The following is a 576,716-nucleotide window of genomic DNA, read 5'->3' as shown; positions in this document are numbered from 1 at the left end:
ACTGGCTCATGGTTAACTTGTTGTCCACCATGACTCCCAGTTTGCTCTCCACAGAGCTACTCTCCAGCAGGGCAGCCCCCAACCTGTACTGGTGCCTATGGTTGTTCCTCCCCAGGTGCAGGACCCTGCACTTACCCTTGTTGAATCTCATGAGGTTCCTCTCCACCAACTCTCCAGCCAGTCCAGGTCCCTCTGAATGGACGCATGGGCCTCTGGTGTGTCAGTCACTCCACCAAGCTTTGTATCGTCCGCAAACTTGCTGAGGGTGCACTCTGAAAGAGAAAAGATGCTGCTGCCAGTGCCAGGATACAGCACAAAAACACACCTTACAGAGTCTGCTTCCTGGTGTCAAAATACTGTAGTGATGAGAACTTCTTTACAGAATGGTATTTCTTGCACTTCATTTTAGTAATAAAAACTTAGGCATCATCACCTTTATGCTGGTCATCCAGATATCACCACAGTCAATAGCTAGAGAGAGGGAGAGGCATTGCTAACATGAACAAACACTATCTGTCCTGTCTTTGACACCTGCCTGACAGTGGTAGGTGTCTGACCCAGTGTCTGAATACACTTATTCTCCTAATGGGATACAGAGGGACCTTAAACAATTAACTTAGACTCGGTGCCTAACTTCAAGAAATTCAAAGTTGGATGAGATTAATCCTCTCCAATATTCAAAATCGCACGAACAGTCCACAGGGTTTAATTAATTTTACTTCATATCACACAGTTGTACTTGAACTAGAGCATACATTTTAGAAAAAAAATCTTGAATTCAAAATGTTAATTAGTGATGAATCAGAATTGCAGTTATTGAAAAAGATATTAGATACAGGGCTCAGAAGTAATTGTTTTCAGGGGTCCTTGTGGAAACTTGCAATAATGGAGAATAAGCTTCTGTGAAAATGTTCCAGTGGTTAAACATAGCTTCCTCATCTGATCTGAGATAAGCTGAGATTTCTGAGATATGCTTATGTTTAGATGTATCAGTAACAATTTAATTTCACCCCAGAATAGGGGAAGAAGTTATGCCAATGAACAAAAAAAACCAACATGAGAATAGAAGAAGGTTGGCTTCTTGTGGGAATTGTTTTAACTTTGTGTATAGAAAGGTCCTAACAAACATACTAATGAGAAAGAAAGAAAGAAAGAAAGAAAGAAAGAAAGAAAGAAAGAAAGAAAGAAAAAAGAAAAGGAAGGAAGGGAGGAAGGAAGGAAGGAAGGAAGGAAGGAAGGAAGGAAGGGAGGGAGGGAAAAAAAGCCACCTTGTTCCTTTATTTATTGAATAAAATAAAATAAAATTTCTAAGCTGTTCTACTTTTGATCATTAAAGTATCATCAATGCTAGTGATATTATTATCCTGTTGAAAGGAATTATATATGGTCATAAATCAAGCATGTTTCAGTCTGTGGATCAGCAGACTGCATAAGGTAAAAGAATATCTTAAATTTTGCTGCCTTCAGAAATTTTCCGGAAAGTGAAAATTGTATGCAGGATGTAACCTAAGTTAACACTTCTCATGTCTTCATTGTTCCTAAGGGTAAGCAAATGTCTTAATTCCTTAATATTCCTTCAAACACGCTCTACTGTGTGCTGGTGTGGCCTCACCTCAAGTACTGTGTGCAGTTCTGGGTACCACAGTACAAAAAGGACATTAAACTGTTGGAGAGTGTCCAGAGGAGAACAACGAAGATGGTGAAGGGCCTAGAGGGGAAGACATATGAGGAGAGGCTGAGGTCACTGGGCCTGTTCAGCCTGGAGAAGAGGAGGCTGAGGGGGGACCTCATCGCAGTCTACAACTTCCTCGTGAGGGGGAGTGGAGAGGCAGGTGACCTATTCTCCGTAAACACCAGTGATAGGACCCGCGGGAACGGTGTTAAGCTGAGGCAGGGGAAGTTTAGGCTGGACATCAGGAAGAGGTTCTTCACCGAGAGGGTGGTTGCATGCTGGAACAGGCTCCCCAGTGAAGTAGTCACTGCACCAAGCCTGTCTGAATTTAAGAAGCGATTGGACTGTGCACTTAGTCACATGGTCTAAACTTTTGGGTAGACCTGTGCGGTGCCAGGAGTTGGACTTGATGATCCTTATGGGTCCCTTTCAACTCGGGATATTCTATTCTATGAAACATTCATATGCAAGGCTCATGAATTTTCTGTTTCCTTTCACTGGAACAAGATTATATCTGTCCTGGAAAATGTAGTTGTTTCCTACATGTGTCTTGAGATTTTGATCCTATATCACTGAAAATATAACTTCAAGGAGTTAGGTCGAAAGAAACAGCTGTAAAAAGAACCCTTTGAGGTTATTTTTATTTGTTTTCTAGAAATGTGCCTTTTTGGGATTTTAAAGTCATATTTTCTAGTTTTTATCTGCAGCTATAAAGACAGGGTGCTTATTAAAGAAAACACAGGAAAAAAAACTTGCAGCCGAAACTTTTACTTAACTACACAAATCCAGTAGATTTGGCAAAGGTGTGATTTAGGGAAAGCACTCAAACATGTCCTTCAAGTAATCCTGGCTTTAGGTTTCAATGACAAGAAGTTAAAGTTAAGCATGATTTGAATCAGAATGAACAAGTCTGAGTAAAGTCAATGTGAAGTCAAAGGAGAAACTGAAAAAGTAAAATCCCGACTTCGCTGAAAGCAATACAAAACTCTTATTAATTGATTTTTGTCTGTGCTTGGTATATTTTTGATTAATTTCTAAATAATCTAACATTTTTCTAAAGAAAGAACAAAATGTTTTTTATTTTTGCCTTTCTGTTCCTTTTGTATTTTATCTGCTAATACTACCTTTAGTATTTTCATATGAAATTCTATTCTCATAGAGTGCGTGAGAATATCTTTTAATGGATTTTAGTTTATGGAAGTTATTTTTAAGATTCATAAATTGAAAAGGCATTTTATTGTATTGTTTTAGATATTCATTTTTGTGGTCATCATTAATTTAGTACCTGAGCAACTCACAAGCTATAGGTTTTTCCTGGCAATATCCTTGTAAACAAGGAAAGTAGTGAAATAAAACAACAATTTCATCACTTAACAAGGCAAAATTAAAGAAGGAAAAAAAAATAAGGACCAGGTTCAATAAAGGTTTAGGGACATTGCTTTAGGTAGACATCATGTTAAGGACTGTGATATTAATCCTTTCGTGGCTGAAAATGAAAAACAAAGCTTTGACTTAAGCACCTTGACTGCTTCCAGAGGAACTCGGACAAATCAGATACCCCAGATGGACAGTGCAAACTGCCACTCATCAGACAGCTCCCCAGACTGATCCCCAGACAGAAGGTGTGGGCCCTAACACAGCAGGCAGAAAACAGAGAGGTGCCGTGTGGTCAGAGTCCTCCTCTCAGAAATTCTTCTGCCATTTGTTCAAGGTTGTGTTGGTTTTCTTTTTAAGGAAAAGTGCAATCAGTCATAGGAGGAGAGTAAAAAAATCTTTGATTACTCTTTCACAAGGCAACAGCCAAACTGCTGATCGTTATACTCCTGTTGTCCATTCACTAGTAAGGTAAGTTCATTGCTGCAGAGCACACACCTTCAACAGAAAAACTGGAGAGTATTTTCACCAAGCCTCTAACTAAAGAGTTAGTGAAGGTAGCTTTGCTTAAATTTGAATTGCCTTAGATGGAAGAGAAGAATAGAATTTGATTAGGTATTAGGAAGAAATTTTTTACTCAGAGGGTGTTGAGGCACTGGCACAGGCTGCCCAGAGAAGCTGTGGATGCCCCATCCCTGGAGGTGTTCAAGGCCAGGCTGGATGGGGCCTTGGCCAGCCTGATCTAGTGGGTGGTATCCCTGGCCATGACAGGGCGGTGTAATTGGGTGGTCTTTAAGGTCCCTTCCAACCCAAACCATTCTATGATTCCGTGTTTCTAAGATGTTAGCTGTACATCCAGTGCTCTAAGTGTTTATTGACTATATAGAAAGGGATATCACATGCCTGATAACTGCCTTTTATAAAAGGTGGAGCCCATCATAACTGGTTTCTAGCTACTACTAACTGTATCAGTTTGTGCAGTAGTGAAAACACATAACATCAAATTTGTCAAAAGAGATTGTTGAAAGAACTGTCACTATCAACTTCAGACAGCCACTACTTATGTCTGGACTTCTAGTCTTTGTCTTGCTTCCTTTCTTTCAAGTTTTTGAGATAGAGGAATCTATTTAAATAGCTCTTAGAATTATTGCAGAGGGTCCACAGATAAGACCCAGAGCCTATAGGATTATTAAAATAACAATTGTAAGAAACGAGATTTTCCTGGTAGTCTTGAAAAGATGTCTGTGAGGGCTGGGGACTGGTTTTGGTTAAAAGAAATAGAATTGGAATGCCCAATATTTGCCTGCAAAGTTTCTTGTGACCAGCTAAAGAGAATATATACTTTTCAGATTGACAGGAAAAAATAAACCAAAGTTAGGATTTGCATTGATGCCCAACAAACACCTGTATATTTCCAGTAAAAAGTACCTCCAATTTGGTCCTGATGGTACATATACCTTCTTAATATAGAAGTTGATTTAGATGATTACCACAGTAAAATGACCATGTTAGTCACTTGGACTACTCAAGTACAAGATTCTTTTTTGGAAGCTGGTTATGGATTTGAGATAATGGCTATAAATTGGGTAGACCAATTGACTTGCTGACTTTTTGCTGGGCTGTTCCCATGAGACAGCTTTTTTAAATAAAATATATGCTTGATTTTGTTCAGGTGATTCATGTTGTATGAGACAGTGCACAGCTTTGTTTTGGAAGAGTTTTGTACACTAACCTTGGGGAAACAAAATTTGAAGAAGGTATAGGCCTAGAATAACTGTCAGTTAATCTTTAGAAAGAGATTAATTCCCACAGGTGGAAGCTTCCAAAGATATGAGGAACAATAATGTGTCATCACTTGGATAAAATTATGTTCCTTTATTGGCAAATTTTGACTGCCTTTGCTGGGATTAGGATTTGTAGCACACTTCTGTGGGATACTGATTAACAAGCATTGGTATGCTCCAGTTATGTACTCTTCAACAAACCTCTATATTGTTCCATCCTTTGATCTGAAGTTTTAAAAATAATTATCTGTGTTAAGGAACAGTAACAACTCCAAGAGTTATAGCAAAACTATGGGAGGCATCATCAGCTTCTTTCATTCCATTTTTCATAACTTTAGTTTCCATGACAACAAAGGAGGCAATTCCACAAAGCCAGCAGCTCATTATTTGAGACAGTTTGCAGTTTTCTCTGGAGAAGTGAGACACTTTTTTAAGTCTCTTGTAAGAAATTCATAATTCAATGGATGAAATCTGAAGCAAAAATAATTAAAGTGAAGCCCCCCTTTGGAAACAGGGTATATTTTGTGAAGAACACTTACTGAGCCTTATATTGGTTCTTTCTCCACTCCCAATTCACTGACTTATATTACTAATATTCCTTCTGTTGGTTTTCTGTGACAAAATATGACATCATTTGAACTCTCACTAAGAAAGAAATACTTGTAAGGTCAGAAAGACATATTATTTATTTACGTATTTGCCCAAAACACACAGCTTCCATCAGTTCCCCATTTAGTGACTGAAAGTACTGTCAATCTTAGTCATGCGTGAGTAGTCACTAAGTTAGGGAACAAAACCCTTTAAAAGGACAACTTGCTATTATTAAGCAAGGTCCCAACTTCAGCTAAGAACTGCTTTTTAAGAAGGCACAAATCAGGTTTGTTATAAAAATAGAAACAGTAAAACAAGGTTTCTTTGTTAATGACCTGGTTCTATCAGTGGCAAATATCCTCTTAGGAAGGGTATTATTGCAGTGAAGAATACAGCATATCTTCCATAACATTTTTTTAGTAGTTCTCTAAATGCTTAGAATGTAGATAAGGCAAGAGAAAATATAAACCAAACTGAATATTTGAATAAGGAAATGTAAGCAGAAAATCCTTTAAGGAGAAGGACTTCTTCCTATTATTACCATTTAAAATGCAATGCAACAATACATGAATATCCAGTTTCAGGATTTGGATCCAAACAAATTCCTTCCATATGTTTTAAAACATCCCTCTAGCGATGATCTTGTCACAATCACTTGCATAAAATTATTACATTCTTCACAGTCTTCATATATCTTTACTGAACAGTCTTTTTTATGGAATGAAGATAGCATTATTTTGAAAACTTCACAAATGCTGAAAGCCTGGCACCACTGTTGAGCCAAAAATGTTTTTCTTGCATTATTGCTTAGCATAGAATAAATTGCATTACCTAGTTTAGAATAAAACAGATTAGCTGCACAGAAGTTCAGATGTGTTAAAGCTGAATTAATCCAGAGCTTGTGCTTCCTGATGTCGTGTGAGATTCTTGGATCTTGGAAGTTTTAGCTAGATATCCAAGAACAATTCCAAAGCTACTCCAATAGAGAGAGAGAGTTTAATGTATCATACAGTGGCACAGTAAGGTCTTTCAATTAAAAAAGTGCTTAGCAAAGAGAAATGGCCCATACAATGGCAAGAGAGTCTTAAGTAAAGCAGTGGTGGAGGGATGTATGAGGGTGCTGACTCTTCCCCTTCTTCATCAAAAAATACATGATGTTTCCCTGCTAGCAATCCCAGACTAATATCTAATGTGATGAAGGACTCCTAGACTGTATTCAGCTTTTTTTCCTTAGACTTCATTCCTTATCCTCATCATGTGAATATCCATAAATAAATCTTCCCACCTGGAAGTGACTGTTCCTACTCCAGTAGAACTAAAATGGCCTCTCCTCAAAAAACGATGCCGACTCTATTAGGGTAAAATGTTGTTAATGAAACCACTACATTTAACAAAGGCCAATCTAGATAGATCTATCTGGAAAAAAATATATTCAAATGATATAGCTCAAGGTCTGGTATACAGCCTTTACTCTATTTTCCTTCCTTCTTGAATGTGATTTGCAGTTACTGGTTTTCAACCCTGGATTGCTTATGACTTGACTTTAGCATCCAGACCCCAGCTACGAGGAGGATTGCCCAATAGTAAAATCTGCTTTTCAGTTTGTAATCCACACATCCTGAGATTCCAGGAATTATTTCTAGGCAGCTAGTAAAATGTGACATGAAGAAACCAGGGCCATGTATTGTTTTGCAGCAGTCTGTGGGTCTCTGCTTGTTGTTGTTGTTTTGCTTTGTTTCATTTTGTTTTCTAAATTGTTCTGTGCCATCACTGGAAAAATTTGTGCAGTCCACAACTTGATACAAGAAAATACTCCACGCATAATACAATGATATGCTGCAGTAGAATTTTAATAAATAAATACTGATGACATCAGAGGACATGAAAAACTAAACATAATACTTTTAAGTGAACTTATGCTTCATTTTACAATAGCATGAAATCCACCAGTGAATTTAAACCCATAAAGTAGTATAATTAGTAACTACATGAGTATTGAGCATCCCCTGTAGAAGCTCGCACTTCATTTTCAGAACCAAGTTTTGTAAATGTTTTATTGACCTAGCAGTTGAATGCAAAGACACACACATTTACTTGGACTATAAATCTATTAGGAGTCCTTTGAAATGATACTTTAGCTTTCTTTCAAGAAAATATGGTTTGGGATGTGCATAGGAAATCTGGAATCACGATTTTTTAAGATCATAGAATCATTTAGGTTGAAAAAGATACATATCATCAAGTCCAACCACCAACTAACACTACCAAGTCCAGCACTAAATCATGTCCCTAAGTGCCACATTCACATATCTCAAATACCTCCAGGGATGGTAACTCCACTTCCCTGGGCAGCCCGTTCCAATGATTAACCACTCTTTCCATGAAGAAATTTCTCTTGACATCTAATCTAAACCTTCTCTGGTGCAACTTGAGGCCATTTGCTTGTGTTCTACCGCTTGTCACGTGAGAAAAGAGACCAGCACCCTCCTCGCTGCAACCTTCTTTCAGGCAGTTTTAGAGAGTGATGAGGTCTCCCCTCAGCCTCCTTTTCTCCAGACGAAACAGCTCCAGTTCCCTCAGCTGCTTCTCATATGTGTTGCTTTCTATTTCTGATTATATTGTACCTTATAATTTCTGTAAAAGATTGATACAAGAAAATTTAATTAATCTGCCTCTAAAGTGATCTGAAAACATCAAAACTAGGAGAGTTGCTGAAATTTGCTTTCCTTCCAGGATGCCCTGAAATATACTCTGCATGCTGTATGAAAGCAGCAAGTCCTACAAAATGTTTTCCTGTACTGTTGTCATGCCACCAGACATATTTGCCTTTCAAAGACATAATGCTGGGTACACGTCTGAGGTGAGGCATTTGTTCCTTGACACTTGAGGGAAGGTGATTTATGCTTATTGTAGGATGTACTTACTCCCTGTGCACTGATACATGATATTTCCAAACAGAGGAAGAAGTCTCTAGCTGCAGCTATATGAAAAGGGGGCAGTAGTCAGAAATCAGCAGTTCAGCATGAATGGACTGTATTTTTCTCTGAGGTCATAAAGATCTGTGTGTTCTCTATCACAGAGACAGCAAGGTCTTGAGGCACTGTGTTGGTGTTACCATCCTCACACGCTAGCAAGAACAAATAAAATATTTTCATTTGGAGATCTAACAAGCTTGCTTTTACAGCTTGAAAATTACTGACACATAAAATTAAGGGCTATGCTCCACAAGATCTATCCAGTCTTGTGATCAGATCTTTGAACTCTGTCATTTCAAGAAATGAAAGACTGGAATGAGGGCAGAAAAGGTTAACAAAAGAAACAGAGGGCAGAAAAACTGGCTTGCTGGAAATGCAAGATGAAAATCCAATTACCTACAATATATCAAAATTTTACTCCAGGAATCAATTAAATACAATGAAGTTAATGCAAGCTCTTTCAATTATGACTAATCATAGCACACCTAATCACATTTTTATTTTTAAAATATTAAAGTAACTGGATAATTTTATTACTACAGCTACTACAAACTCTATAAGACAGAAATTTAATTTTCTTTTAGCAAAACAAACTTCTAAAAAAAATCTGTTGTTTTGTTTTTTTTTTCTCTATAGTGTGGTTCTAGTGACTCTAAATACAATGGAATTATTTTTGGTTACTTCATTTTCTGGGAGATACCATAGCTGTTATAGTATGTGAACATACAACCTAACTTCTCACCATTACTCCTAATGGTAATGGTGAGAATGGCAAAGCCACTGCTGATGTTTTCAGTGTTAAATCCACAAGAATTATGGATTCTCATTACTAAGCAAGAAGATAACTGTACAGAGCATTGTTACCTACCGTAACATTTGCACTGTTTGAAATCTTATCTATGTGGCTACAAAGAGGAGCGCTGGTGGCTCCAGCAGTGGCAACTGAAGCCAGACAGGTAACCACAGCACTGCTTTTCCAGTCTTTTTTTTTTTTTTTTTCTGCAAGAATCAGGCCACGTACCATCAAATTGCAAAGCTAAAATTGCAATTGGGATCGATTTCAAATAAATCTGCTCCATTATGTAGAGACTTCTCTTTATTCCACATTGAAAAAAGGCAGAAGCTAAGAAAAGAGTCTTCACTGACTTGAAGATGAACCAAGAAGAAGAATGCAGTCTGGAAAAGATATATTGTTGTAAGGCTCTATGGGAAAAGATTGTCATGAAGGTTTATGGAAAAGAACTGTTGATGGGAAAGTGTTTTTTTTTGAAGAAAAATATTTGTTGTTTCTTCTCTTTTAGCTTGGAGGCCAGTAAAACCCCTAATCAAGATGCATAATGAAGATATTGACTTGGAAAGATACTCTATTCAGTCAAGAAAATTGGCAAGCTACCAGAAACATCACATAAGATTATTGGTTTCTTTTTCTGTTCCCAAGGGGTGAGGCTGTGTTAGTTACTTTTCCTCTGAGGCAGGCTAAGAAAAGGTTTGAACTAGTTCTTCATATGAGAACCAGAGTGGAAAAGCAGTATCTTCAGTCTTGAATGTCAGTTTTCCTGATTACCATCAGAACAATTCCAGGTTATGACAAGCCCAGCCAAAGCAATCTTACCTCCAGTTTTCAGGTAGCGAAACAATACACCCAGCATAGTATTAGAGGAAAGGGAAAAGTATCTTAAATGCTATTAGTATCGAGTACTGCAACAAAAATAACAACAGCTTCCAGAATAGATGGGTGAAGAAGAAGAGATTGAGTACTTCAGCATTGTGGCTTCAACTCCATAGCAGTTTCTTACTACCTGGTTTAAACAATTATATTGTCCCTCTGTGTAACGAACACACTTACTTCCCTGGAACTGATCATTCTTAAGACTGATCAATTGCTTTATGGAGCCAGGGTAAAATCAGACAATGGAAAGTTCATGCTATTTGCCGAGCATGTAAAATCTTCACATTTTAAACATGAAACACACACACATAGAGTCATTGTACTCTCACTTTGCAGGTCAAAAACAGATGTTGAAGACTACTTTGTAGAACATGTTATTCTTCAGGTGATAAATCTAAAATACTTGGGTCCTCCTCCTCATGCCTCATTTCAGCCCAGAGCAAATTGCTGCCCTAGTTTCTCAAGTATGGCTCTGGCCTTTGGATTCCAACCACCAAAAAAACAAACAAACAAACAAACAACAAAAAAAAAACCACAGCTGTCTTAGGTGGATGTCAAGAAACTATGGTCCTTAGAATTCAAATTCAATCATCTACCAGGGTTGTGTTTTCCAAAGCCGTCTGGAGTGAAGCCTAGCATTTAAAAAACACTCATCATTGTATAAAATATCCCCTGTTGTACATACACTGTTGCTGTTAGAATATGGTTAGAGCTCCAGCAAACAAAATAATCCCCTCAATTATGTTTTTCCCCAGGAATTTTTGCACAGTATATAAATAATTGTACTGAGCTATGTGTCAATCAAATTATGTAAACAAGTTCTTGGTGACAAGTTCACTTGGAAAACATCCATTTACCCATAAAACTCATGAGAAAAATCAAATTTGTAAGATGCCACAATTTATGTATAAATCACTTTATGTCTCAGGAGAAGAGCAGTTAGAAAAAAATCTGCATAAATGCATGAATGCACTTCTTGCAAATTTCTAGATTGGTGTTATCCAGTGTAAATCTCCTAGATAAAAGTATCAGGTATCATAAACAAGCTAGCTAACTAGCTATTTTATTCTTCTTTCTATTTATTTCTTTTATTTATTTAATTATTTAATAACTGCATTATTTTGTTAGAATTAAAAGATCATTGAACAGGAAGTGTACATCAGGGTAGTACTGTATCTCTTGAAGTATTATAAGCATACTGATGCCTTAGTATGTATTTTGCACATAAACATAATCATGATCACTGGAACTAAGCTACAGAAATTTATAATTCTGTGATCTAACTCATCACCTATCAGGATGGTGGATAAAACTTAGTATTACTGAGCTGAATAAAATTCTTTCAAAAAAGTTATATATGATATTTAGAATAATCTTGGTACAACAGATAAGATTGTTTAGGTTTAAAATGTTCAGTAAAAGGACCTCTTCTTTTCCTTTGATGTTATACCTTTAGTGTTTGCTAGTGTGATATACTGGATTTTAAAAAACTGTAGAAAATACTCTTGAAAATACACCTGTACTTCAGGATTGTCAGGTGGTCCAAGTATAACAGCTATAACTTTTTTTTTTTTTTTATGTGGAGTATCACTACCTCTTTTATGGAGCACATTATTTTCAGTAATGCTAAATTAACTGAATTTATGTATGAAAATTAGTACTTCTACATTTTCAATTTTATTATGTGTATACATCACAGTGTTGTACAGATTAATAAAAATTTTCTTTTTATGTTAATGAGAGAGAAAGAAAAGAATGGTAGTGGAAATGAATATCAATAAGAAGTTGTAGAAAATCAATTGAAAAAATTAAAGAATAAAAAGGAAGCTCTACAGTTGGCAATAAGGAAAATAAAACTAATTTTAGATGTATTTAGGATGAAAGGTATCCTGTCAATGCTATTTCAGGAACATAACACCACCAAGATAATAATAAAAAGCACATAGTTTCAATAAGTATTTATATTTACTATCTGGTGGAAAGAAAAAAAAAAGAGAGAGATACATGTTACATATTTCCCATTAAAAAAAAATGTTACTGAACAGGTTACTAGATGGGTAAAAACATGTTGGCTACATGTGCTTAAAAGTTCATGGAATTCTACCTGGAGCTGATGACAAGTGAAGTGCAAGGGCCTGTCATGGAACCTCTTGTGTCTACTGTCTTTACTTTTGACTTGTAGGAGGAGTCACCAAATCAGGGATTCCAACTGACGTGCTTGAAGGCAGGGCTGTGGTTCAGATGGACCCATATTCCATCTGCAGGTTGGCAGAATAGGTAAACACGAATGTTGTGAAATTCAATGAGGACAAATGTGAGTCCTGGTCCTGGGTTGTAAGAACCTGATACCACACCCTATGATCCTGCCTGGATGAAAATGCTGCTTCCATGATCCAAACTGACTTCAAGCAACAAAAATTCTTCTTTTTCTAATCTACACTTGGCTTTGAAAAGCAGCAGCAGGGTAGAACAAGTAATAGGATGAATTTCATTCTCCAGACAGATGAGCTCCTAACCACCTTTCCCTGGGTCATTGCACAGGCTGAAACCCTCTCTCTGTAACCCTGACCAACTGTTCCCGCTCTTCCCAGTGGGACCGGCATCCAAGATCAAATTCTCACATGACACAGAAGAATAACCTGGGCTCAGAGAGCTGTGAAAGTGCTGTGAGAAAGTCAGTAAAGAAATAGAAAAGACAAAAGTCTCACCCAGGGGTGGGATTGTCAATATAGCATCATAAGAATTTCATAGAGGGAGAAAACACCAGCTTTGCAGGTTTAAAGTCCTGAAGGAGTAAAAAAAAATAAAAATAAATAAAAAAAAGCAGGGGAGCATGGAGGCTACTCAGTCTGGTGCACTTATTTGGGAACTAACTGTAAAGCACTGAGTCAAATCACCAGTGCCATCAGGGTTGATGGAGGTGGTGACAGACAGGAACTCAAAGCATGAAGGATGTGTCCCAGTGAGTGGTGGTGGCCAATCCTTCCCTCTCCTGGCTGATGCTGGCTTCTCAGCAAAGCCACTTCATACCAGAGGCAGTAGGCACGCTAATGCTTAGACTAAGAGCTCATTAACTCCTAGCTATCTTTTATATGTTAGCAAATAAATTTTACTTTATACCCTGAAGGTGCACACATCCTGACTGCAGACTGTCTTTGTGCCTAGCTAAAGAAGTCTGAGCGAACCAACTGGAAGAAGAGCCATAACAACACTGCAGGAGCACATCAGTCCCTTGGGTTAACCGTGGGAAACTGACTTTTATCTTACAGATGCCTCAATATTTGCTAAGACTCCACCAACTAACTAGAATTTCTCTGGAGACCTTCTCCAAGCATTTTTCAGGGAGAAGGAGCCCAGAATAGCCAACTAGAGACAAAATTATGAAGCCCAATTTTGTGACACTTGCACTTTCATAACCTAGATCTGACTACAAAGCTGTTTCTCCAGTTTCTAAAAGGTCTTTATTTTTCCTTTCCACACAGTTTCCTTCTCACAGAGAAGACCTCATTCTGAGTTTCTTTGAGATATATCAACAAAGGAACAGTTGATGGCAGATCGTCATCATCATTACAACTGACAGATAGGGCTGAGCTGAAACAGTGTCCAAAACTCAGGGAACCAGAAGATTTGGCAGAGATCAGCAAATACCAGTATCTCACACAGATCCATCAAAAGCTTATGTAAAGGATGTCAATAGACTGCTTCTGGCCCTTCAAACCCCATGTCAGTCTGTGATGTCCCCAGCCCTGCTGAGGTAGCTCCTCCAGCTGAACCTCTGCAGGGGGGTGCAGGCACATCCAGTGTGTCATTCCAGGTTGGTGCTTAGGAGCAGAGGCCCCCCTGGCTCTGGTGAGCATTTGGGCTGCCTGTGACACTGGTGTCACCAGAATGTGCAGCCACTGCTGGCAGCACCTGCAGGAGAAAGCTGAGCTCAGGGGAGCTGTGGAGTTACGACTGCTCAGTTTCTGCTGCAAGAAAAGGTGTTTTGTTATGCTATTAGCAGTGCAGCAAGCTCAGATGAGAAGCTGGGGGGTTGTGGCCGAGTCCCTTATTCAGCATGGGATGAGTGTAGCATGTAGTGGAAGATGAAGTGTGGTGCAGCTTTCAGTGGTTTGTGGAACACGTGGCCTTGCTCAGCTTTGATGCCCCCATTAAGAGAAAAGTGTTGATAAACTGGCAATTAGCTTTCAGGAGAATGAAAAAAAATTACTAAAATTCACTCTATAATGCAAGACCTTATGGTTTCTTCTATTTATATGAAATGTGAGTCTATATGTAACTGTTGCACTATCGTTCATCTAACCAGCAAACATAGAGCAGGATTTAGCCAAAGTTGTAAGTGGGCAGCATAAAATGAAAAATAAGAATTATATCCAGAGAGTTCACAGTTTTCCATGGATTCTCTAATACTGGAACTAATTTCAAACTATGATCACTGGGTTTTAAGATAAGCCCAACCTGAAATGATAATCTAGCCTTAAAGACTTCATTAAACACGTCTAGCAGTCTAGATCTTGATGCCCTTTTTTTTTTTTTTTTTTTTTTTTTTTTTTTTTTTTTTTTTTTTTTTTACGTTTATTAACCTATGAATTGCTGTCTCCTGATGAAATTCAGCTCCATGCCACCACCCAGTGGCCTTTTCTTAACCAAGACCAAAGAGCCGCTGAACACTGCTTGCACACATGCAGTACCGGTTGGAAGCAAGGGTGCTGGAAATTATTTTACTCCATCTTTTCTGTGGATTGGCTCAGTTGAAATGTAGACATATATTTGATTTTACCCTCTGGAGCTAGATTACCACAAATTTGAGATGATTAAATTGTTTAAAAGTTATCTACATATTAAGTTTGATGTTGCTATAGAAACAGTCATTGTGAAACAACCAAATTCAGTTGGCACCAGAGAAAACTTAATTTTTTTTAAACAATTTAAAAAAAAAAATGAAACTTGTTTCAAGTTTTTAAATAAGTACAAAATAGATTATATTACTAGCTTTTAGTAAGAAATAACCCTTTGCTTTGTAGCCCATATTTTGTACACTCATACTAAGAAAAAGTATTTTCTACAGGTTTTTTTCTCCAGTTGAGATCATTTAGCTATTTGCAATGTCATCTCTGTTTTAAACTGAAATAAATGTCTTGGATTTATACCCTGAAATGTGTATGATAAAAGAAGTTCTATAAACATGAGCTTCTTTGTTAAATTAGGTGGTTTATTTCATGTGGAAGAACTAGCTCTGGTCTTACTACCAAGCATTAATAATTTAGAATGTTTATACACACACAATGATTTTGTAAAGCAGTGGTTCACGTATACCTATACTCTTGGTATTTTTTACATTAAGAGTCACAAGGCTGTTGTCAGTTCTCCCATTTGTCTGCCCCTTCCATCTCTTTCTTTTCTGTTGTGTTCCCAGCTTCCTGCAATGTCACTTTTCATTAAGAACATAGGTGTGCGTATAGGCAGTGCGCTCTTCTAACACTTTTTCAAGAAAAGGCAGTTTAGGGAAACACTGCTCCAGGAGGAAGTACAAGATCTCTTCTTCCACGTTGGTTTAAGAAGTAGAAAATAAACTCCTCTGATGCCCCATCACAGCTGTGATTGCATCTTCCTTACCTCTTATGTCTAATACCAAAACCACCCCAGAATCTCTCTCTTCTTTCACATTCACTAGCCCTGCTACTGTTGTCAAAACACTGTTTACAATTTATTAATGCTACCATAGCACTGAAATTAAAAGACAATGAAATTAAAGGATAATGAAAAGCTTTTCAGCCTGTAATTAATCTGCAACTATTAACAGATGCAAAAGTCTGTAGTCTTCAGCACAAATTAGATTTTTGCAGAGTAGGAGTAATACCACAAACGTTTAGAAAATAATTCAAGCTGCAGACATGGAAGACCTACAATAATCATCTACTTTGACTTTTGTATAGCACAGGCTGAAGGAACTGAAGGAATATTTTTGTATCGCGTTCATAATTTTTAAGAGACTACAACTTTTTGAGAGACACCTTATCCAAACTGACTGTACTTTTTATTATTATTATTATTAACAGCTAACTAACGTCCAAGGCACCTTAATTTCACACTTGCCAAATAACATTCTGAAAATAAAAATAAAAAATTAAATTAAATTTTAAAAAAATAAAAATAAAACATTTTGAGTGTTACCTACACATTATACTTTCAAGTTGAACTCATTTCTTACTTTTATTTTTGCTTTTCACTCACAAGCTTTTCATTAAATGGTAAATACTGTAACTTCACCACACACATTTTTGTTTTGTGAATCCAGAGCCAAAGAAGACAATGACCTAACAGAGTCTACAATATAACCCAGCATCTTCAGAAAATTAAAAATGTTAAAAAATTAAGAGTGCTACTGTGAAAATTGCGCCTTTATGCTTGGTTGTTATTTTTTTCGAAGTACCTTTCAGAACTGAGAAAGCTGGCAAAAAATCTTTATTTTCATAATCCACAGAGTATTAATTTTAGGTCCACTTTCTATTCAGAAACCTTAGGATTTCATCCAGTGCAAAGGTTGACAGCATGAGCATTATTCAGAATTTACTTCAAATTTAAAACTTCCATGAAATATTCCTCTTTTATTCAATTTACCATGAGCGCTGGCTCAGGATTCCCACAGAAATATGCTTAATTCTGACATCTGACAATGAACCCAAAAATATGGTGTTTCAGACAGCTTCCAACATAGGCCCCTGGTAATGCTCCCGGTGAGCTCCCACTGTGCCTGCAGACTGCCACGTAACTGCTCTTCTGCTTCTGTGGTGCAGTCAGGTGTGGTGCCTTGAAAAGCAGATGTGCCAGAAATAAATGCAAATCTGATTAGGTTCTAGCTTACAAAAAAAGGAAAACATGAAAGGTCAGAAGATGAATCAGGCAGCCTTTCATTTCCCTTTTTAGTTCCTCTAACTTGGCATGATTAACTTCAAGGACATGCTCAGGCCCCACTAATTTGTGATGAAGTCCCTTCATAAGTGTGCTTGTTCTGAGATGGGAAGTGTGGACGTGGGCTGGAAGGGCTCTCTATCCCCCACTTCTGCAGCTAGAGTCATGAGAACTTGCTGTACTAGGGAGATAAGCACCATGCAGAAGTGGGAGATGCTGGCACTGTGTTTTGTTTTCATTGTGCACTCCCAGTGAAAATATTTGTTAAATACAAAGCGTTTTCTATTTTCAGCATGATTTATTGCTCTTAGTGCAAAGGCAATTTATCAGTGTATCCCCACGTGTTATCTCCATGCATTAAAGAACAGACTGGCTTCAGAGAAGAATACTGCAAAAAGGATGGTGGACCAACAGTTGATACACTTTTGGGCTCCAAGAGTGAAATTACCACAAACTGGTGTATGTAACTGATTTTAAAATGACACTTACAACAGTAAACACTACTGTCTGGAAAACAAGTTAAAAAAAAAAAAAAAAAGAGCATCATAAGGAGCTGCTGCAAGTCTGACTCTTCCTGAAAATTAGATCAGTGTTTACAGATACCTATATATAGATACGGATGTGTAATTTATAACTCTTTTAATCTTGAGCAGAATGCATATGAAATACAGTTTTGTGCTTTTAGATCTGAAATGCAATTCAACATGTTGACACCTATACGACAATTAAAAAAATCATACTTTAAAAAAAATTGTATTTTAATGTGTATTGGTTTATCAACCACTAAGTACATTTTTAAGCATATCAAAGCATTTTATTAAGCATATTAAGCATTTTAAAAGAATCTCTGTCTACCTAATTTAATCCAAATACTATTCTTCACCTAAGGTACCTGTTTTATTTATATTATCTATAAAGAAAAAATAGAAAAAATAATAAATACCAAAAGCGAAATAAGTAATCTAAAAATAAGTAATCATAAATATCAGTGATGCAGAATAAATTTATGCTTTTTAAACCTATCATTGCTACAGATGGACCATTAACTGAAGAAATCAAAACACCATAAAAAAAAAGCTTTCATTGCATTGTCTTTGGAGAATGAAATTAATGTGCTGTACTCAAAAGCAGAAATTATATTACGGCATATTTCTCTGAGATGACAAAAAAGCACATTAATGATTATAGTGGAATATAAAATATCACATATTATAACTTTATGTTTGAGAGATGTCCTACCTCCAGCAGATATATGCGCCATGATCCTAAGCACAGAAATTTGCTATTTTTTAAGCTATCTTTAGAAAATATGATGGAAAGTGAAAAAGGGCACTGAAGAAAAAAACAAGTACAGTTATGAAAAATAAGCATATCTTTTTGTTTATTAACAGAAAAAGCTATTGAATATTTGGTGCCTGTGGCCATTTTCTACCCAGTATTATTATCTGATGAAGTTTGAAGATCTAAAATTTTCACGTATTTTTTGAAATCTTTTACCCAGTAGCATGGATGAAGACTTGAATGCTGTGTTGCCACACACCAGGGATGCTGAGCAAATCAGTTTTGTGCCACGTATGTAGAACATGCAGTAGAATTTCTAAAAGCTCCTAACGCTCCATACATGTACAGATCAGCCATGAAGCTTACTGCCACAACTCTGATGAGCCTGGGCCAGATCAGACACACTGCATGTGCACTGAATGTGGATTGTACGTGCATAATAAACCCTAAAAGCTGGGACCTGATGAATTTCCTACCATGAGACAGCCACCTGTGGCTGTACCTTCGTCAGTGTACTTCCTTTCCTCTCTGGAATATCCTCAACAAAAATACAGCTGTAGTGCTGTCAGAGAGCAAAACCCAAACTGGTGTAGGTAACTAGCATAAATTAGGACTCTTAATTATAAATGCTCAATTTGTGTGTGCAATTCTTAGGGAAAGAACACCTAGCAGTGCTAGCCTGGTAAGTCTGGTAGGTAATTCTACATACAAAAGTAAAGCTGGTCCTTGAAACTAAAAACAAATTGAAAAATCCACTGATGAGTTTTCAACCGGATTTTATTCTGAAAAAAAAATCATAATTATCTATTTTACCTTATTTTTCATTTAACTTAACTGAGCAGTAAGAGAAACTGAACATATGTATTAATAACTGATAAAACATGAAGGTCTTACTGCAAACCAGCATTATCTGGTTACTGTACAGGTTCTACCACCTGGGTCTCCTTAAAGCAATCTAAGCCATATGTGTAACTGCTGTGAGTAAGCTGTTGACCTACAATATGCAGTACAGTTTAAGTCTTTTTAATGTTAAAGAGGAGGAAAATTATTTCCAGTTTAAAATCAGCATGTCTTTGACTTTTAGATTAGGATGAGCAATTGTAGGACATGTACTTTCCGTCTGCAACTGGCAGTTAATTTAAGTCCTGCTACTTTATTATTTCACATAAGGAATGAAAAGAAAAAAAAAATCCTTGTAGTAAATCATTATGGGTTAAGTAAAAAAAAAGGCTGGGGGGGGGGGGGTGGCGAGGGGCGGAATTGAGAAACTGCCATTAGCAAAATCAAAGCTTCCTGCTCAAAGAGATCTGAGGAACACCGTATACTCCTGTGTACTCATCAGGGGTCCAGGACTGTTTTACCCTTCAAAAATCTTTTTTTTTTTTTTTCTCTAAGTATGAATTTTAACAGACCTGCACTGTGCATGATGGACTTCTAACTAAATGTTGTTTGTAAATGACCCTTGCAAAGGCTTCTTCAAGACACAAGGTAGAATTCACCTCGCCTAACTCTAGAGGTCGAAATGTTAGAACTAGTCGCCATAAACTCCCTATGGATACATATATCTTTAGGAATCCTATCTGTGATTTTTGTTGAGATGAGATTATTTGACATTTGATGGTATCATTGACTACAGAAAACCTTGAAAACATTAGAATAAGAATGTTACTGTTAAAATCTTAAAACAGGTCAAATAAATGTACCTTCAATTTCTCAAAAAAATATTTAGGGATTCCTTGACTGTTATTTCCCTTACTACTTTTCATATCTCAGAACATCTTTCACTACATGGCAGCATTACCATATGTAAAACTCTGACCTCTAAAATAAAGAAAAATAATAAATTTGTCAGTCTATTACGTTTTTTTCCAAGTAATAAACACAGGAACAATGAAATCATATGATTGATTTCATATGATTTTCATATGAACAATTAATCAATACCATATGGCAAGCCAAGCCTGTATTGCACCATATGCTTGTTTTGGGATCTCACATGTTGTTAAACCTTCAATGCACAGAATGGAACACTGACACTACTGCATTACAGGCACTCCTGTGTGCTGTATGTCTGAACACGTGTACTATTTATGGGTACCACAGATGAATTAGTATCCATGGTCCTGAATGCACATATCTGCTTTTATTTCCATAAGGCCTCTATTTGTTCACTGCTTCCCAAAGTATCGGTGACAGCTACAGCTACTTCAAAATGAAATCCTCCTGGTAGCTACAGAACTGCTACTCTAACTCATATCCATTTTGTACTTTCTGTCATCCTCAGCATGGGCTGAAGTCACTTGCAACTAACCAGATGATTCCCTTTCTGTGCACTTGGTGTTTTGCTTCCCATCTGAAAACACGAGCTGTACAATTTCATGATACAAGTCACATTTGTCACTGAAAATTTTTAGTTACTGCATAGCTTTCAAGAAGAAAAGGGTTTAGCCACTACAATCACATTAAATACGAGGACCCAAATGAAAAGGTTAGGCTCTGACTGTAAATCTCCAGAATTCACCTTAATCCCCTGGACTACTGAAACATAACTGATAAAAGCAATCGTAATGCTAAAAGTATGTAAAAGAACCACTCAGCAACAGCCTGCTGTTACTTTTGATTGTACGTTCCTCTTAATACAGATGAAAACAAACTAAATGATTTGAGGATAAAATCACGGTCTAGATGAACTCATCATTTCTCCTCCTAACACCAGCTAGACACCAATGTTCGATGCTGTGTGTATATTTAACAAACAGCACATTTATTCTATGTCCCAAAACAGCTCCTCAGCTTCAAGGGACAGTCTTAAAGCACAGTATCAGCTCTCATAAACCGTCAACTATAAAAGTCAAAAATAAAGGTATTTGTTTGCTGTTCAGCTCCGAATTTATGTAGTGAGGAGCAAACCAAGCAGGTCTTTAGTCCACCCTGAGAGTCCATAAGCAGATGGGTGCAACGTCGCCATAACCACATAATCTGCAGGTCCTTGCTTCCAGCACCAGAGCGCCTACTGTGGGCAGAAACCAAAGTCTCTGCTTAGAGAAATATTCTTACTGCTTTTAGCACTGACATTTTTGTAACACAAACTGTCTCACAGCATTTAGAAGACCAAATAAAATCCAGTATTTTTGCATATTTGGAATTTAAATCTATATGCCACTTCTTATCATGTTATCTAGTGAGTAAATGTAGACTGAATAGGTTAGTAAAACATTAAGATAACAGTTTTTGTTTTTCTTTTTCTTTTAATGTTTATTTTCTTTTTTTAATTCACAAAGAGGGATCCTCAAATACAGTTTCTCAGCAGACTTGCATGTTTCCTTATTGGATTGATATCAAGATATTAAAAATAAATAAATAAATAAATACAAATGGGTGGATAATCTTTAATTTGTGAAAATAGAGAAATAAATCCAGTCTTGAAAATAGTGATCGGCTACTCTTAATTGAAAACCACTTAGAAGACAACAAGGTTCATGCCAAAAGCTGTGCACAAAAGATATGTTGTGGGTCCAGTTACATAGGAGCTTTGTGAATGGACCAACAATTCTTTTACCAAGAGTTCAGACTGAACCACTTCAGATTCTTATTTTTTTACCCACCCTCCAATGCCAAAATGGTTTTATTTAGAGTAGCCAGCTAGGTAGCTACATGGCTCTCAGTTCATTATTAACAATTCACTCAGCAGCTTCCAGAAGGCATACATGAGCTAATAAAAATTGTTCTGGAAATTGGTGCTCCAGAGCTCTGTCCTCACTAATTTTATTAAATACAGCGCCTTTCCTCCTTTCTTATGCTCACAATACTTCTGCCCATTAATCCTTTTAGAACTGCTTCTAAATTCTTTGAATGATGATTTTAAACAACTATTTTTAAGGTTACAATCAGGTTTTTAACTTCATGTTCTTTATCTAATTTTTAGTGTATGCATAATTTATCGGATTGTAAAGATTAAAAGATCTAGATCATCCCATATTTCCAAAGCTTCTCTAAGTGTCTTAAAGGAGGAAAAGTATTTGTTTTCTTTTTCCTCTTAGTAGCACTAAATATATACCTTTTGAGATGGGTACAGAGTGATAAAGTCCTAGTACCTTCGAGGCCAGTTAATGAGATGATCCATTTACGTTCCTGTTGTGATTTTCCAAGAAGTTACCTGCAAAAGAGCCTGGGAAGCTTCACATTCTGTTCCACAGAACCAAAAAGAAAAAAGGATGCATTGTACCTAATGGTTTCTTCCCCCATTATTTCCAATTCACAGCTTCACCAGTCTATAATAAAAGAAAAAAAGAGATGTCTAAAGTTACCTGCATTCATCGAATATCCAATTTAAAGAGTAAGATTTCAGACTGTGCAGCCCTATCCCTTTCACTTCATTGTACTCACAGGACGTACTTGAGAGACGTTAACTACTTGAGATCTGCAGCTTTCAGAGAGCAGAAAACAAACCGCTACAGAAGAGAGAACTTGAGTGTGTGACAAGAAAAAGAACTGTGGCAGGACTTATGTGCCTCTTTTTCATGTTTCCACATCTTCACTACATATTCGCAGCAGCATTTAATAATAAATAATAATAATAATAATAATAATAAAAACAGTACAAGGAGCAAACATTTCTTGGTACAGAAATCATTTGTGCCTACTATAAGGCTTTATTACTGAACTAACTTTTCATCCATTTCAAATTAAGAGTTGAAAGCAGCAGCTTTTACAGATAGCCTCCATAAACTTGTATCTTTCACATTGGACTTTTTTTCTAGTGATGACCAGATCAAAGAATTAATTAGCTCTTTATTTCCTTCCTCAAACCTTTCCTGCCATCCATTCTCAATACTTTTCTCCAGAAAAAGATGATGGGTCAGCTGTTACACTCTGTAAATGAAAGCAAAAGTTCGAGTCCCTATTCTGCCTGATCTTGGGCTACTCAGAGCTACTGCTGCTGCATCTCTGCCTTCCAGTGGTGCTGAGTTATCTCAAGGAGCTTCACACTGCAGGACTGCAGGCAGAGGAAGTAGCTGAGACACTGGACTGTACCTGCTTCTAATTGCCACTGTCCTGGGCTGCTACTTCATGGTAATCAGCAAAGTAAAGTGTGAGGAAATATGGAAAATTAACTTTCTTCTTCAGCCCCCCTTATCCTTATCTCCAAATCAAATTAAGGTATGAAGGAGAGAAGGTGAAACGACAAACTCCCTCTCCCACTTTAAACCAGAAATGATGGGGCTAAGGTCAGATACCACGGCAGTCTCTGATTAAGTGCTCTACCTGATCAGGCTGTCTTAAGCTTTGTTGGAAGAGAGGGAGGCATTTTCAGGTGCCACTTCAAGGAAACCAGTGGTCTGTTTCCTGTCACCCATCACCAAGTACTGGGAGTAGAAAGACTGAAGAGAAGGGCAACAGTTAAAAGCTTAATCTTGCATCATTCTACCTTTTATGAGCAGTATCATGGAACAGACACTATGTATCCTGAATTCCTCTCCAATCCTTAACAAAATTCTAATCCTTAACAAAAGCAGAGAAGAATAACATGAATGAAAAAATAGGGTTTGCTTTTCAGAGAGAGGTCTGTTCTTTCCCACACATCATCAACTGAGTCTTCTCATTGCTAAAGAGGGTAGGATGTAAAGGTATTAAATAACTTGAATGAATTATGAATGCTAACTGGTTACATTATATATTTGAGTCAATTTGCAAAAAATGGGAAAATTGTATCACAAAATAAACTATTAATTCAATTCACCACCTATTATCTACGCTACTCCCCATGAAGAATCAAGCATATGGAATACTTTGCCAGTAAAGTTTTCACTAAATTTAACACATGAAACACGTTTGGTTTTCAAATGCATCATTCAAACTTCATCCAAATGCTTTACAGCTATACACCATCTCTAAAAATGTACTGGTATACAGATGGTATACCAGTCTACAGTGGTAGCAGTAATCCAGGATGGCCACTGATCAATGAATTACTAGTGTAAGACTTGTAGTTTTCTGAAATCTTTCCTATATAAGTAGAAATCCGACATCACTGCAGATATCTGCCCAGCAGGTGTAACTGAACTGGCAGCAAACTGTGAGGTCTTTTTAAGGTGACAACTTTGAACACCGTGCTTAACATTGTGCTTTCCTTAGCTAGAGTATTAAAAAATTGCACAGGGTAACAGACACATGCAAACAAAAGAGGATGAACTTCAACCACAAATTCTTTCGGTATTTGTTTTGTGTTATTCACAAGTTAGATGTAGCTATCATTGAAAGTCTTGTGCACTACTGATAAATGGTTGTTCTTCCTCTTAAGTGTTTTTGCTCAAAGCCAGTCAAAATTGCCAATTACAGCAATTTTCAGGAAACCACAGAAGGTAAAGCATAGAACAATATTGGCTTGTCAAATTTACATTCCCTTTCTCTCCTAGAAGAAAGGACATGCCCATTTCAAGAAAAGTCTCCCACATTCATATACTGTCTTAGGACTTGCTTTCAGTTTTTCCTAAAGGATACCACAGCAAAGATGGAAAGCCTTGCAAAGTGTGGAAAAACCCTCAGGATACTGAAATAAGAAGCATTTTAGACAACTCAAACTCTAATTCTTCATTTAACAGCACTTTTCAAACAATTGAAAATTATTTATATCTCTATTCATACCTTTTTATTTTAAATAAGGATTATTTTTTTTGCATTTGCTTTAACTTCTAAATAATTATATTGTAATACTGTAAAAGTATTGCAAATTTTACAGAGAATGTCCTGAGAAATTTCTTCCAAGACAATCCTTACTTTAATATCTAAATAATCTTTATCATACACATATTTGTTTTTTGAAAAAAGTCATATATACTTTGTGCCAAAAATGATTTAAATCTACTACATCTTTAAATTCAAAGCACTTTTTGACCTTTGATATTTTTTACTCTTTGTAGGGAATGGTAAATAGGCATCTGAGTAGAGTTTATGTTCTCTCATGTGCCAAACCTTATCCAACAGTCCACAAAATACTCCTAGCCTTGGCAGTCCATGAGGTATCAACTATGTCACGTTTTACTCCTCTCATTTTACTCCACTCCAGTAAGTGTGACTAACACTTCCTGTTATTGTGAGTACTAGAGCTAGAAAACAAATACTTTACACAATGCAGATGTAGATGGTACCAAGCTCTAACGATTTGGAATTTAGGATATTACGTAGCTAACAGAATTTAAGTTTAGAAATATAGACCATTTATTTTCAAGGTACCAGGTCTCACTGACTCTCTAGATAGAATAAATATTTTCAGAATGAATATACTCCACCATTGGACTGATGAGATAAATCAAGCCAACATCAAAAGTCAGATAGAAGCAAAAAGACATTATTTATTAGAAGTCATTTAATAAATTGTCCACAGGTAACTCAAAACCTGTCATTAAGACTTAAGCAGAGGTTTATGTATTTTGTTGTATTTTCTGAAGAAGAAACTCCATTTGTAAGTTTAGATTTGGCTGTCCTTTCTTGGTCTTTTTACTCAATATTTTATAAACTTCCATTTTCTTTTGCTTGTACAACCGTTGAGCTTCTTCTCTTTGTTGTCTTCTTTTTTCTGCTTCCTAAAATGAAATAGCGACAATTATGAAAAAATTACATTATATATAAGCAGTATCATTTCTTTTTGGAAAAACACTGGCAATTAGATATTGTATTGACACTAGACCATTACTCTTAAAAGCTGAATTAAGACTCTCTTTTGGAGCATAGTGAAATCAAAACATATTATATTGCCTAAAGCTTTAAGAGAAGAGCCAGGTTGTCTTCAGTAGAACATCCTATAAAGATTTACAGCTAAAAATGTACAACATCCCTTCTGCCAAATGAACTGCTTTACTTTTTTTCTCTAATGGCTAGAGTGCCAAAAAAATTTCCACTTTCTCCTTTTGATTGAGAGACGGAAAGAGTTTGATACAGCTGCCCCCACATAAATGTCTTGCCAAAGACAAAGATGTGCTAATATACCGGACACATGTGCATGAGCCTAGCAGATGGGATATGGGACACATCCCGTCTGGAAAGTGGGCATATTTGTGATACCAGGACAGCATCACAAGCAGCATTATGTACCGGCAGCTTAATCAGGACCAAAATGACATGACCTGTCCTCTCCAAAGTAAAACAGATTGCTGTCTTTACTAAGACAGAAAAAAGACTAACACAATTTTCAGTTGTAGACACTTTACTTCTTGAGAACACTGCATGCATGCAACCAAAATACTAATGGAGGCACTCTCTCTATAAGGATAATTATTATATTATGTTTGTTTTTTATCAAAGAGCTCACACCCCCTTCTCTAGTGTTGTAATTTTAGTAAGTAATTTGGGCAAACATTCACAACAAGCAAGCTAACTAGCTTCCTTCACTTGCATCATGTCCTACCAAAATAGGCAAGTCATCACAAATCAGACTAAAGGATTCTTCTCATAAAGCTGATTTGTTGAAATTCAATACCATGCTGACCACAAAGGCAGATGTTTCTGAAGAACATCCTAATAGATGACAGTTTATCAATTATGTTTGTCTTCATGGCACAGATAGGTTCTGTGATGTAAAAAAATTAGTTAGAATGCTCTCTGATGTGGGAATATAAAATTAACTAGAAATAACCCCCAGAATATTTCTAAACACAAATCTAAGAGGATTCTGGGAAAAAAAAAAAAAAAAAAACAACCTCTGAACAGATAATACCTCTCTGTTCAGAATGCTTTGCATATTTTACCACAGTAATGATTAACACTATTCTTTCTTCAAAAAAAAAAAAAAAGAGTAATATCAACTTCAGCTTACTCGTAATTCACTCCCTAATAATTTTTACTGCTACTTAGCACGCTGTTGTAAACATCTATTTAGGCTACCAACCAACCAGTTATTCAAAGCGAGAACATTCATCTTACTTAAGTACGTGTTACTTACATTTGTGTTTTTTTTCTCACCTCTACTAAATCCCAGTGGTTTTACACTGTGTGGAAGCTAGAACTCTATGTTTATGCTTATTTATCTTCCCAAAATAACAACATCAAAAACAGTGTTTGCTAACAAACATGGTGGAAAAAGTGTGTGATTATCTTACCAGTATTACAGATAAATGATTAATGCTAATCTGGCACTGAGCTACTGCTTGTTTGTCCTAAATATCCTGAATAAGACCAAAAAATGCTATCCTCTCCTCTCAAGCAACTCTCCTGTACTGTTTCAAGGAAAATTAATGAACCAAATAACCTAATAAAATCCATCTAACGGAAAGTGCAAGACAAAAAGAGTAAGAACTCAAGAGTCATAATTCAAAAGACCTGCATGCCTGAGTATCACTGGCAAGCTGTAAGACTGAAAGAATACCTATGTTCCCCTCCTACGGTCCTATCTGGAGCAATTTAGTCTCTCTACAATCCCAAAATATCTGTTTAAGATTTACCTCTTTCTTCTTAGCACGCTCAGCCTTTATTTTCTCATACTCTTCTTTTGCCTTCTGATTTGATGTTTTTTTCTTAAACTTCTCTTCAGTCATAACTGACCTGTAAGAAGAAGTACATGAAATTTAAATATGTCTGCTTGCTGACAGCCCATAACTATATATCCCATAGCCACTGTGCAGTCATAGCCTTCAACTGTTTTTTTGCATACTTGGTGAATTTAATTAGAAATACAGACTTATAGATTATGTTCAGAAGCAAAGATCATCTTTCCACATTGTATGAATACCTACTTGCACTACACTTAATATCATACCCAACAGCATTGCACATCACGCAGTGAGCATCTAGCAACTCAGCAAACCAAGTTCCTTTGATTCTGAGCATACTGAAGTCTGGACTGCACACAATTTTCAGTAACACACATTATCTGCTGGATCTTCATGTGGATAGTGTCCCACGAAGCCTGAGCATTGCCTAAAGAGTTTTTTTCCCCCCACCATACCAGACCTTCTGAGCTTGAAAAACTGTATGCTGTGGCTTGGAGCTGCATTATCTCTTTATGGGTCCAAATGCACACAACTGCAGATATGAGGGCAACTAGCTGTCATAAGACTGTGAACCTGAGAAGTCATGCTGATGTGGCGAGGGGAAAAAATTCTGAGCTTAGGAGCTGAATTTATATCCATTCCCAATTTCAGTAAATGAGCAGGTATCCTTCACAAAAGAGTACAAAAAAAAATGCCATTTGTCTGGCATTTACAGATTTACACACTACTGTGAGTGGATTTCTCTATTTGTTTATTTATTTATTTATTTCCTGATTCACAATAAATCCATCACATAAGCAGTGTGGTATCAAACATTTCACACATGATCAATTGAAAAACACAAGCCTTGCTAGGTATTTAATAACTGTTCACAGAATGAGCTTTTGATTAGTCTACTGCTCATGCTAAAAAAAAAATTGAAAATTTACTATCATCATCTAGAAGCTCTCAGACAGAAAATCAAAAAGCTAAGTGAAGACATTTGCTCATACTTTCATACATGAATACTCCTATTCCGGGGAAAAAATAAATATTATTAAATTCTTATCTCCATCTTGTGGCAATACCATGTAATGACACCTCATCTTCTCAGAAGTGCAAAACTACTTGAATTGCAACATATACTAATATTTTAATAGAATTATCCAGCCAAAGTCCTATTTTTCATCCCCACGGAACACTGAAGCCTATTTAACAGTCCGTACACTTCACCCCAGCTCCCAGATTAGCAGCCACATTCATGCAGAATTACTAACTTGGTTTATAATCACAACAACCTTAGGTTAAGCAAACTTAAAAAAAAAAAATCTGGTTTGAAAAAAAACACCAGTCCTATCTCAGATACCCCTGTGAATTAACTGCCTATTCCACACAAAACTCTACCCTTCTCCCACTGCAGGGTTTAGATCTGACTGCCTTTCACCCCCACTCTCTCACGTATTCTTCCCCAGAAAGTTTAAATGTAAATACACACCTTGGAATTCAAAGATTTAGAGCATTCCTTGCACTAGTGACAAAAAGGTATTGTCTCAGTCACCATACTTAAATATTGTTTAAAAACACTGCTATAATAGAATTAGATCTGAATGAGTACTGCTTTTCATTTTACTGACAAACCTAACAAGTATGTCAGGGGGAATTACTGCCAAACAGGAAAAATACATTAAATCATCTGACATTTATTAGACCTCAAATGAAACACTTCGTTTGATTTCTCCCACTCATTTTAAGTAAATAAAAAAAAAACACACTGGAAAACTGTTTTAAGTAAATAGAAAAAAAAATGGAAAACTATTATGACATCTATTATTTAAAATGAAAATTTTGATCAAGAACACTTTACTATGTTATATAAGGTTTTACTACATCTCTTTTTTTTAATTTTGTAGTTAAAAACAAGCTACATCACAAAAGGATAACAGCACATAATATTGTTCGTTTTAGCAGAAAAAAATGCAGTATGAAGAAGACAACTTATCAAACTGGGAACAGAAAGATAATGTAAAAAATATTTATGAAAAATGACATTAATTTAAAAATATGAAGAATTAATTTAATGCAAAAAATCTAGACAAATATCAAGCATTTACAACACCAAACAGAATATCATCACATTTTCTTTTTTGAAGATGACGACGAAACATGTTCATCTTCTAAGGCCACGTGGGAATATTAAAATTAATCTTTGGTGCACTTTGATCTTGATATTAGACTGTTACACTACGGGACACTGCTAGAATTGAGAAAATCTCAATTTAAAAATCAATTTCAAGGAAACCAACCACTTTCAACTACCACTATACAAATAAGAGACTTATTTGTATTTTAAAGACTTATTTGTATTTTAAAGTACGTGTATTTGAAAATATTTACTTTGGCTTTGTTTATTTTTCTCTTAATTTAGGGATACAAACCTGCCATAAGGCACACGGTACCAAATTTCTCTGTAGACTGAAATGAGCACTACCTGAAACGCGGGCTTTTATCTTTGTTGATATGGTACTGAATACCCAAAAAAAGGCCAACGCTTACTTGTTCTTAAGCTGAATCCTTGAAGTGCAATGGTAACTTTCATTTTATCTCTCTGACATCAATTTTTGTTTTCTGACTCTGATGCAAACACAACAAACTTACATCTTTAAAATTTCTAACAATTCAGAAAAACATGTAAGGCCTAACAGCCTTTTCAGTTAAGCAAGTTGTGAAGTGTAAGATCAAAGATATTTTTTTAAGGATGAAAACAATTACTTGTTTTTAGAGACATATTTTAAAAACTTACTCTACTGCTTTATTAAGTTTTTCTTCTGATAAAACTGAATCATCTGGTGTCTTGTACTGTTTCTTAAGCCTCTCTTCCTCAGCTAGGTAAAGATGTTTCAAGTGCTCTGGATAAGCATCAACAAATTGATTATCTTGTGGTGAATGGATCTTTCGTTCCTTTTTCAATAATTTCCTGTATTTTCTTTCAATCTTTTGTTTTCTCCGAAATGCAAATCCTTGTCCTGAAAACACAAGGGAAAAGGGAGTCAAATACACCCGTACTGAAGTAGTACCAAACCAAATTGTTGCCAGGACCACTTCCCACCCATGTTGTTTCTCAAAGAGAAAAAGCCACTACTTTTGGTAATTTTCATTAGGATCTGTCAAAAATTCAAAGAAAAACATTGATAAAAATCTGATTCCTAATGCAGCACTGTAGCTTTTACAGATTTACTGAAAATTATCACCTAATCTCTTAATAAAACACACCATCGCAAACACGACATTTAATTTATATGGAACATTATATGCCTTTGCTTTTTCAATCCAGTGAAAAGATGTACTAACACTTCTCTTCTACTTGTGGCAGCTTCGCACACAACATCAAAATAAATTCCAAAATACATTTCTACTCACAGTGTCAAGACAACACTGATAGAGTGATACAGTCTGCTTAAGCAGCCTGCTCAGCCATAATGCCCCAGGAAAAAAGTCACTCAGCTACTAAACTATTAATACGTTATTATGCCATATTAATATTTCATTATATCTTTCCACAAAAATAGTATTTTTTATTCCTAGCTACCCTCTTCCTACATCTGTCCAAGAAGTTTTTCTACAATTTCGTAAGTATGCTTCATCATAGAATTATTTACCATTGAAAGAAACAAAGCTAATGGTAGTTTCAGTCTCACACATAACCACTTACCAACATGAAGTCCAGCATACTTTTCCTAATATTATTTTGAATGCATTAGCCTTAAGAGGCACTGCTTTTGATGACACTCAGTGACCAACTCTCTTCTAAAAGCAGCAAGCCCAAATCTGCCCTGACCTTTGATTCTTTCCCCAAAGCTGAAATTTCAGTGACATGCTGCACAACCTGACACTCTTTTCAACATCACTTTATTTTTACGTTTGCATAGGCTACTGCCAGAAATCCAAGCCTGCTTCCAAAGCCGCTTCCTTCTCTAACACACAACTTCAAAGGAAAGAGAAAAATGGGAAATCGTCACTGAGTGTCTGGAGCACATGGCTGGAAGTGGTGTGCTCACAGAGCCACAGAGTGGCTGAGGGGGGGAGGGACCTCTGGGGGTCGCCTGCTGCAGCCCCTACCCAGCAGGGTCCCCAGAACATGGTGGGCAAGATAGCATCATAGACTCATTAAGGTTGGAAAAGACCTCCAAGATCATCTGGTCCCACTGTTCCCCTACCACCAATGTCACCCACTAAACCATGTCCCTAAGCACCACGTCCAACCTCTCCTTGAACACCCCCAGGGACGGTGACTCCAACACCTCCCTGGGCAACCCGTTCCAACGCCTGACTGCTCTTTCTGAGCAGAAATGTCTCCTCATTTCCAACCTGAACCTCCCCTGGCGCAACTTGAGACCATTCCCTCTAGTCCTATCACTTATTACCTGTGAGAAGAGGCCGACCCCCAGCTCCCCACAAGTTCATTTCAGCTGGCTGTAGAGAGCAGTAAGCTCTCCCCTGAGCCTCTTCTTCCAGAGGAGGAGACTGCGCAGCCTGTGCCGGCGCCCTGCCACCCCCGGTACCGAAGCGTTTCCTCCCGTTCACCCGGGACCCCCGGTGCCCCTCGCCCTGCGCCCCGCGGCTCACCCTCCTGCAGGCTGCCCAGCACGCCGCGCAGCGAGGCGGGCCTCCACAGCCGCTTTCGGCGGGCCCCGGCCCCGCGCCCACGGCCACCCCCGCTGCGCTCCGCCGCCATCTCCGCGGCTCCTCCCGCGTCGCGCCGCCACCGCGTCACGGCCGGGGGGCGGCGCGCCGAGGCGAGGCGAGGCCGTCGGAGCCGTCGGCGGGGGGCCATGTGGCGGCCGCCCGGCTCGCTGCCGCCCCAGCCGGCCGCGGGGGAGGCGGCGGCGGCGCTGCGGCGCCTGGCGGCCTTCTTGCGTCGCGCCCTACCGCTGTGCCGGGCCCACGCCACGCAGCTGTACGCGCGGGGGCTCTGGCAGCGCCTGGTGGCGGCGCCGCCCGACGCCGTGCTGCGGGCGCTGCGGCGCCCCCTGCGGGAGCCCTCCGGCGCCGCCGGGGGGGCGTGGGGTGAGTGGGGCCGGAGGGGATCGAGGCTTGGGGGGGGTTCCGGGGGTCGGGGATGGGCCGGGGCAGCCCTGAGCGACGCGGGTGTCTCTGGGAGAAAGTCGGTTTCTGTCTGTCGAGGCCTGGGCCAGCGTGGGTCTAACGTCGTCTTCCGGGCTTTAATAAAAGAGGAGAATCTCCCCCCCAAGCTGCCGAGCTGCTGTTTTTGTTGCTCTGCCTGTACACAGTGCCTCTGTGCTGCTGCCGCGGTGCTGTGCCATTGCTCCGTCCTGCAGCTGAGCTGTGGCTGCCTTTCCCTGCCTGTGCCTGGGTGGCAGCACTAACCTTACCCAAGTGACTGGGATACGTGTGGAGCCGGCCTGATTCAAACAAAATACCGCCTTTCAGGGAGGAATTGCACTTGAAGAGGCGCTCAGCAGAGGTTGTTCTGATGATGGCCTCATCTGAAAGCTTCATCCCGGTCATTTCAAGCTGAGAAACGAAGTGAAAGTCCCAGCTGTCAGGCTCCACCCCTCTGACTGACATCTGAAGAACAGGAGTAAAATGAACCCCCAAAACCCAAACAAATAAACCCAGCCAACCGACAAACAAACAAAACCCAACACACCAGTGGAAAGATGTAACAGTTAAAGTCCTCCAAATGACCAAACTCTGGAAACGTGGAGGACAGCTGGAAAAGACTTAAATGCTGCTTTCCTATATGTCTGTAATAACGAGTGTCTGGCAAAGGACATCAGAAAGTAGCTTTATTTCTGACAAGTTATTTAAGAAGCACTTCATATTTTTAGTAATTTTCAAGTAACTAGAGGAGGGCAGCTATGAGTATGTATGAGAGGATTTACCGCTCCCCAAGTAAAAGGGAAATACACCAGTAATACGCTTCCAGGCAGGGTACAGAAATGAAGATAAAGCATCTGACAGATGCGTTATTTTGGGGGCCCGAGTTCCGGCAAAGAGATTGGTTTCAAAACTCACTTAACAGCTTTGACAAAGAATGTAGCAGAGGAGTAACCTGCATCCTGCCAAAGCTTATTAAGCAGAGATAGTTTTCATGTAGCGCTAGTTGTGGCACATGCAGTGACACATGAGACAGAAAAACATGTTGGGTGTAATGGAAGGGTCCGCAAAAAATCGTGTGTGGAGCTGTGTACTTTTTGGCATAAACGGCAAACAATAATTTGAATTTGGAAAGTTATTGAAGAACTGTGAATTGCGACATCACTTGTAACATTAGTCTCTTGGATCTAAAGACCTTCAAAATATTAACTGTAAGACTTCTTTTTAAAAGTTTGAGGTATCAGGGGAAAAAAAAAAACATAGCTTATTTATGCATGAAAAAGACACTGGATTATGCATTATCTTTGAGAGCCAGCTGGAAACAAGGCAATGATCCAGACAGCAAGCAAAAGTGTTGGGAAGCAGTGAGAAAAACCTTTAATATATTTAAGGAGTAAGAGTCAGAACTGATTCTACGCAAAAACAGGAACATAAAATTAAATGTAAATAGAGGCTGGAACAAAACTAGTATTTGGATAAAGTCATCAAAAAGAGAACTGTAAAGGAAAATTACCTTGATCCTAACCGGACATATAGGAAAGCCCATGAAATGATTTGGGCACTGAGGTGGTGGCCTGAAAAGTAGAAAGAGTCAGGAAGACAAAGTACTGTTTTCTAGATTTTAAAATTGGAAAATCATTTATTGAGCCATATTCAAAGTGTGTGTTATAGAATCTAATATAGAAATTGCTGGATCAAGTGATACAATTTATGGCTGAAATGAAGCGCATGTTTTAGAAGAATATGAAGCCTTCCTGCTGTGGCTAAAATAGAACTTTTCTTCTTATGTTTCTGTAGAGATTAATTGTACTCATTAAAAAAAAGAGAGTTTGTCTCTTTTCCAGCATAAAAAATATAGTATGATATTTAACATTTTGAAGGTTTTGGGACACACTCAGGATTGTGTGAGAAAATTGGAAGCATTGTTAATGAAATATGTATGTGCTTGCTGATCTGATGCCTGAATTGTTTGAGTGCTTATTATCTGTCCACCCTGTCATATGATGAAAACTCATTGTAATAGAATACAAATTTCCTAGAGAAGTTACCTGCAAACATCCACTTATATCTGAAAATGAATTCACTATATCCTACAATAGTCTATATTAAAATTAGGATTGATAATGTGAGAGGGAGCTAATTTAAGTCCATTAGTTCAACTCAATTACAATAGATATCACACACTTATCTTGAAACCCAACATCAACAGAAAGGCACTTCCTTATATTCCTGTGACGTATTAACTGTATGTGTGGTTCTTCAAAATTATCAGATATTTAAATGTTAGTTATACATTTAGTTTGAAACAAGTACTCTCCTAACATGCAGTCGTTCACAAAGTACCTTTTTTGGGGTGTGGCTGTGAGAAGAAATTTAAAATACCTTACTCAAAGAATGTGTAAAACTGCATTTTGATTTCACCTGGTAAAACCTTTGCTTCCCAAGAGTTTGAGAAGTTGTGCATTTATACAATCACAGACCCCATACTATTATGAAAGTTTTCCAGAATCTGTCCTAATATGGATCCTAAATGAAATTATAGGAAAACACAGGTTACATTTGACCAGCATTGGTTTAAAAATGTTGTCAGTTCATATTCACATAGGTCTGCAAATTCAAAAGTTACATTACTGCAGATTGGCACAAAACTATTATTCTGTACAATATTTTATTTTACTGGAGGGATTTTGTTAAATGCACATGCGGAATTGTAGTTTTCTCTGAGAATTAGGTGAGCAAGAAATTGTAATTCTGTTGTACAATATTGTATGCAAGAGGACAACTACATGTTCTGTAAATCAGTTTCAAGGAATATTTTCAGATACTCCTCAGACAATATTTCATTATAATGACCATATAAAGGGTGGAACCCTGGTTTCCAGTTGTAGTCTACCGAAAATTTTCAGATCCATTTTTAGATACAGAAAACCATTTTATATATTTTATACATTTAACAGTTGACTTTTGCCATGTTGCATCTTATTTATCATGTGATTTACACAGATTGGTCACATGCAAAAAAAATCTATGTCTAAGTGTTTTCATATTTTACTGTAAGTTACCATTTGTACTATTATTCCATTTTTTGGCATTTAATTCTTTCCTCTGAAGATTTATTTGCGAATGTATGGACCAACTGGTTAAAAGACATATTAGATTTCATCTTGAGAGCCGCCAAAGAGGAAACAACTTGAGAAAACTACCATGTTTAACATTCATAAATAATAAGTAGTACAACAACTGCCATTCTGTAGTTTGGAGGGATGCCTCAAATGTCTTAATGTAGATGGGTTTTTCCTTTTAGCTGGCAAGCTAGGACAACAACTGAAATTTGGTTGGAGCGTTATTACAGATGGTATGCCTGTTGTCTTGCATGAGATCCTGCTAGTCCTGTTAACGTTCTTCCATCAGACAACTGAATTCAGGGAGGTTCTATAACGTGTATTACTGCTTTTAATTCTAGTTAAGTGAGATTTGTAAGGAGAATTGATAACTTCTTTGTCACCTGGCATACTATAAGATAAAGCAGGCAAGCTTTGGGTTTATAAGCTTTTCCTGGATTCTGACCAATGAAGCAGAGAAGTGCAAATTTCAGTAAACACTCTTCAACCTAGTAAAGTTATAAAGTATCAGGATGAGTTGTACTTGTGTGATACAGTTGGATGTTGGATGAGCATGAGGTAAGGTGAAGATTGGGACAAGTAGGTATGGGTATGTTCTTTTATAACAAAACCAGTTTACTGAGTACACAATTTATGGTGCCCAATAGAGTTCTAAATATTCATTTTCATGCCTGTATCCCAAAGAAATGCAATTGTCTCCCTTTAAACTCAAAACTGAGAGGCTGGTTTCGGTTTCGTAAAACAATTTCTCTCACTGACACTGACTTCTCTTAATTGATAGAGCGAGTTCGTTCCGGTACATTGCGACAGTTGTTTTCGTGTGATTTCTGTGAGAGAAATTTAAGGAGTCAGAAACAACAGCTTGAGGTTTGGGATGAGCATGGGAGCATCCATGGATTTTTGATACTTCTGTTAGTATGGATAGGGTCTGATTGTGTTGGCTGCAGAGATGTGTCTTATTTTTTGGTGTGGCAGGACTTGGTTTCACTTGATATTTGTTAATTGTGTGTGTATTTGTGCCCATTTTTTGAATTAATTGATTCATTGCTTTGGTACCTTGATTGCTCAGGATTTTCTGGTCAAAACAAGAGGATGTACTGGGAATGTGTGTGCTGGCCTAGACCTTATAGATGCATCCTTTGGACTGTGATGCCATTGTGGTTTCAGATGATAGGCAAGTTTGATGCTTTGAAACTAACCTTTTTTCTGATATCTGTTTGGGTACCATGCATTGGAGGCTTGGTTTTGTTGGCAGGGTGAGTTTATGTCCAGCAAAGGAAACTAACCTGCTTGGAGATCATGCCTATAATAGCAAAACAGGCATGTCTCAGTATGGAAGCAGATCGTGTTTATCAACAATTCTGAGCCACTGAATATAACTGAAGTTGTGCATATATATATTAGTATGCTTTTAGTCGACGAAGTCTTGTAATACCATTGGTATGTGATGTTGATATATTTTTGTGAATTCTATTGCTATACTGTTATACGGAAGAAGGACAGTGTTTCTTTTCGTACCCCAAGTATCTGATGCCACTGTAATGATAGAAAGCTGTTTGTTTTTTTTTTTTTCCCCACTGGTAGTATAAGTATATATAAGTATGGATATTTAATATATATGCATGCTTCAAAATGAAAGTTACAAAATTACAACTTTATTCATATGTTTCTCATATGTCTCACATATGCTAAAGACATATTTTGTAATAGGATGACGTTCCAATGTATTTTCAAAAGTCCTTTATATCACACAGTGTCATGTCATGAAAAAAAAAATGGATTTAGGAGGAAAGGTTTTGCTTGACTGATTTTTGCTTTGGTTTGCAATACAAGATTGGCCAGTATATTTTAAAATGTGCGCCAGTTGCTAAAAAGATTATATGTTTCAGCGTTATGTGCTCCAGCATTTTAAAATTCTAAAAATAAAATTTCCTCCAGTGAAATAAGGAGCATGCATGTATTTTAGAATGGGCAGGAATTTTCACAAGTGTTACTAGTACTATATACTAATGAAAAGAGTTTGTATTATACATGAAACAAAGTGGAACACCCACTTCTCATCAGAAAAGTAGATTTTTTCTTCACCTGGCAACACTGCTGAGCAGCTGCCTGGTCAAAATAGGTTTAATGCGTCATCTCTATCCTTTTCTCAGTACTTGTTGGCGTGAACTTGCCTGTTGAGTCTCTTCTTAAACTTTGTTCTCTTTCTTGACACATTAGTCATTTGTCCCCCTTGTATAAAGATTTCTATGCATTTTTACTTATTCAGGCTACCTTCATTTATACATTTTATGGCATGCTGTTCATTCCCAGAAACTCTAAAATAAATTAAATGAGTGTACCTCCCTTACAAAATAAATAGCAATTTTTCTTCTTCATCAATAACTCAATCTTTTGACAGTTTCTTCTTTCAAGGAGAAACTTAAAGTTTTAATTCCCTGCCTAACATTTATTCAGCAGAAAGCAAAAATACTCTTTGTGTGTAGTTATTTACCTCCTTTTATGATTGTCAAGACTTTGGGGGAAAAAAAAAAGCAATCCCTTTTATTGCCTAAAGCTGTTTGATTACCATTTCCCATTATATTATATATAATATATATATTATAGAATACAGAAAAACATTGTTTTTTCTCAGTCATTTCAAAATACACACATCTAATTTCATGTCTTCCTGTATCATATCTTACAGAGACATTGAAAAACAAAATAACCCCTTCTCCCTAAAAGCTTCACAGTCTTTACTCTGGCTTGGTGCTTTATTTTCTATTCTCATATTACACCCTTATCTTTCTTGAAGGTTCATTAACTAAAAAATTACTTGATATTCAGAAGTTCAAACAAGGAAAAATCATTTATAGAGAACAGTGGCTTTCTTTTTTGATTTTGTATTAGAGAGAATTAGAGCATATAAAATTAGAGTGCCATGCAGACACTGAAATTAATTCTGGTTATAGCTTAGACAATATTAATGCTGATTTAGGCCCAAATGTTTTTTTGCTGGACTCTTGCCTTGGTCATGTTACACTGTGAAAATAAACGTGTTGACATTGTTGGGACTGTTTTCAATAGACTGTAATTTATATGTGACTAGTAGTCATGCAAGAAAATTAAGAGTATTAGAGGTGGGGTCAATAAAAGCAGCTGCATCCTTTGTTATACAGGTGGGCAGGCTAAGTTCTGGAAAGCTACCCTGCTAGGTATGCACATCTATCTACCCATGGGAGAAAAGGCAAACCAGGAGACATTTTCTAAATCAGTGTAACAGTTTGCTGGGTTCACTAGCTTTAATCTATTTTAAAACATTTACAAGTATTTAGAAATCTAAAATAACTTATAGCAAAACTATAGAGAACTAAACAAATTGTTCTAGCTAAAATACAGAGGAATTAGAAAATGTAAAGTGATCTCGGTAAATGATTCATACCAGTATGTTTCACTTCAAAATAGTGAAATAGTTCATTTTTAAAAAGGGAGCATTTTCTAAAGAGCTAAGTAATGCCAAACTGAAACATTTCATCCTCAGTCAAAGAAAATATGCTAAGGAATCTAACTTTGGCTCACATCTGATTGGTAATAAAAATTAATTTGATTCTCCCAGCAGATTCACCAGCTACAAAGCTGCTAGGAAAGTATGAAAATGCAATGATTGTAAGTCAAAACATTTCATCTATTGAACAGCTGCGTTTCTTTTAAAATCAGATCTAATGGTATATATTGTCAAATGGGGATAACTAGGAAAGGCTTAACGAGCAAGTTTGTAAACAGAAGAGAAGTGATAATGTTTACTGAATTCTCTTGTCAATTATACTAAAGTAGCTCTGCTAAAATAGTAGAGTTTTCCACAGTTGCACTAGTTCAGCTAAGAGCAAAACTTGATCTTAATTTTGAAAGGGAAATACAGCTGAAGAAAAATAACCAATTCTCCCACTTATGCAAAATAAATTATTTCTGTCTGATACTGCATGTTTATTGCTTGTTGTACTCTGACAACACTATTGTGGAGGTGTTAAGCTTTTTATTAGAAATCTCTTCTTTTTCTTTTCCATACAGATGATGACACATTTTCCAACGTGTTTTGTGAAAACTCCGAGAAACTTATCAATGTAGACTTGTTTGCCCTGGCTGCCGAGTATTATTCTTTGTCTCACCTTGGAGTGTGTACCCCATTAGAAGAGCTACTTAAAGCACTGGGAGGAGACAACCAAGGATCAACTGGTATATTTACATTTATATTTCAGTCTTTATTCTCTCACTACAGGATCTTCAGATTTTTTGTTTTGGAGGGTGGTTTTGTGGTTTTGTTGTGTTTTTTTGTTTGTTTGTTTGTTTTTTCCCCTATATGAGTTTCCTTCCTACATGCTTCTCACTTTGATTCATTTGTTCTTAGATAATTTCTTCATTACCATTGTTTAGAAAATGGATTCTCTTGCTAAAATTTCAGCAGAGAGGTCATGATACTCAGAATGTATAAAGCTTTCCTGAGACTCAGTTTTAAAGGGTATGAAATAGGCAAGTGGGGACATCATTATTTGACATACAGATTAAATATCTGATTAATTCCCTTTCTTTTTCTTCTCATCTTCTCCTCAGCAGCAAGAATCACGATTACTAGTCTTCCTTTCCTTTTTTTTTTTTTTTTTTAAAGTCTAAGTCTAAGCCTAATAGCCGGCAGCCATACCTCCACAAGTAGTATTTTTTGTTACAACTTTTGTTTAATATTAAACACGTGCTTAGACAATTAACTGAATATGGCCCAATAGGTGTTTGGTATTTCAAAATAAGCTGATTATATTGAATCTGTATTTTTTGAACCAATACCAAATATGTGTCTTTAAACTAGAGTAATTTCATTTTCTGTAGTTGAAAAGATGGACTCAAACACTCTCAAGTTGGCATCTTTACATTGGAAGTCTTACCCCTGACTTTATTTATTGTTTCAGGTGGTAAACTGAAGTTTATACTTACTTTTGACTGCTGTCATTTTCACAGAAAATGTGCTCTTCATGGAGTCCTTAGTCATCACAGATTTATCACTGTCTTTCAGGTTTCTCATTAGTTTTTCAGAGACAGACTCTAAGCCCCTCTGGATTTGCTTTCTAGTGTGTTTTGTCCCTATAATACAGTGAAATGCCACTGACATTTCTGTCCTAATTGATAGCACCATTAGATACATTGGGTATCTCTCCCATTTCCTACAGCAGTCTTCTCTTTTCAGTTTTACCATTTTCCGTGTTTGGGTCCCCAGTTTTCAATTTCTTCAGAATGACAAAAAGGGACATAGCTAAAATAGCGTTAATGGTTTGCTGTGCATTGGTCTTACTATAAGTTTAGTTCCTGGCTTCTTTCCTTCTGCTATTTTTCAGTCTGAGGCTATTCTTCTTTGACAGCTGTGTACTGCTTTTCTTTTGCTTGTTTTGTAGCTCTTACCATTTTTGTTATGTTCTCATTCCCTGTGTTCTGCCTAATTTTCGTAATTCTGTAGTTTTACCTTGTTATACACGTACTTAAGTTCATACTTGGATTAGCTTTCTTAGACAAAAATACAAGGATTCTTTCATCTTTTTGTCATGCAGAACAGAACATCTAAAATAAGGCAACTGATGATTATTTTGTTCTGTGTCTTGCAGGAGTGCTGCTTGGTTGGGTAGCTGGGGCCTGGGATTGTGGTGTAGTAATTCTAAGTGGTACTTCTCTGAGAAAATAAAACATGTTCCAAATGGTATTATAATTCAAAACTTTTGTGTTGAATTGGCAGTATCAGTTAAATTAACTTAGTTGAATTTCCTGATAATTGTTTGGCAAAAGCAAAATATAAAATTATGTATTTGTAGTATGAAAGTTGCCAAATGAAAGTTTTGATCCTTTAAAATATTTTAGGTATTTTGGAGTTAATTCTGTATTTCAGAAAATATTTAATTTCCTGACTTACTAAACCTGGCAAATCAAGAGACATGTCAGCCTGAGAAATTAGTAACTTTATGATGGCCTTGCCCATATTCTGAAAAATATGCATCAGGATTATTCAATTTACATTTGAGATGTTTTTAATAAATTTTCCTGTTCTAAAACAAGCATGCTTATAAACCTGTTCCCACAGACTGCATACTTGCATAGTTCTCGAACTTCTTCAGCATATTAATATAGACGTTTTACTATTCTTCCTTAGAATGATTGCTTGATAAGCTAAGTACCAGTATTTAAGTGTAGTCTGAATGTGAAGGGGTTTCTCCATCGCTTCCTACCAAAGTTCGCTGTGTGCCCCATTGGGTTGCTTGCAGTGAGCACACAGGATCCAGAAGAACCTGGCCAAAGGGACAGAAGCCAGCAAGGAGAATTTCTTTTATGCACCTGATGTAAGAAGAGAGGATTACTAGAACATTGGAGTTAGAGTACTCTCTACCTTTTCCATATGTTTATGGCCAAGGTAATAGTCATGCAGTGACTGTTAACAAACCCATCTTTAAATTGCATGGACTGTAAATATCAGTTTGTCTCAATGTTTTTTAGCATATGTCCCTGCCAGTCTGGCTGATAGAATTGAATCACAGTACTGTAACTCCTGCACAGGTGGTGGTTTGGCATGGACTGTGAATTTTTATCTAGTATGTCTGAATTTCCACAGGTAACAAAAAATAAAAACCCCACATCCTGCCGTAGGAGGTCTTAGGAAGACCTGCATTAGGCCCGTAAGACAGTCTCCCCTCACTCTCTCTACTTCATAACTAATGATGTAGGTGCAAATGGCACTGTATAGGGTTGAAGCAGTTCTTCTATTGGGAAACAGCTACTTATGCTAGGGGGTTCACAGTGTAAATAAGCAACATTTGAGTACCACTAAAACATTAAGCTTTCCTTTATGATATCCAGAGTACTTCTGTGAAGTATTTCAACGTCACTTCCTTTTTTGTCACAAAAGGAAGTTCTGGCCATATAAACCAGCCCCCAAATAGAGATTTTTCTGTTAGATTGCCATATGTTTGCTTGTTTGTCAAAATAGTAAAAAGTAAAAAAAAAAAAAACAAAAACCTATCCCAAGCAAAATTTTGCATAAAACTCAGCAAAAATAAAATTTATAAGAAGTAGGTAATTTTCTGTAAACAGTGTAATTTTCCATGTGCTGAAGTATAGGCAGTGTTCATTCTGCAATAAGTAAGCAAGTAGTTAAGAAACTACAGTAACTAAGGTGATAAATACTTTATCTAAGTAGGTGTAAGCAAACTGTATTTTTTAAACTGGAACCTCAGTTTTTGTAACTTGGGTCTTGTTTCTGGATTTACCCCTCGGTGTTTGAAATGTGTTCATTTGACTTGAGTACTATTTCAAGTTCTACTTCGCAGAGCATTACCCTGTACAGTCATTTGACTTCATATTATTGCAAGGTATAAAAGGTGTGATATGTGGTTGATAGTTCAGAGTGAATGTGCTGCTTTGGAGACCAGACAAACAAAACTTACATTTTTGTAAAAAAAAAAAAAAAGTATTTCTTCATGTTCCCCTTCTTTCCTTTCCTTTCCTTTCCTTTCCTTTCCTTTCCTTTCCTTTCCTTTCCTTTCCTTTCCTTTCCTTTCCTTTCCTTTCCTTTCCTTTCCTTTCCTTTCCTTTCCTTTCCTTTCCTTTCCTTTCCTTTCCTTTCCTTTCCTTTCCTTTCCTTTCCTTTCCTTTCCTTTCCTTTCCTTTCCTTTCCTTTCCATTTCATTTCATTTCATTTCATTATTTTTTTTATAAGCTTATCCACATCCCAAAGTGTTTAAAGATAAATGAGGAAAGGTCTATATTTTCTATTTTCTCTTTTCTTCTTTTTTTTTAATTTGAAATGGTTACAAATTAAGCATCTTTTTAAGGAGGCCACAGAGATCTCCGTAATTTTAAAGTTAATGAGAATCTTTAGTGAACACTTTAGCAGGTCACTTGTTGGTGCTTTTTTGTTTGTTTGTTTAAAAATATTTTAGGCTATTATTTTCTTTTGTCAGTTCATAGAGGCTATATTACATTTTAAGTATTGTCATAACAGTTTATTGTAAAAAAACAGATGTTTAAGAAATGGAGAGATCCTGTGGGTTTTGCGAGAAATATAGAAAACACTAGGTTTCTCATGAGCTCAGTGCAATTCCCCACTCTCTTTTAAAGAAGTAATGCTCTTGGCTGTGTTCCCAGTATGGTCTGATCAAGGAATGAACATAGTTTTTGCCTAACGATCGGATTCTGGACAGATGAACACATACTGTGCAAAAAGCAGAGAAGGGGAAAATATTAATCTCCATAGTTATGTGGAAACATTTTGTTTTCTAGGAGCACGCTCACCAGTAGCAGACTGGTTTCTTCTACCCTCACCCAGACTTACAAAAATTGACATTGATTTAACTCACAGGGTTTCTCACAGGGGAGCTGCTTCTGAGCTGTTCATTATTTGGGGGTTGTAAATATGTAAACCAGTGGCAGAAGTTGACTACCTCTCATCAACAAATTCTGAATCATTTTTTTCTGGAAAGATATAGCAGATCTGTAATCTATCTGTAGCTTAAATAAAGAAAAAAATTGCAGCTTCCTTTGCATTTCACCAGCATTGCTCATAACCTTTATTTCAGGTATCTCCCACTTGGTACTGTGACCAAATCTGGAGAATTAACAATCTGCACTATGCACTATATATGCACCCTTATATTTCAAATATGTAAAGGTAAATGTGATAAGTGACATAAAAATTAATATTCTTAATGAACAGGAAAAAGTAGTAGTTTTGTAGTAGTAGCTTGTATCTAATATCTGATCAGATATTAAATATGTACATCAGATATTAAATATGTACATTTTTTGAAAAACTACACTAGCAGAACTAAATTTTAAAGTGTGTTGAATTTTACTAATTTATCTGTAATTCAGAAGTTTAGTCTTATAATTACATAGTGGGTGTTTAACTAAATATTACTGCACTTAAAATATAGAAAATTCTAAAGCATACTTTTAGGGTGGTATTTATTTTGACTAATCATAAGTTTTCATTATTATGAATTGTGTTAATGTGTATATTTTTGTAAAAATGATACAGGTATCAAAACTGATGAGTTTATGAATAATAAGAAATCACATGAAGTACAAGTGATGTCTGAGCTTGTGGACAAAATAGCAAATTACTGTGGTATAAAACAGGTAAGAAAGCATTTTGTACTGTATGTTACTGTATAGCTTCCAAATTATTCTCCTTATTTTGTTCAAATACCATATTTTGATATTCTGTCTCTGCTGTTCTTATTTTTATCTAAATAATTGGAGCTAAAGAAGAGCCTTCCAGTGCAAGCTGAAGGACATTTTGTTTACAGATGCACCAGTCTCAATGAACTGCCTTTTAGTGAGTCATATTCATTTTATGGCTCAAAAAAAAAAAAAAAAAAAAAAAAAGAAAAGAAATATAATCATCCTCTATACATTGAACAGCTAAAAAAAAGTACTGTTTTTTGCTATGCACAGGTACTGTCTCACTTATCTGTATTACACTGTTGGCAATTTACCACAGACATCAATAGTAGAGCAAAACTTCATCGTTTTGTCAGACACATAAGACTACCACATAGACACCAATGCTGAAATTCTGGGAAATTTTAAAAGCACATCTTTTTTTTTTTTTTTTTTTTTTTTTCTGGAACAAGGAATTTAAATTATTTCCTGTTCTTTAATACTGTTGTTCACCTTTCTTTAATGTGGATGGAGATCTATCTTTAATTAGGAATTTAGATATGACCTGTTCAGTTTGTAGAGAACACTTGAACACTTCCAGGGATGGGGCATCCACAGCTTCTCTGGTCAACCTGTTTCTGTGCCTCACCACCCTCACAGTAAAGAATTTCCTCTTTATATCTGATCTAAACCTTTTGTAGTTTGAAGCCATTACACCTTGGCCTATCAGTATGCTCCCTGAATAAGAGTCCCTCCCCTGCTTTCCTGTAGGCCCCCTTCAGGTATTGGAAGTTTGCTATAAGGTCTTCCAATAGCAACGTCACATGGCAAGTTGGATGGTGAAGAATTGTAGTATTCCTTTCTCAAAATGTGACTGTAACTTACCCTTTTTTTTTTAAATATGCAATTATGATTGCACAGTTCTCTAAGTCACTGTTGCATTAAAACCTTGTAGATATTTATTTATAGGCCTGTTGACAAAAATACAAGCATCACAATATTCGACTTTATTCACTACCTTATTTCACATTGCTTTAGACGAAAGTAACACTAATAACACTTCCGTATTTTCCATGAGAGTAATTTGCCTGTGAACTCTTTATATATGAAAGATTGTTTGATTCCGTGATGTAGATCTTTGTTGAGATAAGACTAAATTTTTAAGCAGTTGAGTGAACTGAGTTGTTTTAACCATTTTCATCTCTGTAACGCTAGTTAGTGCCTAATGTATCTTCATTCTTGCTTTAGTCTGTAGATGACTAGTCGACCTGGACTCTGTTTTTGATTCCTTTCTACATCTAAGCTGCATTTGCTTTCCATGCGAGCAGCTGTAGGTGTTAGGTCTAGGAGACTTAACTTCCTCCAGCTTAATATTCATTCCCAGAAAATTTTCTGGAGGACACATTTTATAGTTGTTTAAAAATAAGCACAACACTAATAAGGTTATCTGCCTACATTTCATGAGTTATCTACTTAGATTTTATGCTGTACATATTCCCCCTGAGCCTGTTTTTGCTTTTTAAGAAAGTACGTCTGAGTCTAGTTAAAATTACTGTATCAGATGTGGGTAAAGGAAGAGAGACGGTTGCACTTTGTAAGTCTGTGTTGTTTTGATTTCTGGTGTATCTTGTCCCCCAGATGTGCCTGGCCTTCACAATGAGAGTGTTAGTTGGCCTGCTTCATACCTGGGAGGTTGCTAAAAGGTAATGGCATGGGCAATCGTGCTGGTGGTGGAATACAGGAGCGTGTTTTGCTTAGTGGTATGGATGTGACTGCAGAGTTTGCTGCTGCCACCATAAGTCCATGGCAGGTCCCAAAACTTGGATTCTGCTCTGAGTAGCTGATGAAGAACTTTGTTTTGGAAGTTATTTGGCTCAGACTGAGTTTAATTTAGATAATATAACCAATATGTTCTGATGAAGTACTCTTCATGGCTTTGTGTCAGGCGTCCAGCGTCCATGGAATCTGAGATCAAAACTCTGCATTCTGACATGTCTCTTTTGTGAGGAACAGCTGCGCAGGGCAAAGTTTTAGGCAATCTTCTCCGTACAACTGGGATTCACAAGTAAATAGAGAACTGCAATTAAGGCCAAATATTACTGGATGAGCCACGATCAATTTGTGAGCATCTGCTATCGTTCAGAGATGAAGCGCAATCTCTCCAGTAGCTCCTTCAGGAGCCAGACACAGTGACAAACGCAGAAGCCCTGAACAACCACAAAGAGTGAAAATGCAGAAGTAGCAGATAAATAAAAGTAACTTTCTCGATTAATTAGCATATTTTTTGCCTTGCTTACCTTATGCTTTGGGCAAGAATCAGTTGTTCAAGTGTTGAAGACTTTCATATACTGAACAAGTTGTAGAAAAGTATAGTTTTCTTATAATGTAATAATAAATGTTCTCTGCATTTGCTGGAAGGTGAGTTGGTGGTGTTTCATATAGCATTTTCATTTAGATTTTAAATAGTTCCTTTGAGATTCAGGAATGAAAGGAAAGGAAAACCCATATTCAGAGAGGAAAAAAGTAGAGCCGCCTTAATGACCTAACCTAAGTCCTGATGTAGCTGGTTACTCATAAAATCTCAAACCAATCATTATTAAGTATCTGTCAATATGCTGCAATTTCAGCTTGTGATTATGCACTTGTAGTTACAGCTTGTAGTATCTTTAGGATTATTTTCTGTTTATTTTTTGAAAAAAATGTAGCATTTAATGACAAATATGATTGCAATATATCACTGAATATGAAATGCCGACTGCTTTATATTAACTTTTTTCCATTTTAGTCATATACTGTAACAGAATTTATTTTTTCAAAGTTACAAATCCCTAATATATGAAAAGAGCTTTCCAGTACTTGTTAAAAAAAAATAAAAGGAAAAAAAAAGAGAAGCCAGCCTCCTCCTTCTCAGTTATTAAAAAGCAACTTCTTTTGTTTTGGTTACCTTTCAACTTAAGAAAATACAGGAATTGTAAAGTTTTAGGAGAGTTTTTTTCTTTATTGATTTTTTTCTGTCCTTCTCAGCAAAACAAAATGTATGTAGCTTTTAATTAAAAAATCTAGAGCTATGAAAACACAACACATATTTTACAACAGCACGTGGCCTCAGGGTGTTTCTTTCAGATATTACAGATCACTGACAGATTGAAAAATGCCCTCCATTTCACCTCCATACCGTGATGTATAATGGGTGGTAGAGGATATTGTCCTCTTGTGGTATTTTACAATATAGTATAGTAAATAGTAAAAATGAGGATAAAAGAAAAAATTTTACTACTACAGTAATCACTTCTAGGTTAATGATATGAGTTAAAACATTAAAGCAAACCAATTTAATATCTTTTTCAATTGTTTACTGCCCCTCTTAAATATCATGCTTATCACAGAAGTGGAACTTTTTAGAAAGTAGCTCTTGATTAAAGCTGGAAAAGAAGCCGGTGCTAATTCTTCTCTGCTTAAATGCACATTTGTTTTCTTTAATGTATTTATGGAAGTTTTCCTTGGAAATTACAGCATGTGCAGCAGGAGTTGCAGTGTATAACCTAAGTGTAATATAATTCTGTATTCAGCATCCATTAAATTTGTGATTTGATGCTGGGAAATGCTGGAATGCTTCTGGAAATGGAGTTCTTGATTGTGCAGTGCCAGAAACTGTTTAAACATAGTACCCAACTCACCATGGACAGGACCTTTGGAGTTCATTATATCATGGAAATTTCATTTTAAAAGTTCATGCTTGGCAGATATACTGTGGATTGCTGATTACCTTTTCTTATGTAATCAAGGGAAGGTAAAGCAAGAATTAATTTAGTCCTGTCTATTTGTTTAGCACAAGATCATTGCCTTCTTATTTTTAGTCAAAATTTCCTCTCTTTTTAGAACTGTTCTCCCAATGCTAATTTAGCAATGTATTACTGTTGCCCAGAGAAGCTGTGGATGCCCCATCCTGGGAAATCTTCAAGGCCAGGCTGAATGGGGCTTTAAGCAACCTGGTCTGGTGGGAGGTGTCCCTGCCCATGGGGGGTTGGAGCCCTTATGTTAAACAGATTTGTACAGATCATTTTCACAGAATGGGAAACTAGTATAAATAAGCATTCTGACGTAGGAGGCAGTATTTGATAACACATGTCTTTAGGTCATGTCTGAAGTGATTAAGTTAAGCAGTGAACATGAAGATGCTTTTTTCTGTATACTTAGTGGTAGAAGACTCCTAAGTACAGTAGCTAAATGCCTAAACTTAATACTGTGAATACTTCCTTTCCTAACTATATGTTCTGACCCAATTTAGCAAGGGTAGGTGGTGGTGCTAGTGTTTTATGGTTATTTTCTTTAACAGAAGGCAGTTCTATGTCAAAATATATACTGAAAGTCTTTTCCAAAAGTGTCACAACATGTGTAGTGCATAAGCCTTGCATTGTCTATTTCCTGGAGGAAATCAGTTTAGATTCTGTGTTTTAAAGTCAAAAGGTGCACCAAAAAGCAAATGGATGAAGCATGTTAGGAAGTATAACAGATAAAGTAATTATGAAATTCAGGTTTAATTTTTTAAGCAATTATTTTTCATTTGATTGAAATATGTCTTGTTGCTCACTAATTTAGTGCATCTTTCTCATTTTACTTTTTCTCTCTCTCTCTTTTTTTTTTTTTTTTTTTTTTTATTATCTAGGTGATTGACATAGGTTCTGGAAAGGGCTACCTGAGTTCATTTTTGTCCATGCAATATAACTTAAAAGTATATGGAATTGATTCCTCTAACACCAACACCAATGGTGCTCATGAAAGGAACAGGAAATTGAAGAAACACTGGAGAGCTTATCAGAGTCGAGCAAGAGCAAATCCTGAAAGCCAGAGATTAGAAAAGGCAAATGACAGTCCAGTGCAAAATGAAATTAAATGTAAAGCAGTCAATGAAGGGACCTTAAATAACAGCTGTCTTCAAAGTCAAGACCAAAGGACTACTCAAGACTTAGTTCCTTCTGGTGTTTTCACAGAAGTAGCTACATCTGAGACCAGCAAACAAACAGAAATTGATTTGGTGGCTCAGGCACAATGCAATGAAAGCAGACTTTCTGAAGAGGCTTTTGCTATTCTCGATGTTCTGCCTGCTAATGCTGTAGAAATTTTTTCTTCCTCCCAGTGTAACAGTGGGGAGCTCTGTGAAGAGGAAAAGGCCAAAAGAAAAATGGCATCTATCAAAGCCAAAGCGAGCAAGTCAAGTGAATCAAACCTTTATTTTCCATTGACTTCCTACGTCACTGCGGAAACAGAACTCGGTGACATCATAACAGATTTGGAGGTTATGTTACTCATATTTGAAATATATTGTCCATTGTCTTTATATTGCTGTTTTCATACATACGTAATGTTTGATGAGTGTACATAAAATGCTATCGGTGAATGAATATTCTGACCAAATGTTTTTCAGCCAGATTACATTAGTATTTCTAACAGATACAGAGATTGTTTTTCTATTTTAATATTAGTATTATTTTGAATATGTAGAGCAGCCTCTAGAATTTATGGAGTAGATAATAATCAGCTGTCAAAGTTAACAGCATACGTATTAGCACATTCAGGTATTTTACAATTCTGGATATAGATAACATCTAATTATTAAGAAAATAGCTAAATTTACCAGGTAGGCAAGTATGTTAAGCACTAGAATTTCAATTTCCCTGAAATTTCTTATTTTTAAAGTTTTATATTTTTCTAATTTTGGTAAAAGTTTGAAAGCATAACAGAACGTACTGACTATAAAACTCAACATAAAGAGTTTGTAACGAGCCTTATTTGTAAATAATGCTTTTATATTTTGTCTTTCCGGAGTTACCGTAAGTTCACTTAGTAATCTGCTAGCTGACAAGGATTGTGTCTACACAAACAAGCACAAGCTCAGCTGCTCAAAGGCAATGGTACAAGTCTAGAAGCTGTATGGCTGGTTAGTTGCTGTGCCTGAGCTAACTTACATTGATTGTGTAGATATATTCAGTCTTTTATGGAAAGATGAAAACTTGTATGTATTCAGGGGTGTAATTCATTTCTAATACAAGACCACAGGTTTGTGTTAGTTGTGGAGGAGCTGTTTATGCTCCTGTAAAACAGTAGGTGAAGCATATGCCTCTAAATTTGCACAACTGGATTTCATCTCCACTTAGCATGTGATTTGTATGATATAAAAAGCAGAAAAAATGCTGCATCACTGCCTGTCTTTAAAAACATTACTGTAAAAAAGTAAAAGCTTTATTGTGTTAAAAAATAGTAATAACCAAACTGCACTCTATGTGTGATGAATGTGTATAATTAAAATACCTAAAAAGTACAATCATTTAAATGACTCTAAAAGTATTCTGAGAATATTTAGAAATAAAATATTATTTTATAACTAGTTTTACAAACATCAGCATTTTTAATTTTAACCATAAATTGATTTTTTTCTCAATTTTTCCTAAGCTGGGGAAAATGAGTATTTACTAATTTATACAGTAAGTTCTGAAAATGATTTGAATTGCTGATGAAATACTGGGATAGAAATGAATGTTTGTATGTAGGCCCAGGACTAATACTGAGATATCAAATTTTACTGCACTTAAGCCAACAACCCAGAAAGTACTTTCAGTTATACCCAGGCAACCTCAGTGAAGTCAGTGATTGTCCAGAAGTGTACCTGACACAGACAGATTACACTCGTATTGTTCAGAAGTTTTGAGTACACTAATGTTCCATGGACTGAATGGATGTCATGTGGTAGCCACTCCCTTTCCCCTGAAAGAAGCTAATTTTAAAGCAGCGGTTTAACTGCAGCTTTTGCAGGTGCGTATCTTCCATTAGCCTCCAAACTTCATTATTGTTCCACTCATGTGGAAGAAGTGTTCCACTTCATGTGGAAGAAAAGATTTGTGCAATGATGAGCTGAAGCTGGCTAACAAGCAAAAAATCTTTTAAAAACTAAGCTGAAGTGGAACTGAACTTCTGCCACCTAAAAATTTTGGGTGCTAGGGCAATGAGAAAGCAATCACAGAGAAGTAGCACAAGCAAAGTGGAAGGTGAGAAAAGTCATGGGAAGAAGAAAAAAAAACAGAGGAAAGAAAAGGAAATACGTACAAATACTATACAATACGGAAAGAAAATCAAAGTAATACAGAACAACAAAAATAGACGTGTGCAAAATGACTGCAGAAGGGCACTACAATTGAATGTACCTTGGCTGACTGATAACCATTAATAAATAAGACAAAAGCAACAATAATTCAAAGCAACAAGCACCATGTTTACCATGTAGATTTCAATAAATAATTCTGGGAGGAAAAAGTCTTGCTCTGAACAGTGAGAAGAGGGTTGATTGGGATGGAGAAATAGAGAGAAATGGGAAACTGAGGAAAAAGGAAAGCAGAAAGTAGAACGGGCAGAACAGAGTATCTGAAGTTGAAGTTCTTTGTTTTTTGTTTTAGGGAAGAAAATACCAATCTGTTGTTGAATGATAGTATGCACACTGCACAACTGCGGTACAACTACAGTTCTGGAAATAGCAAAGCAGATGGAGCAGGGCCTGCTCTTCAAATTACACTTGTACTTAGGAAGTGGTTTTGATTTCAGCAGTTCAGAGTAGCAGAAATGCCACAGATAGGTCCATCTGTCTATGTTATGGTAGACAATCTGAAGTAAGAAAAGCAAGTATCAGTAGTAGTAAAAATTATAAGAGGAAAGCGAGGAAAGATGAGACAAAATGGCCAGTGTCCAGTCATCATGTAGATGCCCCCTTCCATGCAGTTAAACCAGCTGCTGTTCACACTCATAAACTTTTGCTTCCTCTTGGACACTGAAGGTAAAGTATGGAGATGCATAATTCCGTAGGTGAACAAAATGCTGAGCAGTCTTGTTCCCCATAAAGGAAATACACTGTGTTTTCTTAGCACTGAAGTGCTTTTATTGTTCCTAGAAAAATTCCAGAAGAGAACACCAGGAGTCGTCATGGAGTCGTATATTTAAACCTTACAAGTGAATAACCATTTGCAGGATGTTTGGGTTTTGGAGTTTGTTGTTGTTATTCATAGTCTTTCCGTTGTACAGGGAGATGCTTTATTGTTGCTTTTTTTTTTCTTCTTAGGACTGTATAATGGTGGGTCTGCATACATGTGGTGATCTTGCTGCAAGTACACTACGAATATTTACTGCCAAGCCTGAAATCAAAGCAGTTTGCAGTGTAGGCTGCTGCTACCATCTGTTGTCAGAACAGTATGAAAACCAAGAAGGTAATTCTGAGTTTAACTTGTGGCTGCCAGTTTGCATGTTGAGAATATTATACCTTTTAATTAATAACCTCCTGATGTTTGTTCCTTTCCAATGGCTTATTTAATACTGATTTTAATTACTTTATGTGGGTATTTCACTCCCGGATGCCCTGTAGCTTTCCTGTTATGCCAATATTGCTAATATTCTTGCTGAAATTAGGGACATTAATGCAGAATGTTTTTATGTGGTTATGAATACAGCTGTTTTTATTCCATTACTTCACTCGTAAAATGTTGAGGCTTTTTTGGTCAATATGTTTTCATCCTTTTGAAATATTTTGTACCAGATTTTGCCTTTGGCTGTCGGCATGCAGCATCCATTTATGTTCAATCGTACATGTACAACTATAAGCAGAATTAAGTCCTTGTAATGCAAATTATTACTCTAAAAAACATTCATCTGAGCACTTTGCTCTGGGGCTTTGCCAGTTTAGAACATTATGGAACAGTACGTTTAACAGTTTTTCTTGGGGTGATGAGCTGAAAATTATTTGGGGATTCACACCTCGGGCAAATTTTCCTTCTTTTTTACTATTTCAGATAGAAAGCTAGTATCTTTAGCTGAAAAGTAAATTCTTTACCTTTCTGTACAGCTTTCAAACAACAGAGAGTTACACTTTGCACAAATGTAGTGAATGCATGCCATAGTAGATGAAATTGATGGATTGCTGGGTTTATCATGAAAAGCTCATGTTGTTTCTGTTGTCTAGTGTTTTCTAGTTAACAGTGATGGAGTCATTGCTAACAGAAGTACTATTGTCTGTTTGGTTTAATACTTCGTGTATATCAACTTGGAAGCAATTTGGTATAAAGTAATAATAAAGGATATAGACTACAGCTAAAAATTGTCACTTTCTACTTCAACATCCAAATGCTGTGTTTCCCCTAGAACTTTCTACAGCATCTTCTGCTATTATTTCAAGCAGTGTATGGATTAACAGATGCATTAACATTTTAATTTCTATTTAGCTCATTCGTTTTTAATGCATAGTGAAAGGCATTAAATATCTGGCTTTCCTGAGCAAACAAGTGTAATGTAGCTGAGCTCTCTAATGATCATCTGCTGAAGTCTTAGAAACTGATCACCATTATCAACGAAATTTGAGAGAGAGGTGGATTGGCAAAGTTTATTTCATCTCTTTCAGGGAACTTCATGGACAGAAAGGCAGGAAGAACTCAGCTGGTGTTCTGTAACAGTTGGCTGCTCAGCCAGCTAAGGCATAGCTCTGGATTGACCACAACACATGCCAGCTCTTGCTTGTTTTAGTGATTTTTTTATGTTGCTCAGGATAGATCTGGAACAATTTTGAAAGATTTTACAGTGTATTATTTTAATTATTTCCCAATACTTCAAATTAACAAAAGAAAAAAAGGGGGGGGATACAATTGAAATTTATGTTCCTATATTTGCATTACAGAAACACAATAAGTAAAAAACATACAATTATTTTTACGTCAATGTTTTAAAAAACTGTGAGCTTTTCAGACACCTGTGATTAAGTTTGTGTGTCTCAAACATTTGGTTATTTCATGTTATTGCAAACACGATATAACTTCCTGTTCTAGCAGTGGGATGATTACTTTTTCCAGACCAGTGCATAAGGCTTTACTAAATTATTATCATTCAGACACCACCAAAGGATCAGCTGTTATAATCTGTTATAAATTCAACTAAACAGATGTGCATACAGTGATAAGAGATACTGCAGTTTCACAATAGCATGGAAATGAAGCCAAATTGTGCGTTGGAATTTCTAGCTATTTGATTTTTCTCAACATGGAGGATACAAATTATAGAATCATAGAATCACAGAATATCCCGTGTTGGAAAAGACCCATAAAGATCATCGAGTCCAGCTCCTGGCACCACACAGATCTACCCAAAAACTTAGACCACATGACTAAGAGCACAGTCCAAACGCTTCTTAAACTCCAACAGGCTTGGTGCTGTGACTACGTCCCTGGGGGGCTACTTCCAGTGCACGACAACCCTCTCAGTGAAGAACCTCTTCCTGATGTCCAGCCTGAACCTCCCCTGTCACAGCTTGACACCATTCCCTCGGATCCTATCACTGGTCACTAAAGAGAATAGATCGGCACCTGCCCCTCCACTTGCCCTCGTGAACAAGCTGTAGGCTGTGATGAGGTCTCCCCTCAGCCTCCTCTTTTCCAGGCTGAACAGACCAAGTGACCTCAGCCGCTCCTCATACGTCCTTGTACAGGGCCTTGTCTAGTCATGTTTAGAATGTATCTCTAAGGACAATGATAAGGCAGCCCATTCCAATGTTTGACTACCTTCACGACAATTTTTTTTTCCCTGTATCTATTTGAAGTTTGCATCTTACATGTGTTATCTATTGTCCTTTCACCTCCAGGAGGAGTCTGGCTTAACCTTTTAACTTCCTTTTAATTAGGTAGGTGAATACAGCAGTTAGATCCCTCCTTGATCTTCTCTGCAGTCCTATAGTTCCCACTGAAATCCTTCGAGTAAGTCAGCATCTTGGTCTGGAAAGCTCAAAGAAGCACTCTAGATACTCTCGCTCTCACAAATGCTAAAGAGGGGAAATAATCATGTCCCTAACCTGTGGATTACACTGTTGAGCCTTTGGGTCCTGTCAGTTTTCTACACACCTTGTAGTCTACCTGCTGGAATCATATCTTGCCAATTTGGCTATAAAGATACTAAGGAAACCTTCCTGACAGCCTTGCTAAAGTCAAGGTAAACTATAACTACTGCTCTCCCCAAATTCTTGGAGCCAGTCATTGCATCGCAGAAGGCAACGTAGCTTGTCAGTCCCTGATAAATCTCTGCCACCTGTTACAATAACAGAGTTAGTTGGAAGGGACCTGCAAAGATTATCAAGTCCAACTGCCTGACCACTTTCTAAAAGTTAAAGCATGTTATTGAGGGCATTATCCAAATGTCTCTTGAACACTGACGGGCTTGGGGCATCAGCCACCACTCTAGAAAGCCTGTTCCAGTGTATGACCACCTTCATGGTAAAGTATTTTCTTTACATCTAGTCTGAACCTCTCCTGGTGTAGCTTTGTGCCATTCCTGAGTGTCTTATCATTGGTTGCCAAAGAGAGGAGACTGACACCTCCCTCTATATCTTTCCTGCTTGGGAAATTGTAAAGAGCAATGAGGTCACCTCTTAGCTTTCTTTTCTCTAGACTAGACAACCCAAGTGTACTCAGCCTCTCCTCACAGGACATGCCTTCCAGCCCTTTCCCCAGCTTTGTTGCCCTCCTCTGGATGTTTTCAGGTACCTTACCTTTCAGGTACCTCTTTAATATCGTGGACCCCAGAACTGCACACAATATTCAAGGTGAGGCCACACCAATCAATGCTAAATGCAGCAGGACAATCACGTCTTTTGACCATCTGGCTATCCTAATTGCAGTTTGCCTTCTTGGCTGCCAGGGCACACTGCTGATTCATGCTGAGCCTACTGTTGACTGTTCACAATCTCCTTCTTGTTCTTCATGTAGCTGGACATGAATTCCAAGAAGATTTGCTCTGTAATCCTCTGAGTACTGAAGTTAGACTGGATGTGATATTTGCCTTTTTCCTGTCACCAGGAATCTCCCTTGATGGATGTGACCATTCAAAGGTGACAGAGTGTGGCCTTCACATGACACCAACCAGTTCCCTCAGCTCCTGAAATGCATCCCATCTGGTCTCATGGACTTGAGTACTTCCAGTTGGTCCCTGAACCAGTCTTATCTGTTTTGTAGGTAGTGCTTCACTTACCGCAGACCCTGCCAGAGAAGCTGCTCATTAATGAGGACCTTAGGTGGAAAGACTAGTTAGAGTATTAGGATGCAGACTTAGAGCTAGGTCTCTGTGGTTACACAAGAACTTCCTAAGAAGCAGACAGAATTGTGCAGAATTTGCTGGAACACAGCAAGTCACAATTGTTTGAAATCAGTCCAATAAGCAAGGGCTTGCCTGTGAGGACACAGTGGGAAGTTCTGTTATAAAGCACTTTATACTTGTTTTATCTTGACTTAGTAGCTTTGAGGATTCTTTGTTTTAAAAATATAATTGCTCTATTTTATACTTATACTTTTGCCTGGTGTAAAAGCTTTTTATCTTCTTGAGGTGGTTAACTCTTAAGGAAAATATTGAGGCATGTCCATCTAAAACCTCTTCCTATCTTATTCTCCACCGGAGAAAAAACTTCCCAAACTGCCTCCCCCCCAGCCCTGCCCCCACCCAAGTACCACATTTTTCATCTTTGCTGCTTCTTATTCTTTAATGTAAATGCAGATGGTTGCTCTCATAAGGCTAGTTGAAGCAGATGTGCCAGCCCACAAAAAAGCTGCTGTGCACTGACAGTTGCCATAACTTGAAAAGGCTGGGCTGTATGTTGCTTGACTGTTATGTTTTATTGAATACCAAAGTCAGTCTTGTTTGAGGCTAGTGAAAAATTGCTTTTTCACTTTGTATTATATGGGATTAAATGATACTCATGGGAAGAAAAATTACCTGATTCAATGTCTAACATACCTTTTATATGTCTGAGATTGTGAGTTGATATAATATCAAGAAAATATTACTAAGCTGTTGCTGGGGGGCTATTAAGTCACCTTGGTTATCGCAAGGTTGTTTTTTTCTTTCTGAGAAGCTGAATATGAAGACTAATAGCTTACATATCTATCAGATTCTAAAAATACTAAAGATACGGTAAAATTGCATGATTCAGTTTGCCATTGGTCCTTCTATGAATACTTTGGGAGCATTTGTGATGAAAGTAGATGCCATAGTCACAGTCTTGGATCTTGCAGTCAGTATACAGAATATTCTTCTATGTGTGTATAAATAAGCTAAATTCATCTGGAATTTTCTGTAATGAGACAATTCCAATTATGCTGGGAATAATTCTGAACTCTTAAGAACATGAAAGCCTTTGTTTTGATTTATTAGTAACTACAACAACCAAGAGGAGCTGCGTAATCTCAAATTTCTATTCAATTAAAAAAAGTTGAAGCCAGTGACTTTCAACACCTGTCTTTAAATTTCACTGCTGTTATAAGTAGTACCAAATACTAAACTTCAGTTTATATGGAATATTATGACAGCTCTTGGAAAATTCTAAGTAGTTTTATTTTGGCTTTCTCTAAGGAGAATTGGCTGTTCATACAGAGATTCTGGTATGGATTAAATGCACTAAACCATTAATGTGATAGATTCCTTTAGGGTTGTTCTTCACTGTTACTGCATCTGATAGTCAATTACATCAAAGTAGTAAGGATTTTTCAATCTGTTAGAAACTTTTTACACAAACTTACTTATGTAGTGAGTCATTATGGCAGTTTTTCTGGAAAAAATCAGTTTGCTAATGATTTTTAGGTTGATAAAAACCCTGTGCCTCTGTTCAGGAACTATTCATGATCATGAATTAATAGAATTTTCAATTCTTGGAAAAGTAATGAGGAGTATTAGCAGAACTGCCACCCTGGACTTCCAGAGGGCAGAGTTTGGCCTGTTGAGTAGAAAGGCTGACAGAGTCCCTTGGGAGGCAGTCCTGAAGGGCAAAGGCTGGACACTCTTCAAGAAGGTAATATTAAAGGTGCAGGAGCAGGCTATCCACACATGCCAGAAGATGAGCTGGCACAGAAGAAGACTAGCCTGGGTAAACAGAGAGCTGTGGCTAGAGCTCAGGAAGAAAAAGAGGGTTAATGACCTTTGGAAGAAAGGGTGGGCCACTCAGAAGTACTATGAAGATGTTGTAAGGCTGTGCAAGGAGAAAATTAGAAAGGCCAAAGCCCAGCTGGAGCTTAATCTGGCTATTGCTGTTAAAGGCAATAAAAAAAAATGTTTTCATAAATACATAAACCAGAGAAGGAGGACTAAGGAGAATCTCCATCCTTTATTGGATGTGGGGGGAAACACAGTAATAAGAGATGAGGAAAAGGCTGAGGTACTTAATGCCTTCTTTGTCTCAGCCTTTAGCAGCAAGAGCAGTTGTTCTCCAGGTACCCAGTCCCCTGAGCTGGTATGAGAAGCAGAATGAAGCCCTCATAATCCACAAAAAAATGGTTAGTGACCTGCTTAGATGTACATAAGTCTATGGGGCCAGATGGGATCCACCTAAGGGTACTGAGGGAGTTGGGAGAAGTGCTCGCCAAGGCGCTTTCCATTATTTGTCAGCAGTCCTGGCTATCAGGGGAGGTCCCAGTTGACTGGAAGGTAGCAAATGTGACACCCATCTACAAGAAGTGCCATCATGTAGCAACTACAAGGCAACCACGCGATCAGGACTATTCAGCATAGGTTTATCAAAGGCAGGTTTTGCTTGACCAACGTGATCTTCTATGACAAGGTGACACACTCAGTGGATGAGGGAAAGGCTGTGGATGTAGTCTACCTAGACTTCAGTAATGCTTTTGACACCATTTCCCACATCATTCTCCTGGAGAAGCTATCTGCTCATGGTTTGGATGGGTGTATACTTTGTTGGGTTAAAAGCTGACTGGGTGGCTGGGCCTAAAGAGATATTGTGAATCTGAGTTAAATCCAGTTGGAGGCTGGTCACTAGTGATGTCTCCCAGGGCTCAGTTCTATGTTCTAGGTTCTATGATTCTATGACTCTATGAATCTATTCTTGGGATTTAGGGGAGCCGTTTTATCATATATTCAGCTAGCACATTTCTGGGGCAGTGTAACAGCTGGACTCTGATTATTCCTTAACAGACAGTAACTGCAAATTTAAGATTTTTCTAACTAAGTCTTGACTTTCCTTAAAAAAAGAATTGATATGTTTCTGTATTCTAATTCTCTTCCTCCCATCCTCCATACCCTGAAACACATCACTACCAATCTAGAAAGCAGCGAATTTTTTCAGTTTGATGTCCTCTGTTTTGAGAAAAGAACACACAAACATTACTATTGGTAAGTAGTTGTGTATAAATATTTCATAATATAAAATAAAACATATGAATAGTTATAATTGTAGCTTCAGTGATAGCTGTCTGATCAGAACCCTTTTCTGAAATTAGCCTGAGGACTGCAAATTTTGAATTCTAGCTTTTGTAAGGATTTCCAAAAGCATGTCACTACTCTAGGAAGAAAATTTTAAAAATTTAAATGGTAGACAGGAATTCTAGAGTTTTACATGAAACTGAAGAAGTGTTTGTCTACAAGGCATTCTTGTAGAAGTCAACAAATCTGTTGCAGAAAAGTAAGAATCTAGAACTCACAAGTTAGGTAAATATAAGCTTTGGCTACATTTGTTAAGCTCTAACTTTTAGAAGATAATGCACATAATGAAGAAAGGCTGGGGATGTTCAGCCTGATAAAGAGAATGCTCCAGGGGAACTTCATTGCAGCTTTTCAATACTTACAGAGGACTTATAAAAAAGATGGGGAACAACTTTTTGCTCTGTCAGACAATGGTAGGACAAGGGGGGATGGTTTTAAACTAAAAGAAGGGAGATTTAGATTAGGTGTTAGAAGGAAAGTCTTCCCTTAGAGGGTGGTGAGGCACTGGAACAGGTTGCACAGAGAAGCTGTGGATGCCCCATCCCTGAAGGTGTTCAAGGCCAGGCTGGACAAGGCCCTGGTCAACCTGATCTAGTAGGTGGCATCCCTGCCTATGGCAGGGGGGATGGTCTTTAAGGTCCCTTCCAAGCCAAGCCATTCTATGATTCTGTGATAATAAAGGGATCTGAAAGGAATGCAAAGGGTAGTTGCAATTCATGTACAGCATTTTTTCAGATTTGTGAAAACTGCAGAGGCTTTGAATAAGTTGGAGTCAGCAGACACAAACTTCAAAACTGAATTTTCTAAAGGACTCCTTACACAAACATAATATTACTCCATTCCACTGAAATATGGAAAGATTAGTCACTGTTTTAGAAGTATTAGAGTACAGATGATTTATATATTGCCTAGCTATATTTTCAAAGATATTCCACATCCCATGTCTTAAAATAGCTATCACTGATACCATGGCAACACAAGAAAACACTTGCAAGCAAAAGATCAAAGAGCTTGATTTCCTTTCCAGGGCATTTTTAGATATTGCTGCATGAAGCATCTTTCCATGAATTTATGGCAGACCTAACTAGTGACTAAAACCCACATTTTCTATCAAAATTGACCCTGAAGAAAATATGAAACTTGAAAAAATATTAAGTGGTTAAGTTTTATGAGCATTAAATTACAACACTACGTATTTAAATTGTAAGGGTGTTTTACAAGTAGGAGATTATAATTGAGAAAGCCAGGGCTTCTATAATATGCAATAACTGAAACATACCCTAGGTTTTAATTTGGAAAATTGTTTAGAAGACAAGTGATGCTACGTCCCGAAATTGAGGATTTTTTTTTTATTTATTTTTTTTTGCCCCCACGGAAAATCCCATTTAGTGATGGGATTTTTAGGAAAAGTACAAATTCAAGGAACTGTGAGGTCTTTATCAAAGGAAGATTTAGTCTTTCCCATAAAGGAAAAAGGCTGTTCAAGTTCTTCCTCTCCTTTCTTCAGAACCTTAGAAGTAGACTGAAATACTACTACATCATTGGAAGCCATGAAGGAACTAAAACAGGTTGGGTTGTTTGTGTTCCAGTGTGTTTCAACAGATTTATGATTAGTTTAATCAGCCATAACTTCTTCTATGGATATTTAGTTTCTTAAGCAGTACTGTGGCTTAAGAACTGCATTCAGGTTTTTTCCATGCTTTGTTTCCTTGAACAATCCTTTATAGCTTTATCAAAATGGTAGTCCTGTAACCACTATCTACTTGTAAGAAGGTCTGTATACATTCAAATATCTGCAAAAGGTCAAAGAGATTTGAGATTAAAAATAAAGAAAAGTGGAGATCCATACAAATTATTATCAAAAGAACATACAGAATTACTTTTTACTTTTATAACCCTTGAAAGAAAAACATTTTGTTTGCCTGTGCCAATTAATCTACTGACCTAATAAAGTTATCTGTTAATAACCGTTTTTTTTTTTATTCTGTCACTGTGCAGAACACAGTTACATAGTTTGTGCTTGTGCTCTTTCAAGGAGATTCAGAATACTACCCTAACAATTTCATGCTCTGAAATGGAGTCAGTATATTCAGAGCATAATATAAATTACATAGCTGAGAAGAAAACCTTTCTCTTTTTATAATGACTGTTATTGAGATCAAGTGCAAAAAGATTAATCATACTGAGAGCAGAAGAATTACTAAAGCTATAAATCTTTGGTAAGCAAGACTACTTTTCTATTTGAATTGTAGTATTTATAATATTGTTGAGGCACAATGTCACTGTCTATTTTCTGCTTGTCTGAATAAGTGTTATTCTTCCTGAGCTTCAATAAGAATAGAGTTTGTATGTAGTGACAGCCTTTGTTTGTCAAGAGCAAAGAGCTTATGGTATGTGAACTAAGGCCTGTTTCTCCAGCAATCAGTGAGGACTCTAAAATGAATTCTGTGGAAACAAAATATCATGAAAATGATGAACTACGCATGTTTGATATGCCATTGATTTCAGTAACATGTGTAGGAATGTAATAATAGTCTTTTGAAAAATAAATATAAAATAATTGTCTATTTAACTTTTTTAAAACAAAAAATTGCATTATTTCAGCATAAAATCTCTTCTATTGTGCAAATAGACTATACAAAACTAGTCACATAAACACATTTGCATATATGACAAGGGAGAACAAATAGAAAACATCTTTCAAATTGAAGTAAAACATAGATTTATTTTGAAAACAAATGCTATTTTCAAATACAGAAAAAAATGTCCTATCTCGAAATATATTTTTTGCAAAGTTATTTAATTTATAGACAGATTTAGTGACAATGATTGCTTTTTTGTAAGTCTCAGTTTTGTTGCCTTTTATACAGCTTTGTAGCATAATATCAACATAAATATGCAATTGTACACACTCTAATCCTTCATTCTGCAGTATTTAAGCCGGCTATACAACCTGTAGTATTTGAATGATTTCAGTGGGGTTCCTTTTAAGCAGAGTATTCTCAGTGAGTATTGCAATTTCAAAGCCTTAGTGAGAAAAATCTAATGTACAGTGTGACTTTCGAGTGCTAATTCCAACTTGGATGTGCCAGGATTTGTCATATAGAAGACTCTGGATGCATTATAACAACAGTACATCCACTCCTACAGTTATTTAGGTATAGCTCATGTTTGTTACAGACCCTTTGCCACTAAGATAAGTCATAAATTTGCCAATTAATGACAGCTGGGATGAAGAGAAGTAGGAGGTATAAAATATGATTCTGTTAACGTTACTGGTTATGTTAAAAGGATAGTTACATATTGTATTTATATATATATTATAATTATTTCTCTTACTTCACAAATGTATGATTTAGGGCATATATTTTACTTTTTTAAATTTGTGTCACACCTTGCTAACTGAGTGCCATGAGGGATGTCCAGTAGTATGAAAACGCAGTAATTGGCTTCAGTGGGATTTTTCTCTAAGTAAAAGAAGTAGACAAGTCTAGTGTATAAAAAAGCTTTCAGCAGTGTTGAAAAACATCTTTCTTTTGTCTGGAGTTTATTTAAAGCAACTGCAGAATAATGCATTCTCCAGTTTAAGAAAATATTTTTATACATCACAAAATTGAAAAAAATATTTAATTACAGTATAAAGAGCTTATATAAAAGTAGTCTTCCTTCAGCTTCTACATTTTTAAGGCAGTTTATGGATTTTGTATCCTATAATTCCATTTTATTTGTGCACTGAAGAGAATGTATGTATTTATGATATTTACCAATAAAGAGGACCTTTCTTCCAGGTAATTTAACTTAAAAATTAGGAGTCATTTTCCTTTCCAGTTAATACAGTTATAATTAGCACTTTGCAAAAATGTAACATTTTTAATATTTTATTTTTAATTTTAATTACTATAATATAATTTTTTTACTAGTAAATGTTTCCTTTTTTGGAAAACGGATATTTCTTTTGAATGTTCATATAAGGGGAGATGGCATAGTATTTAATATACCATATACTATGTATTTCCAAATCAGTGGCCATATGTATTTTTTATCCCCCTGGTGTTTGCATTGGAGTTATAGTGCACCCAACCTTAGAAAGGGTTGGTTTCATGTTTCTGTTGTTGACTTTTAATATGACTAGTGCTAACTTCCTAGAATTAAGTAACAGTTCTAAGAAGCAATATTTTAATACAGTGTTAGCAAAGAATTTGTTTTAAATACCTGTCACACCTACTAACCTCAATTTTTATGGCAGTTCTTGGGTTTGTTGGTAGTACCAGAATGAACTCTGTTTTCTCCAGGGAGACCAGGCTTCTTCACTGAGCTGCTCCTGAACCTAAGCTTGTCATCTCCACCCTCACTCTGCTGCTTTCATTTGTCTAGGTTGTAAATTATTAAAGGCCTTTCATGTGGTAGAGAGTCTGGAAGATTGGGGATCCCTCCCTATGATTTCAGCCCCTGCTGAAATGTCAGTACCAACATAAAATTGTCAGTAACCATTTGTTTGTTTTTCACGTGGTGTTTTCCTTGAAGGTTTTTGAATAAGAATAGTTTAATATTTTGAATAAGAATTATTTGAATAAGAATATTTTAAAGAATCTGATTAGTTAAAAAAGAAAAAAAAATAAACAGAAGGGAAATGGAAAATAATGCCATGTATAGTTGTCAAATGAGCTTAATATTTTCTTCAGATGTAAACTTCTAGGAATGCTGTTTGTGTTCCTTGGAAGAAGAAAGGCTCTAAGATACACAGAAGGAGATGCTCCTGATCACAGCTTTTTTTATGGATAAAGGGTGGAGAGGCACTGGCACAAGTTGCCCGGAGAAGCCGGGGATACCCCATCCCTGGAGGTGCTCAAGGCCAGGCTGGATGGGGCTTTGGGCAACCTGGTCTGGTGGGAGGTGTCTCTGCCCATGGCAGGAGGGTTGGAAAAAGATGATCTTTGAGGTTCCTTCCAACCTTCCATTCTATGATTCTACACAATTTGACCATTTACAATATACTCTATGATTCTATGATTCTAAAGGATACATTGATTTTCTAGCAATTTCAAACACTAAAATAGGAATGATGAGATACAGGATAATAAAGAATGAAGGGAGATGGGATGATTTAGTCCTGTCTATTACAGCTGTTTTTGTCTTGACAATCAGTGTATCAGTAACTGCCCAAGCAAGGACATGATTCCTATGGTTGTTACCTCTCAGGTATTGCTCTTAGCATTCAACAGCTGAAGATCCTAGTGCCAGCCTTGTGGATTCAGCTGTGTACAGGTTTTAGGTGCCATATCACGTTACTCTTCTCTGTTTGTCTTTGGAGAGAATCCCAAAGTGTTGTTGGCCAACAAGTATATGATTAATACAGAGATTTTTCAATGTGCTTGGCAGTCCCTGTACAATTACCTCACGCTGACAGCTGTGTCTGATCTTCAGTCAGTTTTGCTTTTTCTATACAATTGGCACTCCTTTAATTTTTTCTGTGAGTATTCTGTAACTGCCCAGAAGTGGTAAGCCTTCACGTACTCTTGCTTTTTTTATACATCTTTTTTGTTTTCTTTTTCTTTCATGATCATAGGAGATGGTAGACACTCAAGTGCATTGGTTGTGAAGTACAAAAATGCAGTTGAAGTGAAAGCAAAGTTAATAATTAAGTATCTGAACACCAGGTCCCACACGCTTTGAAACTGATAAAATGAAAAGACAGAAAAAAAAAAAAAAACTTTGAAAAACTGCTCCATGAATCAGTGGGAATTAAGTATCTTAAATACATAAATCATACACTGAAGTAGAGGTGCAGACTGGGGAATTATACTTCATAATCGTATTGGAATTTGTAAGTAGGAGAGACAGACTGTGAAGATGAACAAAGATGAGGCATTAAGACATCAGGAAGGCATCAGCTGAAATAGATGTTAATATCAAAATAATAGAAGTCAATTAGGAGATGTCACTGTTTTAATGTAATAAAAAAGATAAGAAAATATAGAAAGGAAATTGACGTTCTTTTAAGAGTACTTCTACATTAACTGATTACATTGCTACATGCAGTATTTAAATGAGCTGTTACTGATCACAGTTCATAAATAAAAGGATAGGTAGACATTTGTATCTAATGCAATTCTTAAGTGGTGACAGACAAACAAGTATGTAAGCATTCATTACTGGCAAGATAATACTACAGTGATAATTTACCGAATGGTATTATTAAGAACTAGTGATAATACACCATTTTGAAATACATTTCAAATTTCTGAAGTGAACATTTTAATAGTAACATTTATTTATTCATTAATACATTTCTGTATTAAAGTAAATGCCAAAACATGATAGGTAAAGTTCATTACAGAGCCTGGTTTCAGTCTTAATGGTGATTTTTAAAGGAATTTTAAGATATCTGTCACCACAAACTATTGTGTGAGTGGTTTCATACAGAACTGGCTGTGGGCAAACAATCAGCATAACAGCACTAAATAAACAGAATAATCTCTCATTCTCCCAAAGTTATGTTCTCATGCTGAAACACTTTAAGAGACTGGTGTTTCACAACATTTCAGTAATAAATTGCCTAAGATAAAGTTTAGAAATTAAATAAGCATTGGTTGTTTTTCTAAGGAGAATATAGTTTCTTAAACAAAATACAATAGTGAGTGAAGTGGGGACTTCAGCCTGTGTACTAAAAGCATATTTCTGCCTTCTCTTTGCCACATGCTATTCACATTCTGATAAACTTCATTACTAGAAAATAAATCTCATCTGATGTAGTTATGTATACACTAGAAGCTCCTAAAATCTTAAAAATAGAATTAAAAAAATGTTTCAAGAAAGCCAGAATCCTCTATTTTATAGTACTTTGCCTTTTATCGTTACTTATTTGTGTTACTTTCTTTTTAAAAGTGCAGATGAAGAGTTTCAGAACGGACATTATAATAGGTCTATACAGTACCACAAAAGTGAAACAAAGCCCTGTGTTGGTTGTTGTTGTTGTTGTTTTTGTTTGTTTGTTTGTTTGTTCATAAATTATTGGGATAGGCATTGTTCTGTGACAATCTGTGTTCTGGACTGTTTCTGCGATGATGAGTTTAAGAAATGGTTTCAATACATTATTTCAGTAAAATTATCTCTAGCAGAAAATAAAGCAGAAAACAGACTAGTTTCTAGTAAGAGAATGAAAGGATGAGAAGCATAAATGCAAATATGTTTTCATGAGGTGTTAACAAAGGAAAATAAACAAGGAATTACAAGACCATGTGGAACCCTAGTTGAGCTTGTTTGTGTACTAACAATTAAACCTATTTCTGTAGATGATCCTAAGAGTTCTTTTCCAACCTAAATGATACTATGATTCTATGATGTTTCATAGAAACTATATATTGCAATAAAGCTGTGCAATGTAAATTTTAAAGGTTAACATGCTAGAAATTATAGTATCTTGCTTAGAGTTGAAGTGCTATGTAAGGCCTAATATTAAAGGTAGCAGAGGAGCTTGTCCCATTCTCTTGAATTATCTTGAAAAGCACTGTGCATATGCAGAGGGATTAGCCTACAAAATCCTTTCGTTTTATTTGTACTGCCAGATATTTTGTCTTTTATCTACTGAAAAAGAAAAGTATTAATAAAGAACATTTGGTATTCCGTATTTGGAAATCCTGTTCCCTTACTACACTTAATTGTTTTGTTAGTTAAGTCTTTAAAAAATTTCATTTAAACACTACTGAGTGAGTAAGAGTTTTAGTGGGTCCATGAATAGGATGGAAACAACAAGACTTGCCTGATGCTTTTTTCTGTATCCAGACAGAATTAAATCAAGATGAAGGAAGTTATTTGATCTAATTATTTTTTTTCTGTGATTTCTTTTTTATTACTCAGTATAATGTTTTCAATATGCCAGATGTCTATATGTATTGTCATATTTTTCACTTGGAACTTAAGTAGCCAGAGGAAAAAACCTTTACAAACAGAGCTCAGAATAGTGCAGGTGCTGCCAGGTCTATGCCATTACTATCACAGTATTACAAAAATTATACAAAATAGAAGGAGGCTGAAGTCTCTACAAAATTTAACAGCAATTTACTGAAGGTGCTACACAGAGGTCTAAATAATTAAAGGACAGGCAATGACATATGACTTCCAGGGCTGAGTTAAGAAATAAGAAATTCATTCTGACAACATTAAAAATCACTGGTAGCATTGGGTTCCCAGAAGAAGTGGAGAGAGGTAATCTGACTTACTTTATAGAAAATTTGGTCCTGCTCAGTTGATGATAAAATATGAAATGGCATTAATTTGAATGTGAAATGTTTCACCTGAGGCTTTGTCTTCTCCTTTGCTAGACAGTGTTGAGTGAAAAATTCTATGAATATTTTGCAGTTCTGGCTGGCATCTGGATATGTTTGCATTTGTTTCCCATAGTGTTTAATCATCTCCTCCACAGGATTTAAAGTATGTCATAAACCAAAGTCAAGACAGCTTCTCCATATAGTATTTTCTCTTCAAGACCTATGGCATTTCTGCCTGTTAGAGGAGTGTGAAAAATCAGCTGCTGAAAGGTTAGTCATGAAACGTCCTTGTGATTGCAAGAAGATTCAGTATATCCTTGGAGGGATTGCTTAAGTTGTGCTAATATTTCAAAGGATTCTCTGATTGCTGCTTTAAGATCCATAAAGTTCCTTTGTTTTTCAAAAACAATTTTTTCATTAAAAAAAATTGTTATGGAAAAAAGTGGTGACAATTTGGAAAGTTCCTGTTAAAATTCTTTCTTGGGGAGAAGAGATGTCATGGCTATCAGAATAATATGATTTACCATCAAAAAAGAATGGTATGGACAGGATTAGTTTGTTTAAATGTGTGCATATAAACAACTCTTCCATGAAGCTACGAATGTTACTGAACACAGAGGGAAATAATAGAAATTTTTACTGTGGTATTAAGAATTATACATTTCTGTGTACTCTGCTTTGTCTTACCCTGCTGTGTGTTACTGGGTGATTTTGATGAGTATGTTTCCTTACTTTTAGCAGATGTCTCCATTTTGTGGTGACAGTAAAAATGACAGCAAGTGTCTTCAAACTACCTTAATCAGGATTTTATTTGTATAGATTTCCAATGAACCATCCTGTTGCAAAATAAATGAATTAGAGTAAAATTTCTCATGTTGGTTATGATGCTGCTTTAACTCTATCATATTTATTGTGTTCTCTTCCAATGTAAGAGATTCACATTAAAATTGTCTGTCACGGTTTGCAGATTTTGTTCTAGAATATGGCAAATTTTTTTCCCTTTGCAATTTTTTTGATGCAATATTTGCAGCAATTCCTTTTATTAAATGTGTGACCTACTCTTTTTAGGAGGTTAGCTTGGAGGTAAAGTCATAATTATTTAAGTAATAGGTTCTAGGATTACCCCAGCATAGTTTCAGTTCAGCTCATTGATTGCCTAGAATTCCCATATTGTTAACCTCTCCTGGAAGGAGAATTCTGTCCAGCTGGCTCCTCTGTATTAAATTATGACATGATTTATTAGTTGCTTCATGCACTGTTGATCGCTTGGGCTGTTTGCTGTGAAATCTTCCATAGAATACCCATACTTAAAATGTAGTTTGAATGTTTTTAGAGTTTTATGCAGTTTAGAACAGCTGCTGTGTTGTCAGATAGAAGCACAAGACGGTAAATAATGAGCTATATAATATTAAGTGTGTCCAAAAATAGTTAAAGGCATTAAAAGAATTTCCAGATTTGCAAAGTCTAGCTAATAAACTTATAAGCTTTATAGCAGTTTATTTATCTTACCTCTTTTTTTTTTTTTTAAATCAGCAGTGTGCTTGAGAATCCATTGGATATGGAAAAATAAACAGAACTCAATGGAATAGTGTAGATACGTGGTCAACTTTGGAAATACACACAAAAAAATATACCTTAGAGCATTAGTTTACCTCCCTTCACAGTTTTAATAAAGAAGATGGTGTTTTGCCTCATTATCTTTTCAAAGGTGTCATAAATTGTTCAGACTTATGCATGGGTACAGTGCACTAATATTGAGATTGTAGCTCACTGGGTAGCAATTTTAATTGCCTGGATGATTAGTTTGCCTAGAGAAGAGGGTGTAAATTAGAAGGGATAACTTGAAAAGATTGATGATTTCATCTTTCTAACTCAGTTTGCACATTTTAACTTTGAAATAGTCTGTGTATTCTATGTATTTGAAATATTCTATGTAACATGTATTAGAAAGCTTATTGATGTGACCCTTGCAATAGGAACCATGGGAGTCATTGTTAGCTTTCCAAAAAAAATATGTTTAATAAGATCTTATTATAATCACTGTAGTAGAAATACCAAGAGTTTCATTCCATGTACTCAGTAATTAGACCTAAAGTTAACTAATGTTTGATGCCTTGTCATGAGGCACTTACAAATTATTATATGGTCCTAGTGCTGAAACCACCTGCAATCTGTTTTCACAGAATCACAGAATCATCTAGGTTGGAAGAGACCTCCAAGATCACCGAGTCCAACCTCTGACCTAACACTAACAAGTCCTCCACTAAACCATATCACTAAGCTCTAAATCTAAACGTCTTTTGTCAAATCTAATCTTCATGGCTAAAGGAACTTTCTTTCTCCATCTGTTAATTATCCCTCATTAACATCCAGTTCTTCAATAGTGGTCTTCAAACCAGTACACAGTCCATAACAATCTCTGACATTTCTCAGGGCTAAAAGGAGAGCCAAGTGTGAGGTTGTCTGCAGAAGATTTCTCGCTCACTGTTAGTGTCTAGAGATCAGTGAAGACTGGGGGCTAGTGCTGCAGGGAAGAGGGCTGTATTCTTTATAGTTTCCTATTTCCCTTTTTCTTTGCCTAGCTTTCACAAAATGAATTCTGCCTATGTGTTTGTATCCCAGATTTCTGGTAAATTTGAAGAGTCGTATTTCTGCTGTCCTTTTTTTAACCCCGTTACATTGATTTATCTTCAGATATGCCTGAGTCATCTTTCTGTGCTAAAAAGCCAGGATCCTGGCCAATTTGTTATTTTGTTGTTGTTGGTGTTTAAAGAAAGTATTAATTCTTATTCAGTCTTCTAAAAAATCAGCTGGCAAATACACTAATAAAAATTGTAAACGTTTTAGATTTCATCTACATTTAAACCCGAATATTTTGAACAGATAGGCTGAACTTGTAGTTTAGTTTTCCCACATTTTCATTAGTGCTAAACATGAAGAGTTTTGTTGTTATTCAAAATATTAATGGTACTGAAACAAGCTGAGCACAGATTGTGATGCAAATGCTTCTCAGTGTTTTGAAGAAACAGCAAGAGCCTTTGCAGCTGCTCATTTCTGGAGAACAAACATTCTGTCTCGCAGCAAAGCACAGACCTTCAGAACTGAAATAAACAAATACACATTGTTCTGTGTGATGTTTAAAAGATGTTTATGATGGAAGAAGAAACCAACGAGAAGTGGTACTGAAGTCCTCCTGCATAGAATGACTGCCTGCCTTACATCTTGTGGCACAGGCGTGGGGTGCCAGGAGTATTTGCAAGCCCTTCTGTTGTCCCTTAGAACTTCTTTTCAGTGGATTTTCATAAAAAACACTTGAAAAAAAGCACTTTGTGGAAAATCATAATTTTAATACTAATATATTTTGGTACTGTTTTAGAACAGTTAAGTGTTTCTGCTACCATATGTTAACTACTGTTCATCTTGCTTAATATGCTGTTTACTCTGTAAGTAAAAGAAAAAGAGCTCATGAAAGCTGTGCCTGTGTTTTTCCCATTTTGCAGACTGCACAGAGGAAGTGTGGGGATTTCCCATGTGTCAGTACTTGAAGGACAAGGGCTGGTGTTGTGGTCGCAATGCTAGAATGTCAGCATGCTTGGTATGATTCCCCTTCTTTTCTTTTTCCTACTGCGAGCTTTATCCAGATGTTACAGGATTCATTGTTTTTGGCTTCTAGTCCTAGAGCCATGACTTTAATCCAAGACTCTACAGAATAACATCATTAATGTTGTAAGCATGATGAATTGTATCTAAAAAAATAGTACTGACCTTCCAGCATTATATATTTTATACTTGCTGGAGGCATGAAAAAATGAGTATTGACAGAAATGTATTTTAAGAGTGGACAGAGAGGCCAACCCTTTGCTGAAACGTAAACACGGTAACTCCTCGGGGTAATAGTTCCTGGCCAAGGACTTAGAGGGGAAGAAGGTAATTGTAGAAGGATTGCAATCAGTAACTCCCCCAACGCCTTCATGCTTCATAATATTGAATGTTCTGACTGTTTGAAACCTAAACAAACCTGCCTCTTCCAAAAACTAGAAGAGCTCTAAAATCCATGTGGCTTAACAGACTGGAAACATCTTTTTAACATTGCACCAGGAGATGCAATGCTCTTAACGACCTAGCCTCAACAAGACAGGATGATGAACTGTTGTCTAATTTGAAAGAACAGATATGTATCAAAAATTTTGACCGCTATTTCAGTTAGAAGAGTAGTATTCCTTTGCTTTATTAATTTTTAATTTATTGTATCGAGATGAATCATAAGAGGTTCTGATGAGCTTCTGGTGCTAGCTCTGTGCTTCTGTTGGAAAGAACAGTGTAGACTAAAGACGCGGTATAGGCTAACGTATCAAGGTTATATAAACTTGAGCTAACATGATAATTTAATGCTATCAGAAGTATAGGAGGACGGTTATTTAGTATTTCTTAAGGCTTAAATGTGTTACCCTTGGCAAGGTACAAAAAAAAAAAAAAAGTGCTGCTTTTAGAGATGATGGTTGTAAAACTATTATCACAAAAATGCTTTCTGAATAGGAATTGCCTTTTTTTCTTTTTGTTGCCAATCTCATGCAACACCATTTCTTCCTCAGCTATTTCCTTTCTCATTCCCTTTCTTTTGGAAAGGGAAAGTTTGGGCTGTCTTTCAGTAATGGTAGGAGGATAAATTCTGAAGGCAAATGACCCCCAAGAGATAGATCATACTGAACATGCCATATATATCTATTTTAGATTTCATAGAACTCATGGAAATTTGGCAGTTAAAAACTTTTTTGTTGTTTAAACTTTCACAAAAGGCAAGGAGCTCTCCTACGTCACTAAATATTTCTACTGTTACTATGTTTGTAATTCCCTGTATGCATTTTACATGACTAGGATATTCCTCACCTTCTAGGAGGTACAAGGAAGACAGTGCAGTGCAGCTGGGCACCTACCTTCTTCCTAGGGCCAATGGTCTAGCTTGGGGAAACTCAATCTGCTGAACTATTTTAATGTACTCAGCATTATTACATATGTTCTTTATTATGTTTTGTTCAAATTGGTTAAAGGGCCAAGGGCCAAAGGGTCTGGATGAGATACTCAGTTTTGGACCCTTCCAGTACATGTTAGAACCCACATCCATCTTTTCTGACGTACACTGTATAAGTTTATACAACAAAGTCAGATCTGGTATTTGGGCAAAGCCATGAATGGAGGAACTGCAACTACTAGGACTGTGGTTGAAGAACAGTCTGAAATGAAAGATCAGTTCTCAAATTAGGAGAAGGAGAAATGGATAATTTAGAGACAAGCAGTTCTATTTGCTGTGGTGGAGTTTGGGGACTAAAGGTGATGATAATCTGTAAGTGGTGAGGCATTTTTGATTTTTTATCTAATTTATTGTAGTGTCAGGTAATTAACTGATTTTTTACCTTAATTTCTAGTGCAGTCTTTACTACTCAGTTGAAAATTTTACAGGCAACGTATCTTTTCAACTGTGGAAAAACATTCCATACTTCTAATTATTTGCCATTCTTTTTTACTATGGATCATAAAAGTCAAGTACTCTCACACCAGCATCAGGATTTAAGGTCTGAGGATTTTTTTGTGAAAGGTAATGAACAGCATTTTAAACTTCAGTCCCTCTGAAATTTTTATTATATTTAACTTTACATAGGGATGTTTGATTTATCTGTACACTAGAGTCTAAAAGTATTCAAAGATGTTGTACGTTGAAATAATATTTACTTTAAAATACTGATTATGCAAAGTGAATTACTTATATTTCTGCAGAAACAGAAAATATAAAACAGAAATATATAACATTGCATTTATAACAAAATGTTTAATTATAATTATATAATATAAAAACAGAAAAAAAATCTTTTTAGCACTTTCACATGAAGTATTTCTCTGAAATTCTTTTAGAATACTAAGAAAAGGAAAAAATTTTGCTCACATCTATTTCCGTTCAGTTGGTTATCATCACGTCTCCTATAAATAAACCAAAATAACAGGAATGAGCTGATTATGAGTCCCTAAAGGTATTAACACTTTAAAGTGTGCAAGCTCATGTTATATCACACCATTAATCTTTTAAAATGTCGTATCCTCTGACTTTTATACAATGTGTTTATAAAATGTTCTGATAAAGAATAAACATATCAGCAATTTAATTCCTTCACTTTTAAAGGCTTTGGAGCGAATTGCAGTTGGCCAAATGGTAAGTAATATTGTTTATTTTAACCATTCTAAGATAAAATGTGTTTTTCCCCTTTGAATGCTCTCAGTCCATGACCTTATATTGAACTTCTGAATTTCTAGAATCTAAAACACTAGCATACACTACATCAAATCCTGATAGATAGCATGTGTCATCACAAAATTGCATTTTTATTGCTGCAGTTGTACCTAGTGAATCTGTTTTCTTTTGACAATTAAGAGTCTGAAAAAAAGCACAGCTTAAAATTTAAGACATTAAGATACTTTTCCTAACTTCTTGCACTATCTTTCAGCAACTACATAAATTCAGTCCAAATGTCTTTCTGATATCCCTGGTTTGGATCACTCTATCGCAGTGTTATATCAACTAATGTAAAAATAGAAATTGTTATGACAAAAGCTTGAATCTGTAAGAAACATCATCATTCTCATTTTTAATCCCTGTATATTTTTTTTTCTCTGTGAATACTTTGAATTCTTGTTGTGCAAGTTATCCTATCTGGGATGGTGGACACCAACTGTGCAGATAGTTTAAAGGCAAGGCTGAGAACTCTTCTTTCTGTATGTAAGCCCCCTGATCCCAGTAGTATTCTACTGTAGATGCATTTTGCCATGAATTTTAAATTGGCAATTATAACTAATTTTTTGCAAACACAAAGATATGAAGTTTTCAGTGTATTCTGTTTTTAATAGCATAGTACTTTCTGCATGGTTGAGACTACAGTGTATGATGATTCAGCTAGGGAATTATTCCTTTGTCTTTAAAACAGTTTAGGTAAATTGTTATATTTATTTTGCATAGTAGAATTTGGATCATGATCAGTATATTTTTTCTCTGTTCTTTTTCCCTCTGCCAGCCTTTGAACTGTACTTCAGGGTCCGAGTTTCTTTTTTTCTCACATTCATGGTTATGTTAGAATCTGACCAAAAATGTAAATTTAAGTGGGTGCAAGAACATTAGTAAATTGTCCCCTTAAAGTTGTTATGACTGATTGTAAAGAATGTAGGCCAATATGTAGTTAAGGAAGCCAATACTGGTTTTGTTACTCTGATATTAATTTCAATGCCAATTTTAAATCCTTGCTGTTGTAATGTATTTATTGATTTATTTATTTTGTAGCTGCCTACAGATTCATTGTTTTATCGAGCTGTTCTTCAGGTTATTATAGAAGAAATTTATGGTGTCACCAAAAGGTAGGAAGCTATGAATTCACAGACCACAAACCAAAAATCTGATTCTCTGCCATCTCTGTTCTGTTTTTCTTAAGAAGTCATGTTTAAGAATCAGTCTCATTAGACTATAGATACATATCGGTATTAAAATGAAGGATACATTTGTTCATCCACATCACAAATGTATTACCTTTCCTTTACCCATAGCTTAAATAGGTCCTCCTTGGTACCAGATACATGGAAAAAACATGTCTTCAACAGAGAACAAATAGCAAACTCAGTAAAAGTCAACAAAGTCTTAGTCTGCCTTGTTATTTGGAATTCCTAGCAACTTTAATAGTGCAGAAGACAAAAATGCATTTCCATTTATCCTCAGAAAAGCTGCTAAATGACCAACAGTTAGCATGGCTGTAAAGGGCTGCTTACTGCCTATGTCTACATTAGCAAGTACTGCACCCTTGTAAGATGGGATTTGAATAGTTGCTGCTGAGGTCTTGACATCAGCACTAAACTCTTCTGGAGTTGTAGTTTGGATTAACTTTTATCTAATTCTGTGGTATGTGTGCCCACTAACATTTGGAGCACATCCAGAAGCACATGTTCAATTTTAATTTAATTTTTGAGCTCTGAGCCTGTTCCACAGTGCAAACCAAGGTATAGGAGGTGGGCAAAACCAGAAAAGTCACTTCAGATATTTACTGCTGGTCTAAAATAAATGCTAGTGCAGATACTCCCAAGACTTATGCTATATGTGGAGCCAGACAGCCTACTCTTCAGAAGGTCAAACTCCTGAAAGAGATACCTGTTTATTTTAAATTACATAGAAGATAACACATAAAAGCATTGTTACTAAGTTGTAAAAAAGTGTGAAATAGATGATAGTATACTTCATTTGTTAAAGGAAGCATAATTTGGAGGAAGTAATTAGGATTATACTTTTGAAAAAAAAGTGGGGCAGGCCTACTTTCAAGCTCACCAACGCGAGTTGTCACCATTTTCATTGGAACAGCTAACATCTTCTTTATTGTTCTGAAGCCTTGTGAGATTGTTTTGCAGTTTTTGAGATGTCCATTTCTGGAATGAGTAACACTTAGCAAGCACATTAAAACAATTAAGAGAACTAACTGTAAGACCTTGAACTATCATTAATCTGTTTTGCTTTTTTAAACTACTTGTATATATCATGAATCTAGTAAATATATTGTATGTATCTGTGCTGACCCTGGCCAGCAACTAAGCACCCACCAGCCACTCACTGACTACCCCCACAGCAGGATGGAGAAGAAAATGGGAAGAGCAAAAGTGGGAAAAACCCATTGAGATAAGGACAGTTTGATAACTAAAGTAAAGAGAAAGGGAAAAAGAAAAAAAGAAACACAAAAACAAGTAAAGCAAATACACTCACTCACTGTCTCCCACCCCCAGCTGACTGATGCCCAGACAGTCTCCAAGGAACAGCTACCATGGAAAGACTACCCCCCCCCAGTTTTATTGATGAGCATGACAGTACATACTATGGAATATCCTTAAAGTCAGTTTGGGTCAACTGTCCTGGCTAGGTCCCCTCCCAGCCTTTTGCCCAACCCAAGCCAACCTGCCGCAGGGCAGAGCTGTGTAACAGTAGCTGAAACATCAGTGTGTTACCAGGACTTTTTTAGTCACAAATCCAAAATACAGCACCATATGGGCTGCTATGAAGAAAGTTAACCCAGCCAGACCTGGTGCAATGTCTTTCCTCCTATAGCAGAATTAGGAGGGCAGAAGCCTGTCTTCCAGTATCATAGCAGTATAATCAACTGATTTTCAAACCACATCAGCCCAAATGTTAAATGCATCTCAACATTAAATATGACTACAGAAATTATTTCTTCTTTAAAAATAAACATGACTTGATTCTCAATGAATGGGGATCCCTGCCACTCAAAAAACGTTAGAACTGCTGAGTAAAGTCTTTCTGTTGACCTCAGTAGATGTTACTTCTGTACCTTAAGAAAGGAGTAAGGAAGATTACTGTTACTAAAGAGAGGAAAATGTTTAAAACATTTTGAAGGTGTTGGTTGTTTGTTCTTAAGAAGATATTTGTATTTAATGTTATTTCTCCTTAACTAATTGAAGTGCATACTCAGGAACAGCTACTGTAGCTGAAAATGTAACTCCTACACAACAAAACAGGAAGAGGGCAGTGTTACAGTAGAGCATAGTCAAGAAAGTGAATTCAGACTAACAAAAGCTTTGTGTGTAGTTTCTCCAAAATATTTTAAACAGAGAAAAAAATGTATGTGACCTGCTGCGAGTCAGTATTTCTATATGTTCTTTATGTTTTCATACATTACTGTAACGTTTTATGAAACTAAACTACCCATATTTTAGCTGTCTTCAAAAGTAAGTTGTGTCTAAAAAGTTCTTCAAGTATTAGCTAGTTATTATAAGTGAAAGGGGAAAAGGAATATTGCTACTAACTTGACAGTAGTGGCTGTCCAAGAGATTTAGTTGCCCTGAATTAAAAATTCAATTAAAATTATTTTTAAAATTTGTAAGTTTCTGTTGCTGGAATGCATGCATCTCAACACTATATTTGCAGTGAACGACATGTTGGGAAAATTTTCTCCAAATCATCCTCTTTCTTGGATTATGTCAGAAAAGCTCTGAAAAAAATGGAACTGGATGATTCAAAGGTGAGTCACTAGGCAGAGACTGTATGAAATCCTTATATACATGTGAGTTCTTGAACTCAGTACCACAATGCAGTGTTTAAACCACTGAGTTGTGTAGTTTGTACATTGCCGTATAAATATAGTTTTAATTTTAGCAATAATAATAGAATAATCCATACTGATATATTAAAGAAATATATCAAAGCTGAGTTGTTTCGTGTTTTTTGGAAATCGGCTTCCATGTATAAATTCTCTAAAAGGTTTTGTTTTTTTCTGACTTTATATAAAGCAATCCTTTATTATACATAATGCTAACGATCAGAATTTTTGAAAGCCTTTCCAGTATTTATGAACATAATCCTAAAAATCACGTTTGAGGCAAAAAAAAAAACAGTGCTACGTGCTCCATTTTATACATGCAGTCATTTAGAAGTAAATATAGCCATAAATATTGCTGAATGAAGCAAACATGAAGAACTTCTTGCCTGTGCTGATAAAAGTAACTCTTGCACCGTTTTAAATCTATCTGAAATACTATCCAATACAAACTTACTCCTTTTTCATGTGTACTTTCTCTTACAGTTTGGTTCCTAAAGTATTTCCTATTGATTTTAGCCTTTAGACAGACTCCTTAAGTAGCTTTTGAAGATGTTGTGCAGTCTCTGCATGTGCAAAAGCCTATTACTTTTTTATTTAAATTAATGAATGTTAAGGATGAATGTTTACATTTTTAAATAACTTTCCTACATAGAGAAAATGAAGTAGGTACAAATCTGAGATTTAAAATAGAAAAATCTTTCAGATTTTTTTCATGTTCTCAAATGTCTTGCCTTAGTTCTTTACAATACAACTGTTAAATTGGTCAGCAGATGGCAACATAGCATTAGCCATAACATGGCTATGTGAGCGTAAGGTCATAACCATGATGTGGGAATAAATTGTTTAACAGAAACTAGAAGGTATTAGATTATTAAAAAAAAAAATTTACAAATCAAAGAAACAATAGCTGTGGCACGTGTGTAAAGTATTTAAGTTGAATGTAGTAGCTTTCAGTAAATCAGCTCTTAAAATCTGAAATCACTTAAAATTTGCCAGGCACATCAAACCATGAGCTAGGAGAAAAATGCAAAACCTAACAAAAATGCAAACATAAATAAAAGAATGAATAAGCGCAAATGATGCTGGAATCATGCTTGCATGATAAATAGGCACTAACATAATGCATTTGCCTCAGTTGAAAGCAACTACTAAAATGCTATCTTCCTTATTGTGTGTACAATCATCCAAATGCACTAGTGGATTGATTGTACAATAGTAGATTTAAGTAATTATTGATTAAACTCTGCTGGTAAGGAGTTATACAGTATTTCCTTTAAAATTATTGAACATGTAAACTTCATGTGTCGGATTTTAGAAACACTGCATTTTGCTAGAAAGGGTCTGGGCAAGGCTGCCCTGAGAGAAACATGTCTGGCAATACCACTTCAAGCTACCCGTTTGTGTCGGTGCTAAAGATCTGATTCAAGTAAATGTTCATTTTTGTTTGTATTGCTCCTCATTTTTGTGTGCAGCTGGCTGCATACTGATGATTGAGTTTTATGCTGATCTAAATAATACTATTTTTTATTTCCCAGCTATATTCAAATCTGCAACAGGACAAAACCAGTGCTATTTTAATACTAGTGTGAGGAAAATTGTGACCGCTTCCTCAGCAGTGGCTCTGACATTGCAGTTTTCATGGTGGAGTCAGCACTATATCTATACGCTAATGGAGAATGTGCTAAATTTCTCTCTTCAGAAAAAAATACTTACGTAGCTAAAATTGTGATGAAGGCTAAACACTTGCTCTCAAAGACAACAAAAATCAAAGAGAAATTTATGTAGAATTTGTTTTCTAGGTCTGTTTTAAAAAATGAACAAAAGAGCAGCTGCACCGCATAGACCAAACGTCTGCTCTGTCTCTGACTGTCTTCAAAAATTGATGCCTAGGAAGAATATAAGACAAGAGTAAGCATATATGAATAATATTTCCAGAATAATCAAAAATGTGCCCATCAGCCACAGAAAATGGAGGCATTCATTGTCTCCATGCATCACTGTATTTAGATGATGTTCAAAAGCAGCTAAGGAAGACTTGGTCAAATCTGAAGTGTTTAGTTTATTACTTTTCCAAATCTGGAGATAAAAAAGTGATCCACCGCAGAGCACTGGACATTAGGGGAGGTAATGAGGGGTGCAGTGTGATACAACCAGGGAGAACCATGAGAAAATATTGTTTGCATAGTGGTCTCTGCTTTGTGAGTGCAAATGCTGGATATTTAACAAATCAATTTTTAAAAGTCAGAAAACTGAAAGTCATAATATCAAATATTAATGCAGTTCTTTTACAACGAGAAAATTGAAGAGAGTTTAATCTCTACATGAGAATAGAGATAACGACCACCACGGTGCCATCCAGTCATTCATTTCCCAGTCTGGACAAACAGAGAGGTAGGATAAAGAGGGCAACTGCATAAAACACCTGATCCACCTCGATGCTCATTTATATAAGTACATGCCTTTTGCTAAATAGAGATGAGGGCTCTTTTCAGGTATAAATATCCAAACAGTAAGCTGATTTTTGCTATTGTTTTTCTGTAAGGTTAGGTACTTTAATCCTACCAGTTCTTCATTTCAACAAGCCCCTCTGCCTCCTTCGTTGTGAAGACCTTTACTTATCTGAAATGAGAACCAGACCCTTTATGAAAAGATTGTCAATCAGGAGTGAGTAAGAGTGAGACAAAATAGTAAAACAGTTTTTCTATAAAAAATAGCATTTACCAATCACCTAGGGCCATTCACTGTTACAAGTTTCTGCTCAGGGACTGAAGTTTCCCATTACCTTAGCCAAAATAATTTCCCCCATTGTGTTTTCTTTTCAATGTAGAAGAGCCTGTCAAGTCCAGATTACACACTGAGATGTAAATGAACTTTTTTTTTTCTGTCTTTTGGTAAAGAACCATTCTTTTCACACATTTCTCCACCTCAGTGGTAAAACTAAGGCATACACCATGACTTTTGAATGTCTGACCAAATATTCTCAATTTGTGAGGGCAGAGAGGGGGTCTTTTAGTGTCAGCTTGATGCTTCACAGGTATGGTTATATTGCTTCTAGATTTAGAACTAATGGAATTGCTCTGTGGGCCATGGATCCCTGCACAGGTCTTCACTAATAAGGGTGAATACACACTGAGGCAGAATTTTATTCCAGGTTGTTTTCTTTGTCTTAGCTCACTCTGTTCCTGTGTGCTCCATGTTGTATGAGCAAAGCGTTCAGCATCACTTAGATAAGGGAGAAATTCTATCAGATTCCTTCTCCCTTTCAACCAGTTTTACCTAATTTAACATAAACATGGGGCTCTCCCTTGAAAGAATGATGTGTTTGTGTCTGTTCTTTCTCCTGGAGGATCTGGCTGCTCCTCCACCTGTTAGTCTTGCTTCTTCCAAGCAACAAGGGCAGTCACTCCTTCCTCTTGCTGCATTTCTTCAGCAGAATGAGTTTCAGCTCTGTTTGTAGCCTTCTTGCAGATACATTTAAAAGTAAGCCTCTTTATTAATTCATTTGGTTACTACTTAGGACAATAAGTGGTACAAATGGCATTGCCACAGCAAAAAGTACTTGTGTAAGTATTCATGTATTTCTAGTCTTAGAAAAGATAGAAAAATGTTCTTAAATTGCCTAGTGTCCTGTAATTATTGGGATAAATCATTGAAATGTTGTTGTTAGAGCTTACCTTACTTTGATTTAAGGTGATTAAAGGTTACAGGCTTACCAGGTTAAGGCTGGGAGACGTGGGGATCTGCAGGCCAGCTAGGACAACTGTTCTGTTAGTAAGTGAGAGCCTCAGAGGGTGGAGCTGTTTAGCAAACAGAAGCTGGCCAGGATTCATTTAAGGACAAAACACTATTTAATGCCACATCCAATTGCAGGAAGATACACAGGTCTGGGAACGCGACGCATCTGCAAAGAAAAGTTATTAGTCACTTTGATTTCATCTCCTGCTATATGCATACTGGAGTTACTGCTATGGGTGAATCGCATACAAGGTAGTTATTTAGTCAAAATATTTCACAAATCACTTAACCCTTTCAGATGTACACATGTGCTGGCGAGGTGCAACAGCAACTTTGAAGGAAGGGTCACTGTAAACCTTCACGCACGGAAGAGTGCCTGTCAGTGAGCCTGTTGTTGCAGATGTACTTGGTTTTGTACATCCAAGCTTCCAGGTGGCCTGTGACTGGTATTTTTCAGTTTTGAACAGTCTGGGGTCTGCACATAACCTGAAGTTCCTGCTGCTCTTCCCCCTGAAAAAAAAAAAAAGTCATTTATTTGGCGAACAGTCTGAGATAAGATCTGCAACAATAAACAGATGGTTAATGCTCAGTTTCCACTATCCCTGCTTGCTCTACCCCGACCAGACTTCCTAAAAACAGCTGCTGCCCATTTGTCTTTTTCTGATCCTGTGCTTCAGGTAGAGCATCCCACAAAGATTTACAGCTGTCAAATCTGAACTGGTGGATCAGGAAAGGGCACTAGACCCATCTGTGAGGTGTTGTACCCATCACAGTAGCACTTGAATTAATAACACAGTAAGAGAAACTCATGTCCTGTGAAAAACTCATTTATCATCTTAAGAGATTTAAACAACTTTGATATTTGATATGTTATGTCTAGCAATGTTAGAATATTTCAAAGCCTTGATTTAGCTGTGTAGCTAAATATAGATACAAGTAGTATCATCCTATATATTCTGCAAAGGTTATGTATTTAGAAGTATATTTAATTAAATGACTGTGTTAGTACTTTATTTGGCTACAATAACCAAGACTTTGGGGTTTATTTATAATTGATAATGGATACATAATAATACATGATTGTCTTATTTTTTAAGATTTTTCTCAATTTATTACATATTATTCATTTGTAGAATAATCCTTATCCTCTAGTAATTATACTTGCAATTTGTATCATTAAATAAATCAAAAGAGATCTGAAATACACTGGGCTTGCTAGTTCAGCTCTACTGGAATTCCTAAATGACTTCTTTTTTGATACATTGACTTCGTGCTTTTGCAAACTCCATAGTATTCAATTTGAGTAATAAAACGTATAGAGAATACTAAAAATAGATTTTGTGTGAAATTATACTAATTATTTTGTTCAGTAACTGGTTATTTTTTGTCAGACAAAATTTGCTTTCTAAAGTCTTTGATCAGTTTTTATATAGTTAGTGTGAATATTTGACATGTTTCATACAGCAGTAGTGTTGTTTTTTTTTATGGCAATACTTTTTAAGAAAACTAGCACAAGAGCATGCATATGTGACTTTTTACTTTAATTTGATGAAGCAAACACCTAACAGTAACACTTGCCTGTACACACACATAAAGCCTGAAAACTAAGTAGCTGAGCTGAGTGATTTCTCAGTGATATATCAAGTAACAAAGAAAGTCAAAGGTCTGAGTTTAATAAGCCTAACAAAGTAGCTGATTCTATTGATTTTTAAAATAAAATAAGGATATGCTGATTTTAAAAATAATTGGTTTAGCAGAAGGAGCACAGATGTACTTCTATTCTAAGTTTCATGTGATTTGTCACTGTTTCAGAACTGCAGTTTTAATATACGTTTCCTTTTTATAATTGCTCAGATGGCAGAGTGAACATGGATTAAGGAGATGTCTTCTCTTATGAGCCAGTTATTCATGTTAGCTAAATCTATATTTAATATATCAAGCTCAATCCTGAATAAATTTTCAGCAGACGTAACTTATGCTCTGCTTGCTTGCATGTATTTACATGATAACAGTGCTCTTTTTAAAATGAATACAAAAACAATTCCAGTTTGCTGTGTTCAGATTCCTGCATCATGAGATGGAAGCAAAGCCAAGAACTTAAATATGGGACTTTCAAAGACTCCTCCTAAGAGAGTTAGAAGTTCCCATCACATAAATGCTCTGTGAAAATGCTGTGGCAAATGTAACTTGCAGATAGCTTCACAATGTGTGGCTGGTAAAATGTTTGGAAACGCCTCTGGAGTTTCTTGGGATCCATCCCTAAGATCATACCTTCCCCCTTTTCAGACCAAACCAGGGACTATCTGACAAGCCTTTTCAAGCTTTATGGTCCCTTCCACCATGCAGGTGGAAGTGCTGCTCCCCACCCCACCCATGTTAGCTCTCTGTCCAGTCTGTGTCATGAGCTGGCCTGATGCCAGTTCTTAAATTTGTTCTACTGTGTAATGGCGAGCAGTCTTTGAGGAGGTTCCTTCCCATTTCTACATCTGTGCTACTCAGAAGATACTGTTTGCAATTTATCACATATATTTCCTAGTTTGTTCCTGTACCTGCTGTTTCAGATGTTCTAATGATCTTCCAATTCATTAAACTTGAACATGGTTGTACCAATATATGTTGAACAGAATGTTTTACGTGTTTTTTTCATCGTTTTAAACCATATAATGAAGAGACATTGTGCTCTGTACGTCATTGACAAACAACATTGCAATTAAGTGAACAGGTTAGCCCAGGACAAGATGAAAAGCCTCCATCCTTATGGAGCTTGTCAGGGTAAGCTTCAGTGTTTAGAAAGCTGAACTTTTTTAAAGCAACATATTTGGGAAGTTCCATCTGTCCTAGAAAAATGCTTAAAAAGTAAGGTTTCCACAGCCATGTGAGAACATTCTAAAATAATAGACTGAACTCTAGTCCTTACACCTTTAATATATATATTTCTAATTTTGCAAAAGTTTTTTTTTTTTTTTTATGAATTTCTGATTAAGTAATGTTACAAGATTTTGACCAGAGGAGCATGGCATTCTCTAAATTTATCCCACAGGATTAGCTGAGTGATGAATTTCTAAATTTAACTTCAGCACCAGTATGAACTCTTTAACCAAAGGGATTTCTTATACTTCCCAAGTTCAAATGGCTGAGTATGTAATTTATTTCCTGCATGTAATGTTGCTCAGTTTCCAAAACTTGGCATATAGATGCTTGCTAGGAGTCTTAACTACAGAATTAATACTTGCAAATACATGTTTTTTTCATGTGGCACGCTAGTTGACATGCCAACAGGCTAAACCAATGTTGTTTTCAAGTAGAATGCTTGAAGGAATGCTAAATGCCACTGAAATGTCTTCTATGAACTTGGTGTTTGTATGTGAATATTCTCTCTCTCTTTCTTTCCTTCTTTCCTTCTCTCTCCCTCTTTCTTTCTTTCTTTCTTTCTGTCTTTCTCTTTTTCTTTCTTTCTTTCTTTCTTTCTTTCTTTCTCTCTTCCTTCCTTCCTTTCTTTCTCTCTTTTTCTTTCTTTCTTTCTTTTTCTTTCTTTCTTTCTTTCTCTTTCTTCCTTTCTTCCTTCCTTCCTTTCTTTCTTTCTTTCTTTTTTTCTTTCTTACTTTTTCTGTCTGTCTGCTAACTTGCATTGGAAGAAGCAACTTTTTTCAAAGTTAAATACCGCGAAGGTATACCACACAGTTGCTGTGTAAAGTAGCGTGAAAAGAATGTGTCTGGTGCTTTTGCTGTGCTAAAAACACATAAGAACACCTTCCTCATTTTTTGGCATTTGTCAGTGTCTCTTAGAAACATCATTGTGCTGTGTTCTGCTATGAAGCTAATAAATGCCTATCTTAGCCTGATAGATTAGAATATTATAAAATGTGGTTGGCAAATAAAATAAGAGGAGGAATCATATTGTATGGCTTAATTTTACTGTTATTTTAAAAAGTGTTGAAGAGCCACATACTTAGAATTGGGGAACTATCGGTAGACATGAACTAACTTGAATATATGTAACTGTAATTGGAAGTAAAATGAGAATTTTTGCAGAACTCAGAAAAGGGAGGGACTTTTAAAATGAGATTTCTTATAATCGTGAAGGATCCTGATGTCTACCGCCCACCAAATTTCGTGTTGAGGTCTTTAAATGACAGTGAACACCTTAAACTGTGAAGTTCATTTGTTAGTTTGGGAAATATTGAATGAAGGCTTGGGTAACACTTGTTATATATATAACTATATACACTGCATATATACTCTGCATAATGCTGTTTTCAAGTATAATTGTTTTTGAAACAGGCAAAATACTGTCCCAGTTATGGTAGCATAACATCTTAGTCTGACGAGTAATTTTAAGTGTGACTTTTACTTCAATGAGATACAATTAAAAATGATATAGATTGCATTTATTTGAAATGCATTTCAAATTAAATTCTAAATAAACAAAAGTTTCTCAGTAATTACATTATTTGAGAAGCAGGAAGATGTATTTTAACTACCTTAGTCACTGAAAAATTGTAAAAAGTTGTTGTATGGTATGGCCTCTCGAGCATTTTGAACTGATCTAAGACACTGCTCTGCTAAAAGGGTTGCCTTATTAGCTTCTGGTACTCTTGCTAGTGTTCATGACAGTGCTGCTGCAAGGAGAGAGAGGAAACATGGAAATGTGCAACCAGCACAGGGGTAAACAGTCCCGTGGAGGTGGCAAAGAGCATTACGTCTGTTTGACTGTGGGCAGAATCTGTAGGGTCTGGCTCTCCTCTGTAGAGAGTGTGCAGTTTGGACAGTAAGAAGTTTTAAGTGTGGGATTTCTAGTTGTCACCCACCTTGTGCCTGCATGTTTTGTTTTCAGAGCGTGCTCAATCGGCACATTTGTGAGATTCCAGTATACCTTGGGTCTGCTCAGGAGTGCAGCACCTCATTTGCTCTCAAGGATCTGTTGACAGCCTCCTCGTGCTCACTACAGATGAGTCTATTGTATGGTCTCAGTGCCACCTCCAGCATGTGGCATTGTTATAACTAGGACAACGGGAATCTCACTGCCCTCTAGTTCCTCTTGATTGTTTTGCCTATTTCAGCCACCACACCAAACCACAAAGAAACTACTTTAAAAGAAGGGATGCACCACCATCACAGTGCAAAGAGGCACATTTGTTCACAACCTGGTAAAGATCAGGAGCTAAATCAACTAAGGTATACTGGCCAAAAAAGCTCCGTATACATTGAGCCTTACTAGAATATCAGTAGCATAAGCTAGATCTTTGAGTGTCTTATTAAGACAACGGCATGATATTGTATTTAGGTTCTTTCATGCATTTTGACTCATGCCGTGAGTTCATAGTATCAGCATCATAATGTAAGTTCTGTGCATGTATTTAGTTTTTATATATATATATATATATATATACACAAATCTGTGGCAACTTTCTATAGAGAATAGTTATACACACACTTGCTTTACATATGTAAGTCCAATCTTTTCCTGAAAACACAACAAATAAGTTAGTCCTACTTCACCTCAGAGGGATAGCTGAAGATTGTGTTAGGTGCCTAGGAAGTACTGAAGCCAGGTGGCAAACTGTTGCAGTTTCAAACAAAGCCACCATAATCCAAGTTTTGATCTTCTTCCAGTCAATTGACCACATAGCTAGGGACCATTTTCCTTTTAATGCCCTTTTCTATCAATGTATTTTTTTGCAGACATTTTCTCTCTTTTTCAGCTGGCCTGTTATATTCAGCTGGGTCACAAACCAAAGTTTCAGTTGAGCTACAATTTAGAGTACCACCTAATCTATCCGTGACAGCAGGATGCGTTCTGTCAAAATGTAAGTGAGGAGGGAGTGCAAAAGCATTTGGGCTCAGTACTTGAGTACGGCTACAGCCAGGAGACATTTTTGACCCAGCTTTTTATTTGTGAAACATTTCACAGTTAATTGGAATGTTTCGTGTTGAAAATTGGAGAACGTAAAGGATGCAAAAGTAGAAAGATTTAGCGTTCATATTTCTACAAATGCAGATATTTATATTTTAATCCAAATAGCCTGTAATTTCAAAAATCCATTATACTGAAATGCTTTTAATTCTCAGTTGAAATGAAAAGCTTATAGAGCAGAGGTCAAATAAACTATTTTATCTCATGACTGATATATTTTAGTTGGTTTGGCTCTTTAGATATTTGCACAGCTTTATTGAAAATAAAATATCAACAAGGCCAAAAAAGTCAGTGCATTAGTACTGCCAAATCAACTTCTCAACCTTGCTGCTGTAGTTGGGAATAAAGTTCTTTTTAAATTTAAAAAAAAAAAAAAAGAGTCAAAGGCTACAAAAGTTCTTCTAACCCCTCCCTTTGTTTTAAGGGAGAGCTAGAATTTTGCATCATTCCTGAAAAATGTGTCTAAACTTCTTAAATCTTTCCATGATGGAGGCTTACAACCTCCCCCGTCCTGAATTAACCTGACAGATTTTTTTTTGAAGTTCTTGACTGATTTTCTTTGCTGCAATGCAAGCTCATGAGTTCTTTTCCTACCCACTGTAGACATAGAGAACAACCTTCCTTAACTCTTGGTGGCAGGTTTGTAAAAACTGGTATTATGCCTGCTCTTGATTTTCTCTTCTTTAGACTCATCGGTTCCAGTTCTGTCAATCTGTCTTCACAGGTCCTATTTTCTAGATTTCTTATCTCTTTTCTCTCTTAGGGTTTTTTCAAATAGTTCATTTATTTCTGTGAAATCCGCTGCACCAGAATGGATACAGCATTCCAGCTAGAGCTTTACCACTGCCAAGCAGGGTTGAAGGATTACTTCCTGCGCTTCCAAGCTGTTCCCCCATACATGTCGCAGTACAGTGATTGCTTTTTTTTTCAGTAGTACAACTGTGACTCTTGCTCAGATTGTGATCTGCTATATCTCCCAGGTTGTCATTTGGTGTTCCTCATAGGGAACCGCTGATTATTTCTGCCTGAGTGTAGTCTCCCCTGCATTTCCATATAGCACTTCAAACACTTTTCTAAGCAATGATCCAATTTCTGAAAATTATTTTAAATTCTAGTAATCCTGTGCTTTCCTGTTGCACATTTGCAGACTTAGTTAATGTGGTTTCTGCTCTGTCATCTCAGTTCTTAATGAAAACATTTTGTATTTTTAACAGACCTCCACTCACTATGTCTTTTCAGTTGTTCGGAGACTCATTAATAACAACTCTCTGGTTATAGTCATTCAAACAATATTGACGCACTTTGTAATACTTTAATCTAAATCTTGTTTCTTATATTGGGTGTTGAAATTGTTATGTGAAATGGTGCAAAACCCTTGCTGAAGTCAAAATATATGACAACGTTTGGTTTCCCCTAACATGAATCCTTCCACCCTTCTTACAAGCAGGCTGACTTGTGATTTGTTCTTGACTAATTCATTACTTATCCGTTTAGTGTTTTTAAATTCTTTACATTTTTTCGGTGGGTTGAATTTGATCAGACTGCTCTATAATGAAAGGCATGCATCTACTAGCAATCTGATACACCATCTTTGAGAGCTCAGTGACAGTTAGTGATAATTCTTAGGTCATTTCATTACCTTCTTTCCCTTCCCTTCATAAGATGAAGTTCATAATACATACCTGATATGAAAACTTACAAATTATGGAAATATTCCCCAGTTTAGGCTATTTTATTCCTTTATGACTGGATTAGCCACATGCTCTCGGATGACTTTGCTAATAAATGTGTGCAAAAATGTATTAGACACTTTATATTTCCTGGTCTTTTGTCAGTAGCATTACTTTTCTGCTAAGCTGTGGACTCTTTCCATAACCACAACAGAGTAGCCGTGCTGCAGACCCATTACTGAAATACATCGGGCCAATACATCAAGCTCTTTCATCCCTACTCTTTCCAGCAGCCTACATCACCAATAATGTTGCAGACCTACTTCCCATTTCTCTGACAGGCTTCTTAAGTGGACAGCTCATCTCTCTTCTTTAGCATCCAGGACTGTGGACATCAGAAGGGTAGAGACATCATGACCTACAAAGCCTGGGAAATGTTGTGGTCCGAGAGAAAATGCTTTGTGAAGAGCAGTTATGGTCATAGGTGTAGCTACCTGCTGTGGTGCAGAGGCCACTAAGGGCTGAAAGGGGAAGAGGTATTTGGTTTAGTCAAATTCTTGAGCTGCCTTGGATCAAAATCAGCCCAAAGTCACAAAATTTGCAGTTACAGTGGCAGTGCTGGTAGAGTTGAATCAAGTAATTGGGAAACATGCAGTGGTTCAAAGTAAACGGAGAAACTTTTATTTCAAAGGTGGGTAACTTGTGACACAGTGAAACTGTTATTTCCAGAATCTGACAGTAGGTTCTGTAATGCGAAATAGCATCCAGGAGTCCTGACTTAAGCTTGATACTCTGACACCAGACTCCACTCTTCAGCCATCTAAATAAATCTCTTGGGCTGGGGGGTGCAAGGTATAAGATATATGGGAAAGGAAATGAGAATATTATCTCCATTTTGCTGTGCAATGTTCATTAAAGAACGACTAGAGCTTTCTGAATAATGAATATATCTCAGTATTTCATGTTAGTGCAAAATGCTGTCTGAAGAACAGTAATTGTAAATGAGAACTGAGAAATTGCTATTGGAAAATTATTATAGACCTCAGTAAATTGCTAATTTCAAAAACAAAACACAGATTTCATTTGTAGGATGACTTTTGATTAGGAAAAAAATGTTTCATATTTCAAAATGGGAATAACTCTGATACCTTTTTTTTATCCTTTGCAGCTTCCAGACAGCTGCATAATGGATTACTATGAAAAATACAAGCACAGAATGAATGAGCTTGAAGCATTTAATATGGTAAAAGTTATAGGATTAATACCATTACCTTGTATTATATATATGCTAGTCTAGAACAAAGCCCTGTTAAGTTTTATGTGGAGGTGGACTGTCTTACACTGTGGTATGCAATCTCAAAAACAAAGCAGCTCCCTCTTCCAAACTTTGGAGCATATCCTATTCAAAACTATATTAGGTGTCAGTAAAATAATAAAGTGAACACATGGAAGATTCTTTTTCAAGAGGGACTATTACCCTGGAAAATGAAATGTCAGTCTCCTTTTAAACCTAGACTGGTCTCCACGCAGTTATTTCATAAAAATTCTTTTTATTAAAATTCATTATTTCCCTCTTTAAAATTGTTCTGCTTCATATAATATCATTTTCTTGTTGGACAGTGCCTCAAAACCAACTAAATAATGTAGTTTCCTAGCTTTATGGCATTCCATGTATTTTTGATCTTTAATATAATCTGTTTAGAAGATGTCCACCCCACAGGGAAAATTGGCAAGGTGACATTTGTACAACCACTAGAAAATGATTGACCTTCCTGGAATTGTTCTGTGGAAGTGTAGCCATTGGGAAGTGTATTGGCTCACTTTCCCCAAATCATAACAGCATCTAATCTTTCTTTCAGTTAAAGGTTGTGCTGGCTCCCTGCATAGAAGTTTTGATACTTCTGGATCGTCTTTGCTACCTCAAGGAGCAGGTATTTTTGCATTATGTTTTATGGTACCTAAAGGCTACATCAGTAAAATGAGACTATTTCAGACAATTTATTACTGTACAGACCAAAAGTCTCTGTTGCAGAATTATTATTCTCATATTTGCAAAAGTATAAGCATTCATTCCATTTAGTATAAACATATGCCCAGCAGATGTTTTTATTTTCACCAAAGCAGCAACAGTAAAGCTTATGTTCTTTTAATTGTATGGTAATTACAAGTCAATAAACAATAAAAAAATAATTAAATATGCAACAAATCTTATTTAATATGACATAGAGATATCTAATAATTAAAGAAATTTTTGGAAATGCTAAACAAACATTATACTGTACATTCTAGAGTTTCCAAAGAATAAGTTTTAGAACATATAATTAAAGAAATTTTGGGTTAAGTCCCATTAGGTTCTTGTTATCATTTCTTAATTAAGGTCTATGATAAGAGAGGGTACACTTTTTCCAACTGTATGGGTCAACTGAGGTACATTTGACTAGCATACAGCCTGGATATATTTTACAAATATAGATGTGGGATTTAATAAGCAAATGCTACTATATTTACTCTGTAATGATTTATGTTACAGTGTTTCTACTAACACTAATTTTGAGCTTGACCTGGTTAACTTAGAAGCATCAATCACACCTTTTCTACACCAGTAAACATTTTTTGTATAGGTAACAAATTGATCAGAAGACATGGTAGCATTTTCCAGCTTCTGCTCAGCCACAGTCAAAATAAAATTTTAAAATAAAGTTTAAATTCATTCATGTGAATAACTGTTCTTCCACTATAAACCTTTCATTTTAATAGCTCCATTTTATCATAAGTAAAAATTCACTTTCCTCCTTGCCACAGTATACTTGGAACAATTGAGTTGTAGCAAATGTATGCTTTTGTTCTAACTGGTATTTTTACTGAGAGGCAATTTGAGATATTTAAATAATGATGTATTTTCCCAAATGCCAACCAGTTATAAATCACATAGAGATCTGTATGATTTCCAGGATAGAAGATCAGACTTGGTGCATTTAGTGCTAATTTACCTTTTCTAAATGTAATATACCCATTGATTTAATCTTGTACTGGTTGATTCACAAAATATGTCTAGGAAGAAAAAATAGAAATGATAAAAGCCATATGCAACATGAAGACCAGATCCAGCTGGCCCTACTCATTTGAAAAGTCAGTTAATTAGCTTCAGTAGTAGAATGTGCTGCATAAAACAAGCAGAACTTGATCCTTAATATCTTCTCTCTTGTTCAACCAGAAGAAAAAAAAAAAGCAGAAAAAAAAAAAAGCTTTATTGATTAAGCGGCTGGTAAGCTGTCATCTGATAGTGACAGAAATAATTAACTGACTTTAACATACATCCTTTTTTTGTTTGTTTCCTTTTTTCACAACAAATTTTCAATAGTTTTGTTGTTAGAAAAGTGTTTTTCCTGCTTTGCATTAAGAATAATCTTTTTTTTGGTGACTTTGCATTTCAAAATGTGGACCTATTACCGTGTCTTAGCTTTTAAGTCAAACACATTTTAATGTACTTCAATCATATATCATTTTACAGGACAACATTGCCTGGTCAGGACTTGTGAAGTTATTTGATCCTGTGAAATCCCCCAGATGCTATGCAGTTATTGCTCTGAAGAAATAGTCATGTTTTTAAGTGGAAGCAAATTGCAGATAGGTTGAAAGCTTTGAACTGATACTCCTATTTTATCAATGCTATTTTTAATTGATTCCTCAAGTATACTGAAGTGTTTGCCAACTATTTACTTTTCAGCTGCAAAAATAAAAAATGCAATGCCTCTGTGAATCATGAGAAATAAATAGTGAGCCGTACCTCCTTTATAAATACCACTGTTTCCTCATGTCAGTTATTAAATAATGTTGAACATTTGGCTTTATTATAAAAGTTATGAGCTATATTATGTGATGAGTATTTTAAAATAATGTCAATATTTCTTCTATTTGAGGCATTATCTATCGATAGCTGTCCTCTTAATATTTTAAATCACGAGTTCATTCTTTCATAAAACTTATCATTTTTTCCAGTGGCTGGCATCAGTAGTCTCAGACTAGCCTTGTTTTTTTCTTTTCTGGATTTCTTAGTTTAAACAGAAAATTAACCTGTACTGTAGACAAGAGGTGTGTAGACTTTCTACTTCTCTGTTCTTCATATCATCAGAAGCAGCTTGTTATAGAGCAACCTTGAAGAGACTAGAACCTTCTGAGACTAGATAAAAAATACCTGCAGAGTGGTTTTATATTAACCCCTTCTTTCTTCAGGCATGTTCCTAGCATGACAGGCAAGAAACCATGTGTGCTCTAGTCCAGTGGATGCCAGTGTTTAAGAATCAGTTCCTGTGCTGGGGTTCACTGTCTAATCCTTGGGCTTTATCACAAAGCTATTATCTGGGCCAAATGTGTTGGGTATAAATATAAATCTTTGGTGCCCAAGTGAGTGGAAACTTGCTAGGCAGTTTCTGCCTGGTTGTACTGACTTCATGAGTGGGAAACTTACTTGTTGATGCATTTATCTCAATGGGTTGCCTCAATAAACTTGCAGATGTTCAATCAATTAAAAAAGAGAAAAGTTTCTATTGTAAGTTCTAGTGCTTTTATTAGAATTTTCCACTGAATATAAAACATAATTAACTACCAGTGCACAGAAAAAAAAAGGACAACAAATAGATAATAAAATACAGATTAAAGAAAAGGAAGAATGCAACTGGTGGGCAGAAGATGAGAATAACAGAAAATATTGTATATAAATTTTATAGTGAAAGTAATAGACATAGAATCAAACTGAGATTCAGATCTGAGTAGGAATAAATCTTTTTCAGACTGCAAAATATAATGAGAGCTTGTGAACATGGCCATTCAAGAAAAGGGAAGTAAGATATTTTTCTAACAAGCCACATCTCTCCTGATGTATTCACTTGGAAGAAATATTTTTTTAGTAGTCTAAGTTCACTGCTGTCTATTTTAGGACTCTCAGTCCTTGTTAGCTCCATGGATCCAGTATGAGCTTCTCACATTTATTTAGTCCCAGTAGGTTCAATCCTTAGAGCTGTTGAACACCTGCAATACCCAAGGAAATTAACAGAAGTTGCAGGTGCTCACAGCATCTCTGGAGTACACCTAAGAAAAGAAAATGGGGCCTTCCATATATGAGATTTTTTGTTATATAGGGAGTGCTGAGGAAACTAACAAGCTGGTAGATTCTTTACCCAGGAGAGGCATCAAAATAAAAATCTTTTCTTAATCTGTAAGCATCTGGAAGGAAAAAAATAAATAGTATACAGTATAAGAAAGCAATCTAAAGTAAATAATGATTAAAAAAAAAGATGAACAAAAATGTAAGAAAGTAGGTTTCATCGTGTTATGTTTTGCTAAAGCACGATGACTAATTAGTGAAGTGTTAATAATTAGTGAAATGTTAGTCTTGTCATCCCAACCTTGTGTGCTATTGGAAAAAAATACTTGGGACTCAAATTGCCTTTTTTGTGTTACGAATTGATTCTTCTGCTTTTTTCAGGCCAAATAGTAAAAGCTGGACATGTATGATATCCAAACAATGGTAGCACAGTTATTCACTGCAAGCAAGTGCTTAAATGTACCCTGTCATAGCAAAAACTAGTCATTTCAGCAAGCTCTACCTGGTTTAATTTGAACATAGACCAAATTACATAGGATATACTGACTATTGCTAATTTTGTGTGATATTTTGATATATATAATGCTATCTAAATCCAGAGTTAAATTCTTATTACTATTTTAAGAGGACATTTGGAACAGTTTAGAATAGCAAGCACATCTCTAGGATTAGCCCAAATGCTTTTCCACAGATTCAAAAAGGTCTGAAAAAATTTGCATGTCCCCCCAGCAACTTCTCAGGCTTTTTCATTACTTTTCACACACTTTGCAGTCTATGCAGGCAAAGACAGAGGCAATGTGCTTCTTAGAATAATAACTATCGAGACATTTATATGAAGAGTTTGCATGCAGCCAAATCAGTTGCTGTCTGCTCTCAAAGCTGTTTCAAGGCTTGAGATGCCTGAATACCTATGAGGTACTGTTTACATAATGGAAAAATCCCCAGCAGTAATAAAATTGAATAAAACAATTTTTCTTTGTGGTTATTGCCAGAAGTTCTTCCATAATGTAAACAATATTTTAAATATGATGAAGTCTTTTGATAGAAAAGAATCTGCATTTTCTTTCACTGTGACAGTGAGCTATGAATCTTGATATACTCCCTAAAGAATTGCGGATATATGTGCTTTCCCTCAGGTGCTTGCCTGATTCTGTTTGCAGCATATCTATGCATTCTGCAGCAGAATTGGAGTGATTTATTTATTTTTCTTAGGGCTGAAAGCTATTTTTGGATGGAAGAACAAGAGGATATGCAGGCTATGTGTGGAACCTTAATATCCAAGAATATGTAGTAGCTCTAAGATCTCCAACTCTGCTTGTTGTTGGTTTTTTTTTTTAATTCTGCAGTCCTGATTCATGCATTAGAACATCATGCCATAAAATAGTTTGCACTGATCTAGTTTCTGCGATTTTAGTTTCAAGTCTTTTTTTTAATTAAATATTTTTTCTTTATTACAAATTTTCTTCATTGGCATTATTCATTAATTTACTGCTAAAACAACAGCTATTCATTTAATGTAAAAACTCTTTTTGCTATGTCATGATGGAGTTAAAATCTTGAGACTCAAAATCTGCATGTCAATCTGCACAGAGTAAGCATGCGAAATTTATCAGTCTTGGTGGCAGCTCTATGTCCTTCTGATGATTGGAGTATTCTTTCCTGTCAGTACTTATTGGTTCAGATGTATTTTTTTCCTAAAAGCTTTCCATAACTGTGTCATTATATCGCCAGAGATCACTGATACTAGGACAGTTTTAAAAAACATAGAGCTGCCATTTTAAATCCCTTTTTCTCATGTGCTTTTTATACGGACTGATACATGTCCTTCTTGTTACTTATTACTAGTGCTCTGAAAGGAGTGTAATTGATGCTAGATGATGAACTATGGAGAATTTTCAGTTTCTGTAATCAAGTCAAAACGGAAGTGTAGTTAGTTGTCCAGACATTTAAATTGGCCACCTAACCCTTAGAACTTTGACTTTAATTTACTTAGTTTCTGATATCTGTTCAAATTCTGCAGTTTTCCAAATTTCCGTGCTTCCTTCCAAGTGGGAGCATGGCCTGATTCTTTGGGATCCAGCTGCTGATCCTTCACCACGTTCATCTGAAATAACTAACTCAGTTCGGTGGCTGTAAATTATTCATCTCCAAACTGATGAATAAGCCTAAGTTAAGTTCTTTGAATTTGCTTATCCATGTTTGTTACCTTTGTCAATGTTATCTTTCAGAGTACTTTAAGAAAAGGTGTAAAATCCTTCTGAGATTCAGGATACCTCAGGGAAGCTGTACTACTGTTATAATTCTTGTTGCTTTCTCCCTTAAAGCCTTTAAATTAATTCCTGGAGATCAGGCAGATTAATAACCAACAGACACCCTGAGAGGTGTAGGGTATTAAAAATACTATGCACAATATCTTACTTCTCTACATGAGTCATTTTAGATTGGAGAGCTCTGAGGCATTTTCTACACAGAAATTCCAGTGTAGAATATCGTTAAACTCAAACCTCCAAGGAAACCATCCAACATAATGAAGATTTGCCTCAAACTGTTAAAACATGCTGTTTTACACCAATCTTCCCAGCATTCACCTACATCTTCCTTAAGGCTGTCTGCAATGTCTGTATCAAACTGGAGAGGAATAAATAGACACTCATCTCAACATCCCAGTGATGCTGCTCATGAAATCTGCACGAGAATGGTGCTCTGCTCTTGGTTTTCTTTGTGTTAAAAGGCAACATAACTCATAAGGTATGTCCAACAACAAAGTATTTCCAGATATTCAGATATCATTACTGAAATCAATTTAATGGACTTCTTCAGTCAGTTACTACTACTTCAGTAGTTACTACTACTTCAGTCAACATTGACTACCGTTAATATGCATACAATACTATGTCTTGTGATTTATGTTCAGGTGGACGTTTTTCAAAATATAGTTTCGTCACTCATCAAAACAGTAAATGACTTCAAGTAACTGTGTATTCTAAGGAAATCAAAAAATGTTTTCTGGATTACCAATGAAATTTAGTAGAAATTGAAATTGTACTGCATTTGTTCTTGGGTCAGAAAGAACAGTGTATGTATAGATAACATCATAAGGCACACTGTTGGCCAGAATCTGTAAAACTCACAAATAAAAGACACATAGGCAATATTATGTGGACAAAGTACCTCAGAGACTTGCAGTTACTATAAAGTATATAACCATTCTTTAAAAACTATAGGAAGAAATGTAATTATCTAATTCAATAGAAATACAAGAAAGAGTGAGTTTTCGGTAATTAAACAGGGGGTTGAGATTTTAAACCTGCCTAACAATCTCGGTATTTCAAAAGCAAAAAATCCTTTTAGGGCAACAAAATGATGCACTGTTCATCCTAGGAAATAAAGCTATGATAAACATAATATTTATTTTATATGGTTTTATATGGTTTTGGTTTATGCTTCCTTTTTGATTTTTTAAAAGTTTATAATTAAATTATCTCTTTGAGCCTTTGCAATTATATTCACTGTGTATAGTAAGCAAGGACTTTCCATTTCCTCATGTATACAGCCCATGCTAATGAGATACAATTGTTTAATATCTTTGTTTAAAATTAATGAAGACTTTCCAAAAGCAAAATATCACTTCTTAATTTTATTACAGCTTATCTGTAGATTTAAAAACTGCATACGAAAACTGTGCTAACTTTTAACTTTTCATTACAAAATTCTCAGTTTTATGTGAGACTCCTTCTCTTTCCACCTGGAGCAATACAAATTTTTTCATGTAGGTAAAGATGTTGTTAGGGCAGCTTGTATTGTATTTCACATAGAATTTATCAAGAAAATCAAGATGCAGTAAATCTACTCGGCCAACAAATCAGATTGTTAGACTGAAGCTCAGATTGCCTTAACACACAAGCTGTCAACTTTTTCACGAATCACTGATGAAAGGAGCAAAGTTGTCTGCTTAGGGAATAACTCAGTAGTGTCTGGCACCAAATTTAAAAATTTCAAATCAGAAGAAGCATTGATCACCTCTCCTGATTAAATAAACCTTCAGAAACGATAATTAAAATGTACAGTTATAAATCTACATTGTTTATTACACTTCCTATTATTAAAGTCATGAATAAAGACTGGCAGCAGAAGCAGCCATGCTGTTTCGCACCTATAAATCCTAAATTCACTTGTTAGTCTTAGAAAGGCTGAAGTCATCAAGAGGACACACAGATGTTATAAAGTGTAGAATGAGCTATACATTACTTTGATAAATGTGCCAGTTGCTAACCTTTTTATATTCAAAGGCATGGGTATCAATTCAAAGAATACAACTCTCAAAATACACAATGGACAGCATATAAACCAAGTTTTATCATTTTAAGCTCTTGAATGGTTATTTATTGGCAGACTCGTTAATAACTAACAAAGGTTACAAGGGTGATTTCACTAAAACTGTCACTATGTTGTTTATGATTAAAAATTTTAAGTAGAAGCAATTTATAAAGGTAAACTCTTACTTTCCTAGATATTTTAGCTTTAATTTTAGAATATGAAGAGTGGTACAGAGTCATGTAGATTGTCTCTAGATGGATTATTGATTTAAATAAAAAACTTCTGACCAACAAGCACTTTAAAGAATTGCTCTTTTGCTATTTACAAGTCACACTTCTTTTAAAGTCACATTTCTGTAGTAATGTTGAGCTTGTTTGTTAATACACGGAATTCATTTGAATTTATTTAGAAAAAGAAGACATGTAAAGAAAGAACTTTGAGACACAGCATTTTGTCCTTGTGCTTACCCTTAAGCACAGTTCCGAAGAAGTGACAGAAAATGTAAAAACTGTATCTAAGAGGTGATTTTGGATAACCATTCAATTTGTACTGGTTAATCACACGAATCAAGCTTAATGTCATCTATCTAAACACCAGTTATTGAAATCATTAGTTATGTGGAAAGAGAAAAGATCATCTAAATCAAACATTTAAATAGCACTGAAATTGAAATTACTGCTTTTGTCAAGATGCCCATACCCTTTTAAAAACTGTAATTTTTCTGTATAGAAAAGAACAGCAATTACAAACATTCAGCATTATGTAAAATGTCCATAAATGAAAACATTAACGGATATTAATACTGAAACATCCTTTATAGATACTTACATAGTGAAGTCCTGGGTCATCATCATTTGAACCAATGGCAATATTTTGTTGATTTCCATGGGAGCGGGCTTGGATACCAAAGCATTTACTCAGGACAAACAGTGTCGATGATCAAATATCTTTTGTACAAAACAAATTCAAAATTTATATTTGTGAAGGCAAGGAAACTGTGTACACTTCCTTTGTCTATATGTATTGAAGTTGAGCAGTATAGAAATTATTGTGAACTCTGGTTCACTGCTGAAATCTTCCTGACATATAGCAAGAGAAAGTTCAAATAGCTTTTTGTGTATTTTTTTATTTCAAATAATATCTTTTTAATGCTTTAAAACTCTCAGGATTTTCTTTTCTCCACTCACTGGTCCTTTAACAATGAGAGCACTGATTACAGTAATACAGAGTTAAATGGCACTCTTTGTTCCTAAGAACAACTCAAGTGAAAGGCAAGTGTCAGAGTCTGTACTTTCACTGAAACCAATGGTAGATTTCCCATGAACTCTATTATGACTTTTTATGACTAAAGGAAAGTAAGATTTAGCCCTAATTCTTCAAAAGGCAACATTTGCTACAGTAATTTAAGAGGTAGCTTGATAACAAGATTTCACTCTAATTTCCTTTCCTTCCCTTCCTCTGTGCAGAAATTTTATAGGACACGATAAAACAAAGAATCGAATTTGTATCAATGGTATATTTCCCCAATTAGACACCTCAGCACTTTGCAGGCAGTGCATTCCTTATTCATGAACTATGATGTTCTAAAGTAATGTTAATTAATAACCCTTTGTGTACAGCCCATGAATTCAATACAGAACACATTAGAATACACTGAGAGACATACATTTTGATTGATTTTTACAATTCCATTTGAGATGTATTGCTCAGAATGGATTTTCGTGGAAAATATTTTTAGAATGTGATTTTATTGAAAATATTTTCCATCAGGTCTCAAAAGTTTTATAACTGGAGGTAGGATCTCAGTGAAGAATGAAAATAATATGTCAGGTTGTCAGTGGGAATAATTTTTTAAAATTTTCCTGGTTATTGTGATTTAGCATTTAGCTTTAAGACAACATAAATTAATTATTGGTAAAATGTGTTACAATTGTTCGTTCATTTTTAGTGTGTTATTGAAATATTGTAGCTTCATACGTTGCTAATTTATTTTTCCTTGGCAAACTGTACCTAAGTTTCCAGAAGGGCAAATCTAGGAACATGCATGCTTTTACATATTATTGTTCTATAATTTTGTCGAATGAAATTGGATGTGTTACAGTAAATAATGTAGTGTTTCTCCCTTAAAACAGCTGCCAAAACAAGTCTGGGCACATGGAAAATGAGATTACAGTTCACAGTAAGCACATTTCGTTACTGGTTTGTCTTTGGAAGTTAATGTCAGTTCTATTCATTGCTTCCTGGTCAGTTAAGGTTTGAAACTGTAACGACTCTGGGGGACTGGAGCACCTGCCGCACCAGGACAGACTGAGAGAGCTGGGCCTGGTTAGCCTGGAAGAGAGAAGACTGAGGGGAGACCTCACCAATGTGTGTAAATATCTGTGGGGAGGGTGTCGAGAGGATGGAGCCAGGCTCCTTTCAGTTGTGCCCAGCAACAGGATGAGGCAATGGGCACAAACTGAAGCACAGGAGGTTCCAGCTGAATCTGAGAGGGCACTTCTTTATTGTGAGCGTGAGAGAGCTCTGGCACAGGTTTCCCAGAGAGGTTGTGGAGTCTCCTTCTCTGGAGATATTCAAAACCTGCCTGGATGCCATCCTGTGCAATGTGCTCTGGGTGATCCTGCTCGGCAGGGGGGTTGGACTTGAAGGGACCTTCAGAGGTCCCTTCCAACCTCGGCCGTTCTGTGATTCTGTGAAACCAACTTTAGGTTCTGATTCTCCAGCTCAAGAAAAGAATGACGGATCTGCTTTACACCATGTAAAACTGCAGTATTACCTTGGATCCCACAGAGCCAGTTAGTATGGTGATAACCCAAATTAATTCTATGCTGCCTAATTAATTCACTGCCACCAAATGCTAGGTAATTCCAGTTGAGAAAGTCAGTCTGATTTGTGCCTGACATGTCTAATCATCCCAGTGAGTAGCCTTATTAACGTAGTGGAGCAGTCAGTCATGTTCTCATTTACCACTTTGAACTTTGCCAAGCTATTCTTGTTCTCTCAACAATTTAACTCATGTTGAGGGTAATTTCTTTCTGTGTATCTCAGCTACAGAAAAATTTTGGCATGTGGTTCTTAAGGTTCTGAAACTTTAACACCTTACATACTCCCCTGCTAATATATTTTTTTCTGTACTTTCTGTATGTTCACTCAGGTGATTGTGTCCAGCTGGTGACAAAATAGTTAAACACCATAGACAGAAGCACAAATAAACTGTAATCAGAACATGTGGTGATCTAAAGGGTCCCAATCTTACCCAAATACCTTCAACTACAGCATTTTCAAGGTCTGAGTATCAGATCTCTTTTCCATCACTAAAACAAAAAGTGATGTGTCAGAAAATGTAATTATGTTCTTGGAGTAAAAGGGTGAGATTCAAACTGAATATGCATGCTTTGGTGTATCCATCGGGAAATATGGGTCTAAGAGCCCTTACCTCAGTTTTCATTTTGGATTTCATCATTTCTTCATTAGAATTAGTTCTTCTCTTGTTTTCTTCATATTTCTTCTAAATACTCTTGTCATGGGGGTATGGGGGAGGATATGAGCACTACTGTGTATCAGCAGTGACAGCTAGAGCTCAGTATGCAAAGTATAGTGACATTCTGTGAGGGAAGGTGATCTGGAAAGTCACAGTATTATGGTTTAATTGTGTATTATCAAAACTAAAGTATGTGCATGGACGTCTTCTAAGGGGTAAATTAAAATACTGTCTAAAATCTGATAAGTTTTCACTGCAAAGAATGGAAGATTTTTCATTTTCTCGAACCGCCTTTTGATTTCCCAAGAAAATTGTTACAGGACTTGCTTTCTGTTCTGGCAGAGGTGACTCTGTGCTTTGGAATACAGTGGGGAATACTATTCCATACTACTATGGGTGTTTTTTTATTGAACTAGTGTGCTTCCATCGAGCACCAAGTTCACAGACTTGCCATTGAACATTGCAGTGCATATTGTCATTCCCAGGTTGCCTAGAGGACATTATTAAAAAGAACCACAAAATAAATAAATAATCCCAAATTGTGCTCAGAAAATTTGTGTTATGTGTGATAAATCAGAAACATCCCCCCTTGCTGGCAGAAAAGCACCTTTGATGTACACTATCTGCATTATCACTACATTTGCATTCTGACAGTCCTCTTCAAATTGAAATGTTCTTTAAAGTGCTTTTCAAAAACTGACCTTCAGTTTCTAAACATCTCCTCAGGGAAGCTACCCTATTGTTTTAGAAATGTCATTTTTATCTTTAACTCCCAAAGACTTACTTTTCACCTTTTCTTTTCTTTTCTTTTCTTTTCTTTTCTTTTCTTTTCTTTTCTTTTCTTTTTTCTTTTCTTTTCTTTTCTTTTCTTTTCTTTTTTCTCTTCTCTCTTCTCTTCTCTTCTCTTCTCTTCTCTTCTCTTCTCTTCTCTTCTCTTCTCTTCTCTTCTCTTCTCTTCTCTTCTCTTCTCTTCTCTTCTCTTCTCTTCTCTTCTCTTCTCTTCTCTTCTCTTCTCTTTCCCCTTCAGTTGTGTGATAGTGTAGTGCTGGAGAGAAGTACTCCCTTCCAGTTGACCTAAAAGTATGCAACATATATTTTCAAGTAATCTAACTAAGCTTTTATATAGAAAATAAATTTGAAATCTGTTTTGTAGGTGTTCAGAACAGCTGTGGCCGCTGCAAATAGTTTTAGATTTCTAAAGTACCAATGACATAATACATACACTTCAGTTTGTATGGCCTTCAAAAACAAAACAGGTCCAGTGGTCCACTGTCCCAAAAACTGAGGAAAATTATTCTAGACAGGCAGTTTTAGGTAAGACAACTTATCAATGAAAATCTGAAATCCCTAAGATTTGTTATGAAAGTTACCTACAGTTCTATTAATAAAGTTTTGTTTTTGTTTTGTTTTTGTTTTTGTTTTCCATCTAATCAATATATCTTCTGTTGAAAGTGGAAGTCCTTTTTTTTTTAAGTGTTTACATTCAGTTCCTGAAAAATTCTGTATTTGGCTATGGTATTAAAAGGTTTCATACCTCTGAAATCTGTTGCTAAGAAGATGCCCTGAAATGAACACAGATAATAAATTACTTCCCATAGCAAAACAAGCATACTTCAGTAAACACTATCAGAAGTATACTACAGTTTGCTGGACAGTATATTGTTTGCTGGACTGAATGTCATCTTTCTTTGCAAAAAGAATATTTTTCATTGAGTGTATATGTGCTACATAAAAGAACAGAAAAACATTGTGACAGATTAATTAGCTAATTTAACTCTTTATTTGGTCTATGTGAATTCCACTTCTAGGTGGAAAATACATGTTCTACTTAAGCCTAATATAAACCTTATTTCAAGAGCTAAAAATCAGGCTGCAAGATGCCTAACCTGATTTTGGCTCATTGCTCACTGCTGAATTCTCCCTGTTGTGAATTGTACTAGCAGATCATATTTATCTCTCATATTTATTGACTTGAAATATACATTAATTTCTTCAGGGAATAATTGTTGGCCTGCAGATGGTTCACAAATGGTATGGAATGAGTATTTACATTTTCCACTGCTTTGTTTTCTCAGTGGATAATTTCTGCAGCAAAGAGAGATCTGTTTCTGCAGACATTGGCTCATCTGCTTAGTTTCACTACTCTAGTCCTGTTTAGGTCATGAGGCATTACACTGTAGTAAAAATAAGTGGGGAATATCTTAGAAGATCATGAGCTACAACAACAAGAATGGTAAATTGAAGGTGGATTTATGACAGAATATAAATTATGAACTATATTTCTGGTGACTATTAGACCATCTGATCAAAATTAGTTTGTTATAACTGTGCATTTAATGAAGATCATTTACTAAAATATTTATGGAACATGGACATAAAATAGGCACAAACAAAGCCAAGGAAATATGGTTTAAAAATCAAATCAACAGTAAACATTTCTGAAGTATATTTATGCCAGACTTCTCTGCAAGATAAATTTGGTATGTGTAATATACACAATTAATATTTATATTCATATCATGATCAAATTAGTATAACATGAAACAATAAGAGAGAGACTAGGAAAGAAATTCAAACATTTGATGCCAGAGAGAACATTGCATGACATGCAGACTGAACATTCAAAGAAAGCACATGAAAAATAGCCAGATACATAGTGAATTGGACATACCACGGGATGTTTTGGAAACACAGCAACAGCAACAATGGAAACTTTTTATACTTTGTTTAGCTACAACAGAAAACAAAAGCAAGACCAATTTAATTAATTAATGAAAAAAAGATGGTGACCATTTGGAACATCACAAATGTAAACCAAAATAATTGAAAAGAATGGAAAGGAGAATTGTTTCCAGCTAGTGTATCTATTTTTACACATTGTATGTGCAACACACACAAAGTTTTATAAATAATTATCTCTAATGGGAAAATTCTAAGCCAGCTCAGTGGGCGTTAAAGATGTGAGGCAACATGTTTGACTTGTCTGCTTGAACATAACTTCGATTTACAAAAATTATTATGCTTGTACTGTCACAGTGTATAAATACATACCTTGCAGCACAATGCTTTGAACAGCATAGAATAGTGGTTTTCTATCATTGATTTTTCTTTGTCCAGATATATATTTCACAGTTTTCACAAATATTCAGGATTTGGTGAAAGTTGCAATTCAGGTAGAGTCATAGGAATGCTTCCAATGAATTTTCTGTTTTCAAATATATCAATTTTTCAATTCTGGAAAAGAAAGTCACCTTGTCTTTTTGTTTTGTTTTGTTTGTTTTTAGTAAATATTCCCACTGCTCTCTGTTGAATGTGAGATGAGGTAATACTGACATGCAAGCAATATCTTCTCAATTACAATCCATTATTTCAATCATTAATATAAATCTAAAAGTCATTATATAGTAACCCCAGGAGCCTTTTTCTTCCCATTTCCCACCCCCTTATGCAAGCCTCTTTTAATACTGGAATGATCAGTCAAGTAGCTGTGTTGAAAATCCATTTTTGGATTTCTTAGAATGTATTTTCTGCCTACTGTTGTTCCTAAACACTTTTGTGAAAAATCTAAGGCTAGCTAGCCTTGTTGTACTAGCTTGTTGTATTTATTGGGCATGACAGGGTGCTCTCACATTGCCCTTCTGCACTAACAGTGTGAAACACCTGAAGAGGGGCTCATACTCAAATGACTACTTCATCCTATCCTCTTTTTCTGACTATCAAGCATTCAGAAATCAGTATTTTTTAAATGGTGAGACCAAAAAAATGTTATTCAGTTATTTGTTCATTTCAATGTATCTTCTGCTTTCTGAACTTCATGGTTTCCTCAGTTCAGGTTCTTCCTGCAGTTAGGTAACTGTACTGAAAGGAGATCTGAAAAACATCTGAAAAATGTTTGTTTCATGTAGTTTTGTGTACATGCTTTTCTTCGTGAACTTAAAGTTTTCTTGGAATACTTTTATGTTTTTCTTTGTTAGTATGAAAATAGATACCAACCAAATAATTGACATTTATAAAACAATGCAATACTGGTTCTGTGTTCCTACCTGTCCAGGATTTCCTGTACAGCTTATGCAAAAGGAACATGTAAATTGATAAGGACATAGCTCTTCTCTGTGTGACCTATAAAACCCCCTACACTCAGTGGAAAATATAAAGAATTTGCCCAACCTTAGCTCAACTTATAAGACATTTAGCCTATATTTTATATTATAAACAAGCATCAACAACCTAGTTCTCATACGATTTTCTCAGGAAGTTAGATTAATAATTATTTTTTTATTAATACAAATGTTCCTTTTATTGTAGTAATAAGTGGAAAAAAAGTAGAAAATCAGCCCTTTGGCACAATATTTCTTTCACCATATAAAACAAATGTTCAATGTCAGAGTATCAAGCCTTCAAGGCATCAACTTTCAAAGTCATCATCCCACATTAACTAAGGAATGTTACAGTTATCCTAAAAGGAAAGCAAAATCCTTACATCTGCCAACAAAAGAAGCTTAGATTCTGTCTGCTTGGTTTCCCTTCCTTCAGACTTCACATTTGTGCCTGTGTATGCCTGACCGTGTGTGGTATTATAATATATTTTTAAAGTCCTACCTGGACTTTAAAAGTCTTACTGGAAAAGAAAACTATGAATTCAAAGTGTGGAACTAGAGATTGCTCTTGGTCCACTGGAAATTGTTTAACCATGGTCTTAAGTTCCGGGGAGCCCTCTGTTAACCTCGTAGCATTATCCAGTTCAAAGCACTGTCTACACCGTAGATTCCCAAAAATGGAACTGCTTGACAGAGGCTTATTGTACAAGTTAGGTATGGATTGTTTTCCCCTCAAGAAAACTTAGGCAGTGTTGTACCACAGCAACTGCAAACTCTACAAATCTTTCCTCTCTAGCACAATGATGACCACATCACCTTGCCAGGTTTTTGGCAATTTTCCAGTCTTCTAAGTTTGCAGACCTCGGAAATCCATTTAGCTCCCCAAAGAATATAAATTTTAGTATTTGCACATGGATCTAGTTCACAACTGAAAGTTTCCTGTTCAAAATCCACAAATTCTCTCTCCCAAATCCAGGCAGGATAACTGTGCTAGGTTCAGAGAAATTCTACAGAACTTTTCTCTGAAAGTAATGAAAGGAGATGCTACAGGACCATCTAACAGGGGAAGAAAAGAAAAAAAAATGCTCTCAGACATATGGTTTGATTTTTGGGTGGTCCTGTGTGGAGCTAGGAGTTGGACTCAATGATCCCTGTGGATCCCTTCCAACTTGAAATATTCTGTGATTCTACTCCAGCTCACCTCTTCCACCCTAGCATTGTCTCTGCTTTCTGCTTGCCACTTTCCATATGCTCATGAAGCTGCCATCCCTTCATCCTCATCCCCCACTGAACCCACTGCCTGTGCATCCAAAGGCACTCAGGTGTCCCTGTATTAGTATGTCTTAAATTTATTAGCATGCAAAAACTGTGCCACAGATGGTGGCAAGTTGGCACAGAGCCAACATACCTCTGGGAAAGCTTCATATCCAATCTAACAAAGAGGTGATCTTCATCCACTAGAAGCATATGGACTAAGTGGTCCCTTGAATGCCTTTACAGACCCATATTTTTATATCTCTATCCCAGTGTAACATCTTCTAACAGTTTTAATTTCCTTGTCAACATTGGAAATGGTGAGTGTGAGGTTTCAAATCTTCCCAACCCCTCAGTCAACTACTTCCGAGGATTTATATTATTTTATATTATATTCATAAATTCTGAAATAATAAGGCTAGTACTTGAATTCACAGTGACATAAGGAATATGTTCACAGGTGTTTCTTCACAGTTTCTGACCCTAAGCACATTCATTTAAATACATTTTCAAACCTAGATTGTAAATGAGAGGATAAAGACCAATATGATCAACTGTGGTCTGCAGAACAGACGGAGTATAGACACTCACCTCCTACATCATCTTGCTCACTTTAAGTACAATTATGTCTCTTTTCATGACAGTATTTCTGAAGTAAAACCTGCTCTTTAGTTAGTCTGCAATATTCTCTCATATCTAGAACTGACTTCATAGACTAAAACTACAATATAAGTTGAAGACATACCTCACAAGAAAATCAGTAATATTTAAAGAGTATTTTAATTATCTGTGTTTGAAAATCAATATAAATATATACTGACATTCATTAAATGCATATGTAAATTGGCTTTCAGATCCAAAGCTTATTGGAATGATGCAATTCTGGACTCTGAAAAATGTGAGCAGAAAAAATCTGACAAAATAATGAGAAGCATAGTAGAAAAATCAAAAAAAAAAAAAAGTTTATATTTAACATCAAGAGTCATTCTGTATGCACAAAAATGTACTGTTATACAACTTCATCTTAGACCATGGTTCCTCTGCGTAACTCACCTAAACTAAGTTGGAAGTTACACATTTCAGATACTCTTGCAAAAGCCACAAGGAATGTATTGTGTTCTGCTGAGGCTCACATTACGCAGTGCTGTTAGCTTACAGCTCAGGCTCTGAGGTCATGGTCTGACTGCACATTAAAGTCAGATTTAGATCCTATAGTGTGAGATCAAAAATCCTGCAGTGTAAAGACAGCATTAACACCTTATTGTGTGCTCTTGTTAATTTTACAAAACAGTGGTTGCATGCCTACACCTGATCTAGATCAAAAGTATATTACTGTGTGACCTGGGAATGCATCAATCAAGTGTTAATGGCAGGGATATTATAGCCTAAACCAGACATTTGTCAAACTCTTTGATTCTCATGACTCCTGATCAATGCAGGATGCCAGGAAGGAAGCAAACTAAGGAAAAAAAATATATATTGGATAATAAATAAAATTATTAAAAAATACTACTAGATCTGAAATTCTAGAGAGATGTGGAGTACTTTGAGTGGAACTGGACTGTCTTCACAAACACTGGGACAGAGATGGGTATCTCTGAAACTTTTACAGAAATGGAGGAACACTAGTCCACATAATGGGAAAGAAGAAAGGGGTGTTCTTAATCACAGAATGAAAAGAGAAGATCCAAAACTTTCTGGCTTACAGACAGCTGAAGCACCTCAAATCTTGAAGGCTAAGTTCCTGTATACCAAATCATGATTTAAATCCAAATCAAAAAAAAAAAAAAAAAAAAAAAGTAATTAATAGGAGATCCAGTTTCTACTATTAAAAAAAAAAACTTAGATTTTTATTTTAACAGAGCATGCAAAGCTATCATCCAGTCTGGGCTGAGCTACATGCAGGAGGGGGAAAGCAATTTTGACACAGAAGATGGAAAAGAAGAGAAATTACTGCATTAAAGGAGAAGGATAGCATGTGGAGATGAAAATCAGGATACATGAAACATCTCCATGCATTGCAATAAACAAGACAATGCCTGGCCTTCAGAAGAAAATGCAGAAATTGTAAGTAATTACGTCACTTTCTATAGAGTTTACCAGTGCCAGGAGAGTCTGAAGAAGGAATGAAGAAGCAGGAATTTTTGGACATCATTGCAACAGAAAATGAATTAACCATCAGTCCAAAAGCAAGTGAAACATTTATTCATTTTAAGTTGGACACAGGTGCACAAGCTTGTGTGTTGCCAGAAACAATGATATTATCACTGAAAGAAAAGCTATAGTCAATAGAAGGTAAATGGTTAAATTCAGGGTTTAAAAGGAGTGATTTTTGCCTTTTAAGGAAGGAACTTAACTAAGTATGTGGTTAAAAATAACTTGGAAATTTAATAATTACTGAAAAAAAAATGTTTTCACTTTTTAAATGACCATCTTGAGAAGATGCATTCTTGAAAGAAAGAAAATCCTGAGAAAGAGTGTAAGGATGCTTTCAAGGAAATAACAGATTTCTCAAAGGAATACGTGCCAGGACTTACAGATGTGCCTACAGTTCACACCTCCAGCAAAGTTCTGCTTACTGTTAGAGATCCATTGAAGACACCTTAGCTTACAGAAATAAAAAACTTGAGCATGACCAGGAGTATTGTATCATTTCAGCCATTTCCAAAGCTACAGATATAAACCCTCCAGATTTAAACTGAGCACAAGGAAAAGAAGCAAGGAATGAACACAATAAAGCAACAGACAGACCCTTGCAAAGCTGTGGCCCCCATCAGACTCCTATAATGTCCAGTGGCATGTGGGGATCCAAGAGGTTTGTGCCTTGTTTAGCTACTCAGAGCCACAACTTGAGAGCGTGCCTATGCAGAACAACCCAACAGCCAAACGCAAATCTGACCTCTACTAAAGAAGAGATTAAAAGTATGGTTGCTTGAGGTGATTACACAGAAGGCACATCTGATTAACGTGATAGAAAACTGTTAGAAGGCCTAGGCCTAAGCTACCATGAGACTAGAAGCAAACATGCTTGGATTGCCCGAAGATGATTAAGAGAAGATCATTTGTCTGGATGAGAAGATAAACCTAAAACTAGTAATAGCTGTTGTCATGGGACATGTCCACATAATATTTCTAACTACGTCTCTTTATTTTTCATTCTAGTGAAAAGTAAAGCTCAGGCCTGTGCAGAAGGAGGTTTGCAAAGCTAGTACTCACAAGGCTAACTTCCCTTCTGCACCAAAAGAGATGGCCTCCTCCATCCTTTCCTATTTGGAAGGGTCCAGGGCTCTGTCTGAGAGCAGTCAGGTCCTGACTGCATCAGGGTCCTCAGGGTCCTGACCCCCTCCCTGGGGCTCCCCCACCCGCCCCATGTCCAGGACCCCTCCACACCGCCAGGGCCACCGGCCCCTGCCCCAGCCAGGCTGGGACAGGCCCTGGAGCCAGGCCCTACCCTGCTGCCCTGGCCCTGCCATGCCCTCGCACTCTGCTCAGCGTCTGAAGCTACGACAGCTGCCATGGTCCAAAACAGCTCCAGGGAAACGTCATTCAGTGTTTAGTTGGAACCTATGTCCTCTTACTGCTGTTGATTAATTCAGACATGGTCACAAGTTTAGTTGCATATTGCTGATGGTTTATGGATGGACTGGGAAATGATTTGAAATTTTCTATTGTATTTATATATTTTTCAGTTGTTGATTTTCAGTTTACATTCAGCTGGGGAAGAAGAGAGGTAAAGAACTGAAACTTCAAAAACCTCTTTAATAGCCAGAGACATAACCTCTAAGCTCTGGGAGTTGGTTCATCCCTTGCTGCTTGCCTGGAAATAGGGCAGGAGTGAAAGAGAGCTCTGCCAGACTTTTCCACTGTAAAATCAAAAAAAGCGCTTGCTGAATAATTGATCTCTGCAAGAGTTGGTACCAGAGCAGAAGGGGAAGGAGGTAGGAGTTCTTCCTCTTTCCCCAGAGACAATACTGCCACACCTGAATTTTAGGGCTTTCCTGGCTCATGAGCAAAAAAAATGCCTAAGGAGTACCTGAGAAATTTAAGGAGTGCCAGAATGGGTTCTACTTTCTTATTCTTAATTCATACGTACTTCTTACTCTTCCGGATACACCTCCCAGAAGAGGTCTACAGTTGTTCTTGCAGAAAATTAGCTGGGGCTACTGCCATCTTTTAAAATGCTAGTAGCAGATGATATAATCATGTAATAATTTACTCTGGAAAGGACCTTGGGAGGTCAATCCCAAAGCAGAGCTAACCTTAAAGTTAGATGAAGAATATGCAGCGGTCTCCATTTCTAATGTGAGCGAGTGGCCAGAACTCTTGGTCCCGCAGGGGGTAGCAGGAACTCAGTCTGGCTTTCTGCACATCTGCAGGGCTGTGGCAACCGCCAAAAACACCAGAAAGAGAAGAGCAATGGGGGACAACCAAGCAATCTTCTTTCCCCTGGCCATATTCTGTTTTCCTAACTCACCTGTGTGCTGTGTGTAATGCAGGTATTTCAGATATGCTCTGACAATGTCTCCTAGATGAGTGCTGGACCCCAAGGCAGGGACTCTGAAACCCAGCCCTTGAATCCGAATTTAGATCTAGCACCAGGCGCAGGCACCGCTACTCAACCCTGCCAACATGAAATACATATGCACACGCCAAGAATAAGAGCTACAGATATCGATGGAAAGTCTGTGTTGAAAACAAGAGTGCCTACAGAGCTTAAGCAATTCCAAGGTCTGTTAGCAGCTGTGCAGAGATTTACAGGATTAAATTTTTGTATATTGGCACTTATATGTGACCTAAATTTCACTTGAAACCGTGCCCTATTTTGGTGCCTGTGGTGCTGCATTGTTACTGAATGTAAGAGCAGAGCTCTGTGGTTGTGCAGGTTTGTCTCTGCAGGTTATTAGCAACACTTAAATGCTGCACTTGCCCTTCCAAAGTCTGTTTTCAAAATATAGCTTACATAATCTTTCTGATCTAGTATGCACTAAATCACTGGAGAATTACTACAACTAAAGACTGTGCTTCTTGTAATTGTCGAATTGCTTAAGGATGCACTCTCCATTTCTCTTAATTATTTTATCGTTGCAAAAAGTTATTTCAGTCCTTATTAGAAGACTAGTAGTTAAATCCTTTAAATTGCTTTTGCAAAGGGGTTGTGTATTGCTTTCTACACTTCTAGCACCTGATTTGTGTACCCAGAACACATGCTTCATTAGTCCCTTTCACAAGCTAAGTATCTGCTGTTCCAAATGTAATGCAAATCACTTTTTAATGGTCACATTGACTAGATAGGAAATGCTTTTGTTGGGAGTTATGACTTGTAGTTAATTAAGCCAATTAGCATTTGATATAAGCACTTCTAGAAGGATAAAGCCCAAGAATAGTTCTCAAGAGATGGTGGAAGACTTTATGCAGATAGAAATGTTATGGAAAGGGAAGGGAATGAAGCAATATGAAGTTTAAAAATAATTTGTAAGTACATTCACTATTATTTTTTTGTTGTCGTTTACAGCAGTCTCAGATGAGCTGTGAGAAAAGTTGGGGGGTGAGAATCTATTCATTATGTCTTTGTTTAAGGAGATAAAACTGGACATTTTACTCAGCAGAGAAAATTGGCAGTAAAATTTCTACTGAGATCCTGCTTATATCATGAAATCATGATTTATCAGTTGTAGTTTTGAGTTGCTTCCAAGATAAGGTTTTTTGACTGCTTGACACCAAAAGAGACAGCAGTTCATTCCTTGTAGGCAGGGTCTCACAGTCTTTTCTGTTGGCAGAGGCATGAAAACTGTCCTTTCAGCAAAGTAAAAACCAGGGTTCTTGAACTTTAAAATTCAAATGTATCACATTCCTTCTAGTACCATCAAAGAGATGGGTATCACAGAGACATTTTATAGTTTAACCATGTGCTACCGTAGAAATGTGCAGTGTGCATCAAGTCTCAAGACTTTCATTCTAATTAAATTAATTAAAAATTCAGCTGGGAGGAAACTGAACAGAGAAAATGGGAATTATATGTCTATGTAATGCTTCTATGCTCACCCTGGAAATTTTCTAACTTCTGTTGCAAACTTCAGGCTAGAAAATTGCTGCCAATCCAGTATTCCCCTTCATCTTTGTTGCATTCTTCTTATTTTTGTGTATTTGTACCTTGAAATCTCCCTCCCAACCTGACCATACACATTACAATTTAACTTAATAACTAAACTTGCACTTGGTTCTATGAGACTGCAGCTGACTCTCCCTGGCTTCAAGAAGGTTTCATACAAATACAAAAGCTTATTTGTGTAACAGATATTTTTTGCAGAAGGGAAATTTGGATTATTCTAGTTCTTCAGTCTTCATCTCGTAAAGAAATTCTGCTGTGGTTCTTTTACATATATAAACATGCCTTGCAAAGAGATTCTCTGGCTAATTTATGACACTGAGTTATCACACTATTCTCCCTCAGTTCTCTAAGAAGATTATTTTGTCCAACACATATTTCTTTCTTAGATGTGTGTGTTCAGGGAGCTAAATCTCAAAAATTATATACAAATTAAAGTTAATTTTCTTTCCTCATAGAATAATCATGTTATTCAGTTCTGCAAAGAGCTAAATACTCTTTACTTATACTGACTTGAATGAAAATGGAGGTGACTCACTGCATTACAGAATCAGGATCAAAATTTGGTAATTCAAAGTTGGTCTCTCAAACCTTGCCTATACATACAGTTAAATTGGATTTAACTTTAGCACAAGCTAAATTCAGTAGCTGACAAGGCTCCATCCATCAGTGTGATTTATTGATGTTCTAATGTACTTTCTATTACCAAGTCATCTACTAGATAAAGTCTTCTCATTTTTAGAAAGTCTGCAAAATACTGAGCTCAGCCTCCACTCTTCACTATAGGATCACGCAGTGGCAAATGTTTGGAGATTCTTCTTATGGTGCAACACTGTTTGCAAACAATAATGATAAGAAATATTGTCCTCAAGGCTGTTTTGTGACCTATTGACAATGCTACTGTACAAAGATATTTGGGGATACTAATGCACTGCATGAAATGACATTAAGGGAAAAAAATCACTTTATTTTAATATCAGCTTCAATTAGAAACAGACTTACATGATTAAGGAGAAAGCCAGATTAGAAGAAAGTATTTCAACCTGCTGAGTGGGAAATTAAAATCAGCACAATGTAAACATCACCAGCAAAATACTTTACAGTATTTAAAACTACTAACTTTTTTATATTAACACTATTGCATATGAAATTCTGCAGGAACCTATACCAGCTATTGCCATAGTGCAGCAGCTGCACATCCAGATGAGTTATATTGTAGGATTCATGTCAACAGGAGTGGAGGGTGGATGTGTGCCATCCCTATGGAATTGGCACTGCCAGTTTCCTCCTTGCCCCTGCATTACTGTGAGAGGCTGGGTCTCATCCAGGTGACACAGATCATCAGCCAGACAGAAGAGGTTCATGGATTATGTGAGTGATGATATGGATTTGCCCCTGGGAACTGGGTGCTCTGACAGCTCAGCACACCCAGCACCTGCTGTTTTGGAGAGTTTGCAAACTAAATTGGATGGATCTCCTGTACAGCAGACCTTACATAAACAAATGTGTGCCATTAAATTGTTGGCTGTCTTTCCTTATTGACTGGCTTTAGAGACTAAAGGTTGAATTAAACAAATGTTTTATTCCACTGTGGCTTACACCACTATGATATCTATACTTCCAGATGTCTGTGTTTTCTAAAGCTTCCTATTTGCCATTAATCTTTCTTTTACAGGCTTTCCAGAAGAAGAGTTTTGAGTCATTCTGAAATGTGGACACAGATAACTGGAGCCATTTGACTTTTCATAGCATGTATTTATATCTAACAATCTGTATTTTGTATGCAGCAACACCTAAGAATCAGCAAAAGATGTAATGTTCCACTCAAGACTACCTGTCTTATCAACACAGAGACTGAGATGGACTGTGTTGATGCTGACTGAGAGGTCTGTGAATGTGACAATTCATAAGATTAAGATTTAGGAATATGATGAAAGAATTTTCTAATAGCATTTTTCTGTACATTGGCAAAAGCCCTCAATCCAAAAGGAATGCCTCAGATACCAATTAAGATTAACGCACAAAAAGAATCTTCCTTCCAAAGAAATTGAATGGGCTACTGGATGAGTGCACTGTAGAATGACATAGTAGACCACAACAATACAAGACACAGTACGGTTTTAAAAGAAGTCAAACAATACAACCATGGGAAGACTGCATTTTATCTCATCAACATACATGTTGCAGTAAAACTTCAAATCGCTTGTGGAAGCCTTTTGGTGCATCACAGACTATAATTCATAGTGCACAAGCAAGTGATAAAAAGTGTTTCACTTTTCTGTAAATGTGTGTATACCAGCAGTATTTTATAACTCCATGCATTCCACTTTCCATGAATCCTGAATTTGCGAGGTCTCCTATTTCTGAATCAGAAACAATTGCCAGCTGAGTGACTGACCTTTAATTACTGATTCACTTCACATTACCAATTGAACTGCTAAAAGCCAATAGCCAAAGTAGAGCTTCTTTTGAGCTGCTGGGTGAAGAATTATATATTAGGGTAGGAACCTGAGGCATGCAGTTTACTCAGGACCAGTTTAACTTCATTCTGGCTGAAGCTTCCAGTTATGTAATTTGGGCGTTGCACAAATATGCAATTCTGTGCTTTCTGTTATAGCCTAGAACAACAATTGGGAAGTGGTAAGTCAGAGGAAAAATTCTTTATGCTTCTACATGCAAACAAAGCAGAGGAACATAATTTCAAAGTGACCAGAAAGTAGGAAAGTGTCCTGAGGAGGATGCTGTTCTGGACAGGTAGTTTTAAATAACTCAGCAGCAGATGAGAAGTTCAGGTCTGTCTTTGAAGAAGACATTATCTAGCTGATAAAGCTTTGTGAAATGCTTAGCGGGGAACCAGATATCCATAAATATACTGTTGTCAGGTAACAGTTGGTTGTTATCTTAGTTTTTGTATTAGTTTTTATTAGAAATGTTCCTCACAGAACACACACTACACTGTGAAGTGTTGTGCCACCCTTTCTTGTGATTGTTGGCTAATTGGTTTCAATTAGATTTCTGTCTTAAGGAACTTTCCACTTAGGTAAGCTCTTAGTTTAACTGAAGTACAAACTTAAATGGATTATGAGACCTCCAGCACAAAAGGATAGGAATTAACTTAATTTGGTGAATTAAGTTGAGAATTTTGAGTTAATTTAAGATGAAGCAAAACAAGGTAGAGGAAGACTGAAATAATAGACTTCATATGGGTTACAAGTGTTTGTTCATACTGTTTTCACTAATGAATTTTAAAAGGCATTGAGTAAATCAGTGCGACTTTCCCATGTGACAAGACCTGCCACATCATTTAAGTCAGCTGGACCAACTGGAGTAAAGAAATGCCATATACAAGGGGAATTTTAACCCTGAAGATTTTTTTTTTTTCATCTGTATTGTTAAACTCAAATGCATTCAGCATAGGCAAACCAGATGCTATATACTTCTTTTTTTTTTTTTTTTTTAAGTGGAGTGAAGGCTGCTAAAGGGATTCACAGACTAAACTTTTATTTCTGTTTTCTGGCAAGGTAGAAGGGTTTGGCTGTGGGCTAAGAGACACTTTGCTTCCATTTCTGTTTCTGCAGAATCATATGATATACATTATAATTTTTAAGGCCAGACTTTGGACTGTGAAATCATCTCTGGAGAAGATCACAAGGGAAAGTCTCTCTTTTTGTATACATGTATATATCCCAAACAAAGGAGTGTAAATGTCTTGCTAACACTCTACCACTGGTATACAGATGTTACAAATTATATTTATGTTCATGAATATTCATTGCCTAAACAGTAGCAGGCATGAGGAAGTCTGAATGGGGAGCTTAACGGGAGCAGTATTGCAATCTAATACATCTTTTTAATTTAAAAAGTAATTTTATTTTAAAAGTGACTTGAAACTCTCTTTGAGAAAATGTTTGTTGAGTTTAACTATGAGCACTTGTATTTTAACAGTATGTTCCCCAATTTTTTTCTAAGTCAAATGCGGAGTATTAATCAAAAGTAGCTGCTATGTCGTAGAGTGGTATTTTTGCCTGACTTGTTCAAAGATTCATGGAAAACCATGGAGAAATTTTTCTTCTATTCTGAAAGAGAGAGGCAATAACAGTTATATATAATGTTGTTTAGTAGCCTGGTTAAAATAACTATCCTCTAGTTGTGATACTGTACTTTTACAGCAGGTTTAACTAAAACAAGTTTTCTTCATTAGTTTTCTTTCTCATTTGCTTCTCAGACGGTACCTTTAGGTGAGAAGTTTCTTCAGTCATACCTCCATAGCTGTATGACATGCCTTTTTCCCCCCCTTTTTCCCTCACAGTATGATCTAACTGTGCATACCCAATCTGTGGGCAAAAATAAAAACACCAAGATTTGAGCTGAAAAACAATTTATTTTTTTCCCCTCTCTCTAAAGCTTCCTTGCAGGATCTCTGAAGGAGAACTAGAACTCTCTATCTCTGGGTACAGTACATTCCTTGAGATTTTGTCTTTATATTCTCTCAGCCCTGTGTCACTCTGACACTGGGCAGGTTATACCATAGCACACAGTGCCAGTGCTCCTGGGCAAGCCTCTCCCATGAACCATGGTGCAGCCTGGAATCACCCATGGGACACAATTTGTCCCAGACATGTTTTTTAGCTCTTTAGAGATGCTGCACATTCAAACCTGCCTTTGGGGTCTGCAGGATTACAGGAATTTTGAGGTTTTGTTGTAGTAATTCTTGAGGATTATTTTGTACTGGATGAAATGGGGCTGAGGTTAAAGCAAAGATAAAGGACTAGCTTGCAACCAAGTTGTAGAAACATTCATGCATCTCAAGCTCTCATCTCTGGGAATTTCAGGATTTAGAGATGGTCTCTTCTTTCCTCTTCTTTTCCTGGCTATCTTGCTTTTCTGTTTTGTCACTTAAAAAAGGAAAAGGAACAGGTAGAAGAAAAAAGCTGTCAAATGTCAAAGCTGGGAACGTCAGTTCTTCACAATATTTGATATGAATTAAATTTAATCCAATTCTTTTTGTTTCTTGGGTTCTACCAACACCAAATGACATTGTCCAGGCCTTGCATGTTATAAAATGTGCCTGGAAAAGATACAACATGTGAAAAGATGTTTTTAATCTTGAATCTCTCAAAGGGCCCCAGGCAAATGTCACAGTCCCAGCTACTGAATCTGGCTGGTGGTGTCATACCTTCTGGGAAAGGCTATAAATAGCTTTACTGACTAGACAAGGAACACAAAAGGTAGCCTGGAAAAAGTCTTTTGTTCCAGGAACAGGGTGGAAATGGTAGCACTGTTTATATTGACTAGGATGCTTCCATCTTCCAGTGCAAATGTCATTTCATTTCTATTTTTATTTTATTTTTTTAAGTTGGGGGGACTGACAATTGCACCAGAACACATGTGAAAACAGATCATGCATCTGGCAAATGTCACCATACTTTGTGTTAGGCTTTGTATTAGTCCTTGCCATCCTAATTGTGTTCCGATAAAATTTACTTTTAATGGTCATTTTGTAATGTAAGAGTGAGGACTGCATGGAGGAATTCTGGGTTGCTGTTAAGTTGTTGATAACATTTTGCACAGGGAAAATACTTTTTAGCATGCTTCTATATGTTATTGCATGTTAAATCCTGGTACTTAAAAATTTAGAAACTAATAATCAACTTTTTTTTTTTTCCACAAAGTGAAATGACAGATAGCATAGTTCAATTAATATGCACAGTGTTTGTCATGGTAAACAGTTGAAGCAGCCAAACACCTGGAGTTACAATAAATAGTATTTCAGCTGAAATTATATAGTGCTGTTATAAATCTGTGCAAGAGGAACATGTCCTTTGATATACACTATTTTTTTCCTAAACTCAAGTGGCTTATTGTTCAGCTGGTTGTCTGATACTGTCCCAACGTAGTACAAGCTAGCATTTCAGAAAAGTACCTTGTCCATGTTTCCATAATGAAATACATACAGTTGGTGTAATGCTCTCCTTCATTGAGCCTTTATGCCTATAGCACTACACAAGCAGTAGAGGTCACCATGCACCAGCTCCACCAACTTCCAAGACTTCATCTAGCAACTGGGCTGGGTAACAATTCCCATAACATGGGCTGAAAATGATGTAAAACTCTTAAGAGCTCAAGACAGCAAATGGCTGCATATGGTGGGGGGAACTTTACAATTGCTACAGGAATAACTAACTTCAGGAAAAATAATACAAACATTAAAATAATTGTAATTAGTAATCACTTCAAGATGCTTACAATTAATTTGAAGCTGTTTGGAAAACTACCCCTGCTTAACTAATCATCACAAGTCCCTGTAATTTATCCAGTGCCTCTGGGGGGTGGGGTGGAGTGGGGGAAGTAAAATGACTGATCTGTGCCCTTTAAAACTCATTAATAATAAAGTGAAATCCAAATGTGGTCATTTAACTCTGAAGTAAAGCTTGAACTCCATGCTGAGCACAATAATATATAAACTAGCATGATGCTAAGTGCAGATGTCCAACTGGTGACTATCTAGCAAAGTTTAAAACTTGTTCTACTGCATCTTGCCTTCTGAACTGTGTACAAGTTCCTGCTGATACCATGATATACTCGGCAGTGTTTGGATATTTCCATGGATGGTCTAGAGAAGAAATGTCCTCAGGCTAAGAACAACAGTGACTTTAAATATCTACAAATTATAGAGAACATTCTTGCTGTCATACCTTCTGTTATAAATTGTGCTGTGATCTACATCACATCCATAACAGTAACAAAATTGTATAGGTTTATTTATGAAATGATTACAGTGGCATCTTGAGCTCCTCTGAACCCAACAGAAGCTTGATTGATTTAAAAGAACAGTAATTTCAACCTTATTCTTTGAAGAATGGTGCATCTGTATTAAACCTTTATTATCCTCCTTTCAGTGTCATTATTTCAACATTAGAACATTCTTTGTACTACCACCTAAATGGGGTGAAACTTATGCTCAACTATTCTGAGAAATTTTGAGCAAGTTTGAGCATAGGAGCAATTTTTTCCCTAAAATTAGGTAAAATGAGTTTGGCAGTTTTAAGAAGCGGTGAGTATAAAAGGAAGGTTAAATCATTGGAGCTGCAGTTTTATTTCCTTTAGTATTATGTTGTATAATAATTCATGATTTTGAAATTATGCCAGTTGTTAAGGTATATTGTGCAATATATTCTTCATTATGTTTTCCTAGAGAGAGGGAGGGAAAGGAAATGTAGTAATTTAAATACAATAGCCATGAAAATATTATTAATGCTATGTTGTCCAAGTGGTATGTTTTCTGAAACAACTCGAGTGAAGCGTTTTACATGTAATCTCTCCTGTTTGGATTAAAGAGGCTCATATATATAACATTTTAAACAAGCATAAGATGAAAGAATATTTGACTTTAAACTGAAGTCAAGGTGTGGCTTCATCTCATAAAGATGAGGAAATTGCAAGTAAAGCTGAAATTCTGTCCCCGGGTTATGTAGTGTTTTGATACTAGCGCAGAAGCCAAGCAGTTAGGGATGAAGAAGAGGGAGCAACCAAGTGTGCTTCAGTGAGGAGCCTTGTGGGAGTGATTTGAGAGACACAGACAAACTTTGAGATTTGTAGCCATGGCTAGTTTAGGGGGTGGGGTAGTGGTGAGGATTAAATGGTTTGTGTGTGGTGTGTTCTAACAAAGACAGTGACTCCTTCATATCTGCTTTATGGCTCAGCGCAGAAGGCTGCAAAGCCTAATGGCTGGTAACAGTTTGCTTCCAGCCTCTCTGAACCCCTGTCTCCAATGTTTTTTGTTTTGCCATTGTTGTAACCCCAGGTTGCATGCTGCTGAAACATTCCTTTAAATGAAGGTAAAGCTGGGATCGGTACAAAGTCTGGTAACAATCAGTTTGGACTTGTAGAAATTAGCTATTGGGATTCCTCTCCTAAAAGAGAAAGGAGGGGGAACGTCTGTTTTTCCAGTGGAAACTCTGATTGGGGATTGAGTACCTACCCTATGCACACGGGATCTCCACGCAGAGGTTTTCTTCTCTAAGTGATAGGTTTCCCTATACACTTATTTGCTGACAGGGCTGACAAGTGGAGACATGGTTCCTAGATGGGGATTAAAGAAAGATAGGACAGGCTAAAGGAGAAGTGAAGTGGATGGGGCTTAGGGAAATGGCAAGCATCCATTCTAGCCAAAATTGCTTTAGGGTTCTGGTATTATTATTTCTACTCTGCCTCTTTGGACTTTTATTAGGGTCAGGCAGAGCCAGAGGAAATCCCATACAGCACAGGTACAATACAGCAACGTTGCCAGTAAGTCAGAAGGCTTGCCTGAGGCCAAACCAAGCAAGAATAGACAAAGTCAGCTGCTTAAGAATTTGAACAAATTAATAGTGCAGTGCCCTTTTTGGACTGAGGAAAACCAGGGCCCTCCAGTGGGAGAGTACATGTCCCTGCAATAAGGTCCTCAGCAAATCTTCCTCTATTTGAACCTCCTCCTGAGGACTGTAGTGCAGAAGGGGATGATGTGGTCCAGCTATTGTAAAACATAATGAAATAATAATAATGAATCTAATGGAATACATGCAGTGCGATGCCATGGGAATTAATTTATACTCTCTGATAAAACTAGTACTTTAAAAGATAATAGAACTAATTTCTGAAGACATCTAAAATCTATCTAAAAATTTTAGTGGTGAAATATACCCGTTCTGCTAAAAGTGCAAGATAATTCTATATGAGCTGTAACAGGACTTTTCTATAAATAGAGTAAAAGATTAATTCACATCTTAAGTGATCCTTCATCCTTACGACAGTTCTTGTAGCTGTTAAAAATTTCCAATAGTTTCAAGCTTTATCCACAAACTAGACAATATTAATGCATTCTGCATTCACTTGCTATATGCTCCCTCTAGTCCATACATACATTATAATATTTGCAGGCAGAACATTCTATTTAACTAGCAATCTAAAGTTTCACATCTCGCCAAGAAAACTAAAGGTTTTAGAGTAGCAGAGATTAAAAAGAAGAAGAAATCCCAGCACTGTAAATTGTAAAACTTTACACCTTACAGCTGCCAGCTGTAATCCACAAGGAGACAGCATTCTTATGCTCTTAGGAACATAGACTGGGTTATTTTTTAGCAAATACTACTCTTGTTCCCTCAGAAAGGGAAGGAGAGGGAAGCAAAAAGTTTCAAACCCCAAAAGAACCCCTTATAGAGAACATATCATTGATGAGAAGTTATTTTGTCCTTGAGTGGAGAAGGATTGTGGTGATTTGATAAGATCTGTTAAGATTACATTTTGCTTGTTATTATAGTTGAAATATAACAGCTGAAATGTTACACAGGCCAAGTCAGGCTAAGCCTGAGAGGATTTGCACAATGTAGCATTTACATAAGATAAGGACATGGTGGTTTCTGGTTCTTTTAAACTGGAATACCTTTATCTTAATTATCACGTTATCAGATTTTTGTGTAAGATGAAATGTATTTGTTTTAAAGGCATAATAAGGCTTATATTAATAACTCAATTTCCTATACATTTCAATAAATTAGCATCAGACAGAAACCACAGTACATTTAAGATTCCTGAAGTTACAGCTGTAACTTGCAGAAGTTAAACAATAATTTGGGTGCTGAAGGATGCTGGGCAGCATGTTGCCAGGCCAGTACCATGACAAAGGATGACCATGTCCTCTTCTGAGATAAAAGGAGTGGCCCAACTGCTTCCTCTTTTTTCCTCTGACAAAAGAAACAATGGAAAACTGTTTGGGGCAGGTCCAGGAAAGAAATATCAAACATCAGCTGAAGGTCAAGTCTGAAGATAAAATGGGCTCAAGTGCAGAGCACGGAGGAAAAACTGAAAGAGGGGGGATAGAGAAAAGCCTTTTGGACAATTCTGGATGAGAACATGTTCCTTGCTGCTGCCTATCTTTTATAAAGAAATACCTGGATCCATCATGAGTTTGTTTTTCTAGTGAAAATATCCTCTGTATAATCTAGCCATGCGAGGCAAATGGGATAACAGTGTGAACCTAATCTTGTAAGCCTTACAGTTCAGTAGACCTTTGGAAAAAAAAAAAATCTGTATTCTTGATAACACTAAATATGTGCATTAGGCAGGAAAGGGACTAATTTATCTATGGGTTCACTTATGTATAAACAGTGGCTATTCAACTATTTCTTGATCGTATCTTTTAATTGTACCCTTGCCAACCGATTTTGACTTTTTATTGGAGACTTCTATGTCCATTGCTATGGGACATACTTGGATCATATCTCTAGTCCCATACAGATGAATACAATCAAAGAGATATGGCATTTGTGATTGCTATATTTGTGCTAAGCTTGCATGCACAACAATCCTCTCTTTCACACTGATTCTCTTTTTAATGGCTTGTATGAAATACTTCTGCAACATAAAATCAAAAACAAAACACTTGTATTACAGAAGAACTCCATGAAATCCCTGGATTTAGTCTGCTTTAATTCAGGTCTGTGCAGTTAGTCTTAGTACTAGGTAAGCCTCTGAGCAGAATTAGGAAATAGATATTTACTTACACCACATTTTAAAAAATTATCTCTTCATCTGTGGTTTTCAACATGACTCTGTCACCTTATGACATTTTCTTCCAGTTATGAAAGAGAGGCAAGAGTCATATGGAAATCTACTTTTACTCTGTGGTTCTTTTGGTCTGAGGCAAGCCAGAGGAAAACTGAAATAGTAAACATGAGAAATTGGTGTCTGGAGCTTAGGCATGTGCTAAGCTGCAGTTACTGGGGTTGACCCAGGGATAAGCAAATGAAATGTAAGATCCAGTGGAGGCTTGACTAGATGGTTCTGGAGTTCTCTTTTTGGTCTTAAATCCTGAGAACCCAAGTCCCTTCACAGTGAATGACCTAAGACAGGTCATTATCATCTTTTAAGGAACATGCCTCTTCACTAGGCTTGGAAGGTGCCTATTCCCTTGTACCAGCCCATGTGGTGTGGCTGAACAAAGGTGGCTCTCCATCAGGAAACCTGGCTATCCATTGGACCAGCATTTGGTATAAAGTGTTTTCCTTGCAGGCAGTGAACAAACCTGCCAGCAATGTTCTAATGCTGGAATGCAGAACTTTCCAGAAGTCATTTTTGTACGAATTTCCCAACAGTTTTGCCCTAAGAGGAAAGGGACACTGCATTCAGTGTGAGCCCTGAATAGCTTGTGCCAAAGTATCATTTGAATCCCTCGTCAAAACCAGCTACTCAGTAAGGAAGTATCTCCTGGCAATAGTAAAAAGAAATCTAGGAGAGACCTAGATTTCAAAAGACTTCAGGATAGTTATGCTTTTTACATTTTAATCTTTTCTGACACAACAGAACCTCCCTCCCTGCCATCACATCACATTTCATCACTGAGTTTCTATGGCAGGAAAACTGCATACAAAGACCTCTTATCCTCTAGCTGAAATCATGGATAAAGGGGCTTAAGTTAGGATCTTTTAGACTATAAGTATTTTTCTACTTAGACATGGAAGAAAGCTCAGGAGAATGCATTCACTTTCAAATCACTTTGATAAGAAGCTATGCCTGTTTTATAGAAAACATTTTTAACAAATTAACTAGAGTTGTAAGGATTTAAGAAAATACGCTTTTCCTAAACTTTGCCAGGCTAGTTCAGGAAGAACTGTTGAACATGTTGCTTTAATAAATGATAAAAATACAAAATTCTATCCAAGTTTAGCAGATTAATTCACTTATGATAATTATTACTACTATTAGTTATTGTTGCTGTTATTTACATTGGCTACATAGTGATCTTGTACACTTCTGGGGTTTATAGTGTGAAAAAATGCTGTCAGTTGAGATACCTACAGTACTTTGAATGATGAAGGGCTAGAAGAAAAGATGTAACATACAAGCATGGTCAGATGAAAGGAGAAATTACTCATTCTCTTTTAAGTGGTCAAAAAATGTAAGGGTGTTCCAAGTATTTTAATTTGTCAGTAACAACACTTCTGTTTTATTTTCATGATCCCCACAAACTGATTTAATCACAAAGCAGAAGTGGAATTGTCTTGTTTCTTTGGGTCCTCCATAAAACATATATATGTACATTTTGCAAGTGACCTTGTTATCTATTTTGCATCTTTTCACTAAAAAGATATAAAAAATTGCTATGCCTACATTCTGGAGAAGTTCAGTGTGACATGCCAAAATGACAGGTAACTGTGGTGTAGCCTCCCAGTGGACTCCCTATTCTCTTTAATAACCTCTTGTTAGGGCTTTCAGTATATGAATAGATCTTATTTTATTCAAATGAAGCATATTGTCAATGTCAATATCTTTTAATTTTTCATTGTTTCTTCATTAGGTTTTCTGGGATCATGTGGGTATAATCCCTCTTGTCCTACAGTTTTTGTCAGTCACAAAATAAACCTGCAATTTACCACAGTACTCTGCTTGACTTCTGGATGCAAGAAAGGCCCTAGTTCATTCATTTTCTCAACTTGTGCAAATGGAGCACAGATAGTTTGAGTAGTCAGTATATCTTCTATGAAAAATTTCTTCTTTCTTTGTCGTCTTTTCCTCCTGTTCTCAACACTGCAGTAATCTAACATTGTCAGCTTTATAGCCATTTTGAGCATGGATGACTCTTCCTCCATTCTATTTCATCATGTATCATTTCCAAATGCTTTAAAAAAGCTCAATAAAGCTGCACAATAACATCTCCCTCTCTTTTTTTTTTTTTTTTGAAGACTTATTGCATGCAGGTTCTTGAGCTGCACGTTTTCTATAGATGCTAGAGTGCTTTATTACATCTCCCTCTTCCTTTTTCCTCCTTTATTTCACCTGTGGCCCAAGCTGTCGTCTTCAATGCATTTTTGTTGAGCCTCATTACACTGACATTTGTATTTTTATGGATGTTTTCCTTTGATGTTGACTGTGAGGTGGGTAGGTTTCCCAATGAAGCGTACATCAAAGAGTTTGTTCACTCTTTCACGGCTGTTCTTTGGAGACAGATAAGGGGGAGGTGTCTTGAAAATTAAATTTAAATTACTCATGAAAAGGCTTCAGCTACAGAGTACTCATCTCAATAAAACTTCCTGGCTAGTGCAAAAGGCCAGCTGGAAGAGAGAGGCAGGACCAGCCCATGCGAGTGGGAAGATGGAAGGGGTTAGTCAGGCCCTTCCTCAGCCAAGAGCTTTAGTGGGAGATTTTCAGGCTCACTGTCATCTCTCTTCCCTCTCCCCACCTCCTCCAGCTATTCTGCCTTCTTCCTTGGGCTTCTTCCAGCCACTGCCACTTTTTTCATGAGTGGCAGAAGCCAGCAAGCCTTAGCTGCACCTGCCCCTTCTGGCTCTCCTCGCTCTGCCTTGGCCCATCTGGGTGCCATCTCTGGGGAGCACTGCTGCCCTTACCAGTTCACCCTGTCCTTCAGGCTGCCTCTTTTTTTGGGTTTCACCCTCTTCTGCCTGCCCTAAAATGAGATTTTATTCTCATTGACACAAGCTCTTTCTGTGCATTTTCCCTGGCAAAATAAAGGCTTCACTGTGTGAATAAGAAATGAATACATGAATGTTTGTACACGAGAGACAGTGAGGGCAGAAAAAGACAAGTAAAGAATAAGAAATGCTAGAACAAATCATGATGGAAGCAAAAATAACCCCCTAAAAATCCTTTTCTGACTTCACTAAGCTAGTACACAGAAAGACAGGAGACTCTGAAATATTTCAAACTGAGAAGCAATAGGATAAAAACATTTGGGGGGGAGGAGTGGGATAAAATTCAACACTTCATTGTCACACACTGGTGAATAATACATGAATCTGGAATTTACATTGAGGGAACATAAATTTAAAGGAGTATTTTTAAGGGCATATGAACATGGAAAAGGGAATATGATAAGAGCATTTTTTACGTGGCTGAAAATGCCCATAAGCTTTTGCTATTAGATGTTGGCCTACTGTGTGACACATTACAGAAAAAAAGAAGAAAAAAAGATATTTGGCTAGATAAAAAATACTTTCTAAAGTGTTTCCATTTTTGCAGGGATGTAAATATTATGTCTGATATATAGTTTTCAAAGGAAAAGGAAAAAAGTACAAGTGATTTAGATCCACGAATTGTGCTTTACAGATTATTGTATTGATTGCAAGTGACATGTCTGGTAATTTTGTTGAGTTAAACTCCAAGTGCTTCATAAATTTGGAGAGAGAATCTTGGTAGTGTCCCTTTCCCAAAATTATAAGCTGGGAGACTTGTTAAAGACTTGTAAATTTCATTTTCTGAGGATCTCCATCAAGTGTTAAAAATAGCTATAAAAACCTTAGAGAGGTCCAAATCTTGGACCATGTTGATAACTGTGTGCTGCTCCATTTGCAGAAAGCTGCCCCAACCAAGCTAACTACTAGTCATGATTAAGTTATGCAACTGTTCCTATACGTATTGCTTTCCTTTGGATCACATGAGTGCAAGAGGCCCATTATCAGTCTCCTGACTTTCACATGGCCTTTGATAACCTTTAGAAGACAGAGCTGGCACTGAGTGAGGGGACCAAAATGGCACAGGCTGAGATATGGTTATGAAACAAAGCATTTTCCTTGCTTCAGGGCAAAGATACATGATAGAAACACCCTAGCAATCGTGCGTTTGTAGTGATGGTAGGACCAGAATAGGAAAAGAGATAACACAATGGCAGTCTCAGCTCACAGGCTGATCTAGCCTAATACCTGTAAAGGAATACCCTCCTGTGAAATGCTGGTGGCCCACAAAGAGATGTATATAAAATTTTAAAATCAAAATATATGCTTCACATGATGGCTTAAGTAGGTATCCAGAGGATTCCTTTCCTAAAGCCAAGCCCTAATGTAACAGCCTGTAAAAGGGAGGAAAGAAACACAAATCAGTTTTACAATGCTGGTTGTGAGCTGAGCATCGCTAATGTTTGGGACTGCTGCACACCGACCGTTGTTTTAGGATAATCCAGCACCAAACAACACTAGCAATGGCACAAATGAAACTTATAAAACACATTTTGTTAACAAAGGCCTCAACACAAAGGTGAAGTAATTCCAGCTGTCCTGCTGGACCACATGAAAGTGATATTTGATAGATAACTAAGATATTCATACCAGGTGCAAATGACAGATGCAACTGGCATGATGACAGATCAAGAGCTCTTGTAAATCTCATCAGGAGGGTCCATTTATTAAGGGCTTCAGTACCTCCAGCTGTTACACGTCAGCAGATCTGACTGAGCTGCTGTGTTAATAGACCTTATGTTTCTGTGATTATGTTACTTCGCCTTTATTCTAAATTTTTGGTTGTCAGACTGACGAGCTACAGGAATGATAGTTGAAAAGTTCCTTGACCTAGACCTGATTTCCACCCCGATTTTGGTTTCTCTTTGACTCTATTCACATGTCCTCCCAGTGAAGTTATACTACAGTCTGTGGAAGCCGTGGGCTGCATTAATTGCTAAGTGTGGCTCTGCAGTCACATTTTCAGAGTCTCTAGAAAAGAAGCTGACCTGTACCTGACCTAGATATTCAGTCCTGATTCACTGTAGTCATCTTAAGAAATGACAAATCATTACCTCTGCTAGGATTACTATTAAAGCAACTGAGCTGGTATAAAATGCATAGCTGGGCTGAAAAATTAGCTTCTCAAATGATATTCATGTTATTGTTATTCCCATTATCTCATTATTACACATGACACTATTTATATATAAGGAAACAAATGTGCTTTGTTCTCAGTGTTCAAGCCTGTTCTGTGTTCTCAGTTAAAAGTCTTGGTTATGGGAGTAATCATGAAGCCACAGGAACTGACACTTCTCTGGACAATGCAAGCTGATCTGATGTGGATGGCATGACTTCATACCGTGACTCTGCACTGCAGTACCTGCCACAGCTGGGGTATGACTGCCACAGAGCACCAGACTTCCCTACCTCCCTAAGCATCCGGCATGGTGTCTCTAGGACCACTTTAAAGGCCCAGAGAGAACACCACAGCAAAGAAGCAAGAAATGGGGGAATAGACCCATTCACCCCCTTGAACACCAGTCCTTCAGTTATGCTGAACTAGTTCCAGTGACTGTTGAAAAATAAAGGTTAGAAAACTAGGTTGCATCTTTAATGAATGCAAGTTTATGTTCTCCTTTATTTAGAGTTTTTGAACAAAGAATAAAAGTAAGCATTTTGGTTTATGCACATAAGGCTGTAACATGAAGAAATAATACAGGAAAACAAGCTGGTCCATTATTCTAATTTTATTCAACCTCCTGCGAGGCTAGTGGGTCTTGACTAAGGATTTGTCTGGAAACTATCCACTGGTGATGCTTAGCTCTCAGTGCTACTCCTGTATCTGAACTACTTAATTAAAGTTAAAGGGAGCTAACTTTCTCAGCAGTGCATTGCAGTCTCGTCTGTGATGCCACTGTATATGTCTCAGGTCTCTGAAACCGTTCATGGTCAGTTATGGTTTGTCAAGAAACAATCATAAGAGAATCCATAGTGAAAGAACTGTCTTAACATTTTTTTTCTTTCATCTCTGTTTTTCCTTGCACAAAGGGCAGTCATGTATTTTCAGTCTCCATAGACTCATACAATTCATGCATTAGAAAATACTATTTGATTTAGAAAAGGATTACAGTGAGAGGTACTGGAGAGCTCTGTAACCTCAGAGAGCATCACAAAGTCAGTGCTGCACAGAGACATTGCAAAACTCCCCATTATCTGGGTGTTGTAAAGCCTGGTTACACCTCTGCAAAGAAACTTTCTTATTGTTCTTTCACTCAGTATTTTTCCAGGCTACTCAGGAAGGACACATTCCCAGGATCATATCTGTACTGAAACCTCTGACTTGAGAATAAATTTAAGCTTATCAAGGCCTGTTACCCGCGTATTTTCTAGCCATATTAGAGCTGTAGCCTGCTTCTGCTCCAGTGATAAGTATTTTTGCTCTTGAAGGACTGCTGCCCTCCTTCCTTTTTGAGTGATTTGAACATCTCTGGCTGGGGGAAAGGGAAGGATAAGGTGTCCAACTTCACTGCTGCTAAGTTCTGGCTTTGCACATCCACTGACTTTGGCCAGTTAAGAGCATGATCATCAGGAAATGAACTGAATCCTGAAAGCCTGACAGGGATTTGTGGACCATGCCTTCACTGCTAAGGGCTATTGGTGCTGCCATCAAGACTGGCTCAAAGCCAGCTTGGACAAAAAAAGCTGTGACCACCTGCAGTCGTTGTAGGCATTCTGTGCTTTAGTGGAGAGCTGCTTCAGTCCATTTCACTCTAGGAGGATAGATAATTTGTATAGCTTTCTTCCAGGTGACTTGCAGCTCTTTGCTTTTTCTGTGCCTGGCATGGATTCCTTAGCTTTACATACCTCTTAAGACTTTGCTTTCTTATTTCTTAAGATGACTCTAGGGTGCACCATAAGAATGCAGAGGATTATCTTATTTCTTTTCCATTCTTCTTTTATTCCTCTCCCCAGCCCCCAAAGCTGTCTGATTAGCATCTTGAATGTATACCTTTATATACCTTATTTAGTACATTACTGGCTGTAGGCTGTGTTTCTCACTTGCAGCCTTCTGAAGTCCCACTGATAACACCTTATGCATTGTATCATGAAATGTAATAAGTGAATAACATTCTTATTTGATTGATAACTATCTTAGTGTCGTATAAAGGTTTAACCAGGCAATAAAATACTTCTGATTAATTCATTCTCCCTGATACCCACCATTAGTTTTACAGGGATTTCTGCTGTGGGCTCTTCTCTGAGGACACATTGGGCAAGACTACAACCTGAGCTATGGTGCAGTGATTAGTCCTTAGCCTAGTTCATGCATAGTCACAGGCTCTCCTGCCTTCTTTCTGTGAGCTCCTGAGGTGGATTCACCTTCTGAGCAGCCATCCGTATTTACTGGGTGCAAAATATCCGCATAGTAATCACCTGCAGGTGAACCTGGGATGTTCCTGACTTTCTGCTTTTACCAGTCAGGATTGTCAGTATAGGAATACCTGGTCAGGCTTTTAATTTATTGGAGATTTGTGTGTGTTTTGGACTTTTAGAGCAATCTTTGTTACTGAAGCTGCCATAAGGCTCCTTGTCTCCAAAGCCCTAAGTGGTCCCTCTTTCCCTGGCATCACTAGAACCAAGTTTGGGTGGTCACAATGGCAAAGCAGAAGGGGTGAGTTGAGGCAGTGCTCACACACTTTCATTCTGTCATGCAGCCCTCAGCACCAATGGCAGTCCTGTGCTCTGGTGGCACTCGGGCCTGCAGCTCTCCACCCCCAGACCCCAGAGCAGATTCTCATACCTGTCTACCCACTTGGTTCCCTCGTGGGCCTATGCTAACTGTTTTCTTCCATGTCTCTTAGTCCATAGGAAGGTTGCTCACATGGGAGGACAGGCATACAGGCTAGCATCCTTGGTGAGAAGCTGACAGCCCAGCTAAGGACAAAGTCCTGACAACAAGCTGCCTAAAGCAGACAAGGTGAGACCTTACCGAATCTACAAGAGCTCTGAAACATTGTTTCCTGTCATTTCTCCATGCCAAATCCAGAAGGGTCCTTTTTTCTCCACCCTCCACTACAGGGCCCAAGAGTCCAACACTCTTGATTGAACAGACTGTCTCTTGCTATCCAGATGTTCGCCCACTCCTGGGCAGGGACATAGGAAAATGTTTCGTGTAGCAGGAACTTTAGCAGTTCCTGCACATTCCTGAAAGCCTGTAATGAGGCTGAGACTCATTAAAACACACCCAGCTTGCACACTGTGGGAGCTGAAGTGAGGGCATAAAATGCCAGAGAAGTTTTACAGTGAATGAGGAGGGTACACCGAGCCTCGTCTGGAAACCAGGTCCCATAATTACTCTGGCACAACAACAAGTAAGAAGTCTGGCAAAGCCCTGCATTGCTGTGCACCCTGGGGAGGGAGAAGTATGATGGAAGCCGTGAGCAGGCAGTGGTACATCAGTGAGGCAGCCTGGCTATCCCCTCCTTATGCAAAGTTCGCTATTTCCTTCTTTTCCCCCTTCCACCATTCCCCACCACCACCTTCATCAGATGAGTTACTGAAGTCTACAGATCATTTGTTGTGATCCAAATCCATGTCTCCTCTTATCAGAACTGATCACTTTCCTTTTCTTGTCTAGTCAAAATGGGCAGAGATTAGCACAGAAATCAAATATTTCTTTCAGATTCTGCTTCCTGAATGACTGCATTGAGAATAGGGGTATCAATTCACCGGTCATGTCTAGAGGAGGAAGGACTCTTCAAGGAAAATGAATACGCAGACTATATGGTATAAAGTCTAGACAGTCCAAAGAGTCTATGAATGTAGACTTGTGTTATTTACTTTCTGCTCAGAATCTGCTCGACATGTGACCCACTCTTAGGCCTGTTCTGAACCTATCTCCATGCCTTAGATTAACTTCTTCTCCATGCCTCAGATAGAGGATAACACAGAAGGAAAGAAAATACCAGGTTATGCCATGAAGGGGAGCTCTGAAAACTTTTATCAAGGGACATGGACCCTCTTTGTGTTGGAGGTTCCAGGTCAGTTTACTATGCTGTGAATAACTTTTCATCTTTACAACCATGTTTTCTATCCTTCACAGTGCCTACAATACCTGCTGTGTGTGCTGATGGGGTTTGCAGCTTTCTTCTTGTCTCCCTGGGTTCTCACCTACAGACTGTAAGCAAACAGCCATACATATCGCAGCGCTGCAAGCATATCCAAACTGAGGGGGGCCCATACCACCAGGATGGGGTAGTTGTGGACATATCTGTTGCTTGAAAATCTCAAGGTGAAGCCCTAGATTTTGAAGGTTACATTTTAGAGGGTGTGCAGCCCTCATTCCTGAACTTTCATTGCTACCCTGGGGGACACAGTGGACTAAAGTCACTTACACTAAATCTGTTTTGTTTCCAAACAAATCTGAGTGTTTTAAGCACGCTTTTCATTTGTTGTAATACTTTAAAGCCTAAGAATAAAGGGTCTGTCGTTATGTTCCTTGTATATCTTTCAGCATTTTGCCTAGCCCAAGCAGGAATGCCAGTATTTATATTCTCTATATTTCATAGAGTATTCTGTGGCCAGAGGGTCTATGCATTATTGTTATTTTTGGTCCAGCTTTCAGGGCCTATGTATTGCCAACAGCTTTTTTTTTTTTTTTTTTGTAAGGAGACAGTAAAAAATTTTGCATTTGACAACATATTTGACAACGTGTCTGTGTCTCTTGACTCAGCACACTTTTGGAAAGCCCTCTCCTCTGGTGTTTGCACTATATCATTCTCTACCACAAGACAATTTAAAATAAGATATTCCCAGTTCTGCCAGCTTTCTCTAAACAAAGCCTCTGAGTTGAGAATGAGCTCAATAAATGCATGACGTGTATTGGCATCAACATGCCAATGGGAGAGGAGTGATCAGGGTAATTTGGGATATCCTAGGACACTTTGGGGAGAACAGTGGATCTCTCCCTCCCTGACTTCCAGCTATTCTTCCTTCAGGGATTTTTCTGAAAGTAACGCACTTTCACCCTCAGACCATCAGGCCCTGAATAAAACGCTGAAACAAAATACCTGGGTGGCAAGGTTTCCTATTTCTACTGCTACTGCAGAGAAATGGTGCAAGGAGGCAAAAGCAGAAAGAGACTCTCCATGTATTGATGGTTTGAGCTGTATCTGCCTCTGGAACAGCCAAGGCATGCTTTCTATCAATGGTACAATAGGTGTACTAGTGTAGTAGGAAGCTACCTTTTCCGTTTATACCCGAAGCTGCCCCTGAACCTGGGGCACAAGGTTAGAACCCTAAACATGACATCCTTAAGTATTTAGAAAGGATAAAATCTGTATTTATTGATGATGTGAGTCAGTTGATGTGAAATCTACATGAGAATGCAGGCCTTGGAAGAAGTGACTAATCAGACACTGTTTTAAAAGGCACCTAAATGAATAACAGAGGAACCTGAAATTCATATTTGGAAGTGCCTTTGCTATATAATATAATTTAAATGCCATTTAAATATCACTAACTCTTTGAATCTCTGCATTTCATTTTAGAAGCATTTAGGTACCTAATGCCCATTAATACCACATGCTGTGAGGCACACAAACTTGTTTGTAACTTGTGCATAGGGTCTCAAACTCACTTTAGCTCTGAAAATATAATTTTAGCTTGTGGGTTTGATGTTTTCCACTTTTATTCTACCTGTCCTTGCCAAAAGCTTACCTACCATAGTTAGCTTAAAAAAAAAAAAAAAAAAAGTATTTAAGTATTTTGAATAGTTTTGTTTGTCCTCAGTGTAACTAATCTCACAGATGGATTATTACTCTTGCAGAATCTGTTTACATTTATAAATCTTTCCTATCATAGCTAAACTTTTTTTTTTTTTTTTTTTTTTTTTTTTGAGGGGAGAGGGAAGTTTCTGCTGGAAAACTCCCTTTCTTTGTATAAAATATACTTCTATTTTGTTAGAAGGAGGCCATATGCCCTGGCTAGGCTGGCATGCTTGAGTATATGGCTGCACATACTGCACACACTGTACTTTTTCGGTAATTTTCTTAATCTCTTCCAGTCTCTGCCCCTTTTATACCCACAAATTTTTATAAGCTGAAAGAGAAGTCCTGTGAAGGCTGGAACTTTCAAACCAAAAGTGTAGTGCTTGAAATGAAACAGAATGATCTCATCCGTCCCTAATTTTCAGTGCCTTTTCTATGCCTAGTAGACAGCTTTACTTTTATAAAACTTGAGTCCTTGTCAGCCTGGAAAATACTGCTTATTGACTTTGAGTCACTTGTATTTACTTTAAGCAATTGCCTCTTGTGTATGTCCATACACAATAAATTTCCAAACAAAATGTCAAGTATTTTTTATGTTGATCAAGAGATCTAATTTCAATGTCAAGCTATTTTCCAACTGTGCACAAGTGAAGGAAGTTTTTCAATGCACTATATACAGTTTTGCACTTTTATACCTCTGACATTAGGATAATGTGCAGTGGTCTTGATCCAACAAAAAGTGGCTTTTGTGACTGTTGATCCTGGATATTTCAAGGGCCCCCCAGGCTCTAGTCAAAAAGTCTACTTTTGATTCTGATGGGAGAAAAGTGCTTCCTTCTATGGCCGCGAAATTCCAAATTATTCCTCCCATGCTGGCTCTTTCCTGACTGGCACTGCGTAACAGCTGCAGTAAAGATTTTAGCCTTTACCTCTAAAGCCAATTTGGCACAAAAGAGTGATAAGCAGATGACTCAAAAGTAAAGGTAGTATTTCATAAGAGAACATATGCAGGAATAAATGCTGTGTGTTTTCCCTTTTTGCACAGTAAATGAACTAACTAGATAAATGCATGGTTAGGTATCTGTTAAAAGGCCTTTGTTTTCCCATAAATAATGCCTGCAAGTTTTGAAAATGAAATCACCCATTACAAACAGGTTTTTGGAAATGTCATTGGAGTTGAATGCCGTCAGCATGCTCAAGAAATCATTTGTCATGATTCAATCCATTGGCCAGAGCAAAAATCTAAAGAAAGACTACAGTAGAATAAAACAGCTTCCATGCATAAAATCAATTCAAAACATAAAAGTTCAACAATAATTACACATTTATAGCGCCTCGCATATTAAAGAAAAAATAATTACCGAAGTGGGAAGAATATTGTATTTATCAAAATAAGCAGAACTTAGCTGCAGCCAGAGACTCAAGCAGCAACAGGAAATTGCTGCACTACCTCTGTAGATACCTTCCAGTGCTGTGGATCCAAAGCTGGAACAGGTCCCTGATTCATTGAAGTACTTAAGCATGTGTTGCATTCCCAGTGAGTTCAAAGAGACTTAATCATGTTCTTAAAGTAAGCATCTGCTTAAATGTTTAGCTGAATGAGGGCCTACTACCTTGATCCCATTTTTATTGGAAACATCCACTGACTTCCATGGTTGTGGAATTAGGCTCCTAAATTAGGGCTCACAGGACTGTGGATCTGGGCCCTAGGCACCCACCTATTCTGCTCTAAAGATCCTTCCTGAGCAGAGGATGTCCTGTCCATCAGCAATGCATACTGTATATTTATCCAGCTTGGGGTACCTAATGGATCGAGGAACACCCTTGCTAGACATCTTCTCGGCTGATTAGGATGATAGAGTCCAACTCAGCAGAATATTTGAGCATGACTCCACAAGCTGTATAATAAAATGAGGTTGGTGTTGGCCTGCAAATCCTCTGAACAAATAACATGGTTCCCACTTACTACCAGCCCATTTTCCCACATGCCAAACACAGCTAGTGAAACACAGGTGACACAAGGCCATAAGGCCTATAGAAGCTCTAGCGTTTTGCAAAATGCCGACCAAAGGCCATGCTGCAGGGCTGAGTGAGGTGGAATCAGCTGTGAAAGTGTCACGCACAGCACGCAAGATTTGACAGGTCTATGAGTAGTTCCATTAAAGTCAATGAGAACGAAACACACGCTTTGCTCTGCAGAGATGGGATTACTCATGCGCCTAAAATTAAACATGTGGTTAAGTGCTTTGCTGAATCAGGGCCAGAGAGATGGAAAATGAGTACTGCCAGTACTGATTCTCCCCCATCTTCTTTTCCACACAGCTGCCTGCTGACGCCTGCTGACTTTTTTGTAAATAAGTACTGTAGCTATAGTACTTTATTAATTACTAAAAGAAACTGGGCCATATCCAAAGTGTCCTGGCCTCAGTGAAGTCCTATTTAGACAAAACTTCCATTAACGGCTACTTAGGATTTGACTCCATGATCATAAAAATGGGATCAGTGTAGTGTAAGAAGAGAGTAGTTCCTAATACAACAGATGGAGATGAATTTTTTTCTATGGCAGAACCATTTTGGTGGGAAAGTTTAATCTGCAGATGAGTCCAAAGCAAAGGTAAATTTTCTGCTAGGAAATGTACAGTAGAGAGCTTTTTCTGTGCATTTCTTCTATGTGCACTTAATCAGTTAATATGTCAAATCTTTTAGCAGTAATTGGTTGAAGGCAGAAATTGTTTTACCATAAATAACTCTTACAATATCTGAGAAAATGGCATATGTTTGTGCACAGCAGATTTATTATTAACACATTTGCTCATTTAACACGTCTGGTAATAATTATTAATTTGATTCATAATAAAAAGTTTTGCGGTCACATCAAATTGTTTCTTTTATTTTAAAACCAAAAATGCAAGCTAGAGAGTGGAATCTGTGTGAATCAGGAAAAATTTCATGTGTGTTTGACATAAAAGACTGATCACATGACAAGAATTTGGAAGTTGTTACATAAATTTGCAAAATCACCATCTTCTTACATTTCCTCACCACTTTCAAACTGATATGAAAAGAGTTACATTCAACCTTTTTTTTTTTTAAGATAGTCTGTTTCTTCTGTCCATGTAAACATTCCATGGAAAAACAATCAAGATGGAGTACATCATATAAAACTGTAAGATGTACTACAAATATTAGAGATTAATAAACTGTATTTTATTTTTGTGTAAATAATAAAGGTATAGGCTTTCTGATAACCACAGATGACAGAGCTTTGATTTGTATTTTATTACCTTTGGAAGTGTGGGCATTTGAATCTTCTATTTGAAATAAACAGTGCAAAATAGACCAGATCTAAATTTTTACAGTGTCATCTTCACCTCTTACAGTGGAACTTAGTTTAGAAAATTTTTAATAATGCATATCAAATGGTTTGTTCTGTTAAGTTAAATCAATATTAGAGTTAAGAATGACGGATCCTGAGAATTTTTGCACAAGACATTTAACTTAGCAGTTTCTCCATTTGTCAATCTATAAAATAGCAAATTGATAATAACTGCTTTTGAACTAATGCAGTAAAATGGAGTTAGAATTAGAAAAAGCTTGAAGATAGATGAAAGGTGATATGTAAATATAAACTATTATATATAATAAATACATAAAATATGTAGTAGGAAATATGTAAAATATCTTATTATTATATACAGTACCATTCGTAAATGCACATCAGTCCTTGGAAAACGTGGTGTGTTTCATTACTGTCAGTATATCTGGGTGTACAAGAGGAGATACTCCAGCCACTTGCTGGATAGAGAATAATAGAGAAAACGAGCTATTAGGCTGAACATTTATCAGTAAAGTTTTGATAGATACAGACTAACCCCAGGAAATGCAGAAATGGTAACATACTTCTGCCATGCTTCAGAGGTCCATAAAGCCCCTACAACCATACTCCAATGTACATCTTCTTTTTTGATTCTCTCCTTGGTAGCCCTCATGGAAAGACCAGCTCTACACAGTTTGTCAAGGATGGATTTCATCAATCCTTACATAATGTACAGATATTAGGTCTGTGGAGTTTTAAGTGTAAGGGAGATGTGCACATGCCATACACATCAGAAAAGAAAGAATGGCCTACCTCATAACAAGGAAACCCCAGCTCTCAGTGTTACCATCTGTCAAGAGACATTTCTAATTAACTCTTTTGCCCATACTTAGATTACACAGGGCTGCCCAGTTGAAATTTGGGTATGGAAAGAAGTGGACCTGTGTTGGACTTCTTGCCTCTAACTGATAACTGAACAACTCAGTGGCTAAAATTCAGAAGGGCTGCTGCCTGTTAGACCTCCCTGTGGAAGAGAAGAACTAGGAACTGGTGTTTTCTTTTTTTTGGCTGTCAAAAAAATCACCTTAAGCTTAGCTAAAGTAAAATGAATTTTGAAAAAATACACATATATTTTGCTGCATTACTCTTTATGGGGGAATGAAGAGTGTTCAGGGAATTAAATCCAGGGGAAATTGCAGAGGCTTTTGTTTGAGTGTATGTGACTAAATTAATATTAGAGTGACTATAATTTTTACATGCCCAACTCATTATGGAAGATAGTGATATTTGGACGGATCAGGTACAAGGGCTGAAGGCAGATAAAAGGGAATGATGCACTGTGGCTAGACAGCAAGGGATGCCCAGGCAAATCCCAGTGGAAGTGCTGATCCATGACAATTTACCTCTAACACCGGGGTATGTCGCTTTTCTCTGCCTACATCACCATCATCTTCTCCCCTACTTACCCCGACCATTTGACAGTGCTGGTGTGATTGATTGGAGAACAGTTCCTGCAGCCATGTACAAGGATGCCACAAACTGGATAAGACAGGACCAGTGTGTAGTAGGAGGTGAGTTGTCACAGTAAGCAAAAATCTACTGTAGAGGTGCCAGGAACGAGAAGCCTGAATGATTTTCCCATCCCATCAGGGAAGACTGGAAGCTGGGACACCTCTGTCTATCAACTCTTAAAGGGGTTACCAGAGGAAAAGCCTTTGTCTAATGTAGCATCTCTGTAGAGTAGCCGAGGAAGCTATTTAGCCTGCAAGTGAGGCAGGACATGTCAGTTAAGAATAACTGAGTTTCACTGGGCTGTCTAAGCCTATGGGTATTCTCCAAACTATGCTTGAAGGCAATTACAAGTAGTACAGATCTGCTTGGGAAAACTGCCTGTGGAACAGTGAAATTAATTTTGACCTGAAGAATGAAGTTCTGACCATTTTGATTGCTGTCTCAGAGAGATGGGTTAGCCTGTGCCTGTGGCACCTTCGGCCTGCCCAGTAGCAGGTGCTGAGCTGAGTGGTCACAAAGCGGAATTCAAGTAATAGAAATAAAGATACTTTTGAGGCTGATCATTTTAACTTCCTGATGAAGGGAGGGCAATACAAGACCAGGAACGAATCATGAGCAAAGCCTGGGGTAATGGTCTGTTGCATTTTAGGCTCCATTTAGGATATGAAAGATTGTCAACAAAATGTAGATGTGGTAAGTACCTTCTAGCAGAAGGTCTTAAAAAAAAAGGCAGCAAAACAATAGCAGAGCTCACGTGGTCTAGACCAATGGCCAAATATAGAAAGCGGCAATGTTTCCTTGCTCAAGGAGAAGTTGGCAGAGAGAAAGAAGTGCCTGAAAGTGGAAACTCACTGTGATGGCCAAACGATGTCCAGGAGGGACCCAGACACTTCCTGATACAGCACCAGGAATTGTGTGGGCGACCCTGGCTCTGTGTGCTTAAGGGTGGATCAGGAAAGACGCCGTCAGTGAAAGCAGCCTTCCTGGGGGAGTGTGTGCAAGTTGGGAAGGCAAAGTGGTAGGAAGGAAAGGCAGAGCGAGACACAAATATCCGTTCTGCATCTCTGATCACACAGACTGGTCTGTAAGAGCACTTGGAGACTGAAAACAGCTTGTCCTGCAGCTGACCTTATGAAGGAAGGCAGCTGGCTGAGGACTCTCTGTCAGTTAAGGAAAACGGGAATCTTTGGGTTTACGACAGAAAGAGATTGGAGACTGTAGGTCTTCACCCTGGAGAACCCAATGATGAAGAAGAAAATCTGAGGGTCACGGTGGCCATGGGCCAAAGTGGTCCAAATGCACAACTTCACATGAGCCTGATGACCCAGTGTCAGAAGAAAGAGTGACCCCTTCTACAGACTTCCACAGACTGACGGGTAGGAACAGCTTAACAGCTACACAGGGCTGAACAGAAGGTATCGCTAGGTGTACCAGCACAAGATAAACTTATTGAGCATATGAGCATTCCATACTTTTCTGCTAAACACTGGCATATTGCAAAATTAAGGAGAACAGGGAATTTGTAGCCTTGTTGTGCAAGTCTTAGGTAATCCTGCTGTCCCAGTATATGCAGTTGTGATGTTCATCTAATAATATAACTTTTGGTCTTCTCTCAGGAGGCTGAGAGGCTGGAAGGCTGCAGTGTGGGTCATGTCAGAACATCCCTACAGAAAAACATTGACTTTTTTTGATTGCCACTGGCAACTTAGTCCTTCCTGAAACCACATGCAGCAGAAGCATTTGGTATTTTGGTATACCAAAAAGGGACAGGTGTTATACCCAGACTGCTTGGAAGAATGAACCTCTCTTCGTGTTTCACATATACTTTTATAACGTACCTGGAGTGCTGTTCGGGGACATAAGCAACATCTGTATGTGAGTCAGACAGGAGATCAACACTGAAAAATGGTGGAAGCTGGATGGATTTGGCTGAAACACCAGGGTGGATATGGAGACAGGCACTGGTACCCAGTCCTGTGCCAGCCCCCACTGATAAGGAAGGAATGACCACCAAGGGGCAGCATTTTCCTAATAGTTTTGTCATGTTGTTTCTAGGAACTGCTGCCCTACAAGCCCTACATCACCATTCAGACACCTAAAAGTAAAGTGACTGTTGTGAAAACAGCCCCAGGTCTGGTGTAGGTGCCAGTCAAGATGGGGCACTCAGTACTGAGATAGGGCCCCTTCTCTAGGAGTGGGACACGGTGGGGGGGTCACGGAGTCTGGAGAAGATATCTAAAGTCCCCTGACTAACACTGTGGAGTTTGAGCAATGGAGAGCTCCACTGATCAATATTTTATACTAAAACGTGATGAAGTGTAAACGTGTGATTAATGGGGCAATTAAATTCCCTTGCTTCCAGCAGAGACCTGAACCTGTGTTCTGGATTTTTTTTCAGCACTATAATTTTTAGCTAGTTTAAAGGTACTCCTTAATTTCATTTTGAGCTTTTATCCCAGTTTTACAGAGGCACAGTGAAAAATTGTCACATCGTCAGCAAAAACTATTAGATTATGATCCTTTAATCACCCATATTGAGCATTAAGGCCCTGATTCAGCAATACATTTAAATGTGTGCCGAATTTTAATTATGTGCAAAGGCTATTGTTATTCAGAAAAGTGTTTAGGCATGTGCTTGTATGTTTTGCTGAACTGAAGCTTGAGAGCAATAAGAAGGCATCTGGCACTTACCTAAGAGCAATCACGAGTGAGTCATAGTAGTGAAACTGAAGCTGTGACCACAGAAAGTTATTACACAGAGCAGTCTCTGGACCCCGTACTTTAATAATCTGGGAAGAGAAAGATCTGCTTATCCCAGTCTTCAGACTCATGAATTGTCTTTTTGCAGTTTGAAACTGCATTGCTTTACCAGGGTCCTTTCTTTTCTTGTCAGTTGAGGATGATGAACATTGGAACATTTTTTTCATCACGCTTTCCACCAGACAAATAATTCCCAGCACGCGATGGTGACTGTTGAACAAACTCCTGCTGTAAAACCAATAGAAAGGCTCCCATTGATTCTAAAGAAAGCTGAATCAGGCCCTGGGTGAGTCACTGCATGGGCAGCTCCATTCTCAGCACTTCTTCTCTTCCCTCTGTAATGCAGTGGCAGATCAAGGTCTCCCAGCAAATGCTTAGATCAGAAAACCACTTTTTCACCCTGAAGTCTGCTGACAGCATGCCACTGCCTCCTTTTAGCTTGTGTGACATTGTGGCCATCAGTGTGAGCTACTCGACAAACCCCCGGGATGGCTGAACTGCAACTAGCATCAGCTGGCACAGCCTCTGAGGTGGGCTTTGCTCTGGCACTCCCCATACCTGGATGCAAGGTGCTGCAGCTCGGCTTGCCTTAGCCTGGATGCTAAGGGAAGAATTTAACCCCCTGTCAACTCAGAGTAATAAATGAGACAACTCCCCAGCTGATTATCAGCTGTTTTACCTGCAGTGCCCAGGACTGTTTAACTCTTACTATGACTGATTAAAAAACATAATGGAAAATTGATTTTTTTTCCTGCTATATAGGGGAAAAATCAATGCAGATTAAGAACAGGATAAAAAGCAAAAGTAAAGAAATACGACTGCAAATTCCACTGGACCCAAAAACCCCAAACCAGAGTATATATTCTTAACTGCAGGAACATAAAGTCTTTCTAAAGCCTCCTAAGTCTCTGCACTGGTAAAATAATCTCAAACAAACTTGAAAGCAGATTGGAAATAGATGGGGAGCCTCTGAGTGAAAAGAGACAGTTATCCTCCGCACCTGCTAACAAACATGGTCTCTTTTTGTTACGAAATCTCTCTAACTTAAAATACTGCCTGAAAGTAAACTCCTTCATCAATTCATCTAAAATTCTTCAAAGGCATTTTGGAAGTCTCTCTAAACCACTGGCTTTAGTGTGGCTTTATTTAGTATTTGAGGAGAGAGAATGCTGCAATCAAAAAGAAAGAAAGAAAGACAGACAGAGGAAATGATTACCTTTCAATCCCTATGATTTAGAAAGAATAACATGCTTCTTTCTTGGTCTGTTGCATTACATACTTACAGAATAAGATTTGACAATGTGGCATTGAACTGCAGCTCTCTACTGAAGTGATATCATCCTGCATTGTATCCCAGGGACTTCTGGACCTGGGACTTTGGTGCCCTTCCTAGGATGCCATCCCCTCACTGCTTTTGGATTTATCACTGTGTGCTCCCCTCACTACCTTTCCAGCTGAAGTGGTTAATGCAAAGGGCAGGCCACCAGGCCCTCAACTCTATTTAGTCACTTCCCTTCATTTGCAGTAAAGGTTAGTTTGGAAGCATTTTTTTTCTTTTTTTTTTTTCCTTTTTTTTTTTTTTTAATTTCTGTGATATTTTTAAGTTCCCCAAACCCTTTAAAAAAAAAAAAAAAGTACGTTTTGCTCCTCTCTGGGGTGGTACAGCCACATATAGTTATTTCTCATCTAAAGCAGAACAAGGTTCTTGCTGCAGTGCAGTGCTCTGGGCATTTACAATCTTCTAAAAGTACAGCATTAATCCTCTACTTTTTTTGGTGGTGGTGAGTGCATTCCTTTTTTGGGATGAACAGCTGAGCTTGCTGCTCAGCTTCATAGGCCTTCTCAACACTTTTCATTACTTTGCTTCATAAGGAAAGTAGGCTGGGGAAAATGCAAGGCATCAGTTGTGGCAAAGACCTGTCTGGTTCCATTTTGACAAAAGGATTAAGAAAAGATGATTTTTAACAGCTACACAGCAAACTGGGGATTTCTGACATCTGTCTCTGTAATTCTGAGCTCACTAAATTCTCTCAAAAATGTCCAAAACTGCTGGGGTCTGTGATAAGAACAGTGGAAGAAGCATCCCAAGAGGAAACTGGGAATCATGTGTAATGGGTACTGGCCATGGTCACAACCACAGCAGGAAGCCCACTCCAGCCCTGCACTCCCTCTGTTTTTAATCTTGCCCTCTGCTGTCTGTGTGTGTTTTGGTCTGCCCTTTGCCAAACTCTGAACACATTTCATAAACTCAAGCTGAACCATTTGGCTTTAAAAGCTGCAACAAAAGCAATCACTTTAGAGTATGAATCAGATAAATTTGTCTCTGACAAAAAATATATTTTTTTCCACTGAAAAATATTTCGTTATTCCATATGTTTTGCCACTGAAGGTTTGCTTACAAAATGTACCTTATAGACACTATCAGAAATTTTCTCTGAAGCCTGATTCTCTCTGATTTTCAGATATTCAAATATCTGCAAAAAAGGGACATCTCTCTTTTTTTGTGTGTGTGTAAATCGTGCTCCAGCAGTTTCCCTATAGAGAGTATGACAAAGGTGTACTGAAATATATCTACAGACATCCTCTGTGAGATACTCAGACAGCCTAATCATATCTTTGTGTCAAAGCAATGCTAACATAGGCAAACCAAGGGTTTGACCCTGTGCTCACAAAATCAGACTCATGACTCAGTTCCGTTTCGCCGGTAAATGCTCTGGGTTGCCATCAGCATTTTTGGAGGCTTGTTTCGTAGCATTTTTGCCAGACTGCTGCTCTGGAGCCCCAGGGACGGTCTTATCTGGTAGCATTTTTGTCAGCACTCTTTCAAAGTTAAAGAGAGCTTTTTATTTAAAGAGGGCTGGATTTGCAAACAAAGTAACTTTCTCTTATCTGATTTCAGCTGTGACCAGGGAAAAACAGTACTCTGCGGGTTGTTTGTGGGTTATTTGTACACAGAGAGGACTGTCACAGGAACATTTTAGCCAACCACCATCTGCTTCTGAGGATGGACACAAGCCAAACCAGCCCAAACGAGGCAAGCACTGAGACCAAAACGGATGAAGGACGACGAATCCGCAGCCCGTTAAATGTTCAAAGCAGCATTTTGAAGAGGGTGGCTCTCTCAAAAGCCCCCCACTAAAATACTTTGAAGGAGAAGAGAGGGAGGATACTCAGGTAATGGAAAAGCTTCTCCTGGGATGCTTGGAATATGCCCTGTGCTTTGGGCAGGTATATATATTGTGGGTGTGGGAATGGGGTGGAAAGCCAGGAATCACTCAGGGGTACATATTTCAGCAATGCATTGGTGAGAAAGGCTAGGCCAGAAGACTGGTGTTAGAGCCTTTAATAAAACGAGACAACAAAGCAGACGTGAACCCACCCCTTGCAAACAGCACTTCACATGTGCATGTGATTAATAGCTGTGGTGAAGGGTTAGTGAATAACAGCCTGATGCCAAATGGATATCAATGGGATCAAACCATGCGTTTGGCAGATATAGGAAGGAGTACTCATTGTTGTACATGGAATAAAGGAGAGCGCGTAGCAACTCCCTGAACCCCTGGTAGAGCCCTGGCACTCAGACAAGAATCTGGCTGTAACCCTGTACAACAAGGACCACGCATGTACACATGTGCACACAATTACATGGCATGGATGTAGCAGGAGAAAATTGAATATAAAATATTACAGAAAGCCAATAATTCTGGTTTATATCTTTCTTTCTCCTTGAGGCAGAAAAGAACCTGGCTATTTTAAAATCTGGGATCTATTTACATAGCCAAATGTAATGCTCTTTCTTGTGCAAAATAGGGTAGGAAGGAATTTAAAATGTCAACATTCCCGAGACCTGGTTATCTCTTTTCATGCCTCCCTCTGTATTAAGTACTAAGGAATAGACACTAGGTGATAGAAATTGTGACAGGTCTGCTGAAGCTATGAGAAGTTATACCAGCTGCAAATATGATCTAAAATCTCTGACAACGTAGCTATGCTAGAAAATATGTTTTTAACCACATGGTAGCTAGCATATGGGAAAATCCTGTTGTTGACAGAGCATGGTTGCATCCTTCACTTGTTAGCTGATTCAGGAAACCAAATGAAAGTTTTGACACAGAAAGTTAGCATTTTCCACGAAATGTGTCCAGTAGGGTATGTGTTTTCCAAAAGGTCCTAATGGAAATGGAAAGCACAACATTATTTTTTAACCAACTTTGTATATAAATAATAATGAAAAACAATCTCAATGTCCTAAATTCTCTTAAAGGTCACTAGAGACTGATCGAAGTCCAGGTTTGCTGTTACCAGTGCGCAAAGACCTTGGTATAAATAGGCCAGTTTGGTGGTGGTGCGGTTTATGGGAACTATAAATAGATATGTCTTTCCAAGCAAACAGTGTAAGAAAAAGTAATTAGAAAAAAATAATTATAATGTAAGACTAAATAAATTAGAAAGCTTGTGCTTAGTGAAAAGAGGGAATTCTCTCACTTGTGCCAATGTATACAGGAGAAAAACTTCCTGGGTTGGGTCTCCAAATAATTTTATTTTTGCTGTGTACGCCGAATATCATGAATTTTACTTCATTGCATTCTATGACACACACAAATATAACTGGAATGCATCATCTATATGTAATAGCCTGTAGCAAACCAATTGACTCACTGATCACAGAAAGTACAATTCTATACCGAGCTGTTTGTGTGACACAGCAGAGGAGAAATCTGGGTCACCTGCATATCCCTAGCCAACGCAGTCAGTTAAAAGCTGTGAATGCTCCACTGAACTGATTAAACTTCTGTTATTTTTGTTTACAAAAAAAAATAAAGTAAAAAATACACTTCATGTTTTGTATTTTTGCATATTTGCAAATAGAAGCAATTGCCTTAGCTCTAAACCAAAGTAGCAATGTCTTTAATCCACTAAAAATTAAATTTAATGTGATGTTATCGCTGGCATGTGTTAATTATATTTTAAAGTGGGGAGACAGAGGCCATCTGAGATTTTCATATATGATTTCACATATTCAGATAAGATATTTCTCAAACTGAGCAAGCAAGAAACAATTTAGTTCCTGTTAATTTAGTTGCTGTTCCTGCTTTATTGTTCATTAGGAGCCTAGAACTCCTTGACTATCCTCTCCGGATTTGTCTACATTACAGTACAAAACGTCATTTGGTTCCAACACTATTATGAAAAATCAAACTGAGTCTGTTTAGAAGGATTCAAAGGTATACTCCTTATAATAATTTTCCTTGTTTATTTAACTCTTGAGAATTGTGCTTGTGCTGGTGTTATATATGTTTCAGTAATGTTGACACGTTCCCTCTAAAATAAGAGCAAACATGGTTTTCCTGGCTTTACTTCATACTTGTACAGCAGGAAGCCAAGATTGTACTGAAGTAAAGAAGTAAATTAGGTTATTCCATAGAAACTCTGCAGGGACTGAGGTGGAAATTACACTTGCATCTTTGGCTGGTTTTGTTCTGCCGTGGGACGAAGGTCTGATGTTGCTGCCATAGAGACATATCATTTTTTGTCCAATTTTCACAGCCTATATCCCAGGCTGTACATTTGAGGGACAAATGAAGTAGAAGTAGACAGATCTAGACTAAAATTAAACTGTCTTTCAACATCTGCATCACAAGGGAAATGTCAGTACCCTGAAAAGTATGGGACTGATGGACAGCACGATGACTCACTTCTTTCTATGGGAAGGAAGATGACAAGAAACAGATTTTCAGCTGTTGATGAAGCTTTTCCATCTACTGGGCGATACATCTGCCAAGAAATGATGAGAGGCAGGATATGATATACCACTCATACTCCCTTTCCTCCACCTGCATAAAATCCAGGCTGTGCGCCACAGACTTCTTGGTTATGTTGCAGGCATGCATCTGTCAAGTAGGGCTTTTCTCAGAATTAAGGTCTTAGGCCAAATTAATCCCTGGGATAATTCCATTGTGCTTTGTCTAAGGAAATATCAATTACTGTGAACGGAAGGATGATCTCATGATGAAAGCAAATGAATGACTGGGAATCATAACTGGGATCTCAGACAGGTTCCTCTTCTGCTACAGAGTTCCCACATAAACTGGATAAACCAACACAAATGCCAGTTACCTCCATGTCCACCTGTGTAAAATAAGGTTATTTTTATTTCCAGAGACATCTTTTAAGAATTTGTATTTTTTTGAGCTGTTTTGATAAAAGGAACTACAAAGAAAGATAACCAGTATATTGCTATTTTTATAACGTATGAATACACAACAGTAAAGAGGCTCATGTTCCAGGAGGTGGCAAGTTGACATATCTGCAATTAGTAAGTTTACACTGTCAACTTACTCTGAACAACAAGGATTAAAAACTCTTTTTGATCTCACTTTGAGCTAACTCAAAGGACAAGGGAGATAAATATGTAAAGCAGATTAGGATAAGTCTAGAATGGAGTAACATTAAGAAAATTATCCTTGAAATGTCAGCAAGAATGGAAAGTTACCTTTTGCTCTGACATTGCTTTTTTAATTCAAGCATTAATGAACATAGAACCAGAAATCAGTAAATGAGTCAATAGTACCCTGCAGCAAATTAACTGCCAATGGCTACAGTATGGAAAACTGGAGTATCCTTCTGAGACCTGAGATGCGTCATTATTTCCTACTGCACATGGGTGAAGAGAACACAAATGATCAGTTTAGGCGATAGTCCAAAAATGCAGGCCCAGGCATCTGAAGGAGGAACTGGGAAGAGGACAGCAACTTTAGTATGGAGACACATGAAGTACTGAATACGGAAAATCACAGTATTTCCATTAAGTTTCATGAGGTTTTTAATCACAGGGGAGCAAAAACTAGTCTGACTATTGTTTTATTGACTTTACTGTTATAGGACATTAAATCAAAAATGCCCCCCAAACTGTCAGAAATACATGTGCTAGAGCTCATTCAAAAAAATAAATAAATAAAATAAAATAAAATAAAATAAAATAACTGCAAGGACCTACGCTTCTCCTTATGACATTTATCTGAAAATGTCTTTTAGAGATAGATGCCTAAATCAATTTGTTTGTTTTCTTAAGAAGTAATTAGTGGGAAGGAACTCCATTAGTCCTCATTACAAATGCTTTACAATTTAAAGCACTTCAGCAGAGCTGTCAAGGAATTGGGTTCATAATCTGTCCTTCTCTTCCTGATTCAAAGTAGATGTTTGATTCCAGATTGCATGTATGCTAAAGGAATGCCCTAATTGCCAGTGCTAATTGCTTCTAAAACAATGGCTCTTGCATACCATGAATAAATGGGTGTTCCTGTACTAAAATGAATTGGATGGGAAAGTGCCTTGTCATAGACTGCCGATGTTGGTGCAGTTAGCAGCGGAGTTACAACACGACAGTTCAAATCCATTCTCCAGATTAGGCAAAGATACGTCGTGCCTCCTGTGCCCTTGGTTAATGCTCTGGTTGAAACAGAAATATCTGTCTGCTCTTCTGCATGCTCCTAACACACTTTGTCTCAGGTCTTGCAGGTATTAAGAGGCAAGAAAAGGCTTATTCTGATAACTGTGACATGGCTTTGGAATATGCTAAAGCTTTAAGCAACACAGCAGTGGGTTTTTTTTTGGTAGTTCTCAAAATACCAAGAGACAGAAATCTGGATACATAGGGGACTTTGTGTAGATTTAGGTACCTAGAAACTACAGCTGTCTCCATCATCTGATGTCAGTTAAGCAAAAAATCCACACTGGCACTTAAATCTAAAGCATAAAAGAATTCTCTGAAGAATGAGATATCCAAGTCCCTTTGTGGATTTTAGCCGTAAGTTTTCTGTGAAACATTATCATTTTTAATCACAGCCATTTGGAGTAATCAGCTTCTTCAAGATATGCTCAACTGTGAGTTACATAAATGCTTTTGTATGTTAGGTGTATACAAGAAACTTACCTATATCTTTTTTCTTCCTGGAGAGTCTGTGTAATTACATTAGGTCAAGCTAAAATTGCATTGGTTTTCTCTCTCTCCCTCTCTCTCTCTCTCTCCAGTTCTGCAGCAATACTCTAGCTCCACTGACTGATCTAAAGTAGGAACTGGTGCCTCCTGGAAATGTGCTTCCTTAGGAAATGTGTTCAGCTAAGATCTCTTCATCAGACAGATGCAAGTCCTGCACGTACTTTCTTTTTCTGCTTGTATTTAGGTTTTCGTGTTCTATTTCTTGCAGATTTCTGTGAGATTTTACTGTTTAGCAGTTGCAATGCATTTTTAGTTTACTTGTCATTGCTGGCGTCATTAATATCACAGCTTTAACAGAAGGAAAAAAAAAACACACAAAAAAACCAATGTCTCAAAGAAAGCAGAAATGCTGATCTGTTGAGAAGTAGTATGTTTTTTCCCAGCTTTGGACTACATCAGCATGACAGGAAAATGGCAGCTTAGATCCTGGTCCACAAAATCAAACAATCTCTGTGAATCAGTAATTCTGAAAAAGGCACTTGGCTGAAACATTCTTTTCTACCCCACTTTCTCCTACTTTTGATAAAATAAGGTCGCTCATTCATGTAAGTATTCAACTAATTTGATTTATTTCCTCAGATAACACCAGCTTATCCCTGACTACTAACAACAGCAACTGCGTGGGTGTTTTAAGATGAGCCCAAGTTTACATTTCTGCGCCCATTAAGTCACATCACTGGATGTAATTTAGGTTGTTCAAAATAGGCGCAGTATTATATGATATTTATTTGATGATACCCAAGCATAAGAACTGGCCAAAACAAGACAAAAAAAATAAACAAACAAATAAAATTCCACCGCATTATTCCTATAGTAACATTTAATAATCAGTTGCCTCATTTTAATAACAATTCCCAGCTAGCCTTTCTCTTCTCAGATGCTCTGAGGAAGCTGGTACAAACATTTTCTACAAGCTCCAGCAAATGAACGCCGTGTATAGAAATTGAAGTGTCCAATCTAATCTGTTGAGGGATCTGTACCACATGCATTACCCTGACATTTAAGGTCTCATAGTCAGTGACCGCTTAACCAAATCTGTCACTGTGACAGACATGTATTTCTACACGCTGTGCCACAACTTAATCTTTCAGGCACAGTTTAGGTGGAGTATATTGTAGCACACTGACTCAGAATCTATAATGTATTTGATGACGAAATTTCCCACTTGGTGCTAAAACAGATCCATTTTGAGGGCCATACCTGAAATAAAGCATATACATTTTTCTGCTAAGCTATATGCAATAGATCAGCTGTTAGACTGCATAATGCTAGTTATCTTCACAATTATTGTTAATATTATGTGTTGTTACAACCCTCCACCTCTTCCCTTTTCCCTGATACCAGCATCTGTGACAATGACTTTCTGGAAGTGAAGGTTATTTTGGAAATGGCTGCTTAGTGACACATCTGAACTTCTAAATTACCTCTTTTGATGCCTTGTGATTACTGCACGTCATGCTGTAAATCTGCTATGAGTCAGAATGTTATCTGACATCTCCAGATATTATAGTAAAATGTAACATTGCTCATAGCTTCAGTGCATTTATTATTTTAACTAACCAAAGAACAGATGGAGTTCCCCTGGCACACTTTGATTTCTACCCTCTTGTTCTCTCCAGCAGTGTTGTTTGCTTGTCAAGGCCAACGATTTTGATGCTGAACCTGTATTCAGCTCCCTGCACTGGCTCCTTCCACCTGCTGCCCCCAGCTCGGCCTGGTGTGCGAGGCCTCAGAGAGGCCAGGTGGAGTGGTATGCGCACACGTTGCCTTCTATTTCTTTCTACAAAGCAGGTTTCTCTCCACCCGAGAAAGCCCTTTCCATTGGGAGGACACTTATCCTTTGTTTATAGAGAGGAATGCTTCTGCGATACGCGGGCCCTGCAGGCGCCTGTGCGCACAGCTGAATCCATGCGGTGGCTGGCTCAGGCTGGTGCGGCCCTGATGCTGCCTCTGGCCACCCGCTAGCGCCGGGGATGTCCAGCAGGGCAGGCTGTCCCCACAGTCCTCACAACTCACCCCACCCTCTGTTGACATTTGCTTCTATTACTCAGTGTCAGGCCTGGCTAAACGCTCTCGCCGGAGGATTTGTTTTGTTTCTCAAGCTCTCCTGCCAGCCCTCATCCACCCCAGCCAGGAGTCCTGCTTCTTTGAAGAAAAAGTCCATTTGCTCATGATGGAGAAGGAGAGACTTCAGCCACTGTGACTCAGCAGCAATTATGCTGCTTTTTAGGCAGTTTCTTAGGATGTTCCAGAAAAGGAGCCATGTAAGCCTCGTGTGGAAGCTCAGCAATCCCACTGTGGCAAGAACTAAGCCGTGGCGGCTGGGATCTTGGCAGTAGGTCCAGAAACACATTGAGAACTGGTGTTTGAACGTCAGGATCACAGTTGCTCTGACAAAGCAGACCGACTCTTAAAATCTGGGTTACTGTGTTCTGTGCTTCAGGCTGAAAAGTTTAACGCGCAGTTCCCAGATCAATGTGATCCGCTAATGGGTTCAATAAGGCCCCTCAAAGCTTTAATATTCCGAACAAAATGCACCCTCCCCCTCATGTCTGCAATTACTGCCACTGATGGTGATAACACACACCCCGAACCTAAGTAAAAGCAGCTGAGATGTTTGTGACACTTGGGGCAGACTTCACAAGAGCACTTTAAATGTTGCTTGAAAGAGGCCTTAATGCACTTAATATATCGTGATGTTGCAGAGAACAGCATTAAATAATCACATAGGGGAGAAAGGAAACTTGTTAAAAGCTCCCCAATTTATTATATGCAGCTTGATGCACAGGCTCCCATTCTTCTGGGACAGCATGATGTGCCACTTGATGGAAATCATGAGGGAACAGTTATAGAAATGCCTGGCTGGCACAAAGCGGAGGCGAGACTTAAAAAACTCTTGAAAAAAGGAAACAGGCAGCTTGATGGACCCAAACCCCTTCCGTAACTTCGTGCCTCCGTACCCCCTGAACTACTGAGGACGGTTTCAGGGCGTTATTCCCGTAGCCGGGTCCCCACATGGGCCCTTTCCTGATCCCCCTCAGGCTGTGCCCTCCACGCCTGGGGGGCAGGCACGGCCCCACTGCCCGCTTGCTTGCGGGGAGCCCAGCTTGCAGCGTCTCTCCCCTCGGGCTGCGCTCGTTTTTCTGCCAAGTTTCGGTGCTTTGCTTTCGGTTTGCCCAGCGGGAACCCCCGCGGGTGGACGCCCTGTCACCATGGCAGGGGGGGGACCGGGAGGCTCAGGGCAAGCGGGAGCGCGGAGCCCCCCGCTCTGCCATGGCATCCCGCGATGCAGGTCCTGTCTTTCCTGCTAACGAAGTGGGCTTGGGGGGAGGAGTAAAAAGGAAGAAAAGGGAAAAAAAAAAAGATGAAAAAATAAAATAAAAAAAACAAGAGGAAAAGAGCGATGGGAAAAGGAAGGAGAACAGCGCCAAGGAAAAGGAGAAAAAAAGACAAAGGCTAAGAAGAAGACGGGAAGAAAGCAGGGAAGCGGGGACGGGTGAACGAAGGAACAGACCCAACGCCCGTTCGGGCGCGCTGCGGCGGCAGCGGGCAGCCCCCGGCGGGGCGGGGCGGCCCGGGGCGGGGCGGGGGGCGGCCGGGGGGCGGCCCCGCACGCAGGCGCGCTGGGAGCCCGGGGCGCCCCACGCGGGCGCTCCCAAAGCCTCGGCGGCGGCGCCCGGCTCGGCTGCGAGGGGGCGCGGGCCGGGGCCGTGTTGAGGGGGGGCGGCCGCCGCCGCGCCCTGGTGCTGGGCTGTACCCGCTGCCATGGGGTAGGGGGCGGCGGGGGGACGCCGCCGGGCTGCGGCCGCCGTTGGAGCGCGGAGCCGGGGGGCGTCGGCGGCGGGGTCGGTGCCGGGGGGTCTGCCCCGGTGCGAGCGCGGCGGCGGCGGGCGGAGAGATGGTCGCGGAGTTGGTGAGCGGCGCCCTGGGGCTCGCCCTGTACCTCAACACGCTGGGCGCAGACTTCTGCTACGACGACAGGTAGGGGGCACGGGGGAGGGATGGAGGGAAGGAGGGAGCTGCCCACCTGCCCCCAGCCCCCCGGGGGCCGCCGTCGTTGGGGGGGGGTGTCTGTGCCCCCCCCCCGCCGGTAGCACCCGGGGGGAAACCGTGGTTCGCGGCTTAATCCGGGCGCGATTAAAACGGGTGCGTAATTAGCACGTACCGGGGAGCGGCGCGGCTGGGTGAAGTTACTGACCGTGCTGGGGCGCTTCGCCCGCCGCCGGCGTGAACCCCCCAGAGGCCAGCCCGGGGCTGCTTTGACAGCTCCGCGCTGGGTCCCGCAGCCCCCGGTCGGCGGGTGGTGCTGCTCGGGGCCGGGGCCCGAGCCGTCCCCGAGGCTGCATCCTTGGTCGGGCTTCTGCCTCGGTCCGAGGCAAAAAAAAAAAAACCCAAGCACCTGTCTGCAGCTCGCTGGTTGCTACCTCGGGGGTCTCCCCGTCCTGTCCCGCCGTGGTGCGGGACGCTGCACCTGCTGTGCGGGGGCCTAGCTCTGCTCCAGCTTTGTCCTGCACCAGGGCTGTGGCCACGAAGCCCCCCGTGCTTGGGTGGGTGCTGGGCACCATGTCCCCTGTGGATCCCGGCACCTCCGGCTTCGGTCCTGCAGGTCGCTGGTGTGAGCCTGAAGTCCTGCGAAGTGTTGTGGGCTCGTGTGAGCCTTCCAGCTACGGACGAGGGTTTTTATTGTTTAAACCTGCCTTAAACTTAACCTGCAACTTAAAACTTCATTCACCGATGGTAAAAGAAAAAAAATAAACTGTTACTCTGACACACGAGGTCTGAGTTGGATCAATAGAAAGCAGTGAATATTTTGACACACTGACACTGTTTTAGACCTGCTTGTTTTAGTTAAGAGCTGCAGGAGTTGTGGAATATTTACGTAAACCCAAGTGGCATATGTTGCAATATTTAGGCAAAACTGGGTTTTTTAAGGACGTGCTTATAAGCCTGTCCTGCAGGCCAGTTCAGATTGGCTGGGGTTAGAAGGCAGTTTGAAATACTACCTGATGTTATTGATGTGGAGGTCAGGGTTATTCTTGATCTTGCCTGAGCGTGCTTTAACACAGTTGGGAAGTGGGGATGCATGAGTGTCGTCGAGGAACGGGTGGAAAAGGTAATCACAGCTGTATTCCTAATATTAATCCCACGCTATTTAAGAGGTGTTCCAAAGCAAGGCAGTGTTGGTATGTTTACCTTCTAACTAAAGAAAGTACTTCTCATTGTAACTAAGATTTAGGTATTCACTAGAGTGCTCTAAAAGCCAATTAATGGCAGTTCTGTACGCAGGGTCATCTAATTAGGATGCCTTTCAACTGCAGCCCTGGAAGGGGAAAGGCAGAAATGGCTGTTGCATGCTGGTAATTGTTGAACTAGAAATGGTTATCTATTCAAAGAGGCAAGGCTCTCAGACCTAAAGTATTCTTTTAACTGTAATCACAGAATCTCGCTGCCCTGCAGGAGCCTACTTGAAACGTAATGCTAGAAAAGGAGGTCGATGCTGGAGCTGCAGGACACAGCCCTCCATGTGGGAGATGGATCATGCTACTAACTTTAAGTGAATCAAGATTGTGCATTTAAGCTAGGAACCTGCAATCTTTGTTTCAGGAGGGCATTGTATTGCTATAGCTTTTTCTGCTTCCATTGCCATTATATTGAAATTACATCAGGCTGTTCTTTTTTTTAATATAGTGATCAAGCTTACTATATAAAGGGTTTCTGTAATTGTGTTCTGTATATTTTTTTTAATGTAGGTTGGTTAAGATTAAGTGGCATCGTAAAAACTTCTTATAACAAAATCAATTTCCCAATGGTAAAACTTAATATTTTAGCGGCTGCACAGCACCAAACCAAAGACTGTACGGACAGTGATATAACAAGCTTGCTTGTAGTCTGGGGTTTATGACTTTATATCAAAGGATTCAATATTTTATTTCCTACCCTTCACCCAATTAAGCTGAAATTGAATTTAAGCTCTGAGGAAGTTGAGTAAAAAAAAAAAGTACACATACTCACTTTTATCATGAGTCAACCTAACTTTCAGCTGGACAGATATGTGGCATGAGTGTAATCAGTGTAAACATGATCTTTATAATCAATTGACATATTGATTATTTTAAATTAAAGTGACAGCTTCTAAATCTGAGAGCTAGTATAAAGAAGAAACACTGCCTTTTTTTTTCCTCTGTGGACCTAGAAAACAAGCTTTTGTCACCCTGTTCCCTGCTGCTGCAATTTTCGCAGGCAGCTGTGATATTTCCTAGTTACGTGTGTAGATTACTGGGGGGGGAGAATCCTCCTCCACCAACCTCCTTGTTAATTTAGGAACAAATATATTTTCCATTCTCTTTTTGCATATTTGTTTTAGAAGAGATGAATGTGGGAAGAGGGGTGGAAATATTTTGATGTTCGACTAATGCCACAGTGAGCTTACATGGCATGCTAATAAAGCTTTATTTATTGCTGAGCAAAATCATTTTGGAAACAATAAGGAGGGGTAGGGAGAAATGCCATTTCCATTTCTACGGAAGTGTTGAAGATCTTCACTGTTGAGCTGAGTTAAATCCAGATTCCTGCCAGATTAAGGGGGGGCTAATCTCTAGTCACTGCACATACCGTCCTTGTTTCATGCTAATGTCTACCAGTATTACAGGAGGGAAACCTATGGCTGCAATTAGGCTGGCACCCTGGCATCATTATTTTCCTTTGCCATTTAAGCCCACCCCAAAGCAGGCAGTTTGACCTGCGGGTGCCTTGCGTTGAAGCTGTGGTCCTTCGCATGACCTGTGCTAAGTAAGACAGGTCCCTGTCAGTTTGTAGCTGAGGTGTGGAAGATTTAGTGCTCCAAGTATCCCGGGGTCATACGCTGCTGCTACAGCGCGCATGTCAAAAGCAACTCATCCGTTGAGGTATTCCATTGCACTCCCAAACAAGAAAGGCATAGTTTAAGGAGGGTGTTAGGAGGAATCTATAACCTCCAGTGGTGTATTTTCTCTGTGGCCCGCTGTATGTATTTTCTAGAGCACTGATTTTGTCAGGCTTGTCTGCCTCTATGTAGGATGCCTCCATGAGATGTGGTAGCACTGACCACATTTCTGTAGCTTGTGCTGTGTTCAGTAGGCCTGAACGGGGCAGTCTATCTGATGGTAGAAACGGCATCAGGCAGCCTTGTTTCGAAGTCAGAGGGCAGTATTACAAGCTGCATTGAAGAAATTCTAATGAATGCCTTCACAGTGTAGAGTCAAACTAGCATGATTTAAAAATAGGCTGAGGCTGAGCCCATTGCACAGTACCTCTGTTGGGTCTGACACATGAGAATTAATCTAGCAAGTGACCCAAATACAGGATCTAGAAGAACAAGTGTAAGTACACTGGGGAAAATTACTTGCCATCTGTTTCCTCGTTGTATGTGTATATTTGATTATTAATTTACATTTGTGATTTTTGTGGCTCCTTTTTGTCATCTGCTCTCCATTTCTCAGCACCAAGTGCATTATCTCCAGCAGCTTGCAATAGATCCAGTTCTCAGGAGGCTGCATTCTCTTCAGTTTCAATAGTGAGGCTGGTGGTCAGTAAAAATGGGAAGAAGACATTCACAATTTCTCTGCAGTGTTTTCCCATTGTCCCTCCTCTACTCTTTTAAATGTGCTAATTTCAAGTTAATTTGGTAATTTGTGTATGAAACATGGCCTTGTATGTGCTGATAAAGCAAAACATAATGCAGAGAAGATGCCCGAGTAACAGAGGCAACGTGGTTTTCAGCTATTGTAGTTAAGGATCAACCAAGCAAACCAGTAATTGACTGTCTAATGGGATGAAGCTGGCATGATAATGTTCTGTTACTGTGATACCTGTTCTATTTTAAACTGTGAACATCATCTAAAAGTGTATTTGGCTTTAGCTTTAGAAAACATTTATGCATAAAAATTTTGTTGAATAAAACACCTTAATCAAAATGTGAAATCTGTTTCATCAAAATATATATATATTTTTTCCAGTGGAGATGCTCTAGTATAGAGATTTTTTGAAGCAAAAAAGAAATTGACCTCGCAGGCTTTATTTTAAGATTTCTGTTGCATATATATCACTAACATAAACTGTGTCACTTTTGGTAGGTGGTTCAGAGAATAAATTCATTACCATTAGCAGACGGAGAGTCTCCCTGAGTCACTGGCGGGATGCATCTCGTCTGCAGGAAGTTCTTCCAGCTCACAACGGAGTTACAAATTCAAATGATCCACTTTCTCCTGCATCTCCCATATGTATTCCAGCTGCACTTCTGAATCCTTTAAGTTTGCCAGAGTGAAAGTTGCTCAAAAGGCACAGAAGTCTCTCATCTCAATTTGTTAACCATCTGATAGCTGCAAGAATGCTGAATTAGAGCTCCTTTGCCTCCCTCATCTGGAAGTTTGCCTTTTCCTTGTTGGCTGCTAAGATTATTTTTTTTTCTGTGAAGTTGTCTGAAGCAGGCTTTGCTGTTTGTTTATGGAATTTCTTTCTTTAGCTGAAATATTTGATGTTTAAGCTGTAGATGCGAGCCTGTTGGCAACCTGTGGTGAAAGTTGCTCCAAATTGGAAAAACAGACTAAATTTTAAGAGAAAGATGCTTATTCTCATTGTTACTTATGTAAAACTGAATCTGTTTCTTGGGCCATGCTTATGGTTAGATTTTTATCATTTTTTGAATTATTTTAAAGGCTTGACACATCACTTGGATCAACTGTCTTTTTTTTTTAATTTTTAAACTGTTTGTCATCCCTAATTTCTTTGTCAGAAATGGTTGATTGAAAGATGGATTTATTTTACCTGGAAATCTGTACCTTATGCCAGAAGTTCTTTGTTTTCTGATGCTTTGGCCCCCAATTTGTGTGTTTTTTTTTTTGTTTTTTGTTTTAAATTTCTCTTGGTTGCAGAAGTCTATTGTTGGCCTTTGAGGCTTGGCAAATGTTGAACCTCCCATGCTTTCCCACCTGGGGTGACTGATTCATATAAACCCTCCTTACTGCCCTTTAAAATGGGAGCTCATGGGCAGGCTAGTTAAGTCAGGATGACCATGGCATTTTGTTTCAGTTCTAGATCGGGCTTTGAAGTCACATACCTATAGCCTCAGAATAGTCCTCTAGACATGAGATATGTATGTTCATGGCTTGCATGGATGGTCCCTCCCAAGTAAGCAGCAGAGGGTGCAAATCCTATAATTACTTTCCCAGTTTCATGCTCCAAAGAACTCTTCGCTGAACTGTTTTTCTCTAAAGCCTAGCCTATTGCTGAATGAAACTTGAAGAGATGAAGGATATGTTTTTTTTGGAAACACACCTGGGATATTACTTAACAGGTTGACTCAGTTTGTTCCATCAGTACAGTCAAAACACCTTGCAGACTTATGAATGGATCAAAATGGTCATCTACAAAGGTAGTGATGAGTACTTAGGCTCTGCCCTTTCCTGATGGCACAGCACTCATATTTGACAGCTTCTTGCAAAACAAAGAAACCGGATGGATTACAGGGATGGCAGTTGAGGATCAAGTAGCGTGTCAAACTCTATTTCACTTTGAGGAAGAAAACTACTAAACCAAGCATTATGATGCTGATGAAACTTGGTCATCCAGCCTCTGTGGAGAGGGATCACTGGCCGTTGTGTTCTGATGTTTGGCACACCAGTGATTCTTGGTCTTCGAAAAGGAAAAATGTAGAAGTGTCTTCCTTGAATGTTAATCCTTGTGTTACCTAGATATACTGGGTTTACGTGGCAAGGTTTTGATAGCCTGGAGAGATGGGTGGGCCTGCATGGGTAGCCTCTGTGAGCAGAGCTCATGTCAGATCAGAGCCAGCTCCAAAAGGGATGTGCCACTGGCTAGAACTGAGCCAGTGAGTGACATTGGTTGTGGCTCTGTGAGAGTGGATTTAAGAAAGGGAAAAAAACCCCAAAACCACCAGCTGTGCAGCAACAGCATGGAGAGGGGGGTGAGAAGCAGCCCTGCAGACACCAAGGTCAGTGCAGAAGGAGGGTAGAAGGTGCTCCAGGCACGCAGCAGTGGTTCCCCTGTGGCCTATGGAGAGGCCCCTGGTGCAGCAGGCTGTCCCCCTGCAGCCCATGGGTCCCACATGGAGCAGATCTCCACACTGCAGCCCGTGGAGGAGCCCCCGGTGGAGCAGGTGGATGTGGCCTGGAGGAGGCTGCGGCCTGTGGAGGGCCCCTGCAGGAGCAGGCCCCGGGCCGGAGCTGCAGCCCGTGGAGAGGAGCCCACGCAGGAGCAGGGGGTCTGGGGGGAGCTGCCGCCCATGGGGGACCTGTGCTGGAGCAGTTTGGTACAGACCCATATTGCAGTGGTTCTTCAAGAGCTGCTGCATGTGGGCAGCCCACGCAGGATCAGTTTGGGAAGGATGGCATCTTGTGGGAGGGACCCCATGTTGGAGCAGGGGAAGAGCATGAAGATGAAGGAGTGGTAGATTACAAAGTGTTAGGGAGTGATCACAGCCCCCATTCCCTGTTCCGCTGCACTGCTTGAGAGAAGGGGAGGGGGGAAGGTGTGTTTGGTTTGCTTTCAGTTTCTCACTGCTCTAATCTGTTAGTAACAGGCAATAAATTACATTAATCTCCCTGCACTGAGTCTGTTTTGCCCACGATGGTAATGGGTGAATGATCTCCCTGTCCTTATCTCAACCCTTGAGCCCTTTTTCATCATGTTTTTCTCCCCCTCCTCTGTTGAGGAGGGGGAGTGAGAGAGCGGTGCGGTGGTGCTGAGCTGCTTGCTGATGTGGAGCCATGGTGCTAGGACACTGGGAATTATGTTAGCCTTTGTTTTCTGTTGGCTTTAGAAGGAGATTTTTCAGGAGTAGTGGGAGGTTTCAGCTGGGGGTAAGACATTTACTGTCTTCACATCCCTTCTTTCCTTCATCTCATCTCTTTAATTGCTGTTTGTTTTATTGGAAGCACTGTGCTTTCAGCATAAGCTATTTTTTCATATCTTTTTTTTTTTCCAGTGGTTTATACAAATGGCCCATATACATGCTGCAAAACCTGTTACAAAATCAGTGTAGTCTCTAAAAGAGTGTGTAGGAGTGCGTGCAGTCAGAACAGTAAATAGAACAGCAGACTTTTGTTTTATGCCTAAAACTGGAGACAGAGTCAATTCTGGCATCTGCCTTCCAGGAGGGAGCTGGACGAACTTCCCTTTGGAGTCTGCCACAGCGGCTCCTGAATTTGGTTGTGGGGTCACTATGTGCTGTGTTTCCCCGTCTCTAGCAGTGAAGCGTGTTGGTCTCAGCACTGCTCCTAGCCCAGCCAGCCCAGGAAGCCCCGGGATGAGAGGTGGCTGAAGGAGGACTTTCCACATGGTGATACAGACCATTACTGTGGTAGGCAACTGGACTGATCTGTGGCATCCCCTGTTACTCGGTTATATTTGTATGGTTCTCTTCTTTGCGTGGCCTTTTAGTCTGCTACTTTGAGAAGGCAATTAGGTCCAGGTATAAATCCAGATGAGATGCTTGCAGTCACCTTTCTGGCCACTGGAATAGCTTTCCTAACCTCAAGTAACACTGTGTATTTCTCTCACTGAAGTAGGAGGAGTCTGTGCTGACTTCAGTGGGACGCTGTGAGCACAAGAATACATTTGGGGTTGTTGTTCTGTAGGTTATCAACCCTCTGCTACATAATCTTTTTCATGCTTAATACTCTTTTAAAAACCACCACCACCAATAAAAAACCTTTTTTTTTTTTAAAAAACACTTGAAGGAATACTATGCCTTGTCATATCCTCTCATTTCTGTCAGTTATGTGGAGGTGAAGGTGCAATCATGCCTTTGCTTGTGCTTGATACTGTATTTATTTGATTTGAATGCTTAGTGCGTTTGCAGTGTTGATTGTTTTAATTATTTTAATAACAAGGTGAAGAAGAAATTAGGCTCAGAAGTGAGGCATAGGCTCAGAAATAAGGCTTCTTAAGATACTGCATCATTTTGTGAGTTATTCATCAGTCCTCTAGATACCACTAAAATAAGAAGATACTTGTTTTCTTAGATGAAGACTGTTTATTGGCCTGGCTGTCCTTGTTGATGCCGGAATTTCACCAGTGAATCATCCTGGGCAACTCCTGGAAATTGGATGTGAAGCTTTGTTTGGAAATTTGGTTTGTGGGCCTCTAGCAAGGATGTTCTCATTCTGCCCCCCCCTCTTTTTAACCTACCATATCTCCCATTGGCAAATCCAATACCAAAAAGGAAGAAACACGTTATGGTTCCTGAGCAAATACTTCTGGGAATGGTGTACATCTATTTGTGCATTTCCTTGCTGAAAAGCTGTGAATTGTAACAAGAATTTCCTTGTAATAAATTCCGTGGAGCTTCAGAGCATGTTCTTTGTTTTCCCCAAACAATTTCAGTTGTACTTGAGGAAAATTTTAAAGTTTTTTTTTTCCCTTGGAGGAAAGGAGGATCGGTCTTGCAAAATTAATGCTAGTTGCAGAAGAAAGGTTTCATTTCTTAATTAATTATTTGTAATTAAACTTTTGATCTCTTTACATTTTTATAATTAAAGCAGAAGAAAACTAAGGGTTTTAAAAAGTCCTTTGATCTGAATTAGGATTCCAGTGCCAAAAAATAATTTAAATGCTGCATAGCTATATAAATAAAGCTTTCAGAAAGAAAAAGTATGAAGAGAATGATGAAAAATTTTAATCAAATAACATTGCATTTTTGTGTGTAGCAACTTTTTTTTGGTAACACAAGCAGTTCTTTATGGCTTCCTTTTAACACCAGTATACTTGAATAAATTTTGTATTGTGTGTGAGAAGATATAGCTGTACGTTCTACTCCATTTCACAGTACATTACTCATCTCTTATACGTAAATTGCTTGAATTGTTAAAAATCATAGTATTTCTCTTTAATAAACACCATGCATCCTGGAGAATTGTTGACGTGGTCTTTTCTTTTTTTTTTTTTTTCTTTTTAAGAAGACAGACTTCACTATGGGGGAAGGCCAGAAAGTAAATTCCTGTTTGTATTGCTGACCTCCCGTTAAAAAAAAACAAACTCCAAGCTGGATCCCTTCAGAGCACCATGCAGGCTGCCTTTTGCTGCCAGCCATCTTCGTGCCCTTCTTGGTCTTTGCAGTGATTGCAGGAATTGGCTCCGCACCAGGTCTGTGGCGCCCGAGTTAGTGTTGCGGCACCCTGAGTGTGGTTATGGGGCGTATGGAGAATTGCTGGCAGGGGGAACCTGAGATGGAAGCTATACCCACCCCACTAGGCCTGGGGTTGCGTGTCTGGATGTGCCTCGAGCTACTGTGCAAGCCATTACATCTCATACTGCTTCTGTTTCCCTTTTCCCTGTTTCTGCTTGTAATGTGATTGCAAGCTCTTGGCAGCCAAAATTGCATCTTTGATATGTATGTTGCATTGGCTGGTTCAGCATGATAAGGGCATCTGGCTGTTTAAAAGGATGGCTTGGACTTAAAGGAAGGAAGCTTAATGGAAGTCCATGTATGTGTTCCTTTTTCCATAAAGTTGCTGCTTATCCACAACATATTGGCCACGGTGCTGTGGGATTTTACCTAAGTGTTTTGTAAAAAGCATCTCTCTAACTCTGTTTTGATTCATGTTGAATCAGTAGGTTTGTATGCATTCAAAACAAAATCTTGAATTATCCTGATTTATGATGGACCTAGGTGCTTGGAGCTTTATGGCTGGCTGATATAGGGTTAAAACAAGAAGGAAGGATTACATGTCCATGCAGCAGGAAGCTAGTTTGTCCTCTGGAATTTAAAGCCTGCTTTTAGCACTTGACAAAGAAAATAATATAAGGATATTAAGAAAAAAGTAGATGTTTATAACCAAACAAAATTGATTTGCTGAGGTACAGTAAACCTGTGAGAGATTCTGTAGGTAATTCTTCTCCTGTAGGGGACAGTCAGCTCTTTTTTTATTTTTCTTCTAAATGTTCCAATTTCAACCGTTATATGCAATCTCTTCCAAAAACAGTTAAAGGCCACCTCATCTAGGGTTTGGGAAACTGTCTGGTGAGGTGGGAAAAAGATTCCACAAAGAAAATAAGGTTCAAGGAGTATTGGCTTTCACTGGCTTTTGTGCTACATACCTAATCCAGTAGTGTGTAATGCTAAGAAGTATTAATATTTGATTTTTTTATACTCTTGAAAACTGATAAAAAAAAAAAAAAACAACTGTGTAGGAATTGCAGTGGTGTTTTGTCCATCTAATGCTAAGACGTGCTCAGCCTACTGTATTTCAGAGCTGTTGACTTGATGTGATTGGGAGTCAGCTGTTTTTGCAGGAAAAAGAGAAGGTTTGGTGCTCTTCATACTCTGTAGGTCTCGGTGCTCCTTGAGGTTAGTGCTGGAAAAGGAGTCTTGTCTAAGCAGGAAAATTGCATGGTACAGACAGGTCTGCAGGTGCCATGGTGATGAGTATGATACACGTATGTTGAAAGGCTCTGATGCAGTAGCTTGAAGCAAGGTACCACCCTGTTAGGCACAGTTTCCAAAAATCACATGCCATGCGTGATATTTAAATCTACCTACCTGACTCTGTGCTTGGCTTGTTCTGAACATCTTGCAGTCTGAAATTTGTGGATTTTGTACAGTACCTTCTTATAGGTGAGGAGTTTCAGTTTATGTTCGCACTGTGCTAGTTGTTAATAGTGTGAAAAAGTGTATGAGCTCGTTTTGCAGCGAAAGATTTAAATGTCAGTTTCTTACTGCAGAATCCCAACATGTTACAGTCCCTTTTTCTGAATAAGTGATTCTAAAGCATACAAATAAAATGCTGATACACAAGTACATGTAAGTATGGAAAAGCTTATGGGATTCTGGCATAAACGCTGTTATTAAAGGCTATGTCTCATTCTTTCTGTAAATATGTAAGAAAAATCTAAGTGATTTGGATGAGATTTTTCAGTGATGGGTGGGATTAAAATCAGTTTTTGAGAAGCTTTACTTTCTTCTGGCCTAGTGTAATTTAAACAATACTGCTTAAAAGTGTAAGTTGCACTTGATCGCCTTAGCGTGGTCAAGGCTGTAGGGACATCTGTTCATTGTGTAGCACAGTGGGAGTGATGGCTGAGTGTTCTCGCTTGAACAGCAGCCCTGAGAACACTTTATTTTGCATACCTCCTTTAAGATAAGAAGTCACAGGGAAGCATGTGTGTAGAGTATAAGAAAAGCACAATATTATACTTTATATGCTGTATTATGTGGCTGAGAAGATACTGGTGAGTGGAGAGTATTTGTTTTCCATCCTTATTTTTCATGGAATCCTATATAAAATGCGTGAGGTAGCAGAACACTGTCCTGCTAAGGAAGAGCAGATACTGTGATAATTCATAGCATGAGCCTGAAATCATGCCAGTTAGTCCTTCGCCAAGGGTAAGTGATCACACTTGTAGAATAAGCTGCTCAAGGAAGACTGCTTATCATGCCGTATTTTGTTTTGTAAAATGCAAAAGAATCCTGTGCGTAGCAGGACAATTGCATTTAATATGCATATTTAATTGCACATATAATAACGGACATTTTTCATCTTAGTTGTACTTGCAGTGCTATCTTATGTCTGCGCCAACAGCACAGGTCATGGAGGGAGTGAAGGGATGGACTGCAATCAGTGAATCTTCCAACAGAGTGATTAAATTAGTATCAAATTATGCCCTCAGGAATTTCTAAACTCATAAATATAGTAAGCAGTATGGTAATCAGAAGAAAGCATGTTTTTTTCTAGTCAGAGTCTTGGTTTCTTTAGTCATTATTCTGAATTTCAGCAGGAACTCGTGTACAACAGTAACTTCTGCTGTTTTACTTTCTGCAGCAAAAGAGCTGTGTTGACTTTGCAGTTTTAATTTTTTTCTGCTGAGGGTTACAAGTTAGGTACATGGGTCACCTTTCACTATCTGTTCTAAATAAAACTAAATGAGGAAGCAAATCCAGAGATTATATTTCAGCTGTTGCTTCAGGAACTGGCTAAACGTTGATTTAATTGAATTCAATTTAGACTGGTTGAATGTTGCTGCTGTTGTAATTAAAGAAAGAAAACTGCAGCTAACTAATCTGTTTTTCTGTCTCTTGTACCTGCCTGAAATTTATTCTTTTTCTAAGTACAAATGAGCAAGTGTCCAGCTAAGCAAAATCAGTCTTTGTGCCTAGATGATTATGCACTAACTATTTCGTGCTTATTGGAATGGAAAACATTAGCAGATTGGAGAGGATGAATGGCCTGCTTAATAATATCCAAGAAGGAAGAAAAATGACTTAATAGTATGCTTTAATGATGATCTGTTTATTGCATCCTAATTTAGATAAGGTCAAGATAAAAGCAAATTATTTTGTATGTCCTACGTGTCAGTAAGAGATAAGACAGCAACACAGGCCTTAGGTTTGCCGTGAAGACTTCTCTCTTTACAAACGCCTGGACATGTGTTCAGCTTTTCAGATGTAAATACTCCCATTAGATGAAATCTTGGTCTAACTGGAGTCGATGGTAAAACTCATGGCAATTTAAATAAGGCTAGAATTTCATGAATGAGTTCAGTGAGACTACTTGTACGCATAAAGTTAAACACATGGCTAAGTGTTTGCATGATAGAGGGCCCACAAGGATACAGGAATAAGACCCTTGCGATGCAATTTGAAGTCTGACCTGCCTTGCTGTTGGGTGATGGAGAGCTGCAGTGAGGAAGTAGGTGAACCTTTTGGGCATAAACAAACACAGAGTATATAAACCATCATAAATAACTACAATTCATGAAACGCTTGGTTGGTCCTAAATAATGAAGCAATGAAAATGTTTATGGGCTGTGCTTGTTCTTGTAATATATTTTTATTTTATATTTTTTGGCACAACTGCATGTAAGGAATTAGTATCATTATTATGCTTTGTTATTCAGAACTACTTGGTAGTGGGTGCAGCTTTCTTTTGGAAGGGGAAAGAGGCAAGATAAAAGTCACAGCACAGCCCCTCACCCTCATACTCAGTCATAGGAGTTGTGAAATGTTTGATAATTATGTCAGTTGTTGTAGTCGTCATGTATATTAACTACTTAATTTCATGTCATGCCCGGGAAAGAAACACTCTGTGCATTATCATAACTTTTGACGGCTCTCACCATCTGAGGCTCTCCTCTCCAGATGTTTCACTGTTTTGCAAATTTGATTTGGAGCTGCCTGTACAGCAGAACAACTGTCACATACATTAACAGACCTCTATCTCTCTCTTCGTGGAGAATATCTTTGCAGAGCCTAGTTTCATGTTTCTTGGTGACAAATACTATTTGAACGACTGCCTCCTTAATCCTCTGAGATTTAGATAAGTGCAATTTTCCAGGTTTTTAAGGGAGTCCTAATTTACATTTCATAACACATACACAACCAAGCAATTAGCATGAAGTCTTACAGCAGCCTGACAGTCCTTTGTGCCTATGGAAACAGTTACACAATGGTGCATGTGCAAATAATGTTATCAGGTGCCCTTTGTGTGTGTTCACCCGTTTTACCTAGAGTATACTAAAAAGCTGCAGCCTAATTCTCATTTCAATAAAGCCCGGTCTATTGTAAGATGAACTTGCATAAAGACAGAAACATCAAGGTCTTAAGAAAATAATAGCTGCTATTCATTCTTTTAAATGGCTTCATTTTGGCGTGCTGTTGATGATATTTTTTTCTCTGAGCATGGCATTATATGCTGTTGCCAGGAGGAACATCCCCCAGTGGGGAGGTTAGATTCAGGCTGTAACCTTTCCTTTGTCCTTGCTATCTCTCCTTACAGGTGGATGCAGAACCTTGTTCTTCCTCCAGGTTGGAGACTAATATTCCCTATATTTCTGGAGAATGGAGGTGAACACACCTGCTACATGATCCTGCTGATTACGCTGCCTAGTTGCTGTTGGGGAATAGGGAGTTGTAGTGGGCAAGTACGAAACAGGTGAAGTGGCGGGGCAGCAGGAGATGTAACACTGGGACAGAGCTCTTCAAACGTTGTGTGCAGAGGTGTCTGGGGTAAATGCTTTCTCACATCTCATTGAGTGTTTGGGGTTCTTAAGCTTTGTTTTTTATTTTTGTTTCATACTGATAAACTGAGGCAACTCCTCTCATTTCAGTTGTATTATCACAGAATCCTCTAGGTTGGAAGAGACCTCCAAGATCACCTAGTCCAACCTCTGACCTAACACTAACAAGTCCTCCACTAAACCATATCACTAAGCTCAACATCCAAACATCTCTTAAAGACCTCCAGGGATGGTGACTCTGCCACTTCCCTGGGCAGCCCATTCCAATGCCTAACAACCCTTTCGGTAAAGAAGTTCTTCCTAATATCCAACCTAAACCTCCCCTGGCGCAACTTCAGCCCATTCCCCCTTGTCCTATCACCAGGCACGTGGGAGAATAGACCAACCCCTACCTCTCTACAGCCTCCTTTAAGGTACCTATAGAGAGCAATAAGGTCGCCCCTGAGCCTCCTCTTCTCCAGGCTAAACAATCCCAGCTCCCTCAGCCGCTCCTCGTAAGACTTGTTCTCCAGACCCCTCACCAGCTTCGTTGCCCTTCTCTAGACACACTCGAGCACCTCCATGTCCTTCTTATAGTGAGGGGCCCAAAACTGAACACAGTACTCGAGGTGCAGCCTCACCAGAGCTGAGTACAGGGGGACAATCACTTCCCTAGCCCTGCTGGCCACACTGCTTCTTATACAAGCCAGGATGCTGTTGGCCTTCTTGGCCACCTGAGCACACTGCTGGCTCATATTCAGCTGCCTATCAACCAGTATTCCCAGGTCCTTCTCGGCCAGGCAGCTTTCCAACCACTCATCTCCCAGCCTGTAGCTCTGCTTGGGGTTGTTGCGCCCCAGGTGCAGGACCTGGCACTTGGCCTTGTTGAACTTCATACAGTTGACCTCAGCCCATCGGTCCGGCCTATCCAGATCCTCCTGCAGAGCCTTCCTACCCTCGAGCAGATCGACACATGCACCTAACTTGGTGTCATCTGCAAACTTACTGAGGGTGCACTCGATCCCCTCATCCAGGTCATTGATAAAGATATTAAAGAGAACTGGCCCCAGCACTGAGCCCTGGGGAACTCCACTAGTGACCGGCCTCCAACTGGATTTGACTCCACTCACCACAACTCTTTGGGCCCGGCTACCCAGCCAGTTTTTATCCCACTGTGTAGGGAGTGGTGCATTAGGGTGCTTCAGGAGCACTCAAGAAGAGATTTTCTCCTCCTGGAAGCTTCAGACTGAAGGGGATGAGAAGAGGAATGCATAGGAAAGAGCATATGCATAGTATTCCTGCATGTTAGTCTTTGTGTTGTATTTGCAGGTACAAGAGCCATCTACAAGTTAAAGTGAGGAAAGGTCTGGAAAAAGGAGAAGCAACGCAGAAGATGTAATGGAGAAGGGAGAAATGAGTTACAGCCTTGGTGGTGGTTAGGTGCGTGGGATGCAGAGGATCTAAAGCCAGTACACAAACGGAGAGGAAAATTGCCCTCAGTATGTCAATGCTGCTGCTGCATTTGCTGAAAGAGACATTAGCCCTGGATTTTGGCAGTCTCAACTGTTTTTGCTGTAGCAAGCCAGGCTGGGTCAAACTGCTTAAACCAAGGATGCTTGCTTCGCCGAAACAAATCTGAGATCGATCACGTCATTAGCATGACTAACAGGTTGAAAAGGGGTAGCTGCTTGTGGTGTAGGTGGTGATGAGCAGTTGGTGGTGATAATCTGATCAGACCGTACCAGTGAAGTCTGTCCAGAGAGGTCTCCTTGGATTTCACTTTTTGCCTTTCACGAGTTTTCAGCTTGCTCTTCTAACCTGTTCTCTTTCTCCGTCTCCCTGGGTGGTTTTCTCCTCTCATGTTTCCTACAATGGAAAGCTAATAAGACATATACAGAAAACAGACGCTGGAACCAAAGTAGGAAAAATGAGCAATGGTTTAGTTAATAGAGTTTGGCCCTTTCAAGGAGAAAGACACAATGTAGACTAAAAAAAGAGATAAATTGCTTGGGAAAGGAAAATGGATAAAACAATGTGGCTGAAGACAGAGGCCCAAGTGTTACTGCGCAAAAATTAGATAGCTGCAGAAGCTAGGGTTTATGGCTGCCTTGTTTGGCTATTCCTTACACTAAGCCCTAGTTTGGGGCAGACGGCAGCGATGCAAAGCACTGTTGGTTTTGGCTGGTTCTTGCCAAGGCCTCTGTGTGGCTAATGAAGCGCTAGATTTTAACCTAGTCTTGGCAATAGCGGTTTGAATGGAAGGCCAGACTGAACTATCAGCAGAGATGATGCTATTTTTAGGGACATGTATGTGAAGAAATACTTGATGATAAAGAACTATAGAAACTCTTGGAAAGTGGCACTGTGTTTGTACTTTGAATGTTTAAAGAAGTTTTCAAATCCTTATCAGCATGAGAACTGACTGAATTTCAAACATAGAGTTGCACAGCATGTGGCATTCATCTATAATCCCATTATTAGATTAAATGTTATGAATTAAACAAGTACTCTTTTCCCTGTGTTTGCTGAGGCTCTTGTTGTAGAAGGCAAATGTGCATTTGAACTACCAGGTAAATAGACTTTGCTTTTTCTTTATGGACTTCATCTTCTGTCCTATAATGTCTACACCTTTAAGGACAAAGGCAAAAATTTAATCTTCACATTAAAGAATAAATGATTTGTAAAGACACGTTATAGCCCATGCCTCTAAGACTTGTGGACTGAAAATGGAAACATAACCACAACTAGCGTATTCTGAGACCAGTTCAATGTGGAGTTTTACTGAAATGTTCGGGGGATGCTCTTGAGAATGTCGAATGAACCTTTAAAAGATTTCCTGCATTTGCCTGCATGTTGTCTGGCTTTTGATGCTGGCACGAGCCTGGTAGAAATGCATGATGTAGTTAGAATTCTGTCAATTTATTGTGAAAAATACAATAGTGGTCATTTTTTTCCCCTCACGCTTGGTGGTTCATACATCTCCCTCTCTGATTTTAAAGCAGGAGGGAAAATACACTGAGATTTTCAAGTTAACATTTTTTTTAACACACCATTTTATTAGATGGAAAGGATACTTTAGAACTGCTTACAGCCAGTGTTCACCTGGCTGTATATATAGCTGATATAGTAATCCTTATAGTACATCCATGTTCTGTGTATCAAGTGTGAGATCCAGGCTTTGAACATAGTGGTGTGGGAACAATCTGCTCACACAGATGAGCCAACAACAACTGCAAAGTAGTAGTGACTTGGCAGTGCTGCGCGCACCACAGCTATTGGTCAAGGTGCTAGGGTGAAGTCAATTCAAGTGGTAATTGTTGTCTTTTGAATACTGCTATTATATAATAAGAATGGTTATACATGAAACTAAAAATAATAATAAATCGTGGCCATTCAAGACAGCTAATGCTTTTTATAGCACAATTTCATCATTTGCTTTGGTGTATAGTTAACTATCTTAAGTCCATGTAACCATAATAACAATATTTTCCTTTCCAAGGGGATTTAGTTGGAGTTTTGGAGTCCTTGCAAATATGAGGGACAATGGCAATCTCTGTCCACTCTAATGGAGAACAGCAGCAAATCATCCAGGCTAAGGGCTGACATACATTCAGTTCATTCTTTTGAGTTTCTGATGTCTAAATATATTCCCAGAGTGTGACCATCATTGTATTTTTGCCTCAGTATTAATATAAGTTACTTGGATTTAGATATTTCTGGGTATTTGCAGTTTGGGTGGTTCAGACGTATGAGCTATATCCTTTCTAATTTATTATCTTGAGTATTGTATCAGCCGGATCTTTGTAGAGTTGGGTGTCCACTATCTGAGGGAATACCCAAGTGTAAGCTGTTCCAGTCCGAATGTGCTTGTAGTTCAGGCCCTTATTCTGGAAACCAAACCAACATACTTTATTCTCCCCCTGCCTGTTTTTTATTTGACTTAGTAGGATTGCTTATATAAACCTAAACATTGGTACGACTGTCTTATTTTTTTTTTAAGAACATAAAAATCTTAGAGATTTTGCTCATGTTTTAATTCCAATTACCTCATCAGTACCTATAGCATGAAGTGATGGAAATCTGTATCTGGAACGTTGGTGTGGGGAAAATAAATTACAGGTAATGTTTTTCATCAACCATAATTAAAAGAATGATTATTACAATCAAAATAATTGCATCTAATAAATGATTGTTTTCCTTTTTTGGTAACGCATCTGAATCTTTTTCTGATAATTTTCCCTTCATGTTTCTGAATGCTGTTGGAAAATTGTATTTTGCTGCTTCTATGTATCTGTTTCTAAAGGGGATTCATTACTTTTTGAAGGCAGTTATGTATTTTTTAGATTGCTGGTCTGAAATGCGTTGGTTAATGCATATTTACTTTGTTTTTAACCATGAAATCATAGAATCAACAGTGCCACAAGCTAATCTGTGGATTTGCCTGAGGTGGTCTTGTGAGCCTTCGGAGTGATATATTTGAAGTTGTACTCATCCGTTGATAGGAGTGAAGTATGCACCTTTATACAAAGACCTGGGTGTAGTCATAGATAATTTTATGAATGTTTTTGAAGTGGAATTTTACAAAGTCTTTTCTCTTTTAGTTACTTCTGCTTTTTACAGTTTTTTTGTTTTGTTTTGTTTTTTAATTTTCTTTCCCTGTACTAATCATCTAGTATTTGGAAAACAATTATTTTCTCTCTCTCTCTATATATATGTAAGAAAAAAAAAAGTTCTACCAGCAATAAATGTTGGGAACAAGCCTTTTTCTATCATCATAGACCACGAACTGTGAAAGTGACACGAGCTCAACTAATCTTCTTGCATTTCAATATTAAATTTGTTCTGTTTTTCACCTGTTTTTTTGTTGTTGTTATTCACTTTGTCCCTATCCTCGTGTTCTTTCCTACTTCACCCTTAGATCACACCTTCCGTAATCTGAGAAGGAACCTGCTCTGAGCTTCTTTGGTGTCTCGCAGAAAGGTGTCTTCACTGATGGATTGGATTAATTAAATCTTGTTACTCGGGTCTCTGAATCTGATCTGTGTTTTGTTGCTTCTTATAATTCATGTAACCTGCTGCCTCTTGCAGGTTTATGACTTTGGTAAGGACAAGCATCAGGGTTTTATGCTGATGAACACTGGTAACAGCCTCTCTTCTATATTACCCAAAGTTCTTGAGCTCTAAGAGAGGGTAAAATAGAAAAGTAATAGGAATCAGGTTATATTACATATGTGCTACTGATGGGCTGCAGCACGCCCTCCAGTGCACCTTTGTTAGCAGGGCAAATCTTTGAGTCTCCTGCCCTTGCCAGAAGTCAGAGCCACCTTCAGATCCGGAGCGTTGCCTGGCAGTCCCAGGGATGCTTTGGTTTCCCGAGAGCGGTTGCTGAAGGCTGGGCATGACAGCCTTGATCACGACCTCTGGCTGTTCCTCCCCTGCCTGCCTTGCTCCTATAATCCCACAGCAGCTGTCTGAATTTCCTTTGATTCCTCTGGCTTCAGCAAAGCTGCAGGGGCACTGGAAACCTGGCCCTGACCCCTGCTGAGCTGATGGAGATAAGAGCAATGAACATCATTGCCAGTGAAACATGTGCGCCGCTGCCCTATTTCGAGTCAGCGAATGCTGGGGATTTGCTTTCCGAGGATGAGCCGTGCTCCTCCTGCCTGCCGCTGGTCCCAGCGGTGCTGGCTGTGACCCCCTGTCCCCCTGCCCCTTGGGTGGCGAGGTAATGGTGGGCCACGAGCCCTGCAGCCGCTGGTGCTGGGAGGAGCGGCGAAGGAGCAGGTTTGTAGGCTGAGTCCTGCTCGTTCCGACTGGGGCCCGCTGGCTCTGCGAGGAGTGCTGTGGGGAGCTAGTCAGCAGCGGGCTGAAAGCGCAGAGCTGCCTCTGTGTTATTCGGGGACATTTTCCAGGCTCGGTGGAACAAGTGTCCTGGGTTTTAGATGATGTCTCACTGTCCCTGGAGTAAACATTTCTTTGATTTTTTTTTCCCCCCAATGATTATTATTTTACTTTTAGCATGGATTTGTGCACTATTTATACTTAGGAACAGTACTTGGTAGTTGATTCACTTCCTTTCCTACAAACCACCTCCAGTGAACTGATGTGGAAGCGGCTGAATGCATAAGCTGCAGAGTGAGGTGGCAGCTGGTGGGAAGGGTAGGGGCTGTTTTGGGTGGTTGCAAATACTGACAGGCAGTTTGAACACACACCACTCAGGCACCTGGCAGCACTCCTTAAACGTATCTGTTTGTCTGTTAAAACTACTTGTTTTCCTACAGATTAAGAAATAAATGTTCACTTTTTAAATTCATCTGGATCAACTTTTATTAGCACAGTCTGCTTTCTGTTTTCATTTTAAGTCTGCTAGGTATATTCAAATACTTTCAGCATTTGAACCTATAATGCTGAAACCTTTTAAAATAATTTTTCAGGATAGATTGCTCATTTACTTCTTCTAGAACTTCTATATTACTCTGTTAAATAATGGATTTCTTTAATGCCTACAAATATGGAGAGACGATACAAAGGTTATTGCTTATTATTTCAGCCTGCAGACACTCACTGAGAAGCTGAACTCCACAATAACTTCCACTCCCGCATAGCTCCTCTAAGCTGCCAACACTGAATATTAATCCAGCATAACTGCTGAAGTGTGCACATAAGGCTAACGAACACATTTGTGCACAGATTTATGATGTCATGAGATTAATAGTGGATATTCCTCCCTGTTTTTTTTTTCTTTGTCATTATCAAAGTGTCAAGATTGTGGCCTTGTTACAATGCAGGTGGTGTGGGCTTGGCTTCAAAGCCTCCGTCAGGAGTCAGAGAGTCCCTTCTAGAAGCGTTTGGTTTCGAAGCATTGCCCTTTGTGCAGACAATGGCGGTGCTGCTCGGACAAGCTGCAGGCGAAGGCAGCATCCTGAGGTCCCTGCTGGCGGTGACCCCAGCGACCTGCAGCACCCACATTGCCTTCCCAGCCGCCGGAGAGCATCCGGAATCAGAGCATGGGCACGGCAGCGGTCTGCTTACAGCTGCCTGAACTGGCAGCGGGGTGAAGGAATGAGTAAGGCAAAGTTAGCTTTATGAACGCATGCAAGCAAGTTTTATGAATGCTATCATATCGAAGTGTTTACAAAGCAGAATGAAACAAAGCCCTTCCTGGGCGTTCGCTCCTTTGTGTGCCTCATGGCTTCCTGATAAAAACTTAATTTGCCTATTCTTTTCCCTTCTTTTAAAGCACTCAGAAGTCTGGATTTATGTATTGGAAAGGGGAGTCTGTGTTTTATCTCTTTCCCTTTCTGTATCTGAGAAGCGTTAGGAAAGAAAATAGCGATGCATTGTATCTGTTTGAAATCACGTTTCCCCATTTTTGAAAAGGGCTTTTCTGGCATTTTAACTCCAGTTTGGGCTTTGAAAAATGGCAGCGCATGTAACTTCTAGCGTGATTCACAGCGAACGTGGGAACGCTGCGTGGGTGCTGACATCAGATCCTCCTTTGGCCGTTCTTTAGTCAGCCCAGTACAGCTGCACTCTGCTGTGCCAATGGGTCTCTGCAGGTCTTCCAGCTTCACTCACTCACATCCCCTGATCCAGGATGTTTGGGAAGAAAAAAAAAAAGTGATTTGCCCAACTTTAAAACTTGTGTATTCTTTTAGTGTTTGAGGAGCTAGTACACAGTGGGTAAGAAGCTGTTAACCTCATTAGAAAGGAGTTTCTCAAAAGCCTTACTTCCTGGTTGCAGTCTGATATTCCACAGAACTTTAGTTATCTTTCCTGATGTGGATGTTGAGTTTATCTAGATTTTTCAGTTGTGTTACCCCGTGTTTTTCTTTTTGTAACTTCTTCAGACTCTTCTCCTTCACAGTGGAAACACTAACTGGTAATTCATCCTTTTCCAGAAGGATATTGAAAATGACCTAGAACAAATGACACAAATATTACAGAAGTGCTTTTGGTCAGGTGGCTTTTCTGAGTGTTTGCATTGGTGTAGCTGGGCACTGCTGGCTGTAATGGAAGCAAATCTACTGGCAAATGCTTCCAAGGCAATTTTTTTTTTCCCTTTCCAGGTATTTTATACGTTTGATATCTACTCAGTTTCTACTCAGATATTTCTTCTTTGAAGTGATTTTAATTTTGGGTTGGTGAGTAATATTACTGATGATGCAAAGTCTGAAGAGATATGGTTAGTTTTTAAAGTATTTTTGTTCGTAGTTGTCTATATATTTGAAAGACCAGCCTTTTCCAGAGCCTCTCAGTTTATTTATTTGTTTTTATTTTATCTACCAAGACGACAGGCTAATCGCACTGTCAGCTTTATACAATCAGACATGCCAGTTGAATGCACAGATGGAGAATACCTATTGTATGCCGGTGCTTCAGGGTAGGTGTTCCCACAGTACAGATGTGTGTAAGCAGAAGTCACATTTGCATTTGCTTAGTTTGAGGTTTATTTTAAATTCTGATTATGTTTAAGTCTCTCTCTCTCTCTCTCTCTGTTTTTCTCCTAGATAGGTGGGTAGAAGAACCAGGAGGTGAACTACTAGTTTCAGAGGGTTGTAGCTCTAACTGAGTTGTGTAAGCTCTTAAATTGTGTATTATGTTTGGTATTTCAAATGCCTTTTAAAAGAGATATTCAACAGATGTATTGTAACTAGACTCTATTGGAAAAGGTTACAATCTGGAGAGGAATGTCCACTCCACACTTTAAATCTCTTTCCACTGAAAGTTTCCTTTGTTGCCAAGGAAATAAAACAATGATTATGTTATGGGGCTGACAGTTTTGCTAACAATTCTTATTCCCAGAACAAGACTGACCTTGTTAAGTTGTTGAGGATGATGTAAAATTCAGGGACTCCTATTAAATTTCTTGATGGTTAATTTACATTTTAATCCCACTCCTCCATCCCCTTTCTCCAGGGGGTAGAGAAAAAGAATCCATATTTTATGGGTTTTGGTAATGGTAATGTGTAAGTAGGATCTCTCCCTTCTGGTGATGTAAAGAGCTCCATGGACTACCTAAGCTCAGTTGACTTTACTGAGGATTAAGTGTGTTGGGGTTCTCCCTGCTGCATTTCCCATTGGTACTTTTTACTGCTCCTTCAGTGATGTAGGTCTTTGCCAGGAGTAGGAGAAGTTGTTACCCTTGCTCCATTCATAGCCATCTGATTCCTGCTTTACCTGTTGATAGCGAGAGGTATTATTTTCATCCCTCTCTCTCTTTTTTTTCTTTTTGGTTTGTGTACATTAAAAAAAAATGTTACAGAGATTATAGTATTGGTTGCACTCTCTGTTGCAATTAGCAGTGCTGGTGTAGGGCACTGGACATACAGTTTTACTGGGTACACTGGAAAGGAGGAGGAAACAAATGGGTAGTTGCTGTCATGGTGAAAGGATGTTGGCCCAAGTGCTAGTCACTGTTCCTTCCTCCTCTAATTCAGAGCATCAACATAAGACTCAGGATCAAACAATTTCCATGACATTGAGGTGCTGCATCTTCGCTGTCTTTCCCCAGCTGTTTCCGAGACATAGGGAGGAAATGATCTCTTTCCTTGCTTCTGAAGCTGGAAAACGGTGATGACTGGGTTGTTGAGCAGAGAGGAAGCCCAAGTGGAGGGAAGCTGAATGTTAGTTTTTTTCTTCTCTGTTTGTTCTTGGTGTATGTTTGGGCAGGTGGTCCTCAATGATATCAAATACCAGGAGTCTCTAAGATGAATGGAAAACATTCAGAGGTATTAAATGCTCTCACCAGTGTGCGTTACCTGATTTTGTGTGAGAGATGGAATTGCCAGCCTGCACCACAGTTGCTTCTGAAGCTATCAAAAACTGCACTTTGACTTTTTTTTTTTAAAAAAAGTATATCTAGTCAAAGGTGTTTCTGGGTGCTCTCACATTGCTCAGAGAGAACAAAAGATGTGCAGATCCAGAGATATTTCCAGCACTTCCCCCCTCTTTTGGGCACTCAGTGAATTTCTTTACGAGAGAGACTTCTCCCCTTCTCGTTTTCGCTGAGTTGAGTAGTAGTTAATAATAACCTTTGGAAATAATCACCCTGTGGTAAGGAGTAGATTCTGACTTCTTGGTTTAAATGTCCAAGATAAAAAATGACCATATAGAGTGGCTATAAATGTGCAGAATGTATCAAGTTAGCCACTGTGTTTTAAAAATTCTTCTTTTCCCTATAATAGTTTATTAGAAAACTATCATATAGAAAGATGGTAAGGTGGAGACTAGCATTGCTGTCGATATTTACAAACCTTTTTTAACCATGATTACTAGAAAAATATCATCCCCAAATTAGTGGCACATCTTTTATCCTCCTTTTCCCTTGTTTTTCGTTTAAAAAAAAATAGGCTGTGTTATTAGCTCTGAGCTACAGTTTCAGCTGATGTAAGTTAATATATAGCTAGTAAATAGAATTTGGCTGACTCACAGCAAAAGAAAGATGTTCCTTATTTCTGGTTTCAGATGCAGGAAGAGGGCAGACTGATTTTTGAAAACAACTACAATTATGACAAATTAGAGAAATCAAAATATTCTACAGAAACATGCAGAATTCAGAGGGTTGTCTTATCCTAGACATGCAGGAAGGGAGAGACATGATGCAAGTCATGTGGTTAAACTGGGTCATGGCATGAACTTCGGTGGGGTTCGCTAGTAAATAATTTGCACAGTGCAGGAGAGCTTCCTTCCTTAATTGTTTCCACCTGGTAGCAGGCTATTGTCAGATCGGGGACCTTTCTGCCCCTTTGAGCAGCACTCTGAATGAGAAATACACAGTGTGTTGTGAGTAAGTAGCGTTTGGATAGTAGCTAATTCTGTCTGGCTTCATTTTATAAAGCTGTTTGGAAATGGGATAGAACAGCATTCTCCTTCAGGGATGTGTGTTTTCCCATTGTGGTCTCGCTTGGGAGACTGTCTTTCTGGGTTTTTATCTTTGTATTACTGCTTCTGCTACTACAACAATCATGATATGATTTAAAATACCAGTATAAAAATATGAAGTTACGTCAACTTTTTAAAGCACTGTGACCTCTCTGTTTTAGAAAAAAGGCACACACAAGTTGTTTAGAAATGTGCAGCTGTAATAGAAGACGAAGTAAAAAGTCCTTTCTTACACTCTTAATTTACCTACTAGGAAGGAGATGGAGGTATTAACTTTGTGTTTGCCCTGCCTAACACAAAAAAGAGGGAGGATAAGGGCATGCATATGAAGTGATATCACTACTTTATCTTGGAAAAAAACCATAATGAATTCTAATGTTAGTACTCTCTTTGGAAATAAGCTTGTCTCATCTAATGGAGCTGTTGAATTGCTTAAAAATTCAGTCCAGTTTTTGTAGCTGGAGACTAGAGTGTGAAAGTCCCTTCTTTTGCCTTCTTTTGTAATCTATACCTCTTTAACAGTGTACTTGATTTCTGCCTTCAAAGTCTTGGAGGACTTGGAAAAAGTGAAATGGAATAAGCTTTCATCAGGATTCAACTGAAATGTGCTGTTTCAAGGCAAGCATACAATATAGGATTACTGCAGACTCCTTGTTTACACCTATTTTAGTTTCACAGTCTCATTTAATTTCTCTGAAATGGTGGTACTGTAGCCTAATTAATAGTTCATTATATTTGTAGATGGATTTGGGAATCAAAAATTTAAAATTAAATTATGATGATTAAAAACTTAGTAGCAACGAGACCTTTGGCTCTCTAGACATATTAATAAATGCAATCACACTGGTTACTGACAGCCTATTGCTTGTGTTGGATGGACAGCTTTGTCATGACTGAACACACACGTTCGCTTGTACGCCTACGGTTCCTGCCATGAAGCAGGAGGCAGACGAATGTGTACCACTGGGGAAGAATTATCTGCCTGGGCTCAGTTGGCTTCTAGGAGCTGCTTGGTATTAGTTGTGGAATATTAAGCAGAGGCGAATCTGCCTTAGTATGTTGGAATGAGATTGCATATTTCATTAAAACCTAATTTGTTTTTCATGGGGAAGTACCAGAGGCTACAGCAATTACCATACTTGTAAGATTGGAAGAAAGATGCTTGGATGAAATCTAGCAAACAGGACTGTCAGTGCTCATTTAGTAGCTCCTCTGTGAATCATTTTGATCTGAATTTGCATGATTGTAGCAGACCTAGAAAACCTTTTGCAACAATTATCTAGTGATACCACCCTATAATCAGCTGGAGATGGTGGGTACACTCCTTCCAAACTGGACTCTTCAGGCCCTTCTTCTGCCTCTTAGGGGTGTCCTGAGGTGCCCCAGTGGTGCCCCAGAGAAGGTACTTGAAATATTGTGGGGGTAGGAAGAAGGGCAGGATGGAGACCTTTTGACAGAAAGGTAAGATTCTATTTTTTTATTTTTTATTTTTTAAGATTGGATCCTATATCTTTGGAAATGGGCAAGATGTAAGGGCCAAGATCTTGGAAGGTGTATATAAATCCCTTCTATTGAAACCCAGATTGAAAGTCCTCCTAACATTTCTGGTTCATGATCTAATTTAGGAATTGAACTGAGCCTATGTAACTTGCGTGCTAAATTTTGAAATGCCTGACAGATTAAAAGAAAAGGAAATTGGAGAGTAAGTGGTGCCAAATAAACTCAGAAATTTCAGTACTTTGCTCTTTAATTCAAGTAGTGGAATAGGAAGTTGAGTCTTGAGCTATAATGGAAAAGGAATTTGTGCCTTGCAGTTAATATTGTTGGGAAAGTTTTGGATTTATAAATGACAGTTTGAGACTGACAGAAAAAATACCTTAAATCTGAAATGAAAGTACAGGCAGTCTTAATGGGGAGAGGTGGAAAGTGTGGGAACTCTGTGGGATAATCTAATTTCTTTTTCCAGTTTATGAAAGTGGTTAGCAGCTGCTTATTGCCCTTAATGGTTTGTTTTTAATCGACGAGGTTCCCTTCTTGAGAGTTTTCAATTGTATGCTTGTGTCTCATTGGGCTCAGCTTTCTCTATACAGTAAAAGAAGTCTGGCGTATCTCCTCCACCGCGGTGGCAGAAATAAAATTGCATCTTCAGAACAATCAGACATTGTGAAGTGAGCTGTTATTGAAGTCTCTTTGCCTGAGACACAGCTGTTTCTCAAGCATATGTTATCAAAACAGCTACAAGCCTCAGTAATGCTATATGGGAAAGAAAGAATTATCATTGAATTACTATTCGAAACGAGAATAAAGTCTAAGTGAACACCCATCTTCAAAGAAGTTGAAGTACAGCTTGACTTGCATTTACTGCCTTTTGGATGAATTTCATAGCTCCAAACTCACCATCTTTTTCATTCTGCAATATTTTGCCTGAGGAAGAACTATTAAATATGCAAAGACCACTTTAAAATATGGTGATACTGGACTAGACAGTCTGCTCTGTGCAGATGCAGTTCTAGTATGTCTTTGCGTGTGTGCTTATGCATATGTAAAAACTTTAAGTATAGTTCTTAAAGTGCCTATAGAAATAAATTGATTTGTTACTTGGTACCAAAGCTAAAAGTAGCTTTGGCAGTGTGCTTGTAATGTTAATTAAACATTCCCAATGACATTTTTTGAACAACTTAGAGATAATTTAATAATTATTAAAGATACAACCCATGCTATTTAAAAGCTGTGTTAGCTAAGCTAAAAGATAAGGGAAACAATAAAAATGCCATGGAAATATACATCTGAGCACTATCTAACCTGTGTTGTTTTGAACAGTGATAATGCTTCACCTGCATTAAATCAGTTTCTTGAATTTCAGTAGCCTTTGTTTTGATCTTTCCATGAACAATTGAACCCAGCTAGCAACGGGGCAGTCTTTTCAAATGTGTTGCCATGCTGTGCATGCGTTTCTGAATTGTGATACTATTGCCTCCAGTAATTTTTCTAAAGCCAGACTTCCATATCTAATGTTCTTGGTTAGTAATTTAACCCATCTTCTCTATAAATGTGATCTTTTTTTTTCCACTTCATTGCTGTTTAGTGTAGCTGTGCAATTGCATGGTTTACTAAATTTTATGGCTTATGGATGATCTCTCTTCAAAGGATTTGGGAATCCCTCTACCAATTAGATAACATCTCTTTTACCATTACTCTCATATAATTGTGTATGATAACATAAAACTGAGACTCCTAAAGCAATTTGATTATTCATTCAGATAAAAAGCCTTACCATAAATCCTTGTTGACAATGGAATGGAAGCAATGTGGTTTTAACAGCTGATGTGGATGTCCAACTGCTCCAGTGTTCTCTCGGATTATGCCATGAGATGCTTTTTCATATATAAGGGGGCTCCTATAGGGTACCATATGGCCTTTGATCTTTTTTTTCTGGGGAAGAAAAACACCCTACAACAACAACATTTATTGTAAAGTCATTGGCCTTGTGTCTCTTAACAGGCAAAAACATTGTTGTCCTCTCCTGGAAAGCAAAGGTGTAAGGAGAGAATGGATTTTGTAGTGAGGCGTTTGTCTTTATGCTGTGGGCGTAGGCAGGATGTGCTGTAGAAGAAGTGGGGATTGGCAAAGTCCTTTAAGTTTTCATGTCCTGCAGTGAAGGAAAAGAAAGGTTGCAGCATAGCATGAGGAATGCACTTGACCTTAAGGATGTTCGTGCTGTTACAGAGCAAGACAAAAATGCCATTTTTGATGTAAGCATCTTATCCCGAACCTTTAAGTTTCACAGTTGGTGGGAACGGGAGGAAGCTGCATGTGGCTGCTTGATTAATTAGCAGAGAATGTAATTGTGACTTGTATCCTTGATTTGTTGAGCACTAATAGTGAGTGACAGTCTGAGGAATGCTCTAACAAACATAGCCTCTCAGACTTTATGGCTGGGCTTTGGCTTGTCTTTAGCATCTGTGTTACTTGTGTTGGGTGGATGCCCAGTTTGTCAAAAATGTTGGTGACTCTGCTCTCTGCATCTTTGCTGTATCAGAAACTGAACCGAAGATCAGGAGGCTGGCCCAGCTTTCTGGCCTCTCTTTACTGCCCTACCTTTGCTTTTGGTGACTGGGCACATCCTTGATTATACCTGCAGTCTCTGAGCTCTGCCCTCAGAAGGGGTGTGCTTAAGGAGCACTGAAGGTAACTTGATTCCTACTTACTGCCTCCTGGAGGTGAGGTGAGACAGAAGAGAATCAATTAAGAGCAGAAAAGCACTCTTAAAAAAAAATAAACGGAGTAGATAAAACTCCCAAGAGAATGAAACAATTTGCAGGACATGATGAAAATTTCAGCATTTGCATAATTACGTTAACGTGTAAATCAAATGCATTTTTTTCCTTACTGTGAGAGAGGCTGGTTTTAAATATTCCATGAAAATTTTGTGTAATGAGTGATAGTGAAAGAATTTTTTAGAGCGTGTAATTGAGCTGCATTCATGGATAGGGTAAACAGGTTAAAAGTGATTTCCATTTGTGTTTTTTGTTCCATATAAATCCTCAATTTTCTGTGCTCTCTTGAGTACTGTTAGCACTTGAAAGGTGAAACCTTTATTTTACCTGACATTAGAACTGCCTTCTCATTGAAATTCCTTCTTCAGTAAGAATATTGCTTAATTGAATATCCTTTCTGTTAATACTAATTCATGCTTCCAGGTGACCTCCAGGTATGCTTCTGATCTTACTGTCATTATAGAAGAGTGCTTTATGACCAGGGACAAAGAGAACATTTCTAGAGGGACAATGTTTCCAGCAGAGTTACCTGAAGGTAATTTCATTTGTATTGCTTGAGACTCAGTGTCCTTGATATGTGATACTAACATTTTCTTCCAGTTTTGTTTTGTTTTGCAAGAATGTTAATTGATTTATTCATGCTTTGTGAGATAATGCTAGGCATATATCTATTCCATCCTGTACCGTTTTAAGTAAAAGCCTTCTGCTGTTTTGACAATGTTGTTGTCACCAGTAATGTAAGATTGATTGGAAATTGTATCTGTAGTATATCAGTGGATAGTGAGTACAATTTGAACATGAGGAGCCTCATGAACCTCGGAGTCATTTTTGTTGTGAAATCGGGGAAAATACAGCCTTTTCTGAAAGAAGACCTGATCTACTAGAATGTTAATTGCATTTAAAGTATCTTGTAGAGCTTCATGTACCCATCTTAACTATTATGCAGATTTCATCAGAGAAAAAATTTTAACCTTCTTGATACAGAAAGCCTTGCGTAGCTTTTTTGAGCAAAGATTTATATCACACTGCCCATCATGCTAGGCTTCCTTGGATTATTCTGAGTTACAAGCACAGAGGCCAGCCTTGGAAATTGATAGTTTCACAATTACTTACTGTTTCATTTGCAAGCTACATTTTAAGTTTAAGTTAAGGAAGTGCATCAAAGGTTTATATGCTTAAATGGATCTTGGAATTGCTGAACCCTGATGTTTGGGGATAAGTACTTGCCAGTAATTAAAAAGTTAGCCCTTATCAGAATTTTGCTTTGATGGGCAAGCCAAATCCTTGTCAGAATATAGCATTGCTGCTCTTCTATGCAGAAGTATCTGGAAATGCCTTGCTAGGAATTAGTTGGTGTGGTGTAGTGTCTCAGTCATCCTTTGGAAATTGTGCTTACTAAGTACAATAATATCCTTGGTGAGGAGAAATAACATGCTATCAGGAAATAACTGGAGAAAAGTATATGGTATGCCATATACAAATTGTAGGGGGAGGTAAATTCTTGGCAAGAAATTTAGGAATGTTTCCATTTAAGACTGTAGAGATCCAGTTTCCTTTTTTTTTTTTCCCCGAAAGAGGGAAAGAAACACTTGCTTCTCGAAATTGCTAAATGTTTTGTTCCATTTTGTAAAGTGAAGGCTGTCGCTGTTGACTTTAAATTGGTGAATGTAAGATCTCGCCTCTCATGAATATGGTACTTAAGTTACTGTGTACTGTACATGTTAGTCACAGTTAGATGTTCGTATCAAGGAAAACAGCAATGAGGAGATAAGGCTGTACTTAAAAATGTACAAAAATGATTGTAGACTCATTTATCTGACTGCTCTGGTACACACTGCATTAAAGTACATAATGCATCATGGTTCATGTAGGGTTTAACATTCTTAGATTAGACTTGTATCAAAGGCTTTGAAAGAATGAATAGCTATCACATGTATAAATCATAAGGATAAGCAGAATGTTAAGCAGAAGTGAATTATGCTGCACCCATTAGTGACTAATCTGCAAAGGATAACAGCATACTTCTCCTAGAGGTTTATATAGGTACCCCTTCAGCTCACGCAGATCCTATGCTGAATCTTCAGGCTTCAAATTGTAAGCATAAATTATGTGAATTTGGAATTGTTATATGAGTATAATGGAATAATGTGGTGTTTTCTTTTTTTGATGGTTAGTGCATAAAAATAATTGTGAAGAGTAGAGTGCTGTCTATATTGATTTTCCCCCACCCTCTTTTTTTCTTCTAATTTTGTACTGGGTAAAAAAGATCTGACGAACTTGTCTGGTGTATGCTTGGAACATAACTAATTAAGACACTTCTCTGGTAGAGTTTGGAAATAAGAGAAAACACATTAAAGCTACTGTTTTTCCAAGACACGTTGAGAGCAGTGAAATAGCTATAGTAATGTATAGTAATGTCTTTTTATCTCCTTTGCACTGGATTAGGAAATTATGGCCTTTGCTTTTGCTTGGTGACCTTTCAGTTGTGCTTCATGTTTTGATCATCAAGTTTAATCTAGATCCAGATTTTGGTCTTGATTTTTATGTTACTGTACTGCTGTACAGAGCCACTCCTTAAATCTTTGTAAAGAATGAATTTATTGCAAGGACACAGTGCTTTATTTCTTGATGGTATTCCTTACCATTACTAGGTGGGCCCTACCACTAAGAATAAGTGAAAAAAGAAAAAAGCTTGCTATGAAGTCTGCAAGACAGTCTGCAGATCAGTTCTCAGAAGCAGGTTCTCTAGCAACAAGCTAGCTGTTGAACTTGTTTTCAGAAAGAACAATAAAAATCAATTTTCTGTGGAGGATCACTGGGCTATTAGATTCTGAGTTTTTTTTTCACTTTGGAATTTACTTAGTTTCATTTTCCCTCTTACTGGTATGAAATAGCCCAAACTAGGATTACTTACAAATGGAGCTGCAAAGACCTTGTATTTTGCCAGGCTTTAGAAAGAGATAGTTATGTTGACTGTGCTCTTCTTAACCTCTGTTTTCATCCATGGTCAGTGTATTCTTTGGGTTTCTGGCAAGCAGCACACCTTATGGAAGGGAATTTATTTAACATTTTCTTAAAAGTCTGAGCCTCTGGCTAAGTATAAATATGTACCCTCTGTACTTTATCTTACCTGGGGCAATCTCTGTCTGAAAATTACCAGAAGACATCTTACTACTTACTGAATCTGTTTTTGATGATAATAGAAAGTGAATTACATTGAAACCAACAAACAAACTTTAAACTGTCAAGTTAAATTAAAATTTACTCAAGAGGAGTGTTATTTTTCCTGCGTCCTATTTCTGCCTCTGATTTTTAGGTCTGAGCGTTAGTATGATAGGAGGTTGTAGGTCATAGAAGGACTTAAACCATTTCCTTTCATACCATCGTTTTCTTCTGTTTCAGTTAAATGAGCAAAAGGAGGCCTGACGAAGTCTCTAATTCTCTCTCTGTAATCGTGTTCTGTATTTGAATTATTGCAAACTTGGCTAAGAGGTGTCTGTGACTGCACTGATATTTTGATAGTATGGAGGTGCTTACAATCTGATTAACGCATACTGCATTTTTCTTCTCTCCTGCTGGGAATAAAAGTCTGGGGCTAATAAAATGTTTCCTGACCTTGAATAGGAGGTTATAGTGTTTTCTTTCTTGATTTTTTTAAAAGTGCTGATTTTGTTGCAATAAAATTTGAGAGGCATAGTAAGTGATAAAAATTGTGAGAAATTATGCATGATAAATGTGACCCTAGTTTCTTTAGAATTTGGCTATTTTTTGCAGTCTGTGCAGAAGTAAGATTTATTTATTATTTTTCTTTCCACACTGTAGCTAAGAAAATCAAAAGCTTGTTTTTGGTTCAAAGAAAGCTTCTGTTCAAAGATTGTACTTAAAATAGTGAGTTAAGCAATACTTGGGATAATTGTTTTTTGTATTTACAGAAATTGGGAATTCTACCCTGCATCTCCTTAACAGAGGTAGCAAATAAAAAAGGAAATTAAACATGTCTGGCTTTAAAACTTTGCTAAAGTGTATTGGCTTTTATATAAAAATGTCTGAAAACTGCTTTTCTTTTTCTCTTTTTTCCTGTTTTCTCTTTTTTTTTTTTTTTTTGTTCCCCCACTATCATTTCTCAAATACTTACTTTTTCCTTTATTGGAGCTTCCAGCTCTTCCAGGCTGTTTTGAGTTAAACTGCTTTCAGTCGGAGCTTGTATTGACAACGTAATGACAGTCTGTGCACAACTGAGGTGGAATTAGGAAGTGTTAATTTACTTACAGATAGAGAAGAATTGCCAAGCTGGAAGCATTTGGGTTAGTAGATGCTTAGCTTTTCATAACAATTGAAGGGAAGGAAGAATCTTAGTATGTTTTCTCCTGATTCTGCAGCTCAGATTCCTTAATGACGAAGGTTGTCTTGGTATAGCTGAGGTCCCCTCCTAAAGTTGCGGTCTTCTCAGGCGCAGGCGGTAGTGGATGGGATGCAGATGCAAGTTGTCTGGGGAGCTGTTTGCTAATCATGTCATTTTTTTGCCCATCACTGACATCCACCTCTTCGAAGAACTGCCTCCAGATTTTTTCAGGAGTACCTTTTGGGCTCCATTCATATCTGATCAAGTAAAGATAGGAGCAAAACTTGTCGTTGCAATAATAGACATTCTTTTGCCTGTACTTTCAGTTGGCACACCATGTCTGTCAGGAAACTGTCCTTAAAATGGTACTTGCACTGAGCACTCGTCACCTTCTAGCACAGCGTAACCTGGGTCTTCTCCAGCAGTCCTTGTACTCCGATGTGGAAGGTGAGGGGGATCTTCCATGTCTTGTGGAACAATAAGTTCTTCCCAGCCCTAAAAAAAGGATTAGTGCTGGATTCACCATTTAAAGACAGCAACAAAGATAACAGCTATCACAGCCCTGTGGCGATCCTAGAAGTGGGTGGCAGAGATCACTGACGGGTGGTACTGAAAGGTATCTGTTTTTTTCCTGATGTGTAGGAGTGGGTGGCTTGTGGCCACCTCAGGTGATGTTTGCTTTCTGCGGGTTAAGGAGGTCAGGGTGAGAGGAGCAGCTCCGGAAGGAACCCGTTGTTCCCAGAGTAGTCTGGTATTTAAGGTTAAGGAGAACACATCTACACCGGAGATGATAGCTGAGCAGGAACTATGGTTTTTGTTCCTATATTGTTTTAGAGTTGGTGGAGGAAGAGAGGAGATCCACTAGTAAAACCTTTTTTCCTCCTAGGGAGGATGTTTTTCCCATCTGAACCTGTGAATACAGCAGGAGTTGGCTGTCAGTTTCTGCTTACAAATAATTGTAATTAGCTTGGTTCCTCCTTCTGAGGTGGGTGGCGGATGCGGTCCTGGTTACAGCAGTATCCTGCTTATGTCTAAATAAACAACTGAGTCTGTGATGGGGAGGGCAACATTTACTGAGGTGTTCGGAAAGACTGTGCTAAATGTCATCAGCCGATTGTGCCTGGAAAGTGGAGAGATTATAGAATTTGCTACGGGTAGTACTTGCAGTTCTGGCTGGATTTGCTGGGCTATTCGAAGGCTATTTTGGGACACATTTTTAGGGCTTTGAAGTGGTGTCATTAACTTGCATGGATAAATATTGCCCATGTAAAGGTTGGGAGGGTCAATCACATGACAGGAGTGTGTAAATGAATCTATGTTATTTTAGTCAATCACATCATGCCTGGCCCACTCCTGTATTTAATGAGAAACCTTTGGTGGTGGTCTTGCAGCCTGTTCAGGTAAGAACCCAACTTTCCCCTGCTTTTTCATGGTCTGACACAGTTGATCCAATTGTTAGCTTGCTATTATAATAATGCTTCCCCCCTCCCACATGTTGATTCATGTGCTTAATATGATTACGAGTTTGTTTTCAGTCACATCATTTTTCAAATCATCTTTCTGTGATTTATGGCTCTTGAAGTTCTAACACGTTGTGTATTGGAAAATATTTTAAGAACTTGGTACTCTTTCAAAGTAGCCATGCTTATTTTTGTTTTGTGCTTTTCAAGTTTGCCCATCACCTAACTTTACTGTGTCTTTGAAATAAACAATGAAAATACAGTATTGCTTTAAAATTCCTCTGAAGTGGTTGAGTTAAAACATTGTGTTGAGATTGTTTTTCTCATACATACAAATAGTAAAAGTAGAATTTTTTTTCTTTGCAGTCTTCACAGAACAGTATCAAAGAATTTGATGTGTTAAAAAGGCAAACATGCAGAAGAAGAAAAATATAAAAGAAGGCTTTGATATGAAAGAAAACATGTTCTTAGACAGCATTCTGAGCCTTATCTTGTAGGGATTTACACCTGATAGAAAACCCTGGTGCATTTGGAAGGACAGAAGTATGTTGTTGTCTTTGGCATCGCTAATAAGCCTGGTTACAGCATGACTGTTTTTGTAGGATAATGCCTTTAGGCTTTAGGCAAAGCAGTGCAGAGGATGTGAGAAAAACTGGTCCTGGGAGACACCAAAGAAAGCTGGAGTCTGTCAGATAGGCTTCAGCATCCCAGGGCAACTGATCCGCAGTGAAACCCAGCTGAAATTATGGTCCTTTATAACTCGGGTAACAAGAATTTAGGATCCAGTGTTGCTGCTTATTTCTTCTCTGAAGTGGTCCGTTGACATTTATGTTGTTTCTTTTGTGTGCAGATGTGACTCTCTGGGGCTATGGGAAAAGATGGTAGTAAGATATAAATACATACTGTTGTTTACTGTATCTTTGGTTCTAACATCTTACAGGATTCTTATTTAACCCTTATGAACGTTTTTAATGAGAATTTGTCATGTGAAAGATGTATTTAATTTCAGAAATTCGGCTGTGTGATAGCATTAGCCCTATTAATGTTTGTGCAGTTGTAATGTATCATGATTTTAACAATAATGGGACTTGCAGAGCTCCGGGCTGCAGATTTTAATCTTGCAGTACTGCTCAGAAATAAAGCTACATAAAGTGATTAGCAAAATTATTTATATATTCACTAACCATCGGACTGGAGCCAAGGTTCCAGTCTGCTGGGTGAGTACCCCGCTCCCCGGGCGTGCGGCTGAGCAGTCCTGTGAGCTCTCTTCCCTCTTTTTCCTATGTTCCTCTGACTTTGCACATGTAGTAAGTTCTGGCAGAGCTTTCAACAGGAAAGGCTCGGTGCCCCTGTGACCCCCGGAAAGCCTTTGAAGCTGGCGGTAGGAGTGCTTTGCTGGCGGGTGAGAGATTGTGTTTCTGACCGGGGCAGGAGGGCGTCGTGGCCTGGCCCTCAGCTGGGAGGTGAGCGCGGGGACTGCGGGGGGGGGCCTGTGGCGCCACCATCTCCCTCACGTGCCCAGCGGTGGCCCGGCCTTTTTGACAGGTGCTCCTCGGGAGGATCAATTTCTCATGAACTGAGGGAGTGAAGCATGAGATTTAATTTAGCCCACAATCTACATTTATCAGAAGTGTGAAGAGGAATCACGTTTGCATTGACCTAGAATAAAATTGGGGGGGGGGGGAGGGAGGAGATCTGTTTTCCATTTTGTTTCCAATCTAGGATGTCTCTGCCATTAAACCTGAGGTATGATAGTGCATCCATCCCACCATTTCGGTGAACTTGAGCTCCTTTGGAGTAGTAATAGGCTCTTTCAGTTGTTGCTAGCAGTGGTATACTTCTCTCAATCTTCTGTTGCCTGGAAGCGTGTTGCACAGAATGGAGACAAAAAAGTCAGATAATCATTCTGAAGTAAAATGCCTAACATTAGCTCCACCCTTGCTTATGCTAACACAGATCATTTATTGAGAAAGCCCTCTTCTCTGTTCAGAGTTATATGGGAGTTCACTCCCACCCTCTATTTCACGTGTTCCCATATGTTTGCATGGTGTGGTTCCTCCCTCTTGAGTGCTGAGCTACGTCAAGGTGATGCTCTAATGATGTTCCTCTTCAGGGAATCATGGGCAGGTAGCACAATGGCGCCAGTAGGCTTGACAGCTAACGCTTAAATACATCCTTTCATACTAAAATGGCAATAATATGAGAGTAATATTAATAATTAAAGTCTCTCTGAAACAGTGTTTTGAAATTGATTTGAACCCACCTTCAGTAAGAACAACAGTGCTCAGAAACTATGGTTTGATACATGGCTTTGAACTAGTAGCTATATGAAATTTAAAAATAGCTGTGCTATCATTTCCTTAAAAGTAAAACAAAAATCTCATCCTAACCTACATAGAGAGAAGGCGGCAGATGCTTCTGTAGCAACATAAGTCAAATGAAGGAGAGTATAAGGCTGGTTATGCTTTCACAGTGGCACCAGTTCAGACCTGCATAAAAATGGCAGTTTTGAGGAGCAGCCAAAAACTCAGATATTTGAGCTGGAAAAGGTCACCTTCTACGTTTCAGAGCGTAGGGATTCTGAGTACTTGTAAACATGGGGTCACTTGTTGGCTGGTGACAGAGGGTCCAGTTCTGTTTTTGAGTCCTATTGCTGTAAATTAAATTTATTTTGAGGGGTGGCGGGATTGGATTTGCACTTGTGTTAGAGAGGGAAACTTCTGGCTCAGCATTTGCTTTTTAATGCCAAAATCTAGCCCACAGGGGGAAAAACTTCTGTCATTCGGCATGTCCCCAGAATCTATTTTCTGGAAGAAGGTAATATACAGATGCATGAGAACTGTTCTTGGAGTACCATCTGCAAAAGGTTGTATGTCAAAAAAATGTTATGGTTATCTAGCATATAAAGAAAAGGGAGACAAATAACACTGTTGCCTGCATGCTCTGCTAGAAAATACTAAACTGAAACACACTTCTAAAGCCAAGAAGGACACTGAGTAAAATCAGAGTAAAAGTATATTTGTGTAAGGCAGAAAGGAGTGTTAGGACATTGTATGATCTGAAGTATATTAGACACTTAACTTTCACTCAATTGTCCCTTATCTAAGACGTTAAAATATTGGACAAAAATCCCCCCCACCTCTGCTTAGGTACTTTTTTTAATTTTTAAATCAGGACTTGCAATCTGTGCATCTGTGACTCCTAGAAAGCTGAAGGCATATTCACTGCCTCACATAATGCATAATTTCTGTAGTTATGATCATTCCCACCCACCTTCCTTTCATCTTTCTTCCTATATACTGTGAAAGAGGTCAGCTGGATTCTGAAATGTTTTTCCATTAAATTCTAGTCTCGGGGGTGTGGATGAGTCCATGCTGTGTCTACTGGTAGTTAAGGAGGTGCATCGTTAGGACGTGAAGTGGACTTAGGAGTTGGGTTGTGCCTATAAGTGCTCTCCCCGCCACCCTCTCCTCCTGAGAAAGGTCAGATTTTGTTCCAGAGAGAAGGACCATCTTGTGCCATGGGAAAATCTGAAGAGCCAAACTGTCTTTTCTCCATGTTTCATGGAGTGCTTCTCATTACTCACTTCATCAGCTTTCTCAGGGGAGAGGGAGAGCAGGGTATTTAGATTGCCTTATAAGTACAGAAAGTTTCTCTAGTTAGTGTTATAGTCATAGTATCTATAGCACAAGTAATTATTTAAGTTAAAAATAATAATTGAAGCCAAACAAAGTAGAATCGGAAGGCAAGACTTCATGATATGACTTTAAAGGGAAAATTAGTACATCAGGCAACAGACCAATCACACGCTACATCAGGTTATTACAAGTACTAATTATGTTTGCAGCTTACTAAAACATAAACCCAACCATAACTTTTTTTTCAGAAAAGTGTCAATCTCAAAGCAGTGTGTGCAGCAGCGTGGTTGTCTCTGCAGATGTACAGTCTTTTGGTGTCCTAGGAGTTTCTGACTTAAGACTATTTCCAAACTTCTGCAGTCATACAAGCTGCAATAATGTTACCAAATCCTGAGATCCCGAGAATGAAAAATTAATTATATTTTCATTTACTTCCTAATTTCTTTTTCTGCTGTTGATATACAGTCATGGAGTGGGAAGCTTAGTGACCTTCATCAGCACTGCTCTGAAAGCTGCTTCCAGAGTTGTGTATATGACCTCCTGCCTTAGTCCCCGTGAGCTTTTGCTGCTGGATAGCAGAGGGGTGACAGCGTGCCTGGGGACACGTGGCAGGTGCATGCAGGGACTGTGGGCTCTGCAGAATGTGTCCTGGCTGTGTCAGGGCATGCGGATGTCTGGTGGGTGAGGCTGGTGTTGTGGTTTAGGCCCGGCAGGCAGCTCAGCACCACACAGCCACTCACTTGCTCTGCCCAGGTGGGATGGGGGAGAGAATTGGGAAGGTAAGTGTGACAATTTGTGGGTTGAGATAAGGACAGTTTGGTGGGTAAAGAAGAAGCTGTGCAAAGCAAACCAAGAAATCCATTTGCTACTTCCCATTAGCAGGCAGGTGCTCAGCCACTTCCAGGAAAGCAGGGCTCGTCATGCAGAGTGGTTTCTTGGGAAGACAAACACCATCATTCCCGATGTCCCCCCTTCCTCCTTCTTTACCCCAGCTTTATTGCTGAGCATGACACCGCATGGTATGGGACATTCCTTTGGCCAGCCTGGGTGAGCTGCCCTGGCTGTGTTCTGTCCCACGAGGTGCTCCCGGTGCACCCCAGCCTCCTCACAGGCAGGGCAGCGTGAGGAGCAGGAATGGCCTTGACGCTGTGCAACCACTGCTCAGCAACAACTGAAACATCGGTGTGTTATCATCACTGTTCTCATCAAAAATCCAAAACAGCATCACGTGAGCCTCTATGAAGAAAATTAACTCTGTTCCAGCCAAAACCACAGCAGCTGGTCAGAAAACCTCTCGTCAGCTTCCCCAGCTAGGGGCCTTTCTTGGAAAAAGGGATAAGAGGAGCCTTTGAAGGGCTGGGGAAGTAAACGTGTGTTGAGCTACACAAATTGGTGGAGGAAATCAAAGGCAGGTGCTGTCAGCTGGGCTGATTCCTCGTTCATTTTCATTTCATTGTGTTTCAGGGTTGGTACATCTTTTCAGAAGATGAAGGGGATCTCTTAGTGATGAAATTCAGCATTGCTGCATAAAGAGACACTGCAGTTGTTTTTTTTTTTTTTTTTTGCTTGTTTTCGTGAGTGAGCTATATTTCTCGGTGGTTGCTGACTAGACTTCACTTTTAATCACACAGGAATAAGGACACATCAAATACTATGCAATAGGAAAGGGAAAATAAAATAGTAGAATTAATGTTAAAGACATGATGTATACAAAAGAAGGAGCTTCCTATACTATTTTACCATATAATTCTGTGTAGAGCTTCTTACTACAAGATATGTTTTTAGTTCTTGACAGTGCAGGATGTCAAAAACACTAAGCCAATATTGCCTCTCTTCTGTCTTTTCTGAAACAAGAGTCTGTTAAAATCACTTGTAATTTTAGGCAAGAGCTAGAATATCTATTTTAGCAGGGCTTTCAGCCAGAAGCTGCCATGGAGCAGAATCGGTGCTTGATGTTTCGTGGAAAAAAAAAAAGGAAAAGAAGAGGAATATTGAGAGAATACAGATCTTTCAAAACGTGTAAGATAACATTTGCAACTGTCATATACCCCAGCATATTACCCTTCCAAATGTCTAAAATCATTTACATCTAAGTGATAGAAATGTTAGTTTCCATACAATGAGCAATATCAAAAATGACTGGAAACATTTGCTGTCAGAAAGACATGGTAAATCTTTTTTGACTGAGTTATTGACTAAATGTTGTTGCAGAACAACACTCATTGTTACAAAGCATCATTAGATTTTACTAATAATGCTTAGAAAATAAGATTAATTGTGGATAAACATGTTTGCTGTAAGGTGCTGAGATTCCAGAAAATCTTTGATGTTGCATTGTCTCTAGCAAAACACAAGTTAGTTCACTTGTACATACTCATATGATTTGCAGATGAGTAAACACGCTGCATTGCTATCTTGCCAGATACTCATTTTCTGTTAAACTGGCAGAAATGCTTTGTAACACTTGCTGAAAAAAAGCATCTTTAAAGGATTTTTCCACTTCTCCTTTTTATCTTCTGTCTCTTTCTCCTGGGTTGGTACTTTTAAATGATGATCTAGACTCTTCATTGATAGTGATAAATTCAGAACTTTTCTAGTGAATCCTGTTATCCTGAGTTCAACCACTGGCAAAATACTGCTCTACAATACCTAAGTGGTTGAATGCATCCTGTTTCATGTAATCTCATCAGGATTGATTTTTGACTAAGCAGATGGCTTAGTTTTCTCAAAGAGTCCATAAGGAAATTCCCTGCCAGAAATGTTTTGTCTCATGACATTTGACTGTGCTGTTAACTGTGCTGATCCAAGAGGTTTGTAAGAATATATTCAGCTTTTTTGTGGTGTTCATCAGGAAGGTTTCATTGCATGTCCTCAGACTCATAAATGGAAAATGTGATTCTGTTGCCAGATACGTTTCAGAGCAATGCTTGTTGTCCAAGAGCACTCTGGTTCTACAAATATTGTAGCACAGGCTGGTCAGGCAGTCTCTTTGAAAGCTTAGTTCTTTGTTTTTAGGATGTAGAGTATGTAGTACAGCTAGAAGAAATTGAAGAAAAATCATGTAATGAGGCAACCTGGATTAACTTCTTTTTTTTTAAACACAGTGAAGTAATCTAAACAGAATTGGTGCAGGGGCTTGGACAAGATGACCTCCTAAGGTCATCTTTCCCAGCCTAGAAGAGATTCATGAGGAAGCCTTCATGATCTGATGAATATCTTTAGGAAAAAATACCACATTTGTAAGAACAACCCCACCCCTCAAAATTTAGTTACCCAAAGGGAGGTATTGGTAGTGGAGGAGCTAGATCTAATTGATTTTGCTTACCCATGTCCCCCCAGATTTGCTTGTGGAACAAGGAGATCACACTTTCATTTTACTGATGGATTGGAAAATATGTTCTTCTGTTTCTGCAACTTCCTGTGGGTTCATCAGTTTTGAATAAATTATAAATTAGTAACTGAATTGAGCTATTTGCATGAGCCAAGCTTAAAATTATATATATTTTTTGCTATATTCAAAGAAAACGCTGTAGCTGTCAAAGCTGGTTTCTCTCTTTAATGAACTATATGTGCTTAGCCCGACAAAGATAGTGGTTTTTTTAAGAGCTTGCTATAAAATTTTCTCTCTTGCGTCACCATGCAGGGGATGTTGTTCTGTAGACAGTACACTTTTGCATGCATAAAAATTCTTGTGTCTTGGTCTTTTCTCTTTGCCAGGCAGACCAGGTATATTATGTAGATAGAATAAGAGTATGAAGAATGTATACAAGAATAAAAGAGGGCGAAGAAGACTTTTCTAAAGGAAAAGGAGCTGAAAATGGCAGGAATTTTGTTCCAAAAAAAATCTAGCACCTACTGTTGTCTAGCTTTTAATCTAACTGGCTTGGGTTGTATTGCTGGATTTTATTATTATCATTTCTTTTTCCTCTGTTTGTGTTAACTCTTTGCTTTTGAATTGAGTGCTTGCTGGGAAGGAAGGAAAGTTTTACGTGGGTACCATGAGTGAAGTTGTGCCTCAGCAGCACAACCACTTCAGTTTTCAGCTGGCTGTGAGCTAAGTGTTGAGAAACAAAGCTGGGAAAAGTCCTTGGGCAACGTTTGTTCAGCAGAACATCACCTTTCAAAACCGATAGATATATACGTAGTTCAAACCACATACTGTGGCTCAACCATCCTTTCCTCATCGTGGTGCAAGGCTGTGCTCAAAACTTCCGTGGTGAGGATCAGGCACGGGAGTATGCATGCACGGTGAGATGTGGTTCCCCAGCAGCTGTCTCATAGAATCATAGAATATCCTGAGTTGGAAGGGACCCATAAGGGTCATCAAGTCCAACTCCTGGCACCACACAGGTCCACCCAAAAACTCAGACCCCATGACTAAGTGAACAGTCCAAATGCTTTTTAGACTCCGACAGGCTTGGTGCCATGACTGCGTCCCTCGGGAGCCTGTTCCGGTGTGCGACAACCCTCTCAAGTGAAGAACCTCTTCTTGATGTCCAGCCTGAACCTCCCCTGTCGCAGCTTGACACCATTCTCTCAGGTCCTATCACTGGTCACTAAAGAGAATAGATTGGTGCCTGCCCCTCCACTCCCCCTCGTGAGGAAGCTGTAGACCACGATGAGGTCTCCCCTCAGCCTCCTCTTTTCCAGGCTGAACAGGCCCAGTGACCTCAGCCGCTCCTCATATGTCTTCCCCTCTAGGCCCTTCATCATCTTAGTAGCTCTCCTCTGGACACTCTCCAGCAGTTTAATGTCCTTTTTGTACTGTGGTGCCCAGAACTGCACACAGTACTCGAGGTGAGGCCGCACCAGCACAGAGTAGAGCGGCACAATCACTTCCCTCGACTGACTAGCGATGCCGTGCTTGATGCACCCCAGGGTATGGTTGGCTCATCCTTGTTCCGTGTGCTCCACGGGGAGGTGGTGCTGACCATGCTCGTGCTGTGCTGGTTTCTTGCCTGGACTGGGAGGTGGGCCTTGAAAAGCACTGGTGTGTGCTTAGAAATGGAATTATGATATAATCACTGCTTTCTGTCTTAACGTGAGTAGAAAACATGGAGCAGTATCGTAAAGCCCCATATCGTTTCCTTTTTTAGTCAGACTGTAGCTGTGTATACTCTTTGGCTATTGTATTGTATTGCAAAAACAAACAAGCCCAACACCAAACCTCTGCATAGTCATTGTGTGAGTGTCCTCAGTTTACAGCCTGTTGAGAAGAGTGCGTAGGAAAGAGGGTTTGGGTGCTCATACTCCTCCCAGCTATGCACATATACTGTGGGCTGTTTCTGCAGCATGTTTTGCTCTCTTGCCTTGTTTAATGATTCCTTCAGCATTGATAGTCATAAATACTCTTTACTGTTCAAGGCTTAACTGTGGATGAAACGTCTTAAGGAAAGGGCTGACCACGTCAGCCGGCACTGCTTTAGCAAGATCTTACGTGGTGTTTTTGTCTCAGACAATCTGTCCTTTCTGTTTCCTCTTAATGCAATTAGGAACGGAGTTCTGTTTTGTTTTATCTGCATTTGAAATATATTTGCGCAACTTTTTTATTTTTTTACTTGTGGAGAAAAATAAACTGCATTTCTAGGGACAGATTGGACCACAGGCGTAGAAGTAATGCAATTTAGGCTCTAAAGCAGATAACTGACTCAATGCATTAGTAATAGCAGTATTTTTCCAGTATAGAGCTTTACAACAAAATGGGAATCCTTGCGACCAGAATTACATGTATGTTTTTTACAAGTGAAATTGAGCAGATGCTATTCTCTAGAGAGAAACAGATTAAACAGAAAGAAGGTAGGTATGTGTTACTGGCCTTTGCAGGTGTCTGTGGGATATGAAGTTAAATTCATTGGCCTCCATTCTTGCTTTAGGGGTTAGTAGTGGCGGCAGGCACAGCTTTGGGACTGTGGGATTTCTCTCTAGCCCCACCATTAGTTTCTTTGTGTATGTGGTGGTGAAGGGGTTGGGGGATATCGTTGCAGCTGAAGGTCAACCGAGAAAGATGCAATCTGCTGGAAATGTTAGCTTATTCGAGAAGTATTTATTCCCATAATAACTGAAATGTTGGCACCAGATGCAGGGTAGTGGTTTTGAGATGATTTGTATTGATCGTCTTTGCTGGTCCCCTATTGTACTGCCTAATCAGTACTGCTGAGCTCTTTTGTCTTAAGCTGATGATAATATATAAGGACTGTCAGTAATGTTCATCATCATTATTTTGACTTTGTATGTTAGCACACACATGTATCATAATTACCCTGTTCTTTATGGCTATTTGCTGCTGTATGTGCAAGGGAAACAACAAAAAGAAACCCTCTAGTTCTCAATTTGCTCTCAAAGTCTGAACAATAGTCTTGATGTAGTAGTACACAATCACTAGAAAGGGCTATAGGCAGCAGTTGTAGAAACATAACACTTTTTTCCTTTGCTGTAATGTCTGACCTTTTCATCTCTTTGATCCCATCAGCTGTGGACTGAGTAACCTTTGAGTAATAGAAACAAGAAATGCTGTGCATCATCCAATGACATACTTCTGGCTACTTCAAAGAAGGTTAGATAAGATCTGTTGTAGGAAATCTTTTGCGTAGTCTATGAGAGTGAAGGTTGTAGCCAAGGATACTGTAACTTCCTCTTGCAGCGAATGAGAGAACTGAAACGGGCTGCTTTATCTTGAAAAGCTTAGTGAAACCTTGAACACATTTGAAATAATATTGACAGTGTGAGAGCTCGTCTTAAGTGAAATGCTTACATTGGAAATTGTAGTAAGAACTTACCTAGTGTTCATATGATTTGTAGCTAGTTTTAGATGATTGGGAAGCTGCTGTTCAGTTCAGTTGTTTACAATACTGTGATGTTCAAAATTCTCCTCAAGCAAATGCGGGGAACAGTATTTTTGTCTGCTGTCTGAAAAGGGGAATATTACTTTTCAGTATGTGCTACTGTTATTTCGCCCTGAGGTTTCATTATCTGCTGTAATAGTAATATGAATGGATGGCAAATCTGGCTTCATTCCAGCCTCATCTGTAAAGTGGGAACAATGTTTTTACAGTTCAGAGGTGGTGCAAAACTAGCAAAATAAGTTGCAAGATGCAGTCTGCGAGCCTTCTTTAACCATACGTGGTGCTCTCTGTCTTTAAATGAAATTACTTCCTCTCTTGAAAGCTTAAAAACCATAACATTTTCTGATTTAACCTCACAGAACAGAAGCGTGTAGGCATTGTGCAGAAACATGTGGGATGTAACAAATTATTTAAAAATATGTACACTTCCTATTTAGGATTTCTGAGGTGCTTGTAGCTGGTTACAGTCGGTGTGTGGAGGTGTCGCATGGGCAGCAGCTGGCTTTGATGTGAGGCTGTGTTTTCTGCGTTTGCTTGTGGCCTTTTCCTGATGCCCCTGACATGGGAAGAAGTGACACCCATGTTAACTAAGAGCTCCAAGGCTGTGTGTGGCGTGACAATCACTCTGCAATGAAGCGTTACTCCTCCGGTATTGTGTCAGCCATGCGCTGGTCAGTATTACTGGCTGCTACAAAGTCATGGCGCTGTTCACCTTGAATTCCTTCGCTCTCAGCGACCCGTGCAGAAGTGCATTTTCAGCCCTGCCGTGGGGTGAACGACGCACTGCCAGACTTCCCTGAGGTCTGCGGTTACCTCCTTTGGGAGGCTCGCTGAAGCACGGAGGAGATGCCAAGCTCCCAGCGTGCTTAATGCTGGCCAATGCAATTGATGATTTTTCAGTATTTTCCATGGCAATAGCTGAATGTAACAGGTACTTTCTTTCTCTTCTAAGACGAAGTGTAGTGATTTGTAATGTGTAGCACTGAGACGAAGTTATGGATGTTATACATCCTGTAGGAGAGCTGTTTGACAGTTGGCCCGGCCTGAATCAGCATTTTCCTTTAATCTCTCAAAATGTGCTAAAGGGCTCCTGCTCCTTCCGTCCCCCTCCCGTTCCCAGTGACTAAATGTCTTGTCAGAGATCAGTCTTTGCATCTAAAAAAAGAAAAAAAATGCATCTAAAAACAGAAAAAAAAGACTCAGAAAAATTCAATCATGCAGCTTAGAATTTTTGTAATAAATATTTCCAGAGGTAAAGCAGACAAGGTAGAATGTGTTCTTGCAAAGCTCCTCGTGGGAGAAGTGAGGATGGACTGCTATTTTTACTCCGGCAGTTTAGGACAGCAAGTGCAAATCTTTAGCTTTGGCATTTCTCATCTTGAAAATCTGTTCTTAGTTTAAGGCTGAATAACAAACTCACATGAACATGCTTAGGCATTGGTTGTATATAGCAACTATTTGTAAAAATTCGTACAGTAACAAAGCTTCTAAAGTAACATATTTCAGAATTTTAGTAGTATGAAAACTCCTGTTACCTCAGAACAATATTTTCTCATCCTTGTTCATTTTGAATAAAAATGCTTCTTATTCTTTGCGGTTCATTTCTGAAGTGGAAGCTGTCAGTAGCCATACTGCAATCTAGGTATCTGGAATGTGAGATCAGAGTTTTCAACAAAGTTTTTCAGGAAACATGAGTCGTAAAGATGATGTGTTAATTCTTTATGATTTGGCTGTTCATAAAATTCCATGTCAAATTGTGTTCTGAAGTTCCTTTAGAGTCCAATGTAGACTATTTAGTAAGTTTATGCAGAAGCTAACCACATTATAAAGTACTTTTAATCACTTAGCACATCTGGCTTCTGGTTGTTAACATAAATGTTATTCTAAAATCCCAAGCTAGTTCACTGGGAAGAATAGATCAAAATAGAATTAATGCTGTATTTAAAGCATCTTTCTATTGACATTGGAGAGAATGGTTGCAGTGGTTGCAGGTTGGTGAGTTATGTTAGCACTGCTTGGTTAGCAAGTTCTTCATCTGTTTCAGCTGGTCAGGGCACTTGCAACTGCTCAATGAATTTGACTTCAGTATTTTGATTCAGTACAGAATGGAATGAAAAGTATTCAATTAAAATACATATACAGAGAAAGGAATTCAAAAGAGCTAATAGCAACCAATCTCTGAGAGGATTTCTGTAAACAGAAAAGAAAGAAAAGACTTAAACATGGGTTTCTTGGGTATCTGTGAGATTGTTTAGACAAGTTTTTGTCTAACATCTTGAAAAATATCTTTTGGCACTTTCTAGTTCACCAAGTTTGTACCCTTATGACACTACACTACACATGATACAAACACAACAAAGTTTTCAGAAGTATAAAATCCTTCATCAAAAAGTTTTTAGTGAAAAAGCTTTTTATTTTTCCACTCCATTTTTTTGGTGTAGCAAAGTTCTCTCTGCACCACTGAAACCCTTTCCTCCTTAAAATTTGCTCAGAATCTCAGTTTGTCTTGAGCATTTCCTTTCTGAGCTTCTACAGATGGAAAAACAAGCAAATACAGCCCCTTACGGCAGGTGACTTCCAGCCAGGGTGCTGGGAGGGTGGCTGGCTGCTGGAGAGCTTTCCTCTTGGGCAGCGATTCCTTGCAGAACTCCTCTCCTGAGGTGTGTGTGGTGCTTGCTGGGCTTGGCTCAAGGAATGTGGCAGTTTCTCATTTCTGTGTCACGTACACGTGTAACCTTGACGCGAGCCCTGTGACAGCAAGGACTATAAAAGGTATATTTTGTGATAATCAGGAGGGTGTAGAGACACTTGAGGTGAATGGGTCACTTGCCAACCCAAAGCATTCTACAATTCTGTGACTGTATAAGGACTGCTGTAAGTGGTAACGATGGACTAGATTGCTACCTTTTACTGTGTTCTTTGCTGATCGTGCCGGGTAAGGGGACATCCAAGTGTTAAGCAGAATTGTCAGCATCAGCAGTGATGCTGAAGGCTTTTCGAACATTTTGCTATCTGCAACGGTCTACCACATAATTCATATCACAGTCTTTGGGCACCATATGTACTTTGGAAAAAATACATAAATAACGTAAGGTTTCTGTGTAGCACTCTAAAAAATGAAATTCTAAAATGAGTTCCAATTTTTAATTAAGTACATGTGCTTAGATTCATGCTGTGATTTTATAATTTCTTTGTTTCCCATGGCAGTGAATAAGTAGATGCTGTCAGGTTTCCTTCTCACTCTGTGGTTTGAATGGGATGGAGAAATGTGTGGCTAACAGCTACAGTGACTTGCTGAGTACCTTCAGAATGCTTTAGTGATAGATTTTACTTTTTTACTTGATGGTAACTTCTAGACTGTAACTGACTTACGATGCCCAATTCTTCTGTGACAAACATTGTGATTCAATACAAACCAGGCAGCAAGTTTTCCAAAAGAGGAAGAAACAGAGTTGTGTAAGGTCTGTAGAGTCCAGAGCAGCTGAATTTTACAGCTTGAATTTTTCTGTTCTCAGTTGCAGTGAAATGATCTCTGCCATTCATGGCTGGTTTTTTTCTTGCTGGAGATGGACTAGGATCACATTTACTGCAACAGTGTGTGGTACATGGCTGGTCTAGTGGGATTCGTCTGCTTTGCATGCCAGTATGCAACCACAAACCATACACTCTGAGATGTTTAGAAACATCTCTTACGGGTTTTGGGAATCATGAAGGAATCATTAGCCTCAAAAAAGAGAAGGTTGGGGTTGGGGGGATAAATGTCTCTGCAGTGGTCTGTTTCATCAGGGGGTTTTGCTTAGTAAGCATCACTACCATTCAGATGTTAAGTAAGGATGTGGAAAAATATGTCTCTGTAAATCTCAGTGGCTCTCTGCCAGTCTGACTTGGAGCAGAGTTCCATCGTGACTCAGCTGTGGTGTTTTGATCAGATGTTAAGGGTGTGAGCAAGGCACATCAACGTGAAAATTCAATGCGAGCAGAAACACTCAGGCATCTTCTCTGTAGTTGTGGTAGATTGCTGATGCTTGAAAGAAGGTGAAATCCCCTACTAATCTAAATTAATTTACTCTTAGCAGGCCAGGAAGATTAGAGGAATAGTGGAGCTTGGAAGTTTGCCACCTTACTTAATCTCTTGGATAGTTTTTTTTGTTTACCGGTTTGTTTTGTTGCCTTTCAACTCTGATTTGCCACTTCTCTAATTCTGCCCTCTTGTGTGCTGGCTGCTTGGGGCTCATAGTGCTGTGAATACCTGAAAATCCTCCTCTGTTCACAAGATTAAACCTTTTAATCAGTCTGGGACAGATGAGCTGCACTTTTCTTTCCTGTACAGCTTAGGAGGCAAAGAGGGCTCCATATAGCAAGAGATATTAACAGAGCTTCCCCTGTAAGGTGTTCCTTCTTCATACTGGTGAGCAGTGGAGTAGCTTGGTCTGTGGAGGAAGTGAGAACAGATGGAACTTCACCCATTTAAATATTTGCTAATGTCTTCTGTAGTTCATAGGTGCATTAAGGCTTAGATATAACACTGTATTCTTTAATTTGCACCAACTTCTTTATTATGCTAATTTTATTCAGTGCATGGTATGTGCTCCATCGTAAGTATGGATCTGGAAAAACGTGCACTAGGATAAGCATCAGAGTATCTCCATAGTTAGAGATTTTTTAAAAAGAATTTACAGACAGAATGGATCTCAGGGTCAGCTGTCAGACAAAGCAAATGGTAAAAATGAAGCATTGACAGGTGGCAGAGAACTGACAAGTTTGTGTAGCACCACATTGTCTGCCTTGCTGAATGAAACTGCTGTTGCTTAATTTGAGTATTGCACTTTACAGTTCCTGGCTTAAAACTCTTCTTGGCATATCATTTTTTTAAATTTTTTTCTCACTCTTTAACATCAAAACGTGGAGGCCTAGTAGCATACATAATTTGATAAAAATAAGATAGAGATGGAACAAAATTAGTCAGAACGCTTGTCCTCTGTCCGCCTTCCCACATTACTGTATAAAACTGAAGCATTTAACTCCTCTATTGTTCCTTTATCAAATGCTTGTGATATAAGCTGTTGATTCCTCAGGGCCAGGGCTGAATGATCTTCGTACTTCTGTGGAAATGCCTATTCCTGTTTTTTGACTTCTGATGCCTACTGCTACATAATATGTGATGCTGCTGTGATATCAGGCTGTGTCAACATGGTCATTGATCTACGTCAAGACTTGTAAATGCCTGGCAGATAAACACAGGAAAACACATCTCAGTGGAATGACTGAAAAAAAAAATATCAGAGGTATTTAATATAGTCAGCTGAAATTCACAGCAAGCTAAGGGTGCTAGTCTTGGTTCTCTATAGATGAGCAATGAATTAAGTATTTGACCAAAAGCTGTCAGTGGAAAACAGTAGCCTGCGTGAATACTGGTCACTACTACTCCTGGGGCTAGAATTTTTAAAACAAACCAACTTGTGAAAATAAAATAGATGCGAAATGGATGCGAAGGAGGCTGAAAGGTTGGAGAGATGAGCTGAAAGTTCATTAAAACAGTAAAATATTTCGCGTCCTCAAATTACCTTTGTTGGATGCTAAAATCACAGCTTCATTTTTAGAACTTCAGAGAACCAAAAGCACGCTCAAGAGCATCATACCAAGTACGTGTAACCAGGTGCTGATAGCTGTTGTCTCCTGAGTAATAAATTTGTAACTCTCCTGGAAGCTGTTGCTGTTTTATAATACGATTTTTAGAACTTGGGAAGGAATGTGTTTCTGGATCATCTCAACTGAAAGAGATGATGAAGGCTGGGGGATTCACTGGGTTGGGTAGCTGGTTAAGAGCAGCAAAGGCTTTGGTTGAATCAGGGGTTCTATGAGATAATTGCACAGCAGGTCATAAAAATGACCATTTCCAGCTGTGCATTTTGTAAATTAATCTTTCATACTACCAGATTTTTAATCAGAATGAGTGGGCTAGGAAGAAACTTTCTGTTTGGAAGGTTCTTAACACTAAAACATTATGGAATCCAAGTGTTGAGCTTCAGTACATTGAAGCTTGGCAAGTCTTAGGCAATTTGGAAAGTCTGCTTTACTAAAAACCTGCTGTTACAAATGCAGATTTTTTCAATCACCTGTATTTTGTTGGTAAAACATGAATATTTTTTATTTATTTAGGTAAAAAATTTATTTGGATATTTTCCAGTTAAAACCTCTCATTGGTTATGAGAGGATAGGTACACAAAGCATCAATGTGTTGTTCAAGGCTGGCAATCAGTTCCTATTTTACCAGTGCTCCAATTTTTCCCCCTACTTGGCTTGCTGTCTTAGTTTAACATTTTTAATTGCAGGCCTAAATGTAGAATTTGCCTAGCATATAGTTTGCCTTCTGAAGTTAGGGAATACACATTTTTATTTACCTCAGAATAAAGGATACTTTTATGCCAGAGGTATGATACAGTATTTCAAAAAATTGTCATTCCCATAAAATGTCGTTAATCTTTTTTTTTTTCCAGTAAGAAGATGGTGATTTGGTTACCCATTGAGGTCAGTTTTTTCCAGAATAACTGACTTGTTTAGTAGAAACTGCAGGAATTTCTTGCTTATTTAGTAACTTTTAATATTTAAATGCTCAACTATGCAGACAGATGGCTGATTTCAACGATTTAAAAAATCCAGTGCTGCTTCCTCTATTTGTAGAGGCCACAACATCTGTTTAATACTCTTGTAAGATGTAGGTAACCAGATGCATCTTCTGATGGACTGAAACCTGCTCCTCCTCCAGATCAAGATAGTAGACTTTGCTATGACTTCTTGTGGGAAGTTCCTGCAGTGATTGATATACCTGCAGTATTTTGCTTCATTTACTCCAAAACAAGCAAATCATTGATTCGTGTGGTGCTTCACTTCTTCAGTGCTTCTGGTTTGCTCTCCTGTACAATATGCTAATAGTGTTTTGAACTAACAGCAGACTGAGCTTTCTGCAGAGTTCCTCTTGGTTTTGCATTATTTGCACAAACAGCTTTGCTAAGTAATTACTTGAAAACGAGCACATACTAATTCTTTCCCAAAATATTGAATGGAATATTAATTGGATTGTTTCCCTTCCACACATGACTTGAATCACATGCGTTGAGCTTTTGTGAGTATAAGCAGGTTTCCTTTGTCTGCAACAGCTTGCTCACAGTTTGTGTGAATTGATGTAGCTTTTGGAGACTGCAAAAATATTTGTCTATAGGGTTTCAAATGAAATTAGGTTTCTACAGCTGTTGGCCTGCTGATGCCAAGAGTCTACAGATTAAACTGTTGTAAAGAAAATCTGCAAGTATGCTTGTGACCTCCTCCCTCCCCCCGACCCTTGACTGTGGCCATATATGAGAATGAAAGAAATTTCTGTTCAATGAAGTATCTGTTAAATGAACAATATTCAAGAAAAATATGATATTCTCTCAGTTAAAAATGTATTTGAAGTTGAAAGTCAATGTTGAATGTACAGGTCTTGTTCTCCTTAGCTGTCTGATGCAATCGTAGCAGTTTGAGGTTTTGGGGGGGCAGGAGAAAATAGTTCTGTCAAAACAGGATCAGCATTTATCATGCAAATATCCAATAGGCAGAAGCTGAACTCTGGAGTCTTAAAATTAGTTTGGTCAGCTTCCGGTGTGCATTTTGTAAACAGGCTCTCAACAGGCTTTGTAATCCTGCAGTAACACGCTGGGAGATAATTCGGCCTTCCTGCAGACACCGTTAGTGCATGTGTGTGCAGGTGCCTTATGCATGTAGTTTAAGCATAACCCTACAGGCCTTTAGGCAAATCGGTATAGAATAATTAAAATGCATATGCCTAATGTAGATGTGTGTACATCTACAAAGACTTTTTGGCAAGTAAAATCTATGTACTGTTTGGAACTGTTTTAATTTTATTGCTGCATCCAAGTATACAAGCCTGCCTTCTTTGCAAATAGATGGCTAAGAGAGGTGATACAAAATTGATGTACTGCAAAAGGAGGTTCAAATTCTTTCTGGTTTCTAGTTCCTGCTTCTTTCTATCTTTCAATGATTTATTTTAATACGTTTCATTTAGTAAGTGGGGGAAGCAGCATTACTTAATACAGCTCACCCACACCAGTGAAGTTGACAACCAAAGAATTTGCATGCTATAATGAGGTGCTTGTGTACAGAAGGCTTTAAAAGAAGAATATATAATGAATTGTAATGGAAAGACGTATGGTGGGAGCAGATAATGCAGTGAGTGTGCAGTCTGTAAAGACTGCAGAATGTTTTCCCTCTGAGGACAGTACAGTTTCTTTGAGAATTTTAAATTTGCTTTTTTGGAATCTCATTCACTCAGGGAGAAAAGTTTGCATTTCTTCCCTGCTTGTCATGTGATTAAATACTAGTTAGCATTGTATTATATGTTATTACACAGATTAAACCCTTGTGCAAGTCCAAGAAACAGGTTAAATGCCTACTGACTTAGTTTTTCTGATATTTAATATAATTATGTTAAATCCTGAATTTGCTTCAGGAGAAAATTCCTGTGGGGTTCAGAGTTGTTTTTGGTGTTATAAAACAGGGAGAAAGTAAAGTCCCAAGGATCACTGCTGCTCCACTGCATTCCTGGATTAAGATGGTTGCAGTAATGACTTGAAGTATGTCCCAACCACTCTTCACTTTAAATCTGAACAATTATGTTATGACAATAGGACGAAACAAAGAGCTATGTCATCAGGTTGATAGTGTCTAGTAGGACCTCAGTCAAGTTAGTTGGAGGGTAGATGGGTGCAAGTAAAAAGGACTTAAGTCTTCATGATGTTCGTGTTGCAGAGATGGGTGAGTGCTACCAGGGCTTCTGAGGGGTGGGTGCTGTTTGGGCCAGGTTGAGCCAGGTGGCCTTGAAAGGTCCTTGTACGCTCCTGCTGTACCTTGTCATCACTTGAGTTTGAGTGAAGAAGATAGAGAAGTAGGTTCAGTGTCTTGTCAGTACTTCTAGACTGCTCGGTAACCTTTTTCCTTTCTTCTGTTTCTAAAAAAGCAAGCAAACAGAAGAGTAGGTGCTGTTGGGAATTGCGGCCTGGCTTTGTTCACCTTGGGCCTAAACCTTTGGGTGCTTTTCTCCGCTGGTCTATAAATTCTTCTGATCAACCTCCTCAGAGCTTGCAAAGTAAAAAGAAACGGCAGACCTTGACAAGGAGAAAAAGTTTAGAAACACTGGTAGTGTTTGGAATAGCGGATTTTTTTGGCAATGAAGAAGAAATAAACATTTTGAAGCCTCATGATGTGGGTGTGGAATTTCCCAGAATTTGGGATGGTCCCTCTTGCTTAGGGAAATGAATAAAATTTATGCTTATATTTAAATTTCAAAGCATATTTTATGTTTCACAGATGTCTTTTGATGTATAGAGTATCTGAAACTGTGAATGCAAATGTTACACTTCTTGCTGTTGCTAAATTAATAAGAAAGAATGGACATAAAAGCAATTAGTATCTTTGTGTCCCCAGTCTAAATTCATCTGTCCAGAGGAACTGCTCCACTTTGCATAGCCAATACAAACCAGAACTTCTTCATGCGTACAGAAGAACAGCTGTCAGTTACATCAAAAGACCTAAAGCTGAACTTGCTGGTGTAGAGATCTTTGTTCTCTTTGAGAATAACATAATGAAATACAAGTAGGTACAAATACTGTTAGGATTTAGTGAAATAAAATAAAATTCTTGTTTGCCTGCTTTCAAAAATAAGTAAATAAATAAAATGAAACTCCTTGTACTTCACCTTCGTACAATCTGTTTTTCAGGATGTCTTGGGAATGCTGGGTATGCTCTGTAAGCTGATCGTGCAAGCCTTTTTCATCTTCCAGCTTCGCTATGGGCCTGCTGTACCTGGATGCATAAGAAATTTCCCAATTAATTTTTCTTCTTGGGATTGCAGTCTGCCTTTCAGACTTCCTTGGGATCGCACTCACCTAGTCTGAATTGAATTTACAGGGATAAAGAACTGAAAGTATTTCCTTCCTCCCCAGAGGCCTCCCATACAATAAGGCTGATTTAGTTTAATCAAAATCAGGCCTCGTGAATTTAAGCAAATGCTGTGATTTCAGACGTACATGCCCTGTTGTCCAGAAGAAGAAGGAGTGAAACACTAGAGTGCAATCACAGTCCGCCTAGGTAGACATCAGGTGCAAAATGTGAGTTCAGGAAGGGAGGAGTTGCAGGGGGGGTGACTGAGCAGTCTCCAGGTCAAGTTTGTCCATCTTAAGTATGTTAATTAAATTCTGTATATTTGTTTGTAAGACAGTTTCTTTTAGGTAAAGAAAAGAACATGTTGAAAAATACGTACCAACTGCAGACACGATGGCTTGTCTGTAAAAGTCATTGAGAGCAGCAGTTCCTGCAGAGCTTTGCAGGTAAGGCGGGGGGACAGAGTCGTGCTGGCCCTCCGAGGGAAACCTCTCACCGCTCAGCAAATTGCCCGTGGCAACTAGCAGTCCTGGAGCTCAGGAAGAAATGAACTGTGTGGTTTCTCCCATTGCTTAGTGGCTGAGTGGGACTAATACAGTGTTTGTATTGTGGAATGGAAAGGGACTTCTGAAACTCTGGAAATGACTCCTTCAGTACAATGCCCAGTGGTCCCAGGCAATGATCTTGTCTTATTGAAGTGAGTGTGTAAGAATAATAAAGCCAGACAACTTAGTGCTGAGATAAAGACATACCTAACAGTTGCTTTCTGTAGCTATCACTGCATAAGTTATTTTGTTTGTATATGTAAACTATGTGAAAAATAAAAAGATATTTTACAATAACGTGTTGGGTGATCAGTTAATGAAATTCCCCGTTTCAAGGCCAGCAGTGACTCAACTCGAACTTTTCTAGGAAACAACAAATGTTTCAGCTTCTCAAAATTATCTGATGTTTTATTTCCAACAAAATACACAAAATGCCTTTATTTTCCTCCCATTCCTGTTGTTTTTTTTTCCCCCTTGTGATGGACTTGGTATGTAATTTTATTGCAGGAACAGCTACAGAAATATGTAGCAAATTCAGCCATACTTTGTTCTTAGTTATTTGGGTGAGATGGGCAGAACAGGATGATATTTAAGCTACGTGCTACTGGAGAGGCTCCAGTGTGTTGCAAGGCATATTTACAGTGTGTGAACTCCTGCGTCTGGGGATCGTGTGTGTGTGCTTACGAGCAGTGGAGCTGTCACATCCATTATGGGTACTTCCAGAAGCAATGATAATTCATAATGTAAAGTAGAAACCATTCAAGTTAACGTTATGCATCAAGATCATCAGTGTCCCTCATCTCTTGTCCTATTTATATGCTTCCCCCAAAATTAATGGATAACCTCAGTGTCCAACAGAGCGCCAGCGGCTTAACATTTGTCATCTGTATGATTATACTGGTGGGTCTCGTATGCTGCTGGCTTTTGCAGGAACATTTGGTGGTTTTGTGGTGTGGAACATGTTGTTTTATAGTGCCTGTGCAGTGGCCAGCAGATTTGTTTAAACTTTAAGCGGAGCCTGGTTCAAACCAATCAACCCAGGGAATGAATCCTGGCGCCTTGCATTAGGACTGTTACTGTGCGAGGCATCCAGAAGAGATCCAGGCAACTCTGCAGCTTCAGAGTTAATATTTTGGCTTTCTTGTGCATCACTGCTATTGTTGTAGATGCATTCCTGTTCCTTCTGCCTCTGCTGAATGGAAGAAAGGTGAGGACTAACTACTTAAGATTAGAGGAAATGTTTTCAAGAGAAGCACTTAAAATGTGATTCACCTCCAGCTTGTTTGCCTCTCATAATTTTGAGTGCTCTTCATTAACTGACTGTTGCATGCTGTTTTTTTCTGTGTAGACCTCTAGGGAAAATTTAACTAAGAGAAACACATGTTAATACAAATTAAATATTTTTTTCCCTAGATCACATGCTGTCTGCAAATTGTGCAAGGGTATTAAGTGTTTCCAAATTCTAATTGTTGATTTTTAATTTTTTTTAGCAGTTGAGGTGATTTTCAAGCTGTTCTCAAAAGTTGAGCTGACTGCCTTCTATCCAGAGTAGGTTGTACAGTGGTGGTTTGAATTTTTAATCAACTGATAGCTTGTTCTTGCTTTTCACTCTGCTGCTGGCACTTCAGCACTTGCAAGTTTGACAGTGTTTTGGCGGAATTTCACATTCATATTAGTCCTGTGCTGTCAATATTCTTGTAGCTGTTTTAAGTTGCGTACAATACTGCTGGACATGTCCATTGCTCTCTTTTGCTTGCTTGCTTGCTCTCCATGTGTTAGGTGATGCACAACATAAGAACTTACTTGGAAAATATGAACCAAACTCCTAAGTTTATCAAGAAGTCCGTATTCTAGAAACAGAATCACAGAATTGTAGAATGGTTTGAGTTGGAAGGGACCTTAAAGATCATCCAATTCCAACCCCCTGCAGGGACACCTCCCTCCAGACTAGGTTGCCCAAAGACCCATCCAGCCTGGCCTTGAACACTTCCACGGTTGGGGCATGCACAGCTTCTCTGGGCAACCTGTGCCAGTGCCTCATCACACTCACAGTGACGAATTTATTCTGAATATCTAATCTAAATCTGCCCTCTTTTAGTTTCAAGGCGTTACTCCTTGTCAATCACTACACTCCCTGACAAAGCTACCCTCCACAGCTTTCCTGTAGGCCCCCTTTAGGTACTGGCAGGCTGCTATAAGGTCTTCCCAGAGCCTGCTCTTCTCCGGGCTGAACAACCCCAACTCTCTCACCCTGCCTTCATAGGAGATGTGCTCCAGCCCTCTGATCATCCTTGTGGCCCTCCTCTGGACTCATTCTAAAACTTCCATGTCCTCTTTACGCTGAGGGTCCCAGAGCTGAATGCTCCAGGTGACATCTCATGAGAGCAGAGCAGAAGGGGAGAATCCCCTCCCTCGCCCTGCTGCCCATGCTGCTTTTGATGCAACCCAGGACACGGTTGGCTTTCTAGGCTGCAGGCACACGTTGCTGGCTCGTGTTGAGCTTCTTGTCAACCAGCACCCCCAGGTCTTTCTCCTCAGGGCTGCTCTCAATCAATTCTTCCCCCAGCCTGTATTTATGCTTGGGATTGCCCCAGCCCAGATGCAGGACCTTGCACTTTGCCTTGTTGAACCTCATGAGGTTCGCACAGGCCCGCCTCTCAAGCCTGCCTGGGTCCCTCTGGATGGCATCCCCTCCCTCTAGTGTGTCAACCAGACCACACAGCTTGGTGTTATCAGCAAGCTTGCTGAGGGTGCACTCAATTTCACTGTCCATGTCACTGAAAAAGACATTAAACAGTGCTGGTCCCAATATGGACCCGTGAGGAACACCACTCATTACTGATCTCCACCTATACATCGAGACGCTGACCGCAACTATTTGAGTGCAATCATCCATCTAATTCCTTACCCACCAAGTGGTCTGTCCATCCATCAAATCCATGTCTCTCCAATTTAGATAAAAATGTATCATGGGGGACAGTGCCAAATGCTTTGCACAGATGACGTCAGTTTCTCTTCCCCTATCCACCAATGTTGTAACCCCATCATAGAAGGCCACTAGATTTGTCAGGCAAATAAAAGATCTGTAGCTTTATTAAATGTCTGTTTCGTGATTTACTACTGGATATTTATTATTCTGTTTTCATAGCTACCACATCTTAGCTGCTGGTAATGTCACTGAACAACTGATATTCTCTTTTTTTTCCTCCCATTAGATGTGGTATTCTGGGGAATGTGAGCTGAGTAAAATCGCTGCTAGCATACTACAGAACTTTGTAAATGCTTACTGATTTGTATGATCTGTTGGATTAATCCATAGAAACTGTGTTTCTAATTATAAAAAGTAAAATGTAACTATATGTAGCACAGCCATTGGTATTGTGTTGATTACGAGAGCAAGGAGAGAGTAGTGTTTGCCCAAGTTTACTGAACCTATGCCTTCAGTTACAGAAGGGAAAATTGAAAATGATCAACTGTCTCACTACGCTAAAATGAAAGAGTAAAATGGGAGAAAATTTCTCTCAGAACGACCCATGTAAGTTATCTTCAGATCTTGGTGCTGCATATGGATCTTCGAAGAGTGGTTGGAAAGGAGGGAGCTTGTGAGAAGTATGAGAAAAGTTCTACAGAATGGCCCTACAGGTATTAGAATCATAGAAACACAAGGTTGGAAAGGACCTACAAGATCATCTAGTCCAACTGTCCTCCTATCAGCAATGCTACCCACTAAGCTACTAAATCATATCTCGTAGCACCTTGTCCATGCACTTCTTGAACACCACGAGAGACGATGACTCCACCACCTCCCTGGGCAGGCTGTTCCAGTGCCTGACCACTCTTTGAGAGAAAAAGTTTCTCCTGATATCTAATCTAAATCTCCCCTGGTGCAACTTGAAGCCGTTTCCTCGAGTCCTATCATTAGTTATCTGGGAGAAGAGGACAACCCCTTCCTCATCACAACCTCCCTTCAGGAAGTTGTAGAGAGCAATAAGGTTGCCCCTGAGCCTCCTCTTTTCCAGACCTCCATGTCCTTCTTGTAGTGAGGGGCCCAAAACTGAACACGGTACTCGAGGTGCGGCCTCACCAGAGCTGAGTACAGGGGGACAATCATTTCCCTAGTCCTGCTGGCTACACTATTTCTAATACAGGTCTACAGGTCTTCAGCATGTCAGTTCTTGATCCCTGTTTCCAGCTTTGAATTTATGGAAGATAAAAAAAAAAACAAACAAAAACAAAACCAAACCTTCTCTTTGTAATGTACACATTAAAATGTCCATTAATAGTACCAAAATTTTCCACTGATACGCCATTGCAATAGCCAGTACGAGCCCTGTGCTGCCAGTTTGAGGAAAGGCCTGAGTTCGAGTAAGCGTGAGCATGGTTCCCAAAGTCTCTTGCATTTGGAAGCTTTTCTAGGTGGCATTATGATAACCACTTGAGATTTATGGTGCCGAAGGAGGGTGTCATGTTCCCTATTGTGTTATATTGAGGGTTCAAACTGAGGTGGGCTTAGGGGGGGACTCAGGAAGTAGGGCAGGAAGAAAGGGAAATCTTTTATTTGGTCATGAGGATGCTGAGCAGTGGTCCCTGCTATACCTTGGCATCTCAGACTCAAACTAAAATTTTTGTATTTTTTTTTCTCTTTACCAAAAGCCTCAGTAAGAGTTTTAGCTCATGTATTTATTTTCTCTTTAAACCCAGCTGAAGGTGTTGAGCAACTGAAGTGTTTCAGACTGTGCCTCTGTTGGAACTACTGATAATAGTGGGATAATTAGTGAAATATAATAGTGAAATTATAATTAGCGAAATAGAAATCAGTGAAATAAAATAGTGAAAATAGTGGGATGCAATGCTTTCTATAGAATACCAGAATTATAAAATACTATAAAATACTGACAGCTGTCAAAGAGCCTGCTGGTTTCCCTAGTGATTAGCTGAGAATAACAACAACAAAATCTCTGTCTGTCTGAGACTCTGGGACTGGATTGTGATCTTTTCTCTCTGAAGTACGGGGGCTTTATGGTTACTGCTTTATATTAATGGATTGTGCTCTCTTTGAGCTGTAGGCTTTTTTTTTATTTTGACTCTTGGTGGTGTGTGGGTTAGGTTCTTGTACGCTCACTGGCTGGAAGCTGTTTGGGTAGTTTAAAAAGTGTGAGAAGTGGGAAGTTCTTTCTATTCCTTTCAGTGTGGCTTCTCTCTGGTTTCTGGAGCAGCGCAGAGAAGAATGAAAAAAATATTCTCGTTATTATATTGTTTAATGCTGAACAGCTGCCTGTTAAATTATTATTATTTATTTATTCTTACATGTGCATTCTGGCTTGAGTCACAAGTGAGAGAGAGTTCATGGGATTCATCCTGTTCCCTCAGGGATGTTTGTCCACATCAGAGAGACTTGCGCACTGTCACAGCATTGGCAACCTGTCCTCTGCAGAGGCTCAGCGCTGGAACCGACGCGTAATCGTCGATCAGGAGAGAAGCGTATTGGCAACACTTCCTAATGCTTATGCAGCACCTGCCTTGACTGTGCCTTGATCTGTCCCAGGCCCTTAGTTTCAACAGCAGTGTAGGAACCAAGTTCACACTCTGTTTGGCATGAAGGAGGAAAAACTTCAGTAGTTACTGGGTAGTGCTTGTAAATTCACTGAAATGTGCAATGTGGGTGCCTTGATGGAGATGTCATAAGGATAGCTTAAAAACACAATCAAGCAAATACTCTGGTCAAAGATACAGATGCCGCCTAAGAGTCCCTTTTGCCCTTACCTTATCGTGTCAATGTGCTAAAGAAATAGCTTTGTAGAGGACAGTGTCAGTACCTATTACAGTATGTGATTTTGTCTGAAAGAGACGCTGCCCTTGCAGTGAATGATAAGTTGTGTTTTGTCACCAGAGCTATATCTTGAAAGAACTAAGAATCTTGGCAGTCAGCAAACGGGCAGGTGAGGGAGAATCAGTGTTCTGATGTTCAACTAGCTTTCTTATGAATAATGTGCAAAGAAGGTTTCTATCTAGGTTCAAGAAGTCTTTTGGAAGAAGAGTCTCAAATGCATGGAGTTTTTTTTTATGCCATTACAAAATACTAAGCCTGTTTTTCCTTTTTAGAGAATCTTGCTAAAGTCTGTCTTCACTCTGGATTGCAGCTTCATTCAATCACATTCTGTTTTTACTCTTTTCAAGGTTTGATTTCACTGCAGTATAACTTTCAGCATCTGTAAGAACTCTCTGTGGATCGCTGAACAATAGGGGGGAACAAAACCACTGCCAGCTCCACATGAATTGAAGCCTGTACTTTAAAATCTTCTGGGCCTTAATGCATCCATCTAGCTTCTAGGTCCTGATTGATCAGTGCTGGGAATAGCATCAAATTCCAACTGGTTGTGATGTGCCAGGTCACGATTAAACTGTCTCGTTTGGGAAAAAGGAAGGAAAAGGAGTTGAATACATCCATATTTTGCAATTCCTTAAAAAGGCAGGAATCCTATAACTCTACAGGTGTGGAATAATTTTGGCCACTTATTGCTTAGTGCCTCAGAGCTTTTCTACACTGATGTCGATGGGGAATGACCTTTATGGGATCAGGCTGATGTTAGAGAAGTTGGTGTGGCACCGCCCTTGGTTGTGTATGACAACCAAGGTGTTCAAAGCTGGTTTAGTAAAATTCTGAACTCTTGTCAAAGGTGTGCCCTTGCAAACTGCAGTAATATTGCAAATGAAGATTTTTGTGTGTAACTTAGACAGCAGTAGGATAGCATTTGGTGTAGTGTGATTAGATGGATAATCCCTTAGCTAGAAGAAAGGCCTGTGCTAAATGAATCCCTCTCAAATAAATGAATTGCATTAAGGTCTTTGAGTATGCTACCTCAAAAAACCTTCTTCGGTGCAAGTCTGTTTCCTATAATACTGAAATTTGGAGTTACAAGGTATATTAAATACAGTGCTCTGTACTGAAGCTTTAGCTCAACAAAAAAATAATGCATTTGAATTTCTCCGAATGCATAAAACTTCTAAAGATGGGACTACAGATCAGAATCTGAATGTACTGCCCTGTTTTGATTTGGAGGTGTGGTGTAAGTGACTGCATTCACCAACAAAAATAGAGTGAGTTTATAGGTTTCTAAATTACATGTCATTATGAAGACAGTGGCTTCCTATATGAAGTAACAGAAAAGAAAAGCTATAAGAAAACTGAAGAAAAAAATGTTTTCCTTTATATTAATAGGTTTATTGCTGATGTTAACTTAAAATCTATGGTCTGCCTCTTCAGCCATACCCAAACTGCTGGTTTGAAAGGTGATGATGAATTGCTAAAAACAGAGTGCTGTTACTAGATTTGCTCCTTAGTTTCTTTTGATTTGAGTATTTAACATAATGTGCTTACTTATCACAGATGATGTTACAGTTAATTGCCACCTTCTCCATTTTCTCTCTATTCCCCCCTCAATTTTATTTAACTTTCCATTCTGAAGGTTCATTAACATAAATGTCTTATGAAGTTTCAAAAAAAAAAACTTTTGAATTTAATGGGACAGCTTGAGAAAAGGAATTAGGTGGGCATTAGATGAAGTTTAAATTCTACCCCCTCCTTTGCAGATGGATAATATGATGTTGCACATAAGCAATAGAAAAAAACCACATCTTTTTGCCCCATTACATTCAAAACTGCTTCTCGAGGAGAAGCTATTAAAAAAAAATTGCATGCTTGAAAAAAATTGTTTTCAATAGAAAAGAATGTGTTCCAAAATCTGACGTTAGTGACTTTTACATTATTTTTTCTTAATTCTTATCTGTGACTGAAATGAGGACTGAATGCATGTTTAACGTATTATGCATATGACAAATATTAGACATATCTAGTACTGTTAGAGTAAGTTGTTTTTTAGACCTTCTTGGAAGCAGTGTTCCTGAAAGATTCGATGCACTGTGTTAGTAATCACTCTTGCGCATAGTATGAGGCATTTCTTAAATTCTTAACTCAGACCAATAGAAATGTGGATCTGCATTTAAATGTTAGAATCTCTAGAGCATTCGTTGTAGTTAAATTAAATGTAAGTAATATATGAAATATGCCAGTTAATAAACAGCTAATGTACAGGTGTTATTTTAGAAGAGGCCCCATTGCATTGTTCTGTTGGGCAAGGTTATTCCCTTTCCAAATCGTCTATCTGTAAACAACACTGAAATATGAAAGACCTGATTTATTTTAACATGCTGAACTGCTGTTTCTGACCTATATTCTTCTGGAACATCTGTTGCCCTAAATTTTTAGTTTTTTTACTAGTCTAAAGCCTACAATATTGAGTTGGTTTTATACTGACTTTATAGCGTCTGAAATTCCTCTTTGATGTTCATTTTGCTTGAACAATGGCTTCAGATTTTGATTCTTAAAACCAAGTCTTTCTTTCATTGTCCCAAGGTTTTGGTCCTTCCCCCCCACCCCTTGTGAATTCAGAGTTTTAGAATTATTTCAGTGTTTTGGACCATTCCTCTTGGTCACTCAGCTGGGGCTCCGTTCATCTGCACCCTTCTGCTGTCTTTTGAACAGTGGCTGCCTGTTTACGCTTCCCAGCTCTCATTATATTTTCAGGAGTCTCCTCATTTAGTCAGCTTGATACTTTGAAAAAACGTACAGAATGATGCTTCCTGAGGCCTCCACAAATGTGGAAGCGTATTGAAATAAAGATGTATATTAAAAAAATAAATCCTTTTTATTTCTTTCAACCTAAAATCATGATTTCTCTTTTGCTTATAAATATGTGGCTTGCAGGGTAGTAATGCAATGTATAGATCATTAAAGAAAATAATTACTTGATTGCTTGCTGTTCTGTCATTGCATTTCAGCAAGGCTCCTGACCCAATTAGGAGGAAGACTTGGTTCCTGGGAAGCCTTTTATTTCTCCAGTTAACACATGGATGATGATTTTTATTCTGATATGACTTTATAATTGAGATGAATCACTAAATATGACAGGAAATTGTAAACCTTTTCATATGCCATTTGGTTTTCCTTCCACCTGCATTTTTTCTGCCCTGTGTTTCTCTGCACTTCACTGATCCAGCTCTCCCCTTGGTTTCCCACTGCTTTTTGTCGTCCCTTACATGTAAGCCTGTTTTTTGCCCTCAAAATCTTCTTAGCACACACTCATTTCCCATTGCTATTTCCTGTCTGTGCTATCTGTTATACTGAGGTTTGGCCCTTTGGGCTTAAAGTAGTTTGACTTGATGCCAGGGAAGCTATGAGAAGCTATGGTCTTGCTGACTGCTGACAGCTTGTTCCTGAATGAAGCAGCTGCAGGTAAATTTGAGAGCAACCTGTTTTTTTTTTTTTTCCTTTTCCCTCCCCCCTCCCCCTTTTTTTCTTTTTTTTTTTTTTTTCATCCATTGGGAAATTTGACCTTTTTGAAGGACAAATGTCTCATCAAAGTTTGAGGGAGATGTGAAGTTTACACAATGCTCTGATTGTAATGGCTTAGCAAAAAGAGACTTTGTGTTTATCCCACTGTTGGACTAAATTTGAAAAGGATAAAGAAATCCACCAACAAGAGAGGTCAAATATATACGTTGATGTATATTTGACATCTAAGCTAGTGCTCTGGGTTGCCTTCAAAGCCAGTGGAGGAAAATAGCACTCTGGGCACGACTCACTTAAAATTGATGTCCAGAACGATCAGCTGAGTGCCTGCTTCTCAAAGGTAGACATCTAAAGTTTGGTGTTTGTAATCTCAGTGGAGAATCCCTTCAGGGATGTGGAGCATATACTCTGGAGCAGCAATCAATAGTAATTTTGTTTTTGAGAAACAAACCTTCTGGTCTTTAACTTTTTTTTTTTTTTTTTTTTTTTTTTAAAGCATCAATCCCTCATAATAAAATAAATCAGTGTGGTTGAATAGGTACAGCTGATTCTCTTCCAGAAATGTTTCAGTATATTTTCCATCCTCTGTATGCTGGGAAGTGTGAAATCTATTGAGGGAATATTTGTGTTGTCTTAATACTCTACTAATTGGGTCCTTATATACAATATAAACATTTTCGGCTGCAAGTGATGTGGACTTGGCCTCTATTTATTTGTTTTTATTCAGAAAATTGTAGCTGCTAATTAGTGGTCATGTCACACTGACAACAGAGACATTTAATTTTGTTCTCCCCCATTGGAAGGAGGAAGCAGTGAGAGGGAGGAGAAGGGCTTAGAGATTTTAGCGTGGCTTATTGTCTATGCAGATGAGAAGCTTCACTGCCATGTAGCTTGTGTATTGTCCCGGAGAGTTTTGGTAGCTTGACCTGCTCTCAGTCTGCTGACCCTTGTCTTTTTGCTCAAGCTTGTGCCTGTCTGATGCTAATTAGAGCGCTGTTTTCAGCGGTGTTCTCCTGAAAGCAGCATCTTGTCCAAGGGCCTCATTGGTGGTCCCAAGCAGACTGATGCAATGCGTTTTCCCAGTTGCCCTCGCTGCCTGCACTTTGAGCATTTACCATGCGAGATGTATAATGCAGGTATTAAGCCATGGGGTTAAGATACCAAGTGCTCAAATACTGTAGCATTGGGGTGCACTCTGACTAGTTGGATAGCACATTAATAAAGGAGTAAACTGGTGTCCTGCATGTGTGTAGTCAAATTCTGTTGTAATTCTTTTCAGCATAGCTGTTGATTCAAAACACACTGAGGGAGCTAGATAAAAGGCTATTATATTGGAGACTCAAATAGCACAAGACTTTTTGTCTGCTGGGCTGCCTTTGCATTCCTCCTAAAAGTAGTACAGAACTAACAGGCATTTGATGTCAGGGCTTCACAGAGTAACTTGAATATTTTGCAGCAGCTAGATGAATGGAGCCAAAACAATGTGTAAATTACCCTTGAACGATCTGTTTGTATTCTTTGTTCACTAAGGGCTTGGTTAAAACTGTAAGTCTTGCCAATAGAATTTTTTGTTTCTCAGTAATCACTATAAAGTTGTTATGTTACAAGTATCCATTAGACAATCCCATAAATATATTTCCTAACAGTAATACTTTAGTAGAAAACTGGCTTGTCCATGTTTATCTCAGTAAGATAAGTAGCCAGCAGGACAAGGGAGGTGACTGTCCCCCTGTACTCAGCTCTGGTGAGGCTGCACCTCGAGTACTGTGTTCAGTTTTGGGCCCCTCACTACAAGAAGGACATGGAGGTGCTCGAGTGTGTCTAGAGAAGGGCAACGAAGCTGGTGAGGGGTCTGGAGAACAAGTCTTACGAGGAGCGGCTGAGGGAGCTGGGCTTGTTTAGTCTGGAGAAGAGGAGGCTCAGGGGCAACCTTATTGCTCTCTACAACTACCTGAAAGGAAGTTGTGGGGAGCTGGGGGTCGGCCTCTTCTCACAAGTAACTAGTGATAGGACTAGAGGGAATGGCCTCAAGTTGCACCAGGGGAGGTTCAGGCTGGAAATGAGGAGACATTTCTCTTGGAAACAGCAGTCAGACATTGGGACGGGTTGCCCAGGGAAGTGGTGAAGTCACTGCCCCGGGGGTGTTCAAGGAGAGGTTGGATGTGGTGCTCAGGGGTATGGTTTAGTGGGTGACATCGGTAGTAGGGTGATGGTTGGACCAGATGATCTCAGAGGTCTTTTCCAACCTTAATGATTCTGTGATTCTATGATAAGTGCATCCTGAAATAGCTGGGATGGCTTGGAAATCGTATCAACTACAACTTTTCCATATAGTTTTATGGCTTTTTCATCATGTTGTGATTTCATAATAATTTGAGGAAGGTGGATGATGGTGTTCTTCAGAAAATATAGATGCTTTGTGCTCTTTTTTGTTGTATTGTACATGGCCAGCATTAGTAATGATATGACAGTGTTGACTTATTTAGTCTGTTAGAATTCAAGAACACTTTATAAAATCCAAACTATGTTTCAATTAGGGAAAGTACAAAAAATAGTTATCTTGAAGATTGGACTGGGTGTTGATCAAATGAATTGCTCCACAAGTACCTAAGCTTAAAACCAGCTCAAACTGAGTTTTATATTCATATTTACAGGTGTGTAAAATTTACTTGGTCAAGGCAATAGTCTGCAAAAACTTGAAAAGGGTTACAAACTTCACTTCCAGAAATTTTTGTTAGTGTGACCTCAGAGCTTTTGTGAGTGAAGCTGGTGAGCAAAGAGAACTATGCGCAGTCCCTTTTTAATTGGGAGCTGTGGGCCTTATTATTTGGAATGCTTACTCAATGCAAAAAGATCTACTCAGCTAAGATGGAAAACTTACGTTCTTTGTGAATCTTTTTGAAATTGCAAATAGCAATTTAGAATGTAGTAAGCTAAGGGGAATTATTACTGTGTTTAAAGTTTGTTGGTCTTTTGGAATATTTAGAGAATTGCTATAATAAGTAGATTGCCGATGGGAGGGAAAAGAACATCTCCTGGCCTCGATTCATCCCGTTTGTTCATCAGTTGCAAAAATTGCTATATAGAAGAAAAATTATAGGACCAAAAACTTCTTAGGGCATGTATGTGTGGCTTGTAATTTAGGAATGTGGATTTTATGTGTGCGTGCACATTTTGTTTCAAGGATCTTTCGCTGTGAGTGATTACTGCTGAGCTTTCTGTGATCCTATTGCAGCCTTAAACTGCTCTTAAACAGGAAACGTTCTGATTGCTTTTTGTTTGTTTGTTTGTTTTGTTTTAAAAGGGATTTGGCTGATGTTTTTGCCATGTAGCTTGTCTGGGACTGTAGTTATAGATAAAGTTATCAGATACCTTATTATTAAGTGAAGAAGAGGAAAAACTGATACAGAAAAATGTTATGACACATAGGGTCTCTTCAGGTGTTTTCAATCACAGCACTACTTTTCTCTTCCTAAACCAGCATGGAGCTTTTCACCCCTTCGTCACTCTCTGGTTTATGGATATTTTCCTGAATGTATCTTTGCTTCCAAACAGCTTCATCTTTATTCTCTTAAAAAAAGAGCAGAGTTAAACTCCTCTCTGCTTAGAAAATATGCCTCTGAATTTCGTTTTCTTTTCTAGTACCTAATTTTTTTTATAAAATTGTTTACAATTCTGATTTCACAACTAGTATGCTGATACCATTTGATAGCGTGACTAGCATGTTTACTTCAAAATCTTATGATCTTCTTATACATAAAATATACTTAAATATTTTGTCCTTGAAAGTGACCAAAACTATGTACAGACTGTTGTGAAAATCTGTTTTTATGAGCTAAATGTAAAGTTAGTCTACCTATAGGTTGATCAAAACAACTGGAACTTGAATACTGATAGCATTTGCAATTTTATATAGTTACTGCAACTGTGGATTTTGTTATTGCCTATATTGCTGATATTTTATAGTCTTACTAAACTATTTGAATACCCTGCAAGAGTTAATTCTACCTAATCTATTTGCTTGCTTCTACTATGAAAAAGCCTTTTTTTTCTAAGTTAGAAAGCTCTCTTCCCCGACTTGTGTTGTTTAAGAACATTGTTTCATTATTCTTGCTGTATTCTGAATGTTTTATTTATTTATGTATTTCTGTGGGGTTGGAAAAGGTCATTAAATAATTGGGCATTTTCCATCCCCTTTTTCTCACAGTAAATCAGGTCTTAATGCTCAATTACTCTGCAGCTATTCAGGCTATTGCAGAGTAGGTATAAACCACTACACTCTAATTTGGCAGTATTTTAGATTTTCTCTGTAAGCTTCTCTGCTGATGCTTCTGCCGTTGCTATAAATGACTGCATGATGCAAGGCAAAGAAAAGTCAAACTCGAGGTGTAAGAGAACCTTTTCTTTCAAATTCTGCATGTGCATCTTTTGCTACAGTGTCTGTGTTTTCAAGCCATTGTTTGAGATGCTTTTTATATAGCTGTGTTAAAATTTTGTGTAAGTATTTCAAGATAAAGAGTGGTTCTGGGGTGATAATTATCATCCACATATGACTTTTAAACATTTTCCATATTGACAATAATTTTCATATTGTAGCACTTAACATAATGTGAGGCTTAAAAAAAAAAAGCAAAACAACTGGGTGCCCCTGTAAGTATATACCATGACGTAATGATTATTTTGGGACAAAATTCCTTGTCTTCTACTTGAGCATTAAAATAATTGACCATTAAAATGCAGGTTTAAGAATGCTTTATAATTTCTGATATTTTTTTCCTTGTAGGCAATAGCTAGGTCAAAGTCCATTACTATGAATGTAGGTACACTCAGGACATTTCTGCTTGACTATATATCAGGATTTACTAATACTGAATTTGGTAATGTAATTCATTGCCTGGTTGCAAAACATCCCGAGGGTTTTCTACAGCTTTACAAAGTTGGCATTAATTTTTGCTATTGGATTAACAACAGCAAACTTTGTCATTTAATTTTCACTGCTATTCTCTTTTTCCCCTTGCACTTGCTTTTCAAATAATTAATTAATACAAGGAACAGCACAGATACTTTCTGGATCTTTTTAAAGATCTTGCAATGAGCATAGAGAGTTTATTCCGAGCCTTTCATACTGTTCATATATTTGTTCTAGCAGCCATGTTTTAAATGGGAATTTAAATGGAGTTTTAAATGGAATTTTCTTTCAATTTCATTCTGTACATGTCAGCATTGAGCTCTTGAGCTTATTTCAAAAACAGTGAAAGGCAGTGGAAAAATCACTGTTGCCTTGGAAGAAATCACTAAGGTTGAATCTGTCAAGATATAAGCAAAACTTCTATTTACCAAGTAGTGCTATTCTACATTTATTTTTCTAGTTTAATCTTTTATTGCATTTAGCTCTTTTTGAAAGTATCAGAAAATCTGACTCTCCTTTTGTTGACTTGAATTTTTATGTATTTTCATAAACGTAACCACTTATTCCCACTTTACACAAACTAAAACGTGAAGGCTGAGTCTTCCTTGCACCAGAAATGGTAGTGAGCATATTTTTCTGAGGGAAAAACTGTAAGCCTAGGGATGTACGAGCAGTTTCTTCGGGAAGGTACATGTGGTCTGTTTAAATATACAGGAAGATTTACCTCAAACTTAGTTTCACTAGGCTGCTTGGGAACTTCTTGCAATGCTGTTTCATCTTGACTAACCTACATAATTTCCTGCCATCAGCTTTTTTTTTCCATCTCCTCTAGGTCATTAATAAATCCATGGAATAGTGCACGCCACAGCACAGCTCCCCAGGGTACATCACTGTTAACTTCTTTCTGTGCCGAGAGTTGGCCATTTAGTCCCAGCAACTCCTTGCTTCCTACCTGTTTGGCCAGCTTTCAGGCCATGGCTGGACTTAACTACTCACTCTGTGGTGTTTTTGTTGTTGTTGTTGTGGGTTGTTGGGTTTCTGCTTTCTTTTATTTTCTTTTTCAACAGTCTCTGATGCCGGACGTGTAGCTTACATTCAGCAGTTCTTCCTTATCTTCTGTTTTCGTAACTCTCCCCGAGTTCTGACAGCTCAGAGAGGCAATTTTTCACTTGTAAGAGTCGTACTTCTTTTCATCCTTCTAATGCTCATCAGAATGCTTTATATCTCCACCTAGATTCAACCTTGTGGTTCTCAACATCCAGTTATTTTTCATTTTTAATTATGCTACATCTTACCCCACAATAAAAGAGGGTAAGCAGAAAAAACATAGTTCAAGTTGATGCTGCGTGGTAATGAATGATACAGCTTAGATGTCTTCCGGTCAATGAGTAGCACTGGTGTCCTTTTATTGTGGTGCTCACTAGCGAGGCAAGTGAAATTATATCTACAGAGGTTAAGTTTTTTTCAGTTACCTTTTTTTGTAAATTATATAATTTGGTTACTTGAAACAAGGCTAAAATTTCTCCCTGAAGATAATTTACAGTAAAGAAATTCTTACTGAATAAAAGAGCGTCCTTCTTCTCACATACTGTAATTAATTCAACGTTAAAAAAAAAGTAACAGTTTATTTTTTAATTTGGTGTTATTACAGTGTTTCTTTTATGTAGTATTTCTCTTGTATGCTTATCACCCTTTTGGCTTCCAGTTTATCTTTTCTGCTTTTCACTTCCTTCAACAATTAACATAGTTCCAACTTTTTATTGTGGGTTTATTGCCCCCATTTCACACTTCCTTCTGATTCTCTCAAAAGTGAGAGCTAAGTAAGCTTGTTTTAGCTGTTACATATATATTTTAAAGCCTTTTATTCAGCAGCAAATATAGTTGTAGTAAGTTCCATAGCTGGTGTGTAGAAAAACAAAGCTGGTTTTACCTTTATCCAAAACATTTCAGGGTGTTGCCAATGCCACTTTTAATTTAAAAGTATCAAAATTCTGTATTCGGTCTATTCTAATTTGATGTAAACCGTATGTTTAAAAAGAATTTACCTTGGCATCTGCCATGTTGGTACTTCAGAGCTCATGGGTAAGGGGTCTGCTATCACAAGGTTTGTGTGCATGCATAGACTAAATGTTGCCATATTCAAACGCCTTGGTGGTTTAATATTTAGACATTTGTATTAGTCTGGTTCAGGCATAGGTAGTTTAAAGCATGATGCGTGCATTACATTACAATCATTACTTGATTTTCTCAACTGATTTTGATTATAATCTTTTGAAAGTAAAAGTAATGTGAATGAAAGGAAGATAAGCTGCAACAAGATCATGCATTGGTATACTTGAGTATATTCTTGTGTTTCAGTAGTTAAGTGCATAGTTACACTAAATATACATGGGTATACATGGAAATGCAAACGTCTGGATCACTCAAAGCTTGTTTTTATTAAAAAAACTACTTTACAATCCTATTTCCTCTGTTTTTATACTAAGTATTTTGTGGTGGATTCCTCCCTAAATAACATGGGGGGAAAATAGTGTGATAACAAATTCCAGTGTCCAGAAGACTGATGGAAAGCTGAAGACCTTGGGTTTTGGTTTCATTTGCTTAATCCTCTGTAGAGACTGTTCCTTTGGGAAATACGTAGGTAAGACTGTGTATTGGAGGTAACTAAGTAATTCATAGCAGACTGCTTTGAATGATAATGAGTGCTGCTGCCTTTCATCTTGACCTGCTGTTGGAGTATTGAGATGGGCAGAGATATCATAGTTGGTCTTTCACATAAAAACTAGCTTAAAGCTTGAAATGGTTCCTTGTCACCCTCCCTTGCCTCCTTCCAGGTGAGGTAGCTGAAAACATCCAACCTTTACACTAATTAAGGAGAAAAATAGAAGTGGTGGGTCTTGATGGGCAGCATCTGACATGATCACAAAGGAGAGTCCCTGCACGGAAGAGATTTGTCAAAATAGGCAAAGGAATAAACTTGTGTAAACCCTGTCCCCCGTTAGGTCCTCACAGAGAAGTTGTTGAAGTTTGAGCTGGATGAGCAGACAGTGAGATGGACTGAAAACTGGCTGAGCGGCTGGGCCCAGAGGGTGGTGATGCAAAGACGAGGTGGAGATCAGTAATGAGTGGAGTACCCTAGGGGTCAGTACTGGGTCCAGCCCTGTTTAACACCTTCATTAATGACCTCAGTGATGAGGCAGAGTGCACCCTCAGTAAATTCAGAGACAACACGAAACTGGGGAGTGTGGCTGGTTCACCAGAGGGCTGTGCTGCCATCCAGAGAGAGACCTTGACAAACTGGGGAGGTGGCCTCACAAGAACCTCATGGAGTTCTTGCTGTGTCCAGTGCTGGGCCCCTCAGTACAAGAGAGACCTTGACTTACTGGAGAGTCTGACATAGGGCCACTAATATGATCAAAGGACTAAGTGCCACTCATGAGAGAGTCTGGGACTGTTCAGCCTGGACAAGAGGAGGCTCAGGGTAGAATTTATCAATGTCTGTAGGGACAGACCTGAAGGGAGGGTGTAAAGAGGATGAAGCCGGACTCTTCACTGGCGCCCAGTGCCAGTACAGGACAAGAGCCAGTGGGCACAAACTGAAAAACAGAAGGCTCCTTCTGAACACCAAGAAGCACGTCTTTACTGTGTGGATACTGGAGCACTGGCACAGGCTGCCCACAGAAGTTGTGGAGGCTCCCTCCTTGGACAGCTTCAAAAGCTGCCTGGATGTGGTCTTGAGGATCCTGCTGTAGGTGGCTCTGCTTGGGCAGGAAGGTCGGACCAGATGACTTCCAGAGGTCCTTTTCAATCTCAACCATTCTGTGATTCAAACAAAATTGTTCCCTTTTTTTCCTGAAGTGTGGTGCTATTCCTTAGTATTTGGAGATACCGGACGACCATCTTCATCCTGCAGAGGACAGTCAGAAGGGGCTGACCTGGTAGGAGAGCTGGTGCCTTGAGGGGGTTGTTCAGGTACACATGTGTGGAAAATGTGAATGTGGGGTGTCAGCATTGGTGTTATAAAGCAATTATAACTCTTGTGCTTCCTTTGTCATTTCAAACAGATCCATTTCCCTTGCTTTTTTCCTTATGACTTTGTTTATGGTTCCTGCTCTTTTCCCTCCCTCACCTTTTGTGGCTTCATGGTAGCAAGGAAAGGTAACAGGTCTTCCCAACGGGCAGTCCTTGCTGAAGGAAGATAATCGGGCATATATGGCACCAAATAAGTGATGGTTTTGGCTTAACGTCTTGGGGGGTGGGGTGTCTGGAGGGATGTTATGATGCTTCATTTGTTCAGCTGTTAAAAGCTGGCACAATATGGATGCTTTCTGCAAAGCTTTTGTCTGATCTTGTTCACTTGCTGTCCCTATAAAATTGGCTCCGTACTTTTGTTTTAGCTGAAAGTTCTTCATAGGATATGCTTATCCACACCCAAATCATCCCATCTTTCCAGCCAAAGAAAGATTTGGCATTCTTGCTTTAAAAAAAACAAAAACAAAAACAACAAAAAAAAACATATACTCCTATGGGTCATTTGTTAGAGGATGACATCTTATAGGTCAGGGCAGGAAAAGGGCTGCTGCTATATTGATTTGGAATGCCACAGAGTATTTCTTGAAGGCTGGAAGTCATTACTTTTACAGACCTGTTATGTCTTATGTGCTCAGCATAAGCTTACTCTTTTGGCCCTTGCTGTATGCTCTCCTGCTGTGGTCCAAATGTTTCGTATGCCGGCTACACAGCCTTGCTTCCGCCTTGTATCTAACACAGCTGATTCACAGATCTGTGACCTTTCACTGATGTACTGGTGTGTAGTCCAGAAATGTGGGAGGGACAGAGGGGCTCTGTTATGCTTTGGAAAATGTGTTATAAGAAACAGATTCTCAGTACCAGCCTTATAAAATAGGCCTTCCCTTTCATAGGGTCTGATTTGCCTTTGGCAGAACAGCCTCACAACACCCTGCATGGGTTGTGTTGTGAACCAATGCATAAGTGCATGTTTGTCGTGTGAATAGATGCCTTTTTCCCTGGATGCTGCTTCCATGGAATGATGTGTTAGACTTTTATGTCAGGCTTCTAAGAACTGGAGACATTTGCTTTTGTGTAAAACCATTTGGGTAAAAGTCCTTTAGAATTAATCTAGGAAGGAATTGAACAGCAATGTGTGCTCTGCTTTTTCTGAAGTACTGAACTGCAACTTGTTTCATAGTGTGAATAGAGAGGAAGGGAGTAAACTTCAGAAGAAAGTTTAGGAAAACAAAGTAAGAACGTTCTGAAGAGTTACAGGCATAATTCAAGCTGATTAGCTCAAAAAATTGTGTGAAATTGAGGGAACTGGTACTCATAGCTTCTGCTTACAAATGCAGATCATTAGGTTGTTATCTGCATCCACTCTGCATTGCTTTCAGTACATTTAATTTTGACTGGGAAGCTTTTGCATTCTTCCGCCTGCTGCTTTTCACCTACAGAATCTTTAAACATCATGAAAAATGCAGACATCTTGTTTCATGCTTCGAAATATTTTTCATGTGACATCTCACTTGGGTTTCTATTAGAATGTCAGTGTCTTGATGCTTGCAGACTTCAAGTTATTTCAAGTAAAGTGGTGAAACATGAACATTTCAGGTGGTTGGCATGGAAAATGGCAAATGAGATTTGTTTTCCTAACAATAAAGCTGACATGGTTAGCGATGACACTTTGGTATTACAGTTCAGTATTTATAAATAAGGTGGATATGTATGAATAAACAATTATTGGATGCATTGGGGCTTAATTCTGGGAGGTATTAGGCATTCCTGCTCTGTAATAACACTTCCCATTTTTTACCAAGTAAAACAGAATTTAAAAGAATTCTTAGGTAATATATAACTGATTTTTTTTATTGTATTGGTCATAATGGTGAGCATAGAGCAGCAACTCTCATGTTATATATGATGTTTTTAAATCCTATAGCCTACTTCATGTGCAAGGAGGATACAAGGAGTCTTTGAAAGGAGAATTTGGCATGAGACTTAATTGTTTGCAAAGCTAACTGCCTCACTGCTGATCTTTCATTTTTCATACCGCTAGGCTATTCAGATAAATCCAGATCTTTGTAGCTAATTCATTGTCAAAATCCCATTTCCTTCAGTGAAGCAAGATCCAGATATACACATCCACATAAATCTTAAAAACTCTTTTAAATATTGTTTCAGTTTTTATGCCCTGAAAGGTTGTTCAGTGAAAATACTAACAGCTAATATTTTTCTTTCAGTACTATTATGTTTGCTTAGGCAACAAGTAGAATTTTATTCCCCTCAACCCACAATAGAAGAAAGAACATTCCCAAATTGGATGCTGTGCAGTGATGAGTGCCTTCAGCTTAGAGCTGAAGTGGAGGCCCATAAACCGAGCTGCTATTTTTCTTTTCAGCCGGAGAAAAATGTATAGTGCCGTAGCGATATTACTCGTATACTTCCCACTAGTGATGTAATCCCTCTCCATTCCATCAAACTGATGTCTTCCAAAGAAAATATATGAAGGAAAAAGGGAGGAGGTAGGACTTTTTAAATAATTATTTTCATTTGTCAAGCAGGGTAGAACTTGCCCTGCTTTTATTTTACTACTTATGCTTGCAACTGTGTGCTTTCTCAACAGCGTTGGTGTAGCCACATCACGATAGTATTCGAGCTCCTTGCGGTCTTGGTAATCTTCATCCTTATGGCAAATTTTTGTTGCTCTTCTATAGACAAGTAATTACAGGTCAGGAAGTTCTTGAAAGCTAAAGAATTTGTGCATGTATTTTAATGATTTTGGTAGGAGTCAAAACCGTGGCCAGCTCAGTTGTGCCACAACAGCCTGGCTCGAGCTGCATCCCTTGGTCCTCTCAGCTGTGGTTCAGCAGGCAGCAGAGACGAGGCATTTGGCAAAGACAGCTCCAAAACCTCCTGCAAGCTGGGAGGCTTCTGTTGGTCTTAGAGATGGGAAGGCATAATTTCCTTCTTTTCCAGATGGTTCAATGTGACCCAGAGTTGCAGCAATCAGCTGATGTTAACCTTATTACCCATCTCTTTAACAAAATGCACAGCTCACATTATTTAAGCAGTGAACCGGCAACAAATTAAATAGTTGTACAGTTCATCACAAAACGTTAATTAATAAAATCTGACTCAAAGTGAGCAAGTCTGTCCCTAGGCACATAATTGTGATTAGATATTTGAAAGAACCAAGGTAATTTTCATATTTTGTTGCAGTTATTATAGCCATTTTTTTTTGTACTAGGGTTTCATTCTTTCTTTTAAGAATCCTGAAAGTCTGAAAACTTAACAAAGGGAACAAGAAGAAGGAATGCTGTACTATTGTGTGGTAAAGCATTGCCCATATTGCTCTTTCTCTCTACATAACACATAAGGGTTTTATTTATCCTCTCTGGTTGCTGGCTGCTTTATTCCATGTTGCTGATATTTTTAAAAGGGGAGTGAGGGTGAAGTAAGCATTAACTGAGAATAAACTGCCTCAGTAGAAGGGTCTGAAGCTTTTTAACTTGACTCTTCAGGGCAGGCCTAGCAAAAAGCCTGGGGCAGATGCCTGGTACTATTGCTACTTGTCAAGCTAGTAGAATGACTCAATCAACTTTAATTAAAATACAACATTTACATTGAAATGCAGGGACTCCAAAGGAGTTTTTCGACTATGAATTTTTTAAATGACATTGTAAAGCTTTTAGCTTAAAAACATAAAAACCTTATCAGTGAACAGCTAGCTTCTGGGGTTTGAATATCTTCAATTTTCAAGTATTTCACATTTTTTGAATTGCATATGGAATGACAGTGAAAAGCAATCAAGTAATGTAGTATTGGGGAGAGTATTCTAGCTGCAGTGTTCTAGTATTAGTCTAATTGCCATTAGACTACGGTAATCACTCCCTATTCTCAAATTGCTTTGGTTAGCAACCTACTTTATTGATCATCTTTTAAGGGAGATCTTACTCTGAAAATGAATCTGTCTGTATTCAGTGCCATTATATGCCATGTTTGGCCCTCTGTCCTGGCTGTAGTTAACAGCGTTCCTTTTGACAGGCAGTGATTTGGACTTAGATGTGAGAACACCCTGGAGACTTGGAGGTGCCAATAAAATGGGACCCATCAGAAGCAGCAGACTTACTTGGGCAGCAGAAATCAGGTGCATGAATAGCATTGCTATTGGGAAAAGGTAGCTGTGTGCATTGCTTGTCTGAGTATTGATGGCAGGACTCCAATGTGTATTCAGATGTCTTTTTAAGTAGGGGCCCCTAAACCAACAACTGACTGACCACTGTTGCCGCTTATGAATATAAAACTCACTAGTGGTGAAAGTTGCTACTAAAGCCTTATGAACAGAAATGATGTTCTGAAATGAAGTCATGACTGTTTTAATGTTGCTGTTGAAGCCAAGCATCTGGAACTAGAGATTTAAGCAAAACGTGAATGCCAGGAACCCTTTTCCAGTGCATGTTGCATCAAACTTTGGCATTGCTGTAGTAAGACCAGACTTCTGAACTCTGAAATGTATCAACTTCTGCACAGTGTAAAAGGGCCTGTTTGGGTAGTCTGGAAGAGGTAGCGTGCAGAAATGAGCTGATTTCCTACTGATCTTGTGAATGCATATACAAGATGCTTTTTTTTTTTTTTAACACTGATTTGAAAATGTGAGATGTTTAGTATGGCTTCAGACCATCTTCTTCAGTGAAGCTCATTATTACACAGCTGTGAGAGGTTTAAATTTAGATATGTTTCAGTGTAGACTGCCAGTATGTTTACTGATGATCTCTCTGCAGGAAATATGATGACAAAGATTAATAATACCTCAGCTGTATGTGTATATAGAACAGAACAAATATTTTCAGGCTTTTTCAGTACCCCAATGAATCTTCCCCTTGTTGCTCCGGTGAATCGGTTACATTCAGATACCTATTTTTAAGTAAGTCCACCTGGATGTGCTAGACTATGTAAGTTTTAATGGACAGTATTTAATAATAGAATAAACTGGCCTGCTAGAGGATATAAAGAAAATTCCATAAATAATGCAGAACGGAGAGTTGTTTTTAATCTGTATTTGTTGGGAAGCATGGCGAGGTTGAAGACCACTGGCAAGAAGACAGGTCAGTGTGTTGATCCTTTTGGCCAGAACCTTTTCTTCTATTGAAGAATTGGCAGTGCTGTCTGAGAATGATATTCTTCCCTTATTCTGCCATTTAATACAAGGTTGATAAACTTAATTCTGTTCTTGATGTGATTATGGGTGAAGGAATCTATTTTTCACCTTGGTAATGGTATGTAGGTTGCGTATAGCCGGGTAGGTGCAACACCACGTGTTTATTCTAGCTGGTCCTTCACACTTCTTAAAACCTAAAAGTTTTTACAGTGCAGCATGAAAACAACATACAATCCTCTTCTACAGAGGCTGGGAGTAGAGAGGAAGGAGAAGATACAGAGGAGCTGTTATGGCAACTGTATTTGGTATATGCCTTTTGTACTGAAATGAAGTTTTTGGGTAATGAAGATGCTAGATTTTTTATCACTCGTCTATTAATTGTTGACCTTTACAACGTGATTCGAAATTCACAGCAGTTAAAGCAATCTCATTGCCCTCTATGGCTTTTTGGGTTATGACATCAGAAAAGGCACTCAAGACTCCTTGCCCTTTCATTTGGGAACTGTAATATCACCTAGGTTCTCTGTTCCTGGGAGATGATTGCTCTGAGTTGGCTTCATTCAAAATCTATTACAGAAACAACAAGCTGAGGCAGTCCATGCTTGAAGTGTGCCATTCAGTGCCTATTAAGTGTTTGTCAGGCTTTTTATAGACAGTCTGTGAACTTTAAAAATACAAAATGCTTACATTCAGTGTGGTGAATAGGGATTTAGCTAAACTACTTTTATTAACATTGACTGAATGCCTTTAGTATTTACATAGTATTTTACATGTTTGAAGTACTGTACTAACATTAATTAATTTTCAAAACACCCCTGTACAGTACTGTAGGTGAGAAACTTGGTGGCTAAATACCATCAGCTGTGCTGAGAATGTCCCCACAAGGGTATAACAAAATGACTGAACAAGGACATTCTAAATTAAAAACTGGTTTAATTTAGTTCAACCTAATTCGTTAGCTCTGACTTTTGTGCATGGAGAACAGTAGATGACTGTGCTTGCTTTTAATACTCCCGTCACTCCTGGGCATAATGGGACAGTAGTGTAAAAGAAACAATTCCACGTTTCTTTACTTTTCCCCCTAAATTGTACTGTTTTTTTCGTAAATATATTTAATGGGTTTGTGGTGCCTAAAGAGGGACGCTGGAAGGTGTGAAGTTTATACATACTTCTAAATAGCATAAAACAACGTACTTGATGATAGACCTGTTGAGGTAATTGCAGAAACGTAGAGGGGGACATATTCAGAACAGCTCACAGCTACAGTTTTCTGATCTGCAATTAGGAGCAAGATTTCAGAACTTGGCATGTTGAAAATCTTAGCCAAACAGTTTAAAGCTGACATCATCCAAAAGGGCAGATTGTTTGAAATTTTGATCACTTGTTTAATAGTGCTTAAGTTCCTAACAGCCAACATTGCATCGTAAATCAGTGTTTGGTGAGAGACAGAGCAGAATCTCCATCACTCAATACCCCTGTCAACAAGGAAAAAGTACTATTTTTGTGTAAAGTGATTAACAGATGTTGTGATAATCGATAAATTAAAACAACAACAACAGCAAAAAAAAAACAGACAGCCAACCCTTACCCCACCCTCAGTTGTCCATAAACCTGTCGGTAGCAAAAAAGAAAAGTAAAAGAAAAAAAAGGACAATTCAAATGTTTGTGCTTTTTGCTATTAACAGTAATGGGGACAAAGGGGTAGCAGAGAAGAGGGAAAAGAATAAGAGAAGGGAAAAACCGTGCCCAACATGCAGTTTCAACTAGTCAGGCCCTTACCCTTTTAGAACTATACTCTTTCTAAAATGAAGTCTTTTACCTAAAGATGTTAAAAAGTTACAATGCCTGGAAAACTGTCCTATCTATAATATACTGCATTTTCAGACAGTATTCGGTATGGTGTTTTTTAGCTTGTTTTACATCTCTGTGCCCATCTAGATGTGATTTGTCTTTTTTGTTGCCTTCAGATTCATCTTCAATGTGTTGTTTTTTGCTTCTTTATTTTTTTTTTTTGCCAGCCTAACAATTGAGATGGCAACTGCGGTATCTTTTAAATGAAATGTTTACAGCGTGGAAGTGCCCATGAGGTCACAGCTGTGTTTTTCAGTGAGCAGGCCTTTTATTTCTGTAATCAGGAACACTGATGACATAACGTTTGGCCTTGTTGCTCGGGTCTTTGGCCTTTAGATTTCACTGCAATGCATCACAGTGATGTTTTACTGCCCCAAAGGCCCTGCTTTGGCAGCGGGGAATAAGCAGAGCTGTGTGGTGGCAGCAGCAGATCCAGGCTGAGGCGGAGCTAGTGAAGGACTCTGTGACTTTCTGGGAAGCTTTTTAGGGAGGTGGGTCTGAGTTTCTCTTTCACCTTATCTCCCACCTCTTTTTTACATGGGGTCCTCAAAACTTAGAGGATCAGAGATTATTATTATTTTTTTTCCTGACTGTTCCTTGCCTTTCCCCTTCCCTCTGTCCCAATGAAGAAGTCCTATTTTCCCCTCAGGAGCCCTCACGTAGTCCACACTGCTGAAGAGAGGGAATAGAAAGGAAGAACCTGAATCTGACTGCTTCCCACCCTGCTGTGAGCAGTGGGGTGGGAAGAGGTCGAGAGGCAGCCGCTGAGCGAAGCGATGACTGCCATGGGGAACGTGGGTGTCAGGAGGAGATGGTGGTGCCAATGCGATCACATCAGAGCCGTGAACAACTCTGCCTTTCGCTGGCACCTTCTGTCACAGGGCTACCATGTGTGAGCCAGGCAGTGCTCTGCGTTTTACAGACAGGCCAAGGAAATACTTGTTTAGCGGCGTGTATATATATTCACAGAGGGAGGCTTTATTTTAATTACCCTTTTTTCCTCCTCTTACCGTATTCCGTTGTGAAATGGGTAACTCTCTGCAGAGCTAGGTGATATAGCAATGACGATCAAAGGCTGTTACATACCGGCATTTTCTGTTTAGATTTGTTTCTGACCTTTTAGGCTGAGGAAGTGGCTGTGTAATTTATCAGGGAAAGGTTTTTGAGCACACGGATCTTTTCCTTCCGTGCTCGTCTGTGACTCTCTCAGCCACTTCCTTCTTTGTTTCCGAAGGTGCACATGAAGGACACGAAGGGTAGCATCATTTTGATGACAATAAGGAATTTTATACATTGCTATTTCTGAATGATTTTGCAAGGGAGGAAACAGGCAAAATGAATTTTCCCTCACCTCTCTTAATTTTGCCTGTCTTAAGAGCAAGAGTTGGCTTCCTGAGAGCTATCAGAACCTAAGGGCTTATGCAAAAATGACGAAATTAGGAAATTGTGTTCAGTGAAATAAATGTATCTGTGGCTGCATGAATGTGTGTGGCTTTTCTTTTAGGCCAGCTAATTTTACTTAAAAGGGTAATCAAAGCTGAAAAAAAAGGTGGAAACTTTCTCTGAAGAGAAAGTAAAAAAAATAAGAAGCTCCAAAACATTCATTGCATGGAGTTGATGTTCAAGGACCATCATATATTTGGACAACTTAATGGATTTGTATTGGAATTTCATTTCTTTGGCAGGGGGCAGTAGTTGTATTAACTACTGGGTGATGTTTTTGTTTTCAATGTGATTTAATAGTTCTACATTCTTAGATAGAAATGGGAGAACATAGAAGCCAAGAAAAAAACAAAGCAGGAGGAGGGTGAGAATGTCTTCTAATCTGATGTAGAACTAGAGAAATGTTAAAAGGTTTGGCTACTTAGAGCAGAACAAATCTGAAATCCTACAGCAGCAAAATACTTGAGGCTCTGAGACTGTAATTCTCAAAATTACAGTGCTGAAAGCCAGTTTATGCTATTATAGTATTGAATGTTGTTGTGCATGAAAGCATTGCTTATAATAGAAAAAATGTTACTGAAGGTTATTTCTGCTGCTGCTGTAATTATCTTCCTTTAGTTTATCTTTGGTTGTCTAGATGGCTTTTTAAAAAAATAAAAAATCAGCCAATAAAGCATCATCTATATAAAAAGAATGCTTTGCAGGAATATTTTTCTTGGAATGCCTGAATTTTTATCTGTACTTAACCACTTTGTCCTACAAGCTAAAGATCTCTCAGAAACCAAATGAGTTGGACATTTTCTCCTGAACACTGGTTTGTCATGGTTGTTAAGTTATTGTACCTTTCCCAAGAAATCAGAACTGGGAAGTTGATGAATATTTCAGTTGTTTCAATTAAAAAAATAAATAAAACCAACCCAACAGATGCATTTAATTTTTTTCCTGTAAACCAAGATTTCTTTTATAAAGAATTTGACAGATTAGACAGTGTTAATGGCAAAACAGGAGATGTGAGTTTGCATCATAATATCCCCTTGGCAGTGAATATTGAATTTCAAAAGATAATTTCTGTCATCTGACCATAACCACATTTCCAAAAGGGCTAAGTGGCTGCTTAAAAAATAAAACACGTCACTTTATTGAGGTTGTTAAGAAGTAGTGTTCTCTGTCTTTATGATTCGAGCTATTATGTCAGTTTTACTACTGCTAGCCCTGCAAAACAGGTACAGTCATGGGAGACTGAACTGGTTCATACATCACCTAGAGAATTGCTAATGAAGTTCCAGCTGCCAAATTCTTTCTGCAAATTAAAAGCATAGTACAGTTTCACCTTGTTTATGTTGCTCTTTAATATTCTGGTTTTTCATTTCTAATGAATCTGCTTACTGCTCCAAAGCCTTACGTTTGTTTTTATGTTCAACTCAAAATGATTGTCCTGTACATTAATTTTGAGTGTTACTGTTTTGGGCATAGTAGATGTACTCTTATGCATGTCTTGTTGAGGTCTTTCATGTTTAGTATTGCAATATATAAAATGTCACTGTAGTTGGAATTAACCTACTAAACTTTTGCTACTAGTCACTGCAATGTAAGCTTCAAAAGTGAAATGTTGATTTGCAAATCCCAGGTTGATTTTTATGGATGTAACAGTTAGACAGGAGTAACTTTTTTTTTTTTTTTTTTTCCCTGAGCAGATTTGATTTGGATCAGAAGACTATAAACCTAGAACCAAACGGTCATTTTCACATTTGTGTTTCCAAGAGGAAGCACTCTTTCAGTTCTGGTTAAATGACACATGATTAAACAACTGTGACAGATTAAGGAGTGTATCTATGTCCAGTTCTGAATTTCTCTCTTTTATGAATAGCATCTATGATTGCAGTCATCAGTGTGGATTAGAGCTTCGATTTCATAGCTGAAAGAAAGTTACGCCTGAGGAACCGAAAAAGGAACAGAATGGCAGTTGTCAACAATGGGTAACTGTAAGAAAGTTTGTTGAACATGGGTTACTTGAGGCAGTCATTCCTTTTTCCTGATTTCTGTCCCTTTAGGGGCTGCAGCATGAAAAATCCTAACACAAGAGTGAGAACAATGTAAGGTGAGTTAGACTACTTTTAAAAGAGAGATGTTGCCAAAGCACAGAAGGTGTTCTGGGACTGGAATCCAGTGGCTCCAGGGGAGAAAAAGGCGCAGACAGAAACTGCCTTCCCTGAATTGTAATTCTAAGTAACAGCCTCATGATCTCTTCCCTTTTTCTTTCCTTCTCCTCCCAAATTAATCATGAGTTTCATAGAATTATGAAAACATAGAATGGTTACGGTTGAAAGAGATGTTAAAAGATCACCTAGTCCCAACCCCCCTGCCATGGGCAGGGACACCTCTCACCAGACCACATTGTCCAAAGCCCCATCCAGCCTGGCCTTGAACACTTCCAGAGATGGGGCATCCACAACTTCCCTGGGCAACCTGTCCCAGTGTCTTGTCACGCTTATAGTAAATAATTTCTTCCTCATATCTAGTGTAAATCTAACCCCTTTTACTTTAAAGCCATTGCTCCTTCTTTCACTGCACTCCCTCTGAGCTTTCCTGTAGGCCCTGTTTAGTTACTGGAATGCCACTATAAGGTCTCCCCTGGAGCCTTTTATTCTCCAGGCTGACCAATCCCAACTCTCTCACCCTGTCTTCTTTGGAGAGGTGCTCCAGCCCTTTGATTATCTTTGTGGTCCTCCCCTGGACCAGTCCAATCAGTCCATGTCCTTGTGCTGGATGCCCCAGAGCTGGGTGCAGGGCTCCAGGCAGGGTCTCACAAGAGTAGAGCAGAGGGGCAGAATCACCTCCCTCACCCTACTGGCCACGCTGCTTTTGATGCAGCCCAGGACACGGTTGGCTTTGTGGGCTGCAGGCACACATTGCTGGCTCATGTCAAGCTTCTCATCGGCTAGAACCCCCAAGGCCTTCTCATCAGGACTGCTCTCAATCCCTTCTCTTCCCAGCTTGTATTTGTGCTGATGAAGGGAATTGAGGCTGAAAGGGAATTGGAGGAGGCTTGAATAATTCAAGATTGGGTCTGGGATGGTATTTCACAGTCCAAGGAGGACGGTGAGACCTAAGTGTTTGCTGGGTTCTGCTCCTGTGCAGCCCGAGGGGAACATGCAAGGTTCATGGGAATTGTGCTGTTCTCCAGAATGAAGACTCTCCATTAGGAAGACTGCAGTGACAATCTTCTCCTGCTTTCTCTTCTTGGCTTCAGCAGTTACAGTTAGTACCAAAATGGTGGTTCTTTATTCGAAAGAGCTAAAAGCACCTGATTTTATGAAATCAGTTGCAATGTAATAAGAATTTCACCTTTATATAAGGAGCTTCTTAATATTTGAATTAGTCATAGTAACCTCTAACTTATTTATCTCTGCAATACAGAGTTCTGCACTATGTTTTTCACTGTAAATCCACACCTGCAAAAATAGTTCAGAAATTATTACTGGTAAGTGCAATATTCTTTCTGAGTTGCAACTTCTTGATGGGCTATACTCAAAGTACAGTTTATCCAGTTAGGCAAGTTTTTTTACATCAGTGTTTAATATGCAACCTACTGAAATGCCCTTGAAATGTGTAGAAAGAATATTTGTACAATATTCTATTTAGAGAAAGAGGTCTTTCCATATTTGTGAGAGTTTCAGAAGCGTTAGGGAATGTGCCTATTTGAATACTGTTTTTATTTTTCATATAAAATGACCATCCTAAAATCCAAGGAGTAAAAAAGGAAGAAGAAAATAAATTCATGCTTATAATTTCCCAGTAGAAAAAAACTAGAAGCCTAAAACTAAAAAGTCTAATTATAATTAATTGAAAAGGTTTTTTGCAGAAGCTAGTGGCAGTGATTTGCATAAATTCTCATTAAGGTGAATAATATATTTTCTTCAAGATTCATTAAACAAGCTTTAATCAGTTGAGCTTGAAAAACATTGCCATGAAACTTCAGTTTAAAAGTCATTATATGGCATCTAAAATAAGTTCTGAAAAATTAGAGAAACGTATCCAAGAGACATCAGCATCCTTCAGACAGTAAGAAGCCATGTAATAAATACCAAGAGGAAGGGTGGGTTGTTGTTACTGGCTTTAAGTTAATTCCACAAAGACAAAACATGCCTGGTGGGAAGGAAGCCTTGTGTCGCCTGCACAGTGGGGTGTCTTACCGGAGAGAGCTATCTGCAAACTAGTTTTTCTTCTAGTTTCAAGGAGAGAACCCAATGAACTGGCAGGTATGATACATGCTGCAGTAGCTACCACTTGTGCTTTGCATAGTGTGTACTCTACTGCAATTCGTCTTCTTTTTTTTTTTTTTTTTTAAATGGTTAAGCTGAGCAGGCCATAAAAACATTTATGTGTGTGTGAAATGTAAATATTTTTGTGCACTTCTATCCAATTCCATTTTTCAGGATTAACGCAGATGTGGTCTTTCAAAGAACAGGTTCTAATCGGTTTGATGCGTTGCATTTTTCCTGGGCTTAATGAACAACTTTTCTTCATGAGTGTGTCCATTTGGTGATAGGAGGGGTGTGAAGTTCAGCTTAGAGCTACCATTGTCTTCTCGTGGCAGCCAGGAAAGGTGGAGTGGCAAATCTCAGAGCTTCTGCAGTTCTTGACAGTGCTCTCCTCTCTCTATTTAAATCCATAAAGACACAAGCACTTTCATTTTTAACTTATTATACAAATAAATAATAAATTTGTTTTATTTATTGATTTTTATTTTTATTATTGCTGGGAGGTGCAATGGACTCCCTTTTTGATACATGGTAAATGGGTATGCTTTTCTACTATTCTCTGTTTCAGGAGCCAAATTTAAAGCTTTAGATGTTAGCATTGAATCAACTTTTTAAGCAGCAGGTCCTAAATCTCAATGTACACGTATACATACTTCAGTAATTTATGGCTTATTTCCAAGTGGTACACAGCTAGGCTGGAACCGGTACTTAACAACCTTCATTGTAGTACCTGGCCAAAGAAAAAAACATGCATGTTGAGTCCCTATTCTAGAGCAATTTGCTTGCTACTTTCTTCCATTCAGTATATGCAGTGTAAAATGGAGATGGGGCTGTGAATGTCAGGATGGATCAGGGAGACTACTGTTAGTGAGCTCTGAAAACTTTGTTCTCTTGATCTATATCAATTTAGCACTTGCTGTCCTTGAGAGTGAACTCTTGTGGTAAAAACCAGTACCATTGGCAAGAAAAAACAGAACCATAGAATGGCCTGGGTTGGCAGGGAACTTAAAGATTATCTGGTTCCAACCCCCTACCCACGGGCAGGGATGCCACCCCTTAGATTAGGTTGCCCAGGGCCTCGTCCAGCCTGGCCTTGAACACCTCCAGGCATGGGGCATCCCCAGCTTTGCTGGGCTATAGACCAGTGAGTATAGCTTTTGCGTTGTATTTACTAGCAAGTTTGAATCATGCTTTCCCCTACTCATCATTAGGTGTAGCATTTTTCCTTATGAATTTCTCTCATTTGAGAGGGCTCAACTGTATATAGAGAAATAGGATACACTGATGTTTTCCTGTGTTAGTTATTCCTCAATTTAAACTTTCATGGTTTGAAGCTTCTGAATGAAAACGTAATTCATGATGGCTTTTGCAGCTCTGGAGTCCAGATTTAGAAACAGATCGTTTATTTAGTAGCAGGGTGTCCTTAAGAGTACTGGCAAATGCCACTAATCCTGACTTGAACATTGAAAAAATTGTATCTAATATACCCACATCACTGTGACTTTCAGGATTATATGTTAGCTGTTACAGCTTCTTTTTGTGACCCTGGAGAAGAAAGGAAAAAAAATTTTTTTTTCCTTCTTTTTTTAAACAGTGTGGTGTCCTGAAGTAGTTTCTTTGTTTTCTGATAATTGTCACCATTATTTCTTATTTTATTATATTGGACAGTCTGTGTTTTCGTATGTATTTATTTTGGCTTTGAAACAGCATGTAAGTTCTTTATCTTATTATTGTAATTAAACTGCACCACAAATGTTGTATGTCTTATCTTTAGAGGAAAATAGACATTAAAATATCTCCAGATAAACAAATCCCGTTTTGATCTCTCTTCCCCCTTGTTTCAATTTTTGATGTTTTTACATCTTGTTTAAAAAGCTAGTATCCCAAAGCTGACTGGTGTATGTTAAGTTTTGGCCGAACAGTTCTTTTAAATATAATGGGAGGTCTATAAGTGATGGGTGGCCCAAAATCCAAAGTCACCATTCTATTCAAATAAACACACAAAGAAAGTATATGCAGGACCTTTAACTCTTACAGGAGCTTGGCTGTGTGCCATGCTTCTGACTTAATGGAATTGCTGATTTCAGGGTTGCCTGGGGCCACAACCACAAATAAGCATATATATCTCTGAGGTCATTGAAACCATTTTTATTATTTTCATAGCTATTGGAAATAAGTCACCTGGCTTGATTTATATATAAAATTGCAGAATATCAGCCCACAGAAGTGACCTTTAATTTAAAACTTTCATCTGTTTTGTTGGCTTGTAGCAATGGCCTGTGATATTAAAATAACAGCAGCTCATATATCTAGAAATATCATTTTATCTTTCTCGATAGTTGATGGTTAAGCATTCACTCTAAGTGTGGGATTCAAGTCGAGTGCCTTCTGGTGAAAGGATCCTGATAGTGCGTGCTGCTGCAGCTCCCTGTTAGACTTGGTTCCGTTTCCAAGGGTGGGATGTCAAACCCCCAGTGAGTCTGGAAACGTGATGGTGACTTTGTGGGTTTCTTGTGGGCTCACAGCACCTCTCACGAACATCTGCCTCTGTTCTTCACTGATTTCTACAGGCTTTTATCCTACAACTGAATTAAGAAAGAATGAGAGAGGGTGATGAAGCGGATTTGAATGAGATAGGTATGGCTTATTGCTTGCAGTATTTGGGTAAGGTTTCCTAATGCATTTGGATAGCATTGTCTTCTTATCTCAGCATTTCTTCAGAATTCATCGAAAGAACACAGCAGTCTGTGCTGAAAAATGAATAGGCCTCCAGTGCTACGTTGTCTTTGTGGATGGGATGGGTGCATTGGATAGCTGTATTTAGTGGCTATATGTCATAATTCATTTCTCAGTGTTTGCCTGTGTATCCCATGTTAAGAAGCTGGGATATTTATGATGCATGCACAGCATTGTTATTCCAAACAGCTAATTTCCTGTGAAGAGAAATAAATCTTGAATTCCCAATAACTTTGTAGCAAGATGCAATGTAGAGCCCCAGAAGAAGACGCAAGTCTTGTAGAGCAGAAAGTGCTTATTCCTTATGTTACTCTACATTGGTTTTATTATGCAGAAATAAATACATCCTGCTGTTTTATATGCTCTAGCAAACTATAATTTTCTTCATTAAACTTTCAGTGGCTTGTAATGCCATGGGAGACAGCAAAGAGGGAGCCTTGAACTCTGCAGAGGTAACCTTCCCCAGCTCTGTAGGTGATAGGTGTATGCGCTGTAGTTTATGTAAAGATTCAAAAGGGGCTGTTTCTCTTTGGGGACTAGGGGTGGGGTGGGGTGAGGCATTGCAATTTATTTCTTAGATGATTTATATATTAAACACATGTAGATCCCTAGCAGAAGACCGACTCTGTTCAAGTTACAGGCATGTAAAGTTGAAGCTTCTCTCTGAGGTGAAATTTAGTATTTTTTCCAGCCTTCTGTGAGAAGCTGAGGTATTTGAAGAGAATACATTAGCCTTGTCAACAAATACAACACTGTAGTACCCACCGTTTTTCTCTTTTCTGAAGTCTGTACGTGCTGACTAACCTCTTCAGGCAGTCTGTTCGCTGGTTCCTTTGGATCACTTCTGTTCCACTCGGTTGCGTCTCTCCCTTCTCATCTATCCAAGACTCTTTTTCCACATTTCAAGTTTCTTCATATTCTGATCTCAACCAACCCTGCTTGTGTGAATAACGAAGGCAAAATTATTGCTGTCCCTTAGCAGTGCTAGAATTTAAGAGATGACACACAACTTCCATGTTACTAAAATACTGCGTATGAATTGTTTCCCTACAAACCATTTCTGTGTTTGATGTGGACTACTAAAAGAAGCAAACTGTTCATAATTTTTTTTAAAGCTTTCGGTAGTACTTGTGCTTTATGTTCTCTTCTATTGGCTTTCCTCTGTAGTTGTCTTTAGGCAGAACCTACAGCTGTCATTGTTAAAAAGCCAGAGTTATGAAATACCGTAACCTTTTGTGGCATTCACATTCCTCAGCTACCGGGAAAAATGTAGTCCTCTGTTGTGCTGCTGTCAAGGGTTTTTGGACTTAAATGTTACGGTAGGAAGTTGAGCCTAGCGGCTAACTATTGGCTTAATCTTCCCAGAGATCTTCATTTTTTAGAAGGGTACTTCTTAGGAAAGTTAAACCTGCTGTATAAAAACACATAAAATGGCACACAAATCACTAGTGGAGAAAAAGTGCAAGCAGATTTGCTAGTGTAGAATTGGAGACTCTTAAAAATCTGGCCATTTCCATTCAGTGCTGGTTTCTTTTGTAGTTCTGCTTAACTTTACTTAGCTGTAATGGTATAGTTGGGAAGGTTGATCTCGTACGTGATTCTAGTAATGGCTTCAGTTTCCCTGAATTGCTGTCTGAGATCCTTATTACTTAGTGCCTGCATCCCAACAGCTGCTCAAAAACACAGGAAGAAATGGTTTCTGGTTGTTTTGTTTTTGTGTTTGGAAATCTAAAAAGTCTTCTGAAAGACTATAAAAGCTAATCCCAATTGCACTTGATTACATAACCCTACTGGTTTCAGTGACATAAATTGGAGGTTATTCCAACGCTAATGTGGATTAACGCTAATAAAGCAGAAATCAGAATTTGATCCTGTGTGTTCTGATAACATAATTCAACTAATTTGTCATTTCCTGGCTTTTTAGCTCAATCTTTGACAGCATCCCGTAAAATCCTCTGGGGTATGCTCGGTGCAGACTACCATGTAATGGTGACTATAAAGTCCATATTTTCTTTACTAAAATAACTGTGATTAGTCCTTTTATGTCAATCTCAAGCTGTTGCTGCTACCTGGGTGCTCTTAACCATGGAATTAAGAGAAAATAAAATTTATTTTAAACATTGCAGTAGGCTTAGATTTCTAGTGTTTCACAATTGCTATGGTGTGCCACAAAGATTTGTTCCCTCTAATGGATGTCTGCATCTGGGATTGAGGCACAAAGATGAAACAAATCACTAAAACTCATTTTAACCTTTTTTTTTTTCAGTGGGATCAACACCTTCTGAATGGGTGGGTGCCAGCCTGCTCTGTTAAAATATGCTTATGAAGGGCTTCCCACAGTGCTTGTGTAGAAAAGTTGGAGAGCTGGAAAGAGAAAGTTCATTCATCCAAGACTATACGGAACTACTTAGAGGGGGGAGAGCGGGGGGGGTGTGGGGGGGTGGGCGCTTCCAGGAATTTGTCTGACCTGTCTTCTGTGGCAAGAACTAAGGGTAGAGTTCAACTCCATCCATCACAAACGTTTTCTAGCCAGATTTTGGCCCCTGTGTATATTCTGTAGGAAATTTGTTTGATAGAAATCCTCTTCTGACAAGGAAAAATGCTGCACCTTTTTTTTTTTTTTTAATTTTGAAGTCTTCTAAAAAGATACTTTAATTACTTTGGTAGATTCACTAGCTATCAACAGAGAGCAATGTAAACCTAGGATTTTATTTTAACATCTTAAATGTTAAAATTTCATGCTGCTTTTCTTCCATCAAGTTAAACATGCTTTGCTTTGTATGTTGGTTGGTGTTTCTCTTTTTGTCCTCAGATGGTTTCACTGAAATGGCACTATCTTTGAATATCTTCACTGAAATGGCAGCATTTTTGATTCATGTGGGTAGCTGGACTTTGGAGCTGACTCAGCATAATTTAGTCGCTCAGTCCTCAGGGAGAGCTTCCTTGACCTCCTAATATTATTTAGTGTATTGCTATAAATAGTGCTGTCACCACAATCACATGTGACGGCATATCAGAGAAGTTAGTAAACTGGAGTAGGAAAACAGAGATAATTTTGGACCAGTGGCATCTGTTGGGTTCCTTAGACCAGACTGATTTTAAAAAAGAAAAAAAATTTTTTTTTCCACTTCCCCTTTGTATGGAAGTTGCTGTCTAAAGATGGCACTTTTTGAAGTTTTAATATATTTATGTGGGCAGTATCTCATGTACAGAATTGGGTGCCTTCTGAAGGCATGTAGTAAATGTACTAATGTACTAATTTTGTACTAAAAATGGACGATGCTACAAGAAAAGATACCTAAGTGTTCTGCTTTTTTAGTACAAAAAAAAAAAAAAGGAAAATAATTAAGTCCTCAGAATAACTCTTTATAAGATACTGACGTGTACTTAACCTTAATGGAAAATGCTTGTGCTGTACAATATGATTAAATGAAAAATCTGCTATTATTTTCTTCTCAGAAAGAGCAGTCAGGCATTGAAATGGATTGCCCAGGGAAGTGGTGGCGTCACCATCCGTGGGGATGTTCAAGGTGAGGTTGGATGTGGCACTTAGGGACATGGTTTAGTGGGTGACATTGGTGGTAGGGTGATGGTTGGACCAGATGATCTTGGAGGTCTTTTCTAACCTTAATGATTCTACGATTCCGTGATTCTATGATAGCCTTTAGATAGGGAAAGGGATGAAAAGTGGAAAATGCTTATTTTCCTACTTACTTTCCTACATAAAATTAATTGTGCATTTTTACAGGTATGCAGAGAAAGAACTTAGTCTATGGTATTTGGAACAAAAATTCATGTCCAGCTTGAGGTTAGGACAATGCAAATATTGTGTTAAAAATTTTAAGTGCAATGTTCATAAGCACTTGCAAAATGATCTTGGCACTTGGTTTTCTAAAGCCTGATGCTTTTTGATGGGAAAATTTGTCACCACATTACAATCTTAGATCTTTTTTTTTTTTTTTTCCCAACTTTTGGTTTCTGGTAGTTATCAATGTGCAAATGCTTTGTTCCCAGTTGTTGAGCAGGAGGAGGAGCTGGAAGGCGATCATTCAGTAGAGATTTTGGGGCATGTCATCAGCCTACATCTTTGTGTGTGCAATTGCTGTGGGGTCAGAACACTGTTTTTACGCATTTATGCAACTTACAGATGGGGTTGAAGGAAGGGAAGAGGAGACTCTTTCGAGAGAGGAGAGTTTGGAGTGTACACAAATTCCATGGCTGATAGCTTTTAGCATTGTGGGATCTGGGCTTTGCAGTGCTTTGAATAAATGAAGGAAAGCCACTGTGATTTTGACTGCTGTCTGAATCAGTTGATTCTTGCAGTGAAAAACATGAATATTACTGACAGTAGCTGGTCTGGGGCTGCCTTTTTTTTTTTTTTTTTTCCTCCTCCAAATATGGTCATTTCTTCAATATGGGTTCTAAAGCTAGTGTAAGGTTAAAGTTGACCTCTGGGTATTTGTTTTCACTAAATAGATTTAGTAGGATACCTTTCAGTTAAAGCAGTAAAACTTTAAGTTTAGACCAGACTTCTGTTAATGAAGGCTTTTTGGGCGCCTAAATAAAAGGCTTGAGTTCAGGAATTTATGCAAAATAAATTGACACTTCCCTTTATACCCAAACCACACTCCCCCACGTAACCTCCTCTCCTTCCCCTCAAGGAAAAGATAAAAAGGACGCTGTCTGTACATTATGTACATTATGTTGTGGTTCAGAAGTTTCTCCTCTACTCATTATTTCTATATTTATGTGTGTACGTGTTCCTGGGCATTCTTTTCAATGCTTCACTAAAAATAAAAGTCAGCTGCCTAAAAAGTCTTTCAGGCTTTAAATTGGGAGTACACAAGAAACTTGTGTTTAGGCATAATTATGCACAATCACCCTGAACTTTCTGAAACTGCTGTCAATAAATAGACTTGAATCACAAAAGATGTAAGTTTTAAAAAATTAAATGACTGAGCTTTGTTTCCTCAGAATAGTCTGCCATGTACTTAAAAGAATATAGAACTGTTAATGGGACTGATATGTGACTGATAAGCTCTTCAGTAGTGGTACAGGAGGTATGCCTTGTTTTTCATTTAATTGTTTAAATTTACAAGTTTTGGAAAGGCTTTACGTATATTCAGTAGGTGGCTTGTCAGAAAAAGTAGTTTAATGTCTGTCCTATTAATCTAGCTAAGAGTCTCAACATTTCCACTGTAACTACTGTATTCTCAAGCCTTAAAATGTCTTTTTCCTTAGAGATAATTGTACTGTTGTGAGTAGCTGTATGGTGAAATGGCAAAAAAAATAATATTTATGTTTTATTTTCTCAAAGGGAAGTAGGGAAGAGAAATAGGGTACTGCCATGTTCCTCTGTGGAACAGTAAATCTAATAAGGCCTGCTGGGCCCACTTTTATCATCTAAAATAGATTTGAAAAGGGCAGCAGAGGTTTCAGCTATGAATTCTGACCACGCTTCAGAAGCTTGGAATTACATTTTTACCCATACATTTATATATGTGCGTTTGTGTGTGTGTACGTGTGCGTGTGTGAAATAAATCATGAGCTATTGCCAGGCAGTAGTTTGCACTGAAGAATATTTGTAAAGAATAACTTTTAATATGTATTTGAAGGAATATGTTATCAGGCAAATACTGAATATCTTGAAGTCTTAGGGGAACAGGATTAGAAAATTTGTATTACATGGTGTGGTGGGGAGAGGTTAGCATATGTAACAAATGTGAGAAAAGGAGAAAACATTTTCTAATTTAGTAATTTAATAATTTTTTCAATAAATGCTTCTTTGTAGACCTATTGTACAAGTAGGTGAAGAAATGTGGGGAGCAGACACAAAGACAGGAGCTCATCTTCTTCCACTGTGTGTATCTGCTACCTCCTGAGAGAAATCTGATGGCATGCCATTGTTTGGAAACAGAAATTATTATTTTCTTGCTTCCCTCCAGCATGTTTCTTACCTGTGTCTGAATAATCAACTAGTCCTAAACCAGGCAGTTGACATTAGAGTTTCAGATTTCACGTAGTCCATCTTTTAGTGTTTGTTACGTCAAGCAAAAGATTGAACTGAGAGGAAGTGAGGTACACTTAGGGTTAATATTAAAGCTAGATTCTTTTAGCACATGAGGACACACTTAGAAACGAAAGGGCTTATAGTATGGAGAAGGATACAGTCTGAAGCCTTTATGGTTAGCTTTTGAAATATTTATGTTCTGGGAGGAAAAGATTTTTCAGGCCAACTCAACCTTCTTGTAACCAAAATGTTTTGAACTGTTAGCTGCTTAAAGTTTTCAAAGCTCTTCTGGTCAATAAGAAAATCAATGCTTGCAGCATGCTTCAGTGCAGTTAAAGCAGTGCTTGACAGCACCTGGTGTTATATGTGGGTACCACCACTGGTTCAGGATGCCATTCCTTCTTCAGAATAACATTGTGTGTCTTTAGTTGGAAAGTTAGAGAGGTCTAGAAAGCTACAGCCGGTGGGCTATGGAATTGTAGCCTACTGGTGGAAGAATCAAACCACAACTGATGGAATTGAAGTTACCTTGTTAAATGTATTTATTTCCATTATACTCTACAAATGTGCGTTGTGTATTTTAAAAGATCGATTCCTTTAAAAGACATTGTGCAGTTTAGAAAAATCTTAAAAAGTCTACATCTATATTGTGAAACAAGACCATAACTTTTGACAGTGATTTTTTATTTTTTACTTTTATTGATTTTTTTCTCTGTCTTCATTTTTGATGGCAATTGCAAGTATGTGAGGGTATAGTATAAGTTGTCTCACTGATGGATCTTTCCATTCTGCTTGTATCTAATTCAGGAAAGTATCACCCCAAAAGTTTTATGAGAAAGACATTACTTACAGTCCTGTTACTTGTGGTTTGTGTTTGTTCTGGTACTAAACTTAAGTTGGCTATGAAATTACTGTTAAAGGACAGTAATATTCCAAAACCTGTAAATAATACTATCATTTATTTATATACTCTCCTATACAAACTGCATAGTTAATAGCTTTCACCAGCAGTTATACAATATAGGAATATTTTATTAAAAATATATCATCTTTCATGTATGAGCGCTGAGTTGGATGCATTCAGATATTTCTAAACAGGAAGAAAAGGACTGAACTATTGGGAGAACTTAGCTAAGCACTAGTTTACTGACACTTCATTTCCCTTTGGTGGTGTTAGGTATTGCTTTAATTAGTTTAAAATATGATTTGAATGTAGGTGTTTCTTCTGCAGTGTTTGGTGTGTATAGTCCTGTTCTCACAGCCAGCAACTCAGGATCCTATATATCACTTAGCTACTTGTTACCCAGTATTTCCTGTCTGAAAACATCTGAGTTATTGGCCGTTCTTTAGAGATTCACCTAAATATTTGTGCTTAAGAGAAACTGAAAGTTGCAATCTGAAACCCAGAGGATGCACATAATTTGGTTTCCTGCAGGTGTCCCTAGTCAATATACAATACAGATAACTTTTTTTTGTGAAGTGGCACCGATAAGTTTTTACAGCCTGCTGGAGTTGTAGAGAAATTCCACTTTCACAACTGTTGAGAAGGAATGAATTTTAAAACAGAACATCCAAGATATAATTGCCGCCAGACATCTACAAGAACGGTAACTAGTTCTCTTGAGTCTATAATTAAACATTTAAATGAATGAGTTTTCATGTACTTATGCTTATTACTCATAAGAAATATCTATGCACTAGATAGTATTTTCTGAGTTTTTTTTCTTTTATGCTGTCAATACAGACTATATGTATACTGTAGTCTGTGGTCATGTATGAGAATTGTCCAAAGTATGACAATTACAGAATCATAGAATATCCTGAGTTGGAAAGGACCCACAAGGATCATTAAGTCCAATTCCTGGGTACGCACAGCACCACTCAAAAATCAGACCATGTGTCTGAGAGTGTTGTCCAAGCGCTTCTTGAACTCCAGCAGGCTTGGTGCCATGACCACAGCCCTGAGGAGCCTGTTCCAGTGCCCGACCACCCTCTTGGTGAAGAGCCTTTCCCTAACACCCAGCCTGACCCTCCCCTGTCCCAGCTCCATGCCATTCCCTCGGGTCCTGTTGCTGTCCCCAGAGAGCAGAGCTCAGCACCTGCCCCTTCTCTCCCCTTGTGAGGGAGCTGCAGGCTGCCATGAGGCCTCCCCTCAGCCAGTTGTTCTCTCATCACATTATATATTTATCTAGCTGTATGCTGAATATTTTGACCAGAAGGATACTGTGAGAAACGGTAAAAAAATCTTCACTGAAATCCAAGAAGATAACATCAACTGGCTTCCCTTGGTCAACTAGATGGGTGACCCTGTCTTAAAAGGAAGTTTATTAAGTGGGACCTTCCCCTCGTGAACCTGTGTTGGCTATGACCAGTGACCACGTTGTCCTTCAGGTGTTTTGCAGTAACTTCCAGAATAATTTTCTCCATAATTTTACTACAGTTACAGGGCACTACAGTTAGACTGACAGGTCTGTAATTAGCAGGGTCTTCTTTCTTGCCCTTCTTGAAAACAGGGACAATGTTTGCCAGCATCGTCAACTTGGACCTCTCCAGATTCCCAAGACCATTGAAAAATAATTGAGAGAGGTCTCATGATGACATCAGACAGCTCTTTGGCTACCTTGCAATGAATCCCATCAGGCCCCATAGACTTATATGCATATATAACAGACAACCATATGTATTAGACGTAGGCATGTACAATAGATGATGTCTGTTGTTTGCCTGCTTTCTGACCACACATCTGCCTAACAAATAGCCTGTGAGTAGTTTGGAAAGGTAGATTCAGCTACTGTGTATCTGGGAAATGTGAAGCTAATTTCTACTCCAAAAAAGAGTCTCTGGCAGTTTTTTTTTCAGGCTTGTTGTCTCTATAGGTAATGTGTAATCTCATAAGCATCCTTAGCATGACTCGTTAAGATACACTGTAAAAACGCTCTAGGGTACTTTTCCATTGTTATTTATGAAAAGCGAGTAAATGAAAAATATTCTAAAATGATCTTGAGGAAAAACAAGGAAGAACCTCCAAGTAGAGACTTGCCAGTTCATCACTGCCTATCTGTTTTATGTGAGAGAAGGCTGGGCAATAGCTTCCTGTGTGCACATTTGGGAGTTCTCCTTTTTCTTAAAAATATGTTCCATACTTCAAATGCTGATGTTCATTTTCAGCATATGGGGACCATTAGCAATATTGAAGCTGGACATATGGCTTAACGCGTTAAATCACTTTAGAATGTTGCATCTGTTTTTTTACCCTGGTGTTAACACCTGGATCGGTTTAGCACTAGTGCAGAAGTTTAGGACATATAGAGCTGTTAATTTTAAAAACATCTGGGCTTTCTTGTATGCATGTATATGTGCGTGTGTGAACTGCTGGGTCTCCAGCATTATTTGAGTTTGATGAAAAAAATCTTACTTGAATTGTGATGAAGGTGTGTACTGACCCAGGCAAATCAGCAGTTTATAAAGCAGGAGGCAGAAGGAATCTTTTGAGTAGATAAGCAGATGATTTTCCCATGCAGCTTTTGTGTTTCTTCCGACTTCTATTTTTAAAGTATTGATAGCTGGCTATGATTCCTTTTTTTTTTTTTTTTCCCTCTCAAACCGATCCATTTGTTGTACACTGAATAAGATATCCCGCTCTCCCGGGATGCGTGAAATGGGCAGGCATTAAAAATTGACGAAAGCGAGTTCCCTGGCTGAGTCTGCAAGCCTTATCTGAGGCTGCTTGAAAGTAAAAATGCCAGTTGTGTTGGAGCTTTGAAAAACGGCTTTCCCTTGTGACCTGCTGCCTTTTAGCAAGAGCAGAGTTTACAGCTCTTTTTAAGAGTGATGAGTGCAGTTGGCGAGTTTCTCTTGTTATGCCCATTAGCAAGATTGGACTAATCTGCAGGACGTAACCTGGAGGTAAACTGTGAGTGAAGGAGAAGGAGAAGACAAGGCTAAAAAGGCGTTTTGTAGTTTCCTTTATCCCAGAGTCTTTCCTGGAGCCAGTAATTAATAACATTTTCTATCTGTGGAGAGCCCCAGTTGCTGCGAGTGCAGAGGCATTATAAAGGACATGTCAGCACTGCCTGCCAGGGCATTAAGAGGGACGGCTTTTAAAATTGCCGTTGAAATCAGTGACTAAGCACCACTACTGCAGCAGAATTAACAGCTTGTTAATTTAATAATTAAAGAAAGATGGGGCTGCGCTAGACAGGAGCAGGGCAGCTGGGGGCAGCTGGGCCAGGCCATGGGCCTGTGGGAGGGCCTGGCTCAGGGGGCCCATGGCTGGGCCTGGCCAGGCTGTGGGAAGCTGGAGACTTTCTGCTTTTGATTCTTAGAGCAAAATGGCTTAGAAATGCCTGGCTCTGGTACCTCAGATATTCATTTTCCTGCATCCTGTTGTGCAGTCATGCATGTTGACCGAATGTGGATTTTATTACGTTTGATAACATGAAATAGGGTAGCAGTTGAAGCTTAAGCAGCCTATGTGAGACGTGCTTCTTTGCTGTCTGACATCTAGCTTCATCTCTTGCATTAGTGTTTCCAGTATCCCAAAACATTAACTAGACTATTTTGTTGTTGTTACATTCAAACATTTAACAAAAAATAACTTTGTGGAAAGAACTTTATTTCAAATCCTGTCTCACAGAGGGTCCAACATTTGATGTGACTGGGCCGTTAAGTAAGCTGGAACCAACAGTTCCTGTATTTTTCATGCTGACAGGTATTAACTATGCTACCTTTACACGCATGAGAAACTACATATATTTCACAATTGTCTGATGAATTTTGTAGCCAAATACAGGGTGATCAATACTGTATCTACAAGGCTTGCTGTTTATTTTTTTAAATATGAGCAGGACTGAACAGGAAAGGATCAGGCTTGCATCAAATTTGTTCTTAAGGCTGTAAATGAAATTTGACTGAATTAATGCCTTCAGAATATACAATAGCTTTCTTTATGATTTTGAGGAAAGCAGTTTACTTTTGGCAAGGAAGAGACCAACAAGGGGATACATGCTGCGTGGGAAGGAATGGTAGGGCAGCTGTTCACTTAGAGGGACAGAGCCAGTCCCTTTTCTTATTAAGTGCAGTGTGGAGTTTTATACATCTGTATCAGTAGCTTTATACATGTGTACATGTATATATATATGTTTTATAGATGTGTACGGTTATTTTTTTTCTCTTACGAAGTGGTTGTATGGAAATGGAAGTATTGGAAATGGGCACATCTGCAAAAGATACAAAACCGTACATTTCCTAGGACTAACATGTTTGCTATCTAGCCTTTTTGCAGCAGAGCACTAAGCCTCTGAGGAGGGCAGTTGCAGTGGCAACTTACTTCTTTGCTGCCACTTATTTCTTTAGCATTTCCCCAAGAAAAAAATGTGTTTGTAGTCCAGGGTTTCAACTCTAAATTCTGATATCTGATAGCTGTTCTTAACACCACTCACTGTTCAGGAGCTTGTAGTCTTACATACTATTCTTTTCTTAGAAGAGAAAGGAATATTTCTAGCCTAACACCTGTTTTACTTTTACTGAATTCCTAGTGTTTTTTTTTTTTTTCTCATGGTGATTCTGATAGTGCTTCTACAAACTGAAATCACAAACAGAGGACTTAGATTTCAGGAAGGGACTCTGCGGAAGGACAAGATAAATAATGTGAAAACAAAGATCTTGTTTTCTTCCAGTGTTCTTTTGTGACTGGACTGAAATGAGAAAAATGTGTGTGGGGTTGGGAAAACAAATAGAAGCAACCTGATCTACTGCATAAGCAGAAGTCAAAATGAAAATTTTCAGGCGTTCTAGAAGGCATCATCAGATCTTTAAGGGATTTAAGCTGACCTCTTCATAACCTCCATGTGCACAGAGACAAAAGGACACGCCGGGAGGAAGCGTGTCTGAAAGCATTATAGCAGTGTGCGCTAGACAATGGAAATGCTGAGCTGCATGTTATTTAGAGCATTTGCATGAAGATTCTGTGACATAGCATATCGGTGTCTGACCATTTTTCTTTAAAGAACAAGACAACATTCCTGAAACTAACAGCATAAAAACTGGGTTTTGGGTACAGGTTGCAAGGGACTTGTTTCATTGGGGGTGAGAATGTGAGGCGAATCTGGGCAAATGAATTAGGCTAGTGCATTTCCAATACTGGCCTGAATTTCACACAGTTTTTTTTTCTTTATCATCTGAATTGAAAAATGGTTAATTATGGGAAGGTATTTTTTTGAAAGGCAGGAAGAGGGAATGAGTAAAGAAATAGAGATAAATCATTTCTCTTGTTTAATATTTTTAACAGTAGAGTCTTGAACTGGCTGGATTCTTAGTTACCCATATAAAATAAATGCTAAATGAGTTAAGGTTAGTAGTAAAAACAAAGCACCTTTACAGAACAGCTTAAATTTAATTTTGGTTATGAAGACAAGTAATTAATTAAATTCTAGCCATCATTTTGAGCTAAGCAGGTCTCACACCTTCTCCCTCAGCATAAATTTTAAATGCAAATGATTAGAATTGTACAAACATAGGGGACAGATTTTCACAGTATTGAATTAGAGATGGAGACTGCTAATGGCTGGCACCAGTCCTTGCCAGGGTGGTTGGAAACAAAAATGCTGAAAACTGCAGTTTTTTTTTCCCCCAATCAAGCTGACACAGACTGGAAGTCATAAGCTAATACAATGTAAAAAATATTTTTTCCTCAACTGTAAATATAAGAAATTTAAGGAGAATGTGTATTTTCACCTATAAAATATTCTGCTGTCTGTCTTTAGCAAGGTATTAGCTAAAAATATTGTCAATCAAAATATGTATGAGAAAGTTGTGGGAGTGCCCATACAGCACCACAGATTTGCATGTTCCTACCGACTTTCTGTGTTTATTGTTCATCCATGTCAGTGAGATTTCATTCCAACATCTAAATTAAAAATTCAGTATAAAAGGCCAGTTGGGGTTTTAGTTCTGAATTACTGGAGGATCAGTTGTTTCAACAATAATGTTTGTCAGTTTTTCATATTTCTTTTACATTTTAATTATAACTCATCAAATCTTAACCGATTACTCCTGGGTTAGATTCAGATGAATGCCACTGAAGGGTGTTTTAATTTAATGGAAGCAGCATAACATCTGTTTCTAATGTTTTAAAAGCCAATTTGTATGGAAATTTTGCTTTAGCAAAAAGTCAATAGATGCGGACTTCTCTAACACCTCCTGTAAAAATTCGAAACTTGAATTAAAGCAGCATCAAAACAATGCCATTCTTTCTTGCTGTGGCAGTGTGATTACATTTTCACAGCCTTTCATTTGTATCCTTTTCCTTCTATTGAAATGAAATTTTTGTCTTTTATAGCCGAGCCATCAAGACAAACCAGGACCTTCTGCCAGAGACACCGTGGACGCATATATTCTACAATGACTTCTGGGGAACACTTCTCACTCACAGTGGGAGCCACAAGTCATACAGACCTCTCTGCACGCTCTCCTTCCGCATCAATCATGCTGTTGGAGGGATGGACCCATGGGGCTATCACCTTGTAAACGTCCTGTTGCATGCTGCAGTCACAGGCCTTTTCACAAACTTCTCCAGGATCCTCTTTGGGGATGGGTACTGGACCTTGATAGCAGGTCTGCTGTTTGCGTCCCATCCGATCCACACTGAAGCCGTAGCAGGGATTGTGGGGAGGGCAGACATCGGAGCCTGCCTCTTCTTTCTGCTTTCCCTGATGTGTTACGTGAAGCACTGCTCTACGAGAAGTTCCTCAGCTAGTACTTGGGGCTGGATCTTGGGAACGGGAGTGTGCGCTGGGTGCAGCATGCTGTGGAAGGAGCAAGGAGTGACTGTTCTGGCAATTTCAGCAGTGTACGATATCTTTGTATTTCATCGGCTGAAAATGCATCAAATCATTCCTGCTTTATACAAGGTGAGTCTCCTTTTCTTTCCAGTAAACTATTCATAAAGCACCAGTCACTATTAAACAGGTGCTAAATGAGTTTTCAAGCACACAATAATTCTTAGTAGTTTAGTCAACTCTGAAAAATACGCACAGATGTCTGATACTGAAAGTATGTTTAAAGCAGTTCAGTAAGGACTTTTTACATTTTGTTTAAACAATGTGCTATTACCCATTCCTATTACTTGACGCTGTTTCTTTCAGTTACTTTCCTTGCTTCCACCAGCTCTTTCCTCATTCTGTTTACCTTCAAGCACTGGATATCTGGCTGCCTTTTGCAAAGAACTCATTCATGCTCTTATCCTCTTGTATCTTGCAAACTCAGCTTAGTTTGGTTGGGCATGCAAGTGCAGCAGCTGATACCATCTACAGGCTCCCTGAGGCAAAGATAGTGCTTTTATTGTTCTAGTTTAACAGAGTTGCACAGAACCTGGGTGCGTGCCTTTGACATGTATTTTTTCTCCCCCTAGTAGGAGCTGTGACTCAAATCTTTTACTGCCTTACCAAACAAAATATTTCTATTTTTTTAACTTAACTGGCCTAAAGGCAAGCAAGTGAAATAAATAATAATAAAAAAAAAAGCTCATCAAAACCCTCTCTAGCTTCTCCCCAAAGCTCATGTATTTTAGTGGTACCCATATGCCCTGTCTGAAACCAAGATTCAATTACGTCAGTTGCTGTACAAGTGACTAGTACTGTATAAGTGAAAATAGAGTCAAAAGAAAGCAAGTAGTCTCTCATAGTTAGCTGATAAGCTGTTGTGACATGTTGACTTAGTTAAGCACTTTTCTGGCAAAAATAAATGTATTGACAGTATAATTTCTTATGCTTTGTTTACTCACATATATCGTACGTATAGAACATTAATTATTATTACATTGCCCAGTACTATCTCTATTTATTTATATTTCCTATGTACCTGAGTTTATCCTTTTACATAAAATATTGTTTAGAGAAGTCTAGTGAGACTGTCTCTGGCCTGCTCCATCAAAGGACTGGAAATTATTTTCCAAGGCTGCTATTTAGTTGACATCAGTGGATACTTTGATAATGGCCACTCCCACTTGGAGTTGGGCATCTCCCACTTGGGACAACTCCCCCTTGGAGTTGGGAAATTTGGGTTTGGATTGTGGCATCTGACCAATGTTTGACAAACCCAGACCACTACGGCAATTTGGATGCTGTCATCTTGATTTGAAATGACTTTTTAGGTTTATTTTCACATAATTTTGAAATGACTGTGATATAAGAACGGTGTTTTAAAGTGATATTTTATCTCTTCTGAAATAACTAGTAACAACAGAGCTAAGTTTTCTTACTAAAAGCTTTGGTTTTAGTTTGGTTCTCTGGGTTTAGACATACAATGATGAAGACTAGTTTATTTTGGTATTAAAAAAAATCCAACAAAACAGATTATGTAGCTGCTTTCAACTCCACATCTCTTTGAGACTGTTTGGATGTTGCCTTTTTCTTGTTGTTTTGGCCTTAAAACATGTCCCTGGTAAGAATTAAAAAAATCTTTCTTCCTAGAACAAACTGTAAAATCTCCTTAAGCAAACAAAATCAACTTTTGTTATTTTTTTTCCTTTAATGTTGCCTATACTTTTTTGCTTGAAAAGACATTCCTGCATTGGAACTTGTATGACAGTAGCCATTCACAGATGTGTCTTCCTGTGCTAGCAACTGGCTTGAGTATTTTAAAACCAGAGTGCAGTTTAAAACAAAAGAGAGCCAAACTTACCAAACAAAACCCTGTCTTGTTTCAAAAATGTTTTTTAAGAATATCTGGACAATTAGAAAGAATTGAATCAATTTACGGGTTCTGGAACTTGTGCTTTGCATTTTCTCAGTGTGGGAAGGAGATTGTAGAAGAAAAATAAAATTAAAAATCAGAAATCAAACATCGGTCCAGAAAAAAGTTATGGTCTTTTGTGTAGGAGGAGAAGAGTGCAAAATGGAGCCAAGGAAGAGAGGAAAATAATTTTTAAAAGATGGTTAGCTAAAATCTGTACTGAGTAAGTACGTAGTAATAATACGAAACCGAATGCAGAATAAACAGCATGCTGCAGTATCCTTGTAATGGAATGGTTGAAAGGATCTACCCTTTTCAGTCTACCTAACCTTAAGCTAAACCTTGTCCAGCTGAGCTGACACAGCTGTTTCAAAGGTTGTGCTGGAAACTGGAACAAAGAGGAAATGCAGGTGATAAATAACCCTTAAAAAACAAAACAAATATCCCAGATATGGCTCTAGGAATTGGATACTGGCTGTGTCCTGGCTGTATCCAGTTCTCTTTGTTGCCCTGCAGCTACTGAGAGGAATGCTGAGGTGAGGGGGCAGAAACGAGGAACTGAGAGTGAGGGATTTCGGGGAGTGGGTGGTTAAGGACTTGGGATAGCTTGCTGACAGACTATCACTTCTGGCTTCTGCAAGCCTTTTGAGAATATGTCACCGAGGGAACTGAGACACAGTTAATTATGTATAAGGAATTGTAACATCTCTGACTGCCTTCAGGATGGTCAGTGAGAATGAGCTGGTAAAAACAGCCTTAAAAATGCTCCAGCAGATGGAAGAGATGGCATTGGGGTGCCAAGACTGTTTTTTTTTTCTTCATTTTTTTTTTCCCATTTCGTTCTTATCATTGGGCCAAGTGTCAAATAAATATGAAGTGGTGGCACAAGACTAGTAACCATTTAGTGGGCTTGCACCTGTGATCACGGTGAGTCCCGATGTGTCACATCAAGTCCGTGACAGCATCCCATTGAGATTGGAACAGACTGGCAGGGCTTCTGAACAAGGCAGCTGCAGAGCAGGACCACCAGCAGAGCAGATGAACATTACCCGTTATTTAGAAGCTATTTTTAATACACTTTTAAAAATGTATATCATAGCTGCTTATTAAACTATCCAGCTCTTTTCCCTGTCATCTACATATTGGTTATTCAGTAGAACTTGGCTGCTGATCTTTTTCCCTTTGCCAAGTCTTGTTGTATTCCTGTCTGCCTGCAATACTTGCTCTCTGGCTGGCAAAGTTGTCAGTCTGAACCCAGTTTGATTTGGTTAGTTCTATTTTATTCTGTCTGACTCGCTTACTAAGTGCGCTCTGATAAGAATATATTCCCTGTCTTTAAGTCAGCAGAATTTGTTGGAAATTATTTATTACGGTTGTAAATGAGTTGTCTGGAGTGAGAGCAATTAAAAAAATGTGTCTCTGCAGTGGGGCAAAGCATTCTTCATGGAAGAAAGCTGGGATTTTGCTTGATTTTTGGTATTTTAGACCTTGTTTCCACCGTAATCTGCATAGCAGGTATGCAGATTGATTGGGTTGTCATGTGTTGTATGTACCTAATGATTGTACCTGTCAGCAGTCAGACTTGCACAAGTTAAACTACCAGAAGTGTAGGGGTGGGAGGGGGAACCTGACTACGGGAGAGAGCTGTGATCAAGTTTGTAATTATAGAAACTATGCAAATTCAGAGACCTAATTCTTTTGTACATGCAGTCCCCAGTTTGAGAGCAGAGCCATTATTCAACATGGCTGCACACAGCCTTCTGTCCAATTAGTAGTACAAAGCTAATATAAGCCCTATGGTACTGCCCTTTTTTCCTTTTTTTTTTTTTTCTTTTTAAATGTGGGAATGGAGCTGGACAACATTAGCAGTTAAAAAGAGGAGGCGAATGCACTTAATATTCATTTTTAATATAATATTAATGATAAAATATTTATTGCTATGTGGTTTATGTGTACAAACTGCCTTACTGAAATAACTAAACCAGATGTATGTTCCATTAATGTTCCACTGCTATAGTATGGTAACATTTTACCAGATCAACATATTGTTAGTACAGAGGGTTCCCTATACTAAAATAAGGACACCTCTTTTTTCCCATCACTTATTTGACTAACACCCCCAGCCCTGGGAGGTCTGTCCCCCATGTGGAATTAGTTACTGGTATCTATAGCTGAACATGAACCACAAATTGGATTGCAGGATGCATTATCTAACCTTTCTGTACTATTATAACAGTATTGGTTTTGTAAAAAGCAATTTTGTTGGAAACCTATATTTTATTTAAGGTAATGATGGAAACCTGGGCCTCCATGGATGACATGGTGAACCACCAAACCAAACGCTGCTTTCTTTTATGGTCTTGGAACGGCCTTATTTGTGGGTGATATGTATGATTCCTGCTCAAAATAGGACTTCTGTATTAGATAAAGCTACTGATTTTTGAGAACACTCTAAACTTGAAACAAGCCACTTTCTCCATTCTTTGAAGCAGTGACTTTTAGAACTGTCATGCCTTGGAAAGCAATTTCCAAATAAAATGCTGCTCTAGGTTTAAACTTGGGATTTTATTCTTCTCTTCTGGGGAGCTTTAAAGCCTTAGCAATGCAGTGGGTCTTGCTGGTTTTTCATCTCTTCTCCATCTACAAGTTCTGTCAGTTTGAGGCAGTGTTTTTATCATTGTTTAAAATCTAGCTTGATGATGGTGTGTTTTCTGTTTGTTCTCTGCAATCTAAGGAATTTTAAGGTGCTTGAAATTAGCCACAGGCCTGGATATTCTGGCAGACCCGACCAGTAAGCCATGATTTTGCAAGATATTTCACTCAAACGCTTGCGTGGGTATAGTCCTGTCTTAGCCCAGTGTCTTTGTGCTCGGAGCCAGATAGTCAGCCGACATGCTTCTCCTGGACATAACTTCTGGCCTAGTTGAAAATAAAAAATAGCTTAGGGCTTCCAAACATGACCTGAACTCTTGCAGGTTCACTTGAACAACAAGAGCTGTTTCATACTGTGCTTGTGTGCTGTGTAACCTCCTCGGGTTCAGGGCTGAGGGCAGGGTCGGAGGCCTCGGTCCGTGGTGCCCAGCTGTGAGCTCCTGCTCTGCGGCGGTCAGCTGGGGGTTAATTCTCCTGGCAGCTCCAAGCCGGTACAAAACTGTGGAAATGCTGAGACGAATGTGCCTGTACATACATTGCTCATATTTCCGGAGGAACCAGCCTGGTGCTTTTCTCTTCACGCTGCGGGAGAGCAGCAGCGTGAGGCCTGCACTGTCCTGGCCGTCGCTCCCCCTCCCCCGGCAGATAGCTCCTAGACAAAAGAAGCTTTTTGCAATTTCTTTCTTGACAATTTCAAGTAGCTAATACTGCTGTTTCCTGTAGCTCCCACAGCTCCTTGCTGCTTTTCCTTTTGATCCTAAAATAAGAAAAGCAAGATTGGCCTCAGCTATCTTTCTTGTCAGAGATATTGATCTCCTGCAGGTCCTGTGATGTCAGTGGAGTTGCACCGAATTGAACATCAATAAGTATAAATAGCTATTGTTTCCTGAAAATATTTTCATGTGGTAATTTAAACCACTGAAACAGATCACATATGACAGAAATATAGCATCCCGAGGCAAGTTTAGGAGAAGGGGTTTTTTTATTATTATTTTCTTCAAATAAGGAATTGCATGCTATCTGAAGTTTCTGGGCTAAAATGGACTATGTTTTAATATTAAATCTGTAGTATCTTTTCTGGAATTGCTACTAAAATCTGCATTAGTTTCTTCTACCCACTTTGAAGTCTACAATAGTATTTTGGAAACTATTTTTGAGAGTGCCTCTCTGGGAAGAAGGAAGAAGGACAGGCTTCTTTAATAAATAAGTAAATCAAAACCAGAGATGCTTTTTCATATTTACAGAGATTGTGAAGACATGAAGGACCTTCAGTGTAACACAGAGGTTAGTTTGTTAGAGGAAGGTTGTCACTGTCTTCAGTTTTAGGTAAGATTTATACTGCATGGTAACATGCAGAATATGCTCTGTTCTTCATTTTTCCCCTTGACTTACAAGGGATCTGTTTTGAGGCATGGGTGAAAAAGCTTTCAGGAGCTTTGCACGGTTGGTGTTAGCACTTAGTGTTCGTTCCGAGGTTGCATGCCAATTACAAATATGAAGAACAATGCGACTTCTTCATGGTGTTGTTTAATTGTGGGGTATTGGACTTGCTACTTGCCAATTTTTAAAACCCATGCCAGTAATACTAATCTGATGTTACTCTCATAGTTTTTAATGTTTTCACAATATTTAACAAATCAAGTAAAAGCACAAAGCTTACCATAGTGTGTAACAACTGTGTTTCAGAACATTAGGAGTATTTGCAGGTGTTAGTTACTTTTCATTTTAGTGATTACTACAGCTTCCTAATGGAAGCAGCTTTGTAAAATTGTTTTTCTAACAGCTGGCAAGTTTATTGTGTAAATTATCTGTACTAAAAGCAGTTACATTTCATGCTTTTTGGAAGGGATGGTCAATTAAGTATTTTATGCAGTGATAAAGGGACTTGGGTGCCTGTGAACTTTGAGAAATACATGCAGCTTTGGCTGTTTTCAGTTTTCCATTTGTTTGTGAGCTGGAAAGCTGTGTCCCTTATCTCTCTAGCTCTGCTTCTCCATGAGTCAGTTGTCTGGGTACCATCCATAAAATGGGAAAAACAATGTACAGTACTAAAGTTAAGTGGTGTCTTAGTGAGTTAAATGTCTCCTGGTGTAACTTCTTTCATGTGGATTTGCCTCAGGAGTTAGGCCTTTATGCTTAAACCTCTTTTGGTGTTTTGACTAAAATGCACGTATTTATGATCTCTTATTCATCAAGTATGTATCCCTTGTGTCTGTTAGATGCCAGACAGAAAGTTTATATGTGTGCCTTGCATACAAATCTTCTTCAAATATTCTCTTCAAACATGAGTACTTTACATTAGCCTCCTAATATCCTGCTTAGGCACCTAAATGCCCTGATTTGATGAAGTGCTGAATGCTTGTAGCTTCTTACGGGCTTTGCTGAACGAACCCATTGCACTTTGTAGACCACAACTAAGTAGCAAGCTAGACTATATGCTTCCAACAGTCAAGGCAAGTGCTAATAGCATATGAAGAGGAGGAGGAGGAGGGAAAAAAACACACACACATATAAACAAACAAACAAAACAAAAACAAAACAAAACACCAAGGTGTGTTACCAGTCAGAATCAAATGGATAATATGCAAGGGAGAAGGTACAGGTTCTGGGTGCTCTTAGTTCTGTCTCTTATAAATTCATTAAAGCACCTTCTGAAAATGTAATCGTTGCTGGGAGTACATGAAAATCAGCTTTATGATTTTTGAGCATTTTAACTGCAGTCACCTAATTTTCACAACAGCAGAGCTTGGAAAGTATTACCTGAATCTGCTCAATAGAATTATGTTCTCAAAGGCAGTCGTCTTCCTAGAGTCCTACCCTAAAACAGAGCCTTTGCTGGTATCTGAGCATGGGCTTTGATTCCAGACCTGGGAGAAGATATACAAACCCTGAGACACAAGGGAGACTTTTCTGTTGGTATTATGTTTAATTTTGAATTTCCTGGCTTATGCTCATTTTTATTAGTTGTAATGATTTAATGATTACGTGCACGCTTTTTCCAAACTGAGTGATTCTAAACAGTAACCTATGTGGACAGCTACGATATTAAAATACAAGTGTATGAGATTTACGGTGGAAACAACCAGTTGTGATAGAAGGCAGCAAACATTTTTGGCATATTTATTGGAAGAACAGAATGATATTTTGTACATATTGCCTCTATTTCTTTTTCCAGCTGCAATGTAGATTAGGTATGGGGGAGGGAGACAACCCAGGCTTGCAATCCTGTAGCTGATTTTATGGGTCAGTTCTTAGGAGGTAAATTTCTAGCCTCGCTAACCTTGAATGTCTCTTGGAAAAAGAGAAGAATCCCTTGATGCTGTGGATAGTCCACATTGGGAGGAGGGGGAAAACCAAATATTTTTTGTTCCTAAGTTTCTAGGAAACTAATTGAAAATGCACATGAGGAAATTATGTTAAAATTGTCCAGAAGCTTTTGAGGGAAGGGAATGAAAATTTTTGTACTTGGTGCTCTTAAATGTCAGGTAGAACATACGTACCTTTTTGCTATCAGAATGGTAAGAGTTTCAGACACATACACAGTTTACTTCTAAGGCTGTGGATTTGATTGGGTTGTGTAAAAGTCAGAGCTTCTGTGACATTTAATCACCAAAATCTTGTTTTCCCCCTTTACAAAAAAATATGGAAATAAATTCCCATAGCAACAAAATCTTTAAAGTGAGTGTAGGGGCATATTGAGTTAATAAAGGCAATGAAAGAGCAGGGGAAAAGAGACGGTAGAATTGTATCAAGTCTCTGTAAATTCTTTCTCTTCAAGAAAACAGGACTTTGGGGGCTATGGATAAATTTTTTGCATGTTTTAGTCTGTGTGCTTTAAAAGTATCCCGGGCAGCCTATACTTCTGTACAGCACAGTGAAACTTGCATCAACAGCAGTGTTTATTTATCAGGGATTGTGAGATTACAGTTTATTTTTAAAATACATGTTTATTATAGTTCTATCTATTACTTGGAGACTTTTCTCCTTAAAAGATGTTATTAGAAGTGGCAAAAAGCTGCCACAAAATAGCTCTCATGAGTTTTAATGTAGAAGCCATGCCAATTTTTATAAGCTTAGTTTTTGCTTCTTTGGACTACTTACATATAGTATTTTTGGCTTCTGGTAATTTGAAATCTGTGGAAACTCAGTGTTAGCAGTTTTATGGAGGGATTTTTTGTTTCTCTTGTTTTTTGTCTAAGCCATTATATATTTTTACCTTTTCTGACCTGAGCTGTTAAACAAGAATTTGACTTTTTGTGGTTGATTGTAGTTGAGAATATGGATTAGTTGTGGAACAAGACATACTTGATAAAATCTTGTTTATTTACAGATAAAATCCCAAACAGAATTTCTTGCAGGAGAAGTATCAAACCGTGTGCCTTTATCCCAGCTCTAAACTCCTCTCAGTGAATATTGCAGAGCTTCTTCTCTCATCTTATTTGGGATAAAGTTGCCTGCATAATGTGTATTTTTACCGACCTTCCTTTGCACCCAGTTTTGTGATCTATGTTTTCTTACTGGTTCACATATGTACATGCAGTCTCTCTTACAAGCAGAAAAAACAAAAACAAAAACAAAAAACAACTGTCCATGCACCTTTGCTCTGGGAGAGACATCTTTCCTTGGAAGAAGAGAGCAGTTGATTAGTTCAGTCACCTTCTGTAAAACGTATCTCAAGAAAGTCTTATCTCAAGTTATATCTGTACTGTATGCATGTAGTTAGTGATAATGATTCACTGTGGAAGTCACCAGCTGGAGGGACCTTTTTACAGAATACAAAAGTGGGTCTAAAGGCAAGGTAAGCAGATGGGTTCCTTGGCTGTCTGGTAGTAGGCTGCTACTAGTGCATAAAGCCTGAAGCTAGCTGAGGAAATGTTTATACAATGCTCAGGATTTGGCTATTTATGATCACTCTTCTTGTCAGGAAACCCGTTAGTCAAAGTAACTTAGACCTCAGGCATTCCAAAATCAAAAGAAAGTATTAACAATGAAGAGGTAAGAATTAACTTTTGGAAGTTTTCATTTGCCTTCTGTTTTGCAATCCTGTAGATTAAGTGTTTTCAGGGTTTTGTCTGTAATCATGAAGCTTGAAAAGGGTGAAGAAAAATTCTTAGCACAGTGAAAATTGTTCTTATTTGATGCTAGTATACGGTAAGACAAAACTAAGCTGGCTGCAGTTGTGGCAGATTACTTGATCTGTAACTTACTTTAAAACCTTAGGTTTATATGAAACACAAATTAAAAAAAAGGTTTATAATTTAATCATTGTTATGGTAGGTCAATGTTGATATATTCTGAAGATGTCAGGTTTCTAAATGTAACTTTTTAAAACATGCTTCTTTTATTTCCATCCCTTTTCAGTCTAGAAGATGTTTGCACTCCATCATAAATCATGATATATATGGTAGTGTAGACCTAGACCGTTGCAGGTGACTGCTTCTGCCTTGGAACTGCCCTGTGCGTCATACGGTGTGCTGTCAGCAACTGGTGATCGCATACTAGCAAAACGGTTGATGTGTCTGTGCTCCCTCAGGTTGGTCTTTAAGGCTCTGCAGTGGCCAGATTGCTCCTCTGTACTCTGGTAGCCTGATAACAACCCCTGCCATCATCGGGTGGAGTAAAGAAGATACAGGTGTTGGTGTAGCTTCTTCGCTGATGTCTGCCTTGTTCATAGATGTGACTGCAAGTCTATGTCCAGTAAGCAAGTGGTATATTAATATAGTAGCTAAGTGGGCTAGATCTCACTTTGAGTTATAGCCTGGTGTCCTACTAGACATAAAGTTGTTCTGGAATGATAATCGTGTTCTGAAGCAGCAGTGATTTAGTAGGTTTGTTAATCAAGGCATAGTCCTCTTTGACGTGAGCCTTAACGCTCAGTGTTTTCAGCTTCAGGTCTGTACCAATCCTATGTAAAGCTTTTCTTTTTCTATATTTGAAGGAAAGAATTTCAGTGCCTGCCAAAGTCTGTCTTTAGACTATATCCTAAAGTGTAAGGAAGAAAGGAAGAAATTAGTAATGATAAGAAAATAAAGGAAAAAAAAAAAAGGTTGAATAGCTCAATGTATGATATGGAAGCCAAAATTTGTGCTGTACAGACTAACCATTCCTATATTAATTGCCGGAGTTGCTCTTATCAGCTAGAGAATGCAGCACCTGCCTTCTGACCTTACTGTCTGCAGTGTTTGTGTATTTTCTTGTAAGTTTTGACAGACTAATAAAAACTGAAATTTTATAAAATCTTTTTTGATGTGTGACCTTGCATTTTGTGGCACTCGGTGGTTAGCAACCAACATACCGCCTCACTGGGGTAGTAAATTTGTGTTTTAATACAGTTATTTGTTTTACTTATAGTGTAGCAGACAGCTTCAAACCCTCAGGGAGAGCTTTTTAAGTCTGTCTTTCAGTCTGCTTTGCTACTTCATCCTCTGGGCTTGGTTGCAGTATTTTGATTAAATGTTACGTTACTGTGATACATACACAAACCATTTGAAATGTTCAGATTTGGTTTTAAAAAGGCATTGTTTCAAAAAAACATACGTGTCCACAAGCTCACTACAGAATTAGCCTTTTTGTGTGTCCCAAAGCCATGTTGCTATACATCATCAGGCTTCTAAGCATGTTTACATGAAGATGTGCAGCTAAATAGCTCAGAAATTTTCTTGCTAAAAATCCTAGAACTGCTTTTTAAAATAACATGTATTTGCATCTGAAATCATAATACATATTAGGTTTGTGTTGACTACTTCCAGTAAACTCAATTTTCTGTGCATTAAAGCAAATATGTAATTTTTTTCTGATATTAATTAATTAATTAATTAATTTTCCCGTTGATAGCATTGATGGCTGCAGAAATTTAAGTACATCTAGTTTTCTCAACATCGTTTTTTGGTAATCTGATATATTCTGCCATTAACTGGCTGGTACACTCAACTGTGAATTTCACGGGCTGCTTGCAGACATACAGACTCTTCCTGGAAGCTTAATTAAATGTGAATGTCCAGTTAACACCACAGTTTCAGCAGTTCTTTACTTGGATGTTACATCGTGCTATGTCCTTGTGTCATATACGAGCGGAGCCAGATATTTTTAATATGGGACTTGAGTCTTTTTCTGGTTGTGATGTCTTGTGGACATCTTGTTGTGCTCTGAAGCAGGGCTTCATATTCAAAAGTGGTTTTGTTTTTTTCCCCTCAAGATATTTGTTGATCTAATAGGATAGCTAGGCCATCATGAGTGCAAAACTACTTGTTTGTGGGAAATAGCGATGTTTTTCTTGTCTGTGAAGATAGTTAGAAATCTAGTTCTGATGTGACTAATGTTAAACTTGTTATTTTTATTATGAACAGACATGTTTGCAAGCTCATGCAAGCTCTTAGCCAAGGCTTACATCACAAATTGTGCTTTGGTCAGTATTTGGCCATGTTTTCTTGCTGTGTAGGCCATGAATGACTGGACCTGAAGTGGTACTATCTAGAGATACTCCCCAAAAATTGTGAGGCTGTTTAAGCAAGACCTAGACTTGGAAAACATTGGTAAAAAGGCTTTTTTTGTTTTGTGACAATATAATAACATAGTTTTCAAAGTCCATCTGCGGCAAAGTTCTCTTGATATTTCTCAAGTTATTGCAGAAATAGCAGAAAAGGGAAAGATGTCTGTATTTTAGGTAGCCCTTCCATGCAGAGAAAAAATCTTTCATTTGCTGGAAACTATTGTGTCCTTTGGATGGTAAAAAAAATCAGTAGTAGGAGTTACAAAGAGAAAATGTTGATGTAGGTGTAGCTGTATAGCTGCCAAACAACTCAGTGTAATCAATTTCTACATAAAATATACTGTTTGAGGCCTCACTGGACACCAAGAACTTACCACCTGAAGTTAACAGCAGCAACGGACTTTAAAGGATTATTGTTTCAATTGTATTGTACATTTTCTTTGATATCGAAGTGTGAGATAGTTTTTCATATGCCTTATTCTTGGAGTTTAGATTTGTTTTTAAAGTTTATCCCTTTCTCTAAAAAGCTGTGATATCTTTAAAAGCATGCACAGAAAATTATTTGAATGAAGTTTATATTTAAATGCTTGATGCAGAGTTAAAAATGCTTATTGCTCCATCACAGTTAATCTGCTTTAGCCTATTTGAACTGCATGTCAAGGACATCCAGATTTGATATCATAGCATCATTAAGGTTGGAAAAGACCTCCAAGATCATGTGGTCCAACCATCACCCTACCACCACTGTCACCCACTGAACCATGTCCCTAAGCACCACGTCCAACCTCTCCTTGAACACCCCCAGGGATGGTGACTCCAACACCTCCCTGGACAACCCGTCCCAGTGCCTGACCACTCTTTCTGAGAAGAAACGTCTCCTGATTTTCAACCTGAACCTCCCCTGGTGCAACTTGAGGCCATTCCCTCTAGTCCTATCACTAGTTATCTGTGAGAAGAGGCCGACCCCCAGCTCCCCACACCTTCCTTTCAGGTAGATGGAGAGAGCAATAAGGTCTCCCCTGAGCCTCCTCTTCTCCAGACTAAACAATCAGAGTTCCCTCAGCTGCTCTCACAGGACTTGTGTTCCAGGCCCTTCACCAGCTTTGTAGCCCTACTCTGGACATGCTCCAGGGCCTCAATGTCCTTCTTGTAGTGAGGGGCCCAAAACTGAACACAGTACTCGAGGTGCAGCCTCACCAGAGCTAAGTACAGGGGGACGGTCACCTCCCTGGTCCTGCTGGCTACACTGTTCCTGATACAAGCCAGGATGCCGTTGGCCTTCTTAGCCACCTGGGCACACTGCTGTCTCATGTTCAGGCGAGCGTTGACCAACACCCCCAGATCCTTTACCTCTGCACAGCTTTCGAGCTACTCTACCCCAAGCCTGTAGCATTGCATGGGGTTGTTGTGGCCAAAGTGCAGGACCTGTCACTTAGCCATGTTGAACCTCCTCCCATTGGCCTCTACCCATCTACCCATCCTGTTCAGGTCCCTCTGCAGGGCCTTCCTGCCTTCCGGCAGATCGATGCTTCCCCCCAACTTGGTGTCGTCTGCAGACTTACTGAGGGTGCACTCAATTCTCTCATCCAAATCATCAGTAAAGATATTAAAGAGGATGGGCCCCAACACCGACCCCTGAAGAACACCACTGGTGACCGGTTGCCATCTGGATTTCACTCCATTCACCACCACTCTCTGGGCCAGGCCATCCAGCCAGTTTTTAACCCAGCAAAGAGTGTACCTGTCCAAGCCATGGGCTGCCAGCTTCCCTAGGAGACCAAGTCAAAGGCCTTGCTGAAGTCTAGGCAGACTACATCAACAGGCTTTCCCTCATCCACCAGGTGGGTCACCTGGTCATAGAAGGAGATGAGGTTGGTCAGGCAGGACTTGCCTTTCATGAACCCATGCTGGCTGGGCCTTGTCCCCTGGTTGTCCCACAAATGCTGCGTGATTGCATTCAAGATGACCTGTTCCATCACCTTTCCTGGCACCCAGGTCTGGCTGATAGGCCTGTAGTTCCCCAGGTCCTCCTTACGACCCTTCTTATAGATGGGTGTCACATCAGCAAGTCTCCAGTAATCTGGGACCTCTCTGGATGACCATGACCGCTGATAGATGATGGTAAGCGGCCCAGCGATCACGTCCACCAACTCCCTCAGCATCCTCGGGTGGATCCCGTCTGGTCCCATGGACTTGTGACAGTCCAGATGGAGCAGCAGGTCTCTAACTGTTTCCAGCTGAAATGTGGGATGTTAATTCTGCTTCATGTTAATTCAGACTTCCAGACTGGGAGGCAGAGTACCCTGTGGATAACTGGTCTGATATGTTGCAGAAGAGAATACAAGATTGTCATGCAGCTGCTTAAAATGGGAGAGAAGATTATGGGTAAATGATTGGAAATACCGGCATTGTGAAACATGATTTTATGCCTAAGTATTATTTTCTCATGAAGTTAACAAACAGTTTTAGTAACAAGCATTACTTTTGTAGAAGGGAAATGAAGGAAGATGTGGTCAGATAAAGCATTCAGAAGAAACCCAAGGGCAATGAAAACTGGAATGATTTAATGGTTGCCAAAGACAGTCAAGTGAGAAAGAAATACAAAGAGAAGAACTTGATTACAGACAATGAGGAGGGGCAGGAAAACAAACAACCACCACCACCACCAAAAAAAAAAAAAAAAAAAACGCACCAAAAACAGGATACAGACTTTGTTACTAAAGTAATTTTCTAAGAAGAATAACACAGTTTGGAAAGCTGGGAAACAAGGAAGAACATGTTTCAATTTAATCTTTTTTTTTTCAGAAAGACTATAAAGCAAAACAAGATGATGAGGAGAATGGAATTTAATAAGAAAAATATGAATTCATGTCACTGAATGTTAAAATTTAAATTGCAGCTCAGACTTTAATGTTTTAATTTCCCACTCAGTAGAAGTCATAGTATGTAGAGAAGAATATGCATGCATTCATATTTTGATATATATTAATTTAGGAGGCACATCATGTGATGTTCTGGCAATAAATTTTTGAAGGGATGATGGTTCATCTTAGAAATTCTTCTGAATTTTTAAAGATAAATGATTCAACTAAAATGCACAGAAATTCTTTCTAGTAGTTTCAGAAATGTGTAGTTTTCTGAATTTCAAGTCTTGCACTTTTAGTATATTTTCTACCTCAATTTTGCTTTTTTAAAAAAAAAAAATTATACTGGTTTTGGTAAGACTTCTTTCATGTAGAGGAAAACATAGCTGATCGATAAACCTGAGGGATAACTGTCTTTGTCACAAAAAACAGGGATGGTAGAGACTTATATTTGGATCTGTACTATTCTAGATATTTTTGTAAACACTTACTAAGACTCCCTTAAAATGCACTAAGGACATTTGTAGTGGATTTTGAAATTAAAGGACTCAAGTATACCCACAAATGAAAAGAGATAACATGAGTGACAGCTCTCAAACTAATGAAAGTTTTCTTTGGAGGTCATCTGAAACAGTTTCATGTGACTAAGAAATATCTATTTTGTGTCCTGTTGTCCTTTTATTGCAACAGAGGATCTGAAAAAGGTGTTTTTTTTTTTTTTGCTTTTGGCCTACTAAACTCAACCCCCTGTGCCTCTTTATACCTTGCCCATCTGCTTTGTGTTTTGTGTTGCCAAGTGTTTCCTTAATAGGCGCTCTGTTGTGCTCAAGTATTTGTCTGGAACTGGAAGGGGGGACCTAAACTTAATGATGTGAAATTTCAAAGTGGCTTTAAGAGATTAGAGTGAATTTGCCTGTAAGAAATGATAATCTAAAACTAATGATCACAGATGTTCATTCAGGTAAAAGAAATAATTACCATACGTGAAGCTGGGATGTAGCATTGCCCTTCTTATTTTGAGTGAATTTTCCACTTACTGTTTCAATATTGCTAACTTATGCTATTAACTATTATTTGAAAAGAGTGGCATTGGGATTGAATTAGAGAGGGCTTAGAGTCCTGTAATTTACGATGATTTATGTAACCATTTAGGAACTACTACCCCACATGGATTAGAAATGTGGATATGAAAATTTGTTTGAAAAAATGCTACCTAATGCAATGGATTTGCTTGGAAAAAAAGAATGCCAGCTGTGTAAAGAAATTTTGGGTGGTGGTGTTACAAAATACAAACCAGATGTTGGAAGAATAATCTGAAGAAGCTAATTGTGAAAGAGTACCTTAGCATATCTTGCTGAAGATGGTAAGGATGAGCGAATTCACTGTTAAATTCTATGTGCTGTAGTAGGAGAGAAATCGTCACTAAAATAGGTTCTGTGATCTAAATCGTTCTGCCGTAATGCAAAAATGTATTTATTCCTTGCTCTATAACTTTCTAATATTTGAATGCCAAAACATTTTCAGAATTTTCTTCTCATGAGATAATTACGGGTTAAAAAACAAACATAAAAAAAAACTGAAAACCAGACATGAGTAAAGGCTCTAGCCCATGGCTTTCAGCTGATTTTTTTTAATAAGAAGAGTCAGAAAAGAAAATACACATGTCCAGCATAATGATGGTTGAGAGTTGACTGCTCAGTTATAAATAATTGAATAATACAGATACAATGCTTGAAGGGATTTTTTTCATGTCCTCCAGCAAAAGATCCTCTGGATACCAGGTTGTTGGTATGTTCCTGCAAATTAAAGGTGTAAACCTATTACATGGGATGAACAGAGACATATTGGAAAAGTTTAGTCAGGAAAAAAAAAGATAAGTTACAGAAGTAGAGTGAGTTATTCCTTCATAGCAAATTATCTGATACCTTAAGATCTAGTGTTCACCTTCACATTTCACCAGAAGCAGCATGTGTACTATAAACATGTAAATCTTCAGAACAAAGAGGAGAAACTAGAATTTGGCTGAATAACCTGTTGGCGAAGACAAGGTCAGTCAAGGCTCTGCCGTAAGCGCACAGAAGATTGGGCCAGATGGGACAAGACTTCTCTTCCACTAGCTTCCGCAGAGTAGCCCCTTGCTTGAGAAGAACTGTCATATACACCAAATAAAGTTTCAATTCACTTACACATACCCAGATGGTAACTTTGCCTTGGAAGGTTTTCTTTTAATAAAATCAAAAAAATTACACACGAGCTCTGTAGTGTCCCAAAGGTTTGTTTAAACTAACACAACTTTTTATTGGTTTATTGTGATCAGTGGTAACCCAAAAGTGAAAATTTTGAAGCGTTATTTAAATGTATAATTTTAAGATTCCAGCAAGAAAATGAAGTAGCAAAAAGGAGCTAAACATGAAAGACCTGCTAATTGTCCATGCATCTCTATTGAACGTGTTGAATAGATTTTTTGCCAGCAAGATTGCGTGGTGTGCATGCGTCTCTTGAGGGCTAGTAGAGATTTTTACTACAAAGGATGATTTTGAAATGCATTTGACCAATCTTACTTTTTATTGTCAACTATTGTTTGATAAATGTTAAACAGCAACTGATTAGAAAGCTTAGACGCCTGTTTGACAGCAGATTTTTGGAGTTTGTGGGATTAGCTGAAGAGCTTTCAGCATATTTTAACATTTTATTGCGTATCTCTGGAAGATACCAGCCTCTCAGAAGGTTACGCTGTCATGTTTCTCCCGTCAAGTAAATCCTCATAAAGATGTGTGTGTAGCACCAGGGGTTCCTCACTTCCTCCACCCATCAAGCCTAACAGCAAAAGTAGTGACTCCAAATCAGTGACTATTATGGTACCTTTTTGCAGAAAGCTGACGTCCCCTGCCTTCTGTTTTTATGAACTACTTTGTGTATGATGACACTTCATACTTGTCAGTCTGAAGGTAACATCACTAATGAAAGTTGATCAGTCAGTATATTTATAACAGAGTCCTCAGACCCCAGGGTGCTTCTCAGTTATTAAGCAAGAGTAAAGCTTGTCAAGATCCACATCACTGAGATGGCTTAGGAAAAAGCCAGCGTGAAAAAATAAGTCTTAAGCTGACAGTTTTAGCATTTAATCCGTAACTGCACAGATGACTGCTGGTAGCACATTCCAGGCACGGAGCAGGGAAGTGCAGTCTCCTCTCAGCCCAATGCGGTAGGTGGTACCAGGGTATCTGTCGCAACTATATATGGTATAAAGGGTTGCAGGAACCAAAGGAATAGATTTGTTCAGTAGCCTTGTCTCTTGTGCCAAGGGGTAAGGAGTCAACGCATTTTGGAGCTCATTTCAGCCACATCAGAAATGAAGACCTGATGCAAGTACTGGAAGTGGATGGATTGTTATGGATCAATGTTATGAAATGAAACAGAACTATATTGAGGCTCCTATCTGCCAGTTACAGGTGAATCGTGCAAATGTTTTTGCTTTTGTATATTCCTCTACTGATTCTTAAAGTTCTATTCTGTACTCTACAGGGAACTGAATTTTAGAGTTCTTCCTGATAATACCACAGCCTCGGCTTTAACCATCTGAGTGTTAATTTCTCCCCACTCCTTCAACAAAATATCCTAGGTAATATTCTCCTCCAAACAACCTAAACTTTTATCTAGAATTTATAACCCAGCTACTAAAACTGTCCAGATCAAAGTTTAGTACAAATAGTAAAGTAAGATTCTTTAGAAAGAAAGAAAAAAAAATTGGAATTCTTAAATTACAGATACAAAATTAGCAAGGCCTAGTTCACAAAAGATTTTTAGCAAGTTAATTTTTGGACAGTGTGATATCAGAAACTAGCAGTGGTGTTTTAGTGTAGGGGTATAAGACGCCTTATCATGATCGATGTTTCTGTCCACCTTTCCTCTCAATCACTCTAGTGTCCATCAGACAAGAGAATTTGAGAGAGGAGCAGTGTTCTCAAAGGCGGAGCTCTTAAAATCTTAGTAGCAGAAAACTCAGAAGAGATGTCAAATGGCCATGAGACAAAAATAACTCAGGAGCTTGCACCTTGCTAGACACCAAAAATGCAAGTAGCAGCAATGTGTTCTCAGTTTTGCAACCATGGGAAAAAATTGTGTCATTACCAAGCACGAAGAGGGTCACAGCATGTGCATTCATTGGGAAGCAGGCTTCGTTAGTGCTAATGCTTGCAAGCTAGTTGTTATCTGTGGATGGTTTAAATTCTTTGGTTTTGGTCCTCTTTTGGACCAAAGTAGGAAGGTATTCTGTATGAAAATGTTCGAATTCTAAACAAAATTTTGTTTCCATACTTATCACTTACATAGCAACTGTTCTTATGTAGCACAGTATCAGCTCATCCGAAAATGTTTCCTCATACAGAATATTCACAAAAAAAATAACAGAAGTAAGTTTCTCAGAAGGTGTGTTTTCAATCTGAGTCTGTTTCTTTTAAGAAAACTCTGGGAACGGATTACTATCAAACTAGCTCCTTCCACATACCCCTGTCAGCTGTGTCCCATGTCATGTTTCTTTGTCTTGTCATTTTGCTTTCCTTTTTTTTTTTTCCATTGGGAATTTCAAAACCATATTCTGTGTACAGTTTTCAGTAAAGTCTGGATGATACTCGTATACAAAAACGCTCATTTTAATGTAGTAAGAAGAAAAATGACAATCAATAACCTCAAAGATATTCCCGTTTGTGGCGAAAGTCTTAAATATTTACAGAATCTGTTTTCTAGTATGTATTGATTGCCATCAAGTCGTGATAATTCATCTTTTGCTTGACACCATATCACTTAATCTTCTATCATTTTTCCCTTTGACAGTCTGCTTAAAAATGTCAGAGCTCTCAGACTATATTGGCTTGTTATTTTGCTTTGAAAGTAAAATCAGTGGTCATAGTTGCAGAAGATGATACATGAAAATGGTCTGCAGAAATTTAAATGCTTTATTATTTGAAGGTGATCAAAATATTTCAGTATTTTCTTTCCTTAGTAGTTATAGAAAGTCTTGTCTCATATCGAGAAAATGTAACTCCATGAGGACAACGTAATTTGGTTACTATTCCTGTAACTGGTTATCTCAGAAATACTGGATCATAACAAGGAATAAAATCAGAACAAAGAATAAAACGTTCTTTATAATAAGCAAGTTAAGGTTTATCTCATAAAGCAGTGTCTCCAAGTCTAGATTTTGGCCCCAGAAGTCTGGCTTTTTTTTGTTGTTGTCTACTTGTTAACATATAGGAACTATTTTGAAAGAGAAAACTATCTTTACCAATACGTATTAGACTCCGGGTGTGGTGGGAGGACTAGCAGGTCTATGTGTCCTGGGGCCTGACAGGCTCTCCCATTGACCTGGAATTACCGTAGGCAAGTTCATCGTTCTCCCTGTCTAGATTGTTTTTCTGTGGATTAAGAATAATAACAGCAGACTGATTCCATGATTTCTATGTGCAGCTAGCCCCCAGAAAGCTTCATTTCTGTTGGCTGGTTTACTATAACTTTATTGATGTGTTCTGGAAGTAGCACAGTTACAAGGCCAAAGGATTTCAGGGTGACTAATAGAAAGGATTAGAATTGTCTGTAAATGGTGCTCATGGTGTAAATTTTTCTGCCTTGAAAGACATACTCTATTTGTGGTTTCAGGAAATAAGAATGGAGTCTTTTTATGTTTCTAAGAGACCAGCAATTTTATAAGTAAATGTCATTTGTGTATATGATTCTGTATGATTCTTTTAATGACAAACTTCTCAAATAAGTCTTAATCAGAAAAAGGTACGTGGAATATCCAGTCTTAAATTTTGAATATCATTTGTGTCAAGAAAAAGCCTAGTGTTAGAAGAATTTCAAAACGTGATCATCTTGTCTAGTAGTAAAATTACAACTTTTCAATTTCTGATTTTACATCCTGGATTATACTCCATCAGTAAAGATGTTAAGTAACTTTTTTCATCTCCCTCTTTATCAGACTACATTAAATCTTTTTTGCTTAAGAGGAACACCAGTTAAATTAAATGATGGATCTTCCCCTCTCTTGTATGGATGTTAATTTTATTGGACAGCAATCAGTTCTGCCAAGTTGTAAGGTATCTGTGAAGATAACAGTGTAAAGATTGGGAATAACTTTGTCTTTAGAGAAACGTTGTGATTTGCACGTAGGTCTCGTAGTTTATGGAAGAGATAGCTATGCTATTAAGCAATAAGTTTGTTCCTTCATGCTTTGCCTCCTGCAGTGGATACTGTAGCAGTACAAAGACCTGCTCTGTCTCCATATTTCTGTCAGTGAGTCTTGCAGTTACTCATCAACAGTTCACTGTTTGCTGCCCTTTGTTAGTTATGGCCATGTTTGCCCGTTATATCAGATGAGTGATCCGTTAGGAACTTGGGCTGAACACTTCACACGTACTTAACAAAAGATTTTTATTGAATAACATGACTACTGGCCACCTGGGACAAGGCCAAAATCAGAGGAGGTGCCCGAAGTGAAAGGTCAGATTCCACAGGCTGACCCAGCTCCTTCTCTGCTGCTTCTCTCCTCCTGCACTCCCTTCAAGCGCCACACCTGATAAAGCACCACCCACCAATTCCCTGCAGGGTCATGACAGCCGAAGCCAGGCAGGCATGACTGACACTTGGTGGAACTGCTTCAGCTGGACCATGATGGCCAAATGAGGTAGCATTCCCACCAGGCATATTTCTCTATGAATTAATACAATTACTCTAATACATTGGACAAGTTGTCTAATTTCATAGATTTGCACAGCAGTGAAGAAGGAGGCCGCACAGTATCCATACGAGTGTCGGTATTGTCAAAGTAAGTAGCAAATGCTGATTTCACAACTATTGTTGAAAAACGTGTCAGGAGATCACTTTCTAAATCACTACTGAGAATTACTTGTCATCTTTAAGCTCTCACACAGGATGTCACTTAATTCATACAAAGTGCTTGTTACATTGTGTAGAAACAAACACGTATACCATTGCTATCAGTTATTCAGGAAAGTATATCCCTGATAGCAGACTTCGTGGTACAGTTTTGGAAGGTAGCATCTTGTTGCACAAACTCTTTTTATTTGCCCCAGTGGCCGCAGAAAGGAGCATCCAAGATGGATATGAGAAGGTAAGAAAAACTGAGCTAATTCCTAGAAACAGGTGTTACGTTCCCAGAGGTGTATATATTACCCCTTTCCAGGCTCATATTCCTGTTTGAACTCTGTTTCCAGAGTAAAGCTCCATGTGAATTGTCTGTGAGCACTGTCCATGACTAAGCACAAAGTGCCTCGTGCCTAGATAAAGGTGGATCCATCTCTGTCCCAGAGACCTTGGCCTCTAACAACATCTCACTGGTTTTGGAGATGAGAGATGATGCCTACAAAGTATAACTCCTGTAGACATACAGTAACTTTTGATGTTTGTGTATAAAACACATACTAACCGTACCCAGTTTGCTCTTAAGCCTCTTCACTGTCCAGTTTCTTATAGATACAGTGGAAGAATGTAGAGGAATTTGAGATCAGTTGTGTGGGTGGGTGAATATTTGGGACTGCTGTGATTTCTTCAGTTCCTCTCATCCTCTGATGTCTTTTTTTTTTTCTTTTTTTTTTTAAGGGCAAGACTGTTGAAAAGGCGTGATTATAGCTGTGAAAACAGCAGCTTGGCATATTCAGTAATGCTTTTTATTTATCTGTCTGTTCACAGTTCAGACACACAAACTAGTGAAGGCTTAGGGGACTTTTTTAAAAAAAAATCTTGGGATAACATAAAGATGATTAGCCAACCAAAAATATCTCTAAGTAGCTCACTTCATTCTGCATTTGTTTATCTACCCCAAAAGCTAAGCTTGGATTTCTCAAAGCTGTGTTAACTCTCCTTACATTCTGCTGGAAACTTCAGGCTTATCCATAAGCAGTTAAAGTTAATGAAACAATGGAGGTAGTTAATTCAGAAAAGGAGATCAGTTTGTGTAAGCTGGTGGCTGTTGACAGCTGGGAACTATCATGATTGTCTGAAGAACAGTTGATTTATTCCGTCAAATTTTCCACTGTAACAGTAATATATACATATATGTATGTGTGAAAAATTATGGAGTCCCTTGGTGTTGTGGAGAATCTCTGTATGTCTAGCAGGATGGGAGGGTACTTAAATAGTTACTTAAGCAGCACATCCATTCGAGTCCCTGCCAATACAGTCCATGTATGTGCTCTCTCTGCCTTCAGTATCTGAACTTTGTCTCCAGTCTGAACAGGGATAGTCAACCAAAAACATCACTGCTCTGAACACCTCATCTTCCTCCTCGGTGCACTTAGTGACTCATTTCTCTTCAGGTCTGTTTCTCACTGTCAGGCAGGTGCCTGGCAAAGCTCCTTCCCCTTTGTCTTACTGCTCTTCTCTGCTCCTCCTTACTTCTCAGTGTAACTTCCCTGCTGCAAAAAGAGGTGTCCCAACTGGCTGAAGATGATCCTCCCTAGCACAAAGGGTGGCGGGAAGGGTAAGGAGAGAAGAGAGATCTGCGTCCCACTCCAAAAGGTGGTGGAAAAGAAAGGAAGCACTGGGGCTGAAGTTGGCGGGTGCCTCCGGGGAGTGGGAGGGGAGGGAAAGTAGAGCTTGCTGCTGATTCTGCTCAACCAGGGCAAACATGTCAGGTCTCAGGAGCAGGTTCCTGTGTGATGTCTTAATCCCATCCATGTTTTGTTCAGTGGTGTTTCTCATTATTCAATGTACACTTCCTGAAATGTTTTGCAGTGCCCTTTGAGAAACCTGGCAATTAAACTATTGGTAAAATGTTATCTGTAGGGGAATTAGTTGAATGTTACTAAAAAGAAATATATGGACTAAATAGTAAAAAAAATGTGACAGAAGAAGTAAAGAGTAATTATTGCAAAATTACCTCGCTTTGGTGCAATATGCCCCACAACCTTACACTTCGTGCTTTTGCAACCTCCTGGGGTTTTGTTGGTTTTTTTTGTGTTTGTTTCTATGGACAAGATGAGTTTTGGATTTGTTTTTGTTGTTGTTGTTAAGGATATTCATTTTGCATCACTCACAATCTAAAACCCAAAATGCAGTGACTATGTAGTGGAAAAAATAATGATTTTGGTTACATATTGAGATATTTTTTTTTCTTGGACTTTCAGTGACATGACTTAGCAGGTATATGCTGGGTATCCAGACCGTTCTGAAGAGGTTTAAATGGTACACTTTCAAGCCAGAAGGATTTAAAGCCGGGCCATTATGATTCAATTATGGTTTTTAGAGGATATAAAAGCACATTGCTGAGTCAAAAGAAACCATTTTTCCTCCAGTCTATTTTGGGCTGCAGAAAGACGTGTTAGGCTGTCAAATTATTCTAAACTGGAGAACTTTGATTAAAGTTCAGAAAGAGCTTGCATGCTTTCAGTTGGTGTTTACATAGTCATAACGGCTTGGGCAGGACTGCAAATGTTTTTTATTATCTGGAAACCCATTCTATGAAGAAGGCAAAAGAAAAAAAAAACAAGGAATTTTCCGAGGATTTAAAGCATAGTGTTGCACTCCTCAAAATATGTTCTTCACTTGCTTTTACAAATTTCTTATCTTTAAAAATCAATGCTTTTTCCATTTGTTAAAACAAACTGAAGTAGTTTTCTTTGCACTTCCTTTTCTGTCTCAGCCCTTCCATTAACATATGGCATAAAAGAGTTGATCAGAATGGTTGCATAATGACACCAGATATGCTTATACTTGAAAGAACAGTGAGTGTTTAAAGTACTCAGCCATGTGGATCTGTCCAGATCAAGCACTCAGTCACAGCATAAAGGGTTTGGGGGTTACATGTTTTACATTCCTCACATAAATACATCAAAGCTCAAGTATGTCAAGAGCAACCCAAGATCTTTATGCTTCAATACACTGATGGATCTGGAGCAAAAACAATGTGCTGCTTTGCCTTTTTTTTTTTTTTAAATTGAAGAAAGGATTCTTGGAAGAAAAAAAAAGTCTATGCATAGTGATGCAAGTTACCTTAAGTGTTAGCTAGATGGCACTGAAACACACTCATGCTGCTGTATTAAAGTGACTTGTTTGGAGCACTGTCTTTGTTAACAAAAAGTTCAGGAGTAAAGTATCTCTTAGCTGCTGCTTTTCCTTTTCTGGCCTTACATAAAAATCTGTACATCTGTATGTTTTTTTCTTCAAAGAATGCTCCTGAATGTACAAACCCCTCCATATTGACTAATAGTATAGTCAGAGAAAGACAACATGACATAAATAATGCTGAAATTTTTGCAAGCTATATTACATTTTCATTTATTTCTTCTTATAATTTCGAAGTCCATATTTTAACATACAAAGGATACTCCTTTCTTTCTCACTATAAAAAGAACTTTTTCCAGGATGTAGCTATAGAAAGACAGCATGCTTGGTATTAATGATAGTTAAATACAAATTCTGCATGAATTGCAGCGGAGGTATAACAGAAAAATTCCACCCTAAGAAATTGACAAACGTTCCAGCAGTACTAGCTGCATCATCAGAAATGGTTAGATATAACTCTGCCTGGGGGCTCAATGCTGTCTGTTTTTGTAAATTGTTAAGGAATACTCAAAAGACAGGTGAATTGGCATAAAAACCTGCTTTCAGATAGCTTCAAGGCAAAAGCAAACAAATCGTAGCATTCAAAAAGCAAAGCTCAAGCACTTTTTCCTCATCTGTGTTCCTTTCCGGGAAATTACTTTGTTCCTGCAAAATCCTCAGGCATCCTGCATGATCTGCACTCATCCATAGTGCATCCGATGCACACTTCTGCTGTCTCCCCACCTACCTCCTCCTCAAGTTGCCGCTTTTGTCACTCACATTTTTAGAACCAATCCTCCGATATGCTGAACTGCTTGTAAACAAATAGGCATCTACTTAAGGATCCCTCTAGTTGTGCTGTTACTGTTGACTTTTTGTTTGTTTGTACTCTTGTCCCCAAAGGAAATGGTTAAAGAGCAATAATTGAAGCTGCCGGGGAGGTCAAGGCCATGAGCATGGGCACCTAACATCCTGCACACTCCAGTTCCAGCAGTGGGCTGTAGGAATCCCCTCCAGCATTGTACTGGAGCTCACATTCCTGGCAAAGACATCCCAGCTTTCTGGGGGCTCATTTTTAACTCTTCTCTACCCAGCGTGAAGTCAGGTTTTCTTGTGAGGTAGTGTTGCCCCTTTTGACCTTACTGAAATGCTAGAATTTGGCTTCTAGTTGCAAAATGCTGTATGATGCTTGATCTTTTCCATTTGGAAAGCAAAGTTCATGCAAAGAGAAGTTGCCCTTATACTACATGTTTTTTTCCAGTTTGGATGAGTGACATTTAGAGCAAAGAAGAGGCTCAGTATGCAAGAACAAGTTATTGATGGTGTTTTCAAGAAGCCACCTCCTCCACTTCCAGTCAGTGTGTCAATTTTCTCAGCATTTTAAGCCTTACCTCTCTTGGAAGTCTGTGAAGCTCTCAGCAAGAGATTAGAGGTTTGTCGTGTCTGGGCCTTTTTCTTAAACAGAATACACCAAGAAGACTTTGAATCTTTAAAACTTTTATAGCTTTCTCAGAAAGCAAATAGAGAAATAAAGCAGAGTGTCATAAAAGGGAGTGAACAGATTTGCTGGGTGAAGTGTACTCAGTTGTGTCTGAAAGCAGGTTTTGTCCTCGCCTGCTGGCAAGGGCAAGGCCTCTTATTTTTTTCATTGCTTAGGGGGATCTTTGTGGCCTCCTGTAGGTCTCTAGGAAGAGTTTGCCTGTTGTCTCTGAGACCTGGTTCCCTGCTTCTCTCAAGTCTCCTGTTCTTATCCGCGTGGTTTGTGGCTTCGTGTGGCTTTCCCTGTTGCCCCCTTCACTGCAGAAGCTTTTCCCAGGTCAGTGCTCTAGCAGAGGAAGAGCTGCCTGCCCCGTCTGAGCATCCCGCCTGAGCCAGTGCACAGCTGGCTGGTAAGGCCAGCCGCCAGCCCTGGGCTCCTGACGAGCCCCAGCCCTTCAGCAATACATACGTATACTGTAAACTGTGAGCAGTGACTTACACACTTGTAACATCTGTCCCAGTGAGAATCTCAGCTTTCATGGGGGAAATAAAAAAATCAAAAAATATATACATAGTCCTCATGGTTTTGGCCAATGCTTAAGAATGTAAATCTTTTTAATCCGGGATTTCAAAAGGCAAATAACAAAAAATTAGAACAAAGTGGGTTTTCTGGTCTTCTAGTTATTTCTGTGATAAGATTCAAAGTCTGACTGTGGGTTTGACAAGAGTGAGGCCAGCCCAGCTGTTAATGTCCTTGTCTGAGGGAGGCCTATTGCAGGCTGCAGGAAGTGTTCTTCCCGTTTAATTGCTGGTGTAAAAGCTCCTTCACATATGCATACGTGCAGCATGTGGAAAGTTTGTCAACCTTTCACACAGGCACTTGGGCCAGGATCCAAAGATGGATGTAGGGGCATGGTACACTCTCATGTTTGCACAAGCCCAAAATGTAGGTCTATAGGTTTTGTTCGGCTGCCACCTGCAGTTGCACACCATCCCCAGGCACCATTCTGAAGGTCTAAGCAGCTGCTGTCAGATGGACGCTCATGAGTTAACATGCAGAGCACTTGTAAAGCCTGTCCAGGTCTGCAGATCCCAGCCGCCTCTACTTCTGTGCCGTCAGGATTTCAGAGTGCCCCTACCCCTTTATGCTCTAACACTTTAGGGCTGCCATGTGCACTGAAGTGAAAGTGTGTGCTCAGGTGGATGCTAAATTAATTACTTGAGCTACCAGAGCTCAGGTCTCCTCCAAAACCAAGGGCTCAAGTCGTGATTACTCATGTTCACTGTTGTCAGCTGGGGTCTAGTTATTGCATTTGTCAATATTGTCAACTGAGAACCTGGATACTGCACCGTACACAGAGGCAAACAACTTTGAAAAGAGAAAATGTCAGTCTTAGGACGAGAATACCTGCATGGTCTGGGGTCTGCCATAGAAAATGCAGATGGAAATGTGGAAATTCTCCTTTCTTTTGAAAAGGAGGGCATTGTCCACGATTCTACAAAGTCACTGGGCAAAAAGTAGGACAATATATTGTTTTCTAGAAAACAATGTGCTGAGTAGTGCCTGATTCTTCCATTTGTGAACCTGTGAGCCTGCAGTAAGGTTTCTAAGGAACTAAGTTTGGCATTTCTTAGGGACTAGCTTAGACATAGCTCTGCCCAGAATGCTGATTTCTGTGGAGCCCGTGCTTAAGGCACTTCACTTTCAAAGGTTTTGAGATGTTCACGCTTCCAGTCTGTAGGCAATTACAAAACGGAGTCACTGAAATTTTCAGCATACTGGTGTTTTCATCATTTTTGTGACTTTAATATTAGAAATACTCATTTTAGAGATCCCCTCAGAAAAACAAGCCAGCAAACTGTTTCACAGAAGCATAAATACCACTGCAGAGTAGACTTTACAGTTTAATTCCTATTTAGATACGTGAATTGTGGAAGCTGTGATTTTTAATATTTGGAAAAATGGCGAGGTCCCTTCAGAGTGGCTCCTTAAAAATTTAGCAGTTGTCATTTCTGTCTCTGCATGTATTTTGGTTAATGATTTTTATGTTCTTGTGCAAATAGGAAGGAATTTTAATGAAACTTGCATGTATGCAATTTAAAGCAGGATGTTAGCCTTATAAGTCTGATTTTTCATTGCTGAAATGAATATTGCTGGGCAGATAAATCCATAATATGTGAGCCCTCCTAGTCTTTAAAGGTTATCCTCATTTTTTCTCTAAGCAAGGTCAAGAAGTGTACGTGCTGCATTGATTGGCAAAGTTGAGAAGCGTGTAAATGATTAACAACTTTGAACTTCTTTGCAGCCTAGTTGCTCTCTTGAAAATCAATCAAGCATGGTCAGTCCCCTTCTGTGACATCTCAGGATGCATAATGCTAAAAAATCCCAGATAACCTGCCATGGTGATTCTTCCTGAGCCAGACTTCAATGCAGAGAAGGAAGTTTGGAATTCATTATGTGGAAATTAGTCATGTCCTCATTAGGAAACTGGAGGGAAAAAAAGCGTGCACATGCACACACACAAACACACACAAAATGAAAGTCCTTGACAAGTCAAAGGATGTATGTGCTACAGTGTCTACCCCACCCACAGAGGGAGATGTATAAATATATATGTATGTGTATATGTGCATGTTTATATATATATATATGAATATATATAGCATATATAAATGATATATAATATATGATATATAATATATAAAATAAATATATTATAAAATATATAAATAAATAAATAATATGTAATGTATGATGTATAATTTATAAATGAAACAATTAGAAGTCTCTGCACCTTACTGCAAGTTGTAATAGTAGTCCTCTCTTTTTTTTTTTGTTGTTGTTGTTCTTTTCCCTCTTGGTCTCCTCAGGAACCACTTTTCTAATGACTCAGGAGGTTTATAGTTTAGAAGGTAGAGAGGAGCTGGTTGTGAAGTTGGCAATAGGGGGATCTCATCACGTTAAGAACTGTAGGTATTTATGCTATACCCACCGAAGATAAGCAGGTTTTGGTTCCATTTTAAAAGCCTGAGACCTAGCCAAATAGGAATTGCTGGCAACAACTCTGATAGCAAGTATTTGCAGGTTCAAAGATGAGGAGAAGGGAGAAAACAAAAGGGAGAGTGATTACGGACAAGGTTCCCAAGCCTTCTTTCTGGTTTTGTTCTTTTTTTTTTTTCCTCTTTTATTTTATGATTTAATTTGAATATCTCCGTAATTAATGACCTCTGAGCCTTCCACTCCAACCTCATTTTTTTTTAATACAAGCCTTTGTTCAAAAGAAAAGGGTAAGAACTTGAGTTTCTTCTTACTTTAATCCATTACTGTTCTCCTTTAAGACTGCATTGCTGCTCCTTTCTTCTCCTGGTTTCTGATTTTTGTTTGTAAATTACTGATTTCTTTTACTTCTGAGATTTCCATCCACTTCCATCGTATTTATAACTTTTTACCCCATATCTTACACTTGCAAAAGCAAAAAAAAAAAGTGTTTGAAATTTCTCTGTTTAGCATTATTTTATTTTGAAGGAAAGAGGATTCCAGGATTATGTTGTCCATTCCTGTGTAAGAGCAAATTCTTATTGTCTTTCAGCTGTACTGCACTAAAATTTCCATTTCTGCTTTGCACATTTTGGCTTAAAAGTATGCAACAACAAAGAGATGTCTTTTTATAGCTTGACTTGAGTTCTCTAGGCTTTTTTATTCCTTAATAGAAAGCAGGGCTAGTATAATTGTGGTGGTAAAAATATATAACAAATTTTATGGGGAGAGGTAATATCTTTTATTAGGCCAGTTGTTCATCTCTGGCCCATTTTTCCAATTATACTTTGTACATTTTTCTAACCATGCTGTTTGCGCTAATAGAAGATGCTATCTATCTCCTTTCATGCCTTTCCTCACTCATACATAAGAACAGTAAGTCTTTTGTCTTTATTCGCAGTGAGACTCTGGCAAGCAAGGTAACTGATGATGTTTCAAAACTGATTAATTCTTTCAAACTAATTCCTTTGTATAAGAGCAGTAGCTGAAATTGTCAGCTAAAGGCTACAAGCCTAGTTTAGCTGGGTTTGCTGTATATCTGTCTGGCTGAATATTTGAATCGTAGAGTTCTGGAATAATAAGTAGCAGATGATACTATACTCAGGCTTCCCAGGATGTAACGTTGGATCGTGTTAGATTTTACAAGACTCTAGACATAAAGGTGGACCCCACCATTTCCAAAGACACCGTTACGTTTCAGTGTAATAAGTGGCTGAAGCAAATAGTAAAAGTAATTGAGGCGTATAACTCACTTGGTTAGATACAGTGCAGCAGAAGCATATTAGAATAAAATTTCCAGATCTCGTAGTAAAAGAGGTCACTACTGTCTGTAGTGCTTATTTATTTGTATAATAGACACTTATGAGGGAGCAGAACCTCCTGCTGCACCAGAGAGAACATCGTTACAAATTCTTGCTGCTTTTACAAGTATAACATCTGAATTTAGAGGCAGTAGGGAAAGGAAAAAGAGACAAAAGGCTTTTAAGCAGTCTGCCTAATGTAATCCAGCACATCCGTGTCAGAACTGGTTGTAGAAACAGCATCTTGATCTGGTATCAGGTAAGTTTCGTTGTAGTACTTCTAGCAAAATTTTGGACAAATTTATACTTTTGGGAGCAATTTGAGGTAACTATTCCATCCATGTGGGAGAGATGAAGGAGGTTTTAGAGGGAGTCTTAAGGCATTTTTGAGAGAAGAACGATGAGCTGATGAGGGGCAGGGGGAGTTGGAAATGTAGACAAAACAGATATGTAGCAGTGGAGAAGTTCATCTTAAGTATCTGAACGTTATCAAGGCACTAAAGAAGTGCGTATTTCCAAAAGATATTAACAGAATTTTCTGCAAGATTAATGAGTTTGGACCCTTCTTAGCATCACATCTGCGGAGCTTGTGTACCGACCTTGAAACCAAGCAGCCTGTGTAAAATGGATGTTCTTAAAACTGCCAGGTGGGAGAGATCTTGTGGCCATGTAATCCTTCTTAAGGTATGATGGCTCAAGGACTTCTTGTTTTAAAGTTGTTATGCTTTTTATGTTTAGTTGAACTTTGTTGTTGTTGGTGGTGGTGGTGGTGGTTTTTTTTTGTCCCAAAACACTTATTAAAATGGAATGTTTGTACTTAATGTTTACTACTTGTAATAGATCTCATGTAAGTATTACCACTACAAGTCTCAGCCTGCTGAAGAAGCAGGGATGTATGCGCACATTACTACAATACATGGCAAGAGTACGTCTGTGCTAATGATGTTCTCAGAAGTCGTGGTTTGGTAGATCTCTTTGGCAGCAGTCGTGGCTTAACAAAGTCTCACCTCTTCCTTCAGCTTTCCACCCCTGTATGTCGTTCCCTCCATTGGGCTGACACAATGTCAGTTTGTACAAGGAACTGAGCACGCTGAAAACCATAGAAAACAAGCAAACTCCTAAAGCAGCATTGCTGTTGTCATACTATGAAGCCACGGTCTAAATTCACGACTTAGAAAATAAATGCGATGCTTCTGTTAGTCAATTTAAAGACGTTTGGCATGCTCTGCTCCGTTGTCTTCTCTCCACCTTCCCACTCCTGCCTTTTATTAGAAAATTCAACAATATAATCAGCAAGCCAGGTAATTAGTTTCTAACATTTAAAGCCTTTATATACCCTTCTCATGCATGGTTATGGCATATGGGTTTTTGAACTTTTTTTTTTAAACCAGTATTGAGGACTGGATGCAGCTTTGATCTAGGTTTGGAGTAGACGAGGGCTCATGTTTGTGTGCCATTTAGTTTGGTTCAGCAGCATTTTCGTGCCTCCCTTGAAGGGGAGAGGGCTCTAAGAGGCAGCTCACCGCCACAGCCTCCTGAAGAATTGGTTGGGGGAGGTTACCTCTCTGCTCTTTTGTTGCTTCCTTGGCAGCCAATGTCCTGTTTCAGTGCACAGTTTTTTTCTTGTTTGCATTATTGAGTGTCTGACCTTAGGCAACCTAGTTTAGTTCACTAAACCTTGCTTTTTTTTTTTTTTTTTAATACTGAATTATGACGATCTGCTAATCTCTACAAATCTGTGTTCTATATTGGAGTGCTTATTAAAAACAAGCCAAAAGCTCAAAATAGAAACAACTTTGAGGATTTTTATTTTGCTGGTTTTACTGTGGCAGAAACATTCAGTGATGTGGGTGTCTGCACAATACAATATAATATATCCTCTTCCAAGTCCTGCCTTTTTTTGTGTTCTCGGAGAAATCCCACACTCATTAAATAGTTTTCTATTAGGATAACTTGGAGAGAGAACTGCTGTGCTTCAGCCTTCCCACCGAGTGAAGTCTCATTATAAATCATCTCTTTATGGTTCCAAAATGCTGCACTTTCAAACTGCACTCATTAATGAGACTGGAATGAATTTCATAATGGCTGGCTGTTTGCACCGGAGTCACACTCAGGAAAGACTGTTGCTGTTGACTTCCTTGATGCCTGAAACACGTCTGCGATGCAGAAGGCCAACAAACTGAGAATTAATAGGGAAGGCTGTGTTTGTGTGTGTGAATATGAATGAATATATGCAGGCAAAATCAATTACATTTGCACCATTTTTATTTCTTCCTGCTTTGTTTGGTCCAAAAAGTGGAGAAGCTTATTTAAAACAAATGTTTTGATAAACATACTGAATCTATTTAATAAATAAATAAATATATATATATATTAATTTCTTCAAAAAGCATATATGCATTTTTACATTTCCCTCATAGAAGCTGAATTGTTTTACAGCCTAACAAATCAGACCACAGATCATTGCCTAGTGGGAAGTATTAAGATTGCATTTTAAGCCAAGCAAGATAGCAGTGCAGACGTTCAAGTAAGTTTAATATAATTGGTTAAGGGGCTTCATCATACCTCTCACAGTACCAGCAATTGACCTCTTTTAAGTACTTCACCCCTTAATAGTTTGGTTGAAAAGTATCTTGGTGTTGGTTCGCAGGAGATTGCTCACTGCCTCGTTTCTTCACATTAGCTTAATGGACAATAATGAGTCACCATGCCAATTTCAATCCCATGACATGAAGTAAGTTTTGTCATCCATATTCTGGTTCACTATTTTTCATAGCTCTCTTTTTATTTGAATTACTAGGGATTTGATTTTGCATTACTGAGGATAGTAATTGCTCTACCTTTAACTCTGTCTCTGGGTCAGATCCTAACAATACAATTCATGTTTTTAAAAGGGCTATACTTAGATATCCTTTTAAATACTCTTTAAAAAGGTATTTAAAACGAGCGCAGAAAAAATAACAGCAAAAATATATATATTCTTCATATTTAATGTATAGGGAAACAAGGTAGAAGACATTCCATTCAAGGTGTTCTATTATTTTTCTCAAACATGCTTCTGGGGAAACTTTTTGTTGAAGTATTTGCGGTTTTTATGATTGGTTAAATATTCTTATATGTGTTTGTGCCTTTCTATTCCGGTGATATCATTGCAACACTATTTGCTAGTATCATTGAGTAGTCATTATTTATGTAGCTAGACAGTGCTGTTTGCTGCAAAATGTTTAATTTGTTCTCTCTATTTGTTTTCTAATAGATTTTCATTCCCATTTCTATCTAGTGTATTCCATAGAGAATGAATATAAAAAACTTCCCCAGAAATTAACGTAGGGCATGACAAGCTCTCTTCTTCAAATTAGTCTTTGTGCAGAACCGATTCTATAAGAAACTAACCAGATCTAATGAAAAAGAAAAGCAAATGAAATTGATATTAAAATGTTAATTTTCCCAGTGTTACTTCTCTGAGATCTCAGTATTATTCATCAGGTCTTACAGAAGCTGTTCATTTCGTTTTTTCTGTGAGTGTTTTTTTTTTCCCAATGTATTATTCTTCAAATGTCCAAGCATGAATCTCCAGAACTGTGGTGGTTTTACTCAGGTGGGCAGCTGAGTTCCACCACAGCTGCTCTCTCACTCCCCCTCCTCGAAGAGGAAGGGGGAGAAAATACGACACAAAGGGCTCAAGGTTTGAGATAAGGGTGGGGAGATCACTCAACAATTATCATGACGGGCAAAACAGAGTCAGCATAGGGAGACAGTAAGATTTATTGCCTATTACTAACAAGCTAGAGAAGCGAGAAACAAAGGAAAGAAACCAAAAACGCCTTCCCCCAATCGACCCTCTTCGACCTCCTTCCCCTGAGCGGCGCCAGGGAACGGGGGAATGGGGGTTGTGGTCAGTCTATGGCACTTTGTTTCTGCTGCTTCTTCTTGGTCACTCTCGTCCCCTGTGCTGTGGGGTCCCTCCCATGGGATGCAGTCCTTGGTGAACTGATCCGGTGTGGGCTTCCCATAGGCAGCAGCTCTTCAAGAACTGTACCAGTTATGGGTCTGTACCAAGGGGTCCATCCCTCAGGAGCAAACTGCTCCAACCTGGGTCCCCCATGGGCAGCAGCTCCTGCCAGGTCACCTGCTCCTGTGTGGTCTCCTCTCCACAGGCTACAGGTCCGGCCCGGAATCTGCTCCGGTGGGGGTCCTCCACAGGCCGCAGCCTCCATCAGTCAAGAACTAACCTGGGTAGTTACGCAGGAGGCAAGGTTGAGTTAGATGACAAAGGAGGCATGTAGATGTGCTCTAGACTACTTGTTTTAACTAGGAGTATGAGAGGAAAATATACCTGAAATATACTGAAAATATACTTGAAACGCAAACCTTTCATCAGTGGGGTTGACCTACTGTTTGCTAGTATTCTTTCTTGAATTACCTTTCAGCTGCTGCAAGCACTGACTTTAAATCTCAAAAGTAAGTTTTGTTTGGAAGGCTTTTTTGGAAGGCTTTCTGAGACTGATGGTCATTGCACATCACCTTTTGTTTCTCCAGTTCTTCATGGTTCCCATTGTTTGAAATGTGATGTTACTGTAGCATAGAATAAACAGAGATTGCATCCAGATCATAGGAGATGTTTGTTAACGTTATATTGAGTTTTTCACAAAAACATGTTCTGAGTCACTAAACAATTACCTCTGTTTTTTCCTTTCTCACTGAATCAATAGATCTGAAAATATGTGCACCCAAACCAGATTTTAATGTTTCTTTTTAAAGGACAAAAGTAACTTCTTGTATGACCTTAAATGAACCTTCCTTGATAATTTGAAGTGCCTTCTGAGCTGATGAGTAGGTTCTGCATTTCAGGTGGAGTTTTAATTGGCTGTTTCTCTGTGCTTAAACATTACTCAAAGAATTACAATTTGTAATATATTTTCTTTGTTATGAACATAATTTCAAGATAACTTTGCTGCTTGTTCTTTTCCTATACTTTAAAGGTACAAATAAACAAAACACCTAAATTTTTGACTTGGCAAATAAGAAAATAAACAAACAAACAAAAACAACACAAGATTCTGATGGTTTTCCACTGCAGAAACCGACTTCTTTCATCCTATGGGCTTCCAGCAGATGGATTTCTATTACATCTGGATAGATTGTTCTATCAAAACTGGAGTCAACTTGCTGATTATTCCATATACAGAAATTGGTTATTGATGACTTCCTCCTACTGGATTAATAAAGTTGATTAGTCATTGCCAGAGTCTTAATTTGGCAATAAATTACATTTTTACTCATGAAATCCATTTCCATTTGCATTAGTCAGTTAAAAAGTATATGCCTGTTTACATTCTTACAGTATTTATTTTTCTTCCACTGAATATTAATCAGGCTCTTAGGTTTCAATATTCCTTTATTGCCATCTTATTAGTATAAGAAACATGTGAAATATGCCATACTCATTTTTGGTAGTCGGTTTGGAAGTAGGATTGCAGTGTGTGCTGTATGCGTCATTTGGTACTTTGCCTCCTCTTCCCTGAGCAAGCCCATACATACTGTAAAGCAATGATCTTGGAGGTCTTTTCCAAACTTTATGATTCTATGATTCCTTTAGAAGAAAAAAATGCGCATGCACCATCTGTCCAAGTGATCAGGCCTTCAGTAACTTGCCAACACATTGTACAGGGTGAATATTTCAGAAGCATTGCCAGATCAGATTTCCTTCGTATGTTATAGGAGATACAAAGGATACTGCTGGTCTCAGCTGTGAGTGCTCATCTTCAGGTGTACTCATGACTCGAGAGGGCACTCTGGCTACGTAGCAGTTTCAGGCTTTGCCTTACCAGTGGGACTTGGGCAAAGCTTCCTTCCTAGGAGGAAGGGGGCTCTGCTGGCCTACTCATGAAGTTGCTCAAGTGTAGGTGCTAAACCATGCCTGAGCCCTGATGCTCTTCTCTGAGACTGTAAGGCTTCCCTACAGCCCATACAGCAGAGGTGAATTTTCCCTTAGGTCCCTTTCACCTTACATGAATCGCTGTTCAAAAAACGGTTGCAAAGGCAAAGCCAAGTCCTATCATGTTGTGTGTGTTATTTGGGTTTTGTGGCATGTTGGTAATGAGTTTTTAAAAATCTCAAGCATGTTTTTCATCTCATTATGTATGCTGTTAGCTTTTTGCAGCACCTTACTTGGATTATTTACTTTACTCTTTTTTCCTTCACTTCTTTTTTATATTTCGTGTGTCATCAAGGAACTATAACATTAACATGCCAACTTCAGAGTCAGTATTGCTGCTAACATTCTCACTTGGTGAGTTCGAAATGTGGCCATTATCTGGTGTAAATTGCTGACATCAATGCCACCATTTTTACCAATGAGAAAGCTTGAATTATTATTATTTTTATAGTAAATAGAAACCAATATTTACATTGTTTGATGTTGTACTAAAACACTCAACACAAAGTATCTGTCTTTTTTGTGTGATTAATATTTATTTTTCCATGCAATATGTATACATATATCTGGAGGTAGAAGGATGTTTATGGAAAAGATGAGAACGGCAGCAGAGAGAATATAGAAATAGAAAAAATAGATTTTACATTCTACTGGACACGTTAGAAATAATTGACTCTCCCAGACAATTTTTCATTAGTCTTTGCATTTTTTTTTTGAAATTTTGCAGGAGTATTTATATACGATAGTTTTAAGAAATGTACTACAAGAAGAGAGAATGTCTTAAGGACAGAGATCACCCATAAAATGATAGATAGATCAAGAGTACAACTTATTAATGTATATGATTGAGTGGTTTTGTTTAGTATTGTTTTTAAAAAAATGGCATGGATTTGCACGTGCTTGTAATCACTGGGCAAAAAGATATGTTTGTAAAAGATGGATTTTAGAAATGTGTGAAATGTGAAAAAGATGCTAATGTGACAGGGGGAACAAAACGTGAGGATCATCTTAACATTTTTGCTGAAGTGAAGCAAATCTTAGGACAAAGTAGGATTGCAGGAAGCTCTGGTACTTAATGCAGAAATGATTGGAGTATGGATAGGTTAATGGAGACAATACTTTATCTTCCCCACAAGTTAGACATTTACTCTACTCTTAATGACAGGAAAAAGCCATAGAGCCAACCTCCATAGCAGGTTTTTCCAGTGCATCCCTATATTTAGCAGAGGAAAGCATCTCCTGATGAGTAACCTGAATCTTCCTTTCTTGAACTGAAGCTTATTATTCTTATCCTTTGGACATGGATATAGAAAACAGATTATTCATTTCCTGTTTGCAGTATTCATTTCTGTACTAGCAGGCAGCTGTCATGTCTAAACAGCTTATGTTCTTCATTCTTTCCTCATGGGGCATGTTTTTCTAGATCACGAACCCGTCTTATTCTCCTCCTCTGACCTCTCTCTATTTCCTCCATTTATTTCTAATAGCTCTGTGCTGGATCCAGACAGTTTTAGGAATTACTAGTATTGAGAAGACTGGAAGGATTACTGCACGTGTCTAGAAGGGTAGGCTTTCATTTGCAGTCCCAGTATAGCATTTGCCTTTTTAGCAGTGGCTTAAAAGAGCTGCTTGTGATCTTATGTAATCCCAGATGCATGTCAGAAGAGCCTATCACTTGTTCCACAACTTACATTTGTGCAGTTTTTTGCAGTCAGAGTTGCACCTGCCTTTTGTATAGGATTCTTTTAGTGAACATTTCTCTGTTTTTCTCAGAATTTCAGTTCTGCCTTCCAACAACATACTTGTATGTGCGGTGAGCATTCAGCATTTTGGCTAGTGCATAAAGTGCAGCACCCTCCATTCACTGCAAAACCTCTTTAACAATGCGTGTTAAACAAAGCTATGTCTGTTGGACCACATATCTACCTGTGTGCTGGTAACAGCAGGGTTGGGCAGTGTTCCTCAGAAGTTTGGCAGTTCGAGTAATGACTCAGTCCCAGTGGGTTTCCAGCCTCCTGTGTTTAAGTTCTCGCTGCCATAGATGGATGGATTAACCCCAAGCAGATATCTGTAGCTTCCCGATTGTCAGACTGCATTTGGCTGTGCAGACGGATCCTCAGAGAGAGCCTTCTCTTCTGCACTGATCATGCTCACAGATTTATCAAGCTAATCTAGTCCCTTCTGCTCTTGTATTACCTCTGGTCGTTCGTGCAGTTGTTGCTGTTAACACAATTTATTGTTTCCCTGGTAGTCCTTAGAACTGTTTGTTCAGCTGAGAGACTGGAGGTTGGTTTTTTTTTTTTTTTTTTTTTTTAATTTAAAGACCCACTTTAAAGATTATAGAGGAAGATGGTAAATTTTAAATACCACTATTTATAACTCAATTTTAATTTTAGTAATGTGAGTAAACACCAATAATCACTGCTTGAATTGTGCTGCTTGCTAATTGCAAGAAAAATATACACGCGAAATCTTTGGCTTTTTTATGTATGCCCTGACTTCCTTGTTGTGGAAGAGCTGTGGGTTCATAACACCAAGTAAATGTCATTGAATTGGCGACAGTATTGGACAAGCTACAGACGGAGCTCCAGCTCGGAGGAAGGCCAGACCTGGGGACCCACTGTTGCTGTATGACCGGTGTAAATGAGCTGACCCCGTATAGTGGCTCACAGGACGGGAACAAACAGGGCAGGTGGAGAGGGAGCTGGAAAGCCGCTTCCAGCTCAGTGCGAAGCCCCAGAGCGGGCTGTGGCAAAGAGCTTTGCCCCTGCCCTGGCTGGTTTTGGAGCTTAACATGAGCTCAGGTCGGCAGAGCTGTGATCCAGGAGCCTCTGCCTGCCTCGGAAACAAGATACTGTCAGTCCCGTCTAGTGTCTTGGCAGCCTCCCGCTTCTTCGGGAAGCCCCAGCTCCTAAGCCAACATATTTTCAAGGAGCACTAAGCTGGAAAAGAAGCTCTCATGTGAGTAATGCCTGGTGACTTACCCACGTTCTTTTCTGCATTTCCCGACTTCTAAAAATAACAACCTGTGTGTGCTTAGCTGTGGTGATTTTGATATCTGGCCCGTCTGACCGCATGCCGTAGTTAATGCTGCTGTGTGAGATGGACAAGGTGAGGTTAAAAGAACAGCATCTTTGAAAATGCTTTGGATACTGCTTAGGTGATGACGGAGCTTTGGCAGGGCTGCCCAATCAAGCAATCTGCTGCAGTGCCATATTTAAGAGCAGTATAATGGAGTGAGGAATTAGGATTTAATGTAAGGGAAACGTACAATGTGGGTGGGTCATGCAGATGGATTTTGGTAGGGAGATGAAAAAGGCTTTTGCAGTCACAAACACTAAAATTGCAGTGGTGGTGCTCGACTGTTAGCAGGCAGGAGAGATGTTAAATGGGATCTAAATCAGTGCTCATTTTTTCCCCAGAAGAAAATGGCTACTTATGAAAGGTTAGAGGATTTATGGGGGTGTCAAAACATAAGGCAGATGGGCTGGATTAGGACTCATGAGTACAGTAATCCAAAGCCTTGCTGCCAAGCATTACCGAGGATCTCTTCCTGCTGCTGGGCCACACTAGAAGTCTGCAGTCAGAGGAGCACGGGCTGTCAGGAGATGCAGGGGACAAGTTGCTGGTGTAAGTGCTGACGGGAGCAGAGATCGTTTTGAAAGGACTTTGTGCAGACAAAGGCCTACTAAGGAACTGATTATATTATTTAATAAATTGCTGTAAGCAGTTGTTGATGTTTTTTCCCCACTTATTTTTTCTTTCTATACAAAGCCTGTAGGAAAGTAAAGCTAAAATGTGAGCTAAGTCCAATTATACCTGACTATGCTAGGGCGGTCAGGTGAAAGCTGTGCAAAAGGCATGAGGTTACGTTTTGAGAGAGGAAAAATGAGTCTGTCATTCTCCTTCTGAGCCAGCTTTATCTGTGTGATTAAAAAAAAAAAAAAGCATCATACTTTAAGTTTTTATGACAGAAGTTTAAGTGTTTGGTGTTAGGGAGGATTTTAGTTGTGGTTTTAGACTAAATCCAGAGGATCTTCTCTGAAACTAAAAAATTTACACTGGTACCTCAGTGTTGCACAAGTTACTGGTAGCTGTAGTTAACGTGTAGTTAGTTTTAAAAAGATGTAAAGCTTTTGGCTTTTGAGAAGACCCATGGATCAAAAAGCCTCAGTGGAGGGATGCAAACCACTCGTCTCTAAGGCAACGAGAGGATACCTGCACTCCACTCCTCTAGTCTGTTAATTAAGCTCAGGAATCTGCCAGAGCTCCTTCTCTAGTTATCTGGTGTTCTGCAGCATGATAAATAGACATGTTGCTGTGGAAAATCACCTACCTGGATACCTCTGAGCTCCACAAGTGCACGCTTAGATATTTCATTTGACACTGGTGTAAAGTCTTAATGAAAAGAAAAGTGTTCTTAAAGCATGAAACACAATACTGCATATAGAAATATGGTGTTCTTTATAGATCCAAAAAGTCGGAGGGTCCAGACCTTACAGATCTTAAATTTAAGCTTAAAGGGAAGGCTGTAAATAATTACTGTAGCAGTGAGGATGGATTAGCTTTGAGGTGTGGATTGTTTGCGTTCTAGGGCTAGGAGCAAGAGGCAAACTTTTCATTGTTACTGTTTTATGATGTATGAAGATCTGAAAGTTTTTAGCAGGTTTCTCTGTTAACCACGAGGAATGGCATATCTGCTGCAGTATGGCTTTGTCGAAGAACTTTGTAATTTGAACTTTCTTTACCATTTAGTTGAAAAGTGCAATTGTTAGAACTTTAGGGAAGGGAGATTTCCCTCTCGTTGTTAAGTATTAACAAAATAACAAAGCAGTCTAAGTAAGCAATCCTGAAAGCTCACTTCCTGTCTGTTAATCAAGTTTCACTTGCATAGTATTTGGGATGTCTTAATTTTTCTAGTGCTGTGTAGTTTTCCAGCAAAGACTTGCTCTGAATTCCTAATTGAACAAGCAAACAAATAAAAAGGAACCCCGATCTTTCACTTCCCAGCTTTTTTCTTTTTTCTTTTTTTCTTACCCTTTCTAAGCAGCCTCCTCCTGTAGTCCTCTTCAGAGATTATAGAAGGGTATATAAAAAGAGAGAAAAAGAAAAGGGGGTGTCACATTTAACATATGAAAGTTGTTCATCTGTGTGTTTGAAGAAAACAACTTTGAAAATAGTAAAGCTGCTGGTGGTGGTGGTGGTGGGAATTTAATGTACCAAAATATGATGGGAATGGAAGGGAAAGTTGAATCAGGACCATAAGTTTTTGCTACGATGACACACGTGCAAAATGTATGAACATGGATAATCTTCTTATTCTGAATACAAATTTAGGTGGGAGTTTTGGTGATAACTAGTTTATGCAGCTTTATAATGTTAGAAGCATTTGAACAATTCTGGCAGCTAGGGGTAGAACAGTGTCTGAGATAGGTTGCAAAGTATTATCCAGCTTACATATAGAAGCAGGTTGTTTCAGTAGGCTTTCCAGGGAATATATTAATCATAAAGTGTAGATCTGGATTTCGATTGGTTTATAACCAAAAAAATACCGATTTTCCAGTATATAGAAATATACAAAAATAATAAAATAATATGGCAAATGAAACGTGGACTCAGACTTTGCTTTATGTATAAAAAGTGCAGCATTTTTATGTGCATTTCATGCAAATATACATAAATCATTCTCATTATGAATTTGTTCACTTGTTCTCTACGAATGCCTCCTTTGCATTCTTCCATATCTCCTCAAAGTTGAATGAGTTAATCTAACTGACACTAAATACTTTAAAATTCACGAGGGGAAGCTCTACAGAAATGTGAAGAGGAATAATTTTTTTCTTGAACTAAGTAGGTAAGTTATGATTAGACCACATCCAGTAACATCAGGTTACTGGAACATTGGTTACATGACAATAGAAAACTGTTAACAATTGACCCGAAATAGAGCAACACAATCTGTATTTCATGATATCAAGAGAAGAGTCCCCCCACAAAAGAGAAAAATGAACTGCTTGAAAGAAATAAGATAAAACATTCCAGTCTGAAGTCCTGCTTCTGAGTAAATGAAGAAACAGTGAATAACTATCCCAGGAATGCATAGTGTGAGATGGAAAAAAAACAGACCTAATAAAATGAAAAATGATTGACATATACTTCTTTGTAATAATGGGGGGAAATAATATCAAAGTGCTTACACTGTGTCTGGAGCTATTTGGCAAATAGTTTTTCTATTCTTAAAGAAGGCATCTGAGGAATGGAAATACAAAAATTACATGTTACTTTAGCTTTCACAGATACTTCTGCAAAAAGAGAGTAATCCAAAACAGCTTTCATTTAGGGTGCCCATGTAATTGAGAGCAGAATTTAAGCTCATCAATCCTAGTAATAGGTGAGAAAGCCTTGCTTCCTGATTCTCGTTCAGGCAGAAGTGGTATGTTTCTGCAAGTGTATGAATAAGTATGTGTTTTCTAATGGGGAGGGGGAGAGCCTGACAAGCAGCTCCAGCTGGCAAATACTGAGTTATTCCGTAAATAAGTGGTGGTTCTTAGGGTTGCTAGTATGATGACATGAGTAGGCGGAGACATCTGAATGCTTCACATATTGTTATTTAGATGGGTATAAAGATGTGAAAGGTTTTAAAGCAGTGGTTTAATATGGTGTGCTTCATGAAAAAAACAACAACAACAACAAAACATATTTGGCTGTGAGACGCAGAAATGAAATGGAGCTTTATGTAACAGACACATCTGAAGGCTCCAGATGATCATTGTAATTAATTGGAAAGGAAGATCTAAACATGGAATCTGTGTCTGTTTTCCTGTCTTGCCTTCTTGGAAAGTGTATCTGTTTGTTAGACGTAATACCTAAGATAGTACTTTAGAAAAGATGTTCATTAGGGAGAATTAATCTGGAACATTCTTTAAATTTCAAATCAAGTTGAGGCAAACTGTTGTTTTAGCCATAACCAGAAGCAAAGAAAGGATTTGGGAGGTTATTTGGAAACCATTGTAAGGTTCCATAAATTACTCTAAAATAAAGAATTTTCAGAGCATTATTCAGTTACTTTGGGGAAGTCTTAAGCAAGGACTGGCAGCCCTACGATCTCAAGGCTTGATTCTGATACAGCCTTGATACAGTTCAAATGGAAGAGCTTGTTCTTTTAGTTTATGGTCAACAGCATACATCAACATTTTGTGAGCCAAACATCAGACTTACAATACCTGAGTTTCATTACAAGGAAAAAAAAACCAAACCACCAACAGTTGTATGAGATATTTCTTGATTTCTTTTGTTTATGATTTAAAATGAATTATGATTTAAATACCTGGTATAGCTGGTGTCAATTTATACTCATGATTCTTTATTTTCTTTATTTCAGAGGAAGAATTTAAGCCTTTTCTTCAGCATTGGATTATTGACCTCCTGGGGGACTGCACTGCTGGGTGTCCGCTTATACTGGATGGGCAACAAGCCCCCAAGTTTCTCCAACTCTGACAATCCAGCAGCTGACTCGGACAGTTTTCTCACACGAACGCTCACCTTCCTTTACCTGCCGACCAAGAATCTCTGGCTGTTGCTTTGCCCAGATACCCTCAGCTTTGACTGGTCCATGGATGCTGTGCCTCTTCTGAAAGCAGTCAGTGACTGGAGGAATCTACACACTGTGGCCTTCTATGCTGGACTCCTCCTCCTCGCCTACTTTAGCTTGAAGGGCTCTGGCAACGAGAGAGAATGCAATGGGAAAAGTGTAATGAATGGCAAGCAGAATGCTAATGGGCATAGCTGTCACTCAGAGGTGGAATATAAGACACTGGAGGGGAAGTCAAGCTTCGCATCAAAGGAAGAGAATGGCATAAAAAGGCATGAAATTCAGAAACTGCAGCTTCCTTCAACCGAGAACATTGTCATTCTGTCTCTGTCTTTGTTAATAGTGCCCTTCGTTCCTGCCACAAACCTATTTTTCTATGTTGGCTTTGTAATAGCAGAGCGTGTGCTGTATGTTCCTAGTATGGGCTTCTGCCTGCTGGTTACAGTAGGTGTCAGGGCCCTTTATGTCAAAGCCCAAAAGCGCTTTCTGAAGAACTTGGTCTTTTGTTCCACTGCTGCATTAATTGTTTTCTATGGACTCAAGACTGTTGTCAGGAATGGGGACTGGCAGAATGAGGAGATGCTGTATAGGTCAGGGATAAAAGTAAACCCTGCTAAAGGTAATTTTTGCTCTTCATGGTGAATGTTTCATTTCTTCCTGTCTGTCTTTGCCTTTGAATTGTCTGATTTCATTAACTGTTTCTGAAGAAGATGCTTCAGGAAATGTCTGTCTAAAGCAGTATATGCTTCAGTAAAAATGAGAAAAAGGATGAATGTGTCTTGATTAGGTGTCACAGGTTTGGCATTAACGCGCAGAAAGTGAGACCCAAAGGTAAGAGGACACTTACTTTTTCATTGATCTTAGTTCTTTATTTTGGAATTAAAGATGGAATATGATTATTACAGGCTCCACCCTGGTAATTTTCCATTTGGAGTCTGGTATCCATCGCCCTAATGGAGTTTTTTTCTAACGTTCACTGAATGTTCTGTTTGCTATGAACAGAAGATATAAAAAGTAGCCAGGGAGAGCATTAAGGAGTTGCTATTTTTTTTTTAATTTTATCTGACGCAAATAACGTCAATGCTACATAATAAAAACGAGGAAATGAGGTCATACTGTTCAGCCTAGGAAATGACTGTGGTTCCTCCTGCATCCAAGCCCTGTAAAGAATTATTGTCAAGTACGTGTACCTTCATGTTAATATATAAATGTCAGCCATTGGTAACATTGCCCAGCTACTTCTTTCCAAGGTTGTATCTATGCTGTAATGAAATGTGACTGCAGCTAGTGTAAACACATCCAAACTGGCAATAAACTGGTTAGTGTAGGGATCGGTAGCAATGTTTGGCTGTGGCTCTGTGGTTTCAGCATACACAGCAGATCCAGCTGGGATCCTGAGCTGCCTTGGCTGTACTGCTCTTGGCACATGAGCAAGTTTACATGAGAACAGTCAAAATACCACCTGTGAGTGCCATGTAGGCATTGACTAAGCCTTCGTTATTCACAATTCATCAGAAGTGAGAAGGGATCACTGATTGCTTTGCCTGTCTATGAAAGAAAAATTTGACAGCGCTTGAGCATATCACACTTGGGTTTTTCCAGTTCTCTGCTCAAAAGCCCATTATATGATTGCAAAGTCATCTGCCGACAGAGCTGTGCTTTTTGGTTAGACAGTTACATCGTGGCATGGTCTAAAAGCTGTGATGATAAGAGGCAAATGCAGATGTTACTGTGAGCTGATAGGGAGCGTAAAAGTGGATTTGGCAGATGAGATGCCTTGCAAAGCAGCATTTTTATAGTAGCTTGTCAATCATCAGTCTGACTTTGTAACTCTTCTTTTTGTGCTTTATTGCCCTAGGTAAAAATGTAGTTAAAACTATTAAATTTGTTGCTGCAGTAAGTGACTTTTTATTGAGTGTGAACAAGCATGTCCAATTTATGTTACTTTTTTTTTTCTAAAACTTAGTCTAGTGCATGAGGGCAAGACATGAGAAGGAACTGAACAGCAAGACAACACACCACACTGATATGATGCAGTGAATGAGACTTACCAGTTTAGTGGCAATGTAAAGCTTGCATTAAAAAGTTGGCATTCCTTGGAAAGAAAAGAGTGTGTATTAAAAGATTAGAGTTAGCGTATGTTCCTTTTTTGTTCTTGTTGGGGATACCCAGATATCCCAGACTGCATTAGTAATTGTCTGCTTGCTTTGAGCCAATTTTTGTGATAAAAATATAAATTCTAGTGTTTTTTTTAGGATTGGCTGCAGTGTTGTCTGGAAATCAGACCGTTGTATATTGCACTCCCAGGAGACAAGGCGAGCTATTTTCATCATACACATCTCAGTATGTGCAGACTAATGTATATATGATTGTCTGGTTTCCTGCCATACAAGCAGACATTAAATTTCTTGTAATATATGCAAAAGCAAAGACAGCATGTCAGTGTGGTGGTACAGACATGACTGAGCTGACTGTAAATCCCCTTAAAATATCCTGTTAAACTTCTGCTGAATATTTACTAGCCCACACACATTGTAACAAAGCTGGGTATCAGAAACTCCCAGCTAAAGCAACCTGTCACCCAACTCTATTCATTATTGTGAATACTTCCTAGATTATCCCTGGCTGTGACTATGCTAATTGTATTTTCTATTTCTCATACAATCAGGCAAGCCTGACTGGACTAGACTGGCTGCCAATCTAGCCAAAGCATTAAGAGATCAACAATTCACACTACTCTTCAGTAACTAAATGAGGTTGACATAGAAAAAACTATTTTTGTTTGCCTCCTTTTTTTAATTTTTTGAATGCTAGTGATAAATAGGCTATTCAAACAGAAAGACAATGGACTGTTCAGTCAAATGGTATAGTGGAGAAGTGTTTTCCTTCCTTTTAGGCTCCTAAGAAGGGGTTGCCACTCCTTATTTCTCTATTTTGCTCATCTCGCAGCCATTTTTCCTCATGAGTATTTTCTCATTTCTGATCATTTTGAGCTTTGGGGTCCTTCTCCCTGCAGTCTCTGCTGCTCCTCCCTTCTGTCAGGAGCTTCTGGACAAAAGCTTCTTCTATCACAGGCTGAAGTGAAGAGAGGGACCCCGTCAAGAACTCCCCGCTAGGAACCGATAAAGAAGTAGGACTCTGGGAAGAGCAGTTTTGTTGAAGCAGGGAGCTGAGCATTTTGTTCCAGATCCATCTGTGTGCTGGCCTGACTGGATGCCGCCATGCGACGGCCTTGAGCTGATGTGCCAGGCTAATATGTGTCAGGCTAATACATGCCAGGCTAATAAGGTTGCACGAGGGGCAAGCCGCTAGCACAGGTGCATCCGTGTGCTGGTGCCAGCAGACGGCTTTGGAAATGGAGTTATCTCGTGTGGTGCTGGTTTATAATCAGGTCTTCTGCGTTGCAGTGTGTGTAAGAATCTAATCTCCTCTGCTGCTGTGGGACAGTCAGACAAACGTTCTTAGTGGCCTCTCATCCTCGGTGAAGAAATTGTCGTTAAGTGCTTTGCCAGCGCTGTTGTTCTGGCCCCCTGGCTGGGACCCTGCAGGCCGCGCAGGCCTGGAGCAGTGTTCTGCCCCAAGTGAGACCTCCAGCCCCTGCAGGCAGCCACGGCCTTTCTCCAGGATACATTTTTCCAGGCTGCTTTTGTCAATCACTGGCAGTGTGGAAAAAATGCTCAAAAGCAGGATGTGTTGCTCATTTCATCTGTCAAAGGAAAAAAAAAAAAAAAAAAGCACAACAACCCAACCTCCACAACCAAATAAGCAAAAATACTCCATGTGAGAATCAGGTGGGCAGGCCCTGGTGAGGCCGCCCCAAGGCCATGCATGTCCCCAGGCCAGTGCTCAGCAGGCACCTGAGGGGGTTGGGAGGAGGATTGGGGGTTCCACGGATGCATCTCTTACCAGGCTTGTTCATCTGCTGCTCTGGTGGTTATGGCTAGTATCTCAAACATCTTTAAAGTGATCTGAGCCTTGCCTCCTTACGATTTGTCAGCACTTGGGGGGAAAATAGGCAGGATTGATTAATGCAGTTTATAGATCCTGAAGTGGCTGTATGCATGTTTTGACACCAGGGAGGGAAAGGCGCAAGTGTTTCTCTGTGCTACCTTCAACTTAATGAGCAGCCGAACTGATGTAAAGCAGTTAATGTTATTTGAGTGTTCTTTTATAATGAAGGAAGCCTCCCAAAATGTAAAAACAAACCACAAAGTTAAAAATGGGTGGTAGCTGTCACATCTTTTCCAATTAGACTGTGAGTCATTCTGTGCTGGTAGTTACCTTGTGTTTAATATGAAATTATAATGACATTGCATCTTGTTAGCTAAAGTTTTCTCTTTAGCACCAAAAGTAGGCTTCAAAAAGCATCATCTTTTACTTCGAGGCCATGTTGTACCTTGGAGTCCACATCATAATGATCTTTGATGTTCAGATATGTTTGCTGTACTGTTAAAGGCACTGATTAAAGAAATGGAAAATAACAGAGAGGCTTAGGCTGTTAGAGTGCTGCAGAGATATCCATTGCTTAATCATATTTACTGATGAAATTTTAGTCAATTTTAGTCTTCTGTTTTTTACCATGAAATTTGTAAGTGAACTTTGAAGATCTTTCCTGAAACTAGTTGACCTGCTGCACCAAATGGTGTAGTGTTCCTCAGCGGATACTTAAGTTCAACCGTGTATTCAAGTCTTACTAAATTCATATATGTGACTATTGTTTTTGCAATGGGATATGTAACAAGAAAGAGATTCTCCCAGAAGCAGTATTATGACATTATTGTGGTGCCTACACCTGGTCTGATAAGCCCTGTATTTGTGTCACTGACTGAAGATGGCATTACAGCTTTTGCGTTCAGAACTAGCTTTTCATGTTGCTCAGATGTTTGTCCTTGTTCCATCACATACTAGTATTAATGAAACATCTTGGGCAGGTTAGTGGGACTTGAATATGTGCTATAGTCCTTTCCTGAATCAGTTTTTCTGTTATGATAAAAAGACTGGGCCTCCTGATTATAGTCATTCTGCAGAAAACAAACAAACAAACAAAACAAACAAACAAAAAAACCCAACACCCTTAATATCTGTTGCATGAAAACGAAGTTGAAGTGAGTGGGTTAAGTTTGTTAAAATAAACTTTACTGATGGAGTCAAATTGCATAGATTTTCCTGATACGTGATTAACATGAAGACTTAAAAACAAAGAATCCCTCCTGGCAAAGTCATTCAGGACACTTTTGCTTTTAAACATCTATCATCATGTTGTTCTCAGCAGGCAGCAGTTAAGACCAAGACATGGTGTTGACAAAGAAGAGTACATATGTTGTTCCATACAAATATAGAGCCACATACGTTCTATCTTTCCATTTTTTCCTCTACTTCAGTTCTTCTCAGTATGAATTTTTCAATTGTGCTTAAAGTTTTCAGAAGATATTCTAATCATGAAATACTCTTCTTGACCACAGTGCTCCTTACCTGTCCTTTTGACAAGGTTGTGAGATCTTTCTGCCTCATCCTACTATATTTGCATGTGTAGAAGATTTGTTGAACTTGCTTTGCTTTTTATTTATTTATTTATTGCATTTTTGGCATAGCATTCAGCCTTGGTCAGTTTTAGTTGGAACTAAAACTTGGAACTTCATGGGTGATTACCTTCTTGTTTGTTTCGTTTCTTATCATCAATTTAGCATAGGATTGGTAAGGACTGCCTCTGTACATGCATGTGACTGTCGACATGAGTCTGAATTCAGCCATTGTGAAGCTTCTCAGTTGAAAAAAAAATGTACAGAGTAGCTATATACTCATTTGAGTAGTCATAAGAAGTACTAATTGCATTTTTATTTCATGTAGAGTTTACATTCCATTTTATGTTATTAGTTTGGAGTTTAGTTTGCTGTAATGCCATCGGCTAAATAAAATTCAGGAATTTTTAATTTTTTAAAGGCAAATTTAGCTTATTGCATCTCATCTATGCAGCAGTATGCTTGTTTTTTCATCTGAATGGCAAAAAAAAAGCTTTGTATTTAATATGTTTTAAAATAGAAAATTTCATTTTTTTTTATCCATGTTGAATCATTTGAAGGGTTACGTTCCTCTTTAGTTTGCTGTTACTAATGCAGCAATCAAGTGTATTTAATTTAGAAATTGTTTTAAGTGCAAATATAGCAAAAACAAAACAAAAACTCATGAGCTAATTTTGTCCCCAGTTTAAAATTTTTGGACAAAGTACCCAAATTTTGCTCACCCAAGAATTGTTCCTGTGATATGAAATAAATAAATAAAAATCCATGCCTGTAAGCATAGAGCTTGTGTGCTCTGGTTCTGTGCACTTGGTTGGAAGGAAATACTAGAAGCTGTTTCCATCTGATTTGACAGCTTGCTGCTGTTATCCTTATCCGCTCTTAAAAAATGATTCTTTGCTAACAGAGTAGCTGTCAGTAAGCAGTCCCATCTTCCTCCTTCAACAGACAATGAAAATAGCAACTAATAGTGCAATGAGGAAAGTAGTTATAACATCTTGTAGTAAACTAGGTGAAGAAGGAATATTTCCTTCAAGTAAAAAGGGTGCATTAAACCCATATTTTCCATGATTATAACTATCTTTATATCTTTAATATCATGATTATTAATATCTTTATAGGAGATGAAAGGAGAAGAAATGCTTTGAGGTATGGCCTTCTTTGAATGTGTTTATTGTTAAGAGCACCTTCCCCAGGACGTCATGGTATTTAATCTTTTGACAAAATGTTACATGGATATTTTCCCTCACTTCTATTATTATTTTCAGCCTTTCTCAGAAACTCAGCTTTGGCTATTTATTTATTTATTTATTTATTTTAAAGAAGAAATTACTGTAAAAGAAGTATAACTTCTCTCATGTGTTTCCAGACATCAGTAATAACCCATGCACTGGCTCCTGTACTACATGGAAACACACACAATAATTAAATTGTCTTTCGTAAGTAAAAAAAATAAATAAATAAAATCAAAGGCAATAGTAATACATTTTAAAATATCATTAGCAATATATAAATTTCTATGTCTATATAGTTCTGTTATTGTTGTATATACATTATGTGGGATATACCATGGTCAATTTGGTGTTTTTTTTTCCCTGACAAAATGTCAGAATTTCAAGGGTAAATGTTGTACAGGATGCTTCAGACTTCTCAAAATAAATAGAAAATACTATTTCTGTCTGCCAGTCTTAACAGCTTTAAAAGAGAAATCTCAGACTAGTAAGTGAATTTCATGGAATTGTTTGAAAGTTAAGTAAAAATAGTAGTCTCTGAAAATGGTGCAGGGCTCTGTAAATGGGTGGTACTGCTGCCCTGAACAATGAGAAAGTGTAGAAGGAATGGCTATTAGTAAGTTGTTTGGGAAACAGCCATAGTTATCTGGAGCATTTGAGCATCCCGCAGGCAGCCCAGCCTCAGCAAAACAGTCTGGTTATGCTAAATATGTTGGAGAGCTGAAGGAAAGTGGTTTACACTTCAGTTCAAAGTCTGAATTTATTCTCCAGTGACAGTATTCTCTCTTTCAGTTCTTCAGCAGTGCTGTAATTTCCTTTGAAACCCAAGTCACTGTGGGATATCTGCTTCTCCTTCAGCAGGATACCAGAAAGCTCAATATTCTTCCTTTGTGTCTGTAGAGGACTGGAAACAAGCATAGTATATATATGTTTTTTTTTCCTTCAGCATAGTCCAACAGCACCTCCGATCTGTGAATCCTAAATAGCAGAGGGATAAGAAGAGAATCTGTTATTAACTACTAGCTAGACCTTTTTTTTTTTTTTTTTTCCTTTGCATATACTAAGAATTTAAAGAAATAAACAATTCTGAGACATGGACTCTTGTTACCCTGTTTTGAGACATGGAATCATCAGACTGTTACTTCTTCCCCCGCCTTCCCAGAGGTGCTCTGCAAAATCATTCAACAAACTCATCTGTGCTAAAAACTGCAATGCAAATAAACCCACCCCTGGTCAAGGAGGGATTAGCTTTGGCAAGATGTTTTTTTGTGTGTGTGTTTTTTTGTTTGTCTGGTTGGTTTTGTTTTGTTGGTAGAATATTATGTGGATTGGATTAAGTTCAGTCTTTTTTTGGACAAAAACTAATAGACTTCTTTCCAGTTTGGTTAAGGGTCGGGACTTCCATATTCATGTGCTATGGACCTAGCTTGATTATTTTGGATGGAAAGAATTAGAGGAAAGTGAGATTATCCAGGTTGTTTCTCAGGCTGAGCATGTTTGCTTAAATGCATTAGATACTCACCCAGTTGTTCCATTATTTTACCTTCTTTCCAAAATATGTCAACTGTGGAAAATTTTTCTTTACCTACTGATTCTCAGCATGGGTTACATATCTTCATTTTCCTACTCATGGTGGATTTCATAGCAGTTCACACTGAGGTCCCATTACATAAGTCTAGTAGAGAAACCAACCTTTAATATCAATGTGACAGTAATTTACACACATTCTGATGTCTCTTTATGACTTTTCTGGCAGTGTAAAATCCTTTTTTTTTTTTCCAGTCCCCTTCCTTTGTAATCAAGAGTTTTATTCATCACTCGGACTTGGACTATCATTTCTGCCACCCCTGCATTCATGCAAAAATTAGCTGATGGCTGATGCATTTACAGGATGTGCAGAAGGCTCACATTTAGTTTTGTTTGAAACTACAGAAAAGATCGCAAAATGGAGGAACCGAGTGCTCAGCGTCCTTTTGTTGTCTTTGCTTGAGTGCTGTAGCACACTGAACTTTTCTGTCAGTTCTCACACAGAAGATATATGGAGTATGGGTTCATTAGGAATGCTAGTGAATCATTTTAGTCTCTTTCCTTAGTTTCATTACTGGCAAAAGATGAATTAGGTCACTTTATGATTCACCTTCTTCCATGCCATCCATATTTCCATACCAGTATGGATGTTTATTGGATGGTAAAGTTTCACAGGCTCTGTCTTGCCTTAGTAAGTGATTTGAAAACAAGCAAACAAGACCCACTTTAGTGTCGTATAGAAGCCTGCTTCCTAGATATGAACTATATTGCCTTTCCAAGTCTGACACATGTAGTTTGACTACTCTTAAAATTCTTGTGATTTGATAAACGCCAGCTCTCCTGTGGCTTCTCTGGCACATTCCCAGGGCATTGTCCTCCCCGTTACCCTTTCCTGGAAGTGAACCAACACAACCCATCTACTTTTAGCCTTGAGGACCAGGGCTGTCATTTCAGTCAGCTAAGCGCACCCTTCCATTTCTGTAGGCATCTGGCTTACAGCTCACCACTTGGGACGTAAATGATAATTTTGAAATGTATCATAGATGATTTTTTTAGAATCACGCCTGCTGTTTTAAAAGTTACATAATTTGACAAATTTAGTACACTGTCAAGTCTTTGCCTGAGTCAGTTTAGTGCTTGGAAGCATTCCTCAGGGCTGATCCTGAAGTGTCTGAGGTGCCAGAGTTCTCCTCTTCCACTTGTATTTTCCTGGTCCTCTGGTCCCCTCTCACTTTCTAGAACAATTTGAGCACATCCCTCCTACAAAGTACAATTCATTATATCATGAGAGCTCTGGGACAGCCCTGGTTCACTGCTGAGTTCCTGACCCTTGTGAAGCTTCGTGATATGGCTTACTTGGAGTGTTCACACACTTGCAGTGCACATAGCTAACAAAGCTGTGCAAACAAAAGTGTCATTGGGCTTCGCAGTGAATGAGAAAAGTGACTGGATTAGATGTTAAGGGTAGCATAATTCCTGTTTTCTCACTTCTTTTTTTTTCTAACTTGGCTCAACTGATTCATCATTGCCTTCCCAAGAATTGCTGTAGCATGAGGGACAGGGTGGCATACAAGTGGACAAGGCTGAACTGAATGGGAAGGAGGGTGGTAGATGTGTGGCTGGGAAGCGTGTTTCTTCTTGAACTTGTCTGTTGAGTAATGCTCAGGGGAAGCTATGCTGTCAAACATTTCTATAATGTTACCCTAAAAACATTTTACACTAGAACTAAAAACAGTAAGAAAGTGCATTTGATCCCTTGGCACCTTAAACAAATGTACTAGTGACATTCATACAGCAGTCTGTCATGTGTAGTGAGTAGGTGTGTCTAGGAGAGAAGTGGGGATTTCTGCATAGACCTCCCACTTTTCTTTGATGCTTCCATTATTTTGGGTGCTCCCTGAAGACTCCATTAATGTGATATTTAATGTTCAGTCAGGTTGCAGAGCCCTCACACACTTGAGATTAGTTTTGTTAAAGCTAATCAGATTACTGAAATCTGCAAGTATGTCCTAGAGAGAATGAGGGATCTGTACTCTAGACTAAACAGAGCAAATGGCGAAGCCTGAGAGCAGTCCCTCCTTACCAGCTGTTCGGCATCATCTCGGGGTTTTGTTGAACTGACAGAGCCACTGTTCTATCCTTTGAGGAGAAAAAGTTAACTTTCTGTAACTTTGCAAGGGGAATGCGTATATTGGACAGTGGTGTTGAACGTAGTAAAAGATGTCATACATTCATACCCATTTGCATCAGGGTTTCAGAACTAAGAAACAAAACCAAAACACTGCCTGCCAAAATTCAGTAGGTTCAGTACCCATGTTGACGGGGTGTTGGAGAGCTTTCAGAGCTCTGCATAGTTTTCAGATGAGTTTTTCTTTCACGTGCTGTCATTCCAAAAGCCCTGGAATTGATCAACAAATGAAGTGTTGAACAAATGATATAAATAACGCTCTTAATAAAAAGAAGAATAATATATAACAGTTAGGAGGTGGTAAATCTTTACTACAATCTGCTTCAACATTACTGTGTACCCACTGTAAAAAAAAATCAATACATAAAGTAGATTAAACTCATAAATTATGGGTACATAGAAACCATTTATCCCTTTAGGAAAAAGAAACAAGGCACTTCTGCTGTTGAGTTAAGAAAATGAGGTAACTTGATCAAAGTGTGTCTGTTAACAAGTGAAGTTTTTGTAGGAACAGCATTGTAAATTATATGGATGAATTTATGGCATATTTTAACAAACTCATTATTTCTTAGGAATAGTAGGAAAAACAGAAATAGCTTGCATGAACTATAATGTTCTCTTAGCAGAACTTATGCAAAACCTGTTCAACTTCTAAAGTAGTAACCTTTAGTGCTTGTGTGAACTTTTCTGTGCTCGAACCACTTAACAAGCATTATCTAATTGATCTGCTGAATACGTCTGTGAGATATAGTGGGTCTGCATTGTAGGAAACCTGTTTCAAATGTGGAGCTCTCTTCATTGACTTTTTTAGTGAGTGCAACTGAGCTTTTATACTTTTTATTCAGGAAACCTATTTTAGTTCCATTGGTGAAACTCCTTCCCCATCTAGAACAAAGTGATTGCCTGATGAAATGTGAATGTTAAAGGCTGAAGCACCACTCTACTTTCCTTAGTAGTACCCTTGAAAGAAGAAGAAAGAAAAAGCCATAAACTGCTGATGAATCTAACCTTTCGACAAGGAGGAAAAGGTGTTATTCTTTATAGCTATGAATATAAACTTTTAAATGTGAATTGGGTAACTAGTACTGTGCTCTCTCATCATGTGTTATTCCAGCAAAGTCCTGGATATTTGTGATCTTGTTGACAGCTATGGATGGCCTCTGTTGCAAAATCTCAGCCTTTTTTTCTTCAGTAGGATGAATTTTCCATTAACAAACATTGGTCTTAATATTTCAACTTCTTTCCTGTGAAGTAGACTGCACTTGGAACTCCTCAAAGAATCTCAGATTTCACTTTGGGACCTTTGTCTGCTCCCAAATGTGTTTTGGGAAGGATGACCCCTTAACGGAAGTTATGAATGCAGACCAAAATATAAAATGCAAATGCAAATATCAATGGTTCCCACAGTGTTTAAACTAAATAACTTAGTTTTCTTGGCCCTCATTTTATGAGAATGCTAATTATATGGAGAAATGTTCCGTACATCTCTCTTCTATATTACAAGAACACTTCCTCTTCTTCCTTTACTTCATTCCTCTAGAGGCTGTCATGCATTTACATTCCATGAGTGTCTAGCTGTGTTGTTGTGGTAGGCACTGTACAAACCCATAGTGAGACACAAGCCTTGGCAGGAAAAGCTTGCAATTAATGAATGAGTAACAAATGTCAAGAATGAAAATGGAAAGGCATCAGGAGGTGAAGCTTCCTGAACAACACATCTGAACAACAGATCAGCAGCAGAGCTGGGAGCAGAATATACCTCTTTTAATTTCTAGTTTAGTAACCATAATATCAGCAGGAGGGAGCTGAATGTGATAGCGCAATTTATCTATTTTAAAAGCATAAACTTGAGCACGAGAAAAAAATATGTTGTTTCTATGCAAGCCACGTTCTACATTAAGTTTATTTTTACTGACACATCTTCTGTTGTTGGCATTGTTCCATAAAATTCTCTAATTTTTGAATAGTCTTTAACCGTAACAGCGGTCCAGTGCTTCCAGTATAAGGAATACATGGCTTTCAGCTACTAATTCAGAGCTTTAAGTAGGTGGTAAAATGAATGATTCAGTTTGTAAATATTTGATCTAGAATTATCTGGTGTAGATGCTAAGACTGAATAGAAAAACTTTCTTGGTGAAAGTTCCATAATTTTTTAATATTGTTTGCTCCCCTTTACGATAGAGCTGAGAGCTTCACAATGTGCTGCTGCACTCACCTCTGCCTACGTGGTGGCAATGTCTGCTGCAGGTTGAGGTGGCAATGTCAGTGCTTATAAGCTGTGGTTTTCTTACTGATAGCCGAAAAGTAATAATTTATAGTACAAAATTAAAAAGTGTTAAGAACATGGTAAAAACAAAAAAACAAAACAAAGCAAAACAAAACAAAAAAACACCAAAACCCCACCCATCCACCCAACCAAAACCAAAGTGTCCTAAACTGGTCACCTGGCTTGTCATGCTCCAGTAATTAATTCACATAAAAGTTAATAGCAAAAGAGAAGAGTTTATTTCTTTTGGGGTTTAGCTATATTTTATGCTCCCAACTTTTATAATTTAATTTAGTGCTCACAGGGCTGGTATGTTGACAGCTCCATATAAACTGGTCCCTCTAAGACATGTTGTATGGGCAGTGCCAGTGAAACCTTCTCCATGCTGGTTCTGCTATTTCTCAGAAGCATCACCTGGAAAGTAGTAAAGTCTCCTAACTTTCCATATAGTTATTTTAGTCAGATCTTAAATCTTTAAGATTTGACTCCATTACACTGGTAACTACCAAAGTAACTTATTTCAGGGGAAAAATAATAATAATAATAATAATAATAAACAACCCTACACTGAAAATTAGTCAAACTGTGATGTAAATTCTTGGAAAGCATCACATTTCAAAGTGGGAAAGTGTAGTTTGTACTGTTTTCTCATTGTAAAAATCTCAGTTTTGCCATACTGTTTTACTACTTGTTTCTCTTTGATTTTCTTATGTGACAAGTTCATAGTGAAAGAAAACATAAAAATGCACCAACTGGAATGCAAATTTCAAATATTGATGCTGTCAGCAAGAAAAGATTATTAGTGTACTGAACGGAAGAACTGGTTTATATAAAATGTACACATCTTTCAATTGACTTGTTAGTCTTGGAAGGAGAGAGAAGCAAATGGAAGGTCAGTTTGGACAGTACTGGAAACAGAAAAAAGTGTTTAAGAAAAGTAAAAATAGAACTCGATTAAATTATTTAATCATCCAAAGAAAAGTCTTACCACTGATAATAGCAAGGAAATTCAAAAAGTTTTGAGTGGGAATGAAGCTTTGGAGCTTTGCAGCATCTGTTGGGCCCATGAGCTTAATCATGTTTGATAAGCCTTGGTATCTTATGTCTGTAAAGTAAACAGGAGAACAGAAATAACTTTCTCATGAAGTTATGAGTCCTGATGGTTTAGGCATAAAATTGTAGGGGAATATGGAGGAGCTGCACTGTTTATCAGCTTGATGTGGGAGCTGGCATGTTTTGATACAAGTCAACATGACGTTCGCAAAGTGAAGAAGCCAGTGGCACACTAACAGATTTGTGAATGCACGTCTGCCATGCACTTCTTAAGTGTTGATAATTGTGTTGATAAGTACCATAGTTCTCTTTCCACACCATTTTTGGTAGTGATATAATGATAACCCCCTCCTCCATTTCGTTAATCTGGAGGGGGAGGAAAGCAAAAATACTCATTAAAAAGCCTATTTTATTCAATAAACAAAATTATCTTTAGGAATTAGACTCAAAAATACATACTCTCACTGCTTTTTCATGTAGTTTGGAATTGTGAAATAGTTTTCAAAATTGGACTTCTTTCTCTTCAAGGGGGTTTACATAAAGTGAGTTGTTTGCTTCGTTCTTGGTCTTATGTGCACCCCTTTCTTGTCCCTTCCATATGGGAAGACTGAGATTAATACTAGTCAAAATTAACCAAAAAAAAAAAATCAAAGGCAAATTCTGTTTTTCTAGTGAAGTTGAACATTAAAGATTCTTGTGTTAATGTCCTTTAACATAAATGTTGTCCAGGAGCACCTATTTAATGGCTGTTACATAAGAACACAAATGCAATTGTAGTGGTACAGAGCAGCAGACGTATTGCAGAAGTTTAAAAAAAAAAAAAGAGAGAGAAAAAGAAAAGACATTAGAATAGTAATAATAGTAAAGAAAGCTTTTATAAAGCTTTTTTTTTTTTTTCCAGGACCAGCATCTTTTCACCCCTCAAATCTGTTTATGAAAAAAACAAAGATGATAATTGTTATGCATTCACTTTTTTTTTCTTCACAGAGAGTCAGGAGAAATGCAGAGAGATTGTCAAGAGGAGTAGTACAACCTGGAACTACTGTTATTAATGTCAGATGCTAAAGAACAGTAAATAATGCATAAATACTCGTAAAGCTCTGTAGAAGTTTCTTTGGCTTGACGTGCATTGTTCTGTGAACTAGAGTTGCTAGTTTGGGCTGCTGAGAATTTAATTATGAACGATTTAGCTGTTCCCTAAGTATTTCAGTAGCTGTTCAAGTAGTTTATCACTGTCACTCAAGTAGTAGTCTTGTTCATGTTTTTTGATGCCTTCATCATTTTCTGTTTTAACTTATATTTTATGAATCAGTTTTACAATTTTAACGTGAGAATATTGAAAAATGTCAATAATTTGTCGATATAAATTGTGAAAATTGTATGTTTTTTTTTAAACTTTGAATCCTATGTTTTGTTTCATCAGTTTTCAAGTATGTTTGCTCGAAGTAAGACTTAAAAAAGGCAGTGTTTGCCCCATGACATAATACATTGAGAAACACAGCATTTTCGTTTTCTTGGTAGATTATTTTAAAAAGTTTATCAGGTTATATTTTGGTGGTTTAATGGGGGATATTATTTGGATTTATTTTTTTTTTGCCTTGTTCCAGCAGAGGTATTTTGTTAATAGATTGTGACTTCCCAAACAGCTTTTATTATTATCTCATTTTTGGTTTCTTATTGCATGGATTAAATAAGGATGATGGGTAGGAAGGAGAATCCTCTTTTAATACTTTGGGTTATCTTTCTTAATCATTAGCTTTTTTTTTTTTTTTTTAAAGAAAATGATTGGATCAAATAGTTCACATATATGTTTTGCACTGTGTGTATTTTTCTGAAACTTTACTTTGTTGCTTTATAATTTCCATTTCACTGAATGGAAAAGCATAATTCTTGATTCAGTAGAAAGGGAAGGATTTATTTAAATTATGATATTTGCACACATCCATTTCCATTTCTGATTTGTTTTCATAGCTCAATTGCAACCTGAAAGTTCAATTTTTCTGATCAGTAGAATGTGCTTCTTAAATCTAGGCAGATTAGAATGGACAACATTGTTCCTGCCTCACTATTGTTTGTCTTGCTGTCTTTCAGAATGAAGGTGCAAAGAGAAGCTTTGATATGTCAACTTACTTTTTAAGGCTTTTTAAGTCTTAATCCTCAGTTTCTATGAGATAGTTCAGAAAAAAAGTTAAATCTTGAAGCTGAATTTTCTCATATTCATTTTCATTTTGAAAGCAGTTAAATGCCTGAGATCTTGAGGTACTCTCACTGCTAGGCTATGTAAGTGTCATTTTTAAAGTCTGATAGAAATCTATTTTGATGTGGCCAGAATTATACTACTTAAAGAATTGTTTGGTTTTGTACTTGGTGCTACCTTTTCTTGCTCCATTAAAAAAAAAACAAAAAACAAAAAACACCGCCCCTCCCCCCCCAAAAAAAACCTCACAGCTCACGCCTTTAAAATGTCCATTTTCCTGCCAAGAAATCTAATGAATAGTGGTTCGCAGGTACCAGGAGATTTTTCAGTTTGTCACTGGCTTAGATGAAATGGAGTTTTAATTTTTAATATGTCCATTTATGTTGAGTAAGATCTATGAAACTGTACACGATGAAGTACAGCTTGAATAGACCAACTGTTTCGTAGGTGTTTGAGATGTGTGAATGTTACCTTTGTTCCCATGCTATGATGGAGTATTATTTCTAAAAGACCTGGGACTATTTCTATCTCAAAGTTGGAGCACAGGGAATTAAGCAGCAGGCAAAAAGTAAATATTGCAAAGCTGTTTCATTCACAGCTTGCTTTTTCTCTTGAGCTGAATAGGGTCTCCTATCACGGAAAAATTGAATTTGTAATTAAAGATTAAATTGTGCTACATATGCAGTTTAGCATTTTCTGAATGTTAAGTGTTCCTCTTTGCAATGCTAATTTGGGGTATTGCAGATTTTGTATGAAAAATATACTAGGTGGAATAAAAATCCATAGTAAATGACAGAATTACAGATCTATTTTCTTTACTTTTGATTATATTCATTTTTAATTTCTCACTATGTACAGGTGGAAAATAGTCATGTGCTGTAATTTAGTTGGAGTCATTGAGTATGTTTTTCATAGGTATGTTGTATCATGACCAGGTATAATTTTGCTCCTGTTTCTGAATGGGCATATTTTGCAGGGCAAATTTGGCTTGAGATAAGGATCGAGAAGTCGGGTGCCTGAGATGTAGTAAATAATTGAAGTGTGTTTTTTTTTTTCTGTTTTTTTTTTTTTTTCCTAAGGTTGATTGCCCTACCTAAGACAAATAAGGAGTGAAATTCCTTGAGTTGCCAAGGCAGCCTCCTTTCCATGTATTCTGCCCTTTTTTTCTCTCCCCAGGTACCAGCTATTGAAAGAGGATGTGGTTGCTGCAGGCGATAGCCACCCTGAATGCCTAGGGCTGCCAGTATGAGCTCAACAAACAGCATTTGTTCTATCAATTGTTCCTCATAGCTTCATCTCCAGGCAGTACTAGATCATTCGTCTGTCTAATTCTGTATATACATAGATGTGAAGGTTTATACCAAGCTTTTATAGTCTAGGGAAGTAAAAAGACCTTGGTTTCAATATTCCTCTGAATAATAAATTATGAGATCATTGAGTTTTTTGTTAGTTATTTTCTGCTAGTATAAGTTCTTTTAGTATCACATTAGGCTAAAATAATCATTCACAGATAGAGATTAAAAAAGTTTTACAAGTTGAGACAAAAGTCTAAATGGAATACGTTTCAGATGTAATAACACTGGTTTAATACTGATATTAAGGTCTTGACACAGAATACTTTGCAGACTGTAAAATAAGGTATTGCCTTAAAGAATACATTAACTTGGTTAAATACCTAGTATATTTAACAGTGTTGATAGGATTTTTTTCAGTCTGGTATCTGAAAAGATGAACCAAATCGTTCTTTTGTTCATCCTTTCATTTTCTGAGCTTCCGTGTTTTGGGGAGAAAGTAACTATGTAGCAGGAAATAGTTATGGGTTGTCCAAATGGTCATTTAATGCAATGCTCTGGTGTAGGAGATGGGAGTGAAAACAGAAGTAGCTGCAGAGTGTATGGGACGTACATCTATGGGAAATGGGATGGCTGCAGACTGCACAAGCAGCATCAGGGTTTGTGTTCACAAATGGGTTTAAAAAATTCTGTGTTTTTCTGACAAGTGTTTATGCTTACAGGCTGGCTAGTAGTCATGTGAGGTGGTGCTTCCAAAGTGGTTTCTGTGCTTAAAAAAGAATAGTAACAGTAATGGGGAGATAAATTCAGAATTCAGCATGCAGGGTGTAAAACCTGAGTGAATCTGAGAATATTTTAACGGTTTCACTAAGTAAAAGAATGATGGAATTTTTTGTAACTTTTCTCAATTTAGTGAAAAGCAACTTCTGAATTATTTTCCTTCTTATAAAATACTGTGGTAAAATAAAGTGATACAGAAATGATACCTTGTGTTCTCATGGAAACATTGTTTGTTTGTTTCTTAGCAAAATATATTGTGTACAATTGAATGATTTTACTTTTGTGAATCCTAAAAGGGTTCCATCATTTTTCCCAGCAATAATTAGTTTGTTCTGCTCAGAAGAAAATGGTGTTTGCTGTTGTATTCATCCTTAAGGCAGGATGCTTTTGCAGCAAACCACAGAAGCTTGAAAGCAATATACTTTCTAAGGAAGAACATGTACTTTAAATAATTATCAGTCCATTAGCAGTATGATAAAACTACATTGAGTTTGTATTTCTCATGCTTGATATAAATTTCTGTAAAAAAGGGCTTGAATAACTGAAGAAGCAGAATTCGACAGCTATTTGAGCTAATGTTTGTTGTTCGTACATCTGGAGGGAAGAAGAGTTTGCCATATATGTGTGTGTTTAGTGAAAGGATGGGCATCATCCTTCCATTCCTCTTGCTCATAAAAAAGAAATACTTGTGAAAGTAGAGCTGTTTTATGAAACAACTTTGATCTATTATAAGCGTAATGTGAAGCATAATGTGCCTTTTTTTTTTCATGTATACACATAGGCTACAGTTGTAAGGCCAGTTAAATTAGCTTCCTAAATTGTGAATAACATGGGCTGCATTTTCTATAAAACATTAGTTCCAGTTTCTTTTGTAAGTACACTTTTTGTGCCGCTCAACAAAGCTGCAAAAGGAACACATGTGGAGCCTTAAATATGTTTTTTACCTCAAGTCCTTTATAGATGGGATATAAAAGGGCATTGTATAACATAATAAATTGTATGGAAAGGAACCACATGTTTTCCGAGTAGAAAAGTGCATTTTAGTGATCTGTGTAGTATTTTTATATCCATATGGCATACTTTTAATCCTGGTTACTTACCTTACTCTTCTTTCAATTCTTGTGTCATATGTTAATTTTCATACTTCATTGAGAGTTGTGTCTGCCCTGGGAATGTTCCTTGCAGTTTTGAGTAGATAAGCTTAAAAAAAAAAGAAACTATGAAGATGCTCTAGCTCTACATTTAACCCTGAGGGTTTCTATTTAGAGGTGTTGTAAAAGAAAATGGTCCTTTCCCTTTGCTATAATTGTTTCTAAAGCATACAGATATGTATTGCTTTTCAAGTTCTTTTTCCCACCCAAAAGCTGTATGTATGCAGACTGTATGCAAATCACCGCTACAAGAGGTACATCTCATAGTAAGATGCAATGATACAGAGAATTGGGGGAAAAAACAAGCAACCTCCCCTCCCCATCCATAAAAATAGCTTCTCTGTGAGTTTTGCCTCCCTGTGGAACTTCCCTGTGCTCAGATACTGTGTCACGTGTAATTGGATTGGAGCTCTTCCTGAATACTGTTTTCTCCTCTTGACAGCATGGGGTAACCTTGGAAATGTTCTCAAGAGCCAGAGCAAGATTTCTGAAGCTGAAAGCGCCTACAGAAATGCCTTGTACTACCGCAGCAACATGGCTGATATGCTTTATAATTTGTAAGTATGCGTGGCTTTCCTGGGGTTGGATCCTCTGCAAAACCTGTTGTGAATGGAGCTATTGATTTCCCTGCTGGAGACAGAGATGATGCTAGCTGTTGCTTTGTAATAGCCATTTCATTAATCGTGCTCCTTAAATTTGGGGGTGGATAGGATCTTTCCTTGGTCTACATTACTGTATATTCTTGTATCACTGTCTGGCTTGGGACAGGCAAAATTACAAATCTGTTTGCTTTAAAAGAAACAAAACCCCCACACTGAACAGAGTGCAGATAGATGAGCTGGCACCAGTAGTGCTCCATCTGTTTCTGGCTCCGCTAAAATACAGAGGTGTTATTTAGACTTCCTTTTTAAGTCTAAATAACACTTGGTGGGAGGAGTGGGTGTAAACACTTCTTAGCATAAGCCAATACCCCTCAGTTAGCTCCCGAGGCCTGAAACATTAAAATAGCTAAATACTTTTCAGAGCAGTGGGGTGGGGATGGTTCAGTGGGTGCTCAGGGCTGGGAGCTGGGCTCTGCTGCGAGACAAACCCGACCCCTCTAGTTGGGATATGCCGTGGTGTCGCTGTGCGCACGAACAAAATCCAGATGACCACCATTTATTATGCAGTAGTGTAAGCTGTATGAAAATAATATGCCCTGTTCAGTGGAAAAGTATGTGCTAGGGAAAGGAGATGGACAAACACTGAATGCAAATAGCAAGCCTCTTTATTAAAAAATTAAAAAAAAATCTTGTCTGTAAATCCAGTTTAAAATGGCCATTTTTAATATCTGGATAAGAAGTTTATCGTGGTAGACTTTTTAAACGGGAATAAGTTGCCCGTTTCATTAATTTGCCTGACGGGTAAACATACTAGAAACTTTTCTCTCCTTTTTCAAAATTATTTATTGATAAAATTTCCATTCCAAAGTTTATTTAATATTTCAAAATTATATATATATTTTAATAATCATACAATTACACACATACATGCATGTTTTTTTTTTGTTTTTTTTTTTGACCCTGTTAGGCAACGGACAGTGTGAAAGACATATTTTTAAGAAGAAACTCTTTCCACTCATGCTTAAAGAAATAACTTCTGAACGCAGCCGGAGACTGTAGGAAAAAAAAAAAAAGTGAAAAGATTGATATCCCTTGAATTTCTTATACACAGTTCATTTTGGGGATGAAAATTATAACTATTAAAATTTTTTGTATGCCTATACAGTACTTTTGTCTCTTACTCACTCAGTGTGTCAGAGAAAACTCAAGATAATACCAGGGTAAGAAGAGGAAAGGGGGCTGGATGAAAAAGACAGGGATATAAAAGAAATCAGACTTCGGTAGTTTTGCTGTTCTGAGCGCAAGCTGATAATCTTCTGGCTTTCCATTGATATACAAAATATATGCCTACAAGCCTTCATTTCTGTTGAATAGAAAAATTCTTTGAATTCTACTGAGTCTGAGTAAAAGGAATTTAACTGAAATGATGGTTAGAATATTGATTGCATAAACTTACCTACATATACCTGTGAAAGTAAAGGAGGTTTATTTAAATGAAAGTGTTTGCTACAAAGTATGTATACACGAATGCTTATGCAAAAATGGATCGCCAATTCTTAACATTTCTAAACAGTATTTTGAATGCAATTGAATTCTCTTTTACTTTATTTTATTGCTTTGTTTTGTTTTGTCTCACAAAACCATGAACTATCCTACAGAAACTGTAAAATCTTACATCATCATTTTAATTTTTCTCTTATACCATCTTGTTCTTTCCCTGTGTTGGTTACTCCCACATCCAGCATGGAAACTAACTGGTAAATGGAGTAGGCTTTGATACAATTAAACCCCAAATTAATCCAATATTTTAAGCATAAACTCTGAAGAGGTATCTTGCAAGTTCAGCCCTTCCTTGCCATGCAGTACTATGGGAGCCTTTTACAAAAAAAAAATAAAAATTGTAAGTAATGGAAAAATATATCTTTGTGTGCTTACAAGAGGCCAGCTGGATTTACTGTTTCTAGGTTTTAGGATGTACCTTTAAAACAGAAACAGTCATTTAGTAGATCTTTAGAAAGAAAGCACCCTTACCATCATTTCTGATTACCGTGTTTTTGGCATCATAGATCATAAGTCTATTTTAACCTCACATACTTTTTATTGTTTCTTAGCATTTATGTCTCAGTATTAGATACAAATTAATTAGCACGTGCAACTGTACTCTGTACTTTTGTACACAGCAAAAACAAATCAAAGTGCTATCTGATTGAGGAACAAATTATTAAAGATTAACTCTCAATTTTAGATGGGTAATGATCAAGGAGAGAAGCTACATAAACAGAAGTGTTTGATCTCTGTTTCCTTCTTCTTCATCAAGAAACTGTCTTGCACTAAAATGTGCTGTTATTTAGCAGTTGTCTATTGATGTGTTAAAACCTAGTGAATTTAGCAGATTAGGTGAATGGCTGATTTCAGTAACACATTTTTATTTTCTGACTGTTATACCTTTGCAGCAGTTCTGAGTTGCAGCTATTTCTGCCATTCAGGAGAATTTAAACTGCATGAATTTAGATTACATAATTACACAATCTCATTTTGAAGGTTTGCCTGATTCAGAATGTGTCATTTGCCATTTTGTTCAAATGTGACAATTATGCAACCATAAATTCCTGCATTTTTAGAAAATAGCAAACATGTAATAAAGACCAAATGATAAGATGCTTAATATGGAAAAGGAGGATAAAAATAATACAAGCCATCAGTCACATGTATTACAGAGAACCACTGATTTCATATGATGAACAGATTTTGGCAAACTGTAATTCACTGGAAAGATCTGTTTTTTCTTTGGCTTGCCCTCTCTCCACCCAACACCTGGGAAACAATAAGTTTCTAGCTAACCTGTATCTTTAATGAATAAATGATTATTATTTATTATTTTTAAAACAAAGAAACCCACCTCTTACAATTAGTGTTGGGTTGGTGTTTCAGCACTCCTTTAGATATGGGTTAAAATGGGTTTGCTCTACTGACGTTTTCTCATGTCCAAATATGTAGAAGTGAAACTGCCTGTGACCCAGCCTATCATGAAGATAATATCTTTGGCTTGGAATTTAGGAAACCTGAATTCAGGCTGAGGACTTGAGTTCTCGTTTGCAAGCTGTTATTTATTTATTTATTTATTTATTTATGAAAGCCTCATGAAAAACTCGAGAGGATTTTGGATCCTGACATCTCTGAAAGCAGTTGAGACTTTCATAGTAATTTCCGTGTGGAAAGTATTTCAGCTGTTGTTTTATACTATATGTGTAGATTATATTACAATATTATATTACAATTGTATACAACTGTAATAAGGTAGTTTGTACTTCAAAAATACACATCAAGCGGCCGTCTGTAAATAACTTCTCTGACATCTTGAGGCTACACTGCAGGTAATTTTAACAAATAAATCTCAAATTCAAGTTCTTAGAGTTATGTAATACTGCTGACTTCAGCTAGATTTTATAGGATTTAAATCAGCGTAAACTGAGATCTCTTTCCATGCCTTTAAGAAATCCCAGTATTTTAATACAGCAAAGTACCAAGGACAGAGCTGTAGGAAAACGTTTGCTCTTCCAAAATAGGCAATGATTAGTAGATGAAAAACAAGCTACTTTTTAATGCATTTTCAGCCTTTGATGGTTGTTACCTAAAGCTCAGGGTTTCTTTTACTTTGTTTAAAATTGTTGCTAATTCCTGCCTAAAGTAAAATTGCTTATCAGTTACAAGACAGTTTTTTATTTATTATTCCATTTATATTTAGGCCAAGTTCTGCTGCTTAGAGTATTCTTTTGTTGCCTATCCTAGTAATCTATGTTACCTTGAGTTTCTCAGATTTTAAGTGTTTGCCATCTCACATAAATATTGAATATGTTTTTAAAATGGTACTAATTGACTGCATTTTGGGAGCATACAGTGCTCCATAAAGGATATATTTCTAACAAACAGCCCTCCCCTTGCTTCTCTCCCCAAGTATCTCATTTTGCTTTCAGGGATAGGTTTGGGTGTACAAGTTTATCATTCAAATAAAAAGTACCTTCCAGTACCTAAAGCAGGCCTACAGGAAAGCTTGAAGAGGGACACTCTTTTATCAGGGAGTGTAGTGATAGGACAAGGGGTAACAGCTTTAAACTAAAAGAGGGCAGATTTAGATTAGATATTTGGAAGAAATTCTTTTCTCGGCGGGTGGTAATGCACTGGCATGGGTTGCCCAGGGAAGCTATGGATGCCCCATCCCTGGAGGTGTTCAAGGCCAGGTTGGGCTGGATGGGTCTTTGGGCAACCTGGTCTGGTGGGAGGTGTTCCTGCTCATGGCAGGGGGTTGGACCTGGGTGGTCTGTAAGGTCCCTTCCAACCCAAACCATTCTGTGATTCTATAAAAGGCCCCTTCTGTGCATGGTTCTGTCCAGCTCTCATCCTATAGCACTGCTGAGGCACATGGTGGGGACAGGCACCTTGCCTGGGGGTGCTGGCACAGCGCACAATCGCCCAGCACCCAGAGGAGGGGGAAAGGCAGGGGCAGTGCCGTTCCTCATCCTGACAGCCGCCCTCCCTCTGTCCAGGCAGCAGGGCTGGTAACAGTTGATGTTGTGCTGAATGATGGAAACCCCAACTAAGTGACACAGCAGCAGAGAACAGAATTATCTGCTGACCAATTGGCTTGCATTTGAAAAGCTTTTCCCTAGAATTAGAAGAAAATGACAGAGTTATGACTGTGTTGTCTGCAAAGGGAATGGCCGTTCTGTGTTACTGCCTACTGGGTATGTTTGGCTTATTAGCAATTACTGAAAGTGGGATTTATGTGCCATTTACATATTTGCTAACAGGATGTTATTGGAAAACATTAAACATTCCCTGTTTGCACTGTTTAATGATTGGCTTTTTTGTTAATGGAACCTAGTTGTAGACTCTTACAAAAGGTTAGCACTCATTTGGTTGAGTAGTTAAATGACTTAATAGCTTAAAAAAAAAGACAAAACAAAAAAAGCCTTAATTAAGTAGCAGACTTAATGGCTTCATGCACTGCACTGCTGTAGCATCCATACCTGTCTTTCTACCCATTAGTTTTGCAAATGACAATGAAAGAGTTGCCTTAAGCAAAGCACATCTTTTATTGCCACGTGGCTGCCTGGCTGGAGACACACCTTTGTGGGGAATCAAGAGAGTTCTCTTCCATCTCATCTTTGTTGCCAGTGTAGGTAAATATGTATATATATATGTATATCCAGGTAGATATAGTGGAAATCAATGGGGGATATATGGGCCAAAATAATAACTAATGGGCCAAAATAATAACTAATGGGCCAAAATAATAACTAATGGGCCCTGTATTAGCTGTTATCAACCAGTATACAAAATTGATTAAACTATTTCAATATTACACCTGGCATGAAAGTTTAATACATATTTAATTAACGTACATGTTTACCTTGATGGCAGTTATGGTTCTCGTGTATTGTAAATGATCGCTTTATGCCAGCTTTAGTAACTGAGGAGTTTGCTTTCTAAGCAGAGCAACTGGTTTTAACAGGACTACACTGGAAATAAAATAATATGTAACTTGAGGGAAGCAGTAGGCTGTATACTGCCTGTTTGTATTTTGTGTCTACTTTTCAGTCCCTGAAAATACTTTTTTTTTCCATTAGTATTCAGTGACTTTACATCAAAAACAAGGCAGAGAAGGAAGACAGGAAGATTTTTTCAAGTTGTTGGTCAAGAAAGATAGCTGAAAGGAGGCAGCTTAAAGAATTCAGGATGGTTGCACAGAAGAACTAGATTTGGGAATATGTTTTGCTGCATGCATTTAAATAAGTAGCTCTATCTATAGGGGTGATGTGCAGCATTTCTACATAACCAGGATCTACTTTTTTTCTTTTTCCTCCAACTAGGAAAACAGGGTTCTGAGATGCTTTCTAAGTCACTGCATGAGGTCTGCTACTGCTGCAAGCAGTCAGCTCATATCCTCCATTTCATAAATGATCCATACTCCACTGTAAAATTAGCTAGAAGCAACATAGGCAAAACAATCCTGTTGTAAGGCTGTGAATCTTGCTGCTGTGATAGTTAAAACTTGTCTTCTAATTCATCCTAAATTAATTCATGGTCAATTTATACCCGTTTACTTTGTGTCCTGTGGTTTAAGTAGCTTTTTCTTTTCCGAGTAATTTCATCCTCGTGTATTTCCAGAGAGAAACTTCCAAAGTACTTGTTTTACTAAGCTAAAGGAGTCATTGACTTTTCCCCCCTTCTCTCATCTGGTAGACTTCACATTTGTACAATTATGTGAATAAACTTTCTTTGAACAAAAGTTGTGTGTTTCAATTAATGTTTTAATTTATGTGCCTTACATCTGGGAAATGAACTGGGGGGTGGGGGGGGGAAGAGCTTTGAAACTGCAAACTTGAAGCAACTGGTCCTGTGGTTTGTTTTCTGGGGGTTACTTGGGGTTATGCTCTTTTCTTTATTTAACTGGGTAACTCTAGCAACTGTGGAAAGTTTATTAAAAAGTGTCAGAAGCCTTTAAGCTCTTCTGTATTCATCCAAGTTTACCACTTGAGTTTACTCTCTTGTATCAAGCATCCTTATTGCAAGGACATGCTTTCCTATGTTTATTCTCATGTAAAGAAGAAGGCAGGCTTTGTATTCTGTAACTACAAAAGGTAGGTACATACTTAATGCACACCAATTGCCCTGCTCCATCACTGGCTTTTGGTCAGTATTTTGCACTGTCCTGCTTTTGTATTCTTTCTATCCACTTCTTATCCCTTCTCCCAGCAATCTCTGAAGAGTAGTTATCATTTTATTAGCATCATTATCAGTAAACAAAGAAAGGGAATGGCATGTCAAGAGCAGATCCTCTCCTGGCTGTGGGAGGAAGTTCCTTACATGGCCATCTGCCCCGGCTTCTGGGAGCTATCGGAGGCTTGGTGGTGTCCGCAAGGTGTGAGCTCCCACTGAGGGACATTTCTTCTTTTGCATCTAGAAATTGGTCATTCAGAACAAACATGTTTTTGTTTGTTTGTTTTTGTTTTTGTGCCTGCTTTTATTTTAAACAGAAGTGTCAATGTGAGATAAAAAGCAACTGTCTCTTTTAAAAAGAGATGGACTAGAAGTAGATATTTGCTAAACTTCAGAATATGCCCTGAACTTCTAAAAGATGTCTTCAATGTAGTAAAGCATAATAATAAGCATGAAAAACAAATAAGAAATTGTTTTGATTGTGGAGATGGATACATTTAGAAGCCAAATTATAAAGCTTTGACTAAACAGTTGATCTCCCCCCCACCAAAAAAAAAAAAAAAAAAAAAGATGGAAACATCCATGCACCAAACTTTTTTGGAAAGAGTTTGTCATTTTTATAGACTCATCATTCTTCCATTATCACTCCTTGTCAGGTGAATGGAAAGGAACTTCTTTTTGTCTAAGAGATGTTTGAAAGCCAATAGAAGAGGAAGCACAGGCTCCATCTGCCATTGCCATTTTCTGACTTTATCCCTAGCAATCAGCTGGAGGGGAAAGAAGGAAGAAACTGGGACTATCAAAATATGTCTGAACAAACAGATATGAAGAACTTCAAGGGGTCATGGGCTTTCATTGTTAAAGCCTGTGGCTCTTGCTTCATCTACTTCTTTCCATGCTTCTCTGTTCTGTAGCTGGTCGGCTCATTTCTTGCAATGATAGCATACTTTGGTAATTATGCAGTGATTAGTTCCCAGTTTATGACTGGGAACTTCATAGAATCAATCACAGAATGGTTTGGATTGGAAGGGACCTTAAAGACCACCCAGGTCCAACCCCCCTGCTATGGGCAGGGACACCTCCCACTAGACCAGGTTGCTCAAAGACCCATCCAGCCTGACCTTGAACACCTCCAGGGTTGGGGTATTCAGAGCTTCTCTGTGCGACCCGATCCAGTGTCTCACCACCCTCTGAGTAAAGAATTTCTTCCAAATATCTAATCTAAATCTGCCCTCTTTTAGTTTAAAGTCATTACTCCTTGTCCTATCACTACACTGCCTGACAAAAAGTCCTCTCCAGCTTTCTTGTAGGCCCTGTTTAGATACTGGAAGACCACTAAACTCCAACACTCGTCTCCCATGGGCGGCGGCTCCCCCCAGATCCCCTGCTCCTGCGTGGGCTCCTCTCCACGGGCTGCAGCTCCGGCCCGGGGCCTGCTCCTGCGGGGGCTCTCCATGGGCTGCAGCCTCCTCCAGGCCACATCCACCTGCTCCACCGGGGGCTCCTCCACGGGGGGGCTGCAGCGTGGAGACCTGCTCCATGTGGGACCCATGGGCTGCAGGGGGACAGCCTGCTCCACCAGGGGCCTCTCCACAAGCCGCAGGGGAACTTCCGTTCTGGTGCCTGGGGCACCTGACCTCCTTCTGCACTGACTGTCCTCAGGGCTGCATCTCTCAGTTTTCTCACTCCTCTCCCAGCTGCTGTTGTGCAGCAGTTTTTTCCCTTTCTTAAATCTGCTCTCCCAGAGGCCCAACCATTGTCACTCACTGGCTCGGCTCTGGCCAGCAGCGGGTCCCTTTAGGAGCCGGATGGAGCTGGCTGTGATCTGATATGGGGCAGGTGCTGGGCTCTGCTCACAGACGCCACCCCTGCAGTCCCCTGACTATGAAAACCTTGCCACATAAGCCTGAGATGAGGATAACAGTATTCTGCTGACAGTTGTTTGTGTTCAACATCTCAGCTTCTTTAGAAAGGACTTCAAGTGCTGAACTGGCTCTTCTGTTAGTATTAGCTATAATGACCTCTTTGCAACCACATGGTGAAGTATGTGCTTCCTTCAGACACTCACTTGAGCATATCTCTTCACCTCATGTTTTTCTTCATAACAGTGAAAAATTTTCAGGGTCAGCTGCTTTTACAGGCAACCAAGGATTCCCTGCAAGTTGCCTTATTTTCACATTGGTAGAGTGGTCGTAGGGAGCTTGAAGACTGAGGTCTTTGCTCTTCTCCTACAGGCCATGCTGCCTGCCCAGAGCAGCTTGGGCAGTTGAGCTGTGTGGCAGCAGGGCTGAACCATGCGCTTGCTTCTTGGGACCTCTGTCTGCCTCTCAGATGAAACACATGGCTGAAACTCTGCATGATTCTGGTCTTGGGGATAGCTTAGGTGCTCTGAAATGCAACGGTGGAATGGAGAATGTAGGACCTGAAGACTTGCAGATTTTCTTGAAGTGATCTTTAAATAAATAGTAGTTTCTGATATGATTCTGAGGCTAGCCTCTTTAGTATTTTGCTCAAAAAAGGATGTTTGTAAATAATGATGTTATTGCACTTACAGAAATGCGACAAAAACAAATATGAAGTGATTACTAATTTATATTCCTTCTGTGTAGTGAACAAGACAGTAGTCCTGTGGAAGTAACAGTGAACAATAATGCAGTTGGAGACCGTGACTGTAATACATATACTAAGAAGAGGAGTAGAAAATTTCACTGGCAGTGTTAATTTTGGCAGTAATTAAATTTAAAGTGTTTAATTTTAGTTGCATTTTGTGAGTAATTAGAGGTTACTGAGCATATTTATATGCCTGCATCATCCTGTTCAAGCTTAACGCTAGAGAGAATCTGATTTTTCATCTGGGAAGTGAAATATATCATCTCTTTAAGCTTTTTTAATATTCACTGTAATTTCAGGAATGCTTTGCCCGTTTAATGCAAGCTTCATCATCTTAACTTTTTATCTATTTAAATAAGTATTTATATCTTCTTTAGCAAACATCCAATCCAGTTCTCTCTCAGACCCCCCCCCCAAGTGTTAATTTTATTCAATAAAAAAAAATCTATTTTTGAAATTTTCTTTCAGCCTTTTCCTGACTTCATTTAATCTGAAACCAAAACTAGAGACTCATAAATCTAGTCAGCTTGTACTGTCAGAAGCCACAGGGAAAACCAGCAATCAGTCAGGATGAATTTCACAAGAAGAGGCAGTTTCATGCCTCATAAAGGTTTTTAGGTTATATCCATCTTTTTTTTTTTTTTTAATTTGGTTTTGTTTGTACCAAATCCCATAACAAATACTAATTGAAACACTAATTATTTGTTGAAATTCAGTTCTCAGTCATGCATCCAAACAGCTTGTGTTTATATAAATATATGTGTAGGAGTATGTGTGTGTGAGAGAGAGAAAATGAATGAATGAATGTCTGTTAATGGAACAAAAAAAAATCTGGAAGAGAAGAAGAGAAAAAAAACACACCTTAAGGTACCAAGTAATTAATTAAGAGTGCAAGTACTAGGGCATGTAGTAAACAGAGAAGATAAATCTAGTAATAATGATAAATAAAAGTGCTTTTAATCAAAAAAGCATAAATATCATATGCTTACCTAGGTAATTTATCTTGTTCAAATTGACTAATTGCTGTATTACTTCTTTTAATATGTGAAAATAATTATTCCAGAACTAAGAAAGGATTTTTTTATATAAATTTGTCTCAAAATCACGTATAAGAATGCTTTTTTAAGAAAGTAAGAAACAACTTAAGTGTCAGACCATGCAACTCAGCTTTATGCTAGTTCTGTTGCTCTCAGTAGAAAATGGGATCAATCTATCATTAAAAATAATTTTCCTTTGAATAACTGCAGCTATAAAAAATGTAGACAAAACAAATATTTGTAGACTAAAGTTCTAGAAAATTTAGAAATTATTATTATTGTCCTAAAGACCATACGTCTTGCCACCCGCAAGACACTTAGCATAATGCTTGCAGTTAAAAACCTTGGTGCCATGCCAAAAAGTATCCCGAAGGTTATACATTACCTCGTTGCTCAAATTTCTGTTGGTCAAGGACCAACAGAAAGTAAGTCCGTTTTACTGCCTAATCTGGGTCTAGTGGACAGATACTGTTTCAAACATGAGGACACATGGTACTGATGGGGAGAGAGAGTACAGAAAAAAGAGGGTATATTTGTCCATTTTGTTAAATTCTAACCCAATGATAGGAAGTAAAAAATATTTGTTTCTTCCCCTGAAGTCTAGTGCTTCAATTAAAATGGTTTTCCTGAGATTTTGGAGGGAAAAGTTTCTCTGATTGGTAAAGGAAATACCAATCCAACCACTTTGCAGTTTGAAAAGCTATCATCAGATAAAAGCATAAGGAAGAAGACAAAAATGCTGTGGGTTAGAGAAACTAAAAATTGAGATGATAACCCTCTGCTCCCTCTGCCTTCTAAAAGAAATAGCTACATTTATTTTTTCCTGGATACTTTAAGGTATATAAAGAGGGTCACCCTACCTGCTAATAATGTCTGGGTCCAAATTTAAAATTACTAATGATTAAGGATTTTCTTACCTTTGTGATATTAAGGCATTTGTGTATGCTTCTTCATATCATCAATGATGTCCAGACCACTTCTCAGTAATTTCTGTATGACAGCATTTTCTGTAATTTCTGTATTCTGCTGTGATTTGTAATTCAGAAGGATGCTTGTCATAAAAGCTTTAATTAAAGCTCTTGAATTATGAAACTAACTGAGAAAGAAGAGGAATTAGGTATCATTTTTGATATCTTTTAAGTTATTAAATTTGTTTGGAATAGAAAGAAGACAGAGAAAAAATGAACTGATGTACGTGCTTAGCCCTGCAGTGAATAATCTAATGAAATTGCTCAGCAAGGACTGGTTAAGGTAATGTGTGTGAAGTGTTAGGTGGTCAACTTTATTGTGCATTTGAAAAAGGTCTGTTTAGTTCACATCAAGGAGAGAAGACAGGCTAAACATGACTGGAATAGCTGCAGATAACTCCAGCATACTCCAACTGCTTAAAAAAAATCTCAGACTCTAGCATTTTCTCAAATGAGTAAAAGAATATCCTTGTTTCCAGGGAAGCCAAAAATACTGCATTTAACATCTTTGGTAAAGTCATATAAATGTATCTGATGTATATTAATTAATCCTGTTTTTAGAGATAATACTTTTCCCACTAAATTGTTAGTAGCTTGCAGGTTTATTATATCTCTGTCATCATATTTGTTACTTTAGTTCTGTTTTTAATATTTTTGTTTCATATGAGATAAGGAGACATAAAGTACATTTTGAAGTTACTCTTTGAATAACCTTCCTCTCTTTTTTCTTTTGTCCTTATTCAGAGGATTACTGCTTCAGGAAAACAGCAGATTTTCAGAGGCATTGCATTACTATAAACTGGCAATTGGTAGCAGGCCCACATTAGCCTGTAAGTATTTCAGCTATACAAGCTTGCATAATATTGACTATTGTTTTTTAAGGACATCTTCCTACTTTTTAATAACACTTTTTTCTCCTCAGAATTTTTTTTTCATTCTGAAAGTAGGAGGAGAAATTGTGTACTTTTCAGCTGAAAGCAAGTGTTTATTTGTCAAGAGCTATGCTCACTGTGGTGCAGGGAAGAAGCAGATAGGGATATAACACTGAACAGCGTTGGTAGACCATAAAACACTTCTGATCAGGGGTGGTGAGCCATAGATGCTATTGCACAAGTATACAGGTTCCATTTTGTGTTTCATAAAGCCAGTCTCAGATTTTTATAGTATGTGGTGTGACTGAATAATACAAATATTTTTGAGGTCTTTTCATTTTTCCTTTCTTGCCTGGGGGACATGGGAAATAATTCATAAGGTGTTGCCCATGATTGGTTCCAACATTAAGTGAACACTTTTAAAATGCTTTTTTTTATTATTTAGCTGAAGTATTGAATCTTACATATATGTGTGTGTGTACACATGTATATATCTTCATAAGAAACAACATTTCAAGCAATGACACCACATGCTTGATACAGTCCTAATAAGAGGAATGAAGCAGAGCACACTGCTTAGTCAGCGTTTCTTTTTCTTTTTCCTCAATCTTTGTAGTCACTCTTCTTTCCTTGTTTCTGAACTTTCACCTCTTACCTGTTCTTCTTTGCACCAATGATTGATCTATATTATATGAAAGCCAAATTAGATAATCATGGAATTGCTTTCTGATATTACTTCAAAGTAAGCTGAAGACCAAGTAAAACATAACGGAACCCTATTAAAATATAACATTTCTTTCCATCTTCACAGCTGCCTATTTAAATACTGGTATCATCCTAATGAACCAAGGGAAGACAGAGGAAGCCAGGAGGACTTTCCTGAAGTGTTCAGAGATCCCTGATGAAAATTTGAAGGATCCTCATGCTCATAAAAGCTCTGTTACTAGCTGTCTTTATAACTTAGGAAAACTTTTTCATGAACAAGGACACTATGAGGTAACACTCCAGATTCTTCTACAATATTATAAAATCTCCATACGGAAATAATACCCATTGCTTCCATCCAGACTTTCAAAATACAACACAGGGACCAACTGAGTGAATTTCACCAAATGATTAGCATTCTCTACAGAGGGTATTTGTACTCTACAGCCATGGGTGTGAAGATGTTAATTTGCAGTGTGATGTTCTGGTGTCAGAATGAGTATTAGCAATGATCACATCTGTTATGTGCTAATTCATTCTTTTTGGCTTTGCCCTCACTGCTGGTATGAAAAGGATCAGCTGAGCTAATGTGTACTGGCTTTTTACTTCAAAATAGAGTAGACCATCTTTCAAATTATTAAAAAGCCTTTATGGTTGCTACTGAGTCTCCAAAAATAAGATCTATTTGGAACAATTCAAAACGTCAGTGATTGGAAGCATTCCAGTGTGTGCTATTTTCAGATAACTTAAGTGCTACAGAGATTGAATTTTTTAAGTGTAGTCAGACACTGCACTCAACCCCATCCCATCTCATTTATGTGTGCACTTGAGACAGTTGTGATTCCTCTCCGTTCTCCCTAGTGAAATTATTAAAACTGGTCATTTGCTTGAGTTTTGACCTCTTGCAGTATTCGAAAGAAAGTAGTTCTCTTTTTTGCATTCCTAAGCATACTTCAGAACAGGAGTTACACATGGTTTTGATCCATATAACTCTTTCTGACTGTGACAGTTAACTCAGCTGTTTAAGATTAGGCATGCACAAGCCCTATGGATTCTCTGTCATCTGTCTGCTGAATCCAGCTCTGTCGGATGGCAGTTACTATTTGGTTAAAACACAGGCACAGAGAGCTGATACATCGATAAAGATAAGAGAACAGCAACATATTGCCTGCATGGCCGATAGAGTGTAGAGGTGGAGTGGAATGCCTGGGAGGTGCAAGAGATTGTAAGAATTTAAAACATCAGGTTTCTGCCTGGTGGTCATGGCAGCCTGACCCAGGCTTGGTCATACACTTAGATTTTTTCAAGCATATTTCAGCCTTCACAAGCTGTGACTTTTTGATGGGATGATGTGGAAAAAGGTGCAGAGCTAACAGATAAATCAGTAAGCATCCTAAGTGCTGAATGAGTCATAAATACTTGATCAAGTAATTCACAGCACATTAGTGAAAGGAATAGTTTTGGCACTTCTATCTATAGTCCATCTCATTCTTTCTGTGTAGCAGAATTTCAGTTGTGTGGATTATATTCTGCTATTACTTGGTGGTAGATAATGATTTCTTTATTTTTACATCACTTACTGTAGCTCAGTCATCTGAAAATCCTTTGTCTGCCATTTAGTATTATTCCATATTGTCTACCAGCCTATAGAATTTTATGTATATTTATAAACCTGTGAGTCTTTGAAGGGTTTAAAAAAACGTTCCTTTTATTTTCACCTGGGAAAGGGGATGTTTGATTGCAACTAATTTGATCTCTTGCCAATAAGCTTCACTGAATTTGGTAAAACTTTTGTATATGAGAAATGTGAGCTTGCTGTGATATATATGATGCAGATGTGCTTTCTTCTTCTGTACCCCCTCATTTGGGGAGAATAGTTTTTGTTTAATTTATATACAAGGCTGCTTTTGAAACTGGTGCTTTACTAATGATTTGTCCCACCTGTGTGTCTCTTCAGGATGCCCTTACGGTTTACAAAGAAGCAATACAGAAAATGCCAAGACAGTTTGCACCACAGAGCTTATACAATATGATGGGTAAGTGTGGTGTTAGTGCTTCAGAAAGGCACTTGTGAAGTAGGGCAGGGTGAAACAAAAGACCATAGCCAGGCAACTGGGGCTCAAATTAGTTAGCTAATGAAAAAAAAAAATTGCCTTCAGTAGATGCTAGCCAAACCAGGTTCAGAGTGCTGGCAAATGCAATGCTGGATAAGGCACAATAAATGATTAGACTATCAGCTACTGGGGCATATAGCGGCTCCATATCTAAGAGTGTCCCATAAAGCACTTTTACATTTAGAATGCGTGGATTAGTCTCTTGTCCAGTTAGCTTGGAGACCTCATGTGCAATTCAGGTTTTTTAAACTCTTATTTATATAACTTTGAAACTAAGAAGAATTTGCATTTGCTTTTTAGAAAATGGAATGAAAAGTCACCTTCATTATAGCATAACGTAATTTAGTATGGGTGTTAGATGTTAAATTACCTTGTAAACCTTGTAAACACATTTTTTCAGGTTGTGACAAAAATGTGTTTCCCAGCTGATGTACTGTTAGGAAGAGGTCTGCAATGAGAGAATTTTTCTTATAGGACCAACCTATCTGTTCTTAAAATTTTTAGCAGAGTCCCTTGAGTACTATAAGAAACATTAATTTAACTGTGAGGTGTTTTTATGATTTCAATTTAACTTCAGCTCCTCAAATTCTCTGACACATCCTTACAAAGAATACCTTGAACAGATAACAGGAAAAAAAAAAAGAAAAAGAAAATATATATTATTTGTATTATTCAGATCTGTAAAGAAGAGGACAGGTTCTTGATTGTTCCAGAGATGTTTTAAGTGGAGTTATCTCTGAAGGGGCATGCAGTTCTTCTAACTAACCCCAGCTTCTGGCCAGTAGATTCTGTAAGCTCCTATTTGAAGAGTCATAAGATGCCTTTGAAATATTTTGAAATAGAGCAATAAAAAATGTAACTAGAAACCATTAAGATCAACAGGAAAGGTTATTTTTTTTTTCTCTTCCCCAGTGTTCAAAATGCAAGAGAGTGTGTTGGTTGACACAGTTGTCAAAGGAAGCACCGCTTGCTCTTTACTCATTTAGAAAATGTATCTTTTATTAGCTCTTTACAAGTTCTTGGGCACGGGAAATAATATTCTGAAACCCTAGTTATAAAGGATGGTCCATATTTGCAAATCTCTGTAAATGTTAAACTAAATGGTTGTCAGAGTGACAAATTATCTAAAGTCTGCAGTAGTATAAACACTTTCTTAGCAGTTCATACAGTTCAATGCAGTTACTTCTACCTAAATGATCTTTATCAGATCAATGCAAATGGCTAAAATTCCTAAAATGCTCAGGTTGATTACTGCACATACTCTTGTTCTTATAGAGTCTTAGCTGAACTATTGCTGTATCACTTTTATTTATCAGCATTTGCTGATAGATGTGATGGGGTTATCAACAGTCACCACTCTGTGGGAATTAAACATCTGCTTACTGTTGGTGTCCTGTAGTGACTTTTGATGTACTACAGTGCTCCAAGCAATCCCTCAGAAGTTTGATTGCCCTCTTTAGTGCAGATAAATATTTCATAATTCTGATAAAAGTGCTCCTTGGAAGTACAGAAATTACAAAATGAAAACCAATGCTGTTTCCCACATCATGGTTGTTTCATTACAAAACAGGCCTGCATCACCCTTTTTCTTTCCTGTGAATAGATGATTCTTTTAGAATCATGATGACCTAAAAAGTTCTTTACTATTTTACTTTTTTCCCATTGGTTACTTTTTTGGGTTCAGGAAGCCTTTCTCAGCTTCCTTTATCCTTTCCTCAGTCCACAAAGTTCAAGTTCACTCTGTTCCTGGGATTTGCATTTATTAACTCACAAAGCAACAGTGAACATAAAGACCAGCTCAGTCCTTTGCCTGGACTTGGCTGCTGCTACATGTCCTCCCTATGCTGCTCACTCAGCACATGTGCTGGGTTCTGCTTCCTTTAGGCAGCCGCTGACATGCCATGGATATCCTGGTGGCATAACAAGTCACGGCCAGCTGAGCTTATCTTAGCCCCTTTTGGGCTACTGCAGAGAGCAACAGGCTTTTTGGGGATCTGTAAAGTACCACTTCCCCTGGATGTAATATATATTTGTATTTGAGTTGCTGTTGTGATTGCAGCTTTTGCAGGGAAGCCAGAATTTGCTTCGCACTTGTTGCTGAGGTGTGGCTTACTGGCTCTACTACAAAGGTAATCCAAGAGGCTAGGTAGAGAGCCAGATGGTGACTTCAGCTGAACTCAGTGCTACTCTGTTAACAGCAGGTTTGTTTAAAGCTGTCCTGGATGTGTCTACATGATCTCACATGACTGCAGTTAGACGCATTGGGGCTGATTGTTCTCCCTTGCCTGTAATGGTGTAAAGGTTGGATGATAAGTCAGAGCTAGGTAGCTGTGTTCATTTTATGACGTGGAACGAAAATGATACCTCCGGGGAGTAATTTAGCCCATCGGTCTTAAACATCTATTTTAGATTATATGAATAATCATCTGCAAGCATACTTCTGTAAAAGGAGCTGAGATGACTAGCTTAGACTTGCTAGCTTGAGTTGGGTGAGGTATATCCTAAACACCTATTCAGTCACCTCTTTACATTGGGTGTGACGGGAACAAGGCAAACACATCCATTATCAGGACTGCCTCACTCTGCAATTCATACTGTACCACTGGGCAACAGAAGGCTGACTGGATTGTTTATTTCTGTTTTCCTGTTGAAGACAACATTATAAACACATTCACCATAACACTCCCTTTGATATACAGCATTGCATAAACTTGTCTGCCTACTTCTTTCTTTTAAACAGGAGGCTAGAGGAACTGAAATAGGCCAGTCCTCTCTCGTATACTTAGTGCCGCATGAAGCTGCCTCTGAGCTGTGCCAACTCACCATGTGCTCATTGCTGGGGAGGAAGGGGGAGAACCTGGGGTGCGCTCCCCACCTGTTCAGGAAGGAAGGGTCCTTCCCTGTCTCCACAAGACATGGGGAAAGGGTCTTCATGGCTTATCTTGAAATCCAAGAATGGTTACAATTTGAGGATTACCTGCTGCAGTTGTCATTATAATTGATGTATTCCAAGTCTCTGGCAATGGGTCTGCTTGGTTTAGTGTTAGATACTGGTATGCGATCTAAGAAAACAGTACTTCCTCTAATTTCAGATAACTATTTCATTGAAGATTTTCTGGAGGCTTTTTTCCCTGCATTGTGCAGATGAAATACTTGAAGTAGAATAAGCAGGAGATGAACTGTTTAAACTGAATTAGGGTTGGAGCTCCAGCACTCCAAGAGCTGTAGCATTAGCACTCCGGCAGTGTTAAGCCTTTACACCACCTGCTTTCCCTGTTTGTCTTACCGTTCTTTTCCTGCACTGGTTTCTACCGGCCTTTTGCTCTGCCAGACCCAGGAGCTCATTCCCCCAGTGTGCCAGTCTGCCCAGCTGACTCTCATTTCTTAAAACTTAGAGTAACTTGTCTCCTGAACAAAAAGAAGGGTTGGGCTTCAAGAAGCAAGACATCCATTTGACTTTGCATTTTATTCATTGTACAACAGGCAGAGCCAGAAGACCAGCATCAAATGTTCTAAGTTTGTGCATATGAAAAGTTGCAGGGTAGATTTTGGTCTCCTGTTGCTGTGATTTATTTTGCCAGGTGTGCAACAACTCAGCTAAGGAAACCATATGTTTCTCTGGCTTTGTACCAAGAAGTAAAACCTTTTTTTTTTTTTTTTTTTTTCCCTAAAAGAACACCAAACAGCTAAAAATTAAAACTCTAAAACTAGAATCAAAATAATTATTCAACAGGCTGTATAGGGTTGGCTTGATATTTATTTTCTCTATGTCATATTTCTTTGATGTAAATTAAAAAGTACATACTAAGGTTACACAGATTAATTTGCTTGGCATGACAACATGCACTACAAAGGCCAGAGTCCAGCTCAGCTCCATTAAATAGGTAATATATTTTGTTTAAAGTTTCAATTAAAACCTGGGGTCAAAAGATAAAATGGTCCCTGTGGGATCTTGAACACTTTAATGCCAATATTAGGATTGCTTAAGGATCAGCCTCTACTCTAGATGTCTTTTGCGTTCTTGAAATCTGATATTGTACAGTTGATTGTATTACATTGCTTTTAAAACCACATTGGCCCACCTGCTACAGTAATTCATACTCCTTGCCAGTGAAGTGGTGTGAGGTGGAGCATGGGGGCTTTATTTTAATATTGAACAGTAAGAAGATGTTGGGGTGACATTGTTCAGGATTAGACTGGGAAGATATTGTCATAAAGACAAACATCATGATCGCATTTCATCTGTCCTTGCCAACTAACATCTGAACGTCTATTTTCAAGTGCATTTAATGCAAAGTCTTGCAAACCTTTTTGATGAGAGAAATGCAAGTTAAGAAGAAACTAACGTTGCAGGAGTGAATATGGTTAATGACACAGTTTAGATTTCTTCTTGCTAATCTGCTACATTGCACATGGACAGAAAACAAATCATACGCTAGTGAAAGCCAGGTACAGAACAGGAAAGGGGAGCCAGATTTTACATCTGGTGCAGAGGTTTGCATCATAAGTATAAAGGCTTAGCATGTAGAGAGACTTTCTGTGTTGATGATTATAACATAACTATCACTTTATTTGATTATGCTTTGGGGTGGATGTGGCTGTTTGTACAAACCTGTTAACATTGTTAAGGCTCCTATCCCATTTGCCCCTTGCTCCCATTAAATGTTTTTTTATTGAATTACTTTTAAATATTGTTTAGAATTCCAAGAAACACTTTTGTTGGTTTAGTTTTACAGTTCATACTGTGCAAGACTTACTTTTTAAGAGCCAAAGATGATTAAGCTGTGAAATGCGTATCCCACTTCATAACTTATGCAGAGCATGTTACCTACACTTGTCTGAGCTCCAGTCATCAATGCACTCACTACGCATCTCACAAACATTTCCTGATAATTGCTTACTAAATGTGCATTTCAAACACTTTTTTCTTGAAAGATTGTCTTGGTTGGAAAAAAATGTTTTTTTGTTTGTTTGTTTTGTTTTTTTTCTTTCATATGTATATCTTATTTCATGTTCTAGAATGAGAATGGAGTCCACTCCAGTAGTAAGGGGTGTAAAAGGTTTTGCTTCTTTTTTCCCCCTCAAGCACCATCCTGCTGCTTTAACCCTAACCCTGTCCGAGACTTTGCAGACTACTGTAGTTCATATCTGCAGTCCAAAGCGTGAGTGTAAATCTCTGGGCTGATTGAGCTGTCTCCTGTTTTTTCACTTTGTTTTGTTTGAAGGATTCAAACTGGGTATGAAGGCTACAGCAGTGAGTTGCTGAGTGGGTGGGACATGCAGTGTTTGAGACCAGTTTTTTTTTTAGACTGTTGATCTTTAGTTTCTTATGAAATGCCTGAATATGCTTAGACAATATTCTGAAAGGGCCAAGAATGTATTTGTATTTTAAACATACAGGATTTTGTATGAAAATAAATACTAACATAACATTTGTAGGCTAAAAATATAGTCCAATACTGAAACTGGACTCCAGGGATTCCAGTTAGACATGATCGTAATAGAAAGTGCTTCTATTAAGAGTATTTTAAAGAAACCTGTTCTGGCATAATGTCCATGTTATACTGAAAAAAACATAAAACATAAAATAAAATGAAATATATGTATAAAATATGTGTACGTAAAGTAAAAGGCAAGAAAAGAGTACAATCGCTTGTTCAGTTATTAATTCGTAGACAGTTTGTACCTTACAATTTACTGCTGGCTGCACATCTGTTGGGAAATGAAAATGAACTTATCTGTCTCAGGTGAGCTCAGGGCCTCCATTTCTGTCAGTTTGCTTCGTTCACTGGAAGTCTTTGTGTAACAACAAACAGCTGTGCTAAGTCCATGCTGTTCCATGCTGCAACTTATTTTATTTTGCCCTTCATTTGTATCTGTTTTCCACTTTAGGTATTTTCCTTGAAAAGTAGATTACTGGTCTAATTAAATTAGATCAAAGGCTTTGCTTTGGCTAATTGAGAACTATAAGAATCTGCTCAACCAAAGTAAATGTGGATTGACTCCCATCCATCAAAAACCCTCCTAAAATACAATGCACTCCTTGAAATCTTCAAGGAGGTTATTCTGTGAAAGGGAAAAAAAATAGAATATGCTTAGTCTATGCAGAACTTGATGCTCATTAAGCTCACATGCTTCATCTGTTTCAGAGATGTACATGCACTGCATATTTATCACCAAGACTGAAAAGTGCAGTGTATTTTGAACAATAAAATATAACATCAAACTATGCTCCTAGATTATTATGTTATTGTATGCACTGATACCTAAGAGAAAAATAAAAAAAGAAGGAAATTATGTATCTAGAGAGGTACATTTATGCCAAGAGCACCTGTGGCCTTAATTTGCACAGGAGGACTGCACATCTGTGTTATGAAAGACACAGACCCATTGTGGTACGTGGGGTCATAGACCTCTCCATCTTTTTCTAAGGCAACCTGTTTATATTCCCAGTCCAAAGAAATAGTGGAAAAATGAAATTTAAATCCTGACTGAAAGTATATGATAGACCTTTTCCTTTTTAAAATGCACCTCCGTTGTCTTTTCTCTTTTGAGATCTGCTCTTGTCAATGCCAAACTCTCTTCTGGGATTTTCTGTATTACATTTTTACCATCCAGAAATTTTGGTGGCAGATAACTACATATGCACATTTACTCTGCATTGTCTCCCCTAGAGAGAGAATTTTTCAGTTGTCTTTTCAGCAATATCTTTTGAAATCCTAAGAGAAGGTCCACAGAAGAATTTATGCTCTTAATCTGAAAGTATATGTACGTGGCACAGTGCTGTTACATTCATAGTTTCATTGTACTCACTCATATGTAAGTCTACTGTGCTCCCTGCAAGAAGATGGCCTTTGCTTGGGTTTTGCAGAGGTCTGGCTGCCATGGTACTGAAAGAATGATGTTATCTGCAGTGCATCCAACACCAAGAAAATCAGAAATCAGTAGCTGGGAGGTTAATGTATAACCATATAAGGTTCTTTCAGGCAAATGGTGTTTAATGGTCTTCTAACAATATACAATGCGTATAGCAAACCTCATCTTCTGTGTTTTCCTTTTGGAGGATTTACATAAAGCTCATATTCCACTTCATTATCAAGTATAAAGTTAAAGTTCCTGGGGAAATAGCTGGTAGTGAGCTGATCCTTTCTTCTTATTATTATTTAATATCAATATTTAATATTTATTATTATTGATATTATTCTTTAATTATTCTTAATTCATTTATCCTGGGATAATTTTAGCATTTTTTGTTTATGCAGTATTTTGAAAGAAAATTTTTCAGTCCCAAGGAATCTGAAGAAATATAGAAAGATTGCTTTGGATAATGGTAGTCTTGCAATTGATCTCTCTTTCTTGCAAAGAAAATCAATTTGAGTACCAGAATTTTAGTTACAATGGTATAAGTCTAGTTAAAAGAGTCCATTACTCATTCCCTTGTCATAAAGTATTAATGGAGGTGTTATTGAACTACATGTACAGTCCTTTAAATAGGGTTTAAGTTTCATATTAATGTGCTTTCTTGTATTATATTAATAAATAAGAGCTACAATTTAATTATCTATGTTTCTCCTTGTGGAATAGGCTAAGATATGAGTGTGTAAGTAGCAAAAGTGGGTGTATAAACAACCCTGTAAAAAACAAGACATTTTTTGAATGATTGATTTGTCTCCTTTTGCTCCAGTTGGCTGTTGAATTTTTTGCCACCATTTATTGTGCAGGCACTGCTGCATGTGGCTGCATGTTGATACGTGTTAGGGAACTGAGATAACTCTCAATTTGTCTTATGGTTACCACTGCCCTGAATTTCTTCTCTGCTGCTGTTAACTTTAATGGTAAAGTAGAATGCAACTTTTCTGAACTTTATAGACCTGACAAATCTCATTAATGTTTTTTTTTGTGTGTGTGTTTGATCTCAGTTTTTTAGCATGAGTTCTGAAAGATTTTACAAATTAAATACTTGTTAAATTCTGAAACCTCTTTACGTGTACCACTGGTTTGCATACTTTCTGCCAACACAGGGTCCACTATTTTTCTAATGACTAAATCATTTATGTTGCAACATTATAAAAATTCAGACTTGTAACTGACAATTATTGTTCTTATATTAATCGTTCTTGGACATAGAAATACATCCTGAATGACGGAATTCAAGCCATACATATTTTCTCTGTAATTTTGTTGGAAAACTATCTACAGATGAAAAGCTTTCTAATAAAATTGCATTAGTCTAACAAATAAAATCACTTGATTTAATTAACATTTCAATTAACAGTTGCTAGATTTTTTTTTTGTCTTTGAGTATGGCGGTTGCAGAGCCTTACTCAGTTTTCAAACCATTTTGATTTCTTTTTAAACAGAAGTATCCTTCTAAATCATTTAGAAAAAGGAAATTAATAACAGACCCTCCAACAGTACTTCCTTCCATTGTAATGACACATTTTAATCACCTATAATGTAGCAAATCATGTGGTTTATGGGCACAAAACAGACTCTTCAGGAAGGAAAAAAAAAAAAAAGTTCACATACAGAGAATTCCCTGTAAAGACTTTGAGGGAATAAAATTTCTTTTTCCACAGTTTGACATTTAGATTGACATATCGTCAATGCTTCATTTTTAGAGGCACAGCTCAGAAATACCCTCAGAGTTTTAGGAGGTTAGCTCGTAAAGTAGCTGAGCTCTTAAAACCTATTAAAAATTGAATTTGCCAGTGCACTGAAGATGTTAATCTCTTCCTATATCAGAATGCGTCATGAAAAATAGATGAGAGTCTTGGATCCTTCTGAAATTTGGCAGTGCATTCAGCACATACTACCAGCAGATAACAACTCCATCTCTTATGGCTGCTTACATTTCTTTTTAAAGGATCTTGTTGCTAATTGCTTGAAACTTTGCCAAGCTGTAACAGGTTGGGCTGAAATTTTCCACATAAAATAAAAAAAAAAAAGGCAATATGTTTTCCTCATTTCCTGTATGCTAAATGAAGCAGGAGCCTCTGGGAAAAATAGTAGGCAATCAAATAATTAAACATTCTGCCATAAAGCATACATCCAGAGAGACAGGAGCTAAAGGGAGCATATAGCTTGACTTCTGTTTTTTTCCAGTCTTTCAACACTTGACTTCATGACTTTGTTTTGCGCATAATAAAATATAATGTTATGCTACTTATTTGTGAGTGCCAACATAGTGGGAAAAAAAATTACATGATGAATTTGGTCACGGGTGTTCATGTGTTTTTTCCTGCTTTTATTTTCGGTTTGTTTGTTTTTATTTGACTTGTTTTTTTTTTTAGGTTTTTTTTTTTGGTTATTTTGGTGGTGTTGCCTTTTTATTTTGTTTGTTTGTTGGTTTTTGTTTTAAATAGAATTTTTTGATAGAATCACTTGGGTACTGCTGGGACTGAAACCAGCTCCTTCTGTGTATTTAATCAGATATCCAAGACCAATGCAAGTATAGAATACTATTTAGACAATTGAATTAGAAATCCTGGTTTGCTAGCTTAATAGGCTTGTGCCCCTTTTTGAAATAACTCCATTTTCTGATAAAATTCACGTTGGCTCCCCTTAGCCTTGGACAGCATGACTTCTTACTCTACATCATGCTAATTCCTGAAACTCAAATTTCTGTGCCACATTTTGCCAAGTCTATGGTGACAAAAGTAGGAAACAAGCAAACAACAAAATCTAACTGGGCCTTGTCCAAATTTCTTTAATCAAGAAAACTCTCTCTAGCGTCTGTTAAAAAAAAAATAGTACTAGCTCACATGGTAAGAGGTCTTTCTATTTTGCCTCTTTGAGCGGGTTGGTGGTACCTTTTTCTCTGAGTTTTGGAGGTGTAATTGCTGGCCTCAGGCTTGAACAGAAAATATAAATAATTCTGGGGAAAAATTATTTGGTATGAATCATCTGGTGAGATGGTGAAATCCTGACTGCTGCAGGCTTTTTCAGTGCTTCAGTTGGGCAGGGGCATATTTACATCTAGAGCCCTTGCAAAAGAGCTGTGTCAGTGCTGGATATTAATCTGAAAGCAGCTGTTCTTCACCACTACCTACTTGTTGATACTTACTCCCAGTCTTTGAGAAATTTGATCGTGTTATTTCTTGGAGCCTTTCTTTTTCAGCATGAGAAGTCCTTTCTTAGAAACTTAAAGCCTACAATTATCTGTACCACAGTGTGGCTTTCTGACAGCACATTCTTCAACATTGCCTTCCTCAGCCTCTTACATTAAGAGGTTTTACTTTGAAAAAAAGTCTAATTTTGGTCATTTCATACGTGAGTTCCTAAGACTAGCAATTTTAAAATTATGGATGGTGTATTCTAATTTAATCTAATTGTGGCAGATGAATGTATTTAACTATCTTCAAAGATTAGGGGTTTTTGTCTTGTTCTCCCACCAGTCTTTCAGGACTGTTTTCTTAACCTTGACTAGTTTTTTTTTTTTTTTTTTTCTTAGATCTAGGTTCTTGGTGTGTTATGGTTAAATGCAAGCTCATTCTGTATTATTCCTTCTGCTCCATGCTGTGCAATGTAGACTGATGAAAAAGAAGTAACTTTTCTATAGTAGATATGATAAAAATTCTGTTTCTTAGAGACTTCTGGCTGAAACTTCACAGCTGGAGCTCTCTCTTGCAATTCTGTTCCAACAAGCCTTTCATCTAAACCATGCTCTTTCAGCCCTAACAAGGCCATAACTTAGAATCTCCTCGCTCAAGTGTCTGTAAGGCTATTTACTATTATTTTTTCATTGCAGGTGTTCAAAGCACTTCACCCTTTCCAAGATCTCTGCCCATTTAATAAACAGAAAATTATAAATGAGATAATAAATCTGTGGAAATCTTGAAAATTCGGTGGCATTCTCACTAGCATGTGTTTCGCCCTATAGGAGAAGCATATATGAGAATGAGCCGGCTGCCAGAAGCGGAGCACTGGTACGTGGAGTCACTGCGATCCAAGAGTGACCACATTCCAGCACATCTCACCTATGGGAAACTGCTGGCCCTGACGGTGAGTTAATCAGCACTGCTGGGGGTCGGTCCCAGGCCTTTTCAGTAGGTAAGGTGAAGGGACAGGAAGACTTTGGCCTGAAAATTACTGATTGTAGTGTTCCAGTTATGCTTGCTAAGGAAGGAGTTTGATAGTGTATGTTTTTTCTGTTGTGAAACATTGTACCCATGCCTGAACTATCACCTCCTCTGTGCTGGAATAAAACAGTAGTTAGAGCACTGAAACTGTATAATATTTGGTTAAAAGGGCCTTCTTTATCAGTAGTTAGGTCACAGGTATAATGATATAAATACAAAAAAGGTATCTAGTGTTTGACCCAGGGCTGTTGTAACAACCCGTGGCAGAGGTAGGGGTGTCCCGTACTTTGCAACTTATGTCTCATGCTTTGAATTTACACTTAGAAGTGTCTCTTTGAGCATGCAAAATGGAAATAAACAACTCCTGTCTAAAAGTTACTTCTAGCAAATCAGAAGAGTTGGACTTTTTAATTTCTTCAAAATCTACTCTGCCTTTTCAGTAAGGAGGAACTTTCAGCTCCAGGTAGACTAGCCCCATGATAGTTACAGCAGAGTGCCAGTCTCTCCTTGATTTTCACACATTTTTAAGATGAAAAGCGTTTTCTGTTCTATTGACTAAAATAGCCCTGTTTTAAAACTACCTTTCACTTCTTTTGTATTTTTTTTCTGACAGTATCCTCTTTCCTGTCTGTTTCTTCCACATTTGCTTTAATTGTTCACCCCACTTGTTTCATATATCCTTTCTATGCTCTACTGATACACCTTTATATGGCTCTTCAGTCAGCGTGCCTGAGCCTGAATCAACTTTTCACTCAACTTTTCACCAGCTATAAGCTTTTACTTTGACCTTGTTTATGTCCTGTCCAATCCTTAAGCAAAATATGTCCTTGGACACAGGGTAGAGATCAAGTCAAGAAAAACAGTTCAAAATTAATTTCAGCAGATCCACTGCTGCTAAAAGTATCTGAATTTGCAAAAGAGGGAGAGATTAGAACAGAAGGCCTCTATCTGAGCAACAAGTAACATAATTAGAAAGAATTAAAAAATTTTCGGTCTTATCACTTAATGTTGAATAGTTTTATAAAAACTCTCTTGATGAGAGGTTGTAGCTTGAGCTAGAAGTCAAGCTGTTAGTGTTATATTCGCAGTCCCTGTCAAATTCAGTCTCTGGAAAAACATTGTTCTAAAAGATTTCCAGTTCTTGTTAGAATTTCCCAGATACTCACAAATGCATGCACTCACTGATTACCTTCCTCTGGAATAGAACTCTAAGTAGGTTACACAGCAGAATTACCTAAATTACCTTGTTTTTCCAGCAGATATCTTCATAGCTTGCATCTAAGAATAGTATCAAAAAGACAGTATTACTGTTTTTTTCTTAGATCTTTGACACAGAAATTCCAATTTGTTAGAATTGCTGTGGGGAAAGGAAGAGATTTCTCAATTAAAATCCATTTTGTTTTTCCTTTCCCCTTCTCTCTCTCTTTCTTTTCCTACCCTTTGTACACTATGGTTAGTTTTGTTCATTTTCTGGACTTCCGTGTATGTGAAATATAAGCCTGCTAAGGAAGGTCTTGCAGTTGCTCAGGGAAAAAAAAGTCTCTTAATTTTCTTCAAAATAACAAAACCCCTAAATCCAATAACTCCTTGCAGGCATTGTGAGCCATTGAAAAGAAATTCTGGATTTTGTCCCCTCATTACGAATGTTCAGTTACAGGATTAACTATCAGTGGCATACCCCAGCTTTGGAAAGGACGTGATGAATAATGTACGTAAATCCTTATAGTAGAATTGAACTGTTTGCTTTTCTTCAGGGATATAAACACAGGATGCATTCGAGGTGGATTTTGCCTTGAGGGTCTCAACTATGCTTGTAGAAGAATGTGTCCCATTAGCAAAAGGACAGGAGTTATATACAGCTTTGAAGACTGAAACCCTTACCATGCTAGGCCAATAAAATACTCTGTCCTTTCCCAATGCATACTTGCTATTCTGTACTCACTCTGCCATGATTGTAGTCTGTTCCCGTCACACCTGTTTATTATCATCTCTTGACACTTTTTTCTTTTATTTCTGCCACTTCGTCTGATATTCAGGGCAACACATACAGATAGGGCTCATGTCTATTCTGATAACAGCAGCATAAGCTGAAAATGCAGCGCTGATGTCCTTCTTGCCTGTAGTGACATTTTCATAAATGCAAGAAAACACATTGATGACAACGTAATTAGAGATAGTGGGAAATTTCACAAGTGGAAATTTCGTTCATGACAAAAATGTTAATTTGTCTTTTTTGTATTCAAATTCATTTTATTTGGTTCTTTTAGTTACAAAGTCTGAAAAGACATTCAATAAAAAAATTGGATGATGGAGAGATTTGGCAGTATAATACAAATTTTTATCTCTGTGTTGGTCACTTATCCCTAATAAGTTTTGCAGTCTACCATCTGCTCGATGATTCACATTAAATGAATTTTGACTAGTTTCTAGTTTCTAGCCTGTACTAGTATTAGTTCCCATCACAAATATATGATTGCTATAAATGACATCCTTCCTGCAAGACTGCACAGACTTTCCTGGGGTTCAGTAGCTCTAGAACTACTCCCTTTGGCATAGTTGTTTCAGTCCATACTGATCATGAGGTACCACGGTGATTTATTCTTCCATTTAACTTTGCTACCTAGGCTTATGGTCATTTATTCACAGCCGGTGTATTTATGAGGGAGAGGAATCTACTTCAGTAAGTTTTCAGATGTTAGAGGAGAGATGTTTTAGAGGCTTGTTTCCGTTCATCTGTCATATGCATTTTGGAACCAAATCTTCAGAATTTTTGCAGTCCTTTGTCTGAATGCAAGTACTGAGACAAAACTATTGATAACACTTCTCTGTCTCTTTCCCAGGAGAGAAATGTGAGATGTTTGATAAAGTGAAGGGTAGGAGTAGGTGCTAATATAGATAGAAAATTCTTCTCTGTCAATGAAGTTGAGGGATGGGGGCGAGAGAAGTAGGATTTTAGACAAGTTCCCAAGTTTCAGCCAAAGGCAATTGTATTATTGTACTATTTAAAAAAAAAAAAAAGAGGCCGTAAAATCTAACCTGTGAAGTTCACAAATTCGGCTATGTTTTACTTCCTGACTTACATTCCAATAAAGCAATAAAGTGGCGTAATTTCAACCCCCGTTTTTTGCCCCCTTATGTCTGTTGCCAATATTAATGCTTACTTCATGACATGATGCATTTATTCCCTTAGTGCCAATCTAGATACCTGCACCAGCTTCTTGTACCTTATGTTTTTTTTTTTGTTTTGTTTTGTTTTGTTGTTTTTTTCCTTCCTATGAGGAAATGTGAGGCTGACCTATAACCAGTGTGTAGACTGGAAAACAGCTTGCTCATTATAGCAGGCTATCATTTCCCAACTTGCAGCAAAGACTTGTCAGTTTCATAGACAGAGACATAGAAACAAGTGAACATTCTAGAGAGTAAACCATTATTTTATTCATGTTGTCTGGCCTTGGTTCTGTCAAACACAAACTAGAATCTCTGAACATGAAAAAACATCTTTTCTGAATTCATGATTACCTATCCATGTCCTTTTTTTCCTTTTTTTTTCTTTTCTTTTAATAATGGATTTTCCAGCACACTTAAAATAAAGGTACTGTATTCTACATGAGTTTAGTAACTTAGCAATGAAAAAAAAATGTTATATATACATTTATTTCCAGCTTGAACAATAACCACACCACATGAACAATCTGGTCTAAAGAAAATACTAAGTCTACTTTGAGTAGGGAATTGGACAGGACGATATCTTAACGTCTTTACCAGCATGAATTGTTCTATGATTCTATGTAGCTATCTTTGTTTTTATGCTGAAGCTAGTTCCAGTTTACTAAAATGCATTATTCTGAGTCAAGGCCCTTGTACAGATACATATTTCATATTAAAGACTATTATTCTCTTATATTGAAAATAGGTTTTAAAGGAGGATTAGCTTGTACTGGAATGGGTTACCTTTTCCAAGCTCTAAAAAAGGTAAATCACAATTCATCTGCTGTGATAAACTTAAAATGATTGCAATCATGCTGTAAGTGACAGATATTAATTCATGTCATCATCTCTATCCATTTGCATGTAGCTAATGTTGCTACTGTTCCGAAGGGCAATTTAAATTTTAAACTTGCATTTTATGAGAGATGAACAATAGCAAGCAAAAGCATAATCTATGCTATTTAATTTTACTTGTGCTAATTCTCATATTTTTTATATGCTCAGTATAAGTGCACATAATTTGTAGATGATTTCATTCATAAACATGCATATAGTCTGAAAAGTCCTCATAAGAAAACACGAAGTTTTTTCTGTTCAACATTCTCTTCCCCACAGATGAACAACACTAAAAACCTCTGAGAGTGTTTATAAGCAGCTCGTTTACTTCTAGAAATAATTTAATGAATAGTACCAAATGTACTTATTCAAAAACAGGGAAATTCTTGAAACTTTTTTTTTTGAGGTTAGAATTATGGGAAAATTGAGAGTATAGGGTGTTACAAGCCCAATTTCTAACAGTTTATTAGACAAACCTGAAAAAATAATGTTTTCTTCTTTAAAGGCTACATAAATTTTTGCATGTGTATACCTGGAAATATGGAATGAAGCAAAACTAAGGAAACCCAATAAAAGGAAAAAGTGAAATAAAAATCCAAATAAAACAATCTTCCCTTCACCACCCCTGAAAACCTGCTGATGACAACATCTGGTCCAGCAACATAATTTCAAATGCTGAATGTGACATTTCTTCACAAAATTATTCTCGGTTAAATTTACTTTCTGAATAACTGTAAATATACATTCCTAAAACTCAAAATACACTGTTCAGCTTGTAATAACTTTAATTTACATTTTAATATCGATAGTATAAACACGAAGCAAAACACACACACAAGAACAAACCACACACACAGAAAAATGGGTGTTAACTTGTCATTGATTCTTGAAATGCCTAAATGGCATATATGCATGCATATTGCATATTTGTATGCAATAGAAACTTTTGAGTCAATTATTTACTAATGATAAAATACATATTTTTAGAGTTTTGTTGTTGTTTTTGTTTTATTTTTTTTTTAGTGCAAATACTTGTCTTTTGTCTTGTTAGCTTGTTGTGATACAAGAAATGCCAGGTGGTCTTTGGTGTGCTGCTGTATCTGCAGAAAAAAAGAGACCATAAAGGCTCCAAAGGAATGACTAATGAATTTACAGTTCCATAAGTCACAAGTATTTCATAACCCATATATTGGATAATGTTATATGTTCATATCTAAAGATTAAAGGTTACTAGGCTACAATTTTCCTGATAACATATTAGAACAGCAAAAATTCAGTGGTTAAAAAGCATGATTAGTAGCTCAACTAGTCAAATAATGGAAAAACAGACAGATGTCTGTGGCTTAAGTTGGTGCTTTTGCTATTGTTTATTTTTCAGAAATATGTGGCTTTTTAGGACTTACTTCAGTGCTTTAACATTTTATATTTCCAATGTTTTTTCATATCTTTAACGTGTTACACTGAATAAATTACAAGAGAAATTTGTCAACGGGACATGATAGTTGACCTGTCCAGTCTACTTGTAGTACATGAGTCTGGAGTCACGGAACCTGAGCCTCATCCCTTGCTTAGCTAATTTATTGCTGTATCATAAAGAAAAACATATTTTTTGTGAAGTATTTAAAATTGTAAGGCTCCCAGTTCTAAGATAAAAACGAGTCTGTCAGAATGACAGTGCCAGGTGAGGCCTTGAGCATAAGCTGTAATTTATTTTCCATTTTATGAACAGACCTTCCAGAAGAAAAAGGGTTGGCTATCATCTAAAAAAACATAAAATAAAAATCATGCATAAGTAAGGTTTTTATAATTCTCTTTTCTCCTGTCACTTTAATCTCCTCTTAGAGAGAAGACTGAGAAGCCCTCCCTTCTCATGTCTGGCCTCTGCCATCAGGCCATGGATGGCTGTTGTAGTAGCACTCAAGTCTGAGAAGCTTTATTTCAATTGTAGATAAATTTGGTTTGAAGATTTGTTTCGTCTGTTGTGAGTGAAGTTGAGCCCACAAACCACCCCTCGCAGCTTGCAGCAGTGCCTGTAATTGCTCATGTACTTAGGGACAGCCCCATATTGTAACATTTATCATTTTGCATATAGGAATTACAGGCTTTACTGTATTCCTCTGGAAAAAAAAATGCACAGTGTTTCTTGCATTATACATGGCTCCACACAGTGCTGTTAATCTTCTGTTTTTTACTGGCTTGGAAAATCACCCAAAGTGCTATAAAAAAAATTTACTTTGCCTTGTAAAATTTCTGTGTTACAGCTCCAAACCATATTAAATTCAGTAATAATCACCCTAGAATGTTCCCTAAAATCTAAAATATTTTATTTTAAGACATTTTCTCCAAAGGGGGACGGTGAGAAAGGAGGACATAGACTGATAGATTGATAGACACTGGCAGTGTTTTGAATTAAAATAAAAGAAAAAGAATTGTGACATTCCAGTATTGACACTGAAGTTAAATACATTTTTTAAGGTTCAGAATATTCCCTCTCCAGTGGGTGGCCAAATTTTTGCCCACAGTTGTTTGTTGCTTATTTTCCAGACAAACAGAAGGCCAGAAAGCTATGCTGCCATTGTTGATTAGTTGCTAAATTACTATCAAGTAAGATAGTGCCACTATCAAGTACCCTACTATATTCAGTAATTGGTGTAGTCCTTGAAAGTCATCTCAAAATAAATACAAATAAGTGACAGCATGGAAGTAAATGGAAGGTAGGAAGAACAGAAAGACATGGGACAGCATAGGCAAAGGGGAACATAGCGCAATAGCGAATAGACTAATTCAACAGTTTCTATTTCTGTAATTACTTGCTTATTGTGTTCCAACACAGAAAGGAAATTTGCATTTGGATAGCTCTGTTATATTGTCGCTTTTTGTTTCATTGTTCAATTGCTACCAATTGCTATCAACTTACACCAATTGGAAGGAAGCATGGGCAAAGTAGTACAGCCATGAAGTCAGAAGAGTCAGTTCTCTTCTGAGTTAGCAGTTGAAAAGCTATATGTTAAATGTAGGTAAGATTTCCTAGAACAGTTTATCCCTTCTTTTAATAATTAATAACTTTAAAACAACAAAATATATATTTTTAGTGATATTTATTTTGGGAATGATAAATAGATGCCGACACATACAGAAATCTTAAAACTATGAAAAGACTTTTTCTGAATAGGTCATTTGATTAGATAAGCAAAGCTGTTAGATATTTCATTTTGGGAGGCTAAATGCCCTGGCTGTTAGTACTGTATCTAGGAAGACTTTTTTTTTTTTTTAAATGAAAATCATATATTTCACAACACCCAAAATAACAAAGTATACTGAAGAATACTTCAGTAGGCCCTCCCTAAGAAATCCAGTTGAGCCAAGAAGCCAAGAAATGTCCACTTCTTCTCTGTGTTCAGTTTGTCTTTGAGTCTGACACAGACACTGTAATTTTTCTTGCCACTTTAAATTCCTTGGGGGTTAAAACTGATCCAAACACAAGGTTTGGATTTAGTTCTGAAATTTGCAAAATGTCAGAAGTTGTTTTTGTTTCCAGTTTACAAGCAATTTGTTTGTAGGGGATGGGGGAGTCTCTTCAATGTGGAAAGTCATGTTTATTGACTTCAGAACCATAGGCCCTATTTATTTATTTATTATTTATTAAGTCTGGTTATCTGGTGCATCTGGAGCATTAACACCTCCAGGCTGAATGTCAAGATTTCCAAACTACAGAAATCTCAATAAATGACATCTATTGAGCGTGTATTTCTTGTGAGGTTGGCTGCATGCCATAAATATTGCATCCATAGATACACTTTTCAGTCCCCTTAGGATATATGTTTGGCTGCATGCCAAGTGTAACAGAACTAATTGTAAAATTGAGTATTTTCATTTAAATAGAAAATCTCCATCTTACTGGTTGGTAAATTACTCTGGTGCGGGTATTTAGGCACGTAACCCCTAACTAACCTCCTTCAGGGATCTCATCTTCTGTATCTTGTTTCTAACTTCCTGCAGACAGGAAAAGGGGAGCTCTAAACTTCTCACTTTACTCAACATAAATTTAAAGCTTGTTACAGAAAACACCACTGACACAGGATGAACTGCTTCCATGAAAGAGAGATCTTTTTGTTTTGTTACATGGTTGAATGTAGCTGCCAGTCACCTGTTACTACTCTGTGTGTAGTAATTTTGTCAGTAATCATAGAAAAATGCAAGATATAAGCCAAATTTACCATAGAAGAAATTCATAGGACTCAGTGAAAACAGTATGTGGAGATAGTGAATTTATATTCTACTGGCTGGCTAGTGAAATATGAGCAGATATTAATACATGACTTTATCAGAAAATATCAAATGTGGCTTAAGACTGAATGGAAAGGAAAGTGCCTAAAATGGAAATTTACTTAACATTTTGTTACATATTCTTAAAATAAAATAATCTAAAGTTTCATGACCAAGGTGAACAGTTCAATAAAGGTCTTGACAGTAAATAAATCAGAAAGTATGGAATGAAATGTGTTTTTTAAAGGTTTACTTAAAATTGTACACAATCTTCATGAGTGTTAACAGTGATTTAAAATGAAGTAAATAGCTTTTAGACTTCAAGTTCCGCCACCTCCACCCCCCCCCCAAAAAAAAAAAGACTAAAAAATAGTATATATTAAAAAAACAAAAAACACTTCAAGGAAAAAAAACCACCACCACCACCACCAAAAAAAACTCTGCCTATATTTCTTTTCTATACCGTATTGAATGCTTTAGTAAAATGAGAATGCTTTTTGTGATATGAGACCCATAAAACAAGAAAATGGATGGGAAATAGCTCTAATATATTATTTCTTAATCAGATACATACTGCTTTACTTGAAAAAAATATCATCTTAATATACTCTGAATCATGCCCCAAGCCAGTAAAGTTATGAGTTGTGCTTTAGATTCCTAAATCTGTATGTAAGCAGTGATGTCACATTCAAAAATGCTTAAGCTCCAGTGGATTCCAACCAAAGTCAATGGGCAGTGCTTAAATCTCAGCTCTCTGGTTATCATGCCATTAATTATCCCCATAGATGTAGACTCAAGAACCCACTTTATCTTAATACTTTCTAAAGTAACATTGGCTCATAGAAGAATTTCACTGACTTTAGTAGAAACTCAGTCAGGCTAGTAGATGGATTTTCAGTCAACAGAAGTACACCTGTGGTTAAAGGAGCGCTGGGGTGATGTATATAGATGGAAGTGCACCACTTCCACTTAATGGACAAATAAAGGTTTAAACTCGGGGGCGACCTTATCGCACTTTACAGGTACTTTAAAGGAGGCTGTAGCGAGGTGGGGGTTGGTCTATTCTCCCACGTGCCTGGTGATAGGATGAGGGGGATGGGCTAAAGTTGTGCCAGGGTAGGTTTAGGTTGGATATTAGGAAGAACTTCTTTACCGAAAGGGTTGTTAGGCATTGGAATAGGCTGCCCAGGAAAGTGGTTGGGTCACCATCCCTCGGGGTCTTTAAAAGGCATTTAGATGTAGAGCTTAGTGATATGGTTTAGTGGAGGACTTGTTAGTGTTAGGTCAGAGGTCGGACTCGGTGATCTTGGAGGTGTCTTCCAACCTAGATGATTCTGTGATTCTGTGAAACTAAATCAAGATATTGCATTGTACTGATCCTGTGAAGGCTTATTTCTCAAAGTAACCCAGTGGATTACGTTAGTGGTATTCAGACGTGCCTGTGTGAGGACCCTAGTCCAGTGAAATGACTGGGGAGGAGAGCATCAGTCACGATGTCAGGGTCAAGAATATGTGAATGTGTCATACTGGACAATAAGTAAGAAAGTTGCCTAATGTTTACTGTGAGGTAAATATTTGCATATGGTGAATATCATGCATCAGTAGTTACAGATTTATACCCTAATGTCCTCCAAAGTAATTACTTTCTTGCTCCTATACATTGAGATTAATATATTACAAGAAACAGAAAAAATATTCTCCCATTCTTGAAGTTTAGAGAGCTAGAACTTGAGAGTATCAGTGCTGGTAATTTTTTACTGTGCTTAGCTAAGGATATGGGGGAGGAAAACTTTCTTTGAAAAGGTGGCATGGAAAAGGTAGGTAAATACACACTGATTTTAGTTGGACAATGCTGAAAGAAGGACTTTGGATGACTGTAAACTTCGCCTCCCCACAACTACCTGTTTTTATAATAATGTGTACTACTATTCATTGCAAATCTTGCCTCACGTACATGTGTTTTTCTGGACCAGATGTTAACCTTTAGAAGTCATTGCTTCTTTTCTGTGTTTCATTGTTTTTATTTTATTATGGTAAAGAAGAGATAAGATTTGTCTCTGCTGCAGGAAGTATAGATACTGAGATAAATTTTGGACCTTTGATGTGAATAATGCAAATCCCATGTACTTAAGTGGGATTAGCATTTGACATACAAATTGTAGTGCAAGACATTCACATTATAATTCAGAATAAAAAAAAAAAGAGCTGTAGAAACACAGCAAAATGAGGGAAAAGAAGAATCTGCTGATTTAGATGCTTAAATAATAGATATTATATTAATTTTGTAAATATTAAGTTAGAGGAGGGATGGAGATCTTGTGTATGTCAGTGACCTCATTGTAAGATGTAACTAACTAAAACTTTTGAAAAGTTTATTGCTAATTTACTCAGTTATACACCATGTAAATTGTGTTTTTACTGTTCTGTGACACGTTGTATAAGGCAAAAGGAAATGTTTATGAAACAGGTCTGCAATAATTTGAAGAAACCTGAAATGAAGCCACAAGTTCAGTTCAGACATTTTTTCTCTTGTACAGTACTTGCTGTTACTGAAGGGGAATATCCTGGAGGGGAAAAAGGGAAATATCTGAAATGACTGCTTTTTTCTGCATTCAGTGTCTGTATTTTAATCAATCTTCTATTAAGAAATCTTTTCCATAATTCAATTCTTTTTATTAAAAAAATGAATGCTTGCCAAAAAAATTGGGCAGAATTGGGGAATGACAGTCAACTGCATTAGTGATGCAGTTAAAGATGGTGCAACTATATCGAGGAGTGAAGTTTCTGTTCTGCTGATTAAACCCTTGTGCATTGGAGAACGATTAATATTTACAAAATATGAAATTGGTTTAAATTGCAGAGACCACCTAACTAGTTGAACCACCTTGCTAGTAGCCACTGTGTCATCATAGTTTACACAAGAGAGTTATTCAGAGCTGCTCAGCTGTATTAGTCTTTTCCAATTTTATTAGCATCTCAGGGTCCTTGGGCCTCCAGCAGCCTGAAGCACACCAGCTGCCTCAACATGAATTTGGCACAGTCTGCCGGCACAGGGAGGGGAAAATTGGGGCGGGTATTAAAAACAGTAGATTTGTCCTCAGTTTTTAAATATTTTAAGGATAAATGCAGGGTATTTTACTTATCTGTCAGCTGTCCTTAGCTAGCTTTCTTTCTTTTGTCATACTAATCATACGTCTTTTGTAGGAATGCCCAGTTAACCAACTTTCTGACCATATTAGTAAGGTCAGACCCGTTGTCTCATCTCTAGGGAAGAAGCAACCAAGGAAGCAAAACCCCTTGCAGTCAACTTCTACAAAGAACAGGTGTCTTAAAAATCAACCTCCTGAATTCATATTTAAACGTTTAACCGTTTCCCTGCCAAAACTGCAAGCAACCAGCCATTCTGATTTGTAGTCTGCATGATTTGCGGAGAGCAGGATATTTCTGAAAGCCAGGACAACTGCCATGCTAGGTTATAAGAGTCATGTGTCAGTTAAATTTACTTCTTTATGTTTAATTTCTGGAAGGTGCTAATCACTGGCAATTCTTCTTTATTTAGGCCCAGGAAAAAGAATGAATTTTTCTTTATTAATGGAAAACTGCTGAAAGTTTGTCTTCATTATAGGGTAAGGTCCAGGTCTGATAAGGAGAGTGTCAGCGCCGTCTTCCAAATTGATTATTGAACTGTCTTCGTTATGGATTTTTTCCTCAGCAATGAGATTGCCATTCATTGTTTTATGTTTCTGTATCATTATGTCTCAGTGCGCTGAGAAGCCATAAATATGCCAGTGCTTCTGTGCAGAGGATCTCCATTAGGGTTTGGGCTGGGACCACCTACTTATTTCTCCTGAGCAAACCAGTAGCTGTCAGATAGCACCTTTTCATTAGCTACTGACCTGGACTGGATGTGAACTGGTGACCAACAGGTGAAAGGTATTTTGTATCCCATTATTAATCCTCAGAGCCATCAAGTCCTTCTATTAAAATCTTATGAATAACTTTTTTTTTTATCCTTCAAATAAGTCTTCTAGCATGCAGTTGTAAACTTATATTTTTTGCTTTGTAAAGTTGCCAAAGCATGTGGTTGTGCATATACAACTGCACACCCCGCTGCTAGAAATTGGGAGGTTTCCAGTTGCTCTCAATGCATACATCTGTATGGGTCAATGTACATAATGGTGAACATGCACACAAAATGCCTTCCTGCACTAAGACTGCACTAAGGTACTTTTCAGCTGTTTAAACAATTTTTGTGGATTTTCTTTAAAAGCTAGATTTTTTTCCCCCCCTCATGCTATGTGTTTTATTTTACATGTGATGGGAAGGGACGATGATAGGGTTGTCATCTTAATGTAGTTACGCAATGCCAACATTCTGTTATGGTAGTTTACGTATATATTGGATAGTTGAAAAAAATATACATATGCTAAAGTTTAATTGTAAAATAGCCTGATTCTGTCAAATGATTGGATTTTATATCATTTGACACAACAATACGGCATATTAAATCTATGCTGAGGTATTGACATTTTAGCAGCAGCCAGATGGCACCAAAGAGGACACGTAAGATGGTATGGTAGAAGCTTCCTCAGAATGCCATTCTGCAAGAATTTTATTTATTTTTTGATAAATATGGAAAACATAAAAATGATGGTCAACATGAACAAATGGAGCTGTGATGATCATTTGTAGTCAGATCATTTCATGTCTTGCGTGACATAATGTAAGATTTCCCCCCCTTTTCCTGTTAATGAGTATTTGGGCCTGTTAATAGCACAGTCTTTCTATTGATGCTATGTATACTGGCACCTGTCATCATTACGTACTCCAGGTCTCCTGACAGGCCTGAACTTGAGTGCAGTATGCCATTTGGAAAGTGCCAAAAAGAGTAGAGCACTCATGTATTTTTGGTTTTCATAGTAAATGAAAATTAATCATGTCTGACAAATGTTTGGGGCCTTAAAGTTCTGTAGGCAGAAGCTACATATTTTGTGACTGTATTCAATGAACTGTCCTTTTATGTTCTAGAAATAGACACAGAGACAGAGTGCAACCAGCTAAAATTAATTATGTTTGTTTGTTTAAAAAACAACAAGAACAAAACAATGATGCAAAATCTGTAAATGTTAATTCTGCCAGCATTACGGATACATATGCTTGGTGCTTGTCATTTTCGAGCCTCAAGGCTGGGTTTACATATGTCATGGTACCTTTTGCCAGATTAAGAATGCCGATCTTGGAGTTAAAAGTGTTTAATTATAAACCTCGACCCCAATTAGTTTAATTTGAGTAATTATTTTATATTAAACCAAATTTACCATGTGTTTTCAATTGGAGATTATTTTCTTCACTTTTTGTTCTCAACTATGGTTGTATGCAATTAAAAAAATGCATTTAATCTTTAAATGTGTCTTTACTACTCTAGTAGATGAGGGAAAATTAGTCTGGACTATATGTAATATGGTACTCTTTTCTGAAAAAGAAAAAAAAAAAGAAAAAAAGGGTAGCATATTCTGTCATGCAATTACACCAGTTGGTTTGCAGAAGCTTTGGAGTTATGTGTCTAAGGTATAATGGTTTACCAAAGTTTACTAAATAATCAGGTTAAACTCTTATTGCCTATGAGCTTTCATATTATGAAACTACAATACTGTAAATGATAAGTCTGCTTGTATCTCAACCAGGATGCTCTCTTGGAAATTTTCCTGTTGTCTTGGTTTTGATAGAATCTAGTCTTGATATACTTCTTGGTGTGTTGCAGAACTTCTTTCTCTCTTTATTTAATTTTTTTTAAGGCCCTTGAGGGGAATACTGAGAATCTGGAGCAGCTGTAATCATGAACAGACCTCGTTACTATTCTTACGTTAACTTGTGGGATAGTGCAGGATGTATGCAATGTCTGTTTCCAGACCACAAAACTTGAGAAAGCCTCTATCTGTGAAATAACTATCATGCCAACCTTGAGAGGTGCACACCACAATGCCTTTCTTCCACAGTGGTTAAGCTTAACTGTTCTTTATTCTGGAGGCCTTCTATTTTATAATTCAAAACACAGCAACTAATTTCATGGGGATAGGGATAAACAAGTCACAGGTATCTTATCAAATAGCTAATGCTGATTTGCATTTGAGTGTCAGACTAGGCTAATCCAGTGTTGATGCTTTTTTTATGAAAAGAGTAATCACCACTAATGGCTCTGCTCTGGCACTTTGTACCCCATAGTGCAACTTCAGTGGCTTGGTAATTTCAGTGACAAGAAAAGCTGTGGTTTAGAGTATTCCTGCTCTTCTCTTTTCAAAACAAAAACACCATTTCTGTTTTTTGTTTCTGTTTCTGTGGGTTTTTTTTGACTGCTTTGCCATCACATTGACTATCATCTCTAAAAGTTACCTTTTCTACTTAAGTTTTATGATTAACAGAACTGACTTCTGATGAAATCTTACTTGCCCCATTAAAATCAGAAGTATTTTCTATTTCTATTCCTTCATTTGCAATGCCTTTATTGTTGGCTATGTATATAGTGTTATTTCATAGAACCAAAGCACGCTTTTCCCCTTCACCTCTTGTGGTTTTGTTTGTTTGTTTGTTTGCTTTCCAAAGGGAATGACTGAAACTTCCTCCCACCCTCCCTTCTGATTTTACCTTTTTAGCTGATGCATGTCTGGAAAAGTGTGGATCTCCATGTTCACTCAAATCCCTTTACTATATATTTTTTTTGCAGTATACTTCTGCCATTTCCTTACTTCTTGGACATTGATGATGTTGGACACATTTCTTCCTCAGTCTGGAGATCTGCAGCGTAAAGTAGCTGACCACAAAACTTGCTCTAACACTTAAGCAATCATATTTACTTAGGTTAAGTGTAGCGATAATAGTAGTTGTTTTTCTCTAGTGCCTGGAGTTTGGAAATTGTAACTGCACATGATGGCTCCATGGTGACACACTGTTAAAATAATCTTCCCTCTTTTCCCCTCTCCTTTTTTTTTTTTTTTTAAGGGACGCAAGAGTGAGGCAGAAAAGTACTTCGTGAAGGCTATTCAGCTGGATCCTACCAAAGGCAACTGCTACATGCATTATGGTATGTTTTAGATAGATAGGGTTTCCACACATATTCCAGGCTTGCTGTTAATCTCTGAGTGATTAAGGATTTGAAAAGTACTACTGGCATAATACCTTCTTTAAAGGGAAAGAAACTTATCTGCCATGTATAACTTCATCTCCATCTCAATTTGTTAATAACTACAGAGGGAGAGGTGAAGATTTTCTTATTTTGCATAGCTTTCCTCCTATGAGGGGAATTTCAGTATCACTGCTTCTCTGGGAAAGAAGAAAGGTGACTGCTGCCATATGTCAAAACCTCATGGCCTGGAATATCATTATTAGCAGTTTTGGCCTAACTTTGCTGACTGACGGTGGGTGGGCAACTAAAAGTTTTACTTTAGTGCGCATGAGTTTTACATATTGAAGTGTCTGTTTTTTGTCAAAGATTTATGGGTCTTAAATCTTCCTCGTTCCCAGCATCTTCATGGCTTGAAATGGATAAGTATTACAAAAGGTTTCGACAAGTTGGCTATGTCTTTGTCATACTAACGCATAAATGCGCTTAAAGCACACAGTTAATTTGAAGGTATCTTTATAAGTTTGGATTGGTTTTGCTAGATGTGCAAAAAATATTTCCAGATGTGATTACTCCCAAGGAACCAAAAATATTTAACTTTATGGACTAATTCTTACTGATAATAGACAAATCTAGAAAAAAAAAAAAAAAGTTACATAGTCCCAGTTGGAAAATGTGGAGAAGAAGTAATGGAAAAATATGGAAAGAAGTAAAAAAATTCATTGTAGTTGAGGAAAAAGGTAGGGAACCATAGGCACACTGTATATATTTTTGTATATTGTTTTAATTTCCTCTTCTAATTCTAAGTGGTAAATGTAAGATAAATGAAAATAAGTGGCCAAAATGGAAAATTAATCTCACATAATAACCATGTCTTTACTTTGGGTGATTTCTTTGTCTGAATTGCTCACATATTATATTTCTGTTTGATCCTATTCACTGTAAAATTCTGCGTATTAGACTCCCGTAATTAATGGATGCATTGTTACTTTGAATGTGTCAGGGTTATTTAAATGAATGCAGCTCAGTGTTGCATCATTTTGTATTATAGGTCATTTCAGTTAGTGACATTGTCTTCTATTTATGCCTGTACAGATAAATTTGATATGTACGTAAGCTCCATTATTTGAATTAGATATTAGTATAGCTGATGATATCTCAAGATAATGAGAAAAAGTTGAAGTAGATTGTTTCTTGAAATCCTACTCCATCCCATTCCAGCCTTTCCTATTAAGAAACCTATCCTTAGCGAATAGGAAATCTATTTGAATACAAATTCAAAGGTAGGTCTCAACAATCCATTCTGGCATTGAAGTTAGGATTGTGTATATTTTATTACAGGTCTAGACTTTTTTCTTTTTCTCTCTCATTGCTTGATCAACTTGCCTGTCGTTTCCTGCAGTATTCCTTCTGTGTCATTTTCAGTTGGCCTATAAGCTAAAAGCAAGGTTATTCATATCATCATTCATCTCTGATGTATTTGTTTCTTCATTATCAGACTACAGTACTGAAATGGTGTATTGTTTCCTCATTAAGATTATTTCTTATCACTTCAGGCACAGGACTTTCTAAAATTTGAAATAAATTGTCCTTACTTTCATCTCTTTCTCTCTCTTCTTTCATTCTCTACTTTTCCTTACATTTATTTATTGTATTGATCAGGAATCTTTAGTGTATGTTACCAGGAACATTCCAAATATTAAACACTAGTCCCTAGTGAACACTTTAAGTATATCTCTACATCCCATAAATTTGTTTTAGCACCTAGTCACAGGTATGGTCCATATTCTATATGCGAAACATTAAGCCACAGGGAAATATATCCATAGTTTACATATAAATCGTATTGTAGGGGTTCTTTTTTTTTCCTTTTTTTTTTTTTTCTTAGCATGAATATATTGGAACAGCAAATAAAATAGTTGGCATTGATCCCTAATAAAACACATACCTCACTGAGCAGCCAAATGGAAGGAGTGGTCTGTTGGGACACAACAGTGTGTTGATGGGGTAGCATGAATATATGGACTGAAGATTTTCCTCCGAGTGCACATGTATACACACAGTTATAATTTCTGCTCCAAGGATGTGCAGATGTTCTTCTTGACTTCTAATTTTTGGACTTTTTTTTTTGGAGCTAAGAGAAGTAACTGTCGATACACTATATCTTTTAAGAGGCTTACACTTGTATTATAATGTGCTTTAATTCAGGCATTAAGCCAAAACTATTCTTAGAAAATGTGATTTAGTTCAGGAGTCAGCTTATCTGATCCCACAAAAATTTGAGCAGAGGTGAACAGTTTCCTGGTTGCTCCTTGGGATAATACCACCATAGTATATTTCTGTGATCAAACTAGTGTTAAAATTAGTTTTGTATAGATAATTTGCTGGCTTTGAATTTATGTGGATTTAGCTTTAAAGCAGTGTTTCTCTAACTCATTATGTTTGGAGATGTCTGAAAGGAGAACAAGTGGAAAAGCTGAAGAGCTATAAATCCCTCCATGCTGAAGACATGATGCCATTTCATAAGGGAAGTGGCTCTTGCTCCAGTGACAAATGAGGGTGCCAGTCCCCTCTGAGTCAGAAGTGCAGGCAGCTATTCAGCTGCCCACTCTGTTCTCTTCTTAACATATGCCATTAATCTGAACTTTGTGCAGAACCATTGTCTTACAAAAGTGTGAGTCTTGGTGGGTGATATGATACAAGCTATTGAGGTTCAGCACACTGCCAGAAAGACTGAGCAGATGAAAGAGAGAAAAAGCGTATCAGTAAGGAATAGGAGAAATGGTAAAGGGAAAAATGCAGAAGCATCAGTATATATTTTTTATTTATTTATTTATTACCACAAGCAAACAAATAATAATAATAAAGACCCTAAAATTACAGTGAAGTTTATGTAGTGGAAATGTTTTACTTCCAAAGCTTTCTTATTTCCTTTATAATTCGCTGTCTAAAAGCAAACAAAAGAAACAAAAGTGATACTAAAACAGGTTTCATTTTACTTGTTGCTATAAATAAGCATTGTTAACATGCCTCTTAAAGTGTATACAGTTGTCTCTCTCCAACACAATGAAAATTAAGGAGCATGTATGTACGTGTGTTGAGATTTCAAGATAAATTTGTGTACAGAGGTTCCTTCTTCCTTACATTTGTACTAGTGTAATTGGAATGGGAAAGTATAGAACCCAACAGGATGTTCAAATTAATCCTGTTTTACCAATCACCATTGAGACCTCTTTTTAAAGTAGTTCCTTTGAATAATTCATTGTTTCTAATGAAGCTGAATTGTTTAACGATTCTCTTTTCATTATAAAAAGGGATTATTCTCATTAGATTAATTATGCACTCACTTAATTAGGCAATTCGCATTGATTATCTGCCTTTTTTAGTACATTTCCAATTATAACCATAAAACAAAATGAAAAACAGCCTGTCAGATTAGGTAAAAGTGAAGAGCATTAGCTCTGCTCTCATTGAAGGCAGAATAGATTAACACATTCTCTAACATTCTCACTTTTATTTTTCATTATTTTTCACTTTTGAATTCTTCATAATTTAGAAGTTGGTTTTGCTGTGTTTCTCATGTTATCTGACTTTTTTTTTTTCTAACAAAAGCTTGTGTATTTTAAATGCTGTTTTTCTTTTTTCACATGCATCGTAAGTCCTTCTGATTATTGTTTCAACATTGAGCTTTTATCCCTTTTTCATGTCAAAAGATGATAGCAGTTGATTTTGAAACACATTTTTTTATTAAGTCATACATGTGTTACTGTGAAAATTTACATATATTTACATATGTACATTCAATTTTCTTCTTAGATGTGATGTATGTATAATCCTTACATGTAGTTACATTATTCACAGTGCTAGATTTTCTTGTCTTTATTCTTCATTGCCTGAAGAGCAGCCTAGGAAAACTTCATTTTTCTCCCAAATATGTAAGGAAAAGATCTTCTGAAGAGAACAGTGTCATAATGAAAAATTAAACATCAAAGTTTTATTGATAGGAAAGAGAAATATCAGCTGTGACCTAGGAATGAAGTCTTACTGATTTCTTCAAGAAACTTTTATGCCAATTGAAGAAATGTCACCTAAGTCCATAGGAAGGTCCGTTTTTATCTTCGTCAATTAAATGAATAAAACTGACCTCACAGTGTGTAGTTCCAGTGAATGAATTGTCCATTTGTCCAACTGTCAGGTTGGCTAAATGCAGTATATGCTGAGTGATAAATAAAAGAGTGCATGGATCTGCTCCATTGGGAACACCAGATGCTACATGGTGATTGTGTGTTGAGAAATTAAATTCCTTGATGTGATAGGGTCAGGGCCAAGCAGATGCAGTATGTCCATCACTAAGTCACTTTGCCAGCCTTGCCAATATGCACTCATGAACCTTTCAGCAAATGAAAGGTTTTCTTACCTTTTAAAATCTTTTGGAAATCCTAACACTAAATATGTCATAATCTTGTAGGGAAGCTATAAGAACACGTTTATGCTAGAACACATGTACTTTTTAAGAAGGAATCTCTCCATCTTGTGCATACAGTGCTGTCAAAGTAAGATGCTTGGGATACAGCTTGTATCTGCTCCTACAATATCAATAAATGTTATTCAAGGGAGACAAGATTCATAGACCTAAAACAGGAAGAGAGATGTAAGTGGCTCACGTAAAGACTTCACTAATCTTCCAACCTTTTTGCTCCCAGAACTTTCCAATAACTTTGATTTAAGAAAATCTTCAGCTGCTATTAACATAGCATGTAACATTCTTACATCCAAAATGAAATTGAACAAGAAAGATGTATCAGAAACAGAACTATTTGGAAGAATATACTAGTTTTAAGTCTTGTTTGCATTTTTCTTGGCAGCTGTGAGTAACTTTAATGAGCATACAAAGACATATGTACATAAATTGTCAAGTCCTTTTTGCTGCTCTCTAGGCTGTTGCTATCATACAACATTAAAAGAAGATTATTACAAACCACTCTAATAACTATTTATTCCAAAATCCCTTTAGAACCAATCGCTTAAGTGATGGAATGTAGTGGAGTATTTCCAAACAAGCTAGGTCAACGACCCTAAATGCTGTGGAATGTACGTTTCTGGCTCTCCCCTTGAGTTTCTCCTTAAATCTAATCATTCTGACATTCTGAATATGTGGCTGACTCTGCTTCCTCAGCACGATATACTAGACTGTTCAAGAGTTATCGTGTAGAAATTTTAGGTCAGAGACAGTGCTGGAAATGCGTCTTTATGCGTCTTTCATGTTGCCAAAATTTGGAATTTCTACAGGAACTGAAAAAGCTTGTGGTGCAATGATCTCCAGAGACTTGTTAATGATTATGTGTTCTGACCTATGAGTACCAACTCATTATGCAGATTTTTGAAGACAGAGCATGGAAGTGCTACAAAAGCACAACTGGATAGTTCTTTCCTATCCAAATATCTCTTTTCCAAACCTTATATATCACCAGGTGTCTGGGGAATTATATAGGGTCCAGAATATAGCTTTAGTTTTGTAAAAACATCAGGTCCTCTGCATTATACATTTTCATCATCAATTTTATGTTTTAGTGAGAGCTTGTAGTGATCCAGATGTGGTCACAAGCTCAGTCATTGGGTCCCAAAGGCTTGCAATTTAATTTTTTCTCTGTTATCTCTGGTTGTGCTCTGGGTCACATCCAATGGTATATTTAGCACAACTGCAACAGATAAGTTTTTCAGAAAAAGAAAAGTCTAATAAAAGAGGACCGTTCTAAGCCAGTGCCGATATTGATATTGCAGCATCCACTGGCTTGCATAGTCTTTGTATTCATTTTATTTGCACTGAATAATCTTCTTGGTAGAAAAGAATTGAGGGGATAGACTCCCCAACAGTCCTTTCAGAAAGAAAGCCAGAGAGCAGGTGGAAAGATGGAATGGGATATAAGGAACAGTAAAACAAACTGGAATGCTGCTGCCATCTAGGTGATCCTAGGTGATGTAAGTTCATCTTTGTTTCCCCTGTCACATCGTACACATTCAGTGAGAAATTGTCTTAACAGGCCTTGAAAACAAGATCTTTAAGCAAACGTTCCCTTGCTCTGGGAAATGCTCATTCACAGCCAATGAATCTGTTTTGAAACTCTGAGAGGAAACAGTTACATTAGGTCATGTCTGTTGACTTGGCATCTTGCAACATTGATTCATCACCCAAAAAGTTTTGGATATCAACTCAGAGGCAAGGTCTTTCCTCTCATTTCTTCCCCAGCATACTACAGAAATTTTTCCATTTAGAAAAATCTGACTTTGCATCTGCTCTTTTGCTCCTGGTTGCCACAGAGGTAGTGGTGGTTTCAGTCACGGTTCTGCTCATGCCAGTAAGAATGTAGTTCAGTTCTCAAGACATGATCTTGTAGCCTTTCTGTGTGCTTCAAAGACTCACAAAATGTGTGAAGTCACCCAGAACCTGATATCTGTTTTGGTTTGCGATGGAACTCTAAGTGCTTTGAAAGCTTCAACAAATATTGGGCTTCAAATCCTCGGTGTTGAATGTGCTGAAAGAACCACTAGTGAAGTTTATTATAAACAGATCTGACATTTGAGTTTATGGTCTTGATATATCCACTTTTCATGTTAAAATAGTTGTTTAAGTTGCTGCCATAGAAGGAGAATACTCTTTTGAAGAGGGGCAGAAGATTTGATGACAAATGTATATCTATTTAAAAAATCAAGTGCTAACTACTCCCTGGTGGGATTAGAAATTTTCTTCCTTCTTATTCAGAAGGTAGTTTACTCTTTTTTACTCTTTTTTTTTTTTTTTTCCTGCATTAGTAAAGGTATCAGGACAAGAAAGCAAGCTGGAAGCAAGTTGGAAGAGAAAACCCAGGAGCATCCCCAGAACATTCAGAATGTTTCTTTTTAAAAGTAGTAGTAGCAAGATGCACTGTGTCAGAAACCCTCTCTGTTCTGGTACAAAGTATCTTTGAATGTTTCCCAGTGAGCAAAAGGGAATGAACTTTTCAACTAAGGAAAGATCGGTGCAACTTTCACTTTTATCTTGTGAAATAGAAGATCATAGTGCTGGTAGGGAATAGTTGAAGCCAATTCTTGAGGCAGGCACTGATGTGCTTGTGCTCTGAAATGAAAGATTGTTACACACAGGCATATCCCAACCAATTAATACCTTTTATATTACAACAAAGTAGCAGAACTACCCGTTCAGTTTATGGCTTTTAAACTGGTGTTGGCATGTGTTTTAACAAAATGCTTTACAAATGTTCGTGCTCATTTTAGAGAATTATACAGGATAAAGCTGTATGCTTTCACCTCTGTGGATGAATAGTTGTTAAAAATTTTGTCAGAAGATGAAAATCAGTTCTTTCAACCACTGGGAACTGGAAACTTTTATTTTATTTTATTTTATTTTATTTTATTTTATTTTATTTTAATGTATTTTAATGTATTTTAATGTATTTTAATGTATTTTAATTATATTCTATTATTTTTTTTCCAGAGACTAGTAGATTGCATATATTGTCTTAACATTTTTTCCAGTCCAATATAGACTCAAAACCACTGTTGACGATTTACAAGAAAAAGTTTGAACAAAGCCGTAGGTATAGGATCCTTCATTTTTAATGCTATTTCTGATGCTTAGGTATCTTAGACTTTAGAGGAAAGAGAAACATGACTAAGAGGATAGTGAAGTATTGACTTAGTTCCCTTTTGTCAAAGGTCTTTAAGAACTCTTGGCTATACCTTTACACTCATCTCTGTGCTGTCTAGCAAAGATGGAAAATTCTATTTAAAGTAGTAATGCTGCTCCAGACAAAGAAAAGTGTTGTTGAAGATCACATCTGGACCTGGACTGCGGATTTCCCACTCTTGTTCTGGAACAGCAATGAGAAATATTCATTCCTTGAAGGAAGAAAATCTTGGATCCAGAGCTTCTAGAAAACTGTTTTCTAAAAAGCTGGTTCTGATTCCAAAAAACAATCAGGCTACCATAATTTATGCTGTTGGCAAAACTCAGATTCATGACACCTGCAATAAGAGAGCTCTGTATGTGATGTTGGGCAATGTCTCATAAATCACGCAGTTTGCCAGCTACCTCTCAACGAAGAAAATCCTGCATGTAAATTTAGACCCACACAAGAGGTTCCTGGATCCAGGGGCTTGTGGATCAAACTTTCTGATCCACCTTAACACTCTGCCAGTATTTTGCCCTGCCTAGTGTTCTTCTCTTGGGAAAACACATCTTTATAGCTTTGACAGAAAAAGTTCAGAAGTCGGCTTTTTAATGAAGAAAGTGCAGCACTAAACTGCCAGTCCAGTTCATTCTTGCATGAATTTAGTGTATCATTTTAAAAGGAGCTGTAGCTAATGTTTTCAGAATGGGTTATCTCTACTTAGATGCTGTAAATCAAATTTAGATGTGTGAATAAATTTGGTTTGCATTTCAGGAGAACCTGTCAAATCTCAATTCTTAACTGAAAGTTTCCACCTTCTACTGTGTCTGTTTGGGATAGAGTTAACTTTTTTCATAACAGCCTGGATGATGCTGTGTTTTGGATTGTGGCTAAAGCAGCACTGATAAATACACCAATATTTGGGCTGCTGCTTAACAGTGCTTGCACAATATCAAACCTTTCTCTTTTCCCCACTCTGTCCCTGCACTGAGTAAGCTGGAGGTGGGCAAGTGACTGAGAGGGGACACAGCTTGGACAGCTGACCTAAGCTGGCCAAAGGCATGTTCTATAGCATATAGTGTTATGTTCAGCAGTAAAAACTGGAGTAGAGGAAAAAAGAGGAATTTTGGCTTCTAAGGTGACCTTTATTAAACAACTTGCTGGGCATCAGTCTACATATGAGAAACAGTGAGCAATTTCCTTTTTTGTCTTTTTTTATTTTTTTTCTTTTTGTCTTTTTTTTATTTCCCCTCTTTCCTTCACATATTAAACTGTTTTTATCTTGAACCTCAAATTTTCTTGCTTTTGTTTTTCCTTTACTGTCCCCTCATCATGCTGGGGGGTGAGCAAGTGAGTGCTTGGCTCTGGTTAGGGCAGCCCACCACACACCTGTACCCTCAAGTGTTGACTTTTCTACTAGACTGAAAAGGTAGCAGTCATTTATATTTGTAGCCCAGTCAGTTTATGTAAATGTTTAATCAGCAACCTCTGATTAAATTACCTCTACTTAGGAAATGAGTGGGGCAGTTGCAGGGTGTTCTCCTCTCTTGTTTGCAGTCAGAATTCTCTAAGAGTTTGGGTGTAAATGATGCTACAGTTGGTTTCAGGAGGGTGCCATGTGTCATCTGCTACCTATCCACTTAACATGAGGTATTTCCACTGTTATTAACCCTTCCATGCAGGAGAGAGACTTGTTTATGGGAATGCGCAGTCAAGAGTTTTCTGGAAAGTTTTACTTGTACTTAGTTGGTGTGATGGATTATTTGCAATTTGTTTTAGATAGCTTTGGTAAAACTGCAGTAAAGATAATCCTTTAATATGTTATATAAAATAATAATCCTATTATAGAGACACTCTTAAGAGTCCTGATAGTAAACGGAGAGTTAATTCCATTTTTAACAATTTAAAACATTAGTTTAGAGTTGTTGCTGACATTTTTGATATGTCCATGTAGACTAATGGAATGTATGCAGCCAGAGTCATAGAAAAAGCAATTAATAAAAATAAGCTTTTAGCTAAAGCATCTAGCAATGCACTTGCTTTTCAGTAAATGTAAATAATGATGTCCTATTCTAAATTAGCCTTCTCATAGTAATCCTAAAGCATGTAGGAATTTCATAATATTTTTAGTAGTATGTTGACATTATAGACCTCTTAAAGAGCTAAGAATTAACCTAGTATATGTTGCTTAAGACAGCCAGTAAACCATTAGTACTGGTTTGAAAAGGTTTCCAAAAATGTAATTTAGTAATTACATGGATGAAGTGAAAGAATTTTACTGTTTTAATAAAGTAAATCTCAGTTGAGAAATTTGTTGATTATGTCACATTAAGTTGAATGTACCAGCTACATTCTATTACATTCAGGCTAGTTATAAATATACCTAAGATAACATCTCTGTTGAGCTCCAGTGTTGAAATGTTTCATACAGACGGCTAGAAGTATGGTTCTGAAGATCTCTCCCTAAAAATCCTTGAGTTATTTTTGTTGAAGACAATAAATAAATATTTTATTCCATCCTTTTGGAATTAATTAGCCTAATGATCAGTTGACATTATTTTCAGGTTCTAAGCTGCAAAATATTTTTCCTATTTTTTTTCAGAATAATCTTCAAGGCTCAGTACATCTTGAAGTCTAAAAGGTTATGTGCTCCTTGCATAATGAGTACATCCAGTTACTATCATCTCATTTTCCTAATCCAGTACTTTCCATTAAAAACAAACAAACAAAACAAAACAAACAAACAAACAACAACAACAACAAAAACCACACACAATATTAACAGTTTAAGGCTGGTTTGCTTTGACATTGACCTAAAGGTTAGGGATGCTCTTTCAGTTCGTTTGAAAGTGAATTGGAATATCAGTTAAAGCTTTTTTCAAAGAATTCAGCCAAATCAGGGGATAAGAACTGCCTATTGTAATTGGTAGATTGTCTGAGAATTTTCAGATTCAGAGATTGTCCTACTGTATATAAAGCATGTCCTGATGTGGTACCAAAAAAAGAAAAAAGAAAAAAAAACGTAACTTTTGTCCCATTTTTTTCCCCATCTTGACATGAGGAAAGAGAGAAAATATTGACATTTTCTCCTTCATAAGAGACTTCCATTAATGGCTCAAGCAATGGTTTCCAATTCTGAAGATAAATTAATTTCTTATGATCAAAATTGTTCTCGTATGTTTTCTTTTTATGTTTTTCCCTTCTCTCTCGCTGTTCTAAGAAAGCCTTTTTGGAAATCATTTGTTTCTGGAATCAACATAAAACATCTTAGTGCATGGAAGGATGGCGCATAGCTGAGAGTGGATGTAACCGAAGCAAGCAAGGCTAATGCTATGAATGCAGTAAGACGTGAATGTTTTTCCGAGACTTTGCAGATCTGAATATCTAAGACATAGGTGACCGTCTGAGTAAAGAATTTCCCATCTCTTGCCAAGTTGAAATGTATCCATGAAGAAAAAGCAAAAAGCTAGGAAAGCTGTCTTTCATCACTTTTGGTATTGAGATAATTCCTTCTGCAAATATGTTCATTGTACCCAAGCATTACTGGATTCACTGTGCCCTTACAGACCTTGCTGGCTCTGGTTAAGTGGATTTTCTGCAGATGTGTATAGAAAGCAACAGGGAATGTATGAGGAAAGGAGGCAAGAAAGAAAGAAAATCCCTTACTATGAGAGGTAACTCATTTGTGCATGGACTGTTGTTCCTGAAGAGGCTTTGTGGCCAGTAATGGCTTTGTGGACTTTTGGATGGGTGATCTTATTTTTCAAAAGTAAGATAAAAAAGGAACGATGGGATGTTGGAGCATATAATCACCATACTTTAAGATGGCTTTTCCAAATATAAGGTTATGCAGACACAAAGTCTAGACAGCTGAAACCCTTTGAAAAGTCCTTGATCCAAAAATAACATGTTTTACAAATTAGGTGTGAAAAAGTCATTAAAAGGAGCAGAACTAAGGTGGTTTGAGTAGCTTCCAAAGTGTTTTCTTCTTCTTCAAAGGAAAACTCATTTTTGTTGAGTTTTACTAGTTGTTATTTGTTTATCTTTTGAAACTACTGTACTTTAGTTGAAGTTTGCTTAATGCTAAATTATTTATTCTTCTCTGTCTTAACTTGGTGTAATGATTACAATATTGCCATTTGTAAAGATTCAGTCACATGATTTTAGCTATCTTCATTTTTTTTGTTTGTTTTGTTTTGTTTTTGTTTGTTTTTACGTGAAAAGTAAGGATTAGTTAGGAAACAAAAAACTGCAATTCTTTTAGAGTCATTGATATATGTGATAAAATGTAAGTTCATCAAGGTATACATATACAATCCTTTTAAAGCAAAGTATTGCTTATAATTCTAAAGCTGGAGAAACATGTTTGCGTATATGCATGTAAAAGTAAAAAATATATTTTATATGGTCTTTGAGATATCCTTGTAAAATGGGAATATATTTTGCTTGTAGAGGCTACTTGATTTTATTTCTTTTTCCTCTGAGGAAGCAAAGACCAGTATAACTATAAGCAGAAGGGCAGGTTCTTGAAGACAGGCCTCTCACAGATCAAGGGTATTGTTCTTTGACAGCTGAGTTTTACTGTAACTTTCTTCCTAATCATAAATATCTTTTGCAAATATTGCAGTTAGTTATTCCTATCATATCTACTGGATTTTTCTGTATTTGCTACATTTTAAATACATTGCAATACAGAGCAAATCAACAAATGACCAAAGACTGAGTGTGGGACATCTAATTTGTTTTTGTTTTTTAATTCTTTTTTTGTATCTGTATTTTCTGAAGTATTACGTATTAGTTGTTTTACATGAATTCATGTTCGTGTACTCCATTCCAGGTCAGTTCCTCCTAGAAGAATCCCGTCTAATAGAAGCAGCTGAGATGGCAAAGAAAGCAGCTGAACTCGATAATACAGAATTCGATGTTGTTTTCAATGCAGCCCATATGCTCAGGTTAGTGCCTTTACATGTCTTACCTGATTTTCCTCTCCTGTTTTGGAGGAAAAAGTCCTTACAGCCTTTGCTTACACAGGGTTTATTTTTAAAGCTCAGGGACTGTTTTGAATAATTCAATATCTCTAATAAGATGAAAAGAATTGGAATGAAAGTGTTGTGGGATTAGGACTATCTATTTCTAATTTTCTATGTGCTAGCTCATAATTTATTGCCTTTACAACTTCTGTTGTTCACAAGGAGGTAGTTCTTTTTACTTGCATATAAGAACAATTGTTTCTTTTGTGAAGAACATTCTGCAGGATTTCCTTTCATCTGATCTCTAAAGATTTAGGATGCATAGCATTTGCAAATTATAGATCTGGAGGTAACTAGAGAATATTGGAAATATCACCTTTTGTGTTAATATCAATAGGGAACACTATGATGATTAGACATCTAAATATTCTCAGGCTAATGCTGACTTTGAGACACACAGGAGCAATTATAAAAAAAAAAATATTATCAGAATCTATGATTTAAAATGTAGTCATATTTAATTCTGTTCTCGTATCTGAAATGAATAAAATTTTAGTTGTCTTTTTTTCCTTTTAAAGCTGGTAGACCTGGATATTCAGTAACATTGAGCTTCTGCCTGAACATGATCATTAAATTCACATTACCATAATAGGTATCATCCATGCTTATTTCTAGGATAACTATCTAATTATTATCTATTGTTGACTTGACAGTTATGAGGATACTTGATTTCATTTAGATTATATCTATGCTCAGAAAATGCATGACAAGGAAATAAAAATATACTTCATTAGCATAAAACAGCTATTGAGATTATTTCTCTAATGAAGATCTGTCACTTGGCTGTTTGTACTTTTAACATTTAGGATATGAAATGAAAGGAAAAGAAAGTGATATTAAAAAGAAGGTAGAATCAGCTTCAGCCAAGTGACCTGTGTTTTAGAATGAAGTTTTTTATACCAGGATTTTGAAATAAGCCCCAAAACGTTCTTTGAGAGATAGCTCTTACTGCTTATAGGTTAGAAAAGAAGCCCAGACAAATGGTTCACTGATAAATAATGGTTTGACCTGCAACAGGTGTATCCACTATTTTTCCTTCCTCCTGATTATTTTCTGAAAATGTCTCCTCAATATACAATTCAGGAAGTTAAAACATCTAGTTTAATGAAATAAATTCATAGACAGAATCATAGTAAGTTAGGCATGAAAGCTGAATCCAGAAGGATGCAGAGAGCTGGACTCCTGCTGATTTCAGTGAGTGTGTTGTGGCAGATAGTTTAATGGTGTAAAATGGTGTGATTTTTTTGGTGCGTGTTATAAAATGTGTTGGCATACATCAGTACTATTTAGCAATAGGCTTACTGCATGACTCACTTTCTCTGTGACCACTGACTGAAGCACCTCAGGTCTTTAAGGCATATCTTTACGCTGGGATATGAGTATTGTTTCACTCTCAGTGTAAGATCTGTGCTGCTGTACTGTACATCAGCTGTGGTTACCCTACTTGATCTGGTTGGGACTGGACACTTCTAGGAGGTTTCAACCAGCATTGAGCTCAGGGACTCTGAATGGCATTCTCTATTTTAACTCTAAGCACAAATTAAAACCTTAAAACAACAACAACAAAACAACTACTAAGCCAAAGCCTTTTTTTAAAAAAATGTACTGCTAGTTCAGCTTAGCTAGAATCTATCTGTGCTCCTATGTGATACCTAGTTGATCTAGTTTTCCATTTAAATACTCATTTTTTTTTGTGGAAGACTGTAATGGCTTCTTAATAGGCTCTTGAAGACTCAACTGGTCTGGATGATTTAATAAGAGTCAGGGTGGTAATGTCAAATTCTGCCAAGTTTTTCCTTAAAACAGCATGCATAATGATTTGAATGATTTTTGCTAAAATGTTATGATCCTGCTGTCTGCCTTGGTTTACTGCTTTACTTAGCAGTTTATTCAATATATTGTTTACATAATAGCAACTGGACAAAGAGAATGTGTATTCATACATTGGGACAGCAACTACAAATCCATTATGAGTCTGCAGGACTTCAGAGAAAGCTGATTTTCAGGATATTTAGAACAAAGGAGAACTGTGGTGATTCCAAACGGAAAGCAGATACCAAGAAATGAATGAAGAAAAGAAAGGGGTACTCAGACTGGCACAGAGTACAAAAGCTAGAAGCTATGGTACAGGTGGATGCTCAAGAGGGTCATAAATGAAAAGCTGATATTATTAAATATAGCAGTTTCATGTAGGCAGACAACAGCTATTGAGGTTGCTGTAGAGATCTATAAAAACTGATTGATAAGTAAGAATTTTGAATGTACTGCACAGCTCTTAGGTAGAAAATATAGAAGTTCACAAGGCATGGAAGTAAACTGTTGTGAGAGAGAAGGAGGGATACATTTTAAAGATTTGTTGTGGATTAGGAGAAAGAAATTGATATTGAAGTGGGTGATGCAGGGTGTCCGGAATGTCTGGGAAGGTAATAGCAGTAGCTCTTTTTTTTTCTTCTTTTTGTAAATTCTAGTATTTTAATATCGACTGAAAATTCTTCCCAGTGCCGTACTGTTGATTTAGGGAAGTATCATCTTTCCCTCTTGTCATTATCCTGTTTCCACCATTACCCCAAGGAGTGTCAGGAGATTTAGAAACATGAAGATGCTTATTTAGAATTGCACACAAATTCTTTATAATTTGGGTTACAGCTGCTTTGGGTGGATAAAATCACAGTATTCCCTCCAAGTTCAATTTGTTTTCTATACCAGTAATTAACAATTTTTGAAAAATTTGAACAAGGCATAGACTGGGATGCTGTGAACTAATGTTTGTTTGTTCTTCTTAAATTTGCAACAGAACTGTTAACTGTGTCCTAATGCCATAGCTGTATTTTAGATAGCCTGTTCTCAGTTTTGCAGTCACAATAAAGATTCCAGCTCCTTCTGTCAGGTATTCCAACACTGTTTACTTCCTGACCTTGTGACTAAATCTGAAGCTGAGGTCAAGTTTGCATTATTAATGAACCTTCTTTTTCGTAATTACACAAACAGTTAATCATTTTTTGCCTAGGTGATTTCTGTAGGATCATGATAATGCAATGTCAGATGAATTGAGTCACCTGTAAGAGGAGTGAGATGTGGGATGAATGTAATCGTTTATTTTCAACAGTCTGGTAACTTTTAACTTGAATACTTCTTGCCTGTAAAATTTGATTTCTCACCGAATTTGGTTTTCAGACAGCTTTATTCAAGGGTTATGTAGCTGTTTTGGAGGTGGTTCTTAAAACAGTAACTGCTCGTGTGTTTTACTTTTGTGGTGTTTGCTATGCTCTTGATTACAGACTCAGCTTGAAGCCTTTCAGCAAAGCTAGATACATCTGAATGGAGTGTAGTGAAGCATATATATTGAGAGTGCCTTATGGTGGCTCTAACTTCAGTGATGGAGTCATCTGTTAACAGAGTTGTTTCACTTTGCAGTTGTGTACTGAGGTGAGACAGGTTTCCTGTGAACTAAGAGATGGTTGCTTTTAGAATGAGGAATGGCAGTGTAGTGACAGTGCTGTACTAATTAGAAACAGGAAAAGAGCTTCACATTGTCTTCAAATGAAAACAAGCATAAGAAGAAGAGCTTTGCTAAAAAGCACTTTTTTTGTAGGAATATTTTTTTTTCACGCTTCTGCAAGACAATGGGTTGCTCTGGGCAACCATTGTATTGCATGAAGTCATTGCATGCTTATTGGCTATTTAAAAACAGAAGTTTGAATTAGAGCACTGCTACGTGACTTGGTCTTCATCTTGCAGTGAACTTCTATGAGAGTATTTTGGCTTGCCAAATACACTGACTGAACATAAGGTGTAGTTGCTGGCACAATCTCGCAGATACCAGTTCACCCTATGTTGTTGCCTACACAGATTTTATTCACTATGTAATTGCTATCAGTGTATTTACATATGTATATGCATGGCTAAGTATATCATCCGTGTAAAATTTTGTAATTGTTGTAAAACTGAAAATATGGATGAAGGGTTACATGTATGGAAAGTCATTATAATTTTAGTATGACACAAAAGGTTCTATTAAGAATGACAAGTATCAAAAATTTGTACTGTTAAATAGCAACCTCTTTCATAAAAATGTCTTTTTCATAGTGGGACTGTTATCCATGATTTCATTAAAAAAAATAAATAAATAAATAAAAACAGCCTGAAGCTTTAGGCCAAGCAACTGGCAGTTTAAAAATAGCCCTTTCCATTCACTTGTTTATGTATCTAAGCCAGTTTATGTATCTAAACATTGGTGTAGTTTTTCTCTCAAAGCAATATTTTTTCCAGTGGTTAGCATAAACATTTAAAATGAATGTAAGTTGAATGTAACTGGGTGTCAGGAGAACCTAAGAGTGATGTGTTGTCCAGCACGTTTAGGAAGTGTCATTGGCAATCACCTGGAACACAACACAGGAACTGGTAGGTCTGAAGGCTCAGGTTGAGAGAGATGAGAGAATAAAGAGATAAGGCATTTTTGTGCCTTGAAATAAGATTGAATGCTAGATGTTAATTGGGGAAATCAGATGTGTTTTCAAGGACAGTCCTCATGAAAAGATCTGGAATACAGGTTGAAATATACATCTGAAGTATAAAAAGGGCTCTGTCTTCCCAACTTCTCTTTACTTCTTTTCCTTCCTTTCTGTTTTATTATCAGCATTTTGTCTAATGTTTTACTGCGATGTGAATTATGTTTCCTTTAGTGGTGTCCTTCCCTTTTTTGACATTGATCCAGAGCCCTTTACTGCTTAGTGGCATAGGGTTACTGCAATTTCCTACCCCTGTGCCTTTTATTTTTCTCAAGGGATAGCCATTCCAAGGCTTAACATAATGAATTTCTAGCATAGATCTCCAGTGAAAATGTGAACCAGAATTCTCCCGTATCTTAACTAAAGGAGCAGTTGCTGAATGCCTCAGTAATGGAACTGGCATTTTCCTGAACAGATTAGTTGGTGTATGTTCATTTATATAAACCATTTTTAATAGATAATTATAAATTTAAATTGATTTCAATTTGAAAATTAATGATTGGTATGTGCATGTGGGAGGAAAGCAAGCCATGTATTTCCACCACTGGGCAAAAAGAGGACAAGATTTTAATTTGGTCTACATTTACGTGCCAACAACACTTTTTTGAGCTGAAATGTATGGTCTGTGTCTGCCCCTGGGTAAGGCACCTTACATGTACAGGTTTCAACTACATTCAGAAATGCTTTGTTTCCTGACAGTTTTGTGTAAACAGGAAAAAAAAAAAAAAAAAGCTGTGTGACATATTTCAATTTATATGCCTTGTAGTAAGTCCTGAAATTTGGAAGTATGATATATATTTTTTTTTCAGTAGTTTCAAGTGCTACTAATGCCCCTCAGGAGTGATTCAGAAGCATGTTAAATGAGTGTTTTTAGACATTCTATTATTTCTAACCACAGCAATCACTGTGTTGATGATGCATGTGCAAAGTAATATAAAACAGTTAACAGGTATCAACTGGGTTGTACGTGGTAAATTGTTAGTCAGGAAGTAGTTTCAGACTGCATGTGAAATATGTGAGAAACTTCAAAAGAATTATCCATCCTCCCTTTCTCTTCCCAAGACCAATAACTGTCTTTCAAAATATGTTGATTGGAATTAACTGCTTATCATGTATGATGTGGCTAATATTTAAAATTTTGGTGGATGGGAATACAAAATTAAAACACAATGTGATCACTGAACAACAAAACATGTAAAACATCATATATAACTAACAAAATCTCCAGATACAAGTGCTCAGTTGACTTATTCTCAGCTAATTACTGTTCTTGGAAGGGGAAGAAAAAGAAAAAAATAATCCATCCTAGCCTGTATTATCCTTGTTTTCTAATTTTTCACTTGTATCATACAAATGCATCTGTAATCACATAACAAAAAAAGAAGATCTCATATGAAGACAGCTAACTCTATATTTTTTTTTCTCCTTGGCTTCTATATTGTGACAAAACAATAGCAAAAGATATGTAGCTTGCTGGTTGTTCCTACGTATTTACCATCTTTCTCATAACATGTATGTGATTAAGAGATACCCCTTCAGCCAGTGGCCACAATGAAAATTTTGAGAGAATTTAAGAAGGTAGAGACGAAGAAGAAAGGAGTTTGAGAGAAGACTTAAAAAGGGCCTGTTGAGCAAAAAAATGTGTTTGGATTTCTTTGGCAACATACTGCATTCATTTGAATGCATTAAAATTAAAAGTCAGGGAATGAAGATATAAAAATTAAACTACTAGGAGAATGCAGATGCCATCTATATGAAAGGAAAAGGAAAAGTGGTGGGAGACTCGTCTTATTCCCATGCAATATGATGTCAAAGTTAAACCCAATCTTGGTCTGATGTGAGTAGGTGTTGAAATGAGAACTTATATAAATAATGAGAATGTATATAAAGAGGCAGATGACCTATTATCTGTTATCACCAGTGACAGGACCCGTGGGAACGATGTCAAGCTGAGGCAGGGGAAGTTTAGGCTGGACATCAGGAAGAGGTTCTTCACCGAGAGGGTGGTCGCACACTGGAACAGGCTCCCCAGTGAAGTAGTCACTGCACCAAGCCTGTCTGAATTTAAGAAGAGATTGGACTGTGCACTTAGTCACATGGTCTAAACTTTTGGGCAGACCTGTGCGGTGCCAGGAGTTGGACTTGATGATCCTTATGGGTCCCTTCCAACTCGGGATATTCTATGATTCTATGATTCTATGATAAATGATTTCCCTGAATCATAGAAACCTGTTTTTAAGAAATCCTTGTATTTTCTGCATTTTTTTTTCTTGAATAACAGTGTTATTGGAGAAGCAGAAAGAAATGAACTATGTTATTGTATAACATGTAGCTTAACAATTTACTGTTAAAGTATGGATAATTACAAAAAATAAGCCAGATTTTCCTCTGGTGAAGACTGGTATATCAGTGCTTTTGTCTCAGAAGCACTCAGAAGAGTATTTAGCCTTCTGCAGTTCTCTCCAGTGTGCACTAATTTTCAGAAAAACTGTGTACCTTTTCAGCACTAAGAAGAAAATAAGGTACACAAAGAGGATTCATCAGCTGAAATGGATATACTGAACTACAATCTTTTAGATATTTTGGGTATTTGTTAAGGTAATATCCTTAAATGGTGGGGAATAGTTGCAGTATTTTTTTAGGTGTGCCTTTGTATGTTTGTTTGTTTGATTTTAACCCAAGGAAAATGAGGAGTAATTATATTGTGGTTTTTTTTTTTTTTCCTGTTCTGATAGACAAGCCAGTCTTAATGAAGAAGCTGAGAAATATTATGAAATGGCAGCAGGATTAAGACCTAATGTAAGTACCTCCTTAATGATATCCATTACTTAAACTGATGAATGTGCTGTAGTGCTGAACTGTTTATGCTGAGGAGACTTCTTGCTGGAATGTTTGATCTCTTGGCCTGTATCATATATGGTCAATTATAGGGTAGTCAGATAAAGCCATGCATTGGCTAGACCAATCAGTACACTTTCATGTTATCTTAGTGTAGTATTCCAGCAACAAGTCATACTTGGCTCACATATTTGAAAAAGATTTATAGATTTAGATTTATTTATCTACTTTTAAATGTGTCAAGTTTGGAAAGCTCTCCTAATTCCAGCTATTTTCACTAGTAAAAAGATAATGAAAGTGTATTCTGTGATATACTACTTAAGGCATTTTAAATAATACGTTTATGCCTTTTCCTCTGTGAGGAACTTGTGGAAAATGTTGTTGTTCAACAAACTTAAAGATGGTTGTACAAAATCAAAGAAATGCTTATTCCTTGAAGTGGAAATATGTAGGAATATATGAGCGCCCTGTTAAAGAAAATAAAAGCTCATTACCAATTTTATTGCATCAGGAACTAAAGGAATAAAATATTTTCTTTTTACCATTTCTTACTTAATGTTATATTTCTTTTCAATTACCTTTGGACTTTGGGAGAAAACACCACTCACGGATATAAATGGGGCAGGAATTATTTTTAAACTCTCATACTTTGTCTATTGAAGGTATCAAGTACAGAACACATTCTTGTCATGAAATTCTATAGTGCTTAATTTGAAAATAGGTTAGCATTTTCATTAAAAAAAATGGCAAAAAATACAGTCTTAAAACTGAAGAATTTTGGGGCCTAAAACCCCAAACTGACACTAGCTAAAACTCAAAATAAGCTAACAAAATATAATACAAAAAAATAAAGTAACTATTCATACAAAGCTTTCATTTTCACACAGTCTCTTAAAAAAAATAATCCAATATCTATGTATTCCTTTAATTCGTATTTTGTGAGATTACATTTTAGACTTCGTGATTTGTTGTGCTTTCCGGTAGGCTTTCTGGTGCAAGTCTTTTGCATTTTCTGAGTGGGTGCTTTAATGTTGAAAAAATTCTCCATTCCCTCAAAGTTGGTACAATTCCTCTTCTCTTTTCTACAGTTCATCATACTCTCAAAATGTTCCACAGAAACTCAAAAATTATTTTATTCTCATGTACCATAAGGAATATGATTATAGGGGTGAGGTTTCTCAGAGATCCTGTGAAGTAACTGAGGGCTTCTGGCTCATGGAGTGGTACTGTAAAGTCTAGGTGATTCTAAGTATTGCTGACAAACTTTACACAGTAAGACCCAAGTATAATTTTTGAAGGATAAGATAATCAGAACAGCTACTACCAAAAGATAGCAACTATCTACTAACTTAGATATTTATTGAATCAGCACTTGTTTAGCTTGGCTCTCCAGTGCATTGCACACACCATTAGCACCACTGTACTGTGGAAGTCAACAGAAGGGTAAAGCTCAGTGTTTCCGCAGGTATCTTCTTAAGCATTTCAGTTCACAGCAAGAGCATACTTTTGAAGCACATCTCACAGACATCTCCACTTACTGCACTCTGGTTCTCATCACTTCTTGTAGTACATGAATGGGAGTATATGTGGGAGGAAACTAAACCAGAAGATGCATCCAGTATACTCCAGCAGCTAATAGGGATAGCCCAGAGGAAGTCCAAATGAAACCCCATGAAACATGCATTGCATGGCCAAGATTACCTTAGCATCCAAATGTTTTCCTTTCTGTTGTGCTATTCCACTTGTTAGTATAGAGATATCTTTCTGTCAGACAAATTTCACAGGAGGTTATGAAGCTATGTCTGAATGATCTTTTGTTGGCTGTAGGAATTTTTCCTGTGGAAAGCAAAATATGGTTTTAATATTAAATTGTTTTGATTTATAAGATCATTATCATCATGCATAAGAGTGTGTTATTTTACTGGTAATGTAAGATACATATATTTTGGAGGTAGGGTGACAGCCTCCTCCTTGGCCTGATAAACATCCCACCATTCCTACGTTGCTGGTAAGGGTCTATTTTTCCTTTTGTCAACTGTGAGGGTTCTTCAGTGTTTTCTTTTTTTTTTTTTTTTAATGCAAAAAATGTAACACATTTTTTCCAGTCATGCCCAGAAACATGGTCAGCCTTGTTTGTAATTCTTAGTTCATTATTCTACCTTAAAATAATTGCTCTCTGTTTAGAAATAGTTTTATCTTGGTATCTAAATACTATTAGTGAATCAGAAGAAAAGTTAAATCTTGCTTTTTAAGTTTAAATCTAACAGGTACTCCTGTTGAGTTTCCTTTAAGAAGGAATTCACTTTTATCTTCAAGGTGCTAAAGTATAACTCTGTGGCTAACCATAATACGCATATGTTTCATAACTTATCATAAATAATAATTGTAATGGTGCAGAGTGGGCAAGATGTATCAATTTTCATTGCCATCATTGACTGGTAGAGGAAAACTGTACAAGGGCAGTATCTCAAGAATGAAAGTCAAAGTTGTCAACTTTCTCATCTGTTTTCTTATTAACTCTCCAAATCGACCATAACAGTTTCAGAGCGGGGGAAAAAGAAATCACTCAAAGGGGGTTTTCTAGGTAGTAAGCAATATAAAGTAGATGTGGTAATACAGAGTTCCTGGTCTTTCCAAAGTAGAGTAGAATGCAAATTAGCTGGCCATAGTGAAATCCTGTGTGCTCAATGGCAACGTGTACTGGAAAATTAAATGTGCCAGGGACTAGTCTCTAGTGTCAAGCCAATCAGCTTCTCACAGTGCGTTCAGATACTGTCTGAGAGACTGCAGTGACCCAGTCCAGAGCTATGTAGGAGCCATTCTTACGTCTTGAAAATGTAGAGAATAGATTTCTAATGGCCTGGAATGTTCCCTGCCCACAGTGTGACTTGTTATTCTGGATACAACCCTTGTATCTTCTCACTGCCTTATGAAGAATCAGCAAAATGATGTGAGTCAAGATATTAAAGAAATATCTTAATTTCAAGTAAAATATATTACTGAAGGATTTTTTTTTTATGTATCACTAATTGTCTGAAAACACTTCTTTGTAGAAAATTCAAATACTAGATGTATGAATGCAATGTAATATATAGATGTATGCATACACAATTCCATATATATACATGCATATATATACATTTGTGTGCATCTGTTTAATATCAGTTGCCAAGAGATCTGTTTCTACATTCCCTCACAGCGAAAATACTGTGGCATCTTTGAAGCCTCATTCTGCGCAATGGGGCAGCCTTGTTCCTAGAACAATGAAGTGGTAAAAGTGTCTGTTTTACAAGAGTCTTCCTCCTTCGGGTGCTTGATATGGTACCTGTTGATTTTGGTGAATGAAACTTCTCTGAAACATGCAAGCCATTGTTTTTAAGAAAGCAAACATAGATTATATTTTTGTAGTATTGGTGGTAATTAATTCATCATTGAATTAATTCTGATAGGACTGAAAAATACTGAAAATACTAATTATTCTTTCTGTGAAAAGCCTTATTCCAATGAATAAAGTATTTGCAAAAATATTATAATGGGTAAAAGAACTGCTGAATACAGCACAGGTGAGTTTATATATGTATATACACACTTCCTGAACATCTTTGCTTTTGGACACTCCTTCATTTTACGAAGTGTAAAAGAATTATAACACTTTGGTATAACAGCAGCTGCAGCTGAAATGCAGTTTGGGTACAAAATTAGAAACAAATCTGGCTAGTGTTATTCAGGAGTTAGACCTAGCCATTCTCTCAATAATGTTCGTGATTGGCCATATTTACAGTAGATGTTTATTTATCCTCTATGAAAGTAATTTCCAGTCAAATTTCAGAAGAGCGGTACTTTCTGTAGAATATAGTACTTCTGTGAAAAAGAGAATTGTTTTTCTTAATCTTCACTGAAGAGGCAAGCATTCTCAAAATTGTCTATTTATTTCCAAGTAGACTTCACAGAGTTGACTTTCCCCTGGAGAGCTAAGGAGGAATCCAGGAAGACATTCAGAGAATGAGTCTACTTTTATTTGCTATGAATCATTTCTTACAGGGCTCTCTGTTCCTCCTTCGACTCTATAGGTAACCTAGAGAGATTATTTTCCCTAGTGCCTGGATCTCTTTGAATATTTTCTGAAAAATGCATTCCCACGGTGTATGTTTACCATGGTCAAAACAAAATCATTTTAGAGCAGTGAGAATCCCATATGTGTTCATTCTAGCAGTGTTGGCTTGGATGTGTGTTTATCATGTTAGTCTAATTTTAACAAATGCAATTACATGAAGAAATGAAAGTGCAGGTTTCCTGGACAGCAAGACATGTATGCAGTGATTATTCTGAGTAGGAGTATTGCTGAGGAAAGTCTGTACTCAGAGATGGTTTCTAGGTGCTCTACATCTTGTAATGTTCATAAATCAGGCAATTGTTTTAACAAGTTGTTAGGCACTCTGTAATGTGAGCTTTAAGTTCACTTTGTTGTGGAAAAATCAGTCATGCAGAAACTATCCTTAAACTACCATTCTTTACAAGAATGTGAGATACTGACTTAAGCTCCAGCTGTTATTGAACTTTTAAGACATCATTTGTGTAATGGAACTTCATTTCTAATTTTTTAAGTCTGAACTTGAAGCAACCAATCCTTAAAAAGATGCTCTAGAACCCCCACATGTGGCCAATGGCTCTTGAGAAGAAAAGGCACTTTGAAGTGTGACCTCAAGAGTATTAAATAAAAGAGAGCTCACCAGAGCCTTAAGACTTTGAGCCACCACTTTGAGCTGATTGGCTTAGAAACATTCCTCAAGGAGATGCCATGACCTGCAAGTCACTGCCATCCCAACCACATATTAATGCTGCTTGCAGTCTGGAGCTCATGACAGCTTTAAGCCCCATATCATCGGCACATTGTCAGAAACAGCTGTTTCCACTCTACCACTTCAAAAGGGCTTGATTAAATGGCTTACTGTAACAACATACATAAAGACACACACATAGAATGAGGGGGAAAAGAGAAATGTACCTATAAGCAAAATAAATATAATTTCAACTAGATGGTTTAATCATGGTGTGGGGGACTAAACTATTTCTTGACTTGAATGGTTTATGTAGTCAGTTAACACAATATCATGTTAAAAAGCAGTTGCTACAAGTGCTTACTTTTTTTTTCCCCAATGCTGGAATACAGATTTAATGTCAAAGGCTCCAGCTTACAATACGCTCTACCTCAAGCTGTCCAACAGTTTAAAGAAGGACACTAGTGATTTCCAGATAATTGAGTATATATTTTTACAGCCTTCTTATAGATAAAATGCTTTTGGTGCCTTGTATGGCATATATCCTTTTATTTATGGCAAGACCTCAAAAAATAAATAGCCTTCCTATAGTACATACATCTTAAAATCTGACATCTATCTTGAAATATATGTGACCAAGTTCTGCTTTATCACGATTTTCTTCCTGAGGTGTTTCAGTGCCAAATTTCCATATTTGACTTTCTCCTGAATGTTTAGTAATTCTGTCATTTAGCTTGGGTGAATGTGAAGAAGATGTCTTTAATGTCTTTACTAGTATCATTAAAGGCATATCCTGTTTTCACCAAGGTGAATTGTCATAAAGTTTTTAAGAGCTCCTGGTATGTTAGTTCTGCTCCTGATGGTAGGCAGGTTGTTTAGCATTGAGTCGTGAACTGTCTGCAGCTGATCCTCTACTGATAAGGCACTGTTCAGCACTTCACCAGCTCCAGTCTTCTCCTCATGCTGCTCCAGGGATACTGCAAATCCCTCACCAGTGATGGATCCATAGCTCCAGCAGCTCTTTTGAGAAGATCTTCCTAGTCCCTGTAATCCAAACCCAAATAGGTTGTCTTTTCATAGTACTCAGCAGCACGGTACAGGTAAAGCTGTCATGGTCATTTACAGAAACAATATATATTTGATTTTTACACCACATATTATTACCAATAAAACATAAAATGGCTTGGGTTGGAAGGGGCCTTAAAGACCACTCAGTTCCATCCCCCTGCTATGAACAGGGACACCTCCCACCAGACCAGGTTGCTCAAAGCCCCATCCAACCTGGCCTTGAACACTTCCAGGGTTGGGGTATCCAGAGATTCTGTGGGCAACCTGATTCAGTTCCTCACCACCCTCATTGTGAAGAATTTCTTCCTAACATCTAAATCTACCCTCTTTTAGTTTAAGGCCATTACTCCTTGTCCTATGACTACACTCCCTGACAAAGCATCCCTCCCCAGCTTTCCTGTAGGCCCCCTTTAAGCCTCATAGTGGCCTTTAGGAAGGCTGCTATAAGGTCTCCCCAGAGTCTTCTCTTCTCCAGGCTGGACAACCTCAGCCTGTCTTCATAGAGAGAGGTGCTCCAGCCCCTCAATAATCCTCTTGGCCTTCCTGTGGACTTGCTCCAGCAGGTCCATGTCAGTCTTATGTTGGGGGCCCTGGAGCCGAGGGCAGTACTCTACATTGGGTCCCAGAAGACTTATGACAATTTTCAGCTAAGAATCCTTGTTCTAAAATGTTCTTCTGTCTGTTTATTTCCTTATTCAAAGTAATGATAACATAGTCATCTTTTATTTTCAAATATTTATGCCATGGAATGACCACAGGATCCTATTTTTAAATAGCTAGTGCCAGGCATTGACTTGTGTCTGCTTTTACAGAAAATACTAAAGTGAGCCATATGGGGCAGGTGTAGCTTCTGCTGGTTGCCTGCCTGCCCTCTGAGCTGCCCCCAGCTTCTCCTGCCCTTTGCTCAGTGCTGTGCAGCTTCCCCCTCACAGCACCAGTTGCTGCTAAGCCGTGCATTGTTTAAAACTTCCTCTCAAGCATGCCAAGCTTTCCGCCTCAATGATATGAATGGCTGTGGACTCCTTCCAGCCCAGCAGCACTCTTGGCCTCCTGAAAATGACTCCTTTCTTCTTTCCTGTTGAAGGTGTGAGGAATAAGAAAACTTCCCAGGATCCAGTTCTTCCTCTCTTCCTGCTCTGTTGCTTTCTGAAGACTGAATCAATTGTTATAGGGCATACAAAACTTTTAGGGACTAAAAAGTGTACCACAGCTTCCCTAATGGGAAGATAGGCATGACTGATGGGAACCATGCTTCCAGATGGCACACTTTTAATGGTTTGTCTTTGGACAGTTAAATTGATCAGCTTCACTGGGACAAGAGGCAGTGGAACACCCTGAGAGGAAAGAGGATACCACTCTCTGATGTCAAAAGCATAAGAGAGCACTTTCTGCTTACTGCAAATTGGGTGGAATGTCCCCTTTGACAGACAAAAGACTGCGTCCAAGATTTGATATCAGAATAGTTATGACATATGTCAGCCTGCCTAGAAGAAGGTAGAAAGGGTCTTCACTGTTTACGTAGAATTAGCTACGCTTCTCCACGTAAGGAGCTTATCAGTGCATATTCTCTCTTTGCTCCCCATGAGATGAAAAGCTTTTTAAATCTAGTTTGGGACCTGGGCCCAAATTTTTGTTGTTGTTGGTGGTGCTTCACCCATTGCAGGTCCTTACACTCAACTCATTTTTTTTGTCTGTGGCTAAGTGCAAGGCAGGTACATTGCCTTTATCCAGTTATTGGGAGGAGATTGTGTTTTTTTCTTTTGAACAAAACTTACATTTGTTCATGGTCCTCTTAAATATTTTATAGATGCATTGCATTTTTTCATTGTGCACAATTGTCAGCAGCTTCAAGACAGTTATGTGCACAGGATGTTCTTCTGAATCTTAAAGTATTCTTACTTTAGCAGAGATTATTGTCTCCCATCTAAAAAAAAAAAAAAGGCAAATTAAAAAACCACCAACAACATAAAAAAACCAAACACATAGCATTTCTCGTCCAAATGATCTCTGTCAGGGGACAAAGAAAGAACATGGGCTATTGGATTGGGGATATTTACCTGTAATACTGAAGCACAATATCAGGATGATTTGTATAATTTGAAAACCAACTTACTCAGCTGTGGAAAACACTAAATTTCCTTTGGGAAATACATGAAATGTTTTATAGCCTTATCCCAGAATAGTCTACGTGCATTTTCTCATGCATGCTCCTAGCAGCTCTGTGAAAACAAAGATTGAGCGTGCTTTTGGGTGATTATGGAATATTTAAATCTGGTTCTAGATATTATCCATCATAGTGTAAGATGCATGGGAGGAAGCTGGAAATCATGTCATTATAGTTGTTAGCTTCTGTCGTATAAGAGTTAGATAATAGGAAATACTTTTGTACTCTTTTCTTCTGGTTATACAAGCAGTTAAACATGCGAATATCTGAGATCTATTGGCCCACTCAGTGTATTGGGTGAACTTGGGAATTATAATAAAAATATCTTTATGTTGCTTTTTGTTTCTCATCAAGAATAACTTGTTCGACATCGATATCATTATATATACTTAGAAGTATTTTGTCTGCATGAGTTCTAAACGATTGAAGTGAAAATCTGTGTGAGATTTTTCTGCTTACATTGGATTTCTGTAGCACCATTGACTTGTTTAAAGCTACTTCTCTGTTTCTCCCATGTGAGAGGTAAATTGGGCTCTGTAGTTCCTGGTTTCTTCAAGTAAAATTATATAAACAGCTATCAACTCATCTTAATGTAAGGTTTTTCAAACAGCAAGCTTGCATACCCAGAAATACCCCACAAAGTAAGCTAAAATCTCGTTGTCATGGTAATTTGGAGTACTTTTCATTTTTAGCTATGAAAATGTTTGCAGATTTCCCATAAATATTAGTCCTTATACAGTCTAATTATTGCCATAATATATTTTCTGAGTCATTCATCTTTGTGAACTGTAAAATGTATAGACATGCTTTTCTTTAACAGGGGAAAGAAGTGTTGGAAATAAGCAACTGTATATTAACTCCTCTTTTCTAATTTCATTAACCTTTACATCTTCATTAAATCATCAATTACTCTTGCCAAGAACTGTTGAAACAGTAATTTTGTGCTTAACATTTAATTTGAGAGAAACTCCGATGATTCATGTGCTATTCACTTAGGATCTAGGTTGTATAAAGTTTTCAGTACGTCTGGTGGCAGTCTCTTGTGCTGCTCAGAGCTGCTGGTAGTCTTTTATTTACAAACAAACAAACAAAAAACCACCCCAAAAAAACTAATTTGTTTTATGCATGCATCTTCCATTGTAACCTCTGTTGCCCTCTGTACTCAAAATCTTAATGTAACTAAATGTACAACATGTAAAAGACCATGTTATCACAAAAATTATGCAGGTTTATTATTAGTTCAGTAACGTTTTTCTGAAGTTAATCACCCAGGTGTTAAGGTATAGGCGGTGTTTTCTTTCCAAGCACCTACCTAGATGCATAACATTGTTCTTTTGATCTCAAGGGATGGTTGTAATTCTCAATTGATAGATTGTAAATTCTCCAAAGAGAAGAAGTTCTCATACCAAATAATACTTGAACTGTTTTCTTGTCAAGACCCTGATTCAGAAATTGTCTAGGTCTGTGCCTTAGTTAGCTTGAATGCTTTTCTCACATTTATAAAGCAAATTCTTTTTATGCTTTTATGTGCATTTTCATTATGCAAATCTGAAGTCTTTTTCTGGTATATAGATACATTTGGTTCACCATCAAAATTATTTGAAGAAAAAATGATGTGTGACAGCTCCACCTGTCTCTTGGAGGTCAAAGTAATTTCATCTATTGTTTCATCCACACCTTTTCGACAAATAACTTTTCTATGGTTACTTTTCAGTATGAGAATAACAGTGCAGTGATTGTGCTCATACTCAACCATGGCATTCATTTACAGAATAATTCAAAAAGTAGGTTTGTGAAACTAATAGGATGACACAGCCCAGAATTGTAGTATTGATTTAAATAAAAGGATTCATCACATTTTGATATGATGGGAGACAGTAGTTTGTAAAGATACAGTCTCTTTGCTGAAATTACGGAAGTGAAAATGATACATCACGGATAGACCTGTACACTTGATTGTGATTCACAGGCTTATAGTGATATAGCAGGGGGTACTATGCTGCCTGCATCAATTCCTGGAGAGAGCAAGATTGGCTTTGCCTTGTAAATGTAGCCCTCAGTGTCAATCAAAAATAAAGTGCCATGAAATATAGAACTCACAGCAGTAGATTAGCATTTCAGAAATTAAACCATCTGTTTGAACTCAATTAAAAGAGAATCCAGCAAGGTTTTTCCTAATAGAGCATTCTAGTGCTGATTCTGGAAACAATGCAATGAATTTATTATGCAATTAGAACCGATAAGGAACTGATTTTAATGCTCATTAAACAAACTCAGCAGTACTACGTTCTCAGTAGGATGTTTTGCAATGAATAACTTCTTAATTTTCTTCCTAGTCTATAATTCTGATGTATTTCTTATTCTAGGAAGGATATTTAGTTGTGGGTTGCCTTATCCTATTTGGCTTTTTTTTCCCACAAGTTCTGGAGAACTCGTGTTTCTGTTTCATGAGGTGGTTTTGATGCAGCTGCTTTTGGTTTTCCCTCCTAATAGCATACATAAGTGATTGTCTGGGAAAAAATGCCCATCAATAGGACTGTTTTGAGTCTGAGATCTGCCTGTGAACAATTTTGCAGACTGTCAGGAAGGAGACAGGTGGAAGTTTGCAACCTGACGTCATTTTCTTGTAATTTGTCTTTAAAAGGAACTTCAGTAACAGTCTGAATTTATTTTTCCCTGGAAAAGTTACAGTCTAGATACCTGCTAAGGAGAAGGCACAGTAAGGAGAGGATGGGTAGCTTTTAGTTTCCCCCAAAGAATAGTCACTTTCTCTAGAGGCATTCTGGAGTACTGTACATTGATCAACTCCGCATGTTGTATTTACATGATTCTATTTACCACAGTTAGTTTTACTGGAGAGCAAATACACATTCAAGTGTACCTACCCTTTTGAAACATATCTTCCATCTAATGAACAGCTTTGGTACTAAGCTGAGGCAGTTTTACTAATTCTTCAGGTGCTCCAGTAAAGATTGTCTTCCTGTAACAGTAAGTAACTTTAATCTGACATTATGGTTTGTAACAGTGCCAGTTGCCTCAGCATCTGGCTCCCTTAAACTCATTGCAAATGATTACAGCATGAAAGAAAATAGAAATCTTTTCCAATATAACAACAACAGTAAAAAAGAAAAACTACAATAAAAAAACTAAATTAAATTCCATATGAAGGTTTGTTGTATATCTCTTAGGTACCATGGGGTGAATGATTGATGTATTTATAGTGGAGCTATCTTGTGGAAGGTTACTGTGACTTGGTAGTTCTCTGCATTATTTCTTCACATTGTGACTGCTTTAAAATACACTTATAATTATTTGATTTACTTTTATCATATTTAAAAGATCAACACACGACCCATCATTAATTCTGTTTGAAAGATTCTGTTTAATAGTCACATTGATTGAGTTTCTTGCTAATTAATTCACAAGTTGGTTATTTTACTAATAACAGAGGAAGAAAATACTTTCTGATGGCATTTCTTCTCCACTTCAGTCTGTGAAGGACTTTCCCCGGGGCAGTTTGGAGCAAGCAGCTTCTTTCATTGAGTAATTTCTGACATTGAATTTCAGAGGCAGGAATTGAACTTTGATTTCTTGGTGCTATTTCTGCAAATAGTTGTCCTCCTGTGCTTTAATAAATAAATAATTAAATATTTTTATAAAAGGAAAATATTATTTGCAGTGTTGTTTGCGTTTCTTAAAAATGGAGTTTGAAGAGTATGGAAAACTTTTGTTCACTAAACAGCAGTTATTAGCATATGCAGTATTAAGAGCAAACTTCCAGAGTAGTATGTGTAGGTCCACCACTGAACACTTCTTAGTCTTTTTGATGTTACTTACAAAGCACTGCAAATATACATGTAATTGATCAGATGTAGCAAATAAGGCTGCTTTCACAGAAAGTAGCTTTATTTTTTAACAAGTCACAATCTTGTAAAAGCCTAGCAAGTGATTAGTGTCCAATGGTCTCACTATTAGCAGTCAAAACACCACATTTTAGAAACTGTGGTCTTAAAATCTTTAAGCTACAAGAATCAAAATTAAATCCTAGCGTTTACCCTGGAAGTCAATAATTTTAATATGTACTGTAGATTTAATTGCTAAATACTATACAGGGAACACCTGCAGGTTACTGGCTGCCAAAAAGTAAGTCATGAATTCATATGAATTATATGGAACAGTGTAATTCAGGATTTTTGAAAGGACCTATAGTGTGTGCCTCTTTTCTCAGCTACTCTCATGTTCTTGTGGATAAAACTAAAGTCAAGAGAGAGTGTGAGCAAATCCTTTTTGCTCTATACAACAGGCATGAAAGTGATGGGAGCCAGATGAAGGGGACAAAAGGGAAGAAAAAAGATTGATATGCAACCTTGTTCATGAACAACATTTTTTCAAACTTTTTCAGTTCTGTCAACTGTGTAAAGAAAAACATAGTTCCTTGAGCAATACATCCTCTCAAGAGTTCTTTTTTTTTTTTTAATTTATTTACAAAGTTACAGAGTTCATTTTCATTTGTAAAATTGCCTTGGTAACATTTTTATGTGCTGAAGTTGCATTTATTTGAACAATTTGAAAATACCTTCAGACACTGTTGATAAAACATGCTATCAAAATTGTATCACTTCGAGAAATAGACTTCAATTGTACTTTCCCGCCAATTAAATTATTACTAGTAGAGGAAAAACATGGTCTTGTTTTTTTTTTTTTTTTTCCTTGTTGCCTTGGGAAAGTTAGTCAAAAGAAACTGTCTACAAAGTTCATCCTAAAACATGCTGCAATGCCTAACAATCTCCTTATACATGTATTTTTCTTTCTTTTCCTTTTTTTTCCAGTTTTTGTAATGCTTTAATATAACACTTTAAAAAAAATAAAATATTTGAGCTGTCGTAATAGTAAATATGCCTGTTACAAGCCTTAAATAATTTTTTGAGATTCTTTCTTTGTGCTTAGAGCAAATCTGTCAAGTTGCATATAATGGTTTACACAGTGTGCCTGAAAGCTTTACTTTATAACGGCAAATACCTAAATAGTACTGAAAACATACAGCAATAGTCATATTAATCAAGTTCTTAAGTGTTTAATTCAGCTGACTGCACTTGTCAGCCAAAGGTGCAAAGCCTTCTTTGACACTTAACATTTCATCTGAACATCTTGAGTCAAAATCCTGGAAATCTTGTGATTTTGAGATTCCTTTAATTAGGACTAAAGTAGAGCTTAATTAAATTTTCAAGGCCAGAAATGAGCTCCTTTTCCTTCTGAAATTTTGGTAGTTAGCTATTCTACTCAAAAATGGAAGTTATAATGCAATACTTCATGTGACTGTGAGTAGTATCTTGAAAAACTATGCAAAGTTCCCTGAGGACTGATGCATTTGATCAATATCTGGGCAAAAATAGATGTATGGTGCATTCATTCTCAGCAGTCATTTTTGTTTTCCAGTGACACTTTATTGGATTGAAAAAAATGAACTTTCTTTTTTTTTGTAAAGCTGGCATGAAAAAATTGAACTTTTTTTTTTTTTCCATAAAGCTGGCAGTATACACAGAGATAGTGAAACCTAAAGCATTTTAGAGATCAGATGATCTCTAAACTAGAGTGTTCTCTGAAGATTAGCCAGTTTGATTGTGTTAATAAAGACAGCTATTCTAATCAGCCCTGCGTTTGTGCCACTGGGTAAAGTAGGTTATATTCTTTGTTTTAACACTTGGCATTTCTTCTAAATTAGCAGTGGTTTATCTGTCTTTAGACAGTAACACAAAGCTATCTATTTTTCTTGTTTCCTAGGTTTAGAAAGAAAGTGCATGCAAAAGTACATATTTACTAACATATTTAACTCCATTTAAAAATACCTTTACTTTTTCTTAATAGGACATATTTCTGTTACTGAAAGATTTTAAACAATTTCTGTTTGTCAGTATGGTAGTACAGATGACATTTCTGTTCAGCAAGTATCTGACTTGCTGAGAATAGACTTTCTAATTAGCACACAGGGTACTCGTGTGAGATAAGGTAAAGGAGTCGTTAAATGTTTTATGCCTTAATCATAGCTGTGTATTAAAATGATCAAATTGCAGGCATCAGAGCACAGCTGGATTTCTATAAACAAAAATTAAGTCATCTGATGATTATTTTTTTTTATGAAATCATACAGTGCTAGGAAAATTGGGTAAGATTATCATATGCCATACTGATGAGAACATTTGTTCTGGAAAGTTACGAAGTTTAATTAGAAACATTTTGAGGCCTGGATTTTTTTTATTTTTGTAATATAACCATAATATTAAATACTCATAATGTATGTTCCTGTTTAGTTTTTATTATGGTAAAACAAGTATGTTATCTAAAAATGTCCATCGCTGTTTCTATATAAACTGAGAGTGATTACTAGGAGTTTTTTTAAGCATAAATCAAAGCAATGGATGCATGGCCATTGATAAAAAATCTAGATATACTGAAATTACAAATGTGAGTACATTTTTGTGGGGCTTTTAAAGCTGCCATGGTGATCTGCAACCTTTACCAACTGTAACAAAGGCTTTTGTTAACTTACCCACATATAAAATGGTATACTCTGAATTTATATAAAGGCCAACGGCAGGTAGCTTTTCAGCAACAAGATGCAACATACATCTGTATACACTTGTTTAGTTTTGGATGGCTATGTTTTTAAAACTTTGAGTATTCTGTGGAGTTTAATATGAAGAAAACATGGAGCGAAAAAATCTCCATTGCTGCAGAAAATTGACGATAAAATGCCCCATATTGGTGTGATAATTTGAGAAACAAACTAGACTGGTTGATGTTCCTCCTTGTGCCAAGTCTAGAACTCTTCTCCAGCTCACAACTGTGGGTTTCCTTACTAATATTGATGACTGAGGAGGGGAGCAATTCTTCCTTCATTTTCCAGTTTTGGGTTTTAGATATAAATATCTTGGAGCTTTTGATTTTAGACAGGAAAGTCTACAGTGTTCAAAAGCACACAAGACTAGATCCATACAGACAATTGCCTTATATTCTCTCATTGCATCAGGCAGATAAAAGCATCATGTGCTTTGAATGTCCAGATGAAAATGTCCAAATGTAAAAATAAATAAATAAAGAACAACAACAACAAAACAAAAATATATGACCTAGCGTTTATGTAGTACCATCAGTTGGTAAGGTGACCAAGTACTGGTCTTTACTTTTGCCTTATTACCTTGGTACTCTATCCTGACTTGAGACTATTGCATAAATGGTATTCAACAGAAACTGTGTATTTTTCCTATCCGCTTTTTTGTGTATGTGTGCTTTGTTTTTTGACGTCCTTATTTTTTTCTTGAGGGTGTTCATCTTTTGGTCTGGAGATTAATAACTTGCCACTTTGGTGAACTAAATATGACTAGAATATGAAATAAAGACTATTTATTTTATGGAATATTGGTAAATTACTAAGGCTGTTCTCTCTCAGAGTTACTATCAATGTAATACTCTCAAACCTGATGACTAAATCCAAGGACCCACTCCCCTCTAGAGCCCAGGCTTGTTGTTAGTTAGATTTATGTAGCTATGTATGTTAGTTAACATCACAGTAATTAGATTGGGATGCAGGCTCCCTTTACAGCAGAGATGTTTAGGTCCATTTCTGACTAATGCAACTGTGGAAACTGTGCTGTTCAGAATATTTACTCAAATAAGTACTTGCAGGAAGAATGTTTTTCTCTGCATTTCTCATCTTCACTATTTAAGCTGAAAGCTGTTGTTGACACAAAAGCATATTTGCAGAAGTTGTTCATGGGCAAACTTGCAATTAAGTGTGCACTTAACTGTCGTAAAGGAGGAGTTGCATAGCATTCTTCCATTTTATGAGAGAGTTTGCAAAGAAGCTGATGTTTTTGTTTTACAACAGAACTGAATGCTTTGCAGTCTGGGCTGATGACACAGGAAATCTCCCTCAACTATGACTTTTATGCTTTTTTATTCTCTTTGATCTATAACATTTTTCCATACATTCTGTCATCTTCTTCCAGAATGCCTTTTCCACTAAGTTATCTGTTCTTAGACTATTTACTATTGTCATCTCAGGCAGCTTACTGGAGATAGGTGTTTTAGTTGTGATTTATGTGCTGTTTGGAACAAAATACCAGAGAGTGTATGCAAACTGCAGTTCTTAAGAGATAAAGCAGCATAGAGAACCGGGTAGAAAACATGAATCTGTGGAAGCAATAACTGACACTTGGCTTGTCTGGCAACAGTAGCTCGCTCCTATGAAAAGGTCTACTTCTACGTGTAACTCTGTCTCTAGAATTTTGTAGTAAAGAGTAAGATCCAGTTGGCAGCCACTATTTCTCTACATACCTCTCCCCTGTGTCTCCTTTCCCCCCACACTTTAAAATAGTATGCTTACATCTTGGGCAACCCTTAGGTCATGGTTTTACTTGGATGTTTTGAGGTCTGTCAAAAGTGCCACCCGTTAAATTATTCTGTTGTCCACGGTTATCTTTAGCAGTAAAAAAAAGGAGCTGTTGACATTTTGATTGATTCAGAAAATACTATGCTGTGCTACAGCAATAACACCAGTAATAAAAGTTCAAGTGAAAACTCTTGCCATCACTGTAGCGGGATAAAAAAGGTATTACAACACATTGTGACATGGTCACTGATAAGATGAAACAGTCCACCATTCTTTTCTTTCATACCTAGTGATCCATCCTCCAACTAATACTGTGCTGCTTCACTACTCAGCCATTGTATCACCTATGTATCTTCACTTATCAAAGAGAAATACCGTAATTCTTCTTTTTCACCCAAAACTGCTGGAATGAAATGCTCACATGTGACATTGTGTGTCTTTCTCTAAGTATAAACTTTACTCAACAAGAACACTTAAGAGAATAAGGGTCCTTAATTGTACTATTAAAACAAAACACTTAACCTGTGTATTTCTGATGGGTTGGCCATGCTGATTACAGTTTTCATTAAAGAGTCCTGGGTTTGTTTTGAAACATCTACAAGATTGTGTACTACAGTAATTTACTAAGAGCAAGAGGAATATTGGCAACATCTTTTCAGTGACCTTATAAAATGGCTAAGTGAGAAGTAGCTTGCAGTTTTTATTCTACTGGAATATAAGGTGGCATGATTTTCATTAAAATTACCTCAGCAGCAACAAAATGTATTTCCATTTCAGAATCTGTCACTGTGGCTTCTGTGGTGTCAAGCAAAGAAGGTCGTTTTAAGCAGAACTTTGGGGAAGAGAATTTCAGATTCAAACACAATGCTTGTGTTTGGGCTATTCTTTGGTCATACTTGCCACGCGAAAGCTGTTTTTGAACTAGACTCTGTTTGTGTATTTGTTTTTCTCTCTATAAATTCTTAGGCATATATAGGAGTAAACTTGTCTTCTGTTTGGGACTGTTGTTCTGATATGGCATTAGCTATACATAGAGCCAGAGATGATGAACAAAATATTAGTTCATCAACTGTGCTGGTAAGATTCTTTGTATTGGTAGGTCCAATATGGTACTTGGTTACATTAGTGTAATCCTGAAGTACTACACAGATTATTTTGAATTATTTGGGGATTCCATAATACATTTTAGAGAAGAATTTAATTCATGTTAATTTATTTTTATTTTTTTGCATGCCCATGGCTCTCCTTTTCTTTGGTGGTATGGAGAAAGTTTGAAAGAACTGTCATCAATGTAAACCAAAAACACCTCAGGCAACTGAGTTCATGCCTTTTGTTATTTTGTTATTCATTAACTACACTGTTATTCCTTTCCCCATTACTCCCCCAACCATACCCCCCAAAAACACTCGAAGGAAACAAGCACACCACAACAAAAATGCTAATAAAGAGAATAATTCCCAATAGACCATAAAAGACAGCATTTATAACCCTGATAGAAATGCCATTCAGCTTTTCTGATGTAAAGCATCTGTCTCCAAAAGGAAATGAAGGAAGGCCTGTTTCTCCTTTCAAGTCTCTGAAGTAGTAGGTGGTGTCATTTGTTATACAGTGCTACAAGTCCCCAGTTATTGCACTGGTAGCTGCTGGCTGCCTTTGTGCACGTACTGAAAAGTTTTATCAGCTGTCTTTAATAAAAGAAAATATATGTGAAGAAAAACTATAGCAAATGTCTCTTGCTCTGTATCCTCAGACCATCATTTATAACTATCAGGGCGTAATGACGCTGATGTGTCATCCTTCAGTCATCCAAAATTCTTGCGACTGTTACCATATGCCATAGATACTGGGATGGCTGATGCACTAAAAAGTCAAGGAGCAGTCTTTCAGATATCCTGTGCACTTCGTCCTCTGAAACATGAAGGAGTTGGTGTGAACTTGTAGCATTACTTGAAATGAATTTTCACTGCAATGCATACATTTTCATTAATATGGCCTAAAATTTGCTGAGTCTCCAGAACGTCAGGAATAATAAGTAGAAGTTGAAGATTTTCACATTTAGTTAAAAGGTTTATTTTTTTTCTATATAATTTTGTTGCTTGCTTTAGTGAAATGATGTATCAAATTAAAGACATGATGGCAGAAGAGTTCTCTTAGCTAGGTGTACAGTCTTAAATATATGACTTTCTTTAGAGTACTTGATTAGTACCATACACATACAATATCTTCAGGGATGTGTGAAGGAAATGGAGAGGAATTCTGGAATCCATATGAGAAAACTGTGTTACTTCTCACACAATAAGTTTATGAATGTTATAAAATTAGAAATGAGCACATTTTAACATGTGTCTTATTTAATACGAGTTTTTCTAGGTTTATGTTTTTTAATCCTTATCCTGTTGTAAGCTTTGTCTAGCTACATACATCTGCACAAAATTATATTTTGAGAGAGAAAACAGTACTATGTCAGTGACTGAACTCTTGAAAAAAGCTGTTTGATTCACAAACTCTAGTAAGACAAATGACTAAAAAATTAGTGAGTATGGACCATCCTACTTATGCTAATGTACAGAAAATTCTCTCAAAAAATCTCCTATCTAAAATTAAACGAATAAATATATGGATATTTAGACAGCCATCCATTTGCCTATCATTCTTCACTTGCATCATTTCAATTAGCACCCATAATTTCTGTAATTAGGGAGTATATTATTCCACTTTAAAATAGTGTGTACTACTGACACTGCTATGGGGAAACTATGGTAATGTGGCTGCTAAGATGTGTTGTCTGTAGCAAAGATTACATTTCAAGGGCTTAGTTTTCCTTCTTTATGTGGCATATGACTGAATAAGAAAGTTTGGAGAGTATTTAACTCAGAAATACTTCACAAAATCTATCTGGGGATTTTTTTTTTTTTTGTCTTGTTTTGTTCTGTTTTATAGTAGAAGCCAGTATCTGACTTGGGGTGAGGGCAGGGAGTTAATCTGCAAGAAAAATTAAATCTAAAAGTAATATCTTCATATTCGACTGCATTAGCATTGTGGGGTTTACAATAGGGAGGGTTGAATTCATTTTGTTTTGCCTAATTCCTGAAAGTCTGGAAACCATTTGTTCTGAAAACTTGTTTCATTGCTGTCCTTATCAGTTTTTATGATGTATATCTTAATAGGTGAAAAGAAGCAGGAAGAAAGGTGAGAAAATACGAAATATCCATAGAACATAAAAGTAAAGTATTTTCTGAGCACATTTCCACTGCAAAATTTAGGTTTTGGGCATGAGTTACAGGGTTGGGGTTTTTTTTGGAAGCTTGAACAAGAAGGATAAGAATTTAATTTGCTAGTGGATAGGTTTGGAACATAGGTAAGTCTTCCTCATCCGGACGACTTCCCATTACCACATTAGTCTGGGACATCATCCCTAGTGAATATTTTATTGGCCTTCTACCTACCGTATTTTCATGAAGTTATTTTCATTGAAGGAATTCTAGAGCATTTCTCTTCCTCACTCCTAATAGTCTCAAGCTGATTTTCCATGTGGCTTCACGTTTCAAGTACTGCAATTTGATCAGAAAACTGGTGAGTGCTGTCTTGAAACACTTATCCTCTGAGGCAAAACTATGTGACTTTGAAAGTTGAAAGTGAGTGCTCCTGAAGCTCATCGGAAATGATAGTGACCAGAGGAGGGGGGGTAATAGTGAATTTTGTCTAGTATCCTCTTTCCGCTTTTTCTTTGAAATGCAAGGTGCTGGTTTGGCAAATAGCATTACTGTGTTCTCACTAGCATGTGAAGACCTTATGTACTTGCAAAAAGGTAGGTTAGACTGCTGTCTTCGGCTTCATAAATCTGCTTTCTTTGCCCTTGTAATACTTGTTAGCTGTAGTAACTAGTCATGTTCAATTATCATGTAGAACCTTTTATTTCATGGTGGAATAATCTTAGGATTGAAAAATGAAAACAAGGAGCATTTTGTCTTAGCTAAAGATGGAATAATTGTTAGTAATGTGAGGAGCTTTTTCATAGATTTGTTATAAATGTTTCAAATATTTGTTATTAAAATAGTGTTTCCACCATGTTAATTTTATTCAGTCATTCATTAAGGAATAATTGCCACAGCCTGAATCTAAATGGATATCCTAGGACTCCTGAATATCCTTAGAATCTGAGAATAGATTGTATTTTCTACTAGTTATAATTAAGACAGAGAAGGGATGAGTTCCAGTGTGTTAACTATTCCCACCAATTATAAACTCTTTATTGGCAATGAGTTAAATTAAAATTAAATTCCTGTCTTTAATCCACTCTTGGACTACTTTAATTTTCTCTTGGAAACTGTGCTATGCTGACATTACCACATGTAAAGCTTTATGAGGTCTGTGTTTTCTCATTAAAGAAAGAAGTCTATGTCTGTAGACACCAGAGCTCTCTCTGTTTAAAGCACAAAGTACACAGCAGCTGTTCAGAAACTTTTTCTTGTTATCTCTATTTGCTTAAATTGCTAAATTGCTTCCATGAAAAGTCTGCAAACATAAGGGAATAATTTAAGTCGAAGAAGATTGTCTGAAAAGAAAAACTGAAAATATTCTTAATATTTCTCTTTCCCTTTTTTTTGTACCAGTATCCAGCTGCCTTAATGAATCTTGGAGCCATTCTCCATCTGAATGGTAAACTGAAAGAGGCTGAAGAAAACTACCTCCTTGCTCTTCAACTTAAACCTGATGATGTCATCACTCAGTCCAATCTTCGCAAATTGTGGAATATCATGGAGAAACAAGGTTTAAAGACAGCCAAGACATGATACCGAAAACTCTGAACTTTTTTTGTCTTAAATTGATTAAAAACCCAAACTAGAACTTCCATACAGCTGTCTGATCAGAGAACTCATTGGATTTGAGTGCAAGGATCAGAGATCTTGATTGATTGCTGCTAGGAGAAGCTATTCTGCTTTTTTGGCTTTTTTTTTTCTCTTTTTTTTTTTTCTAGATAAAAAGGGAGACTGAGATATTCATGAAGGACTTCAGTGTTAGCCCACAAAAAGATTTAGAACCACAGCACTCAAAAGAGGGTGTCTTGGCATATTTGATAAATCATTGCAAATCCCACATTGCTTACTTGTGTGTGGGTACTTGAAACGTATACTGTCATAGAAATACTAAAGGAAATTTGTACAGTATACACTAAACCATATGGGAATAAAAGTGGGAATAAAATAGTAGGTTAAAGTATTTTGTGATACTGTAACTCATTAAAATGCCTACTAAATCCAGTGTGTTTGCAGTTTGTCTTAATGCTGCTGTATCTCACTTTAAGACCACTTAATTCACAGTTGATATGGCCAATTTTTATTTTTATTTTTAAACCTGTCACTTGTGTTTAGATGGCACAGTCATAATTGTTTAGTAAGAATACATATATTATTTCAATTTATTAAAAAATTTGTTGCAGTTCTTCTGAGATGCACAGTCAAATGGCTGTGGGCTAGAAAGAATGAGCAAGGAATTGCCCAAATTCTATCATATTCTATCTACAAATCATATGTGTATGTAGAAGCTAAAAAAAAAAAAAAGTCCAAAGGTGTGGTTTGTCCTGATTTAGCAATATGAGTGAGACTGATATTTGCCGTGGTATTGAATATGGTCAGAATGTCATCTTAAGAAAAAGAAAAAAAAAAGATAAAAATGTTTGAATCTTTCTACATTGTTGTCAGATAAGATTGACTTTAAACTTTCTGCATCCAATATTTTTGCAATAATTCAGCCAAGTGAGATTTGAAAATATTAGTGCTTGGATATGCTACAGAGACTTCATGATCAACTCGGAGAGAAGGGAATGTAATAATACATTGTTGAGGCTAGAAAATAGGGACTGGATTAGATTACGCATAGAATAGCGCACATAGGTCAAGAGAAATGTGAAACAGTGGTTGCCAGTTACTTTTCACAGTGGTGGTGTTTTAAAAACATATTACCTATTCAGATTCTAACCAAATACTATAATTCTGTTTGTGTTCTGACATGTGCTAGCAGCAGAGCTGTCAAATATCTAAGTATGCTTCTGGTGAGGTTCAGTTAATTTCTGATTCAGAATGATTTGGCCTAGTTACAGTTTTATTCTTCAGTTTATAAATGTAAAAATAATTTATTTTAAATTGCAGTGTATTGAAACTTTTGTAAGATTTTTTTTTCCTCCAGGCCATTTGTTAACTGCTTTCTTTCTTTGGAATAAGTATTATTGCTTATAAGAAAATGTACCGTTTCATTTAATGACCTGTTGGTATCTGCTTCAATGTTCATTTCATAAAGGTAGATGTAATGTTAAAGTGGTAGAGCACCTTGAACTGAAGCTTCTTCAGGATCTTCTGCTAAAAACTCTTTATTACTGAGAAAGTTTTGTTGTTGGTGGTGTTTTTTTAACTGTTAAGCACCATTCCAACAAAACCGTAGAAAAGAATACTTTGCTGTATTTATTTATTTATTACTTGACTGCAGCAATGTTACCTGCCATTAACACAGTAGTCTTCAAGTATTACTATTTCTTTTATTTTGTTTTCTTTGCATTTTTTTTTGTGGTTAGTATGTGTACCTAATGGGAAGGGGGACACTTGAGTTACTCTTCTTGATAATTCTCCACTTAAGCTTGGATATAAATCTGTGTTGAAATAGATTGGGGAGTAGCTGTTTCAAAGTCAGTATAGTAAGAAAATGTAGTAGTGTGTGTTTCCTTTTCTTTCCTCTTGCTCACTAAAATATCATATTGCTAAGTTCACAACTGGCCTAGCAGAAGGGCCAGAGGGGCAAGATTGTTTGGTTTTGTGGAATGTGTCAAATTTTTCTCAAATAATGTTTTGGCTGGAAAAGCAAAATTGAAGGGTCAAAAGTTGAATTTCTACTTTATCATTGAAACTAGTGGTAGAACACAATAGTAGCTGAACTTATTATCCTCCTTCACTGTTTTTCTGGAAAAAATATAAAAATAAATTAGATAGAACCTGTGACTTAACCCAGTATAAAACTGTGGTATCTTGCAGCTTTATTTGCTCAACAGCCATCAAACTTCGATGGCTTCTAGGTCTTAACCATTCATTCACTGTGTTATTTTTCCTTCAATTTGTACTCATTCTTGTTTAGTAACTTGTATTCATTGCACACAAGAGGGAAGGGGGGAGCACTCATTTGATGCAGTATCATGCTTGTGTTTTTGCTTGTTTCTTTAAAAAAAAAAAAAAAGAGAGAAAAAAAGGACTAGCTTAAATTTAACAAGAATGTCCCTGAATACATTTTTAAATATAGGTCTGGGCTTGATAACTTTCTTCTTTTGGGATAAATTTGAAACATGTTTAGAATATGTCTCTCTGCTCAGGGATTTATGGTGGATTATTGCAGACAGTGCTAAAAAATAGAAGAGCACAAGACAAGTTTACTAAATTAAAATTTTATTTTTTGAAAAACTGTTATTTGTATAAATTATCAGATTTGTAGGCTTTCCTTTTTTTTGTAGAAATAATTGTTTATGTGCCAGATAAGAGAATTTCAATTTTGTTTTCAATAATAAAGCATTGATAACTAATACATTGTGCATTCCTTTATCTGTTACTGTAACAACTCTTTTTTAATCCTTATTATTCTAATTTAGTGAGTTAGGCATGAGAGAGCTATATAGCCTAAACAGACTGAAAATCTATTGTAGCTTTTTTTTTTTTTTTTTTTCCTATACTCTATTACAATGATTATTCATTTGATATTTTCAAAAAGGTTCTCTGGAAGCATTTTTGAGTATCTCTACTTATAAATATAGCCAAAAGTGTATGATAACTGTTAAATTTGAATGCTCTTTCTAAACTGTATGGGAATAAAAACAAGTGAATAAGCTCTACTTATAATTTATTTTTGTATTGACATACAAATATGACCTCAGTAAAAATGCTTCTAGAATGTATAATTGGCTACAAAAACTGTGAAGGAGACTTGGCTTTACATACATGGCTTTTTTAGTGTTTGAGATCACCTTTCTCTGATGCTGTAGTGTTATATGAACAATTTTAAATCTACTGCTTCTTTTACACAGGAGATGTTATGAAGTGATGTGGTTCTCTGACTTTTTTTTTTTTTAATCCTTTTCATCTTTTATTCACAGAGTCTTTTTAGTTAAACGGAACTAACACTGATATTCTGCTACCTACCTAGTTCTGTTGCATTCAGGTCTTACGCATTGATAGATTTGCTCTACAATTGAAAAACATTGATGGTCATAAGTAGAGCATTAGAGAGCCTTTGGGTCAATGACTTCCAAATTTAATTGTCATGCCTGATTTTTATTAAAGGTCAAGCCTTGCTTTCAGACATGGTCATTCCTTGCCTAAGTAAGTTTCGATGAAATGGCATATGATGTATGCAGAGTATGCAAAGAATAATCTGATCTGTGTCACTCCTTTCTCATAGAAACAGTCTTAAAATGTGCTTGAGATCTCACCTTGCAATCTTATCCCTAAATCCTTCTCTGTGAGATACTGTTCTGTCTGCCTGCTCTTCCAAACGTCACGCTTTTCAGGTAGCAGATACCTGATAGCATTTCCATTTCTGAGGGAGGCACACAGCAGCTCCACACAGGGGTAATCAAGCAGGAAGAATGAGGTGGCTTTTTAAACCTGATGTGTTATACAGGCCCATCTGAACTTGCTCGCTGCAGCTGGCACAGATAGCTGTATTACTTCTGGGGTTTGAGCTAGTATAACGGTAAGTCAGTAAATTATTCCACATGAATACGCCAGCTCATTTTGATCTGGCTTGGTACTCTTAACATGGCTCGTGGTGTAAGCATTCCCACAGAAGTTTTGACCACCAGGGGTGGATGCAGGTAGCAGGCGAGAATCTTTGTCTCCAGTTCACTTGTGAGAATGGCTGAACTAATTAGTTCAGATGGCTGAACTAATCTTTATTTTGCTGCATCCCTAAGGATTGCATTGGAGAGATTTCAGTGGGAAAATCTAAAGTGATTTAGAAAGAAATTGCAGGAACTCTGAAGAGAATTCCATGTCACCAGTTATCTTTTTGAAACCTGTTTTTCTGGTCCTTTTAAATTAAAATTGAGACCCCCATTCAGATGCTATGCAGGCTTCCTCAGGTGGATTGGCCCCGCAGTTTGAAAAACCCTGCCTTGCTTCACATGAATATTGAATGCTTAATCTCTCTGAAGTTCACTAGTGTAACGTTTCAAGAATGAGTTTTAAAGAACAGAATATATACTATGTTATGCAGAGGGCTGGGGTAGGAAGTGTCAGGGAGGTGATGCAAACATTTCTATGGAAATAAGTAAGAATTTTAGAGGACAGATTTTATTCCTACAACAAAGAGGAAGCCTCAAGATCAATGTAAAACAGGATAAACTAAAGGAAAGGGTATGCATTAGTGGGGGGAAAAATAATAAGTCAAAACCAAACATTACCAACCAGAAATGCTGAGCTCAGAAAGAAGAAGATACAACAGACTTGAGGACATACCAACATATTCAACATGAAAGACAGAATGCACACCTGAAGATATGCCACTTGATTGAAAACCTTTATGGATGCATATTTGTTCAAAGTTCAAATTGATGTTTCTCCCTTTCCCTTCTGTTCTTTCTTTTCTTATCATATAAACCCTGTCATGGTGCACTGGCTCTTTGATAGTATCACCGTTGTAGACTCAGACAGCTTTGGAGGTTGCATATGGGGAAGCATTTCAGAAGGGCAGAAACGTCAGAGTGGACCTTCTAGAAAGGTATAAGGTAAAACAGATTAAATCTCTCATGCTTGCTAAATACTCATTTATTTTGAATCAGGTTTCAGCGACACAGTAATTGCATTGACTTACTTAAATTATTGAGCTTGCAGATATTTGTGCAAGGTTTGAAGATCAATTTTTTTGTTTATATTTATAAATCTCTGTCAGTTAGTGTGCATTTGAGCACATTTATGTTTAAAAAACCTTAAGATTTCCTCTTGAAGAAGCAGGTGTGGACGCTACATACAGTGAGAACAATGGTGTTTTTTTTTAATTGATAGAACTTGAGCATAGTCCTATGTTTCCTTGCATCACTTCTCCCTTAGCTGCTGACATTCTATTTTTACACTGATATTTTTGCTTTTCTGAAACTCTGAAGCAGTATTCCTGCAGGGTTTGAGTAGTTTAAGCCACAGGTACGACTGTTTCAAGATAAGCAGAAGTGGAATTTGGCTTTGATGGATCATCCTGAGTTCAGGTTTGATTTCAGAAGCAATTTAACCTAGTTGAACAGATTTCCAACCAATAGTACAATGTTTTGGTGCACCAGGAAATCCAAGAAAGTAGAGAATATTTGGGAGGTTTTGTTTCTTCTCTAGAGTTTTATTTTCCTGTAAGCAAAACATTTTTTGTCCTTTTCTGGAGAAATATATTTTATCTTGTCTCTAATTTTCTTGAAAACAGATGTTCCTGTTTATCCAGTATATTCCTTTATTACAATGAGAAAATAATTTTACTTAGAACAGATTTATGTATTATTTTGACATGTTTGTTGCAACCACAAACATAAGTTTCTCTACAGTACATAAGTGTATAGTACAGAGTATTGTTCCTTATATTAAATAAATTCCCTCTTCTGGTTTCCATCCAATATGCAAAGCCAATCATTAAAACAAAGAATCACTTTTGCACACCCACAGTTTCTGGAATCCAGCATTGTTCTTCTTGTGGCAGTGAATATTTTTATATGACAACATAAATATATAGGATGTTAGAGAAAATGTCTTATTCCTTCTGTAGAATTGGATCTTTTCTTCTCAACCACCATTTCATAGATTTGTTTTACTTTGCTGTCCCTTAATGGGAGAAAGTCTTGAAGAATTGGATTATTATTATTTTGCTGAAATATACAAACTTAATAACAACAGAGAACTGTACAAATGACACTCATGTCTTAAAACTCACTGAAAGAGCAAAGCTAGTGTCTGTCATAAAAATAATCTATTAATGGCTATTTCTTCCTCCTCTGAAATGTAGTTCCTCTGTGAAGTTTATACGTGTCAACTCATCTTTTTATATAACTAAACCTGTGTTTTCTCTTTTGTGTGTGTGTTTGTTTGTTTTATGGAATAAGTCTCCTGGTTATTGTTATCATCAAAACTATAGATGCAGACAATTCTTGTTGCACAGAGTATTTTTTCTCTCCTCTCTCTTCTCCTTTGTTAGTTTTGTGAATGATTTAGAAACTAGAAGAGGAACTACTTTCCCTGAAGCTAAGGCGGAGAACAGTTCTGGGTGTGCATTGAGCTTCTACATCAGTTTTGTGCCTTATAGACAAATAAGTTAGAAAGATATAAAACTCGTTTTGCTTTTTAGCAAAAACTGTAAAGTATGGACCATTTATGTCTAGACTAAGTCTTTCACTAACAAGAGTTTTAAGCCTTGATAGAAATATTTGGGACTTGAAAAAAAATCTTGTCCACCTTTTTTTAATGTATTCTATCAGCTTGTCTAGTAAGAGAGTACCTTTTTCACCCAAATCTCTCTTCCACCTTTGCTGCCTGTCATTTTTAAAGAATTATAGGTGGTACAAAGATGTATTGCAGCAAATTCTTCAGATGGGCTAAATTTTTCTGTCTGCAAAGTTATGACTAATAAACCACCAATTGTTTTCTTGCTGAATTTCAAAAATCAATTGTTTAAAAAAAAAAATACGTGAAAAGTTAAAAAATGGTAGAAACCATTCAAGGTTCTTTGCAAGTGCTGTTTGCAAGTTTTTATTCCACAAGTTAGATTTACAATTGACTTCAACATTCTAATAATAACTCGATATCACATCAACTGGTTTGTCACTTTGTCATAGTAAAGATACTTTTTGCTTTTGCACATATGAACACATGTATGTCCCATAGCAAATGTTCTGATAAGCTTCCCCATCAGTGCTGCACATATTTACCCAACTAATTTGAGTAGGCCATTTAGTGTAAGGCTTGTTTTGATTGTTATGAAAACATTGCTTTATTTGGCATGGGAAGAAGAAGGCGTCAAGCATGTGAAATAAGACGTGTACTGCACAACATATTTGTGGCCTCTCAGTAGCAATATATACAATATATAAATGTCAATTAGAGGTGGCGATATAAAAGTGGATTTTGTTTAACTCAATGAATGGTAATTTTGAAAGAAGAAGGAACTGTAGCATCTGCAAATATAATCATGAATGTCTAGATTTACAGACAGCTTACTCAAATAGTTTTTGTATTCACCAGTGTGATAAAGATTTAACGTTAAAGTTCTATCTTTTTTTTTGCTGTTTACTTTATTTTATGTAATAATTTCGATTACTGTGCGTTTTTTAATCAACTGCCTATAAATTGAGTTATATTTGAAATACTTTCTCAAATTTATTTGAGAAATGACTAATTAAAGATATCATCAAAGAGGTAATCTTTTTTTATATTTCTTTTATTCTGAGGACAAAATAATAAGGACAAGCAAGAAGGCTTGTGGTTGTATTTAGTTATTTAGTTACTTTTTTTTTTACTTTTTTTTTAAACATTGTTTCCATATAAACACACAATTAACTGTACAAGGCACATAGTGATCCACAGAAAATGGAAGCATGCTCCTGGGCCCAGGGAAATCCAGATGAAACTGTGGCAGCATATTGTGCATGTTTTCCTGGAAGCACACAAGATTATGAAACAGGATCTTCACACCACGCTTATGCCAACTGCAGCATATGATGAAGTTTACCATAATTTTGCTAATCCTGAAACCAGGTGAACACACCTGAGAATGAAGCTCAAGTACATTTCTGAATGTAATGCATAAGGCTTATGAAGGTCGCACCTGGGAACACCCACAGTACACCATGTCTCAAAAAGGAGTGCTGTTAGGAATCACATCTTTGTCTTTTTTTCTCCATCATTTGAATGATTGCAGCCAAGGTTTTCTGGCCTATGAAATGTTCAAATAACCTTCTAATGGCCGGTATGCCTGGGCTCTCTGATTGCCCTGGCTGTTGCATGTATGTGGCAATGTGAACTTTTATAGGCAAAGTATGCTTAGAACAGACTATGGCCAGTATGCCATAAGATGGCAACCTGCTGAAATATTTTCATTTAAAAGCAGGAGGAATAAAATTTATGATATTTCGACAGAAAACTTTCACAATGCTGTCAAAGCAGCTTTACAGATCTTTCATAAAGTCTTTGTTAGGTAAAGCCTTAGTTTATTCATTTGCGTAAGAGTGCAAGTTTAAAAAATAAAAATTGTCTTTCTCAGTAGAGAAGGGTGACAGTTTGGAAGGAAAAATTTAAAAAGAACAGGCATTCTGGTCTTCTCTCTCTCAAATAATGCATTTTTATTCCTTTCACTGAGGAGTGGGGGAAATAACACTGGAAAGGGTTCATAGGGATTGTGAGTGAGTGAGTTCTACTGTAAGTACCTTTAGAAGCTGGATGAATGTTAATTGACCATAGGGAGAAGCTGAGCTGGGAGAAACAGGCTGGACCTTAATGGTTCCCTGGTGACCAGTCAGTGAGGCAGGAGAGTGAAAAATTCAAATTGGCAACCATGCAAGGATTTCATCTAGCTTATTTTTAAAAAATGTATTATGAAAAGGACCACCCATTTTGATTATGGGAATTTTTTGCTTTGGAGAGGTGGAATCCCTATGACTTCATTAGGCCTGACAGACACAACATGCAAATGCTAAACCATACCAAAATACTTTGAAAGCATTTATAAACAAAATATGCAAATTTGAAGGCCTTTTTTTTTTTAATGTATTACTACCTTGCAAAGGCATGCAGTAGATCAAACAGGTACCTGAACCAAGTGTCTTCATTCACTAGAGGGTACGATGATGTGTTTCTTGGCTTTGTTTCATGCCTCCCCCCTGCACCAAAAAAAAAAAAAAAAAAAAAAAAAAAAAAAAAGCTGTAAGAACTCGCTAACATAGAAACAAAAAAACAGAGGGGAAAAAAATCTCTATTTTAGTTCCAGCCCTACGGGGGGAAAAAGAAAGACCATATTTCTGAAGGCATATCTGTGAAATTTAGTATGAAAACAGAAGTCGTTTTAACTCAGGTTTTGATAACACATTGATTTAACTAGGAAAAGTGCCATGAGATGGAAAAACGTAGGCTTTTAAAACTGAAGTTCAACACAAACTGCAGAAAAGAAGGCATTTAATGGGAAAACAAAGGGAAGAACAGCCCTTTAATACAGCATATTTTTTTATTATTATTTTTATTTTTTAGCACCATTCCTAGGAACAAGTTTTACTACTGTAGGAAAAAAAAAAAAAAGCCAGACAGACAATATGGGAAGCTGTTCTGTAACTGATTACTTGTAACAATTTTACTTCTTATTGCAGGAATACTGAGTGATGTTTGGTCTCTCAGCATTTTTTGTTGGGACTGCACACCATGTTTTAGCAAATCCCAAATTGTCATATCCATCTTGGCTGTTTCCTCCTTAGAATCTCTGGAAGTGATAAGATGAAGAGATCATCTCCCAAACTTCCCTAACCTTCGTCTTCCCATAACCTCACTTGTGCCTTTGGCTATTGTCCCTGCTTGCCCTGCTATATTCATTGCAGACAGTACTGTCCTGAGAGCAGTGATTTGTTTCTCCTACTTGGCTGTAAAGTACTTTGTACTCTAATGGGACTGTATAAATAAAAGTAATTAGTTTTTCTGCCTCATTCAGGGAACTATAAGTAAGAATAACAGGGTACACCAATCTAACTTTTAAACAAATTACTTATTTGTAAGGTTAATAGATTTATAACATGCACCTCCCTTTTTGCCTCTTAAATGAGAAGAAAAAGTCAGTAATACTTAAAATGTAAAATTGCCTCATGCAGTTCTGATCAGAGAGACTGAGAAAGCTGTACAAATGATAGATGGACATACAGTGGGTAAGCAGCATCACTCAGTGTTGGATTTCTACTTTTAATTCAACAGTGGGAATGATACAACCATACCTCTTAAGAGGAATTGTACAAGTTCCAACCATCTGTTAAATTAAGCATAAGTGATTATTATGAACATGTAGAGCAGGCCTGTTACAAGGGGGGATGATAACTCTACGTGTATAACTAAGTCCTATGAGTCTTCTCGATTCACATTTTTTTTTATTTTTTATTTTTTTATACACTACAGTCTCACTCACTGCAAAGTTCAATGGCAAGAATAATTAGCTTAATTCTTCCATATTAGATACAGTATATCCTGTGTTTGAAATAATGAAATGCTGGAAGAAGTCCAGATAGTAATGTCTTTTAAATAAATGCTTTAATATGTTGATACTTTTCTGGCAGTAATTTCCTCTACCAGCTGCTTCTGTCTTGGTGGTACTTTGAAAATCAGTGGGCAATAAATCAGACTCTCCCAAAGAGAGGAGTTTTGATTACTAACAAAACCCAAACATAACAAGACGTAGCACTCTATGTGACAAACCTGGAAAAAAATACATGATCCTGCTATTTCAAATAGGAAACTTCTCAAGGGTCCTCCTGCTTGTGTCTGTTCCCAACCAACAGATCTTGTTGTCTTACAGTTTCTGAAGCTTTTCTGACAATGTGCCCCCACTTTTTGCCTACTCTGCTTTTACAGAAGAAATCCTGTCCCACTTGAAGTTGAAAAGTTTTGTCATTGACTCGAATGACTCAGTAACTGGCACAAAGACTTCACATTTATATGGTGATTCCTCTGATGATTTTTATGATCTCCTAGCACAATAAAAAATATTCTTAGACATACTGTGTACAGAAACAACTTGAGTACACTCTATTTTTTTGTTAAAGTCTACTCCCTCACTCTGGCAATGTGAAGCCATGTTAAAAGCATCAAGATAGAAGAAGTTGCTTTAAAGCATTGGTGCTGATGCAGAGCAAGTGCAGGTTGCTAACACAATGAGCTGTTGTTTTACAGTGCAAGGTCACATTATCAAATTATAACAGGAACGCTATGCAAAAGGATTGTGTGTGTGTGTGTGTGTGTTGAGGAAAATACAATTTATTTGGAGATATATCCCCTCCAAGTGCCTGGACAGCTTTTATTATAATGGCAAAATCCAGCTGAGAATTAAATCACGTTTCAGTTTGTCAAGCGTACAATTATAATTATTTGCATTGTATCGAATAAATGTTAAAGCTGATAAGGAGGCGATCTCTCTGTCTTTCCTGTGTATAACCCCTCCTCCCAATCTACAAAAAAAAACATTATTTCTGGTTATTTTCAGTATGACCTCTCTTATGGTTGACTTCAACTTCATGGTCCGCTGAGCAATGTTGTTTGAAAATTGATTAAAAACTGTAATTATTGTAGCAGGAACATAACTGTGATTGATAGGAAAAGCCAAGTAATCAAAGTGGGTGGGGAGGGAGGGAAGGAATCGCAACCTAAAATTTATTTGTGCTTTAGCAAAACATAAGTGAAACTGTAATTTCTGAAAGTTTATTTCTGAAACTTCTCAGTTTATTTTGTGTTTTAAACACAAAAAGGGAAGAAAAATAAAAATACAACCATCATCCCCAAAAAATCCCAAACCTCTTGAAATTATGGGGGGTTTTGTTACCTTCAGTTAACATTAAAAAAGACAGATTTTATTTGCTATAGACCAAAGAATTGTGCTATTTCATGAGAATGAAGGTATTACTGACATTTAATCTTCTTTGCTATTATTTTTCCTTTTGTAAAGTCTACTTATAACAGCTCTTGTATGTTAGTAATTAGTTTTCTCTGTCACAAACTTGATGAACAACTTTTTCCTCTGAAACTCTAATCCTTTTGTGGCTTGCATATTAACTTTTAAATTAAAAAAAAAAAAAAAAAGGCACCCCAAATTATTTATCAAAGAAAACCCCAAAAGAGCTTCAGTAATGGACATATTTTTCTGTCCTGATTTCTTTTCTTTGGTGATTGGCTCTACCACCAATGCCATAGCTGAGACATCTTGCACATTCTCCTGATTTTTCTAAAGGCATCATCTCCCTCCCTGGTTTTTCTAACAGCCTCATCTCCCCGCTCTTGACACAGGAATGTTTGCCATGCCCTTTTTGCCACAATACAAACCATTTGACTGGCAGATTCCACTTTTACAGTCTAGAGCAAAACAAACCATCTGTCAACTCAGTAGAGAGATTCAGCTGAGGAATGAGTGAAATATGATTCGTATTGTTTATTAGGTAGCTTTTGGTTTTGTTGTTTGAAAAATATAAAATGAAAGGTTTTAATCTCATCTAATCTTCAGTTTTAATATTACACACTGATGGTGTTTGTCTTTTCAAAGAAAAATTGGAAGGGTTAATCCCTGTTTTTCATGCAGATTGCCTCTCAGCTTCTCAGTGGCTGAACTTGAACCTGGCTCTCACAGTCCCATAGCTTCTCCTTCCTGCCCGCTGGTCTGTGCCCTGGACATGGTGGGTTTATATGCAGGTTAAAGCATCAGGGCTTAATGGTCTTGTGGCACTATTAGACGTGTATACCTGAAATGTGAAAGCTCCCTACCCAAAAATCTCAAGCCCAATAATGACAGCACCTTTAATTACAAACTTGCTTGCTAGACTTAGCATAGACATTTTGGTGCCAGAAGCTCACAGGTCATATATTTCAGGAGCACCTTACAAGAAAAACAATGTCTGCATTTTTTTTTGGTTATCGTTTCTCCTTTAAAAACAACAACAACAACAACAATAATAATAATAATAATAAAAGAACAAGAACAACACAAACTTTACGTTAATTTCCAGGTCCATAATGCGCCTTCAAACTACTGTGGTGATTGCCGGATATCTGTCAGCTGAGGCTCAGTCATTGTCAGTAGTCATATCAAAAATGGGCTAATTTAGTTTAACTAAGCCAAAATGCAAGAAGCTTAATCATTTCACATTTGATGTGATTAAATATTTGTTCATAGACTTTAAATATATGTTAGCTGTTCTCTAAAAACTATTGTAATACTGAAAGCAAGAATCTACTTTTTGGTCATGTTAACATGAGTAGAGGTGATACAGCCTGACCGTAGATAGACTTAGAATTATATTTGAGAGGGATGACAAAACAAATTATTAAATTAATTTTGTCTGTGTCACTTCTGTAACGGAATCAGAGGATGTGTTTCATGCTTATGGTGCAAAGTAAGCACTTCTCCATCTGAGAAGCTGGAATGATTGGATCTATTAACAGGCCTTTCATGGTTCTTAATGTAACAGATCACAGTATTCACTCTAGAGTATGCAATCTCTATCCTTTCAAAACATAATATTTTGGAGGGTTTCACTAAAAATATATTCTTACATAGAGCAGAGGATGGATTAGCAGATATGGATTAGATGTGCAAGTTTTTTTGAAAGCTATCTACCTGTTACAGGAAAGAATAACACCTACACTCATTGCATTCAATTAAAATACCCACATATTATGCTTTCATAGCTGGAAAAATCATAGGGTCTCACTATAATCTCAGACACATTGCTATAATTCCAAAGAAATTCCACCAAAGTAAAGTGGAGTTGTATAAGCATATGTAAAACCAAAATCCAGCCCTGAGACCCCTGAGTTTCTCTTGTCATTTACCATGCTATCCATTCTACGCTTAAAAAAAAAAAAAAAGAAAGAAAAAGAAAAAGAGGAATTATAATGAGCAATAATAATTATTATTGCTTAGTTACAGCAATCTTGAAGAAGTAAACATGCTAAAGAAAAAGTATTAGTAAGCAGGCTATGATCTTCTTTCCAAATGGGACCTTCACACACAACATACAAAGTTACCAGCATCTGTTGTTCACTACAGACAGAGCAGTGATGACAAACAGATGCCAATTTCTTTGAATAGTCACCAACTCTGTGTTTGATTCTGTAGTTGCTAATGAGGTATTTTATTTCTTTGGTTCATAATTCCTGCATGGAGATGAAAAAGGAAAATAACAGTTTTAACTACCATCTTGCAGTGGGTTAGAGATACTAATTTTTCTAGCCATTGCAACTTGCAATGCTCGTAGATTGCAAGAGAGGGTTCCTGTTTTCCTTGCAGTTGGGTTCAAGGCAGGTTTGGCTAGAGCCAGACATTCAGATCTAGATTGCTCACCACCTTTGGTGTTAGGTAAATGCGTTTGGAGCTGGAGCTTTATAAGAGGCAAGTATGTCAAAATTAACCTTAGGGGAAAGTACTCAGTGAGAGCAGATGTGATTTCATCCCCAGATCTACTCTTCTTGTGAAGCTTAACAGCACCTGATTTCAACTCGCTGCAAACAAGCATAGCAACACACTGCTCATAGGAGTAGCATTCAATTTTATTCATTTCTTAAGTTGTTTGTACTTTTCCACATAATCTATTCACATTATGAGTTCTGTTTTGACATTTAAGCTCTACTTCATGAACTTTGTTTCTGAACAGAGAATGAAACTTTTTCTACTTCCACGGTTGGTGCATCTCAATGATAGCTCTGTCACTGAGACTCAATTGCCTTGCTTCCATCTCCACTTTGGAGGACATCAAGCAGGACATCTTCAGCAGTAAGACATCTGAGGTGAAGCATTGCTGCCTCTCTGACAAAACATGCAACGTTTCCGTGTTTTCTAATACAGATTGGGCTTATTTTCCAAAGAGCTGAACATTCTGGATAAAAATATTGATCCAAATTGTACAAAATTGCCTAGGCTTTTGTTTGTTTGTTTTGTTTGTTTGTTTTCACATATATCAATGCTCCATTTTTTAGTGTTTTATTTAGCCTCTAAGATTACTTAGAAATTTTGTCATACTTTCTGTGTAGCGTATTATTAAACTGTTCTAACTCACTTGATATATTTTTTTCCAAGTGCTCTTGACTTTGACTGAATTATTCAATTTGTTGAGAGGCAACACATTTCTAAGATAGTACTCTGTAAATATTCCTAATTTAAAATTGCTCAATAAATATGTTTCTTTAGAAAGTTTATGTTCTTCATATTGCCTCAAAGTACCAAGATTACTAATCATTATGTTGTTCCATTTCATTAAATTTAATTGATTTCAAACATTTGAGAATATGATTTACTCCTCCTATAACTTCAGAAGCTTCTATCAATCTTAATCATGATTTTGATGGAGTAGATTATTTTATTTGTGTGGTTAATTTGTCTTAGGACTTCCACATTTAGCAGTTTGATTATATATTTCATTGTTGTTACCTTGTTTTTAAAGTGGTAGACAAAGTTGAACGAATTGCATGTCTGCAGAACAAGTGAACTTGCTCTAAACAAAGACTATCAAACGCTGGCAGATTTAAAGTGGGGGAAGAGAGAGAAGAAAAAATACCTAATTTATAAACATATATATCTAACAGTATCAGTGGCAACAACAAAGCAGATCCCCTTCCCCCCCCCCCCCCCCAAAAAAAAAAATGCAGAAAACAAACTAGGTTCCCTCAAGCTGGGTAGAGAGCTTTGTCAACTGTCATGCATGCAGTTTAGCAAATGTTTTCTTGTCTCATTAATAGTTTTATATAATCAAACATCTTTATATATTCAAGTGGATGTTTTCTTGTGCACACCTGAATGACATGCTGATTACGGATCAGTAAGATGACAAATAGAAGTCTAAGAAAAAAGTTAAGGAAACAGTTAAGGAAGACAGCAGTTAAGGAAGAACAGCTGAAATTAGCTGATTTTGGAAAGAATTCACTGGAAATATGTGGGTGACTCTGCCTTCTCTTTTAGTGAAAAGACATGATGTCTCTCTGTCCATCTCTCTCCAACCACGCTGTGAATTTTCTGGCCAAATTCTACCCAGAGTGACATACATTTAACTGTCCTGTCATTAGCCTGAAAATAGTCAGCTGAGGACAGGAAGATGACTCTGTTATTGTTCTTTCCCCCATCGCTGCCCTCCCACAGTGCTTTCAGGAGGGAAATGCTGAAAGCAAATCCATATTGGAGAGTGAGAACAACGTGGGAAAATAGGAGCCTGGACCTTTTTAGACATCAGGGAATCCAGCCATTAGATGCAATCCATAGGAAACCAGGCCTCATTAGTTCTGCAGCTCACAGAACTGTTTTTCTAATGTAAAGAGGCTCAGCTGTGCAAGCAATTTTTTTTCTGAGACTTTCAATCTGGGTGCTTAGATTGGGGGTATATGACATCAGGTATTTTGGACCTGAATTTCCTGCAGTGAAGGAAAATTCCAGTGTGTTAAATTGTTGTGTACTGTACTTGATATTTCTAAAACTTCCATTCTTTGTATGACAATCTGGGAAATTCTGGCAGTCCTCTCCTGCAGTGTGTCTTCCGGAGATTTCAATGTCACATTAGAAGCTCTGATGTAAAGAGAGAATTAAAACACCACTCACTATTTCATTAACACTAGTGTATTCCTTAATACCTTTTCCTGAGACTATCAGAATATTTTAATGTCCCATTACTCCTGCAGCACAGAGACGGGACATAGAGCAATAATTTTCCCCTGACAGAAATGCCTTTGAAGCAAAACAAAGCAGTATTTAACACTACAGAGCAAACTCTCAAGAGCAGCCAGTGAGAAACACTGCTAAAACTAATTGCAACTGCCAGAGGAATGTAGGTCAGGAAGATGCAATTATCTGGCTAGAAATTTTAAAGGGTAGTGAGGTTAGCACCCTGTTTTTGCATTAAAGATCCACACAGTTTTTTGAAACCACAACTGAGAAGACCCTCTGCCTTATTTCTTCTTGGAGAGTCCCTGTGAAGTTTACTGATTGATAGTGATATGTTAAAAGTGCTGTGCAGTATTCGCTTGCTCAGTGCAACCCACTTCCTATTGTAAAATGGAATTCCTGGAGATCAAGAGAGGTCATGAGATCAGTGTGAAGGACTACAACAAAAATCTTCCAATAAATGAAATAGTATTTTGAAGCTGACATCAAGGAACAAAATGTCAAAAGCAGTGAACTGGGAACTGGCCAGCCAGTAATGTAGTATCTGGACACTGTATCTTTCATCTTAATGTACCCCAAACAATTGAAAATCATAACAAATGGGGATCTCTGTACGTTCTACAACTGCTTGGGAGGTGCAAAAGTAGAGACCTGGGGGAGCATACACCCATGCTATTTAATATGGTTATTACATCTGGCTTTGTGGATTGGCAATTCTACTCTGTTATCTGTGAATTTTCATATGACTTTGTTCACTATGGCATCTGAGTATGTTCCAGTAGTTCATAAACTGCAGGATGAAAAGCTGACCTGTGTTTCTTTTTTTTTTTTTTAATTTTTCTTCCCGGGGAGAAGAGTGTACTATTGCATGTGAGTAACTTAAATTTATAGTAAAGGCTGCTTTATAGTTATAGCTCTAATAGGTTTTTTATTAACCAAGATATCCTGTTGTGTACTTATGCTGGATGTCTTTAGCGCAGAAAGATATGAAAAAGCATCTTACATTTGGAGTGGAAGACAGTGAGGGCTCTAGACCTTAGTTTATAAGGAAGTCTGTTTAAGAATTTCAGACTGGCCTACAGAAAAAATGGTATCTATTGTCCTGCAAGATTTATCCTTACTTTCAAGTGCTCTCTTGTGCCAGAAGAGCAAAGCTGTGCCATGATTTTTATCAAGAGATTTATGTAAACATTTTGTATGTTAGCCATAGATAGCTGAAAACCTGCAAATACAGTTTTCTTTGACCTGGATCTTGACTCTGTTCACTTAAGGGATAATGTAGAAAGCCAAGGACAATTTTGATAATCTTTTGCTAGTCTATAGTTCAGAGAAGATGATGCATGCTTAGTGTTAGTAAACATTTCCATAAGGGATGGTGATTCTGCATCAAGGGAACAAAGGAACATTATGTCACTGTTCAGATGTAGCATGAGAGTGGCATGTGGCAACAAGCCTTTTCAATGAAACAAAGATCACTGACCTTTCCTGCAGTTTAGGAACTGGAACAGTTGCAGTGCTTTCATTAAGTAGCACGTCTAAGTCGTGGATCTGATTTGTGATATGTTCAGTTCTGAATACTGCTTCCAGATCGAACATGAAATATGATTTGAGTTAAAATATGAAGTCAGTCCCATTTGTAAGTGAAATTCAGTAACACAAGATGGACATTAGTAAAACTAATATTGAATCTCTATCAGTCAGTTTTTTGTTTTTTTGTATTTTTTCATTTTGTTTGCTAGGTACTCAAATTAGTATTCAGCTTAGAGCCTTTGTGACAAGAAAAGAAATGGAAGTCCTCCTTACCACCAGCACTTAGCTTTTGGGGCCTTAGGAGAGCATACATAAATACTTCTAATGGCTTTAGTATGTTTTCACTGGGGAGCATCAAAACCAGCCTAAGCAGGATGAGTAAGAGAAAGCAGCCGAGGCTTTGTCTGCGCAGATGGGTGCAGGCAGTCATGCGTTTGATCTGCTTGCACACTGAGCTGCCTGAATAGAAGCCAGCTCTGGCCTGGAAGCCATAAAGACACATTAATACATTGCCATGCTGGAGCTCATAAGCCTTACCAACACTAGGGCTACTTTTGTTTCAATCACCTCTCTATTACAGGTGTTTTTTTTTTTTTAAGGAAGTTTCTCCCATAGTTTGTTCCAACTACTATATTGTATGCTACTATATATACACTATATACTATATATACACTGTTTTAGCAGGATTTGATTCTCACAGAGAGAAAGCTTGAAACATCCTACCTGCCGCTGGATCTGCAAAACTATCACAAGTTACTGTTATTTGGAAAGTTTCCTGGTTCTACAGGTGAAAGAACTGTCAAATTTTCTTAAATGCAAGACCCCGGTCAGGTAAGAGTATTCAGAAGTGAGATTAAAACTAGCAGACACAACAGTTCTAGCAAACAGCTAGTGATAATAGGTAGTTTTCTGTTTAAAGTATTTGAAGTGCCCATAGTACTGTATGATGTGGCTGCAGGCTCTAATTTAATGTTCTGGGTTAACAGCAGGCATAACTTGGAGGAGCCACCTGATGCCTCAAAACTCTGTGCCATGCCACAGTGATTTCTCCTCATACTCGATGCCTAGAGTGGTTGAGTGGTTGAGCACTGGAGCTTGAGGTTTCTTTATGAGGAGGCAGCGCTAACTAAAAAAGAGCAAAATCACATAAAGGATAGGGAGGATGACAGAGTGTGTGTGATAAAAACAGAGAGGGAAAAAAAAAGATGTGAACTAAAAGAATAAAATGATATTGTCATAACACCCACAGGCCTCCCTTCTGGAAAAGATGGGGAGTAATTGTCAGAAGCTGAACTCAGTGTGCTGCAAACCCAGTCTCAAACTATCATTAATAATCTTGAGAAATGAGTCTGGAGGATAGAAATGAAACTGGCAGTTTTTCAGAGGCAGAGTCGACATCGGCTGTCATCCCATTGAGAGCTATACCCTGTTAGGGCCTGTTAATGTTACACTCCTGTCAGAGTGACATATAACATTACATGTTAAACAAGTGGCAGACGAGACTGTGTGGAGGCAAATTGTTGAGCAGATGGCACAGCCTACTTTACTTACCATTTGAAATTAGAATAGAGCAAATGCCATTTTTTGCATTCACTCTCATTCTTTCCAAATACTAGTCTGGGTACTGCTCAGAAGCTTCCCTCCTTTGTTGTAGCTACTGAGACAAGAGGAATTTCATGGTATAATTATAATATGGGGTATTTCAAGTGCACCACTAATTGTGTGTCTATACACGTACATACATGTTGAGAGGAGATGGCAGCAGGGCTGGATATAAGTTTCCGAGCTGCAGCAAGTGCATACTTTGAGCGTATTACATCTCCAGATATCTATTTTGACCTGTGAACCACCTGTGGCTCATTGTGTCACTTTTCTTTTTAAAGCCTCACAATATGTAGAAACACCAGACTTACAGCATCTGCCTTCACTCCTAGTTATACAAGGAAAAAAAAAAAAAATGAATTTTTCTTTGGGAGCTGGGAAAGGAATGACATAAACAGCATGACAACTCTTTCTCTCTCACATTGTTCAACTCCTGTCCCTCTGAATTAAATTACAGTAATCCTATTGACTTTAGTGGTGTTGTACTGAACTATAATAAACCAATCAACTGATCTCTTAGTAAAAATAAGAGACTTCAGCCATCGGCTTGGGACAGTCTGCATGAAATAACAATTTTAATCTAGACAAGGTCCTCACATTAACCACCTTCTAGATACTGCTGGTTCACTTTTCCAGTTAAGATGACTTTCTTCCTCCGGCCCAGGAAAGGAACAGTGAATGACAAGATATCACTATGTAAAGTGACAGGCAAGGAAAAGTGCCATCACTAGTTACTTAGTAGGGTTAGTGTGTTTGTCGCTTTTCACTCACTGACGAGATACAGCCTCTTCCCTAAGGACTTTACAGGCTGACTAGAAGAGACGTTATGTGTTCAAATATCTCTTGGTCATTCAGAAGAAATCCCAGTCTGAAACATGGTTTGAGAAGCCTTTGTAAGGAAAAGTGGAACCAGTAACAAATTCTAGCCTTGTAGAGTGTTTTACATTCTGTACAAGGCAGAGGAATAAAGGAAAATCTCACCTTCACAGGTGGTATGTTCAGCAGTCACACCGGATAACAAAAAGTATCCTACCACACATTTTCTTAGGTGGAGCTCATGAATCTGTGGGCTTATCCACCAGTATCCAGCTCTATGTTTTACAAAGTCAAATAATTAAATAAATAAATAAATAAATCCTGAGAGTATTTGATTAGCATCTAGTAGCTTAAGTTATGCCTATCCAGAAGTTCACAGATAATGTTCTATGTTTGTTTGATATTTGTTAGAAGACTTAGTGATATATAACAAAATCATTATTAAAGAAGTGCAGACATAAAACCTAATTCTTTAATAAACCTTGGTTTTGTGTTTTTTTTGAAGGGCCACATAATACTGACTTTTTTGTTGAAAATTTACCTGTCTGTGGCGGTGTGCTCCCTGCCCACATTTCTTGCCTTCTGGCTGATTGAAGCCTTGCTCAAACGCTGGCCATTGCACCTGAGGCCTTGCTCAGGCAGACAGCAACCACGATGTCGGCTCCAGCTGGGTGCTGGAGAAACTGACAGACATTTGCTCATTGCTCAGCAGCTAAGGGTCAATGCAGCATGTGCCGCCCCCCCCGCCGCTCCCCCCCCCCGGGTATGTCCATCATCTATCTTACCCCACAGATAGTGAGCAGACCGAGAGGCCTTTAGGCCCTTCTGCACAGCAGATGGCTGCACGACAGGACCTCCCCTTAAGTAGGGCTGCCTTTCAAGGTCACGCCTGCTGCAGAGATCCCTCATTCCTCACCAGAGATTCCTTCCTGTAACGGATCCTCAGTAAGTGACTAATAGCTTGGTAAACTGAAAGTTTCGTTAAGATCATACCTTAGATTGGCCGTGCACACATAATCCTTAGACATAACTGTTGTCCTGTCTGGCACTGGGAGTGGATTCAGCTGCACCTAGGCTCCTTACCTCTTCGGTTCAAGGAGTTTAGAAAGCAAGGGGGTGCCCTCTGAACCTCGTGCTTCAACAGGAGGGTCTCCCTAATGTGTCTGACTTAACCCATGCTCTGTGCAGTAAATAATTAATGCACCTTACCATCTCAAAACTTAAGTCACTGTCTTATTTATGATTAAGCTTTGTTATATTACTACATTATATCAATAAATATATTGTTGCTTTTCTCTTATGAGTGAAGTATATAATTTCATCCATGATGAGTTGACCACAAAATAAAAATTATTTCTGGTCACACAGAGTGTGGAAATGTAGTTGTTGAGAGAGAAGAATAATGGCTTTTATGTCCGAGACACAGGAAGTCTCTTCCTGTGATACAGTAAATATGTTATGATTTAGCCTGCACTTCTGGTTTATTACCAAGTGTCTCTTGAAAAAAAGATGAGTGAAAGAAATGAGAATTATTTGAATACATGTCATTTTTTATAACTTTGCCTATTTGTTTGGCAAACAGCTTCTTTTTGCCAGTCTCGTCTGTTGCATGCCCCACCTGGCAGGTCCAGTGCATTCCAGGCGTATGTTTAAAGATAGGTTTGTTTGTTGCCCAAAATATGTACTGAGTTTGTATAATAACCTTAGGCTTTTTTTTTTTTTTTTTCTGGCATCAGCTGTCAACTAATGGAGTTGGAAAATTCTGATTCTGTTGTCATTTTACTGTGATTTTAAGAGTATGTGTGTATGTGCGTGTGTGTGTGTGTAGAAAACACGGTGAAAATTTCTTTATGGCAGAAATGGACTTGGTTTAGGAAACGGTTTTCCAAAACTTTTTCTTTAAAGTTGGAAACCTTCTTGGGTATCATTCATGGCTCATAAAGCATAGATACGAAATAATGCATTTAATATTTCCAGGAATTTAGTATACCATTAAAATTGCAGGTTAATTTTCAGTGGTGACATAACACTTTTAATGCACAATAAATCTATTTAACAATGCTGTTATGTGTTTCAGTTATTCTCAGCAAGCCAGAGACTTCTAAGGTTTTTAACATACAGAAATTCAGTTTGAAACAAGATGATTTCTCTATTTTTATTTCCTGGTGATAATCATCACGAATAACTGAATGCAAATATATTTCATTGAGATTTTTAAGATGTTAGGCCAAATATTGTTCTCAGCTAAATGAATGACTGATACTGATGGTAAAGATACTGATGGTAAAGTGCAGGGACCTCTCAAAGATGGAAGCTTTTGATGCTTATGTGTTATTAATTCCATATCAGTGTAAACAAAACTACTGCTTCCTTTACCACCATGAAAATGCACACAACAATTTGACAACTGTGCTTTAATGAACAGTTGTAACACAACTTCTTTCTACCTATGGCTGCTATAGAGCTTTAGTATCTATTTATTTGTCTTTACTGGTCTTGACCTTTTATTGTTATAAATGAGTACATTCCAACTCATTATAAAACTTTTTATTTATTTGGCTCTACAACATGTCTGTTAGTAATCAACTGCTGTTTTTCTGTTACTATGTTTCTGAGTAACATGAAATGTACAAAAGAAAAACAAATGGCATTTGTAATTGTTATGAAGTTTACGGGAAACAGCCTGAAATTGTTACAGTTATTTTTACATGGGAAAATTTTGGAGAAGGATATTCACAAAGAATGATATAAAACTCCCTGGGCTCTTTTGACAATTTAATTGGGAAAGATAGAGACACAACTTAGCTCTTCTAAACGATCCTCTGCCTTTTTGAATAAAGTATAGGGGGACAGATTAGCCCCTCTAATTATTAGGATAATGTTGGCCTTTATGAACACCCCTCACAGACACTAATAGGGATGAAAGAGAAATGGAGCACTAATAAATGTGTAAGCCTCTTCAGAAAAGGCCTTAAGTAGGTCTTGTTTTTCTAAACTATTAAGAAAACCTGAATGTCCAGCAAAGCCAATTTAGTGGCAGATGCCCAGTTTCTCCAAATGAGGTCATAAAGAATGTAATAGGGATGGTATTGATCTGTGGCGGGGGTTAACTCATTCTGTGCAGTTTCCCCTTAACTAAATAGGGCAACTAAAGTCATCCTTCCAAGAGAAATTTCACTTCAGTGTCAATTTCCCTAACATGTTTTGCCCTCTCCAAAACTCAGCACTGCTCATTTGGCTACTTGACAGTAGCTATTTGGACATTGTCATGCTGAATACTGAGACTACTGGATCTATGTGGCAGACCCTTGAAATGGAGAAATCAAAATATGACTGTTGTCAGGAACTAACCTAACAACTAAGAAAAACACTACATTGCCTAGGTGGAGCTGCTACTTGTCTGAAAACTCTTGGTGAATGGCAGAAACAGCATGAAAGGGTGCACAAGTCCTTGCCATGGATTTTTGTGGTAAAATCCATTGAAAATATAAACATACGGTTATAAATAAAACTAAGTCCAAATACTCAGACAGATAATGAAGGCAAATAATGTTAATAACTGCTTTCATATAAGTGATCAAGGAAAGCAATCAAGAGGAAAGAAGATTAATTGTTTTTATCTCGAGATTATCTTCAATCAGTTGTTGCTAGAATCACAAAGGGTGTTTCAAAGCTCTGGTTTAATTAAGAGATAATCCAGAATTATCACATTTAATTATGTTGTAAAGGTCATTATGTCTTCAGTCTTTGTCAAAAATACACCCACTGTGAAGAAGGCTATTATACCAGAACAAAAAGAGCACGTCACTGAAATGGGTAAAACTACATGGAGCTACGCATACTGACGTATGTGAACAGCTGAGGTTCTTCATTAGATAGACAGTTTACAAACTAAGTTGCCACATTCTTGAAAAGGCAAAAGTACAAGTAATTAAACTGGATGATTCTGGATTATTTTACATAATCCACCATTTTAGGATGGTCGTTACTGAAAAAGCACTCTGATCTTCAATAATCTCTAGACTATGCAATTAGTCTTCTTACCTCACATATGTGACTGATGGCTACTTTTAAATAGGACCAATTTTCTGTACACCTTCTTTCACCCTCTCCTCTTTTTCCCTTGGAGCTAATCCAGTGCTTTTCAAAATAAAGTAATCAGAATAGCTTGTAAACCAATCATGATTAGATTAGTGCCTTTCTTCCTCCCCTCCCCCAGCCCCAGAAATGTTGGCCTTTAGTATCTCTTGAAAGTCCCAAAGTAGTCCTAATGTTTATTTGCCTGTTCTCTTCTTATGTTTCTCAATATCAGAAAGTATTTTTCTACTGAATATTAAAAAGCAACATTAATCATCCAGCAGTAAGGAGAAAAGCTTCAGCTGGTATAAAGAGGCTTCACTGACTTCAACAGAGTGATGATAATTTATGACATGAGAAGATCATGCAGTAAATAGCCTATTAAATCTAAATGAAATGTATAGTTAATTGCACATGGCATATGATTTATAGCACTATTTGTTCTAGGAATTTCTTGACAAGATATCATTACTATTTGGCAAAAGATGTGAAAATTCTTACTGGAAATTTGGCTTCATTTTAACCATAGCCAGTGTATGTCTAAATAAAGTGTTAGTAGCAAATCTGTTAGTGTTCTTGCTTAATCTGTATTAAATATAAAATATTTGTTGTATTCTTGTTTTACTGTCAGATAATAATGAAATATATATACTTTTTTTTTTTAAAAAAAAAAGCTTTTAAATTTCTTCTTGATTTAAATTTAGTTGAACAAAATGCTGATATTTGATGTACCACGTTGATGAACCTTGACGAACCAGTTCAATATTGGAAGTCTGATTTCTCCAAAGACCAAGGCCAGCAGTAAGCAGAAACAACACTTGTTTATCTTTGATTTGTCTATGTAATGACTGAAGTTGTATGGCACTGTATTCTAGACTTCCACTTAGTTTGTTATTTAAACTGTGAGGCAGCTCTAGCTTTGCCTCAGAATAGCCATCTTAAAATGGACACATACAGTGGAACAGAAAAATTTAGCTTTCTAAAATCAGGCCCCTGGTATCAGGATCTGAAATACAGTCATGAGAAGCAAATTGCTATCTGCAGAGCAGAGAAACAACAGCCAGATTGTTTCTTCTTCACTTACTGCGCACAGTGTGTGTTGGCACTACATTGCAGTAGCTCAGAAATCTCAAACTGTCAGGAAAAACAAACCATGCCCTACAGACAGAATAGAAGGGTGAAGAAAAAGCACAAAAAGAAAACCAGGAATTCATCTTCATTTAACAAAAGCATGCTATATTTGCCAACAGTGTGGTAGAGTCTACTTCTTGTTGATGAGTCGTGCATTCCCAGTTTGTCCTTTTTATGCTGCTATTCTCTCTTGTTTCAGCTTACAGTACTAAGCTTGATTCAATGGGCAGTGAAACAAAAAAGGGAGGCACGTTGTTCACATTGATTCTCATTGATGCTTCTTAATTGCATCCCAGTCTGTTTTAAATATCCTCTTTCATATTGGAAATGAAATATATTCTGATTACCATTACCATGATCCAGCATAATTTCTCATTTGGATGTCTTTTCTGTATATCTTTAGGACAGTTTGGTTTTATAGAACGTTTCCTGTGCTCTTAATTTATATGTGTTACCATTTCTTCATTAGACTACTTCAATTTTTATTAAATTTCCAAAATGTAATATAATACAAAATAATAATAATAATAAATTAATAAGCAAAAATAATAGTATTCTGAATGTAACTAATTAGGAGGTCTAAATCATGTAATGTAGTAATTAATGATAGGCTTTCAACTCAGAACCATTCCACAACTTGATAAAGTCAGGCAAATTTTTCATTGCTGTGGGTTCTTTGTGAATGTTGTGCTCCAGATAAATTTGTGTTGTTTTTTAATTTGTTTGTTTGTTTGTTTGTTTTCGCTGCTTTTTATATCCTTGTATGATCTTAACTTCTTTGCAGCCATACATACATCCGGTACAGGTGAAACTGTGCAGAAGGAAAGCTACTGGCCAATTGCAGAAATCCATTTCACGTGCCCAGCCTCCATAAAGAACGCACAGGAAAACTTAAGTTCTTCAGCAAGTCATCCAAAACACTCAGCATGGTCACTAGGAAGCTGCCAAATGACTGAAGTGTGGGGAATGCAGATGATGGCGTGCTCCTGGAACTTTGTGAACAAGCATCCAGGACTACAGGGAAGTTTTTTCCTTTCCTCACTGCTGAGCCACAGCCTGAAGATTAATTCTGTGTCCCGTCTTGCAAGGGGCTATGCAGTACTCATGCTTCTCAGGTAAAGGAAGATGAGAATATTATGCTGGTGTAAACCTTTTTAAAAGTGTTCCCTTTTTTGGGTGAGAATTGTATGGGCAGGTGCAGTATCAGGTGCTGCCAGACTGCAGGCACTTAAGCAATATCAGATCTAAAAGGATGTTGCAGAGGAAGTTAGGTTTTTCTTTTTCTTATTTTTTTCTTAACAGGAATTTGGAGGTTTTAAGTCAGCAATGTGGATGATAAGAGACACTGGCAAAGCCAACAAAGTAACTTTTCCTGTTGTACACTAAAGACATAAATCCCATCCACAGCATTAAAGCTTTCTTGGCCAGGGTTGGGGACCTGGGGGAACCCCTCCTCACCCCTAGTGCAGGTTGTTGCAGTATCCAAGCCCCTCTGTTGCACATCCCCTGCCACAGCGCTGCCAGGATAAATGCCTGCAGTCTGCCACTGTGCTCAGCACAGGGAGGGATTGACACTTAGAAAGAGACAGAGAGGTAGAAAGGTGAGGGTCGACTCTTTTGTCTCCCATCCCTGCTGAGAACCTTACCTAAAACTCCTTTAAGGAGTTGTATGAATTTCTTCCAAAGCAGTGCTGTAGGCTCAGACAAATGTAATGTTTTCCTGAGGAGTACTTACACAGATTTTAAATAAGCAAACAATAGAACCACATGTATAAACCAAAAATTTAAACATCAGTGGATGAATTTCTGTTTGCTAAACTGTTTCCTTGGTCAGCTCTTCTGAACAGTCACCACAGTCCCATGATCAATTAGTAAATCTGCATTACATACGGTTTCTGTATACAATCTCTTCTTTAAATATAACACTTCCTATGTGAAATCATTGGCTGTTGTTGGCTACAAAAGCGGAGAGAGGGAAAAAATGATCAGACACTCAAGTATTGCCATCAAAGTTAAATTTTAACCCATCTTTTTCTTGTATAAATAATTAAGTTCTCCATCCACTCTCTGATCCATTAGTACTTAATTTAAACCTTTTTTTCCATGGAATGAAAACACTTAGCTTTTGAGACAAATCCCTCCCATCACCTCCAGCTGGCTCCTTTTCCTTTCCCGTCTCACCATCTTGCTCTCAGGAGAGCACCTACTTAACCCCTTGTTTATTTATTTTAAGTTATTAGTATTGCTCTTGAGAGGTTAATCAGAACTAAGGTAATCTTTCAATCCAAGTATTTTAATATTTTCTTGAATGTCAGGGCACAGCAGAGGCCAGCTGCTCCACAAGGTCTGGGGTGCTGGGGTCTCCCCCAGGGTGGGTCTTTGGGATTGTACCTTGGCTGGTGAGACCCTTCCAGCCATGGAGCAGCGGTTCCTTTTTGAGCCCTCCCTGCAACCCTGCCTGAGATTGCTCTGTCCATGGCCACCAAGGGAAGGGGTAGCTCTTGGCTCTGCTGTTGATGAGCTGTCCCTGAGCCCCAACAGCCAGACTTCCCGGAGTGGGAATGCTCTCACAGCCCTTACAATAGGCCAGTAATCAACCATTCATCCTTGCAGACTAAAAATCTTGCAAGGCAGCTGCCTGTCTTATTAAGTCTTGAATTTCTCACGCTCCTGGCATCATTTAAATAAGTTGCTTTCTAGACTGTCATCAAAGCAACACAGCTTCTGGGTTTTCTGAATTACTGTTAAATAGTACATGTACAGAACCGATGAGAGCAAATGCAAGTAATGACACTGAAGATCAGCATAAAGTTTCTAAATGAACCACTCAATCATTTTGATCTGGATTGACACTGCTTGTCAGGGGGGTTGGACTAGATGATCTTAAAGGTCCCTTCCAACCTCGACCATTCTGTGAGCCTGTGAGATTTGGGCAACAAAGATCATCAAGGGTATGAAAAAACTTCTGCTTGAGGAACAACAAAGTTAGCAGTTATCAGTCTGGAAAACAGCTACTTGATGGAGGGGAGGGAAAATAATATAGATTTATAGACTCCTTGGTGGCATGCAGAGGCTCAATTAATATTTCATTCTCTTTACCACAAGATGAAAGGGCTAATCAAATAAAGCTGAGGGTTCAAAACAAGTAAGAGGACTCTCACCAAGAATACTGTGGATGTTCAAAGATTACTTGGTGCTCAGGGAAGTTCAGTCGAAGTTCAAAGGAAAATAGCCATACATGTGGATGTATGTAGCCATATATGGCTACAGTTGAGAGTAGGATACTGACCTAAATGGTTCTTTAATTTAACCTGGTACACAGTTCTTACATTCTTGCTTTCTGTTGCTTTTATATAAGGGATAAATTAAGAGAGATTACAGAGCTGTAGAATACAGAGAAACTCCAAAACACAGGGTCACCAGTTAAAGAAGACTCCTCCCTTAATACCTCCTGAGTATTTGATATGTTGTTGAGACTTTGAAGTTTGGAATTATGAAAACAATTCAAGAAGAAAAATATAGCCACTTTGCCTTCTTATAAACTCTCAGGCTCAGGATGTCCAACTGATTGGAGCATATGATTTAGGATATTTTATGTGTTTTGCAGTTCACAGCAATGAGACTAAATGAGAAATAACTTCAGTGTCAGGAGGAGCCTGGGGTTTGAATAATGGTGATGCTGGAGTACTAAAAAAACACCTGCATGGATAAAACTATCCCTCCATAGATACATATGGGTGTACCAAAACTCATTAGAACTAAAGGAAGCATAAAACAAAATTACAGGTGTTTACAGGATTAGGTAGCATTAAAAAACAAACTACCTGACTAAATTTAGTTTTTGAATTTAATCCTCTAATTTCTACAGTTTTTTAGCTGCCAAGCTAGGAAATTTCCATCTTCATAGCAATAAATCTATCTCATGTTAGTCCTTATGGCTTTATCTTACTTTGTTAATAAAGTAACTTTCTCACTCCATCCCTACTGATCCAACTTCTACATTTTTTTAGCACTCACAGTTCTGAATGTTTGTTTGCGTACAAGATAATTTCCTCTTAACAATTGTCATTTTTTTATAAGGTCTCATCTTATGCTTGCTGGACTTTCAACACAATATGGAGTTAGGAAAACAACAGAAAAATTAAAAAGCTAAGCATATACAATGCAGTGGCAATACCACTAAAGTTTCGCATAAAATTTTAGTACCCTTTTCCATGTCAGTACTTTTCCATAGTCTGAAGACTCCAAATCCCTATTACTCAAATTCCCCAGAGGTCTGACACCCACGGGTACATCTTGATAAAGTTTTAACATACCCAGGAGAAATGTGAGCTGTAAATACAAATGCTGAAACTTCGCTTGTATTACAAAAAGGTTGATCTGTGAGAGACTTTCTTTGATTAATTAAAAGTAAGGGCATAATTCAGAGAGTGGTCATGCATATTTAGTTCCTACTGTCTCCCCAACGTGCACGTACATTTATATTTTTAAATAAGATTATATTCTATCTATCGTCAGTTTGGAAAAATAATGCAGTTGTGAGAGTTTGCATAAAGAACATGCAGCAGCAAGATGCTGTTAGAAGAAGATACTGTTCTTTTTCCATCACTTGTCAGTTGATCCTGTATGATCCTGATTAACTATTTCTTTTTTAAATTGTGAATGCTATAGATGGAAAAGCAATTAACCTTTTGTTCCTTTTAGAGTGTCTGATTTGATACTCTTGAAATGTTTCTCATCCAAGTTGGTTACCTTCCTTCTTTAGCATTAGGGCTGATACTATGGACACCAGAGACACCAGAAGTGTCTCTTTGTCGGAGGCAGATACCTTTTAATAAATGTTTAATAGCTTACGTCTTGGGAACCTTAGAAACAGTTGCCCTGGTAATGAGATACTGCAAAAGTTAACTTCGGTATTTGAACTGGAAATGGAACATTTTCTCTGTGAATGTTTCTGCTGAAACAGTTTCTTTCTGAGTGAGGATTTAGCAAAGTTAAAAAGAAAAAGAAAAAAAAAAAGTCTGGACCATGGAATGGTACAGATGACAGAATAAAATGGAGAAGAGAGGTTTCATGGTATTTCTTTGTAACAGCTTTCCCTTCTCTCCTGTAGCCTCCTTCCCATTTCCCCCTGAACAAGATACACAATTTACAGAGAAAATATGGTGGTTTATTTTCTGTATGTGCCTTTAATCTACTGTTGTTTGAATGTGTAGTAAACAATACTGTGTGATTGCTCCCCCCCGCAGCGTAACTGCACTGGTATCAATTTAAATTTTTCCTTTAAATTGTTATATGTACTTCCCACAATAACGTTTCATTCTGAAGAATAACTACCAAAGATTTAGAAAAAAATGAGATTGTGTCATAAATGCAATTAAGCCAGAAATGAATAAAAGGTCAGCTAAAAGTCAAACAATTTCTTAGTATTATACTCTGATTTTTTTCACATAGTAAATGTGCATTTTAATGATACCAACATGAGTGAAACAGTTAAGATAATGACTGAATGATAGAAGCCTTTCCAGAAAATCTTTGGTCTGAATCTTTAAAACTAAATAACGTTAAAATAAATTAATAGAAATAAATTCTACTTGATGCTTAATATGATTGTAATTCACACTTAGAAACTAATACCTGCGTATCACGTGTAAATAAAGTCAATATTGGCCTTATATAAAGTTCCGGTCTGTGAATCATGGGATCTTACTTGTAATTTCAGCTCTGCTTTCAACAGAAATACTGCATATTGCTTATTAGTGAATGCTGAAAATGGCACTGTCAGATGGGACAGCGGAGGATTTTCGTAGCAGGTAAGTGTTACTGGCGGTTAACAAGCTGATAGTGCTGACTCCTGTGCTACCCTAATTCTGCTGCTTCTGAAGGGATGTTCATGACAGACTGATCATTCAATGAGCAGGCATTTTAAGGAGCAAGGATAATACAGATTAGCCCCAAATGGGCTCTTTACACTTACTTTCACATCCATAAGTAAGTGCAGGCCAAAAAAAAAAAAAATCCATAAAGTCCACTTATTGTTTGAGGTGTAAAATGCAATGAAACAGTTCAGACACTTACTCTTGCATTCTATAAGAAGGAGGACCAATTACTTTCCTGTGCATGTCAGAAAGCTGTGTAGAAAGAAAGGTTTGAGCTGGGAATAGAGAGTTTTTACGATGCTGTGATGTTAATTACGAAAGTGGGGGTAAGCCACTCTGCTGCTCTGCTGCTTTGTGATTACAGTTTTATCTCCACAGTCTAATTGCTAGGGCAAATGCCAGCATTTATATGTCTAAGTGAGCACTCAAAATGTGTACATGTAATTGGTGTTAACAATTATTGCAAATGCAGGATTGTGAAACCAGATTTCTTATAAACCATCTAGTTTAGCAAGTCATTTGTTGTATTAAAGGCAATAAAAACTTCCTATCACATCACATATCTTATCACAGAAGGCACCATTTAAGGGTTCTTAGCATGTATTTTAGAGGGACAACACTTAAATGTTAATGTCAGGTCCTAATGTTGTGGGAGAGGAAGGTCCAAAGATGAGACAATTTAAAAAGTATAGTCTTGTCACATTTAAGACGAATGCTTGTTTCTTTCAATAGAAGGAAGAATTATCTCATTTTTTACTTTGAATAGCTTGGTGTTTTTAATATCACTGACAGATTTAAATAACATTTTCTGACAGAAAGTATAAATCCAACTGCACCCATGAGCAGGTATGTGGTAGGTTTGTGGACGATCATGTAGATACTGGTCAAAAGAAAAAAAAAAGTCTTGAGAATTTATGCTTAATCTAATCAATAATATTAGCAAAACAATCAAATAAACAAAACGCCTGAAAAATCAACAAATAACAATGTTTCATTTTGTCAATTTAAAAATTAATTGTTTGGGGGCTTGCTTCAGAATCAGCTTTCACTTCAGAATGCTATTTCAAGCATAAATGGCCCTACGTTTGTTTTAAAACTAATAGCAAATAGAGAAAGCTAGCAAACTTCCAGACCCAAATGAGTTAGTTAAGTAAAATAGAGTCTTGCTAAATCCAAAGCAATGTTGTTTGTTTACAACCCTAAGGCCTCCCCAAGGGGCATGAAGGCAGAGGCTCTCCACTGGGGCTGCCACCAGCTGAGGGTTCTGACCCTGCAGATGGCCAATGACCCAGAATACAGTCTGGGGAAGCACTTAGGACCAAAAATCAGCAAATAATGAATGTTGAAGGAAGGCACCTTCTGGAGAGAAGCTGGTCAGTATTCTTTGACAAAAATGCTTTCTCTCAAAAAATGATAATTTGTCAAGAGTAATATTTTTTACTGGAATTGTATGTTTGAAGAAAAAAAAAGTCTGTTTGGTGTTTCTTGTTAAGAAAAAATCCTGAATAGTGCAGTGGTTAGGCAGGATGTGGGAGACCTAGGTTAAAATCCTTGCTTTAGTCTTTTTCTTTGTAGTCAAAAGAAGATTTAATTATTTATGGAAAGCAGGACAGTTCAAACAAAGGAATTAGAGTTGCTGAATTAAGACCCAAGGACCAGAGCCTGGATTTCATACAAGGCAGTCTATTGACTATTTATAGTCGGGAGAAAAAAGGGTTTTAGTGCAGATCAGGAATTTCTGAAATCTTTCGCTGCCCTTATAAGAAGCAAATCCAATTCTGTTTTTTGTCTGGCTGTGTTCCAGGGCTAAGTGGAACTATGCTGGACTAAACATCTAACTCAGAGCTGTCAGTATGGTATTAGTAGAATGAAACTTATTTACTATGTCAAAAAATGTGATTTTCTCCTAGAAAGGAGAACTTTATCAGGAAATAGAGTATCATCGGTCACTTATTTCAAAATTACTTTGCTTCACAGGACATAAAATACTGTGGATGGGAAAGTGTTAAAAATACTTTTGCAAACTTTCAGCTGGGCAAGGAATACATCTATTAGTGCAGCCAAATGGAATTTCTTTTTTCCAGTACTATTGTAACTTATTTCAGCTTAAATCAATAATTCTCTTTGAAAATAAATAATCTATTTCCACTATGCAAAGTTTATTTGCACAGACCAGAAAATAACATTTATTTATAGTTTGAAGGCCCCTGTGGGGATTCTGAAGATATAATTCATATCGTGTATTTATTATACTTTCTTCTGTCAGAGAGGGAGAGAGAAGATAGGGAATGAGAGAGGAAGAGAATAGTGGGTGGGGAAGGAAGAAGAATAAAGAGAGGGTGGCTGGGAGAGATAGAAAGAAAGAAATAGAGCTTGATATACTGAAAAGTGTGAAAAAAATATTGAAAAGGACATTAAAATTATCAGCAATCAACACAATTTCAGGTTACTCTTTGAGAATTTAACAATAGCAGGAGGATAAGAAGATAAATGACCTGGGAAAATCATGGGAGAGAAAATGTCAGATTCAGCAGATGCAGCTTTGTAAGTCCTATAGGTAAGTCTTTCTTCTATAGCCCTGGGGTTGTGGAGATAATTTGCAGTAACAACAGGAAAATCAATTTTCATTTATTTTTAGAAGAAATAACTTCCAAAATTAGGATTTAATGTATTTAGAGAGGATGCTGCTGCAAACCCTGTTAGGCAAGCCAGAAGTGAGCAGGAGTAGTAAAAACAATCCCACTTATACATAGATGCTCAGGAGAAAGGAAGGGCATACATTCTTCCGTGCCACTAAGCTGACAGTAGTCATGTTCAGCTCCATACTTATCATCCTTCCTTGCTGATCTTACAAGCCTGCTAGAAAAGTGCTGAGTAAATAACTGCAACTTTAGATTTTCACTCAGCATAGAAAGCAGGCAGGCATTTGATTGGAATTCTTCAGTCAATCCTCTCCGCTATGATAAATGAGCTACAAGTAAAGGCAAAGCACTGAAACACATCATTGTCTGTGAGAATTTTCCAGTTAAGATGAAAATTTAGATTTGGTGGAAAGCAACCTACCATGAAACAGCCTGACTAGATGACACAGACATAACACATAACACTCCCCTTCGCTCCCCCCCACCCTGCTTCTGATTTGATAGTATTGGCCAAGGAGAAAATTTGAGGCACTAATCTTTTCTTTACTAATATAGGCTCTTTTACAGCACTGTGTGTCGAGGACTTCTTGTCTGCTAGTTAATTTATCACGCTGCACTGGCCTGAGGAATACTATTCATGACCCTGACTGCTTTAATATGTGTAATATGCCCTGCTTTATATGTATTGCAAGAAGTAGTGCTAGCATAGTCAATAGCTGCCACAAACAGAAGTGGTAGTAGTACTGATCAACTTTCTTTAATGTAAGGCTTCTAGGGAGACATTTGTCTGGGCCAAATAAATGCTGCTATCCCCATCACTTTTGATTAAAAGGTCCCTAACTGTATAGGTTGTGACACCTCATGCTTGAACACATACAATCTACTATGATACAAGACTATGATTCTTGAGTGTCAACACAGATCGTCTCAAGATTCATGTTAGTTTTCCCTAGTTAATCTTGGTCTTACACAGAATAGCAGGTATTTACTTATATTTGTTTTCTGGCATATTCCTAATTTATTTGCATTATTTCTTCAGTGCCATGTGCAGACTCTTAAAAGCCTGTGGGAAACACAGTATGTTATGATCACTAATACCTTAACATCCCTCTCCCCACTCCCATCCCCCTGCCTCTGCTAACACTTTCCTTGCCCGTTAACTGAACTCCCCATACTAACATATGGAGTTTAGTTGCAGTGGGGAGAAGTTATTTCTCTTGTTCACATTGAGAGTACTCATTACGGAGTCTGAGTGACAGAGAAGATGAAGAAGGTTTCTATGCCATTTAAAGTACTTGAAGCTTGATAATATGGGTGCAAATATTTCTGGAAAGTCAGGTGAAAAGTCAAATTCTGCCACACTCATGCATTCATCACCTGTATTACATTGTTTTGAAACTGGAACAGTTGCAGGAGGTGCAGTATATGATCATATGCACAAAGATCTGTATGATGTGTGTCAGTTCTGCCTTCTGAATCTGACACAAATTTCTTACATCAGCATTCAGATTTTTATTACTGATGTGAAGTGTAACAGATAACGTTAATCTGCCATAATTTATTGAATAGAAACAGGTTTTTCTGTGTGTATTTAGTTATTAGTAAGTAAGCAATATGTGTCATTTTAAAGCTCTTTTCCCTTAAGGCAGAAAAATTGATCTGAAGACATCAACGCACAAATCTTACCATGAATGAAAAGGGAAATCTTCAAGCAGTTTAATGTAGTTAGACAAAGACATTATTCTCCATAGACTTTGCACAAAGAGTGGGGAGAGGTCTGCTATATTATGTTTCTCTGTTAGTCAGTCATTGGATGATCGTCTTTCTTCTATTTACCATACAGTGACCTGTTTCCTCTCTTCTGTATGCTATATGTGCTTCGAGTGACATACTTCCCATGGAAAACAAATTAAGGAAATTTCTTTGTGAGTAAATCAGACTGTTGAGCAACTAGCATGCTGCTTCAATGAAGCACTGTTTTTCCAGCTCTTCTTTTATATCAGTTATTGGTATTTCATTTTTTCCTCCTTGCTTTTTGTGCTGCTTTCCCTTGTTTTTGTGCTTGAGACACTCAGCCACAGGCTGAGAACAAATGGCTTTAACACTATGAACAAACAAAGCCTTGTCTGAATGCTAAGAACGCTCAATCTCAGCTAGTACTTGGGTGGGAGACAGAGCGTAATACAGCTGTAATACGGTATGGTGGTGAATGTGTCACTTGTGCTATGTACTGGAAAAATGTCCTCTTAAACAATGAGTGCCTCAAGCTTTGAATCTGAAATCACTGCCCACTGTAGTCACTCCGTATATCATGTCTAAGGTTATGGCTTTCCGGATATGTTTTTTGGCAGCAGAGCTGGTACCCTGACTGTTAAGTGAGGTGAAGAATGTGGCCACCTGCTCCAGCCACTGTGGCCCAGGACCACTTCTGCCCAGCTGTTTGTGCCCAGTCCAGTGCCTGGGGGCCTGGGGTCTCTGGCCAGACTGGGAGGGGGCATGTGACTTTCGACTTCCCCTTTGCAGGTCCAACCAGTAGAAAAGGTGAGCACATATCCCAGAGACACACAAACACGAAGAGATAGGGCACTGACACAACCGGTCACACAGGCTGCCCCAGCCACAGGCTGCCTTCAGCAGCACTTACACACAGGACTCGTAAAACACAGACACAGACAGCTGAATTCCCTTCCCCCTCTCTGCCTGGTAGAGGCAGAAGATCATGGTGTAGGCACACACACACAACACTCTGCAGGTTCACAAACACACAGAGCACTCTCCAGGCTCACAAACACACACACATTCACGGATCCTTCAAGGCACAGCCCTTCTGTCTGTCCAGCACCCCTGCCCAAATCCCCTGAGTACCAGCATGGCCTCTCTGTCCATCCAGCACCCCTGCATGTATCCTGAGCGCTCATACCTGCTTCATGGGTCACCTACTTGCTGGCTGGTCCAGCCTGAAGTTCACCGCATACACGCAGCACTCTACCCCTGTGCAGCTTCGCACATCCTGTCATCAATTACCAGGGAGAAGAGATCAGCACCTTCCTCTCTATTTCCCTTCCTCAGGAAGTTGTAGATGGCAATAAGGTCACCTCTTAGCTTTCTCTTCTCCAGACTAGACAACCCAAGTGTCCTCAGCCTCTCCTCATAGGACATGCCTTCCAGCCCTTTTCCCAGCTTTGTTGCCCTCCTTGGATGCTTTCAAGTACCTTACTATCCTTTTTATATCATGGAGCCTGGAACGGCACACAATATTAAAGGCGAGGCTACACCAACATCAAATATAGTTGGGCGAATCACTTCTTTTGACTGTCTGGCTCTGCGTGTTTAATGCATCCCAAAACACAGTTTGCTGTCTTGGCTGCCCAGGCACACTGCTGGACCATGTTGAGCATACCGTTGACCAGCACCCCCAGATCCCTTTCTGCTGAGCTGTTCTACAGCCAGACATATCTGTGTCCCGCATTACTCTGTCTCAGGTGCCAAACCTGACATTTTCCTTTCTTGAACTTTATGCCACTGATGATTACCCAGTGCTTCAATCTATCTAGATCCTTTTGCAAGGCCTCTCATCCCTCCGGAGAGTCAACAGCACCTCCCAGTTTAGTGTCATCAGCAAACTTGCTGAGGATGCATTCCACTGCTTCATCCAGATCATTGATAAAAATGTTGAACTGAACTGGCCCTGGAATTGAGTCCTGGGGAATACCACTGGTAACTGTCTGCCAGGTAGATGTAGCCCCACTCACTAAAACCCATTGAGCTCTACCTTTGAGCAAGTTCATCACCCAGTGTAGTATGAACCTGTTTATCTCACAGTTGAATAATTTATCCAGAAAGATGCTGTGAGGGACGGTATGAAAGACCTTTCTGAAATACAGAAAGATTATGTCTGGTAACAGGTAGATTATGTGAGAAATTATGTGAGAAATAGATTATGTGATATTATATTACATTACATATTATTGTATATATTGTATATATTATATATATATTATGTTTTATTATATGTATATGTATTGTATATATTATATATTACATATATTATTATAATATAATATGTTATGTGAAAAAGATTGTCAGGTAACAACTTATGTTTCATTGATTTTTTTTTCTTTAATGTTTCCTTAGTTAAACTTGTTTGAAGCCCTGATGATCTCTTATTTTACACGTTACACACTACTCCAGTTTCAATTCTCCAAGCAATGATGTTTTCATTATTTTATGTGAAATAGAAGAAGCCTTTCTACCTTTTTGTTTATTACTTGCTTCAGTAGGGTTATCAGAGGCATGTACAAGTAACCATTGCTTCTGCCTCATACTGCATTGCTTCTTTATGCAGTGCATATTTCTTTTTGTTTAGCAAACTATCAGATGTGGTGTTGATCTTCATAATCTATGGTGTTTTCTCAGGAAATCAGATTTAATACAGTTTTGTCTCTTTAAGAAGGTGATTAATGTGTGTGACATTTACCCTGATTGTTATTCTCTTTAAAGATTGTCTTAATAATGAAGTTAATTTTGGAGGCTCCAGCTGGAACTGGCAATATTAGGGGCAAATTAAGTAGATTCCAGTTTTCCTGAGAGGATTCTCAACCAAAGAGCCCTATCACTGCTGATACTATCAAGGCATCAGAGAAGCTACAAACATGCTTTGAAGCACACCAATTCCCCGAGTGCTGAGAGCTATATGACTATTTTTGAGTTCACTGAAGATGCTCTGCCTCAAATTAAAGTTGAATTATTTGAAACATTCCAGGAAACCATTGCTGGAAAAACTTCAAAGCCTGAAATGTGGTTGAAGTTAGTCAGATAAGATTTGAATTTCTGAAGGCACACAAACTTATCTACTCACGCTTTTTTAAGCATCATGCCTTGCCTAGAAAGAGTTTTCTCTAGAGAAATTTGGCAGTTAACACTTTGATGTTGTTCTTGAGCCACTTTGTCATTCAAGAAAACTGAAAGCTTTCTAGTTTTCTTGGCATTTCTTGGCATTCTATGGCAGTTGGCATTGCTAATACTATAGGTTAATACCCCACTGTTTAAGTGCAGTTCTAGGAAGTCACAATAGTCTTAAAAAAATAAAATAATCAGCTTTTATGTCTGAGTGGTATTGTCTGTCTATTCCACTGTGTTCTGAATGAAATACTGGCCAGAATATCCTTTGCTTAGTTCCAAAATATGTCATAAAATCAAGATTTATTTGTACTTTTAGGTATGCAGATCTAGTATAAGAAATTTTGAAAATACAGATCCAGCCAGGACACATTAAGGATATAGTGCTCTTTGCACACTATGATAGTAATCTCTAATTATTTCTGTGCTTAGCTAAATCTTAAAAAAAACAAACAAACAACAACAACAAGAAAAAAAACAACCAACCAACCACCATCACCACCAACAACAAAAAAAACACAATGAAAATCATTTGATAATAGTTAATAGTAAGTAGAACCTATAGCTGGCCACTGGTGGAAAAGTTTCTTTCCTGACCCTTCAGCTTGGCAATAAGCTGATGTGTTCAAAATATCCTCACAATGTTTTCAATATGAGGTCACAATAGTGCTTTTAAGCCAAAATTGTTATAAAGAAGTAAGGATGAGAGTGGAAGGTCTTGTTCCTTCCTTCTTAATATTCATATCAGGTAAGGAAAAACTCCAGTTTAGTCAACTGATTGGTAAAAACAAGAAAAATCAGACTGTAAAGGAATATGTGCTTATACTGCTGAGCCGTGACCACAGGTGCTGAGTTACTTGGTGTGATGTTGCACTTAGTGTGAGGCTGTATTGCTGGAGCACTCCAAAGGATATTGGTGGGGGGCACTTCTGTATGTCCTTAATTGTTCCTAAACTAAATAAATCCCTTCAAATATCCAGACCAGTTTTAGAAGCTCAAACTTTTTCTTTAGTCTGTTTCCATGTATCAAGATGAATAAATTCAGGTTCCCAAATATGATAGATGGATGCAAGCTACTTGCATGCAATGTATTACCTACTTCACAAAAACAGAGTGGAAATAAGTTCCTATGGCAAATTGACGTGAACAAGATAGCAGCACCAGGAAGGAAAAAAAATGAATTTTTTGAATTTATTTCAATTCTAATAATTTGTTAGGCAGCTTCCAAACAGTGCTTTTGTATTGTGAAGTGCATGGAAAGTCTTTTGAACTATGTAGCCAGTGGAGAGCAGGGAGTTGCTAGTGATTTTTGCTGCAGCCGCTATTTACCAAAGCATTTTGCAATTCTCTTGAATGTACTTTATTGACTACAACTAAAACAATAACACATTTTATGCATAAAAGGCCTATTTAAAATATAGTTTAGATGTTAATATGGTATTATTTTATGCTTTATACTAGTTGTTGTAATTTTTTTTGTTGCCTTTTCTTTTTTTCTCAGGACCAACAAATGGAGTTCATACTCATCCATGCTTTGATAACTTCTTTCTACAAAATGTCTTTCTTATGACAGCTTGACAGCTTCATTTTGGATTTTCTTCCCTTTTTTTTTTTTTTCTTCATTTGTCTGTCATCCTTTATATATTTGAATGTAGATCTTATTTTCCAAGCATTTCATACACATGACTGAGCATTTGTAGTTGTCCTGAATGTGATGGCAAAGCAGTCTTTTTTTTTTTTTTTTCTCTAATAACATTATACTATCTTATCGCAGAAATAAAAAGAAAGTTGAGACAAAGAAAAACATAATAAGGAGAATATAGCTTTGGAATATCTATGGAATCATATCACAGGGATAAATATAATTTTCATTTGTTTTAACTTGCAAGTCTAATAGTTTTTAATGTGGCTATAAAAGATGGATCAGCAACTAAAACAGTTAAAAAAAACATAAAAACATGCAATGTAGGCTCTTGACATGTGTAAAAGAAATGGAGCAAATGGATAAAATAGTGTTTTTTTCTGTGCTCTTTTTTTTTTTCTTTTTTTTTCTCAGCAGGATCTTTTTGCCTTGCTCTATCTGCTCTTTAATTGGTTTTGAAACAGATGATTATAAAAGTCTAAAATTATTGTACTGAAAAGTCACCACATTCATTTAGGATAGAAGGAAGCTGCACACATTTTATGCAAGAGCAAAAAGTTCAAGGAATGTTTATTAATATATAAAAGAAGAAGCATTATTCCAGTGTAAACAGTCTACACCCACTTACCATTAAGAAGAATTGCTTCTTAGGGACACTTCTGGTTTTGGTGACTCAATTTTCCAGCTGGAAAATTGAATGACTGAATGAATGACTGAATAGCCCAAGTTGGAAGGGACCCACAAGGAACATCAAGTCCAACTTCTGGTTTCGCACAGGACCACCCCAAAATCAAGCCATATGTCTGAGAGTGTTGTCCAAACACTTTTTGAACTCCAAGAGGCTTTCTGCAGTGACCACTTCCCTGGGGAGCCTGTTGCACTGCCTGACCACCTTCTCAGTGAAGAACCATTTCCTAATATCCAGCCTGAATGTCCCCTTTCACAGCTTCATGCCATTCCCTCAGTTCCTACTACTGGTTACCGGAGAGAAGAGATGAGATCCTGCCCCTGTGCTCCCTTTGTGAAGGCCTAGTAGGCCTTCCCTTTGTAGAGACCTAGACCTGTAGGCCTAGTCTAGGTCTCCTCTCAGTCTCCTCTTCTCTAGGCTGAACAAACGAAGCTGCTCCTCATACATCATGCTCTCTAGACCCTTCACCAGCTTTGTAGCCCTCCTTTGAACACTCTCCAATAGTTTCATATCGTTTTTATACTGTGGTGCCCAAAACTGCACACAGTACTCAAGATGAGGTGGTTTTTATGGCCCCCAAAATATTTCATCAATCAGGGCCAGGGGAGATTGTATAGCAAGTAATACAATGGAGACACTATTTAAATTTATTAAATTGCTTAAACTAGTCTTCCCATGATATATATATTTTTTGCTACAGCTATTTATATTATCCATAGACTGTTGTGGAGAAAATTTTTCTTAGTTGAGAACTTTGTCACTATCTAATGTTAATGGTTGCTCAAATCTATGTCAAATTTATCCTGAGCACCAAGGATAAAGTGCTAAAAAAGACATAGAAAGACATGCAAAAACACATGGGTTTTCCTAAATGTAAAAATCAGACCCATTAGGGGAAAGAACCCACATTTTTAGGTGGCTTTTTTTTTTTTGAATAGAACTATTGCCTTTTTTTTTTTTTTCTTTTGCAAAACCAAAGCAATCAAAGAACATGATATCTGTGACTGTCAACAACTTTTGGTCCTTAGTAAACTGTTTTCAGAAATATTCAAGAGTAATTGATTTTCAGGTGCTTCTTATCTAGAAACAGTTGTATAATCTGTGAAAGTCCTTTGAATGAAACAATTTATTGTGAATGCTACTATGAAATGATAAGATTCAGAGTAAAATCTTTGCAAACTGAGGATTTTAATATCTTATTTTTGATGCTAAATGCAAAGGTATGAACATGCTTGAATTACATGGAGAAAATACCTTTAGTTATATCCAAAGAAAGGAGTATTTTTCAAGTGGAAGTAGTAATGCTTAGAAATGAAAATTTTTATATTTTATTTTATTTTATTTTATTTTATTTTTTGTTCCTGAAAAGATGAGACCAACTATTTCTTTGTCGTTTTCCTGGTAACAAAATAATCAGTAGATCACTTGTTGTAGCCATGGAGCACAGATGAGAAGTCAGATTTTTTTCAAAGATAACCGTTTGGGTATATTGTGGGCTGATACTGGAAGGGTTCTGCAGGAGGGGTAACTTGGTGGGACTTTATGAGTTTTCCTAACTAACATTTGAAAAAAAGAGAGAGCAAGAGAGAGAAAGAATGGATAGGATAGTGAGCAGAGGAGCTAATTAAGCCTGTTCTGTTGAATTTGGCTGAAAGTTACATGACATCTATCACCTGAGGATGGACAGAGAAACAACCAAGTACCCAGATACAGTGTACTTTCAGAAGTCTCACTTCAAAAGAAACTGAGCTTAAAATCACAACAAAAACACTTCACATAATAAAACAAACAGGGCATCTGCAATTTTCAGGATTACTTAGCATTTTTCAAATTATCTACATAGACTCCCAGATGTGTAGATTGTATTTTCACTACATCTCTATTAACCAAAAGTGTTTTTGTTTGTTTGTTTGTTTGTTTTCACGTTTTTCTCCTTTTATGTCATGGCTTTCCATACTTTGGGTGCATGTGAGGTTGAACAATCTGCAATCCCTGCAAGCAGGCCGGAGTATCTCTCAAAGGGAAGTGGACTCTTGTAAACTGCAGTAACATGTCTGCTGAAAAGAATGGATTTGGCAGAGTGTGGAGGGACATTTCACAATGTGCATGCAGAATGGTTAGATGTAATTGTATAGGCACTTCAAAAGTGTTCTTTTAAAATGGCGCTATTTTATTTGTTTATTAGAAAAGTGAACATTTATAGCTAGAGATTTAAGGTGGGGTTGGGTTTCTACTCTATGTAATTTCCATTTGAATACTGGAGGGCTATTAGTTTCTCTGAATTCTGCCATGTAAGCACTGTCCGTGGTCTGACAAGTATAACCTCTTAACAGTTTGATATTGAAATCGGGATTTAGCCTCTGGAATTAGCAATTTATATTCTGTGTTGCTGCTACAGTAGTTGCTGCATTTAAATTATTTATGCAAAGAAAGTACTGTTGTGTTCTTTCTTACAAATCACACCAACTGCATGCTCGACAAGGGTAGACTTTTCCCTCTGAAATTCTGCTCTGTTTTCAAGAGTATATCTTTACCTTGTCACTGGCTGCTTACTGTGATGAGGATGAATCGAGATCACATAGCACTGAACCTTTCATTAACTCTAGAAAAAGTATCAGATTTCCTCAGAGACAGGAGACTCTTCCAGCAGTGGAGAATTCCCCTTCAGTCAGTCACTAGTACTTCTTGTAGATCACCGCAGCAAAACCTTCAGGGAATGAAACTACGTTTAGAGCACCAAATGTGCCTGGCAATACAAATCTGCTTTTATGATGCAGAGAAGTTCAGAACCCTTATAGATTTCCGTGAAAAAGAAAAAAAAAATAACACTGACAGATCTTTTAAAAACAAGTTGAATAGAAGTAATGCTTGTGGAAGTAAGCAAATAACAAACAGATTCCAGTTTTCCAGAATGGTTACTTGGTTTGGCATGTAAAATTCCTCCCACGGGTTCATATATATCCACATAAATTTATATTTATTTCTAAAAGCCTTATATACAAATCTTCCTGGACAAATATCATCAACTGTGTATAAATAGGAACAGGATTTCTCCCATGAAAGTAGAGCTTCTTTATACATTTTCCCACACCATGTGCTCTATGCTAATCAGTTAGCAATGATTTGCATTATTTTTAGATTTTTTTAAATGAAATTTAAGTAAAATTTTGACATTTGTGATTGATTTGATTTTTTTTAATAGTCTGACATAAAATTACCTTTTAAACTTCCTTATTTTTAAATCAGCCCTCAAATTTGCACAGGATGAAGTCTTAAGAAAAGACAACTCATTAAGGCTTATTTCTCCTTTCTGAAAAGAGAATGGATGTGAAAATATAATGAAGCATCTCTGTCAATTGTGGAGCGGCAGTACATACACACAAACAAACATGAACTTCCCTTTCTGCACAAAGCACAGGACATTTGCATGTGCTGTGGGAATTAATTCCTTGCTGTTCCTTCCCCTTTGTACAGTCTCTTTAGAAGTGTTTTCTCCCTCTTTATTTAGAAAAAGGTGCCATCTTCCTTAAAAAAAAAAAAAAAAAGAAAAAAAAAAAGCTTAAGTTCTTGTTTTTCCTCTCTGGGGTCTGTTCTCAGGTAGGAGCATCATAAGAATGAAAATAGCAATGTTCCTGGCCAAGCCTCATTTGCCAAATCTCTCTGCTTTTGTCTAGTCCTCTCTAGCTATGTCCCACTCCAAAGAGCATGCAAACCCTGCGTGAACTTAAATGAATATCTGCTCAGCTGTAGCTGCTACCTGATGATCCACTGGTGGTTCTGATAGCATAGGTGTAGTTATACTCCTGAGTTTATTCAAGTCATGTAAATCTCTTTTCTCAATAATTTGTTTCTCCATTTTACTTTCCTTATCTTGTCAAAGTTTTATCTATATGACTAGAAATAGCAAGCAGTAGCAGTCTCTGTTAGTAAGGCTTTATTGGCATCCTGTAGACAAAATAAGATAAAATAAAATAAACGAGAAAATAAAAATTGAGTGCTCAGTGGCAAGGGCGGTCAAATTGATCACAAAAATCTAACAAGACAGTAATAACAAGGGCCTTCTGTGACCCACTTGTACCATGCACAAATGTACAGTGTTTGCAAAAAACAATTTGTTGACATTTTAAGTGTTTGCTTCTTGGAACAGATAGTTCCAGACAATGACAGTAGTGTTTATTCTTGCTTAGTCTGAAGTAGCTCACCAGAAAGCTCATTCAAGTCACAGCAGTAACTGAAATTTAACATCTAAAAGGCAGGTGGTAACAGAAGCAGAAAATATGTTATAAAAGGAGACTTCAGGTAAAGTAGTAGTTTAGTTAAAACAAACAAATAACGAGTGTGTAAATAAATCAAGTAAAGTATTTAGAAGTTGCTAGGATGTTGTAAAAAAAAGTAACAACCATTTATGGGTACACATAGATAGCAAGAATCACTGCTTGCTGCAGCAGTCATGTCATGGTGGTGTTTTGTCCAAGCTGAGGAATGGGATTTACTGGATTAGATGTAGTATGTCACCAGCACAACCAAACGTTTTCTAGAAATGGCCAGATATCCCTGCATGACACTGTGCTCTGCTGTGTTGTCTTATTAGTCTGCTCATGCTGAACTCAAGGGCATTTGTATAACACATATTTTAGCACTGTTTAGGAAATCCTTGAGAGGATATGCATACTACTGAACAGAAAAGATGTGAAGGAGAAATTAAAAGTTGAGATTTATTCACCTCCAAAAATAAGTAAATAAGTCAGGATGTGACAAAGTGCACAGGTGTTCAGTTTTGCTTCCATTTGAAGACAACAGCTAAGTATCAATGATCAGGCTGAGATCTAATGAGGAGAATGGATCCTGAGACTGAGAAAGTTTCTAATGTATTCTTTTGCAGTTCTAGTTATCAGAACCATATATATTTTATAGCAATTTCTGTGTTCCTGTATCAATATTCTCTCTAATTAGGGAAACTCTAGGTGGCATAAAAATGGTATTACTGGATGTAGGCCACTTACTGCTGGCACTTTGGTGTAGAGGTTTTGCCAGGGAAGAAGGGAAAAGAGTCTGTTCCGGGCTCTTGAGCCAGCAGAATGTTCCAGAGGGACTATTCTGGCTGGTGCAATGAGGGCTAGACCTAATCAGATGCAACTTCAGGGGAAAACAACATCCTGAAATAGTCAAGAGGCAAGACTTTTTTTTTTTGACCTTTCTTTACTGGAATTTTGGAGATACAGCCAAGAAAAATGGAAATATTGCCAAGATGTGACAGAGCCAAAGAGGAAGCTAAAGTTTAGGCAGATCTCTTGTGAGACTTTTATATTACCAGCCTTAGGGGAAAGCCTGGTCAGTGGAAACCAGTAGGAGAGCTGTCATTGATTTCCTCAGGGCAAGGCTGCATACGTTGTCCTGCTCTAAACAAGTTTTATAAATATGCATGCCAAACTGTGTCCTTGGGCACAGGGACAAAACCTACTTTTAGTATGACTTGAATTCACATCTTCAGAGGTGAAAGGTTAGACAACTAATAGCTGGTGCCAAAGAGTACCTTTAACCCCCCAATTCCCCAAGGAGACAAGATTTAATTATATAAGCAGTGCCAGCATTCACATGTTTTAATATTATTTACCATTGATGTAATAATGCAATTTCAAGACAAGAATGAGCATCACCTCCACCTTCTCTGTGAAATGAACAGCAAGGAATTAATTCCCACAGCACATGCAAGTGTCCTGTGTTTTGTGCAGAAAGGGAAGTTCACGTTTGTGTGTATGTACTGCTGCTCCACAATTGACAGAGATGCTTCATTATATTTTCACATCCATTCTTTTTTTTCAGAAAGGAGAAATAAGCTTTAATGAGTTGTCTTTTCTTAAGACCAGATTTTTGACTCCTCATTCACCCATCAAATCACTTAATGATATGAGCAATCTCAGTGAATGCAAAAGGATTTTATTATGCAAATTACGCTTGTTATTCACTGTTTTAAAGAATTTGAGTTTTAGCTGCTGGAGTTTTTCATGGTGCCAGCAAAACTGTTGTAGTGTCAACTGTGACAGTGGTGTTATCTTGCTCATGTACACTGAAAAATTGTCATCTGAAGAAAGACGACACCCACATCTATATTTAATTCTAACTAAAAACAGAAAAGCAATTTTAGTACCAATGTACAATGCAAAGAAATTTGCAGTAGTTTTCTGAATTTTGGATTATGGATTTGTTCAGTTACAGAAAGAAAATGGGTATTATATTGTTAATCCTAGTGAGAGATTAGTATGTAATAATGTTTTGTTCTAATAATGTTACTTCTTTAGAGTAAATCTCTTAGTTTATTCTAATATTAAATCACCTCAATTAACTTCCACTTATCTATTTATTTTATTTAATCTTTTTATTTATTTAATATGCTACTGCACCTCAGTATATGGAAAATATTTAGAATGCAATTTTTATTCATTTATGAATAATCTTTGTAGATAAGGTTAACAAAGAGGAGATATGAAATGTCATATTAAGGAGAAGAGAACAGCTGAGAAGCTGTCTACCACACAGCATGATTATGGGTTAATACAGTTTTTAAAGTAGCTACATAAGTTAACAGCCTTTATTAGTTTATTGTCTCAGAAATATGTACAGCTGGGATTACCTATTCAAATCAGAAACTTTATGGTTTACTGAATTTTCAGCTTATAAGCAACAATTATATAAAATAGAAAACCCTTTTTAGTTATAAGTACCTAATAAATAATTTTTTTTAGGATTTATTTAAATATAACCATATGACAATTTTCTTTGGATAGCAATTTTTTTTGTTTCAACCAGATGTTTTGTTGCTTGTTTCAGCACTTTGGAAGAATATACTCCTGTAAGGTACAGAAATGGGGTATCTGATCACAAGTGTGTGTGCAAGACTGGATGTCTAATTCAAGTCATGTCGATGACTGTGTTTTCCCTTGGTGTTTTGCTTCAAATTTACTATCTGTGCAATGGTGATAATACTTTCTGTATCTTATGGGAGCTGTGGAAGTTCATCAGAGCTTGTCTACAGAAGAAATTAGCTGTTCCTGAATAATTCCAGGTGAGAACACATTTGCAAAATTCATTGTCTTGAAAGTGAAATGCATTTCAAAGCAGAGTAGCTTTTTTTTTTTTTTTTTTTTTTTTTTGAGTTGGAGTAGACCTTAAATATCCTCTAATTCCACCTCCCCTGCCATAGGCAGGGCTCAAAACCTCATCCAACCCCCGTCTTAAACACTTCCAGGGATGGGGCGTCCACAACTTCTCTGGGCAACCTGTTCCAGTGCTACACTACCCTCAGAGTAAAGAATCTCTTCCAAATATCTATTCTAAATTTGCCCTCTTTTAGTTTGAAACCACTGCTCCTTGTCCTATCACTACACTCCCTGACAGTGTCCCTCTCCAGCTTTCTTGTAGGCCCTGTTTAGGTACTGGAAGGCCAATAAAGGTCTCCCTGGAGCCATTTCTTCTCCAGGCTGAACAATCCCAGCTCCCTCAGCCTGTCTTCATGAGAGAGGTGTTACAGCCCTTTGAACATGCTCATAGCCCTCCTCTGAACTTGTTATAATAGGTCTGTGTCCTTTATACTGGGGACCAAAGAGCTGAATGCAGTACTCCATGTGGGGTCACATGAGAGCAGAGTAGAGGGGGACAATCACGTTCCCCAACCTGCAAGCCACGCTTCTTTTGATGCAGCCCAGGATATGGTTGGCTTTCTGGGCTGCAAGTGTATGTTGCTGGCTCATATTGAGCTTTACATCATCCAATACCCCCAGGTCCTTCTCATCAGGGCTGCTCTCAATCCATTCTCCACCCACCCTGTATTTGTTCTTGGGATTACCCCAGCTCAGGTTCAGGACCTTGCACTTTGCTGTGTTGAACTTCATGAGGTTTGTATGTGCTCACCTCTTGAGCTTGTCAAGGATGTCATTCCTTCCCTTCAGCATGTTAGCCATACCACACAGCTTGGTGTCATTGGCAAACTTGCTGAGGGTGCTCTCGATCCCACTGCCCATGTCACTGACGAAGACGTTAGAGAGCGCCAGTCCCAATACTGACCCCTGAGGACTCCACTTCTTATTGATCTCCACTTGGACACTGAGCCGTTGACTGCAACACTTTGAGTGCAACCACATCCAGACAATTCCTTACCCACTGAGTGGTCCATCCATCAAATCCATGTCTCTCCAATTTAGAGACAAGGATATCATGCAGAATAGTGTCACATGCTTTACACAAGTCCAGGTAGATGGTGTCCGTTACTCTTCCCCTATCCACCACTGATGTAACCTCAACGTAGGTCACTAGATTTGTCAGGCATGATCTTCCCTTAGTGAAGCCATGTTCGCTATCCTCAATCACCGCCTTATTTTCCATGTGCCACGGCATAGTTTCCAGGAGGATCTGCTCTATCATCTTGACAAGCACAGAGGTGAGACTGACTGGCTTGTAGTTCCCCAGGTCTTCCTTTTTAAAAATTAATATGTTTCCCCTCTTCCAGTCAGTAGCAACTTCACTAGACTGCCATGACATCTCAAATAAGATGGACAGGGGCTTAGCAACTATGTCAGCCAGTTCCCTCTGGACCCTCATATGCATCTTATCAGGTCCCATGGACTTGTGCAACTTTAGGTTCCTTAGATGGTCTCAAACCTTATCTTCTCCTACAGTGGGTGGTTCATCATTATTCCAGTCCCTGCCTTTCTCTTCTGGGACTTGGGCTATGTGGCTTAAGCTCTTGCAGGTGAAGACTGAGGCAAAATAGTCATTAACTACCTCAGCCTTCTCCATATCCTGGGTAACCAGGTCTCCCATTTCCTTCTGGAGAGGGCCCACAATTTCCCTAGTCTTCCTTTTATCACTGACATACCTATAGATGCCTTTTGTATTGCCCTTGATGCCCCTGGCCAAATTTAATTCTAATAGGGCTCTCGCTTTCCTAACCTGACCCCTGGCTGCTCTGACAGTTTCTCTGTATTCCTCCAAGGCTATCTGTCCTTGCTTCCACCTTCTGTAGGCCTCCTTTTTCTGTTTGAGTTTGGCCAGGAATTCCTTGTTCATCCATGCAGGCCTCCTGGTGTTTTTGCCCAACTTCCTCTTTGTTGGGATGCATTGCTCCTGAGCTTCGAGGAGGTGATCCTTGAATATTAGCCAGCTTTCTTGGGCCCCTCTTCCCTTCAGGGCTTTGTCCTGTGGTACTCTACATAGCAGATCCCTGAAGAGGCCAAATTGTGCTCTCCCAAAGTCCAGAGTAGAGAGCTCATTCTTCTCCTTTGTTTCCCTCAGGATCCTAAACTCCAGCACTTCATGGTCACTGCAGCCAAGGCTGCCCTTGAGCTTCACATTCCCCACCAGCCCCTACTTGTTGGTGAGAATGAAATCCAGCATAACACCTCTCCTCACTGGCTCCTCTAGCACTTAGAAAAGGAAGTTATCATCAATGTATTCCAGGAACCTCCTGGATTGCCTATGCCCTGCTGTACTGGCCCTCCAACAGATATCGATGTAGTTGAAGTCCAGCATGAGGACCAGAGCTTGTGAATGTGAGGCTGCTTCTATCTGTCTACAGGGGGCTTCATCTATTTGGTCTTCCTGATTGTGTGGCCTTTAGCAGACCCCCACTTTAATGTTCTCTGTTCTGGACTTCCCTTTAGTCCTGACCTGTAAGATCTCTGTCAGCTCCTCATTCATCCCCAGACAGAGCTCCATGCAGTCCAGCTGCTCATTGACATAGAAAGTGATGTCCCTTCCTTGTCTCCCTTGCACATCCTTCCTAAAAAGCCTGTATCCTTTCATCCTAAACCCCAGTCATGGGAGCCATCCCACCACATCTCTTTAAAGCCAGTGAGGTCATAGCCCTGCAGGTGTGCGTATATATCTAACTTCTCATTTATTTACCATGCTACGTGTGTTAACATAGAGACATTTAAGTTGGGCCCCTGATGAAGCTGACATACTGGCTGGAGTGACTGGAATTCCTTTGTGCTCCTCTTCAGGTACTCTCCTGCTGAACTGTGACCCTTCTTCAGGCTCTGGGCATCTTTTGCTGACACCAGTATCAAACTGGGAGGAGCAGGACGAATTGAAGTTTCCCTCCCCCAGCAACTCTAGTTTAAATCCCTCTCCACCAATTTGGCAAGACTATGCCTGAAATGCTCTTCCCCTTCTCTGACAGGTGGACTCCATCAGCCCCCAGCAGATCAAGTTTCTCAACGTGCGTCCCATGGTCTAAGTAGCCAACCCCCTATCTGTGGCACCAGTCCTGTAACCATCTGTTAATTTGCCAGATTCATCTGGCCCTTTCAATCCCCTTCCCTTTGACCAGGAGGACTGATGAAAAAAATACCCTTTAAAAAACACCCTTCCTTAATCCAAATAAATTTTTAACTGGGGGCCAACAAATTCTTTCATTAAGGTTATTTTGAAGAGTTGAAGATAAAATTCAGGAGTTCACAGAAGCACATCATAAAAACACCACATATGAAATCATTGAAGAATGCTCAGCTGATGCCTATAGGATCTTCTAAAACGTATATGAGTATAGTCTTAAGTAATGGGCTTCTGATGAAGAAAGACATATATTTGGTAGGTGTTACTCAGTTTCTAACAACAAATCTTTATGACAACTTTAAAAGAAATCTTGTCACTTTAACAAATACTTCAGAGCGCACCAAGCACGGCATTGCTAGCCAGTCGAGGGAAAGGATTGTCTTGCTCTACTCTGCACTGGCACATCTTCACCTCAGGCACTATGTGCAGTTTTGGGTGCCACAATATAAGAAGGACTATCAGAGAGTGTCCAAAGAAGGGCTACAAAGATGGTGGAGGGTCTTTAGGGGAAGATGTATGAGGAGCGGCTTAGGTCACTTGGTTTGTGCAGCCCAGAGCAGAGTAGACTGAGGGGAGGCCACATGGCGGCCTGCAGCTCCCTCACGAGGGGAGCGGAGAGGCAGGCGCTGAGCTCTGCTCTGTGGGGACAGCAACAGGACCCGAGGGAACAGCATGGAGCTGGGACAGGGGAGGGTCAGGCTGGGTGTTAGGAAAAGGTTCTTCACCAAGAGGGTGGTCAAGCACTGGAACAAGCTCCCTGGGGCGGTGATCATGGCAGGGAGCCTGTCAGAGTTCAAGAAGTGTTTGGACAATGCTCTCAGACATAGGGTCTGATTTTCGGGTGGTGCTGTGTGGAGCCAGGAGTTGGACTCCTTGTAGGTCCCTTCCAAATCAGGATATTCTTTGATTCTATGATTATTTTAGCAATTTTAAAAAAGAAAAATCTCTGGTAAAGTGTGGTTTTGATGGAGTTTTTGACAGGAAAACAACTTGTCAGGTCTGTGGAGACACTCTGGGGAAGAACTTAAATGTTGCCAGCATAAATGATGTCATAGGTAGTTTATTTGTATTGAAATTTTGTTAAAGCTTCAAAAAGCAAAGCTCTTTTCCCCAGTTTCTGTTGAGGTCTCTGTTAATTCAAGTTACTACCACCTCAGCAGTACTACACGTGATACTGCCTGGCCTGAGTGAGAAGGTTACATAGTCCTGGGCCGATAATGGGTTACTAGAAAAGGATTTATTAAATCCATGCGACCTAAGTTTGTGGCTGAACAAAAATATTTTGTGTACCCTCTGCTGTCCACTTATAAGATTGACATAATGATATGCAGTAACACATCACTGCATGTGCAACATATCTGGACTCTTTAACAGTCTTTTCTTTCCAGATTTCTCTTCTTGCTGAGACAATGTAGATTAGAGGGTTGAGCATGCTTTTCTGCATGGATGTTTCTGTGGATTTGACTGGTATGGATTTAAGTGGTTATTCTGAAGTAGTGGTTATTCTGAAATTAAAGCCTCTATTCAGTTTACTTAATCTTATTGAGATATGCAAGAAAATGAAATCTTAATCCAGAATACTTGCATGCAGGGATCTGGTTAGATTGTACCTGAGCATGACGTAGCAGATGGAAGGTCAGCAATTTCTGATAGCTAGTGGTGGCTTTCCTGCAAGGAAATCACTACCAGTTCAAGGCTCTTGACTTCCCCATTTATCTTCACTGGCATAAAATTTTATTTCATACTGTTCCATTGTAGATACCTATCCAAAGTTACTTGGCACACAGTGGTAAACTGATGTAGAAATCACCCTGGTACCTCCTGGTACCCAGGCAGTGCCATGTGCCATACACCTGAGACTGTGGTCTCTAGGCTGTCAAGCTGACAGATGTGCCTGGAGTGTACTGGTGCAGCTCTCCAGCCCTGTGGTGTGGTGTCTTGATGTGAAAACTAGAGTTCTCCTCCAGCTAAATCTGCAGATCTGTTTGAAAATCAGTAGTATTTGTGACCTGCAGTCACTCAGGGTTTTGTGAAAACCTGTGAATTTCTCTCTGATCCTGTGTGTGAGATAGTAGGAGCTGGGTCAGATCTCATCATTGCCTGCCCCTGCCCACCAGGTCACTGGGGAAAGGCTGAAGGAGTCTGTGTGTTGGATAGCATGCCAAGATGGTCCCTGGAGCGCCTGGCACAGTGAAGATCACAGCTTTTCATGGCTGTATGGTGCATGACCTCTCTTTCCGTGCTGGAGTCCACAGGTCATATGCAAGTAATTGGCAGTTTTTTAACACAGCTAAAGAAAGAGCAAAGAGCTTTGCTGCTCTTTGTGAGTTGTTGAAACTGCAGCAGGGAGCCTGAGACACAGACAAAATTAATAGGTCTAACACAGGGCGAGTAACTTCTTACATCAGTGATTGCCTGGAGCTTCTTTGTCATGTTACTGGAAGGGAAGAGAAACCTTTGCACCTTCAGCTTGTGCACCTTGCATCCTAGTATCTAATTTCTTCCCTAGTGACCAAGTAGACAAAACACGACTATTATCCTTCTTTCCTGGTGTGCTCTTTATAGTACCTTCCCTTTTACAGGTTATTGGATTTTTATATTTGGATTTTTTATTTGCCTGGGAGAAATAAAGCTGGCAGCTTTAATTCTAGGTGAATAGTTGGGTGAGAATAGGGATTTAGTCAACATTAATATCTGTAGGTACAAGAAGCTTTAGATAATTTTGAACCAATGGAAGAATTGGTGGGTGACAGATGAGCTAGGATTTCAGAGCAACTTTGATTAGGGATTTCAGTGGAGTGACCAACCAAATTTGAAGAAAATTTGTAGCAGTGAAACCAATAAGGAATTACATCTGACAGTCTGAACATGTTCTTCAAAACAGATGGCTTAGTATTATACTTAATTTTAGGTGGCTTATGTAAATCTGTTAATAAACCTAGCTTTGGACTAAGATATTTCAAGAAGAAATGGGAAAGAAGATAAGGGTTATTTGGTGGGTTGCTGATAGAGAAAAGTGAGAATGATGAGGCGTGGAGTTAGTGACAGGATACTTGTTTGGAGAAGATCTGTGTTATGGCAGGGGTACAGTGGTATAGTGCTTGAAAACAGAAATATCAGAGGAGATTTTCTAAAGAGTTATTCTGAACCACTCAGGGGTAAGGTATCATCTATGGGGAGGTAAGAGAGGGCCTTTGGTCACTAGTAAGAACTTAGAAACCGGAAACAGTGGATGGGGGAGGGGGCTCATGGGAAAAAATGGGGGATAGGGTATAAAGGAGAATCCCCAAGTTTGTGTGAAAGGAGATAGGCCACAGACCTTCAGGTTCCCTCTCTCATTCCTTAACAGCCTTTTATTTAGACTACTGCTAGAAAAAAAAAAAAAAAAGAAAAAAAAAAGTAGCAAGAAGATCATAACTTGGAATGAAAGTTTAAGTGTGGGGACATTGAGAAAGTTTGGGATCAAGAGCGCCTGCAGGAGGGTTTTGCAATCCGGAGGTCTTCTTTTTTGCCCTTCCCTGACCAGGAATACATAAAAAAATTAGTTTGGGCCTGTTGCCCTTTCCCTATTCCTATTTCCACTTTCTGAAACATGGAAGCCTCAAACTGTTTTGCAGAAAACTTGCTCCCATGGCAGGTTCTAAATTATCGCTTGAAAAGAAGTCAGATGAAATACAAACCAAGTATCTTCCAACATCCTTCTATATCTCTAGGTCAGAGTCTTCAAACTTGCCAATTCTACTTTGATCTGTAATTTGTATGTTTTAAATTTCATGTCTATTGGACTCCAAAGGCTCAGAGGTCAAACTGGGCTCACTGGACCTCCTGCTCCTGAATTTGCATCCTGAAATACCGTCTCAGAAGAAGTCACTGCGTTTGGTAGTGCTGGTTTAAGATTACATATTCAGCAGTTCAGCAAGTGGTCTGTGCTGTAAATGTGTTCCACAACTTTTGTCCTATACTCTACAGAAATGAAATGAGATGAGCAAGAGTTAAGTATACAGCCTTTCATTCCTAATATTTTTATTGGACTTCACCTTAACATTTTAAATACCAACACAGAGACCGCAGAAGTGAGTGTCCCTCTTCCACAAACCACCCACTTGCCCATATCATCTCCACTACTAAAATATTAAAAGGGCAGAATCCCAGTCAGGGGCCCTGACTGTGGAAACACTGAAGTTGCACAAAACGAGTGATTACTTATAGTGTCAACTGAGTTGGGACCTGCAAAAACACATCGTGAAAGATCAAGTGCAATCTTATCTTTTACCACAGGACCTTTGATAGTTCTTCCTGTTGTGCAGAAGAGTCTTTTTCTAAGATACTTAGTACTTCAGTAAAATGTTTGGACTATAAAATTCCAGAAACTGAAGTGTAAAATGAAATTTGTTTACACAGAAACCTGATTACTATTCTTTGGACACCTTCCATCCCACTGGATCTTATTGCAGAGCTGGTGGCAGGATGTGTTTCTGTGATCAGGAAGGTCTAAAATGGTATATATATCGCTTTAAAAAGAATAACTTGTTTTGGAAACTATTCTGTTTTGAATGAACTGAATCATCAGTAGATGAAAAAGGTAATTTATCGGTTAGGTGAGCAAGAAGATAGTGTTTCTTCTCTGAATGTAGGGGTGTGTATTAGATATTTTTCATTTCATATTGGTTTGTAAAATGATGTCGTGTGTTTGTGTGTGTTGGGACAGAAACCATAAATACTCCTTCAACAAAAGTCTTCTGTTTTGTATTGGGGCATTTCTAAAAAGGACATCACAGAATAGATCCCTTGAGAATCAGTTGCACAAAACATGCTTAGTTAGCTCAAAAAGATATTTCTAGATTCTAAAGCAAGTGATAGAGGCGTTTAATGGATGATATTCTTCAATCTGAGTCAATATTAATTAAATTAATGTTCTTGCATAATGAGGTAGGAGCTGATTTTTTTTTTTTTCCAGAAGAATGTAATCAAGATATCCATTAGCTATGGTGAATAAAAATAGCTTCCTGATGATATTTGCAAAATGAGGGAGGGTAGCTTCATTGTTCTATTCAAATTTCAACACAGCTAATTACATCCTGCTTATCCAAATTGTGATATCTGTACTTTCACATGAATATGATATATGTAGAATGACTGTTAGCAACTGGTATGTTCCATCTTCTGTATTTTCAGGTGTTGCTAAGTTGATGTCTAAATGATGAAGTGTGTTGGGCCAGACCACTCCTTTCTATATTCAGGAAATGGCAGCTGGGTTCACCCCTGCAGAGAGTATTTCTATGGCTGATGTGACTATACAAGGAACGGAGCAAGGTGAGTGTTACTTCTCTGTTGCATACATTAAATCATGACAGTTATGAAAGATAACTGGTAGCAGAATTAGGAACAGAATTTGAGTATTTAGTGTGGCTGCTCAAACCCATATCTTGGCTGATTTCACAACAAACATTGTGAAGCACAATAAAGGAGTCTGTTTCTGTCGTTACTAGGAACTGGAATTATGGCACAGAATTTCTTTTAGTCATTTTATAAAAACTGAAGTAAACAAAACAAAAAAACACCCTCAACCTAGAAAATTTTTAGTTAAAAATATTCAAAGAATATTCTTTGATAAACAGATATGGAAACTCAAATATGAAGGTTAAAAAGTATCAAAAGTAAAATTATACCTGAAACCTTAATTCCTTCCTCTAAATAACTGCTTTTTTGCTCTTTGGTATATTAGTCATGGAGGGTGGGAAACAAATAAAGCAGAAAAAATCAGGAAGATAAGAAAGTTTCTGTCAAGATTAAGGCTATTGGACATTGGAAAGTTTGTTTATATTTTCCATTGTACAGTAATACACATGCCCACCAGTAAAAGTGGTGTGCATTTTCTCATCACACAATCTCTTTTCAGCCAAGCAGTCATGTCTTTTCAACCAGGTATACTGGAGAGGATTTTCTAGTAATTGCGCTCCATATGTATAGGCTGGGACTCATAACTTTCACTTCTTACATTTCTAAAGCATAATTTTACTGCTTTAATGTTTAACTTTAATATAACTTCATATATATACTTGTAATGAAAAGTTTTAAAAATTTCTTATGTAAATCAAAATATCTTCATGCTGACTACAACTACTATATCAGTAGGAGAAAAATATTGGATTACTGGATTCATACTCCATTACATATCACCTCAGTAATTGTGTTTCATAGTGAGAAACTTTGAACATATAGCTTCAACTAGCTAGACTGCTTCTATGTAGTTGTATCAGTGTACCATTCCAAATAAATAAATAAATAAATAGAATTAAAAGCTCTGATTAGGACAATTTTGAAAAAAAAATCAGTATTCAGGATATTTTGCACAGACCTTTCCACAGTTGTTTTTGTACCGTTGAGGGAACACCAAAGCAAAACTGCAGAATATTTTAGGGAATAAATTTCAGATGCATAACAACACCCAGAGGAAATATCTAGCTGTTTGCATGTTTAAAAAAAACAAACAAACAAAAAAACACCAAAAACACTTTCTCATGTTCATTCTCAGTGCATGAAGATGATTTTCCAATAATTAAACATAAACAAACGCAAGAATTATAGTCATATTTAGAAAATGTGAATAGGCTAATTTAAATCCCTAAAGAGCTCCAGAAACTTTTAAAGCCCTAAGTAATCATAAACAGAAATGAGGCTGATGTGGCATCCAGGCATTGTTTTCTGAAAGGATTAATTAAAAGCAATTTGCATTTCCTGGAAAACATAGCCTTGTTATTATCAAGCATAACATTAGCACTATTTGGTCAACAGGATTAAAATGAAAACAGATCAGGTGTAACACCTTGCAATATCATTTTTTTTCAAGATATGTGTTAACTTTATTTTAAAAGAAAAACACATTGTATAGTTGCTAAATAATTTTATCAGGTTTTATGTTCTTATGTATTGAATCTTGTATTGCCTTTGGATACCTTTTAAAAATCACTAAACCTGACAATTTATGAAAGAACCATACATGGACACACATACAGCCACTCTTGACACAACAATTTCTTAAGCCAAATTCTGTTTCCCCGATTTTTTTGACACCTGGCTATCAACTTCTTCCTTTTACAAGCTCTGGCATTTCTTTCTGTTATGTGCCATGACGAAAAACAAATGACAAAACAGCTTCCTCCTATGCATCTCACTTCCTAACTTTTGTGAAGCACTTGTAAACAAGAGAAATTCCAGCTCAAGGTTTCTGATATTTCTTCTTAGTCATATCCAAAGCTGAAACCTTTTCTCTAGTGCAGATCCAAAAGAAGTAAATCTCTTGCAAGCTGGAAGATTGTGGCACCCATATTCTTAGCTTTAATGCACTCAAACAAAATGGGGTCTTATAAACACTCAGATTTACATAAGGAGATTTCTAATAGCTGCATACTTCCCAAGTCCTAAGTGCTGACATCCTTCCTAATGCTTGCACCAAAAGTAATCTGGCCTTGCTTCTTATTTAGAAGCATCATCCATAGCTCACATAAAAAGTATACTTGGAAATTGTACTGAGGTAATCTTCCTCCCTTCTGCCCATCTCTAAATCTCCAAATACATCTTACCAAACTCTTAAGTGATCAAAAATCCCTGGCCCTCCTCCAGAGGCTTGCTCTTAAGTAACTAAAGCTGAAACCTGGGATGTGTTTCCTGTCGGCTTCTTGCTCAGGGAAGGGGAAGCTCCTGGCTAAACAAATAGAAAAAAAGAGTTAAAAAAAAAAAAAAAAGAAGCATGATGGTGCAAATTCTGCTAGGTTTGTACTGGGATCAACCTGTTCTCTCTAACTTGTGAGAGTTCTCTCTTTTTTTTTTTTTTTTGCTATTAATAGCACACCGTTAAAGCATTGGCTTAACACAGAGAATTAATGTTTGTACATATTATACTCCTCTTGGCGCACTTGCCCCAGTGCTGGTCTATGCAGTGAGTAAAAAGGCTTGTAAATCCTAGTCCCTAAATCCCCAAATCCACCAGTAACAATAAGCTATGAAATGGTGCTGTTTTACACTGCTGGAGTCAAAGAAGAAACAACTGTGTTACAAATTCCTTCCTTTTATTTTCTTCTTATTTTAAAATTTTATATGTATTTGATATAGTTGGTATTTAAGAAAAAGTGTCTTTATTTTGCAATGGGGATAGAAACTGAAAAGGAAATAAAGATCTGGACAGCAATATATGGGCTGTTTGTTACCTGATCCTACATGAAAGAAAAAAAAAAAAAAAAAAAAGAGCTCATTTGGTCTAAGGCGTTTCTATATAGACATAATTACCATTTCTGACAGTTTTCTTCTAGCTCTGTTTTCTTAGCTAAAACATCAATAGATCGTGTTCTAAGACTTTTGTCCTAATGAACCAAAATTGAAAAACAACCCAAGGCATCATGTTAAATAAAAACTGTGAACTTCAGCTTTTCATCTGTACTCCCATTTCAATACAACAACCTATCATTTCTCAGGAACTATTCCTTTTCGTAAAACTCTTCACCTACTTAGCTTTTTCTACATGAGCTTACTTGAAGCTACTGAGAATATATCTCTGTGTGTTGTACTCTGCAGCTCAGACATATTTTAAAGGTATGGAGACATGACTGAACATAACTGAATTAGAGCTAAAGAACAAATTAAGTGGTCTAGGTGTCCACCAGCATGCTCTTAGCATGCCTCAGGTCTGAGCTAATGAATTTTATTGCACAACCAGGACAGGATAAAAGCATACATAACTGGTCAGTTATGCCAGCTCAGCTGTTAGAATGCAGATAGTTGAGTCAGTGTAAGATGGTGACATTTTGTGTCCATAAACTTAGTTGTGTAAGTCTGGATATAAGAAAGATAAAGCAGTACTAAAATTGCTGTTACAAAAGGGGAAGAAACAATAATATTTTAACAAGCTATAATCGCAAATAGGTATTCCTGATATGCAGATTAGTGAATGGATTACTCATTTACCTGCCAAGCAGATAAGTTTGGACTTTTTTACTCCATGCCACCATTCACATTCATAACTTCTGTTTTTATTCTATGTGTAGAAGAGATGGAATAAACACATTTGAATGGCATTGTTTGTTTAACCACCATCTTCCCCAAGTAGCTATATTTACTAAATACATTGAAAATAATAACATTTGGCACAATGTTCAAGGTTTTGTTGTGAAGATTGAGTCTTAGAAAACAAAACCCTACAGTAAAACCCTTCACTACCTGAAATCCCCTCTGTTGGCCTGAGCTTATTACTTAGCAAGTATAGTTTGCTGACAGTGATTTAAAACCAGATACTATAGCATATTAAAATATAAACCTTTTGATGGAATAAGTACAAATTAAATGTGAAAGCATAGCTGGCACCTCTGAGTATAAAACATTATATTGATGCCTAACTGGCTACAGATATTAGAATAAACCATGTTTGACAGTGAAAAAAGGCCTTAGGCAACGTAGCTAGCACCATGTCAAAGGGAGAATGAAACCATCTTTCTGTTACATATGGTTATTGATCACTGAGACAAAACTTCTGTAAACAAAATACATTGAATATGTCAGCCTCTGCTGCCTTATCTTTCACAAGCAGGCCACTGACATCTCTCAAGAACAAGTAGGTTGGCACTTGAAAGCTATGTAAAACTTCAAAGAAAATGCGCTGGAAAAGAGTCTTGGGAAACAGTACTAAAAAAAGTCTGAAGAAAATCAAAATGTCCATTTACAAGGGCAGTATGACATATACTGTACAGCTTTTCATGCCAGTTTTGATTGTGAAGGTTTTCTGTTATTTTCAGTTTGGTAGGATGCTATGTTGGGTAGCCTTGAACAAAGAAGCAGCTTTTAACTTTAAGCATGGCTCAGCAGTATGACTTTGCTGTCTGAAGAAGACAATGAATGTGTTATTGCCTAGTTGGTGCCATGCTGTAAGATACCACACTCTTTTTATTAACATTTAATTATTGTTATATCAGATTTATTATTATGCTTTTGTGGGGTGTTAGAATTATTCTTAAGTATGTATCCAGTTTGCACTTAAATATGGTGCACAGAAAGAGCAAATTAATAAATATTAACAGAGGGGATAGATATGGAGGTAGGGAAAGAGGTGTGTATGCATGGAGGGAAGGATGAGAGAGACAAACAGAGACAGAAGAGAGACAGAGATAGATCTCTTTAGAAGACCAGAACAATCAGGGTTCCAGGTCAGAAGAAAGACCACTTTGTTGGTAGCAGGAGAGAGTCCTCTCCCATGAAGGCGATAAAATAATAGAAAATAAAAATCCGCAAAGGCAAATTCAACTCCCTAAACTAAGGATGTGGCTTTAACATGCTTATTTTTAAATGTTCAGACTTTAACAGGCTTCTGAAAGTCACACAGTGTTAAACCACGTTTCATCAAACATACTACTGGAATTTTTGGGGTTAATTAACACGTGATATTATAAAAGGGAAAGTTTCAGAAGTCTTTTTTTTTTTTTCTTGTTCCTAGGCAAGCCAGAGATGCTAACATAACTTATATTTTATGATTTTTGTTTGGTTGTTTTTCACCAGATATTTCAAAAAATATTAGTTGTTTTTATGTGTTATTAAAAACAAGTACATTCATATTGTATTTTCTTTAAATAAGTAACAATTGTAATATTGTTCTATGATCAGTTATAAAATAAAAACGCAATGCTTTCTATTTCCTAATTGTAATATATTCACCACTGAACTGAAGAAAAAATAATTTTCATATTGCTCATTAGCTATTGTTTCATCCATACTATTCAACCAATATACCTAGCTGTTTTTCATGTTGCTCATGAACACTATTGCAAAAAAGCTAAGTTGAATCAATCATTAAGGAAAGAAGGAGGTTAAAGTAGAATTTAAATAATAGTTGCCAGATTTCCTTCTTTTGAAATATATTTTGAACAATTTGAATTATACATGTTAACCATTTGGTCATATTCACCAAAAAGACTAACATTATGTGAGGTAAATTTTTTTTTCTCATCTTTTATTTCTTCCTTTTCTGATGTATTATGCAGAGGATATTCAGGGTTTCTGGCTAATACTCTTTTTCTTTTTCAAACATTTTTTCTATTGAAATCAATGTGAGGGTTTTCCAATGAAGAAGTTCATTACAAGTTTGAGCGAGTGCCTTAAAAATGGTCTAAGCTCTCAGTTGCTACAAATGAGTAGTAACTAAGCCTTTTCCAAAACCATCTTTGGTTAATACCTTTGGACAAGGCCATTTGCATTGCAGTGCAAATTCTACTAGGTTTGTACTGGGGATCAACCTGTTCCCTCTAACTTGTGAGCCTCTTTTTTTTTTTTTTTTTTAAGTCTGTCAAGGATATCCCAAATTCGAATAAATGTATCTGACAATGAGATATTTTTACTTGCATGTGAAGCTTGTCCAGGAGTGCCTCTCTAGTACAATAATATATTATTACTAGCTGATGCCTATTTACCTATACTGTCTGAAGTGGCAGTTTGAAATATCATTGCTCCATATCAGTGTACAAATGGTCACACCATCATAACTGGCAGCAATAGCCTTTTTTATTGTCAACTCATGAGAAACATTATGAGCAGGAAAGAACAAGTTGTTGTGGTTTAACCTGGTCGGCAGCTAAACACCACACAACCGTTCGCTCACCCTCCCCCCTCCCTCTCTGGGATAGGGAAAAGAAACGGGAAAGTGAAGCCTGTGAGTTGAGATAAAGACAGTTTATTAAGACAGGAAAATAATAATAACAACAACAACAACAACAACAATAATAATAATAATGATAATAGAATTACTAATAATAATGTGTACAAAACAAGTGATGCACAATGCAATTGCTCACCACCCGCTGACCAATGCCCAGCCTATCCCCGAGCAGCCGGCCCCCCACCCCGGCTAGCCACCCCTATATATTGTTTAGCATGACGTCAGATGGTATGAAATACCCCTTTGGCCAGTTTGGGTCAGCTGTCCTGGGTCTGTCCCCTCCCAGCTCCTGCTGCATCCCTAGCCTGCTCGCTAGCAGGACAGAGCGAGAAGCTGAAAAGTCCTTGGCTTGGTGTAAGCACTGCTCTGCAACAATTAAAACATCAGCATGTTATCAGCGCTCTTCTCATCCTAATCCAAAACATAGCACCCTACCAGCTACTAGGAGGAAAATTAACTCTGTCCTAACTGAAACCAGGACACAAGTATTAATTATTATCATCATTATCATTATTATTATTATTATATTTTTTTGTTTTGTTTCCTTGGATAAAATTGAAGATATGGGCATGGTAGCTGTGAATAAAACTTTTACTGTTTCTATTTACTTTACTAATTTCTGTGAATGAATGCAAATTCAGAGCTCAAGGTTTGCAGTTTGACATGTTTGGTAAGTACTGCAGTTGAGCATGTATGTAAAACTTTATGTTAGATGCTGTCTCATTTCTTTATTTCATCTCAGCAGCAGTAACTGTACCTTTCTTAACATTAGTCATTTTGGGGGGAAAATGAAGGAACCCAGAAGACTGGGTGAATATACCTTGTTTTTAATTAAATTGTTTTAATATTACATAAAGACAACAAATTAAGATATGCAAAGACGATTTTCCCACAGGTTGATTGTATTTGATGAAACTAGTAAATTTTTTTGGTAAATCATTTTCTAAGCAAAGGAAATCTGTTAAAAGTCATCTGTTTATCAGTAACAATTTCACTTGAAGGTTTTTAGTTAAACTGGACTGAGAAGAATTGTATAGGTGGATGAAAAAGGTATCAGGGAGAAGGCATTTGAAAAGAAGCAGCCAGGACAGGTCTACACTATGCAAAATAAAGCTTTGCAAATTCTTGAGGCTGACTGGATTCAAAATTTCATGAAAGATTTTGCCACAAAAAGTAGAAAAGTGACAATAAAACAAAGATAAAAAGGTATAACCGGTTCTTTATGCAATTCCATATAGAAAAACTGGGTAACCTAGTGTATTGCAGTAATTTAAACAATATGTCATTCCATAAAATAAAGTGCATGGTCATGCACATAAAGAATATGTGTATTTTAATTTTTGGTAGGCTTGCTGTGAGCTGTCAACATGATGCAACTCTGAAAACGGAGATGGTAGGTTTAACAGAGGGGATAGATATGGAGATAGGGAGAGAGGTGTGTTTATGTTGGGGGAGGGAGACTTTTCCATGAGAGAGTGTAGTACAAGATATTGGGTTCAGCTCAGAGGCATAATGTGAGCAGTTGTGCTCCCCCATGTACAAGAAGAAATTCAGATTCTTTGGAGAACCAAAGTTATGAGAAGAGACTATAACAGCTTTTCTTAATTATGATAGTAAAATGAAAGCTTAGAAAATATTTTTTCTCTCTGTAAAAAGTTCATGGAATTGAACACTGGGGAGTAAAAAGATGACTATTTTAGCTGAAAAGCAATGTTTGGCACTTGAACAAAGGTAAGTAAAGTGGTCATGAGTAAGTCTAGGATGGAAATTAGTAAAAAGGTTTTTAACCATCAGAGGAGTGAGGTTTGGACCAAACTACTACCATGTAGTAATGGGAGACAAAATGCCTAAATAATTTTAAGGTAGAGCTTGATGATACATAAACAGGTCTGTGCTGTGTGGTTTCCTTTGAAAGAAAGTGTATTTGATACACTGTGAGGCTCCTTCAGGTTTTTATCAATATCTTTTAGGAAGAGAGTATTTCTAGAGTTATGCATCCAAAATTACTATTCTACATCAAACTATGTGTGACTTCAGTAAATAAACACACAATAAATGACGGCATGATTTTCTGAAGTTGAGAGAAGATCGGCATGTTTTAGAGTGTATCTAGATTCGTAGTAGAAACTCAGCTAGAAAACAACATACTTTACATGCTAGTTTCTTTGTAAGTCTTTGTTAGTCATAAACTGGAAGGTTAGAGTCATATTTGCAACTCTTATTTTCTGTCAAATTGCACCTTGATAATTTGGGGAAAATATGAGAATATTGCACATTTTTACATACAGATTATCCATTTCAATTCTGTCCTTTGTTTAAGCAACTTCGTTTCTCATGTGCAAACATAAATTTCTGCAAATGCAAAACTAGGAAGGTTATTAAATACATTTTTTTAACTTTTTTTTTTTAATCCTTATACACAATTAAAGTTGTAACTGACAAACAGATTCCTTTACTGAGCTGATCTACATCCTAATACTTCAGAGGATTAGGGCATTTTTAATTATACATGGGAGATGTATGCATACAATAATGCCTTTTAGGGCCAAGGAAGTTTTACCCAGCAAGGTGAAATTCTCTTGGTCTTTTGGGGAGTAGAATACTTGCTTTATATGACCCACTTCCTTGACTATCCACTATAGGATTTAGCTAACCATCTTTGGGTACATCTGTGACATACATCTGTAAGAAGACTTGCAAATTCCTTCATCTTCACCTTGTTACATACAGCACCAAGCAGACAGTTCTTTAGTGATACTAAATTATTTCAGGATCTTTTAAAACAGCCACTTTAGCATTCAGGTGACTTCTGTAGAATACTCAAAAGCAGTCCATATTTTTCTCTTTTGAGGATGTGTGCCATAACACTTCAATGCTGCACCTTAATTAACATTTCATTTAAACTATTTGAATGTAAGAAACACTTTCATAGCATCTCTCTCTCTTCAGTCTAGGCTCAAACAAAGTGAAGCAATCAAACAAACAGAACAACAACAAAATTAGCAAGACATTAGAACTGTTAATATTTAGTTTGTACATTATAATCAGATTGAAATTACTGCAATAAATCTTTTTTAAAGTATAATCTAGGTGTACTGAAACAAACACTGAGTATAAAGGAAATTATTGACGGGGTCATGGTCAACGCTAATGTTATTAGCTCTTTAGTCAGATTGCAGCTACTTTGGACTCCATCAAATAGTGTAATTGCCTTCCCAAGGTCAAGAGTCTTCCAAATCCATTTGTTACAAGCACATTGTGGTGTCATAAACATGTTTATTTGTTCCTGAACATTGTGTTTATGCAAGGCTGCGTATAAGGTTATAATGGATATTTACTGTCTTAGAACTGTATGACTAGTAGGGAGGGATGGGAGTAAAGACACATTTCCCTCTTTGTGCTAAAAATAAAAAGAAATTGAACTCACTGAATTTCAGTAGATAACATAAATCAGTATTTTCTAAAAAAATAATATAGGGTGAGTCTTCTAATAGAAATGATTTCATATTCTTGATGAGTTATAAAACTCCACTTGAAAAATGTATAATGTTAATTAGAACAATTGGAGCAATAATTCATTATTACATTTGTCAGAAGATTATAAACAGGGCAAAAGGCAAAGTAAAGCTCCATCCCACCTACCTACATAATACATTAGCAAAAATGTGAAACTATGTTTCTGGTACATAATAAGCTACAAAGAATATGGTTCTCTATATGCTGACCTGCATTTCTGGATTGACTTTTGACTGGTGAAAGAGCACAGGAAACACTAGAAAGATATGCAGTTTGTTAGGGTTTAATTTCTGCTACAGTGGTTTTCATCATGGAACACATTTTGAACAGGGATACCATCTGATTGCATGAAATGACTAACCTTCTCTGAACTCCAGTGTATACTGAAGACCTAGTCACAGAAGATACCAGACTGCCAGAAAAACCTCCCATAAACTTATTCTAAATAATTTGATATTAGTTTATTGCGAACAATCTGAATTCACTGGCTCTTAGACTTTTTTAGTCCGTAACTGTGGCAAAATGATCATTTGCATATATGTGATGTGGGAACCCAAAGAACTTGGAGAGTTGCCTCAGAATGTTTAGGGAAAGTTTTACTTGTTGGTCTTCTACAGCTGTGCTGTTTTGTTATAAATGAAAATTTCTTTGTTTCTGCCCCTATTTAGCCTTCCTTAGAAAGGGAAAGTCTACAAATTCTTAATGATCATTAATTCATCAGAGAGTCTGAATCCCTATGCGAAAATTCAGGAAAAAAAAAGTAAAATAGATAGTGCCCAACAGAAAAGAGAAATTATAGCTGTTTTCTTTTCTGAGACACTTTCTCTTAGGTCCCACTTTGGCAGAATACTTATCCCATGTGTTATTTTAAGCAAAGAAATAGTTCTAATTGACTTCAATGGGACTACTCTGGTGTTTAAGGAATCACATGGGTTTAAATATCTTATTGGATCAGACTTTTAAGTTTTGGAATTTTCACTGGATGGATGGGGATTTGCTATTGGGTTGTTGTTTTTACTACTGTGGCAATGAAATTTGAAACCCCTCTGAATACACTGAGATGGGGAGTTCCAGACTAAAAATGGAAATGTGTGAGATTTAGTTATTGTTCATGCATTTTCTTCACATTCGCAGCTCAAGTCTAGCAAGTAATTATGCAGACACAGACCCTAGACACACTTTTAACTGTACATAAGCATTTATGTGAATGGTCCCAAGTCATCACCATTTTATATCTATGGAATAAGAATGAAAAGTTTCTATTGAGAGAAAAAAGTGTCTGGAAACTCTACACACATTTTGGTGATGTGTTGTATGTTTGAGGGTCAATAACTTTCTTGGCATTGATTCGATTAGACACTTCTTCCGGGGCCAATGGGTACTGGCTTTCCTTTGTGTCTCTGCTATTGCTCAGGCATAAAACTAGGCTACTACATATGAATGCACAACTAAGGTTCAGTTGATTATTTGTTACTAACTGCATGTATTGCAGATTGAACTATAATGTGTTAGCTTAAGCCTCTTTCCTTGAGGTTCTTTTGACGTATTTGACATTTTGTTGTAGATATAGAATAAGCCACTGTGGTTTAGCTGAGGTAGAGTAACTCCCTAAAGTGTGACTATGCAGTCACATGCAAAAGCCCTTTGTTTAAAACATAAATTTGGTATTCTTCCTAATGAAATTTATTGATTATGAAGTTCAAGGGAGACATGAGAACCACATCAGAATATGATAGCTTAAGTAGGGCTGAAAACATGTGCCTATATCCATCTGAAAACCACCTTCAAAACGGCCTTTTCTGATGAGACTTTTTAATTGCAGGGGGTCCTTTTGGTTGTCTGGTTCAAAGAAAAAGATGTGTATAGTAGAATAAGTTCCATAATGTAGCAGATATTAGGAGAAATCTTCATATAGAACAACCTGCTGACTCTGCTCAAGGGTTGGACTGCACAGTTTCCAGAGGTCCCTTCCAACCCCTATGGTTCCTGAACCTATGAATTAAAGCTTGCATTTCAATCACCTTGAAACTGGGGGGAATGGGTCAACTTCAGGCATGTATTTCTCCCTTTCAGAAGACTAAGAGTAGGCCTTCCTGGCTGATCAAGACTGGTGTGCGCTGCCTTTCCTCTAATTGGTTTGTTTAGTGCTGTGTGTGTTCACTGATGCACAGCAGGGAAGCTACTGCCCATCTAACTCTGCCAGCAGCAAAATACGGGCATATGCTAACAATCCCAGTACCTAGGTCAACATACAACAGTCACAAATAGTTACACAATAGTATATAATCCATCACATTCAGGCTAAAGAACTGGATTTAATAGAGTAGTTAGATTTTATAAGCATTTGAAATAGCAGTTGGTTAGTAAAACCCTATAAAACTGAGGTTTTATAGTAATACAATATATATGTATCCATTACACAGCTAATCCTGTCTGAATTTGTTTTTAACAATCAGTTAGTTTTTATTGATTGTAATGCCCAATAACTGTCTAGTTAAATTCATAACTGGAAACCTTAATTTGAAGTGGCACTAGAAGTTTGTTATTCAAAGTGTCTCTCAATCAAAAAAAAAGTCTGCTAGCATAACCAAAAATATGAAATAAAAAGTGCAATATATACAAGACATATATTGTAAAATAAATAAATAAAAATAAAGCCACTGAAGCACATCTATTGAATGAGACTTTTAATTTTCAATTTAATTTTAGTGATTATGTTCAATAAGACAACCAGAAAGCATTTCTTACTGTTTAAGCAGGAACCACAACTCATGGGCTGTCTGCTCTCTGAATGTTTCTACATGTATGGAAAAGAGAAATGGCATTGCAAAGAAAGACTGGGTAAAACAAAACATCACAACTACAGTATCTCTTCCTATCCTACCCTTTGTCAAAAGCTTTGTAATATTTGAATGCTGTAAAGTATTAGGGAGAAAAATAATGTTTTTTCTAAATGGGATAAATCAACTAGATGCAACTCAACTGTATACAAATGCAGTTATTGAAGGGGATGCAGAGAGAGTGATTTCTTTCAATACCTGCACCTTTGCTTTCAGTATTTTTCAATGGGAAAAGTTGGTAGTTAGCAACTGCAGGTAAAACTGTTCTGCTCTGTGATGCCAGAAATCAGAGTCCTTCTGAATCCTGTGTGGAACAGAGGGCTCCTGCAAATTCCTGAATGAAATGGAAAGCTATACAACATTTACATTATGAATACAGATTATAGAATAGCCCAGTTGTCTTAAGTTTTCAATATTAGATATGTTTGGCTTTGTTAAGGACCCAGAATCCAAGAATTTAATGAGGTACTTAAAACTCTGCAGGAGTAGACTCTAATTTAGATTATATCTTTGGCTGTAATGTAAATGTAGCAGTTTAGATTCTCTTCAGCAACTGATTTCAGTTGCAGAAAGTTTGGAGAGCTGAGACATAAATGATCTCGACTGGCTATTTATCTTGCTTCTTTCACAGAGCATGATGTTTCCAGTATATAAAAATCTTTTCACAGTGAAAGTATTGTTTGATTAATAGAGCTGTAATGGAGGGAAACAGTCACTTTATGAATGAAAAGAAACACACATCTTGACTACTCAAATACATGTCCGAATTTATATCCAGTCACCCAGATACTGAGCTTGAATTCAATACACTAACATATATATAACAAACTTATGTGTCATGTTGTATTGTATCCAATTGCTCCATTAAAAACACTGAAGCTAAAATAGTTGTTAAATAAGTGTTTTTGCACATCATTTTAAATGCAACATCTAATAGAATTTTCTCATAACAAGGGACATGATTAATACTCTGTGAGATTAGTAGAACCTGGCTGGTGAGATGACTTTCTATTTTATTTTAACATCTCCAGGGTCAGCAGCCTAAAGCAAGTTCAATTACACCTCCTTGTTTTTAATTTAAAGTAGATTGACTCATACTTTAATGCTTCATCTGGAGGCCCTATTTTTCTGCAAGAGTGGTTTTTGGACATTTAAATATTCAAGCAAAACTGACAGAACACCAGTGAAGTTAAAATGTATTTGGAAAAATAAATTCCACCCTATACATTGACTTGCCATTAAAATGTACCTATGTCTGAGTCAACACTGCTCCAGAGATCTGTTTTACATAACAATTTGGAGCAGTTCGTGTGTTAATCACAGCCTGAGTGGTTTAGATACTTTCTTGAGGACTTAAACTTACACTGCACTCATCTGTAATTGTATTTCCTTTTTCTTGTGTGTATATATAACATAGAAAGTACATTCCCAAGAGACAGGCGAGCATCTTAAGAGTAATAACTAAAGAAAGGTAAATAAAAGAAAGTATGCCAACATTTGTATAAATGTAAATGCTCAAAAAAAGAAGGCAAAATAAATCTAGATAGTGCCATAAAGCAAAGGAAATACAGAGGTTGCAAGGGATGCCTGAGGCTGAACTAATACTTCAGGTGGAGGGAATGAAAACTTATGGAAATTTGGAAAGGGAGATTGAAAAGCTGAAAATTATTCCTTTCTGGAAATGTGATTACAAGTTGACATTCTGAAAATCCATGCAAAATGATATAAAACATAATACAGATCTACTGAAATACTTGGTTTTCCTTTTGACCTTTATTTCAACTCTTTTTTATATGTTAAGATGCACTGACACTTGTCATATGTGAAGATGTAGTAAGGACATAAAGCTCCTACTTTAGTGCCTAAAACTAGACTTAGGTAGAACTGAGGCACCCAAATAAAATAAAACAATTCGGGACATTATTCTATAATGGCTATCTAGTCCTAAAAGCACCAAAAATAAGACACTGAGTTCCTACGTATGGACTTATCTGCTCATACACATACAGAAGAATAGAGAGCATTGGAAGTTCCCAGTATTTTAGGCACATTTGTGACTTACCAAAAGGATACGAATTTCATTTACTTCAGTACTTAAAACACAGCTACATAGCTGATTTCACTAAAAATATTGCTAGGTGTGATGGTTTTGTGTGTGATAGAGTTAATTTTCTTCATAGTGGTTTGTTTGATGCTGTGTTTTGGATTTGTGATGAAAACAGCAGTGATCCATGGTCTAGTTGTTGCAGAGCAGTGCTTGCATGGAGCCAAGGACAAAAGGAAAAACAGAGAAAATACAAGAAATGTTTGCAAGTAGATACGCCACATACTATGCTTTTCTTTGTGGCCGTTGTGAGAGAATCTTAGACCTCGTGCTGGGAAGCTCTACTAAAGGGATTTTTTTACTGTAAAACTTTTCTTTAGTGGAGCCCCTGATGAATTTGAAATTCATTCATGCTTGACTTTATTTCTTTTCTTAGAGGAGGCTTTTAAAGGTAGGCAAGATTTGCCTGAATGTTGGAAAGCACAATTTTCCTAGGCAGACAATGAAAACAGGATAGAAAAAGAGGGCAGAAAGCAGGATATGAGCCTGGCTAAGAACAAAATCAGGGCCTAAACTTCAGAAGAGCCAACTTTCAGCTGTTCAAAGAATTAATGGATGAGATCATGGAATGAATCCTCCTGGAGGCAATGTTAAGACACGTGCAGGACAAGGAGGTGAGCTGGGACAGCCAGCATGGCTTCACCAAGGGCAAATCATACCTGACCAATCTGGTGGCCGTCTATGATGGAGTGATCATCAGTCGACAAGGGAAAACTGACTGATGTCATCTACTTGGACTTCTGTAAGGCTTTTGACATGGTCCCACATGACTTCCTAATCTCTAAATTGGAAAGGTATGGATTTGAAGGGTGGACCATCCAGTGGATAAGGAATTGGCTCGATGGCCGCACCCAGAGAGTAGTGGTCAATGGCTCTATGTCCAGGTGGAGGTTCTATGTTCAGGAGGCTGGTGATGAGTGGTGTCCCTCATGGGCCTGTCTTGGGACTGGTGCTTTTCAATATCTTCATCAATGATGTACACAATGGGATTGAGTACACCCTCAGCAAGTTTGCAGATGACACCAATCTGAGCGGTAGAGTTTATACAACAGAATGAAGGGATGCCATCCAAAATAACCTGGACAAACTTGAGAAGTGGGCCCATGTGGACTACGTGAGGTTCAACATGTCCAAATGCAAGGTGCTGCACCTGGGTTACAGCAATGCCAGACAGAAGTACAGACTGGGAGAAGAACTCATGGAGATCAGCCCTGCAGAGGGAGACTTGGGAGTTATAGTGGACAAAAGGCTCAACATGAGCCAGCAGTGTGCGCTTGCAGCCCAGAAGGGCAACTGCATCCTGGGCTGCATCAAAACAGTTGTGACCAGCAGGTTGAGGGAGGTGACTGTCTCCCTCTATTCTGCCTTTGTGAGGTCCTACCTGGAGTACTGCATCCAGGTTTGGAGCCCCCAGCACAAAAAGGATGTAGATCTGTTAGAGTGAGTGAGGGCTAGAAAGATGATCAGAGGGCTGGAGCACCTCTCCTATGAAGAAAGGTTGAGAGAGCTGGGGATGTTCAGCCTGCAAAAGAGAAGGCTCTGGGGAGACCTCATTGTGGCCTTCAATGTTTAAAGGGATCTTTTAAAAAGGATGGAGAAGAACTCTTTACTAGTGTAGATAACGATAGGACAAGGGGGAGTGGTCATAAACTAAAAGAGGATATATTTAGACTAGACATTAGGAGGAAATTCTTCACTGTAAGGGTAGTGAGGCATCAGAACAGGTTGCCCAGAGAAGCTGTGGATGCCCCATACCTGGAGGTGAGGCCAGGCTAGATAGGGCCTCGGCCAACCTATCTAGGGGGTGATATCCCTGCCTATGGCAGTGGATTGGAGTTAGATGATCTTTAAGGTCCCTTCCAATCCAAACCATTCTATGATTCTATGACATGATTCATGTCACAAAACTGAGTTCATGAGCAGCTATGAGGATACTTCTTACTTCTTAAAAATACCTGTATTTTTCTAGGAGTTAAGGAAAACTGTGTGCCCTCCAAAGGAAAATTATGATTTTTGTAATGTGGAAACATCATCTTTATCTACCCTTTTTGCATTATGTTACTGTATTTTTACAGAATCACAGAATCATCTAGGTTGGAAGAGACCTCCAAGATCATCTAGTCCAACCTCTGTCCTAACACTAACAAGACCTCCACTAAACCATATCACTAAGGGCTACATCTAAACGTCTTTTGAAGACCTCCAGGGATGGTGACTCAACCACTTCCCTGGGCAGCCCATTCCAATGCCTAACAACCCTTTCGGTAAAGAAGTTCTTCCTAATATCCAACCTAAACCTCCCCTGGCGCAACTTGAGCCCATTCCCCCTTGTCCTGTCACCAGGCACGTGGGAGAATAGACCAACCCCCACCTCTCCACAGCCTCCTTTAAGGTACCTATAGAGAGCGATGAGGTCTCCCCTGAGCCTCCTCTTCTCCAGGATAAACAACCCCAGCTCCCTCAGCCGCTCCTCGTAAGACTTGTTCTCCAGACCCCACACCAGCTTCGTTGCCCTTCTCTGGACTCTCTCGAGCACCTCCATGTCCTTCTTGTAGTGAGGGGCCCAAAACTGAACACAGTACTCGAGGTGCGGCCTCACCAGAGCCGAGTACAGGGGGACAATCACCTCCCTAGACCTGCTGGCCACGCTGCTTCTTATACAAGCCAGGATGCTGTTGGCCTTCTTGGCCACCTGAGCACACTGCTGGCTCATATTCAGCTGCCTATCAACCAGTATTCCCAGGTCCTTCTCAGCCAGGCAGCTTTCCAACCACTCATCTCCCAGCCTGTAGCTCTGCTTGGGGTTGTTGTGCCCCAGGTGCAGGACCCGGCACTTGGCCTTGTTGAACTTCATACAGTTGACCTCAGCCCATCGGTCCAGCCTATCCAGATCCTCCTGCAGAGCCTTCCTTCCCTCGAGCAGATCGACACACGCACCTAACCTGGTGTCATCTGCAAACTTACTGAGGGTGCACTCGATCCCCTCATCCAGGTCATCGATAAAGATATTAAAGAGGACTGGCCCCAGCACTGAGCCCTGGGGGACTCCACTAGTGACCGGCCTCCAACTGGATTTGGCTCCATTCACCACAACTCTTTGGGCCCGGCCATCCAGCCAGTTTTTAACCCAACGAAGCGTACGCCAGTCCAAGCCACGAGCAGCCAGTTTCTCGAGGAGAATGTTGTGGGAAACGGTGTCAAAAGCCTTACTGAAGTCAAGGTAGATCACATCCACAGCCTTCCCCTCATCCACTAAGCGCGTCACTTGGTCATAGAAGGAGATCAGGTTCGTCAAGCAGGACCTGCCTTTCATAAACCCATGCTGACTGGGCCTGATCGCCTGGTTGCCCTGCAAGTGCCACGTGATGACATTCAAGATAATCTGCTCCATGAGCTTCCCTGGCACTGATGTCAAACTAACAGGCCTATAGTTCCCCGGGTCTACCCTCCAGCCCTTCTTGTAGATGGGCGTCACATTTGCTAGCCACCAGTCGACTGGGACCTCTCCTGATAGCCAGGACTGCCGACAAATAGTGGAAAGCGGCTTGGCCAGCTCCTCCGCCAGTTCGCTCAGTAGCCTCGGGTGGATCCCATCCGGCCCCATCGACTTGCGTACATCCAAGTGCTGTAGCAGGTCGCCAACCATTTCCTCGTGGATAGCGAGGGCCACATCCTGCTCCCCATCCCCTTCCACCAGCTCAGTGTACTGGGTATCCAGAGAACAACTGGTTTTGCCTCTAAAGACTGAGGCAAAGAAGGCATTGAGCACCTCAGCCTTTTCCTCATCTTTTGTAACTAAGTTTCCCCCCGCATCCAGTAAAGGATGGAGATTCTCCTTAGTCCTCCTTTTTGTGTTGATGTATTTGTAAAAACTTTTTTTGTTATCTTTAACGGCAGTAGCCAGATTGAGCTCCAGATGAACTTTGGCCTTTCTAATTTTGTCCCTGCACAGCCTCGCAACATCCTTATAGTCCTCTTGAGTAGCCCGCCCTCTTTTCCAAAGATTATAAACCCTCCTTTTTCTCCTAAGCTAGAGCCACAACTCTCTGTTCAGCCAGGCCGGTCTAGTTCCGCGCCGGCTCGTCTTTGGGAACGTGGGGACAGACCGCTCCTGAGCCATTAAGATTTCCTTCTTGAAGAGTGCCCAGCCTTCCCGGACTCCTTTGCCCTTCAGAACCTCCTCCCAAGGGACTCTGCCAACCAGTGTCCTGAGCAGCTCAAAGTCAGCCCTCCGGAAGTCCAAGACAGCGGTTTTAATGGTCCCCTTCCTGACTTCGCCAAGAATAGAGAACTGAACCATTTTGTGGTCACTCTGCCCAAGACAGCTCTCCACCACCACATCTCCCACCAGTCCGTCACTGTTTGTGAACAGAAGGTCTAGCGGGGTACCTCCCCTGGTAGGCTCTCTAACCAGCTGCATCAGGAAGCTATCTTCCACGCTCTCCAGAAACCTCTTAGACTGCTTTCTCTGGGCTGTGTTGTGCTTCCAGGATACGTCTGGGAAGTTGAAGTCCCCCATGAGAACAAGCGCTGATGATTTCGTGGCTTCTGCCAGCTGCCTGTAGAACTCCTCATCTATCTCCTCATCCTGGTTTGGCGGTCTGTAACAGACCCCCCACCAGGAAGCTTGCCTTGTTGGCCTTCCCTTTGATCTTAACCCATAGAGACTCAACCTTATCATTCCCAGCCTCAAGTTCCACAGCATCAAAACACTCTAATATAGAGAGCCACACCACCACCCCTTCTGTGCTGCCTGTCCCTTCTGAAGAGCCTATAGCCAGTCATTGCAGCACTCAAGTCATGAGAGTGGTCCCACCACGTTTCCGTGATGGCAACCAAGTCATAGCCTTCCTGCTGCACGATGGCTTCCAGCTCCTCTTGTTACGCATGCTGCGTGCATTAGTGTACATGCACTTCAGCTGGGCCATTGCCTTCTTCCCCGGCTTTGCCATTGGTCCCCCGACACAACTTTATGTCCCCCGACACAAGCCTTATTTCAGCCCCATCCCCCTTCTTACCTAGTTTAAAGCCCTCTCAACGCGCCCTGCCAGCTCCTGGGCTAGGATCCGTTTTCCCCTTAGAGATAGGGACCTGTCTGCGGCCATCAGGCCGGGTGCCAAGTAAAGCGTCCCATGGTCAAAGAACCCAAAATTTCTGTGTTGGCACCAGCCTCTGAGCCACGTATTAATCAGGTGGGCTTTCTGTGTCCTCTCGGTACCCCTCCCCGCCACTGCAGGGATGGACGAAAACACCACCTGTACTCCCGCTCCATCCACTAACTGTCCCAGTCCCCTAAAGTCCCGTTTGATAGCCTTCAGGCTTCTCTCTTCATTATCATCACTGCCAGCCTGGACTATCAAAAGAGGATAGTAGTCAGAGGGGCGAACCAGGTTGGGAAGCTTTCTGGCAACATCCCTGACCCTGGCCCCAGGGAGGCAACAGACTTCCCTACAGGTAGGGTCAGGTCGACAAATAGGGCCCTCTGTTCCCCTGAGAAGGGAGTCGCCTAGAACGATCACCCTTCTGTCTTTCTTGGTGGAGGCAATCTTGAGGCGTGGAGTTGGCTTCCTCGCCCTAGGCATTCTCCTGGGTAGACTTTCTACCTCGTCCTCACCCACCAGTCTCTCAAGCTCCAGGGCCTCAAATCTGTTATGTAAGGGCACCTGGGAAGGAGGGGCCGGTAGGGGGGGTGCATTGCCTGCGAGGTCGAGCAGGGACCTGTCTCCATTCCTCCTCAACTCCTAGGTCCCCTCCCTCTGCCCAACAGTGACAGGGCAGGGGGTCCACCACCATTTGGGGTGTCTCGCCCCGGTACCTCTCCTTCAAGCACTGCAGGGAGTCGCTCCACCAGTCTATCTCCCGCTCACACTCCCTGATAGCCCTCAACCTCTCCACCTCCTCTTTGAGTTCTGCCACCAGGCAGACCAGGTCATCCACCTGCTCGCACCTCACACACACAGAGCCTCTGCCTCCCTCAGATGGCAGCAACAGGCTCAGACACTCCCTGCACCCAGAGACCTGAACCTCTGCATTGTTGAGCAGGCAGTCAGTCTGGGTGGTTACAGACTTTCTAGAGAGAGCGCTCTGCCTGCTGTAGACCATTGCAGCCTAGCTAACGGTCGACAGCCGTTAAAGGTGTTGTTCTTATGGGCAGGGGGGGAAACTCTGCCCTGCTCGCCCTCGCTGCTCGCCCTCGCTGCTTGCCCTCCCTGCTCGCCCCCGCTGCGCAAACTGCCGCGCCTCGCCCTAGTCGCCCGCGCTCCCTAGGAGCTCCTTTTGAACGGCCGGGGAGGGGGCGCTGCTGGCTCCGCCTACGCCTCGTCAGCCTCCCTCGCGAGGGCTGCCGGGTCCCGGTGGCTCCCTCGAGCGGCCTCGATGTCGGAAAAAAAGCCCTGCCTGTCCCGCTCCCGTGCTCCGCTGCAGAACGCGCCTGCCCCGGAGCCGATCGCCTCGGCAAGTCAATTTAATTTCCTTAAAATAATTAATTTCCTTAATAATTAATGAAAAATAATAATAATTAATTTCCTTAATTTAATTTCCTTAAAAATAGGTACGGGAATTCTAGGGTACATGTAGAACAAGTGTTCTTGCCATTCTTTTCTAGCACACACCCATGTTTATCTACATTTCAGTTTTCATTCATCATGGAAGTGTTGAGGGATGAAAGAATGAGATCTTCTGAGACACTATAGAGCCTTTTGAGAGTCTTTTCTTCATATGTCCGAGGAGGTGCAGTCCAGAAGCATCCAGAGAACTTGCTGAACACTTAAGAACAGGTTCTAACTCTTCATTGCTCTCTCTCACAGTGACAGCAGTTGTTAACTCTCTAACAGCTTCAGCAGTGCCCTCCCTAATGCCGCTTCGACATAAGGCATTAGGTATGTCCTTAACCTGCTGGAGACTCACCATGAGCCTTCATTTCTGAGACATGTTTCACTGCCCTTGGAGCACCTATCTCCTTCCAGCAGTATAAGTGTCTGTGCATATTTAGATGGTGGGCTAGGCCAAGAAAATAATGTGATTTGAGATTTCAGAATTACTACTGCTATGTAACATTTCCCCTATTCCTTTGTTCCTAAGTACAAATGAACTTAAAAGCAAGGCCAAGAAATACTGTTTTGATTTTATTCAGTCTCAGCAAAGAATTCAAGAAAAGGTTCCAGATTCAGATATGCAACCCAAAAGTTATTCATTTTCCCTTGTTACTCTAGAAATATGTTCTGTTGCTTTGAAAATGCTGATGCTGCTTTTTGAATGCAGTGATAGCATACTTTTTAACTCCCCACCCCTTTTTTTTTTTAAGATCATTTAAAATTGTCATTTAAGTGACACTTTTAAAATAATTACTGAAATTCAATTTGAGTTAAGGTTAATGCAGACTTATTTGTATCTAAAGAAATCCTCACATTTTTGGTAGAACAGATGGTTCTTAAGAAATACAAATTATGTACATAAATCTTGCAAACACGTTTAATGTGTTGATTCTCCACAGGCCATATATGTATACACCTCAGCATATAATTGAGATTATGGCATGTTCAATACTACCATATCTGAATTGTACACAACTGACAGATGCTTTTTTCATTTCTTCATTACATCTTACTACTTCTGATACAACAGTCTTTCTTCTGGCTTCCTGGATATGCACAGCATCATTTAAACCCTGCAGATACAAAATACAATTGCTAAAGTCATCTTTCTTTTCCATCTAATTTATTTACCACTTCAACTGATAAACCTCAATGAGATCCTCATTTGATCTCTTTTTCAAATGTAATCTTTTTGACTTAGAATTTGACCTTGAAAAAAGGTGAAACTTGCAGCTTGATTCAGCAAAGCATTTCTTCACCTGCCCAATGAAAAGTGGTTGCACTGACTTCTTTCATTCTTCAGCTGAACACACTAAATGTTTATTTTTATTTTATTTTATTTTGTTTTGTTTTTTTTTTTTAGTAATCACTTGGAACAATTGTGAGTCTATTCCATAGTTAAACAGTTAGATTATATTTATATCAGAAATATTTTCACAAATCTTGATGTGCTTAAGCTTAGCACAACATTACTAAAATGGATATCTTTTAGAGTACTCAGTGCCTGATACATTTATTAAAACTAAACCAGACCATACTATATAATTTAAATTATGCATAGTTTTCTTCTCCACTCTTCAGCTACTGACCTGTAGTTCATCAGATTTTTTTTTCCAGCTTACTTTCTACCCTCCAATCTTTAGCATAATCCTTTCATTTCGACTGTGCTTTTTAGTACCATGTGAATGCTGTACATCAGAAAATACATCACTGAATTAATGCATATACACACACTTGTTTAGAAATAACATCATTTTTCACTTATTCTTCATATTGTCCTAGACGGTTCTTGGGACTAATGCTTTAATGCCAATATTTTCCCAAAGATTAACTGATTTTAACACTTGGACACAGTTTAATTTTTCTTGCAAAAATCCCTGCGGCTAAGTATCATTTTTACTAGATAATAAGACTTTTTATTGTTCTTGAAAATGTTCTACCATTATTATCTTGTATTGCACAAAATAAGAAGATGCTATGAAGGATATTACTGTGTATGCTTCCTCATCCTATTTATCACAATAACTTGAGTATAAGAACAATAAACTAGTAATACTTCTGGGATCCCTCTGAGATTTAAAATTTTCAGTACTGTAGAAACAGTCTTGTGGGTTGATGCCAGCATATGTTCCTGGAAACATTTACAGTGATATAGCTTTAGCAGAGACAGTAATGGTATAAACAGGGCAAAGGAAATACCAGAAATGCTGCAGATGTTATTGATTATATGCCTTGGAGAATATTCCACTTCCGTATTTTGAGTCCTGTCAATGTAAAAAGGTGGTGATGTTGTCAGTAAGATATATCACAGTTAGAATAATGTGCAATGACAGCAGACCCACTATGCTGATTGAACAGATTGTGATTTTGGAAATGGAGAAGACATCCATAGCATAGCTGAGGTATTGTAAACCAGAGGGAAATAATCTAATTTAAACATCTGAATCATTGTGACCTGTGATCCAACTTATGCTGAAAGTTCATATGGCTGATAGGATCATACCAACTTTATGTTAAACTGATATGGCTGCTTTAGGTTGAATTGACTAGCACATTTGAACTTCATCTAAGTTTTATTTGTGTTGTATATGTTTGCAGCTTTCATTCTTTCTCAAAATATGGAAGCTATAGTACTAATTTTTAGGATCACTAATGAATACCCAGAAAAGGCAAGCACAAGAGTCTGTATTTAAAAGACAACACTCCATTAGATGGTGAAGTATGGCATATACCTAAATAAAAGTTTTTCTTGAATTTGTGAAATCAAATCTACCAAAAGCTACATTACGACTTTTAGAATTCACATTTTAAACACACAATTGAAATATTTCCTCATTTTTAAAGCTTTCACAGTCATCATTATGAATAAATCTAGTTAGATATGTTAATATTGAATAAAGTCCTGTAATAAAAATGTGCTAAGAATGGGACTTAAGTTTGAAGTAAGTAAAACATGCCTCTTTTGTCTTTTGCAATATGTAAATTATAACACCACCTGCAAAAATTCCATTGAGAACAGATTAGCCCTACAAGTTTGTATAAAAATAGGACTAGAAGGAAATTACCAAGGTTTCAAAATTAAGGTGCAGTTAATATGCAATGGCATCTCTATTCCTTTGAAATTACACATTATATAGACATTTACACTGAAAGATTAAGTATTTTCTTTGAATAAATAGCAAAGAAAATCAACTGATTTGCACTTTGTCAAAAAATGCTGCCACATAATCTGCTGCAAAATACATTTATTTTGAAGGTGAACGGTGGATATCAAGAAAGCTGAATACCATTATTTATTTATTTTATTTATTTAACAGTTACTCTCTTAAAAACAGCAGCAAGGAAAAGATGCCATTCTGATCTTGTTGTGCAGTTAAATCAGAGCTCCGGTGATTGTCAGTGAATAACTGAAAGATGAGTAAGAAAATCTGCTTGTGGCTAAATATCAGTGAAGATAGATGTGCAAACTTCTAGACACCTATTGGAAAATACAATTGCTCCGTAGTTTTTAAGCAGGCTGTGTAGATTTCAGGAACAGACACAACACTCATATGTCAATCATTCATTAATAGACAGCTACAGCTTTAAAAATCATCTACGGTGACTTATTCAATCACTGTCTTTTAACAGTTTGTGCAGAGCTCCTTATTCCGTGGTCTTGTTGCAGCAGTGCAGCTGCCGTGGCAGAGCAGGAGAGGGAACAGAGATGGGGGATGTGGTGAAGCTCCCGTGGTCGGCGGCTTTGGGACTTCCATCTGCCAGGTAGGGCGAGATGGGTTAGAGAGGAGGCAAGAGGTGTGGAGCTCCATTTGTCTAAGGCTACGGGGAAGTTGTGTGTACCTTGACTGGCACGAGAGGTTAGAAAGATGTGGTGTGTTTCTGAGCTCCCTTTCTCCATGTCTGTTGGCACGTCGCAATGGTGTTGGAGGGCATGAGAGCTTTGAGCGCTGGTGTGTGGTATCGAGCTCTGGGTGTCCGCAGCTCTGGGGAAGCTGTAGCTCCCTGTGCAGACCGTGAGAGGTGTTCAAGTTGCAGCGTGGTGCAGGGGTGAGCCGTTGTCCATGAGGGTGTGGAGGGTGGAGGTGACAGGGAGACGATGGGAGGTTGGAGATAGCCTGGTTGTAGTGGAGCTCCTCGTCTCCATGACTCTGCAATCCTTTCTTGTGCCTGTGAAGAAGAGAATTTGTTGGAGAACCGGTTGGAGTTGCGGAGCTCCCTGTGTGCATGCCTAGGGGTTCCTTGAATCTGACAGGCGCCCTTCAGAGGTGGCAGCAATGCTGCCTTGTGTTTGTGCCCCGACCAGGTGGGTTTGCAGGTCCCTGGGAAGCCCTGGAGAGCTTCTTGAGCTGCCTTTTGGGAATCTGTCTTTGTGCAACGCTTTGGGCATCGTGCTGCTTCAGGTGGGAACATGCATGATTACCGAGTGTTTGGGTGGCGTGGAGCGCCCTGTGTCCTGAGCCGTGGGGACCTTCCATCTGCCGGGGAATAAAGGAGAGGTTAGAGAGAGAATGTGTGGTGGGAAGCCTTTGGAACGTTCCAGCTACCTTCCACACCAGGAGGGGTTCGACAAGTGCGGTGTTTTTCCAAGATCCCTTTGCTGGTAGGTGTTGGGCCGTTGCGGTGGCCTGGGAGAGAATGACAGGTTTGATAGGAGTCTTGTTGGTGCCTTGTCTGGGTGTGACACAGTGATAGGCAAGTTGAAGGTGCATGCGCTGACCGTGAGAGACACGTGTGCAAGATGCTGGGTGGTTCGCAGCGCCTCTTTTCCATGTCCGCGGAGTCCCTTTTTGTGCCTGTGAAGAGGAGGATGCGTTAGAGAAGTGGCTGGAGTTGCGGAGCCCCCTGTGTTGATGCGTGCAGGAAGCTTGCACCAGACAGGGAGGCCCTGAGAAGTGGGAGCGAGTCGGCCTTGTGTTTGTGTCCTGACCGTGTGGATTTGCAGCTCCCTGAGAAGACGTTGAGAGGTTGTAGCTGTTGCTTGTGCGAGGCTCCCTTTGCCCAGGGCTTTGGGCACGGTCCTGTTGCCGCTGGTTGCGGAACGGCTGGGTGGCGTGGAGCGCCCTCTGTCCACAGGTGTGGGGACCTTGCAGCTGCCCGGGACGAAATGGGAGGTTAGGGAGGTGGTGGGTGGTCGAGAGCTCCCTTTGTCCACAGCAGGTGGCACGTGTCAGCTGCCAGGGAGCCCCTAAGAGATATCCTTGAAGGTGGGTGGGGCGGAGCTCCCTTTTTCCGTGGCCTTGTTGCAGCCCTGCAGCTGCCGTGGCAGAGCAGGAGAGGGAACAGAGATGGGGGATCTTTCTACTACCTGTACCTTTGGCTTTGTTTAACTTATGTTTCCCATAGATTCTGTACATTCTCGTACATACTCATTCACGCTGTATATAAACAGTTAGAATTGTTATTTTTTGGATGTTTTGGTGATGCTTCCTGCTCCTGTAAAGGCCCTTATATATTTCCTGGCTTCGCTGTCTTTCTGTGCTCTGGATTGCTCACAGTTCTCTGGCCTTATGTTTGCTGATTACATTGACAGTACCTTGCCATGGTCCGGTCATGTCGCTCTCTTGTCAACTAGCTGCTGTAGACATGGACGATCAGTCACCCACACTCATATTGGTACTCCTTACCTCACTTTCCTCCGTTCCTTCCATTTGCTTTGTGGCCTGCCCATCTGCCTGTTTGGGTTGGTGCAGTCCTTTGTATACAGTCCTGGCCTGGCTGTGTCACAATTCGTACAGAGGCTCAACCAATACCATCAATCTGCCCACTGTGAAATGGCTATGACATCTTCAGGGCGGGTGCCCAGGAGTCATGTCTGTGCTGCAACCCTATGACATGGCTGTTAGGTGGCTATCCTTTTTTACCATTCAAGTTAGAAGAAATAACAAGAGAAAGATGGAGATAGGCAGAGAGGAAATGACAAGGATGGAAGGAAGGAAGAAAGGAGAAGGTACGAATGAAGGTGGGAAGGAAGGGGGTGGGAAGGAAGGAAGGAAGGAAGGAAGGAAAGAAGGAAGGAAGGTGGGAAGGCTGGAAGGAAAGAAGGAAGGCATGAAGGAAGGCATGAAGGCAGGAAGTCAGGAAGGCATGAAGGTGGGAAGGCAGGAAGGCAGGAAGGCAGGAAGGCGGGAAGGTGGGAAGGCGGGAAGAGGGGAGAGAGGGAAGGAGGGAGGGTGACTAGGGAGGTTTGGGAGTTTTGGGAGGGAGGGAGGTTTGGGAGGGAGGGAGGGAGAGAAAAGACAATAGAGAATGAAAGGCAGATTCCTGCTCTAGGGAACCTGTTTTGGCAGGAGGGATGGACCTGATGATCTCTTGAGGTCCCTTCCAACCCCTACAGTTCTGTGATTCTGTTATTGCAGCATAGACAAAACGTCGATTTATACATTTTTTTCAGGATTTTTATCCTATCATCCACTTTCTTTTGCCACAAAATTGCTTATACTGTGTGCCACATGCTGAAGGATCAAAACCAACAGAATCAACAGAATCACAGAATGGGTGAGGTTGGAAAGGATCTCTAAAGGTCATCTGGTCCAACTCTCTTCTCAGGCAGGGACACCTAGAGCAGATTGCCCAGGAACATTTCCAGACTGCTTTTAAATATGTCCAGCGAAGGAGACATCCCAGTTATATCATACATTTGGTATCAGGAATGGAATTAATACTGATTCGCAAAATTTATGAAGGAGAGAGACAATTCTCTTTTCATAGGTTTTCTCTGCTGATTTAATTTTAATTTGAAAATTAAGCTTAATAAATTTTGATTTTATTATTGAATGATGAGAGTTAGCTCCAAAGATACACAAGTCTCTCAGTTTATGCGTGTCCAAATGATCCTTTAGTACCTTTATTTATTCCTCCTACACGCCTTGGAATGCAATTCCTAGGTATATTCTCATTCTCATCATGGAGTACTTCATCAGGTCTCCAGCTGCAGGCATACCACAGGTATTTACATAGAGTTGCTTTAAGTTACTTTAGCATTTGCAACTATATGCAACAATTTTGTACTGCATAACAAATGCAGCGTGGTGTCTGTTTTTCCTGTCATTACTATGTGCAATCCCAGTTATGTAGCTAGCAGAGTTACCTATAAAACTCCATGTTATTAGGAGGTGAAATGTATTACTTTCTTGCTGATCTGTGTCACCAGCCAGAAATGGCTGTATAGAGTGATTTATCCATTCCACTTTTGCTGAGCTTGGCTAATAAGATACTCAGGTCTCCTTACTGCTGCCAGTTATTTCTCTTTGGTAAATTTTTGGATGTGTTATTATCTCCCCAGAAGAAATGCAAGTGCAGATCAGATTTAGAAATACAAGATTTAAATTTCTCTCTTTCTTTTTTTTTTTCTCTCTCTGACCTTCACAAAATTCCATGTTTTGATAAGTAGTCTTTTTTTTTTTTTTTTTTTAATATATAGGTATGGATTAGACTGTTAACCTCTAGTGATAACCAAGCTCAAAAAGTCTTAATTGCCTTCTTAAATCTTAGGGAAATACTTTCTTTAAGAATGTAAAAACCTCATAGCTATCACTGACTTTCCATAGACTCATTTTTCCACTCTACCATTGTTAAATCCTATATGCTAACTAACGGGGTATTTATTGTTATGATATACACTAGATGAGGACTGTTTCAGGTGTGAAACCTGTCTACTACTATTCCCACACTGTTTCTGAGGTAACTAGAGCACACGAACTGGACTTCTTTTGGTGAAATTATACTGGAAGATGTGTTCCAGGTGTGCGCTATTTCAGTAGCTAATCTTCAGTCATTGGAACAGCACTGCTCTCCCGAAGTAAAATCCTTAAAATATTAACAGACCTCACTTTGGATTATTTTAGTGTACAGGCCTCTTTCTATTGAGCCACTTCTTGTTAGTTGTGGAGTAATCTAATCCTTTTATCCTTTGGATGGGAGGGAAGGAGGGAGGAAGGGAGGGAGGGAGGGAGGAAGAGATGGGTGGGTGGGTGGATGGGTGGATGCAGACTGCTTATAGCAATTATAGATGAGCTTGAGTCTTCAAGAAAAATATTTAGTAGCACTTCTATACTATTATCTCCACGCTATTTATGATAGTTTTGGGAACCAATATTCATATAAAATCAGATTTTTTTTCTTTTTTCTGACACAAGAATAAAATTTTCTTCTTCTCAGTTTTCCATTTCTAGGTTTGGGCTCATCCTTTCCAACCTCATAAATCTGTGGGAATTAATCAAATGAGTTTGTAAAGTGCTTTGAAGCACAGACTTCAGTTCTAGGCTCTGCTTTTGAAGTGTGTGGCATGGTAGATTTTTTATTCCTTTGGAATTTGTAGCATTCAAAGGCGGCTTTGAGCTGTTTGTACAGTTTTTGATCCTGGGATCACTCTGCAGTGATCCAGCTTCTTTGCATAACTTATAACGTGCCTGATCCTAGGGTTGTTGGGATACAGACCACTTACCCATGACATTGATCTGAAAAGGTATGAGCCAGAATCATGTGCAGTCACACTAAGTTGGAGATATGGTTCTTTACCTGTCTCAGTGGATTTGAGGGTAACTAGCTACATGGTGCAGCAGCAGTAAAAAATTGCCTAATAAGAAGCATCAGTGCTCTTCGGTCTTTATTAAAAGCAAAGACTTTTGATAACAACAACAATTCTGGTTGCTAACAAGAGCATATAACTACCTAACACATATTCCAGATACTTATAAGTAATGGATATGTTTACAAGGGCTGCTTTTTGAATTATGATATGAAATTATAGTATTGAAGGATATTGATACTGCTAGTAATATTGCATAATTACAGCAGAAAATATAGATATGTTAATCAGATACAGATTACCACTGATATAGTTTGGCAAAAAAAGGCTTAATTATCATTTCCAGAAGCACAACTATTCCTCATTAATTAAAAAAAAAAATGTGCAGAAAGAGAACTGCATATTGCATTTGAATCTTAATAAGCTGAAATATCTGGAAGAGAAATTTAAAAACCGTGGATATATCAAAAAGTACATATTGGAATGAATTAAGGTCTAAAACATGAAGCATAACATCCACTAGTTCTAACACTTCTCTTTTCTTAGCCCTGTACTTTCTTCAAGTAATACATCCAAATCAAGGAAGAATTTGATCCTCTGAATTGCAGTAAATATTATCCTGTTCCTCCTAGAAGCCAAACTGAATTTTATAGTAAGGATATTTAACACAGATTTTTAAATACATTTGCAGGAATTCTCTTCTGAGACCTTTTAAATTGATAGTGTATTTCATCCTTATATTACAAACAGGTCGATTTTGGTTAATTAAGGTTAAATTATATCAATTCTAAAACATTATGGATGCAAAATGAAACCCCAAGTGCATTAATTATTAAAACTGTAAAAATTCAAATAAAAAGCTTTATTATTGATGCTAACCTTTCCTAAACATTGGTAAAATATGGTGTAAATTCTCATATTAGTGTTGAGAGCTAAAAATTATGGTAATTTCTTGAACAACTATGAAACCACTGTCTATCCATCTAAATGCTTGTAAAACTGGTTCAAAACTGACAGAAGCAAAGAGTCTTCTATATACAAAACAAAATGCTGTTAATATGTCTCACATGGAACACATTTAATATTTTTCCGACTTGAAAAATTGTGTTCAGGATTTTGACAGGTACTATTTATTTTGATTCTCCTTTACAACAGTTCTTAGAGTAGCTAGAGTTTCAAGAAATACTGGAAACTGAGATACTGAAAAACAAGTCAGTTAAGAATCTCAGATTTAGATATTCCAAGAAAAGTGATCTGTACTCACAAATTCTTGCCTCTGTGAATTTCTTCTTAGCCAAACACTAGAACTAACCGAGGTGAAGGATTATCCTGTTATTGGTCTTCTAAGCCAAACAAATTAAGATGTTCTTCAAAAGCTGAATTCACCAGCTTAAAATTATACACTGAAAACCGTCATTACTTAGAAAATACATCAGCTGCTGGCCCTGGCAATATTAAATAAATAATAGATTTTCAGGGCTGAACTCTTTAAATTATAATTGCTTCTGGAAAGGACAATTCCTGGCATCTTGTGAGTGATAAAGAGAATTAAAGATCCACGTAAGAGTTTTGTGAAGGAAATTAAAATATTTTATTATGTGTTGAAAAGTTTGAATTACACATTGCAACGTATGTGAGGGACTACCTTTTGCTGAAGAGTTGAAGACCAGTTTAATACAGAGAAAAACTTAACTCTTACCATTCACTATCACAATTTAGAATGGCTATAGGATAACTGGGTTGAGAATTTCTTGTCCACTGTTAGAGTGCTAAGGCAAAACTTCATTGTGAGACACTGTAAGCAGAGTACCATATCCATGGCATCATGAAATGCAACTTTAAATGCTTTCAGTTGTGTTATTTATTTTTTCATATTTTCATTGCTCTGAATAGCATACTAAGAGTCAGGCATTTCCTAGCAAATGTGGCTGAGTGAGAAATTCATATTTTCCACATAGCAGCAATTTGATAGGAAATGCCAGTACTTCTTTGTGTCCTATTTAATAAGGGATAATAATTTAATAAGGAATTGGGTCTCCTGCTCTTAACTTGTGAAGATTCAGTATGGTAACTACTAGAAATTTTGAAATAAGGAAATGTGAGAAAGTTATGAGCTGTGGACCCCAGACAGCTAAGGGAAATGCTGAAGCTCATTGAGGTTCCGATTCTTCTTCTGAAGAACTGGTGGGACATACCACTCATTAGAAAGAAAAAAAAAATAAGCGATGAGTCTAGTGAGAAAAAAAAAAAGAGCAATTGAACAGTCATGAGAGAAGTCTATTATAAAAGATGAAGGAATCTATTTCTCTATACAAACACAAGATGAAAAGAAAGATAAAAATAAGGGATCTGTGGGACTATTTCCAATAAATTTCCCAAGAGCAAGTTTTCCTTGTCTGTTGAAGGTTTATCCTAAATTTTGGACTACAGGAGAATTTATAATTCTGATAGTTATTCCTGTGTTCAGTTTCATGCATGACTGTAGATGAAACATTTGGAATAATTTTGAGTAACTGTATTATGGTTTGAAGAGAAAAAATAATGTCAGTAATTACAGAATCTGAATTATCTGAGATATCTGAAGTGTAGAAATTAGCTTGCAAATATGATATGAAAGTACTGTCTGTAATTTATGAAACTGACTAAATAAGGATATTTCTTCAGGTTTGTAACACCAGAAGGGAGTTCCAGGAAAATTTGATAGCTTATTGTAAATGAAGGTTTACTACTAGCTTACACTTTATTGCATGCTTTCCAGGAACACATGTGGCATTCCAGAAGCATGTGTAGAAGGTGTGAGGTATTTTGGAAACTATATGGATTTACACAAAATTCAGCACATTGTCTGAGATTTGAAAAGTACATTTTTGAATATAAATTAGGTATTTAATGAAACAGACAACAGTTGAAAAGGCTTGAAATTTACGAGCTCTGCTCTTTTTGTGGCCTGATTCTTCTGTGTTTAACTTCAGGAAAACTATTAGCTAATAAGTGTCCTTTGTTTCCTTTTCTTTTTTTTTCTCTTTTTTTTTTCTTTTTTTTCTTTTTTTTTCTTTTTTTTAAATATTAATTTTTATTTTTATTTTTATTTCTTTCTCTTTCTCTTTCTCTTTTTCTTTCTTTTTCTTTTTCTTTTTCTTTTTCTTTTTCTTTTTCTTTTTCTTTTTCTTTTTCTTTTTCTTTTTCTTTTTCTTTTTCTTTTTCTTTTTCTTTTTCTTTTTTTTTCTTTTTCTTTTTCTTTTTCTTTTTCTTTTTCTTTTTCTTTTTCTTTTTCTTTTTCTTTTTCTTTTTCTCTTTTTCTCTTTTTCTCTTTTTCTCTTTCTCTTTCTCTTTCTCTTTCTCTTTCTCTTTAAATTTTTTCTTTTTCTTTGTCTTTAAATTTTTTTCTTTTTCTTTAAATTTTTTTCTTTTTCTTTTTTTCTTTCTTTTTCTTTAAATTTTTCTTTAAATTTTTCTTTTTCTTTAAATTTTTCTTTAAAATTTTCTTTAAATTTTTCTTTTTCTTTTTTCTTTTTTCTTTTTATTTTTCTTAAAATTTTTCTTTCTTTAAATTTTTCTTTTTCTTTAAATTTTTCTTTAAATTTTTCTTTAAATTTTTCTTTAAATTTTTCTTTTTTTCTTTTTATTTTTCTTAAAATTTTTCTTTCTTTAAATTTTTCTTTAAATTTTTTTCTTTTCTTTTTTTTTCCCCAGAAAGTTAGTTCAAAATGTTTCATAGAAATAAAACATTAGCTGTCTGATTATACTCTCAATATTCTCATTTCTTTCCTCCTTATTTTTGAGCCATAACCCTAATTCATATACCTCTGTTCTTGACTCCCATCTCTTTGTACCTCCACTTCAATTGAACAAGCAATTTCAAATCCTGACTAATTCTCACATAAAATATTATTTGATGTGCTTATCCTTATAATTAGAAAGCATGTGCCTACATTAAAATAACAACAACAAAAGAGGTTTCTCAATTTGCTTATTGGCTGATGCGTTCTAGTTTGGCTGCTCTGGAACCAGATTATTGGTTGTCCCTGCTTTGTAGTATGTGTAAAGTTGATGGGAAGCTTTTGGGTGAAAGAAAACTTTCTCTTCTCATAAATTTCTCATTCCATTTGTTTGGTAAAAGTGAATTTAAGAGAAAGAAAGAGGACATAGGCTAATATTTTACAGCTTTATTACAAGATAAATGGAAAGAAAAAAAAGAAACAGAATCCAAAATGAAGATCATAAGGGACTGAGACTGATGTGGTGCCACTGCAATGAACAAAGTCAACTGTGCAGTTTATTTCTCAGAACTTGAAGCCCAGGTAAAACTACAGTTCAGTGCTTTTCACACAACATTTTTGGTGAGTTAACTAGAACATCTCCAAGGATTGAATTTGTCTTTTTCTAATTCTCTGATAATTGTGACAGACTTTCTTAGCTTTAAGACTGAATGGAGATAATTACTTTGAAGGTCTTATTTCTATACATATGCATATATGTATTTAGTTTACATGGCAGGGTTTTGGTTGCAGGGGGCTGCAGGGGTGGCATCTGTGAGCAGAGTCCAGCAGCAGCCCCATGTCAGATCAGAGCCAGTTCCAGCCAGCTCCTAAAGGGACCCGCTGCCAGTGAGGAACATAACATTGGTTGGGCCTTTGGGAGAGCAGATTTAAGAAAGGTAAACTGACGTGCAACAGCAGCTGGGAGAGAGGAGTGAGAAACAGCCCTGCAGACATCAAGGTCAGTGCAGAAGGAGGGTAGAAGGTGCTCCAGGCACATAGCAGAAGTTCTTCTGCAGCCCATGGAGAGGAGCCCACGCAGGAGCAGGGGATCCGGGGGGACCTACTGCCCTTGGGGGGCCCACGTTGGAGCAGTTTGGTCCTGACAGATGGACCCTATGGTACGGACCTATGTTGGAGCAGTTCTTAAAGAGCTGCTGCCTGTGGGAAGTCCACATAAGATCAGTTTGTGAAGGACACCATACTGTGGGAGGGACTCCAGGTGGAGCAGGGGCACAGAATGACTGTGAAGGAGTGGCAGAGATGAAGAGGTTGGATGAGGGGGGAAGGTGTTTATACTTTGCTTTTAGTTTCTTACTGTTCTAGGCTGCTAGTGATAGGCAATAAATTATATTAAGCTCCTTATGCTGAGTCTGTTTGGCCCGTAACAATAATTGGTGAGTGATCTCCCTGTCCTTATCTCAACCTTTGAGCTCTTTCCATTGTATTTTTTCCCCATTTTCCATTGATGAGGGGGAGTCAGAGGGCAGTTGTGGAGTTCAGCTGCCCGTCAGGGTAAAACCACCACATTACCTGCTTTTTGTCATTTTTTGACAAATGACAAAAAATGAAGGAAAATGGTGAAGGAGTAAGGCTGGATATTTTAATAAATTGAAAAATTAGAATAAACAGCATTTCCCATCATAAAAAGTATATTACATCACAACTAATCTGATTTTAAAGTTGGGTGATATAACTGAAAGATTATTTCTTCGTTGGATGGTTTCTCCATCCTATAGAAAGTCTAGTGTTAGAGACTGAAACATCTGTTTTGACACAAAGACCCAACAAGAATTAGAGGAACAATGATAGGCAGATTACTCTGGGATGTTTAGGAGACAATTTCAAGGCAGGGAAAGGGGGGGGATCAAAATGCCTCTGACAGGACAAGAGGCAATGGGCACAAATTGTCACACAGGATGATCCATCTGAACATAGGAAAACACTTTTACTGTGAGGGTGTTCAAACAAGCTGTACAGAGAGACTGCAATGTCTCCATCCATGGAGGTATTCAATATTTGTCTGGCCATAGCCCTGAGCAACCTGTTGTAGCTGATGAGTTGGACTATATGACCTCAAGAGGTCCCTGCTAACATTATCCAGTTCTGTGATTCTGTTTGGGAGAAATCTGGGGAGCTATCTTTTAACAAGAAGGATTCTCTGGTTTCTGAATAAAACCACAATATTAAATTTTCATTACAGCTATGTGGCAAAACTTGCTCTTCTATGGAAGGCTGAGGTTCGAGATGCCAGAAAGAAGGAATATTTCTTGCAAACTGCAGTTGTAGTGGGGCTGAAAACAGACTGACAAAATAAAATGTGGGATGCAAGGGGAACTTTGCTGTGAGAAGTTTTTCAACTGGGTAATGGGTGCGGGGGTCCTTGTAGAAGTCTCAAGCTTCAATTTAAAGCTAGGGTTGGGCTGAAGAAAAAAGACAGACTATAGCTATAGATGGAGTGGGGCTGGAAAGAGGTTGTCAAAGGAAAGCATAGATGCAACAAGATTTTTGCCATCAGCAAAATTCCATCTAGACAATGGCTGGGAGGTCTTGTGTAAAGCTTGGCCTTCAGCTATGTTTTGAATTATATTCCTGATTTCCCATACGTATTCTATAACTTATTTCAAAATGTATCAGGCTTACAAGGCAAGGATTTGGTAGGATGCAGTGGGGGGAGTGCTCCAGGGGTGGCATCTGTGAGCAGAGCCCAGCAGCTGCCCCATGTCAGATCAGAGTTAGCTCCAGCCGGCTCCTAAAGGGACCTGCTGCTGGCCAGAGCCGAGCCAGTGAGGAAGGTTGGTTGGGCCTCTGTGAGGGCAGATTTAAGAAGAGGAAAAAAAGTGCTGCACAATAGCAGTTGGGAGAGAGAACCTGCCCTGCAAACACCAAGGTCAGTGCAGAAGGAGTGTAGGAGGTGCTCCAGGCACGCAGCAGCAGTTCCCCTCCAGCCTGTGGAGAGGCCCCTGGTGGAGCAGGCTGTCCCCCTGCAGCCCATGGGTCCCACATGGAGCAGATCTCCACGCTGCAGCCTGTGGAGGAGCCCCCGGTGGAGCAGGTGGATGTGGCCTGGAGGAGGCTGCGGCCCGTGGAGAGCCCCCACAGGAGCAGGCCCCGGGCCGGAGCTGCAGCCTGTGGAGAGGAGCCCACGCAGGAGCAGGGGGTTGGGGGGAGCTGCCGCCAGTGGGGGACCCGTGCTGCAGCAGTTTGCTCCTGGGGGATGGACCCCGTGGTACAGACCCATGCTGGAGTGGTTCTTGAAGAGCTTCTGCCTTTGGGAAGCCCCTGCAGGATCAGTTTGAATGGCATCCCGTGGGAGGGACCCCATGTGGAGCAGGGGCAGAGAGTGACCATGAAGGAGCAGTGGGGATGAAGTGTTAGGGACTGACCACAGCCCCCATTCCTCATTCCCCAGTAATACTTGGGGGGGGGTGGGGGGGGTGGGAGTGGGAAGGGGGTGTAGAAGAGGGTGGATGGGGGGAAGGTGTTTTTAGGTTGCTTTTAGTTTCCCACTGCTCTAATCTGTTACTAATAGGCAATAAATTGTATTACTCTCCCCATGCTATTTAGCCCATGACAATGACTGGTGAGGGATCTCCCTGTGCTTATCTCAACTCTTGAGCTCTTTCTCACATCTTCTCACTCAGTTCCTTTGAGGAGGGAGATTGACAGGGAGGTGTGGTGGAGTTTATCTAGCCATCAGTGTGAAACCACCAAACTAAAGAAGAGTTATTTGATTAGTCCTGCAAGTGACTAAAGTTTCCCTTGCTTCAGATGGGTCAATGCCCAGAATTTAAAAATATATTGCCATTTCTTATTATTTATTTTCTAAATACACACTGGGTTATAACTTAATTTATTATTTCAAAGTAAGTCCAAAAGATAGTACTTTACTTAATATGGGATTTTCGTGGGGTATTATGCTATTTCCTAAAATTTAGTTAATTTTCTAGTGAAGTGAAGATCCTATTACTTCTTTCTTGGGAGTTCTAAGGTGCCGAATTGAATATACTGGACTTGCAGCCAAATTTTCATTAGTTGTTTTTATATTGTATGATCTCAAGCGTTCTAGCTTGAAACAGTTACAGAAAATAAGTGCTGTAAATACTAGTTTATTAAACTGCATTTAGACATTAAGGTATCTGAATTTATATTTAGCAATTAGTACAAAGATCCAGCAAGGATCAGATGACCAATGATAGAAGATTAACATGGGATGTTTAGGAGGTGGCTTGAAGGCAGAAAAAGGGAGGGATCAGGGAGGAGTGTGGGGGAGCAACTCTGTGAAGATAGGGAAAGATAATAAATGAGCCTGGTGACATGAAAGCAGGTGCTGCTTGGCTAGCATGTGTCCAAGTCCTGGGCTTCCTCACTGCAGTCTGTTCTATGTTCCTATTAAATCCTACTTCTAACTCTCTCTTACACGTGCGCATGTGTGTGTGTGTCTGTGGGTCTCTGTGTCTGTGTGTTCAGCCTCCCTGTTCCCTGTTGAGAAGGAACTGAATAGCCTAACATGAACATGGCTGGGACAGAAGAACTCTCACAGGTCCTGCAGTCTACCAAATTCACCTACCTTAGGTGAGTTATATTACCTGATGTTCTCCATATGCCATCTGTTACAGGTAAATAATACCACGTGTTCCTTTTTTTTTTTTTCCCCAAGCTTGATCATTATTCACCTGATATTTCTAATTTTAATCTTTGTATTTTCTCTGGAGTCTCCGAACTTAAAGACAAAAAACCACTGAGAGTGTATATATCCATATTAATAATACTTGTTGTAGTTTAACCCTGGGAGGCAGCTAAGTGCCACACAGCCTCTCACTCACTCTCACCAGGTGGGATGGGAGAGAGGATAGTAAAGGTAAAAGTGCAAGAACTCATGGGTTGAGATAAGTTCACTAGGTAAAGCAAGAGCTGTGAATGCAAGCAAAGCAAACCAAGGAATCCATTTGCTACTTCCCATCGGCAGGCAGGTATTCAGCCACTTCCAGGAAAGCAGGGTTCATCACCCAGAGTAGTTTAATGGGAAGAAAACACCATTGCTCTGAACCTGCTCGTCCTTTTCTCCTCTCCTTCTTTCCCCCAGCTTTATTGCTGAACATGGTGCCATACGGTATGGGACATCCCTTTTGTCAGTCTGGGCCAGCTGTCCTGGATGTGTCCCTGCCCAGCTCCTGGTGCACCCCCAGCCTCCTCACTGGCAGGGCAGCATGAGAAGCTTAAAAGTCCTTGGCTCTGTGCAAGCAATGCTCTGCAGCAACTAAAAACATTGGTATGTTATCACAACGATTTTAATCAAAATCCAAAACACAGCATCATATGAAACTCTATGAAGAAAATTAACTCTGTCCCAGCCAAAACAATGACAGTAGTTCTTAGTCAACTGCCAATCATTGTTAACTCCAGCATGTATGTAGCAAATATTTCACTCCATTGTGTTTTGATACATCTTTTTTTAATGAACATGCCATTAAGGAATATTCTGTTCCCTACAGTGATGATGTGCAGATCAGACCTTAAATCAGATTTTGGAGTATGACAGAGGTGAAGTGGAACCACAGTTCTATGACAGTTTCTGTTCTAGAAATCGCTGTTAAATAGATGTTGAAATTATAAAAAAATAAACCCCAGAATGGGATTATTTTATACTTTAAGAAATCTGAGATTGCTGCTTTAAGATGTAAAAGAAATAGTAATTAGGCTAGGATTATTTGCAGATATATTTATAAAGCTAAGAAAAATACACAAATGAAATGGGGCTAAGTTTATATTCTCTGAATTCTCTCATTATCATGCCTGACTTCTTCATTTACTCCCCAGTGGAATTCCCAAAATGTCTTGTTTCATATGGGAGTACTGGGACTGCAGAACTGTGTAAATCAATGGCTGATACGCATGGGTGATCCAGAGATTCATATGGATTTAGTTAAGGATACCTCTTCCTTTTCATAACTTCGATCGACAGCTATATGTAACAACAACTGTCTTCATAAACAAAGAAACAAAAAACCGAACAAAACACTTCTGTAGAGCAGGGGAGCAATATTTTCAGAGAGAGATTTTTCGAACGAGTATGTAAGAAAACTCAGTGTTTTCCTCAAATCCAGAGTTCCATGTTTGCGCACCTGAATCTGGCCATACCTTGGCCATTTCATCCAGTAACTTTGGTATCATCTGGCAAAGTATATACATCCCACTAGATGGCTTGTTTGTTTGTTTGCTTATTTCTGTGTTTCTGTGTCTTAACTATTCCTCATTAGAGTATCATGATGATCATTTGGCATGATTTATTCATGGTTCAGCAGATGGGTATTTATATTAAAATATCTGTCCCTTCCCCCTGCTATTTTTCTTTCTCTTCATTCACAGATTAATGCCATTGATTCAAAATAGTACAAGTGTCCAGAAAATGTCTCTGCAAAGATAGAGCAAGTTGTTTTGATTTAGTCCCAAATGTATCCCAAACAGATAGGAGAACACAGAAGTCTGGCATCTTGGCTTAGTATAAATGGGCATGACTCTCTTGAAATTGATGGAACTATGCTTATTTGTACTTACTGTGGATCTGTTGTAGTCAAACTATAATCAATTTATATATATATATATGTATGTATATATTAATTGCTAGTTGAATCCGTGTTTTCTCTTTGGATTTTCCTAAACATAATGGAAAGAAGAATTAGAGTTTGTTGATATATAGAAAAACAAGCCCACAGTTTTTTTGCCACAAACTGTTGCTAGTGATTAAATCAGCCTGGATCTGGACTCAAGCAGTTGATCAGCATCCTTGCTGTGTTCTGTCAATACTCTGTTCTCACTGGGCAGAATGTCTGCCAAAGTAGTCAAATGCTAATCAGCAACATGTTTGTTAAATGGAAAGAGAGAACAAATCAGAATTCATTTCATGACATAGCGTAATATATTTTCAATTTCAAATGAAATCTGACGACAGAATCTTGTGAAGAATGCTCAAATTATGAAATAAATCTCAGAACATATGAGGTTTCTAAGAAGTGCCGCCAAAAGGACCGGTTACTTATGGATGAATATTGATAGGTCAAGAAGGGTGAGACAGCTGACTATTCCAAACTTAAGAGGCAAAATGACATCATTTAAACATTTGTAGTTTCTCTAGAACTTAAATATTTTATTTTCTTAGTGAAAGTCTTTCTCATATGCAGCATCCATAGGTATATAAATGCCTATGGAGTAGAAGACTCAGGGGGATTTTATTTTGGAGTTACATTTTGAAAGTCCTTGATTGTCCATCAAGAGGATTGGTGCCTGCTAACACTAGCTATGGGTAAATTCCACATAGGCAATTTAGATTTTAAACTCTTTTTGTAACCTTTCACTAAAGCAATATAAAATCTCTTACAAATATATACTGCATGCTGACATTCTCACAGCAATGAAGCTTCAACTGAAGTGTCGGGTAACACCTTGTACAAAGGAAACAAATAAAAATCAGAAAGTCTATTTCATGACTGGTTAAAAGATGTGTTCTTATTTTCATAGCTTTTAATTTTATTCCCACAGCAAATGTATCTCCCACTTGGGGCAAAGCAGCTTTGCATAAAAAAGAGATATTTGATCTTTTTTCTTAGTCTGTAGTCAGTCCAAAGAGAATCCATTTAACTGACTTCGAGGGCTGAGTGGAGGAAAGGATGTTCAATACACATAGAGTTCCATGTAGGTCCAAACTTTCAGTCCCAAATTCATGCTCAACAACTTCTTGTTCTTAGTAGGAAACCAATCTGTTCCTCGAGACCATCTGCCTTTACAATAATGTTACACAACGTCTGGTTTAAGTATCAACATTCAGTTTTATCTTCCTGCTTTATTTCTGCTTGTTTCAAGAGCCCAGAGGACAAAATCGAGAACATAGTCATATTGGGAGAACTGGTACACATAATATTATACTCGGCATAGACTGAGGATAATGTAGCTGCAGTCTCTTCCCAAACTCTTCCTAGGAGAGATTTCCAGACAATCCCTTCCTTATCTACTGTATCTAGTAATATAAATTTGTTCATAACTCCACTTCTGATATAACTCTTCTTACTTCTGAACAGCAAATGCTGTTGGTCTGGATCACAAATCCTGAAAGAAGTCTGTATTATCTGCTACCTATGACATGTTTTTTTAGTGCCATTCCACTTTATACCAGCTGAGACTCCAGCTAACAGAGGAAGACCATTTACTGAAACAATATAAATCTGTACTCATTTTCTGTTTTATCTCATTTCCCCTGGACCTATAAGTTAAAAACAGCTAATAGCTTTCTTTTAATGAGAGTTTGCTGAGGAAAAATTGTATTTACATCTGATTCTAGAGTTGCTATGGTTACAGTGTTGGCAGATGGTATACTTTTAATTTAATTTTTTTGTTTGTTTATTTGTTTTGAATACATTTCCAAAACTCAGAAAAGAAATAATTAATTTACATGATTTGCTGAAGAGAGTTTAGGGAAAAGAAAGAAGGACTTCTTCAAATGATAAATATAATTTAAGGCTTGTTTTGCATTGTCTGTAATTGCCATTTAACATGTGTAATTAGGGCACAATTTAGCAGAATCGCATTATTTAAATTTATTTTCTCCAGAACTGAATTATTTTATTCTCACAGTGAGTTGAAGTACTTAGCTGAGAACACTCAGTAGCAACTGCTCCTATTGCAGGGATGAGTGCAGTGAAAGTAGATGTTGTGTCTTCTTCAAGAGGCAACCTTAAAGTCACATTTGGTTTTTAGGGCATTTTATTCTTGTAGAAGAAAGACAGTTGCTATAAACTGATGTCAGATGGAGGTACCTCATGACAGAGGTATTTCTGGAAGTTCTTAACAACATACGTTTAAACTCCTAGTAATTTTTACAGAATGTAATCTGATATCGAATACTGTTCTGAATACTGAATACTGATGGTAGTGACCATTTAATATTTACATTGGTCTGGAAACACATCTTATAGCTGCATTTCTTTTGTCTTTACTTTGTGGACTGTGCAGTCATGCACTCCAATGAATATCATCGCAATTCTCATGTGAAGAGTAAACCTGGGTATTCTGTCTGTTAAACTAAATTTGGATGAGTCAGTGATCCAGATCAATCCTGGACTTCCTGGATCACACTACCTGATCGCCAAGTCTTCTTGCTATTAACCAGGAAAAAAACAGGATGTTAAAGAATTGTAAACCACTATTCATAAGTATTATTGCTGTGATACAGATTTTTGTGTGAAAAACAGGAAGATAGCTTTTTGGTTCTTTTTTGATTCTTCATGGTCAATGTATGTGAAACTGGTTTCCACACTAAACTGAGTGCAATAGTTTCTCTTTCGTCTTACTGTTCTTGCTTTTGCTTTCAGATCTAATCTGGGGAGCTAAGACTTGATGCATAATGATTAATCTTAATGAATGTGACTATGTAACTTGGCTAAATGTTTATGTCTTCACTCACATAGAGAAAAAAATCTGTATATATTTTATATATTACAATGTGAATAATCTAGACTGTCTTAAAGATCAAATATACATATTGGTACCCTCCAGACTTTTCCACAAGCAAACATTTTTGTTCTACTAGCTGCTTACAAAAAAGCCACAGTCTTGATCAATAGTCTAAATATGTAAACAGATTGGGCTGGCGGAGAGTGCTGATCTTGATTTGAGCTAAAGGAACTACAATTCGGTCCTATGACAAAGCAGCACATACTGTCCTACCGTGTTATTACAGAGGTGGTGAAAACTTCATTAGTTTCATTGGAAATCCCATGCTTACTTTCTACTACAATTTTGATGTTACATTTCTTGAACTTGCTTTAGCAAAAGGACATAGTTCTGAGAGCTCTCACAGCTGAGTGGTAAGCACTCCTAACCTTTTTCTTGTACATGGTCACCCCACTTTCTGTATATTTTTGCATACATTTGCTTTTCTGTGCTGTCTGGATCTACCCAGAAACTTTGGAAACTTTTGACCTCAGAATCTGTGGCATAACTGTAAAAAGAATTGTTCAAATCCCTCATCTAACAAGGGCATAAGTTCTAAAGAGAAAGAAAACACACACAAATTATAAGAAAAATAAATTCACAATCAATGTTTTTGCCACATTTACTTACAAAATTCCTTAAGGGTTCATTGCCATGGTACAATAAAGAAAAAAAAAATTCCACTGAGAAATGTGAATGTCTCGACATGGGGTTTTTGTAATGTAATTAGTCTAAGAATATTTTAATTGTTAAATAATTTTTAAAAAAGTTGTTTATAATCAATGTTTAATATATATATCAACATTCTGTACATGAATGTATTTATTAATCAAAGCCAAGTGCTTGGAAAATTAGACACATGCATACGTTTTGTGGATATTTATATTAGTTATAAGTCAAGATTGAAATAACGTCTCCTTCTTGAATTGTCGTGTGGAGTGTTTAGAATGTAAATTAAAACCAGTCAATTGTGTCTTTCCCTTAGGTTCACAAGAAGGTTAGAAAAGAAACTGTGTCTAAACAGACACGGAATAAGACTGTTAAACCAGATGGCTCTGTTAGTGACCATGGAAGAAATATTTTATTGGCAGGACATTAATGTGCAGAAATTTGCAATCTTTGTACAGAATTGTCTGCTACGTTATTCCAAAAACCATCTTCTCTGAATAACCTTCTTACAGCTATTTTTAGTCAGAAATTAAAAGGGGTTGCCTATGTTTATTTAGAGGTAAGAACCTCCAAAGACTCTTTCCATGTATTTGGAGGAAGAAAATCACCGTGCTTTCATTTGCATTGTTTTGGTCTGCCTCTTCTGGCAATGGGAGACCTGCACTCCTCCACGCTTGTCCCTTACATTACAGTTGCAACTTTGTTCAGACCTGCCTCGACTTCTTTCTCCTACATCCAGACAGATACTGGTCACTTCTTTGCTGTTGGCAAGATTAATAGGGATTTGCTATGACAAAGACAAGTGTTGATTTTGGTGGAACAGAACATGGAGTCACAACTGGGGATGGAGGATAGGGAAGGTGGTTCTTTGTCATACTAGGGGTTGACAAACTTTCAGAAAAACCTAAAGAGAATGAAAGAAATAGAATCATCTGAATAGTGTTGAGAAAATGAAAAAGAAAAAGAAAAACACAACAAAAACCCACCAGCCAAAACCCAAACCAAAACAAAAAATGGAAATGCTTTCCAAGGCCTTTGACAGGCATGAAATCAATAAGTGGAAACTGCTTCCTTCTCTCAAGGTCTATAATGAGAGTAAGGTACTTCAGAGGGACTTTTTCTTTTAGTAACTGTGACACAGTGCTTCATTGTGAATATGATAAGCAAAGATAAGTTTAATGGAAAATTGGAAAGGTGGCTCAGCGTGGTTAGAATGCAATCCACAGAGACTGCTTCTCTCTGCAGGGATGGCAGATTCTCTTAAATGGCTATGAAAAAATGCTTTACCTTCTTTCACTACATATGTGAGAATACATTAGGGAAGAATTTTTTCATTCACCCATCCATTTATCCATCTATCTATTAATCTGTCTGTCTATCTGTAAGTGTAGATTTACATCTATATCTATACAGATATATCTTACTATCTATAGATAGTATACACACAAATGGTATGCACATATACATGTATACCTATACACACGAGCAATTTTATTTATATCACTTGCTGTATCTGGTACCTTGGATTTGCAAACACTTCTGATCATTTTGTTGATTTTTTTTTTAATTTTAAATTATTTTAAATTTATTTGATGGATCAACTTATCAAATAGAAATGTAGCTATTCATGGGTGAACTATCATTTAACAGTTTCAGAGAAATGACATAGAAAGATCTTTACTGAAGAGATGCACACATAAGATCAGATAACTATTTTACCAAAGTATTAAGCTTAGATTATGAAGCATAAGTAACTATTTCTTACTTCTGAGAATATGGAAACTATGGAAACATTTTAATGTACAGAGACTGAGATAAAAGTTCTAAGCTATATGTGCATGTGTGAGAGTACAGACTGTAGGCACCAGCCATTAAAGCATATTAGAAATGTTATATTGTCTTGTTATAATATAGTTTAGGATTCAAAATAAGGGGTAGTATAGAAGTCCTCGTGTAATTTTTCACTTAACTTATCAGCTGTGATACCAGAAAAATAAATTTTGCATTCTTTTTTCCTTTCTTTCCATTCTTCTTTGTACATGCAAGATCCAAGCATCTTAAGCCTCCTACTGTGTCTATCTCATCTTCCTAACCAAATACAGAGAAAGGCTAGGGCAAAGTCTCAGAAAGGGTCAGGTAAGGTAGATAAAAAGAGTATGAACGTGGATAGCTGGTATAGGATAGAGAATGTTTGATGTTACATTTTAAGCTTACTGTATCTTTGTTAAAAAACAAAAACAAAAAAAAAACCTTGCAAAAATCAAAGAGAAAATTAATTTTCTCAAAAGCTATATTGTGATGAAGCATCATAATTTTCTGGTTTCCAGACTGCAAGTGAGGCTTGGACAGCTGGATGTTTGACCCCATAATCAGGTGCACAAGAATGAATTCCTACATTTATACTTCAACACTGATGGCACTTTGCCACAGGAATATTTGTTGCAGGATTAAGGTCTAGGCATCAACATAGGAGACATTTTTTATTAAAACATTTTTTCATGCTTGATATATGAGCATATTTTAGATGGTGCAGTGTATTTAGGTTTCTTAAACCTCTGTGCTTCAGCTTAAAATGTCAGAAGGACTAACAAAACTGAATTCCAAACATAACACTGTCCTTATTTTGTTCTTTGTCAAAATCACTACTTAATTAGAAATCCCATTTGGGACTTTTTTTTTTTTTTTTAAATTTTTATTTTTTATGAGACATGCTATGTGGACCTAAAATGCTGAGAAAAATTATCTTCTTATATTCATTTCACTATAGGGTTCACCATTCTCAGATAAGTTATTAGTGGCTGCTATATTTGCATCAAAACAACTACACATCAGGCTCAGAATGTGCAATGGGCTGGTGAAACCATGCGTCAGATTTTAAAACTCGTCTGTACAAAATTCATCTAAGGCAAGCACTTTGTCAGATGCTAGAGCATTTTTTATAATTATATTTTTGTTTGTGAAAAATTTTCTCTCCTATCATCCAAGAATAATGTTTTAGCAGTTATTCGAGAAAACTATGATCCAAAATGTGAAAAAAAGAAAAAATATTGGCCTGACATGATTTTAACCAGGTAGGTCTAATAAATCACATAATAAATAATAAATATGCTTTATTGTCTTTGAAATATACATTATTCACCCCAAACGATGGATTGGTGATCCATCTGAGCTTTTCAGCTCTCAAGTCTGAGCTTTTCAGCTTGCATCATAAGATCGAACTGGGGAAACTGAGCTCCAGAATTTAGAGAACTCTCTGTTAGCAGGTGCTTTTTCTTCTTAAATGAAATGATTTCAGCTTTAGTGCTTTTTATCACTGCCACTAAGTGGCGTCACACAGGGGGCAGATGTTGCAAAAACAAGGCAAGTCCTAGGGTATTAGATCATGTTTTCTCTTGCTCTGCTTTTGTGATGTTTTATCCATTTAGAAATATGAGTTATTCATAAGAAACACTGGCAACCCATGCTATGTAGATTTTCTCCATAAAAAGAATGCATAATAAATTCATTAACTGGTGAAAATTAGCAATCTGTCTACTATTCTCTGCATTTAATTTAAAATTTTATAGGGGTCCCTATGTTAGGGATTTGGTCTGCCTTTGTTATCAATGGGAAATGCAGTGTTCTTCTAGTAGGCGATTCTTGGCTCCAAAATGAAAAAGTATTTTGAACAAAATTCCTTTAAGGTAGATCTATCAGCAAATTTCTTATATTTTCATCATAAATAATTCCTTTTTGCTGGTTTCCTTATAAGTTTAGGGTGTGTCTCATATCCAAATAGAATCATATTAATGGTTCAGTGTAATAATGGAGTGTTACAATGAGGTCTGTAACACTCACAGAAAGTATGAATGAACTTAATGTTTTTCAGGATATTGTTGTATCAGGTTCTGCTGTGGATTATGATCCGTTCAGTATATGACATCAGTACTATTAGTTGATGAAGTTGCATTAACTAATATGTGTAGACTGGAGAGTTTTGTGCCCTTCTACATCTGGCACATATTACATTAGATGTACTATGTCTGGGGAATTTTTTCTGAACCTGGTTTAAGAATGGATCAACATCCTGTTAACATATGCATCTCTCTGACATTTAAAATATTCCTTAATCTTTTAGGTATTTTTTCTTGATCTTTTTGTGGGTTTTGTTGTTATTTTTTCCCCTATCTGTGATTGTTTCGTCTATGTGATCAGATGACTTTTGTTATCAAATGCAGATGAAGCATGAGTTGAGGAAAGAAGTAAATCAGACATTATGTAGAGCAAACACAGTTTTGTGGTGAAGTAAGAAAAACTATTCCCCCAATAGTGGCACAGCTGGCTAGACAAGTTATTAACAGAGTGATTATTTTGAATTACACTTCACCTTTTTTACCCCTATGTTTCTAAGGTAGTTTTCAGTTTTGCAATTATAGCAATGACAGATAACTTTAATAAGTTATGAGACCATCTTAGCAAGTCGAAAGACATACAAAACCCACAGAGAATATGTATTTTGTGGGACTGCAGAGAAGAAGAGCTTATTTAAAGCAGAAAGAAGAAGAGGTAATTAAAATTATTTTTTTAAATGTTTTTATAGTTCTATAAATACTAATTCCCATCTCCTTTCCTCTGGTTAAATGAAAACACAATTGTAAATTACAGAAAAAATTGCTTAGTGATTAAATGGAGACAAAGGTACCTGTTTAAGAGAAGTTTACTGTTGGTCAGACCTAAGAGCCTTTTAAATATCTTACCAAAACAGTCTCAATTATTTCTGAAAAGTGACAAACAAATGGTCTAAAAGAAAAAAATAACTTTTTTTTTTTCTCAAAAAAAAAAGGAATGACAAACTACATTTCAAACAAGAGGAGTGTTTCTTTGTTCTCTGTTACATTGACAAAGGATGTTAGTTCTGCAAAATAAAAATAAATACAATTATCAAAATAAAAAAGTGATATACTCTTCAATTCAGTGAAAAGGAGGACTGAACATACCCTAGAGGTTCATAAATATGCATAGTTTTTGCATAAGAAATTGTAGTTGTTACCAAAATATAGTAGCGATGAAAATTGTTTTAATAGGTTTGAAATAGTAATAAATTCACAAGATAATCTCCGTTAAGAATAAGGTATTCTTGTATTCTGTTGGGAACTCTTGCTTTAAGAAGATCTTATAGCTTCTGATTAATAATGGCTGTTACCAGCCTAAGTTTTATCTTGATGAAAAAGCTGCAATCATAGTGAGAGGGAATTCTGATGTCTAAAGTAATTGCAGAGGAATTACACAGATATAAAATCTGAAAGTTGCACAAATGTTGTTTGCTTTCCACGGAGTGTAAAATTGAAGTACTGAAATATGTTTTTTTTTTTTTTTGTGGGGGGGGTAGAATTCGCTGAATAAAGTCAGATTGATCAATAGCTAAATAAAATATTATTTTTTGTGTGATAGTACCTTAACTGCCATGTATATGTATATTCTTTGCTAAACTCAGAGAAGGGCAGAGATGTCAGCAAAAAGAAAATAAATAGTAAAAACGTGGATTCAGATTCACTTGAAGTGCTGCAGAGAAGAACCTTTTGTATCCCAGCTGACAGAGCAACCCAAAGGAGTGGGTACTGAGGATGATTGTTCATTTAAGTGACTGGGATCTTCCATTGTCCAGCTGTCAAACTTTGTTAAATAAATTATTTACATAAATATTACTAAACCATAACAAATTATTTCATGGTGGTCTTTTCCAATCAAAAGAAGTCTGGCTGGAACTTCCAACATGGATGCAGTTGCGGGGACGAATGACAGGACGCACTCATCCAAGTTTTTGTTTTTCATCTCCATCTTCATCGAGTGCTTACTTGTATTTTGGCACCTGATCTAGGACTAATTATACCATATTCTTTCCTCTGCATATCAGCTTGGGTGTTTTCTTGTTCTGAATATTTAAATAGTGGTAGGTGGCTAAAGTAGGGATTTTAATATCTTACTAATGTTCCCTGATGTGAATTTTTTTATAAACCTTAACAGCCAAAACCATGTGTAGCATGATCTATACAACCCGAAGCCAGGGTTCATCAAATGCCAAAATCCAAAGGAAAAAAGCCCCAATCAACCTACCAACCAACCAACCACCTAACCAGCCAACCACCACCACTACCAACTTCAAACAGGACACACACACAAAAAAAACAAACCCAGACCCTATGTTTTCTTTTCCCCAGTCATTCTCTGAAAATTTGCAGTGGGTTAGTTCATATTATTGTGTCTTTACTTTATGCAACACTCACCAAGCATTTAGAATTATCCATAACACATCTTGGCCACAGATGGAATTGCTTCCAGTACTGCTTCTTTCAAAGTCTGTGCCTATGCTCTGTACAATTTTTTAGCTCTTATATCTCTTAGAAAGAAAAAAAAAATCCATTCACTAATGCTACCTAATTTCTGTCTACTTCAGTTCCTGGTAATTATTATTCAGATCCATTCCTGTATTATTAAACAGTATGAGAGGCCTTTAAATAGGTATTTTTATGAAAGGTGCACTACTAAGGAAAGTTCTATTGCTTATTCAGAATGAATGTCTCCTATTTTTACGAACAATAACTGTGAATGACAACTTTCTACATTAAAATATTAAAGTGATTAAAGCCACTTTATTTAATCCATGGGAACATTTTCTCAAGGCTTTTCAGTTCCTCATATTTTGCCTGTGGCAATGAATTGGGGTCAAGGAAAATACAAATCTCTCCTCACTCATAGGATATCCCCTGATTTCAATAGCTGTCAGCTTTCTCTTGGTCTCTCATGCTCCTAATAGAAGCAATAGTTTGCATTTTTGAATCCCTTCCCTTCCCTTCCCAATTTTTTATATTTCCTATATTCATATGTATTATATATTTCTTTTAGATTAGGTTACACTCATATTAAAGAAAAGCAACAGTGACAGTAAATACATAATGTGTGCCACAAAAACAGGCATTATTAGAAAGAATAATAATGAAATCATTGTATTAACAGGTACTTCTATCAATAGACCTATGAGGTTTGAACAATAGCGAAAATACAGTTTAATTTAAAAAGACAACGTAGTTGAATAGATAAAAAAGTTGCCTAGTAAAAATGAAAGCACAATAAGCAAAACACAGAAGGTCTCATAAATAAAATATTTCATTAACCACAGAGAGGTAGAATAGAGAGAATATTCCTTTAGATTTGGGCTGGAAAACTCCCACAACAATTCATGTACAGAGGACATTATTCTAGTGCCTCAGGTAGCATGGCTTGGGTTATCAACTTCAATTTGAGTTGCTTTTGTGGGTCTTGCTGTAGACCAAAGAGGCAGAATTTTAAGTTGCAACAATATTTGGAAGCACCTTTCGGGGATGAATCTGTGTCTCATGCAGAGGGGATTAAGAGAATTTGTAACACCAGAGCCTTTTTATAGAATCATAGGATCATAGAATCATTAAGATTGGAAAACCATCTAGTCCAACTGTCCCCCTACCACCAATATCACCCGCTAAACCATGTCCCTAAGCACCACGTCCAGCCTTTTCTTAAACACCCCCAGGGATGGTGACTCCACCACCTCCCTGGGCAACCCGTTCCAGGGCCTAACCAGTCTTTGTGAGAAGAAATTTCTCCTAATTGCCAACCTGAACCTCCCCTGCTGTAACTTGAGGCCATTCCCTCTAGTCCTATTGCTCGTTACGTACAAGAATTCAGGCCGACCCCCAGCTCCCCACACCTTCCTTTCAGGTAGTTGCAGAGAGCAATAAGGTTGCCCCTGAGCCTCCTCTTCTCCAGACTAAACAACCCCAGTTCCCTCAGCCGCTTCTCACAGGACTTGTGTTCCAGGCCCTTCAGCAGCTTTGTAGCCCTTCTCTGGACACGCTCCAGGGCCTCGATGTCTTTCTTGTAGTGAGGGGCCCAAAACTGAACACAGTAGTCGAGGTGCAGCCTCACCAGAGCAGAGTACAAGGGGATGGTCACCTCCCTGGTCCTGCTGGCTACACTATTCCTGATCCAAGACAGGATGCCATGGGTCTTCATCTTTTGTACAAGAGAAGGAGTATAAGGGCACTTTGGCACTTCTCAGAATAAACTGCTAATGGAAAAAAAAAAAATAGAACAAAGTGACAAAATGCATTATAGCAGCTGTTTGAATCCACCTGGTATCTGTTTCATCAATGGCAATTGAAAATGTTTAGTAGATAAACCATTAAGAAATCTCTATAGGTTGGAAAGATGTCCTGAGAAAGTAAGTAGAGGGAGTAATTGTTGTGTATACTGTAACCTAAACTCCTTCCCATATTATGACTTTATAGTTACTCTCAAAGAAAGGGCATGGGTCTGTATGGACCTCTTACCTTATCCAGTGCACTTGTGCTTCAGCTAGGTAATATTTTCATATATTTTTTTATACATTTATAACTGTATCCAGATATTTTATCTATATATACATATATGTATCCAGATATTTTTTATATATATGTATATATATAATATATATAATATATATATATATTAGGATGGCTGATTTTCAGTATTCCTGAATGGCTATCCAACTGCTTCAATTTTATGTGCTCTCTTCCTTCTCACTTTCTTTATGTTTTCTGTGCCCTGCTGCACAGTGTCTTTGCTCAAACAAGACACCTGGGAAGAATGTCATGTCCTATCTAGATTTATGTATATTCTGTTGGTTAAGACACCTTCTTTGAAGTCTGATGATGCAGGTAAAAAAGCATAAAACCCAACAAAGTCTCATGAATTATCCTAACTGCCTAATAGATATTTATGATGTTAAAAAATTATGAAATTAACAAGGATGGCTTTCAAAATGTATTTTTTTTCATGGTATTATTAATATACTGTGTAGTCTCTGCAACAACAATAACAAAATTTAGGTTATCTTATGAATTAAATAAAGTATGTGTGTTGCAGATGCGGTCTCATCCTCTTATCTGGTATATGAAATACCACATGAAGCAATAGAGACATCATCAGTTGTGAGTCATTGTGGCCTACGGTAGCATACACAGAAAAGCTGTACTCTCAATGGCATAACTTTCCAAAAGACATATGGAGTCAGGAGGCTTGTATTTGAATGCAGTGAGAGAAAATATTGACAGAACACAGAAAGGCAAAGCCAGATTCCTGAATTAGACCACTCCCTTGATGTGAAAGTCTAAACTTTACTTCTTAATAGTATTTGTAATCACATTTTAGTGGTATATTCTCTTTTTAACTACTCATTTTTCTATTTTTCCATTATGAAAAAAATAAACTTTTGATGAAATAATAAAAAAGGTGATATCTTTAAGTATAATTTCATCTGAAAGTAAACTCTGGTGATCATAAATCTTTAACGAATTTATTCTCTTGGATGTAATACATTCAGAAATGGCTAACCGTCTGGATACCTGCAACTTGGGGTGTGTTTGCCTGTAAAAGAAATCTAGTTATTTTGAAGGGGATACTGTCATATGCTAATATAAGGGAAAAGTCTTCAATGAGTTAACACCTTCCTGATGAAGGAATAAGCCCTGGGGTGAGAACCCACAACTTCATGTAATTGCTTATTGTCACAGTCATCAACATGTTTTTGAATTAATGTTTTTGTACACAGTACAGTTCGTATTTGTTGGACATGCAGTGTATATCAAAGGGATTGGAATCATCAAGGCATTTATGTGCAAGAACAGCTACGTGGTGCAGGCTTGAGTAAGAGGCAAATATGGAGTTGGCCTGCTCAACCACGACTCACAAAATTTAAATTTCTTAAATGTGTTTAATTTTAAAAATTTACATCCCAGGCACAGTGTTGTGAAATGCCTCCTTAGACTCATGTTACTAAACTAATCCAGAAAAGTTGTTTGGATGCTAAAGTTTCCTATTTACACACATGTAAATAGGAAACTGTTTTACAGTTTCCACTCCAAACAGTGAGCAAGATTTTTTTTTTGAATGTGCTTTTTGGTATAATGCTAAAGGTTGGCTCTGCATGGATCTCATCTTTGAGCACTGCAAACACTTCTGGAGTGGGGAATCTAACAAAGATATCATTTCGACCTCCTACCGTACAAGTAAATATAGTTGAGTAGCTTGCTGAAAATCAAGCTCAAAATTATTAGCAGAAACATGGATATTATTGACAAATCTTCATTCTTGAGTGTTACCCTGTATGACACTGACATTTAAACATAAAACTCTGATGACATATCAAAACCATTTGGCATTATCTGCTGAAATTTTTGAGTCAGCTGTAGATGTTTTAAAAAAAAATGATGGAGGATTTTATTAAAAATTGAGATGGATTTGAGAGATAAGGCTTATTGTTTGGCCTTTTCATTATGTTCCTCAAAGTTCACTTTGAAGCAACTGTTTCCTTTCTGTCTGCCAGACATATCCTGTGAAATGAAAATAAGTATGACAAGTGAGAAACCTCACACAGTTCTGCCATAAGTCTTAGAGACTGTTATCCTGAATTTTCTTTCTTTTAGTTGTTTCTTTTAGCCTTCGAAGGTTTCTACAGCAGTCGTAACAATTTAGACGGAAATAGAGCAGCTACTATACATTTAATGGTTTCCATTTCTTGTGGACCACCTCAGGGTTATCCAAGTCTTTTGCTGTCTTATGTCATAAAATATAGCCATTTTCTTCCCTTACACATGGATCACAAATGTGACCATTATAAAAACAGAAATAATATTTTACATATGTATTGGATCTTTTAGCCAAAGATCTATTACATTCTGAAGTAACCTGGCAATGGCGTACTTGCACATGGTGGTTTCACCCTGATGGACAGCTGAACTCCACCACAACTGCTCTAATTCACCCTTCTCAAAGGGAGAGCAGGGGGAAGAAAGTGTGATGGGAAAGAAAAAGACTCATGGGTTGAGATAAGGATAATTTAATTAAAGGGAAAAGAAAAACAAAGAGATGGGATCCTATAACGAGTCAAGAACAGAGGTATATGAATTAGGGTTATGGCTCAAAAATAAGGAGGAAAGAAATGTAATTACTGAGAGTATAATGAATCAGACAGCTAATGTTTTATTTCTATGTAACATTTTGAACTAACTTTCTGAGAAAAAAATAAAAAGAAAAGAAAAAAAATGAAAAAGAAAAAGAAAAAAGAAAAAGAAAAAGAAAGAAAAAGAAAAAGAAAAACAAAGACATGGAAGCAAAGAGAGAAAAAAAACAATTATTCTCTACTACCCATCAATGAGTGATGTTCAGCCATATCATGGTAAGCAGGGCCTCAATACACATAGTGGTTGTTGGGGAGGCCAGATGTCATCATAATGAGAGCCACCTTTCCCGCCTCCCCCCCTCCCCCCCCCCCTTTGCCACCTTTTATTGCTGAGTGTGACACCACATGCTATGGAATATCCCTTTGGTTGGTTTAGGTCAGCTGCCCTGGTGATGTCCCCTCCCCATTTCTCACCCACTCCCAGGCTACAGGGGAGTCTTGATGCTGTGCCATCATTGAGCAGCAATAGACAAAACACTGGTGTGCTATCAGGGCTGTTCTAGCTACAAGTGCAGAGCACAACACTATATGGGCTACTGTGGGGAAAGTTAACTTCATCCCAGACAGAGCCAGTACATTGCATCACTAATCTACCATTTTTTCACAGCACTGCAAAAACTTATCCATTCCTTCATATATTTGTAATTTGTATAGTCAATTAGTTGAATATATTTCCAAGTTTCCCAGACAAATTTGTAAATGAACTTTTTTATTATGAGCTGAATGTAATTTTGCACATTTTTTTCATGTACCTGAATCATTTGCTTGTCATCTGTCAAACACAAGTCACATATACAGAGAAACATCTTTCTTACCATGACACGTTAGATTGCCTGTGCAGTGCCAGATGTGTACAGCATATAATATGCATCCATCTTACTGGCGATTTAGTATGAAAGTGGTAGCTTATTTCAAATAGCTATTTAAAAAAAAAAAAGAAAAAAAAAGGAAAAATTAGTTTCCTAATTATTATATTTCAAAAAGTGTTTATACATTGCAAATATATTTTTTTTGAACCTGCAAAAAGGCAACTAGTATTTTGTAAGTGTCTTGAAGGTCAAAGGAGCTGTACAATTTTAGTGTGAGCTGGAATCCATTGAATAATGTCTGAGGCCACTAATGAAATATTATGAACATTATTATTGCTAAGTGCAACCACATGTTCAAAATGGGTACTTAGCATGTTTTGAGTATGAAGATCTGCTTTAGTTTTGCAATATCTCAAGCATGAAAACATCTAGAAATATAATTTGAAGGGATTTGAAAACTTCTGGTGCTTAAGCAATGACACAACAGTAATTGTTCTCATTTTACCAAAATAACATGACTTGAAAATCTCTGCCCTTCCTGTGCATGGTGAAAATGACAGTGACATCAGGATTTTTAATTTCATGTTCAGTTTTGTGAAAGCATTGCAGTATGTGTCCATTCCACCATGCTAGCAAAACTGGTTCATGTGGATAAGAATTAGGTGGAGACTTAGGAAGAGAGTATAATTAAAGTATTCAAATTCAATTACTTTCAAATTTTGTAGTGTTCCTCCAAGTTTCTTTGCAATCTATGAAATAAATAAAAATGAGATGTTTATGTTAAAATAGACTCAGAACCATACGGGCTTTTGAGGTTTCCTGACTTCCAGCTCACCTGATACAAAGGAGAGTAAGTTCTTCTGTCTCGGTGAAGTAAATGGCTTGAAAAAAATTATGACTTATTGCTTACATTTTCATTTTAGACTTCATACTTTTAAAATTTTCAAAACTATTCCAATCTGCAGTTGGACATTCATATTACTTTAACAGAAATATTAAAGGAATTTGTTGTTAAGCATTGGAATGGGCTGTCCAGGGAAGTGGTTGAGTCACCATCCCTGGAGGTCTTTAAAAGATGTTTAGGTGTAGCCCTTAGTGATATGGTTTAGTGGATGACTTGTTAGTGTTAGGTTAGAGGTTGGACTAGGCGATCTTGGAGGTCTCTTCCAACCTAGATGATTCTGTGTGTGTGTGATTCTGTGTGAAAGCTTCTAAATCTTTGTAAAGCTTCAGAGCTTCACACCAACAGCTTCAGAGACATGTGAGGATTATATGGACCTGGCTGGTGTGAGATGTCTGCTGTCATTGTTGAAAACAAGGGTTTCTAAATTTTTTTTTTTTTAAATTAAAAAAATGGCTTATAATGTATGTCAATTTTTTTTTTCTTTAACCATTTACTGGTTTACAATGTTTCTCATGTCTATTAAAGCAAATATTGTATGAAAATTTATAGGACAGGTATTTGGGCAATTTCAAATGTATTACAGTAAGTTTTTACATTTTAGCTTTAGTGCAAACAAGATAGGGATCATTTACTTGTTTGAAAAGGAATGTCTTTCAAGCAGTGTAGGAGGACTAATTCTTACACAGTTCCTTGCTTTTTATTATTTAATTTTATTATTACCCTAACAAATTAAGCTGACTATGTAGACAGGTAAAGATAAACATAAGTTTTCCAGAGTTTCAGGTTTGTTTTGAGCATATACACCCTGGAGGCTTTTCTAGTCTCAGAGGACTTTAGTGAATCAGGATGAAAACAACAGGAGTTAGGAAGAAATTTGTTTAATGAACTGCATCACAAAAAGAAAAACAAAAGATAAAATACTATCAGGTAATGTCCACAGAACTACTGGCATAAGTATATACATTATATAATGCAATACACTGGAACTTTTCCCATAGTAAGGGGAACAATATTTTTGGAGCTAGCCGTGAGATTCTGTTAATATGGAGAGAGGCCACAAAACTAAAGCAATATGAAGCATGATAAAGTAGAGATGCTACCAGCTGTATACTAAGAATCTGATTTTCTGAATCCAGACAAGTGTTTTGCATGAATATACAAATGAATGCTTGATACATGCACCACTGCATACGTGTGCCTGATTCATAGATGGGTAGATACCTATAGCAAGGCATGAGTTATATTAAGTCTGTAAGAATACCTTCAGCAGTCGCACACATTCACTCAACTGCAATTTGAGAATTGCACACAGTCCTATTTGCTGAGAGGGATTTGGGATTTAAGGACTCCTGAGGTCATATGCTAGGATGCACATAGACCGTGGACTTGAATTATGTTCTTATTTGTTAGGTAGGTAAGAATGGGGGTTGACTGTTCATAGTATCAAGAGGTCTTTTGATTTCCCCTTCATGGAGTCAGAGAATATCTGAAATTGGAAGGGATTTCCTCAAGTCATCTGTTCCATGTTCCTGCTCAAGCAGGGTTACCTACAGCATGTTGCCCAGGTCTATGTCCATATGGTTTCTGAATAGCTTGAAGGATGGAGACTCCACAGCCTCTGTGCAGTCTGTTCCAATGTTTGGTCACCCTTATACAGTGAGGGTAAGTGTCACCCAGTAAAAAAGTTTTTCCTTAGGTTCAGGAAGAACCACCTGTGTTCCAGCTTGTACCCATTGCCTCTTGTCCTGTCACTGTTACCACTGAATAAAGCCTGGCTTGGTCTTCGTTACACCGTCTCTTCAGATATTTGGACACATTGATGAGATCCCACCTGAGCATTCTTTTTACTAGGCCAAACAGCTTTTCTGTCAGCCTTTCCCTCAGCCTTTCCTCAAAGGGGAGATGCTTCTGTTCCTTAATCATCTTTGTGGCCTTTGAGGCCCTGGACTCTTTCCAGGAGTCTTTCCTGGACTCTTTCTCTTTACTGGGGAGCCCAGAACTGGACACAGTACTCCAGGTGTGGTCTCACTCATGCTGAGTAGAGGGGTAGGATCACCTTTCTCAGTCTGCTAGCAGAATTCCTTCTGGTACAGCGGAGGACACCATTCCTTTGCAACAAGAGCACACTGATGGCTCATGTTCAGTTTGTCTACCAGGATCCCCAGGTTCTTTTCTGCAAAGCTATTTTCCAGCCAGTTGGCCCCCAGCATATACTACAGGTTGATGAGATTGTATGAGGTTGTTCCTCTGCAAGTGTAGGATTTGCTCTTCCCCTTATTGACCTGTACTGGTCTGGTAGGGATGGAGTTAACTTTCCCTGCAGCAGCCCATACAGTGCTGTGCTCAGCACTTGTACCTGGAACAGCCCTGGTATCACACCAGTGTTTTTTCTACTGCTGAGCAGTGCTGGCACAGCACCCAGACACCCTCCAAACCTCCCAGAGCCAGTAGGCTGGGGGTGGGCAAGAACTGGGGAGGGGACATCACCAGGGCAGCTGACCTAAACCGACCAAAGGGATATTCCATACCGTATGGTGTCACACTAAGCAATACAAGGGGGGAAAGGGAAAGGAGTGTGTGTGTGTGTGGAGGGCTCTCATTATGATGACATCTGTCCTCCCCAACAACCACTATGCGTACTGAGGCCCTGCTTCCCAGGACATGGCTGAACATTGCTTGATGATGGGAAGTAGACAATATTTTTTTTTCCTATCTCTGTGCTTCCGCACAGCCTTTTGCTTGTTTTTTTTTTTTTTTTTTTTTTATTTTTCCTCTTCCTTTTCCCTTTAATTAAGGATAATTATATCCTTACCTCAACCCGTGAGCCTTATTTTCTTTCCAGCATGCTGCCTTCTTCCCTCACTCTTCTTTTGAGGAGGGGGAGTGAAAGAACGGTTGTGGTGGAGTTTGGCTGCCCAGCTGGGTAAAACCACCACATGACCTCATGTAATTCCTGTCAGCTCACTTGTCCAGCCTGTTGAGGTCCATTTGTGGTCTGTCGGCCAGTCCTTCCAGTTTTGTGTTGTCAGCAAACCTCATGAGGGTACACTCTGCCCCATTATAGAGATTATTAATGAACACATTGAACTGTACTGGACCCAGTATTGACCCCTGGGGTACACTGCTAGTTACTGGCTTCCAGCTAGACTTTGAACCACTGATTACCACCGTCTGGGCCTGGCTGTTCAATCCACCTCACTGTCTGCTCGTACAGCCCATATTTCATCAGCTTTTCTATGAGGATCTTATGTGAGACAGTGTTGAAATCCTTACTGAGGTCAAGGTAGGCAATATCCTCTGCTTTCTTCTCATCTACCAAACCAGTCATTTCATCATTTATCAGGTTGGTAAAGCATGACTTACACTTTGTGGATCCATCCTGACTACTCCCAATCACCTTCTTGTCTTTCATATGCCTGGAAATGGTTTCCAGGATTAGCTGCTTCATTGCCTTCCCAAGGACTGAGCTAAGGCTGGCTGACCCGTAGTTCCCTGGGTCCTCTTTGTCCTTTTTGAAGATAGGAATTCTTTTCAATTTGTTTGATGTATAAGTCACTTGAATAAGGGAAGAAATATTTCAGGGCTATGAATGACAACAATTTCCATCAGCTGCTTGAGCAAGACAGCTAAGTAGGGGTGAACATAGGGTTCAGACACTTGAATTTTGTCATCTGTTGCCTTTTTAGATGTGCTAGGGTCTCATGCCTGATATCCAGCTGCTTCTTCAAAAGATCTGTGTCTCATATGGGTCTTATGTCATAACAGCTAGTCCCAAACAATTATTCTAGGGTCAAAATGGTACAAAATCCCCACAGTTAGGCATTTGAAACACTCTCCAGGTGTCTACCAAGGTATTATCTTTCTGAGCTCCCCAGAAGATGTGACGTTGCACTACTTTACAGACTAGACTACATGCGCAGCTCATAAAAATGAACATTATGATATAACACCCTCTTCTATGATTTTCTTTCTACTAAGCTGCTTCTTTATGTCAGTCACATAGGAATTTTCTCTTTGAATAGTATGAGATGATTATATTATTATCAGAAGGTTTACAATTCTCTACAGTTTCTAAGAATTACTGTGCATCGAGTATGCTACCTTCAAATCATATTTCAATTTTTTCAATATTGTACTATGATACAAAATCTCTATATTCCAATGGTATTTCATTTAGATAATCCCATCTGTTATAAGTCTCACCTTGTCGAACATATTTCAAATTTCTCCAGCAATTTTGTACTGCCAGTTTTGCTGACTAATAAAGATGTTAATTTGCCATGAGTTACCATGCTTTTGCTATTATAGGTAGCAATTTCATACACGTTGCACAGTGTTATTAAAATCTTCACAATGATAGCTTTTTGTTGAATTAGGCTTAAAATGATAATATGCTGCCATTTTAGGCTTTAAAAATGTAAGTGTTCTTAATAATTGTATTGTGTGTTGAATTTATAGCAATTTATTTCAATTTAGCAACTCACCTAGCCAAAAAAAACATAGAATAAAATCACCATGCAGAAAAGAAGAAACACATCTGGATTCAAGTTACCATTTTGCTAGTGTGTCAGCTTTATCTGAAGTTTCCTTATGTGGTTGTAGCTTTTACCTTGTACCTACCTCTCTTGTACATTTATAAAAAGCAGAGTGGAGAAGCAGCATCAAGAATGTTAAATGAGGAAAAATCAGTAATGGCAAAATGACCATTCATTGAAAACACCAAATTAGAGCTGTGCATGTAGTGAAAGTGACAGAGAGTAGCAGGCAGTGCTGAAATGTATACGTCAAGGTTATGCTCTGACAGCTCTGACAAGCAGCACCAGCCAGAACTCCCATCAATCAGGAATTCTCACCAGAGGTTGCAAACACTGAATTCATTTTGTGAAGTAATCACTATTTGCTAGCCAGTAGAATGAAATTGTCTCATTTGTTTTTAGACATAACCTCACCTGATCTTTGAACCTAAGGCTTCTGTTGTTGCTAATAATATCTGTTACTTGTACTCTGCTAACACCCAATTGTAACAGACCCATTTGTAGTAAATGCTCTGCAAATACCCTGCTGGAAACAACCCTTGCACAAAATAGCCTGCAGCCTAATTCGATATTAATTCAATTGGTGCATATGATAAACGAAGGAGGAAGAGAGATCTTGAATTTTACTATTAGCTAAAGTAATACATTATTCAAACAGGTGAAAGGTAAAAGAAAGTCACTTTAATCTATAAACTTGTGAATAATGGTTACTGAAAGGAAGTATGCAATGTAGTCAGAAAAGTTATGCAAGTTAAGCTCATAGAAACTGAAAAAAAAAAAACTTCTGATCAACAGTGTTCAGAGAGCTTGTTGATGTTGCAGAAGTCACCATGATCTCAGTGTAAATGTTTTTGAGATGAAAAAAGTATCTGTATGATGAACCATCTGTTAATGATTTGATACCTTTCTGGACATTACTTCTCTGGACAGCATTCTGCATCTGTTCAGTATTTGCTTTTACACTTCTTCCCAAAACACTTCTACATATGCATTTAAGTAGTCTTAGAAGCTGAGAAACTGTAATTAAATGGTTAGGTGTGTGTTTTGTAAGAATTATGATGTTATAACACTCTGAGAATTTTTGAGGGTAATCAATATGTTTTCACATCTGCTTTTTTTGACATCCAGCATAGCTCAGCTCTGACCAGATAGACTGAGTAGATCACTTTTAACTGTAATGATATAAACTAAAATATATACCCTATCTTCACCACTCACTGTTGGGTTTGGCATAACTACAGTGCTGTTTTGTTATTACAGTACGAGGTGGACTCTACCATGAGATGTCAAATTCTTTGTTGTCTTCAATCTGCTTTAGTTTGCCAGACCAAATCTAACTTAAAGCAGCATCTAGACTAATTGTGAAGATCAGTGTCTCAGCAATATAAGGAGTTCCCCCAAATCTGTGGTGATTACTGGAGTTTTATAGTATGAATTTTTCTTGCAGCTCACAGAAGGAAGTTAGAAGCATGCTGACTGTGACCTTCCAGCCTTTCATTCCCTGAAACCAGGTCCTGTGCTACCTTTAGATGGCAAGACTTATGCTGCAGGGATAACCAGGTAGATCTGATAGCCACACAGCAGCTCTAGTATTTGGGTTTATGTGGAAGTTAATGTGTATTTTTGGCAGGATTAGCACTCGGTAGAATATCTAAATTGAGATCTGAGGATGCTGATGAAATTAAACAAATGTGTTTTTCCTCTATTTCAGCAGGACAGTTGCAATTATGCACAGTACTTCTCTCTTTGTAGAATATACAGAGCTTATACACATCTAGTTTTCCTTGAACAAGGCCTCTTTCTCCAGCTCTTAAGTCATGTGGATGATGTTGAAAGACTTCATATGTTCATCCATGATTTCTTGGCATCTTCACTGCTCTGACCAAGCTATGTAATATCTAGAAATTATCAAATTGCCAACTTCTGAGTGTTATAGCTCAGTCTTAATATGCTTATGCATGCAGGATGGGCTGAAGATATTGCATGTGCATGTAATTAATTGAAATCCTGAACTGAAGTTTAGAAAAATCTAGAGTTCTTCAAGCACAGCAGAGCCATCAGAACACATCTGTATCAGAACGTTATGTGGATGAAGCACTGCAGGGACAACAATGCTGTTAAACTGTGATTATTCCTGATTAATCAAGGAAGATGATGAATAAGGACAGTTAAAGTGAAGATGTAGAAAGGGATGCTGCTGCTCTGCCATTGTCAGAATTTCAAGGCTTCTACTGAATGACTATTTGAAATACCAAACAGGAGTGAAGCAACTTTTCTGTGTTCCTCCTTTTTAGAGTAAGCACATACTGGGGAATTTCCTTTATTCTTTGACAATGGTATACAGAGTCTATGCAGAATAGACACAGTTTTAAATTCCTGCAATGTACCAGCTAATCAAAGATCTTATGTATCCACTCTCTTGGCAGGTGAACTGCAGCGAATTAGCTCTCAAAATAAGTGGATACTCCTACTCAACTGCAAACTCAAGTTCATGTGTAGTACACCGTGGTGACCTGGAGAGCTACAACTGGGATGGTGATATTAAAAGCAAATTTTTTTTCTCTCTTTTTTTTTTTTTTTGGCTGTCACTGATAAAGTGGGCAACACTAAACGAGTCATGATTGATCATTTTTCTGAAATTACCTCATCTATATGAGGCCACTGTGTAATATACTGGCAAAAATTATACCCACATGAGTATTTATGTGTGTATGTAGAAACTAAATAAAAACTAAAAAAAAAAAAATATAGTAATGACAAAAATAAATAAATTTAATAAATGAATTATACATAGACTGCAAATATTAAGAATATTAACCTATGTACAGAACCTTTTTTTTTTTTTTTTTTTTTTAAGGAGAAAATAACCTTTCTCTTATTATGTTAAGAAAATTGCTGTGATTATTTTTAGCAAATTAATTTAGCCATAACCCCTTTACTATGTTTGGTCTCCCAAAGACACGTAGGTGCCATAAGTTTTGTTCTGACACCAGACATGAGGTAGCAACATAAGAGGAATCTCTATGTATGTATGTGTATGCAAATATATGTATTTACAAAAATAAACATGGCATTTAAAAAGAAGTGTCTGTAGCACCTCTGTATCCTGCTAGCATGAAATTAAAAGGTAAACCAGAATGACTTCTTGCAGATTCCTCCAAACTCTTTGTTCTTTCTACTCATTATCTTTAAATTTCCTGTAAAATGTAATTCAGATTAGAGTATTTTACGTCTCCTCAGGCTAGGCTTCTTCCTAGATCTTCAGTAAATAATTCCTTAGGAGCAGATAGAGTCTAGAAGAGTGGTTAATAGAGGTCTTAATTACCAGGCAAAAATTCGTCTCTTCCAGCTTTGATGCTGTGGGTAACTGGAATCTGTTTAATCTGCATTAAATTTGCATGACTTCCTACTGCCTTCTTCAAGCCCTTTTCTCTTGCAGTCTGTGCTTCTGCTTTCCTTCCAAATTTCATATAGATTGCCAAGGTATGGTCCTACCATTGCATTAATAGTGTTCTTGTTACTTAAGAGTCCAGCCGTCTCTGGGTAGTGCAGAAAAACTTTAAAATACCAGAATATTAGTAACAATAGTGAACAACAGTGCAATTTATTTATTTATTTATTTATTTATTTATTTATTTTAAGCTGAGTTAAGAGCAAAATGGATACTAACTGCCTACATAATATAGCTAAAGAAAACTAATTAGAGTATTCCTAAGGAAAGTTCTGAGGCTTGGTTCCTCTCTATGTATAGTGTTGTTCCTTCCAACTGCTTGTAGAAAGGGAAGGCTAAGGGAAGGCACAGATAATGCTCTTCAGACCAGTAGTGTACATGGGGAATAATATAATTGTTAATATCTCATTGTTTTACAAGCTGAAAAATCAGTCTGGCATTTGATGCAATAACTCATTTTACAAACATCGAGGCAGACAGCTACAGAGGTGAGCCAGAGCTTGGCAGGGCATCATGGTACAGGAACTGGCACAATGAGTATTTGGTTTGGCTATGTCATGAGCCCCTAGATGGGAGAAGGATTTATCCTCTCCCCACTGCCCCAGGATGTCCTACATGCTATTGTTCCATTCAAGACTTAATGTTTGAAAGACACGCTCATTGTAATTTTTCAAATACAGTATTGGCGAATGAGCTTTGCAGTGTGGCACATATCCCACTCTTCTCATGCCTATTTCCTAACTAAATTGTTTTGTTCTGCACAACCTATTGTTTCCTTCTTTTCATGTTTCTTCAAAACAAATTATGATGCATTTATAAAAGTGGTATTTTTGAAATGAAAAACAATTAACCTCATATTTGCTCTAGGGTTTACAGGATAACATACATCCTGCTGTATGTCAACAGATGGCTCTCATTTGGATACATATGCAGCACACTGGAGCTGGACATCCTGCTTTCTCAGTAAAATTAAAAAACTTGCCTTTTATATTGGAAGTGGAAACAGCAGTTATGATTGTTAGTGTATTGACAAGATTCATGAGAAAAGAGTAGAATAACTTTATCAAAAGCTGTAGGGGCACAGATTAAAGCTAGACTGTCCTGGGTTTCCTCTCCACGTCAAAAGAAGAAAAGAAGGGGGTGACATCTTGTGTGTGTGTAATTTTTACACAGAGCCAGCCGTGATGACTGCGAGTTGATTGCTCAGAATTAATGCCACCGCTACAGATAATAGCTAACACTACCTCACCATCACACAAGGAATGACTGCACATCGCACCTGTTCAGAAGGTGGCAAACTTGCCATTCTGATTTACATTTATGCTCTATTCAGGTTTCTGCTGTAGCTTAATCTTTTCTCATAATTACACAGTGCAAGCCAAGGCTAGAAGTGACAACCATGAACATTGGCATGACTCAGAGAAGGGGAATGAAGCATGAAAGACAATCAAAATAGCCCTTGCATTTAGAGTGGAACAATTTTTGCATGGCAATGAGTTCACTTGGTGGAAAACGATGTAACTGGAGACTGAAATCAGGCATAGATATGGCATGTGTGTGTGTTCACAGAAATTCAGTAGAAACAATACAAGAGAAGTTTTTCTAAAAAACATTTTTTTTTAAATTAAAATATTTCATTATAGAAATATAAAAGCATTTAAGCAACATTTACAAAATTGAAATTATTTTTATTTTAATTTTGAATGACCTATGTATTTCAGAATTACATGTGTAAACTAGAAAAGAAGAAGACAAAAGAAGTCTAAAAATCCCCCAAATAAGCCAAGGCTGACCCCAAATAAATTTCCAGTTTTTTTTTTTTTTTGTGTTTGTTTCACCATCAGCCTATAAAAATATGTATTTCAGTGTCCCCCTCTCCCAAACTTTCACAGATTTCTTAGTTTAACTCAAATAAAAAGTCCACTTTTACCAGTAGTATTTTTGCAGATTTGGTACCGGGACTGAAATATCTGTAGTATTATCAAGAATTAATGTTGTGCACCAATACAACAAAACGTCTTTCATCAGCAAACTGCCAAATACTTCATCCGGTTTTGGGGAAAAATTTTAAGAGCAGAAGTTTGTTTTCACACTTTTTGACTCAAAGGGAAAAGGAAACCATTGTTGCCAGGTCCATTTTAACAGAACATACCTAAGCTAATTGTTACTTCATAACAAGATGGAGTAACATGGTGATCCTTGGCAGCCCTGCACTGAGATACGACTCAGCTTTCTCTCCCTGCTGATTACATCCTATGCCAGTTATAATTCTCTATTTTGCAGTTATACAAATGTATCCTCTTTTTAAAAAACTGGTAGCAAATAATATCTGCTTACAGTGCTGGTGAGCAGTTAGGAGTATGCAATTAGTTATGATTTGCATTAAAAATAGAATAGCTCAAGCATTTCCAGTACAAGATAAACTACCTGCTTCATATGTGCAAAATAGTCGTAGAAGCTCAGAGAAATCATATATGCTTTAAATTTGTCAAAGGTACACCATGATTGCTATTTTTTTTTTTTTAGTGGAGGAACTAGTCCTCTAAACTCTGTATGGGACTATGCCTATGTCTAGAGAATGCTTCCGTAAACAAGCCTTAGTGATTTTTTGAGAGAACAGGGGGACTTGATTAATTGCAGAATGTGATTTTTTCCCCTCTGTTTTTATTGTAAATCTTCCCAGATCTTCCCTGTTGCTTCCCTCTCTCCACATCAAAGGTCTACTGGTTACCATTCTCCAGGTAGTCCAATTAAGATCACAAGCGTCCAGCATCTACCTCCAGCATCTACCAGATCATGCTGGAGATTCAGGAGAGGCCTTTTTCTCTGTCCTCCACAGCCTCAACTTAGCTCTGATTGAAAATATGCCCAAAATTCTGGATATTTCTAAGGACTTCTGCTGTGTTTTATTGAAAAATTCAAGGTAAAGGTTATTTACAAAATCCATGTTCATGCCATTTTAAAATTTCCTATCACAAAACAATGAATTCTTTTAATTTTTGATAAACTTAAGTTCTTATTTTGAGACAATAATGCCTCCTTTTAGTATTCTCCTACACCAAACATTCTAGATTAATATCTTCTTCCATGCTCCTCCTTGCAACTTAATACAAAATGCAAAATGACATACATTGAATCCCACTGTAATATAAATCATATCTTTGACCTTTTTTTTTAAATTATTATTATTTCAACTATTATTGGTACTGTTTTGCTCCTTCCTTTGCACTCAATGGGTTAATGGAATTCACCTGTGTCATATTTTGTTCCAAAATTCTTAGTTTTCACAGAATCACAGAATCGTCTAGGTTGGAAGAGACCTCCAAGATCATCTAGTCCAACCTCTGTCCTAACACTAACAAGACCTCCACTAAACCATATCACTAAGGGCTACATCTAAACGTCTTTTAAAGACCTCCAGGGATGGCGACTCAACCACTTCCCTGGGCAGCCCATTCCAATGCCTAACAACCCTTTCGGTAAAGAAGTTCTTCCTAATATCCAACCTAAACCTCCCCTGGCGCAACTTGAGCCCATTCCCCCTTGTCCTGTCACCAGGCACGTAGGAGAATAGACCAACCCCCACCTCTCCACAGCCTCCTTTAAGGTACCTATAGAGAGCGATGAGGTCTCCCCTGAGCCTCCTCTTCTCCAGGATAAACAACCCCAGCTCCCTCAGCCGCTCCTCGTAAGACCTTGTTCTCCAGACCCCACACCAGCTTTGTTGCCCTTCTCTGGACTCTCTCGAGCACCTCCATGTCCTTCTTGTAGTGAGGGGCCCAAAACTGAACACAGTACTCGAGGTGCGGCCTCACCAGAGCCGAGTACAGGGGGACAATCACCTCCCTAGACCTGCTGGCCACACTGCTTCTTATACAAGCCACGATGCTGTTGGCCTTCTTGGCCACCTGAGCACACTGCTGGCTCATATTCAGCTGCCTATCAACCAGTATTCCCAGGTCCTTCTTGGCCAGGCAGCTTTCCAACCACTCATCTCCCAGCCTTTAGCTCTGCTTGGGGTTGTTGTACCCCAGGTGCAGGACCCGGCACTTGGCCTTGTTGAACTTCATACAGTTGACCTCAGCCCATCGGTCCAGCCTATCCAGATCCTCCTGCAGAGCCTTCCTTCCCTCGAGCAGATCGACACACGCACCTAACCTGGTGTCATCTGCAAACTTACTGAGGGTGCACTCAATCCCCTCATCCAGGTCATCGATAAAGATATTAAAGAGGACTGGCCCCATCACTGAGCCCTGGGGGACTCCACTAGTGACTAGCCTTATTTCAGCCCCATCCCACTTCTTTCCTAGTTTAAAGCCCTCTCAATGAGCCCTGCCAGCTCCTGGGCTAGGATTCATTTTCCCCTTGGAGATAAGGACCCGTCTGCGGTCACCAGGCCGGGTGCCGAGTAAAGCGCCCCATGGTCAAAGAACCCAAAATTTCTGTGTTGGCACCAGCCTCTGAGCCACGTGTTAATCAGGTGGGCTTTCTGTGTCCTCTCGGTACCCCTCCCTGCCGCTGCAGGGATGGACGAAAACACCACCTGTACCCCCGCTCCATCCACTAACTGTCCCAGTCCCCTAAAGTCCCGTTTGATAGCCTTCAGGCTTCTCTCTTCATTATCATCACTGCCAGCCTGGACTATCAAAAGAGGATAGTAGTCAGAAGGGCGAACCAGGTTGGGAAGCTTTCTGGCAACATCCCTGACCCTGGCCCCAGGGAGGCAGCAGACTTCCCTACAGGTAGGGTCAGGTTGACAAATAGGGCCCTCTGTTCCCCTGAGAAGGGAGTCACCTACAACGATCACCCTTCTGTCTTTCTTGGTGGAGGCTGTCTTGAGGCGTGGAGTCAGCTTCCTCGCCCTAGGCATCCTCCTGGGTAGACTTTCTACCTCGTCCTCACCCACCAGTCTCTCAAGCTCCAGGGCCTCAAATCTGTTATGTAAGGGCACCTGGGAAGGAGGGGCCGGTAGGGGGGCGTGCATTGCCTGCGAGGTCGAGCAGGGACCTGTCTCCATTCCTCCTCAACTCCTAGGTCGCCTCCCTCTGCCCGACAGCGACAGGGCAGGGGGTCCACCCCCATTTGGGGTGTCTCGCCCCGGTACCTCTCCTTCAAGCACTGCAGGGAGTCGCTCCACCAGTCTATCTCCCGCTCACACTCCCTGATAGCCCTCAACCTCTCCACCTCCTCTTTGAGTTCTGCCACCAGGCAGACCAGGTCATCCACCTGCTCGCACCTCACACACACAGAGCCTCTGCCTCCCTCAGATGGCAGCAACAGGCTCAGACACTCCCTGCATCCAGAGACCTGAACCGCTGCATTGTTGAGCAGGCAGTCAGTCTGCGTGGTTACAGACTTTCTAGAGAGAGCGCTCTGCCTGGTGTAGACCATTGCAGCCTAGTTAGCAGTAGACAGCCGTTAAACCGTTAAAGGTGTTGTTCTTATGGGCGGGGGGGGAAACTCTGCCCTCTCCGCCCTCCCTGCTCGCCCTGCCTGCAAACTGCCACGCCTCTCCCTTCTGACGCGCCACGCCCTGTTTGCCCGCCCTGTTCGCCGCGCTCCCTAGGGGCTGCTTTTGAACGGCCGGGGAGGGGGCGCTGCTGGCTCCGCCTACGCCTCGTCAGCCTCCCTCGCGAGGGCTGCCGGGTCCTGGTGGCTCCCTCGAGTGGCCTCCATGTTGGAAAAAAAAGCCCTGCCTGTCCCGATCCGCTGCTCCGCTGCAGAACGCGTCTGCCCCGGAGCCGATCGCCTCGGCAAGTTGAAGAAGAATGTTGTTCTAACACTTTTACTTGTAAAGCAAACCTTAAAAACACAGCAAATTTTAAGGAACTTCATTTTCTTAGAATCTGCAACAATCTAAGTCTAAGTGTGAACAATCTTCATGCTAAATGAGAGTTACTAATCTTCTCAGTGTTAATCTTTGCCTTAAGAACAAGCAACTAGGTATGATTACTGCCTGCTGATGTTTTTGTGTAACATGCTCTTTCTGCAATGTATTTTACTAGAAAATTAAGTAATAGAGGAGCTAGTATATTAGTCTTTACTGGTCTCTAACTAGATTTAAACAAATCATTAAAAATTATCTGATATTTTCATGATGTCACTAATAATATTAATAATAAAAAAGACCACAGCATTGACATTAGCACTTCCCTTATGCATTTAACTTCTTGTTTTACTCTACAAAATTTCTGATGGAAGTGTGGTAGCAGAATGTGAAAGCTATAGGTGACTATGAAAATTATAAACCATTGTCAGTTTTTGTACCTTGTTTTATTTTTAATTAAAAGAAAAACACAAGGGAGTTAACAGTATAGAAAAATTGTCTAAGGGAAAAAAAAGAGATTTCTTAAATACTTTCCTTATGCTATGATCTTTATAGGATGTTTGCAGTTTTGTATCTTCTCAGATGAAATTATATTTAAATGTGTATCCGCTCCAGAAATTCCACTTCAAATTTAGTTATAAAACTTCATTCCATGGTCTTATTTGTTTATTTATTTATTTCTGTAGAATAACGTCTTTCTGTTGAGTAACATACCAAATTATCTTCTTGTTTGTGGCAAACATGGAATGTCTGTCTCAAAAAGGAGATGTTTCCCCTAAACCCCATGGGATGAGAGGAATGCTGACTTTACAGCACAGTGGAATGCCTGGACTCATTTTAGCCTCAGCATCACTCTTGCCGGGACACTTACCATTTTTTTTTTTTAAGGGACTACATTCTGAACAATTTTAAAGTGAAGATTTTGCTCACATTATATAATGTCTGGATTCAATGGAACTTGAAAGGTGTAAGTGATCCCAAACTTTGACATATAAAACATTTTGGACACTGACTTTTTCACAATGTCTTCGTTTTATGAAAATTATAACATGGTTCCTGCCATTGCCTTCAGTAAGGTTTCTACATGTAAATAGAACATTTTAAGGCATAATAAACTGTAGATTTATGGTACTTATTATCTGAGAAACTTCTGTATTTATTGATACTATATTCATTTTGATATGAAGAAAAATAATTTTTAATCTTACTTCGCATATTTAGGAAAACAAAAGCAGGCTACAGATGTATTTACTGTAATTTCTTAAAAGGTGCATATTTTTACCTCACATACTACAAAATGTTGGGAAATCATAACAAGTTTCTGGCACAATCTCATCCTTGTGATAGAAAACATATTTTTATACAAACAGAAGATTCCTCTGATACGTATTTTTTGTGTCCGTGTGTTTCTTTTCTTTCAGTTTAAGTAGACTGTGTGGTTAGATGCAGCTTTTCAAAATAAACAAATCATAAAAATGTTAACTAGCACTTTGAGTTTCCTTTTTGAATTCTGAGAATTGTGTGATAAATCCATGTCCAAAATGGAAAGACAGTCAGGCAGACTCAAAGGCTTGCATTCTTTTCCTAATTGAAAAGAGGTGCTCTGTCTTGCCTATGAGGAGACAGAGGACTACAATGATTTATAATGTGTCAATACCTCTTTCAGGCATGTACAATAAGGTTTTCATTCTGTTTTTGATTCCAGACTAACCAGGTTAAACCACCTTTTTTACCTTTTGCTTTAGTGTATATCAGGTACATAGTACATTGTTCCTGCCTACAGAGGTAGGAATCCTCCAGAAAACTGTATAATACTCCCAGCTTTGAAAGTGATTGCTTTTGTTCACTTCTGCTTGTAGGGCACACACAAAACCAACCAACCAACCAACCACCATCACCAAAAAAAAAATAAAATCCTTCCATTGTAACATAAACTCTCATCATACTTTGGACATTTATGTTACCTTTGCTGAAATATGCCCTGACACAGAAGTAAATCTTGCTACAAAGTGGAGCTGTAGCTGAAAAATAAAATAATAAAAGATAAACCTTATAAAACTGCCTGAACAAAGGAAGATGTGTGAGGACAAGGAGGAGGAGGATGTTCAGAAATCTACCCGCAGACATAACTTAGCCAAGTATTTATTTGGATGTTGGAAATGGCATATATAAATGGTGATGTTAAAGGAACAAACAACAAATACGTATAAAAAAAGACCTGCAGATGTCCTACAAAATAGCAAAGGAGAAACTTGAGGCAGACCAAGGCTCATCATCATGGTGAGTGTCTCAGTGCAGCTCTGGATGATCCTGAAGGACCACCACAAAGCTGTCCAGGGAGTCACTTCATGATGATTAAAAATTGTGTCTTCTTTCTTTCTAGTTCGTTGTCTCTCTGCCGACAGGTGCCACAGGGTGATTTTTCCACTAAAACATGGAGATATGAACAATATGTGTTTTTTTTTTTTCTTTTTTCCTTCCCAGTTATATTCCATTGGAGACAGTGAGTGACCATCTGCAGAGGGGTGGAGTGGATAGCAGGGAGTGACAACTTTTTAAATTAGTAGATAGAGATTTGCTTGAGCTTATCATTTAGCACCTAGAGAGTTCACTGATGAGAGAAGAAAACAGTGCTTAAACCTACAGTTTTCTCATTAATTTTGATATTCATCTCTATATTAATTGGGAAAGGTAAAATATGAATTGGTAAACATGTGCTAATTAAAACATAATGATTTTTAAAATCATACTCTGTGATTCAGATTCTCCACTTCTAGAAAAGAAAAAAAAAAGGTAATCAAAGATAATAAATGCCTTTTGAAGAAGGTGGCATATTTTTACCAAATAGATTAACAGTATGAGGCAAAACCCTGCTATGTTCTAGACCAGGCTGACCAAAATCAATCCTGATTGCATTCGTTTGACAAGAAGATGTAGTTTCTAATAAAATAACAGTAATGCACATCAATATGGTATCTCAAAATGAAATGAAATAAGCAGAAACCTATACAGACCATTCAGAAGAAAAAAATAAAAGCAGAAAAAGTCTTTACAAGAAGTCTGGTAACCTACATGCCAGATTACCTGATTTTATGTAAAAAGTAAACGGGATGTGAAATGTAAAGACAGGACTTTGGGGACACAATTCATGTCTTTAAATAATGGTGCAGCAAACTGCCAGTGGTTGTTCAGGACTGGCTCAACTACAATTCTCCATTATGACTATATATTAAGTATTCAGTCACAAGGACCTGTGTGACCAGTACTATCTCCTATAAAATTTAGGAATGCAAAACTGACCTGTAATGAAATGTGATGAAATGGGGATTTCTCGGAACTTCATTTTGCCCCTGGATACATCAGTAAAAGACAGGAAATTAGATGCCTCTGAAATAAAAAAAGAAAAATAACTTGATTATCATAACCACTATTCTATGCATATTGAAGGCACCCCTCACCAAAAGAAAGAAAAAGAATTTTCTGACAGGCATTTTGCCCATGGCTATGACACATCAGATTTCTACTGTTAAACGTATCAGACATCCAACAGTCTTCTGCTGTTAATTTTAATAAATTACTAAAAGTAATATTGATAATGCATTATTGTTTAAACATTTTGACTTTGAAATGAAGGACTATAATGAGTATTTAAACCACTACTTTTCCTTGCATTACAAGAACTACTTCTGGGAAGTGAGTTTGTTTCCAGCCAAGGACACCTAAATGAAATTGCATGAATTCTCTCTGAATTTCTTTGTCTAATATTTAAAAAACCAATACAAAACAAAATGAAAGTTGTAAGGTAGAGCATTCATTGGAAAGGAAATAGACTAGAAAAATTGGTTAATTGTAATGGGAGCTTCTGGATTATGGTAGTTGCCTCTTTCTTCCAGAAGGGTGGCTGCATTTAATTACAGAAAAGTTTAGGTGAAGAGTACTTTTATAGTATTATAGGATCCAAAAATTAAAGGAATAACTACTTTTCATTTGGTCTAATCTACAGAAAAATAACAACCAGAGTAAATATCAGATGAGAATCCCCACCCTCCTACCCCCCACCCCATAAAAATCCCTCTTGTTTTTATATTAATAAACATTAGTTTAATGAATTTATTTTGAGCATGTACTCACTTTTACAGAAAGACGCTGGTTCCAGCACTTTTCAGTAGGTGTCCAGTCTGACATTTCTTTATAGTGCCTCCTAGGAGTAATAAAATTTCTTCCATGTCTGCAGGTTCCATTATATACCTTACTTTCCTTCCCCCATTTGGAATCATTATTTTGAGTGACTCACAAGGTCTTAATAACACTGAAAGTTAAGAGAGCCTGTATTGAAATGTAATGACCCTCAACTTCTCTGCTTGGCTAAATGACAGGAATAATAGTTGGTTACATGGAAAGCACTGTTACTGATTTGTATCTCTTACTAGCTTAGATTTGATTTCAGAAAACCTGAAATACTTAGGGCCAAACACTTCCTTGGCTCACATGCTATTCAGACACAGTGCTTAAGTGGAAGATTAAGGGTAGTCATTTTCAAATCAGAGGTAAATTCAGTGGAACTACAGTGGATGCTCAACAGCTTCTTGGATCTGTGGCAGGGAAAGGTGCCTGATCTGTAGGGGATTTCACTGGAGTAGGTGCTGGATGGTAGCTGGCATGCTGACCAAATACTGCATCCACACAATAGGTGCTTCCTGCAAGCAGCTTCAGTGAGGGATAGACACAGTTTGCCAATCTATGATGGGCTGGCATAGATACACTTTGTTCAGTGGTACTGACACAGTTAGTTCTCTGCTTTTCCAGGTTCGGGAACCTATTTATGCCAGGCTGCCATGAAACAGAGGTGAGAATCAGTTTCCTGTCTCCTTAATGCAACTTGTGCATCAGAGAGCGTTCTCTTCCCCATGGAGATACACTGAAGTTATTTTTACTAATGGATTAATGGATTTCCTTTACTATGTTAAGAAGTCTTACTAAATTATGTATATCACAGAATCACAGAATCACGGGATGGCTGAGGTTGGAAGGGACCTCTGGAGATCACTTAGTCCGACCCCCCTGCTCAAGTGGGTTTTGGGTACCTCCAGAGATGGAGACTCCAAAACCTCCCTAGGCAACCTGTTCCAGTGCTCTCATGCTCACAGTAAAGTTTTTCCTCACATTCAGATGGAACTTCCTGTGTTTCTGTTTGTTGCTTCTCATCCTATTGCTGGGCACCACCGAAGAGAGTCCAGCCCCATCATCTTGACACCCTCCCTTGATATATTTATATACATTGATAAGATCCCCTCTCAGCCTTCTCTTCTCCAGGCCAAAGAGGCCTGGCTCTCTCATCCTTTCCTCATAAGAGAGATGCTCCAGTCCCCTAATCAACTTCATTCCCCCCCCCCCGGCTGGACTTTCACCAGGAGCTCCATGTTTCTCTTGGACTGGTGAGCCTAGAACTGGACACAATACTCCAGATGTGGCCTCACCAGAACTGAGTAGATGGGGAGGATAACCTCTGTCAACCTGCTGGCAACACTCTTCCTAATGCACCCCAGGATACCATTGGCCTTCTTGGCCCCAAGGGCACATTGCTGGCTCACGGTTAGCCGGCTGTCCACCAGGACTCCCAGATCCTTCTTGGCAGAGCTGCTTTCCTGCAGGTCAGCCTCTAGCTTGTGCTGGTGCTTGAGGTTATTCTTCCCTAGGTGAAGGACCCTGCACTTGCCTTTGTTGAACTTCATGAGGTTCCTCTTGGCCCAACTCTCCAGCCTGTCCAGGTACCTCTGAATGGCAGCACAGCTCTCTGGCATATCAGCCACTCCTCCCAGCTTTGTGTCATCAGCAAACTTGCTGAGAATGCACGCTGTCCCTTCATCCAGGTCACTGATGATAAATTGAACAGGACTGGACCCAGTATTGACCCCTAGGGGACACTGCTAGCTACAGGCCTCCAACCAGAATCTGTACCACTAAGCACAGCCCTCTGAGCTCTGCCATCCACCCAGTTCTCAATTCACTTCACTGTCCACTCATCTAACCAACACTTCCTGAGCTTACCTATGAGGGTGTTGTGGGAGACAGTGTCAAAAGCCTTGCTGAAGTCAAGGTAGACAACATCCACTGCTCTTCTCTCATCTACCCAGCCAGTCATTCCATCACAGAAGGCTATCAGATTGGTTAAGGTTGAATTCCCCTTGGTGTATCCATGCTGACTACTCTTGATCACCTTCTTTTCCTCCACATGCTTGGAGATGACATCCAGGATGAGCTGTTTTGTCACCTTTCCAGGGATGAAGTGAAGCTGACTGGCCTGCAGTTTCCTGGGTCCTCCTCCTTGCCCTTTCTGAAGCCTAGAGTGACATTGGCTTTCTTCTGGTCCTCGGGCACCAACCCTGTTCTCCATGACCTTTCAAAGATGATGGAGAGTGGGCTAGCAAGAACATCCGCAGCACTAGTGGATGCATCCCATCTGGGCCCATGCATTTGTAGATGTCAAGTTTGCTTAAATGATCTCTAACCCAATCTGCCTCAACCAAAGGAAAATTTCCTTCTCTCAGATATTTCTCTCTTGTCTTCAGGGTCTGGAATTCCTGAGGGCAAGCCTTAGAAGTAAAGACAGTAACTCTGCCTTCCCTTTATCTTTTGTTACTAGGGCACCCAACCCATTCATTAGTGGACCCACATTTTCCCTAGTCTTCCTCTTGCTGCTGCTGTATTTGTAGAAGCCTTCTTGTTTTCCTTGACATCCCTTACCATATTTAATTCCAAATGGGCCTTAGCCTTCCTCATTGCATCCCTGAATACTCTAACAACAGCTTGTAAATTCTAATAAAGGTGTTATTACTGTTACTTTCATTATGAGTTATCTCTAACATAAATATTTTTTTTAATTAATTACAAGTTTAACAGTATGAGGACTCCTTAAATTAGAAGTATTGACTTTATTTACAGTGAAAATGAACTACATACTAAAATAACTTGATATTGTGGCAATTAGGTTTCTGAGACCAGAGAAAAGGATCATGTGCAAAGGATTTTTTCTCAGGTAGATCATTATTAGAGTTGTTCTGCAAGGTACAGTGTATAGTAATAACCAATCTCTAGAGCTTTACCTTATTTAAATTGGTCACCTACTAAAGGGCCTGGGCTGGATTTGTGGAGCATATTAGATGAATAGCACAGTATTGTTTTATGGCAAATGCATTTTTTAACTGCTATGGAGCATATTGCATAAAACTCTTTGGTGCTGACTTATGGGCCTTGACAACACACATCAGGCTGTTTAAATCATTAGAGTGTTATTTTTCTTCCCCTGAGGAGTCATAAATGGAAGCCCCGCTAACCTGTTGGCTCCCCTCTGCCCTCCTTTCCCTCTTTGTTGTACAAAACCTTAAGTAAGTAGATGGGATTCCTGGAGCTTGGCTTGTTTCAGAGCAGTCTAGGGACTGATTTGCTTGGGTTGCAAAGAGCCCATAAATTCAGGACAATTGGACAGAAAAGAAGACCATGTTCTAGGGTAAAAAAATGGGTGAAAAAGTCTGATGATTTCAATATCCAAGGCTTCCAAGAGGAATATTTTCCTTCTTGGCCATAAGAAGTAAGAATGGGCATGACGCCTCAATGTTATCGCTGCTAAAACAAAAGGAAAAAGGGTAAGTCAAGTTTGGGAATAGAGTGTGGATTGAATTGTGTGCTGTTGCAGCTGAGGCTGACTTTTGGGATCCTGCCAGGAGCTCTCATAAGTGTGATTGGGATGGGACAACTTTTTTGTATCACTGAAATGTTATTTGTAACTGTGAGCATAAGCCCTATCTTTGTATTAAGACTAGGAAGACTGAAGAAAACTGTGGATAATGGCAGCTGCAGAAGGCAGTGAGACAAACAAGAAAAATCAAGAGTTACATAAAATGAAGTAAGGTTCAGGGCTTTCCTGGAAAATGGTAGAAACACCAGTACGCTTACAGATTTAAAAGTAGTGGAGAAGGAAATCCTTGAGAAAATAGAAACATCACCAAATCCCCAAACCTGTTACTTATACTAGAGAAGCAGCACAAAAATATTGAATATTGCCGCTTTTATAAATTACGAGTTTGAGTTTATAGCAAATTTTATATAGGGAGATGATATTGAACATATTGGACAAAATTATTTCTCTGCATTTTCAGCCTGTTTTCACTATTGAAGCATTTAAGAACTTCAATCAAAGGCCCATTGTGCCGGCCATCAGAGAACAAGACACCCAAAAGATAATTGCTCTCCAGAGATGTCTTCAATCTGATTCATTTCAGCTTATTTTTCACTCTCTCTGGAGTAAGTTAAAATAGAAAAAGACCTAGACACCTCAAAAAAATATATTTTTTAAAGTTGTCTTGTTCTTCATATTTTAAATTAGAGAATCATGATGTTTTCTTGACTTAATATTAAAAATAATATGGAAGTTGGATAATTTCTGCTCATGTCTTTGATTTCACTATTGAGAGCAGTAACCTAAATGCTATCTTCTTTTTCCCTGTTTCCCCCCCTTCCATATTTTTTTATGTGCTGATCTGTAACTTTTTCTAAATCTAACAGCTTCTGAAAGATAAATACGATTAAATGCCATTTTTTTGCCAAATTTTCCTAAAGAGAAGAAAAAAATAAAATGCAGTGAGTCCAGACCTCTGTGATTTTTCAGATATAAGAAGTCCGCATTTCCTCATATGACAGGCCAGCTCTCTGTAAAGGGCAATCTCCTGCTCAAAGAGGCATTCTCCTAGTGTTTGAAAGGTCTAATTTGCCTGATGAATGAAATTGTGAACTGAAGCTGTCATCTGGGACTGCACATCTGGTGGGTAGGCTAGCTATCCTTGAATGCTATAGATTAGAAGAGGCATGTTACACTTTCCTTGGTACTGTGTGAGGTATCAAGTTTGAGTTTCATAACTTCAGCATCCTGTTTCTGAAGAGATATGTCACTTTGTAACTTCATATGGGTGATATTAAAGTATGTATGTGAATGCTTTTTAAATAAATTTAAAAGAAGCTTAGATGCAATGGAAAGAGCAATCCACTTTTTGCAATGGCACTTGGGGATTTCAAATTCAGTCCTAATTTAAATGTAGCTGAAAGGATGTTTTTAAAAGTTTCTGTCTTTCCTGAGCATTGGAACATTTTGGACACTTAGGAAGTAATAAAATTCTCAAGAACTCAAAATTAGCAGAAGAACCATTTTTGATGGCAGATCAATTTAATCTGAATGACGAAAACGTATTTTTTATATATATATATATATATTTCCTATTTCATTAAAAATATATAGAATCATAGAATCATAGAATATCCCAAGTTGGAAGGGACCCATAAGGATTATCTAGTCCAACTCTTGGCACTGCACAGGTCTGCCCAAAGTTTAGACCATATGACTAAGTGCACAGTCCAATCGGTTTTTAAATTCAGACAGGGTTGGTGTAGTGACTACATCCCTGGGGAGCCTGTTCCAGTGTGCGACCACCCTCTCGGTGAAGAACCTCTTCCTGATGTCCAGCCTAAATATATAATAAATATATATATAAATATATATATATGAGTATATATATGTATATATAATTATTTATATCTATGATTCGATATCATATATACATATACATATATATAAATATATATATAATATATATAAACATATACACAATTAGTATGTAATACACAATTAAGATTATATATATATATAAATATATACACAATTAAGATTAGATTCCAGGGCTTTCGCTCAGTTTTTGTATTGACATACTGAATACTGTTTTCTCATTTCAGATACTCAGACCTGCACTCACCCATACCATGTCTGAAGAAACATATTCAAACAAATTCTGCAGTCATGCCTGGGCTTAGGCCTGGGCCAGTGTCTTAACCTGTGCCTGGCACCTCCTTGTCCTTGTCCCCCTCCCTCCTGACTTGGCTCCCTCATGTGACCTGGGCCCTCCTACTTAGCACAGACCTGCCTGAGCAGCTGGGCTCTGGGCAACCCTGATCACCCTTACCAGACCTGCTCTGCTCTGCTTGCGCAGGTGTGGTTGGGCAGACTGTGGGCACTGCCCTAAGGGCTGCTGCTCCTGGCTCACCTTCCCTTGCATAGCAGCCTGCTCTTGCTGCTGAGCCTGCACGTCTTAAAAACTACCAGGCGTTCCTATGGAAATTTTATAATGAGTGATTTATTTATTCATTAATTATTATTATTATTTGTAACATTCTGAGGGCATATCAGGACTCTCTTTCGGGTCTGGTTTTGTGTGAATACTGTAGTAGACAGATTCACACAATGGAATTCACACAATGGAACAATTATATGGTTTGGGGAAAAGCTAGTGAACCTTGCACTCAGTCTCCTTTGTTGTATCCAAATTGTAGCCCATACTGCCTACATTCTCCAGAAATTTGTTATATTAAATTTTAACATCCTAGGTTACTCAGATGAGGTACTCAAGTGAGATTCTTGCTGGTGCTGTGAAGAATGTGTTCCTGGACTTCTCTGATCACTGCAAGCTGGCGCTCACAAGAGCTCCCACGCAATTGCTGTAGGAAATCACAGACATTTAATAGATTTTCCACCAATCTGTTGCACTTAAATTGCAAAGCTTAAGACAAGCCATAGCCTTGTGTCTTGCACAGCTAGTACAAAGCCTGTGGCCTGTTGTTGTCTATGACAATCATGTATTTACTAGGTTACAGGAATATAGACTTAAATCTAAGCAAACAGTTTGTATTAATATCCTAGTATCCAAGGAGAAAACAGATGTATTTACAGGGAAACCACTTTCATTCAGGTTTGCTCTTATCTCCAGCCTACATTTCTCAAGAGAAGCCAGTGCTGTCAGTGCCACACAGCTGAATAATTTCTTTTTGACCATCCACATACTTTTAGCAGGTTGTAGAGGTGCAAACTATTTGCTAAACATCCAGAAAAGCTGAGGAAAGATGGAAAAATGATGTGAGTGCTGGTCTCAGGCCAGCTAATTCTTCCATTGTTCAGAAGAGGAAGGTAGGACTCCAGTACATGAGAAAGAGCCGTAAAGTGTCAGCTTGTCTGCTTCTTCCTGGGGCAATGGAATTCTTCCCTTTTCTGCAGAGGTAGAGATGATGACTGGGCCTGTTAAACGCTTATACTATATCAAAGGCAGAAACAAAACCCTTCTGTTAATTTCCCTCTGACTGTCATTTTCATGTTCTTAATTTCCTATTTCATAGCACAACTAGACTTGGGCCAAGAAGGGGAACAAGAAAAAAAAATCACCAAAAATCCTACATGAGAAGTCCTTACAAGACGGCACTTTTCACTTTTGAACTTACTTTCTGTGAAATACCATTATTTTGTTTTGAAAAATGAATGGGAAAAGCTGGAAGCCCATTTCAATGAATCTCATAAACATTTCAGCAAATGCTTCCAAATTGGCAGTACTGGAACTTTTCTGAGACTTTTTTTTAAAAGCAAAAAGAGTTAAAATAATTAAAACAAACAACACCACAGTCCTCTAATATTTTTACAGACTATACTTGCACCAAAAAATGGTCTATTTTTTTCTTTCTTTTCCAGTTCAATCTAAATTCACGAGAATAAAAGCTGTGGTCATTGGGAGCTGATGGAGCTGTGGAAGTGGGAGCATTTCTACAAGTCACAGACTATCATGTAGACAGCTTTGAAGCTGTCATTGCATCATCTGAGCTCCCAATATGTTGATATGTCAGGAATTTGGCCAGCTAATCACTGAAATTGCTGGTAACACTCCACCTTGGAACTATTCCAAATCATTTGTCATTTGCTATTCAAAACTCTTTGTATTGACTTCTTGAATCCCATTGCCACCTTTCCATAGTAAGCATGTCAGTTTTTCTAGCAATTATACCTACAAGATCATAAAATTAGAGAAGAGGTGCAGTCATTTCAGATAAATAGTAACACAGAACTGCAGTAATTCAGTTTCCTCTCTTACTATGCCAGTGGTGACTAGTTGTGGTGGAATAACCCATCTGCAGCACCAGAATCCTCACAAATAGTTATCAGATGTTTAAAGTGATTCAGTGAAGAAATATATCGTGGAAGAGGAAAGAATGGGGAAAGTGAAAAAGCCCAGCAGCTGTGAAAAAGCCTAGCAGCTGTGATTAAAGAATAATCTTGATGTCTGGCAGGCAGGATATATGCTGCATCCAGAATTTCAAACCTGTCTGGCAGACCTGATTGTGAAACTGTCACAAGATCTGCAGAATGGTGAGGTGTTACGTGGAAATCCTGGTGTCAGCAGGAAAAGCTCCATGCCTTTGCTCTCCTTCAGGCACCTCACTGACTGAAGGCAGAGAGTATAGAGTAAAACCAGGATCTGAAAACCTAGATCCTGACAGTGGTGTGGTTTAACCCCAGCAGGCAGCTAACTACCACACAGCCTCTCACTCACTCTCCCTATCTGGAATGGGGGAGAGAATAGGAAAAGTAAAAGTGTGAGAGTTCATGGGCTGAGATAAAGATAGTTCACTAGGTAAACCAAAACCTGTGTGTGCAAGCAAAGCAAAACAAGGAATTCATTCACTACTTCCCATTGGCAGACCTGTGTTCAGCCACTTCCAGGAAAGCAAGGCTCATCATGTAGAACAATTTCTTAGGAAGACAAACACTATCATTCTAAACATCCCCCCTTTTTCTTACTTTACCCCAGCATTTATTGCTCAGCCCGAAATAACAACTAAAAACATTTGTGTGTTGTCATCATTATTTTCATCAAAAATCCAAAACACAGCATTATGTGAGACTCTATGAAGAAAATTAACTCTATCCTAGCCAAAATCACGAGAGAGAGCTGTATGTATTTGAAGCATTGATTATCCTTTAATAGTAATTTTGAAGATGATACAGTTAGTCAGTCTTGCTAGACTAAAAGACTAGCAAGAGTTTAGACTAAAGAGTCTTTTAGTATAGATGATATGCAAGAGAGGGGATGGATGCGATCCCACTTACTAGCTAAAGATCAGTCAGTAAGGCAGAGCAGTACTTGCACAGAGCCAAGAACTTTTCTGCTTCTAAAACTGCCCTGCCAACAAGGAGGTTGGGGGTGCACAAGGAGCTGGGAGGGGACCCAGCCAGGACAGCTAACCCAAACTGACCAAAGACATATTACATACCATATGGTAAGTAAATTAAAGCAGACTGAAGATGAAAAAGGAAAGGTAATCAAGAGTGAGAAATAGGAGAAGGAAAAAAAAAAGTATATTTCTCTTTTTAACGTTTGCTGTCTTTGATCATTCTTGTTGATAAGTTTTTTTCTTGTCTCCTCTCTATTTCCTTGTATTTTTATTCTTTCATTATACATACACAGAATGGATGTTGGATAGAATAATTGAATCAAAATACATGAAAACCAATTATCACCTATCCTGGAGCTATTAAAAAGAAGTTCCTTTTAACTCAAAGGTAATTTCTCCTTGTTTTTGTTTACTAAATGTTGGCAGAAGAGAAATAATTTTGAGGCAAATTGAACTTTTCAAGAAGAAAAGATCAAAGGAGACATAGAAACCCTCCAGATACATATTGCTTAGCTGTCAGTGCTAAACCACAGCTCTTTGAATTAATATCCTTCATAATAAACAAAGTAGAGTCTTAGTTTAGTGACATCTTAGTAATTGTCCACCACTTTGTGTTGTCACTAACAATTTCTGGAGATGCAAAACTGGGAAACATAGAAAGGAGAAGTAGAAGGATGAAGCACACCATAATCATTCCCCACTGAATACTACCTCCCTCCTTTCCTTCCTCCATTCTTTCCTTCTGTCCTTCATTCTTTCTCCATTCCTTCTGAGTAAAATAGCTGTGTGTTTCCCATATCAGAAATGATTAATGACCTTTTTAAAAATGTAAACCATAGTGCTACTCTGCATCAGTGTTTCTGCTGTTAGGTTGCCATATTAGGTGTGATTAAAAAAACATTTATTCTCTCATTGTAATTGGATGCAAAGTCTTCTATTGGCAGCCTTTGATTTCTCTTCTTAAAATGTTTAGGTCTTAAATATACTAGGCCAAATTCAATATGTATCAGATTTAATATAGGTTGAGTCTGGCATCCCAGAATCAAACAGGAAAATCTATTCAGGGGTGCAAGGTGTTGAAACCTCAGCTGAGAGGGGTATAGTTTTCAACTACTAAGCTTCAAATGGTCACACATCTCTAAAAAACCTGTGGTGATCAAGAGCATGTAAGTATTTGTTGTTTCAGGGAGAAGTGTTTCCTCTGAGGACGTTTCTCCCCTGCCCTCTCTTAGGCAATAGATGAGGTGGCACAGGACAGTTTCTCATTCTTCAGCATCAATTTGTTGTGCAAGCATTTAAGCATAGTTCAACCTCATAAACCACTGGAACCTGCTCTTCTTTTGAGACCTTGCCCTAAACACTCTTGACAACACTGTGGCTTGGAGATGAACCCACTAATACAGCAGGATTCCAGTCCATCTCTTCCTCCTACAGGGGTTTGGAAGAGGCATGTGGGGCTTTAACTCTAGGCCCTCCTAGCAAACAAAGAGATGATCTTTGTAGAGGTTGTCCAGGTTGTTCAGGTGGTCACCTATATTATGTGGAAAAAGTAACAGAGTGAATGGAAACTTTCCAACTGGACCACCTTGTCTTATGTATGGGTTTCAAACGACATGTCATAACCTTTTAAAAATAATATCTGACTATTCCAAGAAAAGGCATGCTAGATGTATAAAAATATATAAGGATACTGAACTTGGCATGAAATTTTGCTGAAATACTTTAGCTGAAAATAGACTGCAATACACAGATGTGATATATATGCTTTTTCAGCTAAAGAAGGAAGATGCTGGCTATGCTTGCAGCTTTGCTTTGTGGGATATGTAAGGAAATCCATGATTTCAATCTCAGTTGCACAAATAAGTGGAAAGTTTTAAGTAAGACAAATAAAATGAAACTATTTCATTCCCTTCTGGATACCACATTAAAGTACAGTAGCTTCAAATAATGGGGTCATGAAAAAACACTGTCTGTCTTTCATGCAGTTTGAAGACTGTGGGGTTATGAATCAGCAGACAGTGGAGGTTCCTTTTGTGGAATGATCTTTCAGCTAAAATGGTTATGAGCAGATCCATGCATTTGTTATGAATAATCGCTCTCAGAACATGGGCAAATGTGACTTTTTGTGGCAGAAATGGAGCCAAGTGGTGCTTTATAGATTTCAACAATCTATAAAGCTGAACAGTCTGGTTCAGCGAGGTGAAATCTGTAACTGACCTGTTGAGTAGTGAGAGAAATAACAGAAGGAAACAAAGGGAAAAAAAAAAGCCACAGTGTAGTTTGGACTTCTAGGTGATTTTGTATTGGATGTATTTCTAGGATAAGAACGATGTGGTCCTATTCACATATTATTTGGTTATCTGGTAGCTCTTCTTAAAAAAAAATAATAATACAATGTAACTACAAATGAAACAAACAAACAAACAAACAAAAAGCAAAGCAAAACAAAACAAAACAACCCACCACCCTTATTTTTGTCCATCATTGTGCCAGAACTACTGTACACTAGTGGTTAGATTTGTTCCATCTTTGACCTTTAAAATGCTGGCTGCTTCCCAAATGCCTTAAAGGTGACTGAAGAAACTGAGTACAGTTTCTGAAGAAACAGGAATTCAATACCTCATCTGGCACAGGACTGAGTTCCTGCACACCTCGCTTTAGTCAAAAGGAGCCAAGGGTACAAACACCTTACAGCACTTAATGGCTTATGGACCTTTGTCAGAGCTATTTAACTGTGGAGAGCTTGAATGTTCTGCGATTATTATTTCAAGTTTCAAGTTTGTTGTCTTGTAGGAGCCACTGTCTTAAGTGAGGTCCTCCACATCACTGCACAGTGCACAGGAGATTTTGGGTATGCAGGAGAGAGATTCAAAAGAACTAGATGTTCAGGGAAGTAAATAAATTAGATACAAAGAGAATGAAGAAGAAAAAGGATAAAGTTTAGTTGTCCTGACAAACACAAGAGAGGGAAACAGTATGCAGAAAAGTAAGCCACATCATAATAGTCAATACAGTAGACTTCTTATTTTGCTTGTAGGTAACTGGTTCAAAACCATATTCTTTCCCACTCACACCTATTTCTTACGTTGGAAATGTAAAACATCAGGGATAACACTCAGATATTTTTATGAAAGCATGAAAATCTCTCAGCTTCCTATGTCTGCTTTTTTTTATTTTTTATTTTTTTTAAGAGCTGCACAAGCAACTAAATCTTGTTTAAGCCAAAAGGATTGAATCTGTAGCTCAGAGCTCTATGGTGTAATCTGAGACTCAAATCACTCTTGCAGTGCACTTGAAATTATTTCTGCAGGTTGGGACAGTTTCAGTAGAGAGACCCACCTGAGAACAGCCAACAACAAGATGCACTGAAGAACATCTGTAACCAGGTATCACCTCCAAGCCGAGGACATTTGCAGATGTCAGCCTGCAGACTGTAGCCTGCAGTCTGCAGCCTGCAGTCTGCAATCAGCAAATGTTTCCACCTAGGTGTCCCTCATTTCACTTAGATGCACTAACTATATGATATTATTGGAGGCATACAAACATCTCTACTCTTTCAGACAAGAATTCACTTTTTTAAATTATTGCTTCCTGTTTCATTTTGCTGTGTTCTTCCAGAAATCTTGCCTGTTGACACCCCGAATCTCCATAGAAACAGCCACTATGCATTCCAGGAACAATCCTATGTCACATCCTTGGTGAGTGACACAGTCTATTAGCTCTTGGATCTGTTGTTATTAGCAGACAGTTGTTCAATTTTTGGCATAAATGTAGATTTTATTTATTTATTTATTTTTTAAATATATAATATGTTGAGAATACATTTGCTGTAACAATTAAAGTATTGAGTATTTAAAGTACTGAGTATTTAAACTATGTAACAAATTCTTTAATATGGAAAACCTGTAAAGAACATGGGGTGTGTAAGCTTGCTAGTCCTGCCAATGACTCACCAGTGTGAGGAAGAAAGCAATGCAAGTCTAACTGCACTGCAGATACTGGAGACTAAGCCACACACTGAGTTGTTGGTAATGATTTCTTTCTGAATTCCACTGTCTTCGGCAGAAGCCAGCCTAAATGAAGGCTGAATTAAATCTGAGGCATAAGGTCAAAATTTGGCTTGTGGTGATGTTTTACTTTCAATTATTCCAGAATTCTGTATGCTCAGATTTCTAATGATTGATGAACATATGTAGACAGTCGTCTATTAGAACTGTCTCTTGCAGGTTGATGTGTTTATCATCAAACAGCAGTAAAGACATAGCAACAGTATAGCAATTTATTTATATAAAACCAATATAAGAATCAGTGGTTTATTGTGTTTATAATGAGTTACCAATATATCTTGTGTTCTGCTGAGCTGTGAGAGAAAATTTAGTTCTGACCAAATGTTATAAAATAAAGAAAGGTATGATTATTTAAGCTTGGATTCTATTGATTTTGGATAGATGTTTTAGGCAGTATACAAACTATTTTTTTAGGCTGTGCTAATGAAGGCTGGGATGTGATAGCTTATGATCCACATTGAAGAAAATATTCTCTGAGTGCTCACCCACAGAATTTTTTCGGGGGAATTAATATAAAGTATTTTCCATTAAGATTTTGTAAATGATACCCTTGATTTAAATAGGTTTAGAGACCTGTGCTATTTGCTGTTTGTTGTTGTTGTTGTTCTTTCGTTTTGTTTTCAGAGATATATCGGTATGATACGATGTAAAGAAAAAACTTATTAAGAAAATTATTAAGCACCTGAAATTTCTGTGTAATAAAATGTCTCTTCCTTTCTGCACACTAATAATCTTTCACTTTACCATTGATGGATACTCTGATTCGGAATATAATACAAATGCCATTTATTACACTCTAGGAAAAATAATTAATCAAAACCCCTGATCCTGCAAACCACCTTAAAAAAGTACAGCCTGAAAGCATAATACCTAAATGGCCTCTTTAAAAATTTAGTGAAATGGAGAAATGATGCAATGACAAAACTAAATGGGTTATTTTGCAGATTAATTAAATTTATATATTTATTTGTGTGTGTCTGTGAATAGATACAATGCACATGTCAAAAGCTCTGAAGTATCTGTTAATATTCCCAGAAATTTCAAATAAAGTGATTGTTTTGATTATTATTGTGTAATGTGGGGGTAGCTCAAAATGAAGGAATTTTGCTTGAGTAATAGCTTCTGACTTCCCATTGCAGACAAACTGTCCCTGTTCTGTGGTGTCTTAGGAGGAATCTGTAGTCTTGAATTCATTAATGATAAAATGGTCAATTTTATCCTAAAATCACCTTTACTTGCTGAAATACAAGAAGATATTATATTTCTCCACCTTCTTTATAGGTGTGTGGAATAATGGTCCTGCAATTAAAAAAGAAAAAATGACCATTTGTCTCTTTTCAGAGGCTGTTTTAAGCCATGGATGGCTTAAACTAGGTGACTGTGAAAGAAGTATTAAAGGGAACTCGGATAGAAAAAATTGGTATGTTCAACATCAATTGACATAATAAACCAGCATATTCCTTGCATTAATTTTAAGATTCATAGGTCAGAAGACCTGTTTTTAACATGGAAATTGTCCATACTAAATGTTTAGTTTTTATTGTCCTCAAAATTCATATGACCAACTGTGTAAATACTTATGCCTCACACCTGTAACCCATCAGGCCCCAGTGATTACCTGTTAGGTCCAAGAAAATATTGACCTGTGTTTTCTCTCTCTTTCTCTCTCTCAGTGCAATTTGCTACCCCAAACGGTACAATCTTCACAAGATAATAAACCTTTTGGATTGGGGGGAAGAGGGGAGGGAGTGAAAAAAACATGGTCCTTTCTCTGTGGTCTTGATGAACGCAAACTGGGAAATAGATGTAATATATGTGATTCAAAACATTTGCACATACTGAAATTCTACCTAATCCCAGAAAATAAAACCTACTTCAAGAAATATACCACAATACCGCATTGAATGGGAGGAGAAAATGTGATTGTCTCTAATAAACAAGTGATTGCTTTATTAACCCTGGGTTTAAAAGGACATACAGGGCAACTCATTACTATCAAGAGATGTGCAGAGCAAGCAAAGGAAGTGTTACTATCCTAGAGATCACTGAGAACAGCAACAGGATTATTGCTCAGAGCAGGATGAATAGAAAGCTAGATGAATGTAGCTTCAATGAGAATTGATTTCTGGAAAAATGATTTAATGACATATTAAAGGACACCCACTGTATTAATTTCTGTGTCTATCCTGTGTTCTTACTGTGGTGTATGAAGCTGTCTTTATTTTCCTCCCTGAACGTAACATAGTCAAGCTCCTGAGGATATTAAGGCCCTGCAAGAACTGTAGCCAAGTCCTCCCTGGCTGGACATTTTTGAGGCTGCTGTGATTGCTCTTGAGTTTCACTGAGTCTACAGCCCTTTGTCAAGGACAGGAGCTACATCCTTGGAACCAACTTGCCTGAGAGCTGGCAGCCCATGACCCAGCTGCCAGTCTCTGGGACTGGCATTAACCCCTGGAGTTTACAAACCCCTTGACTATGATTTTTGGCTCATATGGGCTAACTAATCAAATATTAAATATTAAACACAAAGCATGTGATGGTGTTTTATAGAATTTCACTTTTGAATAATATTATACATAGATAAACACATCCAGTGACAAAACTTTTTTCTCACTACAAAGTAATCAGGTCCATGTCCTTCAAATCTCCAGACTGTCAACTACAGTTCAGGTCTTGTTTCTGCATACTGTGGAGCCCTCATCCATGTTCAATGTCAGCATTCACCCTTATATGTTAGCTCATTATCTTGGCTGCCCCTGCTCCCTCTGGGAGATAGTCTTCCTCTGTAGCTTTAGAACTATTTCTTTGATTTTTTCATTCATCAAAGTCATAAATATTTTGTTCTGCATTTACTAATTCCCTATCTTCCAGCCATATACTCCCTATTCTTTAAAGGAATCATTGTCCAAGGTATTTCTATCATATAAATGGCTATCAACATGCCTTTTTCTTGGCCTCGAAAGAATGTGACCTATTCAACATCTCTTGTAAACAGAGCATTCAGTTCATCTAAATATCTCACTTGTTGTGTGTATTAGACTAAGAAAGAATGACTGGCAGCCTGAGAAATGTAACAGTACTCTGTAGGTAAGTAACTCAATTTCCTCGAAGCTCATTTTTTGTGTTTTTTTTTGGTAGGCTGTGTTATACTTGCTCTGAAATATCATCACCATCAGAATATGGGCATGGTCTGGAAACCTACAAATGTAAGAAGATATGTTCCCTCTTCTCTTTTTGGACAGGGACCACACAATGGGTGATACCACAAATGCTGCATGACGGACTATACTATGTACTAAAGTTAATGGATTTTATGAGCATGACAATGTTACATTTATTTGAGCACTTTCAATGAACAAGTCCGTTCTTAACTCATTTGTCAGCTATCTAATTTCTGGCAATCTCCTGAGCAAGCTACTTTAGTGGATTTAATACATTTGTAAAACAAATCAATCATAGATTGGGCATAGAAATTTGGCTACATTTATAATGACAAGTGGCCATTGAAGATGGCCTACGCACTGATTCTGTGGTAATGCCTGCTAAATCTATAGAGCTTGTTAATGTTTGACAAGTTACTTTATGTACTTATGGTTTAGTGTTTAATGATGATTAATCCCATAGTAAAAGAGTAGTCTCAGTTTTTGACGGTTATTGCAGAACATGTGGAAAATAAAATGTGTCAATTAAGTAAAATGCTCACATCCTAAAACACACTTTATTTTACCAATAAGCAAAGACATTATAATTACACTATAGTCAGAGGAACAGTATTTGCAGCATTTACAATCAGCCAGCACCTTTGTTTTTATTTTGGACTATTATTTGTATGACCAATTTGAAATGTCCTAAAAACTGAAAGGCAACTGTTTTAAGAAGATGATTTTTGTGATAGGTGACAGAGTGTCTGGTTTGGGTTGTAATGATAGAGAAGGTAACACAGCTTATACTTTCCAAGGTTGGGCTCAAATCAGTTGAATGCCAAGAGACCACGTTCAAATAAGGCAGGTGACACCTAAGCCTGGGAGTGCTTCCTTGTGAACAAGCATAAATGAGAATCTACAGGTCTAGTAAAGGAGTTGGAAATGTAGGATATTTCATTCTGCACTTGATCTAACATCCCCCTACAGAATCTGTGGCACTCATTCAGAAAGAAAAAATAAGACTTTGGATTCTTTACTTTATGTGTGTGGCAATAAAAAATAAAAATAAAACCCTATGTTTTGAAAAAGACAGTAGGACTCCCTTTCATGCAAAGAGAAATCCCTTTTCAGCTAATGTAGACTGATTCTTTGTTTATGTCTCAGATTTGACTGCAATTATGGATCCTGAAAATAGAAAGAAACAAGTTATATGAACAAATGCAGCCTGGAGCAGAATCCAATCAAGGGACAACCAGACATTGATGACAGGGTATTTCCTTTTGATTCTAACTGCTGTGTCTTATAGTAAATGCAATCTTTTTTGAGCAGAACAACAAAAAATCAAAACAAAACAAAAAAACAACAACAAAGCTAAGGATTATAATTTTTAAACTGGAGTGATGTGTGGTTAGGCAGTGTAGCCCAAATTCTCCACTTTCTTTTACCAGTTTAAATGAAATGCGATTTACATCTGTTAAAACAGAAGAAGAATCAAGCACTTTCAATGTGCATTTTGAAGGATCTCCTTTAGCCATATGGTTTATTTTTGAAGCTTAAGAAATTTTCTGACTCAAATATTTGTCCTTAATAGGAGTTTCTCATAGGGTAAGTTAAAATGCTCTATTTATTTCAATAAGTCTTTTCTTGTAATTGAATAAATACTTCTGACTATGGAAGTTTTTAACTGTTCAATATGGTAAGCATTACAGACACGTTGCCATTTTCCATTGTTTTGTTTTTATGCAAGAAAATTGACTCAGTACATAGATTTGTTAATCACTTACCTGTTTGAGTAGTAACTGAATGCCCTGTTGTACTGACAGTGAAGCTCTCTTACAATTTAATTTAGTTTATCTATGTTGATAGTATTTTTTTTTCCTCTTTTGGTTGCACTTCATCTTACAACCAAGAACCAGAATCTAACCTCATTCGTTTTTCTTTTACACTGAGAGTTCTGTAAAGAGGCAAATAAAACAGCAAGTGGAGATTCTCTTACTACAAGGTAATCTTGGATTGTTCCAAGCCCAAGTTGACAGCATCAACTTGTCTCTGTGGGCTAGAGATAAAAGGCTTGTGGTTGGAATCTGTTGCAATTAGATGCTGTCTTTCGTCATATAGTGTATAAATAAGAACACTTTTTTTTTCATTTAAATGTATTCAAATTGAAATTTGTGTCCAGAAAAAAGAAACAATATCATTAAAAAGCTTGGTTTCCTGTTGTGTATTCTTCAGTTTGGAAGTGGAAACTGCAACTTGATAAACAAATCAGTTCTTCTGAGATGAACAGCTATGTAAATTAAGATTTCAACTTTAAAAGTGTTAAATTCATTAGCAATTCTCCAAATCCATTGTAAGTTGCTCTACCATTTGCAATTGCTGAAACAATACACAGGTGACTTTTACTGAAATGTTATATATTGGCAAAACATTGTCAGCTATCATCTTCATGCAATGGGATAGCATGACCTCTTATATTTTCAGCTGGGGAAATGATGAGTATTTCTTAGTAGTCAGGTAAATCAGCTTCTGGGTTGTTTAAGCATTTGTCCTCTAAAAACAAATAGCAGCTGTTTCACTGAGATTATAGGGTAGAAAAATCTTTGCGTGCATTATGGCTGATGTCTTCATTTCTGCTCCCAGTGGATGTATAAGTACAACATCTTATCTGACATAAATTCAATTATGGGCAGGTCTGCCACAGAAGAATAACTCCTGAGCGTACACTAATTGACTGAATAGGAACTGGAGCATATAATGGGACTTCATTCCCTGCCCAAGATACATTAAGTGAATGTTATATAGGAGAATGGGGACTTCTAGAATTAAAGAGGTTGAATACCTATGGATACCCCATAAAGTATTAGATTTTTTTTATTATTATTATTATTATTTATTTTATTATTTTTTGTTATGGACTAAATATAAGGATTATATACATGCAAGGAAAAAGTGATATTGACAGGACTATTAAAACCAAGCACGTCTATTTGGCAGGTTGACTTTTTATACCAACATGACCAAGGCTGTGAATGAGATTGAATTTCTCATCTTGACTCTGCAAAATTCTAGGTCTGCTGTATACACAAAATGTCAGTTCTCATTACTCTGAAGTTGCTTCAAGATTTGTATTTTGTGTGCCTCTACTCTGAGAAAATAGGCTATCTGGGAATTATTAAAGGCAGCAAAATGCGTAGCCTTCAACTAACAAAAGAACCACTATACAAATTACTTAGACATCTACTTTTCCCCCTTAAAAACAATAAAAAAGAATTAGTTCTACATACCTTTTATCTATAAAGTACATAGAATTGAGGCTTCACTACAAATCAAACTATGTTTAATGTTGATTCTTGTACTAAAGTTGAATAGGATGGAAATATTCATCCTTTAATATTTGATCCAAGTTTAAAATATGAAAAAATAATATTTTCCAACAGTGCAATTGCATGTTGATATTGCTTACCAGTTTTTAAAATACAGTCATATCTAGAATACTGAAACTTATATATATATATTTTTTTTTTTAAATAAAATTCACAAAAAGGTTGGAATTTATAAAGATATGATTTGCAATTTTCTTGTGGCCAAGAAGATTGAGTGAAAAGCACTTATTACAAACATATCCACCTTCAATGAAAAATGAATATGGAAAGCCTGTTAGTATGTAACTTCAGTTCCCATAAGCTACTCTGTGGTGTAATAAGGGTTGTCACACTGAAGAGTCATGAAAAGTACCTGGGGGAAATGGGGAAAACAGGATTAAGCCACTAGAGCAGTGAGAGATTGCAGCCCTGCTCTTTATTTAAAAATAGTTTTCTTTTTCCTGCCACCCCCTCCAATAACTTTAAAAACAGGAGCTATTTAGCAGCTCTCTGATTTTTTTTTTTTTTCCTCTTCGGCAGAGGCAACAGCAATATATTTCAGAGGAACTACCCTCCTCATTTTGTTTGTTCACTCTTCATTTTGACAGTCTTCCCCATATATATACTTTTATTTATTTTTACATTTTATCTAGAGTTTTCTGGCAACCTGATCCATGTTTTATCCCCTCTCTCCCTCTGATAGTCACAGACTGGTGTGCATATGAGTTTCTTTCATGTCCTGAGAATTCAACCAGTTCACTTACACCACTGTAGAACATAAAAACCTTTTACTCTTAAAAAAAATAAAGAAATAAACAAAGCAAAATTAATGGATAAACAAAGGATGTGTTATTTTGCCTAAGACTTAAGACTGTCATCAAAATACTTGTTTTTCTCAAGCATATGTATACAAATTTATTGAAATAGAGCTGTATGCAGAAGTCATACAGAAAGTAAAAGCGAGGAGTAATGCAGACTGGAAGTTTTATAGTTGACTTTGTTATCTTTACCTAGAAGATGGGATACTAAAAATAATGGAAACAATCCAGACAGTTCATTAGCTTTTCAATATAATCTCCCTTCTTTGAGTCAGCATGAAGCAGCGGGTGTCTCATTTGTATTTCCCACAAAAAATGGTTCTTAGATTACTTGGTTCTGCTGACTCAGGAGCATACTGTCTTCATAAACATATGGACCCAGGCAGATCTGTAATTAACATAGCTAAAATAACTTTGAGCTGAACTAGCCCACACAGAGGCTGTACTTCTGCATGGTTTGTCTATAAACTCACCAGTGCACCCACAACTAACAGAGAATTACCTTATATTCATGTCTACTTCTTCTCTCTCTCCCTTAGACCTCCTGTACTTAAAGTTAACTCACATCATAAACAGCTGTGAGAAAATATAATTTATGGAAGGAGAGGCTTTAGCTTACCCAACTCCTTTCAACTACTTTGTATGAGAATTATATTGTGTTACATTGCCTTTCACTTTACAGAGAACAGAATATGAAATACTGAGGGAATTCAAGTGAATATTATGGGATCTATCTTACAGCACCTTACATATCACTTCTGAATTTGGCTCACAGTCCCACTGACTTAGAAAAGGGAACAAGACATCTACAACAGCCAACGAATGAAACAATAGTTTAACATTGGGGGAAAATATTAAGGCAGACAGTGTTGTAATGTGAATAACTAGATCAGTAACTTGATAGGAAACAGAAAAATAGACTCAGATTTAAGTGAGACAGCAGATATGTAAATCTGCAGCTAAAGTTAGTCTTAAATCTCAAACTGTAGGGTGAGGGCATACTAAACTGTCACTACAAAAAATCACTTGTTTGGGAAAATTATATTTACAGCACTCGGTTCCCTTTCTCAAAACCTGGAGCACACTGAAGTGTTGCTGGCTAACCTTCCCCAAAGCAGGCTGACTCTGAGTGAGGCTGCACTTGGCCAGCCCGGAGACCAGCAAACAGGATAGTCATCTCCTTGTATGAGGGTTAGCTTGAGAGGGGCCACACTATTTGGACAGTTGTCAGGATGGTTGGTTTGGATGACTGCTTGGCATCCTCAGAAATAACCTAATGTGAATACCTAGAGTTATTCAATAAGTTACAAATTGAAGAATTAAGAACAGAAATATCTATATGCTGGAAAAATATGCCATGTCACTCAATAACATTTAGTGATCTCCAGAAAGTCATATAAATCTAATGCAATAGACATCAATAAATAGTTCAGCTCTATATACCAGTAAGCAGAAATGCAATTTGTAATGCTAAAACAGTTTAACTAATAAAATGTTTTTATTATTGAAAGTAAATTTATTCCATAAGAAATGTTTACACAAAGTTTTGCCTAAAGTGGCATTTGAAGATAAAAGATTAAACAGATAATCTACCTTGGCTGATGTGATTAAAAGTGTCTCGTTCTGAAACTCAAATTCAAGTGTCTCTTTCTGAAACTCAAATTCACCATTCAACTCAAAACATAGTTTTATATAAACAGTACAAAGAATAGATGGAATGTCTGCATCTTACATAATAATATATATGCCAAGGATTCCATGCCTCTCTGGACTGCAAACACTTTTATTTAAGACAATTTTGAAGCCCAAAAGGGCTTTGAAGCCTTCCAAAAGGCCCAGGCTGAGGTGGATGGCTATCAGGTTAATAGCCAAGCTTTATTTATCAAGCTTTTTTACCTTATTTATTTATTTATTTATTTTCATTTTTCTTTAGCAAGACAATTACTCTAGTATGAATTTCCTGATGTGAAAAATACAGGTGACAAGCAACAGAAAACAGTTCAAACAGTTCAACCTGGATGATATTTCTGGAGACTGAAAGGCAGGGAAATTGAACTATTCACTCACTTTTTAGTTGCCATTTTTTCAGTTTGTAAGACGATATAAGAATTAGTCATATTGTTGCTACTGCCTGCATGGTAATTTTGCTGAGTCAAATACCTTCTACTTATTGCTGCAGCTGGGTCTGTGGTCATCACTAGAGCAACTGGACTTTGTTCTCTGCAGATAAGCCATGAAAGAAGACAGAAGGTTTCAGATTATTGTTTTAGTTAATAGCAGCATTTGAGCTAGGAGCTACAGTACAGCTACTATACCTCTGACCAGAGCAACGACAACAAAAAAGACTGCAGTATTTTGAGTGTGCTGATCTGAACATGTTGATTTCTCATGCAAATGAGAAAAAGTCAGGACATTTATTTTGAAACGTTTAAGAATAAATTGAGTAAAGGCAGTGATTCATTGATAAACAAGATGTAATAATAATATAGAATATTAATACAAATAACTTGTGACTTAACCCAGAAGCACATGTTCTTGTTTATTTTAGACATCCCATGGTAGAGGACTTGCTGTTAGTGTTCATCTTTGACTTGAATTGCTGTTGGACAATTATGCTTTTTGGATTTTAATAGTGCTCAGCATGCTCCCAAGGGATCAATGGTAAAACTATCACTGGTTTCAAGAGAGGAGATCAAGACTGACTAAACATTCATTTGAATGCTCAGACTAACTTCCTTTGAATTCAGTTCTCAGTCAAGAACTGTATGCATATTGTCTTCATATTTCATATATAAATCAAATTAGGGAGATATACAAAGTAATGAAAAATAATGGAGATAGTCCAGTCAATTGCTTCTATTTACTTCCATCCATGATAAAAAGAGGGCATTCAATGATAAAACAGCTAATTTTAAAATGTAGAGAAAAACAAATGTTTACATATAGAATTACAGTGTGGAACTGATTAAAACAAGTTAGGAATTGGGTAGACAGCCTAGTAAATTTAAAAAGCATATTCCACCATCACATAAATGAGAAAAGCATTCTCCTAGTACTACCAGGATAAAATTTTAAGGGCTATCAATCATGTTTCAGAACATAACTTGTTCAATAATTAGGGTCAGGAAGAACTGTTTCCTTTGGTTTCCTTTGGAGGTGTAACATTTCTAATAGGGGCCATATTGAATGATTCAAAAGCAATTTTGAAACTTTACAGTGAGGCCGCTTTTTACAATAACTGGAAAAATGCAGGCTGAAAAACATGGATTAATGGTTTGTAATGGTTCTGTGTGTTTTCTTTTCTTTTCTTAGAAGCATGGAGAGGATGATAGAAAATTAGATAGAATAGTTTACAAGTGGATAAAACAACCATCAGCAAATGGAGCTGGAATATGCTGGAATATGAATGGAAGTGTAAATAGACGTTCATTCTTTTATTTAACAGCTTGTAGAAACTTAGTTTTCTACATTAGTTAGGTTTTTTAATTCAATGTATAGCATGTCCAGACATGAGAGAAAGCTTAAATATCTGTTGTCTGAATTTGAGAAATATGACAGAGCATGAATCTGCATTTGAACACCTCTTTGCAGCTGTAGAGATGTCTTACTGAATGCATGTTTGGTAACATTCCAGAAATCTGTGAATAAAATTCCAAGACTGTCTGTCTCATCTTGCCTAGGAGTCAAGATGGCTGCCATATTCATTGGCTGTCTTGTTATGTGTACAGGACTTCTGTTGCTCTTTTCAATGTTACCTCTGTATTTATTTATTTATTTATTTATTTATTTTTATTTTTTTTTCAAATGAGATCTTCTGTCTACATTTTTCATTCTTTGGAACACTCATTTCACCTCACAACTTCCTGCTGATATTTTATTTTTATAATGTTGGGAATCAGTAATATATTACGAGTTTCAAGTACTTCAGCAAGTTGAGTTTCCTTTTCTGCTCAGAAGTCTCAGATGGTTTTGTGAACATTTTTTTCTTTCCAAGCCATGTAACATTTTAACACCTTGTAATTCTTACTAAAAAGAGAAAGAGAGACAGAGAGAATGAATTTCCCTGTGCATCTTCAAATAGCGTTTTTGTGTCTCATGAAGACCATTTATACTTTAAGATAATATTTATTTTAATAAAGTTTAGGTAAAACCTTCCAAGGTATATGAGTTAACAATTAAGTCCATCATTACTTTTCTAGTATAGGTTTTTCTTTCCTTTTCCTTAATCATTTATTCCAGATAAGATTAACTGAATATTTTTCTTTTGGAGACTGAGTGAAGAAATTGTTAGAATGCAATACTTCATTGGTTTAATGACAATGTTTCATACCAGCAAGTATAAAAGATTGGAAAGACCATTTAGCAGAGTTCAGAAACAGAAAGTTTATGTCTGCATTTGATTCTACCCTTCTATATGAAATTCAAACATATTTGATGAATTTAACATTTTAATCAAATTTAATATGTATTCTGCATATCAAGAGTTACTCTCATTCACAGACAGTGTACAGCAACAAATTTATGAAACTTTTTTCTCTGTAATGATAATGTAGACCAAAAAGACAAACAACCGTTTTAATATAGCAACTGGTAGTGTACGAGAAGAGTAGATATAATAGTTTAAATATAGTAAGACAGCATATAAACAAGTTCAAATATCAGAAAATTTCTCATTAACAAAAGTTTCTTCCATCCCACCAGAATTGTTGTTTTTAATATTTTGTGTGGAATAAGCTATTTGCAAGGGAATTATGGATTGAATGCTCAGACCAGAGCAAGATCCAAAACACTAGAGGTTGTATGAAAGAAATAATTCATCTGTTAGAGAGGTAAAATAACATGTATGTGAATCTCTTCCTGATTCATGTTTGTTTTGTTTGGATAAACCAAGTTTAATAAAGTGGTTTTCTAGATGAAGTTTCTTCATTCTGATTGTACTGCATTACATTTATAGCTGCCCTCAGCTAGACTTCAGTCTTCATTATATGAGATATCTATGATTTTATGGCATGAGGCAAAACAAATTATCTGATAGAAAATTAGACTTCCAGACAGCTTTAGAGTTGATAGCATATTTAAAGTGATGAGTTCAAGACCTATCAAAGCAGAAACTTAGAAGTTTTGTTGGAGTACCAGGCAGATGGAATGATACATGATGATAATGAGAGCATTCGAAAGAAATCTGAAGAACAGATCCGATTGCTTAAGACTATAAACTTCAACTTAATATTTTAGTTATGCTTACTGAATTCTTCTTCTTCTTCTTTTTATTAGTAATCTTGATGTATTTTCTCCATGCTTTATACTACCACTTATTTTTTTTTCAACCCTTCAGACCTCAATTTGAAAGTGATTATACTTAAATCAGTAGAGACACATACACATTAGTTTTTTTTTCTTTTTTCTACACTAATTAAAAGGCAGATTTGCAATTTATTTATTTATTTATTTATTTTCCTCTCTGAATGTGGGTTTCAGGTTATAACTTTCATTAGCTCTTCAGGATAGCTATAAACATTTTTTAATTAATTCAATATGATCATATGCCTCCTTCTGAATAGTAGAAAATATCAGATGCGTTACCATTGGAGAAAAATTTGGTGATTTATATTCTGAGAATATTTGAAGTTTATCTTATTCTAGATCCACACATTTATCCCTACTGAAACAGAAACCATCACAAATAGTAGAGAAATAAATACAAGTTACTTGTCTATTGAACATAAGAATTATTTCAATTTTTGTGTTTCAGAAGGAAAAACAATGTATGAACTTAAAAAATATATCTCAAACTTCCATTTCCAATTTTTTGTTAAAAAAGTCTTTATGATAAAATTTTGATCAACAATGGTAGTAAATATACACTATTTGAAACAGGGATTTGCAAAATAAATTTTGTTCATCCTCAGAAATGTACTGCATTTTATACAGTGACATTTCTAAAAAACCCTGCCATATGTATTCCTAGGTTTGTTCATGCTGATAGGGCTATAGTATGAAATTTCAGATTCCTGATGTGAAAGAAAGAGAGGATTCCTCTGTATCTAAACACTCAAGTAAGATAATGAACATCATTGTCTAGAATAAATGTATGCTCTCTGACATACATTACCTTTTTTTGTATTATTTATTTATTTATTTTATTTTAGTATTCCAAATTACGTTACAAATCCAGCTGATATGAATATCTGGTATCATTTAACAATGTCTGTGACACAGACAGTGGGATTTAGGGCACCCTCAACAAATCTGCAGGTGACAACAAGCTGAGTGGTTTGGTTGACAAACTGGAGGGAAGGGATGCCATCCAGAGGGACCTTGACGGGCTTGAAAGTTAGGCTCATGTGAACATCACAGAGTTCAACAAGGCTAAGCACAAGTTCGTGCACCTTGGTCAAGGCAATTCCAAACCTGAATACAGGCTGGGTGATGAGTGGATTGAAAGCAGCCCTGTGGAGAAGTACTTGGGGGTGTTGGTGGATGAAAAAATATACTTGAGCCGGCAACATGAGCTTGCAGCTCAGAAAGTCAACCATATCCTGGGCTGCATCAAAAGAAATGTGGCCAGCAGGTCAAGGGAAATAATTCTCCCTGCTCTACTCTGCCCTTATGAGAACCCATCTGGACCCTGGCATAAGATAGACATAGACCTGTTGGAACTAGTCCAGAGGAGGGCCACTGATCAGGGGGCTGGAGCACCTCTTCTATTAAGATGGGCTAAGAGAAATGAGGTTGTTCAGCCTGGAGAAGAGGGATACCTGATAGCAACCTTAAAGGGGGCCTACATGAAAGATGGGGAGGGACTGTTTATCAGGGAGTGTAGCAATAGGACAAGGGGTAATGGCTTTAAACTAAAAGGGAGTAGATTTAGATTAGACAGTAGAAAGAGATTATTCACTTTGAGAGGGGTGAGACATTGGAACAGGTTGCCCAAAGAAATTGTGTATGTGAGCATCAGTGGAAGTATTCTAGGCCAGATTGGATGGGGCATTGGATAACATGTTCCAGTGGAAAGTATCTCTGCGCATGGCAGGGGGGTTGGATCTAGATGATCTTTAAGGGCCCTTCAAATTGAAACCGTTTTATAAAAAAACAAAAAATCTTCTCCCCACTCCTCCCCTTTCCGCCTTTAAAAGATACTGCATTTAGATATTTGATTTAAGAGAAACACATGTACAGAAACAACACCACATATGGGCAAAACATATGAGGATATTGGTGCACTAATCTTGCAAACTAATTTATTCAACTGAATGCAATATTACGTTAAATAGTATGTGTGTGCAACCACCTTCACTAAGAAAGGTCTCTAATACTATTCCTGGAATAGCTATTTCATTGCTATGGTACCTAAACATTCTAACTCAAAAGGTGCTCTCTCTTCCAAAGAGTTTAAAACCAACCATTTGCTCAGGCGTACATGGCTTTTCCATAGATTATTAGGCACTGGTCTTTTTCTTTATGCACCTAAATGTCTTTTAAAATCCATCATTTGGCTCATGGCTTTCTCCCCAAGACATGCAACAGGTTTTTCTGAGAAATGTAGATATAAGGTACACTCCACTGACTTTCAGGGTATACTGTCATTAAGCATCAGACATATTCTTCTTCTGACAAAACAGATATATGCTTCTTAACATGATATTTTCTACTGAGTGTAATCAAGGAAAAAAAAAAAGAAAAAGAAAAAGTAAGATTTCTAAAACATTTTCCTCTACATTAACTTTAGGGAAATATTAAGAAAAAGGAACATGATGTAATCTCCTCTAAAACATCAGCTAAGGAAAGACTAGGCAGATTCAATTTAGCCAACATTACACATGCATAAAAACATTGATGGCAATAGGGTTCCACAGATGTCATTGAAAACATAATCAGAAGACAATGAAGCTACACATTTGTAATTGAGGTATAATTTGGCCTCCAGAATCTTTATTACTCTATCGAAAGAAGGAGGCAGGCTGGCTTTCAGGTTGAGTTTATATGCCTGACAGTTAATTTCTTTTGATATTCATTACTAGCACTTTTAATATTGGAATCACTCAGGCATAGCGAACAGAGAATCTCTGATAGTGCATTAAAATAATCATTTTCAAGGTAGAATTGCATTTTAAATAAACTTGCCCTGTGGCTGAGGGAAATTACAATAAATTTTGTCCCACAATAACATGGTTTGGAGAACACAGCTGCAAGTTTAAGAGGAAGGGAAATCATGTATAAGTGTTATAGGAAAGAATTGCTTTCTTATAACCCAGTCATTTATGAAGGAAACAATATCACTACATGACTACGAGTTAAGACTCTAAATGTGTTCCCTGTCCTCTGAGTCTGCTTCTAAAAGAGAGCTTTCAAATGCATGGAACAGGACATGAGAAAATAGTAGGCTTTCTTACAGATGCTTTGATTACAACTGTTTGAGGAAATACATCTGTGACTTAAATATTAAAAAGACTGCGATGAAGTAAATCTTGGGCTTATCTGTTTTGTGACTGCACAGAGTACTGGAAAGAGTCACAAAATATAAGCAGGGATGGTGTAATCTGATTTGTAAAAGACTTCAACTAATTTCCAGTGCATACAGATTAATACTAATAGAATTTGATCCTTTTTAAAAGTCCTTTTTATTTTTTTTATTTTTTTATTTTTTTATTTTATATATATATATTAAATTTATTTTCATTTTTTTAATTCTAGGTCTGCTGTTCTTTCTGGAGAACAGAAAAATTAAGTAACAGGAATGCTTGTTTTGAAACTACTTTTCTTAATCCAGTGAGTCTCCATCTGCTTTTTTTTTTTTTTTTTTCTGTCCCCATGCAGTTTGAAATTTCAGTGACGCAATCTCCTATGGGCTATATTAGTCAAATAACAGATTACAACAGTGGCAGAAAAGAAATTAAGTAAACAAATAAACGCAGATTTGCCTTTTAAAAAATAATTTGGTGTAATGATTTCTGAAGAACATTTTATCCTCTCAAGTCCCAGAGCTTCAAGGAACATTGTAGCTAGCCTTCTCATAGCAATAGTTGTCTTCTCTGTGCATTATTTTCTGTAGTGAATGTCTCTACTTCTTGCTTGTAGTGTGAAGACCTCAATTTAAAAAGGCTGAATGCCCTGTTGTTACTTACTAAAACAGAATCCCTTCCCTGCTATACAGTGCAGAAATGCTACTGAAATTGAAATTTGTCTTTTGGTGCTAAAATGAAAGCAGCTGTAATGAAGACATAGTGCAGAGGAAAATTCAGAATATGTTTGGTTTTATGTTGCTTCTGAACACTTTTTCTTTAAGAAAACATATGTTGCTCAATTTGTAGGTTGTCATGTAAAATGAAACCTGCCTTTTAAGTAGTGCATGAAAAAAAAAGCTTTTTTTTCTTTTTTTTTTCTTTTTTCTTTTCCTTTTTATCCCCCTCTTTTCTTTACCATATTAAAAATAAGAATACCAGTATTCATAGCACCCACAAGCAGATTATTCCAAATGAACTTTCATCCTGAGAAGGTTTGCCTTCTCAGTTGTAGAGTTTCTCAAGAAACTTCATCTAGTCAAAGTCTGAAAAAAGTGTTGGTGTGAGGTAAGGGAAAGCAAAACAGAGAGCTGCATCCAGGGCTGGGTGTCAGTGGAAGGCAAGGGTAGGTGAGTGCACCTGGTGGTGGGCTCAAACAGGTTACCAAACCTGCAGCTACTTTGCCAAACTGGTTCCACTCAATGATCCCGTATGACAGGTTCAGTTGATCAGTAGATTGAACATCAGTCTGGTTGAGTGGTGAGAATGAATATGCTAGCAGTACTTCAATCAAAGATCAACCAGTATTGTCAAGCATGTAAAGTCACAAGGAATGAAAATGTGACCATAGGGTCTTGGTTGCAAAGCATGAGATTTATCTCATACTAACTAATAGCTTTTTATGAATCTTGGATGTGGTTGCTGTTTCTCCACTAAATGGAGTGCAGATTATTCCCTTTGTGCACAGATCCAAGAGGATGACTAGGAAAGACTGAATCCACTCTGGAAGTTTTAGAAGGTGAGGAACAAACCCAGTTTATGGAGATCAGCTGCAACCTCAGGAGTTTCCCCTAACTCAGGGGAACAGCAGGCTATGCTCAATGCAAACTATAGTATAAATATTAACAACTGAACCCGTAGGTGTAATTGAACTCCTGATGTATTCTTCAGTCTTAATTTAGTGGAATGCATTACTTCCGAATACAAAAACGTTATCTACAGTAGGCTGTGCATCTAACAGCAGTTAGCTGGTTTACCTTGGTCTCTGCCTCTATCCACCAAAATCCTATGAAGATCAAATAAAGGTCTAGCTGAATGCTTACTGATGGTCTTGAAGTCCATGTCCCATGAAGGGCCTTGGTGCAAAGGCATGCTGGAGACCATTAAGAAATAGGAAACAGTAGAGATATGAGTAGTCCAATACCCTAAATTTCTCTGGAAACTCAGAGCATGGCATTTTTTGTGCCTTATGTTTGTGTTTGAGTTCACACCAAACTCTGTATCTGAGAACAATGTAGCATGATGTAGGATGGTGTTCCCAGGTTCATGGTGTTGACCTTAGCAACCTGAGAATTATTTCTGTGGTTTCTTATATATGTAGCTTTTTTATGTTTTGGCGTTCCTGTGTATTTCTCCTTTATAGTGTACGAATGCCAGAGCATGTGATAATTTGTCTCAATACATGATGAATACTTATGTTTGTATGGATCTCAAATATTAAAATAAAATCCTTCAAGTTCAATCAATCAAACTTGCTTTTAAGAATAAGTAAACACAGTAATAGCAGAAAGATGGAAAAACCTTGGAAGGATCACTGCAAGGTATTCTCACAGTCTTTTGACACAACACAGAATTCCTTCTGTTTTTATAGTTTCTAGTACATATTTACGTAATCCCTTTTCAAAACCCTCAATGACATATAGTTTAGACTTATTCAGACAATTATTCTCATGCTTTACATTTTTCTTTACCTTTTCTTAATGTTTAATCTCTTTTCAATATAATTAAACTTATAGTGTCTTTTCAGACATGATAGACATGGAAATCATTACTCCTATGGCTTTTGAAGCCACATTTCTTTACCTGTAAATCTCTCTTCTTTAGGATAAATAATATGTTTCCTTTCAGGTATTTCCTGGAGACAATATTTGTTCTTTCTATTGCTCTTTTCCATCCTGCATTTCAGTGTATAACATCTCAAAGATCACTGTCCAAAATTGGATGAAATACTCCAGTTCAGGACCTACCTGGAAGAATAACTTCATGACTTTACCAGGAAAAGTTTCTCTTTCTTTCTACTATAAGACATAGCTGTAGTTCAGTCATTAACATTATTATGATTTATCCCATCTGATGTCTGGCCAATTAATCAGTACGAATGATTTAAAATATTTCCAAAGGTAGCTTTATGATTTAGCCACATCTTGACAACATATGTCATTCAGTTGTGCTTTGTGAGTCTTAATTGATACATTAACAAGTCTAATTATGGTGACAAGACAATTTCCTAATTGTCATTGCATGCAGCATTCAGAAACATTATTTATAAGCAATCTGCAATCTTTAACCATTATACTAATAATATTATTTGTTTACTGATCATAGACTGGAAACCATCTGAACTATTCTCATTATCAGGCAACATGATGTTCTTTAATCAAATAGGGGGGAAAATGGTGTATACATTTAATTAAAATAAATAAATCATTAAAATACTCAATTAACAGATGTCAGAATTTTTATGGGATTATCTGCCATTCTTTGTTGCCATCTTTATATGAAAACCTTTTAAAATGTTGTCTTTTTTTTTTTTTTTTGAAAAAAAAATACAACAAAAGACCTCCTTTTCTTGGCTCGGCTGTGGGATAGACAGTCTAATCAGTTTCTTCCATATCTCATTTCTAATAAATCTCTTCTCATATTTCGTTATTTCCGATTATTATCAGTCTTCCTTACAACACAACTTAATCACCAGATGGACCGGCACATATTCACAGTAAATTATCCAATTGCTAGTGACATTAGCATGCGTCCTGAAAAGTATCATATTCTTCCAACAGTTCAACTAATATAATTGGTGATAAAACTTTTTTGTTGTTTGCTATTTTTTTAAAGAAAATTAAACACACATTTCAAGAGAAAAACTTGTTAATTTCTAGCAGCTAATCAGGGAGACTAGAGTTAGAAAGGATTTGTGGATGAGAGGAATCTCTTGCCTCTTTGGTTTGCAGATGATTTGGCAGCTGCTGCCTCCAATTGCTTTATTCTTGTTGCTTTCATTTTGACAGAAAATACAAAGTTTTTGTTTTTGAACAGCTTTCTGTTTACATGTTGGTTTCAAGGAGAATGAAAAATTATTGGTTTTGCTCCAATTCAGAGCCAAAACAAATTTTGCTTTTTGAAATTTTTCATGAAGCAGAATTAGCAGTCTCACTCTACCCCTAGTGTTCATCGCCTTTCCAAAAGCTTGCTTCAGCTTTAAGGTTCATGTCCTGCTAACATAAAAATTGCTTTTAATATTGCATCTGCTTAATTTTCATAATATGTAATTGAAACTATTTTCAAATAATGTTTTACCTTTGACAAAAATGTATATAATCTGGGATTTTCAAAAAGAAGCCTTATTAAATTAGTCTCATGACTTTTAATTATATTTGTTTTTTGTTGTTGTAGTTTGTTTGCTTGATTTTGTAGAGTTAAATATTTCAAGCTTTGCTAGTACTAGAACATAGACTGTTCTGACTTAAACTCAGAGATATCTCTCTAGAGGCAGAAATTTTTACAGTGGAGATTGCTAGTAGATGGAATTTGAACCACAGTAAGTTTTTAATTCATTTTTATTTTTTCCTCTCTAACAAAAATACCTTATTTGAAGGATTAAACTATTATATTGATGTGTATTCAGAATTTCATCTAGATGAGAGTTGCTGAAATCTGAATGCTAAGTTTAGAATTTATGCTGTCTTTTATACTGCTGACTAGAAGTTTGCCCTCTCCTCCCACTCCCTTTACTCCTGTGGACTTACTGAAGTGTTTTCCTATGGAGACTGGTGACAATTAACTTTATTTTATGGTTAGACAGCTTCCATGACATGGTTTCACATCTAGTTTCCTTCTTAAATCTAGAAACTTTTATTTCTTTCAGATAGATGAAGCCTCTATTGCAGTGAAAACCTTGACAGTGAGCAACAGATACTGTATGTCTGCTAAGAGTCTGGAAGTAGAGGCAATTCTACAGCAGCTCTTTGTCATTAGAGGAAGGATGTGTGTAACAACATATATGTTAACTCACACTTGTTCTCTAAGACACTGTTAGGTTCCATCTTTTCATCATAGTCTGAGCCAATGACTGTCCATTAAGCGTATTTAAATTTAAAACTTTCATCCAAGTATGTTCCAAAACTGGTACGTGCAGTCTTAATATCACCAGTGAGGCATCAATTTTCAGTGAAATTAGTGCATTATGGATGTCGGCATTATCACTGATTAGTAGCATAACTGTCTCTAACGTTATACTTTTGTCTTCTACAAAAAGCAAAATGTTGAAATTGTATTATCAGTTATGAAAACAGAGTTAAGGTTAATATGAAAAATAAGACTTGACTGCTATACATAGAGGAGACAAATATTTATTTATTTACTAAACTCATCTTTTATTTCATATTGTTGTGGTTTAACCCGGCCGGCAGCTAAACACCACACAGCCGTTCGCTCACCCTCCCCCCTCCCTCTCTGGGATGGGGGAGAGAAATGGGAAAGTGAAGCCTGTGAGCTGAGATACAGACAGTTTATTAAGACAGGAAAATAATTAATAATAATAATAATAATAATGATAATGATAATGATAATAGTACTACTACTACTAATGTGTACGAAACAAGTGATGCACAATGCAATTGCTCACCACCCGCTGACCGATGCCCAGCCTATCCCCGAGCAGCCGGCCCCCCACCCCGGCTAGCCACCCCTATATATTGTTCAGCATGACGTCAGATGGTATGGAATACCCCTTTGGCCAGTTTGGGTCAGCTGTCCTGGGTCTGTCCCCTCCCAGCTCCTGCTGCACCCCTAGCCTGCCCGCTGGCAAGACAGAGTGAGAAGCTGAAAAGTGCTTGGCTTGGTGTAAGCACTGCTCTGCAACAATTAAAACATCAGCATGTTATCAGCGCTCTTCTCATCCTAATCCAAAACATAGCACCCTACCAGCTACTAGGAGGAAAATTAACTCTGTTCTAACTGAAACCAGGATATATATCTATTTGTGTGTGTGGATATATGACACTCTGAGTTAGGAATCCATATTCGTAAAAGGATGTGAGACACAAAAATGGAATATATGCTTCATAAAACCATCTGGAAAGCTCAGTTCCAACTTTCTTATGGTGAACGACTAGCCAGACTGTCATGGACCAGAAATTGCTTGTGCTTCTTCTAAAATCGGGCTTTCATTGAGATCTGTATACACTGAACTGTGATTGTGAGTTGAATTGCTGGTTGTTTTTGTCTTCAGTTACCAGGGCAGCAGACTATTATAGTAGCTAGTGAATGAAGCAGTATACAAGTTTGAGGTAGGATTGCAGATAACCAGAGGTTTACTAAGAGCAAAGGAGATAATTCTGCTCACAATGTTGTGTGGATTTAGACATCCAGGAAAACGTGGCTGCCCTTGAAATGACATTCATTTGTTCCATCACTTTTGTGGTGACTGAATTAAATTAGCTTGTAGAAGAGTTCTCAGACTGTACTTACACTGTGTCTGAAACAGAAATCTGTATCTAATTTTTATACTGCAAGGCAATTACCTCAGCGCTACTTCCATACCAAGCGTTAGGTCTCAGACACATATCTAACTGTGGCTTTGCCATGCATAATTTATATGCCTTATTTCCTAGTTGTGTTATTTTTCACATCTTTTATATCACTGATTTTGGAATTAACATTTTTTTCCAGTCTTCATTACTATTTCTTTAATCTCAAATAGTTAATCTCCGTAACACTAATATTCTCTTAACTGAAATATCACTTTTCTTAGTACTCACATTATTTTGGGGGGATTTTAACCTGCTGTAAAATTTTAGACAGAAGTCTCACCTGATATAAAATCAAAGCATTCATATCATTTCTGAAGGAATTATATGAAGTTTTTATATTGAACTCTTGCTTTGTCTCCTTCATAATGAAGCTACTTCTTTGTAAATTGGAAGATCTTTTGTAGCATACATATTTGTGGATATAGGAACCTCCTTATTTTTAGAAAATTTTAAGCAGGGACCCTCTGTTGGCATTCAGGGGAGTTTTATTGCTGCTTTTTGATGGAAGTAAGATTTGCATAATCCATAATCTTGCAGTACTGTGGAGAGATTTTCACTCTTCCATGAACTGGTTGCAGGTTTGACTGATTTGGATAAGTAGAGTATTTATTATTTTTATTATTATTATTATTAGTAGTAGTAGTAGTAGTAGTAGCAGCAGCAGCAGCAGTAGTAGTAGTAGTAATAACAGTTCTTGCTTTCCCTTCAGAGGAATAAACAAATTTATAAGTATTACTCAAATGTTAAGTCTCTGTCCTTCTTATAAATTTGTACTATCTCAGTCGAATAGTTGACCACTGTAGTTTTTTGTATGGACTTGCTTTTTTGTAAAGAAGCCAGACACCTTAGTTTTTGATGTTGGTACGTATATCTCTATAAACATACCCATATGGATAAATATAGATATGCAGGTGCATATATAAAATGTCTTTATAATATGCATTGTTTTCTGCACAGAAACTTTCTGTATTTTTTGTATGTGCTCTTTTTTCTGTTGAATTATGCTTACCTACAAATAGAAACTCAATTTTCTGGCAGTTATAGAACCACATGCATAGGAGGGAAAAAATAAAAATTCTACTATTCAAGAAATAATGAAAAATTAAAAAAAATATTTTAAAAAATGTGAAATTGTCAGGTTGCTTCATGCTCTAATGATGACACAGCAAAACTAATGACTTCTTAATTTGTTTTTGAGCAGTCATTGAAGTTAGTAGCATCCTCCTTTAGTAATGGCTGCTTCCCAATGCTTAAACAAATTTGCTTCATTTGAAACAATGAAATGCATTTTTAGGATGTTACTGTATGGAGTCTCTGAACAGAGCTTGTCTAAGTATTACAATTATCTTATGCATATTAAAATCAATGTATCTTTATAATAGTTTTCATATTTCAAGGAATACAATAGTATAGTCACTCGTATCTGCAATTATCGAAAGAAAACATTCCTTTGCTGACTTTCTTCAAGAAAGTATATAGTAACAATCTAATAACTTTATACTAGAAACATATAAAGGAAGGTGATCTAGTCTCTGTTTCAGTTGCTGAAACCTAAGGTTTGATACTTTATCCTTAAAAAAATGCAACCTTTTTCTAATTTTTTAATTGCTAGCATCTATTTCCACTTCTTAAACAAATATACATTGTGGTCCAGTCATACTAAAGAAAGATTCAGGAGTCTGAGAAAGTTGAAGTGCAAAGCCTATGTTTCACAGTATTCTTTGTTCTTGAGTTTGCACTAAAAGACCCAAAAATACTGTGGATATGAGTTCCTGTGAATGGCAAAAATATACATGCAGAAAAGTTACATAATAGTAATCATTAGGACTATCAGTTTTCATTAGTTAAAAATAAAATAGAAAGTTTTGTCTCATGGTGCTTTGTGAACAATAAAGGTCACCTAGATTTGTTTTTTTGTTGTTAGAACACAGCTGGACTGATCTATTATGGCTGCCTTAATTATAAAGAAGCAGACTCTTCACATTAAATGGTGTATGACCAAACAAGCTGTGTTCATTTGACTTCTCAGACAGCTGGAGTTGAATTCAGAGGGAGATAATTGCCTTGGGGACCTTTCTTTGGCATGTAGCCCTTTGGTACTCTTGAGGGGTGGAGAGGCTTCACACAGAAAGCTTAAAAGCATCTGGGCTGCTGTTGTGCAGAATGCTACTGCTGACAGATTTACCATCTGTCTTTGAGAAAGACAACAGTTTTGGGAGCCCAGATATTACCATTCATCAGTAGAAAGCCCTTCATCAATCAAAACCTCCTCGTTAGAGTAGAGAAAAGTACTTGAATTATGGCTAAGTGCGCTAAGTAAAAAAGAAATATCAAGATATTAGTTTGCTTTTATTTGTGTGTATGGCTGGAAGAAAAATCCTATAAAGTTAGGAAACAGCAAACTGTAAACACATTTGTATTATCCATCAGCTAAGATTTTTCTGTGCAAATAGTTTTACGGATGTACCAACAGTAATCAAGTCCATGTCCCCACAAGAAAGAGTTGTTTTGTAGTAGCACAGAATAATGGATTCATAATACACATTACGCTATGCTAGATAATTTAGACGTATTTTTGTAAATTGTCTTTGACTTTTTAATGTAATTGCTTTCATTCTTGTATTTGTAGCCAATAAAATTGATTGTATCTGTCTTAACAAGGGAATTTCAAAGGTATAACCATAGGAAAAAAAAGTATGTACAGTCATCCCTGCCCAGTTTCATGTGTGCTTCATGCATATACGTAGAATTATGACTACTATTTTGCCTAGTGTAATTTTAAAAGTATCATTTTCAGATAACAACAACAACAACAAAAAATACAGATTTAAAAATGGTAATATGAAAATATTTTCAGCAGTCACATGAACATTTATAAGCAGATATGAAGTACAAATCTAATTTAAAATGTAAAGATCTGAATGACATGAATTAATTTCAACTATTCACAAAGCTGCTAAAAATTATGAAGTCTTAAATTACAGATTCTTTAAAGAACAGTCTCTTCTTAAGCCTGCAAATGAGTCTATATGTTTCCAAAAGACTTTATTGCCTTCCTAAAAGGTGTAAAAAGAAGACTATGCCCAGTTGCTCACACTGTATTTCTGTGGTTAATCAGTAAGTATATACTGAGTGTTTAAAGGGAATAAGCATGTACTTTGTGACCTATGTTTTTGAAAGCCAAGTTTCAATTCTCTTTAATGTTTACACAGAAGAACATTATATATATTATATAGTTGTTATAAAGATATATTTAAAAACACATATATGCATAAATGCACGCGTTTACATATTTTTTATCACAAATCTAACAAGTTGGATGCAGGTAGCTGTTTAAAAACAAATTTTTGAAAGAAATTCTTATGTTTTCTTACCCCAAGTACTTTACCACAAATCTAGAGAGAGAAATGAAGAATAGATGCAAGAATTTTCCTTCAAGCTCAAGTGTGGCCACAAAACACTAAGAAGCAGCTTGTCCCTCTATGTACATGAAGTACAGAAATTATGCATTGCCAGATGCAGGGAAAGATGAAGTTTAGTAATAAGGTCTCAGATCTCTACCTAACATTTTGCCATGGTGCCACTATGAAGCAAAAATTACAGACTTGTGGAGAAGTAAAGGGAGAGGTAGAGACAATATTACCCTCCAATCTAGTGATTATGGCTCTCCAAGGAAGATGGAAGTCCTGGGTTCCAGCTGATTTTTCTAGGGTTGTCTTTATATTTTAATGCAGATTGCCTGCCCTCTAAGTTTATGGTTAATGCCTACATCTAGTAGATTGCAAAATAACATTTTATGTTCCAATACTGAGGAAGGCCCTGAGATTGAATTCTCTAATGAAAGACAGCCTTAGCATTGTCCATGTATTAAAAGAAAGGGAAAAATGTTTTCTAGGGGAGCTGCTTAGTTCCTTACGTCAAGGGAAAGGTTCAGGACTACAAATTCCAGACTAAAATATATGCCTTAATAAGTCTAGAAAAGTCTAAAAACACCTAAAGTCTAGAAACACCTAAATTACTGAGATTAAGCACTGCATCATCAATAAGTGGAGCTAAGTGTTGGCTTATTTTTCCTGCTAAGATGCTTTCAGTAGAGAGCTAGATCACATGCTTCCATATTATGTTGGAGTCTACACAGCAGATATATCAATGTCAAAAAGAGGTGTGAGTTACACCATGTGCTCTCTCTGTCATTTCCTACTCTCCAATTTAAGCATATCTCTAGTTCGGCATGCTGACTGC

At 37.9% G+C, this 576,716-nt stretch overlaps 3 protein-coding genes across 8 annotated transcripts; 2 read left to right on the top strand and 1 right to left on the bottom strand.

Moving 5' to 3' along the window:
• Window positions 1-25,679: 25,679 nt before the first annotated feature.
• CCDC59 (coiled-coil domain containing 59) lies at window positions 25,680-32,553 on the bottom strand. The gene is made up of 4 exons (XM_035551739.2): window positions 32,346-32,553; window positions 30,523-30,745; window positions 27,696-27,795; window positions 25,680-25,841 (listed from the first exon to the last, which is right to left on the bottom strand). Exons 1-4 carry the CDS (start codon window positions 32,551-32,553, stop codon window positions 25,680-25,682), a joined length of 693 nt encoding a protein of 230 aa, XP_035407632.2.
• Window positions 32,459-93,923, top strand: METTL25 (methyltransferase like 25). Of its 2 annotated transcripts, XM_035551737.2 has the most exons (13): window positions 32,459-32,786; window positions 37,032-37,136; window positions 40,013-40,177; window positions 45,009-45,109; window positions 49,800-50,429; window positions 53,238-53,382; window positions 72,177-72,271; window positions 74,849-74,878; window positions 75,998-76,071; window positions 78,632-78,725; window positions 91,291-91,365; window positions 91,982-92,053; window positions 93,634-93,923. In XM_035551737.2, the coding sequence occupies exons 1-13, from the start codon at window positions 32,552-32,554 to the stop codon at window positions 93,718-93,720; spliced, it is 1,908 nt and encodes a 635-aa protein (XP_035407630.1). In that variant the 5' UTR covers window positions 32,459-32,551; the 3' UTR covers window positions 93,721-93,923. The 2 variants fall into 2 exon arrangements, with proteins under 2 accessions (XP_035407630.1, XP_035407631.1); XM_035551738.2 differs by lacking the exon at window positions 37,032-37,136.
• A 61,240-nt stretch (window positions 93,924-155,163) lies between these two features.
• TMTC2 (transmembrane O-mannosyltransferase targeting cadherins 2) lies at window positions 155,164-407,148 on the top strand. 5 transcript variants are annotated; one of them, XM_035551769.2, is made up of 13 exons: window positions 155,164-155,305; window positions 258,308-258,878; window positions 302,901-303,729; window positions 322,755-322,869; window positions 334,994-335,079; window positions 335,933-336,117; window positions 337,784-337,862; window positions 348,823-348,944; window positions 364,328-364,409; window positions 376,953-377,067; window positions 384,389-384,452; window positions 404,403-404,463; window positions 405,504-405,687. In XM_035551769.2, exons 1-13 carry the CDS (start codon window positions 155,223-155,225, stop codon window positions 405,551-405,553), a joined length of 2,442 nt encoding a protein of 813 aa, XP_035407662.1. In that variant the 5' UTR covers window positions 155,164-155,222; the 3' UTR covers window positions 405,554-405,687. The 5 variants fall into 5 exon arrangements, with proteins under 5 accessions (XP_035407662.1, XP_035407661.1, XP_035407663.1 ...); XM_035551768.2 differs by lacking the exon at window positions 404,403-404,463 and having other exon boundaries at window positions 405,504-407,148; XM_035551770.1 differs by lacking the exons at window positions 155,164-155,305; window positions 404,403-404,463 and adding an exon at window positions 184,946-185,008 and having other exon boundaries at window positions 405,504-407,148.
• The last annotated feature ends 169,568 nt before the right edge of the window (window positions 407,149-576,716 follow it).

This window comes from Cygnus atratus, chromosome 1 (genome assembly GCF_013377495.2).
Source record: "Cygnus atratus isolate AKBS03 ecotype Queensland, Australia chromosome 1, CAtr_DNAZoo_HiC_assembly, whole genome shotgun sequence".
Classification (NCBI taxonomy): domain Eukaryota; kingdom Metazoa; phylum Chordata; class Aves; order Anseriformes; family Anatidae; genus Cygnus; species Cygnus atratus.
The sequence above is the reverse complement of the archived record's forward strand: the minus strand, read 5'-3'. Positions and strand labels throughout refer to the sequence as shown.

What these genes read in the sequence shown, in the direction of transcription:
- METTL25 (XM_035551737.2), top strand. Translation starts at nt 32,552, where the DNA reads ATGTGGCGGCCGCCCGGCTCGCTGCCGCCCCAGCCGGCCGCGGGGGAG. An exon ending in CTAGAATGTCAGCATGCTTG is followed by an intron (nt 72,272 to 74,848) that starts GTATGATTCCCC and finishes TCACTTTTAAAG; the next exon opens with GCTTTGGAGCGAATTGCAGT. An exon ending in TTTGCTACCTCAAGGAGCAG is followed by an intron (nt 92,054 to 93,633) that starts GTATTTTTGCAT and finishes ATCATTTTACAG; the next exon opens with GACAACATTGCCTGGTCAGG.
- CCDC59 (XM_035551739.2), bottom strand. Translation starts at nt 32,553, where the DNA reads ATGGCCCCCCGCCGACGGCTCCGACGGCCTCGCCTCGCCTCGGCGCGC. An exon ending in GCTGGGCAGCCTGCAGGAGG is followed by an intron (nt 30,746 to 32,345) that starts GTGAGCCGCGGG and finishes TTGTGTTTTCAG; the next exon opens with GACAAGGATTTGCATTTCGG. An exon ending in AGCGTGCTAAGAAGAAAGAG is followed by an intron (nt 25,842 to 27,695) that starts GTAAATCTTAAA and finishes ATTTCATTTTAG; the next exon opens with GAAGCAGAAAAAAGAAGACA.
- TMTC2 (XM_035551768.2), top strand. Translation starts at nt 155,223, where the DNA reads ATGGTCGCGGAGTTGGTGAGCGGCGCCCTGGGGCTCGCCCTGTACCTC. An exon ending in GCTGATATGCTTTATAATTT is followed by an intron (nt 322,870 to 334,993) that starts GTAAGTATGCGT and finishes GTCCTTATTCAG; the next exon opens with AGGATTACTGCTTCAGGAAA. An exon ending in AATGCAGCCCATATGCTCAG is followed by an intron (nt 377,068 to 384,388) that starts GTTAGTGCCTTT and finishes CTGTTCTGATAG; the next exon opens with ACAAGCCAGTCTTAATGAAG.